The sequence below is a fragment of the Myotis yumanensis genome, unplaced genomic scaffold (assembly GCF_028538775.1).
Source record: "Myotis yumanensis isolate MYYU_CA2020_CCGP unplaced genomic scaffold, mMyoYum1.0.hap1 SCAF_10, whole genome shotgun sequence".
NCBI classification, from domain to species: Eukaryota; Metazoa; Chordata; class Mammalia; order Chiroptera; family Vespertilionidae; genus Myotis; species Myotis yumanensis.
Genome location: NW_027223761.1, coordinates 38,283,924 through 38,860,639, shown reverse-complemented (window position 1 = coordinate 38,860,639; position 576,716 = coordinate 38,283,924). Strand labels below are relative to the sequence as shown.

Genomic DNA, 576,716 nt, shown 5'->3' with positions numbered 1-576,716 from the left:
CATTCAGCATATGATGAAAACGAAATAGAGGCAAGTGGAAATCTTCACATAATCAGATACTGAGGATTGTGTATATTTGGAAAGACTATAAGTATATTCAAGTGTGTACAAGTATTCAAATTGGTAGAAAAAGATGGATAACTTAATAAGTAATGTTGATTCGATTGGCTAAGTACTTTGAGAAAAAAAATCTATATGTGGATATCTATAATAATAAAAGCATAATATGCTAATTAGACTGGACAGCCGAACTATCTTCTGGACGTCCTTCTGGACAACCTTCTGGACAAAGCCAGGGCTGCGAATATATATATATATATATATATCTGTATGTGTGTGTGTGTGTGTGTATGTGTATACATATATGTATATGTATATATATACACATACACATACACACACACACATACACACACTAGAGGCCTGATGCACATGCAAGAGTAGGCCTTTCTTCACCTGGCTGCCTGCCACCAGCTTCCCTCTGACACTCGGGATCCAGGCTTCCCTCTGGCCGCCAGCAGGCACCCGGGACCCGGGCTTCCCTCGCAGCCCCAGCTTCCTCTGGAAGATTGTCCAGAAGGACATCCAGTCTAATTAGCATATTACGTTTTATTATTATAGACTAGAGGCCCAGTGCATGACATTCGTGCACTGAGGGGTGGCTCCCTCAGCCCGGCCCGTGCCCTCTCACAGTCCAGGACACCATGGGGGATGTCCGCCTGCCATAGTGGCTGGAGAGGCTCCTGCCACCGCCATTGTGGTCGCTGTGCTCACCAGCTGTAAGCCCAGCTTCTGGCTGAGCTGCGCTCCCCCTGTGGGAGTGAACTGACCACTAGGGGTCAGCTGCTGCGTTAAGTGTCTGTCCCCTGGTGGTCAGTGCATGTCATAGTGACCAGTTGTTCTGCCATATTTCAGTTGATTTGCATATTAGGGTTTTATTATATAGGATATCTAGTATCTATACACACACACACACACACACACATATATAAAGTCTTATTACATTTCAAAATATATTCAATTTTTAGGTAAGGTTTTTAAAAACTTTTAAAAATTGTGGTAAATACAATTTTAAGACTTACCATGTTACCCATTTTTAAGTGTACAGTTCAGTGGCATTAAGTACATTCACACTGTTGTTCTACCATCCTCACCATTTATTCGCAGAACTCTTTTCATCTTGTTAAATGGTGGCTTAACTTTTTAAATGTAAAAATTAGAAACTGCAGATAGCTTAGAAGAAGACATAAGTGTGTTTATTTATATAATTTTGAGCTTGTTAAGATTTTTCTGCGCCCAGCAGCAAACGTATCAGAAGTTATATATTGATTCATTTGATCGCATAAAGACTAAAACTTTGTTTCTACTTAGGTAAATAAGTTTACTAATTTATCACATATATTTGTATACACATATATTTATTCTCTTGGAATAATTCGTCTTCATATGGTTAGAGAACTACTCCACTGAGGTCCCTGTTTCCTTGCTGGCTCTCAGCCAGGGACTACACCCCCCAATTCCTTGCCATATGACCTCTCAGAGGCCCTATCATATCATGGCAGCTTATTTATTTAAAGCCTGCAAGAGAGTCTCTCCAGTCTACTTGAGCAGACTCTTTTAAAACTAATGAACAGAATATTAGTCTTACATAGCATCTATGTAGCATGATCTCAGTCATGGAGGGGACAATGCGTCACCTTTGCCACATAATGAAACAAAATCAAGGTTACCCCCCAAGTATGTTTATCACGTGGAGGAAACATGAAATATGAATTTTAAGAAGATAGTAAAAATTGGATGGGAATAGGGGTTTGTGGGTTTTTTAAAGTAATATATTAGACTATAATTGCATTTTATTTATTTGGAACTTACAGCTATAAAGAAACAATATAGTTAAAATGGTTTTAATATACTTAGGGAAAATATAATATTAGTAGAAATTATGTAAACATTTAGTTTGTTTAGCCTAATAGTCTTCAAATTAAAAAATAAGTGGTTGGGAGAGGTTAAGATAATTTGATCTATATGTTCTCTAAGTTTTCTTCCTGGTTCTAATGATAGTAACAGAAATAATATTTTCAAGGGATTCCTATGAGCAGGCATTGAATTAATTTACCTCATTTAGTCTTCACAGTGACCCTATGAAGTAGTAGATTCCTTTTTCATACCCATAGTAGAGGCCCCGGTGGTCCCTGAACCCGGCCTGCACCCTCTCATACTCGGGAGCCCTGGGGGGCTGTTAGTCGGACATCCTTAGTGCTGCCTTAGCACTGCCACAGAGGCCAGCTTCTGGCTGGGTGGCCCTCCCCTGTGGGAGCACACTGACCACCAGGGGGCAGCTCTTGTGTTGAGCGTCTGCCCCCAGCGATCAGTACGCATCATAGCAACCGATCATTCCACTGTTCAGTCGATTTGCATATTACCCTTTTATTACATAGGATTACAGATGAAGAAAGTGAGGCCTGGCCTTCGAGTAGGTAAGTAATTTGCCAAAGGTTACAGAAATAGGAATCTGATGGAATAGTATTTTAATCCAATTAAGTTGCCTTTATTTACTAGGTTATACTGCCTGAAAAAAGTCCTGTGCCAAGCATGCCATACCATAAGAGCCCAAGTCTCTATGATGTCCATCTAAGGGGCTCAGTTCTCACCTTGAAGTTTTAGGAAAAATTACTAAATGGAGAATGTTACATAGTCTGTGATTCAGAATATATAGAATATATAAATAGGATAATAACCATTTAAAATCTGTGGAAAACAAGCTTTTGCTTCTGAATAAGCATTCATTTTCAGAATGATAAAAAGTATTTAATGAGAAGAAATATATTAAAAATTAGTATGTAGATTACTTAACAAAGATGGCCCCATTCAATCCCTAGTTTAACCCAGTGTATCAATATCATTTTGTAGCTCACACATCACACTTCCTTCATGGAAAACAAGGATAGAACAGGAAAACATCTTGGTTGGCTGCTGTGGCACTCTGCTCTCTACTTTCTATTCTTAATTACTTTTAATCATTAATGTCTTTACTAATTAGGAACATCCCTCAATCATGGCAGCTATTTTGAACTAAGAAATTTCACAATGAATATTGAATTAGAATTGATAATGTATGTTTTTTAAAAACCCTATAGTTACTTTTGTATCAAATCCAGAGTCAAGTGCAGCTTTGTCAGAATCTTGGGGCACACACTACCTTCGTATTTTTGGTGGCAAATATCTGGATGTAACTTGAGGTAAATCCTTCTCGGTATTCAATTCCTTACCTCAAGCATTCCCTCACCTAAATCCCCCCTGCTACCTCAGAGGCAGCAGCTCATTGTAAACTGCTAGATGGCCTAATTTCCCCCATTACATTATGATACTGTCTGCTTCTGTTTTTGCAATGACATCAAGATACATAATAGGATTCTTTCTCCAGTCTTGAATTTGTTCCATTACAACGTTTTTGTTTTCATATTTGTTTTATTTTTATTATTGTGGTATTGATGATATCAGTGTATGCTGTTAGCTTTCCTTTTTGTCCAGAAATTTGTCATAGGCCTTTTTCTCCAGACCTCATTCTGTGTTTGGGTGAGCCTATCTTCTATAGTTGGATTATGATGGGTGTTCCCACCAAAATTAGAGACTTGGGGAAAAGAACCATTTGTATGGGATTTAATTAGGGAGGGTGGTTATCTTGGAATAGTAATAATTCTGGGCATTGAGACAGCCTGAAAATGCAATTCCACTTTTCAGATACTCAGTGGTTTCCAAGGAAATGTCCAACCCACTGGAGAGGAATGAAGCACACAGGGCCTGTGAGAAGGAGCCCCTATGCCAGTGGTTCTCAACCTGTGGGTCGCAACCCCTTTGGCGATCCAACGACCCTTTCACAGGGGTCGCCTAAGACCATTGGAAAACACATATATAATTACATATTGTTTTTGTGATTAATTACTATGCTTTAATTATGTTCAATTTGTAACAATGAAATTGGGGGTCACCACAACATGAGGAACTGTATTAAAGGGTCACGGCATTAGGAAGGTTGAGAACCACTGCCCTATGCACTTGTGGTGTCTTCAGCCTTCCTGTCACTCATTTGGTACAGATTAACTCAACACTTACTCCTGACCAGGCTTGTTTCTGAAAGGTGAGAATGTTACTGTGTGTCACGGGTCATGGTCTCTGTCTTTCAGTACTTATCTCAGTCCAGTGGAGAAGAAAAACATAAAGCAGCAATTGCAATCTATCCATGTGTGGAGTACAAAATGAGAATACTTCACACTAGCAGTGGAAAACAAGCTTTTTGCTTCTGAAAGGAAGGGTAATTGAAGACCAGAAATGAACCTAAATAAAAGGCTGAAGTGAAGTAGGGTCTAGACTAGATAAAGGCATTATGTGTTTCCTCTTTTAGGTCCAGCGAAATATTTTTAACAGCGAAACTCCAAAAATACATCATAACAGTGAATTTAAAAATTGCTTTGAAGAAATGCCATTTCTCTGATATAAGGAAGTCATAAATATTATGAACATTTTGGTGATACAAAAATAGCAAAGTAAGAAGATTAGTTCTCAACAAATGGGTTTTATGGCCTCAGTAATAACACTGCTTTATTTTCACTATTTCCAGTAGAGAAAACACTCTACATATAACTAATATATTTGGACCAACTCCTCTGTGCTTCATTTGTTCTGGGAAGGATTAGTAACAAAGCTAAATTTTTGAACTTTCGGGGAGGAATATGCTTTTTTGAAACATCTGATTTTATACGTTTCTAAACAACCATGTTCATAGACCAAAAATGATACCCAGGAGGGGTGAACTAACCAGGACTCGGCTCCTTAAGTTGTGACTGGTAGTTAACCAGAGCAATAACTACAAAAGTAAGAAGAACAGTGCTTCTTAATCAGCCGAGGGCTAATCCACAGGCATTATTCCTGGCCTGGCGTGAGGGCGGGTACAGTTTTCCTTCCTCATCCTTTCAGATGGTGCTTCTCCAGCCTCAGATAGTTTCTTTACATGCAGACACTGATTAGTACTTGGCTGGATGCTTCAGGGGGACCCTTTGCAGGTGCTCAGAGTTCTTTCTCCGTGTCACACACTTTTGCTGCTCTGCCCTGCATATGGAGTGGCCTTGTTTCCCCTCTGGACTCTTGTCTCTGTACCCTCATCTATGGGCTTCTTAGTTAAGGCCAGGCTCTGCCTGGATTCTCCCTCCCTGCTCTCAGTAAAATAGGCATCTTAATAGAAAACTATAAAATACAGAAATAGATTCAGAATACATAGAATATATAAGATAATACCCATGGGAGCAATTTAAAATCTGAAAGAATGAGTTCTCAAAGCACTCTTGTTTTGTTCATATTTTAAAGAAATAATTCCCATGCTATATAAATCATTAAAAAGTATAGTCAAACGTCGTTTCTTAACCATTTGAGTCCCAAGCAGTGTAATCGCGCTGCTTGGTATTTCTCAACATAAAATAAAACAAGCGCTATCATGCTGTTTGGGTCTTTTCGTACTCATTTAGAGAAAGCGCGGTTGCGCTGTTTGGGATTCTTCGACAGTGTTTTTTCAATACCCCCCTGGGACTCAAACGAATCGTATGTTTTCTCGACATAAAATCTGAGCAGCGCGATTGCGCTGCTTGGGACTCAAACGGTTAAACATCTCCCATCTTAAACAGTTCAGTTCTTGATCAGGTTGTTCACAGAAAAAATGTCTTGGTTGTGGAACCAAATTTCGGTTTTCAAACTGACAACCCTTTCAAGCTAATACCTCAGCATGACAAAAAGCATCTCTCAGGCAACAAAAGGAGAGAATAGGTTTTGTTGCTGGCAGACTCAGCAATTAGCACAATTGTAAAACATAAAAAGGCCATCAAGAGTGCTAATGGTACTAAGGGTGTGAAAGAAACTGATCACAAATAATTGAAGAGGTAGAAAAATTGTTGTTGATTTGTTTTGTTGGTTTTTAAAATTTATTTAGTGTGTGTGTGCGTGTGTGTGTGTGTGTGTGTATGAGTGTGTGTGTGTATATATATATATATATATATATCTCCTATATAATAAAAGCCTAATATGCAAATTGTCTCCTTGGGCAGTCCTTCGACAGGGAGTTCAACTGCTCGCTATGACATGCGCTGACCACTAGGGGCCGCACCCGCATCTTCATGTGGGGACTCGGGCGCCGTGACTCAGGCCCAGGGGGGCGCGCTAGGAACTGGGGACCCAGGTGCTGTCTAGGGCCCCAGAGGTCACCTGGGACCTGCCCTTCCACGCCAGATCCTTGCACTTAGATCGCCAGCAGGCTTAGAAACTGCCCGTGCACAAATTTCATGCACTGGGCCTCTAGTATATATACATATTTTAACATCTTTATTGTTGAAAGTATTACATATGTCCCGTTTTCCCCCCATTGACCTCTTCTGTTTTGAAGTATCACATATGTTTCCCCCTGTTTTCCCCCCAGCACCTGCCCCCTATCCCAGGCCTTCCCCACCCTATTGTCTGTGCCCATGGGTTATGCATATATGCATACAAGTTATTTGGTTGATCTCTTCTCACCCACCCCACCTACCCCCTGCCTTCCCTCTGAGATTCTACAGTTTGTTCCATGCTTCTATGTCTCTGGATCTATTTTGTTCATCAGTTTATTTTACTTGTCTTTCTCTAACTGGCTTATTTTGCTGAGCATAATATTTTCCAACTGTTGTTGATTTGGATAAACGAAAAGCAATGAGCCAGTGACAGCCATTTCAGAGGCAGTGATATGAGAACAAGCAAGGATGCTGCATGCTGATCTGAAAGACACCCCTGGAACGAGTGCTAAAGGTGATTTTTTTAAGGCTGGTAGGGGGTGGTTCGATAAATTTAAGAAAAGACTTGTTTATTTCTAGATTAAACAGTACATTAGACATGTACTGAATATAAGAAAGCTTAAAACGAATCATTTGGGGGTCTGGAATGGATTCATTCAATTTTACATTACTTCTAATGGAAAAAGTGATTTGGTTTTTGAACAAATCATTTCTTGAACAGCCTTTTGAAACAAATTGAGTTCGAGAACCAAGGTTCGAGAACCTTTTTATAGGTGGAGAATGTCTAAGTTCATTTTATAAGCCAGTGTAACTTTTGCTACCAAAACCAGACAAAAATATGAAAATTGTCAGCACCTTTCACCCTTAAAGTGTATATAAAAACATATTCTCAATAATGGTAAATTGAGCCACACACAACATTTAAAGAATAAATACACCATGACAAATAGGAATGTGGTTTTATAAAATCTATTAATATAATTTTTCTACAATAGACTAAAAGAAAAAGAGGTCACAACTGCCTCCATAATTTTCCCAATGAAGCATTAATTAAAATTCAATATCCATTTTTTTCTTTTCTTTTTTTTTTTTTTCTTTTTAAATATATTTTATTGATTTTTACAGAGAGGAAGGGAGAGAGATAGAGAGTTAGAAACATTGATGAGAGAGGACATCAATCAGCTGCCTCCTGCACATCTCCCACTGGGGATGTGCCTGCAACCCAGGTACATGCCCTTGACCGGAATCGAACCTGGGACCTTTCAGTCCGAAGGCCGACGCTCTTATCCACTGAGCCAAACCGGTTTCGGCTCAATATCCATTTTTGATACAAACTCTTAGTAAACCAAAAATATAACAAGACAAATGTTTTTCAAGATACCAGCTAACAGCATTCTTAATGCTAAAACAGAGAAAGCTGAAGAAGCAAGAAATAAGACGGGCATATTACCACCACAATTATTCTGTATTGGTCTAAATAGGAAACCTTTGGAGTGAGCAGCGGTCGCCAACCAGTGGTCCATGGACCCTGGTGATCCATGAGGTCCAAAAAGTTGGTGACCGCTGGACTAGAATGTCAGCATGTGAAGAAAAAAAGCGAATTAAAAAAGGAGATGAAATATGTGCTGATAACATTGTTATTTACACTTAACTGTTTACAAATGAGGGAGGAGCGATATTTTCAGTGTCAAGACAAACTATTTTGAGCCTCTTCTCCCCCCCCCCCCCCCCCCCGAACAGTTTTCAAAAAGAGAAAAATTAGAATGTTTCTAGTCTCTGGTTTTCTGCCTATCACTTATTGCAGTTTGGAATGAAATTGGGATTTTAGATTTTTATAATTTACTGTTTTTGTAGCTTTTCTGTCAAAAATAATTAGTGATGATTTCATTTAATTCTCCTAGGATATTTAAAAATTATATAGTATATATTTTGTTTGTTTTTAATAATTACTGCCAGTTTTTATGCCATCTTCCCTTTTATTAAGTTTTTTAAAAAATTTAAATTCATGTGTGGTAAGCTAAAGTAGAATCTGGAATAGTTTTTAAGGATGGAAATTCGGTTGGTAGAATTTCTGAGTTCTTACATGGTTTGAATGTCTTTTAGTGGATTTTTGAATGAATGCTTGCAAGACAAGATCAAAAGGGTTGGCCGAGACTGGTTTGGCTCAGCGGATAGAGTGTCGGCCTGCGGACTGAAAGGTCCCAGGTTCGATTCTGGTCAAGGGCATGTACCTGGGTTGCGGGCACATCCCCAGTAGGCGATGTGCAGGAGGCAGCTGATCGATGTTTCTTTCTCATCGATGTTTCTAACTCTCTATCTCTCTCCCTTCCTCTCTGTGAAAAATCAATAAAATATATTAAAAAAAAAAAAAGATCAAAAGGGTTGGTGTGTGTGTCTTTTTCAAGATTCTGTAGCTAATGCTGAATTGGTGTTCTGGCATTTATTGTTATTGAGCAGAAATCTGATGCCAGTAGGACTCTATTTAGCCTTGGAATCATCTTTTCATTTAAATGCTGGTTTAATTTTACTTTTTAATTCACATGTTTTATGTGAATCTACCTTCTTTTTATTATATTTGCTTGTGAGTAAAATGAAACATTTCAATCTGAAAATTCAAGTGGTTCTTTAGTTCAAGGCATGGTTTTTTTTTTTTAGTTCATTGATTTTTGAACCACACAATACATTTAAAGAATAATACACTGTGAACAAACAGGAATGTAGTTTTATAAAATCTATTACTATAATATTTTATATCAGTAGATCAAAAGAAAAAGTCACAGTCATATCAACAGATTCCAAAGAAGCATTAATAAAAATTCAATATCCATTTGTGATACAGACTCTTTGGAGAATGCTTTTTTTTTCTAATCCTCACCCAAGGATATTTTTTCCGATGATTTCCAGAGAGTGGAAGGAGGGGAGGAGGGAGGGAGGGAAGTGAAGAGAGAGAGAGAGAGAAAGAGAGAGAGAAACATAAACGTGAGAGACACACATTGATTGGTCGCTTCCCCTATAAACCCCTTCCAGGGCTGGGGAACCTGCAACTGATGTATGTGCCCTTGACCAGGAATAGAACCCGTGACCCTTTGGTCTGCAGGCCAATGCTCTAACCACTGAGAAAAATTTAGGCCAGGGTTGACAGTGCATTTTATACGCATATTTCATGTGCTGGATTTGTCCTCCATGTTTCTAATATTCTATCTTGTCACTCCTGTCTATTTTTGAGCCATTTCTTTTGAGGTTTGAGAATTTTTCCTCAGCCTGTATGTGCTTTGTTATCTGTGGTGGTTGTTTTTTTTTTCTCATAGAAAATCCCTTGTTTGCTGACTCCATTTAAAAATTTCACCAATCATGCTTTTCAAACCTAGTTCATATTCTTTTTCTCTTACATTTTTTTAAAATATGGAAGAACGCTTCACGAATTTGCATGTCATCCTTGCACAAGGGCCATGCTAATCTTCTCTGTATCGTTCCAATTTTAGTATATGTGCTGCCGAAGCGAGCACTACAATTTTCTATTTTCATAAAACATAATGTACCCCCAAATCTTGTTGAGTATGTGAATTGGAGATTTTATAATGATTTCTCTTTTTTAAGATAAGAAGCTTACTTGGGGTGGCTAGTGGATGGGGCATTGTTTGGATTTGCCAGCTTGGTCCCTCTTTTTCACTGATGAGTATTTTCATGGTCCAGTCATCTTTGTTCTTACTCATTTTATCTGCTGAGAGGCAGGGAGGCAGGGTGTATTTTTTTGTCAGAGTCTGTGTTGGTTCCTTTCAAATACTTCAAACACCACCAAACAGGAGAATTCTAGATTTTCTCAAGCTTTACTTTGCCACTTCAGAGACCCAGAAATCTATAAGGGAACTTGAAGCTGTAGAACTAGAAATAGCCAAATCAAGGAGCATTGTCCTGGTGCTCAAAGATAGGTTTCTGTGTTTACAGTGACAATTCGAGCTAGAGAGCTCTATGCCTTCATTTTTCCTTCTTTGCTTCCTCCTCCTCTGCTCTCATCCTCCCTCTCCTCCTCTTAGTCTTATTTATTTTTTTCGCGGTTTCCTTTTTCAATATTTATTGCAAAATATATCCTATATACAGAAAAGAGTAGAGAATTATTTGTACAATTTAGGAAAAAATCGGAAAGTGAATACATACTTAATTACTAATTAGCTCGAACACAAGAGGTCAGATCCCATGGCCTCTCCCCAAATGTAACTCCTCTCTCTCTCTCTTGGAGGTAACCACTTCCCTGACTTTTAAGTAATCTTTTTCTTGCTTTTTTTTTTTTTACATTTTAATAACCTGACTATGCTAATATGATGTAGTTTTGCTAGATTTATTTTATATGAAAGGAATTAATACTGTATGTTTTCATTTGTTACTTTCTTCTTTTGCTCAATATCATATTTGTGAGATTCATCCATGCTCTTGAATGAGGTAGTAATTTGTTAATTTTCTTTATTTTTGTTTAAATATATTATTGATTTCACAGAGGAAGGGAGAGGGAGAGAGAGATAGAAACATCAATGATGAGAGAGAATCATTGATCAGCTGCCTCCTACATACCCCACACTGGGGATCGAGCATGTCACCCCTGCATGTGCCCTGACCAGGAATCAAACCATGACCTCCTGGTTCATAGGTCAACACTCAACCACTGAGCCACGCTGGCTGGGCTAGTGTGTTAATTTTCACTGCTGTTTTAATTTTCATTTCATTGTATGTGTAACCATAATTTATTCACCCATCTTGGAACAATGTTGAACAATGCTACTCTCAACATCCTTATGTCTCTGGATCTAGAGTGTTGATTAAATCACACCAAACTGCCTTTCCAATGCAGTGGCCTCAGTATATAGTTCTTCTAGTCATGTTTGGGAGTACCTGTTTCACTTCCTTCCAACTCTTGATATCATCACATACTTGTTTACCAATCATTTTGATGAGTACTTGGCTCATTACCAAAACTGCCCCCTGGGTATGTGGGATAGGGGAGGCAGCTTCCTGTCTGTCTTGCCCATGTACTGAGGTACAGCTCTTTGGAGGGAGGCCCTCCTTGTAGAATCCTCATCCAGAGGCACCCTGGGTTTGGTCTTGTCTCCCAAACCAAAGCAAGCCTGGCAAAGTGCTGTTAAAAGTTCAGAGGAGCTCTGACTAGTGTTTCTACGTGATTAGAGCGTCAGCCCGTGTATCAAAGGTCACAGGTTCTGTTCCAGTCAAGGGCATGTACCTGGGTTTCAGGTTCGTTTCCCTTGGAGTGTGTGCAGGAGGCAACCAATCGATGTGTGTCTCTCACTTGTCTCTCTCTCTCTCTTTCTACTTCTCTATCTCTCCCCCTCCCCCTCTTTTCTCCTTCCCTCCCTCCCTCCCTTCCACTCTCTCTAAGAAAAAAAAATCATGGAAAAAAATATCCTTGGGTGAGGATTTAAAAAAAAAAAGTTCAGAGGATTTGGTAAATGTCCTAGGAAAAATTTCTTCACTTACATTTTGGCCTGATAATTTCTTACTGTTTTGGTGAATCTTTGATACATTTAAGATTTATTTTTGTTATATATATTTTGTTAAAATTTGTAAGTTTTTAAAAAATCTCTGTAGAGGAGATCAAGTGGGTTCAAGCCTTAAGCCTACATTTTTTTTCTTCTAATAATTTGCATGATTGCCTTTTTTAAATATCACCATGTCAGGACCCTCACCTTAATTAGCTGGTAATCTGTGCTGTGGGCCTGGAATCTTTGTTTTGAAAATGTCATTTCCCCTTATGTTCCAGTAGGATTTAAATAGGCCTCCTTCCCTGCTAATGCTCCAGTTTACCCTCCTTTCAGCATCACATCAGCACCAGGAAGGAGACTAGGGAACAGCTTTGATTCATTAGGAATTACCTTGGCATTGCTTTGCACTTATTCCCAGACAGGCTTTTCTGTCTCTTGCTGGAAATTACAGTTTGGTAATTTTTTCCCCTATCTTTTAATATATTCTCAGTGTAACTGACAGGTAAAACACAAAGTTCCATAGTCTCCTCACTGATTCTTCCCCCCTTTATTATAACCTTTTGGTCCTTTCAATGAGAATTCAGAAGGGATTGAAGATAGGACTTAATACGTTCATGATGCCAACCTAAACAAGAATTCAGTGTGTAAATGTTCATCTTGTTATAACTTTAGCTACCAAACTCCTCAGCTGTTTAGAAAAGTTTGTACTATTTTTTCAATTTTAACTTTTCCCTCTCTATTGGCTTTTCCCCTTCAGCATTTAACCATGCTCAAGTCTCTAAAAAAACTATCTTGATCACCAAACCCCCAGCTACCATCCTATGACTCTCTTTCCCTTCACAGCCAGGTTTGTCTCTATTTCCTTATCTCCTGAGTTTTGTGGGTTTTGTCCCTGGATAATAAAATTGGGCATCAACTTATTGAGTTCCTAAAAAATTATTTTTTATCTTCATTGAGAATACACCCAAATTATAGATAAATTTGGTATGAATTGGCATTTTTAAGCTACTGTGCTTACAGGTAATATAAGTTTTCTCACCAAGAATATAATTTGCTTTTCTATTAAATCATATTCTTCATATAGATTTTGTTAAGTTTATTCTAATATATTTAATAATTTTACTTCTACAGTGAATGCTTTTTCTTCTCAGCCTTTTTAAATTACTATTTCTGGTTGATATAGGAGGCTATTGATTTTTGTACACTTTTCTCACATAAGGTCAACCCACTCAACACTTATAACTTCTAATAGTTTTTCTGTTGTATATATAATATACTAAGGATATAGTTATTATAGTTTGCAGGATAGTACTTACTGTCTTTTCCCCCTTAATATCTGTATCTATTTATATTTTTCTTATTGAAATGGGTACAACTAAATAAAATTTTTACTAGTAGCAGTAGTAACAAGAATCCTGACTCACTTTGCTGCAGTTATTTAGTGGTTTGCTTCTAACATGAGGCATGGTCTGTACTGTGGGGTTTACTTTATTCCTAGTTTGCTAAAAGTAATGGGGTTTTATTTGCTTATTTAACCAGGAATGGTTGTTGAACATTAACAGCTGTATATGGGTTATCTATCAACCAGGTCATATGTTTTCCTTTAAACTTCTAATGGACATGTGTCTTCAGTAAACCCAATGAAGTCAGTATGCATTGTTTTCTAATGTACCGCTGGATTCTGTTTTCTAATATTGATTTATAATTTTTTCATCTATGTTTAAAAGTGAGTCTAGTCTGTAGTTTGTGTTTATGTCTGTTTTTCTTTTCTAGTTTAGCTATCAGGAATAGGTAAGCCTGTAATGCTACTCTTCTCCTGTGAGTCTGGGTGTTACTTGAAGATAATATGATAATTTCCATACAATACTTGTTCCAGACCTTATACAAGACATTTGACTGCGTTCCCATGAAGGAAAATGGAATAGGAGGCTGGATAGGGCATTTAGAAACAAAACAATAGCATAAACTATAACAATAGAAGGGCTTTGCACAAAATCATAGTAACCTGTGGGGCATGACCAACTCAACTCCCTTCACCTAGGGATTAATTTTTTGTATTAAAACAAAGAAATAAAAACAAAAACAAATAGTCTGTCCAGACAGAGCAAGAGCAGCTGTGTGGTCTGACACTTCAGAATAAAAGCCTCTTTATTGGAGTATGCAAGGATTTCCCAGCAGAAGGTCCAGCCTCCTTGCCTGCTCACTCCCAAGTCATTATCTTTGTGAAGAATTTCCATTGTGAAGAGGAACCAGATGGCGCACACACACACACACACACACACACACACACACGTAAGATGGGCTGCAACTCTTGACCAACTGTTATTTGTCAACATGGGCCTATTGCTGCTAAATAGTCTCTATTTTTTCAAAAGAAGCTAGAGTATAATTTCTGCGTAATAACCCAATTTTAAACTAGGTACAATCAAATTAATAAAATTTAAGTTACTATGTGAGTCCTGATTTGGCTCATGGACCAGTGATTTAATATATTTGAAAAGATGTAAAGCCTTCCAGTTGTGAAATTCCACCCACATCTATAGAGCTTCTAGTTGGCCTCATTCCATTATCATTAAATATGAATGGACAACTATGAATCATCAGCTATTTATGGAATGCCTGCACCATGACCAAGGTAGACACACTGAAAACTGTCCCTTGGGAAGCAGAGATAATTCTGGAAACAGAAGACAAGTTTATCACACATAATAATCTCTTTTCCAAGTCTCATAACTATTTCTGAGTTCTATATGGTCAGAAACTGGTGTCCTTATTGGTCTCCTGCGCTTATGGGAAATTAGATCCTATTCTCGAATGGAATTCATATTGCAAAATTCTACTGTTTTGATGGATTGTTCACCCCTGATTCTCCAACTGTCTACAGCAGTGATTCTCAACCTTCTGGCCCTTTAAATACAGTTCCTCATGTTGTGACCCAACCAAAAAATTATTTGCATTTCTACTTCATAACTAATGTTGCTACTGTTATGAATCCTAATGTAAATATCTGATATGCAGGATGGTCTTAGGCAACCCCTGTGAAAGGGTCATTCGATCGCCAAAGGGGTCGCGACCCACAGGTTGAGAACCTCTGGTCTACAGGCTCAGAGAATGTTGCCCCACCAACACAGAATGCCCAGGTGGCTGACAGGATGATGACAAGTTTAATTCCTGTGAGAAGCATCAGCTTGTAGGTGCTGTGCATTGTTTTGAGGAGACCCATCAAGCTGCACAGGCCTGAGATAGGGTTTGATGACAGGACACTTTCTCTGTTGCTTTTGCATTAGGTTAACCTAGGACATTTTTAGAACTGTGTAAAAAGAAAGTGTCAATTCCTTCATATCTTCTTTCATTATTTTTAGAGTAATAAGACAGAATGAGGCCAAGAGCAAATATTTTATTATAATTGCCTATATGCATTTAAAGCATAATTAGAGTAAATCACAGACTTCCTTAGTTTGAACTTTAGTCTTATTAAGGATTTGTGCTTTAAGATTAGTGAATTCTGAGCTTTTAATGGAAGAGTTGAACACAATAATTCGCTTGAATATATGTTTTTGGCACATTTATTCCTTAATAAAGTTCTGTGCCTTTAATGATTATTTTAGAGACCAATGTCTACATTTCTCCATTCAAAACTATTTGCCACTTACAATTGAGTTTGTATTTTATTTATTTAACTAAAATATACTGAGCAGCTATCAAGTCACAAGGTTGGGTGGTGTCAGGGAGGGGTACAAGATAAATCTGGTGCGAGCTCTGCTTTCCAAATGCTCATGCTTACCTTGCTGAAAATCGCTGGTCATTTGCATTAGGTCCAAAAAGAATACTATACTGTATTATACTCTGCCATAAATAGAGTAATTTAGTGGTTAAAAATTGCCAGCTCTGGCCTGGTTGGTGTGGCTGAGTTGGTTGAGCATTGTCCCATGCACCTAGAGGTTGCTGGTTCGATTCCAGGTCAGGGCACATGCCAGGGTTGAGTTGTGGGCATGGTCCCCAGTAGAGAGCATGCAGGATGAAGCCATTGGTGTTTCTCTGTAAAAAAATCAATAAAAACATATAAAAATAAATAAAATTATAGGCTCTGCATTCAGATTGCCTTTCAAATCAACTCTAAAAGTCCAGGCTGTGTGACCTTGAATAAATTACTGGACTTTTCTGTTTTCTCGTCTGTAAAGTTGTAGTAATAAAAAGCACCACACAGATTGTTGTGAAGAGTTAACACAGTACTATTTATAAAGGGTTGGGGAGTTGATTCTAGATTTTTACATTATATGAAACTTTAAGGATTTAATTATTGTAATCACACTTTGAAACATTTGTATGGTGATAAGAAAACCAAGATTTAGGAAGACTGAATAACATTTTAATGAATCCGCTGGTAATACCAGAGCTATGTCTGAACCCCTATTCAATTTTCACATTGCAAACAGAGTTCTAGAATTTTCCGAGTCACATTTTCAAGTGTTCTGTGTCATTATGACACTGTCCCATTTTGGGGTCTGTAAACTATAATCTCTGTAATCCTCATTGCCTCTTTCTGAGTGACTGGGATTTTTAAGGCTCCAAGCTTAGAAAGTGATTAGAGAAGGGGGATTTGTGATAAAAAGCAATGCCTTCTATTTCAAGGAATGTGAGAGGGTTTTGGAAATCCATACTCTTGTATGTTCCCTTCAGCACACAAACCTGGTCTTGCACTGAGATGCCAGTTGGTGTGATTTAAGGAAAACTGCTCTGCACCAAACTTCTTTTTGGAGAGACTGAATGAATAAACACCACAACATAAATAGGCTCTCAGATACTAACACCCTAGTGTGGCTTGATTTACTCAGATTGCTTTTCTAATGTAAAGTTGACCCCGCTGAAGGAGCAAATAGAAATTTTGGCGACAGTAGCATTATTGAATACCAGCATAAAAGTAAGGATGCATAATGAAACAGAGGAAAGGAGGAGAGATCATAATGAGGTTAAAAGAGGCTGCAGATGGGAAATAAAAGGGACAGAAAGGCCCTTTTGCAAGACCTACTTCTGAGCATCCCTTGGATATTTATGTTTCCAGGCTCTGTCATTGACATCTCTTTTCACAGGAAAAACTTCTCTAGATTGTATCATCTATTATTTTGGTTCCACTATCACCAATACACTGGTGACTCTCAGATTTATCTTCAGTCTTTTTCAATCATCAGAGCCTCTACTGCTCAACATCTTACTGCATATCCAGCAAGCAACTCAGACTCAATAGATCAAACACTGAATTCATCATCAAAATAAATCGTGACTGTACAGATTATAACCCATTGATTATATAAGGATCAATGAGTCTATGAATGAATAAATCAATAAATATAGGAAAAGGAAAAGCTCTTTCTTACAGTACAATTCCAATGAATAAATGTAGAAGGAATGATAGCGTTAGAAAGTTATCATTAGCAAACACTATAATGTTTATTTACTCAAGAGTCATCATAGAGTATAAAACTAATGGGTAAAAATTTAATGAGAAATAAAATAGTAATTAAATCTCCAAGGAGCTCCCCACAAGATACTTATTGATTTACAAAGAGGAGACTAACTTTATAGTGAAGAAACTTGATAAGGGACTACCTTAAGGTAATGATGAAAGTTAACATCTCTAGGAATGGTGCATTGTGTTCTTGCTAGGATGCCCTGGCAAGACCATAGCATCACTTCGGTGATATTCATGCCAAAAATGGATAACCCAAACCTAATATTGAAGAAGCATGAGTAAAATGAAATGGAAGGGGATTCTGCAAAATAACTGTCTTGTACTTTTTACAAGCATCAAGATCACAAACCAAGAAAGACTGAGGAACTAACTGTTCCAGACTAAAAATAAAAAGAAATGACAGCAAAGTGTAACATTTGATCCCAAGATGGGTCTGGAGCCAGAAGACCTTTGTACTTTCCTTTCTTATAAAGTACACTAGAGGCCCGGTGCACAAAATTTGTTGAAGGGCAGGTCCCAGCTGACCTCTGGGCCCTGGGCAGACCAGGACCCCTGGGCCTCTGCACGCCCCCCTCCGCCTGAGTCAGGGCACCGAGTCCCCATGAAGAGATGCGGTGAGCAGGGCTGGGGCATAGCGTGGGCCTCTGGGCCGCCCAGTAGCGCCGCATGGAAGCCGGGTGGGCAGTATGCGCTCGCTTCACAAACCAGCTCCTGTGCAAACCCACGGGTAGCCTGACTGGCCACTGTGGTCCCAGAGGCTGGCTGTGGCCTGGCTCATGCAGCATGAACCCTGGAGTCCTGGGGGAAGGTAGTAGGGGAATTGAGCAAACTCAGTGGATACCCCACATTCTCACTGCACCTCCATCCCCGGGACCCCCCCCCCCCCCGCCCCAGGTAGCTGACCAGAGGTCACAGTGCATCGCAGGCACCTACTGTGTTCCGCGCTGCCTCCTGGTGGTCAGTGCACATCATAGCGACTGGTCGAACTCCTGGTTGAACTCCCACCCAAGGGGACAATCTACATATTAGGCTTTTATTATATAGGATTATTGAGGCAATTTGTAAAATTTGAATGGGGCTTGTATTATATAGTCTCAGTGTTAATTTTCTCAATTTTGTAGTTATGTGGTAGAGTGTCCTTTTCTTTAGAAAATAACAGTAATGGGTCATCCTGCCTGAAACTTATTCTCAACTAATTTGGGAAAAATGTTTCCCTACACACACACAATGTCAAATGTTAACAACTGGGAAACCTGGGTGAAGGCATACTGGAATTCTTTTTACTATTCTTGCTTTGAGATCATTTCAAAAATCATTTTTCTGATACTTTCTCTACTTCCATTTCCCCCCCTGATTTCAGCTTTCTTCTAATGATTCCTAAAGGCTCCTGGAAGCAAATTAGTAAAATATAGAAGCAAATTCATTAAAATGAAGGCGTAGCAAAATATGATGATTAAGCTTCTGTGCTCTTGATCAGACTGAGTTCAAAACCCCACCTTATGTGTGGTTTTGAGGCAAGCCACTTCACCTCCCCAGTCCTGTTTTCTCATCTGTTGAATAAGAATGATAAGAAGGCCCATGTCATGATTGTTTCGGGGTGATTAAATTATTTAACACTTTTAAAATACTTAGCACAGTGCCCAGAACACCGTAAACAACTAAATTAATGTACATGCAATTTCTTTGGAAGGACTATTGAGAGAGATTACTTCTAAAGAATAGGCTGGTGTGTGTGGCATTTTGCTAATTGGAATCTCTATAGAGCCCTGTATGGCTGACAATCCTAAAGAATCTCCCATATACACTTTGAATTAATTGAACTCAAATAGAATTAACTCAATATTTCCAAGCCATGCAAGATATTTGGTATCACGGGCTGAGGACTTATTCACCCCAATGTGAAGTTTTGATTATTATTATAATGAGTGGCTTTCTTGTTAACTTAAAAACCTCTGCTACCACTGCCCAGAATCATCAGAGAGTAGGGAGGTTGGAGGGAAGTTGAGGCAGCTACTTTTACTGAGAGATTCAGAAGAACAACTCCAGGTGCTGCAGGCAATGCCTGAAAATGATCCCATGAGCTATTTAGAAGCTTATTTGAAGAAATATTGGATTTTATCAGGTCGGTCAGTGAAGCAGAAAAAGCTCAGCTTGCCTGCAATGCTTTTGGAATACAAGAATGTATCTGCACTAGAGCAGAGAGGAGCAGTGTGGGAAAGGAGATAGCAGAAAAAAACAACTGGATGAGGGGAAAACACAATTAAAATCGCATGCTCCTAGTCCTCAGTCCAAAATAAAATCCTGTTCAAGTGATGCTCAACACAGATTGTCTCTGAAGGATGTAGGTGGTTAAGAGCCCTGGTTTTAGAGCCAGGCAAGTCTGCGGTGATTCTTGGCTTTATACCTTGATAACTGACAGTGTGACCTCACAATAAGTTATTTAACCTCTCTAAGCCTTAGATACTAAAATATAAAATGGGAATAACATTACTTACCTCTCAATGTTATGTGAGCATCAAACTGGGTAAAATTAGAATGGCTGTCACATAATGTGTTCAATAATGTTCTTATTCTGATAGGAAGCATAAAGCAGTTGGGAAGAAAAAGTTCTACTCATCTTTGAAGATGAAGGTAAGATTGTTTCAATTTTGTTTCGTTTTTTTACTTTTTATTTTTATGGTTACTAGACTGATCACATTGTAAGGTATATAAGTGTTGAGTCACTATATTGTACACCTGAAATGCTAACTAAACTTTAAAAATTATAGCTTTATACTTTACATTTAAGTCTGTGATCTGTTTTGAATTAGTTTTATATAAGGTGTGAGACTTAGATCAAGGTTTTTTGCCTCTGGGTGTCCAATTGTCTCAGCACCATTTGTTAAAAAGGCTTCTTCCTCCATTGAATTAACTGCGTTACCTTTGAACCTTTGTCAACAATCTATTAGGCATATTTGTTTGAGCCAATTTCTGGGCTCTCTCTTGTGTCCCATCATTCTATTTGTCCATCCCTCTACCAATACCACACAATCTTGGATACTGTAACTATATAAGTCTTGAAATTGGCCTCACTGCTTCCTCCTAATTCTTCTTTTTGAAAATTGCTCTAGTTCCTTTTGCTTTTAAACATAAATTTTAGAATAATCTCATCTCATCTATATCTACAAAAAATCTTGCTGGGAAATTAGTAGGAGCTGTATTAAGTTACATATTAATTTGGGGAGAATTGATATTTTTACCATGTTGAGTTCTCCAATCCATGGATCCAATATGTCTCTCCACTTATTTTGATCTTTGATTTCTTTTAGCAGCATTTTGTAGTTTTCAACATACAAATCCTATACACATTTTGTTAGATGGGGGAAAGCATGCAGTCTTTCTGCATTCAATATAATGCTATCATAGGTTTTTGTAGATGTTCTAACAAGTTGAGGAAGCTCTCGTCTCTTCCTATGTTTCTGAGAGTTTTCACCATGAATAAATGATGCATTTTGTCACATGACTTTTCTGTATTGATTGTTATGTTCATGTGCTTTTTCTTCTGTAGTGTGTTAATATAGTGGATTATGTTGATTTATTTTGGGTTATTGAATAAGCTTTGTGTCTCTGGAATAATCTCAACTTGGTCATGAAGTATGTAATTCTTTTTATAGATTGCTGAATTGTATTTACTAATACTTTGTTAAGGATTTTTAACTATCTTCGGAAGGGATATTGATCTTTTGCTTTATTTTTAATATACTGTTTTTGTTTTGTTTTGGGATCAGGGTAACATTAACTTCATAAAATAAATTGGGAAGTGATCTCTCAATTTTTGTTTTCTGGAAGAGATTATGTAGAATTGATGCTGATGACATTTTTAGGAAATAAGGAAGAAAGAGAACTTAGAAGGTGGGAGAGAGTGAGTTTGTTAAATGCCTGTGTCTCTAATTTTAGAGGCTTCGGGAAAAGGTGTTTGGAGGGAGAAGAAGTTTGGTTTGAGGTATACCCTCCCCTCCCCCATGCAGACATTCTCCCTCAGGTGCTGTGTTTGGAGAATTATGGATTGCCTTTAAGGGAGCAGAAAGATTTCCTTTAGTATGTACTGGGTGAATCGATTCCTCTGGTTGGATATTTATCATGTTTACTTATAACACAACAGATTGATTTCTGATCATTTATGTAATTATTTAGTTTAAATTTGTTTCTGCTTAGAGAGAGAATTTAAATTTTCTCATGTTCAGGGAGGAAATTCAAATCCTATTTGGTTGTTTAATAGCAACTTTGTGAGCTGATGATTAATCTGATAATCATGCATCACTTTCTGTCACACAAAAAAAATTTGAATAAAATTTTAAAATTACCACAAATATGATAATCAACTGTCCATAGGAAAATTGCTACTTTCAGGATCAAATTTAAATTCCTAGTCTAACCTACAAGTGTTTATGATAAGCCCTTGCTTAACTTCTAAGCCTCATCTCTCCCGATTCTCTCTGCTCCTCATAGACAGAGGTCCTGACCTTAGGGAACATGTGTGTAGTTTGGTCGACACTATTCAAACATTCACACAAATAGATGAAATATCACAACTGTAGCAAACGTGATGAGGGAGAAAAGCATATTACTATAAGAACATAAAGTAAGATATTTTATGACATCAAGGATGTAAGGGAGGGGAGAATCGAAGATGGCAGCATAGGTAAACACCGGAGACTGCCGCCGTGGACAACCACTTCAAAAATACAACTAAAAGTTGGAGCGGACATCAACCAGAACCACGGGAAGGCTGGCTGAGGAGAGTCTCTTCAACTAGAAGCAAAAACAACAGCATTCCGACGCTCAGCGGAGGCGCAGTGTGGAAAATTTAAAGGTACGGCGGTGCGGTGGTGAGGGTGCGCGCGCAAAGCGGGCTGGCGGCTGAGGGCGCGATTGTCGTTTTCACTCAGGAGCGAGTCTCAGACTCTGGGCTACAGATCCGGGCGAGTCTCTAGGGACCCAGACTCAAACGGGAGAAGCAGGACTGTCTGGCTACGGCCCCTCCGAGGTTTGCAGCGATTGCTGGGACAGAGAGGCAGAGCCCCTGGGGACGGACTGAGAGGGGCCATAGCTGCTCCCTCCCCCCCACCCTGTTGAGCCCGCCCCGCCCAAACCCTGCGCAGAGCCATTTGCCGATCGCCTCAGGCAAGGGCTGGACTAGCGCCTCCCCTGAGGACTGAAGTTTTCCCACAGCTGATTTCCACCGCCAGTCGGCCTGGTGGTCAAATCCCTCTAGTGTTAACTACAACAATTAAGGCTTGGCTAGAACAAGACTGCGCACAGAGACCACAAGGGGGTGCACCAAGAAAGCATAAAAGATGCGGAGACAAAAAAACATGACAGAAATGGAGGATATGGAGCTAAGAATCGCAATTTTGAGGGCTTGCCATAAATTTGTGCAGAGCCTCACGAAAACTAATGAGACCCTCGATGCTACGATAAAGAAATTAGAAAGTAAGCATACACGGACTGAAATAAAGAATATTATACCCAATAGCAGACCAGAGGAGCACAAGAATCAAACCAAAGATTCGACAAAAAACACCCAATTGGAAAAGCATAATGAAAAAAGAATCCGAAAGTGTGAAGATAGTGTAAGGAGCCTCTGGGACAGCTTTAAGCGGACTAATATCAGAGTCATTGGAGTCCCAGAAGATGAGAGACAGCAAGATATTGAAAACCTATTTCAAGAAATAATGGCAGAAAACTTCCCCCACCTGGAGAAAGAAATGGACTTACAGGTCCAAGAAGCGCAGAGAACCCCAAACAAAAGGAATCCAAAGAGGACCACACCAAGACACATCATCATTAAAATGCCAAGAGCAAAAGACAAAGAGAAAATCTTAAAAGCAGCAAGAGAAAGAGGCTCAATTACCTACAAGGGAATACCCATACGACTGTCAGCTGATTTCTCAACAGAAACTTTGCAGGCCAGAAGGGAATGGCAAGAAATATTCAAAGTGCTGAATACCAAGAACCTACAACCAAGATTACTTTATCCAGCAAAGCTATCATTCAGAATTGAAGGTCAGATAAAGAGCTTCACAGATAAGGAAAAGCTAAAGGAGTTCATCACCGCCAAACCAGTATTATATGAAATGCTGAAAGGTATCCTTTAAGAAGAGGAAGAAGAAGAAAAAGGTAAAGATACAAATTATGAACAACAAACATGCATCTATCAACAAATGAATCTAAGAATCAAGTGAATAAATAACCTGATGTACAGAATGAACTGGTGATTATAATAGAATCAGGGACATAGAAAGGGAATAGACTGACTATTCTTGGGGGAAAAAGGGGTGTGGGAGATGCGGGAAGTGACTGGACAAAAATCATGCACCTATGGATGAACACAGTGGGTGGGGAGTGAGGGTGGAGGGTGGGGTGGGAGCTGGAAGGAGGGGAGTTATGGGGGGAAAAAAGAGGAACAAATGTAATAATCTGAACAATAAAGATTTAAAAAAAAAAAAAAAAGGATGTAAGGGAGGTCAAGAAAGTCTCCTCTGAGGGGTGATGATTGAGTTGAGATGCAAAGGTAGAGGTGGAGTTACCAAGTTAAAGAGGGGAAGGGAAATCATTGACAAGAGGAAATGTTATGTTCAAAATCCTGTAGCAAGAATATAGACTAGCACACAGAAGACCAGTGTGGCTAAGCAAAGTGAACCACGTTTAGTTCAGACGTAAGTAGAAAGACAGGAATGGGATGAATCATGTAAAGGAATTTATCTTTATTATAAGAACAATGGGAAGCCACTGAAATATTTTAAACAGAAAAGTGACATGATAAAGTATATGTTTTCAAAACAATACCGGGGCAGCTACATAAAAATGGATCGAAAGGGACAACAGTGGAATAGGAAAGACCATTAATTTACCAGACTATTGGAATAGTGTAAGCAATTGCTGACAATAGCTTGGCCTCACTACACAGTATGGTAGAAATGAGGTTGGGACAGGTCCTAGAGATATTGAGGAAGCAAAATCAACTAGAGAGGGAGGTGGGAAACCCTTCCTGAGGACATACTCCCAAGGATTGGGTTTGGAGCTCCTATGTATATTCATAACCCCTTATATTTGCCGTCATCATGGGCTTTATTATAAGGAAGTGAATAATTGCCTGCTTTCGCTGTATATCATAAGCTCTCTGTTCTGCTCATTATTATATTTGCAGCACCTAGTGCCATGTTTAATACACATCAATTCGCAGAATCTGTAAAAGAAAGAGTAGGAATAGAGACTTTAAAGTGGAGTTCAAATGAAGTTAATAGATTTTCAGAAAAGGGACAGTAGCTTTAAATGTGAAAAACAGTATAACTCTTGATTGTATCACAAATATTTACAAGCTCAGAAATGGAGTTAGCATGCGTTTGTATTCCAATAATACACCCAATGAGAGCAATCAAACAGTGATTCTAATGGCAGTACTGCAGGACCTCCAGGAAGGGGCTTAGAACAAACACCGTCAGACAGACACGTTCTGAGACCTGAGAAACGCCGCATCTCTTTAGCACCCCTTCTAGCACTTATACTCAGAACCTGTGTCCATTTTCAGAGCTGGGTTGCCAGACCCCACCCTCTAGGCTGCCTTGGAAGAGAAAGATCACGTGTACAGTCATCTGATGCAGGGCTATTTCCAGAACCCTCCTCTTCTTCTGTACCACCCTATATCTTTTGGCCCACTGCCCCTTCTTGATGCCTAAAAATGTACCTAAGGACACCAACTGATGTTTGTAACAACTTGCTTTTCCTTTCTACAACAACAGAGTCATAATTTCAAAATGAGTCTGTGTCCTTAATTATCAGAATATTGACAAAAAGGTGTATTTCATGTGAGCAGCTAGTGACAAAGGAATCCAAGGGAGTGGTACACCTTAACATGCAACATCTATGGTGAAGAATAAGTGAAAATGCTATTTGGAGGTATCTGAGCGTGTTTTGACATTTGGAAGGTCTGAACAGAGAGGTGGGGCTCCATTTCGGGGATTCATTTAGGGAATTAACTCTAATAATGAACTCCCCGAGAGCATGAGAAAGCCTCAGTTCCAGGCGAAGAATGGAGGATGAGGTGGGTCACAGGTCAGGACCTTGAGAACTCAAGGACTTCAATTTTACCAGAAACCTTGGGGAAATGTCCCAATCGGTTCCTGTGAAACATGTATGTTATGCGTTACTTCCTGCTTGAGCTAAGTTTTAAAAAATTTAGCCTCATTAAATAAAGCAAACTCCAAACTTAGTATGGCTTATCTCTGGAGGAAGACTTGCTAAGAGCAGAGGAGCTGCTTAAAAATAGTGTTGACCCTGGGCCCTGGATTTCATCCACTCTTTGGAGGGCTGGCTCTCTCAGTCTAGCTTCAATGGAGCCCACCCTGTGGGCCTGGGGATCACCAGGTCTATGACAGACTAAAACTCCCAAAGACTTTGTTTGAAGAAAAAGTATTGGAAAATAATTAGTAAGTAGATGAATATCAAAATATTTCATTTAACAAAATCCAGAGAGCCAATCCCATCATACCTAGTTTGGTGAGATTTCTATATTTGGTTCTGATTCATTGAAATCTTATCTATGTCCCTTCCTTCCTACTTTCTGGCCATTCTCTATGTATCAGTTTTAGTTTTGATTACCTGGTTTCCACCTCTTCCTGATGAACTCCATGACATTCAGTGTAGACTAAAACAGAGACTTCACACATCTGTTGCATATGCATCTTTTGCATATCTGTTGTCCACTTTTTCAATTCTGGATTTTAGTTTGTAAAAGGGGACTTATTCCTCATGTGACTGACACCAGGAATAACAGTCAGGTGAGACTTTGACCTGGCTCCCTGTCTACAGACCCATGGCTTTATGTTGCAGGCTGAGGAGTTGAACCACTTCACTGAAATGGCAAACACACTATCCTTACAGCTGGGTTACACACGTGCAGTAACAGGTGAATTACTCCCTCATTTAGGGGCCAGTAATTATATAAAGCAGATGGTCATTCTATTTCATGGGGAGTTAAGGTATTTAAGAAGAGTTCCTCTACTCTTTTGCTTATGGGGAGGAAGAGTTCCCAGAGAGAATGAGGAAATGCCGAAAGTAGTAAGTCTGAAAGCTCAGGATTCTAATGACCTGGAGACGAATTGAAGCCTGATCAGGAGTTAGAAGTGTGGAGAAAGGTGCCTACAGGATGTAAAGATGCAGAAGAAACTCTGAACAACTGAAGATACACAATCAGGATGATCCCATGGAGGGGAGGGTGTTCTGGGGGAGAAAACTCAGAATAAGGAATGTGTCCTTGTCAGAAAAAAAGGGGGCATTTGGTACATTATAGGTATTACTATTTTCAGGGGACCTAGGAATAACTGAATTGCATGCCAGACCATAGTTACACATCCCCATGAAAAAAATCTGCCTGCGAGGAATAGGAAAAATAGGAAGCAAAATACGACTTGCTTCCTAGGCTTGGGCCTTCAGCCCTAATGTTCAGAATTCTTATAAATTATGCAGAGGACACAGTTTATGGGGCCTTTATTTCATGGTCCTTCTTAGAAGCCCAAAGCTTCAACCTCAGAATTGTTCACATACCAGAAGAGCATGGTCCTACTGTCACTCACCATTTTGCTGAAGAAGCAGAAAAGAGAGGAGTGAGAACCAGTCTATTGGCAGTCCTTAATTCTGCAGTAACCTTTTAGCCTATTAAATATGGCCCAATCAGTGGTCTGGATCCAACTAATCAAAACAATGTCCCTCCTAAGCAGGAAAACTTAAGAAAAGCCAGGAGTGGTATGAGAGATGTTTAAAAAATGTCACCAAAACCAGTTTGGCTCGGTGGATAGAGTGTCGGCCTGCGGACTGAAAGGTCCCAGGTTTGATTCCAGTCAAGGGCATGTACCTGGGTTGCGGGCACATCCCCAGTGGGAGATGTGCAGGAGGCAGCTGATCGATGTTTTTCTCTCGTCGATGTTTCTAACTCTCTATCTCTCTCCCTTCCTCTCTGTAAAAAATCAATAAAATATATTTTTTAAAAAATGTTATAATTCTTCCTTGAAGTTCTATTCCCTGTCTAGCAAGAGGCACAGATTAAGATGTTCTGGAGAATGCTTGTTTGTTTGTTTGTTTGTTTGTTTATAATCTCACTTTAAATCATGCCAGTTTTCTTGATAATACTTTGCTCACCAATTCCTCTGTGCTACCTATACAACTTTTTTCTTTGTTTCTGTCTTTTCTATTATTACTGATATTTTTCTCTGCTTGATTTATTGTCTTAATAGAGTTAGATTAAATCTCCCCTTGTGATAATGAACTTGTTGATTTTCCCCTGTAGTTTCAATAAACTTTGCTTTACATATTTTAAAGCTATTTCATTAAGTACCTACTATTTAAATTTTTTTATGTTTCCCAAATGAATTGAAACTCTTATTAACAGCACCAAAGCACAATGAAAATGACAGATCTGCAGGGTCCATACAGCAACATGGATAAATCTCAAAGATAGTACTGAGGAAAACATGCAAATTACAGAGGAGCACACATAAAATTCAAAACCCTGAAAAACTGAACAGTATGTTGTTTAGGGACACAGAGTATAGATGGTAAAAATCTGTCAGAAAATCTGGTATAGTGCTGACTTATGGGGGAAGGGAAAGGCTCATGATTAGGGAAGAGTACATGGGGGCTGCCAAGGGTCTTGTAAGGTTCTGTATCTTATGGTGGTTGGTGAATATTGGGTGTATGTTTTATCAATATTAGTCTATACATATGTTGTAAATTCTTTTGTATGTATTTTTATATATTTCATAATGAAAATGACCAATTAATTGTACAGAAAAAGAGGTTAAACACAATTTCAAGACTGCCCTGCACGAATCCCTAAAGCTGGGGCAGTTTCCTCCCCACCGAGACGCTGAGACCTCTGCTCACAAGGTTGGGCTTATCTCTAAGGCCATGCTCTCAGCTCAGCAAGGCCTTCCAGGCCTGTGCCCTGTGTTCCAGGTAAAGTTTTTCATTTCCACATTTATTACCATGGTACAGTCATTCAATTTCCTGTTTTGATAGAAACATTCTTCACCAAATTTTCAAACCTCAAAACACTCCCAATTTGCCCTGACCGGTTTTGATTCCAGTCATGAGTATGTGCCTTGGTTGTGGGCACATCCCCAGTGGGGGGTGTGCAGGAGGCAGCTGATCAATGTTTCTCTCTCATCGATGTTTCTGGCTCTATCCCTCTCCCTTCCTCTCTGTAAGAAATCAGTGAAATATATTTAAAAAAAAACAACAAAAAAAACCGCTCCCAATTCTCACCCCCATTTACTTCCTATAATTACTCTTTTGCATTAGTTCCCATTCAGACAACCTGTAAAATATAAACTAAAGTGAAATGCTTACTTTGTGCTGGGCTTTACATATTCTAATTTATATATATTTATTTAACTTCACAGCAATCCTGGGAGATAAGTACTATTAGTTTTCCCACTTTACAGAGGAAAAAGAAAACAATAAAAAACAGGGTAAAGAAATTAAATTTTACTCAAAATTTTTCAGCTTCAAAGTGGTCTAAAACCAGACACTGGCTTCAGAGTCTATGTTCTGAGCCACCAAGGTCAGGCCTTTTTCTTGCTAATTCTCTTGCCAGAAACTGGCATCTTATTCCTGAACTTCAGTCCAGCCAACTAAACGTGAGTATCTTGGGTGCCAGCAGTCTCTCTCCCAGCCCGTCAGAGTTCTGCCCACCTCAGATTCTCCATCCTGCACTCCACCTCCCGTTGGTTGGGCAGCTCTTTTGGTGCTGTCCCTTTGCCCCAAATTCAGTATTTCTCAACCAGTGTTAGCCAAGAGGGTCACTTAATGTCTCTCTGCAATGCTCAGGTAGGTGAATCTCTTGCCAAGTTGTGACTTCTTTTCCTATCTGCATTTAGCTTGCTGTGAGTAAACCACTAGCTTTGCCTATGAATTATAAGCCATAGCAGATGTGCAAAATAATACATACATATATACATACATACATACATACATACATACATAAATATTCAATCTAACAGAAAGTAAGAAAAATACTGCTTACATATGAAGAAGATATGTGCCTTCTAGAAGATGCAGGGACTGAGAGTGGACCCTCTCTTCAGAGCTTGTGGGCAAAACCAGCAGAAGAGAGGAACTGGAGTGAAATAATCATAGACACCTATAGGCCACTGGGTGAGAGGAAAGGAGTGGATGATTCCTGGCACAAAGCCTGCTGCATAATAGGTGAATGATGCAAAATGTTTGTTTGTGAAGTGATGTACACTTCATGCATAACATAAACTTGGCAGAAACAGTATATTGTCAGGGAATAAGAAATAAGTAGATATGTAAAGGAAACCTCTGGTTGAAAGCAAAGTCTGGAAGGACCTTGATTTCTCTGTGAAATTTTATTTTCCAAAAGTAGAGAAAGAACTAGGGGACCTGGTAACTAAGGGCCTGTGATGGTTAATTTTATGTGTTAACTTGACTGGACTAAGGGATGGCCAGATAAATGGTCTAACAATATTCTGGGTGTGTCTCTGAGGGTGTTTTTAGATGAGATTAGCATTTGAATCAATAGACTGAGTAAAGCAGATTGTCCTCCTGAGTGTGGGGGGGCCTCACCCAATCAGTAGACGACCTGAATAGCACAAAAGGCTGATTCTCCCTCCAGTATGAGGGAATGCTTCTGGCCTGATTGCTGAGCTGGGACATTGCTCTTTTCCTACCTTCTGTCTTGAACTGCAACATTGGTTTTTCTTGGGTCTCAAGCTGCTGGCTTTTAGATTGGAACCACACTATTGGCTCTTCTGGGTCTCCAGCTTGCTGATTGCAGATCTTGGGATTTCTCAGTCTCCACACTCACTTGAGCTAATTCCTTATGATAAGTCAGTCTCTCTCTCTTTCTCAATAATATATATATCCTGTTGGTTCTGTTTCTCTGGAGAGCCCTGACCAATACAGGGCCTCATTCTAACCAGCAACAATGAATTGTTGGTGATGTAAAGGTTGAGAAAAAAGCGAAAGGATAGTATTAGATTTGAAAATGGTAGATATCCTAAACATAAGTTAAAAAGACAATCATGGTTCTACAAAGTGAGACTTTAAATGGAAATTTGGCTTTAAAAGAATTGGAAAATTCTGATTTAAAAAGATAAAATAGACTAACAAAGCAAAGGAAGAGACACATGAAGATGTCAAGGAGACTGTAGAGGGAGCTGTCTGATCAGCTCAGATACTAAAGGACAATTCAAAGATGAAAGAAGAGCACACACCCAAGACTGCCTTGCTTACACTACTCATTGAGGATTAATTTAATAAGCATTCATATGGATAAAATTGAAATTAAGGCCGATGATAAGATATATAAGATTGTGTCCAGAAGAATTACATCCAGTTATACCAGAATTGAAAAAAAAAAAGCTGTGGGGCAAAGAAATGGAGGGGCTTTATTTTTAGCCACAGGCTATAAAAGGACAGATCCTGTTCTAAGAAAGAGCAGACCCTGCTTGAAGCCATATTCTAATGCTTAGGGGGACAGCAAGAAAGTAAATGTTTCAGTCCTAATTTTGTTTCTGCCTTTTCTTTCAAAGTCTGCTACTGGGCTGAGAAGGATCACAAGGATTCTGGAGAGAGGGTGAGAGTGCAGAGAGGGGGTGGAGCATCAGAGAACCTGTCCCATTTCCAGACCCAGGACTTACATCCCACCTCCCAGGAGTTTGCAAACGGGATTCCTGGCACACTCACAGTTTAATTGTTTCGCTAATCATTTATCAAGCATGTGTCTTGTGCTTGGCACCAGGCCAGGCACTCGAAACACAGAGATGGAGACAATACAAGGTAGTCTCCCTGGGAGCTTGAGGAATTCCAGAGACTGAAACAGGTGCTGGAGATCCGGAAATGTTCTGATATCCCCAAGGGTAATGAAGTGGATTCCTCAAACTACCAGCTTCCTAGTGCTCAGTCAGGCTTCACACCAAGTTGGCATGCCCCATGTCAAACACCAGTGGGCAGTAAAAGTGAGATTCAGCTTCTCGGCTCTTCTCTGCTTCTGCTCCAGCCCCTAGTCCTTGTATTCAGACACAAAAGACAGAATTAAAACCAAGAGACAAAGCTAAGGGTACTCTTCTGGCTTCTAGCTCTTAGCTTTGTCTCTTGGTTATAATTCTGTCCTTTGTGTCTGAACAAAATGCCAAATGTGACTTTCATTCATTCGTTAATTGGTTGAATGTTTATTATATAACAGATTCTGTTTTAGGTGTGGGGATATATCAGTGAGTAAAACAGAGTACCCGTCCTAATGGAACTTACCTTACGTGTCCAGCCCGTGCTGGTTCTGCTGCCTATCTATAGATATAGATAGATAGGTAGGTAGATATGTTTTGCAATAGTGCTATGAAGAAAAGTAAAATACATCAGCACAAGAGGGACAAGGAGTACTGGGGGCTACTGTTTTCATAGAGTAATCAAGGAAGTCTTCTCAAATAAGGGGACAATTGAACAGAGGCTGGAAGGAATTTAGAGTGAGAGTCATGCCTATGTATGGTGGGAAGAATATCCCAGTAGAGGGACATGCTACTGTAAAGGATAGAATAGAATGAATGGAACAAGACTGATAAGAAGTCCGGTCATAGCAATAGTGAGGGCACGGGGGTGGCGGGTGGGGGGCGCATAGGACTGAGAGCCTTTTAAGTAAGCCATGGTTAAGACTTTTGCTGTAAACTGAGACTATAACCCTTGAATATATTTGAGCATGGAAGTACAATCATCTAAAACTAGAAGCCCAGTGCTTAGATTTGTGCACCAGTGGGGTCCCTTGGCCTGGCCTGTGGGGATTGGGCTGAAACTGGCTCTCCAACATCCCCCAAAGGGCAGGCCAGGCCAAGGGATCCCACTGGTGCATGAATCCATGTACCGGGCCTCTAGTGTTTCCATATTAAGTAAAAAAATGAAATGATTCAGAAGAAGTCTTTTCTCCAAGTTGTGGTAATGAGTGTAGCCCCAAAACTTCTGATTCTAGCAGTAGTCTACTGACTACAGGAGAAGCTGTATTGATGCCTGTCCTATTTATCTACAGTTGAAGCGCATGTTGTCTGCCCGACCACTGCTTTCTGTCCTCTCACACTAATTGGAACTCAGGCCAGTGTCTTTGGAATAGGAGCTGTTGGTGGCATTTTTGCACCCCTGGGTCAGACCAAGGGAATCCAGCTTTGCTTTTCTGTTTCGGCTGTTACACAGATGGCTTGCCTTTCCCACATGGACAGGTGCTGATTAGCACTCCAGTGCCCTATTTAAGCTTTGTGGCTCCAGAGAAAAGCTATTTTGAAAAGTGACAAGATTACACTCCGGTAATAGACCATAGACCTTACACATGGGGATGGCTCCCAGAGCATTAAAAGAGCAGACCCAGAATAAATGCAGCCTGCACCTGGTGGGAGAGTGAGGGAGACTTGCTCTCACACTGACTGCAGAGCTGTTTGAAGGAAGTTCCCTGCTCAGATCATTGATGCCTCTCTGAGCCAGCACAATGGCCAGTGGTTTCCGGGGGCCAATGTCTGATCCAACGGCTGTCTTCTGGAGGAGCCAATTAGACTACTTCATACTCCTTTGATGTCTTAGGGATCTTAGGTCCTAATTGGTAGACTCCTCTCTCCAAAATTTGTTTGATCTTTTTCTGAGTGTTCCTGCACAGAAACATCTTTCAGGGTCCCTAATCATCTGAAGAAGTGGATGAATGTGGACATTCACACTTGCTCTAATTTATTTTAAACAAAAGATTATACACACTGCAATTTTGTTATTTTCAGGCCCAAATCCTTAGCAGTTGCTTTAATAGGGGCCTGTAACTGGATGAGGCCTTTAAGTCCTGTAGGTCAGATTTAAGGTGATCAAGGATTCAAGAAGACCAGCTCACTCAACTATGATAATACCCATGTGTTAATGTGTTCATTTACCAAGAAAAATTATGTGGCTTGAGAATACAAAGTTTATTACTATAACATTGATCGTAATGCATTTTCTGTCCAGGAGAGCCAACCTTGGAAACTAAGAAACTACATATTCAACAACAAGTATTAAACATAGTGTGTGTCAAGAACTGTGCCTGGCACTGAGGATTCAGTGATGAAAGAGGATTAAGGCCTTGGTTATGGTGTCTATAATCAATGAGGAGGAAACTGCTTAAAGTGCACCCCTGTGTCCCAATCCTATGGATGGTAGGGGACGGTCCATGATATAATCCATGATGTTTGCCACAGTAACTTTCAGGTTCTGTCAGGTCTATTTTTGACTTAAGCATATATATATCGTGAGTGGGTATGAATTGCAGGGCACCAGGACATATTTATAGTCATAGAACATCCTCACATTTCGTATGACCTGAGGTGGCTCACAGGATGATGTTACAGCAACCCCACTGTGTGTAAGTGGAAGATGTACCGCCACTTGGAACAGGAGGCCTTCCACCCTGCAGTGTTCAGGCACTGGCTTACTTTTCCTGCCTGATCATCTTAGTCACAGTGAGGCTGGGGAGCATTTTCTGGGCTGGAGAATCAGGCAGAGTGGCCTCTGCTGTCCATTTTCAGGCGTGTTGAGACCTGGCATCTATTTGGTGGAACTGAAAACCTGGAAGGTAGAGTTTGCATCTCTTTGGGGAAGCTTTCTGATATGCTTCAGTTGCACTAAGACTAGGTAGTCAGAAGTTGTGTCAAGAGTTGTACACTGCCCTGGCCAGGTCGCTCAGTTGGTTGGAATATCATCCTGTATATCAAAAGATTTTGGGTTCAATTCCTGGTCAGGGCACATACCTAGGTTGCAGGTTTGATCCCTGGTCAGGGCACATACAGAAAGCAACCAATCGATGTTTCTCACATTAATGTTTCTCTCTCCTCCTCTCTCTCTAAAATCAATAAAAACATATCCTCAGGTGAGGATTAAAACAAACAAACAAAGAAGAGTCATGTGCTACTTTGAAGAAGTATCTCCATGCCTCTAAAGGGGCATACTGTCTTTAGTTATCACCCACAGTGGTGTCTTGTCCTTGTCTTATGATAGGATTAGAAGGTGCAATGGTAGTTAGAAATCCAGGAAGATAGGAAGTATCAGAGGTACATGCTTCAGCCATGGTCAAGTAGGAAGTCAGGTAGATCTGATGGATTCAGTTACAGCCATTGTCGTAGGCTCCTTTTAGTGTGGTTCATTTGTCCATGTCTCTGAGAATGAACTTGAGCCCTCCCCAGGCAAGCATGGTATGATTACTTGTGAAGGAGCTTTTAAAATGTTTTAAATGAACTTTTTATTTTGTAATATCAGACTTATAGGAAAGTTGTAAAGATACTACAGGAAGGCTCTAGCCAGTTTGGCACAGTGGATAGAGTGTCAGCCTGTGGACTGAAGGGTCCCAGGTTTGATACCTGTCAGAGGCACATGTTCGGGTTGTGGGCTTGATCCCCAGTAGGGGGCATGCAGGAGGCAGCCAATCAATGATTCTTTCTCGTTATTGATCTTTCTCTCTCTCCCTCTCTCTGAAATCAATAAAAATATATTTATTTAAAAAAAGATACTATAGGAAGTTCCCATATACTCCTCGTCCAGTTTCCCCTGTGATTAATACCTTACCTTAATTTCCAGAATTATTCTTCAAATATTAGAGAAATCTTTGCTTAAATTTTTGATTCCATTTTATATTGTTTTCTTGTGGTTGGATGGTGTGTCAGTGTGGTCTGAAGCTGTCCACTGGATCAGCTGGCTCTGGGGCCTCTCAGAAGGTGCAGGCCAAGGTCAGCCACCTCCTGTGATCTATCTGCCCAGGACCATCTGGCATTATCTACAAACAATCTGCAGATAGCTGCTACTTGTGCTGGCTTGGAGGTGACCAGGAGAGACCAAGCTATGAACCAGGACTGGCTGTTGCTAGTGCTGAGCTTGGGGCCACTGAGTGAGAGGTACATGGCACACTGAGGCCCGATGTTACTTGTTTGAGAGATTTTAGGAAAGTCTGAAGCATGAGGCAAAAAGGGTGTTTGTATGGAAAAGACACTGGAAACAGTTTGGGTGGGCTAGCAATTTGGATGGGGCAGGGTCTCAGGGAATCACCACGGTAAGCAACAGTGTTAGCCAGGTTGATGGAGACTCAGATATGGGGCCTGCCTTCAGGCTTTGTCAGGGGGAGGCTCAGCAAAGGAGCAATGGCCTCAGCCAGCACTGCTGTCTGGGAGAAAAGTGACACCCTTCCAACTCGTCCTGATGTCAGACAATTCAGTTCCTCCCATATGTCCCTGGTGCCTCCCAGCTGCTACCAGTGCTGGAGCTCAGAGAGAGTGAGTCCAGATAAGTTCGTGTGTGTGGGCCTTTCAAGAGAACTGCCTGGGACTCCAGCAGAACTCTGTCTCACTCAGCCACAATCCCCGCTTTTGCAGGCGAAAGTCAAGGGGGTTTCTCTTCCTGTCACTCCAGGCCGGGGGGCGGGGGGGGGCCTGATATGGGGCTGGGACCCCATGCTCCTCGGGGGGACTTCAGCTGCTAATGTATTCCTTCCAATTTTTATGGGATTCACATGGGTGTGGAACCAGCCCCTTCCGAGTCTCCGCCCCTTCTAACGGTCTCAGTTTGGCTGCTTTATAGCCTAAGTTGTAGGACTTCTGTTCAGCTAGATTAAGATGGTTCTCAATGATGGTGTTCTGTACTTTAGTTGTAATTTTGATGTGGCTGTGGGAGGATGTGAGTTCCATGTTTACCTACAATGCCATCTTGACCGTAGGCTTTATATTTTCCTTTTATTTCCCAGTACTCTGAATAATTCAGTTCCGTAGCAGCCTCTGAAGGATACCAGTGATTTGTATTTTCATAACATTATCAACTCAAGTCTTGTTTTAAACATATTAAATGTGTTTTAGTTACTTTAGATAGTTCTTTGTTTTCTTTTTGGAGCTCAAGTTTTATCATGTTTGGCCTATGGGAACCTCTACAAGTTGGCTCCATGTGTCTTTTGACCTGACCCATTCCAATAGTCTTTAAAAGCTTTCTTGTTTGGAGGTATCAGCAAAATGCTGCAGGGTCACCTTATAAATGTATACCCCAAACTTGAAATTCAGCGATTTCTACAGTCTTGGTGCCTTTTAATGTGAATCTCTATTATTCTTTTGCTAATTTTTTTCTAATTATAAAAACATATCCTCATTGCAGAGAGTGTATAAACAGCATAATAGTGTCAAGAAGCAGAAAAATAATCCTACCATTTTAAAACAACTACTGATAACATTATAATATATTTCTTTTCAGACCTTTTGTAATGAAATTCTACATGGTTGAAATCACATTATGTATGTAAAATTATATTTTGCATTTTTTCATTTTAAAAAGGTCATTTGTAACTATTTTCCTATAACATTAAAAACTTTCATAAGCTTCATTTTAATAGTAGCATCATGACCCATTATATGGACTTATCATAATTTCCCAAATTATTCTTCAAATATTGGATATTTGTCTTGTTCTTATAAATTATGCTTCAGAGGACAATTGTATGCTTAAATCTTTGATTCCATTTCATATTGTTTTCCTAGATCTATTCCAAAGTAGAGTTCATGGATCAGAGAATGTGAACATATTTAAAGCTCTTGAAAGCTATTAGCAAATTGCTGTCCAGAAACCATTATACCCTTGCCAGCATTGAGCATTCTCATTTTAATATCTTTGCTAGTGTGATAGGTGGAAAATTACTCATTGTTGTCATTTGGATTTTTATTCTAAATATGTTAACATGATCTGTTATGATATTGCAAATATTTTCCCCAGTTTATCATTTGCCTTTCAGTTTTGGATTAGTTTTTGATACACAGAAAACTTCTATATTCATGTGCTAATACCTTCTTTTGAAATTTCTTCCATTGGATTTATAATGTCTACATTGATAACACAAAAGAGAGGTTTGAATCCAGTTTGCATAAATTAACTATCAAACTGATTTTACTTGAACCACATGTGTTCTGTAAAACAGGAAATAAGAACAAAAAGGTGACCTGCCAGTCTTCCATGTGGTCACGCGTGAGTGGAGACCCCCTTTATCCTGCGACCCGGGTGTGACAGGGCCCTTTCTTCCCAGCTCCGCTCATCTGTGAGCGGGCAGTTGAGTCTCCCATATTTGATGGCTGTGATTTTTGTTGAGCACGTCACTGCCGAAGACCAGCTGTGATTTTATAATCCACATGGGCTAAAAACCCTTCAAAAGTCTGTCAGCCAGAGCCCTGTGATGGAACCAGAGACAACAAAGCCTTCAGGCAGAAGGATAATAATAGAAGGGGAGGATGAGGTCATTTCTTTATAGGAGCATGATGTAGGAGGAACAAGCGCAGAACTCGGTCTAGTGTGTGCCATGAAAGCTGTACTTCAGTCTTTGTAGTGCCCCAGGGTGCTTTTCCTCCAGCTGACTCAACTTTCTCTCTCTGTTTCCTCCTTTCTCTCTCTCTCTCTCTCTCTCTCTCTCTCTCTCTCTCGTTAAGTCATTCAGGACCATTCCTGCGCCCACTCTCTTCACTCAGGAAACGCCCTTCACACTTCAGGATTAAGAGTGTCATCCTTTGCATTTTGCAAACTCCAGTAGTGTCTCGAGTTTCTCCTAGGTCTTCACTGCAGTATCCTTCTATTCAATTTACTATTAGGTGGGGAGCAGTCGGGTGGAGTGAGGCTTCACTTTAATGTCCTAAAAAGAAAGGTGAAAACTAGATTTAAAAATAATTTAACCTAACCTGTAAACACATGTCATCAAGGTGAATATTATTTTTGTTCAAGACAATACAGTTTAATATATGCCAACAGAGAAATGACTCTTGGCCTGGCCCATTTTGGAACAATAAGCTTCACCATTCTTGTATTGAGGAGCATTTGGCAATCTCTGAGCCTGGCCAGCTTTCCTGGAGGAACCACACCAGCTCTAAAAGGCCTTGTCCTTGCTGTGCAGGATGGATGCTCCCTGCTCCGATTAATTTGTGAGTCAGTTCATCACACCTCCAAATGGCATGCTCCCACCTGTCACCAAGATAAATTACTTCCTGGAGGATTGTCAGCCTCCATATTTGAGTTGGCTCATCTACTACTTATATATTTCAAAGTAAGTTTACCCCGGGCTGGTTGGCTCGGTTGGTTGGAGCATCATCCTGTGCACCAAAAAGGTTGCAGGTTTGATTCCTGGGCAAGGCATATGCCTAGGTTGTGGGTTCAATCTCCAGAAGGACGCGTACAGGAGGCTGATCAGTGTTTCTCTCTCACATCAGTGCTTCTCTTTCTCTCTCTAAAATCAATAAACATATCCTTGGGTGAGGATTTTTTAAAAGTTTATTTATACACATACACATTTTTAGGGAAGAACTATAGTGCAGTTTTCCTTATATAAAAGCATAACTTTTAAGGTAGAAAATTTGGCTTTATGGCAGTCTTGTATTTCTACTGAGGGAGATAGAATTGGAAAGATTTTTCCTCATTATGAGCAAAACATTTGAATGGTCACTTATTTCAGTGTTGACCAGTAGGCTTACTTTGCCCTGGGACTAGATTTAAAACAGCTTTTTCTCTCTTTATATATAGGTAAGCTAAAGCTATGGTCCTGCCCTCATGGTGTTCTGAGCTCAGGGGAAGGCATGAAACGATTTGTATAAGGAGATTTGGTGATCGAAAAACCTCCTGGAGTCCTTCTGCTTGGCAAACATGAGGCCCAGGGCTGGAAATAATACAAAGGTCCCCAAACAGGAGCCCTCTATGGGGGGGACTGAGTTGAGGCCCAGAAAGCATCATGAGAGGGATCTTGAGTGGAGTTGGAGGGCTTTACCTCAGTCTGTGCTTGAGGTTGGCAAATGCAGGAGGCTCAGCCACCCCAGTAGGGCTTGGAACTTGGGGGGGAAAGACTGAACATGTGTGTGTATGTGTTTTTTTTAAAAAATATTTTTTATTGATTTTTTACAGAGAGGAAGGGACAGAGATAGAGAGTTAGAAACATCGACCAGCTGCCTCCTGCACATCCCCCACTGGAGATGTGCCCGCAACCCAGGTACATGCCCTTGACCGGAATCGAACCTGGGACCTTTCAGTCCGCAGGCCGACGCTCTATCCACTGAGCCAAACCGGTTTCGGCTGAACATGTGTTTTTAAATGACCAAGTTATAGGCCTAGAATCCAAGGATGTGGCCCTACCATGGCAGAGAAGGACCTTTATGGAGGTTATTGCTGCTGCTGTGGACATTACCCCTTGGAGCTGATGAGACCAGTGCTTATGAAGCAGAGTGGGAACAGTGGAGGCTGGGGAGGAACATGCTTTCGAGTTTGTCTTCTTGATATATTTTGGGAAGCAGGATGGGTCTCTTTAAGCTGCCCAAGCCTCTGGTGGTTCTTGCACATTTGGGCATGGTGGGGGCTTCAAGAGGGAGAGACTGGATTTCTCAACGTCACTCAAGCCAGAAATCTTTGATTTCTGTCTTTCCTTTTCCTATTACCAATCTATCACCAATCCCTAATGACTCTACCGCTAAAATTGAAATGAACCCGTCTGCTTTTCCTTATTTCTGCTACTGATTTGAAATGAAGAAGGCTAGTTTGGGCCCTGGCAATGCCTTCCTGGTTTACCAGCCTCCTAACTCCTATTTCCATCTCCTTCCTGTAGAATTCACTCTGCACAGAGTTCAGTTTTAAAATTATAGATCAAACTTGCCACACCCCTGCTAAAACACCCCAATACTTAGCATCCTGCTCGTAATAAAATCCATTCTCCCTATGCTGGCCTACGAGGTCTGACCCCCTCTCAGGCCCTTCTCATTCTTCTTCTCCATGCCTACTGCACTCCTCTACATGCCTCTGTTCCTGGAACAGGATGGTTCATCCCCACCAGCCTGGGCACCAGCCTGCACTGCACTTCGTACTCCTTAGCCTCCACGCCACAACATCAGAGAGGCCTTTCTTGGACACCCACGTTAAAATAGCCCCCACTCCCACCACTCTGATCTTTTCAAGTTAGCATTTGTCACCACCTAATATTTTCTTAGTAATTTTTATCTGGCTGCCTATCTGTCATCTCTCTAATCTTCTACTTTTTATGGTTTAGGTTCAGGGTGGGGAGGGGAAAACAGGTGACAGATGGATATTTGAATGAGTGACTAGCTGTGAACCAATTCATTGAGTATTTCTTCGAGGATTATACTGCACGTTCCCTGGGAGCAGGGATTTTGACCGGATCCTCAGCTCCTGGAACAATGCTTAGAATATAGTAATAATTCAATAAATATTTGTTGAATGAATGAAATGGCTGAGTGAATCATTAAAAAAAGAAAGATGTACTCACCTTTATTCCCTGAAGGTATGAAGTGCATCTCACCTGTTACACATAATGAAAATGTCTTCGTGTTTTCCAGGAGACAAGTAATGCACAAAGTGCTTTTTTAGTGCTTCATTTAATACGCAATGTTCTGAAATTATTTCTATTTTATAGGCAGAGAAATTGAAGCCAGAGAGATTAAGTAACTGCTATTTAAGTCGAAGAGCAGAAACTGTGATCATTTGATGCTGTCTACTAATCTATTAATATGGTTTCATCCCAATAAAGTGTGATTATTGAAGTTGCACTTTTAAATAAGATTTTATACATCCTAGGACAATAGAAATAATAGTAACAAGTAATGGTAATAAGCATCGTTTCATCTTTCCTTTTCAAGGGGAAGTGTTACCTTTTGTTATCAGCAAATGACCAGAGTATAAGTGATTAAATATGGGTATGAGGCTCTGTTTGTTCCATTGTAGGTTGTCTTTTCAGATTGCAGGAAAGAAAAAAATAGAGCGAAGTCATCTTGTATTAAAGTGTGTGTGAGAGAGACCTAAACTAATTAGTAATCGTTTCCTCTCATGTAGGGAAAACATTTTGCTTTCCCTTTGGAAAGTCTAGGTGCCTTTGGAGGCAGAAATTCATTTTTCCTAGCTCTATGGGGTGCTGGGCACCCAGGAGCAGCCTGCTTTGGAAGGTGGCTCCCACCTCCAGCTCTTAGTAGGCTTGGCATTTGTCTCCTTGTGTTCATCCCATTGGGTTCCATGACAGATGGAGTTGATTCTAAACCGACCTGCTGAGCTTGGGTAGGATGCTTTCAGACATGAAATCTTGATTAACAGCAAATGTTAATTGAAGCAGTGAATTATTAAAGTATTTTTCCATAAATGATAAATGCTGCTGTTGGTTGTTTTGCCTCTTGTGGCATCATAAAACTTTCCAGGAAGTTGCTAGCTTTGACCAAAGAAAACAGGAAGAGGTGCCTGCCTTTGGCATTCGTGGTGACCTGATTATACTATTATTTGACCAGGCATGGCTGGGGATGACACCATTTCTCCTGGAATTCTTCATCACCTCAACCAAGCAAACAAATCATCTTTCCCTTAAGTGCAGAACTCTCTCCAAGTGATCTCATCCAGCCTTCTGGCTTCAGTTCCCACCAATAGCTGATGACTCGCAGTCTTTACCTCCAACTGAGATTTTCCCCCGAACTCCAGATGTATAAACAGTTATTATCGGACAGCTCCACCTGATGCCCACTGGACCTCAAAGTCATATTCATTCAGTTAACAATATTTATCAAGTACCTACCACCAGTGCCACTTTGTTCTAGGCAGCAGGGAAACAATAATGAACAAAATAGATATAGCTCCTCGTGGCACCCAGGTTCACTGGGGAGGGGAGGAGACAGGTAAAATAAGGCAGTCCCTTAGGGGAGCAGGGGGTGCCGAGTGTTGGAGGAGGTAGTGGCAGTGTTAAGGGGTCTCTCAAGGTGTCATCCCCTTAGATGACATTTGAGCAGAAACATAGAAGAAATTCTAGATGGATCTACACTTTAAACATTAAAAAATGAAACTATAAAATATTCCAAATTGTTTTTCAAATTTCCCCTTGTCCTGCCTTCACAGTCTCAGGGAATGTTGCACCCAACCACTACAGTCACTTTCATGGGGTTATCTTCCTCCTCCACCTCTGAGCTTACATGAGGTAGCATGCTCTCGCCCACCCGGAATTCCTGCCAGCCTCAGACGGGAACTTTCACCTTCACAGAGCCATCAGGTAGACTCTTCTTCCTCTGTCCAACTCTATTGGCTCTTCCACAGGGAGAGGGAGTGATGGATCCTATAGGCCAGATGTAGACTCTCTCGTCTAGAGGTCCCGTTTCTCTGGTGCTCTCTGGCAGTGCTTCTCAGACTTCAATGTTCAGGCGTCAGCTGGGGAATCTCGTTCAAATGCAGACTGTGGTCCAGTAGGTCTTTGCTGTGGCCTGAGAGTCTGCATTTCCATTAAACCCTCAGGTAATGCTGATGTGGATCATCTGTACAAGATCATACTCTGAGTAACAAGGGTTTACAGAGTGTGAGAGGCTTCAGTTCTTCAAGCTAAGTACCTTTTCAGTAGCTCCAACTGACCTCACGTATAGGGCCCATTATCTGGACTTGAAAGCAAGTATTAGGAAGCCCGTTTTCACTTCAAATCTGAGCCAAATACTTGGATCCAGATACATCCAATGAAAGCCTGTATATTGATTTCTCTTTGACACCTGTCTACTCCGCCATTGGTGCAGAAGTTGGAAGAGAGAGGCAGAAGGTTTTGTTATCATTTCCATTTTACAGATGAAGAAAGAAGGCCTTAATGAAGTTGAACAACTGGTTTAAAGCTAAAAAAGGAGGAAGTGCAGGCTGGAATTTGGAGCTTGCCAGTATGACCCTGGGATCAACCCTCCTACCTGCTGTTTTATACTGCCTTCAGTTAAACGGTCCTGCCCCACATGAGCTGGTCCCTCTCTTCCATGCGATTCCTGTCTACAGTGAATGAGACTGCATTCATCTTCCCTGCTTTGTACCCTACACAACACTCACAGCTTTCTTACTCCTTTTTGCTACTTGACCATCTTCTCACCTATCAGTATGCAGCCCAAGGTCTCTCTTCTTTCTGAAGCTTTCCTTCTATGCTTCAGCAAGAAGTAATCCCTTCCCCTTTGTCTCTTGGCTTACTGTATACAGAATGCAAGAGTTACTGCCTTTATTTGTTACATGCCAATTTCCTCTACTATTTTGAAAGATAGGAATAGTGTTTGATTCATCTTTTCTTCCCAGCGCCCTGCTCGGGGCTTACACTTATGAAGTGCTAAATATACATTGAACGAATGTTTAATGCTTCTGTTGGGACTTAGTGGCCGAATGCTTTTGTGCTCAGTCCCTTTTTCTGTCTCCTCCACTTCACTCCCTTTGTGTCTGAAGTGTCCCTTTCCTTTCTCCACTGTATGGGCAGAGATAGAGAGGTAGGGGCACTGGCTTATTATGTTAGAGACCTGCTCATCATTTACACAAACTTGTAGTAAAATAAAAAAAAAAAGTATTTATAATAAAATATTTTTGTGCCCTGAAAAGAGCAGAATACAACCTTCAACTCAGAGTTAAAAGAACCAGCTCTTCCATTAGCATGTATATGATCTTGGGCCAGTTACCTAAATTATCTGAACTTTACAGTCCTCATCTGTAAGATGGTGGAGTTGACAGCTACATTGCAGGGTTACTGAAGGATCAGATGAAATAATGCATAGTAAAGAACAGCAGAGGCTCAATAACCATTCGTCTCTTGGCTTCCTCTTGTCCATACTTGCTGCCAACATGAGGTTTATGCCCTCATCATACTTGCTTCTTTCTACTTCCTGTCTCTCCCTGTTTTGTTCACTTTACATATGTTCCCTAAACACAGTGTCTACTCTAATGTTCTTCTGTTCTAAGATGCCATCACCAATAAGATAAAATCCAAGCATCCTTATTCCAAGGTGCCCCGTCAACCTCCCACTGTGCCTGGCACCAGCTCCTGCTCCAGGCAAAGTGGGAGCCATTACTTCTTTGAATATATAGTTTTACTTTCTTATCCCTGGGCCATTTCTCCAGTGTCCATCTACTAATTATACTCAACTATTACTTGAGAATCTAAATCTTATCCCCCAAACATTGTGCAGGTCTTAGTTTACCAAACACCAGGCATAACGGTGCTTGCTTTTTCTGACCTGTGTGCCCAGTTTAGGAAATTATTCTTGTAGTTTCCTGTTGGAAGAGTACAATTTCTATTGTTTGAAAAGCTCTTTTAATCTTGCCTCATCATGTTTCCTGTTCCACCAGAAGGTAAAATCCTCAGGATCAGGGACTGTTTTGTGTCTCACATATCTTTGTACCCCAACCACTGCCTGACATGCAATCTAATGTTTACCAACCCTGTATTGAGCAGTTTACTCTGTGCCAGGCACTCAGCACATGAAAATAAACATTAGACAAGACATTTGAGGATTTCTCAATCCAGTTATAAAAACAGGCAATGAATAGGTGGAATACAGTAGATGCAGGAGATAAAAATGTCCATGGATTCTTTGTAACTTCACTCTTCACTCTATTCCCCTGCCCCTTGAATTTGGCTGATCTTATGATGTGCTTTCCAGTAGAATGTAGTGGAAGGGACATCATGGGAGTTTTTGCAGCATATGCTCTCATTCCTCTGAGGAACTTCATCCATGAGAACAAGTCAAGGTCAGCATCATTGAGGATGAGGGACCATGTGGAGAGAGGGAGGCTCAAGCTTCCTAGCCATCTTCATGAGTGAACCCAGACACCATGTAGAGGAAAAATGAGCTGTCTCAGCTAGACTCAACCCAAATTGCTTATCCACTGAATCATGAGAAATAATTGATTGTTATTTTAAGCCCCTGAGGTTTGGGAATGTTTTTTGAGCACCAGAAACTAACTGATACAGTGGAATAAGGGCTATGATAGGCCAATATAATAAAACCCAGACTTCAGGGAACAGGCTATACAGGGGAACTCTCCTACAGGTGATAATTGACCTTAATATTTTATGTATAGAAGTTTCCAGAATGTATGGTTAGAGGGGGGAATGATAGGTGTTTAACAAAACTATATTGCTGTAATTATGAAAAACACATTAAATAAAACCTAAGAACTATTATAATTAAATCTTTATCTCACATTTAACAAAGACATAAGTTATCAGACCTGAGTACAGGGACAAAAGGAAATATAAGACCAGTTACTGCTATGAAGCAGCTGATACTGATATATAGAGTACATAGACAAAAACAAGAGACACATTCAAAGCATCCTATATAATAGAGATGTAATATACAAATGGTCGTTATGTCATGAAGCATAACAACTGACCATGTAACAACCAGATCACGGATCAGCAGGAGGGTGGGCAGCGAGCTACAAGCGAGCAGCGGAAAGCTACAGGAGGGGGCAGGGCAGGAGGGGTCAGGGCAGCAAGCTATGAGGGGGAGGTGTGGGGAGCTACAGGAGGGTGGGACAGTGGGCGGAGAGCTACTGGAGGGTGGCAGCGAGCTACTGGTACACGGATTCGTGCGCAGGGCTACTAGTATATAGTAAGTGCAACGGGAAGTAAAATAGCAGGTGGGAGGAGGAAAGAATATTAAGGAACTGGGTCTCTCAGAAGCTTCATGGAAGAAGCAAGGTAGGACTAAATTGTAAGGATAAGGGAATACCTAAAACTCAGAAAAAATCAGGCTCTATTCAAAACAGAAAGGAAGAGAGGGCATTCTAGAAAGGAAAATGGCAAGAGCAAAACATAGAGGAGGCAAGCATGTGGCCCATCTGGAGAACGAGTGGGCACTTAGAGGTAGCAAATGTAAGGGGTGGGGGATGTTTTTGGAAAGGAAGTGTGAACCTTAGAGTAATGGGTCTTGAATGCTAGGGTAAGGATGTTGAGTCTTGTTTTGTGGAAATGGGAGCATTGAAGATTTTTAGTAAGACTACAGCATTAACAACAGGGTTCTGTGAAAAACCAACCTATATGAAAGTCATCTGCCTAGTGGCAACACGGAGATTATTTTGTCCTGAAGCCCAGAGGATAGTCTTCTAATATCCAGTTTGTTCCCCATGTCCCAAAGTTTTGTGATCAAACTAAGCATAGGAATATCTCCACATATATGGACCTGGAGTTTGGGCATATTCTAATATAAAAAGTGGTTAGTTATCACACTTACTCCTTATTTAAGAAGTAGCTGAATTAGGCTTAATAAATTAAGTTCCCATTGCTCTCTTGGTCTTTCAGGCTCACCTGCTTGCTTCTCAGTATACATGGAGTGTGTCAGTTCAATAATAGGCCCAATAGTGCCACATATTCTCCTTTGACAGAAAAACAAATAAGAGATGGTAAAGAATTACTCTTTATTCCACAAATATCTATTGATATCTTTTCTCAGCTAAGCATTTGGAATAAAAAAATAAGGAACGTTTTTGCTACCCCCTTATGAGCCACTAATGAAAGCTGATACATAAAAATCCAGCCTGCAGAGTGCTGTAGTGGGTGATATGAATTGTTGTACTCAGCTTCAGTTATCTTATTTCTGGTAAGACTTGCTGTTTGCAAAGGCTGAAAAGCTAAAAACTATTTACTAGACTCCCTTTCAGCTAGGGTTCTGGATAAATTAGGTTCCACCAATCTGATGTACGCACATATGATTTGGAAAGGCAAATTCCTGCTCCTTTGGTTATCTTCTGTTGGCAAGCCAGTTCCTAGGGACTGTGGATATTGTGCAGCATTCCAAGGCCATTTACCAACTTTGTAGCTGTCAAGAAGCAATTTCAGTTGAATTGTTGACAACTTTTTCTGACCCCTGGATCAAAGGTCACATTGTGCTCTTGTACTAAGGTCAGAGAGTTCTCTGAGAGTCATTTCAGAAGACTAGCCTAGAAGCCTTGCAAACTATTTTGGAAGCATCTAAATCTCCTTTTGCTTGATGTACTTAGTGTGGTTTCTGCTTCCAGCGCTGAACATTTACAGATGGTATAAAAGGTGTGTAAACAAAGCAGCTGAGAATCCAGCCAAGTGCGTGACTAATTCTGCTTGGGAGAGTTGGAGAAGTTTCCATGGAGGAAGTGATAATATTATGTATCTTGAAGGGTGCGTAGTAATTATTACTCAATAGGCAGCTAAGGGCGGAAAAGGCAGTCTAGGCATGAAAAGAACTTGTGCAGAAGCACAAAGGTGTCAAAGATAATAGTGTTCAGGGGACCAATACATAGACATTCCTACTGAATTTCTACTGCCATTTCCAGCCTGTTTTTAATACAGTTATACCTCAGTTACTATTTCCCCATAGAGTGCCGATTCTTTAAAATGCTTTTCATGTCACAAGTAACTTATATAAATGATTAGTATATCTTTTCCATGTCCAATCAACCAGTAGAGTGGAGAGATTTCAAAGAGCAGTATAATAAGTTAAGTAGCATGTGGTTTTGGGAGCCAGACTGTCTTGATGTTAACTACTCTCCCCATGTCAACCTCTGTAAAAATACGAATAATATTCTACCAAATAATTATTTTGAGGATTAGAATTAAAACATGTAAAATGCTTACCTAGTAGACATGCAGAAAGCCCTCAATCAATGATAGTTTGTTAGTTTGCCATTCTCATGGTTGTGTACTCTTAGCCTGTGAGCACTAGTGAGCTAACCTGTGCTCTTTGCAGTTGGAATGACTTCCGCCAATCTGTTTGTTTGCTGCTCTATGGTATTTCTTTCTACTATTATTAAATTGTTTCTGAGGACTAGTTTGACTCTTTCCGGCTATTAAAAGATATGCCAAGAGGGTGCATGTAGTGCCATAAAATTTCCAAGGATGATTTTCATGCTAGATGTTAAAATCAAGGTATTGGGAAAGGCAATAAAGATAAATATCAACAGAAATTGATGGGAATCCTTTGACATTTTAAAGTGTTGTAAACATTACTGCAGACCAGCAATGGTTTGACAAAACCTAGAGGGAACTATGGAAGTGGCATACAGACTCTGCTGAAACAACTCTGAAACTTAGTTAACACTAGCTTACTTCCAAGAAAATAAGCTAACTAACTTACTTAGCTTACTTCCAAGAAAATATTCCCTATACTAAAAAGAATATACATGTTCTGTCTTTTAAAATCTATACTATTTGTATTGTCCTCTCTTCCCATCCTTTTCACTCTCCCACATTTATTGAGATCTTTGGGACTTGACTTTTTGTTAACTATTCCACAGATTCTTCTGCTAACACTCAGAAAAGCTTCAGCCGACAAGTCTCAGCTCTATCCAGTGGTCATTCCGATAGACCCCTATTGTCCACCAAATGTGACCTTCTCTTTACATCAGGAACCTCCACATCAGGAAAGGCCTTTACTTCGCTTGTGCTCCTTTGGGACTATTCTGTGTAATGTTTGTTACCTGCCCTGCGTGGTTCAGGGTTCAGGATCTGGAAGAGGAGCCGCACACAAATGAAAGAGTAGAGACAAGAGATAATTTGGAAATACTGGGGGGCCAGGCGGGCAAGTCCAACTCAAGAGGAAGGACTTCCACTGGTGCTCAGGCCTCCACAACCTTTTATTGGTTTGGGATACACCCATAGCCCTTAGGAGGCAATTTCCAGTAATAGGCAGACTAGCCCTTCAGCAAGGATTTACATAATAATAAATGGGGAAGTTGCTTCAGCTACCATTGTCTGGACTAACAGTGGGTGCACAGCTCTGACCTTTGCCAGGGCTTCAAGGATCACCAGCCTTCTGGGTTCCTTGTCCACACCTCTCTGCTAGTGAAGACAATAGGCAGCTTCCCACACTATTCCACTCTGGAGAACTTGACCTTTTGTTTTCATACCCCCTCCCTGGATTTGCTCCATCACACTATACTTTTGTTTAAAGTTTTGCATTTTTTCCCCTATTCTGAAACAAAACTAAATCCTTCCTTTCTTTGTTATTAACTCAATTATTTCTTTACACTCTTTCAGCCAACATTTACTAAGCAGCTACTATGTGCGTTCTAAACTCTTGGGATTCAGAATAGAAAGACGCCATCCCTATTCCCAAGGAAGAGATAAAGCACTTCCCGGTAGACGATGACATTCAATATTTGTGTAATGGGAGAGATAAAGGAACAAAACTTACAAAAGCAGGTGATTCCAGCTACGATAGAAGCAACTGCAGGATCCTGCAGACACACTGAACAGGGACACAAAACCAAGACTTCCTTGAGGAGAAAAACTAGAGTTCAATCTTGGAAGACTTCTAGAGATGGCAGAATTTTTACTTTGTGTTTTTTGGTGATTTATATATTTTTAACAGCTTTTTTGAGATATATTTCATATACCATACAATTCACCTATTTAAAGTATATAATTCAGTGACTTTTATTGTATTCACAGATGTATGTATATATTACCAAATTTAATTTTAGACCATTTCCCTACCCCAAAAAGAAACCCACACCTTTTAGCCATCACCCCATAATTCTATGGCCATTTGAGTTGCTTCCACTTTTTGGCTACTATACCAGTAAATAATGCTCCTATGAAAATTTAAGTATAAGATTTTGTGTGGACCTATGTTTTCTGTTCTCTTGGCTCTATACCTAGGAGTAGGATTGCTAACTCATTTGAAAACTCTGCTTAACAGTTTATGGAACTGCCATTCTGTTTTTGAAAATGGATGCATCTTTTTATATTTGACCAGCAGTGTATGAGGCTCCAATTTTTTCCCATTTTTGCCACATTTTTTTTCTTTTGATTATAGCCATCCTAGTGGTGTGAAGTGACAAATCACTGTGGTAGAAACTTCATTTTATTAAACTTCATATTCATATAAATACAGTACGTGGCACAGAGTGGATACCTTACATTTTAGAACTGAAGAATGAGCAATAGACATATAGGTAGAAGGAACAGAAAATTCAAAGGCATAGTATCAAGAGAAAATAGATTGCATTCTGTGATTTGCTAGAAATTCAGTATGTTAGAGCATAGGCTTTCTGTGGAGAAGATTCAGGAAATAAAATTCAAGATATAGTCAGTCAACAAATATTGAATGTCATCGTGTGCTGGGAAGTGCTTTTTGTACTGGGGTACAGCAACGAACAGATAGACGAAGTCTCTTTTCTTAAGGGAGATTGAAAATGTAAGTGTTATAAAATAAGCAAATCAGGACATTTCGGAAACAAAATTCTTTGAAGAAAATTACGTAGCTTAACACGATAGAGAATAACTTAGGTAGAGTAAGGCTACAGTAGCTTGAATCGAAGGAAGTGGCATTTAAGCAGAGACCTGAATGATTAGAACTCAGTCATATGAGCCGTGGTGTAAGAGCACGCCAATCAGAAACAACAGTGAGGGCAAGACCCCGAGGCAGTGTCCACATTAGAATGCACCAGGCTGCCAGGGAAAAGCACTCCCAGTGCAAAGTGGCTTAAAAGTAGGTTTGGCCATTTCACACAAGAATCTGGTGAGAGATGAGCCTGCTTTGCTTAACTCAGCAGCACAACGACATCCAGAACCCAGGATGTCACTGTCCCACTCTGCCATCTTTAGAATATTGCCTTAATGTGTAATATGTGGACTGACAGTGGGCTTTGTCCAACTGCTAGACAATCAGATGTGACACAGATTGTACCCAGTAAAACGGTGATGGGGTTCATGAGCTCGTCTCACTTTTTTTTTTTTTTTTTTTTTTGCTTTAGGTTTTTCTAGCATTTATAGTTTATAAATCTAGTGAAATACATTATTTTCCTTAATACTAGTAGAGGAATCTTTACAATACTTATTTATGAAATGAGAAATGATTCTGAAAATCTTTTGAGCGACACATAAAATTTCTTAACAAGAAATATGGAAATAATTGTCAAACTTACTTGTCAAAGCCGAACTACACATTTTTCTCTTTTAAAAAAGGAAGCGTTTCACATTTGCTGACCTTTTTCTCACTGTGTGCCATTGGTATACCACCTAGCAGCGTGTTTGAAAAAATAAACTAATTTGATTTATTTTTCAAGGAAACTGTGATGTTTTGTTAATTAAATAAATTCAAGTATGGAGTGAACATTTTGAAAGGGATTTTTTGGAAACATTTTCATTATGTGATTTTGCTGCTGAAAATGTTATGTGTCACTCATAAAACTCTCCTGTTTGAATACCTAAAAAAATGTAGAATCAATTTTCTAACATTTAAAAATATTCTCAAGGGTTTCAGTTGGTTTTAAACTTAGCAGTTTAAAATATATAAATGTAGCACTTTCTCATTCGTTTCCAAGACCACCTAAGGGTATTTCCTCCTGAATTTACATGAGAGCCTCTGTTGGATAACGGAGATGGTTTAAAAATTAGATTCATTATTTAGTAAGTATAGCCAAAGAAACTTGCTCCCTTTGAAACATTTACACCATTTATATCTCTGTATTATTGTGAGCTACAATTTTCACTTAAGAACACCATTAAGAACTAAGGATTTAGCCCTAGCCATTTTGCTCAGAGAATAGAGCATTAGACCACAGACTGTAGGGTCCCAGGTTCGATTCTGGTCAAGGGCATGTACCTTGGTTGCAGGTTCCCCAGCCCTAGTCAGGGTGCATGCAGGAGGCAACCAATTGATGTGTCTTCCTCACATCAATATTTCTGTCTCTCTCTCTCTCTCTCTCCCTTCTACTCTAAAAAACAATGTCTCTCTCTCTCCCTTCCACTCTCTCTAAAAAACAATGGAAAAACATCCTCAGGTGAGGATTAACAAAAAAGAAAAGAAAAAGCACTAAGGATCTAAATACACTAATCTTTATCATTGTTTTCTAAGTTCATGTAGGCCTATTAGTTGTTCCTGAGTCTGCCCATATTTTTCTAGGATCGAGATTTGAGATTTATCTTTTGAGCTACTAACCCTCTTTGCCTTCTTCGTTGCTATTTCTAGGGATTTTTAGAATTCATTTTTCATTTTCTTCGAAATCCTTCAGCTCTTGTGTATTTTCACAGTTGATGTTGTCTACTTCATATCACTCTGGTCACACAAGTCCGGGAGCATATCAACAATCATAAACAGGATCTGGTAATAAACTAGATATTTCCGGCCCTGGTCCTCACTTACCATTACATATTTTCCGCTCTGTAAATTCTCCTTTTGTTGTTTTTCAAAGTCTGCAGTGAGCATTTCACACGTGTGCATCAACAAGTCTCTTAGGTCTGTGGATTGCATGTACCTCCTGTGGCCCACCTCACCAATGAAGGTGCTTTGTCATCATCAGTGGCACCAAAGCTCACTCTTGTGGACATGATGTCTGGCCAGTGATACTATGTTCTCTTACTCCATTGATGAGGGCAATAAATACTGTTAAGATTGAAATAATAGTTTATTATTTGTGAGATAAATAACTGTATAGTTAAAAAATTTCCAAGATTTGGTAAAAACTAAAAGCCTTAATTTTTTAATACAGAAGACATGTCAGTTGCAATACAAAAAAATTCTGTAATATTCCAGTTTGTTAATAATAAATGGAGAGTCTAAACAGGAAAGGTTCTCCCTCAGTAACACACACACACACACACACACACACACACACGCACACAACAATGCGTGGCTTAATAATGAAAATAACAAAACCTTCATAAATATAAATAAATGTTTTGAGCAAATATGGCAAGGTACATTAATAGATAGGAGAATAAACATCTGCAAACTCTGGCTGGCGTTCTAGGATCTAGAGCTGGAAGAGGAAAACAAGAGAGCCTAGCAAATAGTCTAGAGCAGTGGTGGGCAAACTCATTAGTCAACAGAGCCAAATATCAACAGTACAGCGATTGAAATTTCTTTCGAGAGCCAAATTTTTTAAACTTAAACTATATAGGTAGGTACATTGTTATTAACTTAATTAGGGTACTCCTAAGCTGGCCTTTGCTAAAAACGTCCTCAATCTGATTGAGGTACGTTCGCTGAGGTCGACCCCTTCAACTCTCCCATCCACACTCGTCTTGTATACTTGTTTTGTCTATCTCCTTTTGTTCATCCTCTCTATATGTCCAAACCATCTCAACATACCTTTCTCAATCCTCGACACTACATCTTCTTTCACTCCACAACGTTCCCTAAAATTAACTTAATAAAACTTTATTTTTGTCACCCATGTGCGATTTGCGGACGTGACTAGCACTAAGCACTGCACAATGAGACTGCTGACTGACTGGCTCACTCAACTCCATGAATCACGCACCTCCCCGAGCTGTGTATCCCACGGCCTGCCTGCGCCGCGTCTTCCGTAGCCCGACCGACCGACACCTCCTACTTCTTCTAAGGCCACTTCTTCAGAATAGACTCGCCCAGGCCGAAAACCGACTTCTGCACATGGGCCACGAAGTTTCAATCGCACTGTACATGCGTGCCCGCATGTGGTATTTTGTAGAAGAGCCACACTCAAGGGGCCAAAGAGCCGCATGTGGCTCGCAAGCCACGGTTTACTGACCACTGGTCTAGAATAATAGAATCAAAGCAATAGAGGAGAACATAGCAGGGGACAGAGGCTGGAGCCAAGGAAACTGTCCAAAGGATGTGACCAATAATAAAGAGCGAAGTAAAAAATAAGTTCAAGACCAAAGGTCTGTGTTAAAGCTTATTTAAATAAGTAAGAGAATAGACTCGGATAGGAGGGAGAACATGCATGGGGAGTAAGACAGAGCCTGAAGAGTTTCCTATAAATATTGATTCAAATCCTCTTTTATATGTGGTCAGAGGTCTACATCCACCAGTGTTACAAATGCCAAACTAATTCAATAATTATTTTCCAACACTTTATAAGTTACAAATAATTTAAATTGAGATTCCAATAAGATTTTATCTTAGAAAAAAAGCATGCTTCTAAACTTCACATGGAAAATGAACAGGTTACACAATCATGGAGTTTACAAAGAGCAGGGAAGTGGCCTCTTCTATCAAGTACTAGAACATGGTAGATGCTTAAATATTTGATTTCTGCTTCTAATTCTACCATCTATATATATAAAAGCCTAAGCAACCAGATGACTGGCTGGTCGCTATGACACACACTGACCACCAGGGAGCAGACACTCAATGCAGGAGCTGCCCCCTGGTGGTCAGTGCTCCCATAGCTGGAGTGCCACTCAGCGAGCTTACCGAGTGGCGGCGGTGGGATGAGCGGGAGCAGTGCGGCGCCCAGCCTGGGCTCGGGCTCCTCCCCAGCCACCAGCTGCTTCGCTCACTACTACATCCCACAGGGGATGTCAGACTGCTGGTTTCAGTACAATCCCTGCAGGCCAGATCAGGCCGAAACTGGCAGTCTGACATCCCCTGAGGGATCCTGGATTGCGAGAGGGCACAAGCCAGGCTGAGGGACCCCACTGGTGCACAAATCCGTGCACTGGGCCTCTAGTAGAATATAAGAGATCATTGGAACAGAATAGAACCTTCAAAACTGTATAATGAAGCAATCAGTATCACAGAAGAACTGAAAAGACTATTAAATGATACCCTGATAGCTGGATAATAATTAGAAAAACTGGTGATTTATATCCAACACATGTTAAATTTATCTCTCTCCCCAAAATGAATTACCTAAGACTAAATACCCTGAAGATCCATGTTGTCGCAAATGGCAAGATTTCATTCTTTTTTATTGCTTTGTAATATTCAATTTTATAGGTACCACATCTTTTTTATCCATTCATCTTTCAATGGACACCTAGGTTGCTTCCATATCTTGGCTCTTATAAAAAATGCTGCAATGAACATAGGGGTGCACATATCTTTTTGAATTAGTATTTTCATTTTCTTTTGATAAATCCCCAGGTGTGGAATTGCTGGGTCTTATGGTATTTCTATTTTTAGGTTTTTGAGAAATCTCTATACTGCTTGCCATAAGGCTGCACCAGCTTGCAGTCCCACCAACTTTTCTGTATCTTGTCTGTATCAATGTCAGTGCCCTGGTTGTGATATTTACTAAACTTTGCAACAAGTTATTAGAGAATACTGAGTAAAGAAAAGGTATATGGCATCTCTCTGTGTTATTTTTGACAACTGCAAGTGGATCTATAATTACCTCAAATTAAAAAATTAAAAGAGAATAAGTGAGTGAACATTTAATAAAGTCAAGTCATAGAATACCACATGAAAATTATTCAGATAATAGGACGTGTAATATTCTGTTAAGAATTTAAGTCATAAAACAAAACAAGCCGAAGATGTGTCCTTTTATGTGCCTGCTTCTCTCCCTGCTCTACCCCACTTCTCCTCTCTGATTCCTACATGTCTGCCTGTCATACAGAGTCTGAGCTTCTTGAAGAATTCATATGAAACACCAAACATACATAACAAGAAATGTAAAATAACCATTTAAAGTCAGCTGTATATTTCCATTTGTGAGGGAAAAGGTATGCTTTTACTTTTATACACCTAGTGAAAAAAGGGAGATACCTAAGCAATCAGAAATACGTTTATTGCTCGAGAGTAGGATTACTCTAGGGTAGTGGTTTTCAATTTGATTTTTGTCTCATGTCTCCTCTGTATTGTTAAAAATTATGCAGGGCCACAAGGAGCTTTGTTTTTGTGAGTCATATCTGTAGACATTTACCGCATCAGAAGTAAAAACAGAGACCTTAAAAAGTATTATTTTATTTTCAGCCGAAACCGGTTTGGCTCAGTGGATAGAGCGTCGGCCTGCGGACTGAAAGGTCCCAGGTTCGATTCCGGTCAAGGGCATATACCTGGGTTGCGGGCACATCTCCAGTAGATGTGCAGGAGGCAGCTGATCGATGTTTCTAACTCTCTATCTCTCTCCCTTCCTCTCTGTAAAAAATCAATAAAATATATATTTTTTAAAAGTATTATTTTATTTTCAATTATAACAATAAACCAGTTACATGTTAACATAAACAATATGTTGATATATACAAATAACCACATTTTACAAAATTTTAAATAATAGACGAGTAACATGGTTTTACCTTTTTGTAATTCTTTATAAGGTTTGGCTGAAAAAAGACAGCTGCATTCTTACTCAGCTTCTGAATTCGATCTGCTATACGCTACACTCTTGAGAGAATTAGAGGAAAAACAACAATAAAATCTTAGTGTCATTATGAAAATAGTTTTGACCCAGATCCCTACACAACTTTGAGAACTACTTCCCTGGAAGAGGAGAGGAAGATTTTTTTTTCACCATAGAATCTGTTTTATAGTTCCCTAAGCCCTACCTATTAAATAGGAAAAATAACACTGCTTTGTAAAATCTTTGTGAGGAATGTGTGTAATGTGCTTAGAAGAGAAATAAGCACATTTCAGGCAAGTAATAAATGACAGACATTATTATAATAATCACTTATTATGGTGATTGTTACGTTCAAAGCCAGGATGAAAACTTCTGAATTTAAACCCAGTGCTCTTTTCACGGAGGCCACCATATGGTTTGGAGGCTGTAGACACGGCTGCAAGGGCTTAATGTACCCTTTTTGGAAAACTGTGTTTTGAATCAGCCAGAGCCCCATTTGTCAAAGTGGGACTCTGGGGTTGTTGGGATAAGTGCTAAAACCATCTCTGGACACTGATAGGCATTAGAGTACTGACGATTTCAAACAACAAGGAGGAGAGAGGCCACCCAGAAAGGAGGCCATGGAAAGTGTGAGTAGCAAAATGGAGCCAGTGCAGCCAATTAATCCACTCGGGGCTCTGCTCTATGAAGGACCCACTGGGCTTACACCCAGGGCAGAATGGGCATAGCCCACACAACGCTTGGGGGCAGGGAGCCTAAAAAGACAAGGTTGACATGATAATGTTGAAAATGGGGGCAGAATGGTCAGGTACAGACATCCATTGGAGCCATGCATGGCAGGGGCATGGGTGCTCTACCCAAATTTTACCTGCTCCCCACATTCCCCACACTCTTGTAGCTACCTGGGGTCAACATGACTGGTTTGGGACAATGGACACAATGAAAAGGTATAACTATGATATGTACATTGTGAAATGGCAGTGAAGAGGCAGAAGGATATTTATTTGTTCAGAGTCCAAATGAATCTAATAGAGGAAAGATAAAAAATTGAAATTTTCGGAATCAAGTAAATATATGAATCTTTAGACTGAAAGTGCACTCCTAGAACCTAAAAGGATTCATAGTGAATCTGCATAGCAACAAGAGTGAAAATCTTTAATGCTGTTAGGGGGGAAATATAGATTGTATACAAAGCAATAACGATTATCTTAATAGCTGACTTCTCAGTAGAAATATCTGGCAGAAGATAAAAGAATAATATTGAATGATAAACCATTAATCAAGACTTAAAAATTTTTTTTCAAGTATTCCTTAGAAAGACAAGGTTAGAGGGAAAAAATTGGAAATAAATAATTTTGAGTGTGCTGAGTATTGCCTGAGGATATACTCCTAGGTTTACAGGCATAGAAAGCCAGGGAACATAGCTAAGCTACCCAGAATTCTATCACCAAATCTGCCACATCCCCAGTATCGCAGTGGAGCAGTAAACTAAATTATACTTAAAAGGACATATACTAAACCAGAGAATTGGGGGGCTGCAAAACCACTAAATAAGATAACACAGAAGAAAAGTGGGAAAATTAAAAAAAAAAAAAAAAGAACAAGGACAAAACAACAATACCTTAACATTCAACATTGAGCTTGCTAGCCAAAATTGTAATATATGAAGAGACTTAATGTTAAGAAAGCCTACAAAATCAAGTGAAAAAAATGAATTCATTACAAATGTTATCACATTTCTAGAATAGATGGTTATAAGATCAGTGTATTGAATGTATTTAAAGAAGTGAATGAAGGCAAACCTCCCATTATAAAAATAAAATCAGTTATGTAACAAATAGGCATGGAGAAAAACAGATTTTAAAAGAACAATTAAAATACTGTGGAAATGAAGGGTATAGTCATTAAAGGAAGAAGGTAAGATAAGAATATCAACTCCATAATATAAAACTCTTATAATGTAAACTATTGAGAAGGGAATTTGATATTTTGAAGAAATATATTTGAAACTCATTCATAACATTGCCCATAGAGACAAAGAGATTTAAAGTATACTTGTGTGATTAGGAGATGAGGATACAAGAAAAGCACATCTGCTTTTGACATTTCTATTCAACACTTTCCTGGAGGTTCTAGCCAGGGAAATCAGGAAAGAAAAAAACTAAAAGACATGCAGTTTGGAAATGAAGATGTAAAACTATCCTTACAGATGGCATGAGCTTGTATATTGAAAATTTTAAGAATCCCTTTTTCCCACAAAACAATAGAGGTTAATAAGTGAGTTCAGTAAAGTTGCACGATACAATACATAAAAATCAATTGTATTTCAATACACCAGCAGTGAAAAATCTGAAAATGAAATTAAGAAAACAACTCTATTCTCATTAGCATCAAAAAGTTATAATACTTAGAAATAAATATCTATATATATAAAAGGCTAATATGCTAAGTGTTTGTCCGACTGGTAGCTATGACATGCACTGACCACCAGGGGGCAGACACTCAATGCAGAAGCTGCCAAGCTGCAGTGACTTGGCAGTGGCAGTTCTCAGGTGACACACCCTGGAACCAGAGAGGAGGGAGCTGATTCCTCATGGGCAACATGATTCCACCTTCGGCCATGGGTTATGTTGTTGCTGGGGCACTGTTGCCCGAATCTGGTTACTACACACTTGCGTTTGTGTTCCACATCCTGTATGACAGCAACTTTGCAGAGTGCCCTCTTGCACTCTGGGACCTCTTGGGGGATGTCGGAGAGCTGGTTCTGGCCTTATCCCCGCAGGCCAGGCCAAAGGACCCCACCTGCCAGAGGGACCCCCCCCTTACTCCACAGATGCCCTTAGAGCCACAGTGCCATCCCAGGTGTGGCTGGCTGGGGAGGGACTGCAGGAGGTTGGCCCAGTCCCGACCTGCTGGCTACCTTCTAATTAATTTCCTTTCAATGTGCACCAATCCGTGCCCTGGGTCATTAGTAACAAAATAAGTATAAAACTTGTACACTGAAAACAACATATCATAAGACTGGTACTGTCCTAGGAAAAACATAGATCAATGGAATAGAATTGAAAGTCCAGAAATAAAGCCAATCATCTATAGTCAATTGATTTTCTATATATTTTTACTTTTTATAAAATTACAATTTACATTTAACATTCTTCTGTATTAGTTTCAGATGTACAGCATAGTGGTTAGACAATCATGTACTTTACAGAGTGGTCCCTAGTATTTCTAGTACCCACCTGGCCCCATACATAGTTATTACGTTATTATTGACTATATTCCCTATGCTGTAATTTACATCTTTGTGACTGTTCTGTAACTACCAATTTGTACTTTTTAATCCCTTCACCTTTACCCAGCCCCCCCAAAACCCTCTCCTCTGTCAATTGTCAGTCTCTTCTCTGTATCCATGAGTCTGTTCTATTTTGTTTGTCTATTATATAAGTAAAATCATATGGTATTTGTCTGTCTCTGGCTTATTTCACTTAACGTTATACCCTCTAGGTCCATGCATGCTGTTGCAAAACATAAGATTTTATTTTTTATGGCTGAGTAGTGTTCCATTGTGTATATTTATCAACTGATTTTCAACAAAGGCAGCAAGACCATTCTATAGGCAAAAAGTTTTTTTTCCATATGTATTTTTTAAATTTATTTTTATTGTTGAGGGTATTAGAGCTATCCCCTATCTCCCCCTCCCTAAACCCTCTACACTCTCTCCCTCCCCACCCCAGGTGTTCATTGCACTATTGTCTGTGTCCATGGGCTATGCATATAAATTCTTTGGTTAATCTCTCCCCCTCCCCGCTTCCCTCTGAGATCTATCAGTCTGTTGCATGCTTCCATGTCTCTGGACCTATTTGTTCATCAGTTTATTTTGTTGATTAGATTCCACATATAAGTGAAATTTAATGGGGCTTGGACAAATGGATTGTTACATACAAAAGAATGAATTTGGACCCCTACATTATACCATATACAAAAAATTAACTCAATATCCATCAAAGACCTACAGGTAAGAGCTAAATCTAGAAAACTCTTAGAAGGAAACAGCACTAAATCTTTATGCCCTTTGATTAGGTGATTTTTTCTTAGATATGATATCTAAAGCACTAGAGACCAAAGACAAAATAGATAAATTAGAATTCATCAAAATAAAAAACTTCTGTGTTTCAAACGTTACTATAAGAAAATGGAAAGATAAATCATGGGATAGGAGAAAATACTTATAAATCATATCTCTGATAAGGGTCTAGACTCTCAGTCATATGCAAATGAGTGAGAATGATAATGACATTGGGTTTTTTAGCAGCATCACAAGAAGACATCATCCTAAATGGAAATATGTTAGAAGCATTTTCTTTTAGAACAGGAACAGAGACATGCCATGTGTTCTCATAATGAGGAAAATTGATTCCAAATTAATCTATTGATTCAGTGCAATTTCAACTAAAATAACTACAGAGCACTTTTACAGAATTTACTAAGCTAATTCTGAAATTCTGAGGGAGGTATTATGGGCCAAAAATAGAAAAGCCATTTTGCAGAAAAAGACAGGGAAAAAAATGACAACACTGTGAGATTATTTTGTGTGTGTGTCCAGATAATTTCTATGTGGGAAGAAGAATAAATGCTATTATTTATAAGTAGTTTTATTTTCTAGTTTATTAATCATATGAATCTAGAATTCACTTAAATATTAATAACATCCACTGAATATTTACACAGCATGTACATAAACTGATAAGTTAAACTTAGGCACTACACAGATTAAATTTCCTTAAATATTTAAACATTGATTGCAAACTTAATCAACAATCTAAACCTTTAATTAGAATCCCTTTGAATATATGAATCTCCTAAATGCTCTAAATTTTCAAAAAGCTGTCAAAGTGCATATGTGGTATAATTATTATAAAACTGATCAGACACCAGAAAACCTGAGTATAAAATACTTAAACTAGGGGTTTTAAATTATTTTTTTATCTTCATTCTTTTTATTTTTTTAAAATACTTTATTGATTTTTTACCGAGAGGAAGGGAGAGGGACAGAGAGTTAGAAACATGGATGAGAGAGAAACATCCATCAGCTGCCTCCTGCACACCCCCTACTGGGTATGTGCCCGCAACCAAGGTGCATGCCCTTGACCGGAATCGAACCTGGGACCCTTCAGTCCACAGGCCGACGCTCTATCCACTGAGCCAAACCGGTCAGGGCATATCTTCATTCTTATATCTATTTTAGGAATTGCCTTTAAGGTGAAGTTTAGTGATATTTCTTTCATACCTTTCAACATTTTCAATAATTTTTCAGACCCCAAAGAAAAGAGGTACGTATGAAAACGACTGAGTGTACAGAATGTGGATATCAGAGTATGGGCTCCCTTGTGGTTGGTTAGAACACATGAAGTTGATTAATTTTTAATAGTAAAGCTTTCCTTGTTATATCATGAGAATTTTTCATTCACCATCTGCCATATTAATACTAACTTTTTACCCTCGATATCTTTTCCAGAAATGATTTATTCTTTACATTTCAGATAACTATTGTCCATTGTTCTTTGATTATGATATAACAATCTTTAGTCTAAGATTTTCTATTATATTTACAATTATAAACCTAAGATATGAAGTCACTGTTATATGGGCCAAAGGATTGAATCAAAAGCCCACAAATAGATCCAAGAAAGTATGGAAACTTAATTTATTGCGAAAGTGACATTACTAATCAGTGGGGAAAATGATGGGTGACTGAATATATGAAGGTGGGATCACTGGTTACCCATATAAAAAACTGAGTTCATTATCTTGCACATACATAAAATAAGTGAGCTCCTGGTACATCAAAATGTGAATGTTTAAAACAAAACTTTGAAATTTTGAGAAGAAAATATTGAATAAAATATTTATGACATTGGATAAGAAAGGATTTCTTAATACATGGCACAAACACATATAACATAAATATTATTGACATATTTTACTGTATTAAAATTTAAAAATTTCCAGAACATTAAATCCCATAGACAAACTTAAGTTTTATTGAATGAGCTGGACTTAGTAGAATGCAAATAGAAACAACCTTATACAACTACACTTTCAAACCTGGATTTCAACTTGATCTTCACGTTTCTGGGTGAAATTTCAGTGAATTCTCCTAGTTTTTGGTCTCTACAAAATAAATTTTTTCTTATTCTTGGCATTTAAATTTTCAGTCCTCTACACTATAAAACTCTGAACTTGATTAAATGTAGTTTTTAATTTAAACATAGTTGGTATACAACCTTATATTGGTTATATAGTTTCAGGTGCACAATAGAGTGATTTGACATTTTATACATTACAATGTGATCACCCCGCTAATTCTAGTAATCATCTATCACCGTGTAAACTTATCACAATATTGTTGACTAAATTCCTCTTCCCCTTTCCACCGCCCCCCTCCCCTAAACCCCTCCCATCTGGTAACCATTCTTTTGGTTTCTGTTTCTATGAGTTTGTTTTTGTTTCTTTGGTTTTGTTTTTAGATTCCACATGTAAGTGAAACCATACAGTATTTGTCTTCCTCTGCCTAACTTATTCCACTCAGCATAATACCCTCTAGATCCCTCCATGTTGTTGCAAATGGCAAGATTTCATTCTTTTTTATTGTGGTGTAGTATTCCATTGTGTATATATACCACAACTTCTTTATCCATTCACCTATCGACTATCAATGGATGCCTAGGTTGCTTCCATAAATGTAATTTTTTTTCTTTCCCAATTTGAGTTTTGTTTCAGACTAGAAAGCCTGCATTGGTGGAGGGCGCGTGATTGAGTTCTCTTTTTTCCTGTCTCCTCCTCCTCCTTTCTTGATTCTCAGATGATGTTTATGGCCTCTGCAGAGCAGAGTGAAGAGAAAGGTGGGGTGGATAAAGGCCCAGCGTCTTAATTTGACTGTTAAAGTTAGAGTGGATGTTAGTGCTTCTAAGTGTGGCAGCCACCTGAAGCTGACTCCTTCTTTCCTGGGACTTTCCAGAGGCCATCTCTCCCCCTACTCTTGGAAGCATCTGACAGCTGTTTCCTCGTTCTAACCCTTGCCCAGATTGGCTCTTTTGACTCCTCACAGCCCCTAGGCCTCTGGCAGTCACATTTTTTTTTATTAGAAGTGCATTCAATAATGATCTACTAGAGGTCCAGTGCACAAAATTCGTGCACAGGTAGGGTCCCTAGGCTGGCCGGCGATCAGGGCCAATCAGGGCCTTCTGGCTGCCAGCTGGGGCCTTCCTTACCCCGGCTGCTGGCCGGGGTCTTCATTCCATGCCGCACCCTGGTGGTTAGCACACGTCATAGTGAGCGGTCGAACTCCCAGTTGGTTGAATTCCCGGTTGGTCAAACTCCCGAGAGGACAATTTGCATATTAGCCTTTTATTATATAGGATTATATTTATAGGGCACAAAACTGAAGTAGAATCACAAGTAATGAGTACAACTATGTGAGAGGGTTTTTTGGGGGTTTTTTACTTCCCTATTTATCAAATCTCATTTTAGTGGAAATGACAGATCTTGTCATCTGGTAAATCCAAATGAAATGGCACACAGAGTTTCCACTGCCATGTGAAATGGCCTGAAGGAACAAGTGTTTCCATGATTAAACGCCTACATGTTTTTATCAATAAGTCGATGTGATCAGTATAAGAAAATAAACTAATTTCACAATTATGAAGCTCAACACAGCACAGCAGCAACTTAAATATAACTTAAATTGATCTCTGTGTCTTAATTTTGGAATGATTTTGTATGTTTTTTTTCCAGAATAATTGATCATACAAAATTCAGCTATAATTCTAGGAGAATCTCCCCAAAATGTAATTTGATCAAAAGAAAGCAGAAACTTAATGTCTAAATTATGAACTATAATGAATAAATAAATAACAAATGTTGGTAATCATGCTAACGGAAATACTGAACCATTTCCCTCAACCTGGGGTCCACTACTCTTTTACGCAAATTTCAAAGACACCGTCTGGGAGAAAATATTGTCACGTAGACAGTTGACAAGAGTACTATGCAGAGCATGTATATGTCCAGAAAATCTGTATTGTCAAAGCCATCATAGGGATACAGTAAAGTTGTTTTTATTTTTCTGCTTTTATTTTCTTGAAAAATAAAAGAAAAATATTTTCTTGAAACTGTTCCCAATGCCAAATTACTTGTACACACAGTTAAAAAGTCTAGTTAAATGTATGTTCAGATAATGTGGTCCATGCAAAAATAGTGACTTATTTCTGGCCTTTTAGTTGTATATGAGATGCCAGAAAAATACACTTATTTTATTATTAGGCATCAGAGTAAAAGGTAGAGATGAATGAGTGAGATTCAGTTAATATAATTGACCACATAAAAAGTATTGACATGTTAGGACACTAACTCTTCTTAAAAGGAAAACTGGTTGGGTGTCTCGGTTGGAACGTCGTCTGGTACACCAAAAGGTTGCGAGTTTGATTCCCCCTCAGGGTATCGATTCCTGGTCAGGACATGGATCCCATGTCAGGGCATGTACAGGAGACAACCAATCCATGTTTCTCTTTTTCTCTGTCTCTCTCTTCCTCTCTCTCTAAAAATAAATAAAACCATGTCCTCGGGTGAGGATTAAAAACGAAAAGAAAACTGGGTTAGAATCACCAAAAAAAGAATCATTGTAGTGTCTAAATCTTCAAACTTCCAAGCAAAAAATAGGGGTTGCCCCAAATGCACATAATTACCAGATTTTCCCCATCATCTCCTGACTCAAGGCAACTGTGCCCTCCAGCAAGCACTGACTGGGCCTATAGTTACATCCTGAGGGCTGATGCTAATGCATACAACCTGCTAGTAAAAGAGTCTGAAATAAGCACGGTCCCCTGAATACTGCTAAACCTCACCTGCTTTGTTGAAAATCTACAAGGTGCTTTCCAAAAAAATCCAGACAAGACCCCATAGCAGTGGTTCTCAACCTTCTGGCCCTTTAAATACAGTTCTTCATGTTGTGACCCAACCATAAAATTATTTTCGTTGCTACTTCATAACTGTAATGTTGCTACTGTTATGACTCGTAATGTAAATATCTGATATGCAGGATGGTCTTAGGCAAACCCTATGAAAGGGTCATTCTATCGCCAAAGGGGTCGCGACCCACAGGTTGAGAACCGCTGCCATATAGGGTTAACTATGTATAGTAGTACCCCCTTATCCTATCCCAGTTTTACTTTCTGTGGTTTCAGTTAACCACAGTCAACCATAGTCCAAAAGTATTAAATGGACAATTCCAGAAATAATAAGCTTTCAATTGCTCACCGTTCTGAGTAGCATGGTGAATCTCAAGCCGTTCTGATCCATCCTGCAGGGGACATGACTCTTCCCTTTGTCCAACATATTTGCTCCCCACCAGGTAGTCACTTACTAGCCATCTGGGTTATCAGATCCACGTTGCAGTATTGTGGTGCTTGATTTCAAGTTGCTCTTATTTATTTAAGAATGGCTCCAACACACAAAAGTAGTGATGCTAGCAATTCAGATAAGCCAAAGAGAAGGCGTGAAGTGCTTCCTTTAAGTGAAAGGTATGTATGTATGTATGGGGGAGGGGGAACAATACAGATTGGCGCAAAAGTAGGTTTACAGTTGCTTCTATGGAAAATAATAGAATAATACAATAATAAATAACAATACAAGAATAAACTGTGTTTCGAGTACTCACAACTATAAACCTACTTGCCCCACCCAGTATATATAGGATTCCATACTATCCCCAGTTTCAGGTGTCCACTGGGGGTCTTGGACTGTATCCCCTGCAGACAGGGAGGACTGCTATCACTCAGTTCTAGTCAATGAAATATAAGCAGACTTTGTTGAGTGTAGCTCCTGGGAAAACTCCTAAAGGGCGATATGCTCAGTTGGGACACACCTTCTATGTCTTTTGCCCTTGCCCTTTGTCCAGTCGGGAATACAGATGAGGTATCCAGTGGTGGAGCAATTGTCATGTGCCCATGAGTTAATGCATGGCTAAGGATGTCTGAGTAAACGGAAGGAGCAGGGGCTTGATGTGCTTGAAGCAGCCTGGGATTATCCATCGCAGCAGAAGAGTAAACTCTGATTTTGGTTAAGCCACATTTTCAAAGAGAGAGAGTTAGTATTAGGATTCTTCCTGAGTATAGAATTCTTCCTTTTCCCAATATGTTCATATCCGTAAAACATATATTGTTTTAGATAACATTTTATATTAGTGAGATCATTCCATACTTATTTGGCAACCTTTTAAAAATTAATTACTGTGATTTCAAAATTGATCCATATTAATACATGCAGATCTAGATCACTCATTTAAACCACTGTATCATAGTCCATTGTTTAAAAATGTTACAATTTGATGGCTGTTCATTTAATCCTTTCCCCCTATTGGTAGACATTTAGATCACATACTATTTTTCTTTTTACAGTCCTGGCATATGTCTCCTTGTGCACATGTGCTAGAATAGGAAAAGATATAATTTACTATAACAACTGAAAAATCACCAGTTGTTTATAGCACAAATAATGAAATTTACAAAATTATAAGATTTTACCAAAGACCATAAAGGAGGGGGCCCATATTGTTTTAGGATAGAAAGACTGTGTGTATATAGAAAGAGGTCATAGTCTATGTCTGTGCACATATTCAGTGCAATTCCAATAAAAGCCCAACAAAATTTCTTTTCAACTTTACAAGTACAAAAATATATAAGTAAAAGTACTCAACATTTTTGAGAAAGACTAATGAAAGCAGCTTGCTCGAGCAGAGATTAAAATGCGTTATAAAGTTAAAGCAATGAAAATGCATACATTACTGGTACAAAAGAACTATGGGAAGAATCCAGCTCCACACTGAGAACCAAGTGTTTATGGGGAGTTTATGTCTGTGAAGGTAGCTTTTAAATTAGATTAGTAAGTGAAGTTAAGACAATTAGCTAGCCATTTGAAAAAAGACCTGGATTCCTACCTCACTTACTATACCAAAATAAACTCTTGCTGAAATCACGAAATACTAAATCATTGATGATTATAATTGTGGCTTGGGGAAGAACTTTCTAACTTTTTCTCAGCATCAGAAAACATAATGGGAAAGATTGATAAATGACTATTTAAAAATAAAACTTCTGTATAAAAATAAACACCACAAAAAGTTGAAAGATAGAAGGCAAATTGGAAAATTATTTTTTAAAATATGAGACAAAACCAAAACCGGTTTGGCTCAGTAGATAGAGCATCGGCCTACAGACTGAAGGGTCCCAGGTTCGGTTCCGGTCAAGGGCATGTACCTGGGTTGCGGGCACATCCCCAGTGGGAGATGTGCAGGAGGCGGCTGATTGATGTTTCTCTCTCATCGATGTTTCTAACTCTCTATCTCTCTCCCTTCCTCTCTGTAAAAAATCAAAAAAATATATTTTAAAAAATAAAATAAATAAAATAAAATATGAGACAAAGAATATCCCAGGTAAATAGAGAGCTTTTGCAAATTAATAGGAAAAATATTTAATGTTTTAATGAAAAATTAGCAAAATACTTTAAGGCAAATTACCAAAGAGCACAAAGAAGAGGGTTGCCCCTCAGATTGAAGGGTCTCAGGTTCAATTCCAGTTAAGGGCACATACCTCAGTTGCAGGCTTTATCCCTGGTCGGGGCCTTCTGAGGGAGGCAGCCAATCAATGTGTCTCTCTCACATCCATGTTTCTCTTTCTCTGTCTCTCCCTCTCCCCTCCACTCTCTCTAAAAATCACTGGAAAAGTGTCCTCTTGTGAGGATGCTTTAGCATTTTATTGGAAAACTAGAGGCCCGGTGCACAAAAATCATGCACAGGTAGGCAATCAGGGCCTATCTGTGGGGCAACCAGTGGGGCAATTCGGGGGGGGGGGGGGGGCTCCTGCCTTGGCTGGCCTGGGGCCTGCAGGCTGGAGGCAGCTCCTGCATTGAGCATCTGCCCCCTGATGGTCAGTGCACATCATAGCGACCAGTCGTTCTGCTGGTCATTTCGCTGTTTGGTTGATTTGCATATTAGTCTTTTATTATATAGAAGAAACCAATGCTCCTTGGAGAAATGGATAATGCCCCCCCATCCCACTTGGTCTCTGACTGCCATGCCCGCCTGTCCCTCAAATAGTCAAGGAAGCACTAGTAAAATGTAAATAGTATTTTCCCCTCCATCAAACCAGCAAAGGTTAAAATTATTGCCAACCTCAAATTTGCAGTTGTGAGGGACAGCAAGTATTGTTGAGAGTGGAAAACAGTCACATCACCTTAGGAAAGGGGTGCAGAGTATATGTTGAAATGTAAAATACTTCATTCTGCAGCACACTTCTGGGAATGTACCCTAAGGAGATGAACGCGCATTACCGATCTCTTTGCAATGAAAATGTGAAACCATCTTAATGTCCATCAGTAATGGACTCGTAAAGTAAATTAGGTAGGAATTTCATGCAGCTCTTGCAAGTGGACTCTATTGATTGACTGGAAAGATCTTATTGAATGAAAAATGAAGGTTTCAGAATACAAGCTATGTAAAATTGTAATAATGGATTTGTGTGTCTGTTGATGAATAGAGAGAGATGCCTGAAAGGAAGCCCACCCTCCCCCCAGAAGAAAAGTAATAAAAAATAATTCACATTTCATGTTAAACAAATCAAATGCTACAAAAATGTAAAAAGTAAAAAGCGAAAGTGCTTCTCTCATTGACTCCCCACAACACATGGCCCCAGGGAAAAGCAGTGTTAACAAATTGAGTTCTAACCTTTAGATCTTAAAATTCATTTATAATCTGATGTAGAATCAACTAGTCAAATCAACCTCCTGTGGCATGACTGCCCTTCTCCACATTGGCTTATGCTTTTTGGTATCTGATCTTTTCATCTCTTTGTAGAGATGTTTTGATTCATAGAATATCCCTTTTAATTTCTCTGAGAAGGTAAAGTTTTGATTTCATTTTTCTTTTTTGTAGTTTCTATGCATGTGTCTCCTGTCATCTCCTTTATGCTAATTACTTACTGAGAATGGGGGAACAGGGCCACCATCTATACCTGGATGGTTCTGCACTCCACAATGCTCAGAGGCATCCTTTACATAGTTGTAGTACAAATTTTGTAAAACTTATACAGCAGCAGGCCTACAGGTCAGTTGTATGGGAACTGGTATTAACTCAAAGACAGCATGCATTTCTTCTCCTTGGTTCTCCTCTCTGATAACCTGGACACTGTTTTAATCGTGCTATTATAAATTGAACTAAAAAATCATTATGTCAGTTTATAATTCTGTGTAACATTTCAGTTACTGCCAGGGGAAAGCAAGCAAGGATTGGAGCCACCAATAAATATACAGTGGGGCCTTGACTTAAGAGTGTCCCGACTAACGAGTTTTTTGAGATACCAGCTGTCTCTCTGCTGATTTTTTGCTTTGAGTTGACCGAGTAATTTGAGTTAACGAGCTCCTTAACGAGCTCGGTCTCGGAACAAATTAAACTCGTAAGCCAAGGCCCCACTGTACTAAGGCAACAACCTTAATTCAGAAAGGTTGTGTCTGGCACTGTGGCAGAGACTCCTACCTGAGCACACACTGACTATACTGTTCAGCTCCCATTACTGTTAGGTGTGATCACATGACAGGTTCTCACCAGAGGAATGTGAGCTCAGGTCATGGGTGTCCCCACTGGGTGAAGTAATTAAGAGGCAGTAAAGCTTTCTCCACTGTGGTTTAATGAAAGTATGTATTTAGTCTTTGTCTTGGGTTCCTTGCACAGAACTCCTAAAACCTTTGCAATCTCTTGAGTGAAGAGTGTCTTTTCTATATGAGATGACTCCCAACAAGGGGGGGGGGGGGTGTTGGGGTCAGTGTAGATAATTTCAGGGTGAGGGCTGGTGACTTCAAAAACCAAGCCAGGATTAGAGGGTTTTGTTATTTAGCTCCACATCTTGATCTTCAGGGAGAGGAGGACTGGATATTGAGTTAATCACCAATGGATAATGGTGTAAGCAGTCATGTCTCTCTAATGAAACTTCCATTGGAAAGGGTTCAGAGAGTTTCTGGTTTGGTGGACACATCAAGGTGCTGAGAGGGTGATATACCTGGAGAAGGCATTGATATGCATGTGTTGACACGGAGAGGCAGGCTGGCAGGGGAGTCAGAGACCAAGAGGGGTAGGGAGGGCATCATCTGCACCGAGGGGCTTCCTGGCATAAGATCCTGGAATTGGAGTAAGTAGAGGTGAGCATCCATGCAGGGAAGAAGGTAGGCAGTGATGAAAGATTGGTTTCATGCCACAGAGGTTTATTTTTTCAAACAAATATAATAAGGGTAATTCCCACAATATTTCTCACTGTGACAGAGGAGAGATACAAATATGGATGAACCTATGGCATCAGATTGGAATTAGAGATATTGGTGTGAACTCCTGGACTTCTATAAATATGGATAGATAAAGAAATACATGTAGATGTAAATAATGGTGTGAATGTTCTGTGGACTGGGAGGGCCTAGAGGCTTCACCTCCAAGGCACATGTATGCCCAGATTTTGGCTTCTAAATAGCATTTTATTGGAAAATAAAAGAAACCAATGCTCCTTGGAGAAATGGCTGATACCAAGGCTGGGGTAGGGAAACTGCAAAATGAGCCCAGAACATCTTTTTATACCAGAAAGCAAGGAGGTGCTGAGAGAATGATGAGACATGTCAAAAGTATATCAGAGCCATCTTTAAAGTCATCACATTTGAGTATGAAAATAAATCAGGATTGCAGTTGACCCTTGAACAACATGGGTTTGAACTGCACTGGTCCACTTACATGTGGATGTTTTTCTGTTGAATCTGCTCAGTTCAAAATCTAGTTGTTTAAGGGTCAACTGGAGGTTGGGAATTTATGTGTTTGGAGGGCAGACTTACATTAAACACGGATTTTTTACTGTGTGGTTGGCAGGCACTGCTAACCCTAGGGCTGTTTAAGGGTCAACTGTCTAACTCATTGAATAAAAAAGGAAACAATAGTCCATTCTGATATAACTAAATTGACAAGAAAACTTGATGAACAATGAGATATTTACATATCCCATTGAAACTATTTACATAGTTTCAAAGAATGTCTTCAGAAAACATATTCATTTCAAAGGAAAAAATGTAACTTACAGTAAAGAAGTGCATAAACCACCTTAAACAAATGATGAAAGCGGGCATCATCAGTGATGGGGAAATTGCAATCTTCTGTCACCTGATAGATGCATGACAAGAACACAGCATGTTCTCTAATGCTCTGCCAAATCGCGTAATCTGATTCCAGTCACAAGGAGACATCAGACACCCCAGAATGGAGAGACGTGATGCAAAATAACTGGCCTGTGATCTTCAGAAGTCACAAACGCAACACATACTTCCTAATATTAAATGCAACATGTAATTCTAAACTGGATCCTTTTGCTATAAAGGACATTATTGTGATGACTGGAAAAACTTAAGTGGGGTCTGAGGCTTAGGTGATATTAACATGCCACATTAATTTCCGATTTTGATGATCATATTTTCATTATTAAGATAATATCCTTGCTTGTTGGAAACACACACTAAAGTATTCAGGGAGTAATGGGGCATCAGGTCAGCAATTCACACTCAGAGGTTTTTGGTGTTTTTTATTATGTACTATATATACTATTCTTCTCTAAGTTTGAGATTATTTCCAAATAAAATTTGTGCCAAAGAAGAAAATGGTTTGTGGGATTTCCTAATTTTTTGCAATATGTTTTTATTGATTTTAGAGTTAGAAGAAGGGAGAGAGAGAGAGAGAGAAACATTGATCAGCTGCCTCCTGCACATTCCCTAATGGGGATTGAGCCACAGCCCAGGCATGAACCCTGAGCAGGAATTGAACCTATTACCTCTCAGTGCATGAGACAACACTCAACCAATTGAGCCACACCAGCCAGGGCTGTGGGATTCCTATTAAAGTCAACTACAGAACTTCCATGCCAGTCCCAAATATGTTTTCCCTCAGTGCATGCTCCCCTCCACAGTTTTGAGCAGCTTCTTTTCTTGTGTGTCTCACATGGTACTGGCCACTCTCCTCACTCCTCTCTCCTCTTCAGCACTGTTCACCGCACCATTTCTGGAATTAGGATGTGCTTCTTTTCAGAACCTGCATTTTCACCATTAGAAAGGAGGTACCAATGACTTAGGCACATTTCAGCACATGTCTGTTCACGTTTACAGAAACATGAGGTCAGGTTGTCAGAGCCTTCAGTAGATATGACATTGTAATTTGTATTTTTGTCCTAGTACGTTATATTTGATACTCAGGAAATTTTCTATTTATAATATAAACCCAATGGCATTACATTATTTCCTCACAAATACCCAGCCTATGAAAGTTTACTTATATAAAAATATTTGTACCTTATTTTGATAATTAAAACTTTTAAAAATTATCAATAATTTCTTTAAAGTTTACAAATGTATGTATCCTTGAGATGTGAAAGCTAAATATTGCAATGGATTGGTATAAACATAGTACACTCTGTGTGTGTCAGAAACCAAATAATCTGTCAGAGAAAACGCAGTATGTTTATTGCCATCTGCCTAGATAAGTAGAAAATATATAAATTAAGTAACTGAAGAAAAATGAAAAAAACCATATGCACTGGAGAAAAGAATATGATTGCTCAACTATTTGGGGACTTCCTTTGGGATGGAGGGACTTATTAGGTATGCACCTTCTCACTCAACTTCAACTAAATGTAATATCTTTAGCACTGCTATAGTTGTTTAATGCAGGAGCTGGAGGGATGCATCACTGGGTCACTTGATATGTCCCTCAAAATGTCTCAGAGGCACCTTAATTCAACATGTGCACCTCCTAGAAACCAGGAAATTACCTGAACTCCTCCTCTCTCTTCCTCCTACACCTGTTCAGATGTCCAATTCTCCCTTTAATACAGGGTGGGGCAGAAATAGGTTTACAGTTATGAGTATGTGAAACAGTTTATTCTTGTATTATTTAACTAGAGGCCTGGTGCACAAAATTTGTGCACTAATGGGAGGGGGGCGTCTCTCAGCCTGACCTGCGCCCTCTTGCAATCCAGGGGCCTTTCGGGGATGTCTGACTGAGAGCTTAGGCCTGCTCCCCCTGGGAGCCAGCAGTCAGACATTCTTAGCACTGCTGCAGAGGTGGGAGAGGCTTCTGCCACCACTGCTGCACTCACCGGCCGTAAGTCCGGCCGGCTCAGGGCTTCTGGCTAAGTGGCGCTCCTCCTGCATTGAGCATCTGCCCCCTGGTGGTGAGTGCACATCATAGCAACTGGTCGTTCTACCATTTGGTCAATTTGCATATTGGCCTTTTATTATACAGGATTATTGTATTATTTTCCATATGAACAACTGTAAAAACCTATTTTTGCCCCTGTAATTTATCCAACTTTGATTGGATATTAAGTATTTGAAACCTGTATTCACTGTCCCTGTCAATTCCTTAGTTCAGTAATTACTTTTTCACCTGGGTTATTGCTAATATATCCTATTTTGTTTCCCTATTTCAAATTCTTTTCCCCTTCCATCAGAATTATCTTTATAAACCACTAATCTAATCAGATTACATCTTTTAAAATTCTACAACTCTATCTATCCTAAGGATCTAGTGTAATATTTAATAGAAATACAAGTGAATGTATGAAGATGTTAATCATAGTATAATATTAATGAAAAATGGAAATGACATAAATTTTCAACAATAAGGAAATGGGTAAATTGACTATAATGTATCCATTCAATAGAATATCCTGCGGCCAATAGTAATAATTTTCAAGAAACTAGAGCAGACTAAATCTGAGGGATGCATATTGGAGCTAGTGCAAATTTATGTTCCCATTTTTTTCTACAACCCACGCAGACTTATTCTGACTTAATACTACAAGGAAATTGCTTCATGTTCGTGGAGGTCACGTGCAACTTTAATGGATCTCAGAAACTCTGCAAACCTATCCCAATTAAACTACAAGCAGTCTCATAATGGCAGTCACCGACTTCTGTGCCTGCTCCTCTTATTTTCTTTCCTTCTTTCCTTTTTTTTTTTAAACCCTCACCTGAGGATATTTTTCCATTGGTTTTTTTTTAGAGAGAGTTGAAGAGAGAGGCAAAGACAGAAAGAAATATCCATGTGAGAGAAACACATGGATTGGTTGCCTCCTGCACGCGCCACAACCAGGGCCTAGGTTGGGGAGGAGCCTGCAACCAAGGTATGTGCCCTTGACCAGAATTGAACCAGGGACCCTTCGGTCCGCAGGCCGAAGCTCTATCCACTGAGCAAAACTGTCCAGGGTTCCTCTTGCTTTCTTTGTCCCTGGTTTTTATCTTCTGGACCCATACCTCCAATTTAATATTCAATTTTAGTCTCGTTGGATTTGAACAAATATAGGACAGATCCTCCAGGCTATCTTCAAAGTTCATGTTCCCATCTGGGCTTTATCATGCCTTTATTTTTATTGTCCTATGCCCCTCCTTTTTTGAATAAAGATTTCCTTGCTCCTGAAATCAGAATTATCTGTGTGGTCCATCTTCAGAATTTATTTGTGGAATTCTGAATTCCCAATCTTCCATCATTCACTCAAGACAACTGATGAAACGTGATCACTGTGCTACCTCAGCCAAAGGGAATGCAACGCAATTGTATGAAAATGTGAGGTTACACAGACAGGAAACTGCTATTACTACACAATTAACTATTACAAAGCTTGAATTTGTGGTGGAATATCCACAAGGACTGTGAGAAAAGGTATTCCCTGACCCTTCCCGAGTCTTCTTCCTAAGATTGACTTGGGGAAGATGGGGTGGGGGGAAGGGAAGGGATGTCTGAAAGAAACGCCCAGCCTTTCTCCTGCATAAGCGACCTATAGTTTGCAGGGACCCCTGAAAGAGAGGGGTTTTGTGTCTGCTTATCTAAGGAGAATGAACTGTAAGTGGGTGGTCTTCATCCCCACTTAAAGGGAGGGAGTTCCTTTTAATGGGATGCACAGGATTCTGGGGCTTAAAGTGTGATAGAGTTGACAGTCTATATCCTAAACATCCTATATTTAGGACATACTGAATGCTGATGAAAATGACTGTTTCTCTCTGGGAAAGCAAAGAGAGAAATTGAAGCCTCCTATATCACAGCATTTTATCTAGCTGATTTAACATCTTGAAGGAAATCTCTTCTTCTTGTGGTCTGAAGAAAGACTTTTTTTCATGGCTATAGACATTAATATTACAGGAGGGAAGAGAAGGTGTGTTCTATTCACTTCTGTATCTCCAGAGTCTTGCACAGCATCTGCCACATAGGTGTTAAAGAGATATTTTGTTTAATGAAGGAAGCAAGGACGATCTCTTTGCCTCAGGGCCTGTGTCCTAGTCCTAAAATATCATTTCATGTGTGAAGGTTTCTAACTCATTTCAAGTTTCCTACTGGTTTCTTTAATTTAAATACACATTTGAACCTTTGCTTTTATCTAGGAGTAAGAATAAAGTAGCAATTATGTTCCTGCCCTCTCAATGACATACTTTTACTAATAACGATGGTGATGATGATGATGATAGACGATGTTTATTAAGTACTTACTATATGCTAAATATGCTTCTAAGCGCTTTTATGTACTGATTTATTTATTCTTCACAACAACTCTATGAAGCAGATGCTATTATCAACCCCATTATACTAAGGAGGAGACCAAGGCACAAGAGGTTTTAAATAATTTGCTCTTGATCATAATAGCTAGAAAGCAATAGAAGTAGCAGTTAAGCTTGAAAATTCGCACTCTTGAATTCATTCTTATTTTTCTTACATTATGTCCTTTCTATTTCAAGAATTCTTTCTTAATAGCTCCCACATATTTTAGGACCATAATACCAACTGTTATTTAGATTGAATTACCACTAGTCTCATTGATTGCTGTTCTTTCTTGTATATTATATTTTCACCATCTTGAGATCTTTATGCTAATGCAGTTTTCGCTTGGCTAGAGTACTTTTATGAGTATCTCCTTTTTTCAGAAAGGAAATATGGATGTGATACTTTCTAAGTGCTTGCATGTCTAAAAAATTCTTGCCACCGTGAAAGAACAAAATTTGAGTGGATACAGTCATGCAGAATTACTTTCTTTCTTAAAAATCCACACATATTGCTCCATTGATATTCATATGAAGGTATGGTGCCAACCTGATTATGATTTTTTTTTTTTTAGGGAACTGATGTTTTCTGTATAGAAGGTTTTAAGACTTTATCTTTTGATTCTAAAGTGACACTAAATGTATATATAGATTTTTTCAATAATCTTGACCAATATTTGATTTTTCAACTCACAGGAATTTTCTTCAGTTCAACTTTTGTTTCTCCTCCATCAGGTCTTTTCTCTCCCTTCAATCCTCTCATTTTTTTGGATTGGAGCACCTGGATTTATCCTCTATGAGTTTTCTCATCTTTTCTATCTTTTTGTCTTCTTGCTCTACATTCTGGGAGCATTATTTGTTTCAATAATTAAACTCTTTAATTGTTTTGTAACATACATTCTTCTGTTCATTGCCTCTATTGAGTTTTTCATTATAGCAAATATGATTTTTATATTGAAAAATAGTTTCTTATTGTCAAATTGCTCTTTAGCATAGCAGCCTGATATGTTTTTTATCAATACATTATCCCACTAACACAGAATGGTACTTAAAATCTTTGAAGTCTTCACCTATTTTTTACATTAACTCTTTTTTTAATGTTGGCCTATTTGCCGTGGTTAATCTGTTGCATACTCTATTTTGATGTGTTAATTTGTTTCATGATTTTTCCCCCTTGAAGAGCTACACTGGGGTGGGTCCTTTCAAATCCTATGTAATTCTGGCATCTGTAGGTCCAGAGAAGCAGCAATTGGATATATTTCCTAAAGATCATAGATGAGAGGTAGGCAGGCCCACCCATACAAGGCAGATGGATATGTAGGTCTTCACCTTAAGTGGCTCTTCTCAGAGGTAAATGACTACAAGATCCTCAGATGATACAAGTGACTATGAGAATTCCATTCGTGTTAATTCCTTGGAAGGTTAGAAAGGATGAAAGTGCCAGCAATATGACTGCTAAGCAGGACCCTTTGATCTATGTAAGCAGCTATGGGCAATTCTGGCTCACAGCTTTTTACAGGAAGGCAGAATAACTACAGTTAGGCAGCATGGACCCGAGGAAGACAAGAGAGCTGCCACCTGGCCAGCTTCTACTTGCTTGTAGTCACTAATAGCAGATAGTGAGAATGTGGATGTTCTTTATTCCATCATTTTATGAACCTAAAGTTGCTGGTATGTTGTTCTGGTCTCTCTCTATTTTCCAATGATAATAATTTGGCTATATTTTATCTTTAATATTTGTTGGGTTATCTCAGTAGCAAATAGAACTTAGGTTTCTATCTTCTCATTATTGTAAATGTCCTTCATACTTTATTTTTCTGGCTTCATTTTTGCAGTGATGGAGGTACATTTCTTAATCTCTAGAAATTGACCATAGCCTCCATTTATCGCCACCTCTTCAATTGTAGGTGTCATAGAATGCTCAGGTAACATTTACCAACTGGCCCTCACCTCATAGTTCTTTAGACAATATGGTCAGATGAGAAATGCTATACAAACATAATTCACTTCTGGAAAATCTCCATATGTGGGCTAGGATATTGCAAATGGATCAGCAGTAGAAAGACATGATGGTATGAGAAACATGATCAATTCTGGAAATTGCAAAAGGTCTGCCATGTTTATAGTGGAGTGTGGAAAAGATGAGTTGGGTAAGAGCCAGATTGACTTTTTTTTTTTTTTAATGCCCTGACAAAGAGTTTGAACGTTATCCAGAAGGCAATAGGAAGTTGAAGGCTTTTAAGGAAGGGAGCAAAAAGATTAGATGTGTGTTTTAAGGAGATCATTCTGGTAGCAGTGTGAAAAATGAATTGGATGAGGAGAGAATGGAGCGAGGAAACCCATTAGGAAGCTATTAAAGAGGTTTAGGTGAGAATTTATGAGGCTTCTACCAGGGCCAGTAGGAATGTGGAGAATAGTGGAGAGATTCAAAAGCTATTTAGTAAGTAGAATAAACAGACTTGATGTTTGATTATGTGTGGAATGAGGAGAAGCCAGAGCCTAGAATGCCTTGGTGATGGGTGTGTCTGGTTATATGTTACTTGAGGCAGAGAATATTGGAGGAAAATTGCATTTAGGGAAAAAGAGGACATATTGTGTATAATTTGTTTAAGATATTTGAATGTAAATGTCCAAATATGTATGTATCACATAATAGTATCACACATACATAGCTAAATTGTTCGGTAAGGATATATGAACCAGTCAGATTTCAAGATATGGAAATTAACAGCATATGGTTGATGTGTAAAGAATAGTAATAGTAAATACAATTTTGGGGTTATTAATATGGTCTAGGTAGCATTCTGGTGTTTTAGGGATGGACAGAAGAGAAGAGTCTAGAATCTCAGAGATTAGAGTCAGAGAGGTAAACAGAATATGAAAAGAATGTGAGGCCAAAAAAATGTGGGGGAGGTAGAGAAGAGAGTTTCAAAGTATAGAACAAAGTCATATTCTAGAGATTTCAAACAAGTTGAGGAGTAAAAAAATGTCCTGCTCTGTGACTAAATGGGTGGAGCATCAGCCGGTGCACTGAATGGTCTCGGGTTCACTCCCAGCCCCCCAGTTGGGGCACATGCCCTGAGGCAACCAATCAATGTGTCTCTCTCATATCGATGTTTTTCTCTCTCTCTCTGTCTCTCTCCTTCCCCTCCCTCCATCTCTTCCACTCTCTCTTTGAAAAAGCAATGGAAAAAAAATATCCTTGGGTGAGGATATTTTGACAGGAAGTTATGGAAATTATAATTAAAGGGCATGGAAGAGTTCCAATATATTTCCTTAGAGTTGCATTTGACTTTGATGAGTTACCTTTTGAACAATTTGTAGAGGAAGTACCTGAGATTAGAAGAAAGTCTCAGAAGAAAAAGTGTGGTTGTGATTGCGTATTGTTGGAAGTGAATAGAGCCAAATCCCTGGAGAGGGAGAGATAAAGCAAACCCCACACCCACAGAGCAGGTTGAGGCAAATGAACAAAATCACCTCAGTGTTGGGAGCATCCCACCATACCTGTGCTTCAGAAGGTATGGGCAAGGCTGAGGAACCTGAATAGGCTTCAGTAAGGTGACTTAGAGGGAGGAAGGTGAATGTACTAGATACTGGGGCCTGTCATCTAGACCCCTCCTCCGGGAGTGAGGCACTCATTCTTTCAGTCGTCAGGAAGGTTGACTGCTTGTTGCTCATTCCCTCCGCAGAAATTGTCCTTGTCGAAGGTTATGCTCCCTCCCCAGGGGCAGCTGAATTCAGTGATGGTTGATGCAGGGATATCAGAGCCCAGTCCCCTTGCTTCAAATCCAGGGCATGTCTGAAGGGCCATCCCAGCTTCAGAGCTCCTGTGAGATTGGCTGAAACCTCAGCACAACCACATAGACTCCTTTAACCTCTTTCTTAGCAGAATCCAGTTTCCCTTACTTATAGGCATTGTTCTCAAGAACAGTTCTTAATAAACCTCCTGCATCAAATCTTGGTTGCAGTATTTTGTTTCTGGGGGAACCCAACCTAAGGGAGTCGGTATATATTTCATAATCAGCTTTATGTCTCCTAGATTTGGATCTGACAGGAACAGAGTTTTGATTTTATCATGTAGAGGACTGATCAAAATACTCCAAAATGAGAAAGTAATGTGATATAATTCTAAAGCGGTAGTTCTCAACTGGGAGCAGAGGATAAAGATAGGGAGGATATGTCCTATGGCTGTGCCCATATTTGTCCATTCTTAATACCCTTTTTCCCCAAATTCTGATACCCTACATTGACTTCACCACTTCTTTGAGAAACATTCTAATACAATGGAAGTGTCTGTACATTGGGGTGGACTGAACCAGGGGAGGAGGGTGGCACTGCAGAGGGAAAGCCTGGGGGGAGAGTGACACAAGGTGGTGAGGAGAGGGGAAGGGCAGAGGAGAGCTCTTTCAGTTTATTTTATTTAAGGGAGGTACTTTAGTGTGTTTGTATTCTGGGTGAAAAAGACCAATGAAGAAGTTGTGAATACAGGAGAGAGAAGAAATAATTAAGAAAAGAAGGACCACTTTTCCTGAAAAGACCGTATACCAACCAGTCACTGTACATTTTTCTCCAGTAGTCTCATTTCCATATTCATAATGCTGAACTCTTAGTCTGCATCTTTAGAGTTCCCATCTCCAAATTCCCAGGCCCCTGAGTGCAACACTTCCCTCAGGTTGGTGATATTTGATAGAGACTTTCAATGATGTTTTTCTTTTTTTATAACAAAGAGAGAGTAGCCTTAGGTATTGCCATATTTTATGGGGTTTTGTTTTGCTTTGTGTTTTTATTGATGTACTAGAGTCCCAGTGCATGAAATCCATACCAGGGGGTTTGGGGGTATGTGTCTCTCAGCCCAGCCTGCACCCTCTCCAATCTGGGACCCCTCGAGGGATGTCCGACTGCCCATTTAGGATCGGGCCTAAATAGGCAGTCAGTCATCCCTCTCACAATCCAGGACTGCTGGCTCCCAACTACTCGCCTGCCTGCCTGCTTGATTGCCCCTAACCACTTCTGCCTTCCAGCTTGATCACCCCCTAACCACTCCCTTGCCAGCCTGATTGACGCCTAACTGCTCCCCTGTCGGCCTGATTGCTCCTAACTGCCCTCCCCTGCTGGTCTGGTCACCCACAACTGCCATCCCCTGTGGCCATCTTTTGGTGGCTATCTTGTATGTTGGAGTGATGGTCAATTTGCATATTACCTCTTTATTAGATAGGATAATTGACCAATAACATTATAGTAGTTTCAGTCATACAAATATGATTTGATATTTGTATACACTGTGAAATGATTATCACAATACATGTAGTTAACATCCATCACCATACATAGTTACAATTTTTTTCTTGTGATGAAGACTTTTAAGATCTATTCTCTTAGCAACTTTCAAATATGCGAAGCAGGAGTGACTACAGTCACCATGCTGTACATTATATTTCCCATGCCTTATTTACTTTATAACTGGATGCTTGTGCCTTTTGACCTCTTTTTCCCCATTTTGATCAGGTAATGTTTTGCTGACTCATTTCTAAATGACTTTCAGCTGCTGGGGGTCCTCATGAGAACAGCAAGTTTCAACTGCTTTGAGATCTATTTATGAGACTATACTTTTTGCTTACAACTTTCCTGATGTGCTGGGTGGTTATGCAGTGGCTATCCTTCCCCTTGAATAAAAACCCAAAGGTTAATCAGTCCCTTCATATCTAACAGCTAGTATCAGCTATAATTATGATGAAACAAAACTGGGAGTCCAGGTAAATGTTACCGCTGAAGGGAGGTGTGTTTGGGAGTACTCGTGCAATAAGGCTTCACTGCAATTAGAAATCACTCCTGGATGTTGACACCTCCCTCTGAGTTTCAGTGAGAGAACAAATTGGATAGGGGGAAGAGACAGGGCATTCAAGAGGAGGGAAGAATTTTAAAAGATGTCTGACAAATTGCAGCTTGAAGGTTGAACTTTTTTTTTTTTCAACTGCTTTGGGGGATGAAAGCAAATTTCTCTGGTAAGAATGGACAGCTTTATGGGACCGACTTGGGGGCTATTAACAAGATATGATCTGAGTGTGACACTTCCCCCAGGCCATAAAGATGATTACATGCTGGAGCTGATCATTAGAAAAATGATTGAGGCTATTATTAACCCATTAGTCAATTACTTATTAATTGCTTTAAAATGTGGCTAAAAATGAGGCAATTAGGAGATCACAATTCTAACTGGTATTTGAAATCACAGAGGGTGAATTGATGGGCACCAGCTGCTCTAACACTTTGCCTGGTGATCGGCTACTGCAGAGGAGGCTGTAGAGCAGTGGTTCTCAAGCTTGGCTGCACATTAGAATCACCTGGGAATCTTTTAAAAATCCTGATTTCTGGGCCTCATCCTCCGGAAATTCTGTTTCTTTGTTATGGGGTGGGGCCACAACATTAGTAACAAAGAAACAGAATTTCCGGAGGATGAGGTCCAGAAATCAGGATTTTAAAAAGATTCCCAGGTGATTCTAATGTGCAGCCAAGGCTGAGAACCACCGATGTAGAGCAATATCCCATAACCTCTCTTTCACAGCACCCCACACTCAGGGAGGGCAGATGTTTTTCCCCTGGGAGAATAGAAACGCACTCACACTTCCATTTGACTGGAGAGCTGTGCTGTCAGGATCGGGCTGAAGCATGCAGCCCTGGTGGAAAGTAAGACCGGAGCTTCCCCATAGTGGAAGTGGGAACTAAAGCTGCACCCAGGAAATGCCTGTGGGTGTGCCTGAGTTCAGAATTAAACTTCCGGCCCAAGTGGGCTATTAGCCAGCCAGGCACAGTGTAAATGCCAATACTACAGCCGTCAGAGTCCTCTGCTTGTGAGAGTGGGTGGGCTAACCACTCAAGACACCCTCCATTCTTCATTCTCCACTGCCTTGATCCTGCTAATACCATGTTGGCCTCAAGAAAAGGATGATTCAGAGAAGGTCATTTTTCTTCAAAATTCCATCTTAATTCTTCAGAGAGACACTAACGGAAGGAAGTTGTATGTAACCAAAAGCTTAGGGATAAGCAGAAAGAATTTTCCTGGACTTGTGGTACCAATCAGTTTTGCTGCCCAGCGTCCTTTCCTTTTTGGCTGGGAACAGCCCTCTTCCTTTGGAAACTGCGCCAGTTTCATCCCATTTGGTTTCTGGGAGGGTGTCGTCACCGTGCCCACACCTCATGGCAGCAGTAATTGGTCCAACTGAGGAAACAGGAACCCTTCTTTGGGATTGATATATGGACACTGAGAAAAAATATCTTTTCATTGGGTTAGTAAGCACAGACTGTGGAAACCGAGAGCTGCCGTCAATCATCTTCCCTAACTTCGTGGGAAAAGTTCATCTATAGTAAGAGAGCAGCAGAATTGAAAAAAATGCGGAGGGAGCCCTAGTTGGTTTGGTTCAATGGATAGAGCATCGGCCTTCGGAGTGAAGGGTCGCAGGTTCAATTCCAGTCAAGGGCACATTCCCGGGTTGCAGGGTCGATCCCCGGGGAAGGGGGGGGGGGCGGTTTGCAGGAGGCAGCCAATCAATGATTCTCTCTCATCATTGATGTTTCTATCTCTGTCTCCCTTCCTCTCTGAAGTCAATAAAATATATTTTTAAAAAATGAGGAGCGGGGAGAGGAGGAGTGGAGAAAAAGGGGTAGGAGAGAAGGAAGAATCAAATTATTTAAACCCTTTACTCCAGGTATGCCTGAGAGGAGCCATTAACCCCTAGACTTTCCAGGGATGTGAGCCAGTATGCTTCATTTGGCTTGCGGTTCTGTTATTAGCGGCCTAAAGCCTCTTGATTAAAACCAAACTTGGTTCAGAGGTTGGAGGGATTCAGCTGGCAGACTTGTAATTATGGAACTAGCAAAGAACTTGGGTGTTGGGTAGTGAGGCCCCTTGCTGGGAAGTTGAGGATCTTGGTTGAGTAGTTGTCAAAAGCTGGTTCAACTACCATCTGCTTCGTCAGACTCTGTGCCTACACTAACGCTGGGATTTCAGGGACCTTGTGGGAGAATATAAGGCTGGCAAAGCATTTTTGCTACTTCTCATGCCCTTTGTAAACATCCTGTAAGAAAATAGATAAGCTTTGGTTCAAGATGGCCCATCTGAAAATAGTAAATAGAAAAATACAATAGCATATGACTTTGTAAAGAGATGCCCTTAAGCCCGAGAATCAACAGTTCAAGCCCATGGAGGGGGGAGGGGAGGTTTCAAATGATCAGAAATCTTTTGAAAATGCACATGCTTAATTATAAGCTTCTACACCAGTGGTTCTCAACCTTCCTAATGCCGTGACCCTTTAATACAGTTCCTCATGTTGTGGTGACCCCCAATTTCATTGTTACAAATTGAACATAATTAAAGCATAGTGATTAATCACAAAAACAATATGTAATTATATATGTGTTTTCCGATGGTCTTAGGCGACCCCTGTGAAAGGGTTGTTCGACCCCCAAAGGGGTCTCGACCCACAGGTTGAGAACCGCTGCTCTACACAGTCTTGGAAGTGGCAAAAAAAAAAAAAAAAGGAAATACTATTGGCATCTGAGAAACGTAGGGTGTCTTGTAGGATTTATGCTTTCTTTCTTAAGATAGGAAGAACTATTGTCCTTTCCTTTGCTTTTCTCTAAGAAAATTTAAAGATCTTGAAAAACACAAAGAATAATATGACAAATGCCTATTCTGCAACCCAGAATTAACAGACACAGATAAACTACATGTAGTTCAGAATTGTTATTCACTACAGAGTACTTCATAATATGACTATAAATATAACAAGTTCGTCTATTTCTTTTGTAATAGACATTTTGGTGGTTGTCAGCTTTATAGTATCCCAACAATTGATTAATCATTATATAGTTTTGTGGTACATACATATGATAATTTTTTCTAGCTTGTACATCTAGAAGTGGACTGCTGGATCATAAAGTCTGCATAGTTGTAATTTTACTAGTGCTACCAATTGCTCTCCAAAATTGCTATACCATTTTATATTCTTGCCAGTAATGTATGCGTATTCTCTTTTCACCAAATCCTTGCAAATAATTGATATTGTCAGGCTTTTTAATATTTGCCTATTTAATGAGAGAAACATGGCATTATGTTGGTACTTTGCATTCCATTTTGAAAAATCCAAATGAGGTTGACATCTTTTTGTGTGTTTATTGCCCATTCAGATTCCTTCTCCTACGGAATTTATAACCTGTGGCTGTTTTTCTGTTTTCTCTTCTTGATTTGTGGAACATCTTTTACATATTCTGCATATGTATCCTTTGTTTGGGTGGCGGTTATAGGCTTTGTTTGATCCAATTCATCTCTGAATTCTGGTTTCTTACTAACCACAAAGTTGCTTATCTACCCTGTTCTTCAGTTTTCTTGTCTTTAAATAAGAGATGCTAAGAGTTTCTCCCTCATATTGTTTTCAGGAGGACTTATTGAATTAGTAGCTATGTAAAAGAATTAGCACAGTTTTGATAAAGTGCCAGAATGGTGAAGGAGAGAAAACACAGTGAGAAAAACATAAGGAGCTCACATTCTTTTCAATTCTTTTACAGCAGCAGAAACAAAACAACCATTAGTAGGTCAGTAAATTACCCTGGTGCACACGGTGTAGTATTTTTGCCAGTTTCCTTAACCATCCACATGCCCTTTCTTTGCCTGCCCCCATTCGGTGTGCCATTCAGGCTCCTACACTTCTCTACAAATTTAGCATAAAGAGTGTATTTTAACATAATTTATTAGATGGTCTGTCCCTTGATTTTCAAAGCTTCCTGAACACACCTTGAACTTAGCCCTTAGCTGACAGTATTGTAATATACTCTACATCTCTGCTTAAGCCTGTGAGGGAGTTAAGGGAAAAGACTGCCCATTCATCCCAATATGCTCAGCAGTAGGGTCATTACTGCCACTTAGAAGGGAATGTTGAATGGGTGCCTGACAGAAGGTGTTTCCAACTGGAGGAAAGATAATGCTTTAAAATGTGTGTCCAGCTAATCAGTACTTAAAGGTACAAGAGCATTAGTGAAGGTTAACTTTGGAATCATTTATTAAATACAGCTTTCATAAATGGTAAGGTTTTGTTTGGGAAATTTAGTACACATGTATTATGTGTATACAGCACCTATTACTAGCATACCATGAGCATACACACACACACACACACACACACACACACACATACACACGCTATTTATTGTAGAAAAATCTTGGGGAAATATAGTGTGCTATTTAGCTCTTCCTAGAGCTCATCTTAGAGCTTATTTAAAATTTTTTTTTTTTCCATTTGGGGCCTCAGCACAGAACTCTGCTAAACTGCGTTCCTGGGCAGGTAACACATAAGAGAGAAAGGAAGGTGTCATTTGGCAATTTGGCTGCTGCTAATGACACAGTCATTGTTCAGGGAAAAAGTTAGCTCCAGGGGAGGGCTGCCAATTAAAGCAAAAGGATGGGAAGTTAAGAGAATTGGTTGCTAGGTTTTCTTTGTGGGAAAGCAAGCTAATTTTTTATTTTATTTTATTTTATTTTTTTTTTTGCTGAGTATGAGAAAAATGCAACCTATTTATTCTGATGGAGATAATACTAGAAATGGGGAAGCTGAAAATCAGGAATATAAATCTTGAGAGGCACAGGGACTGTGAGGTCACTGAGGGGAGGGAATTTTGCCTGTTTTATTCACCCTTGGAGGGTGAACAGTGTCTGGCACTAGTGGACACTTGGTTAGTATTTGTTGAATGAGTATATGAATGAATGTCTACTTAGATTTGAGAAGTATCCCCTTATCCTTTTTGCAGCAATTCTTTAATTATTATAAAAATACTATAGGCCTGGTGCACAAATTCGTGCATGGGTGGGGTCCAGCTGGCCTGCTCCAATGGTGGCTCATCAGGCCATGCCAGCCAGAGGGAGGGGCCGTGGGCAGTTGGCTGGCTGGTGCTGTCCATGATCAGGGTGCTGGGGGCCAACCAGAGGCAGGGCTGGCTCGGGGGGGAGGGGGGGGGGGCGGCGCGACAGAGGCTGATCGGGCCCTGGATCAGGCTGGTTGGCTGCTGCAGTGCACGTCATAGCCACCAGTCATTCCACCATTCAGGTCCCTGGGCTTTTATATATATAGACTAGAGGCCAGGTGCATGAAATTTGTGCACTGGGGGGTGGGGGGGCGGTTCCTCAGCCCGGCCTGCCCCTTCTCACAGTCCGGGAGCCCTTAGGGGATGTCCTACTGACAGCTTAGGTGGCTCCACACGGGGAGCGGGCCTAAGCCGCAGTCTGGCCTCCCTCTGCTGGAGGTGACCAGCTGATCAGGGAAAGGCACCACCCTTATCACCCCCTTGCTGCTGCTGCCTCTGGACTCCCACTGCAGGAGGTGACCCGGCGATCAGGGGAAGGCAACACCCCCATCACGCCTCTGCTGCTGCCACTGCCAGCTGTGAGGCTGCCTGAGCCTTGGCCTTTGCAGCCACTGCAGCTTGCCTGAGCCTCGCTCATCCCTCATTGCCTGAGCCCCAGGCCGGCCCTGGACAAGCGGCAGCCGCCATTGTGTCCCCAGTGCTGCAAGTCCCTGCCCCCATCCCCCGACGCTGCAAGTCCCCACCCACCCGCGCCTGCTGCGAACGTAGCCTGCTGATTGGTTGTTAACTGTGATGGCGTCCTGACTAATTTGTATATTGCTCTATTATTAGATAGATAATAGTCTCAATATAATCAAAACTACAAAAAATAAAGAGAATCAAAGAAAACAAATTTATAATCCACCCATAAAGATAGATTAGGATTTTGATATATTCCTGCTGTCATTTTTATGTAGGCATGTATTGGTATATGTGTGTGTGCATGATCGTGTTATGTAAACAGTTTTATTCTAATTTTTGTTTGTATTAATATTTTCCAATTTTTTAAAATAAATTATTTGAGGATATTTATAATTGCTGCAAATATATTATTAATCTATCTACATTAAATGATTATTTCCTAGTATTAGAAAATTAAACTGTTTTTTAAATAGCTGCTATTTTAAAAACACAAATTCCGATTAGTAAAGATCCTTTTTTTTTAGTCTAAGGATATTAATATCTAATTACTTTGGTATACTTTTCCAAAATTATTTTTCAGACAGGATTGTACCTAATGCTAGTATACATTGCCCTCACTAATACGGAATATTATAGCTTTTAAAGATTTTTTTTAACCTTTAGAATCAGAAAAATATTGTTTTGTTGTTATTTTAACACACATGTCTTTCATAACTAAAAAGATCAAACTTTAAAAAAAATGTTTTTTGCCTCTTTATCTTTCTTTGGTGAATTATCTGTCATGAGGCAATAGTGTTGTTTCTTCTTGATTTGACAGTAATTTTTAAAAATATTTTAAGAAGACTACATCTTTGTCTACAGATAATTTCCAGGGTTGTCAAATTTCTTTGAATGTTATTTTATGGTAACTTAGAAACAGGTTTTAGAATTTTAAGTAATTAATCTACTTTTTATTTTTTATTTTTTTGCTTATATGTTCTTTGCTTTGTGAGTTCTTCTATGTTTTTCATTCTTAGAAAAAAATTTCCTTCCTAGGGCCTACAAAATGCTCATTTATAATGTTTTCTTTGGTTCAGTTTTATTTTGTCTTAATTTTAAGCACATCACCAAGTCATTTCATCCTAGCTTCATTCTTTTCTAAATACCTAACCAATTGTTCCAACATCATTTATTGAATGCTCCTCCCTTTACACATTGATTTATGATGGACATTTGGCTATATATTAAATTCTTACATATAAGAGTGTTGGTTTCTAAAATGATTATATTGCTCCATTGATCAAACTCTCAATTCTTTCCTTAGATACACAGCATCTTAATAACTGAAAGTTTATTGTTGGCTTTATTATCTTGTAAGACAAATCTATCTTCGTTACTCTTTCCATCTTATTTTATTTTATCTCTGGAAATTTTTTACTATGCAAAACTACATACTTTCAAAATGAACTATATTACCACTTTGTCAAAAATTAGAACTATTTTAGAAAAATTTTATTGGAATCACATTAAACCTTTAAATTATTTAAGAAGAATTAATAAATTACCTTTATACTATTTAGTATTCTCCTCCAGGAACATGGTGTATCTCCTCATTTATTTTACAATTATATCTTTCCATATGTTTTCCAATTCTCTTCATAGAGATGACATAGTTATTGAAACTGTTTTTTTACAGATTTGTTATTAAAGTTATTTGTAAATTTGCTTAATTATTTATTTATTTTTTATTTTATTTATTTTTTATTTTTTATTTTTTATTTTTTAATTTTTATTTTATTGCTTAAAGTATTAAAAAGGGTATTACATATGTGTCCTTTTTTTTCCCCCGCCCTTGACAATCCCCTGGCCTCCCCTACCCCACAGTGTCTTATGTCCATTGGTTATGCTTATATGCATGCATACAAGTCCTTCGGTTGATCTCTTACCCCCCTCCCTCCTGTCCCCCAACTCTCCCCGGCCTTCCCACTGCAGTTTGACAATCTGTTCAAGGCAGCTCTGCCTCTGTATCTATTATTGTTCATAAGTTTATAATGGTCTTTATTATCCATGAATGAGTGAGGTCATGTGGTATTTTCCCTTCATTGACTGGCTTAATGCTCTCCAGTTTTTTTTACAGATTTGTTATTAAAGTTATTTGTAAATTTGCTTAATTATTTTTGATGATATAGAATAAAATAATTTCACCATCCTAATTTTGACTTATATTAGTGCTGGCAAAAAAAGCAACCATCAATATTTTATATTTATGTCTGCATCTGAACATTTTCCTAAATTTTCAAACTTGTTTGAATAATTTTTGTTAAACTTTCCTGGGTCTTCTAGATCAAAAGATCAATTATTTGTATAATGTTTTTCTCCTTGGCTTGATAGCTATAGCTTATTTCTCACATGGCAAGGAATTGAAAGAGGTCTCCAGCCCCTAGTTAGCAAAATCCTCAGGTCCGCAGTTCAACAGCCTGTGAAGAACTGAAGCAGCAACCTACCATATGAGGGAGATGGTAGGGGATTCTCTCCCAGTCAAGCCTTCAGATGAGACCACAGCCCTGACTTAACGCTTGACCACAACCTCTTGAGAAACCTTGAGCCAGAGTCCACCTAAGCCACACCTGGATTCCTAACCCCAGAGACTGTGAGAAAATACATTTTAAGTTTGTCACTTTCAGTTCCTAAGTTTTAAGGTAGTTTGTTATGCAACAACAGATAATTAATTCAGTGGGAAAATAATCAATTGTATGTTACTGATAGTTGATTAATTTGGGTGAGGACTTATTTGGGATTCTGAATGGAATGAATGGAATCAAGTGTGTACTAGAATCAGAGTGTAGGAAATACAATGATATCAGTTCAAGGATGCATCATTGTATAAAGCAACATGCCACAGGAGATTACACAAGACCATCCATTTTCATGATTCCACTTGATTCATATGTAAATCTGTTTTAGAAGAGACAACACAAAGGCTCAGGTGGAACCTAGCCAGGCAAACCTGACCTGTCTTTCCTCCCTTCCCAATGAAAACAGAAAGTTTCAAGGGAATATTGTTAAAAAATCTGGCAGAGCCCAAGGATAAAGCCACTCACCACAGTGTGTTGCGGGCCTTAAGTGAGGAGAATGCTAAGAGGTCCAGGGTTTTCAGCTACCAAACACTGCAGAAGAGCCACTCTCCTTGTGCCCCTCCTCCTCCAACTATACACACATTAGTAAGTCTCTTTCTGTATGCTTTTGGGGAATTCAGTTCCCAGGATCCAACATAGCTGAGGGCACATAGAGGCAAATGGTGGAGCAGTGTATCCAGAGACATCCAGTTGATAGTCTAAAGAACAGAGGCAAGAGAGAGCTTTGAAGCCTCCTTGCTCACATCAGTACATTTTTTATTACACCTGTGGGCTGGAACAAATTCTCAGTGTTTCCCATCCTTATATTTGCCTTGTTGTAATTCTAAAATCAATTAGTTCTAAACACATAATTGCCAACGTTCTGTTCTATTTTAAACTGTGATTTTATTTAGTATTCACATTACAAAGTCCATTTCTAAAACCTATCTGCAACAGGGGCCTGGCCAGCCAAATAATGGGGTCTTGCGGTGAATAAAGCAGTCTCCAGCAGGTTGCCTGGGTTCAAACCCCACTCTACAACCTTGTGGTGTGTCACCGTGGACGGGTGACTTAACCTCCCCAGGCTTCAACTTCCTTACTTGTAAAATGGATATAATAATAGCACCTACCTGATAGTATTGTTTTGAGGATTCAATCAATTAATGCTTGCAAAGTGCTTAGAACAGCAACAGCTCCACAAATGGGTCTTCTCTAGGCTAGCCATTAGTTTTGTAATAGAATAGCAGATGCTGGAGGAGGGGAGGGGAGGGATACTGGTGGACAAGAAAAGAAACCTGAAGCTTCTTCCCCAGTACAGAGAAGTTTCTTTTGCCTCAGGAGTCATCCTGACCCAGAAACAGTGTTAGTGATGTGACATAAGGCTGCTTGTGTTCCCTGAAAAACCCCAGGTTCATATTAATACTCGTGGGATAGTGTCGGGAGGCCCGGACTTGGACCTGCTTTCACCTTAGCCCTGTTAGGCCTTAACTCATACATATTTACTCAGATAGGTATGGCTTACGCTGAGGGGGGAAATCAGCTTATTGGGCCTTTGTTTTTTATTTTAAGGTTCTATCTTTTCTTTCAGAAAACAAATGATGTATTCTCTTGCCCCTCTGGGGGCAGAGCAGGTAATAAGCTGAAAACAACTATCTGTGGAAAGAAACGTTGCAGATAATAGTTCTTCTAACAGACTGAACTGAACATCTATTCAGTAGAGAAAGCCAAGCTTGCTTGCTATTTTTTAATACTCTAAACACACACACACACACACACACACACACACCAGAACTCTGAGACTGGTAGCTTTTCCACAGTCATCTTTATCTAAACTTCAGAGTGCATATGATCCTCCCCCCAGGATTAGGGAATGGAGTCTCACAGATCGATATAGCAAGAGGCATGAGGCTCCTTGGGCTTGTTCTCTAGGATAAACTCTAACTTGGAGGACAGCTTCTGGGTTAAGGTAGGGCTGGGAATGCCAAGGGGCATTAAAGAAGTCCCGTCCTGTCACTGGACTCATCAACACACACTCTGCACCCTCAGAGGTTCTCTCTCATGCGTCTCGCAGGCCCATGCCATTAAAGTTCACATTTACTCTTACATTTCGTGCACGTGTGTGTGCACTCACACACATCCATCCACGCACTACTCACCTATAAACATTCACACCTTCAAGACACAGTCACATATACAGGCACATGGTGATCATGGTCCGAGGTGTTAAGAGTTAGAGGGGATCGAGGATGGGAGAGGGGTTTACATTGGTTCAGACAAGGGAGCTTTTTTTTTTTAAATCCTCACCCAAGGATATTTTTCCACTGATTTTTAGAGAGAGTAGAAGAGAGAGAAAGACAGAGAGAAATATCGATGTAACAGAAACACACTGATTGGTTGCCTCCTGCACAGCCCCAGGCCAGGGAGGAGCCTGCAACTGAGGTACATGCTCTTGACCGGAATCAAATCTGGGGCCCTTTGGTCCACAGGCCGACACTCTATCCACTGAGCAAAACTGGCTAAGGCCAGACAAGGGAGCTTGTTGATCAATTACTAGCAAAGTGAACTGAGACCTAGAGCCTTTTTGAAGTCCTTTGGAGAGATTCACAAGGGTAAGGTGCTAGGTCAGGAATAGCTCCTTGTGATTATTTAATATTTATCTTTAAATTCAGTTGTTTGAAGCCTGTCAATTTCAGGCAAGGAATTCCACCTGATTCTGAGACATTAGAATAGGAGAGGAAGATGAATTTCAGTCATCAGCCAGTCAACATGCATGTACTTAACTGATACCTGTTATGGGCGAGGCAGTGTCCTGGGCACTGGGGCACAGGGATGATTGAGATATGATTCCTACCCCATCCTAGTCTAACAGGGGAGATGAGACTAACACATGAGACAGACTAATCCAAGGTAAACGTCAACACCCAAAACGACCTTGTCCTATTTAATATGGTCATTTGGCAATGGGATACTGATATCCAGAGAGTTACTTTCTATGATACTAGAAAGATACTAGACAGATGCTTCTTGATACTAAACAGAATTACTTTCTCCATCCCTGTGCATTGTTTTATAATTCTATAAAAATATTAACAAGGCCCTGTGTTTTAACTGGGTACCACCTGTCTATATTTACTCCAGGATTTTGCTCAATTTATCAGCCTAAACTGAACTGGAATAGTCCAGGTAACTTTACTCTGCCATTCAATACACAGGAAAGCAGCACAGGTGTAAAGAAACAAGTATAAATATAAATAACATATTTCATGCTTGGCATAAAAATTAAGACATGTTTTCAAACCCTTCTGTTATCCATTTTGACCTCAGCTCTTGTATAATTTCACTGACAAACATAATGCGTTTTCATTTCAGCAGCAGGAAAAGGTCAGGTTCCTCCAGTGCTTTTGACACTATATAGTCACAGAATCATTGAAATGTTTTGATATATTTCTCCTAAGGGTTTTATTGAAATCATACCAGCTCACCCAATCATCAAACATTTATTAAAATAAGAATTTTAAAAATAATCTGCTCTGTGCCAAATACTGGGCAAGTGGTAGGCTACAAATTTGCCTGGCTGAATATTTGCTCTATGCCCAGAAAAATATAATGGCATAGCTGTTATATTCATTTCCTAGGGCTGCTATAACAAATTACCATAACCCTGGTGGCTTAAACCAACAGAAATTTATTCTCTCACTATTCTGGAGGCTGGGAGTCTGAAATCCAGGAGTCGGCAGGACTCTGCTGTTTCTGGAGACTCCGGGAAAGAATCCTTCCATGCCTTTTCCTAGCTTCTGGTGGCTCCTAGCAATTCCTGGGATTCCCTGGCCTGTAGGTGCATCACTCCAATCTCCACTTCTGTCTGCTTCTCTGTATATCTCTCTGTATCGGCTCCTCTTAGAAGAAACCCACCCTAAATCCAGGATGATTTAATCTCTACATCCTTAGCTAATTACATCTGCAAAGACCTAATTTCCAAATAAGGCCACATTCTTGAGGTTCCAGGTAGACCTGAATGGTGTGTGTGTGTGTGTGTGTGTGTGTGTGTGTGTGTTTGGGGGGGCACTTTTCAACAGCTGTCACTGCACTTGCACTTGACTAGCTTGGATCTGTGTTGATGAGACTGGAAGTAAAAGAGGTGACATTGGAGGGAAGCTTACCTTTTGTTTCCTTGAATGAGTTCCTCCACTTTGCTTCTGGTCTTGCCCACGTCCCGCATACATCCCCATCCATACTGCTCACTTGGATTCTGAACTCCTGATGCACAAGACTCTTTGACAGAGGACACTGGTACTTACGTGTTTGCCAAGCTCCTGACCCCATGCTCTCACAAGTGCCCTGGCCCATCTGGATTTCATTATCTACCTTCCTTCAGTTAGCAAACATTCACTGGCCAGTTCCTAAGAGTCAGGACCTGTATTGGATGCTCGATTCTCAGAAATGAGAGACATAGTTCCTACCCTCATGGGGAATAAAGGATGAAAATAAGTAAAAAAAACAAGCAAAGATAGTTGGCACCCGGTTTTTGGCACATGGTAGGTGCTTACTAAATATTTGTGCTCTGATAGGACGAGCAAGATCATTTCTAATAGTGATAAATGATATGAAGGAAATGGATTAATGTGAAATAGAGCATTTAATAGGGTCAATGAGGAAGGCCAGAGGAGGTGATGTTTAGGTTAAATGTGAAGAAAAGGAAGGAGCCAGCAGAGGGTGTGTGTCTAAGGTAGAGCAAGTAAAACATCAGTGAATTGTATTTGGGGACAGAAAGAGAACTGTAATTGAGACAAATTGAACAAGGGCGAGAGTAGCACAAGTTGGTGTCAGAAAGGTAGAGGCAACAGACTGTGGAATCTCAGAGGGAAGGTGGGGGAGGATGGATGGGCTGGAAGAGATCAACCAAAGAACTTGTATGCACTTATGCATAACCGAAGGACACAGACAATAGGGTGGGGAAGGCCTGGGGCAGGGGGTGGAGGCGGGCTAGAAGAAGTCAATAGTTTCAACAATAGAGACTTTTTTTAAAAGGTAGAGGGATGCTCAGTTATGCTGGACACTATAGATCAAACAAAGGAGTTTGGGTTTAATTTCCAGTGCAATTGGAAGCCATTTGAGGTTTAAGCAGTGAATCGATGTGATTGAACTCACAAATTAAAAGAACAATATAGCAGCTCTGAGGAGCAAGGACTGTAGGAGGCAAGGCTGGGAGAAGGAAGACTGCTTAGGAAATGCATCAGTTAGGGTGTGTTAGTGCATAAACAAGTTGTAGGTGTAAGCAATATTGATTCCTTCAGCCCTTATGTAACCAGGAGAGGACTGGCTGGCAAAAGCCGTGGGGTTGGTTTCTCTTCAGACCCCTCCTTTAACGTGAGCCTGCTGAATGAATAGCATCATTTTCCATGTCTGCCACAATGTGAAGAAGACGGGAAAGCACTGTGTTAATGAATGCTTTTCATGCTTTCTGGCCACCCAGCTCTTTTCACACCTCTTTCTGTATTTGGAGAGTTTCCCAGCCTCCGGGGTGGCCTGCAGTGATCCCCACACCCTGGTGTTCACCCGGCGTAGTCCCCTCTCCCACTGTACTAGGGTTTTGTCCGTGTAACTAACAGAACCCAACCAAAACGATGGCATACCACTTCTAAGATTAGGTTATAAAAGACTGCGGCTTATGTCTGGGGCTCTTTTCTCTCTTTAGGATCACTCACTATGGTGGAACCAGCTGCCATGTCTTGAATCCCCAGGTATCCCTGTGGAAGGTCCACCTGGCAAGAGACCAAGGCTTCCAGCAACAGCCAACCATAAGCCTCTTGAAAGCAGCTCCAGTCAAGCCTTCAGAGGATACAGCCCTGGCTGACAACTTGAGTAGGAGAGCCCTGGACCAGAACCACCCAGCTCAGTGACTCTCGGATTCCTGATGGTGAAAAACTGTGAACTAACAAATGTTTATTGGTTTAAGTTTTGGGATAATTTGTCACATAGCAATAGATAACTAACTCATCCAGGTTATGAGTTCTGCCACTCCAAGGTGGAAGAGAGAAACTCTCTTGATTAGCCTCCCTTGCAGCTAGCAAGCATGTCAAACATGTGGCCTACTGACTGAGAGTTTGACATGCTTGAGCTAAGGTGAACGCAAGTGGCTTAAGCCCTGCCAGTCTGACCCATGTGGTTGAGACTTCAGTTCAGGAAATGATGCCATGAAGAAGGGGGTGCTCAGAGAACAATCCCAGGGAAGGAAGTGGAGGGAGATTCACAGGAGGCAGTGTAAGTAGCTAGGGGTGAACCTCACGCCCAGCCTGTCACTGTGAATGTCTGTGCCTGCACCCGGTGGTGGAGGAAGTGGTAAGGTCTTGGGTTCTGTCTGCTGATATATCATGATACCGTTCCTGGATTCAAAACCTGGTTCACTCCAGGACATTCTTTCATCACGTGCTTAAACTATCTCGTGGGCTCTGTTGTTGGCCATTACTAACTCAGACTGACACGGAAGCCTTTGAAAGCCAGGAAGAGAAACCACTGCCTCAAAGTGGCTGAAGTGATAAGGCAGTGAACCCCCTCCCATAACAGGCAGCAAGGAGGAAGGAGGCTGGGGCTGTGCCATTGAGACTCTGGCTCCCCTTCTCAGGGCCATGCCCTTCTCTCTGTGCCTGCTGCCTCCTCTCTGCCTGGGTTCAGTTTGGCTGTGGCAGTTCCAGGTGTCATATTGGATATGACGATGTCCAGAGGTGGAAGGAGGCTGTGTGTTCCTTGTATTCCTTTGCAAGAGTGAGGGGCCTTCCTCAGGAGTCCTCCACAGTTCAGTCAGGTGCTCCTTCCTAAAGCGGTCACTGGCAAGGAGAATGGAATTGCCACAATTGCCTTGGACTAATTATGTACTTACCTTTGGGTTCTGGGGACTCCCCTGAAGCACGTGGCCGGGTGGAAGAAGGTGGCTATAAGGAAAACCTTAGGGCTCTCCTAGAGATGAATAGATGCTGAGCAATCAACCAATACCATCTGCTGTAGCAGGTGATTACAGGGTCCAAGCAGAAGGGAATAGTTGTTTGTACGGAGATAATGTAGTGGGAGCAGAGAGACAGAGACAAACTGGGAATAAACTACACATCTTAAGAGCAACAAGATTTGTTGGTGTATTGAATTAGGAGGGAGAGGAAAGGGAACGGGACAAAGGCAATGATGCATTAGTGTTGACCTGAGCATTTAAATAAACAGTTCACTCAAATCAGGAGGGTTGGAAAGAAACAGGTTAGGGTGAAGGTGAAGTTACACATTTAAGTGGTTATCAAGTAGGCAGTTTAATATATGAGCTTGGAGCTAAGAAGGAAATTGTGGATGGAGATATAAACTTGAAAGTCACCAGTGTATACAGGATATTTTAAATCCTAGGGCTGAATGAAATGCCGTAAGGAAAGGTATAGCAAGACAGGAACAGAGGTCCAAGAATCAAGCTCAGGGCATCCAACAGCTAGAGGTCAGGTAGAAGAGGAGAAGTCAGCAACGGAGAAAGAGAGAGTAGCCTGTGATAAAAACAAACAAACAACAACAACAAAACCCCAAGATAGATCTCGGAGGACAAGGGAGAGTTGTTCTCCAACCTCTCCAGCCCTGATTCTTCTCCACCCTCCCCATTCCATCCCTGGGTGTCTGTGCTTGCTGGAAGGTAACAACCATCTTCTGCATTTTAAGTTGCATCTGTGTTTGAAGTTTCATAGAACAGATTTACTTCAAGTGATTTCACCCTCAGTTGAGCCTAAAAACCATAGGTTACTGAAGAAAAATCTCTCTATATAAAAGCCTAAGCAACTTTTCTAACAGTAGCTATGATACACACTGACCACCAGGGGGCAGATGCTCATGCACAAGCATGGAAACATGGAACAGACTAATGAATCTCAGAGGGAAGGAGGAGGAAGGGAGTGGGAAGAGATTAACCAAAGATCTTATATACATACTAGAGGCCTGGTTCTTGGATTTGTGCATCGGTGGGGTCCCTCAGCCTGGCCTGCAGGGATCAGGCCAAAACCGACAGTCTGACATCCCCCATATTGTGAGAGGGTGCAGGCCAGGCTGAGGGGCCTCTAGTAGGAACATAATTGAGGGGGAAAAACACTTTAGAAAATTTGTCTACATTTTCTTCCTTGAATAATATGTGCCATACATTTCCCATTAAATGTCATAGTAAATGGCTAAAAAAAATTCCCACAAGACAAGCTTTGAACATATCTTTTAATATCCCAAACATTTTAAAACAAAAAATAAAAAAGACTATGCCTTCCTCTTTTATTGAGACTGTATCTTTAAAGCAGTTCACAAATAACATTATGTTGCTTTAAATAGAATTATTTCAAATAGGATGACTGATACATAATGCTCTCTTTTGAAGATCAAAAAGAAAATTAAGGACTGTTCTTTTGTTTTAATCAATGGGAGTTAAAGTTATAGTTTAAATGGTACACCTCTTCTTCCAATTAAACCCTCAAAGTCAGACAGCTATCTACAGTTCATTAAAGTTCAGCTTTTGCATAAAACCTTCATTATCTCAACGTGATGAGTTTCCCTTCCTTTCAATACCCTGCACTCTCTCAGAAGAGGTCTGAACTCAAAAGACCCTTCAAAAATACTGCAATAAGCCCTCATCCTCGCTCACAGCTGTGTCCTGATGAACCTGAAGAACTCTAACCCTCTTTGGAAACAATTATTCTTCTGCAGGGAATAAAATTATTCAAAAGAAAAATATTGCTCATTTGCTACATCCACATGAGCCCAGGGAAGTTGTTTTGTATTGTAATAGAATCCATCATTACTTCCTGTACTGGCCAAAAGAGCAATTGTTTTCTCAACTCAAAGGCAGAGGTTACTCAAAACACACACACACACACACACACACACACACACACACGGAAAGAATAATTGTGTGATAAAGGACAGCAATTATTTTGCAGTTATTGACTAGGAGGAAAACTTATGTGTAGTTAGTGGAAACTCTGTATGCAAAGTCTGAACTCTGATGAGTTGCTATGGAGAAATTGAGATCTCTGCTGGAGGAAGCAATTCCAAGGCCTACACTGAAGGCAGAAGAGAGGAAGAGAGGGAGCAGAAGGAGGCTGCTAAGCTTTTAGGCAGGTGGGACTGGGTTAACAGAATAATGGGAGCACGGAGGGTTTTGCTTGTAGTTTATCATATAATTGCCTGGGCTTTAATCAAGTCTTTATTAAGCTGTATATAATTCATTTTAGAGTATAAAGTTGAGTTTCCTGTGATTGTCCAGGGGGATTGAAAGGTTCTCTAAGAAGGTAAATAAAACTTGAAAAATCCTGCCAGGCAACTCTGGTATGAAATTCATGGGGAGGCACATTGTGTAACAGTTAGATTTCAGTCTCTAGAGCAGTGGTTCTCAACCTTGGCTGCACATTACAATCACCTGGGAATCTTTTTAAAATCCTGATTTCTGGGCCTCATCCTCCGGAAATTCTGTTTCTTTGTTACTAATGTTGTGGCCCCACCCCATAACAAAGAAACAGAATTTCCAGAGGATGAGGCCCAGAAATCAGGATTTTAAAAAGATTCCCAGGTGATTCTAATGTGCAGCCAAGGTTGAGAACCACTGCTCTAGAGTCTCTCCAACATGGGTTTGGATCGGTTCCCTTGCTTGCTAGAGGGCCTTGGGCAGGTGATTTAGGACCCAGAGTTTTAGTGTTCCCATCTGTAAAGTCAGGATGATAGTAACATTCTCTATTTCAAATGGTTGTGGTGATGACTCAGTTAAGGCAAGCACGTAAGGCACAGCACACAGCACGTGGTACTGAGAAATTGCTCAGTAAATGTCTGCTATGAATGAACATTAGGCCCATCTGGAAGGACCACACAGGACTTCAATGCACATTGGGCAGGTCCTGCCCACCTTCCTGTGCAGAAAACAAAATTAAGGCTTAGATATGATTGCCTCCTCCAGAGTTGGTGAAGGCACAGGCCAGTGCTGCTCTTTTGGCCATTTGGGCTTGTCTGGCCTCAGGGTGTGGTCTCACCTGGACCCAGGGTACCCACCTGCAAAGGAGGGCAGGGCTCAGGAGTCACACAGCCCATTGCAACCACTGACTAGCCATGTGACCTGGGCAGCCCACTTAAACTTCGTGCTTATGTTTCCTTAGTTGGAAAGTAGGGATCATTAATAACAATACCCTTCTCATAGGGTTGATATGGAGATTATGAGCTAATATATTTAGAGCATTTTTAGAGTGTCTGGCATATCACATGAGCTCAAAAACTACAGTAAAAATAATAGTATCATGTAATATCATCATAATAGTAATTATGATAAAAACTTTGAAAAAGACCTGTAGGATTCCTAATTCTACTTTGCTTCCTGAAAAAAGCTTTGCAGAATGAATTTATGGAAAGAAAATGAGAAGGAAGGAAATTAGGACCAGGTAGTTAGAGGTGGGAAAGAAAAGTCAAGAAAATTTGCAATAGGGACAACTTAAAGTATAAGCAATAGTGAGAGGATAAAGTTTTGAATAGCGAATGCAATATATAAAAAGAAGTTTTAAGTATGGAAATTTAATATTCAGCCCAGAAGTTGTATCAAAATATCCTCACTTCGTGAGCACTCAATCGTGTTGGAGAGGGGGCAATTCCCCCACTACCCTTCTTGTGCTTAAGGCTGAACACATAATAAAATTGACATAAGACCAGATTAATATGTGCACATGGGAGGGAGATCAAGAATGATGCTCAGAAAAATGATGGAACCAGCCCAGCTTTTCATGATTTTTAGACAAAGAAACTATAAATTCATGAAGACTTGACATGAATTTATATTAATGAGGAATCTAAGCAAAGTTAGGGCTTGGGTAATAAATTAATAACAAGGTTTTTTTGTTCGTTTTTTCAAGATTTTGAGAGAGTGAGGAAGAATGAGAAAAAGAGAAACATTGATGTTAGAACTAAATGTCAATTAGCTGCCTCAATTAGAATCAAACCAGCAACCTTTCAATGCACAGGATGATGCCCAACCTACTGAGCCACACCGGCCAACGCAATGAGGTTTGTTTATACAGGCTGATTCTTCTGAATAAGGCTAGAGGGCAATAAAATGGATGCTTCGCTCTCTCTGTCTCTGTCTCTACACAGCGATTTTGGTCAAAGCCATTTATTGCTAAACAAAAAATTAAGAAAGGGATTGTTGAAACTCTTATTTAAGTGTTTAATAGCGTAACATTCTCACCCCAAAGTGAGCACATTGACCTCTTAACAGCCAGGCACCTGAGCGCAGGTCAAGCTGCTCTGCATCCATTTGCTTTTGTTTCTTAAATACAGTTTTCTTGATCTCAGAGAGGAAAGGAGAGGGAGAATCATTGACTGGCTGCCTCCTGTATGCCCCCAAGTGGGGACCGAGCCTACAATCCCGGGCATGTGCCCTGACCGGGAATGGAACTGTGACCTTCTGGTTTATAGATTAATGCTCAACCACTGAGCCACGCCGGCTGGGCTCCACATCCATTTTCAGCCCTGAGGATGGAGGACAGCTTGCTGTGGAAGGTGAGGAAAGGCTGGTTATTTTGCATCTTCTCTTCTGGCAGCTCTTTAGTTGGATATTCCACGATCCCACGACCACTGTGAACAGTCTAGCCAGTTTTGGACTTCATCATCCTCTCTCTTTCCAGCAGCCAGAGTGACTCCAGCAGTTTCCCTGACCTGCCTGGGTAAGGGACATTAGCTGCTCTGAAAGGCAGCTCAAGGAACACCAAAAGTATTCTTGATGGTGGAGGGTCCTGAGGTCCATGTTTCTCAGTCAGCAGATCTCTCACCTCTGCTCTCTCCTCTGGCCTCATTCTGAAAAGATGAATAAATGTGGGGCCATGAATGTCTTCTAAGAGGAGACAGTGGAGGAGTGCCAGGCCTTCTGACCCGGAACTTCGCCTTCTGTTCCCTTCATAATCCTTCTTTTAATTGGGGTATCTTTTAAATGTTAAAGCTGATCAATCTCTACTCTTTCAAGTCAAACAATTGGAGTTAAAACTTTGTAATTGGCAATTATAAATCTCAGAAGGAACTGACACACCCAGGAAGGAAGAATAAAAATTTTGAACATCCTAAACAACTTGCTACTTGGTACAATAACAGACACATGACAAAGTGGAGCTGCCCAATCCAAAATTTGCCTTTATTTTATCTCTCAGGAAAAATGAACTCCAAACAGGGAAGGGCCAAGCTCGGAGATTTAAAAGGAGATCGATGCCCAAGATGGGAGAGTTGTCACATAACAGGAGCTCAGTGCTGGCTTCTGGTCCAGGTGAATTATATGTAAGGCTCTAAATCAAGTGAGAGGATGAAAACCTGTTTGGAATAATGAAGCAGGAGGTTTGTGGGTATTTTATCGGCGGGCTAATCACTGGAGACGGCATGGGTTCACACAAAACAAGTCCTGCCAGTTGAATCTTATTTTCTCTTGTTAAAGGCAACTGTCTGGCAAGGAACCGAATCAAACAAAATGACAATAATACACAGTTCTGCCATTAGGAATCGCAAACCATTTCTGAAGTATAGAACCTGGGTCTTGGGACCAGAAATGAGGATATGGTCTAAGAGCAGCATGAAAGACTCGTGGGATTCTGGGATCCCTTTTATTAATTTTCTGTTTTCTGCCTTTATTAAGGAATAGTTGGCAAAATTGCATATATATGTATATATATTAGATTCTGTTCATAAGTGATACTGTACAGTATTTGTCTTTTTCTCTCTGGATTATTTCACTGTTTCACTTAGCATAATGCCCTCCATGTTCATCCATGTTGTTGCAAATGCCAGGATTTCCCCTTTTTTATGCCTGTGTACATATAATATATACATATACACACACACCACATTTTCTCTATCTGTTGTCTGTAAGTGGACACTTAGGCTGTTTCCACGTTTAGGCTATTGTGAATAATGCTGCAGTGAACATGGGGGTGCACATATTTCTTTGAGATAATAAAGAAATCTATATATATATATATTAGCTGGATCATATGTAGTTCTATTTTCAACTTTTTCCAGAATCTCCATACTGTTTTCCATAGTGTCTGTACCAATTTACATTCCCACCATCAGTGCACCAGGGTTCCCTTTTCTCCACATTCTAGCCAATCACCATTCTGACACCAGAATATCACTTTCACACACCCTGTTGGCTAAAGTAAGTTGTAGTGCCAGCTCAGATTTAAGGGGAAGGGAAATAGACTTGATGTCTTGGTTGGAGTAGTGGTAAAGTCACATTGTAGAAAGACAGGTGACTGTCTCTGGAAACAATCTACCCATGTGTTCTTGGGAAAATTATTTAAACACCCGATTTCACTTTCTTCACCTGTAAAATAGGAAATTATAGCATCTGCCACTTAGGGAGGTTGTGTTTAGCACATAGCACATTGTGGTAGACACACAACAGCAACCACAAAAACGTATTGATTGAGCCCATACTATGTGGCAACACTATGCTAAATACTTTATGTAATCTTATAACAACCCAGTGCTGCACATATTAGTATTATTTAATGAGAAACCTTAGGCAAAAAAACGCTAAGTAACTTCCACAAGGGAGGTTGCACAGTAACCATTTTCTCTAAATCTTGTGTCTTATTGTCTGCTCCATCTAAAGGACATTTTTTTCACCTCACATGTCTTGCCCTCCTTTCAGGACCAGCTTCTGCTCTACCTCCTCCACAGGCTCCCTCTCAGCAGGTTCTTCTCTCTAATTCCTTAGGGTAGAAAGTGTACTTGCCTTTTTACAACTCTGGAGTTACCTTTACAACTCTGCATTTTCTCTGCTATTCCAATAGAACAGCAATTTTTAACTGGTGTGCTGCAAGAATTTTAAAACATGCAATATCTGATTATTTAGTCACGGGCACTGACCTCTTTTCCCTAAGATGCAAATAAAAATATGACAATAGCTAACATAACAAAGCTATCCAGTGTGAATGAAACAAAATTATACCTTTTTTTGGGTTGGATCGGCAAAAAAAACCACTTTTTTTGGTGCGTGCTGCAGAATTTTAGTAATTAGTTTAAGTGTGCCATGAGATGAAAAGGCTGAAAACTGCTGCAATGGAAGGTCCTTCAGGCCCTAGCACCAGTCACAGCAGGATTTCAAAGTGTTCCTGTGGCGTGAACACTCTGTGGCACCCTGCATTACCTTTCGGCACATGCTTTGCTATGAGATGTCCCTAGCAACAACACAACCTTATGGCTAGGAATGCCAGTTATAGAGATTCTACCCCAATTGTTTTAGAGTGGCGCCTGGACACGAGTGTATAAAAGCCACAAGAACAACAAAAACCAAGGTTACCCTGCTTCCCCATATAATGAAAAATGGCAGGTACCATTTTTCTGAGTCTCAGGTTTCTCATTGGCAAAACGGGGATAACACTTATACAGACCTTGTTGGGCCACCCAGAGAATTAAATGAGATTATATATGTAAAAGGCTTGTGGTACAGTGCCCAGCACGCATGCACACACACAAAAGAGCTCAGTGTACCATGTAGTTATTTCTGGGCTTACTGCATGAAAGGCTGAAGTGGTGGATGTATGAGCGGTGCCCTGTATTCCCAAATTCTGTGATACCCTTCCTCGGTGTGTGCTGGAAACACACTGGCAATCCTCGGATGTCCAATCAATTGCTCGGAACACCAGCCAAGATCTACAAAGCTCCAGGTAAGTCCCAATGTGTTTCTCGGGCCCCATTTGACCTTAGTTCTGATCTGTGAGCCTCCACTTTCTCCCAATCACCAAGGTGGTGGAAAAGGTCCTGGGCTTGGGAAATCTTTCCTTTGATGGCGAACCTTGGCCCCAAACCCCACATTTGGGCATCTAGTGCTCTTAGGCCCGTGGTTTTGGACAGGCGGTGCTTTTCAAGTTTGAAACCGGCCCTACGTTCTCCAGATCTGGCGGGTGTGGTCCAGTCTGCACCTTTTCCTCCACGCACCGCAACCCAAAACGTGCTTTGGCCACACGCGGCGACGGGAGGTGGAAGAGGTTGGCTTGCATCAGGTCGGAGGGGTGCGGTGGCGAGAGCGCCCGGAGCGCGCACCCACTCATACACTCCAAACCTGGGTGCCACCGCTCTGAGCGCGAGGTGCGAGCGGAGTCCCACGCTCCTCTAGGAGCCGGCGAGCGCCCGGAGTTCCCCGCGGGCGCCACAGCAGGGACCACCGAGATCCCACTCCGCGGCGCGCACCCCTGACCCGGCCCCGCCCCTGGCGGCCGTGAGTGGCGGGCGGAGCGCTAGGAGCGAGGCGCGCTGGGCTGTGCGGCGCCACCTCTCCCGGTGCCGGGGGAGGGACGGAGGGGCCGGAAGGGAGAGAGAGAAAGCCCGACCGACCGGCTGGCAAAGAGCTGCATGCAACCGGTGGGAGGCCGGGCCGGCTGGGGCTGGGGCTCGGGCCGTTTCTCCGCGGGTCCCTGGCGGCGAGCGCGGACGGCCCGGAGGCGGCGGCTCTGAGCTGGCAGGCGGAGGGTTGTCTCCCGCGCCCGCCTGCCCGGCGCGGTCCGAGGATGCGGGGGGGCGATGCCCGGGGCCAGGGACGCGCTCTGTCACCAGGCGCTGCAGCTGCTGGCCGAGCTCTGTGCCCGCGGGGCCCTGGAGCACGACAGCTGCCAGGAATTCATCTACCACCTGCGGGACCGCGCCAGACCCCGGCTCCGCGACCCAGGTGAGTGCCGCCGCCACTGCCCGGCGCGGTCGGAGGGCCCTGGGCTGGGAGTTGGGGCCGCGCCGGGGCCTGAGGCAGAAGAGCGACGCGGACTGGAAGGAAGGGAGGGGGGGTTTGCCCACGAGCTAGCGCCCCCGGGCCTGATGCCGGAACCGGGCGGGGACCCCGGGGGAGGCTGCTGAGCGGAGGCCGAGTCCAGGTGGGCTGGGGTAAGGTTGGAAGGACCACGCCCGCCACCTGCGCTCCCAACGCTCGGGCTCCTGGGGGCGGCTCCAGAGCGCACAGCTCCGCGCCCCCTTCCCCTGGCTCTGCGCTCCGGGCCGGGGGAGGCCGTGACGGCCTCGGAGCCCTGGGAAGGGGGCCGAGGCCCGAGGAAAAGTCTGGGAAGTTGAGAGTTGGGGACGGCCCGTGTAGCGACTGAGTCCCACTGGGCGCTCGTCATCCTCGCGCTGAAGCGCCCATTTCCCTTCTTTGGTCTGGGTGAGAAGGGCGGGGAGGGATCCGTCGTTGGGTAGGGGACAGGGAGCCCCAGGTCCTGGGCAGCCGGGCCTGAACCCGTTCCCTGCGGGTCCCTCGGCGTGGAGGCGGCCTGGGCCTGGCGCCTGGCATGACCAGCTGCCACCTCTGGGCACACCTGGGTCAGTGGGCTCTCTGGCCAAGGCTTGTGCACCTGCAGTTATCCCCAGTGAAAGTTGTGAAGCTCCCAACTTTGGAAAGTTCATTTATTTTGGCATCTGACCAATTAAGGCTGGAGGAGGGAGTTTTGGTGGAGCCATTTGCTTTCCCCAAAGGCGCTGGGTCTCCCAGGTCTGACTTCTCATCCACTACTAGTTTCTGGCATACACAGTCCCTGTAAATATTTTCTTGAGATTCTACTCACCTTGAGAAAGTATTTTTTCAAATATTCTCTCAGCCTAAATACTAAAATAATAATAATAATAATAATTGTGATTGGATTGTTAAAGATGAGATGAAAAAAAAATATGGCCTTTCCCCTGATAGTCCTGTGTATAAATTTTGGAAATGAGCTATTGCTGTGCAAATTATCCAGCACAAATATACCTCATTTTAAGCCAATCTGTTATATAAAAACCCATTTCCCAAAGGATAAATTAGACAACAGTTTGATTCATAAAGAGGTACACACCGAGCCTGACTTAAATAGCATTTCCTTGGACAGTATATTCAAAACGAGTCTGTGGGGTGAAGAGGACTCATCGGTTAAAAGTTTACAATATATTTTTCCTACGCAAAGGCTTTTATTTCTATGGAAAAAGAAAAATTATTGTTCCCTATTGCCTGTGGTTACATTAATTAAGTTTATTGGATGATCAGTAATGTGTTATGTACGCCAAGTGGAGAATTAAGTCAAGAAATACTGTTGATCCCAAATGATTTCCCCAGAATTTTAATGCCCGGCCTTTGTGTGGTGTGTTGCTGAATGTGACATGCTGCACAGACCGCAGGCGTGAATGAGCGTGCCTCATGTCATGAACTAGGGGCGCAGGATGAAGTCCTAAGTGGGGCAAGTTCTGTCCTTCAGCAGCAGGAACAAGACAAGTATTTAGCATGCAGCATCCAAAGCAAGCCCTAGTGTTGCTGCGCCCCATGTCCTTGCCTGCGACTGTGCCACGAGTTCCCATTGTTTTCCCCCATAAGCAGTTGTCTTCGGCTTTTGTACAAGAGAAGATGGATGAGGCCTCTTGCTGAGTTGCATGTTTAACATCTTTTTGGCCGATTTTATGCCTCTGTTCTTTTTCACCCATGAGCTGGATTCCATGTTCTTAGGTCTCTCTCAGCCCCTACACTGGGCGGCCCTAGAGGAAGAGTCACAGAGAAGGTTCCTTACAAAAGACAAATCTGATTCTCTGGCTGAGAAATAGCCATAGACAGGAGTATGCCTTCCTGCTCTTTGAGTTCTTGAAAGCACTGCTCTGCTTTCTTAAACTACAGCCCAGGAGGTTTTGAGGCAGCCCCTGAGGATTATGGGTTTGTCAGGAAGTATCCTGCTTTTGAGGAAGGGGTTGGGGGCGGGGGGGTGAACTGTGAGTGCAAGGTGAGAGGAACTGAGGCTGAAGTTGACATCCAAAGTGTGCCCTCTCTCCCAGGGCACTTCAGCTCGGGCCAGAATTTTGTTTTCACTTTCCTCTTTCCTCTCCTTGCTTACATTAATTCTTACATCAGATGCATTTATCTCCCTCCCTCCGAAGCTGTTTGACTGTAAAAGCCAAGAGTGGCTTCAGTTTCTGAGCCCTGAAAGCTGAGTGGCTGGAGTAGCTGCACAACAAACGCTGTGCATGGTGCCTCTGCTGTTGTGTAGTGAACCAGAACCACCCTGCACAGCAGCCCTGACATGAGTCCCACGAGAGAGCTGTCTGTCTGCAGCCGTGACTTCCTCTTCTGGGAAGGAACCCACCTGGATGCCGCGCTCCAGCTTTCTCTAATTTCCATCCATGGCTACCTAGTGGTGGCCAGGTTTTCTCAAGCTCAGTTGAGGAACTTCGGTTTTAAAAGGAGAAAACATATGTAATTCCCTGTGGACAGCATAGTGACACTGGCTCTCGGATGTTTGTTCATGTTACAAGTGGGATAAGCCTGGGTTATAGACCAGTGGGCATCAGAAGGGTGATTCTTTCAGTGCTCTGATGTGGGAGTATTGCCCCTCGTCTTTCTTAACTTGGTGTTAAGAGGGGATTTGATCAAGTGTGATTTTAAAAAATGAAGCTAAGTCACAATTGGAACTGGGATGCCTCACCCATTTCTTCATCGGTACCAACTATGGAAAGTAAAGTACTGACCTTTAAGCTAAGTGGGAGTACTTTTTTTCCACAGAAAGCAATTAGAATGCTTCTGTTAGGGGTCTTTCGGTTGTTTCTTATACCGACAGGGTGGGGCAAAAGTAGGTTTACAAGTTGTGAGTATGCAAAACACAGTTTATTCTTGTATTATTATTAATTAATTATTGTATTATCTGCCATACAAGGAACTGTAAACCTACTTTTGCCCCACCCTGTATTGGCAATGTGGGACATAAACATGCAAATCTCAGAGAATAGCCTTCATGGCCAAGGGAAGAGCAAGTGCAAGGGTCCTGAGACAGAAGTGTCCTTAATGTGATTCAAGGAAACACTGAGTTCAAGGGCATCTGAAGCAGAGTGAAAACAGATGGAGAATAACAAGAAATGTGATCAAGGGTTTGAGGGGGAAGAGCATGTAGGACCTTGTAAACTATTATATAGTCTTTGGTTTTTACTCTGAAGGAGATGTGGAACCATCAGAAGGGGTTGAGCAGAGAAGTGGCAATACACTGGCTGCTGTGTTGAGAAAATACTGTAGAAGGTCATGGCTTGAAGACAGAGAAACATGTTAGGAGGCTATTGTAGTAATCTAGGCAGAGGAGACAGTGGCTTGGACCAGGGTCGTCTTAATGGAGATGGTGAGAGGAATTGGAGTATGGACACTGAAGGCACAACATTAGGGTTTGTTGATGGAATGGATGTGAGGAGAGAACAGAAGTTAAGGATGACGACTCCAAAGCTTTTTGACTTAAGTATCTCAATTTACTACAGAGAAGACTTCCCGTTGGAGTGGTGGAGGGAAATGAGGAGGTTCCTTATTTATTTATTTTTTAATTGTACTTATTGTGTGTTTAACAGTGACCTGAAGCATGTCTTCTTTAATATCACCAACTGGTCTATGCTTGGATTTTGTAAATGAGGACTTCATTCTCTCTCCTAAAGAAGGCCAGTTGATTGTAGGACAGCATTTATTGTTAAAGAGGTTTCTCCTTGTATGGAATGAAAAGCTGTCTAACTTTAACCCATTGATCTTGCTTATACTTTTCCCCAAGAAGTCAAAAAAAATGTCTCTTCTGGGGGGTGGGGGTGAGGAGAGAATGTTACTTCTCATTACACACCTTTGGCTGTTAGGAAGTAGCTATTTTAACTTTTCTCAACCTGTTGTTTCCACATCTGGAAAAGAGGATTGGATCATGGGACTTCTAGGTTTTCACCACATTTTATTATTTTCTTAAATCTTTTCTTCCGTAGGCTGCCAACCATGTCTGTGCCAAGCATTTAATGTAGGCCACTTAATTTAATCCTCATAACGTCTTCTAAGACCTTGCTGCTCAAAGTGTTCATCTGTGTACCAGCCCCATAGGCATCTTCAGGCAGCTTATTAGGACCCCGCCCAGACCTACTGCATATGATTCTGTGCATTAGCAGGAGCCTCAGCTGATTCATAGGGACATAGAAGTTTGAGGGGCATTGTATACAAGACTGATGTATACGAATAAACTAAAGCTCAGAGAGCTAAGCTAGCCCAAGACCACGGGCTCCATTTAAGAAAAGAGTTGAGTCTAAGTCAAAGTAGCATCTTAGGTAAACATATCACACATACTAAGAGTATAGGAGTTATTGTCAATGAAAATTCCTTAGGTATTTTTCATCAGAGCCATCTTTAGACTCACTTTCTCTGTTCTGCACTTCTATATTGGATTTCATTTCTAAGTGTAGGTTAAATTCTATGCAGTTTTAGGGATTCAGCTCAGTTTTGGGTTATGCATTTTTGAATTATATGAATTTGAATTATATGAAGTATTTGAGTTTTATGAATTATTCAGGATACTGGTTTTCCATTGACATTCTAGCTTTGTATTTCTAGAGACTTTTCTTCATTTTCTGGATCACCTGGTCAGGGTGTGAGCAGGGCCTTAGGACACATCACTCCTCTTTCTAGATGGACATTAACCTTATTCAGAAAAAGCTTTTTCTAAACCAGTGGTTTTCAACATTAGGCAGCTTTACCAAACAAACAAAAATAAAACAAACAAAAAAATTAAAACATTCAATCGGAATCTCTGGGGCTGGGGCCTAGTATCGGTATTTTTTTTACTTCCTCAGCTGATTCAAATGTGCAGCCAGGAGGCGGACAACTGTTAAGACCATCAAGTAGAGGATGAATCCACCTGACTCTGCTCAGCTTGCAAAATTAGGAAAGATGGTATCCAATGTCAGGGGTTTTGACTGTGACCCTTGCACCTTACTACCCAAATCAACTAATTCTTAACTTTCTTTTGACATTATTATCCCAAACTTTTATTTTGCAGGCTCCTTAAAATTATCATGAGAATCTATTATGTTATTCAGTTGGGGGGAAAAAGAAAGAACAAAATGAGAAAATCATGTCCAAATACTATTTCATTAAAAGGCCATAATGTGGAAATTTTATTAATGTCACATTATAGTGAATTAGAGTGAAGTAAACTCATTAGAAGATGTACATGTAAAATGATAATTAAATATAGTTTCTAAGGGAAATTTTCCAAAATAATTACCAAGATTAAATATTAGCCTTAATTCACATTTTCACAGATAGTCCAAAGAAAAGCAACCTGAAAACACTGGGTTTTTATGAATAGACATTGATGTGATTATGCACAATGGGGTTAATTTTAAAAATGAATGTTAATTGCAATCAGGAAATCGTCTTCTAAGGAATGAGTGGCATATTGGATGCATAATATGTGAAGAACTAATTTACATTTACTTCAGTGACATTTTGGAGCTTCTTCATAAATATTTTATTTAAACAAGTATGTTTTCATCTCTGTGGGATTCCTCTACATGGACCTTGGAGTGGTGTAGTCATGAGGCAATTGTCAAAAGGGAAAAACAAAAGCAAACCATGGTAAAGACTTCACAGGCAGTCCTGTGACCAGCTGCCTCTTCTAGAATAAACAATCAAAAGCACAAACTTTTTGATGTGGGCTAAACTCTCACAGAAAAATGAAGCTGACACCTCAGGAAAATTATCTTGAAATTCTCTATTTTGTAAAGAAGATAGGCAATTGCTTTCACTGGAAAAGCATATTGGCATTTTTGTATTTGTGTGTGCACATGTGCTTTCCCATATGTTTGGCTTCAAAACAAACAAACAAAAAAACAAACAAACACTTCATAGTTCTTTCTTAACTGATTTACTTGAAAGAACTAACAAGTTCACATGCTATCATGTTGGAGAAAGGGGAGGAACTTAGAGGCAGAAGTGGGAGAGCGGTCTCATTTTTTAAGGGATAATTTGGAGTATTTCTACTTTCTAAATGAAATTAGAGTTTCAGCCATAAAAGTGCTCCGTGGCTGCTGCTTTTAAGTGTTTCATCGGTTGGCTGTGGGAACCGCTTTAAACCAAAGCAATTCCCAGCAAGTAGGTTTTGCAGATCTCCTTGAAATAGTCATCCTGTGCATGTACTTTATCACACGAAAACTTTTATATCAACATTGATAGAGCTGCATCTGAAAGAAAAATAAATGAACTCACCCAGGAAATCAAGATGACAAAATGGAATAGGCAAGAGCTTTGGAGTCAGAATCTGATCCTGCACTTACTAGCTTTGTGACCTTGAGCAAAATATTTAACTCTTCACTTTATTTATCTGTAAAATGGGAGTGGGTGGCTGTCTAGCACAGTGCCTAGGGCAGGGGTGGGGAATGTAGAGTGGCAGGTTGTATAAAGCCCGGGAAATCATTTGGTCTGGCCCTGCCAAGGCATTAGGGGTGAGTTAATTAAATGTTTGACCAAATATAGCAGGCTCATTTTTTAGTTGATAATTTTGTATGGCCTGCTAATGATGTTATAAATATCCAAATGGCCCTTGGTGGTAAAAAGGTTCCCCACCCCCGGCCTAGGGTAAGTGCTCAATAAATTGAAATTGGTGGTAGTAGCATCACCTGTCCATGTTTCTTCTCAGCTGTGTCCATGACATGCATGTTTCACCTATTTGTAATCATTCAGAGACAAAATTTTCTATTCTACATTTTGTAAACTTAGCATTTTATTACAACTTATTATCTGTATGCTCCCGGGTAAGTCAATTTTGTGTCCTTGTTTTCTCATCAGTAAGATGGATTACTAGTTTCCAGATAAACTACAGAAAGCCCAATTTAATTTGAATTTCAGATAAGCAACAGATAATATTGCATGGGACATACTTAGATTAAATAATTATGCTTGTCTATCTGACATTCAAATTGAACTGGGCATCTTACATTTTTATTGGCTAAATCTGCCGATCCTCTAGTAGTACCTATCTCATAATGCGTGAAATACCATAGTAACCAGCACATAGCAAATGCTCAATAATTATTAACCATTATTCCTATTATAATTTTTCCATAATGAACAATTGTGATGACAATATATATTCTGAAGGGTAAACATACCTTTTTAATATAACTATTTGGGGGGGGGATTTCTAGATTTTAATTTTTCATTACTATTAATAATATTTTGTATTTATGGTATCCTACTCCCTTTTGGGAAAATTTCTTAATGATAAATGATCAACAGTGGGCTCAAATTGTTTTCCAGTAGATTGATGCCATTAAGCCCTGCTACATGCCAACAGTAAATCCACTAGCATTAGGTGGTATAAAGTGAACTTAAGGTTGCTATTTAACAGGAAATGTGTTTCTTTACAAGGGCATATGTATGGCCATTTACTTGTACTTTTTAAAGTAGTTACCTCATTGTTGTTTCAATTTGTACTTCTTGTAGGTAGAATTGAATATATTTAATATTTTAAACCTACTTGTATTTCCTCTTATGTAATTTTTCAGTGTTTATTCTCTACCATATGCCAGTTTATTTTTTTGAGAATCTAATGTTTTTCTTACCAATTTGCATTAGTTTAAAATATAAATATTCTCTTACATTAGCTCATAGGAGGAACATTGTATAGTGAATGAATTCAGATTATCTGACTATAATCAATCTATCATAGTAATTAAACTGCCTTTAAAAATTTTAGGGGTGCATCATTGTAGCATTCTTTTTTTTTTTTTTTTTTTGAGGGGAGGGTTAAGCTTTAATTGAACAATGTTGAAAATTAGAATTTTTCATTTTCTGTCCATAATGGCAAAGAGATGAAAACTAACACATTGTAACATTCTTTCCGATGCAAAGTGCTGCTTTTATTTATAGGAAATATGAAAACAATTTGTTGTTACATAACTCGGATATCTTTTTCCTTTATGTTTTCTCTCCCTCTTTTCAACCTCTTGTCCCTTCCAGCACTTATGTAACCTTTACTCTAGCCACTCTGATATGACCACTCTTTTTAAATTATAATTAAGTTAAATTAAAAAAAATGTGTTGAGTGCCTCTTAAGTGCCAGGTACTAGGTTAGGCATCAGTAATTCAGAGATACATTAGACATGGTTATTACCTCTGTGGAATTGAGATAAAATAATATTTACAACGAATAAAATGAAGAGAAAAAGGGAGATATGTGCTGGAAACAGTGCAGGAAAGAGGAGAGAAGTAATTAGCTGACTGAGCGGGTCTGCAGAGGTTTCCTAGAAAAGTTGATTCTTGGGTGGAGCACTTTGCCTGGAATGTGCGGGTGGGAAGGACAGTCTAGGAACTCAGAAAGGCCCTAAGACAGGAGAGAGCGGATCTTTGGTAAAAGTAAGCGGAGTGTGTGTTGGGGCTGTAGGGGGATGAGTCTGTTTCTGGTAGACACTGGTCAGATCGTGGAAGTTCTTGCATGCCGTTGTCAAAGTCCCACGGAGGACTTGGGCTAGAGCACTTCCATGTAGAAATCTTGAAAGAAATACAATTTACTGTGATGAGCCCAAAGGATCCATCCTCAGCAAAGTACTACAGGAGATTTCAGGATGGGGGAGTTCTGTGAGTGCACTCAAGTCTTTGTGGTTCTGAGGGAAGTGAGCTCCAGTGGGTGGTAAGGATGCTCTTCCTGTCCAAGGTAAGGTCCTGGCAGATTGGAATCACGGGATGGGGGATTACCTGTTTTAGATCCCCAATCATGTCACCCTGAAACGCAAGTATAATTACCTCATAGAGTTGTAAAAACTACCTTTAGCAAGTTTAGTCGCCTGGTTCAAGCATCTGGGCCCCAGATATAATTTCAGACTATGCCAACAATGACATCTTGATTCTCTGCCTGGTTATTTAACAATGAAAAAACAACATATTGAGTTACATTGAAACGACTCAGCTTGTGGATATGCGCAGTCTGTTTTTTCTGATGATGCAGGCTTGTTACCAGAAAGGGACCCGGCCTGGAGTGGGTCTGCTTTGGGCTGGCGGGTAGTGTGTGGGTTCTTGACTTTGTGAGGAAAGTGAGATGAAGGGTTTTTGTTTTCATTTTAAATTGTAAGAGATAACAGCACTAATGTGATGGGAATGATCTAGTAGAGAACAGAAATGCACGATGTAGGATAAGGAGGGGAGGATTGCTGGAGCAATGTCCTTGAATGAGCATTTGGATATCCTTCCTAGGAGTTCAGTGAAGAAGTCTATAGTCTGCATATATACATTTAGGGATTATCAGCAAAAAGATGATATTTAAAGCTGAGAAACTAGATTAGATCACCAACAGGCAAATGAAGATTAAAAAGAAAAGAAGTCAAACAACTAGTTAGAGGTTAGGGAGATGAGAAGGAACCAACAAAGGAGGCAAAGGACCAGCAAGCACATGGGAGGAAGGTCAGGGTTGTGGTGTCCTGGACATGGAGAAAGTATTCCTGAGAGGAGAGAGGGATCCCTTCTGTGAAATACAGCTGGTAGATCAGGTAAGATGAGGGCAGAGAGCCGACCATTGCCTTTAGCAACACACAGGTTCCTTGGTGACCTCGAATTGAGTGATTTTGGAAGAGAGGTGGGTGAGCTGAGTTGGCGAAAGTCTGACTAGAGTCTCTTCAAGAGAGAACAGGAGAAGTCAAAGAAAGAGAATGCTCATAACTTTTTTTGAGTTTTGTTGTGAAAGAAAATAATAATTCAAAAGATGGTTTTTAAAGAACAAAATAACTGCATTTTAAAAGTGATACAGAGAATTGAACTCCCTGAGTGGTGTGCTTGAGGAGGTGGGGTTTTCAACAGTTTGTTCATTGTCAAGGAGTCAGAGCAGAATACACAGGCCCAGGTGGGCAGATATGGTTTGGGGATATTACAGAAGTTTGTCCTCTGATTGCTATTCCAATACGGGTGAGAAAGGAAGCAGCAAGGTTATCAGCTGAGACTGAGGATGGGATAGGAGGTGATGGAAAAGAAAACAGAAAAGGGTCTGATAGTCCAGGAGATAGAAGAGTGAATGGATTAGGGAGGTGGAGTATGTTTGCCAGGCAGCCTTAAGGACCCTCTTGAAGTTGGTGATCATGAATTTAAAGTGATATCCCCCACCATAGGACAGCCCTGTGCAGGCACGGAGAGACAGGAGATTGTGTTTGAGCAGGGTCATGCTTATGTATGACAATGAAAGAGTGGCAAAGAGTTGAGGGTGTATAGAATGGCGTGATTGGGATGATTGGCTCTGAAATTTCATCTGAGTAAGGAGAGCAAAGTGGGCATGTGGGGGTTAGGGATAGTCCAAAGGGGACAGGATTGTAGGCCCTCTGGGCTGGGATGCTTCCTGAGAATGCAGTGAAGAAGAGGGGGCCAGAGATTACGGATGGGCTGCAGTTGTTGGATGGTCGGGTCTAGGGTATGATCATGGGAGTGAGGCACTAAGTTAGGCTGGAAGACAAATTACTGAAGGAGACAAGGAGAAGAATGGAAATACCAGGGTTTTGGAGGTATTGAATTAACCAAAAATTAAGAAAAAAGTAGTGTTGGAGAGAGTGACAACAAGCCAGAAATGGGGAGGTGGGAGTGACCTGAAGAAGAGTAGGTGTCCATGACGAGGCTGGGGATCTGGGGTGTAAGGGCTGCACTCAGCCAACATGACATTCAAAGCTGGGGGATCTTAGAAAAAACACCAGAAGTAGTAGACTATTAGTATTTATCTAGGCAGAGGTGTTGAAGGAATGCTTTAAGGAAATGGAGTTGAAGAAGAGGAAATAGATATAAAAAATATTCAACAGGTAAAATAGTCAGTACACTGAAACGAATGGAGGGATCCTAATTCCCAAATTTTTGGCACAAGCGCCTGGAGGATGGTCTTATCAGGTTTACCACAGGAAGTCTGGGAAAGTAATAAGATGAACTTTGAATACTTTAAGTTTGAGGATGTGTCTGAGATCCAATGCAGATGTCCAGGGAAGTTAACTGTTGGAACCATTGGAAAGAAGTTACTGGAAATCAGAGAGTGAGAAGTGGTTGAATTCTAAGGCCACTTCTAAATTGAAGGGTTTTGGAAAGTGATTCTCAGTGCCAGCTAGGCATCAGAATCAATTGGGGAACTTGTGAAAATGCAAGTGCCATTTCCCCTGATTGACTAAATCAGAATCTTCTGGGCTCACACCTAATATATCTCGACACGTGAGCCTGGTGTGCAGCCAAGGTTGCAAATGACATGCATTTATGGCCTTTATGGGTGGATATTACTTTTTACAGCCCCATTGTCAAAATAAATGCTCTAACCATTTGTATAAATTTGTTATAAAATATTAGGCAAGAAAATCCCAGCACAAAAATGCATTTACTATCTGTCATTGATCCTTATTTTCTTACCAGAGTGGGAGGTATCTCAAAGTATTAGTAAGTACGGCTGCTGTTGGTGCAACTAATAATAAATTCTGTATAAAATTTAGCTGTAGGATGTAACTCTAGCATCCTGGCACTAAAATCATGGTCTTCTTTATTGCTAGGCTTACAGTACTATGATTATGATTTATTTTTAATTTAGGGTAACCATGCTGTAAATGCACTCTGTAAAATTCCAAGTAGGCCGTGAACTTAGAGAAGAACATGCTTGCTTGATTCCTGTGGGCCGTCCCTCATTCTTGCCAACATGTCCACTTCCTGTCAGAAAAACCTGGGAAACAAAGAAAGAGGGGCCACATTAGAACCATTTTGAACACTTTTCAGACATATCTTAGGTCAAACATATTTTCCTTTCTGAATTTTTCAAATAACGTGGGTGTCAGTAATGTGGATGGCATAGCTGAGCCAGCTCTGAATGCTTCCCAAATTATTTCAGAGGGAATGAGAGAACTGTTGTTTGCTTTTCTTTAATCTGTTCCACTGCGGCCGCTACTTTAGATTTAATGTCACTGTAATATCCTGAATTTATAGGTCATCCTTCTTCCAGGGCTTTTAAAGTGCTTTGTGTGAATTACTTTAATTTTCAGGGAGTTAAAATTCATCATGTTATGGAATATATTTCAGAGAGAGTTTACAAAGAGAACTAGAAAACCCCCCTCATGTGCTTCTTTTTGCCTTCCAGCTGCTGTGGGTAGAATCACCCGTTGATCCTAACTCCACAACTGCTTTAGAGCCCATTTATGTATAGATTTCTGTAGGCTTCTCGTGGGGCATCTAATCCTCAGAGGTTCAATTTGAGAGGATCCACTCTGCAGGCCCATAAAGATTAAAATAGCAGCTCTTTTTCATTACATTGGTTTTATGATCTTTTAATTTCCATATTGTCTTACGCTTCAGTGACTCAATCACCACTCTCTTACCAGTGCCTTAGAATGTGGGAATTGGGAAGTTAACTTGGACAGGTTCACCAACAAGAGCTCTACAGTGTACGCCTGCATAGTAAAGGGAGTTGGTTCAGGGCTGTGGACACAGTGCTATGGACAGCCATTAGCTTTGATCAGAGAAGCTCCTAGGGAGCAGCAGGTGGTAAATAGTGGCCTTAATCATGCAGCTAAGAACAGGAGGAAATCTCAGGAGGACCAGAGTTAGCTTTACACTAGCTGGTTCTTTTTTTAAAATATATTTTTATTGATTTAAAAGAGGGAGGGAGAGAGAGATAGAAATATCAATGATGAGAGGGAATCATTGATTGGCTGCCTCCTGCACGCCCCCTACTGAAAACCAAGCCTACAACCCAGGCATATGCCCTTGACTGGAATCAAACCTGTAACCCTTGAGTCTGCAGGCTGGCGCTCTAGCCACTGAACCAAGTCAGCTAGGGAACACTAGCTGGTTCTTTAAATGTTCAAGAACTAGTTTCATTAAAGATATAAAATAACAAGTTTAAAATATCTGTGGATTGTATATTGTCTGTATTTACTCTTTTTGCAAAGCCTCATGCTAATTAAACTTAACATTCCTATAATATACTGAATGTGACATAGAAGTCATTAAGTAAAACTTACTTTATTTTACTTTTTCTTGTAAAAAGGCATCTATTTGGCTTTTAGTACAAAATGACTCAGAGAAACACAGAAAGAAAATTCACAAGCCAGTTATTGAATTAAAAAAAAATCCCCAATAGACAAATCTAGTCACATTCCCTGTCCTTGGTCTGGACTAGAAAACAGGAAGCTATAAACCCACCAATATCTGACCCTTTGAAGAGATAGTTTTTAAAAAGGAAAGAAAGTAAAGAAGAATAAACAAACAGTCCCTGAAATCCGGCAGGTGGTTTTTAGAAGCTACTGTACTCTTGCCTTAGTCACCCTGTGAAATGAGATAACTGTGGTTGGAATGTGGCCACCTCCTCCTAGTACCGGATCTTCATATGAAGGGAGGATGCTGGTAAATAAAACTTATTTTAAACTGATCAACAGAACAATAACTAAAGAAGACTTAGCAGCCTTACACTTTTAACTTTCAGAAATGAAGCAATATTTAAATATATAGAACCAAGATTGTTAAAATTTCAGAAGCTAGAAAAATCAGAATTATAGAGGGAAATCACCACACTTCACTAATAATCTGACACTTCGAATAGACACATAAACAGAGGATAGAAAATTGTCATTAAAAGTTTGATTTGTATGAAACACTTAAGGAATTTTCTACTCACCAAGAGAAAAATCATGTTCATAGAATATTTCAAAAAGGTGGTCACTATCATAAAAGGGGAACTGATCAGGCCATGTGTATGGGCCACATTTCATTGACCATAATGCAATGAAATGATCAGTGAATGAACAATAAGAAACACCACCACCAAAACCCTAAATGCCTAAAACTTGAACTCTTTCGGAGATAGATTCAGTAAAATAAATAAATAAATAAATAAAATCAGAAATGGAAACTGAAATTATAGATATTGAAAATATAATGGAAATAGGAGTACATATATCAAAACTGTGGAGTGCAGCCAAAACTATATTTAAATGAAAATTCATAACTTTAACTTGATATGGTACATAAATAGAATGATAGAAAATAAATAAATCAAGCATTAAATTGTGGAACCTAGAAATGGAAAAATAAAGTAATCCAAAAAAATGAAGGAGCAAAGAAAGCACTAGTGATACCAAAAGATGAAATTAATGAATTAGAAAGTGGGGAAAAAACAAAACCAAGGTATGTTTCTTTGAATTGTAAATAAATAAATATTTTGTTATTCTGACCAAGAAAAAAAATGTGAGAAAACAAATATAAAGCAAAAGGGATGAGAAAAGGAATATTATAACCGATGTAGAAGAGATTTCAAAACTTATATAAGAAAATGCTGTATATGCCAATGATATCTCCATACAAATTGAGTGGAAGGCATAAACATTCTCAGAACAGGTATAAAAATATCTAGAAGACATTATAAGCTACAGGCCAGATATTTGCACAGGTCAGCTTATCAAAATATCAGTAGTGCATCATCCTCTCTTTTGTTGGAGCTATAATAGTTATTGCACACTTGTTTTAAATTCTCATTGCAGAAAGAAGAAAAACATTTTAAATTAGCATGAGAAATAAGTAATGGTCACAAGCACGTCCACTACCCAAAAAGAATCACTTATTTTTTTAAAAAAACATACACTAGAATTGAAATTGCTAAATGTAGGCTTATACACATTACATATTTTAATATAAAATTATCAAGTTGTTCTCTGTAGAGGCTTAACAATTCATATATTTTTAAAACTATTCCACAACACAGAAAAATATAGAAAACTTCCCAATTCACTTTATTAGGCTAGGAGCATACCAATATTAAATCTAACAAAGACAATAGGGAAATATTTCTTAAAATATTTATGCACATAAAAAATATCAAGCATATAAGTACTCAAATTTTATGTTAAATAATAGTAAAATAAGTACAGTTTTGTATTAAAAGAATGATGTGCTGTGAGCTTGTAAGGTTTATTTCAAGAATACAAGAATGGTAAAGCACTAGGAAACCTGTTATCACGATGATAAGGCTTTTTTTAATCTTTATTTTTTTTATTGGTTAAGGTATTACAAATGTGTCCTCATCCCCCCATTAACCCCAACCTCCTCCCCCTCACCCCCACTCATGCTCTCATCCCCCTGTTGTCTGTGTCCATTGGTTTGGCTTATATGCATGCATACAAGTCCTTTGGTTGAGCTCTCCCCCTTACCCCCACCCTCAGCGATCAGACTGTCAATCCCCACAATGATAAGTTTTATTTTGTTGTTGTTGATGTATATAATTTGTTTTAATTTTTGACCATGTTTATACAAAATAAGTAACATAAACTTTGCAGATTTTTCTCAATCTCCAGCCATTCCCTTATTTTTTAAAAAAATAAACTTTTGAGACATATTTTATGTCAAATAATTCACCCACTTTAAGTTTACAATTGAGAGATTATTTAATAAATCTGTTAAGTTGTGCAAGCATCATTATAAATCACCTTTAGATTTCCTTCACCGCAGCAATATCCCTCATGTTCATTCTCGGTTAATCTGGTTGAGAAGGCCACTGATTCACTCTCTGTCTCCAAAGATTTGCTTTCTCTGGACATTTCATACAAATGGAATCATATTGTATGTGGTCTCTTTTGTGACTGTCTTCTTTCACTGAGACACTGTTTTTGAGGCCCAGCCATGTTGTAGCCTGTGTTATTAGTTCTTTCCTTTTTATTAGTGATGAGTGTTTCATGATATGGATACTTTATTTATCCATTCACCAGTTCATGGACATTTGGGTTGTTTACAGTTTGGGAGCCATTATTGCTGCAAAGTAAATTCAGTTGCAAATTTTTGCATGGACACATGTTTTACTTTCCCTTGGGTACATACCCATCAGTGGGATTTCAGGGCCATATGATAACCCAATGCTGAAAATTTTGAGGAACTGCCAAACTGTTTTCCAAAATGGCTGCACTGTTTTACCTTCCAGTCAGTAGTGTAGAAGGGCACCCATTTCTCTGTATCCTCACCAGTATTTGTCATTATCCATCTTTTTTATTATAGCCTTTCTAGTGAGTGTGAAATGGTGTCTCAGTCACAATAATAAATTTTTAGAGAAACATAATCATCTCAGGTGATGTCCAAAAGTCATCTGATAAAATTTCACATTATTCTTGTTAGTAACTTAGGAAACAAGCTGCTACCTTAATAAGAATGCTGGTGTGATGATGATGGTGATGATATGGTAAAAATCACATTATAACTATTAATAACAATGATGATGATACATAATAGAACTTAATCCCAGATACTGTTCAAAGCTTTTTGTATAATAATGCATTTAACACAGCAACCTTGAGGTAGGTTCTAGTGTTATCTCCATTTTACAGAGGAGGAATCCAGAGCTCATGCAGAAGAAAGTGATTCCTCTGACTCACAGCTAGTAAGTAAGTCGTGGAGCCAGAGTTTGAATGCAGGCATTGGGGATGCAGAGTCCAACCCGTTAATCCTTCCCTGCAATACGGAGACTCTCATCTCTGCTGGGCCCTCAGTGCTGCCTGATTGATCGTACTTCTATCATTTGGCCTCTGCCTTGCCCTTTTCCCACTCATCTTTAGCTCCACTTCTACTCTCAACTTGCTGCAGCTAACTGTACTTCCCACTTCTTAGATAAAATAAAGATTATAACCGCCCCCCCCCCCCCAAAAAAACCCTAATGGAACAAAGTAACATGGCAATATAGTATTTGGTAAAGGTGGCATTTCAAATGAGTGGGGAAGAAAGTGGATTATTCAGTAAATGGTGTTGGGATAATTGGCTATTTGGCTAATTATTGTATTTATCACATTTTGAATTTTACAAACAATAAAACCATTAAAATTCTAAAGGATGATAAAATAATGTATAATCAAGATTTTCTTTGTATGACAGAAAAGCATAAAAACGGTGGCTTAACACAGAAAGTACATTTTAAAAATTCTCTCACATAAGTAGACCTAGAGACGGGCTGCCCAGGTCTGGGAGGCTCCAGGCAGCAGTAAGACCCAGGTTCCGTGGACTTTCTATTTTGCCTTCTTGAGTGCATGGCTTCTCACTCACAGTCACCTCATGGGCTGAGGTGGCTGCTGGAATTCCAGAGCTCACATTTGCATTTCTCAGAGAGACTGAAGGCCCCACCTCCAACCCGATTTGCAAATCCTGCATCTGCTCTTAAGTAATCTTTCTGGAAGTCCTGCTCAACACTGTGCTCTCATCTCATCAATCAGAGTTTAGTCACATGGCCATACCTGAGTAGAAGGAAAGTTGGGAAATGTAGTCTTTTGGCTTATTATCTTGTCAGTCCAAATACAATTTAAATTTCAGGGTATTTTTAATTTGGAAAAAGGAAAAAGTAGATATTGGGTGGCAACTACCAGTATATTTTAGGTAGGTGATGCATTCTTGAGCATGACCCCAAAGCCAACAACTCTAATAGACAAGCTTGATGGAGTTTGACAAACACAACAGCGACAGTATTTTTTTCTTTTGCAAAATGCATTATAAGCAAAATGAAGGCAAGCAACAAAATGGGACAGAATAGTTGCCATGAATGACATATAATTAATTTTCTTAAAGTATAAAGAAATACACTAATCAGTAAGAAACTTGATTGTGTCTTTTGAAGGGAAGCTATTCTTTGGTTCTCCTTTAAATGTACAAAAATACATTATGGACAATGCTTAATCTTATGTGTACTTTTCTTTTTTAAAAAAATATACTTTATTGATTTTTTACAGAGAGGAAGGGAGAGGGATAGAGAGTTAGAAACATCGATGGGAGAGAAACATCAATCAGCTGCCTCCTGCACACTCCCTACTGGGGATGTGCCCGCAACCAAGGTACATGCCCTTGACCGGAATCAAACCTGGGACCCTTGAGTCCGCAGGCTGACGCTCTATCCACTGAGCCAAACTGGTTAGGGCTTATGTGTACTTTTCAAAGAAAAACCATGTTGATCTTTTAGCTAGCGGGGAGCATTTTTTGTTTTGGGTGTACACATTCTAGGCTCGTCAGTTTAATGCGTCTCTGTATTAATACATGTATGGTGATGGACTACACGATTTAGGAGAGACTCAGCTAGATTACCTGAATGCTCAATTAACTGCCTTGGTGAGAGTCATCTGCTTTCAGATTGCTAAGAAGATCAAATCAGCAGCCATTCTCAGTTCAGTGCTTTATCAGGAAGTGAATGAAAGTGAAACAAACCATTAGGCGTCATTTTTCTAAATATTAATAACTGAATTTCAAATCCTAGAAAAAAGCTTTGCTTGTTTTTAGTGGTTATTATAGCCTGGGATGTTTTTACCCGAGGTCAGGACTTGGGGACACTGGGAGGGGTTACTGCTTGTCGCCTGATTACTTAGACAACAATAATTCTTCATAGCTTTCTCTTAATATCTTTTGATTAACAAGCAAGTTGGAGCCAAGTGGATTTCAGTTATTTGGTATCCTTGGTAACCACCGTTAGATGATGAATTGGATCAGTTGAAATTAATTTCTTGTGAAAATCTGCTTTCATGAGAAAATATTAGCTTTGATGTTTAGATGTACAAGAAATATACGTGTGTGTGTGTGTGTGTGTGTGTGTGTGAGTGATCATACGTGGAGACTATTTATAGATGAAAAAACTACAAAGCCTAGTAAATTTATAAAATGGGGATGAGGGAAGGCTGTAAGGGCTCTGCCTTTAAGGACCCTGCTTTTACCTGGAGAGAGGGGACTTCTATAAATGAAGGAACATGAGGTATAATAGCCACTACGTGAGCTTTTGTTCAGCTACAGGAGTAGCCTTTCTTCCCTTGCATTTGTGAATGCTGTCATGACAAAGCTACTTTATTGTTATCAAAGTTTGGAAAAAGACAGAGAACATTTTTTTGTTCCAGTATAAAATAACCCAATATACTGTATATTTTAGCTCCAAGCACATTCTTATGTCAATTTAGGAAGCATTTTCCTTTGGTCACAATAGGTACCTTAGGTGAGGCCCATATCTATGACAAGTCATGCATTTCTGGAAATTTATACATTGTGGGTATTGCTAGAGCATGACAGAACCCTTTCTGGACTGTGTAGCATGGGCTGGGGCTGCTGGTTGGCGAGATAGCAGTACGTCCATCCTCACATTTGGAGCCTGCAGCAAAGGGTGAGCTAGAGCAGCCCATTGTACTGAGGTGCCTTGGGTCCCAGCAACCACACATTTCCCTAGAGGGGGCCGGTGAGGGGGGGGCTTTCAGTTGCAGGTAGGATTTTGGCTGCTGCTGACTTCAGGATATTCTCTTTGCTCTCAGAGGAGCAATAAGAGAGAGATTTAAAGTGAAAAAGCAGGAGCTGAGCTATAACAGGGTGAATCACAGTGTTATTTATAAGATTAGCTGCTTAGAACTTTTTACCATCAAATCTCCCTTGCTCTACAGTTAAATATTCCCTAAATGAATACTTCCAGGCAATGGCAAATATCCTTGGCAGTCCATGTAAACTGAGTGCAAAGACTGCTTCACCACCTCGTAGTTGTATAACTTGGGGAGAGTTACCTCATTTCTTGGTGTCTCAAATTTGTTTGTATCTGTGCAAAATGAGGATAATAGTGTTTGTAGGGGAACTGTAAGGTGTAAATGACATTATGGATTTGGGACAAGGCCTGGCACTTAGAGCTCAATAAATGTTAGTTCCCTTATTACTCCCCTCAGGAAAAGGTTTTTCTGAGGTTTTTTTTTTTGTTTTTTTTTTAAATTTGTGCAAGTGACTCTTACCCCATCCTTTATTTTTGCTTTCTTTTATTTCTTCCATTAATCTCCCTTGTTTTTCACTCACCTTCTGATGCCCTGCTGCGTTATTGTTTTATTGTTTTCTCTTCTCTAACTTCATCTTGTCATCCCCTCTTGCCTCATTTTATCCTCCAAACTTGTTATTAGCCCTTTGCTGCTGCTTTTCATAAGTGATAATACAGTGTAATTTAGCTATTCGTTCACTGCGTTTAACAGGAAACTCCCATGTTCTGGGCGCTGTCCTTGGTGCTAGACTTGTTGTGATGAGAAAGGAATGGCCCCTGTCCTCAAGATTACCGTCTAATAGAGGATATAGGTAAGTAAACAGGCAATTATAATGTAGCGCAGTAAGGGAAAGTGTGGTGTGTTATGGAAACTCATAGGAGGTTTGCCAAACTTGAACTTGGTAGGAGTGGTATGGAAGACAGCTTCCCCAGAGAAGGAATAAACAAGCTCTGACACGTTATAGAAGTGAGAGTTCAAGCAAAGCATTCAGACATAGAGTTTTGTTTTGTTTTTTGGGGGGGAGGAGCATGTGAAAAGGCTTGAGTATTTGAAGTGGTGCATGACCTTAGGGAGCCTGAAGGAGTTTAGGGTAGGTGGAGTTGAATTTGGGAGTTAGAGTAGGGGGTGGTTACATGATGAGAGAGAAAATCAGAAAGGTACATGGGGTCTTGTGGGCCATGTTAAGAATTTGAATCTTGTCCTAAAGGCAATAATGATATGTTTTATGGTAGAATCCATCTGGTAGAGAGTATAGTAGGAGGGAGGTATAAAGGAAGTCCGAGGCTTCTGATTTAGGCAGCTAATTCACACAGAATATTGAAGAAGGAGCAGGTTGAGGGAGTGAGAGAAACTGAGTTGGGTTTTAGAAATGTGTGTTTGAGGTGTATAGTAGTTGTAACTATGTGTCAAAATGAAAAGGGTTTTCAAATTTTATTTTGAAATTATGACAGTGATTCTACATGCCATTCCCAACTGTTTTCTTGGGGTGTGTGTGTGTGTGTGTGTGTGTGTGTGTGTGTTTCTTCCCCATGATTCTGGTCCTTCTACCTGTTGGTATATTTCGGTGTGCATGGTTGGGTAATGAAGGCTCAATTACATGTATCCAAGAGGGATCAAAGTGAGTCCCGTGGCCAGAAACATGGGCGGATGGTGATCCCAAGGGAAGTATATGAATGAGGGTTGGGGCAGGGGTAAGTGATAGATAAAGTCTTATCCTGCCTAAACTCAATCTCCAAGATGAGAGATGTCTCTAAATCAGCTAATTTCATTGAAGAAACAACCATGGCTTTGTTATTGCTGAATTTTTCCAAAATGTGTGGAGACTCTTTTTATTTCTGGCCTGTATGCCCTTTGAGATAAAGTTCCATGATAAGTGCATTACCTGTGGGGCTATGTAGACCTGCCTTTGGCCTGTCAGACCCTAACTTCTCTTTTGCTTCCAGTGGAGCCCTCGCATACTGGTCTTTCAGGATTTGTTGACCAAATCCAGCTTTCTGTAGTTTACAACAGTCATGAATGTATAATTGATCATACCTCTGTTAAATTCATATTTTCACTGTGTTAGTTGTTTGTTTCCTTTCTCCCCACACTGCTGTGCTCTTGTCTCCATCACTACTCAGGTTTTCCCTTTCTTCACCTCTTACAACCCACCTGGTGCAAGGAACTGTACCTGACCTTGAACTTCTGGGGCTGATGCCTTATAGTGTAAATGGAGGAATGAGGAGTCTTCCCTTACAGGATGCAGCAGCCACACCGAAGGCCACCTTCTCAGGAAACCTAGCAGTGGTTTCTCAGGTCCAGGCCCCTCCACTGACAAACATGATTTATTTTGTTTTGTTTTGTTTACAACATCTCCTGTTACACCTGATTCCTCCCATAGATTTGGGAGACCATCCTAAAGGGTCTTGCAATCCATTGGAGTGAAGAAGGCTGAGTGATCTAACAGCTTCATCCTGGCCCTGTAAAGCCCAGGGCATGGGCTGGAATTAGTTCTTAGGAGACAGGGCTGTACAAAGACACCTGGCAAAGTGTACATGGCTTCTGCTCCAGCCTGGGCATGCGCCTGGCCCGCCAGCACTGCTCCAGCTGACCTCTCCTGATTTGCCAGCCTCTGGACTTTGCCCATCACTTCTCCAATGGCCTCTCTCATCACAGCCACACTGCTCATAAAATAGCTTACACTTGCTGGGTTGTTTCCTCATCTTCTTCAATTTGCACACCCGCCAGCCCTCTGAGGCTGCTCTAACCGTAGTCACCAGTGACCTGCTAATTGCTAATCCCAGTGGCCACATTTCTGTTATTGGAATGCTGCTGCTCTTGAAATGGTGATCACTGCTTCCTACGCTCTTGAATTTTGCAATACCGAATCCAGTTCTTTTTCCTCTTTCATGGGTTTCTTTTCTTCTGCTTGCACCTTAAGTGTTGGTGTTTCCTAATTACTTGGCATGGCCCCTGCTTTTCTCACTTTTTGCACTTTCCCCCAAGTCTTCCCCTGCACTCTCAAGATCCACCAGCCACCAATACTCTGATAGTTCCCAATCCACGTCTCTGCCCAGACTATGTTGAGCTTTAGGCCTGAAGTTTAATAGCCTCGTGGATGTCTCCCTCTGGATAGACAAAAGTCACCTCAAATTCATCATGTCCAAAACTGGAGTCATCATGTTGGCCTTTACCCTTGATGTTCTTCTGCCTGAAATATTCTCCCCACGGTTCCCACAGGCTCACCACACTCTTCATTGAGTCTCCCTCAATCAGCACCTTCTCAGGCCCCATAGGAACCTATTTCTTCCCTGGCTTTCCTTTTCTTCAGAGCTCATATATCTGAATTTACATGATAGATTTTTTTTTTTACTTGTTTAGTGTTTGCCTCCCCCCATTAGAATTAAGCTCTTTTTATCTCTCTAGTTCACTATTATGTTTGTAGCACTAAACCAGTTTCTGGAATGTAGTAGGTGCCCAAATATGAAGTGAATGAATAAATCATCTCTCCAACCCCAGACTGAATTCTGGATTTTTTTTTTAATCTTGATGGTAACACCACCCCGTCCTCAGTCACTCAGAAGCTTCTGTGTCATTCCAGAAACTTCTGTAACCATCCCCATGTCCCTCCCTCCCTTCACCCAACAGGAACCAATTCCAGCCAGTTTTATCTCATACTTCGTTCTCATATCTATCTCCCAGCTCCGTTCCTATAACCACCACCTATTTCAGGCCCTCAAGTCTCTCTCCTGTATTATTGGAGCTCCTCATGGGCTTCCTGCCTCTGTTCTTAACCAGCCTCCATGGAAGCCAGAGTGGTCTTTCCATAAAAACAAATCTGACCCTGCTGCTTTCCTTTGTAAAACTCTTCACAGGTCCAATCAGCTACAGGATCAAGTCCAAGCTCCTTAGCGTGACATATGAGAGACTAATCTGGTCACACAATGTAGCAGGTGCTGTGCAGTTCGTCTCTGTACTAAAACTGTCTGCTCAGCCCTAGAATGACTCTCCTCCCACCCCTGCCCCTCACACTTAAAAAAAAACACACCACAAAACTTTATTGTTGACTCTATTACAGATGTCTCCATTTTGCCCTCTTTTGCCTAGCCCCCGCCCCCGCTTCCCTCCGGCCATCACCACACTGTTGTCTGGATCTTTGTGTCATGCACTCAGCTTTGAGTCTCTTTCACCTGGATCCTCTGTGCTCTTTTTCCTATCGCTGTATCTGCACTTAAAACATTATTTGCCCATCTGTCCATCTGTCTGCCTCCTTCATTAAACTGGGAACGCTAATGAAAGAAGCCATTTATTTGATGGAAAGGACTGTGTTTCATTCATCTTTCTATTCCCTTGTATAATCTAGTGACTGCAGCATAAGTCCCTGATAAATGTTTGAATAGGTGGGAGGATGAATGAATAACCCATCTAGATGGGTGTTTCTGGCTGAATTCTGGTCATTGTCAAGTTATGGCACAGAATTGCATTCCCCAAACTAGAAAGGTATTAGTGCAATCTGCAAAGCTCTGTTACAGAACTTTCTCCTTATACCTGTCAGAAAGTGCCCATTTCTCGCCTTCCCTGTTGACCTATTAAAGCCAAATGTCTGCTTAACAATAACTGAAAAGAAAAAAGAAAATGAAAAAGGACCATTGGTAGATTACACCCATTGGTTTCTGTTCCGGAATCTGAAGGGTTTTCTCCAACAAGAACTAAAGAACATTTTTTTGCCATAGTAATGCAATTGCAATGTTATTATAATGTATATTGTGTCAGGCACGGACAGTGTGGCTTAGTGGATAATTTCTCTAGGATTGAGAGTATGCTTAGTGGAAAGCTGCTACTCCTTCCCCTATAGTACATATGAGATTTGAGTTTTCAATGTGAAAACAAATGTTTCTGTTGCAGAACGTTATCGTCAACTTGTTGGAATTCATGCCCAGAATATTTTGAGTTAACAGTTCTGTCTCAGTGGCATGTAAAGATTCACTAAGAAAGGCACTGTGCCAGTGATGCTATAAACTTGTCAAAAGCTAGGCATGCTGCACAATACTTAAATGGCAGGGAAAAGCCAGTCCCTGACTGAGGTGCTTGAATCAGCACAGTGGTTTCAGAACTGTTTTCCTGAGCTCTGAGATTCTTCAACATCATCTTGGCTACAGCTGGACATAAGGGGCAGCACTAAAGCTGCACCTCACTCCCACTGCAGCTAGGCCACCAGCACCAGCATCTGGCTTATAGAGAGTGGCTGTTTATCATATTTCACTTGGCATTGCATTTGACTTGATTTGGCCAAAGGTAGCTGGACTTGTGTTCTGTAATATAGGGAGAATTTTAAATGAATAAAACTGGGTAATAATTTCATGCAGTCAGATTCCAAATAGCTCAAGAGGAATGAAAAACATAAAGGGTCTTTTAGATCCTCACATTCTAACTTTTAAAAGTGGGAGTGGGGGAGACCCCACCATTTCAGAAACTAGTGTTGATGAGCACAAACTTAAAGGGTTATGGGCATACAAATGAAACAGCTAAGCAAATATATATTTAGGAACTTTAAGGAGGAATATGCCATGAAGATATTTCCAGGAATGCTGATGGCAAGACTGAGTTGGTGTTTTGGAAACACCCATAGAATAATTAGAGGTGTATTATCTTAATTTATATTCAAGCCAAGAAGGAAAATATCTCCCTGCTTGGGGGAGGAAGTAATGACAGATGCCAGGAGACATCCAATAGAGGCAGGAGCAATGCCAGCAGATAGAGTTGGGCAGATGGCCCAGTCCTCACAGTGGAGGATATGTGGAATCGAGAAATTCAAGGCTCATGAGATTGGTGACTATCACTGGCAAAGTCCTAAGCCAATTTAGCAGATGGTTTGTGAGCACCTAGAAAAGAAAAGGTACCCTCGAGTTGTCTTATTAAAATCAAGTCACAGTAAACGTCTCATGTTTCCGTTATTAGTGGAGTCACTCATGACTTCAGAAAGATTTTTCATGAGGCTGCTTATGATAACCAATGCAAGTGTGTGTGTGGTTTTTTTTTCCGCTGGGAACAAAAAGACTGAGCTGGGTGGGTAGGGAAAGGCTCATGTCAGCTGAAGAGAAAAGCCAGAGAGGTGGGAAGGTACCTCCTTATGGCCAGCTCGAAGAAGCTGGTTAGAATCTGCTTAAGAAAGGAGCATAGGTGAGCTACTATGTTAATGTTCACTATGTTAATGTCCACTGCATTTCTCAACCTGTGAACCATGAGGCACCTGCCTTCAGAGATACTGGCTGGGGGGGGGGGGGGGGGGAGGACGGGGGGGGGGGTGTTTGTTTATAATGAAGATTCCTGGGCCTCCCCCGGGATCAGGATCTCTGGGTGCACAGCCCAGGAATCTCTATTTTTAACAGCTTCCCAGGCAATTATCAAGCACATGTACATTTCAAAGCTATTGCTTTAAAGTTAAAATCATCTGTTGTGAAGAAGGTTCCTAGTTATGGAAGCGTAGGATTCCTTTAGTTGTTTTATAAGCAGATCCACTTTTTTATATCATATAGGCCCAGACATTTCTCATCTTCCTAGGCATTTAATTGCCCAGGGTTAAGCCCAACTCTTTTGAGCACTAAAGTGGGAATTCTGAATCAGGTAAAGACCTTATGTAGAGCAATGGGGCATAGAAACTTAGGTCTTTACAGTTGCCGGAGAAAGTCAGTCTCCATGCTGCCTGAGTTGGGGGCAGTCGCGTGCTGCTGCCTGTGTAGCAGCTAGCTCTGCAGAATGAAAAATGTATGCATAAATACACACTCAGAAGTTTACTATAAATTTTACTGCTATAAAGGCTATGCAATATACAATTCACAATAAAATAGACTTTATTGATGGCATTACAATGGACTCTTATAGAATGCATTCCTTGATTTTTGTCAAAGTTCTGTACAAAGTTCTGTATCCATAGCAACCTTTGATGGCAATTGACAAATGAGTGTAGGTCCAACATGCATGGTGGTTGATAGTTTCATCATGTTGACAAGTGAGATGAAACTGAAACAACAAGGACCCATGTCGTGACTTCATTTCAGTCATTTGTCAATAATAATGTGGAGCAGCTTCTTTATTGAGTCAGATAATACTTTTTGAAAACTCAAATAATTTATCTCCAATCTTTTGTGATATTCACAATATAATCACTGTATACGTGACACACTTTTAATCAGCATTATTGAAATTTTTTCATTTTTAAAATGTTTTTTAAAATGAATCTTTATTGTTGAAAGTATTGCATATGTCCCTTTTTTCCCCTCACATTGTCCTCTCCCACCCCACACCTCCCCCAAGCCTTCACCACCCTATTGTCTGTGTCTATGGGTTATGTAAATATGCATATGAGTTTATTGGTTGATCTCTTCCCCCACTCTACCCCCATCTGCTTTCCCTCTGCGGTTTGACAGTCTGTTCGATGTCTCTATGTCTCTAGGTCTATTTTTGTTCATCAGTTTATCTTGTTCATTAGATTCCACATATGAGTAAGATCATATGATACTTATCTTTCTCGGACTAGCTTATTTTGCTTAGCATAATGCTCACTAGGTCCATCCATGCTATCTCAAAGGGTAAGAGTTCTTTCTTTTTTACAGCTGTGTAGTATTCCATTATATAGATGTACCACAGTCTTTTCATCCATTCATCTGCTGATGGGCACTTAGGCTGTTTCCAAATCTTAGCTATGGTAAATTGTGCCGCTATGAACATAGGGTGCATATATTCTTTCCCATGGGTGTTTCTGAGTTCTGTAAATGCTTATTTTAAATTGATTTTAGAGAGTGAGGAAGGGAGAGGGAGAGAGAGAAACATCAATTGGCTACCTCCTGCATACCCCCTCTTGGGGGTCGAACTTGCAGCCTGGGCATGTACCCTGACCTGGAATTGAACCGGTGACCTCTCAGTGCATGGCACAATGCTCAACCAGTGAGCCACACCGGCCAGGGCTTCAGCACTTTCTTAAGACTAGTCTATCAACAAAATAAAGTCAAGCCCTGATTTGTGGTGTGGAATTTCCCATGGTATAAATTCTCCCACCACGGCCCACTTCAGCCTACCAATATGACATCACTGAATGCCGAGTTGGGAAAAGATGTGCAGTAGCACCATCATTTTATAGTATATCCACTATACAGATGTGATACATGTCAATAACCTTGAGAACATAGTAGTAAAATGAGTAGGAAAGGATGACTTTTGAATACTTATTACCTTTGTTTTTAATATCATTTAGATAATTACAAGTTTACATAATTAAATTTTGAAATGATGGCCCTGTTTAATAACTAGCTCTCAAAAATTCATGAAAATTTAACAGTTGTCTCTTATGAGCTGCTGTGAGCTGGCCCCAGCCCAGTACTGAATAGGGGTGAGTTTTCTGAACTTGCAGATAGGTGATTGGGTTACGTCCCTGCTTGTATGCAGGAGCACCGATATGATATTCAGGTACATTTTCATATTTGCATAAACTGCAGCTCTTCTATGCCAGAACATAGCAGTAACATGCCTGACAAACGTGTCCTGCCCCTGGGCATCAGAGTGAAGAGGAATTCCCGAACAGATGAGGTCGGATCCAATAGAACAGGTTTCCCATCGTGTCTGGGAAAGTATGACTCGTGCTTTTTGCCAGCTCTGGGTTTTGCATCAGCAGACATCCTGACATGTAAAGCTGCCTCTCTTGTGTTGCATCCTACTGATTTCAACAAAACTGTCTTTGTGCTTTAACACTCTCCAGTCTACAGACCCTTCTAAATACAATTGTCGTACTATTGTTTCTTCCTTTTCTATTTTCTTCTACACCTGTACTATAAAAGGGCAGTCAGATTGTCATTAAAATCTGATGAAAGCCTGGATGTGGCCACTAGAGTATATTTTTGGACTCCTTTGCTCAAAGCCAGATATAGAATCGATTTACAATTTGTATGTTTTTGGAGCTGGAAGTTTGAAGCCACATGCAAAGATATTAGGATTTGAGCCACACCTTTACATAAATTCATATTAAAACTGACAGTGCTGTGGGTGTTGTCTCTGATAGATTTTTTGGATAGTCGGGGAGTTAGGACTGTGCCTCCATATTCTTTTTTTCCTGTTTTCTCACTGTATTGTTATGAGCAAATTGTTAGATAATTTCATTCCTCTCCCCAAGAGCATTTTCTAAAGTATGTTTGAATTTCCCACTATAGAGAACTGGGCTCTACCAATATTTTCTGTACTGACTCTTGTAATTATGGCCCAGGGACCTAATTAAACAGAACTTTGCTTGCCAAACAAATATAAACACAAAATTGTTATAAGTTGCTAATTATGTTTTTCTGCTGTGGATATTGGCTTTATAACCCAGAAATTTGACTACTATTTCAGTTATAAGAGACCTTCTACAGGCTTTCAAACACTTCTTCAAGTCAACATTCTTATGGTGTTCACTGATTCTTAACTGGGGTAAGGAAGCTTCTCCCTTAATAAGATATTACATTTATAAAATGAAAAGAGCAATATGTTTTCATATTTGAAAAACCAAAGTGAAACCAATCAATCTTTTGGCTGGAGGGAGACCCCAAACCCATTTCACAGCATCGATGCCATCTTCCCATTTCTCTCTTCAAGCCACGTCCGTGCACAGAGAGTGTATGCTCAGTGTATGCTCCCCTGATTCCATGGAATTTTTTCAGAGCAAAAACTGGAAGCATGTCCTAGGGCTTCTATAAAATACCCTTTGGCCAGGTCGGTACGTAGGTGTGAGTTCACAGAAGCAGGCAGGTAGACAGATGGCAGGCTAGGTACCCTGGGCTTCACAAGCCTGATGACAAGCAGCACATAATTGCAGTTCATCCCATGCCACCTCCCAGGGCACTATGCGCAGGCACCGACCTAGGGAGTGGCCACCATCTGGGTCCTTCAGCCCAAGTAGCCCATACGCAGCGTAATAGGAAGTTTCTGGGAGCAGAAACCTTCCCAGGTGTTTTCCTGTTGCTTTTTGGCATCTGTTTCAGTTGAGACAGAGTGTCTTGTGGGCCCTTCATGATCCTCTATAGTCAGAATTGGGACTATTTCAGCTTCCTAATTTAAAACATGTTGTTAAAATTTTATATTTACTTCTTCACCTTTTCTTTTAAAATTTTCATTATAATTGTTCAAGTAATATATACACAATTTTTTTTATTATTGATTTTTTTACAGAGAGGAAGGGAGAAGGATAGAGAGTTAGAAACATTGATGAGAGAGAAACATCCATCAGCTGCCTCCTGCACACCCCCTACTGGGGATGTGCCCGAAACCAAGGTACATGCCCTTGACTGGAATTGAACCTGGGACCCTTCAGTCTGCAGGCCGACGGTCTATCCGCTGAGCCAAACTGGTTAGGGCTATATACACAATGTTTTTTTTTAAAAAAAATCACACAATACTGAAAAAAAAAAAAGAGAAAGAAGAGCTTTAATTGTTATCCATGGGTCTACTCTCAGAGGCAACTATTTTTATAATTTTTTCTAGTTGTAGGTTTTTGATAATTACCTCCATACTGTAAATAATATTGTTGTACCCTTCATACTGTAAATAATATTCTTGTATGTCATTTTGTTCACCAACTTTAGACAATATATATATATATATATATATATATATATATGATGAGGAACTTTCCCATTCCCAATTTATATTTGCTATATTATTTTGGATTCTTTTATTGGTTACATTTTTAGGCTTAAATTCTTTTTTAAGTTTTCATTTCCTATTGTATGGACTTTAGACATTATCTCTGGATCCTTTACTTTGTAAAATGAAGCTATTGGTTGACTATTAAACTAATGGTATACTGTGATTTTAAAATTTTTACACATTCTAAATTATAAAGTCATTCATGTATTATCTATTATGTTAATTCTAAACATTATATATCAACAAACTCTTTCATGGTATATTTGAAGCTTTCTTAACCAACTTCCAGTAATCTCACTGGCCAGAATGATTAGGGCTCATTTCTTCTAGGAAGCATTTTGGTAAATACCATGACAGGCTGAGTTCTCACGATAGCAGACTATACACTACTATTTCTGTTTATTTCTGCTCCCATAAATTAAGCTGAATGCTAATGAAGAAGCAGTTATTTTTGTTCCAAAACTTGTTTATTCAGGTTGGACTTGTTATTCAATTGTGTAATTTAATTAAATATTACATATACTGATGAAAGATAAATACTAAAAGAATTGTTTCTATGAAAACTGAATTAAATGCTAAGACTCAATAAAGGTAAGTTATTTTTTAAATGGTGCTGAATTATAAAGTGGAGGAACAACTATGAAAGACTGAAAACAGTAGTAATAATCTAGAAGGATTCTTCTCTTAGACTGCTTCACAGATTTCTTAAACTTTTTATTCTACTTTAAACAAACTTGAGTTGAACACACCCTGACTTGTGGGTGTTTCTGATGTAAGAAAGATAACACAAAACTATAATGAGGGGACCCATATTCAAAGGAAAGAACTATATAGCAAAGGATTGGTAAAATCAATATTTTAAGTCAAAATAAAGGATTCATGTTAAAATAAAATATTTAAGCTTAAGGGAGGGGATTTTTTCCTTTGACTGACTTTTTCAATTAACTGGTGCCACCCACAATAGCTAACAGTGTTATCAGCTTTTAATAGTAGGGTACAGTGATTAAGAGTAGACTTCAGCAGGTTACTTCACCTTCTATCCTTAGGTTTCCTCATCTGTTAAATGGTATTAATCATAGGGTTTCATAATGATCAATGAATAAGCACATAGGTCAGTGGTTCTCAACCTTCTGGCCCTTTAAATACAGTTCCTCATGTTGTGACCCAACCATAAGATTATTTTTGTTGCTACTTCATAACTGTAATGTTGCTACTGTTATGAATCGTAATGTAAATATCTGATATGCAGGATGGTCTTAGGCAACCCCTGTGAAAGGGTCGTTCGACCGCCAAAGGGGTCACGACCCACAGGTTGAGAACCGCTGACATAGGTGATGCTTATCACAGCATTAGCACTTGTTTGGCATTCAAAGGTGGAGCTGTTATCATTGGTATTATGACATTGTAATTTTGTAAAATTTAGTATCTACTGAGCCATAAATTATGATTGGACCCTGGAAAAAGGAACCAGAGTTTTATGTTGTTAATCTTGGGCCACTTGCAGGGTTTAGTTTCTTGCATCCAAAGTCTTCAGTTATATGCCATAAGTTATTAAAATAACATGTCATATTTTAATTGGTTTTATACTTGACAATTACTTTCTTTTATGGAACTTTGTGTTCCTTAGACTATTTTATATTTTCTACCATAAAATATGTAGGACATTTGGTAAACAAAAAGAAGCATATTTCTTCACTATAGTATTAAATATGCCCAGTCTCTTGATCATTCATTTGATAGTGGGAACTCACTTTCTTCTTTATAGTATTTTCCCAGGAGTTCCTGATCACATCCATAAATATTCTTATACAGAGTGATGTCCTGGGACCCCATATCACTTGCACTTGGAAGTTAAGTACACTGTTTATTAGTTTTCTGACCAAATAAGTTAATTTTCTCTTTCTCTAATTCTTTTTCATTTAGCTGGAGTACATCTTCAAGTAAAATTTTCAAAAATGTACGTAGGGCCCTGGCCAGTGTGGCTCAGTTGATTGAGCTCATCCCATGCACCGAAAGGTTGCTAGTTTGATTCCTGATCAGGTTACATGCCCATGTTGCAGGCTCAATCCCCGATCCTCCATCAGGGTGTGTGCATGAGGCAGTCAATTGATGTTTTGCTCTCTCCCTCTCTCTCTAAAAAAAAGGAAAACAAATATACTTTAAAAATGAAATAGACATAGGATATAAATATTGAGTCATTTTTCTAAAAATGCTTTTATTTTGCCCTCATTATTATAGATGGTTTGGCTGAGCATACATTCTATAATAAAAATAATCTTCTCTTGGAATTTGAAAGGTATTGTTCCATGGTGTTTTTGCATTATAGAATTGCTTAAAAGAAGTCTGCAGGCAGCTTGCTTCTAGATCTTTTATGGTTTTCTCTCTACCCTTGGGTTTTGAAATTTCTTAGCAATGTGTTTGAGTACATGCCCTTTTTCATTCATCTTGCTCAGCATTTCCTGGGATATTCGATTAAAAACCTTATGACTTTCACTCTGGGAAATGTTATTTTTATGAGAATTTCTTTGCAGGGGGCCTCCTAGGTTAACCCTCTGTTTCTTAGCTTCTCCACAGCTTTTTATCTCTTTGCTATATATTCTTAGTATCTTAGGAAGCAAAAGTTCACCTCAGAATATTTAGTGAATCTTTTGTTCCCTCCTGTTATTTCTCATACTTTTTTCCTTTTACATGATCCTTTCACCATCATTCCATACCCTCCTCTTACCTAAGTATGGAGTTTGAGCATTGAGAAACAAAAAAAGATAGCTCATCAAGAGTTTACTCAGGCCATTCACTTATAATTCCACCTCCCCAAGCTGCCTAAGTCTGGGATGCTATAATAAACTACCATAGACTGGGTGGCCTATACACAATAGGAATTTATTTCTCACTGTTCTGGAGGCTGTGAATTTCAAGATCCAGGTACAGGCAGATTTGACCCACTTCCTCAAAGAAGTTGCCTTCTCTCCGTGTTCTCACATGATGGAAAGGATGATGGAACTCTCTTGGGCCTCTGTGTAAGGGGACGAATCTCATTCATGGGGCCTCTACTCTCATGACCTAATCATATCCCAAAGGCCCCACCTCCTAATGTCATCACTTTTGTAGGATATAACACTCAGATGAATTTTGGGGGGAAACAGAAACAATCAGTCTATAGCACAAGCTGTTCCTAGACCCTGTTTTAGGGGAATTTTGAGGCTAAAGATCAGGTGGGCTTCTCTCTTCTTGCAATGCCCATGTTAAATGAGTGGTTCTTTTCATAAGTTCATGAGTGTAATGTTCAGAAGTCAGTGACCAACACTAGTCAGAAGGGATTTTCAACAAAGTCCACTTACTTCTTTCAAGACATTAAGTAATAACTGGATGTAATTACCCACATTGACTTCTCAGTTCACTGATGGTTGTGGTCTCTATCCTTAATTTTTCAAAGATCTGAGGAGAAATTGAGCTATTCTCTATCTCAGAAGGGGGTCAAACTCCTTACTCATAACCTGGTCATTGCTTCTTCACCTTAAGTAATCCACATCCATATTTTAAACCTAACTTGGTCAATAGTAATGACATTTAATTGCAACATTTTCTTTCTCACTTTGGGGAATGAGATAGGGGCTCCCTTCTAGTCTTTAACAAATTATAAACCAGTGAACCATCCAGGATTTCCCAAGGCAGTACTCAAGTTATGAAGAGAATCAGACACTGTGTGCTTTCATCCCATTTCCTTGTATATTTTATGTTAGCTATGGAAGTGGAATGTTTTAAGCTTTGATGTACCTTGTTTTCCAGGTGACACATAGCAGTTCATATGGACACAATAGAAAAAAGCATTGTGACATCATGGCAAATGGCAAACGTGCTCCCTAGACTTAATTTGCAGGATTATCCAAGGGCCTTCTGACTCCCAGGGTCAACACAGTGGGGATAAGTATGTGACTGTTAGGGTCCTGGGAAACCCTAGGAGGAATCCCGGACTCTGGAGAGGGTGGTACTCCATTAGGAGTACTCCAGTAGAACAGTTTGAGAGGGACTATGCAATGCCTATTATTGATATTTAGTAGAGCTGTGTGTGGAGTTAAATGTATTTGTTAAAAATCTAACTCTTCGCCGAAACCGGTTTGGCTCAGTGGATAGAGCGTCGGCCTGTGGACTGAAGGGTCCCAGATTCGATTCCGGTCAAGGGCATGTACCTGGGTTGCGGATACATCCCCAGTGGGAGATGTGCAGAAGGCGGCTGATCGATGTTTCTCTCTCATCGATGTTTCTGGCTCTCTATCTCTCTCCCTTCCTCTCTGTAAAAAATCAATAAAATATATTTTTTAAAAATCTAACTCTTCATCAGTCTTCTCTTGCTTAGTAATTCTCTTGTGTTTTTGTGGTAATAATGTCTCATCCTTTCTCGTAGTTTCTATACCTTTTATTTCTGTTTCTTTTAGTATTGTGTAACCTAAATATCTCCCTCAATATCATGCTCTCATGGGCTGGGCGAGGCTACTTTAGCATCTGTATCTAGACTTGCTGGATCATTAGCCTTTACCTGCCAAGGGATAGGAAGGTCCCCTGTCATTTCACTTCTTGTGTTTTCCTCTGAGTCTCTCATGGGGGATATGGAGGGTAACAATATCCCACATAAAATGAGCCACTTCCTTAGCTTTGGCATCTTTCAGCTGAGCCTACCTATTGCTTTTGTCATCCCTTTGATCCTCACTTGCTGTTCTTGCTTTTTCTCTCCTCTGATGCTGCTCCTGTTCTCCTTGCCTTGGCTGCCTGTTCATCTCTGCTCTATAGGTCCCTGCTTGATCTACCATAGTGATCAGCTTCTGTTTCTTTTACCTCCGCAAGTGTGAGAACCCTGCCTCAGTATTGCTGCTGCTTGGAGTCTTCCTGACTCCGATGCTCACATTCTTGGTCATTAGGGAAACACTTCCTATCTCAAGCCCAGCTTGGACAGAGAGTGTCTCGGCGGTGCTGCTTGCTCCCCTATTGATGCAGGATGCTGATGGGTGCCCAGAAAAGTGAGAGAAGCTCTGTACATCTTCAGGAGAGTGTATATCCATCCAGGGTCAGGAAATCTGGAGAATGTTAGTAAAACACCAATTGTAGCCCCCATTTTCCACTTCAGTCTCCAAAGCATCCCCTGGGGTGTGTCCCAGACACTCCTCTTTACTCAGCATTCAGGTAGCAGCCTGCCTGTGCTCTTTGGCTGGGATCATCTCCAGTTCCTCCTGTGCACTTTTGGGAGGTGATGAGCCTATTTCATGACCAACTTTTATAAAATGAAGCCAACTATTTGGTTTATCAGAAAGGCAAAAAGTAGAGCCATGCTTTCCAGTGGCAGGGGTGGTGGAGGAGGGAGAAGGGAGTGGGGAGTTATTGTTTAGTGGGTATTGAAATACAGGATGGGGTGATGAACACTTCCTGGAGATGGGGTAGTGAAGATGGTTGCACAGCAATGCAAATGAACTTACTGTCACTGAACTGTACACTGAAAAAAGTGGTTAAAATGGTAAAGGTTATGTTATATAGATTTTTACCACAATTTTAAAGAAACACCTACCCAGTTTAAAGAGAAGTGAGGATTGCATCTCTGTGACGGGGGGGGGGGGGGGGGGGGGGGGGGAGGCCTCAGGAGAGCACTGTTAAGAAGAATATTCCTTGTTCTTTCTGTTAGAGTTGAGTACTTTGCATTAAAATCTAAAGTATTTTTTCTTTATGATGAATGCTTTTTAGAATGATTGCTGCATTCCTGGGTCATATACCAGTATTATTAATCATTCTGATGACAAATAAATGCCAATTTCTATCATGACTACTGATGAAAATTAGAGAATTAAAGAAACCATCCTCATTTCAGCAGCATTGAGTATTTACTGAAAGGGAGTTGACTTACAAATACATAATTTGTAGAAAATTGACAGGTAAATACAAAGATACAAGAATCCATGCTTTCAATTAGTTGCCAATAATCTAAGCCTGATTGTGCTTTTAGCACAGGAAGGTGTATGATTTGGGGGCACCTTAGGTTTTCAGGTATGGAAATCCAAGCTAGTAAGAGGTTACATGTTGGAAAAGAGTCCGTGATTTTAGTTTTGGACCAGGGTTTGCACGAGGCAGAGAAACAAAGAAATAGGGAAGAGTTTGAGCCAGGAGTGGACTTTAAGTAACCTTGTCACATGGAACTTTCTCAGGAGAGGTATTTGTAGGGTTAGTGTTGGCCATAAGACATGACTATCTGGAGACATCACCTGGCTGTAAGGTGTCTCCTGAAAATGTAGTTTATCTGGCACACTCCACCCCCAATTACATAATATCTTCATCAAGGCAGCTCAGTTCAATGCGTTGTGAAGTTAGGTCAACAGATAATGCCTCTCTCCGGAGCCCATGCTCCTTTCACTCCGCTGCACTGCCTCTGTGGAGTCATAAAGGTGCAGAGAAGCATGAAATATTGTGTCATTTTTTTAATCATGAGGAAAAGGTAATCCTAATGCTCTCTCTATACACACTTAAAAACATGACTTCCTCGGCAGTACCTTTCCCAGAAGCACATTTTTTTTAGTGGGTATAGATGTGGAAGTGATACCTAGGTTAGAATTTTATCATGCAGCAAACACTGAGTGCCTCCTGCATGCCAGGCATCACACTAAGTTGCAGAAGATATTTTAGATATACAATTTCTCCCAATTCCAGAATATGTGCTTAGAAGGGCCCTTTCATCTCATCCCATTTCGTTTAATATTAGGAAACTCAGGCCGAGATATGAGTTTCGGTTCCCTGAGCTTATGCAGGTGACTACAGGGAGGGCCCAGAATACAAAACAACTCATTCTTCAGCAAATCCATCTGGTTCCCAGTGGAAACAGGCAGCACGGACAAACTAGGTAATTTGAGGGGAGTTTAATACAGGAACTTTTTATAAAGGCATGGTCAGGACTCAGGGAAACCAGCCAGGGGCAGGACAGTACTCCAGGGCTAGTCACAGCAGGGAGCCATTGCCACCCATAGGCCTGAAAGAACCCAGGAAAAGAGCTGTGGCTTTTGGTAAATGTACATATGCAACATGGCGACCCAGCAGGAGGAAAGCTGGAGGAGTAGATACTGTAACTTCATTCTCTTCCCACCCTCTAATAGCCCACTAAGGCCTTCTATTGGCTGAACCCAACAGAAGTCAAAGGCAAGGGAGCCCCTTGATATAGTCCATGTGGGTCAGTCTCCAAGGTCCAGAGCAGAGTGGAGAGGAGAGGAGAGTGGATTTGCAGTGCTAAATGGAAATGTACAACACACAGCTTCCTACCAGAAGACTTTGTATGCATCCGGTCTCCAAATGTTAGGACATAGTTTCAGGGTTAATTAGATGTTGGAAGGTCTTTGACTCTCTTATAAAGGATACCACCTATGAATGCTGAGTTTTTTGAGTATAGGATTTTTAAATTTTCTCATTTGAAAGAGACAATATTGTTTTAGAGTCATAGAATTCTAATAACTGAAATGCCCAGAACCTAAGCTTTCATTGGCCCACTGCCCCAAACAGCTCACTGGGGTGCACCAGGACTTCAGGTACTTCTTGCAAGAATTATTGGGAAACTCTAGGGAGTGTCTCACGTGTGTTTGTATTTTAATCCTCACCTGAGGTTATGTTCATTGACTTGAGAGAAAGAGAGAAACATCCATGTGAGAGAGAAACATTGTTTGGTTGCCTCCTGAACCCACCCAACCAGGGATCGAACCTTCAACCTAGGTATTTACCCTGACTAGAATCAAACCTGCAACCTTTTGGTGTAAGGGATGACACTTCAACTACTGAACCACTCAGCCAGGGCTCACATGTGTTTAAAACAAGTTTGTACTCAGACTCTGGATCATTTCCTCATATATCCAGGCTCTCACCTAGTTGTTGTGCTATGAAAAACAATCTCATCATTTAACTCCCTTCATGCTAATAGAAGCCTGGGAGTCCTCTGTCCATACCTGTATAGGCACAGCTAATTGTGAGCACCTACATGGGACTGCTCTCAGTCAGGTCCTCTTTGTAAGGGTCAAGGTTGTGCCTGAGGAAGAACCAGGGAGAAAATCTGCCTACTTCTGGAGTCCAAAGCAATAACAGACTTCCAGATACTGCATTGGACCCCATGAGGGTGGACACATGTCAAGTGCAAGGCTACCTTGAGCTTTCTAATCAAGCAACCCACTTGCCCTCTGTACAGAGAAGTAAGAGATAGGAAAAGTAACCGGAAGCATTTGGAGAAAAGTCACTCTTCATGGGAGCCAGTAATGGGAAGAAGCAGCCCACCCTAACATCACACATTTATTTCTTTATGATATCATTGTAAAGCTCGTTCACTAACGTGGTTGTCAGCAACCTTTTGATCATGTTTCACAGGGTAGATGAGAAATGTAAACACTAATTGGATCAAAGCAAGACCAGATCAGCCTAGGAAATGGCTCGGGCTGACAGAGTTTGGAAAGGGGTCCTGTGGGAGGCGGGAGTTATTGAGTCAATGCAGCAGCCACAGCTTCAAAAGAAGTTCAAGCCTCGCAATGAAAGCTCAGTGGCAGGCTTTTATACACATGCAAGTGCATCTAATTTTCAAAAAGAGCCCAGCAAGGAGGAATCTCTCCCCTTATTTTTAGAGGTGAGGAATGGCCCAGGAGAAGTGTGGGCAGCCCAAAATCTCGTAGGAGGTATTATAGCTGGACACCAGGTCTCCGGTTGGCAACTCCTCTCCCCCTCCAGCTCCTGTTTCCCGCACACACACACTGAGGAGTGTTGCTGAACTCTGGCCTGTACCCAGTCCCCGCATGTTCTCGGGTTTTGTTCCATGGTGTTCTTTTCAGGCAGAGACTGCCCCTGGCCTGAAACTTTGCACATAAGATTTTCTATTATTTTGCAAGAATCCTGGTGCTTCTGAATGCTTCCATCCGCCTTGCACAGGCCAGGATGCCATGCCAGAAAACACTGCGGATTTCACAAGCACTTACAGGGAAACTGCAGTGGGTGGTAAAATATTTTTAAGTGGATACTTTCCAATTAAATAATTTCAGTAGAGAATGAGTACAAAGAGAGTAGAAATCCAATAGCAAAGCTGATGGTAATTCCTGAGCCTTCCTGTTATGCAGACAGCAGGAGCTCAGGTACAGGGGGATTGGGAAGTCAGGGCTTACGGACTCGAGAGCTAATACCCAGCTCTTACTGTCTGCAGCTCCAGCCACTGTGTAGCCTCCACAGACCCCGCCCCATCTGCTGGAGGCAGAGGGGGTGAAGCCAGTGTGAAGAGGAGCTGGTTACACTGATGAGGCTGCACTTTGCAAATAGAAGGTGCAACGGAAAGTGTTCTCTTATTGCTAATTTTAGGCCAGTTGCTTAGTTCACACAGGTAGAGTCATCTAGGCAGCCTTCTGAGGAAGGGATCTGAGCGCTGGTGACACAGTCCTGTTAAAGATGCTCCTCCCTGTATGTAATCACAGCAAAAGGCAGTCGATGCCCTTTGCCAGTTTCTGTGTTCTACATCATTTTACTGGTCTAAGGGCTTCTTAGAGTTAAGGCGGTAGAATGCTGTTTATCTGGCTCAGTACCTTAATAATGGCATGGCCCCTGCAGGCCCAAGTTAATGCTCCCTTAATCCTTACAGTTGGCACTGCGAGCGAATGCTAAGAGAGCCTCCTGCATGCTACCTGAATGAAAAGCAAGAATGGTCCTAAAACATAGTCTCCAGCTGGATAGTGCCCATTGACTTGTGGTTGTTAATAGGAATTATGATAATGGCTTTAGCCTTAGCTATAGACCTTGCTGTGAACTCAAAGTCATTTGTCAGTTCCATAAGAACCACAGAATGTAAGAGCCACGTCCAGGCCCTTATGAGAGCCGAGGAAGAGCATAGAGGGGTAGTGACTTACCCAAGGCCACAAAATATAAGTGGTGGCAAAGCTGGTCCTAGAGCCCTTAGGCCCTGTGAGCTCTTTCCTGGGGCTTCCAGATGCAGTTGAGCAAGTTGTGTCTTGTGCAACATGGGTGAACATGCACAGAAACCCTAGCTCCCTCTTCTCCTGGTGTAGCCTCTTGACCATACGGCTAAATGACCCAAGTTGGCTCTTTATATAAGAGAAGTGGTTTTAAGTCAAACGTGGCCCAATCCTCTTTTATGGGCTGTCTTCTCCGAACCCCCATCTGGGTTCCAGTGGTACTCGGCGAGTTGTGCATAGCCTTACAGGGCTATTTTTGAGGGCAAGGTCTAGTTTTATTTACTTTGCCTCCCTGGGTTAGTCTTTAGCAAATACCAGGTGCTCCATAGGATCTCCTGCTCCTGTCCTTAATATTCAGCTCAATAAGCACCCATAAGATGCCTGATTTTGCTCATTGCCAGCTTACTTCATAAAGCTTCAGGAGGCCTCAGTATTTATTGACCAAGGTGACCACTTTGTGGCAGTAGAAATAAGTCTGGATATGGAGTGGCTGAATGCTGAGACATCTCATGAAAAAAACAAAACAAACAAAAAACCCCCAAAACTTACATTGATTGAGTGCCAGTACCTTTCTAAGCACTCACTACAACCCCAAGAGGTAAATACTATTATTATCCCAATGTTGCTATGAGAAACCAAATATGGAGACCTTAGGTTGCACAGCAGATGTTGGCTGCAGACCTCCATTGTGTGATTCTAGACCGTGTGTTCTGAACTGCTGGGCTGTGGTGCCTACGGTGTTATTAAAGAGCAAAGTCTTCCCATGATTGCATTGCTCAGACAATTCAAGTTCAGTCTTTTAAACACCAAAGCATCTCATTTTAGCCTAAAAATATTACATGTTTCTTTACAAGATACCTCAGGGTCACCATTCAGAAGTCACCCTCTGGACTATTGAGGTGTGTACAGACCTGAGTTCCCCTTCACAGGGTAACTCCAGGATTCTGTGGTTTTTTATGCAACAAATGTATTATTATTATTATTATTATTTTATGTTTTTTAGATTGTAAAGTAATACATGTTTATTTTATTAAGCTTAAAAAATACAGAAAATAAAGTATTCAGATGGAGGCCTCGTGGCCACTGGAAGAGATGGCTGATGAGGGAATCAGCTCCCTAAGGTTTCTCCTAATAACAATGTTTCCTCATTGGTTCACCTAACATCTCCTGAGAGCTGTCTGCTCTTGCCTGTTTCCTCTATCGAATCACATCACCTCTTTCCCTACAAGGCACCCTGCGATATCCTCACGTTCTCCGTGGCTGATGGTCTTAACTGGATTTCCCAGGGTTACCTTTATTAGGCCCCTAAGACACAAGGGTTTTAGGATTAGGAAAGCGTCTTGTGTTGTGAACCACAGTATAAACATATTTACTGGATCCAGTTTACACAGTGTCATTTATAGACCATCTGCAGCAGATTGATCTGAAATCTGACGTGCTTGTTTAAAATGGAGGTTAAGGGTCCTCACCCCAGACCTATTAAATAATACTGTCTAAGACTAAACATGTTTTGCTTTTTATTTTTCATTAGGAAACTGTCCAACATAGAGAAAATAATGTAATAAACTCTACATACTCATTACTCAGTTTCAAAAATTATTAGCCCATCGTCAACCTTGTTTCACCTACATTTTGAAGCAAAAACTAGACATCATATCATTTGCATGTTTTCTATATGTATTTACACAACATAACCACTGGACTTGAGAACCAGTGTTATTCTCTTTGTGATTATGGATTTATACATTTTATTTTGAATCAATGAGTGGTATGCGCCTCTGTACAGGATATAAATATATATGCAGATGTTCCATTATGAATCACATTTCCCTTAAATATTTGATATACATATTTGCACCTATATTTACTTAGTAACATCAAGTTGAAGTATCTGTAATCTCCTCCTGCTAACAATATAGTTCATTTCATTTGCTTTTATATCCTTCCTTCTTTCTTCTCCCATGTATGTTGAAATTGTTGGAATGGAAGTGAATGTATGGTAGTCATTCCTTTGCTCTTTTAAGTCTTTTTTTTCCCTAAAGGTTACATTAAACTTCATAATCTCATAACTAAATTATTTAGATTTTATGTAATTTTTACTGTTTGCTTTGCTTATAACTAATTCTTGTGATCATAGAATGTAAATATATCTCATGTAGTATGCTCTTTCCTTCTTGGGCTCTCTATTCTGACATGCATTTTTACTTGTTTGTTTGGAGAATTTCCTTAGGTTTTATGCAGGAGAGAGGGCATGAATAGTGTGTATTCTGAGTCATTGACGGCTGAAAATGCCTTTCCTTTCCTCCTGTGATTGTGGCTGTGGAATTCTAGAGCAACAATCGCCTTGCCTTGGATCTGGCCGGGTCTCAGGGTATCTGCCTGTGGTTACTGCTGCAGCCATAGTTCTCACTCGTAGCCCCTGTTTTAAACATCTCACTGAGTCGATGGATCAAGTTGCCTCTTGCATTAATTTGTTATATGTCAAGAGCCATTTATTCTGATGGCTCAGCTTGGTTAGTCTCTTTTAAGTTGCTAATTTGTCCCTTGTATCCCCTGACTTTTCTTCAGTTGTCAGTTTATGTGTCTTCTCTGGCCCTTCGCAATTTAGCAGGGCAACTGCCCTTTCCTTGTCCATTCGCAGTGTATGGGTGCTCAAGCTTTTCACTCATTGGACAATAATATTTGCCATTTCAAAGTAAGTCCTTACTGTGCAGGGACCCCTTAGAATTGTAGGTGTCCAGCTGGGATGTCTGCTGGGTTAGAGGTGTCACGATATGTTGTATCTGGTGTCCAGGGATGCTACTGCCATACATTACGTCATATGGCTGGGGCTAACAATACGTTATGTCCTGTGGCTGGTGGAAGAGGGTTCTGATGATCAGGGTAATTGCGAGGCATCCATGCCACATCTTCCCTGGGAGTATGCACTCCGTGGCATCTCTGGGTAGTTTCATGCACAGTCACCTGCGAGCAGCAGCACCTCCCCGATCTGGATCAGACTTGGGTTACCATTTGTCTCCTTTTAGCCCTGAATCTCCATCTGCTTATTCTCTTGAGCTTTGGACAAAAGGACCAATTAGAAAAAAAAATTCCTGTTCTTTAGAAAAATTGTCTTTAGAATAATAATTTTGAATGTCACTAATTTTTATAATTTTTACTATGAAATATACCATGAAAGCCAAAGAGTATACATAGTAAATACATGTAGTTTAAAGATCAACAATAAAATGAATAGCCATGTACCTACCACCTTACTGAAGAAATAACTTCTGTTCTTCTAAATAAAGCTATGTTGTGATTCTAAGTGGATTCTTCCTCTTCCTTTCCTGAGGTCGTGAGGTCTGAAGTAGGTAGTATGTATGGCCTTAGTGACTCCATAACAATTTTCTCAGCACTTCTTTCTGAAAAATTGAGAGAAAAGTACAAACATACTGTGTAGAGAGCCCACTGAGCTGCTTGCAAACAGAAGTCCAGATGATCACGCTTAGTGGTTGGCGTAGCTATGTAGGTCACCATGGTTTCTCTTGGGAGGTGTTCCCGGGCCCACTGCTAACCCATGTGGCACCTTTCTGTGAATAAGAAAAAGCCACTCTAGCCCGAATGGTGCTGCTCAGTGGTTGAGCGTTGACTTATGAACAAGGAAGTCACAGTTCGATTCCCAGTCAGGCCACATGCCCACGTTGAGGGCTCGATCCCCAGTAGGGGGCATGCAGGAGGCAGCTGATCAATGATTCTCTCTCATCATTGATGTTTCTGTCTCCCTCTCTCCTTCTCTCTTCTCTCTGAAATCAATAAAAATAAAAATTTAAAAAATAATAGAAAAGAAAAGAAAAAGCCACTCTTGCCATTTGCCAAAAACTTTCTGTAACAACTCTATACACAAAAATTTATAACTCTGAATGTGATTAGCGCCTCCTGGAGTTTACCGGCCACACTGCAAGTCATGGTAAACACAGGAGGTAGCTACAGGTTTCCTAGTGGGCTTCATCAAACTTTCACCTACTGTGCCTACTATGTGCCAGGTGCTCTTTTAGATGCTGAGTAGACAGACGAGTTATCTGCTCTCATGGATCCCCCATGACAGGACTTGGGAGCAAGCTGTTTTTTTGGGTGCATGAGCTGAGAGTCAACTAACAAGCTGGAGTTTTTCTTGATCTGGATCAGGGATCCTGTGATGTCTAGCCAAGGTGAGCCTAGGCTTTCATTTATTTAGCATGGTTTCTATGCTATGTGAACCCTGAGGGGCCATGCTGTACCGAGCTGATGAGTTCAGAGTTCAGGTGGGATTCTTAAATCCAGAGTGACCAGATGACCTGCTTTTCCCTGGATGGTCCTGGGTGAAGTCTCTTGTCCCATAGGATTATTTATATCGCCTCTTTTCCCTCTTAAAAGTGTCCCAACCCTGGACAGTTAATTATAGGGTCATGTATACTAGTCAACTTCCTGCCATGGTAACAAACACCTTCAAAATCTTAGTGACAAAACATCAGCTGCTTAGTTGCTCATGAATCTGTGGATCAGCTGCAGCCTCTGCCCGCCTGCGGGTCAGGTTTCAGTTTCCTGCTCATTCTGGAATTTGCTCTCAGTCCGTCCCCAGGGGCTCTGCCTCTCTGTCCCAGCAACCTCTGCAAACCTCGAAGGGACCCTGTAGCCAGACAGTCCTGCTTCTCCCGTTTGAGTCTGGGTCCCTAGAGACTCGCCCGGATCTGGAGCTCAGAGTCTGAGGCTCCCTCCGGATTGAAACAGACAACCTTGCCCTCAGCCACCAGCCAGCGCCGCGCGCACTCCGCACCTTAGTATTTTACTTCAGCATTGCGCCTCCTCTGATTCTCGGTTCCTCCTAGTTGTAGAACTTCCACTCAGCCAGCCTTCCTGTGGTTCTGGATGATGTCCGTTCCGTCTTTTAGTTGTATTTTTGAAGTGGTTGTTTGAGGCAGCAAACTCCTGCGTTAACCTATGCCGCCATCTTGGTTTCCCTCAAATATATCTCATTCTGGAACTTGCGCCTCTGCCCCAGCCATCCCATGATGGCACCTAGGCTGGAAGACCAGCCCTTACATGAAGTCTGAGGTGGCATGGGCCATCTCTACTCATATTTCACTGACTAGAGCAAGTCAGGGGGCCAAGACCAACATCGGGGCCTGGGGGTTCATCCTCCTCCCTAGGAGGGAGGGGTGCTGTGGTAGGAAAGAGTGAATATTGGGTGGATGATAGTACAGCTGACCCTACTGCCTTCCCGAGTACCCCTCCTCGAGCCATCCTGGGGGTCTCCTGTCGGTGCCTGCATCAGGACAGTGCTGGAGTTATTAAGGAAGGGGTTTTACTTCCACCTGGATTACAGACTGTATTACGGGATTTCACTGGGGTGTGAAGCCTGTTTTGTGTTCGGATTTGATTAGAGGGAGTGGGGGTTGATTGCTGTGACAGCCTGATTAGCTGGGATGGGGCCTCCTTCCCTGTGCTTCCACCACTACCACCTATCATAGAAGTTACACCAACACATTTTCACTCCTGTGTGAGCTGGCAGGCCAGGGGGAGCCTGTGGCCAAACCATGCTCCCCTACCACCTGCCTGGGCTCTATGGTGGGTGATTTCTAGTGCCCTTTACATTGCCTCACTGACTACCTATTACTCATCCCTGCCCTTGTTGCTCTGCTTCTGAGTTTTTTTTGTTTGTCTGTTTGTTTACTTGTGTTTTTTAGAGAGAAAAGAGAGGGAGGGAAGGAGGGAGGGAGGAAGGAGGGCAGAGAGAGAGAGAGAGAGAGAGAGAGAGAGAGAGAGAGAGAGAGAGAAACATCAAGGATGAGAATCATTGATTGGCTGCCTCCTGTTCATCCCGTACTGAGGATGGAGCCCACAATCCTGGACATCTGTCCAACCAGGAATCGAACCATGACCTCCTAGTTCATAGGTTGATGCTCAACCACTGTGCAGTGCAATACTGGCTGGGCCTGCATCTGTGTTTTTTAATTTTTGCTTTTCCCTCTGTGTCCTGTGTTTTCATTTGCCTGTGTTCAGCATGCAGCACTAATTGGCTTTTCCTTTAAAAGCAATTACAGAAATTCCTCAGTGTTACTGGTTCACGGATGGATTGATGGTACCCATCCTTGTTTTCCATTGTTATGTAATTTGCTCATCTCATTCCCATGGGACTGAAAAACAGAAAAGTAGCAAAGATTTGAGCTCATTGCCCATGTTGAATTTGGAATCCCAGAGTTTTCAAACAGAGATGTGATATTGTTTTACTATTAGGGCAAAAATTGATTGGGAGTCATAGAGGAGATGCAGTAGATCCATCACCAGCCCTGGCAGCTGGCTCTCTGTCAAGAGCAATTTTTCATGAAGAAATGGTTTCATCATTTTATAACAATGATCAGGTACCTTCAGAGTCATATTGAAAAGCACATGGGTGCCAGGAGGTCAGCTTGATTCAGGAGGTCAGTGGTTTGCAGGAAGGGTTCATTTGCATGCCTAAGCAACTGTCATGGATCATGGATTGCTGATGTGCTGTGCGTAGTTAAATTCGTGAATATTGCCCGGCCACCATGGCTCAATGATTGAACATCAACCTATGAACTATGAGGTCATAGTTCCCAATCAGGGTACATGCCTGGGTTTCAGACTCCATTCCCAGTAGGGAATGTGCAGGAGGCAGGCAATCAATGAGAATCATCTCTGATGTTTCTATCTCTCTCCTTCTCTCCCTTCCTCTCTGAAATCAAATAAAAAATGTTGTGAATATTAAATAATCAATTCCTAATTTTCTTCTTTACTATTGTATCTCCAAAGCCTAGCACAGTGCCTGGCATGTATAATGATTGAGAAAACTTTGGCTAACACAGTATGAATATTACTGATGGGCAGTAAAGGTATAACCCAGGGACAGTCCTTGTAGCACAGTAAGGGCAGTATGGGTGTCCTTTAAATGAAGGGGTTACAGTGCCAGGACTGACTCAGGTTGACACCTCAGCCTCCTTGGCTCCACGAGAAGGTGGGGTGGAAGCATGGAGGGGACTGGGCTTTGTTCTGAGAGTTAAAAGCTCAGCCACTAGATACTACACTGTCATGGTCCCTAGCTGAGGCCATAGCGCCACAGTCTACGTGGCAGATGTTGTTGTTGCCCTGCCATATCCCCTCATACTCACCCTCACCACCTGAGCACATGCCCCCTGACCTCCAAAGGCCAGCCTTTGTGTTGTTTGAATGTGCGATGTTTCCGGCCGCTGCAGCTTACTTTGCCACTCATGCTGCAGGTTGGAAATGCCCCCTGAGAACTTCCCTCAAATCAGTGACTGAAGGGAGCCAATGTTATAAATGGCCCAAGTCCCCGGTCCCTGGCCCCTGGCACGGGGAGACTCCCAGTGTGTGGAGCCCCCTCAGCAGGCTCACCCTCCAGTCCCCCATGGCGGTAACTGGCTTGATAAAGCCCCTTTACTTCTGGCTTCCTTCCCTGGATCACTGCCCTTCTTCCCTCCCTGTGTTATCTTCATCTCAGCACACCACTTGCCCTTGAACACTTGTCTCAGGTCTGCTACCGGGAAAATCCAAGCGGGGAGCACCGTCTCTGGTCCTGGGCACCCTGACCGCCGGGATGTGGGTATTCCTGAGGCTTCAGAGGGCTTGAGCTTCATTTTGCTGAAACCCTTAAAAGTTGATACCAAGAATAGGGAAAGAGCACTCTAGTTTTTTGTTTTGTTTTGTTCTGTTTTGTTTTAGAAAGTCGTACTCACACAATTCACAAGTGATATTATACAGCTCTCCGAGATGACAGAGGCATTGCTTTTGTTTTTTTAATGTTGACACTATTAATGATGTCCTACATTTTTCCCCTCCCCCCGTTTGCCCACCTCCACCCAGCCCGCCACCCCTCCCCTGGCCTTCACCACTCTGTTTTGTGTGTTCACAGGCTATGTAATATGTTCTTTGGTTACTCTCTTTGCTATCTTTTATCCAGTCCACCCTCCCCTTCCCCTCTGAAATGACAGAGTAAATTTTAAGGACAATGAAACCTCCATGGTCATCTAGTATCAATGATTTGTGTTGCTGTGGGAAAGTGTAAGTAGTAATGCAGTTATGGTTGACTTGCAGGGCCTTTCTAGGCCCCCTGGATATACCCTGTCTCTTGCTACAGCAACCTGTGTCTTGTTTCTAAGCACGGCCTGCCTGTTACTTCCTCAGCTGGCTGCTGAGGGATGGATGGATGGCAGGGCCATTTAACCTGCCCAGTGCAATGGCAGGGGGGCGGGTAACAATCATACTGACCTTTAATCTCTGCTTCTTTGCAGATATCTCGGTGAGCCTGCTGACCCTTCTGGTCACTGCGTGTGGCCTCGCTCTCTTTGGTGTGTCTCTCTTCGTGTCTTGGAAACTCTGCTGGGTTCCGTGGCGAGAACGAGGCCTGTTCTCTGGTAGCAAAGACAACAACCAGGAGCCTCTTAACTATACGGACACAGACATCAATGAGCAGGAGAACAGTGAGGGCTTCCTAGACCCTCCCAGCCCCTCCTCCATGAAGATCAGCCACACCTCCCCGGACATCCCCCTCTCCACCCAGACGGGGGCTCAGGAGAACTGTGCCCACGGCGTCCGCGTGAAGCGCCAAGTCACAGAGCCAACCTCGTCGACTCGGTCAGTAACGCCTCCTTCCTTTCTGAATGCAAAGCAGGGACCATCCACCCCTTCCCCTCTCTTGGCAGCAGTGACATTGAGTCACCAAGGAGCCTGTGACCTTTCGCATGTCCATTCGCTGTCACAGACGTGAATACGGGAACTCGGTGCTGCTCAGTGTATTGCACTGAGGTTCCTGAGCTCCGCACCGTCTCTGCTTGGTCCACAATAACATTTAGTTAGCGTGGCTAAGACTTACCCTGTCAGGTACCATCTAAGAACTTCATCTGCACTATTGTATTATGGCTACAACTTTGTGTGAAATGGATTCCTATCATCATTTTCAATTTACAGAAGAAACTTAATTCAAGCAGATGAAGTAACAAAGTTTTATATTGGTAAGCACCTAGGTCAGGGTTTGAACCGGGTTCAGTCACCATCAGAGTCTGAGTGTTTACCACTCCCAGTGCCGGGGTGTTTCTTCCCTTGCCTGGGACCTAGCCTACCCTGCATGCACAGGCTCTCTGCACTCCAGACTGGCCAGAGGTCTCGGTCCGTCTCCAGCCTCTGCAAGACCTGCGGAGTGCCCAGGCCTAGGGCCCCTCTCTGTGTGGCTGGACACTCTGTGCCCTTTGGCAGTGGAGGAATAGTATACTGCAGTCATAAAAGCAAGGGTCTGGGGCCCAGGGAACTGGCTTTACTTAGACATGTGATACTGGACACCTTAATCTCCGCGTTTCCATTTCCTCTTCTGTAAGAGAGGAAGAGTGACAGCAGACGTATGGGTAGTTTTAAGAATGAAACAACAGCGTGGACATCCTGTGCTTTTCCAGGCCTATACCTGTAAATACTCTAAAACATGAGCCGCCCATCTGCTCTCAGGGCTGCTGTTCACAGCATCATTATCCTGGAGGCGGGCCTCTCCCAAAACTCAGATGTTGCATAAAGGTGGCTTTGAGGTCAAACAGCCAATTCTGAATCTTTGGATATAAAAATTCACTTTCAATAAGAGACTATAGGAAAAGAGACCTGGGAAGCAGCTTTTTTTAAAAATGAGAATATCTGCTTGAGCAATAGCCAGAGCTGAAAAGCGTGTGCTGTTATTTAGAAAGTCGGAGCACAGTTTGGGGGGATTTTAAAAAAATCTTTTTTATTTGTTCCCTAGAAACAGCAATAAGATTTTACCCTTTTAAATGTTAATCGAGTATATCCTGGAAGCTCTGCTCATTCACATTAAGTAGGATGGAATATGACAGTTTGTAATTTAATTTTTTCAGAAACCCACTTTAGCATAATTTCCAATTCTGAGTCAAAGAGCTAAACCTAAGCTGTTCCTCTGCGAGGAAAGGGGTGGTTGTTTGCCTTTTGGTTTAGAAGAAATCCTCGGATTCTATTGCTAGGATTTCTCTTCAGCTTGAACACTTAAGTATAACTGGAGCTCCTCGATGGTGCTGTGGGGCTCACGCAGCGGTGCAGACTCATAACAAAATCTCAGTATTCCAGTAACTGGGGCCTGTCAGAGGGGGTTCCCATTGAAACTGTCTCCTGTTTGGTTTTACTCTGCGTGTTAATTGTTCTGATCTGGGTCCCCTCGACACAGGGTGATGTGCTGGGTTTTTATTAGATTGTAGATCTGAGGACTCTGCCACCATTCTGATGAATTAATAGCAACCACATCACTCTGATTACCACAGTATTTATTCTAGAAAAGTGTGTAAGGGCTCTGCATATCAAAAAGAGATTGAATTTAAAAATAAAAACTATAGATATCTTCACCACTGATTTGTAGACATTAGCTAAAAGGAAAAAAAAATAACTAAAAAGAGAAGAGAGACAGAATTATTCCTGTGAAATATATTTTACTGCATTTAGATTGATTTTTGTTTTGGAGTCATGCAATTAAATTACCTTTTCTGATGGCCAAAACAAGCTGAGTTCTATCTGAACTACTATCAGAAAACTAAACTCTTGTCCATCTGCATATGACCTAATACTGATAATGTGCGTCATTATGCATTTAAAATACTTATCTAAATTACCACTGAACTCCTTTTATGAGTTTTGTCTGGCAACACACATCTTTGTTGATGGTATTACTGTAAGAATGGTGTATGGTCTTGTAATTCTCTAGGAATTGTGTTATATTATAAACACACACATTGACAAAATGGGGGAAATTAGTAAAATGTCCTTCATGCTCCAAAACATTTTTAACACCTTTTTTTAAGTCACATTTTTGGTAATCTATTTGGGGACGGGGAAGGAACTCTTTGCTGAGATGACGCTAAGTAGTCTGCTCTGCTAGTTACTGTTTCTTCTCCCTTCTTTCTCCTGTGTTCTTTACCTTCTCACTGCTGCACTTCCTGTCTTACTGCTTCCTTCCTGCGGCTGTTATCACTTGTCCCAAAATTCCCAGGACACCTCCTTGGCCTAGACTGGCGGTTAAGGGCATTGCAGTTGGCATGGCTTCTGTCACAGCATTTCCATCAGAAACTCCCCTCCCCCCGCTGCCCCTCCCCCACACACGCACACACACGCACACCACACACAACACACACACACCACACATGCACACGCACGCACGCATACACACACACCACACACCACACATACACACGCACGCACACACACCACACACGCGCGCGCGCACACACACCACACACACACACCACACACACCACACACGCGCGCACACACACAACACACACACACAACACACATGCACACACACCACACACACACATGCACGCGCACACACAAAACACACACACACACACCACACCTGGCCTCTTCAGCTTGCACATATGTGCTTCCACCAATGCCTTTTGGAATGTTCTGATGGTAAGCTTTGTTTCATCTTCAAAGAATATTTCTGGTCCAGGTGACTTTCTCTTGTTCTTCCAATATCAAACACCTTAGCATTCTCTTTCTAAGCACCATTACTATTAGAAACTAATTACTATTACTATTAGAAACCTCCAAAATTCTTCTTAATTCTTTTTAATTTAGGTGAAATCTCTCTTGTATAATGAAATCTCTCTAATGTCCTGGGAATGTGGGTGGGATTCCCCTCACCCCCCAGAATTCCCAGGACATTTTACAGGTCTGTATTCCAAATATATGAAAACCCTGGATCCTCCAAACAGAAGGAACCTTGGCAGGCCATCTACTCCTGTCTCTGACTTACGTCCCACGATGCAGGTCCAATCTGTTTTTCAAGCCTTCTCAAGTTTCCTCTGTCATCTATGATGCGTGTTTCCAGAGTAAACTAAGGATGCCATGGACATAATTATTTCTGATGATTAAATCCCAGCAGAGCAAATACACATTTACATCTACTTTCAGGTTCTCATGGTGGTTGAGAGAGGTCTGAGGTCCATTTTTGAAGCTGTCGATTTATGAAAATCTGAAGCAAGCACTAAATGAGTACTTCAAAAATGGTTCTTTTAAATGTTTCTATCTAACTGATGCTCCCAATGCAAAACAGTCTAGCTGAATAGAATTGTGCTGCTCATAGGATAATTACATTTCACCCTAGTGCACCACTTTCTAAAGTTTTATAAAAACTTCAGTTGCCACACCACAAACTCTTATCAAATCTGTGGGGGCTCTGTGTGCCGCTTCTCTCCGCTGTCAGCCTTACCTCTCGGCCAGGCCACCACGTGGCACAGCCCAGGGGGCACTGTCAACGTGGACTCAGTAGGAGGCTTGCGTGAAAAAGCTCAGCACACTCTAGCTTCTCTCTTAGCAACCTCAGTGTCTCCAGATCTTTCCTGCCTTCAGGCCTTCACACGGGCTGTTCCCTCAGCCTGAAATGCTTTTCCTTTTTCTTTGCCATGCCTGGCTCCTTTGCAGCCTTCATTCCCACCTAAAATGTCACCTTCTCAGAAAGGCCCCCCTGATCACCCTGTCTGAAGCATGTGTTCTTTCCTCTCCACTCCTTCCCACTCTTCATTCTCTCACACATTGCCTTGTTTTCACTTCTTCACAGGATTGAGCTCCATTTTAAACTAAATGATTGTTTATTGCCTACATTCCCTCTAGATTAAGAGTTCTGTGAGCTCAAAGACCACCCACCTACCTTGTTTATCTTTAAATATGTAACCCCAGGTGTGGCCTCTGGCACATAGCAGACTTTTTCGTGAATGACTGACAACACATTCATCAATATCAGGCCACTTCTCTGTGTTCTGCTGACAGGACTGGCAAAGAGCCAAAAGTATGAACTGAGTAGGGGCCAGAATGGTATGAGGCTGTTGTGCCAGGTCTCACATTCATTTAGAGCCTTACATTCAGACTCCCGGCCTTATCTCTGAACTGAGCAATTCCTACAGTCACCGAATACACTGACCAAACTGAAAGAAGATAGTCATCATACTTTAAATTTAAATCATCCTATTACTTGCTACGTACGTGGTGCCACTAGGATGAAATGTTGTAATTACTCGGTGAGTAGCACAATTCTATTAAGCTAGCCTGTTTTGTGTTGAGAGCATTGGTTAGATAGAAACATTTAAAACAATTTTTTGAATTAGTTACTTCTTCAGATTTTAATATACTGATATCTTCAAAAGTGGAAATTATGTAGACCTCTCTCAACTAGATGTAAATGTGTATTTTCTGTACTGGGATTTAATTATAGGAAACTGTTATGTCTGTGGCATTCCTATATTTATTTTAGAGGCATGCATTAAGCATCTGCTATGTGCAAAGTTCTACATTATATGCTAATAATAAAGATAAAAAAAAGATATAGCTCTGGCCTCAAAAGCCTGTAGACTAATTGGGGACATACTAAGGCTAACCTCAGGAATGGGGGACATAGGCTCATCTTAGTCTTGGGGGTCACAGTATTGGAAGGTGACACCAAGGTTTTAAACCTGTTTTACTTGGGAGGAAGTGGGAAGAAGCTGGTTATGCTTTAGTGTATCTAACTATACCTGACCACACACCTCCACTGGCCAAGGCCTGGTGCCTACATCTTCATTCTCTCACTCGCTCTAGAAGCCTGTGAATCCCATTACAAGAAAGCCTCAGATTCCCCATCCTGCCCTGTAATCAGGTCACTGTGTCTGTCCTGTCTGCCATCCCCTTCCTCAGTGTCTGCCTGTGGACCAGGACAACCCAACTCTCTCCTCCCCATCACCAGGGGGGTTTCAAGAAGGGAAACGGTCCTGTCTGCACTGTTTCCAAACCTCCCTGTCTTGACTTGAACTTAGTAAAGAAACCCATGATGGTTCCGAAATAACAATTTGCTTCTCTCTTCCCTCTCCTTGGACCCTGAAGCCTTGTTAGCATGGATGCCCCAGAACTAGGGAAGAGATCGACCAAGTTTCACCTCTGAGATGGGGGCCCTGAGAGGCGGGAGGATAGAAGAGTGTACCCTTGTCTGTGGCTGCACAGGGGAAATCCAGTGATGGGAGGGATGCTGGTGGTCCGAGTGCCAGATGTTAGGAGAAAGCTTCTGGGGCAGAGGAGCTGGAGACCTCATCTTGCTGGAGAGCTGGGGACCAAGAGGAAAACACAGTTAATTTCCCTGTTGAGGTCTAGAGTGTCCGCTTGAAGGCTGATAAGGATGAAGTCAAGTTAAATAGGCAGGCTCAGCTCAAGTTCCATCTCCTCCATGACAGTTTCCCAAGCCAGAGGCATTTCCCCCCCCTCTGTCTGCTTCTGTGGCTCTCTAACCTCCAGTCATGGGTTTTTTAATCCCCCTCTGCCCTGATTTATAGTTAGTGTATGACTATCTCATCACCCGCCTGGGTGTCATTTCCTTGAAGGCATTAAAGAGGTTTTGCCTCTCTCTCCCTCCTACCCTACCTGACACCTTGCTTTGCACATCCAAATTTGTTGAATCACAGTAATGTTCTCTTTCTTAAGATCCAGTGGAGGAAGTTGGCCTTTGAGTGATGGCTCTGGGACTGAGACTTTGGGGGTCTCAACGTGGGACGCTGGACGTGGTTCATTTGAATCTGAGGGAAGGAGGGGAGGAAAAGCCATTTGCTTCTGGGCACCTGGGGCTCCTGACCTTTAGCTGCAACTGAACCGCAGGCTCAGATCCCTTCAGGCATGGAAGCATGTTTTTGAGTTTGTTAGGGGAAATCTGCTTCATAGATGTTGTTAGTCATCTTTGAAATTAGGCTTTCTTCAGGCCCAACCACGAGTCTTCCAGCTCGGGTCTGGGACAGCCATGTCCAGGAAGTTCTCATCCTGGCCTCTTTCAGACAGGAAACTGGCCTCTAATGGGAGGTGGGCCACGCTGAGAGTTTCAACTCCAGGGCCAGCTTTCTAAGACAGCGTTAGGGTGAAATGTAGGTACAGCATTCCTTATCACACCCATCCTTGGGGCTCACCTCCTCTCCTTCCATTCATTGTATACATTAAGCCCTGAGAACACCAAAATACTGGACTCGCCAGCCCTGCTCAGTGGACGCCTGCCTGGAACACAGATCCCTCCTTATCACACTCTCAGTGTCACTCAGCAGCGTTCAAATCCTAGAGCCTTGGTGGGCGGGGCAAGGCCTCTAGTTTAGCTCACTCAAGTACCACCTCCACTGACCATTTCAGAATTCCTCATCTGGGTGCTGGGAGCCAGGCCACAACACTCGGTTCTGAATCTTTCCTCTGTCTTGCTGTTGACTTGCTTATCCTCCCAACTCCATTTGAATAGCCCAGGAGAGCCATGGAATATTGATTTTTCCATTTCCTCTACCTCCCTTCTCCTCCATGTCCCTGGGGCAGGCTCCCTGCTCTACTTTCTCATTTCTCAGTCCAGAGAGCTGCAGAGAGTATGCAGGAAGGTGATGAGTTACCTTGGTTCTCTGGCTGCCCTAAGCATCTCTAGCCCATGCCTCCAACTCCGGGAATCGCTGACTCTCTCCTGAAAGGAAATTGAAAGCGACTGAAAGAGAGCCCCAGGGAGTGAGAACTGTCCTGGCCTGTTACAGTCCCTGCTCTCTGCTCTAAGCCACTGCCTTACAGTGGGTTCCACTGTTTTCCCCAAAGTAAGTGTGATTCTGAATGGGGGCGGGGGGAGTTTGGAAATGAAACTCATGTATAACATTTGGGTGGATAATAGTATTCATACCTGCGCTCAATTTTTAAAAGAAATCTTCAGCTGTGTTGGAATTTGGAATGGAGGCATCCTAATTGCTTTCTGAGGGGATGTTTTGGTCTTTGAAATACAAATCTCTCCCTAACGCCCTCCCCAATGCACTCCGTCTACCCCCTGGCCGGGAACAGCGGAACACGTAGGACTTACTTCTCTTCAGATTTCATGTCTTAAGAAAATGTACGAGGAAAACAGAGTATGTTCCATTGCTAAGCAGCCAAATTCATGTAGGTTTAAATTAAAATGTAAATGTACGTGGCTAGCTTCGTCCTGCAGATAAGGGTTAAGACAAAATGTTCCTGTGATGAATTTAAAGCCAGTCTTTCCAAAACATCGAAGGTAAGTTGTGATGCACAGAGAGCCTGCTCAGAGCACCTCGGGGGAGACGTGACAGCAGAGTCTGGGGCTGGCGTGGACTCAGGACCAGCGTCCCATCACAGACACTGGTGCAGAGAAGGCGTATCCCATGGGTCTAGATCAGCCGTGGGCAAACTACGGCCTGCGGGCCGGATCTGGCCTGTTTGAAATGAATAAAACTAAAAAAAAAAAAAGACCGTACCCTTTTATGTAATGGTGTTTACTTTGAATTTATATTAGTTCACACAAACACTCCATCCATGCTTTTGTTCCGGCCCTCCGGTCCAGTTTAAGAACCCATTGTGGCCCTCGAGTCAAAAAGTTTGCCCACCTCTGGTCTAGATGGAGCATTTTTAGTATTTAAACAGCGTCACTAAGAGTTCCCAGAATGGCCATCATAGATGTGAACTGACTCCAGACCCCAACGTGGCTCTTGTGTGAAGCCAGCCTGGAGGGAAAAAGCAATAGCAGAGGAAGCCAGAGCTGGTACCAGCCCCTTAAGGCTTCCGCATAGGGCGGGGTACTCGCTGCTCCCTGCCAGTCATTTCTGCCCAGAGATCCCAGCAGAGCAAGACTAAAGCTCTGTTCTAGCACTCCAGAGGTTAGCATCTCCACAAGGGAGTGACTGGGCTATACTTGTACAGAGAGGCAATTTAGGTGCTTAAGAGCATCCGCCATCTCTCTCCCTACCCCTGAAAAATCAGAGATACAGAGGAAACTTAAGGTTGTGGATTTCTCTGCAAGAAATTAAAATCTCACAGCAAAAACTTTCAGACCACACAGTTTTTACTCACGTGGCAATGTCCGTGCCTGGGGTATGTGTCTGCTTGTGGGGGACTGTGTTGGCTGTGACAGGTGCAAATGGCAGCTCTGTGATTGTGCTCTTGTTATACCAGCTCAGTGACTAGGAGTGTATTTTAGGACAAAGAGGAATGTTCAGCATAGCAACATCTGAATGACAAGGGAGAATAGTTTTAACCATGTCTCGGTGGCTATTTATCCCACTTTTACATCTTTATTTTATAAAGTAGCCTTCAGAAAGGAAAACAAGATAAACTCAAATATTTATTCTGCCTCTCCAACTACATATTTACCAATCCATCCGAGACGGCCGGCTGTTGCTTTTGACCTGGTGGTGAGAGGTTATTTTAATTAAGATTATTGAGAGACTACAGAAAATACAGTATCATGACTCTGAAATCTGAAACAAACAAAAATGGCCTTAAGAAAAATCTTGTATGTAATGACTGCTTCTTTCCGTTTACCAAGACCCACACGATGATGCACGTTTCAAAGAGAATTTCTGGGAAGCTTCTAGCCCAAACCAATAAGCTTACTAGTACTGGGTGAAGAGTCGATTCTGTTAGCAAATATTTGATTTGCAAGTGTCGGTATCCAGCCTTCCCTGACTGAATCCTTGTATACATTTTTAGCAGCTTCCCTTCCCTTTGATGCCCGTAGTGTTTGTTACAGAAATAAACTCTTCCTGCTGCTCAGCAGTGACCCACGTGGCGTTGCGGACACTCACAGAGCTGTCACTCACCCCTGTCAGAGCCGACGCGGTCCACTGCGAGCAGACACGTCCTGTCCCATACGTCCACCCTCACACAAGCAAAACTTGTGTTCTTGGGAGGAAATGATCTGATTTGAAGCAGTAAGAATATACAGCCTTAGAAAGTGGTAAGCCGGTGATAGGAAAGTCTGTGCAATTTAGAGACGGAATCATTCTTCTTAAGAAGACACACAGACAGTTATTTCAGTTTCAGGATGACATTGTATATAAAAGTGAATAATTTTATTTTTCAGCCATTGTGAACAAATCTTTACATCCCACCGGCCAGATAAGCTCACCAGCCCTCAATTTTGGGTTTCAAGCCTTGGGGAGAAGCTTACTCACATTGATGAGCATATTGAATTTAGCCCCTCCCTCCCCCCCCCCAAAAAAAGGGCCCACAGATCTAAGTTTTTTAACCGTGCGTAACCGTCTACCTACATCCCAGGCATACTTTTCTGAAAGACCTGTAGCTAATGAGGTTATAACTTTGTCCTCTCTTGCTCCTCACTGAAGGCATAATTCAATCCGAGGACAACTCAACCTGTCAAACCCGGACTTCAATATCCAGCAACTGCAAAAACAAGAACAGCTGGCCGGGATCGGCCGCATTAAACCGGAGTTATACAAGCAGAGGTCACTGGACAGCGATGATGGGAGAAGGAGTAACAGCAAAGCCTGTGGGAAACTGAACTTTATTTTAAAATATGACTGTGACCTAGAGCAGCTAATAGTGAAGATTCACAAAGCCGTCAATTTGCCCGCCAAGGACTTTTCTGGGACCTCAGATCCTTATGTCAAGATCTATTTGCTTCCGGATCGGAAAACAAAACACCAGACCAAAGTTCACAGGAAGACCCTGAACCCTGTGTTTGACGAAGTGTTTCTGTTTCCGGTTCCCTACAACGACCTGGAGGCCCGGAAACTGCACTTCTCTGTGTATGACTTTGACAGGTTCTCCCGCCACGACTTAATCGGCCAGGTGGTGGTAGACCACTTCTTAGACTTGGCTGATTTCCCCAGGGAGTGCATCCTTTGGAAGGACATCGAATATGTCACCAACGTAAGTGTAGCATTTCTTCTTTTGGGGGGAGTTGTGGAGGTGTTTCTTGGTCAGCATGCGATTAAATGACTTATACCTTATTCTATTTGGGGGGACAAAGTATGAAATTCATGTCAATATACATAGAACTATGGCTTCAGAACCTCCTCATGTCTTTCTAGAAACAGGGCTTTAACAATATTCACTGCGAAATTTCCAAGAATTATTGATGAAAACAATATACAAGAATAACCTTCGCTCTTTTCTACTTTCTAATTCTCAGCAATTCTCTAATAGACAGTAGATATTATCTGCTCTCCTTACCACATTTTCTTTAGAGCTTTCTTAGGTTGTTTGTGCTAAGTGGATCCTGGCATCCTATTGACCATAATCTGCAGCAAAGAGCACAAATCCTTACCCATGTTCTCACGTCAGCTCAGTTCAGAGGCATTCCTCATGAGATCTTCACCTTTAACCCCAGACATGAGAATGGTTGAGAAGAGTTGGCATCACATTTTCAAATATTGAGTCATAGCTACAAGAAGAGCAGCCTGCAAAGGTCTGCAGACATTGGCAGTGCCGATCTATAGAAGGTCAAATCCAGCTTAGAGTTCAGGAGAGAGAGGGCAGAAGAGCCTGGAGGGAGGCCATAAATCCATGCATACATTTCAACATGAGGTTGCGTGGTGAAATTTTTAGTCAATTTACGTCCTTTTCATTATTCTGCAGAGGTGCACTGACACTCCTGAAATAGAAAGGAAAATTGGACTTTCCTAGGTAACTCTGATATTTTAATGCCACTTGTTTCTTTCACGTTTTCTCCTCAGGTAACTGTTAGTTTGTCTTCTGGAATGTGGCCCTTCTAAGGCCATTCTCTTTCTCTTTCTCTTTCTCTTTCTCTTTCTCTTTCTCTTTCTCTTTCTCTTTCTCTTTCTCTTTCTCTTTCTCTTTCTCTTTCTCTTTTCTCCTCTCTCCTCTTCCTCTTCCTCTTCCTCTTCCTCTTCCTCTTCCTCTTCCTCTTCCTCTTCCTCTTCCTCTTCCTCTTCCTCTTCCTCTTCCTCTTCCTCTTCCTCTTCCTCTCTCTCTCTCTCTCTCTCTCTCTCTCTCTCTCTCTCTCTCCTCTTTCCATCTTCCTTTCCCTTTCTCTGCCTTGCCATCCAAAGACACCAAACACTCAATCCTTACTCAGCTCAGACCATGATCCAGCTTGAGTTTGGAACCCATCTAGTGAGAGGCTGTCCCTCTGCTCAGGAAGAGAACACACATTCTCTGCCCGATGACCAAATAACCACACTAGTACTTTCTCATCCTCAGCCATGTTTGTGAACTGGGGACTCACCCACACTTGGGCACCTTCTCCATGCCACCAGGTAGGTACCCATGGCAACTTTGTCCCGCTGCTCAGATGAGTGAAGTGTAGCATGGGGGTTTGCTGGCCTTTATCATAATGACAGGAAAGAAAAGGAGGAGCTGGAGAAGGTGCAGAGAGCATCAGGGGATGAAACTAAGGTGATTTGGGAGATCTCTTCAACCTTGAAAAGTGTGATATTGGTAAACCAAAAACTCGGTGCAGGGGGAAGCAAGGATTATACTTATTCCCGCATTAGTAGGCAGCAAGAGAGGCTCTAAAGAAGCAAGATGGCCAGGCTGCTTATGCTGCTTTTGAATGACTCAAGAATGGACCCTCTCGTTGGAGTATTTGCCAAGTCCCCTTGGATATAAGCTGAGATACTGTCTGCCAACAGTGACGAGCCCTGGTAGAAGGGCTCATACCATCTAGTGTGACATCAATTTATATTTTTTGACCAATGAATTCCATAAAATAGCTGGAATGGTTATTAAAAGGCTCAACAGGGTCCTAGCCAGTTTGGCTCAGTGGATAGAGTGTTGGCCTGCAGACTGAAAGATCCCAGATTTGATTCCGGCATACTCAGTTGCAGGCTCAGTCCCTGGCCCTGGTTGGGGCTCGTGTGGAAGGCAACCAATCCATGTGTCTCTCTCACATTGATGTTTCTTTCTCTGTGTGTCTCTCCCCGTCCCTTCCACTCTCTCTAAAAATCAATGGGAAGGTGAGGATTAACAACAACAACAAAAAAGCTCAACAGGGATCTTCTGTAAGTTGCTTCCAGAGACTTTGTGGAAACAGCAACACTGAGTGCTAAAACTGTGGGTAAGGTTGATTCCTGGTGGGAACATCTTCAAGAGCAGTTTCCCATGGGATAGAAATATAGAATGGCAGCCCACAGGATGTTCTGCCCCAAGATCACTGTCATGTGCTTAGCACTCTCCTGGGACTAAGAGTTCCCTGTCCATTTCTGGAGAAGTCTTGATTTCCATAGAATTTGTGAAGAATGTTAACTTATTTATCCAGGAGGAAATCCAAAAGGGCTAAAGGCCTCAAAATTCTTGTTTCTTCAGCTTAAAAAAAAAATTCTAAGAATTGACCTAGGCCTTGACTGATACTTCACTTTTCTCATAAATTTTAGAATTTAATTGTCAAGTTAAAATTTTTTCTTGTATTTGTTTGGACTTGTATAAAGTCTATAGATACACTTAGGGAAGTTTTATATCTTTTTCGACATGAGTCTTCCTACTTGTGACCATTGTGCATTTCTTCATTTATTTAGTTCTTTAAAGTTTATCATTTGAGGCTTATAATTTTCTACAGGAGGATCTTGCATGTCTCTTGTGAGATTTATTGCTAGATATTTTTTTGTTATTTTAAATAGTATATGTTCTTTTTCTAAAAATAAATCTCTATTGCTCAGATTATTACAGATGTTCCTCTTTTTTTACCCCCATAGCTCCCCTCCAACTAGTTCCCACCCCATGCCCTTACCTCCCGCCACTGTCCTCATCCATAGGTGTAAGATTTTTGTCCAATCTCTTCCCGCACCCCTCATACCCCCTTCCCCCTGAGAATTGTCAGTCCATTCCCTTTCTATGCCCCTGCTTCTATTATATTCACCAGTTTATTCTGCTCATCAGATTTTTTTATTGACTTAATTTTTAGATTCACTTGTTGATAGATATGTATTTGTTGTCACTTTGTTCATAATTTTTATCTTTACCTTTTTCTTATTCTTCCTCTTCTTAAAGAATACCCTTAAGCATTTCATATAATCCTGGTTTGGTGGTGATGAACTCCTTTAGCTTTTTCTTTTCTGTGAAGCTCTTTATCTGACCATCAATTCTACATGATAGCTTTGCTGGGTAGAGTAATCTTGGTTGTAGGTTCTTGCTATTCATCACTTTGAATATTTCTTGCCACTCCCTTCTGGCCTGCATGGTTTCTGTTGAGAAATCAGCTGACAGTCATATGGGTACTTCCTTGTAGGTAACTAACTGTTTTTCTCTTGCTGCTTTTAAGATTCTCTCTTTGTCTTTTGTCCTTGGCATTTTAATTATGATGTGCCTTTGTGTGGTCCTCTTTGGATTCCTCTTATTTGGGGTTCTCTTCGCTTTCTGGACTTGTAAGTCTATTTCTTTCATCAGGTAGGGGAAGTTTTCTGTCATTATTTCTTCTAATAGGCTTTCAATATCTTGCTCTGTCTCTTCTTCTGGCACCCCCATAATTCAGATGTTGGTACGTTTGAAGTTGTCCCAGAGGCTCCTTACACTATCTTCATATTTTTGGATTCTTTTTGCTTTTTGCTTTTCAGGATGGGGTTGTTTTTTTTTTTGCCTCATATTTCAAATCTTTCATTTGATTCTTGGGATTCTCTAGTCTGCTGTTGGATCTCTGTAAATTATTCTTTATTTCACTCAGTGTATGCTTAATTTCTGACTGGTCCTTTTCCATTTTTTTGGCATTCTCATTAAGATCCTTTAAGGTCTCACTAAGTTCCTTGGAGGTTCGTAGAAGATTCTTGAGTAACCTTATAACTGTGGTTTTGAACTCTATATTCAGTAGTTTGCTTTCCTCCTTTCCTTTCATTTGTGACTTGTTTCTTTGTGTCCGCATTTTGGCTACTTCCCTGGGTTGATAAGAGTGGCTTTGTGTGGTAGGTGTCCTATGGGGCCCAGTGGCTCAGCCTCCCCAATCATCTGAGGTGGACACTCTTGGTGTACCCCTTTGTGGGCTGGGTGCACAGTCTTGTTGTAGTTAAGCTTTGATTGCTGTTGGTATCCCTGGGAGGAAATGACCTCTAGGCCAATTGACTGCGAGGACCCGCTGTGTCTATAATGGAAGAACTTTTGTGCAGGAGACACCCTTATGGGGCAGGACTTGCTTCAGTGGGGCTTTGGTGCTCACTGAGTCTGCCTCTTGAATGTGTCACTTATGGATGTGAGGAGTTGAAATCTGGTATCTGACCACTGGGTACACTGGCTCCTGGATCTCCAAGGAGGTGCAAAGTCAGTTGCTGTGTGAGTCCACCTAGCAGGAGCTACAGCGAGATCTATAGATTTCTCCTCTTTGTTTGGGGTTTGGAACTTTTGGAGCTCTCTGACCCAGCTGCAGTTTGTTAGGTTAGGCTGCAGGTGGACAGGCGATTCATTTGCGCTGCTGTGCACAGCTTGGGTGGAGTTGTAAATTGGGTGGGGCAGGGTCTCAGAGAATTACCAGGGTGGAGCAAACAGTGATGGCTATCAGTCAGTCATCTCCGTGTCTCTGCATCTTCTCGTCCCCGAATCCCATAGTCCTGCGCCCCCACAGTAACAATGATCCCTGCGAGCAGCTCTTCTAGAAAGCCACCCTCATTTTCCCACCCAATGCCAGACAGCCCAGTTTCTCCCCGTAGGAGTCTGGGTCCCTAGAGTCTCACCGGAAATGAGTTCAGTGCAGTCGAGAGCTTGTATCTCCCTTCAGATTGATAAAAACGGCGCACCCAGGTGCTGCTGTTTCGTGTGCCTCCACACCTCCTACCCAGCCTCAATGCACTTTTTTCTTTCCTTCTAGTTGTAGAACTTCCACTCAGTCAGCTTCCCCCTGGTTCTGGATGATGGCTGTTTTGTCTTTTAGTCGTAGTTTTAATGTGGTTGTGGGGGGCAGCACGTACAGGTATATACCTTATGCTGCCATCTTGGTTCTCTAATAGTATATTTTCTAAAATTGCATTTTCTAACTAGTGCTGCTGTAAAGTGATGCAGTTTTGTATATTTATTTTCTATTTGTCAATTTTGCAAAGCTATTAATTCTTATAATTGGATTGTGGATTCTTCTGAATTTTCCTTGTAGATAATCAGCCATGTGAATTATGATAGTTTGTTTCTTTCTATTTGTATTCCTTTTATTCTTTAAAAAAATATTTAGTGCACGGACTAGTTCCAATACAATGCTGAGTAATAATTATGGTAGTAGTCACCCTTGATTTTTCCTTATTTTAAATGGAATGTTTTTAATATTTGCATTGATATAATTTTTCTAAAGATAGTTTGTGGTTATCTTTGTAATATTAAAAATGTATCACTCTATTCCTAGTTGACTAAAACTTTATCACAAACAGTTGTTTTATCAAATGCTATGATCCTGTGAGGTCCCCCCCCCCCCCACTTTTGATATGCTACTTGGGTCAATTACATTAATTAATTTTCTCATTTTGAGCCACTCTTATATTCCTAGTATGATCCCAATTAACCTTGATATATTACCTGTCTTATACATTGCTGAGTTCAGTGTGCTAATATTTTGTTTAGCATTTTTGGCATCTGTGCTCCTGAGTGGTACATGTAACCTACTTTCTTGTTTGGTCCTTATCTGAGTTGGGATCAGTGTGATTCTTGGTCTATAAAATTGGCTGCGAGTGTTATTTTGGATACATTGCATTTGCCTGTGCTCAGTGCCCCTAGATGCTTTGGAGGTTTTGTTTATTTTTCTAAAAACTGAAAAGATCTCCCTTAGTGGCTTCTGACTAGATTCAGACAATGAGGAAGGGAGGAGAGTGAAGTTGGAATATTTATTTCTCTAGATGCCTTCTATTGGGTCTCCATAGGCTGGCAATACTCTTCAACAAAGAGCCACACCTCCTTTGTTTTGCTTTTGTTCTTAGAAGATTGTTTTTCTGAGTATAAATTTTGGGGGCATAGAGCTCTCAGTTACTCTGATTTGGGGCATTGTAAAGCCGTCATTCCGTAGTCTTCTGACCTCCAGTTGCTTTTGAGAAGTCAACAATTAGTCTAATATGTATTCCTTGTATGTAATTTTCCTTTTCTTTCTTACTGCTCTCCAGATTTTGCTTTCCTGTTTAGTGTTCTGTAGTTTAATGATAAAATTGCTAAGTGGGCCTTTCTTTTTATTTATCCTGGCTGAGATTTATTGGGTTTCCTGGATCTGAAATTATTTCCTTTTTTCAGTTCTGGAAAATTCTCAGCCATTTGTAGTATTTTTGATGTGTTTTCATATTTGCTTAGCATATTTACTAATTTCTTCAATTTACTTTCAGTTCCCTTTTCTATTTCTCTTACCCTTCCATGAATAGTTAGTTTTTATATATGTATATAAATGTACATATGTTTATGTATGTTCACATATCTATTCATACACACATACATATATGTATATATACCCATATATACATATATGTATATATACACACACATATATATTATATTCTGTTGCTCATAACTTCAATAGCTATAACCTTTGCAGCTCTGATTCTTTTGTTTGGCATTTCCATCCACTCCATAACTTATCATGTCTTGTTGTCTCTCATATTTAGTGATTTATTATTGTGAGCTCATCTATCTTGGAATATTGCCAGTACAGTCATCCTTGGTTATCTATGGGGAATCGGTTCCAGGATTCCCGTGGATATCAAAATCTGCAGATTCTCCAGTCCCTTAGTCAGCCCTCAGCATCCATGGGTTCCGCATCCTTGGATTCAGCCAACCACGGATTGATAGTGGAATCTGCAGATGCAGACCTCACGGACCAGGGGGGCCTCTGAAGTTTCCAAGCCCTAGGTTGAAAGTACATTTCTTCAGAGATGATTTGCAATTGTTTCTACCAGATGCCTAGGTGAACTACCAACATGCAGCCACTTTAAGCGTGGCTTTGAGCGTGAGTGTTTTTGGATAACTATAGGCTCCAAATCTGTAAGTTTAGGCTTGGGTTGGTTGTTAAAAACTGGCAAGCAGGATATCCTATATAATAAAAGGCTAATATGCACATAGATCAAACAGCAGAACAACTGGTCACTATGACATGCACTGACCACCAGGGGGCAGGTGCTCAATGCAGGAGCTGTGCACTCCCACAGGGGCAATGCCGCTCAGCCAGAAGCTGGGCTCACGGCTGGCAGTCAGACATCCCCCAAGGGCTCCCGGACTGCGAGAGGGCACAGGCCAGGCTGAGGGACCCCCCGAGTGCACAGATTTCATGCACCGGGCCTCTAATATATATATTGCTTTACCCAGAGCAAATCCAAGTCCAAGACAGAAAGGATCTTGAACATCTGTGTATGCAAGACAGATATTCTATTGTGTTTATCTTTTTAAAATGTGACCCTTGATCTTTAGGACCCCAGCTTTATGCAGGATTCTCCTACAGTCCTCTACAACCCAGGCACAGAACCCTGAGAGGTTTACATGTACCTCCGTTTATGCTCCAGCTCTAGAGCTCATTCACCGCTGTGGGTTCATGCTTTCTTACTGTTCTGGTCACTGAATAATTCCATTTCTGTCCTGTCAGCTTTGCTATGCATTTAAAAGGGTTTTATAATCCAGTATTTTTACCTAGAGGAGCTTCTGTAACCTATTACTGGAAGCATTGTGTACTGTGTTGCGCAAAGTCTGTTCAGAAAGCAGATTTTACTTGTACTAACTGAATAGTAATCTATGTATTACATATGTGCCTTGTGATTGAATAGCCACAAAGAGTCTTAGAGGTCCTGGAATCTGAAGTCCTTCTTTACCACATAAAACTGAGTGGAGGGCATTAGGAGATTCAGCCAAGGTCACACAGCTGGATAATGGGGAATTAGGACTAAGTTTTTCAACAGCCAACTCAGTCAGTTCAAATTATTATATATGGCCCTGGCAGGAGCATCGTCCTGAATACCAAAAATTGTGGGTTTGATTCCCAGTCAGGACACATACCCAGGTTGTTGTGGGTTCCATTCCCAGTCAGGGTACGTACGTGAGGCGACCAATTGATGTTTCTATCGTTCTCTCTCTCTAAAAATCAATGAAAATGTATCCTTGGGTCATGATTACAAATGTATTATATATGCTGGTTTACTCCTTTTTCTCCTCTCTCCCTGGCTTAAATGCCACTTCCTCACAGAACTCTTACCTGAGCCCTGTACTACAATAGGTTTTTCTGGCATTTGCTTCCATGAAAATGACACTCTCTACTTCTATCATTACTTATCATACCTTCTTTAATTGTTCAATTTTCTTTCTTCTCCATTAGACAGTTCTGTGAGTGCAAAGACCATATCTGGCTTGGATGCCACTGTGTGCCCAGCCTCTAGAATGGTGTCTAGAAGTGAAACAATTAGTAAGCACTAATTGAATAAAATGATGCTCCTTAAGGGGGTGGGGAGGGGCGCTAGTTTGGTGAGGCTCTAGTCTAGGCAGTGGTTCTCAACCTTGGCTGCACATTAGAATCGCCTGGGAATCTTTTTAAAATCCTGATTTCTGGGCCTCATCCTCCGGAAATTCTGTTTCTTTGTTATGGGGTGGGGCCACAACATTAGTAACAAAGAAACAGAATTTCTGGAGGATGAGGCCCAGAAATCAGGATTTTAAAAAGATTCCCAGGTGATTCTAATGTGCAGCCAAGGTTGAGAACCACTGCCTAGGGCCTGATTTGGTTAGGAGATGTTATACAGATCTGAGCCTATGAACTAATTTTTTTAAAAAAAATTGTTCTTTATTTCTCCAAGCAGATTATGAGTTTTATGTTAGCAGTCAAGTAAAAATTCTCACACCTTCCTGGGAAGAACAAAAAATAGCAATTTTTGAATGTAAAAATGATAGTTTAATTAAACCTCTCAACTTTGAAGCCAGATCAATCAATAATGGTACAGTGCATCATTGTGGGACACGAGTCAGCCCACAGAAGAGAAGGCAGCATCTGGGAAGGTCAGGGAAGGGAGAGCATGAGCTGAGTGGTCTGGGTGAATGTCAGCTGTCATGCCCATACTCCAGGAATTTTTACTTTTATTTATTTATACCTTTTTTCACTTAACCCTTAAACACTTTATTTATTAAGTAAAAGTTTACCTTATGATAATGTACAGAGTAACCTCTTAAAACTATGCTAACCTATTCTGACCCAACAGTTTTGTTATTATTTTTCAATTTTATTATTTTTTCTTTCAATTTATTTTGTATTGGTTTCAGGTATACAGCTTAATGGTTAGACAATTATATACTTTCCATAGTGTTCCCCTCAATATTTCCAGTACCTCAGTTGGCACCATATATAGTTATCGCAATATTATTGAGCGTATTTCCTACGCTTTACTTACATCCCTGTGACTATTTTGTAACTACCAATCTGTGCTTCTTAATCCCTTCTCTTTTTTCACCCAGTTCCCTAATGTCTCTCCCCTCTGGCAGTTACCAGTTCACTCTCTGTGTCTGTTTCTGTTTTGTTAGTTTGTTTATGTTGTTCTTTAGATTCCACATGTAACTGTCTGACGTATATCATTGAGCATAATACTCTCTAGGTCCATCCATGCTTTTGCAATGGTAAGATTTCATTCTTTTTTATGGGCTCCTGGCATTGTTAGTATACCATGCTCATCTCTGGCTTTCTGGCCAGTAGGCATTGAGCACTTCAGGAATCTCTCTCAGTTGACCCACTTAGAAACTGGCTCAGAGACTTTCAATGGGACTGTGGTCATCTCAGCTTGACTCTGATTTGGAGGAGGTGCCTGCCTCCTCACCTGGAAACACTAGCATTCATGAGGTTCCCTCTGTGCCAATGTGGACCCAAGTTCAGAAAAGGGAAGGGTATGCTTTACAACAGCATAGGCTTTATTTTAATGCTAAGAAATGAAGAACCTTACATGTCCATCAAAATTTTACTTTCTGAGTCATTGCCAAGTCCAGTATTTTATGGTGGCTGAGTTATAGTGGGAGGGTCTCCAAGACCCTGGGCTACTTCTAGACCTAATAGCAGAAGACACTTGGAACCACTCAGGGGACAATATGAATTTCCAGGAAATCCCAGGATGCATGCTCCTCACAGTTGAATATGTATGGCTATGCCACATATTCATGGTGTTCTGGTAGATGTGTACATGGCTGAGGTGGGAGGGGTAGAAAGGGGACCTGACATTTAGCATCTGTTTATTTCCACGGTGTAAATACTGCCAGCAGGGCTGATTTGAAGTATCCACGTGACATCACTGAGAGCAGTTTTGGCAAAGATGCTCACATTGACTCTTGCCAGCTGGAGCCAGTGGTAGGAAAAGCTCCCGTACACCATTTACATGTGGCACCGAAAACACGAAGGCTGGTTGGATAACTGATCCCAAGGGACCAACCATTTGAAAAGCCCCACAGAAAGCCCTGGTGTCCAGCTGACGACAGCGGAGCCAAGTTCCTTCTATACGGTGGAGGTGCGTGGACTGGGCCATCACCGGCCTCTAATGAGCTGTGTCTCTGTGAGAGTCCACCAGATCCCACCCCCTCACTCACTGTCTCTCAGACATGTTGTCCCCTCATGTCTAGATTATTCGGAGGGAGTGGAGAGTGGTAGAACTGCAGAACAGAACGTCTAAAAGAAGGAATCAATAACGCTACAGGTCTCTGACAGAGACTTTGACAGCTTTTATCCTAGTGTATGTGCCAGGACAAAGCATTTTCTTTCTTAAATGAAATATGTGACACATCCAAGAGTATATATGTGTGATTTAAAAATAACAGAGTATATCAGTCCATTGGAATTTAGCTGAAGAGAACATTATCAGCCTCTCCGAAGCTCCCTGTGTGTCCCTTCTCCATCCCCACAGTCCCCCCAAGGATAATCAATATACTGAGTTTTATACCTATAATTCTCTTGTTTTTAAAATAATTTTACCACATAAAAGTAGGTTGTTCAGTTTTGCCTATTTTTGAGATTTAAATGAAAGACATTATAACATGCCATCCTTCTGCAAACTGCTGTTTTCAGTATTTTTATCGATTCATTTATGTTCACGTATGTACTATGGTTCTTTTTTTTTGGCAGAGGTGTTTTAGTTTTCCATTGTAATGGCATATCATAATTTATTTATCTAGTCTCTTATCAATGGATATTTGAATAAGCTTATTTTCTATTTTAGAAAAATGCTGCAATATGTATACTTTTGATACATGTCTCTTGGCAAACATGTGCAAAGATTTCTCTATGGTATGTATAACTAGGAATGGAGTTGCTAGATCAAAAAAAAATTATATCTCAAAGTGGTTTAACCAGATTATAATCTCAGCAGCAGTAGGGGAGCCCATCTTATTGTGCTTATTCAGCTATTTGGTTTGTTAATATTTTGTTAAAGGTTTTTGCAACTAAATTCAAGTGTGAGATCACCTCTGATTCTATTTTCTTATTCTTTCTTGGGGTTCACAAAGAGGACAGGGCAGGAAGCTGCAGGCTGGCTCTGTTGGGGTTCCTGTGTACATACATGGAGGCAATACTGCAGCTCAGAGAAGATAGCAGGGGATACTGATATTTTTATCTATACAATCTACCCACATTTAGATTATTTTAAATGAAATTTGAAAAATAGTAAATTTATAAGAGAAATAAAAGCATATTTATTTTTAAAATTTCTATGAACATGTATGTGAATGTTTACAGCAGTCTTATTCATAATTACCAAAAAATGGAAGCAACTTCAATGTCCTTCAGTGCATAAATGGATAAACTGTTATATCCATACAATGGAATATTTACTATTCAGCAGTAAAGGAAACAATCAACATGTGCACAATATGCACACAATAGTATGAATGAATCTCAGGTGCATTGTGCTAAGTGAAAGAAGCCCAGACCCAAAAGGCTACATACTTTTTCACAATACCATTCCATTGACATGATATTGTGAAAAAGGCAGAATTATAGAGAAAGATAACAAATCAGTGGTTGCCAGGAGTTGGGATGGGGAGATGAGTTAACTACAAGGGGTCAGCAAGAGGGAATTTTGGAGGAGAGATGGAGTTGTTCTCCATTGCAGTCATGGTGGGTGCATGACTCTATGCATTTGTCAAATCTCATAGAACAGTCTAACGAAACTCTGAATTGTACGGTATATAAATTTTTTTAATTATTATTATTTTTACTACTACTCTATGTTTTATTTTATATTTTTAAATTCTTTATTGTTGAAAGTATTACATATGTCCCCTTTTCTCCCCATTGACACCTCCCAGCCCACCCCCATCCCCCAGCCCCAGCCTTCTCCCCTCTTTTGTCTGTGTCCATTGGTTATGCTTATATGCATACAAGTTCTTTGGTTGACCTCTTAACCCCCCCTCTCCCCCCCCGCCCCGACACACACTCTCCCCTGCCTTCCCTGTGAGGTTTGATAGTCTGTCTGATGCTTCTATGTCTCTGGACCTATTTTTGTTCATCAGTTTATGTTTTTCATTATATTCCACAAATGAGTGAGATCATGTGATACTTATTTTTCTCTGACTGGCTTATTTCACTTAGCATACTAATGTTCTCCAGGTCCATAAAAATCTAAAAATCACTTTGGGGGGCGGGGGGCAGGCGGGGCGGGCATCAATTGAATGAGAAATCTAATGAAAAGAGTCAGTACAGAGAGAGTTTAAAAACATCTATACTAATAAAAGGGTAATATGCTAATTAGACTGGATAGACCGGACGTCTTCCGGATGTCCTTCTGGACAAGCCACAACGGCTGTGAGGGCCAAGGGCCGGCGGCATGGGAGAGGTGGTGGCGCGGGAGAGGCTGAGGAGGGCCTGCAGCTGCAACGGCTACAAGGGCTGGCAGTGGCAGCAGCAGCGGGGTGATGGGGACAGCGCCTTCCCCTGATCCACCTGGTTGCCTCCTGCAGAGAGAGACCAGACTGCGGCTTAGGCCCGCTCCCTGCGGGCCTAAGCCATCAGTAGGTCATCCCCTGAGGGCTTCCAGATTGTGAGAGGGGGCAGGTCAGGCTGAGGGACCCCCCCCTTCAGTGCATAAATATTCATGCACTGGGCCTCTAGTCTATAATAATGAAAGTGTAAAATGCAAATTGACTGAACAGCTGAACAGCGGAATGACCATTTGGATGACCTTCTGAAAGAAGCCAAAGCTGTGAGGGCTGAGGCAGCAGCCGGGGCAGCTGCGAGGACCGAGGTAGCTGGGCCTGCAAGGGCCTATCCCTGCATGAATTTCATGCATTGGGCCTCTCTCTATATATATAATCCTAAGTAACCAAATGACCGGTCAACGGGTCACTATGATGTGCACTGACCACAAGAACAGATACTCAATGCACAGAATCGGGCTCCCTCCTGTCTGGATCGGGACTGCAGGGATCGGGCCAAAACATGCTATCTGACATCCCCTGAGGGGGTCTCAGATTGTGATAGGGTGAAGGCCAGCTTAGGGAGCCCACCGGTGCACAAATCCATGCACCGGGCCTCTAGTAGATATATAACATAGGATAATCAATAAAGCAATTTCTCTAAAAAAGTAGGAGACAGGAGCTGAAATTCAGGTAGAGTGCTGGCTTTAGATAAATGACATTTCCTTTATTGTAGAATTGGTGAGAAAAATGTGGGAGCAGATACAGGAAAGTTTATAGATTTAGAGATTTGCAGTTGAAGATGAACATAAAAACCTATGGGCAAAAAAATATGGCCAAATATTTTGATCTTGAGGACTAATTTTAGTCAATGGATGCTGGCTGACTGGTGAGCTGTGTTAAGGATTAAGGGCTCAGCAAATGAGAAGCCCGGGCTCCAATAGCAATGTCTGCCATAAGTTTTGGACAACCAACCCCCTCTGTTACTCCTTCTAATTCCCTCTAATTGTTCATTCGTGTATTTGTTCTGTGCACACACTATTCTCTGTCTGCAGTGACCTTTACTTCCACTCCTCTTCTCTGTTCAACTAAACATTTAACCGTCACCTTGCAAGCCCTTCCTATATCCACCAGGAACCAATTAGTGTCCCCGGGAGCTCTTCAAGTATCCTCTATGTATCTCTTCACAGCAGATATTACATTTGATTGTGAGTATCTATCCTGCCTACCCCTCTAACTAATTGCTCCTTGAAGACAAAGTCTCTGACTGTGTCTTCAGTACTTAACCTAAGAGTTAGATGACAAATGCTTTTTGAGTGAATGAATGAGTGAATGAGTGAACGGGTGAATGAAATGAAAATAGCGCCAATATAGTGTGTGTGTCTTCAGTAGGATTCCCTAGAAGCAGAGGCTAAGAGGGATTCTTGTGCAGGTGATTTACTGAGGAACTGATTTCAAGTAAAATCTGTAAGGAAGTAAGGGCAGCAGGATAGGCAAAGATGGGGCTTCAGCTAAAGCCCTGAGCCTGACCCCACAGGCAGCTGCAGAGCCTGAAAGGCACCACAGAGGCATCCCTCTCTGAGACAAGGGACTCCCTCTTTACCTTGCCTTTGTCCCTGGCTATGGGCCACCCCTGGAGAGAGGGTAGAACTTGCCAGTCATTTTTAAGGGGGCTCCCATCAACTGAGGGGAATTCTCCCAAGAAGGATGCAGCGATGAGCTGTGAGCAGCCGACACTCCCAGCAGCCCAGGGTTGGGTGCACTGACCTGGCCACAGTGGGGTCTACTGCAGTGTGATGGACAGAACAGAACAATGGGAAAGGGGTTATGGTGACACAAGCCAGACCCTGGATCAGGTGACCTCTGAGATGTAGGGAAATGATGAAGGAGAGAAGGGACCCTCTTCTTCCCATCCCCCCTGACCTCTACCCTACCCACTCCTTTCCTGGGCAAGCGTCTGCTGTGCTTTGGCATGGGTACCGAAGCCAGGTGTGGGGGGGGGGGGGAGGGGAAGGGGGGCGGCGCTGGATGCTCCTGAGAAGGGGGGCTGACTTTATAGGGAGCCAAAGTGGGCTCCACTTGGTCCCCCAGTATGCAATCAAATATCTCCATGGGGACAGCCTATCTCAATGAAAAATATCTCCTGCAAACCTAGAACAACAACTAAAGGGGACTTAATAGAGTTGTCAAGGATGGCATTTTCATCTCTGAAGAAAGGTGAGGCTGGTCAGGTAGAATGTCCCCCTGGGACTGCTTTTAATGATCTTCTACCCGTGGAAGCGTTACTGTCCAAAACAGCGAGCCAGCTTCCTGACAGAAAGCCTCGTCCCCTGGACTGGCGTTTGCTTGCTTGGAAATGAGTTTGGAGCCTTCGGAGAATCGAAGCAGGCTGTGGTATTTACAGTGCAGCCTGACTGTCCAGTAGCTAAGTGTAGTCTAATTCTGACAGATGGCTCTCAGGGGAAATTTTCTTTCAGATAGGATTATGCTTCCATGCTGAAATGCTCTAATTAAGGGGAGTCTATAAACATGGTGGGGGAGTGGAAGGGAGGGGCAAGCAGGCTGTTTCTTAGGAAGCGTCCTGGAACATGGCCATGGTTGCAATCTTGACCTTCCCAGCCCCACCCTCCGCGGCACTGAGAATCTAGGCCACTGCTGTGCTGGGAACATGGCAGTGCTGGTTCGCGGTCAGCTCTCAGCAGCCAGCGGTGACTTCTTGTCCGACAGGCCCTGCCTCTCTAGCCTCATCTCCAGCCAGTTTCCTTCTTTGTTAACTGTCTTGTTAATTAACTTTGTAACTCTCTTGCGGTATAACTTCCAGAATAATTGTATCATTAAAATGAGTATGACTGATTTTTTAAAAACCCGATTCAACTATGTTTAACATTGTTAACCTTTCTTTTCTGAGTCCAATACTTTGGTTTTAACGTGTTTAATACTTAAGATATGGCTCTAGTACATTCTTCTTTTTTTGTTTAAATTTTTATTATTTTTTAATATACTTTTTATTGTTGATAGTATTACAGATATCTCCCATCCCCCTTCTCCGCCCCCCCCCCCTGCCAGCCCCCCAGGTCTTCACTACTCTATTGCCCGTGTCCAGGGGCTATTCATATAAGTATATAAGTTCTTTGGTTTATCTCTTCTTGTCCTCCCTACCCCACATTGAGGTATGTCAGTCTGTTCCATGCCTCCATGCTTCATTTCTTATTTTGTTGGTCAATTCATTGTGTTCATTAGATTCCACAGATAAGTGAGATCATTTTTACCAATTTGAGACCTAAGTAACTAAAGGAAAAGTACATTTGGCTGTCAGATCCAGAAGGATGGATTTTGCAAGAGTGGATTGAGAAAAATCTAATTTGGAAGTCAGAGAGTGAGTCTGGGTCAGGAAGTGAGTCCCAGGTCTACCTCAGTCATTTATTCAACAATTGTTTTTAAATCCCTACTTTGTGCTAGGCAGTGCACTAGGTATCAAGTATACAATGATCCCTATACTCTTGAAGGTGGGGGAGGGAAAGATAGAAAACAAAAAACTGCATAGATAATCATTTACATATGTGGTTGGTGCTGTGGAGACATAGGCAAGACCTAACCTAGTCTGGTGCATCCAAAAAGGATGCCTGAAGGTGGTAACATTGAAGCTGAAGCTAAAGGATGGTTGGTTAGGAGTTCACTTGGAAGGGCCAAGTCCCTGCCAAAAGGAATTGGCATGTGCAAAGGCCCTGAGACAGGAAAAATGTTTGCAAGTTCCAAGAGAAAGCAGAAGAGTTAAAGGGGAAGGAGAGGGGGACAAGATAGAAAAGAAACTGGGATTCAGGCAGGAGCAGGAATAGGTAGGACCTTGTAGGTAAGAATAAGTCATTGGGTCTTTATTTTATGAGTAAATTTGAAGAATTGTGAGCAGTGAAACAACACAAATAGATTTATGTTCTAAAAAGATCACTTTGGCTGCAGTGCAGAGAATGGAAAAGAGGGAAGAGCAAGGAAAGGGTTAAGCTACTGTTGAAGCACGGGATAGAGGTGATTTCTCTCACCAGGATAGTGGTAATAGAAAAGGAGAACAGTAGCAAGTTCCAGAAAAAAATTTAACGGTTTTATTGAGGAATAATTAGTATATAGCAAACTGCATATGTTTAAGGTATATAATTTGATAGTTGTGACATATGTATACATTTGTGAATCCATCGCCATGATCAAAATATTAATAAACAAACTTGTTACCCCCAAAACTTGTCATGTGTCTCTTTGTAATCCTTTCCTACCTCCCCTTTCTACCACCCATCCTTTAGTCCTTAATAAGTATTGATCTGGATTCTGTCGCAATAGGTTAGTTGGGATTTTTCTAGAATTTTATATACATAAGAGCCATATTGTGTGTTCTCTGTTTTGTTGGACTTCTGCCTATCAGAATAATTGAGATTCATCCATGTTGTTGTGTGTATTAATAGTTCAATATTTTTATTGCTGAGTACTATTCCATTGCATGGATATACCACTATTTGTTTATCCATTGCATGTTTGTATTATTATGTTTTAATTTTATTTTATGGTAATTGTCTTTATTTTTATTTTTAAAAATATGTCTTTATTAATTTCAGAGAGAGGAAGGGGAGGAGAGAGAGATAGTAACGTCGATGATGAGAGAGAATCATCGATTGGCTGCCTCCTGCACACCCCCTACTGGGGATCGAACCTGCAACCCGGGCATGTGCCCTGATCATAATTGAATTGTGATTCCTGGTTCATAGGTCAGTGCTCAAACACTGAGCCACACTAGCCAGGCTTTATTTTTATTTTCAATTCAATGTATTGGGTGATATTGGTTAATGAAATTATTAGATTATTTGGATTATTTTCACTTTAGAACTATTACAAATAAAGCTGCTATCAGCATTCATGTGCTTTGTGTGGGCATACACTTTCATTTTTCTTACATAATTACCTGGGAGTAGAATGGCTGGATCATATGGTAGGTGTATGGTCACCTTTCGAAGGATCTGCCAAACGGTTTACCAAGATGGTTATGTGATTTTCCATCCACATCAGTAGGGTATGAAAGTTCTTGCTCTACATTCTCACCAGCACTTGGCAAGATCAGTCTTTGATTTTAGACATTCTTTTTTAAAAAATATATTTTTATTGATTTCAGAGAGGAAATGAGAGGGAGAGAGAGAGATAGAAACATCAATAATGAGAGAAAATCATTGATTGGTTGCCTCCTGCATGCCTCCAACTGAGGATCAAACCCACAACTCTTGGGCATGTGTCCTGACTGGCAATGCATGGGTCAACGCTCAACCACTGAGCCACACTGGCTGGGCTTTTTTGTCCATTTTTAATTGGGTTATTTGGTTTTTTACTATTGAGTTCTGAGCGTTCTTTACATATTTTGGATGCCCATTCTTTATCAAATATATTAAGGGCATGTATTTTCTCCCACACAGTGGAATTTTTATTTTATTAACATTATCATTTGAAAGGGAAAGAAGTTCTTAATTTTGTTCAAGTCCATTTTATCGTTTAATCTTTATTATAGAGTGTCTTTGATGCATTAAAACTTCCACAGTATGATTTTTTTCCTGTTTTCTTTTAGAAGTTTTATGCTCTCAGCTCTTACATTTGTGACTTTGATCCATTTTGAGTGGTTTTTATATATGTTGTATGAAGTATGGATTAGAGTCCTTTTTTAAAATGGTATTTAATTGTTCCAGTACCTCTGTTGAAAAGATTGTTCTTGATCTAACTGCCTTTTGTACTTTTGAAGAAAATCAACTGACCATGTATTTGGGTCTATTTCTGGGCTCTATTCTTTTCCATCGCCCTATTTGTCATCCTCACTCCAATACCAAGATTCTTGATTATTGAAGATTTAAAATATAAGTCCTGAAATCAGGTAATGTGAGTGCTCCAACTTTGTCCTACTTTTTCAAAGTGGTTTTGGTTATTCTATGTCAGTGATGGCGAATCTATGACATGCGTGTCTGAGGTGACACATGAAATCATTTTTTTGATTGATTTTTCTTTGTTAAATGGCATTTAAATATATAAAATAAATACCAAAAATATAAATCTTTGTTTTACTATGGTTGCAAATATCAAAAAATTTCTATATGTGACATGGCACCAGAGTTAAGTTAGGGTTTTTCAAAATGCTGACACACCAAGCTCAAAAGGTTCGCCATCACTGTTCTATGTCCTTCACATTTCTATATGAATTTTGTAATCAACTTATCTATTTACACACACACACACACACACACACACACACTGTTGGAATTTTGATTAGGCTTGCATTGACTATAAAACCAATTTGGAAAGATTAGACACCTTAAAAACATTGAACCTTCCCAACTACAAACAGTGCCTATCTTTCCATGTACTATACCTTTAATTTATTTCAGCAATGCTTTATACTACAGATCTCTAGCGCTCTCTCAATGTTCATCTCTCTCCTCTGATAATCTTTCCTGCAATTCTCTAGCTGGGTTGGCTTTTCCAAACTCCCAAGTTCATTTCCTCAACTCAGGGAACCCACTAGGCTCCGCATGGGTTCCCGCCTCTCTGTGCTGGGTCTTGAAAATTCTTTCTAGGTAGCGAGCAGAGGCGATTGTAGGACTTACCTTGATTGTTTATACGTCACTCAAATACCACGTATCTTCATCGTCTGATGTCCAGTGTATTGGAAACCATTGTTTCATATACTTTGTCCAGGTTTTTAGTTGTTTAAAATGAAAGGGTGAAATCACCTCCTGTCTCTATATCATTGTGACACTTGAAGAATGGGAGTGGTCAGAGACGATTTCCTGGTTTTCAGCATAAGCAACTTCAAGGAAGGTGTTGGTATTTACTGAGATAGGAAGAATTAAGTGAAGAATGAGGTGTTTGTTTGCTGTTGTGTGTGTGTTTTGGTGTATATAGGTCCCATATTCCAATTTTAACATATTCAGTTTCTATTTTCAGTGAAACATTCATGTGTGAAAAAATAAAAAGCAATTGGATATGAGAGGCTGGAGCTCAGAAGTAGGTTCTCAGTTGGAAATATAAATGTATGAGTTGTCATCATGTACTGTGTATGGTTTTCCAATCATAGAGGTTGCTGAAGTTATTTAATAGTAGAATCTAGAGTCAAGGAGGAAGAGGGTATGGGGCCAATTCCTGAGATCTTAAAGTAACCTGCAGTGGGACAGCCAAAGAGGTAAGAGGAAAATTGCTTGATTGTGTCGAAGTCACCAGAAGATTGTCTCCAGGAGCTGTGAGCGGGTCAGGTGGGCCAAGTAAGATAGGACTGGAAAGAAACCATTGGTGACTCTGGTTCGGGAAGTTAGCAATAAGGACTGAAGCCAGAGTGGAGAAGACTAAAAAGCAAATTAAAGGCAGAATGTTTAAATGTGATACATTTGGCTGCAAAGAAGAGGAGGGATTGGATAGGGAGGAGGAGGAGGAGGGACAGACATTTTAAAAGCTGACAGGTAAGAGCCAGTAAGTGGGGGAGCTTAAGGATGGAAGAAAGAGAGGGTGAGCAGCAGAGGGCGCCTCGTGGCGGGCAGCCCATTGGAAGGTGAGTGTGTTGGATCCAGAACAGAGCTGGTGGGAGGAGTGGGAAGTCACAAGTGGGAAGGAGAAGCCCCCCATAGGCAGGAAGTATAGCCCATGGGGTGGCTCTCTTTTCTCTGAAGCACGAGGCAGAGCTGTGTGCTGAGAGGGAATGTGAAACGGTCTCTGCCCTCAGGGAGCCGGGGGTCCTATGGGGTTACTAGTCTGCTTATTCCTTTTACAGTAACTACAAGTAACTTGTTAAACTCAGTCTCACTTTATCTTTGGCCTATTTTAAACTTTAGAACTCACAATTCGTTGGGGTTTTCTTTATTAGGTAATTTGTGCGATACAGAAAACTTGAGTAGAAACAGAGGGGTAGCACCGAGTCCCCCAGAATCCTTCTGCCCAGAGATATCCACTGTTAAAGTCTGGTTCTGTCTTTCCTGAATAATCTCTGTCCATGGCTCTTCGTTTGAAATTTTCATATGGTTGCCGCACGATTCGCTCCACTTCCTTGCGTTAATTTAAGGAAAGGAGCAGAATGGGCAGTGCGTATCTCAGAGAAACCGCTCCGCAGGCAGTGGGGCTCCTGACCTTGAAGAGCTGAACAGGGCTTTGTTCCCTCCATCCACATTTCCCAAGGTCAAGGCTTCCTGGAGGGCCAGGCAACCCTGGGCAGCACAGTCCAGGGTGCAGCCTTCAGCGGGGGACTCGTCTGGCTCCTTATCTCTTTGCAGGCACAGTCCGTGTGTCCGAGAGGGAAGCTACCACTGATCCGTTCACCAATACTCCTTTCAAACAGTTCTTAGGAAAGGTTGTCAATCAAAGTAGGGTCCTGCTGCAGGGCCCGGTCCTGGGAAGTCTCCGGGCAGCTTCAGGGATCTGGGCCAGCATCTCTGCACTGAAGGGTGCGGCGGGCCTGGGGGAGTAAGGACGTGTGCCGATGTGAAATGCTTCCACGTAGGCCTGGAGGAGAGGCCTCACTTCTTCCACAACAGGCTGTGGACAGCAGCTTGCTGAGGGGATGGGAAGCCAAACAGAGGACATGTTGGCCTTTTGCCATACTGAGAAAGAGATCAACAGCTCTGAGAGCAGAGCATGAGGGCACAGTCAAGGCCCAGCGAAGACTTTGTTCTTCCAACAGACCTTCCCAGTCAGGCTCTATGCTGAGCACTGGGTCGCTGTGGAAACTGAGGAAGCCACAAGCGGCTAAGTCTGTGGCACCAGGGCAGAAGCAATTCCAAGAATGAGCAACTTGTCTCCAGCTGCATTTATTCCCCTCTCAGTCTGGAGGAGTGAGGGGAGGGAAGAGAGACGGTTTCTAATCAGGGGCTTTGGCTAATACCCGGGTTTCATATGCATAGATGCTTCGGAATGAAAAGGAATACTTGCAGCATAGGAGGCGCCCATGGGGCCATGCGATGTTTAGTAGGCATAGTTTGATCACATTCTTCTAGAATAAAAATAGGGGATCCCCCTTCAAAGATGTACACGGGTTCCAGGAAGCCACTGAGAATGTTGTGTTGGCCACTGCACCTACCCTGTCACCCTCCCCAGTCTCTAGTCATCTGTTTCCAAAAAGAAATGTCACCAGATGGCCCTGCAAATGTCACCTGGCCATCAGCATGGCTTCACACCAAATGGGGGGATATCTGAGAATCTAATTTATAGTTGGTTTTCTTCATTTTGGGTCAGTTTAGGATTCTTCACTCAGCATTTAGTGCTTTCTTAACACGCTGGGCTGGAGAGGAAGGTCCATAATTGTGCCTTCATGAGAGAATATTACTTTTACACTTAATGGAGGAGGGTCCCGGTAACTCCAACGCCTCCCCGGTTAGCATTTAGTGCCAAGTTCTCCCGCCCTGTGCCTCACGCACTGCGCACTCCCTCAGCATCCGTAATACCCTGAGCTATTTTTAGCGTTTAATCCCCTCCAGGTAGCAAAGCCATCAGCCCTTGTTTTTGTTTGTTTTTAAAAGAGAATCCTTCCATGTTTTCAGATATGAGTGGTAGTTTTTAGGAATTGAACTGGTCCTTTTTTAAAAATGGGTTTTTCTTTTGTTCTCCCTTAGATGTCATGCCCAGGCACGGGCCTCGGGTCTGGCCCTAGCCCTGTGTGTTTCTCAGCTGTGGCAGGTACAGAAAGTAGCCAAGGTCAGTTTGTTCCTGGAGAAAGAAAGGGAAACTGAGCTCCACAAGCTGAGGAGCTTCCAGGGCCACAGGCAGTGGTGGGGTGGGAGGGGTTTGCTGGGCTCTCAGGCAGAGGGGCCGCACACCCTGAGGGGGGTTTGAGCTCCCCGCAGCTTTTGATGAGTGGCTTCTGAAGGAGTCACGAGATTCAGAGGTGGGTTTGCCCATGTCACCACCACTTACTCTCCCACTGGGGCTGGGAGAGGGGGAAATGGGAGTTACTGGTTAATGGAAAGTGTGTCTGGGATGATGCAGAAGTTCTAGAAATAGTGGTGATGCTTGCACAGCAGTGTGAATGTACTTACTGCTACCGAATTGTATAATAACAAATGGCTAAAATGGCAAATTTTATGTAATATATATTTTACCATAATTTGAAAAATATACAGAAAAACAAAAATCTCTGCCAGGGTGTGAAAGAGACTTGGAGCCAGCCCAGGAGAGCCAGACCCGCGTGCCCAGGGCTGCCCTGCCCCAGCGGGCACCAGGCAGGGAGGCCGGTCTTGCCTCAGCTCCCGAGGCCCCGGCAGTCACCCCGCCAACATCTGTCCTAACAAAATCCACCCTTTATCTTTCACTCTCTTCCCCTATTTCTCCCATCTCATACCATCCCTATGCAAGGGTCTCTCCTGGGTACTGAGTACACCCATTGGAAATACAAAACAGAAATCTTACTAGAAAAGGTTTGACTCGTCTAAGAAGCATTGGTGTAGTCAAACCCTGTGGCCGAACCCTTCATCCTGTGAGTGCCCTTGGGGCTGGGTCTCAGCCACTTTCCACCGGAGGACGAAGGGGGACTCGAGTAACTCACACTTCCTGTGTGCCAGACCCCAGGCTCAATTACATGTCCTGATTAATTTTCACAAAAGTGAAATAGGTATTGTACCCATATTATATAAGAGGACATTGAAATGGGTCGGGGGGAGAGTTCATTGCTTGCCTAAGGTCACACAAGTATTAAGGGGCAAAGCAAAGTTCGAATGTCAGCCCGTTTGAAGCCTGTGTGTAGAACCGTTACGGCACACTCCAGAACACCTGCCCAAGTGCAGAACACCTTTTGAACAATCCCTTAGCCACCTCTGGCATAAAAATGAGTTTGTAGCATCATGTGTGTCTGGCATGCTTACCAGAGTCACCTGTGTTCCAGGGGTTTTCACCATGGACCCGCTCCACCTTGTGAGTCATTCATGCCACTGGGACCGCCCACAACACCCTCTCCCCCCACCTCTGTGTCCTTTTTGATGAATAGATGTTACATCAGAGCCCGAATAAGGGGCAGGCTGGCCAGACAGATGTCCAAAGAACGAATCAATAAAGGATGCGAAAACACTGAGGTGGAGGAAACTATCCATCACTATTTGTCTCCAGGAGAATATTGCAGACGGTTGGAAATAACACTGTAATCAGCCACTGAGGGAGAGCAATGACATTCCCAAATAGCTCGGGCTGCAAGGACTGCTCACTAACCTGTCTTCTGAAGATCCGGGCCCAGGTGACCAAGTTACGGGCCGGACTGTTCAGGTGATAGAGGGGAGCCCAGTACCGCCTCCATCAACCTGCTTTCTCGATCCGTCAGAGCAGTCAACTTCTCTTCTAATACACCCTGACCGGGTAGTTAAAGAATACCAGTTTGCACCCAGCTGGCATGGCTCAGTGGTTCAGCATCGACCTATGAACCAAGAGATTTCAGTTAGATTCCAGACAGGGTACAGGCCCAGGTTGCAGGCTCGATCCCCAGTGTGGGGTGGGGTGTGCAGGAGGCAGCCGATCCATGATTCTCTCTCATCATTGATGTTTCTCTCTTCCCTCTCCCTTCCTCTCTGAAATCAATAAAAATGTATTTTAAAATAAATAAATAAAAAATAAAGAATACCAGTATGAAAGATGGACAAAGTCGGCTGCTGCCTGAGCTGCCCACATGTACTGGTCTGTTCGGCAGACCACAGTCTTCATCCCTGTCAGCTCCCTCCTGCATCATAGACGGGTACCTCCAAAATGCAGTGCTGTGGCCTGTGCTGACTCTCCTTCACCTCCCTTGTCTCAAGGTTACTGCTAAGGCCTCGTTATGTCTTTTTTCAGTCTGGGGCTCTCCCCTCTTGGTGCCCACTCCTTGGCTCCTCCTTTCATGGCCGGCATTGCTGTTGCTACCACCCCCAACTTTCAATCTGAGAGCATGATTGCTCCAGAAGATAGGAGGGCAGAGCAGCAGGGAGAAAATACATGCCACATGCATTTTCACACTGCCTGAAATCAGAGAAACTCGCAGCCGTTGCAAACACTGCCACGAATGTCTAAAACAACTGTTTTTAGTGAGTTTTTTTTACCCTGACACCATCACTAACCCTCTTCCTATTTGTGAGTGATGGCCATGTCTGGAGTGGGGTCAGGGATGGGGTAAGCATCCGCTTGGTAGTAAAACCAGTGATTTCTATGATAGGATGCTCTTGTCTTAAAAGCATCCAGATCAAAGTTACCACCTTTAAAAACCTTGCTTTTTACATGAATAGCTAGGGTTTAAAAAAAATTAATTTTTAATGATTATTTTTGTACCTTGAAAGAAATAAAGTGGTAAGTACTCTATTGCCTATTTCTTTACGGTTGAATATCATGAAGAAAGAAACTAAAAGCTCAACAGCTCCCAAGATCTTTAGCACAAGTAAAGCAGGACCTGTGCATTGTTTGGGGCAGTGGTTACATGTTCAAGAGTCTGTACTAATTGGCCAGGGATGTGGCTAGCCAAGGTCAAGCTCCCACAGTCAGCGCCAGAGGGCCCTGAGGCTTTGGGCAGCCGGTCCGATGGCAGTGACCTAATGCTCGATGCAGTGGGATGCTGGCCTACTTTTGAGAGCAGTTCCTGAGTGATGGAGTCCCCACGTGGGAGCTGTGTATCAGCCTGGAGCTGCAGACTGCTCCTCCCCTGCCCAGAGCCTTAGCCTGTCATCATTGATTTTTACGGGGAAAGAAAGCATTTCCTTTTGTAAACACCACACCAACGTCTTCCATAAGATGATGTAATGGGATTAATGATGCACTTTCCAGAATCCTCATCGATTCTGAAGGTGGAAGCAGAAACTTGAAATGAGGCTAAGCTCTGTTTTGTCAACATTTGGCTGCTCTTTTAAGCAAAGCATCCTCAAACAGTGGGCTGACTTGAAAGAGATGCTGGTGTTTGAAAAACTAGGGCTTCAAGGATTCTGTCTGTGTAGCAGACATCACTAGGGGTGTGACAGGCCTGAGAGGGAGGAGAAAGGAAGAAAAATAAAAGAGCAACCAACTAGTCTATGCAAGAGCGGGCTGTTTGGGTGAGCTGCGGCTGATTGGTTTGTGAATGTGTTTCCCAGGGAACAAGCCCCGCAGGAGTGATGGGGACAGGCTGGGGGGAGGAGAGCAGAAGGACCACCAGACCTTGCTTTTCTTTGCAGGCCTAGGTCTGCTGCTCTTCTGAGGAGGGCCTAGGTGGTGAGCAGTTGTGTGGCTATCGGGCCAAATCCCAACAGCCCAACCGGCCGTGCCGGAGAGGTTTGGGAAATGTGTGTATCTGTGAAGTGCTGAGTGATTTTATGGAGCAGAGCAATCTTTAGATTTCTGACATAAATGATTTTAAAGGAAGTGGGTGTTGCCTTCCTAAAGGAGTGTAGACACGTGTAATTTTAAAATCTCAGGAGTTTCGATATAAGTGTTGACCAAGCACATCAGAGATGGAGAAGAGATCAGTGACTCTCCGGAAAGGCAGCTGGGCCTGCATAGCCGAGCTGACCGTCTGTGCTGGGAATGAGAGTGGGTTTACATAGACTTGGCAGAAAGTTGTACAACTGATATTCAAACTGACATCAACAAATGCATTGTATTAGATGCTCCCTTGCCTTGTATTCTTGGATGAGGTGAGTCAAACAATGTGACCCAGACCTCTATAGATGGAAGTGTGGAAATACCCAGGGATAAAGAAAAAAGTACCTGGTAAATATTGAGATTATTTAAGTATAGTTGGTGATGATGGATATATTTGTGGCATAGATTGTGGTGATGGTTTCACACATGTATACTTATCTTCAGACTCATCAAGTTGTTTACATTCAATACTAACAGCTTTTTGTATGTCCATGATATCTTTTTAAAAAATATATACTTTTATTGATTTTAGAGAGGGAGAGGGAGAGAGAGATGGAAACATCAATGATGAGAGAGAGTCATTGATCAGCTGCCTCCTGCATGCCTCACACTGGGAATTGAGCTGCAACCCAGGCATGTGCCCTGACTGGGAATTGAACCATGACCTCCTGGTTCATGGGTCAACGTTTAACCACTGAACCACACTGGCCAGGTTGTCCACTATGTCTTAATGAGGTTTTTTGTTTGTTTGTTTTAAGAATAGTCTGGCCCTAGCTGGCTTGGCTCGGTAGATAGAGTGTCGGCCTGCAGACTGAAGGGTCTCAGGTTCAATTCTGGTCAAGGGCATATGCCCAGGTTGTGGGCTCAATCCCCAGTAGGGGGCATGCAGGAGGCAGCCAGTCAATAATTCTCTCTCTCTCTCTTTCTCTCTCTCTCTCTCTACCTTCCTCTCTGAAATCAATAAAAATATTTTTTTAAAAATAGTCTGAGTCAACCATTAGCAAGTCTGTGATGACTGTAATTTTTTGTCTGGTCTTGTGGAGAATAGCATAGAATCATGTGGCATGAGTCCCATGCAGTTGTTAGGGAAGATGAAATACACCAGTGAAACACTAAAGTAGCAGTACAGAGCAGGTTCTTACAAACACATGACATGCACAGAGATTACAGAGAGGCTCATGCAAACACGTGACATGCACAGAGATTACTGTGAGCTGGAATGATGAGAGAGGCACAGCGGAGTAAGTAGTGATGAGTTTGAGTGCAGTGATCGCCAAAGCAGGGGTGGGAGGCATTCATTGAGGCATAAGAATAAAATATTAGAACTCCTATTCATATTATGTCATTTTTATTTCTATTTTGTATACGTTTATTATATATAATTTACTAAAATGTTCTACATGCATATAAGTTATAAGTGAGTTCTGAATGTTCCAGTTATAAATAAATGTGTTTCCTCTTAGCTGCAAATTCGGATTCTCTTGCCCACTCTGGAAAACAAGAGCTGGGACCTTTACGTATGTTTGCTTTCCACCTGGCACAGTGCTAAACTCTGTCAGTAGAGAGTGTGGGGAAGGCAATGAAAGGAAGGGGATTTCTTCCTAGTTCTGGTGTCCTCCTGTCCTCCATCTTCTGCAGTAAGCATAGCTTCTTCAGCACCCAGCTCCTGCAGTGTAGGCCAAGCTTCTTCAGCACCCATTCCTGCAGTGTAGACCAGGCTTCTTCAGCACCCAGTCCCTGCAGTGTAGACCTAGCTTCAGCACCCAGTCCTGCAGTGTAGACCTAGCTTCAGCACCCAGCACCAGCAGTGTAGACCAGGCTTCTTCAGCACCCAGCACCTGCAGTGTAGGCCAGGCTTCTTCAGCACCCAGCTCCTGCAGTGTAGGCCAGGCTTCTTCAGCACCCAGCTCCTGCAGTGTAGGCCAGGCTTCTTCAGCACCCAGCACCTGCAATGTAGACCAGGCTTCTTCAGCACCCAGCACCTGCAGTGTAGGCCAGGCTTCTTCAGCACCCAGTCCCTGCAGTGTAGGCCAGGCTTCTTCAGCACCCAGCACCTGCAATGTAGACCAGGCGTCTTCAGCACCTGGCTCATGCAGCTGCTTCAGTGCCAGGCTCCACAACCCAGGAGGCCTCTTCAGCACTTGGCTCTGCTGAGCACGGCAGCCAGCAGCACTCGGTGGCCAGCAACTACTGGCATCCACTCAGGTGGGTTTGTAGCTCAGTGCCTCTAGTCAGGCACCATTACCTGCTGTTCCATAGTCTTTAGAGTTCTCTTTACTTCTTGCTAGCTCATCCTTCATTACTCCAATCCTCTGTCACATTAATAAGTCTTTATATTAAACTTTCCATGCCTGATTTACTGGATGGTTTCTCTCTCCAGTTAAGACCCAGACTGATACAGTGAACTCCTATTTTAAAAAAAGTAAAACGAGTATGCCCTGCCAATATATGCATTTTTCTTATGAGTTATATTTATGCACTATTTACAAATTTAATGAACATGTTAAAACATACACATCCTATATAATAAAACCCTAATATGCAAATTGACCAAACGGTGGAATGACTGGTCACTATGATGTGCACTGACCATCAGGGGGCAGATGCTCAATGCAGGAGCTCCTCCTGGTGGTCAGTGCACTCCCAAAGGAGGAGCGCCTCTCAGCCAGAAGCCGGGCTCACAGCTGGCGAGCGCAGTGGCAGTGGCGGTGGCAGAAGCCTCCACTGCAGGCAGGCGGTAAGGAGTGAGAGGTCCCAGTCTTCGAGAGCCCCAGACATTGAGAAGGGATCAGGCCTAAGCCAGCAGGCAGACATCCCTCAAGGGGTCCCAGACTGTGAGGGACTCCCCCCATCCCACCCAGTGCACGAATCTTGTACACCAGGCCTCTAGTAATTTAATAAGATTAAGATAAAATATTGTATATTAAATATATTTTAACTATCTTGTTGAGTATAATGGCTTTATACTGTCATTAGCAAACATCCCAAATAATAATATAGACTAAGTATCATTAATAATTGTAATTAAATCTCTGCATTTCAAATAATGTTTTTGATTGGGATTGATGGAAGTTATCTGTGCTTATCTTTATATTAAGTATGAGTAGACTTTCTTCTTAAGATAACAAATAAAGGCAAAGAGAAGTTCTTTTGTTTACTTACCCTACTCCACAGCGCCATACTGCACAGCTCTGGGGTATATGGACCCTCTTTAGACTCCTCTGATCTAAGCCACCTGCTTGTCTCCTTTCTAGTATGTTACCTACACCATAGCCATAGTAATTCTCATAAAAAAAATGTCACTCTCTTTCTTAAAAACACTCCACTGGCTCCCCGTTGCTCTTATGATAAATTACAAAACATATCAGTAGGCCACTTTTGAGCAGGCCACCTGTTTACAGACATGGAGGTCCCTAGGCCTTGGTGAAGCTGATAGTCCAGACTCTGGCAGGACCAGCCGTGTCTTCTTCCCAGTCTGATCACCTACTCCCACTCACCTGAGTTGGGGGACACACGCTGAGCGGTCCTGTACCAGGGCTTTCCTATTGGATTCCATGTCCTGAGGCTTGGACTTCCTCAAATCAGATACGTGACCCCTTCCTCAGTTCTGTGAAGCCTTTGAGTAAGTTGGTAATTCAAGGACCTGCTTCCACATGCTCTCAGCTGATTGGTGTTTTCACCTGTTCTCCTTTTTTCTTTTCTTTCTTTCTTCTTCTTCTTTTTTTTTTTTTTTTTTCTTTTTAGGATAATGCTTTGTGTTTTCCTCTTCTTGGCAAAAAACTGCTCATTTGCTGGGCCCGCTGTGATGCATTACAATTTGTTCTCAGAGGTGGTGGTGCCAGCCTTGGGTGTGCAGGGGCTATGGAATTATATCCATCAGCTTACTTGTCACTATCACGTCACCCCCACAGTGATAGCATGGGTGCGTGGGAATACTCTCCCAGCCTGCTCTTCCATTGCTCTCTTTGCCTCAGTTTTCTCACCTGGAAAACATATCTACCTATGCAGTTGTTGTGAAGAACAAATGAGTTAGTGTTTGGACTAGTACCTATAATAAAATAGGCATGTCAATAAACGCTAATTTTTTTCAAGGTCCCCACCAAGATAAAAAGTACATTTCCATAGGTTTTCTGCCTGCTACTCCTCTCAGACGTGTCCATATCTGACCCCACCTGAAACCCGAAAGAGGCGATTTTCTCTTTCCTGCCATCAGACCCCTCAATCTGAGCTTCCCAGCTGGCACAATACAGGACACAGATGTGCCGCAGATGGCTTACAGGTGTGCCGGGATATGATTTCCCCTCGGCTTTCTGGGAGGCCAGATGGGATTCCATTACCTCTGGTCTTACTTCATTACCTAGCCAATTTACCCCAGTGTATACTACAGATATGGCTTTCTGTGTTTGCCACAACAGAAAATATTAAGAAAGGGTTTCCTTTTACTCTTCCTCTCCTCTCTCTTCTGTTGATCTTTCTGGCCTCAACTCAAATCCCAACTTTTCCTTAAATCCTTTCCTACCTTCCTTCCCCAGGAGGAATAGAAGTATCCACCTGAAGCAAGTTACTCCGCTTTCTTCTGCTGCAGCTATTGTCTGATCCATTAATTACACAATTGGACAGATACTGGGACTCTACCTTGGGACATCTCTTCAATGCTGTCACTGAGTTAAAGAATGGAGAGGGGCAGTGAAATTGATGGGGCTGGCCTTGGAATGGTACACAGAGGAAAGGAGCTTTATCAGGGTTTGCTGGAATTTGTCCAGTGTCACCTGGAGCTGGAATTCCAGGGTTGTTATAAATGACTTACAGTTGTGCTGTTTGTGTTGCTCATGCTGTGTCTTCTCTCCCCAGTAGCTCCTTGGGGGCCCATTCTTTTCCTTGCTAACTTGGGTCTGCCACAGCGAGCCTGGCCCAGGGCCCTGTACAAATAGGAGCTCATAAAATGCTCCTTATTTGAACCTGATTGCCTTTTCCTTGGATTTTATTTGAGAATCAAACCTAAGTCATTTTAGTAGCATGATAGTTTCTCACATGCTCCTTAACAGTCTCAGGTCTAGGCTGAGATAGCTGACAATGGGTTTGGGCCTGTCCACGAGCTGAGGTTGGTCACTGTGATTAAAGTCAACAAATACTAATGAGCTTGACAAAGAAGGGAAGAAGCAGTTCCAAGAGGCTGCTTGTCTGGATCCCAAATGTAGTTGTAGTACAGAAAAAAAGCCTGAAATGTTTGGTGAGTCTACTGTTTGCATCTTCAAACTTGAGTCACCTTTCTCATTTGTGAAATTTAATTTTAACAACTTTTTTGCAACTTGGACATTCAGCATCTAGACCAGGGGTGGGCAAACTTTTTGACTCAAGGGCCACAATGGGTTCTTAAACTGGACTGGAGGGCCGGAACAAAAGCATGGATGGAGTGTTTGTGTGAACTAATATAAATTCAAAGTAAACATCATTACATAAAAGGGTACGGTCTTTTTTTTTTTTTTTTAGTTTTATTCATTTCAAACAGGCCGGATCCGGCCCGCGGGCCGTAGTTTGCCCACGGCTGATCTAGACCAAGCATGTCAAACTCAAAGGCTAACACGGGCCAAATAAATGAGGCATGCGGCCCGCGAGCTTGACATGCTTGATCTAGACCAGTGATGGCGAACCTATGACACTCGTGTCAGAGGTGACATGCGAACTCATTTTTTTGGTTGACTTTTCTTTGTTAAATGGCATTTAAATATATAAAATAAATATCAAAAATATAAATCTTTGTTTTACTCTGGTTGAAAATATCAAAAAATTTCTATATGTGACATGGCACCAGAGTTAAGTTAGGGTTTTTCAAAATGCTGACACGCCGAGCTCAAAAGGTTCGCCATCACTGATCTAGACCATCCCTTGGCAGAAGCGGCTGCCTCTGTATTTCAGTGTCGTAAACTGTGCACTGTTAGCATCAAGGCTGTAGCCTAAGAACCCTGGTCTCTTTTATTCTCTTCCCAATTTATGGAGGAAAGCATGTTTCATATTTTTTTTCTCAGCTAAAACGTGAAAAAAAAAGTTACATTTACTCATTTTCTGTTTTTGCAAGGCTAAAAATATTTTTAAGAACTTAATAGTCTATCATGTTCTGGTAATGTTTGCATTCTTTAACTGTAGGTTGTCTATCATTTGTACTTCTGAGCAAACTGTATTGAAACTCCACAAGGCAAGGGGACTCTTTCATTCACCTTTGCTTACCCGAACTCTAGCACCCCATGCCATGCCTGGCATCTCATGGATGACAACGGGTTTTTTTGTTTATCTCTATATATAAAACCCTAATATGCAATAGACTGAACGGTGGAACAACCCAACAACTGAACAACCGGTTGATATGACATGCTGACCACCAGGGGAACATGTCAGGCATCGGCAGCAGGTCGCAGAGCACAGAACATGGTGGGCATTGGTTGCAGCGGGATGGTGGAGCAGGTGAGCAGGGGCGCCACACCAAGGTGGGGTGCCGGTCACTGTCATCGGAGTGAGCCTCTGGTGGTTACTGAAAATTCTTTGCTCCTGCACACTATGGTCCAGCCCAGTGCTCGCACGTGCTGCCGGCACTGGCCTTACCTGCACCCACAGCTGACACCGGAGCTGCCACTCACCCCCAATTGCTCAGCACCGTGAGCGGGTGCAAGCGGCAGCTACAGGCCCCAATCACCCCTCAGGGCTTCTCCACCTCCCCCTGCTCCTGAGGGGTATCGGGCCCAGCAGCCACCTCTCGCACCTGACAGCGACGGCCCCACTTGCACCCACTGAAGGTGTGGAAGATGGGCCGAGACCCGCCCCTGTGCCCACTGCAGCCTCGCAGCCCACAGTTCCTTTCAAGGTGCATGAATTCGTGCCTTGGGCCCCTAGTTTTTTCATAAATGAATGAATGGCTAACTAAACTTTTTTTTGCAAAGTATTTTCACCAACAGTTTTTATTAGCTTCTGGTTCTCATTACTTTCTCTCTACTGTCATTTTTAGAGTATGGCGGGCGTGCTGGGGCTGGGGTCTCCTCTCCGGTCCTGCATGGAGGGGGAGACTTGAACCAGTTCGAGCAAGCTAGGAGGTGCTTTCAGGATTAAAGAATAATGAAAGACAGACATAAAATAGATTAAAAGCTTGGGCTGGGTGTGGTGCCTGTGCTCTGGAGGAACAGGCACAGAGAGCACCAGCTCCTAAAGCTGTTTACTATATACTCGAATTACAGGAAGTTACATCACATCTGGGTGGGCCTTTGACATCATGAGATCCATCCCCTTAACTCTGGGCAGGAGAGTCAGACTGAGTGGCGTCCAGTCTTTGACTGGTCCTGCCCTCAGGGCGTGGCTCTGCCCTTGCCCTGAGTCCCAGCTGATGTAAATTAAGCCAAGTGTATTCTAACGGCCCTTAACATCAGAGGACTGTTCTAATTTTTCTGCTGGTTTTAATTATTGTTTTAGTTAGTGTGGATGGACCTCCCAGGTTTTTCCTGTTACATAATTTTTTTTAATAATCTAATATGCAAACAGAATATAGCAGGATGATTGTGATATGATTTGTGTTTCTTATATTAATGAAGATAAACATCTTTTTGTGTGTTGGTTGACCATTTGTTTTTCTTTGGTGACTTGTCTGTTTCTTTCATTTGTTTTTGTATTGGGATTTACTTTTTTTCTTAGAAATTTTTAAGATCTCTTGGAAGCTAAAAGTGTCAGCCTTGGTTGCTTTTTGACATTGGCAGATGCTTATGCATTCACGTACGTGATGTTCCACCTTTGGAGATTCTACCTTTGGAGCTGGGCTTGGAAAGTCCCTCCCATACCACCCTCACTCCTGAGATTGCAGAAATCGCCTGTAGTAACACCACCAACATGAAGAACTAGCATTTACCGAGTACCTAACCATCTGCCAGGTCCTAACAATGTTTGTACATGTTATCTTCTTTATTCATCACAAAAGCCTTATGAGGCATATGATATCATTATATCTCATTTTACAAGTGAAGAAACTGAGACACAAAATGGTCAAGTGACTTGTTCAAGCTCACAGAGAGAGGGGCAGAGCCTGGAGTCAAACCCAGGCAGCCTGATTTCAGAGTCTGAATACAATTGGAATGAATTTGGTACACATACATGCTTGTGATCTTAACTAATTTCTTCAACTAATCAGTTATATCAACCCCAACTGAATAAAAAAGCCTTTCTAAATTACCGACATCTATACTAATAAAAGGGTAATATGCTAATTAGACTGGATAGACTGGACGTCTTCCGGATGTCATTTTGGACGTCCTTCCTGACAAAGCCAGGGAAGTGGCCGGCCTGCAAACCCTCGGCAGCTCCAAGCCCAGGCCAGCACTGCCACCCAGCAGCGACCCCTACCCCGATCAGGGGCATGGCCGGCCTGCAAACAGCTGACGGCCCCTTGCCCTGGCCAGCCCTAACCCCCTAGCGGGACCCCCTACCCCCATCCAGGGCCCTGTTCAGGGCAGGCCAGCCAGCCCTCACCCATGCACCAGGCCTCTATGCTATATAATAAAAGGGTAATATGCAAATTGACCCTAACAGAACGACCAGAATGACCGCTGGACCAGTCACTATGAAGCGCACTGACCACCTCTTGGTTCCTTTCCCCAGCCAGCAGGCTCCGATTGCCTAATGGCCACCCACAGTGGGGGTGGGCCCGGCAAGCGGGCTAGAATAGCCAACCTCTCAGTCCCTTCCCCCCGGCCGTCAGGCACTGATCATCCGATGGCGAATGGGTAAATGGGGGGGGGGGGGGGGGCACAGCAGGGGGTGGGGCCGGCCGCGGGCAGCTGGCCCTGATCATAGGCCAGGCCTAGGGATTGTACCCATGCATGAATCTCATGCACCAGGCCTCTAGTTGTCATATAAAAAATACTCACGTTAAACTTTTGTGCAGTTTTCATATTTGAGCCTTATACATCATCACTACACCACCTTTTAAAACCCACTTTTGACATTTGATGCATTAGCTGATAATGATTTTGAGACCTATTTCAAGTGGCATTGCTAAAACGGATCAGTTTCAGGAGAACCTTCATTTTCATTTGATTAGTGGCATTTATGTAATAGATATAATTGATTAAAATTGTGTGCCATTTTATCCTTATTTTGAAGCCAGACACAATAGAATACTTGTTGTATGAGCCCATTAATGTAGAATTCAGAAAAGGCAAATCTATTGAGATTCAAAGCAGATTAGTGGTTATCTAGGACTGGGGGTGGGAATGGGGAGTGACTGGAATTGGGCGTGAAATTTCTTTTTAAGGCGATGCAAATGTTCTGAAATTAGATTGTGGTGATGGTTGTAAATTTCTGTAAATGTAGTATTAAAATTCATTGAATTTTAGCCCTGGCCAGTGTGTTTATTGGTTAGAGCATTACCCCTCCCACTCCACACTGAACGGTTGTTAGTTCCATCCTCTGGGCATGTGAGGTAGTCAACCAATGGATGTGTTTCTCTCACATGGATGTTTCTCTCTCTCTCTCTCTCTCTCTCTCTCTCAAAATCAATGGAAAAAATATCCTTGGGTGAGGATTAACAAATCTATATATATAAAAGCCTAATATGCTAAGTGTCCGACTGAGTGGTTGACCAATCAGCCAGTCACTATGATGCACACTGACCACCAGGGAAAGACACTCCAACTAGTAGGTTAGCTTGCTACTGGGGTCGGCAGATCAGGACTGGGTGAAACAGGGCCAGACACACCCTGGAGCCCTCCCCACGGTCCCTCCCCAACAGCCAACCTCCTGCAGGAACTGGGCAATTGCCGGCCAGGTGGAGGGACCCCACCCATGCACAAATTCGTGCACCAGGCCTCTAGGACATAATAAATAAATAAATAAATAAATAAATAAATAAATAAATAAAAATTCATTGAATTTTACATTTAGAACTTTATGATGCAGATTATGTCTCAGCAAGGCAATTAAAAAACTGACCTATACCCCACTCAAACCCACACCGAAGATGGGAACTTGAGAAGTGCTGATATGAAGCATAAAGTATAAGCATCAAAACAGTAATGAAATTGGGATAAGTGTGGAAATAATTAGAATTTGAAAGCAGTTCACTGTTATCCTCAAACAGATGTGCTCTTACACGTAGACTGTTAATTCTGGGATCTATTGTGAATGAAAGAAAATGTTGGGAACATATTGTTAAAACTCGTGTGGTTAGGATTTTAATAGCATTTTTAGTTCTCAGAGAATAGAAATCCCTTTGTAACATCTAAGTATGTTTTCCAGTTTTATACATTTGTATTCCGTATGTTTTTATGAGATAATTATGTACCAAAGTAGGGGACTGTCTGTATGCTTTGGTCTATTTTTGTACTCAATGTTTTTTTCTTCTATTTTTCCTAACTTTCCTGCTAGCAATATGCTGATATTATAATTATAGCATTTTTTTGCTATCTAGTAAGACAGATTTCCCATCTTATTTTTATAAATGATAAAAAGATTGGTTGTTTCATCCATTTAATCCTGCAACTAAAGCCTTTATATCATTTAGGAAAGATGTTTAAAAATGAATGATGACATTACTTTGGATTTTACTTATATTTAATACAACTTTGGTGTGAATGAATATCTTTATAATATTAAATATTCCCATCAGCAAATATAGAATATCTACATTTACCACAGTCTTTTCATTTAATAGCATTTTGTATAATTTCTTTGTATGGACTCATTACATTTCCTTGTAAGGTTTTTTTATTGTGTACTTTATATTTTTGCTACCATTGAGAATGAGGTATCATCATTTTTAAAATCTGTTTTATTCACTGCTACATATAGAAAAGACTTTTAAATGGAGATAATTTTCAGTTGATGAAATGCATAGATCTTAAGTGCTCACCCTGTATGATGAGTTCTGACACTTGTGTTCACACATGTCACCATCACCCAAAGCAAGGTATCGAGTGTTTCCATCATCCAGCAAGTTCATCATGCCCTGTTCTAGTCAACCTCTCCACTCCTACCCCAGCAGCAGCCAATTTCTGACTTCTACTACCACGACTTCCTCTTCTTATATGTCAGACTTTTGTGAGAAGGGGAGTTCTTTTGCTCAACATAATTTTTGATATCCATCCATGATGTGAAGTATATTAGTAGTGTGTTCCCTTTTTTTACTGAGTAATATTACCCTGTATGAGTACAACAGAATTTGTTTATCCATTCTCCTGCTTTTGGACATATGGGTTGTTTCTAGTGTTGGTGGGTGTTTTTTTTCCTTGTTTGTTTTTGTTTGGGGCCGATATGAATACAGCTGTTGTAAACATCCTTACACAAGTTTATGCGTGGACATATGTTTTTAAATTTTTCTTGGATAAATACCTAGGAGTAAAATGCCTTGGTCACACGGTAGATATATGTTTATAGAAAACACACATAGTTTTTCAAAGTGATTGTACTATTCCAGATTCCGAGCAGCAGAGCATTTGAGGACAGTGGCCGCATGTCCCTGCCAGTATTTGGTGCTGCCATCTTTTAACTTGAGCCACTCTAGTGATGGCTGTCCTTCGTGACTGCTGATGTCAGGCCTCTCTTCTTGCTTGTCATATACCTTCTGTTGTAAAATTTACATTTTAGCATTTTGCCCATTTTTATTGGGTTACCTTTTGGGATTTATAGAACTTCTTTATTTTTACATACTTATTACTGAGCTACTTGTTTCATTAGTTCCAGTTATTATTTGCTTGGCTATAAACAATCATATCTTGTGTGCAGATCATATATTTGCTCCTTTTTTTTGCAATAATTTTACCTTTTCTACATTTTTCTTATGTATGACACTGACTACTACTTCACAAACTATTGAGTAATGGGAGTGATAGCAGGGCTACTTGTCCTGATCTTGGATTTGATAAATAATGAACTTTGTGTTACCTTATTGTTTTATTGGATATTGAATGTTATCTAATATCTTTTTCATTGAGATGTTTGCATGACTTTTCTTCTTGATCCACTAATGTGATTTACTAATTTTGAAACATCCATGTCTCTGGGAATAAATCCTACTTATTTAAGATGTATTACTAGTATGGATAGATTTTATTTGTTAATGTATTACATAGGCTTTTTCAACTATATCATGGAAGAATTGGCCTATAGTTTGTTTGTTGCTTTTTTTGTTATTGGTTTTGTGGAGGTGCTTGCTTCTTTGGTGCATCTTTCCCAGATATTTGTTTCGGGGTTATACTGAACACAATGAATGTTATTATATTTTTTCCTCTGAAATATATTCCCAACCCCCTGTCAGTTTTACCCTTGCGTGATTTCCTTCATCTCATACATCTTCCTGTATTGTTACTGTCCAGCGCTGAGCTCCGGAGGTTCCCAAGCCCCCCACTCACTTGCTCTGGGTCCCATTGCTGCAGGTATAGGCGTTGTCAGCACCCTTGGCTGCCCTGAGTTGTTGAGGTTTGCAATTTATTTTGGAGTGAGTTCTTGTGCACTAAGTCCGAAGGCATTTAATGAGAACATCTAGGGCAGCAGCAAGATGAGCTCACATTGACCCTGAGCCATGAAATTGGTTACATTCTATGAAATTGCTGATAGTCCCCCATTTTTTACTACAAAAGTGGCAGCTTCACAGAATTCAAGCTCATACTTGGACTCTCCTCGCCGACGTCTGGAAGCACCTGGAGGCTGGGGAAGTATTCACTTCTTCCCTGTTAGAGACCCTGGAGAGAGAGACCTGCAGTGGGTGTGATCGGGGCCCTGGGTGTGGGGGCAAGGCTTCCTGATGACCATTTTCAACATCCTTTTTACATTTCTCTAGATTGCCCTAGAGGGCTTTGCTCTGATACCCCGGAGTTCCTGGGAGAATCTTCAGTTAGGCCCCTATTGTCAATCTTCCTAGACACAAGGAGCACCCTACCATCCACTTCAAGATCTGACAAGATGAGTAGCAGAAATGTGTCTACAGTGGGAGCAATGGTTAATTCAATGACCAAGTAAAATACTTCTTAATGATTAAAGAGACATTGTAAAATCCAAGACAATCTAAAGCAATTAGCTAAAAATAGTCAAAGCGTAGATTGAAGGTTTATTGCAATGGCCTCTCACTGGTTATTTGCCTTCACCTCTCCCTCGCTCCTCCTTTAGTCTGTTCTCTACACAAAAGCTAGAGGGTCCCTTCACCTTTGTGGTTGATTCTTGTCACATTTTTGTCCCATATCCTGTGATGACTTCCATTTCATCAGAATAAAAGCCAGAGTCCTCCGGGATTTGGACCCCTCCCCCCATTATCTCTGACATCATCCCCTACTAATCTCCCAAACATTTTCTCCCCTTTGACTACACTGGAGCCTCCTTTCTGATGTTCAGACACACTCTGGCCTCAGCGCTGTGTTCTCTGCCTGAACCACTCCTCCTAGATACCCATGTGCCTTGCCTGCTCCATCCCTCCCTTCCTCTTCTTTCAAATGTCATCATCTGATGTCTTCCCTGACCTTCCTATGTAAGATGGAATTTCCTTACACCACCTCCTATCTCCCTGTAATTTTTTAGTAACACTTTTCACCATTTAACATACAATATAGTGTACTTATTTAATTTGTCTATTGTCTGAGTTCTAGATGTCAACTATAAGACAACTGCATCATAGCAACGATTCTTACCTTTTTCCCCCTCTTTGTAGTCTCAGCACTTAGTACAGAGCTGGGCACATGGTCGGTATTGAACACCTACTAGTACTCGTTGAATAAGTGAATGAATACATTTAAAATGAAGACTTTTTCTGAGACGTGCCCAAGTTCTCCCCTGCCCCCTGCAGAGCTGCCTTTGTTCCTGTCCTGGGTGAATGGGAACTATGCCTTTGTAGAGAGAGGAGAGAACCCCAACACCACATAGATTGAGTTGTGACTCTAGGGAGGGGGGTGGTCAGGGAAACCTCAGTGTCTGGGTTTGTCACCCAGATCATCCCAACAGGCAGAGTGACCAAGAAGGAGACTCTGTGGCAGTTGACTTACTCTTCCTAGAAATGCCTTGAGTCTCAAATGGAACATTGGATGTTGGAAACTGAAGACCCTCCTCTGAGCCCTGGGAGTTGGAGTGGGAGATTTGTTCTAAAATGCTAGCCTCTCTTACCCAGAATTCTGAAAGGTTTGATTGACATGTTCTACAAATCCCTACCTTGGGATGGAGAAAGCACATTGAGATGGAAAGAACCTTCAAATCTATTTTCTTTTTAAAATATTGTTTTGTATTAGTTTTAGGTGTACAGCACAGCAATTAGAAGATCACATACTTCACAGGTGTTCCCCCCAATATTTCCAGTATTGACCGGGCACCATACATAGTAATTACTACAGTATTATTGACTATATTTCGTATGCTGTCCATTACATCCTTGTGACTATTTCGTAACTACCAATTTGTACTTATGAATTCCTTCACCTTTTTTATTCAGTCGCCTGAAACTCTTCCCCTCTGATAACCACCAATCTGTTCTCTGTTTCTATGTTCACCACAACATGAGGAACTGTATCAAAGGGTCGTGGCATTAGGAAGGTTGAGAACCACTGCTTTAGAGACTACTGCTATTCATTCGCTGATGCATTGCACTTACTAATTATGGACCTACTCTGTGCCAGAGGTGTGGGAGGGACACTGATAATGAGTTAACTCATATATTTCAGATATGGTGCTTAATGCTTTACATATATTAGTTAATTTCTGAGAGGAAGAAAAAGAAAAAGAGAGAGGTAGACTATTCTCATTGTCTTTACTGGAAGTGCTTCTGAGCTGCCCCTGGTTCCACCGACACTACCCTTCATTGTAGCATAATCTCTTATTCCCCTGAGGAGCGTTAGGAGATGTTAGTGGACACAGAGGAAATGGTCTGATGTTTGTATGTGAGGGAAAGGCAGAGCTTCTTTTGCTAAAGCCCCATTTGCCCCAGTTCTTAAATAGGGTTCAGTCAAGGCAGCTTCCTTCTCTTTTCTTCTTTTCCCCACTAGCTGCAAAGGCAAAAGCTGTTTGGAGCAGATAGAAGGTGTGAGAAGGTCAGCCCTGAAGGTGGAAACATTGTGTGGTAAAGGGAAGAATCTGGAGACTTTTAGTTCCAAGTTCAGCTCCTCCAAGTTTCCTTAAGTCTCCACCGCACACAAAAAGGGAAAACTGGGCCACCTTCCCTTCAACTGTCCTCTTAGACCAGTGGTTAGCAACCTTCCTAATGCCGCGATCCTTTAGTACAGTTCCTCCTGTTGTGGTGACCCCCCAATTTCATTGTTACAAATTGAACGTAATTAAAGCATAGTGATTAATCACAAAAACAATATGTAATTATATATGTGTTTTCCGATGGTCTTAGGAGAGCCCTGTGAAAGGGTCGTTCGACCCCCAAAGGGGTCGCGACCCACAGGTTGAGAACCGCTGTCTTAGATCCTCTTGGGCTATGTTAGGGCTTTCCACTTGGGAGTGCTATAGGCTTTGCAGCCAGGCTGCCTGGTTGGCGTGTGACTCCAACAATAACTAACTAGCTGTGTGACCTGGGGCAGGTTGCTGAACCTCTCTGACCCAGGGTTCTCCTCTGTAAAATGGCCAGGGTCTCAGATAAAAGTTCCAAAAGGAAGAAGATACAGCTCCCACCTTCAGTAGCTCACAGTCTAACAAAGATATCTCTAATTTCATGTGGTGATAGAAATATGGACACAGGGTTGCCAGTGCAGAGAGCACAGGCTTGGGGAGACCTGGAGGTTGCACAGAGAGAATAACTTGCAAGCTGGGTCTTCAAAGATACAAAAGAACATTTTCCAGCAGAGAAGTGAGCAGACTCATTCAGGAAGAAGAAACAGCACTTAAAGGAATGGAAGTAATAAGGAATGCGTTGGGAGTTAAAAATAGTTCCCACTGATTGGGGAATTAGACGTGTTAGAGAAACAAAAGGACACGTTAGGAGAATAACAGTTGGAGAAGTCACCTTTTATAGGATATGCCAACAGGTTCACATTTTAACCTAAGAGCATCCAGGATCTGTTGAAGGATTTAAGTAAGGAGTGAAATGATCAGATCTGTGTTTATGTGGAGGATGGGTTAGAAGAGGTAGAATTGCCCCTGAACAGTCTTTCCGAGACTGATGCAAAGGACATGGAGAGGAAGAGTTGTAATCAAGATGCATTTTGGAGGCCGAATAAAATGACACAGTGACTCATGTACTGCTAAGCTCTGAGAGTTAAGTGGTAATAGGGATGGAGGGACAGTTGATGAGGACAGAATAGGGGTGGGATGCCTAGTGTGCATCCCTAACAAAAGGTTAAAAACACCTGTGATTGTCTGTGGAGTAGATCTCCATCCAGGGGCAAATAAAAATAATATGTTTTCCTTTCTGATTGCTCATACCACTGAGCATGTTGGTTTAGTTCACTTACTGCCAGGCTTCTCTTTAGAAGACATCGCTAGAGAATTTCACCCTCCCATCTCCCATAAACTATGTGAATTCTTAGTTTTGATGGAAATTTTCAGGATGACAGTGAGGCTTAGGATACAGGGTGAATTCATAATTATTGCCAACTCATCTTAATGTTTTCTTTTCTTCACGTCAGTGAGACACGAGGTAGCAGTCAGAGCCAGCAGACCATGCCCAAGGTTCTAAGGATGCTCTGATATTCCCAAATGAGAACAAATTTTCCTTTTCAATTACTTCTGGGGGTTTTTTCTATTGAGAATTGATGGATCTATAAAAAGTCTTTTCAGAATAGATTATTTACATTCAAATTAAATATTAAAGCCTTTTCTGTGGCCCTTTAACTTACGAAATCTGCTGTCTTTGTTTTCACCAAGGACACTCTTTCTCTAGACATAGGGGAAATGGGGGCATTAAAAGGTCATCTGTGAATCTCTATGTATCTATTAGGGAAGCGTGTTAAGAAAGAATAAGAAGGTTCAGGAGGACTTCAGTACTCAAACTCCCTAAGTGAAGTGCACCAAGGCTGGGAATTCACCTCCTTTTCCGCATCCCCTTAACGGAATGGAAGTAATAAGGAATGCGTAGGGAGTTAAAAATAGTTCCCACTGATTGGGGAATTAGATGTGTTAGAAAAATAAAAGGACACATGGTCCTGGGATGCTGAGTTAAGCATTGTGTCAGTAGCCCTCATCGTTTCTGACCTCCCCAGGCTCCAGATCTTCCCCTGAAATACAGTTGCAAAGTCCACCAAGTTCTGTCTCCTAAATCACACTTCCGATGACACGATTGCTTTGCTCCAAAGCTTTGTCTCCTCCTGCCCACAAGGTAATATCTGAGGTCAGGAAATTGCAGGATATTAGGGCTGGGACAGGCTTTACTTGATACTCAATTCTTCTCTAAAGCAGAGAAACCTACCAAACACACAGGGAACTAATCACCCTCAGAGACAGACGATGGTGTGGGATTGGGAAAGAGAAGACTATTCTAAATCTTCCTGTGGCTTCTATTTGTTGGTTCTAGTTCTTATCCTTGGAGCCACTGAGAACAAGGTTAGTCCCTCCTCGGTGTGACACCACTTCAGGTATGTGCTGACAAGAACCTTGTCTTTCTTGAATCTTTTCCATAAAGCTTTTAGCTCTTCTCTGCTCCTCGTTCATCCCGCCCCTCTCGCATGGTAGTTTCTGGTCTCTAAAATGAGGATGCTCAGGGCAAGATTCATGTTCTGGGTGTGTTGTGGCTGCTGTACACCCTCCCTCTCTAGACTATACCCCTATTGATGTAGCTTAAAGCAAAATTAGTTTCTGGTGGCTGTATCACATTTTGATTCGAAATAATTGAACCATAAAGCCTTTTATTTTCACACGTATTAGGTTACATCTTCTTAAAAGGTTGCAGCTACTTAAGAGGTTGCATCATTGACTTTTTAGGCCCTCAAATAATTTATCTCGATGAATTTATATTGTTAGGCTTTATCCATGTCACCTTCCTGTCATGCTTTTGGTGAATCTTGATTCTGGATTCCAGTATACTTATTCTACCTATTGTGTCATACCCAAATTTTATGTCTTCTAAGTTATTGCTAAAATTACAGAACTGGATAACACCCAACCACCCTTTAGTTACAATTGTCCAACTGAATATGGATTCACGGTATTTTACTGTCATTCAGCCTCAATTTACCCAGATCCTCTACAAGGTGGGCAGATGCTGTGCTGAGGTCCACATTTACTGTGTCTACAAAAGTACTCAGATGTGTGAGTCAGAGCGCCCAAATTAAAAAAAAAACAAAAACAAAGTGTGTTAGTCTAGTATCACCTATTTGTAACGAAGCCATAAAAAACTCAATGATATTTTTTAGAGCCTCCAAAACCATACTTTTAAAGTAATCGATCTTGGGGGATGGGAGTGGGTCAATGGGGGAAAAAGGAGACACATGTAATACTTTCAACAATAAAGAATTTAAATTTTTTAAAGCATAATTATAAAAAAATAAAAAACATAATCGATTTTGATAACATGTCTGAGAAAGCACTGAGCATAATTTCCCAGGAAGAGGCTCAGCTCATAACTCTGGGTCCATGGTCTCCCTCTCTTCCAGTTAGGGCCCCGACCACTATCTGTGGTGAAGCTCTGTCTAGATGGTCAGTTCCTTGGGGGGCAAGCCAGTCCCCAAGCTCTCCCTTTACCCTCCAGTGCTGAGAACAGCTGAGCACCTAGTAAGCCCTCGGTGATATTTATCATTCTTCTTATCATTGAATTCTTGTTTGTGTTATTGTTATTGTATTATCTTATCTGCTATTGCAGTTCTGGGACACAGCTGGTTTCCTGGGCGGTAGAGATGTGACAGCCACCAGGTTATGCTCTAGAAGCCTGTGAGGGAACGATCCAGTCATGTGGGCATTAGGGGACTGCCATGTCCTCTCCATGGGTGGAACCAGTCCTTTTCTGAAGCTCTCTCTGTGTACTTACCAGTGCACTGGCCCAGAATGGGAATCCCACACTCAGAGGCATGTGGCGGTGCAGGCATGAGGCTGCGCAAGCAATCGGCAGAGGCTTCCTTCTCTCTGGAGCAACTGTGAGCCATAGAGAATCATGTGCAATGAGCACATCATAGCAGCCATCTGCCTCACGGATTCACTTCTCCTTTGCCTTTAGCTGTTCTGCAGTAATTCCTATGAGAGAGGCGATGGTATCTTGGAATAGGGTAGCCCTATAGAGAAAAAGAAATCTGGACAGAATCTAGATGTTTCTGGAGAGAGAAATAACATGACTTGCAGCTGTGGGAGGGTGACAGACAAGGAGGGATGAAGATATGATGACTACCAGATTTTGAGCTTCAGTCTTTGGCAGGATGTTTATATCAAACTGAGATGATGAAGACTTGGGTAGGAAGGATGGGTGGTAGGGGATGAAATCAGCTTCATTTTTGAAATATTAAGATTGAGATGCCTGTTAGGCAATTTGGATGTATGAGTCTATAATGCAGGGAAGAGATTGGGATGGAGATGTAAGTGTTGGCGTCATCCATACATCAGTGGTATTTTAAACCAGGGAACTGGATAAGATCAGATAAGATATTGACGTGAATGTTTTTTTAGTCCACCATAAAGTGCTTTACACACTTGTGATGCTATTCTCCTGCCAGTTCCCAGCTGAACATATCATTAGTCAAAGCAAATAATTTCTGTTGTAGGGCCAGTCCTATGGAATCAGACCTAGAACAATTTGAGGGAGCAACTCAGAGAAGGAAAAGGCGTGGGCTGATCGTACCCCTCTCTCCACACCCTGTGAGGGCTGCTGGGTTCACGCATGCTCCAGCACCAGCTCAGAAAGTGTCATCCTCCAGGCACACTTCCAGTGCAATTAATCACGTTAATATCTATAAATAAAGTGCCATCAACAGTTACTTTAACAGTGCATGCCAATTACTGGTAAGCTCTGTCGCTGAAAATGGGTGTTTTTGCCAATTTTGTCATGTCTGGGGCAAGTATTAGGAATACAGTTGGAGTTTCTGAGAAAATAGAACGATCAAATCGTTAACAGCTTCCATGTTACAGGTAGGCCAAGTGTGGGCCAGCGGTGTGATTATTACAGGTGAGGATCAATGACACTTGAGAGAAAGATTGCAACTCATATTTCCTCTCCGCTTGCTAAATAACGATTTTTTTTCTGCTGTATCTCACAGGGTTTTATTTTTGAAAGAGACTTTGTAATAACAGGATTTCTCAGTGAGTCGACAGTACTGAAGATTGGGGGTGGTAGTGACCAGACGTCCCATTGTGTGGTGGTGGCTCACTGGAAATTTGATCCAAAAGCCCCAAGAAGCTGGGATATTGAGGCTGCAGCAAACATCCAAGGACCCTTGCACCCCCTGCATTTGCATATCAATTCGTTAAATTAAAAAATATTGATTGACATAGTCATGCGTCAGCCACCGGGAGAGGTGGATATGTGGGACTTGGACGTGAAGAGTACACAGACCAGTGAGGCTGAGAAACATGTAATCAAATGCATTAGTCATAATAGATACCGCATATTTGGTAGTTACTGCACACATATGTTTTCTCATTTAATTTTTAAAATAACTCTATGCTTTAGATATTATTTCCAGTTTCCAAATTAGGAAACAGAACAGAGAAACAGAAATTATGGAGTTTATCTAAGATTGCGTAATAGTAAGTGAGGAGCTAAGACTTGAACTCAGTTTTGATGAGTTTCACTTTATGTGTAGGCTTCAGGGCCTTAAAATACCAATTAAATCATCATCCTGCTTATACCCAACCTCAATTCCCACCCATCAGAAGCAAATACTTTCAACTACTTTGACTGTTGGTGGGAAAGCAGATGGGTGCAGCCACTGTGGAAAACAGCATGGTGGTTCCTCAAAAAATAAAAAAATGAAACTGCTTTATGACCCAGCAATTCCACTTCTGGGTATATAGCCAAAGAAACCTCCATATATTTTTTAAATGCTTTATTTTATTTTTAGTGTTAGGTTTCTATTGAATTTTATTATGGAAGATGAGGATTTAGCTCACAAGTTCACTACACATACTTCCCTCCCCCATCTTCTCAAAAGTTACGTCACAATTTGTGGAGACAATGATTCATGTCTATATCATTATTGCGTAAACTTCGTTTAGAGCTGAACCATGTAGTATGCCTTGATTGCACTGTCTCTTTCCCCCCAGGAGTTGGTGTTTGTATCTCTAGCCTGGCTCTTTCTGCTGATCTTTGTACTCCTATCTACTTGGCTACCTGACTTCCCCATTTTGATCTCACATTTAATGTACCCAAAACTGAGTTCCTGATCTCTCCCGTGGCCCCTTCCATTTAGAAATGAAGGTTAATGGCAATTCCACCTTTCCATTAACTCAGGCCAAAAATACTGGAATCTTTCTTGACTCCTCTCTTTCTGTCATTTAATCTATTAGGAAATCCTGTTTTATCTTCAAAATTGGATGACTTCTCACTATCTCTCCTGCTTTCTCTGGACCAAGTCACCTCACCTCTCACCAGGTTCATTGCACCAGTCTCCTAACTGATGGCTCTGCTTCTGGCCTGTCCCCTCAGACTGTTCTTAACAGAACAGCTCAGGTGATCCTATTAAATTAAAGTCACACTGTGCTACTTTCCTACTTCAGTCCTTTTAATGGCTTCCATTCCCGCTCAGAGCATAAACCAAAATCCTTCGATAACCTACATAATCTGGTCTCTCACCTTATTATTTTTACCCTCTCTCTTTTCCACTATCTCCTTTCCCTTCCTCAGACATAGCAGCTCCCTCCCACCTCAGGCGTCCGCACTTGCTCCTTGGTCTGTGTGGAGTCTTCCCCAGGAGCTGCATGACTAGCTTCCTCACCTCTTTTCTCCAGGCCCTCGCTCAAAAGGCACTCTCTTGTGAAGCCTTCCCTTTAACGTTTTATTAAACCCCTCAACACTGCTTAACCCCTTTCTCTACTCCCCCCCTCCATTTCATTATACGTATGTGTTATATATGTAATATATGTATAATTGATTTTATGAATTTATCTTGGTTTTATCTGCCATGTGTCGATGTGTGTGTTCATGCAGCTATCGCTAATTCATCCCAAACTCTCTCAGGTAGTAGTCTCTTGTAAGTATATCACGTTTCATTTCTTTCTGTAGAGGACAGCCTTTTAGAGCATAGAGCAGGGAGTGGTGTGGGGAAGCAAATGAAGAAAACCAGTGCATCAGACAAATGTTCATACACACATGAGCCCATTCCTGATATCTGTATGCAACTCCATTGGTTTATTTGACCTGCACAAATGCTGCACTAGTCCAGTCCATTCTGGACACTAGTCCACAGCATTCTCATAAGTCTTCCTATCCAGGAAAGTAAGGTCTCCCAATGTGTTCTTCTTCAAGAGAATCTTGACTGTTCTTGGCACTTTGCATGTCCAAATACAATTTAGGATCCATTTGTCAAGTTGTAATGTGATTGGAATTTAGCCTGTATATCTGTTTGGAGGATATCTTTATAATATTGAGCCTTCCATTCTATGAACAATGGTATATCTCTTCATTTATATAGAACTTCCTTAACTTTACTCAATAATCCTTTATTATTTTCTGTAAAGGAATATTGGCTATTTTGGGGTAAATTTATTCCAAGATACTTGATGTTTTTGATGCTATTTCAAGTGAGATTTTGGTTCTATTTTTATTTTTTACCTTTATTTCCTAGTGTGGAAAAGTGAAATTTATTTTTGTTCACTGACCCCATATTCATCTACCCATAAATCATCAACAACCATGCTTATTAATTCCAATAATTTGTAGAGGTTTTATTTTTATTATTTCTTTACACATGTCATCTAACAATGACAGTGATTTTTTTTACTCAACACTTTATACCTTTTATTTCTTTCTATGCCTTATTTCACTATCTAGGGCTTCACATACAATGTAGAAGTAGTAATATGTCTTAATTTTAACATTAATTGGGAAGCTTTCCACATTTCACCATTATGTACGCCATCACTTTAGCCTTCTTTTTAGATGCCCTCCATCAGATAAGTAATACCCCTTCCATGTCTGGTGTTTTAAAAGCTTTTAGCATAAATAAATGCTTGATTTTAATCATGATTTTCTATATTCATTTGATTATTCTCTTTATTTTGTTACCTTAGACAATTATATTTTTAAATTTTCATATGTTAATTCAACCTTATAAACTTGAGATAAAGCACATCTGTTAGTGACATATTATTATTTTGGGGGCTGCAGGACACCCGGATGCCCCAAGCCTGAGGCTGATGCTGCCAGGATCATGGGAGGAGGGAGACTTCGCTGTCCTCTTTTTTATCTACTTAATTTATCTTGTCTTTGTCTTAATTTTTTAATAAAACTGTTGGCCTATTAATATATATATATATATATATATATATATATAATTTTCATGTTTTTCTGCGTTCAGTTTTCTAACATTTTGTTTTATTTTTTAATCTCAGTTCAAATATAATTGGTCTATAATTTTGCCTTCCTTATAATGTGCATTTCAGATTTTAGTACCCAAAATATGATTGGGATGGCTTCAGAAAAATGAATTAAGGAATATTCTCTATTTTTCTCTTTTCTGAAAGTGTTTGTGTAATGTTAAGCATTTATTTCTCATCTAAATATTTAATAGAATTCAGCAGTGAATCCAACTGGGCCTGAAATTTTCTTTATGGTGAGGTATATAATTACAGATTCAATTTTTTAATGAGCCATAGAAATTCAGCCTTTAATTCCTCTTATATTGATTTTCTAAGTTTTGTGTTATGAAAAATTCATCCATTTTGTCTGATTTTTAAAATATGTGGGTATAAAGTTATTTATAAAATCCTTTCTTTATAATTTTTAATGCTTTTTTTAGTAAAGATCTGTAGTGATGTTGCATTTCAATCATGACATAGTTATTTGTGCCTTTTTCCCTGCTGCCTCCTCTTTTTTTTATCTGTCTTGAAAGAAGATTAGCAATTTGTATTAGCTTTTCAAAATCTAACTTTTGACTTTGTTGATTCTCTCTACATATATTTTTCTCTATTTCATTAGTTTTTCTTCTTATATGCATTATTTTCTTCCTTCTACTTTGGATTTAGTTTGTTCTTTTTCCAAGCTCTTAAGATGGATGCATGCTTTGATCACTGATAATCAGCCTTATTTTCTTGTTATGCATTTAAAGCTAAAAATTTTCCTTAATCAGATTTTTAATTAATCTTTTAATCTTACTCTGCGTGTTTCTCCTTCGCTGTCACACTGCTGCCATGCCCACCATATTTGTGACACCAGACATGTGGAGGTCATTTCTCTCACAGGCAGTTCTGTGACACCAGTTGGGTGCCCTACAAAGTAAGTCAGTTCTCACACTATTTACCTGGAGAGGGTGTCAGATCCCACAGGTTAAGGGCCCATCCCACAAGACTGACTGCCTTTGCCCCCCACTTCAGTTTCCAGTTGCAAGTAGTAGGGCCCCAAGAGACCCACAACTTCTGACTTGGCTACACATCGGAGATTCTTATGACCTCCTCCCCCTTGGATCTGATTATTTGCTAGAATAGCTCACAGAACTCAGGGAAACGCTTACTTACGTTTATCAGTTTATGAAAGGATACGGATGAACAACCAGATGAAGAGAGACATGGGGCAGCCTCTGAAAGGGTCCCAAGCCTGGGAGCTTTTGTCCCCATGGAGTTGGGGCCCATCACCCTCCTGGTCACATGGATGTGTTCACCAGCTGGGAAGCTCTCCAAACCCAATATTGTGAAGGTTTTATGGAGGTTCCTTCATGTGGGCATGATCTATTATGAACGCTGCTTCTAGCCCCGTCCCCTCTCTGGAGAATGGGGGCGAGGGGTGCTGAAAATTCCAAGCTTCTAATCATGGCTTGATCTTTCTAGTGACCCATCTAGGCTCCATCTGGGAGCCCAGTCAGAGTCACCTCAATAGAATAAAAAGATGCTCCTAGTGCTCTTATCACTTAGGAAATTACAAGGGTTTCAGGAACCCTGTGTCAGAAACAGGGACAAAGATCAAATGTGTATTTCTTATTATAAATCACGATATACAGCATTCTACATGTTCTGAAATGTATTATTTTTATTATCATCTAATTCAGGATGTTTGTAATTTTCATTGTGATTTTTAACTTAGAGCCATGGTTTAATTGAAAGTGTTTATTTCTTATAGTTTCTGAACATATAGAAGCCTTCCAGTTATCTTTTTGTTATAGATTTATAGTGTGATTGCACGATGCTCCTCCCTCCTCCCAGCTAACATCTCTGCCAGGCTGTGCGGCTAGTTAGCCTCCATCCAGAACGTCTCCCATCACGTCAACCGTTGCTCTCTGTGTGAGAATGTGTGATGGTTGGGTACACACGCATATGAACCACAACCACCTCTCTCCTCTTCAGTGCAGGAAACTATATGTGAAAAGGCAGGTGGAAATAAGGGTATTGTGTGTATGCAGTACAGGGTTAAGTCAGCAAGCGTGAGGTGCTCAAACCCTGCATATCCCAAAGAGAGGCCTGGCCCTGGACTGATTCCTGCCAGATTGCCTCTAAACCAGTGGTTCTCAACCTTCCTAATGCCGCGACTCTTTAATACGGTTACTCATGTTGTGGTGACCCCCAATTTCATTGTTACAAATTGAACATAATTAAAACATAGTGATTAATCACAAAAACAATATGTAATTATATGTGTGTTTTCCGATGGTCTTGGGCGACCCCTGTGAAAGGGACGTTCAACCCCCAAAGGGGTTGCGACCCACAGGTTGAGAACCGCTGCTCTAAACCCTAACACACCCTGCTTGATAAGAGTTCCTTGTATAACAGACCTTAGCTACACCAGGTATTTTATGCTGACAGTGTGATTTGTAGTGAACTGTTTTGCTCACCCAGGGCCCTGGGCCCTGTGGTTTAACCTCTGATGAAGAGAATGAAGACTGGCCAGTTAAGGGCAGTCATGTGGGCACTCCTTGCCACCTGCAGTCAGAACCTTGGATATCAAGGTTTATGTGAGCGTCCCTGGTTGGCAGTGCTCCCCTGGTAGTGTCACATGTCACTGCTAAAAGAAACAGTGCTGTCCGTGTGACTCCACTGGTGAGGACAGCCGGAAGCTCATGCCTCGCTTCCCTTGGACCTTGCCCTGTTTGTCTTTTCTTTGCTGACTTCCATCTGTGTCCCTTCGCTGTAATAAACTGTAACCATAACAGCTTTTCTGGGTCCTGAGGTCCTTCTAGTGACTCAAAATCTGAGGGTGGGCCTGGGGACCCAAATATAGTGGTAGAAAAATATTGAGGAGACTAGGGCATCAACAGTCTTTTGATAATGAGTCTCTTTACCTAATTTGTATAACCTTCTATAAAACCAAAGTTCAATAACTGTGGTGGTGTTAATATCATACAAATAGTATTAGAGAATAATTTATGAGAACTTCCAGTTAAATACACCAGATGAAATAGATAAGACTGCCTCCACTCCCTCCTGAGGCTCCTCGTAAAATGATAGTAAAGGAACTACAAACAGCATAAGCAGTGGGAGATGTGCTTTGACCATTACCATCCTCTTAGCTAGTTAATATCAATAAAGGAAAGAAAGCAGAGGGCAGGCCAGACATTATGAACATGGTCATCTGGGCAGCTTAACTGGGAAGCCACTGCTTCACGCTCCCCAGGGAACCACTGGTCCATTTCCTGCAGATCCCTGGGAGAAGGGTTCAAACAAAGGGGGAGATGGGCACATGCACGTTGAAGTTGGGGTGACATAGGGACGGTGCTAGCTGTCGGTCTAGCCTGGGAGAAGAATGGAGCCACTGCAAGTGTGCAAAATCTTGGAAAGTTAAGATCCCCAGACAAAGAGTTTCTTTTTTCTCTTGCGCTCTTGCTCTGCTCTTGTTCCGTCTTGCTTCGTGGCCCACACTCACCTGCGTGCTAGCCTCCGTTGCCAGGGGGCCTTAAGTGCCATGTGGACTCCCCAGGAAGGATGTGGAATGGACTGTGCTTCTATGTGGAGCAGAAATTCTGGGCAGTGGCCTTAATCCTGGCCCTGCTGAAAACCAGGTTGGACTTCTTCCATGGTGAGACAGAGATGGGACCGTGGAGGGGAGCCCTCTTAATGTCACACCATCAATAAAGGGCCTCAGGAAATCCTTTTCCGCGAGGCACCCCAAGAACTCCACTGCTACCGACAACACCTTCAGTTATAAATATAGACCATTAGGGATGTCCTAATAGGAAAACCAAACTTCATGAAAGAGAAAGTCCAAAATAAATAGATCACTGGAGAAAAGGAGATTAAAGCACGAGAAAGAATTCTACCTGACATCGATCACTGAGGACCAAGCGACATCAGTGAGAACAAGAAATCTAAATACCTTTTAGGGAAATTTCAGAAGCTACAACTACAAAGTACAAGTACAAAGAAACAATCTTAAAACCTCCCTGATAGAAAAAAAAAATCTACAAAAGAATGGCATTAAACACCCCAGCTGGAAGTACGAGGACACATTGTGACAATATAAAATGATTCTAAGATAAAATTATTTGAGCCTAAATTCCATGCCAACTTTCTTTTAAGTATTGGAGTGCAATGAAGATTGTTTTAGCTCCCTGTGAACCCTGGGAAAAAAGGTACTGAAGGACATACTCAAGCAAAATGAAGATTGTATCTAAAAAGCAGGGATGATGTGGGTTTTAAGAAACTGCAGTGAGCCAAGAAATGAGAATATTTTAACCATACTTTACATGTTTGTTAATAATTTGGCAGGGGGCCAAACCGGTTTGGCTCAGTGGATAGAGCGTCGGCCTGCGGACTCAGGGGTCCCAGGTTCGATTCCGGTCAAGGGCATGTACCTTGGTTGCGAGCACATCCCTACTGGGGGCTGTGCAGGAGGCAGCTGATCGATTTCTCTCATCGATGTTTCTAACTCTCTGTCCCTCTCCCTTCTTCTCTGTAAAGATTCAATAAAATATATTTAAAAAAAATAATAATAATAATTTGGCAGGGAAACATAATGGGATAGTGAGAAACGACATTTGAAAAGACAAAAGCGTGATAAATAATAAATTAAATTATAGGAAGAAAAAGATTTGGATACAAAATTAACAAGCTTGAGTTAATAGACATATAAAAATGTACCCCTGCCCAGCCAGTGTGTCTCAGTGGTTAAGCATTGACCCATGAACCAGGAGGTCATGGTTTGATTCCTGGTGAGGGCACATGCCTGGTTTATTTGCTCAATCCCAAGTAGGGGGCATGCAGGAGGCAGCCGATCAATGAGTCTCATCATTGATGTTTCTATCTCTCTCTCCCTCTCCCTGCCAATAAAAAATATATTTAAAAATAATTGGTTCCCTACAAATAGAGAATACCCATTATTTTTATTAGTAGATACATTGGGATAGAATAGGATAGAATAAGATAATTCTGAACTCAAAACTAGAAAACAAAAATATAGTCCTCTGCAAAATCTGTCTTCTCACAATTTCTAAACCCTTATTAATTTATATAAAATGAAATTAACCAATGTTAAGTGTGTAAGTTTTGTCACATGTGTAGTCATGTAACCAGAACTATAACCATGACATAGAATGTATCTATCACCGCCAAAGGTTTTCTAATGCTCTGTAACAGTCAATCTCCTCTGCCCAGTCCTGGTTCCTAGCACCCACTGATCACTTTCTGGCACTGAAAATTTGCTTTTCCTAGAATTTCATACAATATGTTGTCTTTTGTGTGTGACTTCTTTCACTGAGTCCAATACTTTTGATATTTTTCATGTTTTTTCTTATATTGGCAGTTTGTTTCATTTGGTTGCTGAGTAGTATTCTATTGTAGGGATATGCCACATTTTGTTTATCCTTTCACCATTGAATGCTACATTTGGGTTTCTTTTCACTTTGGGCTCAGAAAAGTTGCATACCAGTATTTGGATGGATGGATGATTTTATTTCACTTGGGTGAATAACTAGATATGGGATTTATGGGTCATTTAGCAAGTATATGTGTAACTTCAAGGGAAATTGCCAAACTATTTTTTCAAATAGTTGACATTTTGCCTTTTCAGGAGCAAGCATATCAGAGGATCAATCGCTTGGCATCTTGGGTAACAGTCTTTCATGTTAACTAGTCTAGTGGGTGTGTAGTGGTTTCTTACTGAGGTTTAGTGTAATTTGGATAAAGTGTCTGTTCCGATCTTTTGCCCATATTTTTGTCAGGTTGTTTCTCTGAGTTGTAGGAGTTCTTTATATAGTCCAGATAGAAGTCCTTTATTAGCTATATTGTTTGCAAGTATGATCCTTCAACCTAACATAAAGTTATATTATGCTACTTGTACTATATATAGTGCAAGAACCTTACAACAGTTCTGGTTTCCTATCTTCCCAGGGAATAACCCCAATAGAATGAGAATTTCTCAGTATTGACTTTCCAGTATCAGAGAGGACTCTACATGGCCTTGCTTGGGTTACATAACTCATACCTGAACAGATGAGAGTGGACAGTGACATGAACATTTTGGTACACCTGAATTCCTGCAGCAGCCCCCCTACAACTTCACCAAATTGAGAAAGAGCTCACCAGAAGAATCTAGCAAGAGGAATGCAAGAGTATCCTAGTTAGACAAGTACTAGAGCAGTCATAGGCCATTACAGGCAAACATATCACAGAAAGAGTTTACAGATTGGCAGGTAGAGAATTCATACACACTTGCTATAAATTCCCAGTATACTAGTATCTTGCCAACAACACTGACGTTGGCCACACAAAGCAAGAGCACACGAAGCATTTCTCAGTATGACATTTTCCTTCCCCTTGTACCCCCCAGGGCACTCAGCTACCAGCGACACTTCTGCTATTTGGTTCCTGTCAAGCTAAAAAGAAGTCAAATACCCCACCACCCTTTTATGTGTGACTTTTATCAGCATTCTGAAAAAGAATTTTACGAACAATATAAGCACTTCTGCATAATGCAGTTTCTCAGCCTTGAGACCAGAGCATTCCTTATAGAGAAGGGCTGCCCTGTACATTATAGAATGTTTAGCAGCATCCCTGAACTCTACCCACTAGATGTCAGTAAGACACCCACCTCCCCAGTTTTGGCAATTTAAATTTTGTCCAGGTAGTAGAAAATGTCTCCTGGTTGAGAAGCACTAGTTTAAGGGAATGTTTACAAATATCAGGATCCATAGGTTCTTTTTTTTCTTTTTATTGAATTTATTGGGGTGACACTGGTTAACAAAATTACAAAGGTTTCCGGTGCACACTTGTACAACACATCAAGAAAAAACTACAGGTTCTGAGCTCAAATTAACATCAGCTGATGGGGAGAAAGCAGAGTTAGCATTAGGTGCCATCAACTCCTGCTCCATATCCCAGCAAACCCATCTCTCATCAAGGGACCATGTCTGTTTTTCAATGCTGCAAATGTAGCTCGAAGCACCTGGCAAAAAGCAGTGCTGGACAACCACAACTGCAGCAAATGTTAAAAGAATAAGTGAGCGGCCCTGGCCGGTTAGAGTGTCAGCCCACAGACCAAAGGGTCAAGGGTTCGATTCCCAGCCAAGGGCACATACCTCGATTGCAGGTTTGATCCCCATCCCCAGTCGGGGTGTATGCAGGAGGTAGCCAATCAATGTGTGTCTCTCTCCCCTTCTCTTCCTCCCTTCTACTCTCTCTTGAAAAAGAAGGAAAGAAAAATACGGATGATTATTCACAGAGTTACTCTGGGGAAAGGAGTGACATAGGTGGTATATATATAAAAGGGGATGTTTTACTTTAAAACTTCTATATTTGAACTTTATCGTTTTCACTCTCATAACAGACATTTTTAATGATTTATTTTAAAGCGTTTGGAAATCAAAGCAAGCACTTTCTCTTTGATAACTATTTCTTTCGTTTGCAGGGTTGTTTTGTTTGTTTGCTTGTTAAGTACATATGTGGACACCAGCCCTAGTTCACATTCTGAAGTAACATCAAGTCCGAAGCTATGATTTTTTTTCTTTTAACTCATGAGCAGACAGTCATGTAATATAAATATTTGTGAATGTGGTTTATGTTGAAAAAAAATGTACGTGGCACAATAGTAGCCTGACACATCACATTCAATTTTGTGCACTGGCCTGGAGAGTGTCACGTCTCGAACCCTACAGAGCGAGTGCAGTGTGGCCCTTGGGAATCATATGCTGAAAAGACGGATGGTGATGAAGCTTCCTGGGGTGATTTTGGTCCCTCCTGTTTTACTCTGTCCAACCAAGATGTTCTGGGCAGATGAGAGGAGAGAAGGGGTGAGCTGGGTGCCGAGAAGCCCTCTGAGGGAGAACAGGTGTCTGGGTCTTTCTACTTGAGGCAGACAGAGGGCCAAGGAGCAAGCCAGGGAGTGAGGAAGGAAAAAGATAATTTGTGGCGACAGCCGTTGCTTCTCTTTCTCCTGTGCCACAGCAGGACGCTGGGTCAGATCCTCTATCTACGGTCAGACGCTCCTCCTGCAGATCACCCACACCTGCCCCTTGACACCCCCATCCTGTGTAATCCTTGTCTCTCCCCCTCACCTCCAGCCCAGAGGGCAAGGCCCAGCCACCTGGGTCTCTTGAGGTCAGGGTTCCAGGAACCAGGGGCGCCTGGCTTGCAAGATGAGGTCATTTGTTTACTCGAGGCAGGCGATGCAGGGAGATACAAGGCAATCCATCTGCCTTAGCCACCAAATAGATTCCCTCCGCCTTCCTCCAGCAGAAGCGGTCAGGCAGGGAGGCCGGGCTGGCCACGGTGACCTTTCAGAGCTGAATCTATGCTTCTAAAAATAGCAGCATCCTTGGAGAATGGAGAGGGGGAGGGGAGGCTGTGGACGTTGAGCAGGAACTGGACTCCCCAGAGCATTGTCAGAATGAAACTGTATTAATCAGACACACGCACCCAGCTCAGTAACCTCAGGTGTCACCAATTGAAACTAAATGAACTGGCTTCATTCTTCTCCTCTCTGGTTACCCTCTCCCTGGGCTAAGATGGAGAAAGAGAAGCATGTCTCCTGCCTTATTCGAATGGCTGTGTACTGCCGAGGAGGTGTCTTCCCCAGCAGAGGGGAAAGGGGGCTCCTGAGAGGCACAGGAGAGGGCCTGCACCGCCGAGAAGTGGGAGACCCCAGGCGGCGGTAGGGACCTGGGGGCCTGGGTCCCAGCCATCTCTCCCTGCACGGAGACCGCCCGGGGCTCTGTCTGAAGCTGGGTGTGTCCAGGGCTGTGATGTGTGGGGTTGCTGGGTGCCCCTCTCAGGCTTTTGCGGGATCCTTCTCCAGAGCCACGTGGGGACTAGATGTTTCCAAGGTCCAGTGGAGCCGTGTGCTGGTCTCACAGGTTGTGTGAGACCAGGTTGCGTGCAGTGCTCTGGTGGGTGGAGGTGTGTGTGTGTTTGTTTCAGGGTATGGGGTGTTTGCAGGAGTTTATGGGGGTATTGTGGCAAACTGTTTGGGGCAGGGGCTGTGAAGAGGCGTGTGTGGGTCAAGGTTACATACAGACAGTGGGCCTATGTGGGGCCCGTGGGAAGAATTTGGGCGAGGCCATGTGGAAAACGAGGTAGGGGAGCCTCTGAGGGGCCTGTGGGGACCAGTTTGAGGCCGCGTGGGGCTGTGTGCAGAGTGCATCTCTGTGAAGGCTGTGGTGGGGGCTGCGCAGTAAGGCGGCTCCTCTTTGTGTAGCGTCATTTGTTGGCTCTGTGTGGATTGTGATGGGGATCTGAATGAACCCACACAGGGGACTCCGTGGGGAATAGTTAAGGCTCTGGGGGCTACTTTCAGGGTCACCAGTATGAGGCCGTGCAGGGCTGCACGAGGGTGGCAGAGGCTCTGGGTGGCCTCCCAGCTTTGTCATCTAAAGGTGGGCTGGGCTTCCTTAGGGCAAGGGGCTCCCGAGTCCAGGCGTTTACTCTTCTCCATGTGACTGGTGTGGATCTGAGAGGCACCAGGGATCCCAAGATGAGGGGAGGGAGCAGGGCTGACCCTCCAGGTGCCACCTTGCAGCTGGCCCTCTGCACACCAGCCTGGAGGCGCTTCCTAACACTTCTGTGTGCGCTTTCTCAACAGGATAACGTGGATCTTGGCGAGCTGATGTTTTCCCTCTGCTACCTTCCCACGGCTGGCAGGCTGACCATCACTGTTATAAAAGCAAGGAATTTAAAGGCGATGGACATAACAGGAGCATCAGGTGGGACATTGTCTGACTCGAGCTTTCTCATGCGGTTCTTGTGTAGGAACTTATGAAGTTTCTGGTAGAGTAATAAACACATGGACTCTGGGACCAAACTACCTAGGTGTAAGCCTTGTTTTAGACCAAATAGCTGTGTGACCTTGGGCAAGTCCCTTAACCTCTCTGGGCTTCAGATTCCCCATCTGTAAAAGAATGGTAATATTAGTAACTGACTCATTGGGTTATTATAAGATTACATGAGTTACTTCATATAAAGCCACAAGAACATGCCTGGCACATACTAAATGCTACCTATCCTCATATTATTATTCTCTCTTAAGTCTTCTTCACCATAATTGTGAATAAGGCCCACAACTTACACATAATGATATAGCTTATCTAGTTGAGTCTTTCCTCAGTATAAGCAATTGCCATCTCAAGCTTACTGAAGATTAAAGAATTCTATCCTATATAATAAAAGGCTAACATGCAAATTAACCCAACAGTGGAATGACTGGTCCCTATGATGCGCACTGATCACCAGAGGGCAGACACTCAATGCAGGAGCTGCCTTTGGTGGTCAGTGCGCTCCCACAGGGGGAGCACCACTCAGCCAGAAGCCCTGAGCTGGGCTCATGACTGGCAAGTGCAGCGGCAGTGGCGGGAGCCTCTCCCACCTCTGCGGTAGTGCTAAGGATGTCCGACTGAGGGCTTAGGCCCACTCCCTGCAGGCCTAAGCCATCAGTCAGACATCCCCCAAGGGATCCCGGACTGTGAGAGGGTGCAGGCTGGGCTGAGGGACCCCCTCCCCTCCCTTCCCTCGGTGCACGAAAATCGTGCACTGGTTCTCTAGTATGCTTATAAAAGGCCCATTAGTGAACTATGCAGTTTTTGTTTTTCCAGGGAATCAAACATGTACCTTAAATTCTAAATCCTAAAAAACAAGCCCTGGCATGCAGTTCCTAACATACAAAATCACAAGCAACCTTTGCAGGAGCTCCTAAAATGTGGTCATAAAATACCCAGTCCACCAGCTGTTGGCCACTGAAATCAAAGGACATCAGATGCAATACATTTCACTTCCTGTACTCCAGGGTTTTTCCCAGCAGAAAAAAGATGGGGCCCCTCCTGGCTCTCACAGTCCCTCCTGGGCAGTGTATGGGAGTCAGGGCAGCACACTGTTATGCAGGTGAAGGGACACAAGCTCCCCACTGAGCAGGAGGGCAGTGAGGTGGAACCAGGCAGGTCCCCCCTGCAGCAGAGACCAGCCTTGTCACCTGTCACCCCCTCCCAGCGTGCACCCCAAGCCAACCTGTGTTCTTCCTCCCTGACGTGCTGAACTGCTTCGCCCTTTGCAACCCGACTGCAGGCAGCTCTGGGGGCTCAAGGCCCCTGCACTCAGGGAATCAAACCCCGAAACTCCTCCTGTCCCCTAGGAATTCAGCCCCTCCCTTTCCCGAAGACCTGATGTTTAGAAAAACATTGTCCGAGTGGCTGCGTCCAGCCCACAGCCCTTTCTCCACACCTTGAAGGTGCCTTTGCATTTCTCTTCCTGTCACAGCCAGGCAGGTCTGAGTTCTTCCTGGAACGGTTTCTCATTTGGGAACATGTTTTTTCACACTATTTTTAAATTCTATGTATTTTTGGGGAAACCGGGTCCTGTGCTTTTTTGTGAATGAGTGACTTACTTATGCTCACTCTAGTCACTGCCTAGGCATTGTATTAGTGAAACTCCTCAAGCTCCAGTCCGCAGGCAGGGAAAGCACACACGGTTTGTTAAACCCCACAGTGAGGAGGCTGCTGGCCTACGTCCGCATCTGTCCTCACAGACCCCTGCTTCTCGTGGTCTCCACAGATCCCTACGTGAAAGTCTCCATGATGTGTGACGGCAGGCGGCTGAAGAAGAGGAAAACCTCCACCAAGAGGAACACCCTGAATCCTGTTTACAACGAAGCCATAGTCTTTGACGTCCCCCCCGAGAGCATTGACCAAATCCACTTGTCCATAGCGGTCATGGACTACGACCGGTGAGATACCTGGGACTCTCTCAGGGCAGGTCCGCTGTGCCCAGGGCAAGGGGGGCAGGGGGGCGGGGGTAGCCCAGCTTCTTAGCTCGTCCCTGGGCAGCAGGAGATGAAGCAAGTGAGCAGCACGTGGAAAGGTGACTGACAAGGAGTCCGAACCACGCTGTCGAGTCAGGTTACGAAAGTGCCTCTTAGTAACCCCATTCTTTCCTTCCCCTGTTTGAAAACCTTTCTCCTTCTCCATCCTCCTCTACCCCCACCTCTTCCCCCCTGCATCCCCGAGAACCTCAGCTTGGAGAACTGTGGCCCCAGAGGTCCATCATCTCTCGGGGTCCTGCCTGGCCTTCAGGGAAAGCTCCCACTCAGAGCAGCAGAGTGATTGCTTTAGCCAGACCCTCAACATTTCCAACTACATAACTTCGTTACTTTTTCCCTTCTCCCGATGTGTTCAATAAAGATCATTTCCATCCACTTAAGTCTGAAAGCAAACACAGAAATGTTCCCTTGAAAATGCTAGCATCAGTATGGATGACAGGGCACATTAAAATGTATAAGATGCTCGACTTTCTAATTAATACAGCACAGAAAAGATATTTATAGCCTACATTGTAGCCAATTGTGTATTTAAAGGACAGATTTGAAAAAACAGTCACTTTAATATGCAAAGAAAGCACCCATCGGGAATTATATATGTTAAACCAGTCATTAGACTGAAATGAAAAGTCTCTTTTTAATTGGAAACCTCCCACGTGGTCCGGGTACAATTATGAAAAAAAAAGTCACTTTGACTTCTAATACAATGTTCCAAATACTGTTTGTAGCTAAAACGTTTCCCACAGACCCCTGAAACGTCAGCAGAGCAGCCCCAGTGCCCTGAACGCTCCCTCCAGCAGATGCCTGGGGGAAGCATAACCTCTTCCAACCCAGGGCACACGGGTGGCTGAGCTGCCATGGGTGTGCCAGCCCACGCTGGACAGGAGACCCCCTCCTGCCTCCTCTGGATGACACACAACCCCAGGAGTGTCAGGCCACAGGAGGGGACATTGCCCACGAGCCCTGGAAAGCTAGGCCAGCATTTTTCAAGCTATTGCCAAGTTTCCCGCATCGACAAATCTGATTATGTGAGCTCTGCTTCAGTTTAATTCTCAGTAAACTCATGAATCTGGCCTGGAAAAATCCATGGCAGAATTCACGGAGCTTCTGCATGCAACTGATTTTAATGAGCATAAACTCAAATACCCTTTCCCACCTCGTCTCCCCCCTTACGCCCTACACAAATAGAGAGAATAGTCATCTTTGCAGAAAGAAAAAAGGAGAGAAAATCTGATGTGTTTGGATACCAAAGAGTTAAAGGACGGGCCATGTCATTCTAGTTGTGCAAAGGATTTCTCACCAAAATCTGTGAAGGAAAAAAAACTGGACCAAGGCAGGGACCTATGCAGGGAATGTTTCAGAAATATTAGCCCTTCAGGTTAAAAGAGCTGAGGATGTTTTTACAGGAGGGAAATCAAATCGGGTCAAAGAAGCAATGCTGGGTTTGAACGGAAGGAGGAAAGAGCATAAGAAAAACGTGTTCTCTAAAGAGAGGGTAAGCAGAGACCCAGGAGCCTCCTCAGCTCTGCCCTCGCTGTGAGCTCAAGACTATGGCTGCCAGACACAGAGCTGCCCCCTTATCAATCACTTGGTTGCCTCTTGCAGGAATTTGAGCAGCTGTTATTGCAAGAAACTCCATCCAGGTGGCCCCTTTCATGACATGGATTTGGAGGCCTGGAGGCACGCTAAGGGGTGGCATCCTTAGCGTGCCTCAGAGAGCTCCTCAAACATGGGGTTCTTGGGAACAAGCTAAGCCAGGCCACGTAACACGTACACGCTACAAAAGCCTGGGTGTGGGAGGGCCAGACTCTGCTCTTCCTCTCTGTGCCACTGAGTCCGATAATGGATCCCAAGTCCTCTTCTCTGTTCAACTTGGCATTGAATTTTAAATTAGGGAATGAAAAGAACCACTCCTCCCCTGATTCCCTTATTGGTTTAATTGAGTAGCTATTATTCTCACATACCACATTTTTAAGAAAAATCTATTGTGGGCTGTTTTCACAGTATAGGTCACAATGAGATCATCGGCGTGTGTCAAGTAGGCAACACAGCTGAGAGGCTGGGCAGAGACCACTGGAGTGAAATGTTGTCCTACCCTCGGAAGCCCATCGCACACTGGCATTCCCTGGTGGAGGTAAGACCCGACCCCCGATGCTCCACTTTATGGAAGAATAAATACTTGACTGTTGAAATGGAGGAGCCACCAAAAATGTGAGTGTACATTTCCTGGGCTGTTAGAATTGCATTCAGTCCGAGGTTGGGTCTGTGATCCCCACCAACCTGGGGTTTTGAGCAAAGGTCAGGGATCATCCCTCACTTTGATTGTTTTTTTAAAAAGATCAAGATTCTCTGAGTCCGTGTTATGGCTTTGGGTTGACATTTGAAGGACATCTGCAGGATCGGTGAGGGTGGCGTTTTTAGGCCATCCTACAGTGACTTAGACCTGGTGCCAGAAAGAACTTGAGACTCGGAGAGAGGAGGCCCGGATACTGGGACTGACTCTAGCATGAACTTGTGATTATGGACAAGTTGGTCAGTATCAGATTCAACTACATATGATAAAAAACAACAAACCACTAAACAGCAAGTGAAATGAACATTTATTTATGTCTTACATAAGTAAGGTCCAGAGGAAGGCAGCCCTGGTTGTTATAGGGTTTCTGAGGTCCACTAGACTTCCATCTTTCTACCTCACTGACCTAGAGTGGCTTTCTTTTTTTTTGAGGTCACCTCATTGCCCAATATGGCTGCTAAGCTCTAGCCATCACATATCTTATAGGCCATAGAAAGGTGACCAAAAGCATACACATTCCTTTTCCAAGGATTTTCCGTGATGTGTCATGCAACACTGGTACTTACAATTAATTTAGTTACAGAACTTAGTCATGGACATGTGTGGGGAATGTATTCTTTTTGTTGGGTTGAAATGTGCCCAACTGAAAACAAGGGTTTTGTTTGCAAGAAAGAAGAGGGCAGTGAGTACCTAGAAGCAATGGGCCACCATCCTGCCTCTCAGACCCTCATTCATTCTCTCACTCCCCCATCATTTCCTTCTCATTTATTCTCTTCCCATTCATCTTTGCCCATTGTCTCACTCTCTTATTTATTTACTAACCCATTCTCTCAGAAATAAATTGCATTCACTAGGTAACATTTCTGAGAGTCAAATGCCATATTAGGTACAGATCGTAGATGTGAATAAGAAACCATCCGTTCCTTCCCTTGAAGAGCTGATACACATTAAGAGACAGAGTATGGTGTGTACACTCGTCATTAAAGACACATTCATGATCATTGGCACCCACACCCAGTGCCACCGAGCACGAAGCAGGGAAGTGTTTGTCCAGCTTAGATGTGATTGTCCAGAAAGCATTTCCTCCTCCAGCTCCTGGTAACTGAAAGGAACTGAGCCCTTTGGAACAAGGACACCAGGGAGCCTGGGTTTGGGGCAGAGAACTTCTCTCTTACTCTCCCAGCGCAGACAGCTCTGCCCCCTGCAGAGCCATCCTGAGAGGCCTCGCTGGGTGTGGGCTCTGCTGTTGTTGACAGCCGGGTTGGTCTGGTTGAAGTAAACATGCAGGCAGCTGCAGAGAGGCAGAGCAGCCCCAACCTGGCCTGGGGACAAAGGGACAGTCTCCCTTTTTTGGAGATGGTGCCGGAGGGAGGAGAGCAGGGCAGGATTTGTGAATTGATTCTAAGCTTCAGGGTACCAGGAGGAGCCTTGGGCCCCCAATTCGCAGGTCCCTGAGGACACCTCTGCCCCTGGGCCATCGAAGCCAGACTCTTTCTTTCCTGGACTCGAAATTAATCCCCAAGGGAGACCCTTAGGCCCCATGAAGCTGGGGAAGTAGCTGGAGGGCTGTGCTGACCGCCTGCACCTCACTCCTGTAGCTCCTGGTGAGAGTCTCAAAGGCTTCGTCTGGGGGCTCATTAAATCGCCTGCGCCTGGTGCTAGCGGTGGCCGGTGGCCGTTAGAGGAGTCACAATAGACATTTGCACCCTTGTGAGTCACTGCTGACTTCAGTGCTTATTTGTAATCTGGCGTGTCAAAGCGTGTCAGAGCTCTCTGCCTCTCGAGACACAGGACATGGGGAAGGATAAGGACGAGGGGTGTGGCGTGGGGCTGAGACGTGAGCCCTGATCCAGTGGACAAGCCAGGGACCTTGCCAGGAGAGAACCCTGAGTGGCGCGCGTACACAGGGGGCATGCAGACAGCGGACCTCGGAGGCTTCCTGCTCAGCCAAGGAAAAGACGCCGCACGACTCTGGCCACCTGGGAGGTGCTCCCGAAACCCTCAGCACCTGGCTCTTTGCAGATCTGTGTCTGATGGTTATGTAAGTGAGGAATAAATGTTTTAGGCTTAACCCACTGAATCTTGGAAATCGATCGTTCCAGCAGCTAGAATAACTTCGGCTCATACGATGGTCGTTCTCAACTGTTGCAGCAGAACCTAAGGCATGAAACGCCTGGGCCCCTCCAATGAAGGGCAAGCCAAGGGAGGCTGGCCCTGCCCCGTGGCTTCCTGACTCTTTGAAGTTCATGCCCAGAACTCCAGATCCATCCTCAGAGGGGAGGCAGTACTTTTCCCTTTAAAAATAAATGTGCAGAATTGGGGCACTGATACCAGAGGAGATGAAGAGCAGTATCAGGGCGGTCACTGCCCTTCGCCCACAGCCGTGAGGATGGAGGAGGCTGCGGGCAGGCGGTGGGAAGCCCTCACTTTGTGGTTGGATGGACCTAGATCCAAGCCCGGGGGCTGCCGCTCTCAAGGTGTTTTTCTCTTTCTGAATCTGAGTTTCCTCATCCGTAAAGTGGCCGTCATAGAGCCTGTCTCACAGGGTGGTGGTGAGGAGTAAAACACCTAATATGTGTGAAGCATCATGGCTGGCACATAATACATGCTCAGTAAAGTCCTCGCTTGTCATTGTGTCCCACACTCCGAGCGACTGCAGTGTGTCCTCATGTGACTGTCACACGAAGACACATCACCCCTAATGTGTGTCACGGAGGATCACAGGAAGGCTGGGCACCCCTGTCCCCTGCACCCCGGGAGCCATCGCCTCAGATTGGGAGAAGGTGTCATTTGCAGCTTTGCCGGGCATAGACACATGTATAAGTTCTCCTTTCTTCTTTTTTCTTCCTCGGCCTTCAAGAAAAGTTGCTATTACACCCTCTTCCTTTAAATGTCTGCTTTAAAACAAAAACAGTACTGAAGTCAAAGCTCTCTCGCGCATGCGTGCGTGTGTGTGTATGTGTGTGTGTGTGTGTGTGTGTGTGTACGTACGTATGTGTGTTTGAGAGAGAGAGCGAAAGGGGAAAGAGAATATGGGGTAGTTAGGATTTGGTGCGAAGGGAGGCTGGCCTGGCAGAAGCTCTTCACTGCTGGGGGCCAAGGGACCAGGTTAGGACTGAACCCCGAGCCTGCAGAGATCTGGCAGCTGCCCGGGGCTGCATCCAGCATGCCTGACCTTGCCAGGGCAGGTGGCAGATGGAGCCTTCAAAGCCAGTGAGTTGAGAAATCCGTTTCTCTCCCAGGGACTCTGGACAGCTTCACCGCACACTCAAAGGTCAGCCAGCCCGCTCCCTTTCTGCCCAGATGTCAGAGGCCTGGGACACGGCATGGCTCCCCCAGAGCAGGCTGCTGGCACCTGGGGACAGGAGTGTCCCTTCTGTGGGGCCTCGGGAGATGACAGAACTCTCGGGGCTCCCACCACAGAACCCCCTCTGCCGTGTACTCAAGATGCCGCCTGGCCACATCCCAGCACCTGGCCCACCTCCTGGGTGTGGAGCTGACCGACCTCACGATCCCCAGAGAGAATCGTAGAAATGGTTCCAGGCTTTCATCGCTTCCATGTGTAGTGCTATATGCACCTTCTCCATTAACAAGACACAAACCTGGTTTGATGGGAGATACCGTTTGGTTAAATCGAATTTTGCTTTTCTAAGACAAAGACAGAGGCTCTAACCGGAATTCACAGTGAAGATCAGCAGCGTTGTCCTGACTGGCAGAGGTGCGAGATTCTAAGCCAAAGCCCCACTCAGGCAGCCCAGGTGTGGCGAAGGCCCTCTCTCCAAGCCCAGCCTTTCCTATGGGAGTGCAGCTAGTCTGGCCTGCCGGGACCGCCCCAGGGAGCCCGGTGCCCCCTGGAACTCAGGGTTCTACAATTCCCAGCATAACGAGGGGGCAGGTGTGGCCCCGTGAACGCTGGCAGGCAGAGTCCTCATCGACCACCCTCTGCCTTGTTCAGGGTGTGACCTTAGAGCTATAGAACTAAAGCCAACGTCAGTTCCACAGACACAACAGGAAGTTTCACGACTAGGCCCTTTACACCAGGTTCCCAGCAGAGCCCACCTGGACTCTCCAAGGTCCACACCTTCCCAGGAGAAGTATAACATTGAGGGTATAAAAGAGAATGTGTTGGGAAATAACATCACTGCCCAAACAGAAAGACAACTGCATTTGACTCTCCTCCCCTTCACAAATAACCTTGCCCAGCAGTCACTGCGCTGGACCGTTCCTGTGACACACCTGAGTAGTAATTAAATAAGCAAGTGGCTAACCGTGGGCTGGAGCCTTCAGCAATCTCCGTCTCCAGGACCAGCGTTCTGAAGTGGCCACTGTATGATGAGCCGGCGGGCCAATTCATTCCCCTAAAATAAATGAACTAGACTGGTTTATGTAAGCAATATGAGGTGGGATTTCTCTGGCTGGAAACAGGTTGGGTTCTGTGCACCTGGTCCAGGTCGCCGCAGGTCATGGAAATGTGATGGGGTGCTCACCCCAGCAGGAATATGGGAAGGAGACTTTCTGAGATGGGCCCTGACGGACAGTGATTGACAGACGTGAACAGGACTGGTCCCCAAAGATGGTGAAGCGAGGGAGTCAGAGGCTTTAGCACTCTGGGGAAGAGGTCATTCACCACAGGTTAGGGAATAGGAGTGATTCTCCAGAAAGAGGGTGGGTGACCAGGACAAGCCAAGCAAATCAGGTTCCCATCAAAGGGGTTATGCAGTGGTTCTCAACCTTCTGGCCCTTTAAATACAGTTCCTCATGTTGTGACCCAACCATAAAATTATTTTCGTTGCTACTTCATAACTGTAATGTTGCTACTGTTATTAATTGTAATGTAAATATCTGATATGCAGGATGGTCTTAGGCGACCCCTGTGAAAGGGTCATTCGACTGCCAAAGGGGTTGCGACCCACAGGTTGAGAACCGCTGGGTTAAGGGGTGTTGCAGGGTTCGGGGGTGTTGTGGGACTTAGGTCCTGGTGAGAATTAGACCAGTAGAGAAGGAAACTGAGACAGAAAAATTGTTTTGAAACAGCATGGCCTGAGGCTCTGTTCCTTCTCTCTCCCTGTTTCAGGGGAAACTTTAGGAAGTGCTGCCCCTCAGCAAGCAGGGGGTACTTGAGGTGCCCCGTGGCACCCAGCTTGCCGGTCTTTGGAAACCCCATGAACCCCACTCCCTGTTAGTAGGCAGTGATAGGCTGGTGATCACAGGCCTGGCTCAAGACCTGAGCATAAGCCTGCGTGGGTGTCAGGGGATGGTAACAGAGGAGGTGAGTAGTAGGTACATGGAGGCCAGGTGTCATCACACCATCTCTCCCACGTTGTGACATGCATCCCAGGCGTGGTCCAGCAGAATGTCTCAGTGTCTCAGAGAACAAAACATTTGTTCTGGATGGAAACTGAGAGAACAAAATATGTTGTAAAGTCCATTAGAATAGTGCAAGAAAATGTAAGTTCCTTCATCTAAAACAGGTACCCTTCCTGGTAAGAAACAGGAAAGGAAAAAAATAAACTGGATCTTGCTCATTACTGTTTTTCAGTCATTTCCCGGTCTTATCAGTCTCTTTGGGGTAAATATTCAATCCAATGTAACATTCGGTTTCCCAACTACAACTGTTTTCCTTCTTCCTAGCGGTTTCCTCCCTCCTTCCTCCTTCCCCCACTGGTGTCTTGGTGCAGGAGGCGCAAAGCTGGCAGCAGTCGGTGGTCTGGGTGCTTGGGTGTGTTGTCCTGCTTGTCTCTGTCACCCCCTGAGCTGATGAAAATCCTTATAGGTGTAACATGCACTGTCCCGCCATCAGCCAAGCAAGGAGACTGCTTCCCGGGAGCCCAGCCCACTTCGAGGCTGACCAGGCCCCACCTGAGCTGTTCATGGCCCTGCAGGTTTCATCGGATGCCTGGCCCAGAGATCTTTGCAGCCCTTAGCACAGGGTCATTTCCTTGCTTGCTGGAACCCTCCCAAAACACTGTCACCAGTACTGTCACCTCCTTCCACACCATCCGGGCACGCAAGGACACATGGGAACTGCGGGAGACTCGGTGCCATTACAGGTGCCCTCGTCATGCCTGTGCCTGGCCATTTCTACATTGTTCCTTCTAGCCTCTTGTTGGCACAGGGCTATATCCGCTTTCTGCTTCCTCCTCAATCCACCTGAAACCTGGGGTTTCAAGCCTGAGAGGTGGAAGCCAGGACCTCCCATCAGAGCCTCTTTTCTTTCCCTCTCCCTGTTTCTCCCACCAAAGGCTCTCTACTTCCTCCTCCCGACTATGGAAACTTTCTTTATATCCATAGCATGATTCCTCTCTCCCTATGCCTTCTGCTCAGATACCCAAGGTCTCCTCTCAACATCTAAAGGGAACACTTGGAATTTAGATGCGTCTCTTTTTGACAAGGCCTGGCTCTTACTTCGTGAGGGACTAGCTGATCGTTGACCGTAGGCTATTTGCCTTTGATATGCTGGATCATATGGCAGTGATTAATTGCATGGAACAACATGATTTACAGGGAGTGGAAATACTGTCCCTATTACATAGATATTGAATTAGTATTTGATGAATGAATGAGTGAATGAATGAGACATACAATGAAAGCAATTGGGTTCCTTTGGTTCTGCAGTTCCACAACTCCCCACTTAGTGGATCCAAAGTAGAAGTCAGTTTGGGGCAATGTGAAAGATATTGAGACTTGAATTTGCAGTTGGCTCTTCAAATGGAGATGGCCCTTCTCAGGCTTGAGTTACCTTTTCTCCACATAGGAGGAGGACGTGCAAGGAGGTCCTTTGCTCCCTTGGGTCCCATGTGGGCCATCTGATGGTACTGGCTTTGCATTCTGATGGCAGTTGAAAAATATTCAGGACAGTAACTGAGTCACCTTGTAAATCATGAAGCTTTCTCTTGAGCTTAAGTGGATGCCCAGGTTCTAGAGTACTTCAGCACCGTCCTTCATAAGAGACAGGAGAAACAGAAATGCCACAGAGACCCCTGTGGCGAGTGGCAGACCATTGTACCTTGAATGAGAACTGATCAGGAGGTGACAAGGATATTAGTCCACAAGTTGGCATTTCTCACCAGGGAAACGTTTTAGTAATAGTTTACACAAAATAATGATTCATTCCACCTACGTGTGAAGACAAAATAAGAGAAAAATAATGGAAAAGTATTGTTTGGACAAAATAGAGGACTTATAATTGATATTCCCCCCCCCCCCCCCCCACACACACACCAAAAAATAAGCTATTTTTATGGATGAGATTGAGCATGGGGCAGTCTCCATAAATACCTGCAGGGTCACTGAAGCAAAACTGATTGCAAAGAACATAAAAATGTGCTACATGTTTGGGAATCTGAAAAGCATTAACAACCCCATTAGAATCTGTGCTAGTTAATTTAAGTGGCCAGAATGCAGTTTGGACAAGTAGGTTTCCAGCTGGTGGAAGGAATGGTCAGCAAACAAAGCCAAGAGCATTCAAATTTCCCAAGTAAGTCTTCTTTCTTATATTGAATGATCTGTACAAATAAGGAGGCTAAACATTTTCTTCTCTTCAGCTGGAATACAAAACCAGCGACTCTTCCTGAGGTCTGTGGAGATAGTAACCACACACAACATGCGGGTGAACATTGAGGGTATAAAAGAGAATGTGTTGGGAAATAACATCACTGCCCAAACAGAAAGACAACTGCATTTGACTCTCCTCCCCTTCACAAATGACCTTGCCCAGCAGTCACTGCGCTGGACCGTTCCCGTGACACACCTGAGTAGTAATTAAATAAGCAAGTGGCTAACCGTGGGCTGGAGCCTTCAGCAATCTCCGTCTCCAGGACCAGCGTTCTGAAGTGGCCACTGTATGATGGGCCAGTGGGCCAATTCATTCCCCTAAAATAAATGAACTAGACTGGTTTATGTAAGCAGTATGAGGTGGGATTTCTCTTGCTGGAAACAGAAAATACCTCTCAAACCATTCCCAAAGCTGCCATGAGATCAACTCTTCTGTTTTGCTCACCATGATATGTCTGTTCCTAACAAAGTACATGGCATATGAGGGACCCTCTATAAAGTTTTCCTAATGAAACAAATTATGATGTTTGGTTAATTAGCTTATGAGTTGGAATAGCTTATAGTCTAAAGAAAGACTCTCTCTTTTTTAAATATGTTTGTATTGATTTCAGGGAGAGGGAGAGATAGAAACATCAATGACGAGAAAGAATCATTGATCGGCTGCCTCCTGCATGCCCCACACAGGAGATAGAGCTAGCAATCCGGGCATGTGCCCTGACTGGGAATTGAACCATGACCTCCTGGTTCATAGATCCGTGCTCAGCCACTGAGCCACACTGTCCAGGCCAGACTCTCTATCTTAATGACACACAAGTAATGTAAAAAAATTAGAATAATGCTTTCCTTTTGTATTGCATTTACCAAAGGGGAATTCAAATCCTGCATGGACTTGAGGGAGCCCTGGGCAGCCCTCTGTCTTCTGTTGGCTCCCTGGGTTGAGAAAGACTCAGTTTCTAGGGGCGAAGATCAGCCACATGACTGTCCTTTCCCATGTATGTGCCCTACGATGTACTGCAATTCATTTGTTTAGAATCAAAATGAAAATCTATATTCATTTAATAATGAGTTTTTAGTATTTTAGCAACTTGAACCTTATCTTTCAATCCTGTATTTATTATTTTTATTTATAAGCTAAAGTTCAATTGTATGGTAAAGTCTGTGATTAGCAATGGTGAAATTGCATACTTCCCCCATTTTAAATAAAGTTCAGAATATGAACGTGATGACATTGATCATTGAAATTCTTGAAAATAAGGAAAGGACTTGGGGTGGTGCATACACAACACAATATATAGGTGATGTATTATAGAACTGAACCCCTGCAACCTGTAAACTTTTATTAACCAACTAGAGGCCCAGTGCATGAAATTCGTGCACAGGTAGTGTCCCTAGGCCTGGCCTGTGATCAGGGCTGATCTTCCCCAGCTGTCAGCAGCCGGCCCTGCCCCCCACCACTGGTCACCCTCTGTATGTGGGGTGACCGGCAGGGCGATCAGGGCCCCGCTCACACCTGCCTTGGCCTTGCACTGCCTGCATCCACCGCCACTGCCCCCAGTTTCCCATTCCCCATTGGGTAATCAGAGCCTGCGGGCTGGGGGCAGCTCCTACATTGAGCGTCTGCCCCCTGGTGGTGAGTGCATGTCATAGTGACTGATTGTTCTGTGGTCCAGTCAATTTGCATATTACCCTTTTATATATATATATAGATGTCACCCCACTACATTCAATAAAAAGTAAGGAAAGGGGTGTCTCCAAGGCCAGGGAGCTTTAGAGTCATTGAGCACTGACACAATGTGACCTGCACTCCTGGGATGTGCTGTGGGGAGTTGTGCTCAGACTATCAGGAAGAGACAGTTATAAACAGGAAACATGGTGCGATTTTTTTCCTATGGAGCTGAGGGATCTAAATGGAGTATGTTTAAACATTGTACATATTGATAGGAAGTGTCCAGATTGAAAAGCTTTGCTTAGAGGAAGGTTGTAAAACCAATCAAGGAAGCAGATGCCGTGCAGAGGAATTCAGATCCACTAGATGTAAACAATGTAAACATTCTGGATTTTTCCGTCGATGCTAACGTCTGTAACGTCTGTGCGTCCAGATGGTGCATTCAGCTGGGCCTTGTCTGTTTCTCCCTCCCTGTTGGCTGGAGTCAGGGTCACATGGAGGATAGAGCTGGATGGGAACAGTCAACTCCTGCTCCCGGGGGAAGATGGGCCTGGAGGCACTGGATGCAAAGGGGCTCACAGACCCATAACCAATATCTGGAGGCTGAGCATCTGGTGCTCATTCTAGAAGCTTCCATACAGGGATGGAGGGGTTGGAGGAGGGGGGGCTCCTGTGGCAACAACTGTGGCCCCAGATCCAGCCTCTAACAAGGGACCCAAGAGTCAGGCAGGAGTCAGTGGGATTCTGGTGGTAGGGTGATGACAGAGGTCTTCATGGCAGACCTTGAGGATTGAGGTCGATCCAAGCAGGACCCCATTGTGGCAGGCTGGCTCTGCCTGGAGGTGGAGTTAGACTCACTTTGGCACGCAAGACCAAGGAGTGAGTTGACAACCAAGGCCCTTGGCTGTGGAAAACTGTGTGACAGGACCCCGCAGTGTGGCTGGCAGCCACAGGACTGCCGACTGCTGTCGCCTGGAGCCTGTAGTAGGGAAAGGTCCACACTGTATTCCTAGGTGAGGGGCCAAGGTGAGTGAATCTGATCTTTCACTTGCCTTTAAAATGTTACGTTCCTGCGCTAGCTGGTTTGGCTCAGGGGATAGAGCGTCAGCCTGCGGACTGAAGGGCCCTAGGTTTGATTCTGGTCAAGGCCACGTGCCGATCTCCAGTGGGGGGCATGCAGGAGGCAGCCTATCAATGATTCTCTATAATCATTAATGTTTCTATCTCTATTTCCCTCTCTTTTCCTCTCTGAAATCAATAAAAAAAAATTTTAAAAATAAAGTAAAATGTTATGTTCCTGCCTGGCTGGTGTGGCTTAGTGGTTGAGTGTTGACCTATGAACCAGAAGGCCACAGTTCGATTTCCAGTCAGGGCACATGCCCGGGTTGTGGGCTCGATCCCCAGTAGGGGGCCTGCAGGAGGAAACAGATCAGTAATTCTCTGTCATCATCGATGTCTCTATTTCTCTCTCCCTTCCTCTCTGAACTCAATAAAAATATTTTTAAAATAAAATAAAATGTTCTGTTCCTTAAAGTTGCAGAATGTCCACTCCCAGGATTAGCACTAATGGTTCTTATCCTGCTGCTTAAAAATAATATGACACTTGCATTGCTCTGTAAGTGTGGAACCAAAGTAGCATGTGAATGTGAGCTTACCTGGAGCAAAACCTTACACCAGGAGTAAGGATCCAGGGGTCCTTGCAGAGAAGGAAATAGAGATGCAGAGAAACCCTCCACTCCCAGGATGAGGGGGAATCAGGAATACCACGGAGTCCTGCAGAATCGAAGCTGTCACACACCGTGGCCATCTGCTCGGCCCAGTCCTGCTCTCACACGCCCGTGGGCCCAAAAGAGTTAAGAGCAAAGGCCTTGAGAAGGCTGGGCTTTGTTACAGGGAAAAAGCTTTTAGCTCCAGCTGCTGCTGTCAGCGGAGATGCTTGAAAGCAAAAAAGGGAATAATTGGAAAGAAAAGGACTTTAGAATCCCATGGGCGTCTCCGAGGCCGCCTCAGCCCAGGTGTTGCTCTTCCTGCTTCAAGCCTATGGTTCTCTGAAGCCTGCAGCTCAGGTGGAGCTCCCTTTGCTGTCTTTGCAGACTGTGTCTGAGTTCACGGGGGCCCAGCAGACTGCCCCACAGGGCAGGAGCTTCCTCAGGACAGGGATGGGCACAGAATTAATAACAGTGACAGCCCGGGAAATGCAGTCGTATTATCATAGACCAGGTGGGTGGCTCTGAGCTTTATAAGAGTCCTTGAGCGGTTGCCGACAGACTGCTGTCACTTTTCACTTAGTGCATCAGCTGCAAAGACCAGAAGGGGCCTCCGTGGTCCAGGAAATGATGGAAAACCAGGGCGATGAAAGAAGGGACAGATCTGGATCAGACTCAGGGCTTCACCCACCCAGAGAGGAGGGCTGGGAAGTTAAAGGCCGGGCCCCCTCCACTGTCACCTCCCCTCCATGATTAGAGAACATGGGGTGGCCTCTGTTTATAGTGCTCTGTGTTGCTCAGTGGGACATGCCTGCTGAGTAGCTGTTGAGTGAGGTGGGGTGGGAGCTAGTATGAGGGGTTGTGGTTGAAGAAGCTGAAGGAAGAGTAGGTTTGGGAGAAGCAGAAGTGGTGGAGGGCAGCCAACCACAGGGGAAGGAATTGGGTGGCTTGGGGGAGGTGGGCTGTAGGATAGGGAGATAAAAGATATTTAAAGATTTGTAGTCAGTTTTGCTGGCATGAGACAAGGTCACCTTCATAGCTCCAGGAAGTCTTCCATGGCATTAACATGGATTTGAATTTGGATTATGTTATGAGAGCTTGCGGAGTCTGACTCCCAAACTGGAGGTCCCATGAAGGTTCTACATGATTCTATAGCCCATTTGTACCGCATTCATGTTTAATAGGGAGGGAACCTTCACTGCTCTGCCACTTAGAGCTGTGCGCTTGGCAAATCACCTAATCTCTCTAAGGATCAGTTTCCTCCTTCATGAAATGGGGATGTTAATACCTAGTTTTATTTTTATTTTATTTTATTTTATTTTATTTTATTTTATTTTATTTTATATCTTTACCTGTGGATATTTTTCCATTAATGTTTAGAGAGAGTGGAAAGGAAGGGGAGAGACAGAGAGAAACATCGATGTGAGAGAGACACATCGATTGGTTGCCTCCTGCATGTAACCTGACCAGGGCAGGGGATCGAGCCTACAACTGTGGTACCTGCCCTTGATAGGAATCGAACCCGGAACCCTTCAGTCCAAGGGACAACGCTCTAAACGCTGAGCAAACATGGCCATAGTTAGTACCTCATTTTAAGTACCTGTGTGATTAAATGATACAACCTATATCAGCGGTTCTCAACTTGTGGGTCGAGACCCCTTTGGGGGTTGAACGACCCTTTCACAAGGGTCGCCTAAAACCATCGGAAAACACATATATAAATACATATTGTTTTTGTGATTAATTATGTTCAATTTGTAACAATGAAATTGGGGGGCACCACAACATGAGGAGCTGTATTAAAGGGCCGCGGCATTAGGAAGGTTGAGAACCACTGACCTATGTGAAAGCACCTAGCACAGTGTCTGGCAGTGACAGGTGCTCCCCGAGTGTTGAACAAGGAGGAAAACAGAACTCCGCCCCGCATCTCCATCGCTGATTTTTGATGATGCTGTTACAGTGCTCAACTAAAGATAACTTTTCTGGGGAGAGTCCAAGTTTGTCGTTTCTCTGGCTTTTGGAATCTCCAATGATTCACAGAGACTTAGATGATAAGAATGTAAGGTGTGGCGACACTGTATTTCATTAAGTTCCTGATTATACAGGGAGTAGAGCAGTGTGCCTCAAGCAGTCTTGGCTATGACTTACAGTAAGGAATACATTATACATCATGATACACACAGATACAAAACTGAGACAAAAGTTTCTTGAAAAAATACACATACATATGATGCATTTGTTGAAAGAAATTTTATTTTATTAAAAAAAATACTGGTCACACATTAAATTGCTTTCCAAACCTAATGATGGGTCACAATCCAGACTATGAAAAACTGAAGTAAAGGTTGTGCACTTTTGGTGAGGCCGATGTCTTTCTGAGACCATATGGGAGGACTAAAAGGGAAATGTAGGACTCTACCCAAACTGCCATCCAGAATACTTTTCTGGACCAGAATTCTCTGCTTTTCATCATGTCTATTTGTCAGGAAGCAACAGCATCCCTTGGTTTGAGCTTCTCTGCACATGATGCTGCACACCTGAGTGTGTGTTGCCACATTTGCATGAGCACAAAGAAATGACTCTGATCACAAATATTTAACCAAGCAATTTGGAGCTGGGCTTAGCCTGAAAATGCTCGAGCAGCACAGAGACACCAACTGTGTGTTGATAATTGAAGAAAACTGTTGGGTAAACCACAGAAGGAGGGCAGAGGCATTCTAGCTGGACATGTGTGTCACCGCTATGAGAGGGTTCCCGGGATGACAGGACTCCTCTCCTGCCCGGGGTCGGGTACTGTCTTGGGTGCGGAGGTCCTGCTGCAAGGACTCCAGAGGGGGGTGGAGGGGAGGGCAGTCTAACAGTAAATTGTATAGTCTGTGTTTTCAGAAGTTGTTTGGGAGCACAGAGGAGAGCGTTCGCAGCCATCCATTGGGGAAGGGTGGTGACCCAAGAGACACGCTGAACCCCCTAAACAGGTTCTTGAAAATGAGTGGAAATCCTCCTGTTGAGCAAAGAGGAAAAGGAATTTCGAGGGGAAAGGTTAATGTATTCACATGCAGGCAGGGGTGAAAGAGGAGGGCTGCCCCTGGGACTCCAAGGACTTCAGGACTGAAACCCAGGGTCCATGGGAGGGAAATGAGTCCAGAAAGGGCGGGAAGGGCTCCTTCAGCCAGGATCAGGGCTTAGGGCTTTCTGCCGGCAGTAAGGGGGCTCTGGGATGATTTTAAGAACAGGCTCAAATCTGTGTTATAAAAGGGTCACGCTGGCCATCTGGAGAAGTGCGAGTGGAAGGGGACGAGGCTAGAGGCAGATGTGCCACCCTTGGGCCTGAAGCAGACAGATGTGGAGAGGACGGGTGGGGAGACGGGTTGAATGCCCCTGCGGAGGTCTGTGAGAGGTCCAGGAGAGGGAGGAGGCTTGTATGTGGATGTATGGTCCCAACATCTGAGCTACAGAATGGTAGAGAAGGGACAGGGTGTTTGGGACAAGGGTGGGGGAAGGGCGAGCTGACAAGGAGAGGGGAGATTAAGGCATTTCAAGGCCAAGAGCAGAAGAACTTGACAAAGTGTACCATTCACCTATTACCTTCGGAAAGATGCTCTTCCGGAAGATATATTGTGTTCACAACTAAGTTACCTAGATCTTAACCACCTACCCCTCACACACATGTGCACACACCGTGCTCCCACCTCTTACCCTTTTCTTAGCTGACTGCCAGTCAGATTCTATTCTGGGCCCAAGGCCACACGCAGAAGGCAGATCGGTCCACCCGGGTTTTAAATGGAAATGCCTGTGCCCCAAATCTGCTGACAAAAGGCTGATTTGCCTGAATTTGAAGCCCAGATCCCTCGGGGAAGAGATGTCAGGAAGCTCCAAGCGTGACAGACAGAAGCTCTGGGTGAATTGGGGGCAGGGGGTGGGGGGGAGAACAGGTTTCCCAGCAGCCCAGGTATCAGCATGAGGTCCCCACTCAGCACTGACCCTCCTGGAACGGGAAGGGACCTGGGCTCAGACAGGCAGGATCTGCCCATTGCACCCCCTCCCTGCTGAGGCCAAGTGTGAGGACTGGAAAAACAGTCTGGGACAGTAATCATCAGGGGATCTCGGACAGATGGTGGCCTCCCAGCGCGGAGGAGAGGAGGCAGCGAGGACTGGGAGACAGGGCCACACTCAGACAGTCACATGGGGCCCCAACAGGCCCAGCCACAAGGAAGGCTTAGCAAAATCTGTTCAAATCAACTTCAAATATTTTTTCAATTACAGTTGACATTCGATATATTATTTCCAGGTCCACGGCATAGTGGTTAGACAAGTATATGCCATGACCTATCTGACACCGTACACAGTTATTACAGAACTAGAGGCCTGGTGCACGAATTTGTGCATGGGTGGGGTCTGGCCGGCCCACCCCAATGGGGGCCAATCAGGGCTGGGCGGGAGGGGTCATGGGAGGTTGGCTGGCTCTGCCCCTGATGGGGGGCTGATCAGGGGCGGGGCCCGTGGGGGTAGGGGGGTCCAATCAGGGGCAGGGCTAGCCAGGGGGAAGGGCTGTGGGCGGTTAGGAGGGCTGATCGAGGCCCTGATTAGGCTGTTTGGCCGCCACAGTGCAGATCATAGTGACCATCGTTCCAGTCGTTCCGGTCATTCCGGCATTCCAGTCGCTTGGCATATATATACATATATATATATATATATATATATATATATATATATATATATATATTATTGACTATATACTCTATGCGGTACTTTATATCCCCGTGACTATTTTATTGCTGGCAATTTGTACTTCTTAACCCCTTCACCTTTTTCACCCATCCCTCCAAGCCCCCTCCCATCTGGCAACCATTAGTCTGTTTTCTGTGTCTGAGTCTGTTTCTGTTTTGTTTGTTCATCTATTTTGTTTTTTAGAGTCCACATATAAGTGGAGTCATACAGTATTTGTCTTTCTCTGACTGACTTATTTCGCTGAGCATAATATCCTCTAGGTCTATACATGCTGTCACAAATGGGGAAGATTTCATTCTGTTTTATGGACGAGTAAGATTCCGTTGTATATATGCACCACAATGTCTTTATCCACTCAGCTATTGATGGGCACTTGGGTTGCTTCCACATCTTGGCTATTGTAAATAACACTACGATGAATAATATTTTAAAATCTTTCCTCGACACTATGCCCCATCTCTTTGCTACCGTTCAAGTTTCTCAAATATCTTGAGAAAGAGAGAGCACGCTGGCATTTCTGTGTTCCCCGGGCTGGTTGGCAGGCTACCCTGAGCTTTCATGTCTGTGTGTCTCCCTCGCCCAAGGAGAGCAGTCTCAGTAGACAGTGGAGTCTGATGGCCTCCGAGTTTATGGTTATAGACAACTCCTCCAAGTTTCTGGGCTGAAAGGGGGAGGCAAGAGTCAGGCCTGTTGCTAGAAAAAGGATGAAGGATTTTGACAATGGGATTTTCTTTGTCAGAAGCAAGAAATTTGAGTGTTTTTATAGCCTGAGGAAAAGGCTAATAGGGAAGGAAAGGTTGAAGATACAGAGAGACAGAAAGAGGATAACTGGTGTGTGAGCTTTAACCTGGAGACACATGGCCAGGGCCTAGGCCTAGCTCTTACCCAGCACACAGGCTGTTGTTCTCCTCCTGCTTCTGGCCATTGAGGCTCCATCTCACCTGTGGGCCATGGAAGCCTGTGGGCCACCCCACAGGAAGGGTTAAGGAGTACCTGTGCTGCTTTCAGTCCCAGGGCAGAGCACCCAGCGGCTATACAGCGAGTCCCAGATGACCCCTTGCCTCCTGTCGCCCCATATCTGCAGGTCCCAGGTTTTCTCGGCATTCCCACTCCGTGCTCCCAGGTCCTGGAGGCAGCTCTGCCCTCTTCCAACCTGGCTCCACCTTGAAAGGGCCTTTTCCTTACCTGGATCCTGCTGGGCTGTTCGCCAGCATTCAGATCCTGCCCCTGTTCTTCCATCAGCTTGGATCGCACCGTCTGGGACAACCCAGCCTCTTCCCACTACGCTGCTCTGCACTTTGACATTGCACCCCTCAGGCCAGAGCCCCACTCCCTGCCAAACCGTGCAGGGTTTGGTACCACCCATGTCCCACCCCGACACCTGATGGACATGCCACACCTCTGCTTACTCTCCTCTCTGACTTCATCCTTGGCCCTGATGCAGGAGCATCTCCCTGCTGCACCTTCCCCGCCCCCCCCCCCCTCCCGCACTCCCCCCCCCCCCCCCCCCCCGCCACTGAGCTCTGACTCACAGCCCCACCCCCATTCAGTCCCAGCAAGTCCAGCTGTGGACAGTCTTTGAGCTTTTATTCTCAAGTCCCAAAGGGCCCGACGCTGCTGTGAGAGGCCCCCTCTCACCATTCAGGATGCACTCACTGTGCCTGCGTGGCTTCCATCAGACAAACTGCAAGGCGTTGAGGGGGATGCACAGGACAGGTAAGTACACATACACGTTGACCCTTGAATAACTGGGTTTGAACTGTGTGGGTCCACTTATATGTAGATTTTTTTCCTTCAGTAAATACTGTAGGTGTATTTTCTCTTCCTTGTGGTTACAATAACTTTTTTCCTCCAGCTTACTTTATGGTAAGAATGCGGTATATAATGCAGGCAGCATGCAGAGTATGTGTTAATCGACTATTTGTGTTATAGGTGAGGCTTCACACCCACATTGTTCAAGGGTCAACTGTAAATTAATCTAAGAAGGAGAAAGACAAAGAACATGTGTGGGAAAACAAGAACTCTTTGGCAAAATAGTAAGTAGGCCCTTAGGGAAGTCATCATAGAGATTATGGTAGCAAAAGAGAGAATGTTTGGATATAGTCAGATTCCACCACCAGGTTTAGAATAAAGAGTTTGAAAAACTCAGCAGGAAAAAAAAGTGGGTAGACATTTTCAATTGCTGGGAGCCTGGATGGAGAGATTCAAACTATTTGAAAAGCTCTTTAAAATGCTGTTGTGGCGATGCAATCGGAATGGTGGTAGGGGAGGCACTCTCAGACACACACGACTACTGATGTTTTACAAGGACGTGCACGAAAGCTGAAAACAGTGAGGAGCTGCAGGCCTGCCTTTGTCTTACTATCTGCTCTCAGCACCACCTGGCCCCTTGCTCACCCTTTTGCCTCTCAAGTACGTTTATTGTCTAGAAATATAGAGCTTTGCCTGTCTCTCCACTTCCGGAGGGGCCTGCTCCAGACCGGCACCAAGAAATCCGGGTCTCTGTCTATACTGGGAAGCTGAGCTTCTTCGAGGAGCCATACACTTGACACTTGTGTTTCACAATGGGGTCACTTTGAGGCATCAGCAAATGGGCTTCCATCAAAGCTTTGGTCACACGACCTGAGGGTCCACGCCTCTCCACACTCTCCTGGGCACAGGGCCTCCCAGCGCTGCTGACGCTCAGAGCATCCCGGAAGGACAGGTGTCCTACCACCCGGGTTAGCTGGCCAGGTCACATCCCCCAAGGCCCAAAGGCCCTGATCCGGGGGGAGCGCTTTCCAACCTCAGGTAGATGCCCTTTTTCAGACAGATGAAAACTACCATCTCCTCGTCCCCTAGTGATGTCTGTCTGACCTTCTAGCCATGACTCCCCCCTTTCCCCTGATGTCTGCCCACAGCATCTCTGGGCTCCATTATCTGCCCTCCTGGAAACAAACCGTTTTCTAGCTGATTCCAAAAGGCTCAAGCCAACAGAGGCTCCACAGGGAAGCAAATGAAGTCTGGGCCCCACAGTTTGCCAGACCAACAGCCCCCACTGAGACCCTCTCCAGGTGAGAGGTGGTCCTGCAGACAGCAGTCAGCCGCTCCCCGCCTGCCTCCTGTCTGATCTCTGCATCTGCCGTTAGCACTCGAAGCTCTGGGGAAAATTGACTGAGATGAGAAGCAATGCTTTTAATGGCCCAGAACACTCTGCTGGTCCCACCTGCAGAGGACCTGGAATGTGAGAGCATCCTCCATGCTCCAGTGGGGGTCCCTGCCCTCTCTCCCAATCAGGATGGGTGGTGCTGTCAGGCCTGACTTTCAGGACACTTGTCACTTTAAGAATGACCACGCCCCCAGGGTAAGTTCAGAGCTCCCAGAGGTGCTGGTCACAGGGCTTGTGCTGCCAGCACTGTGACTCACTTGGGGTCCCGGACTCCGCTCCTCTCTCCACACACCTCTGTCCCCGCACTGGCCACCAGCATCACCAGCTCTCCACTCTAATTGATCTCTCCCCTTAATGACGCTGGGCTTTGTTGGACTTCTGTCAGCAATTTTCTCCAGTCCTGGTGCTCTCAGTGTCCTCAAATACATGGTTAAGAGAACCCTTGCCTCAATGCCAACAGATCACCACAGAGGAAATGGCCCTTTCCTGGGGCCTGTGCCATCAGCTCTGCTACCCTTTCCTGCCCTCTGCTGTCCATCATCGTCACTCCAGGTAACCTTTCAGGGTTCTGAGGGCTTTCACTGATGTGCTTATTCAATAAACACTTCTTTAGGGCCACTCAGTGCTACACAATGTGTAGATAGTAAGTATTCAGTGATGACAATACATGTGCTTGGCTTCCAAGATCACAGTCCCGTGAAGAAAAGTGTGCATGGGGGGCGGGGGGGAGAGAGAGAAATATTATGAATGAATGGGAGTGAATGCTAGCGTACCCCTGTGTAAGCCTAGATTTTCTCATCATTGCACAGACTTTACCTCCAGCGCCTTCACCTGACTACATCCTTGGACTTGAGCACCCTTCCCCTGTTAGAGGTGGAGAGTATCAGTGACGTCAGTGACATTTGCCTTCTCCCTAGCATTTTATGGTTTTTCATTTATAAATCAAATATTTCTGAGCGGGTGCCAAGCTTGATTCTCCATGAAACTTACAGTCCAGATAAGGGGCTAGACATAAGTAAATAATCAGACAGATTGCTTGATGACAGGTGTTACCTAGGGCTGTGTTCTGACTTGTTTACTCCTAGTAAGAGCCCTGCACTGCCAGGATAGGGCATGGGATGCATGATTTGGAGGGAGAAGGAATAACCCACAGAGGAGCACAGCCTATGCACACAGTAGGCATCTCGGAAGTTCCGAATGCATGATAGAGGCTACAAAGCAGGCAAGGCTGAGGACCAAGCCAATGTCTCCAGCAAGCTTTGCTGAAGTCAGCAGGTCATGTGTCCTCCCCTCCCCTGCAGCATGCCCATCACATCCTGACACTCTCTTCCATCCAACTAACTCATCTCCAGATGCAGATCCAGATGTGTGAGATGGTGTTGGCTGGGACCTTTAGCAGGTTCCAGTCAAGGATAATTCAAGAGCCACAGTCCAAAATTGCAGGAGTCACATCTGCTCAGCACCTGGTGCGTAGGAGGCACTCTGTAGTTCTGTTGGGATTATTGAATGAATACACGAATTTTGCATAGTCATCCAGGCAGGAGCTTAGCTTCTGCGAAGATTTCAGTCATGATTGTACTCATCTGATCAGTGCAGATCGCCATTCTGGTCCATTGCAACAGAAGTGGATTTATAACTTAACTTGGTGTGTTGGCCACCAGCAGTGTGTAGACTCTGGGAGAGAGAGTGTGCAGTGAGGGTGCAGGCAGGGGGTGCAGAACAGCCATGAGAACATATCCCCAAGGTTTGGGAGGCAAATCTCTGGAAGGACTAAGCTCTCTTTGACGGGTCCTGGTGGCCCCTGTGCTGGGAGGGACCGACTTCCTCAGAGATCCAGCAGGGGTAGCAACACATGTTGCTTAAAACTATAGCCAGTTTGTAATTTTGGCCTCAGACAATAATTACAGCTGCCGAGGCTCCTTGGAGAGATAATGACAGGGAGGATTCAGCATATTCATTTTATCTACACACTTAACCATCAATTAAATCATTACTGTCTGATCCTATTCCAGAGTCTAGAAATGTTCTGTGAATGTATAATTTTGGAGGCACTGGAGTTGTTTTCAGATGGTTTTAAGTGAGAAATTGCCCAATTTCCAGAGCAGAGGCCCATGTGCATGCTTCCCGGTGGAGGCAGAGCCAGGGATATCCTGTAGAGGCTGCCTCCCGGGAGGCCCGAGTCACAGGAGGGGCCAGGCCGAAGGGATTGGCAGGCAGTGCAGCTTTGCCTTTGCTCTCCCACGCAGTTCATGATTTTCCAGAGCTGGATTGTTCCTGGGACCTAGAGGTCAGCGGCTGGGAACAGAAGGGAGGGCGGCTTGATTTGCCAAGAGGCTATTAGGAGGCTCCACCCCTGCCAGGATTTTGCCGAGGCCCTGGGCCACCTTCCACTAACTCATAGCCAAAGAGGTGGTCCTTTCACTGTGGTATTTAAAAGCGCAGGCTCTGGAGTCAGACCACAGGGCTCACATTTGGCTTTCCCACTTCTGAGCTGTGTGCGCTTGAGCCAGTGTCTGAACCTTTCTCAGCCTCAGATCATTCTCCTTTGTAACGGCACAATGCAGACCCTACCAAACAGAGCTGTGGTGAGACCTCAATGGGAAAATAATGCAGCATGCTTAGCACAGTGTGAGCACTTAATGGCTGCTAGGTAAATCTTAACAATTGATGTTATATAACACTAGAGGCCTGGTGCACGAATTCATGCATGGGTGGGGTCCCTCTGCCTGGCCGGCGATTGGGGTTGATCAGGTCCTGTCTTGCCCAGTCCTGATTGGGGCTGATCGGGCCAGCCGGCTGGGGGGAGGGACTACAGGAGGTTGACTGTGGAAGCGTACTGACCACCAGGGGGCAACTCCTGCATTGAGTGTCTGCCCCATGGTGGTTAGTGCACATCATAGCAACTGGTCATAATGGTTGCTTAGGCTTTTATATATATAGATTGTTTTTTTTCCTACAAGTACATAACTATGATAAAGTTTAATTTATAAATTAGGCACTGTAAGAGATGAGTTGTAATAACTGGTAATAAGATAGATTAATTATAACAAGGTGCTGTAATAAAAAATAATGTGAATGTGGTGGTCTCTCACTCAAAATATCTTGCTTACTGTACTCACCTTTTCACTTAGAGGAAGCACTTTAGGGCTTCCCATTGGCATGCCCAAATTGCCAGCATCACTACTCTTGCACTTTGTGACTAATAGTAAGTAATATGGGGGTGGTCATTTGAACACAAGCACTACCATACCAGACAGTCAATCTGACAACCAAATTGGCTACTAAGAGATTAAGAGTGGGGATTGTCTATAGAGTGGATTCAAAGGGATGATTCACATCCTGGGCTGGACAGAAGGGGACAGTGTGAGACTTTGTCACGCTACTCAGAACAGTGTGCAATTTAAAACTTGGGAGTTATTTGTTTCTGAAATTTTCCATTTAATATTTTGGACTCCAGTTGACTGCAGGTAACTGAAACCTCAGAAAGCAACACTGGTCATAAAGGTGGGGACTGCTGTACTTCTTTCAGATTCAACCCAAGCGTAGCCTCCTCTCTGGGTATACAATTTGTGGAGCTCCCATAATGCTGCTTTGTTGTCTGGGGTTTGCTTTCGTGAACAGACTATGAGATCCCTGAGAACAGGATTGTATCTCCTTTGTCTCTGATTCCCTGGACCCTTGTGTGGGCCCAGCAAAGAGTAGGTGCTCAGTATTGGCTGAATGAGAAATAGACGGAGGGAAGGAGAGAGGAGGATCTGGATCCCAGGTGCTCGGCTTGAGGTACGTACGCCCCTTTCCTGACTCACGGAGTTGGGGTCCTTCACCAGCAAGCACTACATGATTTCAGCAGGTTTTCATGTTCAAACTTCTACGCGCTGAAAAGCTGACTGCAAAAGCCCTCACTGACAGCATCTGTGCTTTGCCTGACAGCACAGGGGCTCTCCCTGGCTGGGGGGACTTGTAGGAAAAGTCTGTGTGGTCCACAAGGAGAGAAGTGCAGCTGGTCTTCAGGGTCCCGAAGACTTCGGGGTATTTCACATTTTGAGGTGATTTGGTGACTTTTTGTGAAACTGAGACTGTGAGAGATGGAGAGGAAGCAGGGAGCCAGGACAGAGGACGGAGGAGGCTGTGGCCTCCACAAATGCTTCTGAGCCACCACTTCTGTCTCAGGTCTATTCCAGAAACAGCCTTTTGCAGTGTGAGTGTTCCGCTCTCACCTGTGGGGACCTGGTACATGATTTTCAGGAAACATCATCGCCATTGATGTTCCCTGTGAGGTGAGCAGAGGACTCATTGGGTCTTAGCTTCTGCACTCAGGACTCCAGTCCATGCCATGCTCACCCCAGGGAGCACGCTCACCGCCTGCGCCAAAGAGGAACGCGTCCCATGCGTGCACTTGTGCTGGCTTCAACAAGCTGGCTGCGCTTCATTATTGCAATTTCATGCTGTGATTTCTGCACTTCATTCTGTGCTGAAAGTGGCAACTGTCCCCACTGTGTCTCCAGCATTGTGTGGCGCATGGTTTTGGTTTCCGGACCCACTGAATTCATTTGATAAAGTGGCATAAATCTCACTCAGGTGTGGCTTGGTTAAGCATTGTCCTGAGCACTGAAGGGTCGCCTATTCGAATCCCGGTCAGGGCACATACCTGGGTTGTAGGTTCCATCCTTGGCCGGGACATATACACATATACAGAAGGCAGTGTTTCTTTCTCACACCTATGTCCCCCCCCCCCCCCCCCCCCCCGCCTCTCTAGCTTCTCCCAACTTCCTCTCTTTAAGCATGTCGTCAGGTGAGGAATTTTAAAAAAACAAGTGGCAAAAATCTCCTCTGCTACACATACAGAGAATTCTCTCAAAATAACTCCCTTCTATAGGCCCCTCCAATAATTCTGCTGGGAACACTGAGTTAGAGTCCCATGTGTCCAGCTTCCACAGAGGCCTGAATCTGCCTCCTCACCCCCCTGTCACGGCAATCACCAGGATGCCTGGCGTGGTTTCATGGTGGGATGGGTTGGCACCAAGTGAGCCACTGCCCTGGCCTGGTCATTGGTGTGGGGCAATGCCAGGGCTTGGTGTGGAAGGGAAAACTGGGAACAGCAGGGCCTTCATCTTTGGAGATGAAGGGGTGGCCAGGGATGTTGCTGGTGGCTGCAGGGAAGAGGGGTGTAGGGTACACGGCGGTTTTATAAGAAGGTGGAGATGCAAAGGCATTGAGGAGCAAAAGAGACAGCGCACCACCCCACCAGAGATACATGGGATGCGAGGGATTCCCAGCCTTCTCGTGAGAGGGCACAGAGAGAGGTGTGCCTTCGAGGGAGAACCAGGCTTCTCTCAAGGCAAGGAAATGGTTTTACAAAGAAGGTTTTACAAGAGTCCTTTACAAAGAAGGTTTTACAAGAGTCAGGACATAGAGGATGGCAGGTGGAGAGCCCCATAAGTGGTTGGAGACAGTTCACACAGCGGGTTCTTTCAGGGAAGGGGAAGTACAGGCCGGGATGTGGGTGACAGTGGTGTGAGGACAGACGACTGGACAGTGGGACAGAAGGCAGGTTCAGTCTCAAGGGGCAAAGTTGGTCTTACCTGGAGGAAGTACTGTAGCCGCGTTGTCCTGGGGGCGAGAAGATAAAGCCTCTACCACCTTCAGACCAATGGCTCTCCCAGGGTTGTTTGAAAGGGGGCTGAGTTGTCTCTCTCACCCATGTATCTGTTCATTCATCATTACCTAGTGCTCATAAGCCTTGGGTCTACTGTGCCCCTGGCCTTCCCCCCACCTTAAACCCCCACCCATCTGCCTGACCACCACCTCCCCTCCTGCTGCCCTGGGTCCTGCCTTCGCCCAGTGCCACTTGTTGTCCTCCTGACAAGCAGGCTTACCTTCCCTACACATGACACCTCACAGTAATAATGTCACATCAGCTTTCCTACATCAGACACCTGCTTGATCCAAGGCGCTATACTAAGCATGGATGTGCATCATCTAATTTCACCCTCAACCTGTGAGGCAAACAGTAGTATCTCCCCAGATGAGAAAAAGCTGAGGCTTAACTGACTTAGCTACCATCATGAGGCAAATAAGTGGGAGAGCTAGCATATTGATGTAGATTGTCTTATGTCTCCACTGTTCTTTGTCCCCTCCAAAGTCTTGCAAGGGTCTTTCATGCCAGTGACTTTGGACTTTGCCCTGTGGCGTGCTCAGATCAATAGAAGATGAGAGGGGTGACAGTTCCAAGTGATGGCTTTAAAAGCACCGCGTATTTCTACTCACCCCCTTGAGCTTTTGGCATCTGTCATGGGAACTACCTACGTCCTAGAATGAGCACTCACAGAAGCTCACCTCTAGCCAGATCCAGCAGAGCCCAGCAGAGCTGCTGCCAACCCACAAACCCATGAACAGGAAATATGAGGTTATCGTTGTAAATGACCAAGATCAGTGGGGAATGTGTGTCATTATAACAAGAGCTTACTAATATAGAGTGAAACTAAGATCTTTCTGATTCCATACAGTGCTTTTATTTTATTTATTGTTTAATGTATTTACTGTTTTTTTTAGAGAAAGAGGCAGGGAGAGGGACAGAGAGAAAGAAACATCTATCAGCTGCCTCCTGCTCACCCCCTGTTGGGGGTCAGGCCCACAACCCAGACAGGTGCCCTGCCTGGGAATCAACTGGAGACCTCTTGGTGCATGGGACGATGCTCAGTCAACTGGGCCACACCAGCCTGGCCCTACAGTGCTTTTAAAGGCAGCGTTTTTCTATCTCGGTGCTTCTCAGGCGTGGACACCAGGGATGCCTGGCCTGGATCCAGATGTGGAGCTCTGTTCAGCCCCTTAGCAAAGGCTCTCTTTCTTCATCACCTCATCATTGAATTGAAGTGGCAGCCTCTACCTGTTCCAGTTGTACTCTTCCTCTTCCCTCCCCTGCCCTCTTCCTAGAAGGAAACCTGCACGTGCCTACACCCCTCGGCAAGTCTCCCAAACCCGCTTCCCTGCCAGCCAGGCAGCGTGGAAGAAAACACAGCTGGACCAGCCTCACACGGCCAGTTTCTCACTGGCCAGCCCAGGTGTGGGCCACACAGCTGGTTCTGAATGATGCTTTCCTTCTGGGCTGCTGGTATTCAGCTCAATTAACAATGTAAACCTGAAACAAGGCCTAGGAGTTTTCTGGAAAGCTGTTTTGTTTTCATCCTGCTGGCACCAATGCCTGGTCCCTTATGATCTCACATTCCCAAGTGGTGTGTCATGTAAGCTTTTGGCTAATGTACTTTCAGTTGTTTTGCTTTTGCTGTTGCTTCCCCCACCTAATCATCTGCTTCAATATAACCATAATTTTCAAACTCAGTAGGATGTGCAGTGAACAATAGGCAGTAAAGTTGATTAACTGAAAAAGCCCTTTAAAAAAAAAAAATCCTTCAAGCTAATGGAATACATTTTTTTGTTTTGTTTTGTTTTGGCAGTCATGTTATGTTCTGTGGGCTTTTTCCACAATTGTGTTTTTAAATGTTGTATTGCCCAGCTGATGTGGTTCAGTGGTTGAGCATCGACCCATGAACCAAGAGGTCACTGGCTCGATTCCCTAACAAGGCACATGCCTGGGTTGCAGGCTCGATCCCCAGTGGGAGGTGTGCAGGAGGCAGCCAATTGATGATTCTCTCTCCTTGATGTTTCTATCTCTGCCCCTCTTCCTTTCTCTCTAAAAAATTAATTAAAAAACAATTTAAATGTTGTAATCTGATAAGACTATACTTTGTAACTACAAAGATTTGATTCCTTCAAATTAGAACATGATTTTCCCTAGTTATCTTTTTTCTAATTGATTTTAGAAAGGAAGGGGGAGAGAGAGAGAAACATCGGGGCTCCAGTGGCGCAATCGGTTAGCGCGCGGTACTTATAAGAGAGAGAGAAACATTGATTGGTTGTTCCACTTATTGGTGCATCAATTGGTTGATTCTTGTATTTGTCCTGACTGGCAATCAAACCCCCAACCTTGGCATATCGGTACGAAGCTCTAACCAACTGAGCTACCTGGCCAGGGCTTTCCCTGCTTATCTTAATGAAAAATTTTGAAATGAAAACTTATTATTTCATTTATGCAGCAGGTACCTGAGAAGGAGGTAGCCCAGGGTCTGTCCTCTCTCCCTCAGGGGGGTCTGTGGGCATAACTTCAGCAGCCCCTCAGTCATTCCCGTCTCATCCTAAGCCATTCTCCCTGGAAGGAGAACCAGATTTTACCAGTTCTCCCCCTTCAAAAGCTTCCGCTGGCTGGCCATACCTATTAATATTTCCCAAATTAATTCTTCTATGTTGTGCCTTTTCTCCTAATGCTCTCTCACCCTAGAAGACCTTTCCTCTACATTCTCACCATGTGAATCCTACGTAACCCTCAGGATTCAATTTAAGTGCCACCTCCTCTGTGAAGTCTCCAGTGACTATACCCCACTTAACTCGAAGTGTTCCCATGATACTTTATGATTTACATTGACCACGTTCTGCCTCTAGTTGTGGCTTTATAGTTAGTTCATTCACCTGTCTTCTCTCTTGACTGTGAACCCCTTCAGGTCTGAGATTGTGTTTGCTCCTCAGGGTAAAAAATAGGGTCTTTCATATTCACTGTGTTGATGTTTCTAGCTGATTTGGGCTCATTGCTGACCTTTGCTACAGATGGTGATGGAGCCTCACTCTGGTTTGTAGAGAGGTTTCCAGTCTATGATGTCCGTTCACATTCACCAGGCAGGAGGGGACTGGTCAGTGTGAGGGCGCCGGAGGGAGGATTAACACAGACGCAGTCTATACCCGGCTCCTCACAGAGGGTGGAAGCTCCCAGAGGGGAGACACAGGTGCCCACACGTGCAGCTGGCTGGGTGTGCCTCCCTCCATTGTCTCCCTCATGTCAGGCAAACGAGAACTGGAAGTCATCGGGGTCTTTTTATCCAGAAAATGTCCATTATTCATAAGTGGTAATGGTGATATCCTGAAGTCAGGGTCACAGGTGAACAAATCTAGCATCCAGTTTATTGTGCACTAACATATAGTGTCCGCTGGTGGTTGGGAGGTAGACATATGTCTTCATTTACGATGTCTTCAGCATTTATGTTTATAGCTCTTGGTTATTTTTCAGAGCTCCCTTTCCAGGAAATACTGAATTTAAGCACTCAGGTCCTGTTTTGTGCCCAGCCAAACAGAGCTCTCAGAAGCCAAAGCCAGTTAGCTCCTCCCCCCCTTCACTGACAAACTTACCCGGGGCCAGGGTGGGAGGCCTAGCGGGGCAGTAGAGGTGCCTCAGCGGCTCCCACATGGTCACTCAGCTCTGCTCTCCTGCTTGCGTGTGTGTCCCCGAGTCCAAGCTACACTGGACCAGGGTCCAAGTCCTGAAACACTATCTGATCATGCCATCCCCTGCTTAAAACCCCTCAATCACTGCCCTTTGTTCAGAACAAGGCCAGGCTTCCTCGCTTGGCCTTCAGGGTGCCCTGTGACCCACCTCCATCTCCTCCCTGCACTTCATGCCCAATTGCTGGTGGTCCACACCGTGCTTTCTACTCACCCCCATGCCCTTGTCTCTGCTTTCACTTCCTGTGCTGCCTCCCTTCCCTCTTTGCTTGGCTAGGTCCCACTTATCTTTTAAGCATCTGGATCCATTTTCCCCTCCTGCAGGAAGCATTCTGAAGATCCTCCTACTCTCTTCCCCTAGTACCCTGTGCCCACCCCTAATATAACATCTGGTGCCACTTGACATCGCCTGGGTGTGTGTCGCCCACAGCACGTCCAGCGGCTTCGTGAGGTTGTTATTCACCATTGTATAACCAGGGCCTGGCAGCATGCCTGGCTCAAAGTCAGCCCTGAGTATATTCTTGTAGGATAGAATTCCAATTTATTCTATCTTACAGCGTGGGAAATGCTTGCTGATGTGTTAGATGGACTCCGCATGTCCTATTTGCAAATCTTCAGGCGTGGTGTTTCTGTTAATGTATAAAAGTAGCCCCGTGCTAGCTCTGAAAGCCAAAGAAACTTCATTTTTCGTGAGGATTAAATGAGCCCTACCTTCCTTCCAGCCCCCAGTTCTCCAAGTGCAAGGTGATACCCGTGAGGGTTGAGACAATGCAATTAAGTTCCCAGCCATTGTCTCAGGTGAGATTTGTAACAACACAAAAGCCCAGGCAGTTTACATAAATGTCTCTGCAGAGAAACATCTCAGTTTAAAAGCAGGTTGGGAGACCCATGACCATTTCCTCCAGAACGCTCAGAATTCCATCCTGTGTGGAGTCGCCATATTGGCCGCTTATCTCAGCAATCTTTCAAGGTGCCTCTTTGCATTTACGTGGTGCTCAGTAAATGCTTGTGGAATGAATTACTGAATAGATATCGTAAATGTAAACTTAGAGTAACAAAACTCCAAATATTCTCTATTTCACTTTGTCAGGTAGAGTAAGTTTTTCCTTGCAGTAACTCTAACATGCCCCTTCACCTGAAAACCTATGTCTGTACTCTGCTCACCTCTGGAATGGCATCCCCCGTAGAGCCCTTGCTTCTGGCTTGTTTCCGATGAACCCCTCTCAGTAACAGTCTACATGTCACACGTGCCACCATTCACCATCTTTACTCTCAAGGTTGACTTGACAGTAGATCCTGATACACTTTCCTACGAAGACGGGACTGTTCAGTTTCTGAACTGAGAATCCTTTTTAGAAAGGCATCTCAATGGAGTTGGTATTGAAGGTGCAGTAATTTGCCATCCCTGGCATAGTACTTAAAGAGCATGCATTTGGGTCCATAAACGAGTGATGGCAGATTCTGGCTCTGCCATTTACTGCCTTTGTTATTTTGTCTTTCTCAGACCCAGTTAGCTCTGTAAACATGCAATGGTAATATCTATCACACAGGGCCAAGGCTGACTGAGATAAGATATGCCGAGTTCTTAGGGTGGAGCAGGGTGCTTTAGTGCTCATTAAATAGTAGTTATTACCCAAATGGCCCCTTTCATTTTCCATGCTATTGCCCCAGTCTCCTGACTGGAAATATAGCCATACTGCTTTATTTCTTTAACAGACTGATTATTTTTTAAAAAGAATATATTTTTATTGATTTCAGAGAGGAAGGGAGAAGGAGAGAAAGATAGAAACATCAATGATGAGAGAAACATTGATCCTGCATGCTCCCTACTGGAGATCAAGCGCTCAAGTGGGGCATGTGCCCTGACCAGGAATCGAACCTCAACCTCCTGGTTCATAAGCCAACGCTCACCCACTCAGCCACACTGACCAGACAGCAGACTGATTCTTTGAGGGGTGAAGGGGAGTGAACAATAAAGAATGTCCTCTTTAGAGAAAGGGAGAAGGGAAGAATCAGATTCTGAGTGGATGTGGCATGATGTTCCATCATCTATTTGCAAAGCTGTGGTACATAATAAATAGGCAACAGAATCCTGGATTTTTATGCTTTTTTAAATAAAATTTTAAAATTCAAGTTTAACCATATTAAGTGCATATTAGATTGAATAATGTAATGAGTCACTTCAATTTTTGACGAGCTTCTTCATTCTCCCTTAGATACTTCCTGTAATCAAAACCCATTTTCAAATTCACAGGAAGATATTATCTAATGATCCACTCAGTCTTTTCATGTTCTTAATTTGAGGTCAGTTTCAGTGGCCTGTCTCACATCAGCTGTCATTTTTGTGATTGAAATGTCACTTCACATTACAGTTTTCACTGGGACAGTTCTCATCTTTGGTTTCAATTCAATTTAATTCAAATCAGATTCATATGTCTCAGAGCAATTGAATTCGCTTAAAATCCCCTCTGTTCAGAAAAGATTATAACCACTACTCCTGCTGATGCCACTAAACTCCCTGATACCCTCTAAACCCCAGGTGCTGCCTGGGAGGCCTGATTACAAAGTTGCTGCTGCTTCTGCCCACTGAAATGGGCCTGGTGCCAGCCCTGGACCAGCAAGGCCAGCCTTAGGGCCACTGGGGCTTGAACACCATTGTTATCTACAGTCTTGATGCCACAATCATCACCACCCCATCCCTCCACCAAGTTCCTACTGGGTCAGGTTGGTTGGTTGGTTGAGTTTTTCCAGTCTTCTTCCTACAAGACAAACCAAAGGGGTTGAGCCATAGCACAATTCACCGTGCCATGCTCGAAATTGCCCTTCTCTTAGAACAACTGAACTGGTTTTCTCACACTGACTTGTATCCCTGACTTTCCCCAGGAGAGCATCGTTTTCAAGAAGCTTCTCTTACAAGACCTCTGGTGGAGATGAGCCCTGCATCCCATTAGACACACTGAAACTCCTTTATCCCATCATCGTGTGGCTGGTGGACCAAAAACATTCTGGGGACTTAGTGGCACTGCCCCAAGTAGGAAAACATAGGATACTAGGACCAGGCAGCATCAGGGCCCAGAAAACTTACTCAGCTGGAGAAGGGGAGACCATAGTCTACTCCACAGTATTCCCAGGGGCTGAGCTTGACTCCAGCTAATTGTGCACGAGGAAACTCACTCACTGAGCAAAGGCCAGCTATGGAGGCCAGATTGGAGCTTTCCTGTGGTTTGGCCATCGGCAGCATGGCCTCAGATAGTGGTATTACCGAGCCTGGGAACTGGTAAAAGACTGGCTGAGGTCCTGGCCCAGCCCTCTAAGCGGGCTTCAGATTAGGCCAGAACAAATCAGAAAAGGGGGGTGGTCCCTGCGGCGTGGGCATTTTGGGAGAGCTCTACCCAGACAGTCTGAAGGGACTGCTTAAATGGAGGTGAAATAAGGTCAGAACAGGGGAGCCTGGGGTTGTACATGGAACTGAGGGGCAAATGAGACACACACGCAGGTCACTAGCCAGGGGGATCCAGAGGGATGGAATAAGAAGGTGGGAACCATAAGTGGGGTATGGCACCTGCTGCATTCTACTAATTAGACTGGAGTTTCTTATAATCACCTCATCTGCCTAGAAAACCAAGGCAGAAGCTTCAACGGATAGACTGAACTTACAGAATGAGTGTAGGGATCATGTAATTGTTAGAGCTTAGACTTTGAAGTTAGACATCTTGGGTTCACATCCCAGCTCTGACACTTAGTAACAGTGTGGCTTTGGGCAAATTAATCTTTTGGTATCTCTGCATCCTCCAGTAAAGAACCTCGTAGGATTCTCTTAAGGATTTGAACAGTTCCTTTCCTTGTGCCTGGCACACAACAGGTACTAAAAAGCTGGAAGAATGTGGCACATGGCCTAGTTGTCTAATAGCAGGACAACTAATTCCAGACCGAATTCATTGGTGGGGCTGAGCCTGTCCATAGATTGCCTTCCCTGATATGGAAGGCCGCAGGCTGCTCGCTGGACCTGCAGCTGTGGCCCTCACAGCTGAGAGAAGGGGCTCTGGGAAGCGGGGCCTGCTGTGGGTGGTGGTTGGGGAAGTAGAGCCATTGGGAGGGAACTCCGGAGCATCAGCTAGCCTGGGAGCGTTGCATCTGAATCACAATATAAGGCAAATATCCATTCACATTTCCCTCCTGGACTCAGAAAGGAACATAGCCTTCCCCAGGGGGATGGGTGCTCCCACACCCAGACACTAGCTTCAAAGCCCCGGGTTGCAGTCCGACATGCTTTTCCCTCCCCAGTGTACGCTCTCTGGCTTGTGTTTCTTTCTCTACTAGCCTCACATGTGAACATCTAGGCTTTGGAATTCAGTTCATGTATCCCAGTTGGAGAATGTCTGGGCTCTCCCATAGTGTATGTGCATCATTTTTGTTATCGCCATGTCCCTGGCAGTGACTCCAGTTTTCTTTCTCTCTGTGACTCAGCATGAATTCCCTCCATCAGCACTGGGAAATAGCCTGAGTTGATAAGTTAAGGTGAAGGCTGGACTGAGGGGGAAACAAAAGATCTTGCTGCTCTAAGTCTGGGCTCCACTGAAAGCCTGCCCTCACGGACTGGAAACAAGGAAGGGATGTTGCACCACGAAGACCCCCTCAATTCCCCAGCTCACTTCCCACGACTCCGCCCCTCACTCCACCCCATTCTGACAATACATCCAGTGCGCCAAGTGCCCTTTCCTGCTTGGTGCCTGTGCCCAGCTCTCTCCTCTCCTAATGGACACCCTCCCCTTCAGCCTAAATGCTCCAGCTCAAGACGTATCCTTCTTCTTGTTTGTCCCTTTGCTTTGGTTCTTTAGATTCCATGTGTAAATGAAACCATATGGTATTTGTCTTTCTGTCTGACTTATTTCACTGAGCAAAATAACCTGCAGGTCTATCCATGGTGTCGCAAACGGCAAGCTTTTATTCATTTTTATTGCTGAGTAATATTTCATTGTATATATGTACCACGTCTGCTTTATCCATCCATCCATATATTAATGGACACCTACATTGCTTCTATATGTTGGCTATTGGAAATAATTCCTCCATAAATATAGGGGTGCATATATCTTTTTTAATTCGTGTTTTTATTTTGTTCGGATAAATACCCAGAAGTGGAATTGCTGGGTCCTGTGGTAGTTCTATTTTTAATTTTTTGAGGAAACTCCATACTGATTTCTGTAGTGGCTGCACCAATCTGCGGCCCTACCAACAGTGCCCAAGGGTTGCCTGTCCGCTTCCTTGCCAACACGTGTTATTCGTTGACTTTTTGCTAATAGCTATTCTGACTTTTGTGAGGTGGTGGCTCATTGTGGTTTCAATTTGCTTTCTTTGCAGACTCATAGAAACAGAACAAACTGATGGCTGCCAAAGGGGAGGGGGTGGTGCATGGGTGAGAAGGTAAAGGGGAATATAGTCAATAATATTGTGATAAATTTTCATGGTGACAGACGATTACTAGACTTAGTGTGGTGGTCACAGTGTAAGGTATATAAATGTCTAATCACTTTATTGTACACCTGGAACTAATGTAATATTTATACCAACTATACTTAAAGATTTTTTTTAAAAATTGAAAGACTTATCTTTCAGCATCCTCTCTGCAGCCTCCTCAACTCCCTGGAAGCTCTTCCCTCCCTCCTACTTGCTCTGATGCATTTTAATGTGCACCTCTGTTATTCAGCTTCCCATGTTGTAATTTCTCCCTCTGTGAGCCCCCTGGAAAGCAAGGTGTGTGTGTCTTACCCATGGGACTGCATCCCCTGCATCCAGCACGGTGCCTGGCACTTGTTTGCTACACGTTAAAAATATCTGGGGGAAAACCAAAGCATTCTTTTTGTTTCTTCTTCCTGCAGAAACGATGACTGTGGGTAAGAGAACTGCTTTGCCAAGGACACAGTAGGACAACCATCTCACAAAGATCTTAAGTAACATTCCCTATCCAACAACGCCCGGATGACTCCAGTGACCAAATGCTCAGCTGTAACCAGTGGTAACTGGCCTTCTTTCCAGACTGGGTTTGGTGAACATGAATGGTCCAGTTGTCTTCAGATGGTCTAAGGTGGTGTGCTGTCGGGGCGGCACATCTCTCACAGTCAAGAACCAGGATTGGACCACGGAGGAAACCAGCTGATACAGTGAGAGGACTGAGAGGACCTTGAGTACCAGGACTCTCAGTGATAGCACAGCATCTGCCCTGGCAACGTCATACTGACATGATGCTATTTGTTTGAATGCCCTGGAAGGACAGAATACTTTAAAATATATCCAGGTGCTAACTAGGCAGCAGGTTTAATTCATCTTTGAGCTAATAGCTGTCTCCAGAAAATATTTTACCCAACAAGTGTTCCAGCTTTGCCAGGAATAGCTCCAGGAATGGAGTAGGATAAGCACGCTGTTCCCCTGGAGAAGATCTAGTGCAAGGAGGGCTAGCTCACAGCAAACCCACTGCCCTCTCCCACACACATGGCAGCGAGTACCAGTTGATTGTGACCCTCTCGTCTGCTAAACCCAGGTTCTGAGGAGTCAGAATCCACAGCACTGTCTTCTGGGTAGCCAGCAGCCACTTCCTTCCAACCAGTGTTGGCATTAGAATGAAAGTTATCATCCCTGTTAGCGAGGCATCCATCTCAGTGGTGTAAGCATTCCAGAGTACCCTTTCCCAGACTCATTTGTCCACGGGGGAGAACAGACACAGAAATAGATGTGCTCTTGTGAGAGCTGAGTTCATGGAGAGATAGTACAGCAATCCCACGAGTGGAGGCACAACTTTTGGGCCTTCTTGGCCTGCGTGCCTTCTGGGGTAATTCCACATGCAGCAGCCCAGAGGGTAGCCTGGGGTAGCTACAGACAGGTTTCCTTTTCACTTCCAGACACATAGATCACTCTCATAGCACTTGGGGAATGGAAATACCCACAAGAGTGAAGGTCAAGGGCTCTCCCCAGTATCTCATTCATTACTCAGCTTCCTTTGTGACCATATCAGCCAACTCACTGCCAACTGTGTTCCTCATCCTCATTGCTTCTGCCGTCATATAAATGAAACCAAAGGCCTCAGCATACCCCGGGCGGGGAAGTCCTCTCTCTCCCATGATGGGTGCAAGGTACCGTACCCACACATTTTCACCACTTCTGCAAGATAACATTTCCCTTTTCATGCGATCCGTTTGCAGCAGAATCCAGAGTTAGATTACAGTTTACCTTCCTGGGAAGCTCATTATCTTCATTTGAATTATCATTTCAGTAGGACTAACTGGGTGGAAACAGGATCATTGTGTGTCTTCAGAAAGTTTTGTGTTGCTACAGCTGCCTGGTATAGGAAATACCCTGATGTCAGATCTAAAAGGATGGAGGCCTTTGGTTGTGTGGGGCACTATTGCTGCGCCCCAGCTTCACGTGCTCCCAAGCCTGCCTGATTCATTTCCATCTCATTGGCTTTCATCCTTCAGGATGGAAAGGGGACCCAAGTTTCTGCCTATGTCTGACGACATGAGAAGAATGCGACTTTCTTTGCCCAACTCGTTCTGCCTAGTTCTCCCTGTTCAGACATCCTTCACCATTTCAGTGTTAGGAGCAAAGCATGAAACATTCGTACCAGCAGAAATATGATCACCAGAGTCAGGCAGATAAGCCCAGAAGAATGGTCCCAGATAAACCGGACTGTCCCGAATAAGTATCAGGCAGCCCTCCCAATAAATTTTGACATGTCCTTGGCACTGGGAGCCTGGGCAGGAGATCCTGGGCGGCTGTGTCTGTTATTCCCCCATCAAGATCTTCCTGCCCAAAAAGCTAGCAGCCCTGGGGTACTAATGAATATGCTACTGGTTTGTTGGTATGAAACAGAAGGTGGTTTTAAAGAGGCCAGAAGACAAGGAGGCCTGCCCACATGGCAGGCAGGTGGCTTTGTGTCTGGAAAGCTTTGCCTAGCCAGTCCAGCTGTGGCCAGAGGCCCGTTATACATTTGAACTCCCTCAGCCGATCTGCAATTCTACTTTTGTTCTCTTGCATTCTGTTTGGTTTCCCTTTAGTTTCCTAGTAAATGTTCCTTTTGAAAAATTCCAACCTTGTCTCCTTGAACTTGGGGGGAAGGGTATTGTCCAACATGCAATACTTAACATGCAGGAGGGTGGAGTGAGGGGTGAGGAGTAAGGGACAGAGGAGGGGGGTGGGGTAAGATCCGTGGACACTTAAATAGAGCAGAAGCTAAAGAAAGGCAGCTCGTTATGATGGTTATAGATCTTGCGATGTCACAAGAAACCCTGGAGGAAAACCACGATTATTGTCATTCTACTGACTGCTCAAATGCTTGGGTTGGATGCTTTCTCCCCCCTCATCTCTGCGCCAAAGTAAAGGTTCAAACAAGACATTCCCATCCTTGGAAACGTAGAGATGAAAATGCTACGTATGCTAAGTTAGAGGTGGTCTGTTCCTTTCCTGAAGACTTTAGAAAGAATTATTGCAGCTAATTAAGAGAGAAGGGTTTTATCAAGTCTAGATTGGATGAACATAATTCTGCCAGCTGTCCCCTCACATAAGGTCTCCACACCACGAGTGTTGCCATGGTGCTTTCTCCAGTTGCCCCTCCCCCCTCGCTGCAGCCCTGCGATATGGAATAGTCTGGGGCCAGTCCACTGGCCTTCCCCTCGCCTGGTCTCTGTCTAACTCTGCCAGCTTGCTAGAACTTTCGAAACAAAGATATAGAAAGTGATTTAATAAACTGAGAAAAGGACATAAAATATGGTTGTGCACATGGCCAAAAATGATGCCTGTGTCTTGTATGTGGATCCTGGGAATTCGCAGGCCGTTTAGCTGCCCATAGCCCCCCATTTCACTGATGGCCACTGGGGGATATTGGCAGTGTCCAGCCTGGAATTGCCACCCACACTCAAGCCAGAGAGGGTGGCCTCGCCTGTTGCTTTACTGTCCCGCTCTAGACCCTGCAAAGAGAATGTCTCTCACACTGCATTCCTGAGCTGGTTGCTGACACTGAGCACAGCCAGAGCTATGAGTGGCCAGTGAGGTTTCTCTGAGACAGGTTTTATCACGGATGGGGCCTTCTGACTCCTGCCCCTCCAATCTTCTCTCCAGACCAGAGAGAGGTGATAGCCCTCAACATCCTTTAACAACCACCCGCGATTGCTCCCCCAGCCACGGAGCCAGTGATGCCGCAGAGGCGCTGTTCGGGATTTTATCTTCGAAGCCAGAGATCAGTCGCAGGCAGTGCTCAGAGAATTATGGTGGGTCTCTGAGATGCCCTTTCTGGAAAAGAGGCCAAGATGAATGGGGCCCTTTGTTCCAGCACATGCTATTCCACCTTAACCTGACTGCATCTGAAATAGGCTGACCTTTGAGGAAGAGATGAAATAGTAGAGCTAAGAGAAAGAAAATGACCAGAGGGAGAAGTTGCCCCACCAACTGAGGAAATATCCAGGGAAGAGCTGTAGGAGAACTTCAAGGAAAGCAGGGCAAGAGGGTTGGCTGGTATTCCAGGAGCTGTAGAAGGCGAGGCCTGGTCCTTACCTCTAAGCCCAGATGTAAGGCAAACAGAAGCCCTGAGCAGCGCTGTGCACCTGCCTCTAGTGTCGAAGATGTCAGGTATCAAGCACCCTTTGCTCAGTCTCCTAAGAAATCCAATCCAGGCTCTCCAAGGGCCATGGCAGAACCCCCTCCTTCCTTCTTCCACTCGGAAGGCTTACTTGTCACTTGCTGCCTTGGCTCCCTGGGCATAGGGACTGCAAAATTAAACCAGCGGTATAATCACCCCTGTCCGCACACTCCCTGCTGTCTTTTCACCGTGTCCAGGAGCTCTGGGCCTGGAAAGGACCAAGGACCAAGATGGCCCCCAAGCCTCAGAGGGTTAAGCCTTAATGGCACCAGGCTCCCCCAGTTCACCCACAGGCCAGCTGAGGATTCACATGCATCTTTGCCTGGTTGGCAAGAGAAGAACAAGCTGAAGGGACCTGGGCCACAGAGGCTGTTCCCTGAAGTCATTGCACTGCCTCCCACACTCCACCGTGAGTGAGATTTCTCCGTGAAGGCTAGAGGAGCATTGCCTGACAGTATAGTTATCAATGTAAAAGTTATAATAATAAACAACACTACGTTCTATGGCTTACAATGTATGGTATCATTTTTGTCTATTTTCTTTATGTTTTTGAAAATTCAACTTGCAGTTCCAAAGAGTAAAGTTAGTTTTTAAAAAAAGGTAATATCTTCTTGGCTCCATACTAATTTCATTATAGTTATTATTCCGATATTATTCTTTACATTAAAGCTATTCCAAGCCAATGCTTGACTAGTAATATTCATGGCTTTTCCTATCAAGTGAACATTACCCCCAAGACACTGATTTTTTCACAATTTAGACAAAATTCGTTTTTGCATGGTGACAGTGTCAGATTTGAATTAATCAAAGAAAGATAATTTCTCTAATTCACCACACTCAGAGCTTTCAGATAATAATAAAATAATTTCTTCAAGTATCTGAAGATACTTGTATGCAAGGCTTCAGAGTTGAGCTTGTGGACTATATCAACTGGTAAATAAACTTTCCAGAAACAAGTTTTACCCTCATCTCCAAAAAGTAGTGATTTTTAAAAAATAATATTTTTTCCTCAAGAAATTTTGGAACTAACTTAAAATTTTAAGTCTAAAATAAAATGTTCAAAAGTGCACAAGCAAGTGCAAGCCAGATAAGAACCTGATGAAAAAGCATTGCCATAAACTTCATGTTTTGTTTTTTTTAAAAAATATATTTTATTGATTTTTCACAGAGAGGAAGGGAGAGAGATAGAGAGTTAGAAACATCGATGAGAGAGAAACATCGACCAGCTGCCTCCTGCACATCTCCTACTGGGGATGTGCCCGCAACCCAGGTACACGCCCTTGACCAGAATCGAACCTGGGACCCTTCAGTCCGCAGGCCGACACTCTATCCACTGAGCCAAACTGGTTTTGGCAAACTTCATGTTTTGTAAAGCAACCACAGTGCACCACCCTGCCTGTGTGTCCACAGCTCGGATTGGAACTCTGCCAACGATTCACTGCCCGGCTGGACCCACCAAGTCTTTTGGACTTTCTTAGACGAGCAACAAATCTGCACTTTGTCCCAACATTATGGTCAGTATTTTTAAATTGTGTTTTCTGGATGGAAAGAGTGAATACATAAAGGCTTTATTGAAAATAAGACCCAGACGGCCCTGCGCCAAGTGCCCTGGAGAGAAACAGGGTATCTGAGCTACCATATAAAATGGAAGAAGAGCAGCTCTATGCTGTGTTGCAAATTAGAACACCTGGTGGAAAGTACTTCAACCGAAGTAAATATGTGTCTAAGATATATATTGGTTTTCCTTTGTTCTCTCTGCAAAGTCAAGTGTCACACTATCTTGAACAGCACTGATAGGTTTGCAAAGAGTTGTGTGAGTTTGAGTAAAATCAACAAGAAGACATTCAAACTTTGCCTCCCAGTGTTTTCCATACTTGAGATCCACAGGAAGCTGCCTGCCTGACCTGCCCCAGTGGATGGGCCCTGACCAGGGCTGTTAACACCTGCTGGCCCTGCCACAGGCCTGAGGATGCTCAGCTCCTGCTGCAGCAGCTTCCAGAAACCCTTCAGGCGTGCATCCAGGTTAAGGCAATGCCATTTTGGCAGCAATTGTCACTTGGTTCTTTCCTTCTCCACCCCCAACCCCCAAAAATATCTAAGCAAAGAATGACTCTACATCACCAAAAGAATAAGAGCAAGGACAACCTCTGCCCATGCATGCAGGGGAGGAGGAAAATCGTCACCTAGAGCAGTGGTTCTCAACCTTCTGGCCCTTTAAATACAGTTCCTCATGTTGTGACCCAACCATAAAATTATTTTTGTTGCTACTTCATAACTGTAATGTTGCTACTGTTATGAATCGTAATGTAAATATCTGATATGCAGGATGGTCTTAGGCGACCCCTGTGAAAGGGTCGTTTGACCGCCAAAGGGGTCGTGACCCACAGGTTGAGAACCGCTGACCTAGAGCCAGCCCATGCGCAGTATTCTTCATTGTTTCCTACCTTTTAAAGCTTACGGATCTTGAATTTTTAGGAGACATAAAGGTGGGAATTTCAAAAAATGTAAACAATGGACTCAGAGAAAATTCAAGGGTTATGTCTATGACTAAAGAAACCAGAAAAGTTTAGTGAAGTATTCAAATGCTTGTTATATCTGGTAAACCAAATATTGACATTTAACTAAATGGCTCCGTTATGTCAATTTTGACAGCCCATGAAAAAATAAAAAACAGTTGTTGTGGTGCCTCCTTAAAGGACTGGTCCTGAGCAGGAAGCCTCAGTGGGACCCACAACCCCCCGGGGGCCCTTTCCGGCTTGGAGGAGAAGAGCAGACACAGGAAACCCCAGCGCCATCCACACGTCTTCTGATCTTCCCTGGGGAGGGCAGGTCCTGGTGGAGGAAGGTGTTTATATGAATGAGGGGCGAACTCATGACCTTTGACTCCAGGGGCCAAGGTAAAATCACTAGCTTGGGAAAGGCAGATTTCAGGCTTGAAGCTGTAATTACCCAAGGTTAAGGACTGGGAAGGAAGATTAAACTTTTGCCCACCACTTGAAACTATTTCAGTGCACTATCTCACTGCTTTGGGCTCTCACCATAAAACGTTTGCCTTATTCTGGTAGATGGAAGCTGTGGGAGAGACCAGCTGGCCCGAGAAGATGCAGAAGGAACTCGAACCAGTTCGCTCCAAGCAGAGTGTGGTGGGAAACAGCCGGCCCGTGGTGGGCTGAGGATCTGCTCTGCCACTGACCAGCCCTGTGACCTTCAGGCCTCATCTTCCTACTGTTCTCCCGGCCCTTAGGGGTCTCTGCCCAGGCCCTTGTCAGTCCCTGGTGCAACCAGATCACAAACATACCTTAGGGACAACAGCAGTTCTGTACTTGGCTTCCACTCTTCTGGGATTAAAGGGACTCTGGCAATCGCCATAGGGCTCAGCACACAAACCAAATGTGGAACAGGGTGCCCCTGCCTGAACCTCCTCCCTTGCCCTAGCCTCTCAGTGATCTTCACTTAATGTTGCTTGGTATTCCCAGTCACTGTGCACATGCACACACACACATACATGCAATCACTGTGCAGGGACAGCTGGGACGAAGCCAGAGGCCTTTCAGGGCTTCATGTCCCTTCCTTTTGAGGCAAAGGAAAATTATTGAGGAGAGCAAGGCCTCATTCTGAGCTGGGAGACTTGACCTTGTGCATCTCTTTGCAGCAAGGAGCTCTAAGGGTCTTAGGGAAATCGCTGCATGGGAATGCCAGGCATAGGGCAAGGCTTCCTGAGTGTACCTGCTCACCTGGCTAAGGAGCCTACTTCTCTCGGATGCTTCTTTCTGACTCCTTAGATACCGATGACCCTCAGTCATGGCAGCTTTCACCTCTCATTTTATGGAAGATTCTACATGACACTCACCTCGATAACCTGGTCTGCAGCCAGAAAAGGTGTCACTAGGTGTGTCCTCACCACTCTAGGGCCATAATCTGTGGGTTCAGGAAAGGATCGTGTCAGATCAGGTAAAGGGTTTGTCAGGGTTGCTGTTTCTGATGAAAGGTTGCCATTCATATACTAGTACAGCATTTGCAACTGGCTTGCTAGCCTGAGTAACACTGAGCAAAGACCCAGAAACAGCATAACCGGTGGAGAGAGCCATGGACTGGGGCTGGCCCAGAGCTCTGCTCCTGCCTATGCCGCTGAGACCACCTGTGGCTCCTGCTCCTGCTCACGTGAGGAGGATGGGCCCAGTGTGTTCTGTGCCCATCCACCTCTGGTGTCTGTGTGTCTCTGAGTCTAAGGAACTGCCATGCCTATCGTGGGGAAGCCGTGTGGCTGGGGTGGGCCTGTGTAGTCCTGGGCTCCTGTTGCTGAGAACCCAGTGCAGACTCTGGAGGAGGGTTTTTTCTTTCCATTCAAATCTCAAAAGGAAACAGACTATGACCAGACTATGACCGCAGCCATAGGCAGGTAACACCTGAAAAGTCTCTGCCCTCTAGTGGCTAAAGGCTCAAACAAATATTTTGCACAAAATTGACAATGTTTGGGCTGGAACACTGAACTGAGATCACCCAAGCAGGTACTCTCTGGAGACAGGGGTTAGCCCTTCAGCTTTAAGTCCTGGGGTCTGTTCCCAGTGGGCTAAATGGTCGTAGATCCCCAGAGGCCTCACTTACTTGGGAACCAGTGCAGCAGAGACCAAGGGTGGTCCTGTGCTGGGGAAGCCACAGAGCCTGCGTAAGACCAGGCTTCCCACTGGCTGGTGTGGCTCAGTGGTTGAGCATCGACCTATGAACCAGGAGGTCATGGTTCAATTCCAAGTCAGGGCACATGCCTGGGTTGCTGGCTCAATTCCCAGTGTAGGGTGTGCAGGAGGCAGCTGATCAATGATTCTCTCATCATTGATGTTTCTATCTCCCTCTTTCTCTCCAAAATCAATAAAAAAAATTTTTTTAGAAGACCCAGCTTCCAACTTACCCTGACCAGCCCTGGCCCTGGGGCCTCCTTGGGAAGGAGCTCTATGCAGGTGAGTATGGCAGTATGACATCATTTCCTGGCCAGCAGGTGTTCTCTAGCTGCAGCCACACCTTTCCCACCCCCAGAAGTCACAGGTCACATCCAGTCCCCATCGGTGCCTCTCGTCACGTCTGCCCCCTCCATTCTGAAGCCGTCCCCAGCTGAGTGAACGGCAGCGAGACTTCAGAAGCTCCTGACAGAGACGTGGCTCCCAGGTGCTGCAGGAACAGAGACTCCAAATAGGCCACCTGAGCTCAGCCAGCCCACCTGGCAAGTAACAAGTGCCCCTTAGGACCAGACACGCAGCCTCCAGAGACAATCATCTCATAGGAAACTATCCAGGTGGGTTTCAAATGTCAAACCAGAATGATCACAATGAGGTTTTGAGAGCTCTGGGGAACTGGTGTACATGGTTTTTATTTCAAAGAGCAGAGGGAAACTGTGACCGTTCCACCAAATGAATGCTGGGCAGGCACCTGTCCATGCTGGGAGCTGCGAAGAGATAGGCTCCTGTCTCTCCTCAGGCAAGAACAATGCCACTCAAGAGGATTCTGCCTTGTTCATGATTATACACCCTCCCAGCCCTCGGCAATGACTGCCTGATGCACGGGTGCCAAGGTGGGGTCCCCTGGCCTTAACTGGGGACCTATATGTGAGGGGCCCTCCTGGTTCCAGAGCTCCTGTGAGATTGGTTGAGGCCCATGTTGCAACTGCATTGCAGCTTCTCTCTGTGCCCATTCATGCTTCACTCACTCCCAACAGGTATTGTTCCAGAGAAAACCACCCCCTCAGATGTCTTACATGCAAGTTGGTCTCAATCTGATTCCAGGGAACCTGACCTACAATACCCTTCCAGCCCCATCACCCAGTCATTGAAAGTTCACAGGGAACTTTGATCAGTCCCTCATGTCCACTAAGCTCTCTCTGATTTATGTGTCTTTGTACCTGCTATTGCTTCTGCCTAGAGCCTTCCCCTTCTCTCCTCCCTGCTGTCCACTTTGTAGGCCTAACTCCTATTCATCCTTCAAGTCTCAGCTTAGATGTCACCTCCTTTGGAAAGTCTCCCCTGATTCACTGAGCTCAGAGGCTCCACCCCCACGCTGTCATTGCATTCAGTGCTGGCTCTGTCACTGCATAATTGACTTAAGCATCCATGTGATTGCCTCCCCTTCTGACTATATCCTCTGTGAGGGCAAGAAATGTGTCTATCCTGTCCATAATTGCATGCTAGTGCATGGTGCAAGACTTGGAGCGCATAGGTACGCCCAAATAGTTGTTAAATGAATTAAAAGTGGGACACAAAGAAGCCCTAAGTAAGGAAGCAGCAGCAGGGTAAAAGGGTAAGAGAGAAGAGAGCATATTTGATATATATTTAGGTGCTAAAATTAATAAGTTTTCATGACTGATTAAACATAACGCCCAGACAGAGTGGTTCAGTGGTTGAATGTCAACCTATGCACCAGGAGGTTCGATTCCCCCTGCTTCTCTACCCATAGCACCAATGTCCAGATGAGCCCATGTCCAGATCTCCAAGATTCAGACTCCTATGTGTTATGAAAACAGATGAAAGAAGGGTTATTCTACCTGGCATGGAGGTGAGGAAGTGGTAGGAAGATATGAAGAATGAATAACAATTCATTGGTTCCAAAAGAGAGGAACATTCTAGGCTGAGGGACCCACATAGGCAAAGACACCATGATGTCATATGTCCTAGGGAGTTTGGGGATGATTAGATGATGCTGTTCTGGAGGTGGAAGATGGGAGATGGTAAGAGCTGAAGCAAGAGGGGTTGGCTGAGATTATTGTCAAGGGCTTTCCTTTTGGCATAAACTCAGCCAGTGCTTTATCTAGAAACATAAACCGGGAATTAGAAGCTGCTCCCATCGCTCAGGCAGGAAAAAATGTAATTACTTGTAAAAGGTTGGAGCATTGGAGGATGACGTTAAGGCAAAGAGCTATTAGGATGGGGGTAGGGGCCTGAGTGGGGAATGAAAGATAAAGAGAAAAGCTGAGAAGAAAGAGAAGGGAAGACAAAAAGATGAGACATCTTGTTCAGATATGAGTGATGAATTCTTGAACCCAGATGGGATTCTGTGAGCAGGGCTCTGTCTTCTCAAGAAGACAGTCTTCTCTTCACACTTTCCAGAGTCAGTCAGCACCGCTCAGTAACACGGAGGATCCTGGGGTCACAGGAGGCTCTGGAAATCAGGGCCTCAGTTCCTATGGAGGCACAGCAGGAAACGACCACCAGTGGCGAAGGTGGCAAAGAACCCCAAGAGCACCTGGGAAGCTGGACGAGATCAGCCTCGGTGGGCTGGTTGGCTGGGTGTCAATTTGTCCAGTTCTGATTGATCATTTAGGGAAAACAGTCAACTCAGGACTGGCTTACAGATCAAGGCCTAGTGACCTAGATCCAGCCACATGGAAGACATAGTGGTGGCTGCCAAGATTCCTTTCCTCTCTCAGAACGCTGTGGCAGGAGGGCAGAAGGATCGGGCCCCGGCAGAGGAGAAAAGGGAGACACTATGCTCGGTCACTGTCCTCACTACTGAGCTATAGCAGTGGTCAAGGCCAGAGGTCAAAGGTAAGGAAGGCAAAAGAACGAAGTGAGTAATCTTATCCCCACCGCAGACTGCGCCAGCCATCTTTTCCTGCCCATTGATAAGGCTTGCTCTGAATGAAGATGGTCAGAGTTGGCTACTGTCTGTCAGTCAATGCTGTGACTATCTCCAAGGTGAGTTTATGTTTCCTTTATGAAACCTCTGGTCACGAGATCACGAGGGTTTCCACTCTGGGTCTGCCCCATGGCTCACCACTCCTAAGGCTCAGGGGAGCCAGCTGTGGGGTTTTGCTACCTCTGGGATCCAGAAGAGTGAAACCCTCTAGGACCATGTGGGTGCAGTTGGAGCAGAGAGACTAAGCTTGTCCCTATGAGGCTGGTGACCGAAGAGAGATCGGTGTGGGCCTGAGTCACTGGCAGGCACAGGGAGAAACTGCCAGACTGGACTCTGAGGTCAAGCTCTTTGGAGCGCATCCTATCCACGACGGGGCAATAGCAGCCCCAAGCCTCCCCCTGCGTTCTCACCAACTCTCCAGTAATTCTTTAGACTCATTAATACCGAAGGTATATGTCATTGTAAAAACAATGCAAGCATGCTATAGAAAACCAAGAACGAGTTTATCCACAACGCTGCCCCCCAAAGTTAATTGTGATGCAATTGTTGATTTCCTCCACTCGACTTTACCCACCTTAGTTCACAGTCTCAACGTTAGGACGCGAGGCGCTCGTGGAACAAAATCAACCAGAGCACCTTTAGCGGAAGACTTGATTCAAAAATGCCTGGCATGAGACGTTTCCTAAAGAGCCTTCTCGCTTGGGCAAGGAGGCTGAATCGAGCAGTATTTTTAATAAAGATTTACGAGGAAGGACCAGCTGAAGTTCAGCTAGTTTGGAGAATAGTTCAAAGATGGTTCTCATAAATAGGAGGAATTGTTCCTGAGGATGAGGAGTCATTGTTTGTGATTTTACCAAGGGCTGGGGAGGCACAGTTAGGGGCTAAGGTCACCTGGAAGAGAGGTAGAAAGGAACATCTAAGGGGGGCAGGGTCAGGCAAGGGCCACACTGGAAATTCTCGGTCTGTTAGTGTCTCTTGGGAACCCAGGTCTTCTGACTCCTGGCCAGGGTTCCTTCCACAACCCAGAGATGCCCCAACCTTCCCTATGTTGGTAGGTGATTGAGAAAGAACGATGGGTATCCTGGAGCCAGCCATGGAAGGAGAGGTTGAGGTAAGTAAAGGCCTACAACAGAGGCAAAAACTAGAAGATTTTGTCCTAAGGATGTAATTTATCTTCAACAGCACTGGGGCCTGTAGGAATTGAGTTCTACGTATTGCTGGCCTGCAGCTACAGGTGAAGGGACGTCTGCCACTAGGAACTCAGAAAAATCAAGGGCTTCCTTGTAGGAGTTCCATTTCCTGATGATTTAGCCTCAGGAGCATCACTAATTGTAGTTGTGCATCTTAATAAAACTCTTCTGCTCTCAATCCTTAGATTTTTTAGCTATCAGCCTGGGTGGCCAGGCCTGCAGCCCATTGTATCTCTCTCCAAGGGGCAATCAGCCCTGTGCATATCCGAGCTTTTCTTCCCCTTGCTGTGCCTTTAAGAGCTACAGGAATGCAAAGAGAATCTGGAGGAGGGGTGGGGTCTCCCAACAGGACTTCTGGGAAAAGGATCCTGGGAATTTTTGCCAGAAACAAAGCTGAGATTTCAGCTCTAAGAAGTTGGGAGTGGTGTGTGTTAGGTCAGGGCTGTGATTGGACTGCAGAGTCCACTGCCGGGAGGAAAGCAAAAGTAAAAGAGTTGGGGAGAGGGGAGAAGCCCTTCCTGCATCCACCCCAGTGCACGTTCACCCAGGCCCAGAAGCCGGGTGCAGCACTCGCCTGGGGAGGGTCCATGTGTGTGTCAAGGGTGATGCCAACAGATGCTGGACCCAGGAAGCTCTCTACCTCAAGTCAGCCCACTAGGCCTCCAGGGACCGGCTTGCCAACAGCTGGATTTGATCACCAGCTTGCAAAGTGAGGTCATGCATCTGGTGGAATAACAGGCAGACTTTGCTTTCCGGCTGTTTTTAGAGGATTTTCACAGCAGCGGCTGGAAACCAGGAGACCACCACCTGGACCCTTGAGTCTTCTTCGAGGGGCCCAGCATAGAAGATTCCACCCCTGGGTGTTTTGCAGGACGATGCTGGCCCTTCGGCGAGCTTCTGCTCTCCTGGTTCTGTTCCTCTCTGCCTTTGTGCCCCCGCCACAGTGTGCTCAGGACCCAGGCATGGTGCACTACATCTACCAGCGCTTTCAAGTCTTGGAGGTAGGTGGCATCGGTGCACCTGATACAGGAACATGCTTCTCTTACCCATGCTTCCCTATCTACTTGGATGCATTGCTATGGTTACACTTGAAATTTTTTATGATCTAGTGGTTTAGAGCACCAGAGTCCAGACTGTGCACCTCCTCGACCTTGAGCAGGGCTTCCCTCTGCAGTTTTTCTCATCTGTAAAATGGGGATGTTCATAGAATTTACCTCCTAAAGCTATTCTGAAGATTTAATATTACTCCATAGTTAGAATAGTGCCTGGCATACTGGTAAATGTCCAAAACTGTTATTATGTGATGGTTCAACTTCTAAAATCTGAAAATTAAAATTTAGGGTCACTTTTTCTTCATTTTCACTATAGCAGGATGAGAGCTAATTTTAGCTTTGCCTTTTGTCTTCTTAGGATAAACCGTTAGGTCACTGTAAAAAGTCATGATATTGTTGTGCCAAGAAGCCGACCTAGCTTCTTTTGCCAAACTGAACTTGGATTTAGAAGTGAGCAGATTACAGCGATGCTAAACGGAGAAAGAGCCTGGGCCTCTTCTCCATACACTGCAGCTACCATTTCATTGAACTTTGCAAAACGCAGCATTTTTGTAGCATGAACAGGCTCCCAGGGGCAAATGCGACCTTCTGCCCTACTTGGCCTTTGACACAACCCTGGTGTTGACATTGACTATCTCATGCTTAATCATCTTGCTTTTGTACAAGTTAAATTTTGATAAATTATCTTCTTTCAAAGACATTCTTATCTCCAATATTTATTTTCAGTATTTTCCTGAAAAGTCTTAAAAGTCCAAGTTATTTGGCCATCTAGTTATAGTCAGGGCAAAATCATTCCGCAGGGCAGGCCCAATGCTGTCCGGCCAACGGACTGAGGCTGGAGGTGGTGAATGAGATGTTCCCAGGACAGTGGCCTCTTGCTGCTTCTTCACTCGCTCCCTCCTCAGACCCCTCCTCCTCAGTCCCACCTCCTTAAAAGTGCCGGAGTTATACTCAACCACGACATTTAGCACCAACTTGCCCACATTGAAAAATATATAGGACTAAATGCATGGGAAAGCTTAAAAATTGATACATTGAAGTATCCATAGCACTTTAAGTTAAGAAATTAAGGGTGATTTTTATTTTCCCCCTTTTTGATTATTTGTATTTTTTTAAATCTTTTCAATGAATGATAGCTATTTATATTACTTGGGTAACTTCAATAACTAGCAGTAATTTGGGAATTTATTTTCTGACTAAAGCAAAGACTGCAAACATGTACCCAAGCAACAAGGGCATACATTCAAGACTTCCGCGAGTTCTCAAAAAACATATCCGTGATGCTCGGGCAATGCCACACCTACACAAGCGAGTACAAGAGCGCAGTGAACAACCTGGCACTGAGGGTGGAGCGCGCCCAGCGGGAGATTGACTACCTAGAGTACCTTCGGAAAGCAGACATGTGCGTGGAATCAGAGGACAAGACGCTGGCAGAAAAGCTACTCCAAGAAGCTGAAGAAGAGAAGAAGATCCAGACTCTGCTGAATGCAAGTAAGAGAGCTGGGTCTTGTATATCATGCTGGGGACTGTCACTCAGAGACACAGACAGTACAGGGGTGCTGACCTAGTATGACAGTAATAGCTGGGTGTACCCTCTTATGTGCCCGTGTGGAGGCAACCTTAGCAGGGAACTGGTGTCCACAGGAGAATCCATTCTTAGAAAGCAGCTTTTCATTTCACACGGCATTCCTAAGGGCCCATAGAAGGTCAGGCTACAGTGTCAGAGGTCAGCCAGGAAGGGCATCTCCTGATAGACCTTGGTTTGGCGGAGGTATGTGGTTGCAGATCTTTCCAGGTGAGTGACAGGTTGGTGGATTCTCCCAGGGCCCTGTGAGCCTGGAGAGGCTGCAAATGTGCCAGGCAATGCTCAGGGTGAGGGTCTGCAGTGAACTATTACTGTGCGCGCTGTCCCAATGGTGGGATCTCGGGGATTTGTCTCCTATCTTGTGACCCATCAGAATCACTTCCAGGCCATTAAGAATAATGTTTAGGATGCCAAAACCGGTTTGGCTCAGTGGATAGAGCATCGGCCTGCGGACTGGAAGGTCCCGGGTTCGATTCCGGTCAAGGGCATGTACCTGGGTTGCGGGCACATCCCCAGTGGGAGATGTGCAGGAGGCAGCTGGTCGATGTTTCTCTCTCATCGATGTTTCTAACTCTCTCTCTCTCTCTCTCTCCCTTCCTCTCTGTAAAAAATCAATAAAATATATTTTAAAAAAAAAGAATAATGTTTAGGAGCTCAAATTAAAACAAGTAGCAAGCAGCAAAACATAAATGAGAAGGAAAATGTCCTATGCATGAGTCCATTTTATGAAAATAATGACGAGACAATTCCCTCCCCTTCCCCCCATCCAAGCCTGTATTCTGAGATGGTTTATTGCAAATGGGAAAACTTTATTTATAGGCTAATTATGTGTGCTCCATGTGTGAGACACTCCATTAGGGAAATAAGACATAGCTGAATGCCATCATGGTGCCATCATCCCTTCTCAATGTAACCCTCATAAGAACTGCATGGTTCTTCCCAAATGAGATGACACTTGAGATGAGTTTTGAACAAAGAAATTAGAGAAGTATGTGCAGAGGGGACAGCATGTCAAAGATATGAGGGTGTGTATACTTGGGCATGCAGATCTGCAGATATGGCTGAGTGGACCTGTATGGGGCAGGTGAGTATAGGGAAGCAGGACTGAAGAGGTCAGCAGGATCCAGGTAATGAAAGACCTTGCATGCTAATGGGTTTGCACTTGACTTGAGAAACTATAGAGAACCACTGAGCAGTTTTAAGCAGGGGCATGACATGAAGGAAGAGGACAAGACTAGAGAGCAGAGACCAGTCAAGGGAATACTGCAGAAATTTGGGCAACAGTGATGGTGCCTACATTGTGTCATTGAGATGGAGAACAGATGGATTTGAGAGCCACTGAGACTTGGAATCCACATGGCTTGGTGACTGATAATTAAGAGTGAAAAGTGAGTGAGAAGGATGCATTCAAGATGCTTCCCAGGGATTTGGCTTAGGTCATTGGGTGGTTAATCTGAAATATGTTGAGATAGGAAACCCAAGAGGATTTTTGGAGCTCTTATTCCTCTACTTATTTTTTTTTTTTTTTTTTTTTTTTAGCACTTATTACTTTGAAGTCTTCTAGCTCATTTATTTGGTCACTGCTTAGATCTAAAATATCAGCTCTATAGAAGCCTAGATCCTGCATTTCATATTCAATGCTGTGTGTGTCCCAGTGCCTAAACTAGTGTTTATGTTCAACAAATCTTTGTCAGTGAATAACTAAGTGAGAAAATGAATGAATGTAGAAGGATTGTCAGCACAGAGAGAGGGGCTATACAGTTTTGAAAGAACAGGGAATATCTTATCTCTGAGTCAGAAGACAGAGAGGAGGGTGCCTTATCTATTATAGGAAGCAGTTGATCAAGTTGGTCAAGTGAGTAATCCTTTTTGGCCCTGACATGGTATTGAAATGAGCCATCCTCTGAAAAGGAACAACTGGGGATCAGCATGGGGTGAGGGGAGGGGTAAAGGTAAGGATGAGCTTGTAGGGGATGGAACAGAAGCTGCCCAAAAAAACCAGTGTGTAAGACTGGGTGCTAATGTGGCCTGAGCTAGAATGTGCCTGAACTTCTGTGCCAGGGGTCAGGCAGGACCCCAAGCCTAAACAGTTAGTGAACAGTTAGTGGATCCCTGAGCTGCTCTTTGTCCTTGAACACCCTGAGCCCCTCAGGCTTTGAAGTGCCCCTTTCCACTCCAACTTAAGCTCAGCATAGTCTGGTCTTCCTACTTATTTAACTCTCATCCTCTGCCTCATCCCTCTCGCACTGGAGGCCTGAAATGTTCCCTCTCCATGGTGAGTTCCCTGTCAGCTTTCTGGAGATTGCTCCTTCCATGCCTGGGGCATCTGGGGCCCTCATTTGGTGATTTGGTTTATGATTAACAACTACTTTTGCCCCAACTCTTGGATGGGTCCTATACTACATACACAGTAGGGACAGAGGAGTGAGTAGAAGGTGCTACATCCTGCACTAGTCCTTTTACTACTTCTTTCCCTCTGGTCTTGCCTCCTAGAGTCTATCTGCTATCGTGCAGGCCTTCCCACAACACCAAATGAATCACGTTACTCCTCTGGGTAGATTTTTTTTTTTTTTTTTTTGTCATTCACCATCAGTTATGAGCAACAACAAAAAATCCATTCAAATCTCTTAGCCTTTTGTATAGAGAAGGCCCCTCACAAAGTGGCACAAACTCATCTCCAGCTTCTTAGGTTTCTGTGACTTACCCAATGCAGTTGCAATTAAAAATACAAATATTGTTTTCTCTACCCACCCTTTATGATTCAAAAAGCTGTGGATTCTGTGGGAAGACTTCTGGGGGTGAGGGAGATTGGGAGGGGGGCTCCAGCCGTTTGCCTGTAGCACCTCATTCAGTCCTCCAAGGGAGCACTCACATTTTTAGCAATATATGTGTGTGTGTGTGTGTGTGTGTGTGTGAGTGTGTGTGTGTGTGTTTTACAGAAAATCTATAGGGAGAGGATAATATGACTTCCTTGGGAAAATTCAACCTTGTGTCTCAAGAGATTTCCAGAAAATTCTAACATTAGTCTCAGTGGTGCTTATTTATTCAGGGACTATTTCTTGGGTAACTATGAAGGACCAGGTTCTGGGGATAATTAATATGATGGAGTTTCTCTGTAATTAAACCATTCCCTAGAGAGCTGTTCCCAAGTCTTCAAGCTTTCTTTTGAGAAGATCCCCAAAGATGTTCCCATGAGAGCCACAGTCCCAGGGATGTTGGGGGGGGGGGGGGGGGCAGGTAAATTTTTAGAATCTTAACTCTAACAAACATAAACAGTCGCTTTCTCCCAACCCCTCTCTCTCTTCTTCCTTCTCTTCCAGTGATAGAGGGAGAGCAGGTACACACACACACTTAGGATGTAGTGAGTGAAAGTTACTGGAATACAATCTAACTTATGTTTTAAAATCTTTCCAAGCCTTTGATTCTTTAACTTTTATCAGTATAAAGAAATTTTGCATTGCACTTGACAATTTATGGCAAAACACCATTGCCCCAGATACCCAGATGGAGAACTTACCCAACAGAACTCTTCGGCCAATCCCACACGCTTGCATTCTTGTGTGGATGAGAGTATTAACCTCTTTTTAACTTGTAAATCACTTATGAAGAAAAATTCTCAAGGCAGTCAAAATGAGGCATTGTAAGAGATTTTATTTCCTGTTTCAGTCCAGCTCCTTTTATTACAAGGGTGCGCACAGGTTACCTCAAGTAACCCTCTTCCTGCTAAATTAAATAACTCGTGTCTTTTGTTAGATCATGTTTGAAAGAAGAAAGTCTGTTGCTGCAAATTTAAATGCCTGTGGGATCCATTCAGGTAGTGTAAATGTGTGTGCCTCATACTCAAAGCCATTAAAAACAAAATAAAATTAAAAACAAGACAAGTAAGCAAACAAAAACCCCACTGGAAGCCAACTAAAACATACCTATGAGCCAAGCCCCAGGGTCTGTTAGTTTGTGGTAAGTGCAGCCAAACATTAAGAAATGTGTAACTCTAATTTAAAGCAGATATGTTTACCACAAAGGAGGAGAGTGAGGGTATACACACAAGTGTGAGCTCAGGAGAGTGCTTGAGTGCGCATACGTGTGCACACATACGTGCACACACACTCTTACACACACAGGTTCTTCACTCAGAAGTTGCTGCATGCATGGGGCCAGCAATGCTGGAGGTGTATGTGCACAGCTTATCCTGTGCTACCTCCTAGAGCAGTGGTCGGCAAACTCATTAGTCAACAGCACAACAATTGAAATTTCTTTTGAGAGCCAAATTTTTTAAACTTAAACTATATAGGTAGGTACATTGTTATTAACTTAATTAGGGTACTCCTAAGGCTTAGGAAGAGCCACATTCAAGGGGCCAAAGAGCCGCATGTGGCTCGCGAGCCGCAGTTTGCCGACCACTGTCCTAGAGAATTCAGGGTCACTGTGCTGGGTCCAGAAAGGCCCCTGTGCACAGCACGTCTCTTGTCCATCCATCCGGAAGGCCTGTGTCCTAGGAGGATACCTCCAGTCCCATCACTACAGATACTGACAGAAGGTCCCAAAGTTGTTTCAGCTGCTGCCTTTGGGCTCAAGGTGGAGTGAACATCCATATTCTCTCTTTAGCTCCCTCATTTATTCATTCATTCAACAAATGTCTAACTGAATTCCAGATTAATGCTGGCATTGTGCCAGGCATTAGAGATGGAACATTGACCTGGTATAGCATCTTGTCCTCAAAAAGCTTATAGTCAAGTGGGGAAGCACATAAGCAAATGGGATAACAGCCAGAGTGTGACTGTTCTGGTGGAGGTGTCACAGAAGCAGAAGGGGCCGGCATTAGCAGTTAAGCAAGGTCAGGGCTGCCTTGGAGATGGAGGAGACTGAAGTCTAGAAAGTAACTCTCAAGCTGAGTTTTAATAATGAAAAGAACGGATCAAATGGAGAATAAAGGGCACTTTGAGCAAATGGAACAGTGTGTGGAGGCACAACGGCCTAATCGGGCTTAGCGTTCAGTAGATCTCAGGTGAGGGGGCAGTCTCGGAGAGGAGATTAAAGAACCAGACCAGAGCTAAGCTCCTTTGTGCTAAGCCAGGTCACACTTTCACACTGCGGGAGATGAAAGTAATGTGAACAAGAGTAGCTAGTATTTATTAAGTGCCTGTTATGTAGCAGGTCAACTTTAAGCATTTTATATATTGGATCATATCACCTAATTCTCACAACAACCCTATGAGATAGGGTTACAATCATCCCCCACTTATGGGTGAGGAAATCAAGGCACTGAGATGATAAGCAACTCTCCAAGGACTCAGAGTTAATTGGCGCCAGAACTGGGATTCAAACGAAGGCAGGCTGGCTCCCACCCTACACCTTTCCCACTGTGTGTGCTATGCTGCTGGATAGTGGTAAGCATGGGAGTGTCAGGGCTCAGACGGAGGTTTTAGGAACGTCATGCTGGTCACAGTGTACAGAAGGGACTGCAGTAGGGGAGGCTGAGTGTGCACAGGAGGGTGAGACTGGAGGCAGGGAGGTCATCTCCAGGTCATCTCCAGGCCTGTCACAGAGGCACTTAAGGTGGGAGCCCTCTGTTCTGAGACTAGATGCCTGTGCCCGTAAGGCTCAGCTGCTTCTGATCTTATTGTGGGACTCATATGAAGACCATGTCAATTCTCTTGGTTGCTATTTGATGGTGATTCCTACCATAAACAGTTTGGTTTAAATCCTTTTAAATCCTGGCCGAGAAGGGTCCATTTTCTTCCCCCACCTTCTAGATTTTTAATTCCTGACTTTTCTTCACTTACTCTTAAACTACAAGACTCCTCTGCTTCCCTCTGGTTCTCTCAGTTCACAGAAGAGCTGCACACACACTTTCCTGTGCTAGCAATCTCAGGGCATCTCTTGGGCCCTCATCTGACCGGCACCACATCCCGTAGATTCTTCCTTCTGAGTATCTCTCAAATGTATTCTTTCCATCTGCACCACTCTCTGATCATCCCTGGTCTTGGTTATAAGAGCCTCCTAACTGATCTTCAGGCTGCCACTCTCTTGCCGTACCAGGCTTTCTTGTATACTGCTGTCATCAGGGTCATCTTGCTAGAGTTACTTTATCATTGCTTTATCAACGTTGATGGCAACCACAACCTACAGGCTAAAGCAAACCCCATAAAATAGCATAAAGAAAGCCCTTACAACCTGACCCTAATCTAGCTTTCTTTAAATAATTTATTGTGTTATTCTCTATGAAAGTAATACCTGCTGAGTAAATAAAAACTGTGAATAATGTATGTACTATAGTTATTGGATTTACTTTTATTATGAAAGTAGATAACAAGTCAACAGTTGACCACAGCAACTTTGAACATTTCTCAGCTTCGTCCTGTGCCACTACTGCCTATCTCCATTTACCCGATGCTCTACGTTGTGTCTGATCTGCTATTCTGAAAACAAAAATATACTTCATGCATCCCTGCATTATTCATGCTGTGTTTCTCAAGTCTTCCACAGTGCCTGGAACAGAATAGAAATCAATATTTTCTGACCTTGAGAAGTAGTTTATTAGACAAAGATTGCATTAAGCACTTTTTATCTGTTATCTTGTCCATGATAACTCTGCTAGGTAGACACCATGATGACTTATTTTCAGATGAAGGAGCTGTGGCTCAGGGTGTTTCACGCAGCCTGACTTCCTCCCACATTCCTGCTACATACAGAGGACGTATCACCCCTGAGACACACGGGATTCATCTCAGCTTTCATCTCTGCTCCCCACCCCCTCACCTCTACCCCGTGTCCGTTATCTGTTGCTACAATAATGCCACATAACAAACCACTCCGAAAGTGAGCAGTTGAAACAATCACTGGTTATTTCTCAGGAGTCTACAGGAGAGCGGGGCAGTTCTCTTGGGCTGGGCCAGCCTTGGCCCCTCTTGTCTGGGTTCCCTAGTGGCACATTGCCCGGGGATGGCTGGCAATGACTTCAGCTGGGAAGACTTGACCTCTGATCTTTCAGAAGGTGAACCTGGTGGAGGCAGAGGTCTGAGAGAGAGGGCAAAAGCACACCAAGATCTGGTCACTTTTACCAAATTCTTTTGGCCAAAGCAAGTTCCAAGTCTGGCTCCAGAGCCCACCCTAACAAGGCATTTGGTCTTGACCCCCTGGAAACAGGCAGTATTCAGGATCAGTTTTTAAGTTTGCAATTTTCTATATGAGAACAGTGAATCGGGCATTAGTGTGCCTGATAGTTTTGAGATGAGATAGAAGAGCCATTGAGAAGAGTGCTGCAAAGTTCAAGTTCAGGATAACAGGCCCTAGAATTTGAGAAAGGGAGGACAAGAACAGAATGAAATGAGATTTATCTCACAGGGAAAATCCATGGCGAAATGTCAAAATGACTTTGTTTCTAACTACGCAAATGGGAGAATGGCAGTACCACATCTAGAAATGGAAAAGAACATTTCTATTTTTTTAGTTTGGTAAGAATATTACAGGGGGGCGGGGAACACTACACCCCAAGTAACCCCCAAAAAACCAAAAACCAGCTCTGTTTTTCAATGAAAAATAAATAAAAGCAGGAAGTTCATAATTACAACCTTGGAATGCTTAAGTGTTGCAACAGTCAGATAATGGATTCAGAGTAGAGCGGTTTGATCAGAAATTCCCAGAGGACAGCCCACTTCGTGCTTTGCTTCCCATCAGTGTTGACCAGCCTGGATCCTCTAGGACAGCATTCTCAAACTTTGGTCTCAGGAACCCTTTACACTTTTTATAATTATTCAGGACCCCAATGAGGTTTTGTTTTGTTTTTTGTATAAGTTACATCTATTGATATTCACCTTATTCATATTTAAAATATAGAAATTGTAATGTGTGCTAGTTGGTGTTCTAAGATAAGACATATAGCAGTGAATATACAGATTTGACAAAGCCCTGCCTCCTAAGGTTTACATTCAATTGAGAGGAGTCAAACAGTGAGTATGTTAAAAGATCAACTTATAACATGTCCAATAGAAAATAATAAATACTATGGAGGAAAATTGACTAAGGTAAGGGGTATGGAGAGCTGGCCGCCTCTGGCAGGAGGCACCTGAAGGAGGTTGGCTGTGTGGGACTCCAGCTGCATGGTGCAAGCAGACTGGACACACACAGCTTCCAGCTTCCGTGCACCCCCATGAAGCAACCAGCCACAGATCAAGTCTGTTTTCTTTCTCACAATCTATTGCTAATCACCAAAAAAAGGAAAGCTGTCAGGGCTCCGTACTGGGTGCCATGGAATACTTTGAATTTAGTGCTGGGAACCTAGAACAAGCTGTGACATGGATTTAGCAGAGTTCTGTCTAACTCACCAAAAACAACATCTAGAGCATTTATTGTGTTCCAGGCCCTGTTTAAGCCCTGGAGTCACAGCCCTGCAAAGCCACCTCTGAGGGCTCACTGGGTACCATTTCATAGAAGCCTCCCTGCCTTCCTGCCGTCCATCTGCCCAGGCACTCAGTCACTGAAATAGCATCTGCTCATGTCCACACATACCTCTTGCTATTCAAATCAATTTGATGTTTAAGTTGCATAGCATGAGTTGGGATAGCGGGTTTGGACACTGACTAATACTGCATTATCTGAATTGAACTGATTCCCGAGTTTGGACAGTAAGTAGAAGATTCAATAGGAGGGAAATAGGTACTGTGTCCCAGGCACTGTGGATAAAAAAACAAATAAGACATGGTCTCTGTCTGAAGTGCTGGCAAGGAAACTGAATAAGCAATTCCAGTTCAGCATGAGAAGTGCCCTAAGAGAGAGCTGCACAGAATGCTTCAGATGCAGGAGGAGCAACATCGCCCCCCGCCGCCCCCTCCCCCAACCCCCACCCTGCAGGACTCAGAGATTTTGTTTTGAAAGACAAGTAGATGTATCCCGAGTTAGTGAAAGGCCACGGCACGGTTGGTGACTGTAACCAGTCTAGTGTGGCGGGAAAGTGAAAAAAGAGGAAATCAGAGGAAGGACCTTGAGTGCCACACTAGATATCTGAAACTCATTCCGTGTGTGAAAAGAATGACATGACCCTAATTTCTAGAAAATTAAGTTCACATTGACAATGTTATTGTAATCGCTTGAAGGGTTGTAATTGACTACTCATCTGAGAGCTGTCATCTTCGTCATCCTGGTGTCTAACATCATACCTGTCACTTGATAGGTATTTGTAACTGTTTATTAACATGAATACAATTCAGGTGGTTGAAAAAGTCAAGTTCATAACAGAATTTTAAGAGGCAGTCAAAACATTCATGGTTTTCTGGGAATTCTCTTCTCTTTAATGAATTTGACATTCTTCTTCCCAAGCAAACCTGCCCTCTCTTTTCTGTCACTATCTGATGTGTCCGGTCACCCCATTCTTGAATCTGGTTTGTTACCCAGCTTCCTCTAATTGATTACTAAGACCTGGCCTCTCTTTTTGTTCCTTGAACCCCTACTGGATTATACTTACAGACACTCTACTTGTCTCTCTGTGGCCCCTCTCCCACTCTGCCCCCCTCCAGTTCATTCTCTACCAACATCCAGACTGATGTTCTAAAACATAGTCCTACTGAGTCCTTCCTACTGAAGGATAAGTCTCACCGGGTTGGAGAGTGTGGTTATTAAATAAGGAGGAAAGTATTTTTTAAATTCAAATAAGTGATTTTTGTGTACGAATTCACTGTGCTGCGGCCTTGGGCCAAATTCTGCCCTAATTGCTTGTCTGCAATTTTGCCTGAGGGGAAAGCACAGGTTTTCAGTTCTTTGGTTTGCAGGTGGAACCTTGCATGCTACTGTCTCTGTTAAGTAATTTGCATCTTTCTTTGAGAATATATGTAAGAGTTTATTTGAGCCAATAATTTGCATCTTGGCTGGCCTCAAAGGTTTTACATTTATTTCCTATCCTTCCTTTCCTCCTGCTAATTATCTCTTCTCAAGAGAAGCACAGCAGGGAGTCTCAACTAACCCTTATACTCAAACACTGGAAGTCTATCCTCCCCAAATTCCAAAAAAGGAATTTATAAAAATTATAAAATATATGCCCTGAAAAAACTATCCAGCCTAAACCCCTTGTTTTATGGCTGGGGAAGCTAAGCTAAGGCCAGATTGACAAAGGGACTTTTAGGGAGACACAGAGAGAACCAGAGATGGAATTCAGACCCCTCAGGGCTCTGACTCTCCAGCCCAGGTTCCATCGACCAGGGAGGGATAGGAGAAGCAGAAGGGAGCACATGGGGGAAATTGTTCCTTTTCCCCCAGAACTGTTTCCTGATATAGACCATCTATCAACACCTCTTCATTTTGCTGTTTCTCCAAGGACTCTGCATTAGAATGGAGGAATAGAAGGAGAAAGAATTTTTATGTGTTAGTTTCTACTGTAATTTACTTTATTTTTTTAATTTTTCAATTACAGCTGGAATTCAATATTATATTAGTTTCAGGTGTACAGCATAGTGGTTAGACATTTATATACTTACAGAGTGATCCCCCCACCCCCCACCTGATGAGTCTAGTACCCACCTGACATTATATACAGCTGTTATATTATTGGCTATATTTCCTATGCTATACTTTACATTCCCGTGACTATTTTGTAACTGCCAACATGTACTTCTCCATTTTAAATGAACATTTTCTTAGGGGTGACACATTGAATGTGCCTTGTTGTTAGACATAATCCCTCACATCTAGGCTGTAAGCCTGCTGACTTCCCTCCTAGAAGGTTGGGCAGGTGGGAGGCTTCCTTGTTAAGGCATATATCTTATCACCCTGTGATTAGGTCCCAAGGAGTTCATTGCCCACACCGTGCCTTTGTAGGCACACCCAGACTCACCCACTCTTCACCTCTTTTCACCACACCCATACACACCCCTCCAACATGTCCCTGGGGTTGGCTGGAGGTGTCCTGGCTGGCCCTGCCTCCAGGCTCAGACTGAGCTCCAAGGACACAGCTCTGCGACCTATCCAAGTAACTTATCCAAGCCTTTACTTTTTTTTTCACTTGGGAAATGGAGATTAAAATATATACCATGTAGGCTTATTCTAAGAATTAGATAAATTAATCTAAAGTACCTATCACAGTACCAAGCAGATTATATGTATTTATATATATATTTATTAACTCCTCAAGCCGTTGTGCTTGTTTTTTGATAGGAAACAGTTTCTAAGATTCTCTAATATCCTTCCTCCTCCCCATTAAAGGTATCTGTGATTACTTAGAAGCTTAAACCTGCTTGCATTCACCCTCTATGATCACCAGAGAATATGGAAGGGTTTATATGAGACAGCTTGAGCTTGTGAGACTGAAAAAAGGTATCCTGGGCCCTAGCAGAGACGGGCGTTGGTAAACAGGGAAGCCCACTGCTTCCATGCCACAGCCCAAGGCTCACTGTGGCTGGGGATCCTCTGTTAGCTCCTCCTGCAGTGCATAGGTTCCCAGCTGGCCCAGGCTCCTCTGCCTTCCCCCAGGGGTTGACTTTCTATAATGCAGGTCAATCAGAACAAAGGTGACCCAGAGGCCACAGGGAAGCAATCCCTCAGGCTGGCAAAGCATATAATCAGGGGACATGGTGGCAGCTGATGGCTGAGAGACTTCTACATCTCATCCCAGTGTCTGGCTCTGGCCACGCTGGGGGACAGGCAAGTTCTGTGGGCTTCTGGGAACAGACAGTGACAACATGACCACTGAAAGGACTGACCTTCTTGGGACTCAGCTTCTCCCAGCTAAGGTTGGTCCTTACCCCATTCCTGCCATGTGTTTCCTTGATGAGAACCTTGTGTCCGATTTTTAAATGAAGTAATGGATTTGAAAGTATCTTACAAGCTTTAAAGTACTTTACAGATAGCATTTACTTAAGACAGGACTGTGATCACAACTCCAGATATGCAGCACTATTTAGGCCAGTGTTTCTCAACCTGTGGGTCGCGACCCCTTTGGGGGTTGAACGACCCTTTCACAGGGGTCGCCGAAAACCACCGGAAAACACATATATCTACACTAATAAAAGACAAACATGCAAATTGACTGTACCTTCGCTACACCTTAAGCCACGCCCACCAGCTAATCAGAATGGCTATATGCAAATTAACCCAACCAAGATGGTGGCCAGCAGCCATGGAGCTGGAGCAAGCAGGAGGCTTGGTTGCCCCAATGATGGAGGAAGCCAAGCTACCTGCCGCGGCTGGCTCTGAGCTCCACTCAAAGCAACAAAGTTTCAATTATAGAAGATAAATAAACCCCAGATACCTGCTTTCAGCCGGCCGTGGCCACGAAGCTGGACTGAGCAGAAGGCGTGGGTTGCCCCTGGCAATGGAGGAAGCCAAGCTTCCCTCCCGCCCGCCCTGGCTGTCTCTGAGCTCCTCTCAAGGCTACAAAGTTTCAATTATAGAAGGTAAATAAATCCCAGAATTAAAAAAAAAAAAAAGAGCCCTAACCGGTTTGGCTCAGTGGATAGAGCATCAGCCTGCAGACTGAAGGGTCCCAAGTTCGATTCTGGTCAAGGACATGTACCTTGGTTGAGGGCACATCCCCAGTAGGGGGCGTGCAGGAGGCAGCTGATTGATGTTCCTCTCTCATCGATGTTTCTAACTCTCTATCCCTCTCCCTTCCTCTCTGTAAAAAATCAATAAAATATATTTAAAAAAAGAAAGAAAGAAAGAAAGGAGAAGCTGGGAGCTTCCGTCACCAGGGGGGCTTGGCCAGCCTGAAAACAGCCCTCAGCCCCTCACCCAGACTGGCCAGGCACCCCAGTGGGGACCCCCCACCCTGAAGGGGGTGTGACCAGCCTGCAAACAGAGGGTCCCCACTGTGGGGGAGAGGCTTAACAGCCATCAGCCCCTCACCCAGGCTGGCCAGACACCCCAGTGGGGACCCCCACCCTGAAGGGGGTGTGACCAGCCTGCAAAAAGCCATCAGTCCCTCACCCAGGCTGGCTAGGCACCCCAGTGAGGACCCCCACCCTGAAGGGGGTGTGACCAGCCTGCAAACACCCATCAGCCCCTCACTCAGGCTGGCCAGGCACCCCAGCGGGACCCCTACCCTGATCCAGGACACCCTTCAGGGCAAACCAGCCGGCCCCCACCTGCAGGAAACCATTTACTGTCTTCACTTGCTGAGTATAGACAGAGACCCCCAAAAACTAGTAACCTTTGAAGTCCTAGCAAAGGTCAGGGCTCTGCACCACCCAGTTAATTTAGACACCACCCAGTTAATCTAGATATTGGTAGCTGAAGCAACCTCCCTACCTTTAGTCATGTAAATAGCTGAAGCATCATCCCCACCTTAGTTCACTGAATTCCTTAGATTCTTGTGTAGATCCTTGTTGATTATTGTTGATCAAATATTTTGCCTATTTCTGGAAATTGTCTCCCGATGAGCTAATCCATGTGTCATTCAAACCACCTTACCCTAGGGCTACCCCAGACAAACATCCTTACCCTAGGGCTACCCCAGATCAAATAAAAGGTTGGAGCGGCCTGAGCATAGGTGGAAGTCCTTCTGGACTTGCCCACCTGGTCCTCCAATATGGCAAAATTATCTCGTGTCATTTCTCTCTCATTTGTGTGCGGCCCCTCTTTCAGATACCGAACCCTACTCCACGCAGAACGTGAAGGGAAACATACTCAACACCCACCCGTGCAGCAGGCATCTATCCTTTATAATAAAAGGGTGATATGCAAATTGACCCTAACAGCAGAACGACTGGGAATGACTGGTCACTATGACACACACTGACCACCAGGGGCCAGACACTCAATGCAGGAGCTGCCCCCTGGTGGTCAGTGCGCTCCCACAGGGGGAGCTCTGCTCAGCCACAAGCCAGGCTGCCGGCTGCCAGTACAGTGGTGGTGGTGGGAGCCTCTCCCGCCTCCTCAGCAGCACTAAGGATGTCCAACTGCAGCTTAGGCCTGCTCCCTGCTGGCAAGTGGATATCGCCCGAGGGCTGCCGGGCTGCCAGAGGGATGTCTGACTGCCAGCTTAGGCCCGATGCCCCAGGGATCGGGCCTAAGCCAGCAAGTGGTCATCCCCCAAGGGGTCCCAGACTGCGAGAGGGCACAGGTCAGACTGAGGGACCCCCCCCCCCCAAGTGCACAAATTTTTGTGCACCGGGCCTCTAGTAATTACATATTGTTTTTGTGATTAATCACTATGCTTTAATTATGTTCAATTTGTAACAATGAAAATACATCCTGCATATCAGATATTTACATTATGATTCATAACAGTAGCAAAATTACAGTTATGAAGTAGCAACGAAAATAATTTTATGGTTGGGGGTCACCACAACATGAGGCACTGTATTAAAGGGTCACAGCATTAGGAAGGTTGAGAATACTGGTTTAGGCCCTAGAAAGACATCTACTTGAATGAAGCTGTTTTCCTCATCAATTCAATAGATAGTTATTGAACCCATTGAGCACTGAGTTGGGCAGTAGGGTCCAATAGTAAACATGAAGACAAAGGCCCTGCTGTTGTGGAGCTTACAGTGTGGTGGGGGAGAAGGCCAATAAGCTAATAAGTAAAACAGGTAACATAATTACAGAATGTGGTAAGTGATCTCAAGGAAAAGGAAAAGATGCTATGGGCTATAGGACATCATTTTAAATTTAGGTGCAGTAGTCTCAAGATGATTTTTAAAGAGATGATATTGCAACTGAGATTTGAAAGATGAGTAGGAGCAGACTGTGGAAAGATCAAGAAAACGATCACCCCAGGCAGAAAGAATTGCAAGTGCAGAAGCCCTGAGGCAGAAACAAACTTGACTTGCTCCTAGAATAGCAGGAAAGCCAAGGTAGTCACAAGGCAGTGAGCAAGGGAGTGGAGGGGAGAGGATAAAGTCTCAGAAACAGGCAGCAGCCATATCATCTAGGTCCTTTAGGACAGGGTAGGGGGTTAGGATTTTATTCCAAGAGTGATAGTAGAAAGGATTTAGCAGGTTAGTCACATAATTTACTCTTACTGCTTTGTGGAGAAGATACTGTATATCATCAAGAGTAAAAAAGGGAGAGAAATTAGAGACTATTGTTATGGTCTAGGCCAGTGATGGCGAACCTATACATGCGTGTCAGAGGTGACATGCAAACTCATTTTTTTGGTTGATTTTTCTTTGTTAAATGGCATTTAAATATATAAAATAAATATCAAAAATATAAATCTTTGTTTTACTATGGTTGCAAATATCAAAAATATTTCTCTATGTGACACAGCACCAGAGTTAAGTTAGGGTTTTTCAAAATGCTGACATGCCGAGCTCAAAAGGTTCACTGGTCTAGGCAAGAGGAGAAGATTCAAGGAGTACAAAGGGAGAGGTGGTAGGAAGAGAGGGAGAGAGATGCATTTAAACATTTTAATTTAAGTATAATATCATAATTTAAAAGTAAGTTTTACTATCATAACTTGCTGGTGTGGGAGAAATGGAGGGAAAAGAATCAGGCAGGACTTCCAGAAAATAAATTTGTTGGATGGTTCTTACCAGAAATGGGAAGAGTAGGATTAAAGAGAGTTTGGGGGATAAAAGCAGGAGTTCTGCTTTAGATGGGGTAAGTTAGAAGATATCTAAGCAGGGACATTGAGTAGGCAATCAGATAAATTAGTTTGGAATTAAGTAGGTATATCAAGATAGGACATTATTCCAGATATAAATTTGGAATTCATCTTTATTTAAAATTTATATGGGATTCAGAGCCATGTGGTAGAATTAGGTGACTTGGAAAGTGATTGTAGAGAAAAGAAGAAGTATGAGGACAGAGCACTGAAAGGTAGATGATGAGAAGGAACCAGCAATGGATGCCAAGAAAGAAAGCCAGAAAGATGGGAGGGGTGCTCCAGAAAAAGAGAAGAAAAAGTTTCGAGGGGTTGAGTAGGTTGAAGATTGAGAACGGACCCTTGGATTTATAAATATTAAGCTTGTCAGAGACCTTGACAAGAACTGATTTAGTGGAGGGGCAGGGGAATTTAGACCAGTGGAGAACTGGGGCTGATTAGAGTAGCTTGGCGGGTAACTGGAGGTGAGGGAAGTCCTCTTTTAAGGGGTTTTATTGTTAAGTGAAACAGAGAAATGGAGCCACACTAGAAAGTTCTATTTACTGTGGGGAATGATCCAAAAGGGAGGGAGAGACTATTGAGGCAAGAGAGGAGAAATAATTTCATGTGCTATATCCTTGAGTAGTGAGAGGGGATTAGATCCACTGAAAAAGCAGAGCAGGAGAGAAGGCAGAGGGTATGGGTTTAGGTGCAATTGGTAGATTTGGTGGTTAGAAAACTCATTCATTCATTTATTTATTCATTCATTCATTCATTCATTCATCCATTCATTCAGCAAATACTGGCCTGTGTGCTAGCTGCAGTCGTAGGGGAAAGACATGCAGCAGTGAGTGAAACAGGTAAGACAGAGCTCATGCCCTCATGGAGTTTACATTCTAGTGAAGGAAGTCAAGCTCTATATGTTAACAGATGAGTTTATGATAGGTCAGATAGAAAATAGGAAGCACTTCAGAGGAAAAGGAATGAGAGTAAAGGGGTTATAGAGAGCTGGAGAAGAGCTTGCCATTTTTTATCAGGTTGCCAGAAAAGGTTTTAGTGATCAGGGAACATTTGAGAACAGACCTAAAGGAAGTGAGGGAGGAAGCTGTGGAGAAATCTTGGGGAAGATAGTTGGGTTGCAAGCAAAAGAAACAAAAAGTGTCCAATTTCTGGGGCAGGATAATGCTTGGCATAATTTGAGGAGCAGCAAGGAGACCAGTGAAGCTGACCAAAATGAACAAGATAGGAAAGTTGTAGGACAGTGGTTCTCAACCTGTGGGTCGCGACCCCTTTGGCGGTCAAACAACCCTTTCACAAGGTTCACCTAAGACCATCCTGGATATCAGATATTAACATTACGATTCATAACAGTAGCAACATTACAGTTATGAAGTAGCAACGAAAATAATTTTATGGTTGGGCCACAACATGAGGAACTGTATTTAAAGGGCCAGAAGGTTGAGAACCACTGTTGTAGGAGAAAAGGCCAGAGAGGCACTAGGGGGAGTTCACATGTGCTCTGGAAGGCAAAGACTTGAGTTTTACTCTCAGTGAGATGGGAAGTCACTCCTGTGTTTTGAGCAGACATGTGACATGATCTGACTCACATTTTAAAATGAACCCTTTGGCTGTGAATGGACTATGGGAGTCAAGGACAGAGGTATGGTCACCAAGTATGAGACTGTCACAGTAATCCAGGGAGGAGATGTAGTTCTCAGGTTGCTCCTATTTTCTCAGTGAAAAAAGAGGCAAGATCTTCATAGGAGAGTGAGGAGGGCATGATGGAGGCTTAAGGAAAGAGAAGGTATGATAATGGTGGGTGACAAATTGATTAAGGATCTATGGTAGGATTTCTACCCAAACATCTAGAGTAACAAGCAGTTTGATTAAAAAAAAAATGCTTACTTACCTCAGAAACTGTGAGACTTCTCTGACTGTGCACCTTTCTTTCTTGTGTCCAGTTTCTCTCCCATCACCCTATTTCTTGTCCTCTAACTCTAGATGACCTCCAATTGACCACAAGAAAATGACAACCCACTGGCACATCAGCTTCTTATACCAAAGTCTTTGGAAGGATTTAAGGAGGCCCTCAGAGTGCCCAGTTCTCCTCGAGAGACTGTTATACACATGTGTATCATTTCACCACCTCACCCTCCAGTCAGTGAGGGAGGACCATAGAGTTCCATGCCCTTATCAACACCATCCTCTCCTACCCATGACACAGACCTCATCAGTATTTGAGAGAGACCCATAGAGTTCTTCATACTTTCTGCCCCATGACACCACTCACCTCACAATAGACTAACAAAGCAGTCCCAACACGTCCTCAATTAGAACTGATGATCCCTGAAATGACCAGTAGAACAAATCTCATCTTGACCCAAAATTCTAAGACTCTAAGGTCTTCTGTAAAATAGCATATTTAAGGGCAAGCTGGAAATGGATTACACCAGTTCTGTCCAGTTCCCACTGGACAATTCACAGGCCACTGGGTGCAACCTAACTTCAAAGGAGGCTGCGAATGTGTAACTAGGGATGAGAAAAATGAAATGCATTTGATGAACACAGACAGACATTGTCTCTGCCATAAGCAATCAGAGATAAAAACAAGTAGGCATACAGAGACAGTGGTGACATAGAGATCAAGGAAAGAGAAATCTTCAAGAAGGAGGAATTGATCAATTATGTCATACTATAGAAAGGCCAAGGAAGATATGGACATAAAAGGTCTGATTTTTTTCCTGGTAACATTATGAAGAGTAGTTTCTGTGAAGTTATAATGATGTGAAAGAATGGGATATGAGGAAGTAGACTATTCTGTAGGAGAATCTAGTGAAGTAACTAGAAAAGGGTGTCTACTGAGAGAGAATTTTTTTTTAATGCAGGCAAGATGTTTACAAGTTAAAGAATTCATAGTGAAGGAGAAAGTCAAGATGACAGAAAGGTGATAACTCATCAAGGAGGTCTAGAAGAAGCCAGGAAAGGATGAGGCCAGAGCACAGTGACTGTGTTAGTCTTGGACAGGAGGAATGGCATGGCCTCTTCTAAAATGTGTGGGAGGGTAACAAGGGCAGGAACAACTGAAGAAAAAGTTTGTAAGTGAGGGAAAGGAAATGAAGGGAGTTCATGTCTAATGGTGTTCATTTTTCAAATGGTTGGTCTGTTGTTATGAAGGGAATGATGGGATAATTCTGGGGGGCATAAAATAGCTGCTATGTGGAAGATGTGAGGCTAACCATGAAAAGCAGTATTGTATTTAGGGCTCAGCTGAGGTTGGAGACCCCTAATGTGTAGTGGCACCAAGATGCACCATTGTGAGATTTTCTCCAGTGCACTCTCCAGGGCAGAGGCAGATGTTTGAACTGATTTTTGTAGAGTGGAATATTGTGGAGTAACGAGGGATTGGAGGGTGAAAGTGCTGGTGAGAGAGCTATTACTGTGGTCTAGGATGGATGGGAAAGGAAGTGAGGCCAAGAAAAGGCTGATGGCCTGGGAGAAAGTAGAGGTGGAAGGACTGGACAGCATGAGGAAATGGAAGAACAGAGGGGGTGAGAGCAAAGGAGTGAGAAATGAAAAATAAGATGTTGGTGGTGGTGAAGGTAGGATATTAGAGATTTAGATTTATGGTAGGGAACAGTTTTAAAGGGAGAGGGGATCCAGAGTATGGCCATGGGAGGGCGTTGCTAAAGTGACTTGAAAGTAAGGTGCTGTGGAGTGGAAGAGGTTGCAGAGCTCAGGCTCTTGATGCATTTGGGGTAGCATCCTGGACAATAGTCAGTTACTTAGACTAGGAGTTGGCAGTATAAGCTACAAAGAAGGAAGGGTTGGGATTGTTTTTTTGTTTTGTTTTGTTTTGCATAAAAGTGGAATTATAATAGTCTGAAGTGGCAATAAGGAACTAGAAAAATGTAAACCCCTCTTTTCGTTTTATTTTCCTCCACCTAGTTTATATCCTTATCATCCTGTTTGAATTATAGAAATATTCTAATTGGTTTCCCTGATTTTGGCCTCTCTCCCAAGTATCTATTATACACGTGACTGCCAGCTAATTAATCTTGTTGAACAGCTTGATCATTGCTCACCCTTACTTAAAATCCGCAGTAGCTCCCTATCTGCCTGTAGAATAAAATCCATCTTCCTTAGCCCCGCCCTCAAGGTTCCAAGCATAAATCTGGTTTCAATCTACTACTTTGTTTTATGCATCTAGTTTGAGGCATAAATTTGATGCCTCAAATTGCTTTAAATTTGATACTATGTTGTTAACACGAATCTTGGAGGATTTTCCCAAATAAGGTTTTGTTAACTGTCAGGAATGTTCTTCCCATCTATCTTAGAATGTCATTCTTCAAGGGCCAATTCAAATGCAGATTAGCCTCTACCTCCTCAAATGACATCTCTATTTCCTGTTCTTTTTTTTTTTTTTTTAAATATATTTCGTTATTGATTTCAGAGAGGAAGGGAGAAGGAGAGAGAGATAGAAGCATCAATGATGAGAGAGAATCACCAATCAGCCGCCTCCCGCATACCCCCTACTGGGGATCGAGCCCGCAACCCAGGCATGTGCCCTTGGTTGGAATCGAACCCGGGACCCCTCGGTCCGCAGACCGACGCTCTATCCACTGAGCCAAGCCGGCCAGGGCCCCTGTTCTTCTTTTGTAAAAAAAAAAATTCACATTAAGCTTTATATCCTAGTTAGTCAAATATGTATTAAGCAAGAACTACTCCTAATTTATCATTGCATCTCAGCCCATGGCACCCCCAGCTCATAACACCCAGGTCAGTATCTTGCCTTTGTAGGTGTCCAATGTCTGCTGACTAAATGCATGCATGAGTTCATGAATAAATAAATGATTGGGTGAATAGAGCTCTTATGATGTTCTAGTAGTTTAGGGCCAGAGTCCTTCACTAGATGATGATCTAGTGTTGATTTTATGTGTGTGTGTGTGTGTGTGTGTGTGTGTTGGGGCAAAAGTAGGTTTACAGTTGTTTGTATGGAAAATAATACAATAGTTAATAAATAATAATACAAGAAAAAACTATCACACACATATGTGTGCGTGTGTATATATATATATATATATATAGAGAGAGAGAGAGAGAGAGAGAGAGAGATTATACAGTAGAAAAGAGATCCGTTGCTTCAAAAATACTGTGAAACAAACAACACCAAAACTGAATAACTTAAAACAACAATCATTTGTTCTCATGGTCTGTGATTGAATTAGGGTTTGTTGATCTAGGCTGGGTTGAACTGGGGTGATTTGGTTCTGCTCCAAGTATCTCTTATCTTAGCTAAGGCATGTTTTGTTTTGTTTTCATGGCAATGTCAGAAATAGATTTCTTTACCCTTAATATTTAGCACTGTTCTGGGAGTATTATATGCTAAGAACACAGTAGATACCCAATAAAACCTTGGCAAATGGAATTGAATTAGGCAGCTTCACACCTAAGTCATTCTCCCTGTCTCTCAGCCCCCAAGTGCTCTAGAGAGTGAACAGGGCTTTTGACAGCAAGTGGCTGTTTGTATCCTGACTTGAATGAAATGCTGACTCTTCTGACTGGACAGCAACTCCCTTAGCAGAGGCCCATTTACTCATTTAATTATTTGATTCATTGAATCATACCATAAATTGTCATTGATCTATGTGATAACTTCATTCTAGACAATGAAGGGGGGGGAAAGCCATCTTTGAGAAAAGCAGATATTTCATGTTTATAAAGTAACCTTCCCTTTTTCTCCTGTTTGGCCAGGCTGTGACAACATGCTGATGGGCATAAAGTCTCTGAAAATAGTGAAGAAGACTCTGGACACAGATGGCTCTTGGATGAAAGATGCTTCCAGCAACTCTCCAAAGGTTTATTTCTTAATCGGATCCAGAAATAACACCGTTCGGGAATTTGCAAACATGGGGGCACTCCTGGAAGATAGCACCAAGCCACGCCCCCGGAAGCTGATCTTACCACATTCCTGGCAGGGAACGGGCCAAGTGGTCTACAAAGGTTTCCTATTTTTTCATAATCAAGGGACTCCCAATGAGATAGTCAAATACAATCTGCAGAAGAAGACTGTGGAGGATCGGATGCTGCTCCCAGGAGGGGCAGGCCGAGCCCTGGTCTACCAGCACTCCCCTTCAACTTACATTGACCTGGCCGTGGATGAGCATGGGCTCTGGGCCATCCACGCAGGGCCAGGCCTCCATGCCCACTTGGTTCTCACAAAAATTGAGCCTGGCACGCTCGGAGTGGAACACTCATGGGACACTCCATGCAGCAGCCAGGACGCTGAAGCTGGGTTCCTCTTGTGTGGGGTCCTCTACGTGGTCTATCGTTCTGGTGGCCACGGCCCGCATCGCATCACCTGTGTCTATGACCCACGGGGCACTATCAGTGAGGAGGATCTGCCCAACTTGTTCTTTCCCAGGCGGCCGAGAAGTCATTCCATGATCCATTACAACGCCAGAGATAAGCAGCTCTATGCCTGGAATGATGGAAACCAGATCATTTACAAACTCCAGACAAAGAGAAAGCAGCCTGTGAAGTAACGCATTACAGCCGGAGGGAGAGCGCTCGCCTTGGCCTTGGAAACTGCTCTCCAGGACACTGAGGCCACAGCCCCTTTGCAATACTGTCTCCCTCTAATCACACACAGTGAGAGGGTCTAGAAGTCGGAATGCATGTGCCTCCTCCCAGATGTTGCTGCCTTAGAGATCTTCCAAGAGCTTAAAGGAGAGTCTGGCATTCAGAAATTTTCAACAACTTCCATTACCCGTCCAAACGTCTTGCGATCAAGGCCCTCCACATTCTGATCCAGTTTGCTTCCAGCCTTTTCCTTTGCTAGCATTGACTCTAACTCTACCCACCCCATCCCGCCAAGCAGTCAGACATGCAGGCCATCCTCTGATACTGCTGGCTTTTCTCTCCTCTGGCCTTTGCCCAGATGCTTTCCTCTTTCACAAATGCCTTTTGATATTCTTCCATGTTTACTGCCTAAACTAAAGTACGCTTTTTTATTGATGTTTAATCTGGATTTCCCCTAGCTCCGCCTCTTTACCAAGCTAGGCAGATATAATAATAAGGTAAACACATTAGCATTTGAATACCACCTTCCAGGTGCAAAGTGTTTGCACCTTTGTTACACTTTTAATTCTTATCATGGTGTTGTATACAAAACAAATCTTTAAAGTTGCCATTTTAGAGATGAGAAGAGCTTAGGTGAGCCATTTAAAATAACATAGCTACAAAATGAAAGGCAGAGCAATAAAATACTGCAAATCCCATAGTTTTGTCATTGCCCAAGGAAGCACCAAATACAGGGTGTCTCCAAAAAACGTAGGCACCCTTTAACAGCCAACAGCTCAATTTTGAAAATGAAATGTATTTTAATAAACACTGCTTTTATAATTATTCAAAGTGTGTGTATACATTTTTGGGGGGACACTCGATATGTATGTTTGTTCACCCAATCTTTATAAGCAATACGTTCATCATTTCGTACCAAAAATAATGGTCTTCCCTTTAACTACTTTTCATGTTCACACAAGACCTTCTTATAGGCCTTTCAGAAGCTACTTCCTCCAGAAAACCAGTCTGCAGATGAGGACCGGACCTCTAGCCTCTTCTGGTCTTTATTCCCCAGCATCTCTCTTCTTGCTTGAAATACAATAAAGCTGACACTAAGCAAACAAACTTCATCAGGTTAATTTGCCTACATGCCCTCAAGCAAAGCAGTTTCAGGCCTGGGTTTACGGTGAACAAGCCTCAATACACTGAGGCCCTTGGTAAATATTCTGGACTCTGGATGGAAGCCAGATAGCCTGCAAGTGACTCCCTGCCACAGCAGACACACCATGTGGCACAGGGGACAGAGGGCAGCTGTGCCTGGCCAGAGGGGCTTCTTCAAAATCTTTCCCACGCCTTAGTCCAATTCAGCCAGGTTCGGGTCACAAGTGCAGGCTCTGGTGCCAGTCCGTGTCATGTGCGGAGGCCCCTGTGCTTCCAGGTTGGTCACGTGAGAGGGTTTGCTTTGTATACTTGCAGCTGTTTTCCAGACTCTGCCAAGCTCAGGCCCGGGCCATAGGCAGTGAAGAGAGGTTTTCTTCTCTGTAGCATTTGAATGGATCGTTGGCAGAATGGGATTACTCACCCCATGGATACATTGCAATTACCCTCCGTTCTAATAGAGTGATACGGAAAGCTCAAATCCATCGTGGAATGAGGCAGGTATGCATGAACATGATGATATTACCCGGTCCATGGGTTTGGGGACATTCCCTACCCTATGGGTAAAAGAAGATTACCCATTTCACACGGAGAAGGGATGTGAACTGACTCTCAGAGGAGGGGAGAGTAGAGTTATTAGCGAGTGGAGATACGTGCGAGTCCTGGGCACATGGTTCCTTTGGAAGCACAGAGGAGAGGGTGACTTTCATTTGTGACCTGCTTTGTTTTTTTGAATTGATAGTTTTGCAGGGTGCACTTTTGACTAACAACCCACATGGTGCCTGAAATTCCTGCAGCTAGAATCACTCTTTTAGGTCAAGACATTTTCCCCAGGAAGCCCCTAGTAATGTGCCACTTTTGTACACTTTTGGCTTCTTCCAGGTAAATCGCCTTTTAGCTCTGGGGTTTTTGTTGGATTTTAGTCCAGATTAAAGTCCCTATGACCTATACTAATGGTTCTTAAACTTTACTGCATGTAAGCGCTTGAGGAGCTTTTAAAAATCCTAATGCCAGGCCAAACCCTCTGGAGGTGGGGCTCAGATACATTTTTGAGTCCCCTCCTCCAAAGTGGTTCCACAGTGCAAATGCGCTTGAGAGCCAGTGACTAACACCATTCTTTAAAGTGATTTTTTTTTAAAGCAATGGCATAATTCTGAGAACAGACTAGCATCTTCTGGGGGCTGGGGGCTGGGGGCTGGGCAGTGGGCCCCCTGGGGCAATGACATGTGGGACTTGGGAACACCCATGAACTCTGAACTGCGGCAGCCTCCTCCACAGGAGCCTGCCTGCTGCTATTTTAAGGAAGTGAAAGAGAACTGGAGGGTGTCCTGTTGTAACACAACTCTTGTGGGCCCCAGCCTTCCTCTGCTGGCTTTGCCCTTCGTCTGCTTCTGGCCAGGTTCCTGCAGTGGCCGGAGTCTCATATTTGCCAGGCTGGCTTAAGTTCTGTTCATATGTACATCTTCTGGGCACACTGGTAATTTCAGACCACCGGGGTAATTTGTAAAAAGATGTGTCTTGTGGCGTTTGTCAACACTCCAGCCTGTAGAAATGTGGAGGAAAAAAAATAAAAACTGAGGCCAGGGCTGTGGTGACTCCTGCCAGAGCTGGGGACTATGCCAGAGTCCCTGGTGTCGCTGCCATCTGAGGCCCACACAGGGATTTTAATCAGCAGAACCGAGCAACTAGTGCTTGGAGGCCTAGGCAGGGCAACAACCTACCAGTACAACCAAAGGGGATTCAGGCCACGCACTAGGCAGTGATGGCGAACCTACGACACGCATGTCAGAGGTGACACGCGAACTCATTTTTTTGGTTGATTTTTCTGTTAAATGGCATTTAAATATGTAAAATAAATATCAAAAATATAAATCTTTGTTTTATTATGGTTGCAAATATCAAAAAATTTCTATATGTGACACGGCACCAGAGTTAAGTTAGGGTTTTTCAAAATGCTGACACGCCGAGCTCAAGAGGTGTGCCATCACTGCACTAGGGGAAGGCTTTGGACTGGGTCTTCAGGGCCCGGTCCTGCCCAGATTCTAGAATCCGTTCCTGTGGTCAGACCGTCAACGCTTATCTTGGGTCTGTGGACCCCAGCCTTGGTGCTGGGCACCGGGAGCTGCTTCTTGTCCTCAGCTGCTCACAAGACAGGGCACCAGTGCCTCTAGATGGCGCTGACCACTAGAAGGACCTCCACCCCAAGTCCAGGGGTTCAAGTGCATGGGGACCCTCGGGTGCCTCAGGGCCTTCCATACTGAGGGGCGGGCTGGGGTTGGACGGGGAGACAGGGAATGAGAGGCTTCCCTCTGGCCAACCTCAATTGGGACAGAATCTCACCGGCCCGGGAGTCCGGCCATCCAAAGGGTAGTAGCGCTGTGTGTGCCTCTAATCGGTTTTTCTATGGCTTCTTTCTCGGCAATTCGCGGCACGAATTCCCTCCCTGCTTCCCCGTTTTCCTCTCTTTCCGCCGGGGGATGGTGCTGAAGGCCGGAGAAGCCCAGGACTGAGAGCCGGGAACCGTCCAGCGGCCTCTCTGGGCGGCAAGGGTGCGGGGATGGGAAGGTGACAGGGCGGGGCGGGGCCCTGGGGGCGTGGTCTTCGGGGAGAGGCGGGGCTTGGGAACTAGGAGCGCGGCCGGGGGCGGGGCCGGGGCTGGGAGGACCTGGGCTGGGGCAGGTTCGAAGGGGCGGAGTGACCAGGCCGGTCCCTAGGGAACCCGAACCTGTGGAGGAAGGTCCTTCGGTTCGCAGAGGAGCGGGAGAGGGCGGGGGAGTGGCCGGAGGGCGGTCCCAGGGGAAGAAAGGCGGGGGAAGCGGGCGCCTCGGGATGAGCCTCCGTGGGTCCCCGCCCCCGTCACGTGGGCTCCAGACCCGGCCGCTGCCGGCCAGTCCGCTGGTGGGTCGGTCAGTTGGTCGGTGGGTCAGTGACCTGCAGCTCGGCTCTCAGCTCTCATGTTCGGAGGTGGGAAGGACACGGGAGCGGCCCGCACACCTGAGCCGCCCGGAGAGGAGTCCCGCACCCAGGTCAGTGGGCTCTCTCCACGCCCCCAGGCCCGCTGCAGACCCCGCAGGAGCATTGCCTGGGACCCTGAGTCCCCAGATCCTAGAACCCCCTGCGGAGTGGAGGCCAGGGGCAGGATGGCGTCAGAGCGTGTCCCGAGCGCGAGGACGGGGACCCTCTTCCCCTTCTCTGGCCGGAAGGCTGGGAGGACGGTATAACTCCGGTGGATTTGCTCCGAGCCTGCACCCTGCTCTGCCAGGGACTAGGGACAGTCTGCGCCCCTACAGGTGCTAGGATGTCCCTGGAGGTGCGCTGGGTAGTCGCCCCTTCAGCGCTGTGTAGTATGTCAGCTCTGCTCGGTCCGCTGGGGCAGCAGCGTAACCTTGAGAGCCCAAGGTGGTCGGCAAGTTTATGGTCTGTTTGCCCAAGTAAATCTGTGTGACAGAGCGTGTGTCCGGATGCTAAGCCTTGGCTGCGACCAGCTCTATACTGTAATTGCAAGAATGCAACAGGCTTTTGAACCGTTCGAGCCACTGCCTCCCACTAGACAGCAGGAAGGGGGTGGTCCTACAGGAAAGTGGGCTCCTCCTCTCCCTCCTGACATCCCCACTCCAGACCCCAGTTTTCCCTCAGATAAAAATAAAGTTATATAGCTACAGACCAGAACTTTTCAAAGTTTGGGTGGGATCGAAACAGGCATTCTGGTCGTTTTTTAATTATTAAAAAAAATGCAGACTATTATATTTTTACATTTACAGCAGCTGGGTATTTGGTATAGATCCGTCTCCCTCTCCAGTTTGGGTCTACTTCTGTCTTTCTCTTCATCTCTCTCCTTCCTCTCCCAGTTCCTGAATTGATTATAATACAAACCTGAAGTGTTTCCAAATGTTATTGCATTTTGTGAAGTAAAATGCCCAACGACAGAAAGGTAATTGGCTGTAAAAATAATGAATTCATCTTCAGCATGTTCAGTCTTTGGTTTTTACTTGTATATGGAAAACATAATGTTATTTGATTTAGAGCTTATGTTTCTCTTTGGGGCTTACGAGAGACAACCCATTTGTATTCTGCTTAAATTCATCTTTAAATGACTTTGAAGTGGGTGATAATTTAACACATTATTATTATTTCTTTGAGATTTGAGGATGTGCCAGTTGCTAGTTTATTGCTACTGGGGAGACAAACAGTACCATGGTCACTTCTTTCCTGGGGTCGCTGTAGCAAGTGTGCTAACCTCCCAGATTACTTACCCAGTGCGTGAGGTATGAGCAAAGAGTGGTGGGAATTCCTATCTTTTTCATCTGAGCAGGGAAAATCTGGGATAATGTCAAGAAAGGGGTGTCATGTAATGGACCTCGAAGAATGTTTCCTGAGTTTCTCCAGGCAGAGGTGGGCAGCGTGTGACCTGGGCTGTGGGAGCTGTGTAGCAGGCAAGCACCAGCTAGCCCTGAGAAGTGGCAAGTTGTCCAGCTGGGCCCCTATGGGGTGGTAGGCAATAAAGTTGACAAGGATGAAAAACATGGTCCCAGCAGGTGGTGAGGTCTGGACTTTGTCTGAAAGCATGGAAGCCAATAATGGGCCTGAAGCAGGGGAAGGATGGATGTTTCTGTGAGCTTACAGTCGGGGGCCTTTGCCCTACCCTTCCAGCTTCCCAAATCCTAATCTGATGTGGAGAAAACCCAGTAAATGTTGGTATTGTGGGATGAATGGCCAGGCCACACTTTAGAGCAGTGCTCTTCAACTGTAACAAGCTTAAGAATCGCCTGGGGATCTTGTTCAAATGCTGATTCTGATCTCTAGGTCAAGGGTGTGACCTGACATTCTGCATTTCTAACCTGTTCCTAGGTTGTGAGAGAGCTTTTCACTATCTATAACCAGGATTTAGAGCTGTAGTTTGCAAAGCCTGGTTATGCCTCAGAATCGCCTCGGGGAGCTTTTAAACTATTCCTATTAAGTATGTTTGGGATATTTTTAACCAAGTTTCCCCAGGTGAAGGCTGGGTGGGACCGGCTGTGGTGGACTCTTGGCGATGCTGTGGGAAGCAGTGACTAGGGGGCAAAGACACTGGGGGTGGAGGCCCCAGATAGGACCCTGGAAAGTCAATTAGGTAAGAAGTGATGAGGCCCTATATTTGGTGTGAGATGGTGGGACACTGAGGCAGGAGAGACTCTAGAGCAGTGGTTCTCAACCTTCCTAATGCCACGACCCTTTAATACAGTTCCTTATGTTGTGGTGACCCCCAATTTCATTGTTACAAATTGAACATAATTAAAGCATAGTGATTAATCACAAAAACAATATGTAATTATATATGTGTTTTCTGATGGCCTTAGGCAACCCCTGTGAAAGGGCCATTCGACCCCCAAAGGGGTTGCGACCCACAGGTTGATAACCGCTGCTCTATAAGACAGGGGGCTAGGGAGTAAGCCCTGTTAGTCTCTTGAACTGACTGCACAGGCCAAGGGAGGAGGGAAGAGTGATTCTGAAAGAATTCAGCTTTGGCTAGACCCGTGTAGCTCAGTGGTTGAGTGTTGACCTATGAACAAGGAGGTCACAGTTTGATTTCTGGTCAGGGCACATGCCCAGGTTGTGGGCTCCACCCGCTGTGGGGGGCGTGCAGAAGGCAGCTAATCATTGATTCTCTCTCATCGTTGATGCTTCTATCTCTCTCTTTCCCTTCCTCTCTGAAATCAATAAAAAAAATATCTTTTTTATAAAAGAGAGAGAATCCAGCTTTGGAGGAGGGTTGGTAATACTATAACATTTGGGGTAAGATTTGAAGTTATTTTTTACTGGGCCATTAGAAAACTGTTTTCCTGAAATACAAATCTGTTCATGACACTTCCCTGCTTAAAATCCTCTGGTGGAGTCCCTATTGCAAAATATGAGAAGGAAGGGCTAATGTGAACACACTAGGAGGCATTTATTAAGCTCCCAGATGGGGCACCCCCCATTCAAGAGGTGACACTCGGGGGGGAAAGTAAAGTGACACTGTCACCACTTGGTGTGGGCACCACCAGGCTGAAACATTTGGCAGCTTTGTGTTTTCCTGAGTCACTATTTTTTCCTGCTTCCTCCTTCTTCAGAACAGTTCCACTTTGTGTTTCCTGGCATCATTCTTTGGCTTCAATACTTGATGGTACCCTGAAAGCCAGGTCTGGTCTGACCTTGTGGATCTTCAGGAGATCCCTTCTTGTCTCTCAGGCACCAGGTAAGTAATCTTCTGGGAGGTGCTGTCCAAGAGCATCTGTTTAGCTTTAGACCCAAGTGGCCCCAAGAGTTCCAGGGGGCTGCTAACGCTCAGCTTTGTCTTCAGGAAATGTATGATACCTGTTTCTAGGTAATTCTTACTTTGGTGCTCCTTGATAATTCTTACTTTCATTTCCTCTCTCTGTTGCATACACTGTTCTGCACACTGATAACTGAGCATTCCTTGTGCACAATGCTTTGAATCGCCATGTTTCCTGTTGCATGGTAATGTTGACCTCTGTAACACACCTGTAGAAAGAAAGTCTAGACACAGATGGAATAAGATTGCCTCTTTGAAAGGAGAAAGTATAACATCTTTGTATGGCATTCAGGGCTCTGCAGAAGCTGGTGATAATTTAGCTCCCCAGCTGCATCTGCACTGTCCCCCATCTATCCTTTGTGCCTCTCTGCCTTTGCAAATATTACTTCCTCTTCCTGGACGGCCCTTTGGCCTCTGCTCTGCCAGATGAACTAACTCTTATTAATCCTTCATATTAATGTAGATCAAACTCTTGAAACACCTCTCCTTCCCCCACCCCCACGTCATGTTTACTCTGCTCTCTAATACTGCATATGTATAGCATCAAATACAGATCTCTGTTGCAGTACTTAGGCACCTCATTTGCATATCTCTAGCCACACACCCTGCAAACTCAGAGCTGCTCTAGGGCTGCATCAGCCCTGCTGTGCAGCCTACACATGGCAGATGTTCAGGAAGAGTTGGTGACAGACAGGAGCCTTGAGCTAGCTGGTTTTGCAATGTTTGCCTCAGTAAAGGGTTAAGGGCAGGTTATTTTGTGTAGGAGATGAGGGAGGGAATAAGACCAGAACATGAAAGACTGGGACAAGCCCAATGAGGCCCACATGGCTAGAGTCACAGGGTGAGGTGGAGAGGGGACATCAGGAGAGGTGGGGCGATAGCCTGAGGCTGTGGATAGATCATAGAAGGCCTTGAAGGTTGAAGCAAAAGAATTTAAATTTTATCCCAATGACATTGAAGGCCTTTGAATAAGGAAAAGGGGTGTGAAAGCTGTGTTTTGAGAAGGATTCAGGGTGGGGAAGGGCAGATTGGAGGGAGAGGGGAACTTCTTGTGAGAATGCACTGTTGGACTAACCCGCTGAAGTAGATTAAGACCTAAATCAAGGGAATGGCAGTAGCGATGGAGAAGAGGAAACAGAAGTGAGTGAGCTTGCCAAGAAATCCTGCAGGATTTGGTGACTGATTGGATTTGAGGGAGGGAGAAAAGAGTCAAATTGGACACTGACATTTTGTGCTAGTTTGCTGGGAAAAGAAGGAGGCAATTGTTAGCAGCATGAGACATTGGAGGGACATAAAAGAGGAAAGGCAAATGAGAGTGGCTGTGTCTCTGGAATCAGGAGGGAGCCATGGATAGTTTCTTGCATTGCCCCTTATATTTTTACTCTGGAGAATGGTGAAGCCCAGAAGAAGGCTCGGCTGCTGGTGACAGAACCCAGGCCTCCTGGTCCTCTGGCCTTGGGCTCTTGCCTTTGGAGCACAGTGGGTTTGGCTAGAGAGAAGTTGCCAGGAGGTCCAGATGGAGATTCCATTAAGCAATGAAAAATGGGAAAGACCAGGTTTGGGTGAATTCGGCCTTCAGGACAGCTAAGGCTGGAGTCTTATAGGCCAAGGACTCAGAGGGGAAGTGTCTGCTGGCAGCCAGTGCCAGGGTGGGTGTGAAGGCTCATGAGTCCCCCTTTCTGTCCTGTGGCCTGGCTGTACGTGGGCTGATGGGAAGTGGGGAGAGCTTTTATGGTATCAGCACTCATACTTGTTAGTGCTCAGTGTGGAAGCATGTATACTAAATCGTTTTTCTGGGACAGCACCCACCAATCTGTCAATTCTATGGAAAAATGTATTCCAAGATCCAAACACCTTTTTTTTTTTTCTAGAAAAACTTTAGGAACACATCCAGTCAGTCATGAGAAGTTGCCTGTGTAGTGTTGGAGTGGGGTCCATGGCAGGGGGGAGCCTATCTGGGGAAAGGCAACCAGCCCTGAGGACCTCCTCTACGCAGGGGCCTGGTGGAGGGCCAGGATCAGGGATCCAGATGACTGGTGGAGGGCCACGGCTGTCAGATGAGGAGAGGACCTTATCTAGAATCTGTCCTGCTGCCCAGAGACTCAGTGGCCTGAGGCTGGATTTCCTCCCCGCTTACCCCTCCCTTCCACACTTCTCTGCCCAGCCCGGCTCCTCAGCCTCCAGCATCCTCGGATAAAGCCCTGCCTTTGCCAGGGCACAGTGTTCACCTCGGTTTGATAAGGCAGAGGTGGATTAATGCATTTAGATGAAAACATTTAGATTATTGCCGGACATGTGGTGATTGCCAAATAAAAACAAAGACACGATAAATGCTGGGATTTGACTTTGAGCAAAAACTTGTTCTCTTTTCAACTATGTAACTAGGTCTGGCAAGTTTCCGCTTCATCTTGTTTTGAGTTTTTCTTTTTTCTTTCTTTCTTGTTTTTTTTTTTTTTTTTTTTTTTTACTAAGACCAGAATGTATCTCACGAGCCTGCTCACCCATACTAAAGTATCAGGGATAGCCATAGAGTACAGACTTGAGATCTGGGTTGCCCATGGCTCAGGAAGCACTTATGCAGAGGAGAGTGGATGGAGGGGCTACTAACAAGTCTCCAGGAAGACTTCGTTAACCCAGGTGAAGCTACGGGGAATTGTCCGGAATCTGGCCTCCCCCCTGGCCTCCAGCTGCTTCAATGTTCCCAGGTGGCTCTGATTTGGGTAACAGGCTCACCTGGTTTTGTTGAGCTTTGCTTTGTTGTGCTTCACAGATGTTGTGTTTTTGAAGGCAGACCCTTCGCCACCAAAAAGGTTACGACTAGCTTTAGTGCAATACTCCATTGTGATGGCTTGGAACCAAACCCACCTGTGTCTGTTTCCTGCTTGAGGACAGGCATAGGGGAGGAGGAGCTCCAAATCTCAGGGTGGCTGTGCCTGCTTGGAGAGTGCCAGTGCCTGCTGGCCGCCGGGAGTGTGTTTTAGTCGCGTAGTCGGAACTCCTGCTCTGACTCCTGAGTAAAGGCATAAATCTATAGTGACTTGTGAGCACGGATGGAATGTGCCAGTCAGATGTAGTGGGCCTCTCAGCTGGGCAGGTGCTACTGTGGCCTGGGGAGCCACTCCTGTGACTGTTCTGGGGTGTCCCAAGAGGTCTTAGCAAAATCCTCCTACCTGCTTCTGGCAGATAGGTCCAGGGAGCCCTGCCAGAAGGAGTCTTGGTTTGACAACGTGTGTGTGTGTGTGTGTGTGTGTGTGTGTTAGGTAGGAGCCAAGTGGTGTGTTGTAGGGATTAAGCCGCAGCTCATTCTAGGAGGGTTACCTTTATTCCCTGCATGCATATGTGGCAATGCCTTTCTCTTCAGGGGCAAATTTCCTTCCCCCAACACAAGACCTCCTTTCCCCTGAATCAGAGAGGTTTTCGCATGAATAGCTAGCTCCAGCTGGACTGCTATCCATGGAGACAACAGAGGTGCAGACAGGCCCCTCGGAAAGCTGCCTCCAGAGGGAAGGATGGGATGGGGCTTGGGCTTTGGTGGACTTTACAAAGGGTTTGCCTCATGAGATAGTAGTGTTATTCCCATTGTATGGAAGGGAAACAGGTGTCAGGGAAGTAAAGTCATTTTTTTAAGGTCCCAGAATGTTAGACTTAATTTATTGTCCAATCAGGGACGCTTTTGAGAGTGAAAGGAGGTGGACATATACTGAATTGGATAGAATCCTGGAAGGACAGGAGTGTCCCAGGCACACTGGATCATGTGGTATCAAACTCCACATTCAGTGAGGAAACAGGACAGGTAAGGGGAGGTCGGACTGGTGAGAATGGATTGCAGTAGGGGGAGAGGTGAAGTTAGAACTTGAATTCGGGTGGGTAAGGCAGATTCTTCTAATTTAACCGTTTGCTAAAGCAAAGGAATAGTTCTTGGCTCTGACACCTGACCTTGGGTAGATGTCATGAAAAAGTTTTATTACATAAGTTCTTTCTGCAACCAGCCAAGACATCTGGTTCTGTGATATGAGGCTGCTCACCCAGTAACAACAACCGCCACCCTGCATGTCCAGCTAGGTTTTCTCTGGGCCGGCTCATTGAAACTCACAATGCCTCAGCTGGGATTATTATCCTGCTCTGGAGAGAAGGAATCTGACTCCTCCTGTCCCCCCACGCCCTTACTTCCAGCGTGGCAGGCAGCAGCTTTTCTCCACCGTGAGGACTTGGCCTTCCTAGTCTCTGAGAACCCTGGTAGCTCTAAAGCAGGGGTGGGGAACCTTTTTTCTTTCTTTCTTTCTTTTTTTTTAAATATATCTATTGATTTCAGAGAGGAAGGGAGAGGGAGAGAGACAGAAACATCAATGATGAGAGAGAACCATTGATTGGCTGCCTCCTGAACGTCCCTCACTGGGGATCAAGCCCACAACCCGGGCATGTGCCCTTCACTGGAATTGAACTCAGGACCCTTCAGTCCACAGGCCAACGTTCTATCCACTGCGCAAAACCAGCTAGGGCAGGAACCGTTTTTCTGCCAAGGGCTATTTGAATATTTATAACATCATTCACTTAATATAAATTTATGCTGCTATGAAAAAGTTCCTAGATTTATTGAATTTCCAGTCCCGCCTGTGGTTGCCTTGGCAGGGCCAGACCAAATGATTTCGAGGGCCTTATATGACCCGTGGGCCTGACATTCCTACCCCTGCTCTAGAGCATGGACTTCGAATCAGAGAGGCCTCCATTTAAATCCCAACTCTACACATACTTGCTGTTGCTACTTTAAGCACGTCTCTACCTCTCTGAGCTTTGAGTTCCTCATCTGTCCAATGGGAACAGGCCTATTTTATTTGGTTTTGGTAATGATTAAATGAGATAATGCACAGAAAATGTTGGCTATAGTGCTTGGCATGTCTTACATAGTCAATAAGTGGTATTATTATTATTCATGCTGTTCTCAGGAAGCCTGGGAAAGATGCTTTGTCAAGAGGAATGATTTGTATCATCCAGACCTAAGCTTATAACTGAGATTTCAGGGGGGAGTAGCATTCTCTGGGCCCTTAGGTGTGACTCAAAGGACAGCCATGGTGTACATGAGCAGGAAATCCAGAAGGCAAAAGTGCATGGCAGGGTGGGGAACAGCTTGGTTTCACATGGCCGGTCACCAAAGTTCAGCACAAGGGCAGCAAACAGAGTTCAGAGCCCACGCCAGCTCAATGAGATGTGGCAGGGGTAAGTGCAAAGTCCTGCCTTTAGGCTCCAAAATCAATTGGTGTGAGTATCCTACCTGACCATGTGGAAAAGCCCATGTAAACTGGCTCAGTCTGGCTGCGTTACTGGAAGTCCTGGGTTTATATCTTGCTAGGGTCTCATTTCCCTTTCCCCGCACTGACCAAGACTGGACACACCTGGAGGTAGTACCCTGGACAGCACACTTTGGGAGCAGGTCGGGGAGGGACCTTAAATGCTGGAGTCCCTGCCCTGTAAGCTTGGGAAGGACCGGGGACAGACAGGTAGACACCAGGCTATGACTGCGATTTCATTCAGGTGGGTCAGGGAGCTACCATGTTCTGTGTTGCTCAGAGGGCAGAGTTGAGGGTCCGTGGTGGTGATGGTCAAGGGTATAAAAGAGGAAGTAGGTTTGAGATGATGTAAGAAATTCCGAATAACTCAAGCGTATCCCTAGGGCCAGGCATCTGTCTTAAGCAGTATTGACTAGAGCAGTGATGGCGAACCTTTTGAGCTCGGCGTGTCAGCATTTTGAAAAACCCTAACTTAACTCTGGTGCCATGTCACATATAGAAATTTTTTGATATTTGCAACCATAGTAAAACAAAGACTTATATTTTGATATTTATTTTATATATTTAAATGCCATTTAACAAAGAAAAATCAACCAAAAAAATGAGTTCGCGTGTCATAGGTTCGCCATCACTGGACTAGAGGGAAGTTTGTGAAATACCAGGGGAGGCAGAGTTTGCTGAAAAGTTAAAGTGCTGCAGGATTTGGGGGGTGGGGGTTGTAATTGATGGCTTCTGAGCAGAAATGACTTGCAGCAACTGTAGGGCGGAATGAGGGTGGGAGGCAGGGGAAGGGAAGCCATAAAGCTGTGCAGAAGCTGCTCTGTCTTGAATCGCAGGCTTAGTCCCGCTTGGGAGCAGGGGTTGGGAGAGAGGAAAGGCTCTTTGTGGGCTGAAACTGAGGCTGTGATCCCAAACAAGTGATTGTACTGCGTGTCTTCTCTGCTGATACCCGCCTTCGTCCAACCACCGGACTGGGGAATGAAGGTTCTTACAGACTCCCCCACCTTGAAGATTTTGAGAGCACCGCATCCTGGTACCCAGAGAAGTAGGGCCATGTGGTCTGGGCCACTGGGCTCACAGCATCCAAGACACTGGGAATTCTGACTGTCTGCAGCCCGGGCCACAGAGCAAGCTTCCCACACCAAGAGGAGGTGGGAAGGGCTGTGGGCAGCAGGGCCTTATTCACATGGGCTGAGGTTTTGGGTGGGGTGCATGGATGGAGGATGCAGAGTGCTGTGGTTAAGCAACGTGGATGTCTGAGGGGCAGGCTATCCTGGCCTGGGTGGCAGGGAAGGGAGCCAGGGAAGGCAGTGGGAAGGGAGGCTATGGAAGCCCCAAGGTCAGAATAGGCCCACTGCATCTAGGGAAATGCTCACCCTTTTAGGAGCAGAGGTACTCTAAAGTCAATAGATTTGTGACCTCATTTATTATTTGTCACCAAATGATTTTGATCATCCTCTGTGCTGAATACAGTGATGGTGGGAACATGAGAGGAATGAAACATGTCCCCCGCCTGGATGAAATTTAAGGACTGTACCCCTTACTCAAAACAGGCAGTAATAACTGCAGAGAAAACACAGCAAATATTGGGGCATCAGGTGGCTTTTGATATGTATCTTGAAGGAAAGACAGGACCAGAGACATCCCTTTCTATGGGGGTGAAGGGCATTTCTAGCAGAGGGAGCAGCGATGCCCAGGGAAAGGCGTGGGGGTGGTAAATTATGGGGCATGTGTGGAAAACAGCCAGTGGTTTGGTTTGGCTGGAACTGAGGAGTAAGTGAGGTTACATAGGGAGTCAGGGACTGAAGTGTTCGTCTATTAAGTGCTCCCCATGCATCAAGCACCGAGCACAGAGCCTCTCAGGGCTTTAAACTGAGGAGGAAACGGACTCTGAATGAGTGATTTTCCCATGATTTCTTATTTGGAGATAATTTTTGCACAGTCTACCCAGTCCCTAACCCTCATTCTTTCCACCCTTCATGTGAAGGCAGGAAGATGGTTGGTGTGCATGTGTCAGACAACATTAATCTTGGAGAAGCATTTGGTGGACATGGCCAGATTGTTATGATGCACACCCGGCCCCAATAAATATATGTGTGTACATATATGTGTGTTTAGGACGTAAATCTTCACTATAGTAGGAAGATGCATTGTTGCTCATGGCATCATGGAAACTGTTACTCTCCAAGTACTGTAAGCAATTGCTGATTTCCTGGCAGAATCCCTCTATTTTCTTTCCCATTCAAGAAAGTATATTAGAATGGGGCAAGAAAATCAGGAGTCTTCTCTAATTTATAAAAAAAAGATTCTTGGCTTTAGCTACTTTATCATTAGTAACAAGTTACAACCCACCTCACCTGTTTGGGACCCCAGGGTGTCAGCCATGGAGGGATGGTAAGCAAGATGGTGCCGTGGAGTGGGTGGGAAGGGTGAGGTGAGGGATGGGAGTCAGAGTAACCTGGGCAGTGACTCAAGTGGGGTTGTGGGGGTGGAGAGGAGCGGTCGGCACAGTTCCCCAAGCATTTGCCAATGCAATGGGAGCCTGCCAATGCAGGGATGTGGAGTGGGTGCTGGAATACCTATGTGAAAGTATTGTTTTTACAGTGACATGTTCAGGCTCTGAGCAAGTGGGTGCTGGTGATGGCCGCCTGCTGAAGTTGAGTTTCTTTCTGAGCTTGTGCCCTTAGAGCCAGCGCATTCTTATTGTTGAACAGGTCTGCCCAGGGCCCCATCCTCTGTCCAGCCTGTCCTCCCTCCTGGAACTCAACCCAGAGCCAGCCCTTGCTTCTGTCCTCAGGGTGGCCCTGGGTGCTCCAGGCTTCCTCCTGGGAAAGTTTCCCTCAGCCCAGAGAGCAAGCCTAAGACCATCCTGGGAAGCTGGGGGAGGGGCTCCCTAGTTAGTGTTTGGGCTGCAGTGACTCAAGGGACTTCGGGTGGGACAAAGCTCTACCTCCATGTCCTGCCTACTAATCATGAGCACTTTGGAAACTCAAGAGCTACTTCAGGGTCACAAATCCAGTCCTCAAATGTTGTGATTAAGTATAATTGAAAGAGAATTTTAAATGAACCTAGTGCCAGTTGAATAATGAATAGTGTTCATGGGAAAGACCCTGCCGGAGACGCACATCTCACGGCATCTCGGTTACACACCGAGTGTGGAAACCTTCCCTCAGTAACTCCGGGTGTTCTGTATGTGTGATGCCCACTAGGAGCAATTGGGCTTCTCTGAGTCACAAGTACAACGAGGCTGTGGTCTCTCTAGGCCACCTCTGAGTTCAGTGGGCCTCCTGAGGCCAGTGCCCAGGGCCAGACACCTCCTGCTCCAGGCTGCAGCCTTTCACACATGTCAGGATCTGGCCTGCCTCTCCCCAGCCCCTAGAGCCCAGCCTCAGCTACATCCTCCACCTTTGGAGTCTCTCCAGTCATCTCCCCAGCTCTGATTTCTCTGCCAGGGGCCTGCGCTCAGACGGGCCTTGATCATCATGAACTCTGCTCACTGTCCCTAAGCTGGGTGCCTGGGGAGACTGGCGGGATGACTGAGGAGCAGGCTGTAAGTGTCTGGTGGTGCCCAACCTTCCTGGCAGACACTAGAGAGAGACGGTGTCTCACTCTGCTAGAGAGAGATAGGAAGCTCAGAGCTTGTACACAGTGGTTGTCCCCCCAGATCTGCCTAATTGGGAAGTCAGCTGCAAGGGATTTGGCAACTTCTCAAAATCATATATTTTCCCCAGATTTCAATATTTAGGCCCTGATAAGGGGTCTTGGTCTTGGCTAAATCCACCTTCTGGAATAGTGCAGTTAGGGACCTGTTCTCCGAGAGAGGAGGGGCCCATGTTGCTTATTTACTGGCCAGGCCCTGAGTGGGTCCTTGACTGTCTTCTCTCTCCTAACCCTCTGACCAGCCCTGTGTGGGGCAGGTGCTCTTATCTCCATTACATAGTAACCTGAGAGGTTAATATGTATTATCCAAGGTCAAACACTAACCCAGCTCCAAGTAGTAGAGCCAGGATTTAGACCCAAGTCAGTCTGACTCCAAAGCTTGGACTCTTTCCACTGCATCCTGCTCCTCTCCTGCAGGGGATTGAATGAGAAAGGAGTTGCAGAAGGCTTGGAGTGGACTGGGCTGGGTGTGATGACTCTGGTATTAGTACTGCCTTCCCCTCCTGTGGCTCTTTTGAATCACACAGATGTCTCCACCTTTCACTTGGAGTGTGAGGAGCTATGGGAGTTCTCCTATGGGAAAATAATGGCCCAGCTTTATGGACAAAAAGAGGTGAGAAAAGGAAGAGAGGCCCCCAGGAGATTCGGCAGAGGTTTTTATCCTCTGGGGTCAGGCTGACAGACTTCCAGGAGCAAGAGCTCTGGGCCCCCCAGGGAGGGGAGACCTGGAGCAGTGTAATCACCCAGCCAGCCTCTCTTTGATCTGTAGGAGTTTGTGTACAAAAGGGGGATTCCTGGGTCACTTTTCCTGGGAAAGTCCCTCAACCTCTCTCTGGCCTAAGTGCTCTTAGGGGAGGGAAGTGATCCCAGGTGGCAAGTGTCTTATGACTGCTGAGCTGAGGGTAGGGGCCCAGCCCTGCTGCCCCTCCCTCCCCCAGCATACACTGGAGTTGTTGACTTGGCTTGAAGAGAAGAGGGCTGGGCCCAGGGCTCTTGGCTCCTTGAATGCAGTTTGACAGCTGGTCATGTCGAGGGGCCCTGGGGTTTTGCCCTTGCAGCTGCCAAGTCTGGCCTTGCTAAGTGATCTTGCTTCCCAGGTACAACTGCCTCAGAGCTGACTTACAAAGAAAATAAAGGACTCTCAGGAATTGGCCTTACCTGGGTGTTAGGGTTTGAAGATGTGAAGCAAGGTCTCCCTAAGCTACGAGGAACGGGCACCCGTGGATAAGAACAGAGGCCCACGGCTCTGGGGAGGATTGTACCTTCTTCCGATGGTCTTGCCGAGTGTTCAAGATCACGGGGCATGTGTTGGCTTGCTGGGAATGCCGTAACAAAGTACCACAGCCTGGCTGGATTAAAGAACAGAAAATTATTTTCTCACAAGTCTGAAGGCTAGAAATCCAAGATCAAGGTGTTGGCAGGTTTGGTTCTTTTCTGAGGCCCTTCTCCTTGGCTTCTTGATGGCCATCTACTCCCTGTGCCTTCTCAAAGTCTTTCCTCTGTACCCATCTGTGTCCTTATGAGGACAGAAGTCATATTGGATTAGGGCCCACCCTAATGACCTCATTTTCACTTAATTACCCCTTTAAAAATATTATTTCTAAACTAGAGGCCCAGTGCACGAATTCATGCACAGGTGGGGTCCAGCCGGCCCAGCCCCAATCAGGGTGGATCTGGGCCAGGCCTGTCGGGAGGAAGAGATGGTGGGAGGTTGGCTAGCAGGTCATCTGGGGGAAGGGGCCACAGGCGATTGGCGGGTGGGTCCCGCCCCAATTGGGGTGGGGGGTGATGGGGGTGTGGCCAACCGTGGGGAGGGGCTGTGGGCAGTGGGCCAGCCTGCTCCACCCCCAAATGGGGTGGGAGTCCAATTGGGGGTCAGCGGCTGTGGGAGGGGCCGTGGGAGGTTGGCCAGCCAGCCCCACCCCAGATTGGTTTGGGAGGGGTAATTGGGGGTGGAGCTGGCTGGGGGGAGGGGCTGCAGGCCGATCAGGGTAGTGGGGGCTGATCGGGAGTGGGGCCAGCCATGGGGAGGGGCTGTGGGCAGTGGGCCGGCTGGCCCCATCCCCAAATGGGGTGGGGAGGGCCGATCGGGGGCAGGGCCGGCTGGGGGGAGGGGCTGCAGGAGGTTGGTTGGACGGCCCCACCCCCAGATTGGGCTGGTTTGCTGGCTGCAGTGGGCGTCATAGCGGCCGGTCGTTCTGGTCGTTACAGCGTTCCAGTCACTGGCTTTTTATATATATAGACACGGTCATATCTGAGGTACTGGGGGTTAGGACTTCAACATATGACTTTGGGGAAGGGGGACATAATTTAGCCCATAACAGGATATTTCCAAAACCCTCATTGGCAAGGCTCAGTGTCATGGTGAGGATGGAGAGGCACTCACTGCTGGTCCTGCCGAGGGAGGACGGGGCCCCAGCCCTGCCAGTGGAGGAGGCTTGATTGGCCTTGTCCAAAGGCTCAGCCCAGGGAAGTCCAGGCAGAGCTGGTCCCCTATAGTCTGGGCTGTCAGCAGTGGCTTCTGTGTGGTGTCTTCATCTGGTTCCCATGTGCTCCTCAACCCTCCAGTGAAGAGAGAGGTGCTAATACCCTGCTAACAACATCCAGCCCAGGCCCACAGAGGAAGCCCCCTTCTCTAACCGAGGCAGGAGCCGGGCTGCTGTTGCCAGTGCACACAGCCTGCCTGTCTTTAAGGAAATTCTTTGGTCTCCTACTGGTTTAAACTTTTTTTTTTTTAATGCAAAAGAAAAACGATTGCATTGATTCAAAATTAAAATGTTTAGCAAATGTTGAAATGAACATTCAAAATACAGACTAAATTTTGATGAATTCAGTTAGCATTTGCCTAGAGCCATGGTTGGCAAACTGCGGCTCGCGAGCCACATGCGGCTCTTTGGCCCCTTGAGTGTGGCTCTTCCTAAGCCTTAGGAGTACCCTAATTAAGTTAATAACAATGTACCTACCTATATAGTTTAAGTTTAAAAAATCTGGCTCTCAAAAGAAATTTCAATCGTTGTACTGTTGATATTTGGCTCTGTTGACTAATGAGCTTGCCGACCACTGTCCTAGAGCCTGCTAAGCTGCAGAGCCTGTGCTCCTCCCCAGGTAGCTTGGGAGGCTTGTAGGAGGTAGCTAGCTGCAGGCTAAGGCTATGCAGGAGGCACCTGAACACTCTAGATCAGCGGTTGCCTACCTTTCGGACCTCACGGACCACCAGTGGTCCGCGGACCACCGATTGGCAACTGCTGCTCTAGATGATAGAGAAAATTTTCCAATTCAGATCTCTTTTTTTTCTTGTCACTTATCATTCTAAAATAATAGGAGGAGGAGAAATGCCTGGTTTTATCATCTATCAGGGGCAGTTACATCCTCTTCTGTTGGTCCTTCGGGAGCATAATTGCATTCATCTATTATGTCTCTTGCTCATGCCAGGCCCAAGCACAGCCAAGTTCTTCATATGGTAGAGCTGCCTCCACTCCGAGTATCAGGCTGGAGAGAGTGAGACTGGAGAGGCTGCTATGGACAACTCCGTGCCCTTATTTCAGGAAGCTGACCTCCCCCACCCCCTCCCTTCTCCCTTTTCTCATCACTCAGAGACACACACCTTGACCATTTTGTGACAGCCAACATTTACCAAGCATGCACCTGTGTCAGGTTTGCTGCTGGGCTCTGAGGGTAGAAGGGTGACTAGCACATACTCCCTGCTCTCAAGCTTCTTAATTTAGAAGGGGAGACAGACAGATCGAGGAATTGTATGAACGTAAGTGAGATGATAAAGGTGGGTGCCAGGTATGGCAGGAGCAGAGTGGAGGCATCCAGCATGTTCAAGCACTGGGGGTAGTGGTGTCAGAAAGGGGTTGGTGCATGTGTAGAAAGCCTTAGAATGGTTAGTACTTGACAGTATAGATGGGTGAAAGTATCCTAAACAAAGGAAATAGGGAAAACGGGAAAATCTTTCTGGATTTAGGGATGAGGCAGCGGCCCATGGTGACTGGACCTGAGAGCAAGGCGAGATGTGCACTGGAAGTGTGGGGCTGTTAGAGAAGTTTGGTGGCCACGCTCCAGAAGACAGCTTTGTTCCTAAAATGGTGGGAGCCATGGGAGGTTTGGGGGCAGAGTAATGATGTCACGAGCTTTACGGAACATATCCTGTCTGCACTGGGAAAGAGATGGTTGAGGAAGAGTCAGCTAGAAGTAAGAAGCGGAGAGGAGGCAGCTTTGGCGGTCCAGGTGAGAGGGTGAGGCTGGAGGATGGGAGATGAGAGTTTGGTTAGATATTAGGACCTTCAGGGAGTCTGAATGGCACTGTAGGAAGAGCACCACATGAGTTATCAGGAATTTAGGTTCAAATCTCAGTTCTGCTGGTCCCTAGCAAGGGAAGGTGGGGTCCTGTGACTCCCTCTGGAAAATCCAGGCTCCCTAAGTGGTATGTGTGCATGTTTGTTTAATCTTTTACTGAAAAAAAAAAAAATCAAGCCTATACAAAAGTAGAAGGAAGGTATAGTGAATCTCCTTACCCATTACTCAGCTCTAACGGACTCCTGGCTGGTTATATTTTTTAGGTGGTGGTTTTGAGCTGGAACTTCTTGGAAGTAGTCAGGTTGAGGCTATATTTAAAGCATTTCTTTGAATTTGTCTATCTTCAGGTTGAGGCAGTGAAATGACTCGATGTCCATTTGTTCCTCCCTGGAGGTAAATCTGTGTGTGTGTGTGTGTGTGTGTGTGTGTGTGTGTGCGCGCGCGCGCTTTGTTGTGAGAGGAGGATGGTGGGAGCTTTCTTTGAAGGGTGTGTTCTTTCTTTGAAGGGGTTGTGAGACACACTGCGGCAGGCTCCTGTCCGGGGGTAGGTTCTCTCTGCTGTGGGGCCTGCAGGTGTGGATAGCAGAGAATAAGAGGTAAAGACTGCTTGGGAGGGCGGTTTGCAGGATCAGAGACTTTCCTCCCTTATCTATTCATTGACATGTACTTGTGGCCTGAGAGCCTGATTCATGCTGACCAAACCGACGAGGCTAATCTATAAACCAGGCACCAGTGGACTAATTCACTTTGGCAGGCGTTGTCCAGTGGCTACAACACAAACGCCTGCCCTCCCAGACCTCCTTCCTGGCATTGCCCTACCTGGGAAAGTGAATTACAGGGTCATGTGCAGGTTGCTGGGGAGCCGGGCTCCCAGACAGAGGCGCCGCATGGCTGGGTAGGGCTGTCACTCAGGATGCTGGTGACAGGAATTGCTAGTGATCAGGAATTGACTCCCAGAGATTCCTTCTTGGTCACCAATGTGTCAAATAGAGCAACAGTAACCAGTTCTTCTTCTTCTTCTTCTCCTCCTCCTCCTCCTCCTCCTCTTCCTCCCTCCTCCTCCTCCTCCTCCTCCTCCTCCTCCTCCTCCTCCTCCTCCTCTTCTTCTTCTTCTTCTTCTTCTTCTTCTTCTTCTTCTTCTTCTCCTTCTTCTTCCTTTCCTCACCCGAGGATATTTTTCTGTTGATCTTTTTAGAGAGAGTGGAAGAGAGAGGGAAAGACAGAGAGAAACATCCATGTGAGAGAACCACATCAATTGGTTGCCTCCTGCATGCGCCCTGACCAGGACCTGGGCTGGGGAGGAGCCTGCAACCAAGGCACGTGCCATTGACAGGAATTGAACTCTGGACCCTTTAGTCTGCAGGTCGATGCTCTATCCATTGAGCCAAACTGGCTAGGGCAGCCACTTCTTCTTTTACTGATAGTGACACAGATTTGGTGGGGGATGTGGTAATTATTTATACCCCTTCAATGCCCTCTGAGTTTGGCACCAATTAAAAAATAATACCGGGGGCGGGGGGCGGGGAGAAGAACACATATGTAATATCTTAATCAATAAAGAAAAAAAAAAGACCGGGAGTCAGAGACCAAAATATCTGTTCTAGGGCTATAAAGGTGTTCGAGAACATGGCCAGTAGAGTTCCCAATGCATCTCTTCGCTGAGTTAGCATACCCACCTCTATCAGGGACCTGGGTGAATGCAGGCCTCCTCCTGGCAAGGCAGCTCCGGAGAAAGAGAGAGAAGGATGACTGGGCTGCACATGCTCAGTTCCTTCTCTCATTCCCACCAATCAGATACTTAGCTGCCCCTAGGTGAGGAGGTCCTGGACAGAGAGGATGTCAGTGTCCTCCCGTTGGGGATCCCCAGGGCACCGCGAAACAAATGAAATGGAGGTGTGAGCACGGGTCGTGGGTCTCAGCAGTTCTCTTGGACAGGTAGGGTGGGGATGCTGTCATAGAGGAAGGAGAATCATCTGGGCCTTGAAAAAATTAGTTCTGATGGATGGAGACCGGAGAAGAGACCTTTAGCTTGAGGAGGGAGCATGAAGAAAGCACAGCAAAATGAGAATGCACTTCTGTGGTTGGCATAGCAGAAACTCAGAAGAACATGGTTGGAGGTAGCCAGGCTTGGTGAGAAAGTACTGCGTAGTGATTAAGAACATGACCTTAGAGCCAGACAGTTTGGATTCAAATCCCATCTCTACTTCTTCCCGGATGTGTGATTTGAGTAAGTTACTTAATATCTCCAAGCTTCAGTTTCCTTGTCTGTACAATTTGTCTGTGAAATAGCAGTTAAGAATATTGGCCTGTGAGATACATATAAACACTTCGGTGCAGGGAGAGTGCTTAATATACGACAGCTGTTGTTGTTACCACCGTGAGTCCAGGACGGTTTGGGGACAGTCCATTTAGCTAAGAAATGCCTTGAATGCCCATCATGAGGCTGGACTGCAGTGGGAGGGTCCAGGTGTTGCTCAGGTGAGAGGAGGCCTCTATGCCTAGGCTCTGAATACTTGAACTCAGGCTGGGCAGCTGGAGTGGAGAGAGTGAGATGGAGAAGAGCGTCCTTGCAGGAGCCGTTCACAGGGACTTGTCAGCTGTCGGAAGGTGAAGGAGGGGTCACACGGGATGCAGGGCACAGTTCGAGGCCATAGGAGCTGCCAAGCCAGGGCAGGACCATGCCGAGAGTTTCTGAGAATGCTGCATCTCGGGGGCTGCTAGGAAGTAGTCAGTGAGCTGATGAGTATTTGGATATTTTGGTCTAGAGCTCACCAAAAGCAGTGTAGTTTTATGAATCGTGAACATGGAGATGAAATATGGATTGTCCAGGGCGAGATTATAGAAGGAAAGAAGAAGAGACCTAGCACGGAATCTGCCCTGGAACGGGGAGTGGAAGCTGGGGAGGAACCCAGAGAGCACCTTGTCCCAAATGCCAAGGAAGGAGATTGTCTCCGGGGTTTTGGCACTGGTGAGATGCCACAGAGAACAACTGCAGCCGGCACTGGCTGCCACTGCTCTCACTGCTTCACTTGCATTAACTCCTTTGACCTTCACCACCACCTCTGGGTGAGTACTTTGATTCTGCTCATCTTATAGGTGAGGCAGCTGAGGCACAGAGAGTAAGAGTCTTGCCCCAGGACACATTGCGAGTGATGTCAGAAACGGTCTCACCCAGGCAGCCTGCCTCCAGCTTTAAGCCCCCCCTAGACTGCCTCTCAAGGAATAAGCACTGAAGGAGCTCAGTAGACGAGAGAGCAGCGGCAGCGTACGTGGGTGGAAATATCACACAAGGTGTCAGAGAAGGGAGCTGAAACATGAAATGATAGCCGGGATGTAGGGCCAAAGGAAGGGTTTTAGGATAGCTGAGGCTTTGATATTTGTGGGTTGAGTGGAAGGAGCAGGAGAGGGGGAGATGCATATTCAGCTTAGAGAGGGAACAATTAAGAGGTCGGACCTCCACGATGAAAGATTAGGGGATCGGAGAGCGGAGAGGAAATTTGGGGTGAAGAGAAAGGGAATTACAGGATTCCATTTCTTGCCAAAGAAAGATACACGGTAGTTTGCTGCTGAGGAGGAGTCTGATAAGAAGGAAACAGGAGATTAAAGGTCTGGGTGCACAGTGTCTGACGGAGCTGTGTGCATTGTTAAGCATCTTGGAGCAGGAGGAAGAAGACACCCGAGCCGGCCTGCCAGGCAGGGGGAGTGTCAGGGCAAGTTGTGGCCAGAGAGGCAGAGGGAGCAGGGGAGCAGGTGCAGTGAGAGCTGGGAAAGTGGATGGAGAGAGGCAGGCAGAGTTTCAGGGGATGATCCTGCATGCTGACAGCGGACTGCTGGTGTGCACAGAGCTGATGGGGCCGAAGGAGAGAAGCCCCATCCTCGCTATCCAGAATGAGGGGGTGGTGAAAGAGAAGTGGGAGGGTGCCGCAGGGTTCCTGAGATAGGCAGGTAGAGGGGACAGGCCGCCATTAGCCGGTTACATTCAGAGAAGGGGGGTTCTGAGAGCCCTGCAAGCTCCTCTGAGAAGGACCCTTCCCTCGGGTCCTTGCATCCTTCTATGTTATTTTATTATATGTTATTGATTTCAGAGAGGAAGGAAGAAGGAGAGAGAGAGAGAAACATCAATGATGAGAGAGAATCATTGATTGGCTGCCTCCTGCACACCCGCCTCCCCCCCCCCACACACACACACTGGGGGTCGAGCCTGCAACCCCAGCATGTGCCCTGACTTGGAGTCGAACTATGATCCTAGTTCATAGGTTGATGCTCATCCACTGAGCCATGCCAGCTGGGCTCCTTCATTATTGCTGGAGAAGAAGGGCATCCTCCAGATAGCTCCTTCCAGTGGTTCTCTATTGCCCAATGGATAAAGGTCAAGTTCTAGGGGTGAGATGAGGTGAGGGACCCTTCACAAGCTGGTCCCAGACTCGTTTGGTGCTATTCTTTCCCAGTTCTCTGACCACACAGAGCTATACAGTATGTTTATCCGCTCCCAGCTCCTCCTGCAATGCATTTCTGCCTGCTGTCGAGCTGGAGAAGTCTCTCTCGCTATGTGAAGCCTTCTAGGTTGCTCACACTGCACTGTTGTTCCTTCCTCCTGCTGCCCTGCCCTGAGCATTTCCTCTCCCAGGCATACAGCCATGTATGTGTCCTTCTCCCTCAGGATCACAGGACCTCTATGGTGCCTGTCACCCATGCTCTTCCCCTAGAATATTCATTATCTTGAATGAGAGGATGATGAGGTGAGCCTTATTATCCATGAAATGATTGGCAAATGGTCGATTTTTGAAACTCAGCTTGTCTTTGAAACTAACTTTCTGTGATGTTTTACATGTTACTTGCTCAATGAGCTAGTGACAATGTAGAAATATTAGCAGCCAAGTGCCATCTGAACCTAATTTTAGAGATGATGGGAATTTCAGGGAAATGATGTTTTTCTTTTCACAAAGGGATACCATGACTGCTTTAGAATTAGATCATTAATTAATTTATGAATTTCTGAAGTCTAAATTGGAAAAAGCCAAAGTTTGTTGTCTTTGGCTCATGGATCCCAGACAGAGGTCCAATTCTACATGCAACCTTCATGTTCTACTTGACACGGATGAGAGATGAGAGATTTTTGGCCCTTGGTGGATAAATAACTTAGTCTTAACATTCTTTTTTTATTCCCTCATAGCATCTACTAGCAAAGGTTTTACTGATAATAGGGGGCAAATAGTATTTATTAAATGGCCAAACGTCTAACAATAATAATAGATTGATACTTGTGGATCATGCATTTTTATGACAATTCTTTTCTGTTCCATGCATCTTATTTCCAGTAAAATACTATCTTGTAAAAGAGTCGAAGGGGGTTGGCAGTGGGCAGGGTCCCCTTGAAGATAAGCTCCATGGACACTGTCTGGCTCCCTTCTCACTCTTTCCAAAGGCCGCAGATTCCTTCCTCTTAGCCTCATCTCCCATCCCTGTCCCTGCTGGAGCACCTGCATCTGTTGTCTTTTGAGATCTGCCCAAACCATCCCTCCACAGGCCTGAGTTAAGGCGCATGGCCTTGGTCACTGAGATTGTCATGGCCTCTTTACTACAATAATCCCCTGAGTTAGGGTAAAGGACCAGCTTGGGGCAGAATGTCAAGAGCATAAGTGGAAGGTGAGCATAGTCGGAGGAAGGTGAAGCAAGTGTTTGAAAGTACTAAGCAAAGACACCGAGGGAAACTCCACATCAGCTCTTCAGTGTTCCGTAAGCCCAGGTCAGAAGGGCTGGTTGGGTGTGAGCCATGGCACCCGTTTCCTGGCCAGAGCCCATGCTCCTCCTGTGGGCTGGGCTCGGGGTATCTCATGCTCGTGGCTTTGGGTGGTGTTTCTCTTAAGAAGCTTGTCATTTCAAGTAGGAGACAGGATGCTGCTCCTGCTCCTGAGTGCGGGGGACACTGAGCTGGGAGGAAGTCTGGCCTCCTGGGCTCTGGAGGTGAGGTGTCAGTGCCTGATGCTGCTATTCCTTGCATTCTTGAGCAGGGGTGGGGTGGGGGTTCAGCTGTGCGACCGAGTCTCCTGCTATTATTACATGTTGATGAAAGAGCTATTTGGGATCTGTTTAAAGGGCTGTGGTTTGGTGAGAAGGGCCTGAACTTTTGGGGTAAGTGCTTAAGTGGAAGCATCTGGGTGTGGATGTGCCAAAGGAAGTTGGTGGTGAAGCAGTGACATGTGACAGGAGCTGGGCTGGGCTGGGCTCTAAATGGAAGGGCCAGAAAGCAGCCAGTGGGTTCTGGAGAGCTGGGCTCTGGCACAAATGTTCTTAGGGATCTTTGGACCTCGCCCAGCAGGGAGTGGCTGGGAATGCCCAGTGCATACAGCCCACTAATCTGGCACAACGGGAAAAAGATGCTAAGCAAGAAATATCGCATCTGTCCCCCGCCGCCACCCGGCACTGCCAGCCTGCTCCTAGGCTGAGGCCTTTCATCAATTCGGAAAGATCTTGGGCCCCACTGGTCTGGTCTCAGCTTAACTGGCTGGCAGTTCAGAACAGCCTGGTCTGGGGTGCTTAGGTGGGAATGAGAGGTCTGGCGTGTGAAAATAATTTTCGAAGATGAAAGCTTTAAAAAATGTCTGTTATTAGGAGTCACTGATGCCATGGTTAGATGGGGATAAGCTAAGCGTGCTCGTTCACCTTCAGCAACATTCTTCCCTCTTCTCCTGTGTAGCTTTTGGGCTCCCCAAGCGTCTATTCACTGACAGAAGACATCGACTCCACCCGTTCTCTTTGTTAGGCTCAGATAGTCACTGAAGGCATCCACAGCTCTTTTTTTTTTGTTTGTTAATCCTTACCTGAGGATATTTTTCCATTGATTTTTTTAGAGAGAGTGGAAGGGAGGGGGAGAGACAGAGAGAAACATCGTTGTGAGAGAGACACATTGATTGTTTGCCTTCACACACATGGTGAGCCTGCAACTGAGGTGAGGTACGTGCCCTTGACTGGAATCGAACCAGGGACCCTTAGTCCTCAGGCCAACACTCCACTGAGCCAAACCGGCTGGGGCCACCCAACAGTTCTGATAGCAGCTTTCTCAGCATCCTGGTCCCTTGGCCCTGCTCCAACTCCCCTATGCCCTGCCTGGATATCTGTGTTTCCTCTCTCCTGATGGAAAGTTAGTACCTGTGGCTTGTCCTTTGGTCCTGATCCGGAGTGGGTGTCTCTGTGCCCTGCTCTGAGGCCAGGTGTGCTGTCAAGCCTGTGAAGCCAAAGACCTCGGGACTGGACAGGACTTCGGTCAGGCCTCCGGGCTCCAGGTGCGGCCTGTGGTCCGGACAGAGGTGGCCTGCCACCCCTGGGAGCCACTTAGCTCTTTCCCTCTCCCCCCTCCCCCTTTGGAATGGGAATGTCTATCCTCTATTACCTGTCCCGTTGTATTTTGGAAGCAGATAACTTATTTCACAGATCTACAGGTAGAGAGGAATTTTGGCCCTGGTCAGTCTCCACTGCCTCCCCAAGGCATATAAGGGCCCCAACAGAAGGTCTTCCCCAGTGGATGGTCTTCTCCAACAGATTGTCTTCCCCAACAGATGGAATCTGACCACCTGCTCTGTGCCAGGTCTCAGCTGAGCTCTGGGCTCAGAAACATGGCCCTGCCCACTAGAAGCTTACCATTCAGACAAAGGAGTTGCACACAGAAGTGGCCCTTGTTCTGGTGCATTCCAGATGCTGAGGGAAGCCTGTTGTGAGGTGGAGCGGGGGACTGAGTCAGGAGCCGTCACTTCTATGTGTAGAACGGAGAAGATCTCTGGAGTCATGATGCTGGAATTGGGCCTTGGAAGAGGAGTGAGAATTGAGCAGCTGGATTGGGGGTCTTGAGGTAAAACATGGCATAGTGAGGAAGCCTCAGTATGAAAGCAGGCAGGGTGCAGATAGCTTGGCTATTGTAATGGTTGGTGCTTAAGGTGGGGGCCAGATAGGACTGAGAGAATTTTCGCTGCTGTGGTTGCACATGCCCTGCCCTCCCAGTTATGTGAAAAGGACTTCTGCATGCATTATCTCACTGAATCCCCGCAATCCCACAATGTGTACGTTTTCACCCACATTTTATAATCAGGGAACATGAAGCCCAGTGACATGGAGGAATTTGTCCAAGGGCAAAGCCCCTGATGGGGAGAATGTGGGTCCAAATGAAGCCTGATCACAGAGCGCAGGGTCTTGACTATCTTTTGGGTCCTTAACTTCCTCTCGGGTGATAGGAAGCTGGGGAAGAACTGTGCAAGCGCTGGGGTGCCTTGACGGGATTTGTGAAATAGACCCATCCTCCTGGCAGCAATGTGGAAAACGAGGTGTGTGGGGGTGAGGCTGCAGGAGGAAAACCGGTCTGGAAGCCTTGCAGTCACTCTGATGGGAAATGATGTGGCCTGAAGCCGGGCAGGTGAAGATGAGAGGACAGTTCTGAGAAGGGGTGAGGAAGAGACTTTACCAGACATGGTGACCAACTGGGTGTGGGCGACAGAAGGGAAGGCCAGGGATGACTCCCAGGTTTCTGGCTTGGTGACTGTGGTGGCATCACTGAGGTGGGATGGGCAGCACCATCTGCTGGGGACGACCATCTTTTGGGGCCCACGGAGTGTGAGAACATGGGGAAGGATGTGGGGCCACCTCCCTCCTCCCAGCCTTCCTTTATTGTCGTCCAGGCCTCCTCAGTTGCCCACTGATAAGGAATAGTTTCGTCAGGGCTTACAGAATGGGGGATGCCCCCAGGGGCCTGAATGCATGCAAGGCTTGCAGAGGAGAAGGCTGTGCACAGCTGCTTTCATCCCTGGGCATGAAGCAGGAAAGCAGGTGCCTCAATGAACTAACCATTAGAATCTGCCATGGAAGGTAAGGCATTTGGAAGGACAGGGCAGAGGTTCATGAAGGGGTATGATGGAAGTTAAAGTTGCAGCCAAGGAGTTTGCGGCCATATGGTAAAAGGCATGAATTCTACCCGGATACTTTCTAAGCAGAAGAGTGAGTGGTTGGGAGCTGTGTCTGCATTCGATCAGCCATTCTTCTGATCATTTAGGTTGATTTTAGAATCACCTGAGGAGCTAGGTCAGAATACGAAGGTCAGGCCCTCTGCTACTTAAATGAATCTGGCCTCTGTGCTTGTGATTCTGATATAAACACCAAAGTCTGAGGACTACTAAGTTAGGGGAATCTTTACCTCAGGTGAATGGAGAGGCTGCTTGGAGGCTAGGATGAGGTCATGCAGGCACAGGTGAGGCTGTGGGCGCAGATGAGATCACCAGCAGCAGGAGTTTGGAGAGAGGCTGATCTCTAGTCTGACTCAGCAGCAGTTGGCTCCCCTCATCCTCCACCCTGAACCCTCCTTTGGGCTTCTAGGACACCACTTTCTCAGTTCTGGCTGATGCTCTCAGTCTCTGTATTGGTCCTTCTTCTCTCTTCCTCTTCCTTCATCTTTTTTTGTGTCTACACTACTTAAGTTACTTCGTGCAGTTTTACATACCATCTTTATGTAGATGACTCCCAAATAGTTATCTGCAGCCCAAACCTCTCTCTGAACATCAGACTTGGGTTTTTAAATGCCTTCTCAGCATGTCTTCCTAGGTGTCCTTAGATATCTTAAACATTTTCAAACCCAATTTCCTGATTCATTATCCCCCTTCCCCACCCCCCTCCCCACCTCCCCACACACATTGTTGCTCCTGAGGTCCTCCCTACTCCCAGAGGCTCAGGGTGAAAACCTAGTCTTATCGTCATGTTTGACTCCTCCCTCTCATGCCCATGTCCAATCTATCAGTAGGCTTTGTCCTCAACATTTGTCAAAGATTAGAATATTTATCACCGTTATTCTTGCCTGGTTTCCCTGTGCTCACTACTGCAGCACCCCCAACCTCTGCCCTCAGTCCATGTTTCTTTTATTTTCATTTACAGTGGGGCCTTGACTTACGAGTGTCCCGACTAACGAGTTTTTTGAGATACCAGCTGTCTCTCGGCTGATTTTTTGCATTGAGTTGATAAAGTAATTTGAGTTAAGGAACTCCTTAACGAGCTCCTTAATGAGCTCGGTCTCGGAACGAATTAAACTCGTAAGTCAAGGCCCCACTGTACTTAATATTTGTAATTGTGTAAAACTGGTGTACAATATTATATATACTCAAGGCGTACAACATTGTAATTCAATATTTGTATACACTACATGGTGATCACCACCATAAGTCTAGTTACCATCCATCACATGCAGTTGATCCCCTTCACTCATTCTACCCTCCCCTAACCCCCTTCCACTCTGGCAACCACCAATCTGTTCTCTGTATCTATGAGTTTGTTTTGTTTTGTTTGTTTATTTTTTTTAGATTCCACATATGAAATAATATGGTATTATTTGTCTTTCTCTGTCTGACTTATTTCACTTAGAATAACACCCTTACGGTCCATCCATGTTGTTGCAAATGGTAAGATTTCCTTTTTATGGCTGAGTATTATATATATAATTATATATATATCACATCATCTTTACCAATTCCTCCAGCAATTTAACACTTAGATTGTTTCCCTGCAAAGTTCCTTTTAGAACTTAAGCTAGGTCCTCCTGTGCTCAAAACCCTCCCCTGGGTTCCTGTCTGAGAGGCAAAGTGGAAGAACAGGAAGAGCGTGTGCATCCTCAGGCAAATTGCCTAATCTGTTTGCTCATCTGGAAAAGGGGGAGAATGATTCCTAACTGATGAGTGGGGATTAAGTGACATAATGTTGGTTAAACTCGAAGCAAGTAACTAGCAGACACCTGCCCAGGAGGAGAAAGGGGCACACTTTAAGTCTCCACTCTGTGCCAGGCACATCACACACATCTTTTAAAATCTTTTTTTATTTTTTTTAATTTTTATCACTACTATATATCTACACAATTTAGAAAGTCAAATAATTATAAATGACTTGTTAACACAGCCACCCCCCCCCCCATTGCTCTTCCTCAGATGTAGCCACTTAAAATTCTTTTTTTAAAATCCATATCACTAAAAAATACTGGTTCTGCTACTTTATTATATTTTCAGTTGTCCTTATCTGGTGACTTCTGAGTTTCCACTCTAGACGTGAGGGGTTAGCTCTTTTCCCAATCATACCCTCGTTCCTCACACGCTCTTTTCCACCCCCAACCTGCTAATGTGTTCCAGTGAGAGCAGTATGTGGTGTTTCATGGTAAGGACTACGATTACTTTTGCTTTTTGTTTCCATGAAGTTCTTTTGTCATTTGCTTGGTTTTCTTTTTTCTTTTTTAAACATTTTTTTAAAAAATTAATTTCAGAGAAGAAGGGAGAGAGAGATGCAATGAGAATCATTGATTGATTGCCTTCTGCACACCCGCTACTGGGGATCAAACCTGCAACCTGATATGTGCTCTGACTAGGAATAGAACTGTGACCTCCTGGTTCATGGGTTGACACTCAACCCTGAGCCACACAGGCTGGGCATGGTTTTCTATGTTCATATCATTGAATTAAACAAATTCTTCACCAATGATGTAAGTTTTTAAAGCTACCCAGATGCATTAGGTGTTCTGTTAATTTCATTTTACTGAGGAAATCTTTCCCAGAGCTTTTGGCAGCACCCCAACCTGGACCAGTTAACCCTTCACACTTGCTGCAGAGCTGTTGCCTGATCCCCCTGTCTCCTACACATTCACCATGTCCTTGTGGGTTTATGTCTTTCAGAATAAATTCTGCTACTATTGTTTTAGTGGGTAGCTAACTTAGATGTTTGGCGTCAATCTGTTGTATTTACTTGAGGTCTGTCTTGTTTACTCTTGGTTATAACAATGATATTGGCTTATATTGATTTTATAGATGAGATCATTGAGGCTCAGAGAGGTTAGACAACTTGTCTGAGGACCTACAGCCATTAGCAGCAGAGCCCAGGCTTCAACTCAAGACTGTCTGGCTATATGCCGGAAGCCGGTCCATCCTTGCTGCTTGACACAGTCGCTGCAGGAAAGAAACATCTGCACAGCATATGTTTCAAGGGACCTGGCATATATAGCATATTGTTCTTAATATGTTTGCTCTCCTTAGCGCCATGTGTTTTAACCAAGGTCACCTCTCCGAGAAAGGTTGTTTCCCCAGGTGGGGATTTTTCCCTGAGGTTAGGGAGGGGATACAACCCCTTAACTAAGTGCCAGGCGGGTAGTTAATCACTTTAACTACAAACAATCACGCTTAAGCTACATAATCTTTATTCCCTGGAATGGAGATAAGAAACACCCTAACCTTTGCAATAGAAATTGACAGGATTAAAATCGACTGGTATAAATACAGATGTAACAAGACAATAAACATCAGATCCTAATCAGATCCTAACCAGAACTTTGGCTGGAGATCCTGGCTAGAGGTCCTGACTAGGCTGTTGATCAACTGAAGGCTGTCTCCGTGTCATTCCTTCTTCGCCGACTCCGTCCACACCTTTGGGGACCCCTGGACCTGCTGGGGTTGGAGCCCGAACAGGGATCCTTAGGTAAGCCCCACTCTCGGGACGGATAGGACTCCACCATAGGAAGAGGGTGGATAGTCTTCGTCGACTCTGTCCACATTTTTGGGGACCCCTGGACCTGCTGGGGTTGGACCCCAGCATCTATAAAGTTGTTACTGATTGAAAAGAGGTGTGATTTAGAATTTACGCACTGCCATCAACTTGCTAGTGTATCTTCCTCCATCGTCTGCTTCTTCTTCCTTTTTAAAATGCTGTTAATGGTTCTTGCTCTACTATCCCCAAGAGATAGGTTTTCTGTATCATTTAAGAGGCTGTCTCCCAAGTGTAGGGATCTATAGCAAGAGGTATTTCTTATTTCTTAAAATGACCATTTAAGAGTAGCTGTGATTTATTGGTGACCTGCAAATTCTAAGGAAGACTTCGGTTTGTTGTGATATGGTGACACTTGGCCACCTATTGGCCACTCAGTGAGGGGAGAGGCATGAGATGTTTGGTGGTGGTGGGTTCTTGGCTGGAAGCTCCTTCCCCAGGCCTTGCCTTCTACTTGGGGACTTGGGCCCCCGTCTAGATGCAGCTGCCAGGGAGTCAGGATCCAGCCCAGGCACAGGAGACCCTGGAGGAGCAGGGGCACTGGGGACTCTAGATCTGTTCCTGCTTCCTTCCTCCATCCAGGATGGTGTGAGCCTGCTTCAAACACCTGCAACCCCAACACCTTTCACTGAGAGAAAAGTAGTTCATAAAATGAAGTGGAAGCTTGCAATTCAGTTCTGCTGGGATATGTTCAGGTTTGCTTGCACGAGACTTATCTTAATGACTTCTGCCTACTTCTGATTCTGAACTCAAACGTGGTTCATACAGTGTCTAAATCACTGCGTGCCTCAGGGCACACCAGATGATGGGCTCACTCTCTAAATTTCAGAACACATGCATCCTGCACCCGAATCAGCTCTCAGGGGCCACACCACCTTTGTGAGGTGCAGTTCAGTGGCCTTGGCATCTGCCCCCATTCACTGTCGTTCTAAAACGTGGTTGTCCCCTCCTGGTTGGCTGGTCTTACAGCTGTTTGCTCCCTGGCTGGTAGCCAAGAGGAAGGAGAGTTCTGTATTAGGGGAGCCCCAGCTTCAGACACTGCATAGGAAGATGACAGCATGGAGAGAGGCCTGTGGGTGAAGGGAAGGAACGATGAATGGGCTGCACCTTTTCTTAGACAACGTTTCTCTTGGTATCAGAGGCCTGTCTGCTCATCAAGGTCCAATGCAGGGCTTGGTTAATCGTCCAGGTGTCAGAGAGAAGGAAAACGCTTTCAGCCAATATGACAACCATCACTGTACTGAGTATTTGAGAGCAGTGTCTTCCTCTGCCTGCTCCTCTCCTTCCTGGGCTGGTGGGGCGCCTCGCCTTGGAGTCCCCGGGGCAGTGACTACCCCTCTGTCTTCTACTCCATGTCAGCCCCTGGGCGGCTGCCCTAGCTCCCCTCCCATTGGCAGAAAACATGACTGCAGTTCCGCTGGCCACCACCTGCCTGGGGGTTGCCCTGATCCCGCTGTCCCTTCGGAGTGCGCTCTTTCCCAGCCCCTTGGGGTTATTGCTCCTCAGCCGCGCTCTCCGCTCTCCGGCCCCTTCGCCGAGCTCCTCTCCAGGAGTCCCTGTGGCATGGAGCTTCCTGCACTTAGGCCCCAGGTCCTTGGGGAACCCAGGCTCCCAGCAGAGTTTATGTGTCCTGAGGGGATGAACAGACACTGCAGACACCAGACACATTGGGTGCTGCCGGATGACATGTTTGCCTCTGAGACCCCATGTTCTGGAGGGCAGGGATTGTCCTACTGCATGTTACTGATGGGAGCGCAAATCTGACAGTGGTGAGGGATGAAAATGGCTATGGTTGCCAGATAGGAATGGTTCGTGGCCTCATGGCTTCCCTGTTCCAATAAGAGTGCCCATGTTCATAGATGGGGGCTGGAGGCATCACTCCCATTGCATGGTTTTCCCGTCAGAGGTCTCTTCTGTACCCCACTGGCACTCCACAGCCACCCTGTGACAGAGGCTGGGAGGGCCCGGTCTTGCCCAGCTGTCTCTCCCTGCCTCGTACTGAGCTCGTTGGCTGCCCTCAACCAGTTGCCACTCCTGAGTGCTCCCAATCTGCCAGTCTCGGGCTCCCGGATTGTGAATATGATACACCCTTGACTCATGTTTCGCTTCATGCCAGCTCCCACAGGTCCACCCAGCTTGCTATTTGCCAGGTGCAAAGTCATCCCTGGGCAGAGGGCCCGAGGGTCTTTTTTTGTTTGTTTATTTTCTGTTTCCAAGGGTCATTTTTTTATGGCCCTTTTGTTGCTGGGCTATAGCCTGGCCCCTCTGGACTTGGTGGCTTCCAACTGCTCCCTAACTCACCCTGGTAATGAGGCCTCATGTGGGGCCAGACTACTGAACGATGAGACCTTTCTTTCTTTCTGAAATCTCTGTCGGATTTATATATGAGGTCACTTGATTCGTTGCTCACTGGTATCCAGGCCCTTGAAGTAGTGAGTGTGATTGCCAAGCTCCTCTCGTTAATTGCCCTTGTCAGGCTATGTGAATCCGTGGAAGGTTTGACTCATCTTAAGCAACTGGATGCGCCTGTATAATCTTGTCAATCATTTTGACGTTTGCCAACTACATCCTGCCTTTACTTGCTTCTCTACCTTTTGCTTACCACATCCCCGCCTGGAACTGCATTCTTCCCCTTATCTTCTGAGAAAGCTCCTACTCCTCTTCAAGACCTGGGGAAACTGCATACCCGCCTCTTCCAGCGTGCCTCCCCCGGTGTCATAATTATCTGTTCATAGTTTCATCTTCTGCTCTAGACCATGTGGCCCATTGGGACAAAGACTAGGCCTGATTTATTAGTATCCTTTAGTGCCCCTCACTGTGGGTTCAGGGCAGGCTGGCTGTATGGATCCGCCCATTCATTCACAAGTATTTACTCATGAACGTCCTTGTACCAGGCACTCCCCAGGCACTGGGCACATAGGGGTGAACAGGCAGAGAAGGTCCCCCTGCCTCCATGGAGCGGGTTAGCAAGGCCAGTGAGCAAGGAAACAAATGTATGGACGAGATGCTTTGTAACTGCTGTGCTTTCAAGGAGCTGCTTTAGATGGAGGTGTGCAAGGAAGGCCTCTCAAGGGACTTTGTAGCTGAGACCTGAAGGATGAGAATAAATCAGCCATTCAGATTGCTGAGCGCAGGCAGGTGTAAACTTGGACAGGAGACTGAAGCGTGAAGAGCAATCTGGCCACGCCCCTTTGGTAGATCACAGGAAGGAATTTGGATTTTTCCCTGGGAGCAGTGGGAAGTCCTCCAAGGGAAGGGTTTAAAACTTTTACTATCCCAGGTGGCTGAACAGGTGTGAATGTGCTGAATACTGCCTGCTTCTGGTGCGTCCCTTTCCCTGCTGCCTCTTATTTCATCCCCATCCAAGCTTGCTTTCATTCAGGCCCCCGAGATTTGCAAACTGTGTTTGCTCTGCAGCCGTCTGGGCTGCTATACTTACTGTGGACCAGCCCTGCTCCCTGTAGCTTTGGCTGCCTCCTGCCCAGGCACTGAGGCGCCAGTGAGGTTCTGACATTTTCATTTCCCTGAGCCCGGTGCCTCCAGAACTGCAGGACTCAGGGCCTGTCTCTGAACCTTTCTGGCTCTGCACCTGACCCACTGCCTCGTCCTCCACACATGTGGTTGCTTATCTTCCTTTGCCATGCCTGCCCCCTCCAAAGGAACCGACTCTTAGGTTATCTGGCTTCTCCCTCCTTGAGTTTACTTTAAAGTCTCTCATCCCCTGAGTAATGCCAGTACAAATACATCCTGAGGTTATCTTCTCACTAAAAAAAACAAAATACAAATCTCACATATATGGAGCCCTTACTATGGGCAAGGGATTGTACTAAGCGTTTTCTATGAAATATTAATTCCTCATTTAATTGTGACATCAACCCTATGAGTCAGGTGCTGTTATTATCCCATTTTACAGATAAGGATACTAGGGCTCAGAGATAACACAGTAAATGACAGAGCTGGGTTCCAAGTCTGGCTATTTCACTGCTAATGACTGGTATAGCCCAGTCTGGTTCTTTGTGGTTCTAACATTCTTATCCACACCATCTCCAAAGGCACTTTTCAGTGTCTGCTCACTGACCTCTCTTTACTCCAAAGGCCCAATGTCACTCACAGCAGAGACATTCCCCCCTCCTCCGCCCCCCCCCCCGCCCCCCCCGCCCACCCTCCCGGACCTTCTGTTTCCTGACCTGTACCATCCTTGGGTATGGGGGCTGTGTCTCTGTTCTCCACAGCGCTTGTGCCCATTGGGCACACACATAGGATTTGCTGAATGAGCAAATAAACAACAACTCCTACCTAAGTCTCTTCTTAGAATAGCAATGCTGCCAGTCAAGGAGTGGGGGAGGCAAGGAAAATGAAAGAGGCTACAGGAAGACAGTTTAAAGACTTTTCTTAGAGGCAGAGGGGTCTAGAAAAGGAACCAATAGATACTTCTCCCATTAGAAGGGATTAGGGAGTGGCTAGACAGTGTATCCTTGGAGGAGTGCTCCAACCCTGAGAAGATGGGATTCTTTTTTTTAAATTGAGTTGAGGGAAACTCAGTTTGTTCCAGGTATTTATGCATTTATTGGTTGATTTTTGTATGGGCCCTGACCTGGGATTGGGATGATGCTTTAACCAACTGAGCACCTGGCCAGGGTCTGGATTCTGCCCCTGGAATGGTGCCGGGTAGCGTAGACCTAAAAGTGTAGGAGACATGCTCCTGGTTCCTGGGACAGTACTCTCCCCATGATGATGCGCCCACAGCCTTCCTAGGTGCGAAAAGTGAAAGTGGCAGTTGAGGCCTCCCAGTCTGGATCACACCTGCCCAAGGGAAGTGTTGCAGGTGTGGGACCAATGCAGCTACAAGACGGCTAAATGCCTCCTGTGACCCACTGCTGCAGGGCTCTCGTCCTGACAGTCCTCACTTGCTCTCTGGGGAGCCTTCCCCAGTGTGGCAGGAGCCTCAGACTGTACTGATGGCGAGCAGTGGCAATCACTGCCTCCTGCTACCGGTGACTCCTAGTGGCTTTTCATTGCAGAAGCAAATGGGATCATGTGGTAAGGATTCATGGAAAAAGAGCACTTATACCAGCAGGGAGAGGCCATAGAGGTGGCAGAACCCACAAGCCAGCTACCAGGATGCTCATGAGAGCGCACTGTACTAGTACGATGAGGGAGTAAAGGGCTTTGAATCTTGTATGCATATTGTGGACCCTCTGTAATTTTTCCTTTGTTCTGTATTTGAATTTTCAGTAGGAGGAGGAGGAGAAGGCTGAGCAGGGACAAGGAGTCATGGCTTCTGAGGCCAGCCACGCGCTGGCAGCTGCCCTGGAGCAGATGGACGGGATCATTGCAGGTACGGCAAGTACGGCGGGGAAGGCTGATGACCTGCGGCTCATGCCCCACACCTGAGGAACCATTTTCTCTCATTTTACTTTCTTTTCGGTGCAGAGAGAAGTCCTTGGTTGGATTTTTTAAATTTAATTTTTTTTTTAATTATGCATGCCATCTCTTTTTGAAGAGTACAGACTTCTAGAACTCTGGTATTTGGTGTGTGGGTTAGGTCTCTGTTGAGACAGGGCGGATATAACGTATGTTAGCGTGCATATAACTGCCACAGTTTGGATCCTGGCTGCGAGGCAGCTTGGGAGCAGTGAGATTGATTTTATTGTAAATCCTTCAGGGCACCTCGTGGCTTCTCACAGCCGAGCTGAAACTCGAGTCTAGCTGACTTTGCCACTTAACGCAGGCCTTGCTCACCTCCCAGCCGGCCTCCAGTGTGTTTGGGAGTCAGGAGGCGGCTTCGTACTGTTTCACCTCATCCTCCAGAGAATGTTCTTTATGCCGTATTGTTGTTTTTTTTTTTATTCATTGCAACTCTAGAAAAGATGTAGCAAAACTGGTTTTGAAAGGCTGCCAGTGGGCTGTTCAGGCGATTAACTCCTTGATTGTGGCAACCCAGCCCGTGTTGGTTGGAACAAACCTGTTGTTGAAAACCTTTCCCAGCGGGCCCAGGTCTCCTCTCTGTCCTTACCTGAGGCAGGTCAGTGGCCTTGTCTGCTGACTGGGTGCTTCTTTGGGGCTTTGCTCCTGGTGTGAGCTATGGCTGGAGGAGGAAGGTTTGGGCTGAGTGTGGCTGGAGCCCAGCACGTGCACAGGTACCTGAACTGTCCCCTCTCAGGCGTGTGCTTTTCCTGCCATGCGGCAGAGACACATCTGACTTACTGAGGGTTCTGGGTGTTTGCCTGTGGGAATGGGGGCTGTCTGTGTGTCGAAGCTTCTTCCTGTTATTGGTGGTACTGTAACATGTTCTAGCTGTTACCTGTCAGGCACTTAACTTCTCAGGGAGCGCAGGGGCCCTTGAGTGTGACAATGTCCCACTTTCCGGAGGCTCTGCAGATTGGGAAGTCCTGTTCTAGGTTAGGGCCCCCGAAACCCTACTGAGAGGAAACAGTCAAGGGTGTGGATTTCCTAACAAACTTTTCAGAGTCTCATCTGGAAGCTCCCAGGGGCTCATGTGCTTTGAGCTCAGAGCCACAGGGTCAGACCCTCAGACGGGCTCAGGCTGTCAGCACTGCTGAGCCCTCAGCCCAGGAGCAGGGAGGTGCTGAGGGCTCAGAGCACTGAGCCTTGGATGGCTGTGAGGGATGAATGAGCCACCTCCTGAACAAGAGCCTGTGTGGTTCAGGCCCTGCCTCCTAACTGCTCCGCACAGGCATTCCTAGAATGACAAAGCCTCGGCACAGTCCCTCTGTCTCAGGGGATTCTGTGGCTGGATCCTCAGGGCCTCGTCTTGGTCCAGGATCTGCAGGTGAGGGTCTGGGATGGGTGTGGAGGGAGTGGCCTGGATGTGGGCTGTATGTAACCTGGAGACCCCTCCTTGTGCTTCCCCCCATCACGCTCTGTCCTCGTGTCCTGTTGCTATTTCTTTATAGCACTTATCACCCCCTGACCTTTGACATTCGTTTTTGTCTCTTCGTGTGTCATGTGCCTCCTGCACTGGAATGTAAGTTCCATGAGGACCGAGGCTGTGCTGCCATCTCTGGTGCCTCAGTTGGTCTGCAGCACATAAACATTTCTTTCATACACATGTGTTACATGTATGTGTTAATTATTTCTGTGACCAGGCTCTACTTCTCATTGGCTAGAAGGCAGTTAGTGGTTTCTGCATGTATCCTCTCTCTGGCTGCACCCTGAATTTCATTCTTTTTTTTCCTGATAGTACCTTTTTGGCTGATTCTTTTGGAGTAACAAATCACTAATTTTTTTTGAAGACTCAGTGGTTGGCACGTCCTGTGAACCATCTCTTGAGTAGTAATTGGCTCACACAGGGTTTGATAAGCACTATTTGACAGATAATTCAACTCTGAGGTTATTAGTGAGTGTCTGGAGGGCATATGTTCTATGCTGTTTGTGATCAAAAGAATGATAATTATTGAATGCCTTTGTGCTGGACACTTTGCCTCAAGATTGTTAGATCATCCTCATTTTCAAGATGGTTGGGCTGAACTGGACCACAGAGCTTGGGAATTTTATGGTTGTGAATGTAGACTATGGAGTAAGACTGGCAAGGATAGCATCCCAGTTCAGCCACTTACTCTGGCTGTGGGAACTGGCTGTGGGATCTTTCTCTGAGCCTCTGTTTCCTTATAAATAAAAGTGGTAATTATAATACCTAGCTCATTGTTGGGATGATTAAATTGATGCAAATACGGCATTTGGTAAGTGCTCAATTGGTGTGAGTTACTGCTTATTTTGTGGATGTTAGTATTGACATTACTGTTTTTACCACCCAAAGTCATAGTGCTAGTAAAGTGCAGAACTAAGGTTTGAGTCCAGGCCTTTCCAAGTCTCTTCTGGGCTCCTTTTATTCCTGGGTTAGTTTTATGATGTTGTGTGTTAGGACTCTGGGGGGCTCTGGGGGCCTGTCTAAAGGAGAAAAGAGTTCATTGGGAGCAAGGTCCACTTCTGTGTTGCTTCCAGTCCCTTAGCTAGAGAGGGACTTTGCTCTCATGTCTCTTACACATGAGACTTTCAAGTACGGGTCCCTTTGCTTCCAGGATGGCAGTTACAAGAAAGTTTCAAACGGTGACACCACATCCTGACACCACAGATCCCGCAGAAATGACATCTTTGTGTGAACCTTTAAACCTTCCTTTCTTATTTCATTTCTCTTATTAATTGCAGTCAGATGATATCAAATAGTGCCAACACCACCAAAACACCATTGCTTTTGCCTGTTAAAGTACTTAAGTGAGTACCAGGGGCTGTATTCTCTCACTTTATAAAAACATAATCATCACTTATTTCAATGGAAGAAAATGTTATGGACTTCCCAAATAGCACACTCCAAATAGCAACCATTTGTGCACAAACAGCATGGATTCCTCCTAAAACAGACACAGCGCCTTCAATAATGATCATTCATAATCATAACTCTACCTGAGGAAATTCCCTTTATAAATTACTCTATAGCCTGATAGGCGACTGTTCAGTTCCCAAACCTCTTCCAAAAAGAGTAACATTTAGGATGTGTTTATGTGATTAAGCATTTACTACAAATGAAAGTGTCCTGCTCCTCCAATCAGTGAAGACGATGCAGGAGATCATCGCTCCCATGAAGAACAAGGCCAGGAATATTCTGAGGATGTCTTGATGCTCAAGTCCAAGTACGCCCATCCTGAGCCGTCATGTGGCAACCCTCATCTCGAGGCACTCGGCGGGGGGGGGTGGGGGGGGGGGCTTCTGGGGCTGTATGAAAATGAAATGCCGTGCAAGCACAACTAGGACCATTAAATGAAACTTTCTGTACAGTCGAATCCTTAAAGCCTAAATCAGTATATCCTAGGTGTGGCTACTTGGTTGGAACCCTGGGATTTTATGCCAGAAAACTGGGGAAAGGTGACTGTGAAAGACTCCAGGGCCCCTGTAAAAATGATGTGTTTCTAGTACAAAAGACTATTGTAGCTTCTAGTACCTGTTAACTTTTGATCTGATCTTCCTCTGATGGGTCCCTTTGATGCACCTGCAAATAACACTATAATTGAATTACAGTGTTGACAATTAAAATTGAACTCTACATGGCTTAATTACATCCCTCTGGATGGCCCAGAGCAACTGCCCCGTATGCTAATGTTGCGTAGGGCTTAGTTTGTGGCTTACGGGTTCAGTGGCTGCTCAGTGAGGCCACTTCTGTAATAGGGACCAGAGAACCCTGCGGCGAGGACACAGAGGGCCACTTATTCCCCTCACTGTGGCAAGAGGTTATTCATGCGATTATTTGCAAGCTGTACCCATGAACGAGGAATAGTTAAAAGGAGCCTGTTTTATGACCGTAATAAAAGAGCTTGCTCTGTCTGGGCCTTTCTGCCAGTTCTGGTTAGTATCGGGGTTGGGTTTTTGTTTGTTGGGATTTTTTTTTTTTTTTTTTTTTTTTTTTTTAAGATTTAAAGATTGAGGGTAGAAAAAGTTCTGATCAAGACTGAGGTTATTTACCTTGGCCCATAATGATTTTACTGTGATGTTGGAGGTCACACGACAAGTCCATGCTCAGCACAGGTAATTGGTCTTGTCTACACCCTCTCAGAAGTAGGTCGGCACACAGCAGTCCTCAGTAACGGAGTCACCTGATTCCCGTTCAGGCTTCAGGTGGAGAGTGTTCTGCTGTGACTTTGAACTGAAGAGAGTCGGAGTGGAAGTTTGGGGTTACCAGCAGGCTCAGATGTCAGAGACTCCGCTTTGTGTGAGAGGTGGCAATGACCCACAGTGGCAAGCACTGTTCAACGCCATCATTCTCTTTTTCTCTCATTGATTTACTGAGGGTATTGCCCTTTTGAATCCTGGCATTATACAGACATCCCCCCATCCAGTCTCTTCCTTTGCTCAAGCCCTAAGCTGTCTCCTGTCCCCCTCAAGTGGCCCATGGAAGCCCAGGTACTAGGACATCAGGGAATTGGTGGTGGCCTACAGGGAGAACACAGCTCACATGCTCTTACCCTGAGGTTCTGAGCTTTGATGGTTTGGTTGTTTTTAAAAAGTGTGTGTGTCTTTGGAGGGTTTTCTCTGTACAACTCGTCTGCCACTGCCTGCCCTGTTGCTGCTATAATGCTGTCACCTTCCTTGGCTATGGCCTCCTTCCTCCATCTTCAGGTCCTCACCTTTCATTTCTGACTCAATGTTCTGCCTCCATGTCCTGATTTAAGAGCTCATGTGACTAATAATCCAGGATAATCTCCCAATCTCATGACTCACATCTGTAAAACCCCTTTTGGCATGTTAGGTAATACATTTATAGGCTCTAGGAATTAGGTTATGGACATCTTTGGTGGTGGGGGGGGTGTCATTATTTTGGATAGCACAATGATTGATAAACAACATGTATTTATTCCCCTCCTTGGTTTTAAACCAATTAAGGAATAGACAAAGAGAAAGGGAGACCAAAATATCAGCTTTATCATTAGTTTTATTTATTAGGAAGGTTAGCTTGACCTAAAGCCACCATTAGGACTTCAAATACCTCCCATCCTACCCGCCCAAACACACACCCAAATTGAATTTAATTCCAAACTCCAGACGTCCACCTTGATGCGGCAGAACTAGCCTCAGGAAGCCTTCCTGAGTAGAATGCTCGCACCCAGGGTCAGGTGGCTTCGAAGAGAATTCCTTCTTTCAGCTCTCTCATCAGAGGAGCCATTCGTCCTTTGAAGAAAATTGAGTGAGGGGACTCAGGGGAGGTGCCACAAACGTGGCCTTAGTGGAAACCACCCTCCCTTCCCAGGGACATGTGGAAAGAGTAATAGGTCCCCCTCACAGCAGTTCCTCATTGCTGTCTGTGGTCAGTTTGAAAAGCTGCTTTCTATGTGCTTGAACATCACGTGCCATCTCTAGTTGTTTGCACATAGTTCACTATTTGTCCTTTGTTGTTTAGCTATATCACTCCTTTTTTTTTTTTCTTTTTGGGTTTGCTGGATCTGTCACTTCCCGAGGGGGCGGGGCGGGGGGGGGCGGGGGGTGGTCACAGTGTGTTATCCTTCTTACCTGCTGTGGGATTGGGTTTTGAAATGCGTGTTTAGGGTCTGTTTACCCCAGGTCATCATGGGAAGGTCTGTGATTTCCCTTTGCGGTGCTGAGGGCCGCTCAGGTGCCCAGCTCCAGGGCACCGTTCACATGCCGATCCACAAGCTGCACGGGCAGGGGCTCCTGAGGGTGTGAGCTGGGAGCATTCCCTCCTTTTCTGTCCTGAACAAGACAGTTAGAATTATTCACTTCCTGATGGCTTGATAGAACTCACTTGTAAAAGCATGTGGCCTGATATTTCCTCTGTGGAAAATTTTTTAAATTATGGCTCTACCCCTAGCATGTTTGGCTTTGGATAGAGCATCGGCTTGCAGACTGGATAGAGCGTCAGCCCGCAGACTGAAGGGTCCCAGGTTAGATTCCGGTGAAGGGCCTGTACCTCGGTTGTGGGCTCGATCCTCAGCCCTGATCAGGGTGCCTGAGGTAACCAATCCATGTGTCCCTCTATCTCTCCCCTTCCCTTCCACTCTCTTTAAAAATCAATGGAAAAAATATCCTCAGGTGAGGATTAACCAAAAAATAAATTTAAAAAAATTATGGTTCCATTTTTATAGGACTATTTAGATGATTTTTAAATTTATTTTTATCATTTTATTCAGTGATTGTGTGTGTGTGTGTGTGTGTGTGCGCTGTTTTTAACAGTTTAATCAATATACCATTGATTAAATTATTCCATTGTGTGGAATAATTTAGCTCTATTTTTTGAACACTTTATAGTTCAGTCATTCAGTGTCATAATTAAATAATTGGATTTATTTTATTCCATTATTCAAATTTTTTAGTTTAAATGAGTGAGCTCAATGTACTTATAATTATTATAATTACTGATATAAAGGTATGTGTGTGTTTACTTTTGTTTTCTGTTGTCCAAGACCACAGAGTGATCAAAAGTTAATGAAAGTTTCAGTCTTCCCAACTACTTTTGGCCTGACTCATCCTACATTTATAAAGGGGTGTGTGTGTGTGTGTGTGTGTACTGGAGTGTGTCCAGGACAGAGAGGGGTTACTCAGTAATTGTATGCAGATTGGGGGTCTTGCTCTGCTTCTGTCTGTTTTCTGGCCTGAACTTAGGTTGGGCCCTCCTCATCAACTCTAAGTTGGATCTGTAGGAGCCAGAGAACGCTGAGTGCAAACGGGAGTGTGGGGGGCAGACAGTTCCCTAGCTCCCCAGAGCCACGGACTTGTTTGTGGGTTGTGACCCATGGTTCTGTCTATCCTGCACTTTCAGAAAGCAAACGGGTAATCAAGTGGTAATTGTTTCCTTCTGTGTGGATTTCTCATTCCAGAGGCTGCCCTGGTAAATAGGAAGATGGCTCTTAGAAGAGTAAAAGGCCCTGGAATTAGACATCAGGCCTGCAGTGTAGCTGTGGATGTGGTGGCCCTACAGCCCACATTTTCCATCCGGGGCCCGATTTTAAATAAGTTATCCTGTTGGCCTTGTAAACAGTTCAGATGCCCTAGAAATGCCATCATCTAAACCGTATTCCATAAAGTGTTTCTTAAAGCAGCACAGAAATCCTTTAGTAGACTGTGTCGCCCCAGTTTTGGTTTGAAAAATACATCAATGTATTTAAGCAAAAAAGACTTTAAAAAAAAAAGTTAAATGACGGGGTTTAGAAAGGCAAAAACAGTCCTATTCAGGACACATCAAATTAGAAAGAGCTGAGTCAATAGCCCAGATCTCTAAGGAAGTCTAAGCACAAGTCCCCTTAGCTATTCATCCAAGCACATGTGCAGGCATGTAGTCCGATTCCCCTTCCACATCCACTGGGCAGGAGCACTGTGCTAGGAACTCAGCCAAATTGACAGGGACTCTGCCCTCAGAGACTTCAGGACCACGAGGAGGAGATGAGATGTGGATACACAGAGTAAAGTAATACAGGTTAAAAGTGCAAGGGCGCCAGCAGATAGAGTTTTTCCAATTGGGGAGATCCAGGAAGAAGCTCATTTCACTAATCCCTCGCCAGCCCCAATGTGGCGTCCCTCCCACTGCATCTGTTGATGACAGCAGGTCACCGGCCAGTCAGACACCACCCTGGGATGAAGAGACCAGAATGCACATGCCATGGTAGGAGGAACTCTTGGTGGTCATATGTGCAGACTACCACGTTAATTTAAAGAAAAACAAGAGTATTAATCTAAAAGGGGAAGAATGGCATCTCATTGTTTTGGCAAGCACGTCTTGGGTCAGTGGTGAGGGCCAGTTGTGTTTTCCCATTGACTAATGGTGTGAGAGTCCATACGTTAGCCGCCCTGGACACAGCCATCGCCTCTGACAAGCCTCTTCCTGTCATGCCCAGCCCAGCCCAGCCCAGGGTTGAGGATGGGTTCTGCTGAGTTTACTTTTGAGTGACTCTGCTGAGGTGGTCTTCTGTGCTCTTATCCATTCCATCCCCCTCTCCTTTCACTCCCTTCCCTCTTTACCAGTTCCCTGCCCACGGCGTCCACCCTTCTTACCAGGGTTCCCGCCTCTCTTGTTCTAGGCACGAAAACGGGTGCAGATATTGGTGACGGTACCTGTGAGCCTGGACTGGCCTCCCCAGCCTCCTACTTGAACCCCTTGCCAGTGCTCCATCTCGTGGAGGACCTGAGGCTGGCCCTGCAGACGGTGGAGCGGCCTCAGGAGAGAGCAGCGCTCCTGAGCCAGATCCCGGGCCCCACAGCCGCCTACATAAAGGAGTGGTTCGAGGAGAGCTTGGTGAGTAGGCCCAGAGCCTGTTTGGGGAACCACTGGGGGACATCATCACAGAGTCCAAGGAATGCCACCACAGCCTGGGGATGTTACTTCATCTGTCCACCTTCCAGTCTTTTCTTGCTTCCAATCCAGCTTTAGCAACCCCCACAGGGTGGTCCTGCCCAGGAGGAGGGTAGAACGTAGCCAAATGACTCAAGCGCCACAGTCAGCCTGCCTGTGCACTCCAGCCCCTCTCCTGAGAAAGGGAATCCAGGCCAGAGAACAGCAAGCGTGGAAGGTTCCTCCCCAGGAACATGGACCACTTACTGAATAGGGGGTTTATTCCCAGCTGGATCCCCCACTCCTTGTTCCTTACAACAGACTAGAATCTTGTCACTTCCTTCATTCCTTTACTGCTGCCCCTACTCCTCAGACCTCCTTACCCTAGAAATGCTTCTTATCCCTGGAGTAAATGCAGGCGTCCTTACTCTCCTCCTCCTGCTCTTTCTGGATCAAGCCTGCACACCTGCTAGTCTACAAGGGCAGCAGATGAGTAACCGAAGCTGATGAGTATGTGGCTTTGGTTACTTGTCTACCTCCCTGTGGAGACCAGTTGGTCAGCATTGAGACACTAGTCACATCTGGAAATGGGTCAGGCGAGGAGCGAGCCCACTGAGGGATTGACCTGGAATGCAGTTATTCCAGGGCTGGAGGGAGGAACCTGGGGAGCCGAGGAAGCACGTGATTACCTAAGCTGAACTGGAGGATGAAAGCCTGGATGCAGTCTTCTTCTAAAGCCATAGTTCTGCAAACCTGAGTCAAAATTGGAAAGTACGCTTAGAGTGAGGAAGGCAGGAACGGGAACACTGAATTAGGAGGGGGGACTTGATGTTGGAAATCACAGACCCAGGAAGTTGAGACACCCTTGTCCAGAGGCCATACCGTTTGTTACAGGTTACATCCCAGGTGTCCTAGCCTGCTTTCTGTTCAGGAGGCCTCTGTCAGTGGTCTCATCCCCATGCCTTCCTCTGAACACTGAACAATTATATTCAGTATATGTGTTATTCAGTATTTTCAGTACGTAGGCTGTCTGCCTGGTGTTCTGGATATATCTATGCCAGTGTGGTGGGGAGAACGATGACCTCCCAAAGATGTCTACATACTCATTGCCAGGACCTGTGAATATGGGATATTACATGGCAAAGCAGAAGGTAGCAGGTGTAATTGAGGTTGCTAGTCAGCTGAGTTTTAAATAGGGCAGGTAGCCTGGATTATCCAAGTGGGCCCAACATAAACACCGGAGTCATAAGTGGAAGGAGGAGGCAGAGTCAGTGTCAGAGTGACGTGATTTGAGGACTCAGTACATCTGCTGTTGATTTTAATGATGGAAAGGGAGCCAGGAGCCAAGGAATGTAGGCAGCTGCTAGGAGCTGGGAAAGGGGACTCTCCCCTAAAGCCTCCGGAGGGAACACTGCCCTGCCAACACCTTGATTTTAGCCCAGTAAGACCCATTTCAGACTTCTGGCTCCCAGAACTGTAAGATAATACATGTGTGTTGCTATAAGCCCAGTAGTTTGTGGTAATTTATTAATATAGCAATAGGAAACTAATACGGCCAGACACTGCTTGGAGAGGACGGTGGAGAAGGTTGCTGGTTGGGTTTCATGTAGGCCTGTTATGGTTTAGGTTTGAAAATCTGCTCCTCATCTCCTCCCCACATGAAGACACTTCTTGGTGGTCCTCTCAGACTTGTGCTGGTAACAGATAGAAGCCCCGCTGATCATTTACTCGTTTAACTGTGGCTGGGAGTTGCAGGGTGCATGGCTTCAGTCGCTAGTTCTCTCTCTCCTCTCCCTAGAGTTCCATGAGGAACCCTCTGCTGTCACTGTACTCCCCCCCCCCCCCCCCCACAATGCTGATCAGCTCCACGATGCTGATTCTGGCTTCTTTCTCTCCAGTCATCGTGGGCCATCTTTTGCCCTCCTGTCTGGACAGTGGCAGCTCCTGTGCCCACGTTAGCCCAGGCAAGGACTCCGACCCTCTCTCTGTTCCTGCTCCCACTGCTGACCCAGGGTGCAGTGGTTACAGATAGTTTTATGACAGATCTATAGTCCTTTTATGACAGGTCCATATCCTTGAATCCAGGTGTGTTTTAGAACTCAGAACTATTAAACTTTAGGAAGGCGAGACAGTGCATATATGTCATATAATATATGCCATCTCTATGTGGCTTTGAGGACAGAAACACATGAACATTTCTTCAGAAAAACTTGTGAGCATCCGCATGCAGTGGGAGAAAGAAAGACCACACATATTCTCCTGCCAGTTCGGGTCAGGTTTTGCTGTCAGATACGTTTGGCTCCAACTCAAAAACAAACAAACAAAAAAGACTTGTTTTAGTGCTTTTTTGGGTTTCAGAAGTACAGGCAAGGGATGGTGAACTTACATGAAGAATATTCCAGTGCAGAAAATAGAACGTGAAACCAAGGGTTGGATAGTGGATGTCCCCATTCCCATTTCCATCAGCCATAATGCCTCTCTGAGAGTCACTTGTTAAGTCTACTCCCTCTGCCCTTGGGCTGGCCTGTCACTGTGTGCCTGGGTCCCTTTGTAACACACAGCCTTCTCCACGATTCTCTGAACCTTGCATTAGGCTGCAGAGCAGTTTTGCGCCTGTTTATTTTAAATGCCCCGTCTCAGCTCTCTCAGGACCTTACCACCCTTAACCAAGAGATTCATTGAAGTGTCTTCCCAACAGTCGTTACTGTGCAGTAACTAGGTACTTCCACCTGGTATGGATGTGCCTAAATTTGTGACCATTTCTCTAATATTGACATTTTAAAATTATTTTTTACTATTTCACTAATATAGGGCATTGCTGCAGAGAATGTATTTGTCCAGAAATATTTGTCTTTATCTCTAGGTATTTCCTAGACATAGTGTTCTAAAAGTGGTATTACAGAGTTAAGTAGGGTTAACAGACAATATGCAGGATGCTCAGTTAAATTTTAATTTTAGACCAGCAGTGAATAATCTGTAGTAAGTATGTCCCATGCAGTTTGCTAAATCTGGCCGCTCTAATCCAAAGGTATTAATATCTTTGACACATTTTTCCAAACCACTTTTTAGAACGATTGTACTCATTTATATTTTCATTAATGGGGCTTTGTGCATCCTGATCAATAATAATACCTAAAATTAAAAACACACACACAGCTTTACTAATTTCGTAGGGAAAATGCTTTCCTTTTATCATTGTTGCATTGCTTTGTTTAGTAGGAAAGTTAAGCATTTTTTTTTTCATTAGTTTAGTATTTGTTGTTCTGAGTGATCTCCCAAACTGTTGATCTCATACCCCATCTGAAAAAAGTTTCATTCTCCATATATACATATTCACCTAAGCAGTAATGTCCTTATGTATGTAAGTTATAAAACAGTTCCCAAAGTAGAGATTTTTAAATGACAGGCTAAAAAATAGTTCCAATATTTTCTTTGGACACATCCTAGAGGTCACTTTGAGTCCCTGAGTGTGTGTACCCTACCCTGGTCTTCTCATATTCTATGCTTTTTTTTCCTATTAGAATGTTGGTGCTTTCCTTATGTATTTAAATGACCTCTGTGATTGGCCCTTTGCTTTATTCGTAGCATTTATTTCCCTCATGTTGCTTTTAAATGTCCTTTATGGGGCTTTCTGAGACATGGAATTTAAAAGGATTGTCATAGTAAACTCTATCAGTCTTTCCTGTTTGGGTTTCCTAGTTTCCTTTTTATCTTTAGAAAGGCCTTTCCCACACTCGGGTCAAGTAATACCTTTATCTTCCTCCAGTATGTTTATGGTTTGATGATTAGCTTACGGTTCACTCTAATTCATCTGCAGTGCTTTTTAGTGTGTCGTGTGACATATGGATCTAACGTTTGTAATTTACCCAAAAAGCTTTAAAAAAATTTTTTTTAATTCAAAGGCAGTTGATAGAGTTATTGGTTTTTGCAGGCTTCATTGCAAAAACAGCTTGTGTTCAGATTTGTAGGTCTCTTTTGGGGTTATTTACAATGGTTGGGGAAATGCCTTCCTTTGGAGCAATTTTCCTAAAAATTGTTGCATTCATAAATCTTTTAGAGTAATTATGGCCATCAACAACCTATGAATAGTGTACTTTTCAGGGGTCAAAAGTACATATAAACAGTCCATAAGACCAGGGCTGGATGTTAATGTTTTGATTTTGCACAGAGACAGCCTGTCTGTATTTTAGGTCTTGCAGACCTAGAGCCCTTTTACAATCTGGGTGCACCCACATTCCATAGTCGGTCTTATCTGTATGGAAATAACATCTAAATTCATGAATCACTGGTACTTTTTTCTTTTTTTATTGTTGGTAGTATTACAGATCCACTGGTACTTTTTTCTTTTTTTCTTTTTATTGTTGATAGTATTACAGATCCACTGGAACTTTTTATTTTTTTAAAATAAATTTTATTGATTTTTTTACAGAGAGGAAGGGAGAGGGATAGAGAGTTAGAAACATCAATGAGAGAGAAACATCGATCGGCTGCCCCCTGCACACTCCCTACTGGGGATGTGCCCACAACCCGGGTACATGCCCTTGACCGGAATCAAACCTGGGACCTTTCAGTCTGCAGGCCAATGCTCTATCCACTGAGCCAAACCGGCTATGGCCCCTGGAACTTTTTAAATTGGCACTTTTAGTTAGAAGCCCTTGCTACTCAGGTGTGGTCTGTGGACCAGCAGCTTTGGCATCCCCTGGGTAGCTTGTAAGAAAAAAAGTGCAAAATATGGACCCCCTACCCTAGACCCACTGAGCCATTGCCAGGTGATTCTTACGGACATTAAAGTTTGAGAAGCACTGCCTCAAACCAGAGACTCACTTGAATTTTTTAAAAAATAAATTGCATGTGGCTTAGAACTGGAATTGGAACTAGTAAGGCAGTCTGAGGGATCAGGCAGGCAGCCTTGTCCCTTCTCATCCACGTTATCTGTGCATCCCTTGAATGTTTGCACTATTCTCGTTAGAATATTTCTAAGCCTATTTCTAAGCCTCAGTGACTGCTGTGTCCTACATTGGCCTGGCATGGTCCCGCTCTGCCATGTGATATCTCTGTCATTGGGATTCTTTCTCCAATAGAGTGGCATAGACAATAAGGAGGTTTACGTGTCACTAATAAGATGTCCAGAGGATGGGGGGAGGGTGGTTCCAGGGTTAAATCAGTGGCTCTGGGATGACCTCAAGGGCTCTGGCTCTTCCCATCTTTCTGCCTCATAGTCTTCAGGGTGTTGGTTTCCCTCAGACGTGTCCCCTGGCAGTTGCTGGATGGCTACTGCAGCGCCAGGCAACACAGCCTCACACAGACACAGCCATATTCAGAGGTAGGAGATGTCTTCTTTTATTTTTCTTTAATTAGGCAGGGAAGTCCTTCTCTGAAACCCTCCTGCAGACTTCTCTGTGGTCCCAGTGGTCAGCATTTTTCACATGTGTATACCCTAGCTGCAAGGAAACCTGGGAAACAAGTATTGGTACTTTCACCCACCAGAGTGGGGGTGGCCTCTGTCAGGAAGGAACCAGGATGAAGTGGGGGAAATGAATGGCCCTTAGGAAGACAGTGCAGAGCAGCTGCCGCACGTCCTTAAGGTTTGATTTTATTCTTGTTGACTGACAAGTTCTTTTTATGTTTTCTCCCCGTGAATGTGTGTGAACTCAAATTCCTGAAGGAGAGAATCAGATTGGCTTAGCTCATAATTTTTGAGCTAAGTCCTCCAGGCCTACAAAGAAATGTTAAGTGCAAAAACAACAACATACAAACAAAAACTGAAATTAAAGGCTTTTTGGATTAGCTCCCCTTGGGTCAGGTTTCCACCCAAGAGCCAATCAGCTGTGGCCAAAGGAGAAAGATTAAATGGTAGGAAATGTGGTTTCCTCTTGTTGCTATTCATCAGGGATCGTGGATCTTCAGGCACAGGTATTGGCATATGTAGTACCCAAGGAAAACGGGGGCTGCTGAAGAGGCAGTGGTTGGTGATTAGAATGAAATGAACAGCAGACAGACTAGTCCTGGACCACCATCTGTATGGGGGCGGGGGGGCCTTTTCTACTGCGTGTTGGGTTGGCAGGGCTGGACACAGAGTGGTTGGCAGCTGCAAGTACTCTCTGGGGAGAAAATTATAAGAAGGTTGGACTCATCCTAAAGACCAAGGGGAGCAGACCTGCCCAGGACTCAGTGTTCCTGGGCTCTGAGTGATTTTCCAGGGCTCTGGGGCCTGAAACAGGGCCCACCCTTCCTCGGCAGCCAATAGGAGGAGGAAAGGCAGGCTTCGGGCCTGGAAGGTACGTGTAGGGCTCTCTGAGCTGGGAACATCCTCTGGTGCTTCTGTGAGGAAAGCAACACAGGGCCCGGATTCCCTTGTTGTAGGAGCACTATCTCTTTCTGAATCCTGGGTCTGTCTGGGAAAGCTGGGAGAGCACCAGGAAGCTCCATGTTAGGCTGTAGTGTAGGGAGTTTCCTGCAGTCTGAGGGAGCTGGGCCCGGCCTGCAGAGAAGCATAGGAGGCCGCCCTGTGCTGTGGTGCAGCACCACAGTGACCCTCAGGGTCATAGAGGGTCACAGAGGAGGAAGCTGAGGCCCAGGCCAGAAGGCTGAGGCTTCTCTGCTGTGATGGGAACAGAGCTGAGTTCCAGAAAGGGGCACCTCCTTCCCCTCCCTGCAGCCACCTCCTAGGCCTGCAGTGAGGTGTGCGATGATGCCCCGAGGGGGAATATGGCTGTTTCTGGTCAGGAGCCCCTGAGCCCCACCAGGCGTCCTGAAGTTGAGAAAGGAGAGTGGTGTTTGTCAGTGACGTTGACGTGTGCCATAGGCAAGAAGGGGCAGTTCTTGACCACCCCCAAGAATCTGGCTGTACCTTGACTCTGGAAGGAGTGTCACTGTTCTTCCACATCTGCTTGGCACGGCTCGGGGGAGGCTGGGTAGGTGGATCCAGGGCCAGCATGGGCGGTAGAGCTCATACAGGGGCTACAGTCAGCCAGCTTCCAGTGGGCCCTGCAGGGCTGGGGACACCTCTCTGGTGAGGGGGGAGGAGTGGACCCAGCCCGTGCACAGTGGTGACTAGTGATAAAGGTCCTGGGAGATGCCCAAGAGATACCAGAGCCAGAAAAGTCTCCAGATGGAGCCACTCTGGGTGCTTCTCCAACAGCTGGAACATACACTTCCCATCTCCCGCAGGCACCAGTCTGTCCTGCTGTCTAATGGCATTGGATATGGGTCTGGGGCAGGGGTGGGCAAACTTTTTGACTCGAGGGCCACAATGGGTTCTTAAACTGGACCGGAGGGCTGGAACAAAAGCATGGATTGAGTGTTTGTGTGAACTAATATAAATTCAAAGTAAACATCATTACATAAAAGGGTACGGTCTTTTTTTTTTTTTTTTAGTTTTATTCATTTCAAAGGGGCCGGATCCGGCCCGTGGGCCGTAGTTTGCCCACGGCTGGTCTGGGGGGGGGGGGGGGGTGGGGGGGTCCTCAGTGAAGACTGGTGGCTTCAGGGGCTAGAGATGAAGTCTGGGGAAAGGCAGGCAAACCCAGCAGCAGCAGGAGTGAGGGCAAATCAGGGCAGAGCCCAGGCTCCAAGGGGAGGGAGAGAGGTTGGCAGAGAACCTCCAGAGGGACTGTACTCTGTCCCCCACCCCAGCCTCTGTCAGGTACATGGAGCAGGTGTGGCCCCAGAGGGAACCCAGCCTTTCCCCTGCGAGCTTGCAGGTGTCCTGGTCACTGTGCTTGGGCAGGTGGAAGCAAACTGAACCAGGTGAGGAAAGCATTAAAAGGCCAGTTCTCTGCCACTTCGCTTATGTGGCTTTGGGCCAGCCTCCTTGTCCCTCCTGTGGGACTCAGTTTCCTTGGTAGTAATGACAGCTGGTTTGGCAATCTGTCTGCAGGAACAGGCCAAGCATCCAGCCCTGCAGTGTGTTGAGGGGCTCTATTGAGCGGCTTCCCGTAGGCACCAGCTTTGCCTTCCTGCATTTAGACCTTCAGTTTCCTGGGTGAAAACAGGTTAGGGAGCCTCTCTAGGTGCAGCTGCGCAGTGTCAGGGCTCAGCAGAGCCGGCATCTCAGGAACAGTGGAAAGGGTGTCCCGAGTGGGCAGCCTCTGCTGGGCCTGGCCGGGCCAGGGAAGTGAGGCCCCGTCTAGGATGTTTGCTCACCTCTGACATCCTACTGGTTGGTTCAGGTATCCTCAGTTACCTTCATAACTAATCTTTCGAAAAACAAAGAAGGAGACCTAGGCCCAGTAGGACCCATGGCCCCCGCCCTCATCAGTTCCACCACCTTGTCACAGACGGCGGCTTCTGCAGCTCCCAGCTCGGCACACAAAGCCCAGGTGGTCCTGCCAGATTCATCTCGCAACCCTTCCTTCTGGCCAAAGGAGCAAATCTGTTTACCATATTGAAAAGCCAGAGAGAGTTGTAAAACAGGTGGGAAGGAAAAGCTGTTGTTTTAATCATGAGCTGTGAGCGTGGGTTTCTCATTTGTCTCTGTATCTCCCTCTCCACCCAGAGCCTGGGACAAAAGATGGGCCAGGATATATGCATATTGAACATTTTCATTTTAGTCAAATGAAAATTTAGTCAAAAGTTTCATAGGAAACCCTTTTTGTCCTAAAAGAGAGAAGGAGAAATGTGGTGCCTATTTTTAAAGAATAAAAAAAAGCAGAGCCTATGGTGAGCCCATTTCCAGTCTGTGTTTCTTGCCCTCCACCTATGACAGGTGTGGACTTGAGTGAGAGCTCAGAAAGTCTAAGTGTCAGCTCTTTCTTTCCTCTGTGCTTGGCTCCCAAGGAATGGGAGCTCTGGGCTGGGCTGGTATGCGTGTGGGTGGGGTTCTTCGTGCCTGTGCAGTACTGGAAGAAGCCACTAGGTGGGAGTCAGGGACAAATTCTGGAAAGTGTAAATCCCAAGGAAGAAGGTATGGATGGACTTGGTGCAAGAAAAACACCTTTTTTTTTTTTTTTTCCGATTGAAAAGATGGCATCTCATTCGTGAAGCTGGTGGACATTGCACCTGGGTCAGCTGGCAAAAATAGTTCTTTCCCATTTTCCTTGGACAAAGGACAGGCCTGGGAGATCCCTGCTGTTTGTGGTTGGGGAGAGGACACCGGAGAGCTGAGGGCTGAGGGCTGGTCCTGGGAGCTTAGACCTGACCTTCCATTGTCAAGGGCAACAAGGCCTGTTCACACCTCTTCATTTTAGTGCCTCTTGCTGGGGCACTACTAGGCTGTCTCTCTCCTTTCAGGAGGCACTTCCTGACCCCACAGCTGCCAGACCTTGCCCTGGAGCAGCCTCTAATATTGTGGGGGATTTTGAATACACTTTTCCTGGCACAGCACCCCAGGTTGGGGGCCTTTGGCCACTGCTAATTTAGCAGTTTTATTTTTCGTGCACTTTGGCTCCCCCTCCCCCCTCCCCAACTCCCCCCTCACCCCCTTCTCCCGCAAAGTAATTTCTACCCTACTAAATTCTAGAGATCTGGCTCCTTTCAGGCCTGACTCGAGGAGACTATTTCAGCCCCTAAGAACCAATGTTTATAAATGACCAAGAATGTGCAAACACTGGTGAAAGAGCAAATAAATCCTTCCCCACGCGATTTCCTGCTTCAGACCCCAGGGACCTGGTGGGGGATGTTGCCAGGTTAGCATAACTTGAGGTCTGAGCATGTAGACACTCAGCCCCGCAAGAAGAAGGCCAGCCAGAGTCACACACCTCAGGGTCTTCTGCCCTCTTAGGCGCCGCTAGTAGGCAGGCAGGCAGGCAGGCAGGCAGGCTCCAGGGAATTCCTGCTTCCAGGCAAACTCAGTACCCTGTAATTCCAGGAACTTTGAAAGGTTTTCCTACTCAGCTAAGATCCTGAGACCAGCAGTGTGCGCAGCACCTAAGAGCTTGTTAGTGATGCACCGTATCAACCTACTGGGTGAGAATCTGAACTCTTACAAGAACTCCCTCCGGCCCAGGCGGTTCATGGCAGGCGGGAAGCACTGTCCTGGCCCAGGGGTCTGCAGTCTGTGGCCTGCCTTTGGCCCGCTGCCTCGTCCTTACGCCCCATGAGCTAAGAATGATTTTTACATGTTTGGATGATTGAGAGAAACCCCAAGAAGAATATATTGTGATGTAAAAATGATATAAGATTCCATTTTCAGGGCCATGAATAAAATGTTACTGGGACACAGCCACGCTCATTGGCTTACTACGTGTTGTCTGTGGCTGCTTTTGCACTGCAATTGGCAGTTGAGTGTGACAGAGACCATATGGCCCACAAAGTCCAACACATTTGCCATCTGGCTCTTTACAGGGAAACTGTGCCGACCCTTGTCCTGACCCACGTGCTGTGCACTGTGGGGACCTTGGGCTGCAGCGGCCAGGATGCTATTTTACGAGCAGGGCTTGACTGTCAGCCCAAAGGAGCAGGGTCCTGAGCTCGTCCCTGTCAACCTCCTCTTCTCCCCTCTCTGCTTCAGCATGGCAGGCTCACTGTGCAGCACACCTGCTGAGAGACTTACCTGCGTCCTGGCCCCTGTCACCAGGGCCCAGAGGACAAGGCTCAGGGCTGAGCTGGAGCTCAGGATTCAGGTGATAGGTCGGCTGAATGGCCTGTGACCCACAAGACCCCTTTCAGTCCACGTTCTGCCTGATTAGATGCTGCTGACTCCTGACAGCCGGCAGGAGGAGCAAATCCTCACAAACCCCACCCCCACTCATTCCCACACATACCTGGGATTCCAGCCAGGTAGGAGGTTGTCCTGGGGTGCCCTCTAGGCCCTGAGGTGAGGAGGAGGGGAAGCTCCGTGAGTGGTACCCAGGCTCCTGCTGGTTTCTGTCAGCTGGCGCTCGCCTCATGTTTCAGGCAATAGTGAGTGGAGTCCGTGCCAGTGAGTGAATTGCCTTGGGGAAGGACCTGAGGGCTGTCAGGGTCACTGCAATGACCCTTGTGTGCCCTGTGTGGTTCCCAGAATTTCTCTCTTCACAGATGGGTTCAGGGACTGAGACTCGACCTCGAAGAGGCAGCATAATAGAAACAAACCCCACCCCTCCTTCACAGGGGCAGCCTAAACCTTTCGGAGTAACCATATCGGCTAAGTAAAGCCCAAGCTTCCAATCTTTTGGGAGTCATGGGTCATTTTCTGATGAAAACTTTATTTTCAGAGACATAATGATTTATACATACAAATACTAGTGGCCTATCTGATCCCCAAAGCCCCTCTATGAACCGCTGTGCGGTGCCTAAGGTCGGGGGTGGGGGTGGCCTTCTGAGTGAGGTGGGGAGACCAGGGCTTGACTCGTTGGCACAATGATGGGGTCACATCTGGGCCAGCTGCCACCTGGGGGATAGTGTGTGCAAAGGAGCCTGCTGCTCCTGCATCCACCACATCCCAGCCGCCAGCCACACACACACACATGCCCTGCTCCTAGCTCTTTTGGAATGTTATTTTGTGGATTTTTGAGTTGAATTACAAAGAAATAAAATGTACTTTGGTGTTTTTAAAAAATAGGGAGCTGAGGTAAGAATTTCTCCTTGAGGATACCATAAAAATACATCAGGAATTTAGCTGCAACTTGTCTGGATCCCTCCCTCTGCCCCACCCTCCCACTGCTCCTTTCCCAGTCTCCTCCCCACAGCCAGTTCATCACACAGGAGTTGAGCTAATAGATGAAACTGGCCATGTCCTTTCCTCTTTGAGTCGAGCATCTTTAGTCTGGAACAGCAGACCTTGAGACTTGTTTTCTTCCAGTAGAACTTTAGTCTTTTCTTGCCAGTCTTACCATTTGAGCCTCATTCTTTCATTCAAAAAAAAAACCAAAAAAAAAAACCATGTCCGTTCTTACCATGTAGCAAGAATTGTGCTAGGCTTGGAAGTTAGAGCAGTGAATCAGGGCTCAGACACATGTCCTCAGTCCGGTAAAGAGGGCAGATATATAAACTGTCAGCTGTGGGGCAGGTGGGAGTTGTTGCCACGATCACCTCTTTCCTCCGTCCCCTCTTTCCTCCTCTCATACCAAAACCTATGAGGAACACCAAGCCTCCCTCCAAGGGGGCAGGGTCAGGGCCTGGGACTGTGCCCCGCCTCTCTGTCTCGCCCCCAAATCAACTCCTAGACCTCTTCCTCCCTGGAGCCCCAGAAACACCTGTACCACATACCATGTGTCATTCCTTATTTTCCCAGGCAGGAAGTCAGTTTCATTTGCCTTGGATGCTGGGCAGATGTGTGACATCTTCATTTGACTTTCTTAGGCTTTTAGACAGAAAAAAAAATTAAGAAGGCCTGCCTAACACGGCCAGGGTTGCTCAGCGGTTGAGCATCAACCTATGAACCAGGAGATCTCGGTTCCATTCCTGGTCTGGGCACGTGCCCAGGTTGCAGACTTGATCCCCAGAGTGGAGCATACAGGAGGCAGCCGATCAGTGATTCTCTCTCATCATTGATGTTTCTCTCTCTCTCTCTCTACCCCTCTCCCTTCCTCTCTGAAATAAATTTAAAAAATATTTTTTTAAAGAGAAAGCCTTCCTACCCCTGCAGCCTTGGAGATGGTCTTCATTAGCACATCCTATCACAGTTTTGGGCAGGGAACCTCGCCTGGGTGGGGCGCCGGCTGAGCTCTGGAACTGGGCCAGAGGTGAGAAGGGAGGAGAGCCCAGTGCATGGGCAGCAGAGCCTGCTTTTCCTTTCTGGCCTCGGCTCAGGGTGTGTCTGCAGGAATGTACTCCTCCCTTCGTGCCAGCTGCCGGCCAGAGCTCTCCTGCCTCCCTGTGATGTGTGGGCTGAGCTAGCCTCAGGGATCAGGCTGCAGGATACGTTTCTGCTTCATCCCCAGGCCCTGCTTTTGGGCCCTGGTGAATGTTGATGCTGCTCTGGGCACCTCGACACCCAGAAAAGCCTTTTCCTCAGGCTGGGAGTCCTGGCGACTCGCAGGGCGCCAGAGGCCCCTGCAGTCACAAGATGCCCGTCTGCAAGTCATTTGCACAGCAGAGCTCAGAGCCCTTTCATGTAACCGCAGTTCCCGCTGCCCCCACATCAAAGATCGCTTTCATAACCAGTCATAGGCAGAGGTTGCATGTCAAGGGCTGGGCAGGGAGGAAAGCTGTTGGAGGGGAGCTCTCCAAGGAGACCATGTGCGGTGGGGGCAGCGTCTGGGGAGTGTGGAGAGGCCCCTGGAAAGCCAGCATGTGACCTGCCGATAGGAAAACAGACGAAGCTCCCTGTCTGCCAGGGCGGCCGGCCTTCCTTCCCAGACTCCTACCCAGAGCTCTCCTCTCCTCTCCTGGACTCACATGCCTGGGCCCTACCCTTCCTCCCACCCTGGCCTGTGAGGAGGCAAGTCACTGGCACCGACCAGTGAGGCAGGCCTGGGACTTGACGGAAGCTGCACCACCCCCACAACCTGGTTCAGAACTTGACCCCAGGGAGCCCAGCGGTGGCTGGCAGCAGCCGGGAGCCCAACTCCCCCAAGTGGCAGAGGGCTCTGAGGTTACAGCAGCTGGTCTCCAGGGGCCAGTGTCACCAGCGCCAAGGACAGCGGACACCCAGCAGGGCCGGGAACCCAGACGGGAGCTGTTTCCGAATCTGCTCTTTTTTGGAAACGATAGGCTTTCCTCGGGCACAGCCAGGACAAGGGGTAGGCGTGGGCTTCGGGGTGGGGGTCAGCTGTGTGTGGGAACCAGCAGCTCCTCCAAGAGCAGCGCTTATTTATAGTCTTCTCCCGGGTCCCAAATAAACCCAGAGCAGCTGGGAGCCTGTGGGTAAATGCAAAGAGCGGCCGAGACAGGAAATCAGGGTCTCTCCATAATGAGTTCCAGCCACTGCAGAGAGGGGAAGCCAGACGAGGAATTTTCTTCAGGACTGTTTCCCTCTGGCAGGCTCTGGTATTATCACCAAAAGAATGTTTCCCTGTGCATGTGTGTGTGTGTGTGTGTGTGTGTGTGTGTGTGTGTAACTCCTGTACGAGTCTGTCTCTCCCCCTACCTTTGTGTTAGGTTTGAGCGCTCCGCGGGCTCTGCATCTCAGCGCTGGTGCCCGCGTGCGTCTGTGGGGGCGGCGGGGGAGGATCTGGAGCAGCCCGGCCTGGGCTGAGCCCTTGTGTATCTGAAACTGTTTAGGCAAAGGCTGGCGGACGCAGGCCAGAGATGTGGGGAAACTTGAACACAGCTTGACGTTCCCGAGGGGGAGGGGCAGAGACAAGAAGGAGGAGAAAACTTGGTCTCTGGCCAGAAAAAGGGTTTTTCAACCAAGGAGTCCAACTGCTGACATGGGTGCCCAGCATGGATGGGGACATTGATGTGTACAAGCACTTTGCGTGGCTGAAGAGGGTAAGTGAATGGCTGCTTTGTGTGGGTCTCCGTGGAGATGAGTGAGGGGAGAGACCCTTTGGGGGGGGCGGGGGTTGTGTGTTGAGGAGGAAGGGATGTATCCTGCAAAGCTCTGTGTGGCCAAGTTCTTCATGAGAATCTAATTATAGACACCAGGGAGAAGCAGCCGGCTGTCTTTGTTTCTCCTCTGACATTCTGGTGAATGTGCCTCTGTCCCAAAGGCCAGAATGGAGTGAGGAAAGTTAGCTGCTTGAACTTTGGCACTCACACAGGGTTGGAAGCTCCAAACACCATGCCCAGAAGAGGTGTCCACCGCTTTTGCTTTTTGGTTTGAGGGCACCGACTGGAGGCTGCTGCCTTAGAATGCACTGAATTGGGAGGTTGTTAAGCTTCCTCTCAGCCCCGATGTTATCCAGCGTGGAGAGGAGTGAGCTGTCAGTGGAAAGCGGCTGTGTTTCCGGAGGCAGGCTCTCTGGGGAGTCCTCCGCTGAATGCTCTGGAGCCCCAGGGTTGGGCCAATTGTTCTTGCTCTTTGTTGAGGGGATGAACACGAGTGAGCGGTGAGAGCGAGCGAGGAATGAATGAACACTGGGTGCTGGAGAGCACCTGTACTCCCAGAACTCAGGCTCTTCCCTCATTTGTGACCCCCTTATAACTGGCTGAGAGGGGTATCCGTGTATTTTCACACTGAGGCAGAATGTTTTGCAGAGGCAGGAAGGGCAGAAGCAGCTGACAGATAAGAGATCTAATCTTATAACTGGGGAGGAGCAGGAGGGACGGGAAGTAACAGCTCAGAAGGCCCCGACCCAAACGCCCAAACCCTGTGCCTGTTGGCTTTGCGTGTCCCCTCTGCATCGCTCACTTAGCAAATATTTGAGGTGCGGGTACTGGGAGTCCAGGGGTGAGCAAAGTAGAACCAGTGTCTGCCCTGGGGGATCTTCCTCTAGTGCAGGAGAGGGAGGGTAAGCAGTCCCTGTCAACAGACCCCAATTGCTAATTGATCAGTGTGGTGAGGAGGAGCAGGAGGCCCAGGAGGGCTACTGGAGATGGAGCAGGAGCCTTCAGGGAGTCCTCTTTAAGGAAATAACACTCACTGAAACCTGAGAGAGAAGTAGGAGTGAGTCAGGTGAAAAACAGGACGAAGAACATTCCATGCAAAGGGCATAGCATGTGCAGATGTCAGAAAGCAAGAGAGAGTCAGGCGGGTTTCTCGGGTGCGAGAAAGCCAGTGTGGCTGAGCTCGGTGACCGTGGGGAGAGGCAGGCGGATACCAGATCACACAGGACAGCGCAGGCTGCCGTGAGGGCTGAGACCGGGCGGTTTGTGTAAAGGGACTTGTAGCAGAGATGTGACATAGGATACACTGGGGGATCCAGTTTGTATTTTAAGAAAATGACTCTAGCTGTGATGTGGTGTATGGTAAGCAGTGCTGCGAAAAGGGAGGCAGCTGAATGAAATTAGAGAGCCCCTGGGCCTGCTGTTATCAACCAGCACAAACCCCTCATTTAACCAAGCCCAAGAGAGGCCGAACCTCATGGCTATTAGCGTTACAGCTATTAGTGGTGGTGCAGCCTGCTCTTGAACCCTGTTCGTTGCCTCCCCGTCCGGTTCTCCTTCCTCATCTCTTCTGCCAAATATGTAGAAAATTATTGGTTTAGAACCCAGCAGAAATCCTGTTGTGCTCAGTCCCTGCTTGGCTTTGCGATGGGGGCGTTGCAGCCACCAGAGAGCGTGCTGAAGAGACATTCTGGCAAAGGTTTGCGTCCATCGTCTTAAGCATTTAAAAAGCCTCATTCGGGAGATCCTGGGTGGGGTGGGGAATAGGTAGATAATAAGTTCACTTCCCATCACATAGCCTTTATTTTCAAATATCCAAAATGAGGCTTCTTAACCAGGCGGTCTTCCAGCTATCATCGGCCTGGGATGGTTGGCGGCCTGTCCCACCCCCTGGGCAGATGTGACGCTGCACCTTGAGGAGACGGTCTGTCTGTGGAGGGACTGATTCTGGATGGGGTGTCCCCTAAGAATGCCCTGCTGTCCTGAGACCAGGCTGTGAGCTCTGCCTCCACGTGTTGGACATATCTAATAGGCAGTATCATCAGAGTCTCTATCGTTTTCTCCACCTTAGAACCTACTGCCAAGATTCTCCTTTTTAAAATCCCCCTTTTCTTCCTGGGGCCCAAGCACTTGCCCTCAGTCCGGAAGCCAGAGCCCAGGCCCTTCTGCTGGCCTGGCCTTTGAGACCTTTTACAGCCCAGCCTTCCCTTACCTTTTCAGTGTCACCGTTTTGCATCCACTCTGCTGGGCTCCCAAGTATCCTCCCTCCCTTTTCCAGCTTGTCCCCAATGCCCTCCTTCTCTTCATCCAACTCCCTCAAGACCCTCCCTTCCCCTCAGCCCCTTGCTGACCTCATCCCCGTAGTGGATGCCTCCACGAGGGCGGGTCTCCAGTCCTTCCTGTCTGCCCAGCTCACCCACCCCTCCTCAAGCCAAGGTGGCTTGGAGAGCAGGTTTCTCTTAGCCCAGAGTTTTGAAGGTGGAAACACTGGCTCCTTCATTTTCCCAAGCTGAGGGGGTGGCTCTAGAAGAAGAGGTGCCTCTATGAGGTGTGACCTGGTGAGCAGTCTAGCAGCCCTTGCCCTTTGACCAGACCAGGAGGGCAGTGCCTGGGAGCAAGACAGAGTCTTTGAATGTTGGGGCAATGAGGGAGATGCCTGTGGTCAGGGAGGCACAGAGCCTAGAGGGGAGGTATTTGCTCAGAAAAGAAACATTGTTCAGTGGCTTTGAAGTGGGGGGTGGATACGATGCACCATTAGAGTAAAGAATATGCAGTTTTGTCCTAGCTGGTTTGTCTCAATGGATAGAGTATTGGTCTGTGGACTGAAGGATCCCAGGTCCAATTCTGATCAAGGGCACATACCTCGGTTGCAGATTCAATCCCAGCTCTGGTTGGGCTGTGTGTGGGAGGCAACCAATCGATGTGTCTCTCTCACATCGATGTGTCTCTCTCTATGTCTCTCCCCCTCCCTTCCACACTCTGTAAAAATCAAAGTAAAAATATCCTTGGGTGAGGATTAACAAATAAACAAACAAAATATATGCGGTTTTAAGAAAGGCCTTGATGGAATTTTGGTTTTGCCACACTCGTCAGCGCTATCATCTTAGGTAGTTGGGATTTCTTCATCTATAGCATAAGGAAGATAAGTGCCTGCCACAGACAGGTTTTGTGAGACTCAAGTAAGATATTGTATGTAAAATGTTTAGCATAGTGCCATGAATATAGGAAACATGCAATGAAAGTTAACTGCTGCTGCCTGTTACCAGGCGGGGGAATTGAAAGAGGAACCGATGGGACCAGTTTGGTTCTCTCCTAGCCGTGCAGCTTAGGCCATTAATTTCTTCAGTTGTCAGCCCCTTTACACATTCCAGGTAAAGGTCTCAGACCAAAGCATGCTGAGAACCTACACAAGGCAGCTGCGACCTGGCCCTCTGAGTAACCACAGGGCTGTTGGCTCTGGCCAGCTGGGCTCTGGCTGCTGAGTGGAAGCTGACCAGAGCTGGTCCTCCAGCTCCTTCCCCAACAGACAGCCCAGGGGCAATGTAATCTCCTGCCACAAGTATAGGGAGGGTCCTCTGCCCCTCAGCTGTTCCATTCCTGACTGACTCACCAACAGCTCGCACCTGCCCTGCTTTGAGACGAGTGGCTCCAACCTCCATAGTCATGAAAGAGCCTCTAAAAGCAGCTCCAAGCAGGGCTCATTTTTCCAGGGATAGAAGGTCCAGGCAGTCCAAGAGGCACTGGACAGTTTACTTCTAATGCCTCAGGAGAGCTAAAACAGACACAGCACAACCTCCACCCCCAACCCCAGCACCTGATGCTGCTGCCCCTCTGTCTCCAGACGTGTTGTTAATAATAGTGAGTCAGTGTGTCTAATGGAGTTGGTGAGATGAGGAAAGAGCATCACTCAAAGAGCCTCCTGTTGTTTCTCTCCACCTGGCTTTACTACCATCCCTTCATCAAATAACCAGCTCCCTTACAAATGCCACTTCTCCTACAGCCTAATGCTGTGGTCCCTTATGCATCCACCCACGATCAAGAGCCTTTAGGAAGAACTAAGCTTATCCAAGGCAATGACTTGGAAAAAGATTTTTTTTTTTAATATATTTTATTGATTTTTTACAGAGAGGAAGGGAGAGAGATAGATAGTTAGAAACATTGATGAGAGAGAAACATCGATCAGCTGCCTCCTGCACACCTCCCACTGGGGATGTGCCCGCAACCCAGGTACATGCCCTTGACCGGAATCGAACCCGGGACCCTTCAGTCCGCAGGCCAACGCTCTATCCACTGAGCCAAACCGGTTTCGGCGGAAAAAGATTTTGATAAATTAAGTGTATTACTCTCCCTCCAGATCCGCCCCCCCCCCCCCCCCCCCCCCCCCCCCAGGATGACCAGTTAGGAGTCTCCATGTGCATCACACCAACTCCTTGGTTGGAGAGCTTATAGACACTGTCTTCAAGGTATCTTTTAGTTTCAGTGTTAGTTCTGGAAACCCGAATGTGTTAGTTGTAGCGTCATGGATAGCCTATCAGTATTGGGAAGACTCTAAAGATGCTGTTCTCCCATTCTCCTGGGAAAGTTACTTTGTGGTTTTTAAGACTTGATCATTCAAGTGGCAATTCCACTTAAAGCTTCTCCTGTCCTTGGAAGGTGTAATTGACTCATCCCTCCCTCTGCCACTGCTGCTGGCTTAGGTACATCTCTAGGGCAGTACTTGCCACATCGCCCCGAAAGACTACAGAGCTTTTTGATGGTAGGGATGAAAACATTTGTTTATCACTGAGTGTGGTGCCTTGTAGGTGTTCAGGAATATTGGAGCCATTCAATAAATAAATGAATAAAACACGATTATGTGAACATTGGTCTAACCAAGCTATTTAATTTGCTTTATGAACTGTGCTTTGCTTTTCCATGAATATGAGTAGGTAGATAGGAGACTCGGTAAATTCCTATTTTCTTTTCATTAGCCAGAAAATGGAGATTTAGAAAGTTTAGAAACTTGACCCAACTGAAAAGAAGTAAGAAATGGTGGACCTTGAAAATGACTTCAGGTTTTCTCACTGTGCAGAATATAGTCAAACACTGCTGCAGTTTAAATATCTTGCCCTTTGTTCTCCCTGCATGATCTACAATAATAATCTGCTTTGTGTTGATATTTACTGCTGTGTTGCTGACAATTACCTAAAAGAGAAGTTGGGGTGCTTCATTGGGCTGGAAAAAGTTTAGCTAAATCAGAAAACAGGTCTAATTAAGCGAGTTTATTCTATATCTATAAAAGGCTCAGTTGACTCACACATGCACAATACATGTAAGACCCTTGCTGGCGCCAATCACACATGTGTGTTTCTATCTGTCATTGTCAATCGTGAATTCAGTTGACTCTTCTGTTATAGAGAAAAGGCGAATAGTGATATTAAAATATTTCTTCAAATTAATTTCCTTTCAATGTGCATGAATCCATGCACTGGGCCACTAGTTTATATATAATTGAAACCAAGAGGCAAAGGGCATAAGAAGGTCAAGGTCAGAATAAGATGTCTCTTGTTGGACTCCTGGTGGCTAAAGATCTGATTGCATGTCATTCACACTATATTTGGAAGAAACTTTTAAAACTGTGTCAAAGATAGTACATTGGCTTGATTATTCTTCACCTAGAAAAAATGGAACTGGTCTGGGAACGGTTGGTTTTGTAACAACTGTTAGATAGCTCTTAAGTCCTTAACCAGAGTGTTCAGGGGAGGTTTTCCTATTTACAGGCACCTGTCTACACTCATAGTGCCTGGTTCCCTTGGTGATGGGTAACCTGAGCCATTTAATGGGAATTGACTATAGCTGCGATGACCCACTTATTCTCATTCTTTATTTTTTTGGTTCCCTTATTTTTAAGGTGTACATTTTTCAAGTTCCCAAATGTGAATAGTGCCTTGGACATGTCCCCTGTGCCCAGCAATGGTGGCTTACTTGAAATTGGTTTTCTGAATTTGATTAGATCCCTTTGAACAGACAGCCTGAAGTACTGCATATTTTTGTTGTTGTTTCCTCATTCAGCTAAAAACACATGCCATCTATGTATTTAGTGACTAAAGAAGGGAAAACCATCCCTAGACTTATCCAGGGCCAAGGCTTACCCAGTGTGTTGTGTCCAAAATCTCAATGTATTTTCAGGCAAGGAGCCATCATGTAATTTAAAATGATCTGACTGGTTGGGACAGCATACATACCAGATGACACCCTCATGTGAACCCTTGTCTGCCCCACTTGACCGCTCTTGAGCCAGCTCTTTCCCCTTTGGTGCTTGGGCTGCTGCTCCAATCACTGAGCAATACCGGCCAAGACAGGTGGGGCTATTTTTTAAGCCATGTCTAAGTGGAGGGAGAGGCTTCAGGTTGCTGTAGCAGCTGCACAGGGTGTTCTTTGGTTGGGGGTCAGGGAGTTGATGATGATAGCTAATCAGCCTCGGTGACTGGAGAGCAATGAGAGGATGGAGAGTAGACTGACCAATAAGGTTCCAGCATGGGCAGAGTCTCTACATAAAGGGCAATTAGGACTACATAAGGTCACTAGCCTAATCTCAACTGAGTCCTGCCCCCACCTCTCCTAAGGGTAAGTGTAAAAGGAGTTTATTCTTAGAAAGTTCCTCCTGTACCGAGAGCTGGGTGCTAGCAGACTCAAGAAATAAAGTATGTTTCCATATCTTGAGAAACACTGCATTTTAATTAGAGATGACGTTATTAGAGGATGTCTAAGGCCTCCCAAAAGAAACCTTATCATTAGTTGCAGAGAAGCTCAGACTAGTCAATGTCACCTGTGCTAAAGAAGAGGGATGGAGAGGACCAATGCAGACAGAATTCTTCTGAACACTTCTTTAGTGAAACCTATCTGCCCAGAATAGGCTGGGATCATTACCTTGACTGTGACCACCTGACAGAAGTGAGGGCTGTCATCTCTTTAGAGACAATCCTCACCTCCCAGCCACCTGATCCAAGCTTGGCTGGTTGGAATCTTCCCTCTGAATTTTTAAATATGGGAACAGAAAATGGTAGTGAGCGGTGCCAGAAGGTTCTGAGGTTATCAGTAACCATGTCCTCTCCATATGGAGGCAGCTGGTTTGCAGAAGGAGTCAGCTATGAAGCCATCATGCACAGAAACAAATGAAAGTCAAGAAAAGATAGAGGATGGTGGCATTCTCATCCCTGGGTCACACTGTCTAAAGGCAGAGATATGACCCTACCCTTCCTGTTAGTCCCTTCTTGGCCTGTACTGGTCCAAGCAGAGTTTCTGTTACTTGCAACCAAAAGTCCAGGCTAATGCAAAAGTCCAGACATACAAGAAAGGATTCCTACTATTGGGACATAAATTACAAAGGAATTCTGCCCACTGTTGCCTAATTTGCTTGAACTGGCAATTTTGAAGATGGCATTGAGCCAACTGTAGTTAAAACCAGGATTATCATCAAGGGCCAAAGGGGATCTACTTTGTGGCACAGGGTGTGTCTGTGTGGGATGTACTGGGATAAAAAAGGCACCCAGTCTCCTTTGTGTGTGGAATGGATGGTTTCCTACCCACCACCTGTTGGCCTCCATTCTTATTTCCCACATAGAACAAAACATGGAAATGAAGTAAAGACAGGGAATGATACAAGATGCAACAGGCCCCTCAGCATCAACTGGGGGTTTGGGGAATTGAAGAAGTGGGGGTTAAGCCTTCTCTGCAGAACAAGGGCAGCAAGAAATGGCTCTCACCATGTGTAACCTCAGGAAGGTCACCTCATCTCAGATGCCCCATCCTTCAAATAGAGAACATTATACCTCACAGAGCGACATAGAGGGTCCGTTAGATCATTACACACAAAAACTCGTGGGAATGAAAGTGCAGCGTGCTCTTTACAGCAGGATGCTCTAATATTTCCTCTGTGTAACATAAACAGTTTCGGAATGATTGTGGAAATACGGAAATCATTAAATTGCCTTTGTTTGAGCCAAAAAGACCAAAGTAGAGTTAGAAACAGTTCATCCCTTGTGCTGACAGTTTTAATTAGCTCTTTTTGTGCAAGAGGACAAAACAAGGCAACGTTTCTGATCAGGATGCCTAGGACGTAGCTGTAAAAGTCTGCACAAACAACCCAAGGGGACAACAACCAAAATGCTTTCGGGCTGGAGAAGACAAAAGGCGGCCTGAGTGACAGCACAGCACCACCGCTGGCTGAGAGCACTGGAACTGTGCCTGTGGCGCAAGCAGCTGAGGACTGAGGGCATGTCCACTGTCCCTGACCAGATGCCTGTGTTTTGAGTCATACCTACAATGGCCACATTTTTCCCTCTTTACAAGAATTTTACGACATACTCTAAGTACTGTGTGCTACATGCATGTTTAGAATGAGCACAGTGAGACTACCAATAGCTAGTAAGGAACCATCGTGAAACTGGAATTACTATTTGTTACAATCCAGAAGTCAGGTCAAATTTAGGTTAAACATGCTTTCCAGCCAAATTGCCCAGGGCAGCCTACTCCGAGGCATCACCCTTGGGCCCCCATGGCTGGTCAGATTCCACCACACTTGCTTGCTCCTGACCTGGCTCCTCCACGGCAGCTTGGCCAAAGGAGAGCCGTGTCAGGTCTCTGCAGAGTTCTGGGTGGGATGGGTGCCTGATGCCATGGCTGGGGGCCATCCGATCCCCAGCAGCAGGCCTCTGCCAGGAGAGCACGCCCTGCATGAATGCTCTGTACGCTCTTGCTCTCAGGGATGCTGGGTGAGGGCGATGTTGCAGCATTCCTTGACCGACAGGTCCCGGAGATCGGAGACGTGCTACTAGCACTGTACTTCGCTGACCCCTGAGGAGTCTCAGCAACATCACTTGTAAGGCCTGGGGAGGACTTTGATCTGATAACTCTTGGCTATGTTTTACATTTGCCTCCAACAGATCTGGATTTTAGAGGCTGAATTCCTTGCATTCATGATTTTTTCCAGCCTTGCCCTGGCTGGTGTGGCTTAGTTGATTGTCTGTTGCATCCACCAAAAAGTCACAGGTTTGATTCCCAGTCAGAGCACATACCCTGATTGTGGGCTTGGTCCCCAGTGGGGGATGTGCAGGAGGCAGCCAATCAGTGTTTCTCTCTCCCTCTCCACCTCCCTTCCTCTCTCTCTAAAATCAATAAAGTATATTTTAAAAAAGAAGATTTTGCCCAGCCTCTTGAGAACAAAGCTTTGATAGAGGCAAATGTATTTTAGCTTCAGTAATGTTGACTAAAGTTTCTGAGGTATTGACAATCTACATATAAAGAGAACTCCCCGTCCTGATTCAGTTCTGTGATACAAGAGAGGAAGCATGTTGCACTGTGGCATTTCTTCAGTTGAAATGCAAAAGGACATGGAAATGTGTCTCTCTATCTCTTTATAGATCTCTTAGTCCCTCACAATATCCATATGTAATTGGACTATATAATCAGAAGCTCTGACCGTGGGAAGTTTTGATGAGAAGATTCATTTTCCCTCTGTCATATTTGTAGAAATAACCATCAAAACAGAAGAGAAAATTTGATCGAATAGATGAGTAACACAGTTTAGTACATTAGTTGTCCAATGGACAGGTCTAGCCTAGGGGCTACCATCATTGGTTGAATGAAAATGACCTTTTAATTATTTATATTCATCAATGGAATGAGCATTCTCAATAGCACTGAACAGGGAAGAAATTCTCTTTTAAATACACTTGCCATCTCAGAGTGGGGAGGAATGGAAATTTAGCATGTAGCTTCCTTCCGAATTCAATTTGACTTTCTCTCATCTATGGATAGCTGCCTTGCTCCTCTTAACCTGACTTCATACATGGAGCTGGGCAACCACTCTATCACTGACTTACCCAACAGAGAATATGGACAAGAGTTTTCAGAGACTCCCAAACCTAGAATCACTTAGGGACCCAGATGTATGGTCTCAGTATTGATCCAAGAATTCTACTACTGCAGTTCCACTGATAGAATTAAGAAATCATGTATACCCTCTGACAAAGCAAGTTCTTCTTAAAGTAGGGCAAAACAGAGCTGTGTTCCAACCATGTCTTTTGAAACACATTTCTGAATCATTGGAATGGCATTTACATTACCACGTGGCCCTTTATGCCTTGATAACATATCTGTTTTGCAATCCAAAAATGACAACAGGAAATGATTGAACTTGTTGCCCAATTACTGGAACAAGGAGTTATACATTTATGTACCTCAACTCAAATCCTCACTTTGACTGATGGCTGCTAGCATTCAACAAGATGATTCTGAGACAATCTTCTTGGCGCTGTTCTCAGATGCTTTCCAGGTTTTTCTTCAAATGGAGGTGGCATTTTATTCTGGTCTGTGCTCTGCTGTTGATGGCAGTTTTGTTGAGATGAGTCAGTCTCATCTAGATTGTGAAGACATGGCTCTGTATTTCACCAAAAGCCACTTCTATCCGGAACATTATCTCTGTTTCACTGGTGTTTAATACCTTTCAAAAGCTTACTAGAAAACAGCAGTAATTTGGATAGACTGTATGAGAGGAAGATGCTAGAACAGTGATTTGGGGTGAGGGAGGGACCTTTCTGCCATGAGCATCACTGTGATCTGGGCCAATGTGGCTGGCTGAGAGGGGATGTGCCTTGTTCATACACTTGTGCCTCAGTTGCTTTACCTGTAAAATGGGAATAAAAACAATACCCATCTCATGGGGTTGTGGGAAGAAGTACATGAGTTCATGTATGTCAGGTGCTCTCAACAGTGCCTGGCACATGTGAACAGTACCTACATGCTTACTATGTGTTTACAGCACTGTGCTTGGACCACATTGTATCTGTCTCCATAGACTTGCTTTGGCCTTTGGCCCATATTAACCCCTAACCTATTTAGAGGACATCACAGGAAAGCGTGAGTTCTGGGCTTGGTTTACTGTGAAGATATTATCATGGATGTTGTTTTTCCCATTTCACAATCTCTGTGAAAATAAGAGGAGTTCCTCCCTTCCTCAGGAATAGTTGTGCTTCTCCCAGGCAGTTACTTTGACTTGACTGCACTGCTCTGTGCCTCTTTTTATTCATCACGCTTCCCTTTTTCCATTGACTGCTAGGGTGGATTTGGATTTTTTATATCTACTTCTAGTCTAGCATGTGCTATAGATTCTATAGGATGCATGTTGTATATTAACTGAACTTACGACTGAAATCATCTTTCTTACTCTTCCATTTTTTTTTTCACCTCGTAAAAATAGCTGCCTCTGGGTGAGTGTATGGGTTGACTTTTTGTTGTGATGAAGAACCTGCTGCACCCCTTTGGACTGAGGCACGGTTGGCGCCCTGACTTGCTGGAGTCTTGCAGGAATTTTCCCTTTGGTCTTCTCTCCCTCACCTTCTGCTGGAGAAGTGGCAGCTGTCCGTGCTGGGTGGCCCCGTGCACATGCCGACTTTGGCACTGGGTTGGACATGCAGAGCTTCACGTGGGTGCTGGGGTCCTTTTCTATTCTCCCCACCCCTGAACATCACCAACATGTCAGTTCTCTGACAGAGGAGCCTTTGACCTGCTGTTGAGAATTATTTTTCTCTCTCTTCTTGTAAGACTCCGAGAAAATGTAGGCTGTAATTATATCCTTAAATACTAGTCAGAGAGCTTGACCATGTGAGGACTGGAATATGAATTAATGTAACAACAATAAACTGCCACCAACACAAAGAAGCCCTTTGTGATTATGAAGGCCCTTTGTCTATGGTGTGAAAGAGCTTCCACAACAATGAACAAGATGCAGACTGCGGAGAGGCTGGTGCAAAAGGCAGTGTGTGGCAGGCCCTTGGGTCCTGTCTAGCCTGAGCCTGGCACGGCCACCCTGGGAACTGGCCCCTGGGCTGGCCCTCCCACTACCTCTTCCAGTCTGCCAGTGCTTCTCTCCTAGTGTGACTCCTGCTTCAATGCAGAATGCTTGGTCCCTGTTTCTGTCCTAGGGCCCAGCCTGGCTCTGCCACCTGCCCTCACCCACACCTCCCATTCCAGCACAAGAATGTTCACCTTTTTGTCCTACCCTTGTGGGGTAGGAATGGGGCAAGGGAAGGCAGGAGGTGCCCTTTCTTAATGGAGGGGTGTTGGAAAGCCCATTCTGAAGGTTGGAATGTGGGGAAATGGGCTTCGGAGAAGGGAACCAGCTCCAGTCCCCTGTGCCTGGGCTCCTCACTGACTCTCTTTTGCACAATCATGACCTTCCTTTGGGGCACAGGTAACGTGTCTCATGAACATTGGAGCTTCCATTCCTCTGGAGCAGCCCAGATTATGATTGTCACTTCCCCATTGAGCAATAACATCTACTTTTTCAGACTGTCAGGCCCCTGCATGGCCACTGATGGGCCTCTGGTTTCGGCCTTTCATTCAGCACAGAGGAAAGGGAGTGTTTGGTGGCATTGGGCCAGGTCTGTTCCATTAGCAGCTCCCTCACTCCTCCCCGCCACACCCAGGTCAGACACACCCTGAAAGTCACTCCAGCTCCAGCTCCTGCTCAGGGCATTTTATGAGATACTGCCTCTCCTCTGCCATTTCTAATCTTCTCCCTTTTCTCTGTGTTTCATGGTTTCTGGCTACTTTCCATTTACTGTTTTTTCTCTGCTTACTCCTCTGAAAGCCCTCAGGGTTATTTAGGTTCTCCTCAAGATGTTTCATCGTAGCTTGCTTCACTCAGCTCTAGCTTTGTAGAAACACAGTGTGGCCTGGTCGGTGTAGCTCAGTGGTTGAGTGTTGACCAAGGAACCAAGAGGTTGTTGGTTTGATTCCTGGTCAGGGCACATGCCTGGGTTGTGGCTCAATCCCCAGTAGGGGGTGTGCAGGAGACAGCCGATCTATGATGTTTCTCTCTCATCGATGTCTCTATCTCTCTATCCCAGTGATGGTGAACCTATGACACGCAAACTCATTTTTTTGCTTGACTTTTCTTTGTTAAATGGCATTTAAATATATAAAATAAATATCAAAAATATAAGTCTTTGTTTTACTATGGTTGCAAATATCAAAAAATTTCTATATGTGACACGGCACCAGAGTTAAGTTAGGGTTTTTCAAAATGCTGACACGCCGAGCTCAAAAGGTTCGCCATCACTGCTCTATCCCTTTCCCTCCCTCTGTTTCTAAAAATCAATAAAAACATAGGTTAAAAACACACACACAGGGTTCCAGCCTGGCTGCCAGAGTGCTAATCAAGTAGTGGGATTGGCCATCTCTAGAAGAGATGTGTGAGTAGATGAAGGGCCTTGCAGTTGGCATCTCCTGTCTTCCATGCTGGGGGGTGTGCCTTGGCTCTGGAGAACCTGGCGTGAGAGTTAAGAGATACCAAGATCTCTGCAAGAGTTGTTCCCACATAGTTCCTTTGTGAATAGTATCAGCTTCCTGGGCTTCTCACAGAGTAGAACCACATTGCTGTTGGTGCCTCTGGCAGGTTATGCCTCCAGCTATACCAGACCCAACTCATCCAGTCAAGTCGGGCACCACTGGGTCTGGAGCTCCACGAGGCCTTCCCGGCCAAGGGTGAGGTCACCTGAGGGGGTGGTTTTGCCAACTTTCAAAACATACCTATCACCAGCATCTGGTCAGGTTCTCTTTGTCGTAGTTGGGAATCCTGTGGTCTCCTGTTCGGGTGGGTGGTTTTGCACATACAATCAGTGCAACTGTCCACACAAATTGCATACTTCATTTGGAAGTTGCTAAGATGTTTTTCTAATCTTTTGAGTACATCCTTTTTCTTTTTCCCCTTCTCTCTAGTCCCAGGTAAACCACCACGGTGCTGCTAATAATGAAACATACCAGGAACGCTTGGCACGTCTAGAAGGAGACAAGGAATCCCTCATATTACAGGTGGGTCCTTTTTGGTGGGAATCGCATATCCTATTACCTCCAACTCTGCAGCTGCCCTAGTCAGGGAGAAGCACAGGGATTCTTTCTGTTGGGTTTATTTTGCTCCCAAAGTTTATGCTTTTAGAAAGACTTTTCCTGAAACACAGCAGAAAGTAACTGGGGGCACAATTTCACTCTGGATTGGCTTTGGGAGACTGTGAATGTATTCATTTATTCATCATGGACTACCAAGCACCCACCTCATTACGCTGGAAGCTCTGTGGCCAGGCTGGTTAATGGGGCCTTATCTTCTAGGAGCCCAGAAGTCTCGCAAGGATGATAAGCTGTATCCTCATGTCACTAATGAAACAGCCATGACTGATCCGGGCCTAAGGGTGCATGTTAATGGGATCAGGCCCAAATAATCTGGAGGTGGATCTAGACTTGAACTTTGAGGCCAAATCCCCTAGATGGTAACATGGGGGTAATAAGTCTTTGGTGACTCTCTTGCTTCAAAGAGAGGAACTCCAAAACTCTTCCTGGAGCAAGATAGTCAAAGGAACACTTTCAGTTCTGAAAGCATGCATTCCTTGGTAGGACACAAAAGTGAGCATTCTTGTGGGAGGCCTATTGCTGTGGTGGGGGCTCTCTGCTCTGCTAGCTCTCAGCTGTATGGATCAAGCATCAAAGTCTGGTATGCATTGATCGTTTGGAGAATAATAGGATTAAATATCCCAATCTTAGTTTTCTAAAAAGCTCAAAGGGTGCTGGACAAGACTGGTAGTGGAATGGATGAGGGGGCTGGTAGGGTTCTGAGCCCCCCTCCCTTCGCCCCCCCTACTGTGGGCTTAAGCCTAGAGCCCTGGAGTTAGCACTAGAATTAAGAGGCTGCAGTATGTTTGTTTGTTTTTTAATCTTATTTTACCTTATTTCTTTTATGCATTTCACTTCATTTTATGAATGTGAGAATAATACGTGACTACTTTAGAAACTTTGGAATAGCAAAAAGAGTTTAACGTTTTGGCCTTTTATCCCAGCCTTTTTTATCCTGCCCTACCCCTATGTTAAATAATTAAGCTCAAACCAATTATACAGTTCCACGGGTTTTTTCCCCTTCACTTCATTGATTTGGTTCATTAAAGAATAGTTGAGTGTTTACAGCTTGGCAGACACTGGTTGCAGGTGCTGGGGAAGCAGCAGCGAAGGAAACAGATTAAGTCAGGCCCTGTGCTCAAGCTTCCATTCATGTGTGTGTGCCTGGGTGTGTGCAGACAGTAAACCAATACACAAAATGCTTCAGGTGGTGATAAATACTATGGAGGGAAATAGAGCAGGATAAGGACTGTGTTGTCAGGGAAGATCTCCCCTGACAGGAGGACACCTGACTGGAGTTAGGGGAGAGCCACTTGGGTGCCTGGAGAAAAGCACATTCCAGGCCAAGGAAGTGGTGGGTCCAGCACAGGCCCTGGGGTAGAGGTGTGCTCAGTGTGTGGGACTGAACAGGAAGGAGCCATGGGACTTGAATTGGTGACCTGCAGGGAGGCCTGTTGGGAACCGCCTTCAGGAAGGTACAGAGGCCAGATTAGATAGCCCATTAGAGCAGACGTTTTGAGGAATGCGTAATTTGAAGCGCCATCCCAATGAGATGATTAAGGAAAGAATGTCCAGTGTAAAATTTTGTAGCAAACACTATGAAATCGCAAACTTTTGAACCAGAAACCTTCATGGCTGACATAGCACATTCCTAGTTAGAGGATTACATTTTAATAAAAGTCCTGTGTGATCATCTCTTTGATGTGCATGTTGTTGGAAGTTGTTTAAAAAAAAAAACTTCCAAATTCTTGAATAATATTTATTTAAATAATTGTAAACACAATTGGAAACCTGCTTATTAGAAAAGTCAGAAGTGGATCCCGGCGATTTCTGTTCTGCCTGGAGCTTGTGGACAGACTTTCAGAGCTGCTCTCCCATCATCACCGCTGTCTAGTGGCCCCATGGAGTCCATTAGACAAACCCCAGCCTAGGAAGGCCTCTTGCTTAGACTGAATTCTTTGAAGCCCTTGGCCCATGTTTTCCTGGGTTTACTTGTAGAAGAACAAGGGGAATCACACAGAATCAAACACTTTATTTCCAGGATTAGTTCAAAACAAATAAAACCAAAATCGTTTATCTCTTCATTAGAGTATACGTTCTGAAGACAAGGCTTTTCTTTTCTTTTTTTACCTTTGTCTCTCTCTCTCTCCCAGTATCTGAAATCATGCCTAGCATGTAGTAGGGGCTCAAATTTTTTTTTTTATTACATAAAGGTTACATTCTAAGATCTTTATACTTCCTGTCCTAATTTTCTACCTCTCCATCCATAATTCTGAGTAGGTATTGAGGTTCCTTAGGACCCTGCAGCCCTGTGTGTCTTGAGTCAGACATGCAGCTGAGCTATGAGCTATGGAATGCTACAGACCACATGTCATTCCTTAGGGTACCACCAGCTCATGGCCCCCAAGGCCCAGGGCGTGGTGCAGACTATAGGTGTTAATCCTCATAGTAAGATTAACCGGAACACATCCTTCCCAAACAGAAGCTCTGGGAGCCAGGCCCAAAGACCACCTCCTGGAATCCTACCCTTTTGAAAGGAAAGGTAGTAGTTGAAAAGGCCAGACTGCTGATGCTGTTGGGCAGTAAAGATTCAAAAACAAAAAAACCCACAAAGGTTTATGTTTAAAATGAGCCTGGTTAACAGAAGGTGCCCGTTTTTGGATTATAATTGAAATGTTAGCACACCATGCCTCAATATGTTTCAATAATTCATTAATCACTCTGGACCATCAAAATGGAAAGCTTAAAGTAGCCATATTAATTTAGATTCCTTCCTCTGTAAGGGGAGCTTTATCATTCATGAAGTTTATTTAAACACTCCTGAATGAATTCACATGAACTCTTTCTTGCTCCAGCTGTTATTCCTTTACAGGCTGAGAAGCCATTTAGGATGATCTATATGTAAGCAGCAATGACTCAGCCATTACTGAAGAACCAAATGGGTCTAAAGGGTCTCCATTTACCAGGCATTGATTGCTTTATTTTGGGGAGATCACCCATTCGATTTCTTCACCTTCCTGGTCTGAGGCACCTGCTAATTAAGAAAAAGAAACAAAAAGAAACGGATCCTGAGGCAGTTTGCTAAAAAGCAGGCTATAAAAATCCTTTCCATATACACTGAGTGGCCAGATTATTATGACCACCCCATCAGTACAATGAAGTGAATTAGTTATGCAAATAATAATAATAAAACCTTGAAAGTATTTGCTTAGGAAGTTTCCAATATTCAGTATTTTGGGGAGTGTCAATGAAGTACTGATGGGGTGGTCATAATAATCTGGCCGGTCATAATAATCTGCTCACTCAGTGTATATTTAGGGTATTAATTTATATAATTTATTAAAATTGTATTTTTCTAATTAATTCCAGTAAATATGTTCAGTGTTTTCCAGAAAGATGCCCTGTTTCTCTGCCACTGTATGTGCAGTGTGGCTTGTGTATATTTATGACTTCAGAGTCGTGTTTTGGCCTGTGAAGCACAAAAACCTTTCTGGAGCCAAGTTTTGTCAGTGCTAATACATGCCCTTTGCGTCCCACATTCCTTAATTGCTTCAGAACACTCCCCTGATAGGTGAGCAGCCCTCACACCCTATGAGAGAGGTGAGGTCATTGGTTAGTCTCCACACAGCTTGGACTGCTCTTCCACGTGAGGTGGCAGGAACCCAGGCAAGCCAGCCTGCTGTGCCTTGAGGTTGGGCTGCCAGAGGGATCTCTGGAAGAGGAATAAGAGCCAGAGTTCAGCCCAGAGGCAGCTCTCGTGACTGTGACCGCTGGGCGTTTTTCTCTTGAGCCTGTCAAGAGCAGGAAACACGAACAAGGCTATTGAGACGGCTGAGACTCCCTGGCCAGGTAAGAAAACAACGGGAGTTTCCTTCGTCCAGAACTCTTCCCTGACCTGCCACCTATCAGGCAGAAAAGCCAGTCTTCCTGTGTAAGGATCAGTGGCTTCAGGACTCACCTCCCTCCGTAGGGAGCCATTCCTGCCCCTCCCTCCACCACCATTGCTTTATTTCCCCCACCAGGTGAGTGTCCTCACAGACCAAGTGGAAGCCCAAGGAGAGAAGATTCGGGACCTGGAGGTGTGTCTGGAAGGACACCAGGTGAAACTCAATGCTGCTGAAGAGATGCTTCAACAGGTAAGGGCAACGGGGCTGAGGCCCTGGGGTTCTACGGGACCTCAGTGTTCAAGCCCCTTTCTGTGCAGGGTTAAGGCTCCTGCTTTCCCATCCTTCCTGGAGGTGGGATTGGCTGCTCAGTGTGTGGTGTTGATTCAGCAGGTGAAACCAGCCGGAACATTGAGCATTGCAGAGCAGGAGGGAGGTGGGGAGGGCGAGGGAGGGGCGGGGCGGGGCTGGCCGTCCATGAATAACCTGTCAGGCTGGTTAGACAGATTCCCAGGCAGCACTTTCTCCAGGTCTGGTTCAGGGAAGGAGCTCTCTGTTGGCAAAGTCACCCTCATACTATCATGTGAACCCCAGCTTGACTGCAGGTGGCTTTAGAAAGCCAATTGGTTAGCTTAATTTGTGCCCGTTTCCCACTCATTCTTCCCCTTCGAACTCTTGTGTAGTCTTCTTTGATGAAATGTATTACATAAATAATATTTTAATGTAATTTAATACACACCAAAATGAAAAATAAAATTAGCTGCTCTCCTCCCAGTCAAATAAATCTCTGAAATGTCTTCTTATTTTCTTTTGGTCCTTCTTGTTACGTGTACATATAATTTGCAAAGCTCTATTCAGCAACCATACAGTGTTGTCCTCAGATTTTGTATGCTTCACATCATAGTTTTTTCCCCCATTTTTAAATTTTTCTGTGGAGTTGTCTTTACTGTCATTTATAAATATTTTTAAAGTGAAAGTGTCATAATTAATTGACTTTTCTACTCTTGAACAGTTTTAACCTGTTGTAAATAATGAGCTACGATTTTTAGGAAGAATATTGAATTTTTATCAAAAGTCTTTTTAGAATCTATTGAGGGGCTATTTAGAAATTTTACTTTATGAAATGTAATAATATAACTACTTAATAGGTTTCCTTAGCTTACATCCTTCTTGCATTTTCAGTGACTTTGAGCACTGAACCATGACTAAAGTTTATGGGCACATGCTTTGCAGCTCCTGATAATGTACTGGCATAGAAAGGGTGCTCAGGTGCTTGCTAATTAAAGAAGGAAACTCAGTTCCTTCATGTGAGGGGGTTTGATTAGATGACTGCTGGCAATCTTTCCCCCAGAGCTCTAATGTTTTTTTATCAGCATAAAATTAAAATTGTTCAGAGGCTTTGACTCTGACCTTTGTTCTCAGGATAAACCTCTCGGCTCCCAGGTGTCTCCTAGCGTTGAGTGTGTTTTGAAACGTTTTTTAAAAAGTCAAATGGCTTTATAAAAAAATGAGTTCCAGCAGCTCACAGGCTGTTACTAATTTGTTATTTCTTCATTGCTGGTGAATAAGTTACCACATTCTTGGCTCCATTTGATTTTTTGTTTCAGTTGTGTGCCATTTCTCTTGCTCATCCTACTCCCGGAAAATCTGAGGAGCAACAGAAATTGAGTCTTCTTATTTTTTTCTATTTATTTTTAAAAGTTTTGACTTTTTCCTTTAAAAACCCAGGAAAGCCTGGTTGGTGTGGTTCAGTGGTTGAGCGTTGACCTATAAACCAGGAGTTCATGGTTCAATTCCCAGACGTAGCATATGCCCGGGTTGCAGGCTCAGCCCCCAGTGTGGGGCGTGAAGGAGGCAGCTGATCAATGAGTCTCTCTCCTCATTGATGTTTCTATCTCTCTAACCCTCTCCCTTCCTCTCTGAAATCAGTAAAAATATATTTTAAAAAATAAAAATAAAAACCCAGGAAAGAAAATAGACTGATAGAAAAATCTCAAATGGCAGAAAAGCATTTTCACAGAGTACCTAGAACAACCCACTAGACCAGGGGTGGGCAAACTTTTTGACTCGAGGGCCACAATGCATTCTTAAACTGGACCGGAGGGCCGGAACAAAAGTATGGATGGAGTGTTTGTGTGAACTAATATAAATTCAAAGTAAACATCATTACATAAAAGGGTACGGTCTTTTTTTTTTTTTTAGTTTTATTCATTTCAAACGGGCCGGATCCGGCCTGCGGGCCGTAGTTTGCCCACGGCTGCACTAGATTGCATTTTCAAGGCTGCACAAGGTGTAGTTGGGTGTGGGGCTGAGGCAGGAAGACTGGAATATTATTTAAAAAACAACAAACAAACAAACAAAAAAGACAGTTAAAAAAAAAAACAGAAAAAAGAAAATTTGGAGGTGGAAGGGAACCTGTCATAAAATTGTCGGGAGGTGGGTGTTTCAGGAAGGCAGGGCCTGGCAGGTAACCAGGAATCGGAGGTCATGGCTGCAATGGGAGGTCCCTGAGTTCTCTGCAGCCATCCCAGCTGCTCTTCCAGGACTGCCCTGCATCCCTATCTGTGGCAGTGCTTCTGCTTCCTACTCTGAGTCTCCATCCAAGCAGTCAGGCTGGTTCCCAGCACCACCTCAGGGAGTCTGTCTTGTCCGTCTATAGACTGGATTTTAGATTTTTGAAAAAGTCTTGAGCTCCATCCCCTGTATGTCCAGTGTATTCTGAATCTTTCTTGTGTGCTATAGGTTTGGTGACAGACATGTGCTTTGCATGTACCAATGAGGAGGATGCTTCGGCTTGGTATCTTTTGGAGTATAGTTCTTATTAGCCACCTCTAGGATTTAAAGATCTTCCTGAATTTAGCCCTAACTTCCCCTCATAGCTTTCATTGTATTCTTTCAGTCTTTCAGGAGTGAAATGAAAGGAGTGTGAAATACTCCTTCCTTGGCAAATTCTGGGTTCATGTCATAGGACGCATGTGCGCCTCAGCTCTCACTCCTGTGTTTGCTGGACATGGTGGTGCCTGAGCTTGAGATCTTTGAGTTCCCAGCTCCAAATCCCAAACTGAAAGTTCATGCTTTCCCGAAATCTGCTGGATGCTGACTGAAAAGACACTTCATCCTTGCAGCACAGCGCTGATGCGATGCCATTGGTGGCTTGGAGTACACTCATGTGTCTTCTGAGCTGGGGGCAGGAGAGACTTGCCTCATTTACTGTGTTATCCTGGACTGCAGGGCCCTTGGCTTCTGGTGATAGGAGCAAGAATGACTCATGGCCTTGAGGCAGAGAACGGAGGCAAACAATTGCCCATTTCTTCCAGTACTCAGAAACCATCCCTGCCCTGAGCCAGCCTGGCCTCCTGCTCCAAGGCCTGCGGAGCTCTGAACAGTCTTTCACAGTCATAGTCTGGGGCCTTCTGTCTGCCGTTGACGCTGCTCCCCTGGGGCATGCTGTTCGGGCACACTGAGTGTGTCCTGCTAAAGGAGGCAGCTGCTACTCAACTCTAGCTGACTGCCCATGTGGGCCCAGTGTTGCTAGATAGTCCCATTTCTCACAAGCAGCTGGACATCCAGATTTCAAGATAAGTTTCTGTTTTAAAAATGACTAATTTAAATGAAAAAAAAAAATACTTTTTGAACCACAAGATACATGTGGCTAAGCCTGGCCCACAGACCTCTAATCTGCAACCTCCGCTCTAGACTTTGTCCCCTCCACTGGCTGGAATAGCACTCGGGGGACTCAAGGAAACCCAAACCCAACCAGCATAGGCCAGGCCCTGTGCTTACAGGGGCTCCAAATCCCCACTGAGCTCTCTCTCCCCACAGCTGTTCTCCTGACCAAAACCAGCCTCCCTCCTGGAGCCCAAGGGGAAGGAAGAGTGTTCCCCACTCAACTCATGAGCCGTGCCCCCCTCAGCCTGGCCCGGCCCAGCCCCTGCTAAGCACTGATCTCTCCATTCCCATCTGTTTTCTTTTCTGCATTAATCCATCCAGTTTCCAGAAATCAGAAAGAGAGAACATGAAGACCTTGGGGTTAGATGGGCAAACCAGGACCAAACTGAATCAGCATAGGGGCCGGTCCACATGGGCAACACATAGATTATAGACACAAGTTAAAGCTAATTATTACTTGTCTGCAACCCGATGCAGGCTGGGAATGAGGCAGTTGCAGCATCTCTTGGGACTGACTAGGAAGCACCTACTCAGATATAGTCTCAGACTCACTTGAGCATATCTGGATTTTCTGGGGAACCTTCCCCGTTAGGAAGAGACATTTCCCAGGAAATGTACAACTGGGTCTTCAAGGGGCCACAGCCTGGATCAGTTTTCACAGGTCTGGGATGGTCTAGGTACAGAACTCACAGGGCTGACCCTTGCCCTCTGTTCCTTAAATAGGTCAAAGCATTGTCCAGCTGCACCTCTGAGTGCTGCACACGGGGCTATGCCAGCCCGGGGCCCAAAATAGCACCCTGGGAACACAGGCGTGGGCCAGTGTCCCCTCCTTGTGACCAGCTTCACTGGCGACAAAATCTCTGTGTCACAGGGAGCATTCCCCATGGTCTGTTGATGTAGTTGAGGTCCCTGGCGGCTTTCTCTGAAGCAGCCTCCATGGTTCTCTCGAGTCCATAAGGTTCCTGCACAGCAAGCTCCTCTGCCTCCCTCATGGACCTCTCTCCAGAGGGGATGATCTCAGGAAGGAAGCTGATGCTCTTCACTGGGTAAGAGGTTTTGACGAGCCGGCAGCCAAACGCAGCACTTGGCAGAGACTGGCCATCTATGATGTCATCGATGTCCAGAGCAGAAACGATATTCAGTGTCAAAAAGAAGAGAGAGTAGGGAAGCCAAGTGGAGAAGAAGAAAGGATGCAAACCTCCTTGTGAGGACATAATCCAGCTTTGGGGAAACTTTGAAGGCCACCAGGCTCAGTCTCAGTCCTCCTACCTGACCTACAGCCCCAGGCACTAGGCAGCCTTATTGTTTTGGCTGCCTTTTAGGAGAGGTGGAGAGAGTGACAGATTTAGGGGATTGAGAGTCAGTGGGCATGACTTTCTGTAGGTTCACCACTTGTTGTTAACCTGGAAAAGTCAATGAACCTGTGTTCTTATTTACAGAGAATGGGGTGACAATATGGACTCGGTGTTGCCTGCCTCTTACAGCCATAGTGCAGTTACTCCAGTTTTGTTAAAACTGAGCACAATGGTCTGTGCGTCCAGACACTGAGCAGGGGACACGGGCTTGAGACACAGGCCCGGCTCCTGCCCTTGAGGCGACTGAGGGAGCAGTGTGCCCAGACGTGTGAGCCCAGCAAAGTCTCCACAGGTCCTGCTGACCGATTTCCCAAAAGCATCTTTAAGGGGGTACTTCTGTCTCAAAACAAACATTAAACAGAGCCATGGACATGGTCCTGGGCGGCACAGGTCTGTCTGGGGAGGTGAGACACTGGAGTCATGAGTGAAGAAGACAGGGTTTTGACAGTTATTCCCGAAAATCCCCCAGGAGATTATGAGTCAGAAGTAACTGTGTTCCTCTAGTTTTTCATTTGCCGTTGGCTCTCCAGACCACAGTGTGAAGTAGGTGCTTTACCCCTGTGACAGATCGGGCAGCGCAGGTTGTGAGAGAGGATTTCACCGGCGGCGACTGATGAGGATCCAACTCTGGTCAATGACAAGCACCTCTCTGCACAGTGTTGATCATGCACGAGGCTCCCGGCAGGGCCTGGGCCTCTTATTCCAAAGGGCAAAGGACACATTTTCCCTTTCATGTCTTTCCAGGCCGTCCTGGCCTTCCGGTTTCAGATTGCCGGTCTGGCCCAGTCCGCCGCCGCTGGTCAGTAACTCCCGGGTCGTGTTCCACACTTAAAGGTGGAGGTAATTGTTTCAAGATGTAGCCCTTGAAGGAGAGAACCAGTTGAAAGGCAAATTCTTTTTATCAGCTCTAGTCAGAAACAGCTTTTGGAAACAGGAAGTGACAATTTGCTCTGAGATGTCAGCTTTTTTTCATCTCCAAGAAAGGAGATGGATTTGACCTTCTGGAAGAAATTACTGGTAGGGGTGAAATGAGAGGGGGGAGTGATCGTTTTGCTCACTGGTTTTTCTTAAAGTTTCATTACCCAGTTTTATGGCCCTTCAGAGTAAGAAAAACAAAACACCCGCCTCCCAATCCCTTTGCTTGCTCATTGACACAGGTTGAAACAATTGGGAGAGCAGAAGCCAGGGCTGCATATGAAGCCTGCCTGCTAGTCTCTAGCCTCCTGCCTCCTTCCCCTCTTCTCCACTCCCCACACATTACTGTGGCTACATGACCCCAAGAGATTCCCGCAGGGCCTTGCCCTGCAGGTCTGAGCAGAGGCCATGCCTTGGTTCTCCAGACAAGCTGGCTGGATCCAGAGATAGATAATCCCAGTCTTGGGCTTGAGAGCTAAGGCACCCAAGACTTTTTCTTAAGGGGGAGACAATAAAAGAAACCATCAAAGGAGACGGAGAAGAAAAAAGAAAGGTCAGAAAACCCGAAAGGAAGGAAGTGGCCAGGAGTAGCTTGCACTGATGAGTGGAGGAAGGGAGAGTCGATCAGGAGCTGAGATGTGTAAGTTACATCTGAAAGTTTGGACAACTGTCCCCAGAAGCAGAACTGTTTCTTGTCCTCCCTGGTGGAGGCAGGAGCGGCTGGCAGGCATGCAGGCATCCTATTGAGAAGTGATAGGCAGGTGAGGTAGAAGAGGCAGCAGGGCAGATCATTCTTTCTAGAGCTTGGGGAGGGAGGAGACAGACAGAGACGGCATTCACGCACCACACACACCACACAGAGCAGGCACTGGCCTGGTGAGCGCTCACAGGAGTCGGTGGTGGTTGCTCAAGGGGAAGGCCAGGTCAGGAGGGAAGGTTCTTTCAAATGTCAGAAATCTGATCATGTTTCTAGCCTGAGAACTAGAGGCTGATGGTGAAGGAGAGATTAAATGCCTGTCAGAGTGGATGATTAATGGTCCTACCCTAGAGTAGCACGGACTTGCTGGGAACTTCCTGGAAGGCAGCACAGAGGTGAAGGAGAGCCTAGGACCATGTGAGCAGGCGTCATTCCGAGTTACCAGCCGGAGGGAGGAACAGGACCAGAACTCAGAGAACAAAGGCAAATGCCACTGGTTGGCCAGGGACAGAATCTGAAGTCGCATCGAGCTGTGTGAGGATGGCGTGAAGGGTGTAGAGACTGAGAAGTGGTCAGCAACGGGAAGGTGGGTCCGACGGGGCACTTTAGGAGCCAACTCTGCAATCACTGTGTTTTTTAACATGTGTTTTTTATGTGCAACCTGGAAACTTCCTGGGCTAGGGGACAGTTCTTAAAGGTGGGAGAGCCTGACTGAGGAGTTGGCTCTGTGCGGTTCTCTCAGACTGACCTTGGTAAGGAGGTATGGGCTGGCTTTCTCTAAGACCTGGATGTAAGATGTATGAATGAGAGACGATTCTGGGAAACTTTGAAATAGAAAAGATGTAAGTTCAATGAGTGATCAGATAATTAAAAAAAGATATTTCCAGTAAATATGAGAAGAGGTTATTTGAGGAGAGGAGGGGGACAGGGTGGGGTTTAGGGATTGAGGAGAATGGAAAAGATTTGGAATGTTCTCTGAAAGGAACCAGCCAGAGATGAACAGAAGTTTTGCCAGGCGGTATTGGAAGATCAGCTGTGATTAAATAGCAGCAGCTGTAATTAACTTGCATAAATTGTATGGAAACCAATTGGCATCATTAAATGCCTTTTACCAGCGATCCTCAGGCCGTGGGGAGTGGAAACATGGACAAAGGGCTTAGCACAGGCTGGGCTCTGGTAATGCAAATGCCCCTCAGGTCGAGGGGCTCAGGGAGGAGCTGGATGAGGGGTGTTCTGCTGCTGATATTATACAATTACAATGACTAACCTCAAAGGTGTGGAGAGGATAAGAAGACAGATGTTGCCTAAAGGAAGTTGGTAATCTAGGAAAATAGAGGGTTATTAAGCAACTAGCAGCCACCGAGGAAGAAATTAAAGATTACTGGAGTAAATGAGACAGTTGAAAGGTTAGAGGATTGTGGCCAGAAGAGAGGATTTCTGAGTAGAAGATTTAAGAAGCAGAGCAAACACATTCTGGACAAAGATGAGGGCCAGGCTGTGGCCATACTGCTGAGAAACCGAAACAAAGTGGAAACAAAGCCTGTTGGTGCTGAAGCCAAGAAAGGTGGAGCCAGAGTGGGTCCTGAAAGGAAGACAAACAAGGATGTTGAAGCTCCTGAGGAGATGGAATGTGCCCAGAGTAGGTAGAGAAACTGTTGATCAAAAGACAGTGTGACAAGGTGACTATATTGGGTTCTAGGTACTTGGAGAAAATATGATATTACTGAATGCGCTGCCTTAGAAGAGGAGGGCAGACCTAGACCATCAATAGGGACAAACAGTGGTCTGGAAATAGTCTCAAACTTCCAGGGAGAAAGGGGTTCTGTACCTTGGGTTGTTGGAGCGGAATGGTCTTCACCTGACAGACGAGGGAGGATGTGTCATATGAGGTGAAAGTCAGGATCGGCTCATAAAGGAGCAGTTAAGACTGTAGGGTGATTAAATCCTATTAAGACACATAGGACAGAGGTTACAGTACCTAATAGTGGCTGAAGGCCATGTGTGGCCCGGAGATGGAGAAGTGGAGCTGGACAGGGGTAAGCCTGTTGAAGGCTGATTTTGAGTTCAGAGCAAGGGATAGTATGTATGTATATATGTTTGTATTTATTTATTTATTAAAAACATGTTTTTATTGATTTCAAAGAGGAAGGGAGAAGGAGAGAGAAAGATAGAAACATCAATGATGAGAGAGAATCATTGATTGGCTGCCTCCTGCATGTCCCACACTGGGGTTTGAGCCTGCAACCCAGGCATGTACCCTGACCAGGAATCCAACCATGACCTCCTCATTCATGGGTTGATGCTCAACCATTTAGCCATACTGGCCAGGCGGGACAGTATTTATTAATGACAAAGATGATGGATGATGATAATGAAAAGGTAGAGGTCACGCCAACAGACATAAGCTGGGAGAAAGTAAATGAAAGTTTTGTTATTAATGGAGCATATGAAATTAAGCAGCCCCAGGTTTCTAATGAAAACTTTCATGTGTCCAACTGGAATGTCCACTTGGAATGTTAGCGTGACCAATTGGGAGCACTGGCATGACCAATTGGAATGCTATTGGAACTTTAGTGAGACCAATTAGAATACTATCCTCGTCAGCTGGAACACTGGTGTGACCAATTACAGCCTGGCAGTAAACTAGCTAGAGGGATTTTGACAATGATGGAAATAGATTGGAATCTTAGCTTTCAAGAGAGATACATTCTGAGTGGTTTTTTTAAAAATCCCACCAAGGCAGTAGTTTGAATGCTGGTTAGTAGACAAACTGTATAAATGTCATCTTAGGATATTCAAGCACTCAGCAGGTTGTTTTTAACTCTCATATCCTAAGGCCTTGGTATCTGGTAGATATTTAAAAATGTATTTGTTGAATAAATGATTAAAGTCTAATGGAAGAATATTTTCTGCTCTCAGCACTCCAAAGCAACATTATTATCATCTCATGGAGCTTGATTTGTAGAATTGCTCCTTCTAACCTTGGCATTGGTGTCTGGGAAGCTCATGTACACATTCTAGTCCATTGCTAGCTGTGTACAGAACTTTAACGTATGACTCTAATACTAACGATAACTCTAGCTTCAATTTCTTTTCCTATCTTCTTTAGTTTTTACGATTTATTTTTTAACTTGAATTTTCTATTTGTGCAAACTGCCTGAAATAATTTTTTGAATAAGCAGGTTGATGAAAGAATAGAGAGCTAAACCTAGAATTATGAGGTGCTGGAGGCAGAGAGAATTATGAGGAGGTGGAAGAAGAGAGGGAGGTGGGGACGAAGGAGAAGGAGGTTGGGGTGAGTGGGAGGTGTGGGGGAGGATTACATCTAAGTTACTTGACCCAGAAAATGCCATCATCTTCACCCAGAGAAGAACTCTTTAGGGCCTTAACACTAGGCGCTAGTGAGTAGTACGTACTCAACAGCATCTTGTCATTTTGAGTGGTATTTCCTGGGCTCAGTAAATATTTGTTGGTTGCCTTTTTTTTCCAGCATGTATTTTTTATTTCCCTTAAAATTTTTGAACTTCTTCCTCTGTTTGGGAAACAATGTGGTACATTAGACAGAAAAAAACTTGGAGTCAGCAGACCTTGGTTTGAAAATTAACTCTGCTGTTGATTGGCATGTGTCCTTGGCCAAGATCGGTCAATCTCTGGACCCATTTCCTCCATCTGTAAACTTGGGATAATAATATTTACTGCCAAATCCCTGGGAGGGTTCATGGAGAGGATGTATGTAAACTGCCCAAAAGTGTTTGGCACAGAAGAGACACTCACTGAATCCAGGCCCCAGGTCCACCCCCCAGTTACATTGGACACACTTATCAGGCTGTCTCCTTATGACCAAGTGGCCTGTCATTCTGGCAGGGCTGTGCTGTTGCCTCTGCTCTGGGGGCCCGCTTCTAGTCTGGCTGACCCAGGAAGAGCAGCCTTCTTGGCCCTGGGCTTAGTGAGCTTATTTTGCTGACTTGACTTCTAAATACTCACCCCCTCAGATTAGCAGATGGACAGTTTGTAGCCTGGCTTTCTGTAGTCCTGAGGGCCTTTTAGCCTAGGGAATCATCTATTTAAGCTCAAATTTGTCCTCTGTGGTTTGCTTTACGATCTAAGGACAGTTCAGAATATGTGAAATCACAGCTGTTGGGTCGAAATGGTGTTGGGATCACCATTCTCTTCCTAGGATTGGGCTGTGCAAAGTGTTACAGAACGCTCAGACCATGGTGGGATAGTGTGTCTTCACCGTCTGCTCATTTTGCCTGCTGCTCTCCTACTTGCCATAGTATGTTCTCCTTCTAGGACCCGTGTATTCAATGTCTTCCACATGCTTGGATTTTGGACCACATAGAACATTGTTTTTTTCCAATAGAGAAAAATGCCCCTGGACTTTGGGAAATGCCCCTGTTTTTTGAGGTTCTTCATAATTCCTAGTAATGCTGAGCAGGTGTTTTGCCCGTGACCTTTGTTTTTTGCCTTATTTATGCTTTTAGGTGTATGTACTAATGTCAAGTTGTCTACTACTGTTCTACTGATGGCAGAACTCCCCTGGGGAGTCCTTACAATGAGGAAAGAAGTCTTCTTACTTACGTCCCATGGTGGCAAATTGTAATTTTGGTGCAGCCCAGGAAAGTTCCTCTCACGCAATCAGATTCTAATCAAATCATCCAGTAAATGTTCATTGAACATCTCCTTTATGGACTAGCTCCTTCTAGGGCAGTGGTTCTCAACCTTGGCTGCACATTAGAATCATCTGGGAATCTTTTTAAAATCCTGATTTCTGGGCCTCATCCTCCGGAAATTCTGTTTCTTTGCTATGGGGTGGGTCCATAACATTAGTAACAAAGAAACAGAATTTCCAGAGGATGAGGCCCAGAAATCAGGATTTTAAAAAGATTCCCAGGTGATTCTAATGTGCAGCCAAGGTTGAGAACCACTGTTCTAGGGTCTTTGCCGTGAGGTCTTACAATGAGATGTGTTGATGTGTTAAAGACTGTGCTGAAGAGTGATTGAGCTCAGGGGGTTACAGAGATATTTTAGTTTTGAAAAAAATATTTCCATAAGCGTGTTTTTTGTTTGTTTTAGTGGAAAAGGGCCTGCTGCTTTGCCTTAAAGTAGAGATGAGAAATTTAGTACTTCAAGAGTGTGCATTCATTTTTTTTTCTACTTGAAAATAATGAATAATGTTTTCTATGGGAAATTTTTTTTTTAAGTAGCTCACATGTCTATCATAGCAGAGTGGGTAGTGGCAGAGGCTGTGCCATCCCCAAATGACTGGTCATCATCTCAGCCCATTCCTATTAGGCTGTGGCTTATAGGCAGTGGTCTCGGCCCTGTGTTGTCCAGCACACAAGTGAGAGATTGCCTTTCTTATGTGCTTATGGAGTGGAGTTGTCCTTGTTGCCGTGGAGGATTTTGAGATCTGTCTTTTCTTGTAGGAGCTGCTAAGTCGCACATCTCTTGAGACTCAGAAGCTCGATCTGATGACTGAAGTGTCTGATCTGAAACTCAAGCTGGTTGGCATGGAGAAGGAGCAGAGGGAGCAGGAGGAGAAACAGAGAAAAGCAGAGGTGAGTGTAATACACCCAATTCCAGGGGGACCCGTACTGTCCTAAGCTCAGAGCAGGGGAAGCTGTCCCCATGTGGACTCAGACCATCTCATCATTCCCGAGCCTGGCAGCGCTGGGAGCCAGAAACATCTATGTACTAGAGACACAATGATCTATCTGTTAATACCAAGTTATCAGGTTTTGCTGTGGCTGCACATTTCAGCAATGCCCAAACCACCCAGTTTTGGCTCTAAGGCTTTGTCCTCCCTCCGGCTGCTGACAAGAATGGAAAAGGAGGCAGTAGTTGGGGGACGATCAGGCAAAATGTAGAGGGACACAGGATGTCTTCAGTGAACGCCAGGGTAATGGTATGTGGCTGGGATGGAGTCAGCTGCCTCACAGGTCACAGTCACTATATCCAAGGAGTCTGATGTCATTTCACTAACCCAGGTGGCACCCTTCTTTCCTCCTGCTGGGGCCTGTGGGTGAGCCCCTGCACAGGCCTCTCTTAGAGAATGTTAATAGCCTTAGGAACATCAACAAGTTAGCTACTTAATCTCTCTGAACTTCAGTTTCTTTATCTATAAAATAGATAACTATGTGAAGTCCACATAAAATCACAAAAGTTGAGTCCCTATTCTAGTATCTGCCATTTTGTAGGTAGTTGGTTTATCTTCATCCCCTCTATGGAGGCAACTCCAAAATCTAAAGATGGCAACGTTATTGTGCACTGACACCTGTCGCATTTCTGTGTTTACTGTGTGAACGCGGGTAACTGAGACACGCCTAACATGTGGGGCATATTCCTTGCATTGCTTTTGAGAACATGCTCATTAGTAAGATGTATAGTTGCCAGAAGAAGGTCTCTCCCTTAAGCTGAGGACATTATCTCCTAGTGATCAAGAGTACAGGCTCCTGAATCACATCTCCTGGCTGTAATCCAAGCTTAGCCACTCAGTAGCTTTGTGATCTTAGGCAAGTAATTTGACCACCCAAACCTCTGTTTCTTCTGTAAAAAGGAGATAGTATTACACACTTCCTATTTTTCTGGGCTGTTCTGAGTAAGAAATGAGATAATACATGTAGTCCTTAGCATAGTGCTGTACACATAGTAACAGCCAGATTTTTTTTTAATCTTTATTGTTGAAAGTATTACAGATGTTCCCTTTGTTTGTTTGTTTGTTTTCTTCCCATTGAACAAGCACTGCAAGAAATGCTAACCAGTCAGGTTTTATCCATCATTTACTGATCGTGTTGTTAAGCATGCTAGAAATGGAAATGTAGACTTACATACATTATTATATATGACAAAGGTCACACAGACTGAAAGTTCATCTGTGTAAAGTGTTAGTTGAATAGACTTTGCTTCTTAAACATTCACAGAGAAGCAATTAAATTTTCTCCGGGTTCAGAGTTAATTTTACCAATGTTCCAAGATGTGTGGTTACATGTGAACATACATTAGAGCTCTGGGGGAAGAATTCAATAGATTCTGTGAGAAGGCTTCAGGTGGCAGAGACTCAGCTCGAAATCACGCACATTTTATTTTTTTAAGGCGGAAGGATTATTAAGTCACAAAACTTGAAGAGTCCAGGGTTTAAAAAGCTAACAGCACTAGATCCAGGTGACCTCGCAAGGTCATCAGAACCCAGCCTTTGTGTATCACTTGGTTCTGTTTTAGCCTTATTCTCAGAAAGGCTGTCCCCATGTGGTGGCAGAGATGGCCATCCACAACTCGATCCTAGGAGCCTGCCAGACAGAGATTCTCTTTCTCCAAGCTTCCAGCAGAAGCCCCAGGATTGTGCCTTATTAGGTCAATTTGGGTCACATGCCTGGTCCTGAACCAGCCACTGCAGGGAGCATGCAGCCACATACGGGTGTGTGCACACCTGAGCACAAAGAGTTAGTACCAAGCCGGGCAGCTCAGCTCCCTCCTAGGGAGACCGGAAGGAAGGAGAACTCATACTTCTGGGCCAAGTACAGCTAACGCAGCCCTTTTACGATTTGCTTTATTTCTTTCTTTTTGGAAGGATTGTTTCTCAATCTGAGTTTTTGGTTTTTGTTTTCCATTCGGCTCTTCATTTCTGAAGCAACATAGACCCCGAGCAGCTGGCCGCAGTCCTATCAGATAGCAGCCCTTCCCAGTCGCTAGTGCAAACAATAGGTTTCCACCTGGAGGAATGTTCAGGCTGTTCAAACCTGTGCTGATCAGTGGACAGCCCCATGACCCAAAACACGTTTTTTTTATTCTTGTGATTCAACATCACCTTTGCTGCTATGCCCAGGACCTCCACAGTCTGTAACTGCCAGAGACTTACACAGGGCAGGAGAGCTGCTCCCGCTGCACTGCTGTCTTGGGCACGGGGCTGTTTATTTTGAACAAGGCATCTAGCTAGCTAAGGTTACCAGAGGTTGTAGTTTCATGAGTAAATGGAATGCTGCTTTCCATTCGGCACACTGCTGTTTTTTCCAGTGTTTAGCCTAGGGCCTGATTGCTTGTGGTTTGGAAAAGGCAGGAATTTTTTTTTTTTTTTTTGAGGTAACCAGATTGTAATAAACTCCCTCCATGTAGCTCAGGCTTTATCCACAAATTCCATTTTATGTTTCCACGAAAAAAGAAAAAAAAAAAGGTGGGGTGTTATTAACAAGAAAATTGCAGACTGTTCTTTCTGTCTGTTCTGATCTCACTCTGAGCCAGTATCCTGCTGCCTGTAGTTATGGAAGCGATTCTGGATGGTCGTCTGAGGACTGTGAGAGGCAGGTTTCTGGTCAAATGGAGAGAGTCCTGATGGGCAGCCTTGCTCAGGAGTGAGTCAGTGGCCTAACTGAGATAGGGGCGATTCCTCGCTTTCCTGTATATTTACTTACTTTTTTCTTACCAGCCTTTCCCTGATGGTTCGGGGTCATTTCAGGGAATCTAAGTTTGGAACAGTTAGATTTACTCCTGAAAGGCGGGCTGCAGGAAGGGTGACTGACATGGAAAGTACATATCAGAATTAAGAGGATGGAACGTGAAAGGAAGAGATCCGGAGGCAAAGGAAGCCCTGGTGGTTCACCAGGTCAGAGCCACGCCCTGCAGGGGGATCTTCCTTGAGAAGGAGGCTAGCTTCCCTGAGCATGGGGTGCGGGGGCGCCTGCTGCTGGGCCCCTGGGTGGGATCCAAAGGGCTTTGCGAGGAATACCAGGGCAGCCTGTAGAGAGGGAGCAGGGACCCAGCCAGCTGTGCTGGGGTGTGAAGTCAGCCCAGTTGATCAGCGATGTGCACAAGCATGAGGAGAACCAGAAAGAATTTTAGGATTAACTGGCAGAAGATGGAATGTCTTACGGCAAGCATGTCAAACTCAAAGGCTAACACAGGCCAAATAAACGAGGCATGTGGCCTGCAGGCTGGGAGTTTGACATACTTGTTTTACAGCCCAGGTGGTGGGATCATGCCCTCTCTCTCCCTATGGTTAGGCCCCTGGAAGGGAGGGCTTCTGTTTTCTGAAATGAGCAACTAGAATAATGGACTTGGAGTATAGAGTAAGGGCTGGGAAAATAGTGTTTTCTCAAAGAGCTGGCCTGGTGAGGGGAGTTTTATTCTTGTTTTTATCCTATTTTGTCTTATTTACTTATTTTCATTAACATAGAAAATATTCTCCAATAATTTAAAATTCAAAAGTTCAGAAAGGTGTATATAGCAAAAAGTCTCCTTCCAAGTGCTCCCCAGCCAGCCATGAGGAACCAAAGCTATCCGTTTGTTTTTTAACCTTCCAGAGTTATTTTATGCATGGACAAGCACATTTATTTGGAGATCCGTCTGCATCTATCTATAAACATATACACACATATACATTTTTCCCTCATTAAAAAAACTTCCTCATTTATATTTATGTCTGCATATTATTCTACTATCTGCTTATGCCCTCATTTATTTAAATATATTTTAGAAATTGATTCGAGAGAGAGAGAGAGGAAGGGAATGGGAGAGAGAGAGAGAAATGCCTCCTGTACAACCCCAACCAGAGTAAACCCACAACCTGGGCGTGTGTCCTCACCGGGAATCGAACCGGCGACCCCTTGGTGCACGGGACCCGATGCTCAACCAGCTGAGCCACACTGGCCAGGGACCTAATTTATTCACCCAGTTCTCTCTTGGTGGACATTTAAGTTGTTGCTAAGTATTCGCTATTACAAAAATGCTCATACTTGTGTGAGGATATATAGCAGGGGGACTGGGTCCAAGAGTACATGCACTTGAAATTTTGGCAGATATTTCCAAATCGCCCCATAGACCATAGTGTTATATTTTTACCTGTGATGTAGAAGAGTGCCAAGAAAGTAGTAAACTGAGCATGAAGGGAAAGGGAGAAAAAGTCAAGTTGTGAACAAGTTTAACAGGAAAGATGGTGTGGGAGAGACTCTGATTATGGGAGGTGCCCAGTAGTTTCACATACAAATGAACCATAAAAAAGAACTTTGATGGTTGGCAAAGCAGGAGTAAATGAGCAGAGATTACAACGCAGAACAGCAATTAGAACCTCATAAATGTCACCTGCACATCATGACGTGGGGCCCAAGAATGGAAGAAACAGACCTGCTAAGAGAGGTGATGGGCTGGCCCCGTAGACAGGAATTGTAAAAGTACGTTTTATGCAAGTGCCAAGCCCGAGGATAGACGTGCTGGAAAACCGCGCCGCGTGGATGGGGAGAATTAAAGGAGAGGGCCCCAGCAGTGCTGGGGCGTCCCTCATGGTCACCCCGAGCAGAGACGGGAGTGCACTGCTGGTACAGACCCCAGACTGACTCAGGCGGACGAGGGGCAGTGGAAGGGAGCTCCTAACAATCTCCTCCAGCTGAACACCTAGGTATTTGACTTGATTCTTGGTCTCTTCTCCCCTTTTCTATAGCTTCCACCTGGAGGGCAGAGAGAGAAGCTGGGAAAACTGCCACTCCCTTGTTGAAGCAAAAGGAGAAACTGGTTTATGAGGAAAAGTGATGGGTGCCCGGAGAGGGTGGTCATTGTCATTTGAGAGTTCATGACTGTGAGGGAGAGAAAACTGTGCCTAGACAGACATGCACGTTGCAAACCATGACTCTAAAAGTTCAGAGACAAAACAGGAGATGACTCAAGAACACTGAACTACTTTAAAATAATAAAGTTCTCATTGCACAATCTCACAAATAATGCCAATAAAAAGAAAGGGCTTAAAAGTACCTTGAGAAAAACTCATTTTCAAAGGGCTTGTACAAAAGATAGAAGGACAAAGAAAAATGCACCTGCATGAACAGTACCAGGAAGGGCGAGCCCCAAATAAAAGGACAACAGAAAGACTATTTGTTAAAAGTCATGTTCTCAATAAGGTCAAAGAAAGAATGAGTTTGATTCCAAGAATGAGCCGATAGGTGCCAAGAACTTGGGGCAGCATTCCCAAACTTCTTGCTATAAGCAAACTTTAAGGAATCAAGTGATTTGTTTAAAAACTAAAATCAAACCATCGCCTCCTCCTTCTTCTAAATGATAAAGGAAGTCAGATGGCTTTTATAAAATTTAGTCTATTGAGTTTGGGGTCAATCCTATGATGGCTTGTGAGAGGTTGGAAGACAAAGTAGGGATCCATGTCCATTAAGAGTGAGTTAGGTCTCACTTCTTGGCTTGGCTGAGAATGCTTCTAGTAGTGGTAGACCCGGTAAATCCTCACTTCAGCAAGGCATTGCAAAAACATTGCTTGGAACAGTCTTGTGGATAAGAGAGAAATGTAGGATGAATGTAAAAATAGGTATATTAGTACCCAAAAGAGGCTACGTATATATACAGGGTAGGGCAAAAGTAGGTTTACAGTTGTTCATATGGAAAATAATACAATAATAAATAATAATATAAGAATAAACTGTATTCCATGTACTCACAACTGTAAAACTACTTTTGCCCCACCCTGCGTACTACATTAGTACCTAAAGACTCTTGGAAGATTTTTCTGTAGAGGGTAACAGTAATCTGCCCTTAGTCCTTCTGCCTGTTGAGCATTTTCAGTCCATATTTCGGATGCTGATGTAGAAGGTCTTGAAGTTGTGATGACAGGAAGCCAAGAAAATCTAAATGGATCAGTTGACACGGGAATTCAAAATTGCTTGATTTTTGTGATTCCTTAAAATTCACTTCTAGCAATTTGGGGACTGCTGTTGTAAGTCCTTTGCACCTATCAGAGGCATCAGCGGAATCAGGCCCATTCTTTTCTTGACCTTATTGAGAACATGATTTCTAACCAAAAGTCTTTCTGTTGTCCTCAGCATTGTCCTTTAGTCTGTTCATGCAGGTGCACTTTTGTTTGTCCTTCTATCTTTTGTACAAGCCCCGTTGAAAATGAGTTTCTCTCACGGTACCTCTATAGTACCTGGAGCGATAGATATGTTGGCAGAAAAAGAGGTAGAAGAACCTACATAATGCAGAACCACTGAAGGCAAGGCATGACACACATCAGGAGGGGGCCAAGCAGTTTGCGGGCAGAGGACACGCCTGTGGATTTGACTCAGGAGGAAGGCACTGAGGAAGAGCCGGGCACCTGGGACGGTGGAGACAGGGACTGAGGGATGAAAATGAGGTTTATCGATGGAGGGAACAAAAGAAGCGAGAAGGCAGTGAAGTTCTTGAAACAAATAAGAGAGAAAAGCAGGCCTAAGGAATAGAAGAGTCTAGTAGTGAAGGGTGCCCAGTAAGGTGCGTGTGCCAGGGCATGTGTAGCCACTGGTCTTTTGTTATTAGCAATCAATGTCACATGGACCTTAACTGTGCCCCAGACCCTGTGCCTCAGATATTGACACGCAAGGATGGCCCCAGTTTGGCACAAGGAGCTGCTCAGTGTTTGTTCAAACTGCAAGGCAGACCCAGGGATGGGAGAGGCCTCCGGGAAAATGCCATGTCTCCTGGTTCCTGTGAAGAGAGCGGGTGGTCACGGACAGTGCCCACTGGGTGCCACCTGCTGCTCACCTCTATGCCCTTCCTTCCTTCTGTGCGGCTCCCTCCAGGAGTTGGGTGTCTGGGTGCTGACTGACTCTGAGTGCTTTTCTCCTTTCTCTTCCTTCCCACAGTCGGTTCTGAATGTGATCAGTGAGCTGCAGGAGCAGATGTGTAGGCTGCAGCTGGACATCCACAGGCAAATTCAAGAGCGCCACTTGCTCAGTAGGGACCACGCTGAGGAGGTGGCGGCCGGCGATGGTGTGGCCGGGCCCCAGGCCTGCAGCCAGGACTGTGCCTGTTGGGAGGGGTCACCTGTAGGAACCACACTTAAGTATATCAGAACATGCGTGTGTGGGGTGTTTCACTGGTGGAGGGGCGGGGGGTTTTCCTAACCGGAACAGAGTGCAGTGGCTTAACAGGGATCTGTTGTTACGTCTGGGCAGAGTTGGGGACTCACACACTCCCTCGGGATGGGAGCTGAGCTCTGTGACCCTCCCCGAGCAGGGTCTGAGCAGGTGAGGCCAACCCTTGCATGTGGCGACACTCACCTCCTGCAGAGCTCAGAATGAGTCCTGGGGTGTTTGTGCAAAAGGAAGTCTCACGATTGCCAGTCCCAGGAACAATTCAGACATTGATTCCTGCTCCGGGAAGTGCGATACATGACATTTCATCTCCCATGATTTTTTTTTAAAGAAAAGCATTATGAAAGAATTCTTTCAAGTTTATTTTTAAAGAGGTTTATCCCCAGTGAGGAAATAGAACACAAGTTTCTATTTGCTGTGATAATTAAGTCATCCTCTGACTTTCCAGAAAAAGTTTCCTTTTTAGAGGGATTTCATGACCTCTGGGCCCTGTGGGGTATATCTGACTGGGATTCTGGACGTGGCCCCTCACAGTGATGTGACGGGGCTGAGGCCTGGTGATGGCAGCTGTGTGAGATGAGCCTGCACCCCCAAGGTCCACTGACTTGGAAGCCCATAGGAAAGTCAAAGTCACAGTAGTCTGAGCAATGCAGAAGGTCTGCCTCAACTCTGTAGGAAGTTCCCATGGTCCATACTCAGCTATGGAATATGTTGAAAATCTCTACCCAGACTCAGGCATCAGGGGAGGTGTGCAGTGGGGAAGATTTCCTCCTACGTTAAAGGATTCAGGGGAAAATGAGAGTCAAGATGTAAGTGTGGATTTGGATGGAGAAGCCCTGAGAGGATGCTAGGGCATGCTCCATGTTGAGGGGTTACCCTAAAAAGACTTCTGAAGGAAGTTAAGATTTGCTTGGGCAACTGACAGCTTAGAAGGAGGAGAATGTGCTAAAGAGGTTACCGGAGCCAGGAGATCTGTGTCCCCATAGTGGCAGCCGCTCAGGCAGTAACCTGCACACTTCAGGTTCTGCAGGCCTGGTGCCCCCTTAGGCAGGGCTGGAGATGTTCTCAGAAAATGCTCCTGTATCAGCTGCAGGTCACAACAGGCCTAGAAATCTATTGCTGCAGGTCATGGATGCAATAACCTCAGCATGGAAGATTTTCTTTTTAAAGGGCATCAATAAATGCTCACTTCAGCTATAAAAAAATCTGAATAAATTACCCTACAAAACTCAAGTGTAAGCAATGTCACTTTCTGCTGGATTGTCTCCAAATGCAAAGAGCTCCAGGTCAGTTAGACAATGACTTGAATTTTGTATCTTCATTCACTAAGAAATAATGCATACCTACTATGTGCCAGAGATTAGCAAAACATCTCACGGAGTTCATTGTAGGAGAACTAGCCATTGGCATTCACACTGGTAAATGTTTAATTGCAAAGGATGAGGGTATAGGCAGGATACCACAAGAGTATAGCAGGGAGACCTGGTGAAGGGCAGAGGTTGGGATGGCTTTGCTCAGGGAGGCCAGAGAATGGGCAGGAATGAACCTGGCCAATAGTACCAGGCAGAGGGAAGACCATGTGTGAAGCCCCAAGGCAGAAGGAGGAACGAAAACGTTTTCAGTGTGGCTGGAGCATAACCAGGGCACAGGGTAACATGAGAGGCAGGCAGCGTGCTGGCTCGGGCCAGGCTGTGTGGGTCATGGGTTAAAGTTGATGAACTTTGAGGAGCAGGTTGTGCCAGGATCAGATTTGTGTCTAAATGGTATTGTGCCCCTGGGTGCTAGGGGGTAACAGTTTGGTAGAGGAGTTTGCATGTCAGAAAGTCTCTGGAAGGGGTCCCTTTTATGCTAATTTTTCTGATAGGAACCAGTCAGCAGGGCCAACTGTGCAGTGGTTGCCAACCGGTGGTCTGTGGACCCCTGGTAGTCCGTGAGGTCCAAAAGGTTGGCAACCACTGCCTTAAAGGAACCTGGGTTTGGGATAAAGGTACTTAGTGGTGTCATTTTGCTGAAGGGATGGTTTAGAGAGCAGGGGCCCTGGAGTCAGAAGATGTGGGCATGGACTGCAGCTCCACCACGAGCAAGTTGTTTAAATATCACTCCCCCAGCCCAGCAACCTTCAGTGGCTCCCTACTGTCTAAACAGTGGCACCAGAACTCCTGAGAGTCTCATCCAAAAGCTCTCCCATCCTTTCCCCGATGCCTTCTCCCTCCCTCCTTTCTTTAAACCAACCCCCTCCTGTGAATTGGAACAGGAAGACTGGCCTCTGCACTAGGCACTTAGCGTTTGATTCCTCAGGGTCTGATGTCTGTCCTGCTGGCTGTCCCTTCCTCTGTGCAGCCTCTCCGGATCACTGACCCCTCCTCTGGGTTCCTCAAACTTCACTCTGCACTAAAAGATGCTCCCAATTAGCCTGCTTCCTGCTTCTTTGTCTGTGAGAAGCTTCCTCATTTCTATATCTCTGTTCCTCTTGCTCCCAAGCCCCACCTGCCCTGCCTCCCACACACGTGCTTGATGCAGGCACATCCCGCATAAGACGTGGGTGTCAGAGGGGGGCAGGCAGAACAGGTTGTAAAAATAAGCAGAGTTTTATCTTTCTTATGTCAAGAACTCCCTGGCCTTTGTTTTTAAAGGGCCATACAGCTGTTCCTGAAACGGCGCACGTTGAAGGATTTGAGCCTCAGTGTGGAGCATGATGTGGTTGCCCTTTCCAGACATCCTCTGTGCACGAGCTTAACTGGGTTTAATCAGGGAACAGCATCCTGCTAGGTAACCATCAGAACTTTGTCTTTCTCCATCATCTCCCTAGGAGTTACTGCAAGAGCTCAGGCGCCTCAAAATCAAGGTGGAAGAGTTGGAAAATGAACGGAATCAGTATGAGTGGAAGCTGAAGGCCACTAAGGTAAAAGGCGGTTCTGATGCTTAGAGGAGGCACTGAGCCTGGTGGGGGGACTTCTGTGTTCAAACTCTGGGTTTACAGGACCCCATGCTCGAAAAATGCAAACTAACCCTACTGTGTGCACATGTAGCAGTGGCCAGATTGTGCAGCAGACAGGTTGGATCCAAGAGGGCCTTGTTATGGGGGAAATCCCGTGAGATTATGAGCTGCTGAAGCAACTGAGTCTCCTTCCTCTTGCTGTGTCTGGTAGCACTATCAGCTGACATTGGGCCAAGAAAGGGCTAATGAGTGAGTGAGTGAATAGTGAGTCCTAAGGCAGATGAACACCAATCTTATGTTAGCTGCATCATTTTAAGTTTTGCCAGTCCCTCTAATAATCAGTTTTTTAAAACAGCATGCTTTATTTTCAGCAATAAATGTATTTCTTTAAAAAATGATGTATACTTTGAATATTTTTTATTATTATTATTATTTTAAAATATGTTTTTATTGATTTCAGAGAGGAAGGGAGAGGGAGATAAAAACATCAACAATGAGAGAATCATTAATCAGCTGCCTCCTGCACACCCTGTACCGGGGATCAAGTCTGCAACCTGGGCATGTGCCTTGACTGGGAATCGAGCTACGACCTCCTGGTTCATAAGTAGACACTCAACTACTGAGCCACACCGGCCAGGCTTGACTATTTTTTTTTTTTTTCGCTAAAAGTATTACAAAGGGTATTACATAAGTGTCCTTTTTTCCCTCCCCGCCCTTGACAAGCCCCTGCCCTCCCTTACCCCCCAGTGTCTTATGTCCATTAGTTATGGTTATATGGATGCATACAAGTCCTTTGGTTGATCTCTTACACCCCTCCCTCCTGTCCCCCAACCCTCCCTGGCCTTCCCACTGCAGTCCGACAATCAGTTTGAGGCAGCTCTGCCTCTGTATCTATTATTGTTCAAAAGTTTGTAATGGTCTTAATTATCCATGAAAGAGTGAGATCATGTGGTATTTTTCCTTCATTGACTGGCTTGTTTCACTTAGCATAATGCTCTCCAGTTCCATCCATGCTGTTGCAAATGGTAAGAGTTCCTTCTTTTTTACAGCAGCATAGTATTCCATCGTGTAGATGTACCACAGTTTTCTAATCCATTCATCTACTGATGGGCACTTAGGCTGTTTCCAGATCTTAGCTATGGTGAATTGTGCTGCTATGAACATCGGGGTGCACATATCCTTTCTGATTGGTGTTTCTGGTTTCTTGGGATATATTCCTAGAAGTGGGATCACAGGGTCAAAAGGGAGTTCCATTTCCAATTTTTTGAGGAACCTCCATACTGCCTTCCATAGTGGCTGCACCAGTCTGCATTCCCACCAGCAGTGCACAAGTGTTCCTTTTTCTCCACATCCTCTCCAGCACTTGTCGTTTGTTGATTTGTTGATGATGGCCATTCTGACAGGTGTGAGATGGTACCTCATTGTTGTTTTGATTTGCATCTCTCGGATGATTAGTGACTTTGAGCATGTTTTCATATGTCTCTTGGCTTTCTGAATGTCCTCTTTTGAAAGGTGTCTATTTAGATCCTTTGCCCATTTTTTGATTGGATTGTTTATCTTCTTTTTGTTAAGTTGTGTGAGTTCCCTATAAATTTTGGAGATTAAGCCCTTATCAGATATGACGTTGGCAAATATGTTTTCCCACGAGGTGGGTTTTCTTGTTGTTTTGTTGATGGTTTCTTTTGCTGTGCAGAAGCTTTTTATTTTGATGTAGTCCCATTTGTTCAGTTTCTCTTTAGTTTCAACTGCCCTAGGAGCTGTATCAGTGAAGAAATTGTTTTGGCATATGTCTGAGATTTTGTTGCCTTTGTATTCTTCTAGAATTTTTATGGTTTCCTGTCGTACATTTAAGTCCTTTATCCATTTTGAGTTTATTCTTGTGTATGGTGTAAGTTGGTAGTCTAGTTTCATTTTCTTGCATATATCTGTCCAATTTTCCCAACACCATTTTTTGAAGAGACTATCTTGGCTCCATTGTATGTTCATGCCTCCTTTGTCAAAAATTAATTGAGCATATTGGTTCGGGCTAATTTCTGTACTCTCTATTCTATTCCACTGATCTATATGTCTGTTCTTGTGCCAGTACCAGGCAGTTTTGAGAACAGTGGCTTTGTAATACAGCTTGATATCTGGCATTGAGATCCCACCTACTTTGTTCTTTCTCAGGATCGCTGCAGCTATTCGGGGTCTTTTTTTATTCCAGATGAATTTTTGGAGAGTTCGTTCTAGATCTTTGAAGAAGGCCATTGGTATTTTAATGGGAAGTGTGTTGAATTTATAGATTGCTTTGGGTAGTATGGACATTTTAATGATGTTGATTCTACCAATCCAAGAACATGGTATGTTCTTCCATCTGTTTATGTCTTCCTCTATCTCTTTTTTCAACGTCCTGTAGTTTTCTGAGTAGAGGTCTTTAACCTCTTTAGTTAAGTTTATTCCTAGGTATCTTAATTTTTTTGGTGCGATGGTAAATGGGATTGTTTTTCTATTGACTATTTTTAAAAAACCAAATCAGGTTTCTATTGAACTGGGGAGCTTGCTATTTAGAGGACACCAAGGATAAGTTCTTTTGTGAAATAACTTTTTTCTCTCCCTCCTCATTTCTTCCTTCATTTCCTCAAATAATTGAAATGCAGAGATTAAAATGAGTGGGTTGGAGTCAGCCTACACATTTGTGGGGGTAGGGGTAGGATGAGCATTGTATTTAAAGATGTCAAATTCATTGTCACTTAAACATTAAGAAATTGCACACTGAAATAGTTAGGCTGCCCTGGGGAGGGGCTGGGGGGTGGCGTGTGGGGAAGGAAGCTCTCACAACCCTGGAACAGCTTTCCTGCTTGAAGAAGCCTGGGCAGGGCTGCCTCTAAGTGGGGAGCACACCTACCGTTTCCCTAAGGTCTCTGTAGCGCCACCTACAGGTGTTGGTGCATGATCCCTGCAGGCATTTTAATTTTTACTACTTACTTGCATTTTCTTAAAGTCTAGTTTGTTCTTTGTTTTATCTTTTTCTGTAAGTTAACTTAATGATTATTAAAAACAATAATATTCATTACAGAGAATTTTTAAACCAAAAAAATAAATAAATAAAGGAATACGAAAATCACTCCTATGCCACCCAGCAGTTACGACTATTAATATTTCCTCCAGGCATTTCTCTGATTGGGTGTCTCTCCCTTGCTCTCTCAATTTCTGGTGTTGATCATTTATATACAATTTTATATCAAGCTATTAAAAGAAAACTCTGGACACAATGCTGATGTCAGTAGTCTATATAATATTCTATTGTATGAGTATAGTATGAATGTAAAATAATCTGCTTAACCATTTTACAGATGAGAACACTGAGGCATGGAGTGGTTAATTAACTTCCCCAAGTTCTCACAGTTAGTCAGTACCAATCCCAGGCAATCCAGATCCATTCAGCTACTGCTCTGTTTTTATCTCATCGAACCCTTGTGTGCACCACGCTTCACACTCACTGGCGGCAGGAGCTCTGTTTTCTCAAGTAGCTCAGAATCTTCCATCACAGTGCCTCCCCCACGAGCCCTGTCCTGGTGAAACCTTTGAAGTTGTACATGCCACCTTCTCTTATGAAACCAAACAGCTCTTTTCTTTTTACATTTTCCAAGCCCTTTGCCTTGGCATGTAGACTTCGAGATACCAAGAGTTATCTAATAACTACCAGGTGTGGAGGCCCTCCTATGTGCCAGAATGTACCAAGCCCCTGTTCTCATTGGATCCATGAAATAGCCTGGTGAGGTCCATTGATTTGTTATCCTCATTTTACTGGTAAGGAACCTGAGGCTCAGGGTGCCAAGGTGAGGTTCGGATCTGGATCTGTGTCATTTCAAAACTCATGCTCCCTTTCCTATACCATCCTGATTCTTTGCAGTAAAAGCCTTCACTGGTTTTGAAAGTTCTGTTTTTCTGTGTAAAGCTTTGGTCCCAAAAGGTGATTTATCTTCCAGTTCAGCTGAGTGGGGTATGGTCAGGGTTTAATGGGGCCTCGCACTTGCTGGGATCAGTGCCTACGTCTGCCTGATTGGGTGGCTGAGGCAGTAGCATACTTGGTCCTCCTGGTCAAGTGGAGCCTCTGGGCTATTGTTGACTCCCCAGCTGTTGGGACAGGTACCACTCAAAGGATATCAAGCACCTGCCATTTCTGGCCTATTGTGTGGAAGTTGGCACATGGGAGTTTGGGACCAGCCACTTTGTTTGTGGGAGTTTAAACAGATGACCTCACCCAGAGGCAGGCCTCCGAGGGAAGAGACTTCATCGTGGCCGGGTTTGCCTCAGCAGGTCCACACCACCAATGTCTGCTGTGGGGCCCACAGACAAGCATCAGGCATCCAGATTCCTAGCCGGGACCAGCTCTCACCCTGTCTGCAAAGAAAGGGAGAAATGGGTGTGGAGAGGTACAAGAGAGGCTTAGAGGATATTTTCCAAGAATAGTCTGACTCTTGTAGAAATGAGAGGTATTTGGATTGAGAATCTCAAGGGTAAGCTTTTCAGAAGCTGCTGTCACCATCCATTATAAGCCCTTGAGCACCGAGGCCCTGAGTGAGCTATGGAAAGCGGCTGCCTGGCTGCGAGTCTCAGCAGGCGGTGTGGCACAGGGAGCTCGGCTCTCGGGCCTCTGGGTGAAAACCAGAGCACGGGATGGTGCTCCATAAAACTCTGCAGTAAATGAACCCCATCCCGTGCCACCTGGTTTCCTTATATGGTCACCTCTGTGCCACGGGAGATGGCAGGGAAGGTTTATTCTGAAACCCTCAAGGTGGTCTCAGGGAGCCCTAGCCGTCTAAGAGGGGCTCTCATTTGTCCTGTTATCTTAGAAGCAGACCAGCTGTGGTGCGTGGGGCCCTGGCTTTGGTGCAGGCGGGGATTACATCCCTTGCCTGGTCACTAACTGGCTCTGTGACTTGACCATTGGATCCTGCATGACTCCTATTGTCTCTCCAGTGACATGCAGGGACATTGCTTCCTCCCATTGTTTCCTGTGGAGCTAAGGAAGGTTTGATGTAAGAAAGTGGCTAGCACAGGGGTCCACTCTGCACATCCTGTGTCCTGAAGGGGTCCACTTTGAAGGCCTGTGTGGCAGAGGAGCCCTGGCAGGAGCCGTGCTCACTTGGCTACTTGGAGTTGTTCAGAGATTAATGTGGGCCTCCGTGAGAACAGACAGCACATTCCATAACCTTGAGGAATGAAGGCAGGGTGTGACTGGACTCCCACATGGGGAGGGGTGCAGCCAGAGTAGAAATCCTTGCTGTGTGGTTCGTTGCCTGGCTCAGGGGTCAGTTTGCAACCCCTTAGTTAATCTGCTCAAAGAACTAGCTAGTTATTCATAAGGAAGAAATAGGATGAGAGCAGCAACACTAGCATTTATTGAGCACCTACTATCTACTAGGCATGAGGCTAAATTGTTCTTACCCATTATCTTATTTAATCCTCTTTATAGCCTCAGGAGGTAAATGCCATTTCCCTCATTTTATAGATGAGCTAAGACTCAGAAAGGTTGACTCACTTGCCCAAGGTCACCCAATAGGAAGTGAGAGAATCTACGTTTGTTTGACTCCAATGCCGATATGCCTCTTGGGGTGGGACCTACACAATTATGATCTTCTAACGAGGATGGGAAAGCCTGGACCCAACCACACTACTGTTAGGTGTGAAGTGCAACATGCTATATGTAGTAGAGACATGGGAACCACGCAGTGCAGCTGCCCATGTGTACATATATGAATGTGCTTAGCATACCTGAATTCTTGTGCGTATGTATGTGTGGATGATCATGCACAGGTGCCTGGAGGTTGGGCAGTCAGTGGCTGTGCACAAAGGGTGAGAGAGTGTTTGAGAAAGGCAACTCTTGGCTCACTCTTTGTTTACCAGTAGTGATTTGATTTCCACTGTATTTCCTAGATGGGGCAAAAAAAATGAAAATGCGTGCACTTGTAACAGTGCTGTACCTACATACTGTTGCATGAGTATCTTGGGAGAAGGAAGACCACATCCAGAAAGAGAATATCCATTTCTGGACCAAGGGCAGCCCTCCCATTGCACAAGTCCCAGCTCAGTGGCGTTTGGACCACAGAGGGCAGGGCAGGGAAAGAGCCTGGTCAGGTAGGAGGATGCTGGAGAAGAGTAGGTGGACAGCCAGAGACAGGCAGGGCCAAAATGATCAGAAAGAATGCGTTTATTGGTCAGAGCTCTAACCTTGTGGAAAGGGCTGTGAGCACTTCTAATTGCTCACCTCTGCTCCTAATTTCCTAACCTGTCCTGGGACCCATTGGCTCTGGACTCTGACTTGAGGCACTTCTTTATGGTTTGGTAGTCCCTCTGAGCTGGTAGGGGTCCTCTGTTCTCTTCCAGGCTGAGGTGGCCCAGCTGCAGGAGCAGGTGGCCCTGAAAGATGCAGAAATTGAGCGTCTACACAGCCAGCTCTCCCGGACCGCAGCTCTCCACAGTGATCATGCAGAGAAAGGTAACTGGTTGACTGTGACAGTGCCGTTGCCCCTGGGCATGTATGTCTATGGGTGAGCATGTAAATGCCTGTGTGAGTAGGTGTGCTCATGTGCATGTATGTATACAAACATATCCAACTGAAGGGATGCATGTGTGTGTCTGCATGACTGGGCCTCTAAACCCAGTTCTATCATGGAATCATTGCCATGAACCCCTTTCCTGCCCAGAAGACTCGGCTCCGAAGGCTTTCCTCACATGCATTCTGACCATTAAAGCTCTGTGTGGCCACCTCTGGAGCTTTAGACATTCACTTGATTGAAAAGACTTGTGTTTGTGTCATCACCAAAGGGAAGGCTTTAGCAGTTCATTCAGTCATTTAATGGATTCCTGTCTGGTACTCGTTGAAGGCCCCGAGTTTTCAGAAACAAATTAGTTATTGCCCATCCTTTAGATCTCAACTTAAATGTGATCTCTCAGAAAGATCTTTCCTGCCCTGGCCAGTTTTTGCTCAGTGGTTATAGCGTCGTCCCATGGACCAAAGGGTCACAGGTTCAATTACCAGTCAAGGGCATGGTTGTAAGTTTCAGGTTCCCCAGCCCTGGTGGACGTGCATGCAGGAGGCAACCAATTGATGTGTCTCTCTCACATTGATGTTTCTCTCCTCCCTCCCTTCCAGCCTCTCTAGAAAGCAATAGAAACCTTTCCTGGCCACTCTACCTCATATAGATGCCCCCAATCCTACTTTTCTCTAAGTCGGTGTTCTTCCCCTCCCTCCCCCCCCGCTTAGCATTTATTATAACTTGTCAGCATTGTATTTTGGGGGTTCTCTTTGTATAACCTGTTGTCCTCTCTCTGGGGCAGAGACTGTGTCTAAGTTTTCTTTAAGACATTTCCACATACCACCGTATTTAACCAATGGTAGGCTCCTAAATAATATTTATTGAATAAATGAAAGGATGGTGAATGGTCCCTGAGGAGTTCAAGTCTTGGTGGTAAATCCTCTTAACACATACTTAGTATTTATGGCTATTTGCCTTGTATACAAAATGCTCAACCTCTTCCAACTTTTTCTCTTAGCTCAGGTCGCAGAGTAATGCTGGGGGAGATCATGTAGCCGGGTAGATTGATCCTGTTACCTAGTCTCATCTCGGCCTCAGCACTGCTTAGCTCAGATCCCTGCTGGGGTGGTGAAGCCACGTGGCCATGAAACAGTAGCTTAGGCTGGAGAAAATTAGCCACCAATATGCTAATCCCTTCCTCAGCTTTTCTTTTCCCAAGCCATTAAGTGTATGTGTCACCCACCCATCAAGCCTAATGTAGAGGCTGGATCTGCCTAAAATAACCCAGATTATCTGTGATGTTAAACCAGGACAGAAAGCTCCCTGGTCCATGACTTCTAGACCAGGCAGCCTTTCCCCAAAGCCCCACGTTACTCCACAGTCCATGCCTTCCAAGCCCTGCCCCATTCTATCATCAGCTGCCTCCTGGAGTTGGTCCTTTGGTCACTTGCTCCCCAAAGCATCAAGGTTTGCCAGTCTTCATGTGAACTCACTGCTCTCTCCACATGCCAGGCTGCAGAGCTGATCTTCAGCTGCCAAGAGCCTAAGATAATGGGCAAGCACTCTATACTTTGCTCTGAAAATGGATCCCTACAGCTATTTATACAAAGTCCATAAATCTGTTCTTCCTGTTCTTGTTGGATGTAGCAAGCATCCTAAAAGCAAATGGGGTGCCTGTACTGTGGTTCCCTGGTCTCCTGTACTTTTCTTATATAGACACCCCTATTCTCTTTGCAGTACCCTATATCAGGTGTATCCGTGTTTGGAAAAATCTAACTATGTGCCAATTCCTAGCCCTCCAAATATTTGGCAGAACTACCTCTAGCTCCTTCAGGCATTAGCATTTGACCTGGCTCTCCAGACCAGTCTGGGAAGAAGTCAAGAGAGTCCCTGTTGGTTCCGAAGTGAGAGAAGGCCATGAGTTATCCACCACAGACTGAAATAGATTCCTCAGCCCATAGGGAAGTTCTATAGATGTATGATGAAATAGGATTGTTTTACTTAACAGTAGAGTTTGTTTTAATATATGCAAAGATGTGTCTACACATGTTAGTCAATTCTGATTATGCCATTTTAAACTAAGCCAAGTAATCAACTCTTTTACATAGTCTTTCTTTTCCAGTCTCTATTCAACTATAGACATTTCCCCCCTTATTTTAAATTCTCTGCTACAATCCATGGGACTGTATGATTTTCTTTAAAACTAGCTGCAGTCCAGGCACATGCCTTATAAAAGATAAATGTCTATATTCTTGTGAGATGTTGGTTGTGAAAGATTTTTCTGTGTCATCTTTGAGTAAATGGCATTTTGTTCCCCCCCACAAATGTCTATAAAGAGAAGACAAAATGATAGGTTCATTCATTTATTAGTCTAACAAATACTTAATGAGACTGAAGTATATGCCAGACACCATTATGGGCTCTTTAAAAACTAAAGAAGCCCATGGGCAGTTTATTCACATGGAAACTCCTCAAGTTTTCACTTGAGAAGCATTTTAGCATGTGGAGATAGCTGCCTGCATTTACATAAATAATCCTTTCCACATCTGAATTCTTCTTTTAGACCAAGAAATTCAACGTCTGAAAATTGGGGTGGAAACTTTGCTTATTGCCAATGAAGATAAGGTAAGATGGTCATTGGGCAACCATCTTTTCCCTCCTTACATCCCTGGCTCTATTGATCTCTGCTGGTCTCTGATATTTTGGGCATGGCCATACCCATCAGGTCATTGACTCAGCGATGTGTTGGGGGAATGGCTGTGCTTCTCAGAGACTAGACCTCAGCCACCTGTTTTTGGCTTTGATGTATAGGAACTTTGCCTAAAAGGACTCTCCCAAAGGCAGATTAAAGCCAAGCCTATTCATGCTGGCGTGGAGAAAAAATACCTCTGTGGTTACTGCCAATGTCGTAGCTGTTGCTTAGACTCCTAGCTAAACTCCAGATCAATCCACCCACCTCCCACATTCATGATCCAGCGACTGACCCAACACGGAGACACTAGGCAGCATGCAGTGCTCTTTGTCCTGCTGTCTTATATTCTTCACGTGCAATTCCCACATAATCATAAATTAAACACCTCTGTAACCTGGCACAAACCTCAGCTTGGAGGATCACACCCCTGTATTTTACAGATGAGGAAACAGACTCAAAGTACTTTAGTTCTGCCCAAGGTCAGGTAACAGTAGGTGGCAGGGCTAGAGTTTATACCCAAGTTCATCCTTTTTTTTTTTTTTTTTTAATATATTTTATTGATTTTTTACAGAGAGGAAGGGAGAGAGATAGAGAGTTAGAAACATCGATGAGAAAGAAACATCGATCAGCTGCCTCCTGCACACCCCCTACTGGGGATGTGCCCACAACCCAGGTACATGCCCTTGGCCGGAATCGAACCTGGGACCTTTCAGTCCGCAGGCCGACGCTCTATCCACTGAGCCAAACCGGTTTCGGCCCAAGTTCATCTTAACTGCAGAACCTGTGTGGCCTCCCAAGTCCCTAGGCCTTTGCTGAAAGAAACGATCCCCTGGGGATGTCCTCTGTTGTGTAAGGCACCTCAGACTCCTAAGGAACAGGCAAGGACATTGGGATAAATAGACAGTTTTATTTTATCCATGTGTGGCAGGGAGGAGAGGCGGGGGTATCTACAGGGAACAACACTTGGGCCGGGAGGCAGATTTGAATGGTTACCTTAGGAGAGCGGGGGGACAGAGAATTTCCTGCTTCTGGAACTGTTTCAGTCCCTCAAAGGCTGTGTCAAGAAGGGTCTGTCTTATGGTTGGAGATTGAACTCAGCCTTCAGGGAGAGGCAAGAGTGGCTGCAGCCTCCTGGGAGACAGACCACAGAGAACCCGGCTCTGGGAAGGGGCCTGGACGCCGTGTTGAATGCTTCTCAGGTTCCCCACGGCACCTCCTCTCAGTGGGCACAGAACATAGCCTGGGCCCAGAAAGAGCTCCTGAGGTGCCAGTGCTGGTGCTTACATGTCTGCCCTCGCACTGCTGCAGGACCGCCGGATAGAGGAGCTTGGGGGGCTGCTAAACCAGTACCGAAGGGTGAAGGAGATTGTGCTGGCAGCGCAAGGTAAGAGCCCCATTTTCTCCCAGAGGTATTCCAGCTATGGGGTTACATCCAAGGGCAGTCCCGCCAGAAGATTCTTCATTTTCATTTGGGGACGACCCTCCGCTGGAGAATGGAACCGGTTACTGTCCTGAATTCCAGGAAATGGCAGCTGTTAAGATTTCCAGAAATTTTGTCAAATGGCACTCAGTTCAGAACTCTCAGGGATTGTCCAGATCACCAAGAAAATGCAGCCTTCAAATTGAGCCCCTGAGAATCCCACCCTGGGAGGATCTCCTGCATCTCCCCAGGTTTCCCCTGGGAGAGTCAATGAGGGGAGGGCAACCTGGATCAGAAATCATCTCTTTGGGGATGAGAGTTTGTCCACCTCCTGGAGAATGTGAAACTCTCCCAGAGGACGCCCAGGGCTTGGTTCCCACAGGAAGTCACAGGGCAGAGAGAGCTGTTTGCATTTCATATTTGCTGCCCAGACTGAATGCAACATGCAGGCAGCATTCGTGTTCTTATGGGCACAGTGGGGCATGTGCCAAGCTGTCCACTTTGTTCACACCATTGACCTGGGCTCCCATCACAGATCCTAAGGAAGCAGCTGTTTCATAGGAGAGGGCTGCTCGGAGGCTATCAGGAATCTCTGATTCCGGCTGAGCTGCTGCTTCATCTTAGGAACAAACTGGGTTGTGGCTGACTGGTTACCAGCTTGCCCACCCCCCTCACCCCATCCCCACATATATGTCACTCCTGTCTACATTTTCTGTAATCCTTGGAGACCTTGGGTCAAGTCACTCTCAGAATCTGATTGCCTGGGCCAAGGAGTGAGAAGGTTGGAGAGGGTTACTGCGGGGTGCCTTCTCTCTGTTCCACACAGGAACTTGACCTTGAGATGACCCTCTTGGCAGCCCATGCTCAGATGCCCTGAAGAATCTTCCAAATCATGCTCTTAATGCTCCTCTGTATATTTCTTAGTCTTTCTTGGTGAAGGAAAAAAGTGTTAGTGGTGCAGTTATAATTTCTGAACAAAGGACACTATGTGATCATCTTTTCTGCATTGATGCTCCCAGGGCCTTCAGAAAGAAATCTCTCAATCAATGAAGAAGAGCTGGATGGAAGTTTCAGAAAGTGGAGCACTGCAAATAAAGGCCCCGAAGAGGTGCTGTTTCCATCTGGAATGTGGGGTTTCAGCAGTTCCCAGGGGTGTACCCTGAGCACAGGGGGGATCTAGGCAGGCACCTGTCAGGTGTAAATCTTGACAGATGAAAATTGAAATCAGTGGAGCCCCAGAGGCCTTGGGGAGAGCCCCAAGGGCAGCCAGGGGCCCTGGCACAGGCCTGTGTTCTATTGGGAGGCACAGCATAGTGGATACTGGACATTCAAGGGTAGGAATTTTTTTTAAAATTCAGTTCCTTGTCTTAGTATATTTCCTTTCTGGAGTGTAAGCATAGTCCAAAAGTGTTGTTGCTTTTACTTACCCATCTGTTTCTCCAGAGTCTGCAACAATGCTTGGCACCCAGTAGAATTCAACAAGTATTTGTTGAATGAATGAATGTGTCTTGCTCATTTAGAGGAGCAGCTGCCAGTTTTGAAGTCCTACATCTCTACTTCACAGACGTCCCCTGGGGACCCAAAAACCAGCATAGAGATGTTCTTTCTCCTCTTTTCCTTGTTTAAAATCGGCCCCTATTATATGAATCTCTGTGGACTTAGGATCAACACAAATAAGCACACAGGTAGAGAAAGGGCTTCAACCTAGGATCTTAAAAAGTTCAAGAAACTCCAGAACAGCCATAGAGGATCTTAGCGGTCCAGCTCAATGCTTTTAATGAAGGAAAGTGTAAAGTGTCACCCAGTGACCCAGTTACCTAGTCAAAGCAAGCGTGCCGAACTGCTGGCAGTAAGAAAACAGCAGTAACTGATACGTGCTCAGTACCTCTGAGTGTCACTGTGATGAGCACTGTGTGTGGCTCACCTCATCTACTCCACTGCAAGGAGATGGTAGAACCTTGACCTAAAGCCAGGTTTATCTGACCAAAAAGCCCAGGCTTTACCAACTGTACTATAATATCAGGCCCTTTCTGTAGTAGACCAAAAAGACACTGAGCTCTAGGGAAAGGAGGTGGTCTTTGCAGTCAGTCTGTCCTTATACACCATTAGCTCATGTCCATGCCACCTGTGATGCTCTTTCCTCTCTTGGTGAGCCCACACTCAGTTCTTAAGATTCAGCTCAAGTTGTCTTCCCTCCAAAGCCTTCCTAACCTTCCCACTGGTGAGAGGGAGCCCCTCCCTCTCCTCTAACCCCATGTTATGTTGTAGGAATTGGTGCCACAAGGACATGTTGCATTGATCTGTCATCCTAATTAACTTGTCTGCCACCCTGATGTGAGGAGTGCTGGCCTTATGACGAGCACAGGGCCTGGCGGGTAGTAGATGTTGCTCACACTTGTTGAGTGACTCTATCACTAGCAGAGTTGCTCATTGCAAGCAACAGGAATCTACTCTGGCTCACCTTGGCCTAAAAGGAATGTTCTTGAAAGGGCTCACTGAATGAAAGGAAAAGCTGAAGGACCAAGCTCTGAAAGGGCAGGAGCAGCAAGAGCCTTTGGGATTTAAGTCTCAGGCCTCTCTTGTTGGGAATCTGCTTCCAGGATGTGAACTTTGGCCCAGGAAGGAGAGGCAGGTTGGCCTGGGTTGTTTCTTACACCCACCTCCTTGGTATCTTGAAAGAGCAAAGCACCAGAGTTGATGGAGTTACCATGGTTGTATGCAGGGGAAGAACTGTAACTCCCCAAGAGAAATCATCAAAGAAGGGGAAAGGGTGTTTCCAAATAGCAACTGTCCTCTATGATGACTCATCTCTTTCTGGTGCAGATGCCTCCAAGATGTAGCTCTCCTGTAGTGGGGCCACCTCCACTTCCACAGAAATCACTGGAAACCAGGTAGGAGGCTCAAGCTGTGACCCCAGGCCCCACTCAGGGCTCCTGACATGGCGGGGACTGGCCATGCATTGTGAGCATGACCACCATGTCCTGGGAAGACCTGCCCTTCCACCATCAGGACAGCAATCCAGGCCCTCGCAGTGGCCAGAGCGGGACCAACACCATGGAGAATCGCAAACCATGCCTATCAGCCCTGGCCATAGAGGGCTTCCCTTCCCCCAGGCCGAGGGTCTGGGTCACTGTCACTGAGAAAAGACCTGGCCAGAGGTTAGATCCTCAGAGGAGAGGTGGCTGCACCTTATCTGGGCCCTCCAGTGGCTCATCAGAGTGGAGAGCATTCCATGATGTGTGCCTGTCATTTTTGTCAGGCCCCCTGGAATGTCTTTCCTGCTCTCAGGATGACTCTAACCCTATGACAAGCCATGCTCTCTAGGGAAGGCCATTTCTCCTACAGGGAAGCTGGTCCACTTGCTTTGGCAAAGCGTTGCATAGCAATGCACTTATAATCGGCTGGCCTGTGGGTCACTTGGCTGTCATCTGTCTGGTTCCCTCTAAAATGAACCTATTTCTAGTTCTCTATGTCAGCTCTTTAGTACACGTTTCCAAGTAATGGAGATACAGAGCTTCACTGCCAAGAGCAGGCTGTCTGTCAGCCAAGGTGTCTGGAGACAATGGCCACAAGCATGATAGAAGCTTCCCCAGATGGGCGCTGAGTCTCCAGAGCTTGTACTCTCAGAAACCCACTTTCCATTCCCCCTGAGCCTCTTAGCCCCAGAACAAACAGTGGTGTCAAAGAGGGTGACCAGCCAGTCCTTAGTTTAGTAGAATAAGAAATTTAGTTTATGAGTTCACTCCGGAGAAAGTAACTCACACTGACCAGACTCACAAGAGACTAATGTACAAGAGATGCTGACTTCTTCATATGAACTGAGAAATACTACTGCCAGGGGGAGACTTGTCACAAGGTAACCCTTGTGACCACAGTGGTGTTGCTTCTTCTCTCTCCAGTTGGCGCCCTTCTCTGTAAAGTAGCCCCTGTAAAAGCAAATTCTTCTGAGCAGACTGGAAAACTCTAGCAGGTCATGCTTTGGAAGTGGGGATGGCTGATTTGCTTATCTGCTCTAAAGTAATTCTTCCCCTGAGTTACTCTTAGGCTCAGACAGGGCAGTATTGGCACCTTCCCTCTCTTTGAGTCTGTTGACTTTGGTCTTTTACGACCACAAAACAGTCAGCTTACATTGATACAACGGAATGGAATATTTTTGAGGAATGCCAGGAACTTTTGATTTGGATTTAAGCGATGCTTTCATGCCTTCACCAACACATTGTCCCACCAGACTATCCCTGAGATGGGCCAGTCTCATCTTATACGCAATCATTATGATGAGAGGGTGGCTTTTTCCTGACCTTAACCCTAAGCCCAAGACAGACTACTAGTTAAACATTTGGAATGTTCTCTGCATGAATGATACTATGTACCTCCTTCTCCAGTAACTCTTTCTTACGTGTTTTTCCAGGGCTCAGAAAAAACTCTCCTGTAGTCTAGAAGATTTGAGAAGTGAACCTGTGGATAAGGTCAGCCCATCAGTCTCTCCATAAGACTCCTGAGCTACTTCTCTGTGCCCAGCACAGTGCTGGGACACAGGCGAGGTCCCAGTCCCTGCCTTGTAGGGCTTTTTATAAAGTTAATGGGGTGGCAGAAATTATGGGAATATCTTGAAAAAAACCAGTCAGGTGTGGTCCAAGGCATCCTAGCAGCCAGGTAAGCCAGGAAAGGCTACCTGGAGTTGATGAGAAAAGATACTGAGGTGGGCAGAGGCAGGTTTTGGGAAATGGGGAGCAGGAGAAGGTAAGGTCAGGACCATGAGTCATATCAAGCCCCAGGAGACCTTGAATACTGGCCCGGTATCCTCAGGGTACCCTGTGTATTGCAGAGATTCTAAATGAAGTGCTGCGGATAAAGGAGACGATCCCAGGAGTGAGCTATGGGATCATTTAGAAGATTGTAGAGAAAGCATTTGTAAGAGTCTGGGAAGATGAGGAGGGCTCTGTGGCCCTTTATGAGGGTAGCCCTTGATCGTGTGGGTAAACCCTGAACTGGAGGAGAGTGTCACAGTGAGGACATTGGAGACCAAGGGGTCCTGCCCTGATAGAGCATCTTCCCTGAGCCCCGCCGCCCAGGATCCTGTGGTCTACAGCAGTGTACCAGCCTCCCTGGTGATGCCGTGGAAAACCATAGAGGGTAGAGGTGGCAGGAGGCACAGGCCCACTCAGTAGCTTTGCTCCCATGGTCCTCTGCCTCTTGCTTCTCCTGGTCAGATGCTGGCAGCTGCCCAGGACATCTGTCTATGTGGTTGGTCAGTGATTCCTGTTTCCTGCCATGGAGGATGGTTACCTGGCATAACAATAGGGAGGGAGGGGGTGAGCCTTGCAGATGCAAGCTGGTCCTGAGTTGTTGGTGACTAACATGGATCTCTTTTTCTCCATGTAATTGAAATCCTCCTTGTCATTCCATAGTGTGTCAACGGGAACAAACTGTCCCTGGTGGGAGAACCCAAGGTACGTTAAATGCATGTCCCTCTCACCTGTATGTGGTTGTATTGCTTTTCATTTAGCAAGTTACAGCTTTTGTAACTTTAAAATATGTCAACTCTAAAGGTAAGAGGGTGAGAGAAAAGACAACATTGCCCATTTTCTTTGTACTTGCACCCCGCTGTCTTGTGTGCTTTCATCTTCATTATCTGTGGGGTAGGGTTTCCTATATCTTCTCCATTTTATAGGCTCAGAGAAATTCATCTTCAACCAGGCAGCGTAGATGTGATTACTGGAAAGGGGATATGGTCTCAGCACACAACTAGAGGAGGGCGACAGCGTTCACTCTTTCTGTGCTGATATGCCGTGGTTAAAAACCCAGGCGTCCGTTCAGCCACAGCGGCATCTAACATTGGTGACTGAGCGCTCATTACACTGTAAGACACACTGTGTTCTTTTCTAGCTCTGTCTCTGACATACATCTGCTGGGCTTCCCTAGAATGCCATCGCTGATCCCGGCTCTCCCTCTGGAGCCCTGCTCCTGACAGCTCTAGGATATAAGCACCTTGGGCCCTCTCTGAGTTAAACATCCTCTTCTCATGTGCACAGATCACAAACCTTTGCCATCCCTGTTCAGTCTCCGGGGATCAGCACTATTTCCTCAGTGTCTCCTCCAGCTGTGCCCTGGACCACACTTTGTGATGTTCCTGATGAGGTCTGTCCTGTGCCCTCCCATCCAGGGACTGCTCTGGTAGTACTGCTGTCACTCCAGGCCCTGGCACACGACCTTTTCAGTGCCTGTTTATGGGCTCTGAGGCAGGAACTGTTATTCTGTATTTAGAAACGATCAAAGGTTCTGAGAGGCTAAGGAAAAGGGCTCTGCCTAGGTTGGTCTGACTCAACGCCCAGGCTCCTCCCACTCAATGTGCTGCCTCTGTGCTGGGCAGTCAGTTACATGCTGCTCCCTGGCTGGGAGTTCATTCCCCCATAACCAGGCTTACTCTTCTTGGAGACCAGGGAAGCCACCTGATTCAAGCATTTCTGTTTCCCCTGTGTCCCATCCTGACCTTGCACAACCTTCACTCGCAGTGAGTCCTTCCTTCCCAGCGTTTCTTCTTGGCTAAACAGAGCTAAGAGCCCTTTCTATCGCCTTCAGCTCTTTCTCACTCATCTGGGCCACCTTGGAAGCCCATCCCTTTGGTTAGATCCATGCGCTCCTCACATCTCAGCTCCTCAGCAAGCTCCCAGAGCAGCCCACGTCAATGGCCTCGGTTGCCTCTGCCCTTCTTAGGAGGGCACTGTTGATGCAACCAGAAGTCTGTTTTGAGCACTCCCCGCCCCCGCCCCTCCCCACTCCCTCCACTCCCATATTTCCTGTATATTATGGAACTTGGAGTCAGGCCTTTCAGTTTTATAAATTGGTTGAATTCTGCCTTTCCCACAGAAAAAAATACAGACTTCCAGGGTACAGTCCCAGGGGAGCTGATTCATGGAACCAGGTTGCAACGTGGGGATTTATATGGGTTTTACACGTGCCCCAGGTGATGGGGAGGCAGCCAGTCCATGGACCAGCGTTTGGACACTGTTGGGCTTGAGCACATGTCTGTCCTTTCGGGCCCAGGCTCTACCTATGGGTCATTGTGAACTTAAAAACCACATGGTCTCCATCTCTCAAGGTTCTGATGATTTTGACCTCACCAGCAGTTCTTTCAGAATTATTTGAGAATTTCACTTACTCTTCTCATAGTTCTCCTTTCTGAGCTTCTTTATAGGGCATTAGTATTCAGTGTCCAAAGAATGACTTGGATTTCAAACAATTTCTAGGACATGGATTTATAAGCAAAGGGAATTCAGACATGTATTGGGCACTTGGCTGTTAACTAAATGAAACTTCAAAAGATATCTCGGGGACCCTTTCCCCCTCGCCACGTGGGAGTCTATTCTGTTACTCTTTCTCTCTCCCCACATGGGAGTCTGTACTTGTTCTTCAATAAATCTCCACCTTTGCTATACTAAAAAAATATATATATATATATATATATATATATATATATCTCAGGCCAGAAGTCTCCTGTTGCTTGTCTGACTTGTCCGTTTTGAAATCGATTTTGTCTTTCATGTTACTTTTCTTCTGAGTCCAAGTGATTCACACTTGACTCCCTTGGTAATGTTGCTTCAACTTTTCTTTTTCTTTTATTCTCACTCAAATGCATTGCACTATGTTTCCCTCATGTTTGTGAATTTAGGGGTCATTATATCTTTCTTGACCAAATAAGTCCAATTTTTCTTTCCCTCCTAATCAGCTGTTTCTTTGGGACACTTTCTATGGCCAGGCCCATTGCACTGGGGCTAAACCTCATGCAGACCATGATCCCGAGTTCCTAGGGGACTCTGTGTTGGCATGTAGCTCTCTTGCTCATTTTCTGTGGTCATCTCCCCTGAGTGTACCATCTCTCTTTGCCTTAATCTGGTATTTTCCAGAATTAATATTTTCATAATATAGAATTATTAACATGTAATATAGGTGTAATATATTATCATATTATCACCTATCATATAGGTGTAATATATATTAGTTATTATATAATAAAGCAACAGTGTTTAATATAATTCTGATTTATTTATTCAAAGGGCTCAAAGGGTAATTTATAGCTGTTAATTCATTGAGCCTCTGAGCACTACACCAAATGAAAAGGCCTCCTTTGCATGTCTCCTCTGCTTCCTGCTTAGTCAGTTGCAGTCAGCCCTGCATTTGGGCTTTCCTCCTGCCCAGTCTCACTGTGTGGCCTCAGAACTCTGGTCCGCTCTCCTGGCCTGCACTGACTGACCTCTGAGGGGTCTCTGAGTCAGCTGGAGCGAAGTTGACTCCTGGAAAATAGGGTGTTGTCCCTGCAGCCCGAGGTTTCCTAGTGGGGTTTGAGTCTGAGACTGACGGCTAATTCAACATCTCTCTCCTTCCAATAGGACAGCACTTTCCTGGCGGAGCACAAATACCCCACGTTACCTGGGAAGCTTCCAGGAGCCATGCCCAATGGAGATGCTACCAAATCTACTCCCACCACCCCCAAGCTTGACCCCACAGGCAACAGCCTACGGAGGCTGAGTGAGTGTCCAGGCTTCGGCACCTCCAGTCAGTGCACGAGATCCTGTGCCACCACAGCAGTCCGCAGCTGGAGAATGAGGCGGGTGGGCAAATGGGACAAGTCAGACCACTTCCAGAGACTCTGGCTCCCTGTTTGGGCACAACGTTTCCTTCAGTAAACATCTTAGAGCCCAGAAAACCAGGGTGTGCACCCACCCTTTCTTTCCAGCTGTAATTACTCCAGCCCTATATCTCCCATTCCTGCTCTCTTGAACCCCTCCCTGCCCTTCCCATCATTCCTCCTCTCCCTCCTTCTGAGACTCCCCACTCCACCCTTCCTTTCCCTGCTCTGCCTCCTCTGTCTCCCTGATCTCCCCTTTCCTGTCTCCCCTTCCTCTCTGCAGCCTCTCTATTTCCAGTAGGATGGTATTATGGGCTCTCCCGAGGGAGAGCATTTCCATAAAGAAATTGAATCAGTGGCCAGTGGGCAAGGATGCCAGTGCACAGATATCCGTTGGATGCTTAGGACCCGAAACCATGGAGGTCTCTGCTGCTTTTCATGCAGAAGAGGCCATCTTTCCCCTACAGCATCGCATATCCATGGGGCCCGGGAGGGAATATTCGGGTCCTGGCAGAGCTCTCCTACCCCTGACTCCTCATCCCTGGCTATTCCCTGTGCCAGCCCTTGTGTTGGCATCTGTCCTTGGCCAGTTCTGCCTCTAGCTGCAGGAGCTCCAGATAAGCCCTTGAGTGAGTTTGTCCTGGTGACCCTCAGACTTGGACTTGCGGTGGCTTTGGACATTCTAGTCTGACGGAGTCCTGGCACCTGCACAAGCGTTGTGGGGCCCGGTGTATTCAGCCCTGCTGCCCTTCCTCCCTCTCCCTACCTGTGGATACCTCACCTGCCAGGAGGTGGCTCCCGGGGTGTCCGGTCCCCTCACCTGAAGCCTCCTCTCACTGCACCGGCCCTGTGTGCCGAGCTCAGTCACCATTCCTCCCCTTCCTTCCTCGTTGGGATTATTTTTCTTCCTGTTTGAGTTTTTTTTCTCTTGCTCGATGACTTTTGTTTCTTTCTTTGCTTCCCTATAACTCTGGTGGGCTGGACTTGGGCCTCTATTGCTTCTTCATGTGGCTTCTCTGCTTCTTGGTTGGCTGGAGATCGTGGCCGGAGTGTCAGTGCCCCCGTATTAGGTACTGTACCCTTCCAGGTGAGGTGGAGCGTGACATGCCCTGCTTCCCTACCCTAACTGTCCCTTCTGAGCATGCAGCCAGGTACCCCTCCTGCCTGCATTCCCCAATCTCCCTTGGGAAAAAGAAAGCACCCTCCTTGTTGGAGTTACCTGCAAGTATTTGGACCCCAAACCCTTAGAATTTGAAGGCATTAGCTCACCCAGATTTGAATCCTAAACCTAAGTCGTTTGAGAGTAACCTGGAGTGTGCTCGAGCCCCCTACTGAGGTCTTGGTGCAAAGTTCTGCCCTGAAGGCAGAGCTGGGCAGACTCTTCCCAATGCCCATGGCCCACGGGAGGATGTCCAGGCCTGGGGGAGAAGTTTCTGAAGGTCATGGCCCTTCCTCTCATTCACACATCATCACATTCTTTCAATCTCAGGAGACACAGAAAGCGGTTGGGATGATACTGTTATGGCCAACGACTTCTCATCCACGTCATCTGGTACTGAGTCGGGTCCCCAGTCTCCCCTGTCACCAGATGGTAAACGGAGTCCCAAAGGCATCAAGAAATTCTGGGGAAAGTAAGTTGGTGGTGATTGTAATTATATTGCTTGGGATTAATATTCTTCTTGACTGGGCAAAGAGTCTACGTAAACCCCTGTGCAATTAAATATTAGAAAAGCAGTGAAAATTGAGTGCTCCAAGAATTCGAGTGACTTCTTTTAGGGCCCAGAGAAAGAGAACTGTGAAAGACATCCATTAAATATAGCCAGGTACCTTACATGCCATTCATTCTAGGCGCCCACCCACCCATTCCACATACCCTGAGCACATTCTCTGCAGCTCAGCCACATGTGCTTTGGGAGAGACACATGTATGAGACCGCTTGCTTCCTTTTTAGGGGTCAGTCTGTGTCTTAAGACATCTTTGAAGATAGGAAGCTGACTACTTGCTGGCCCAACTGACCCAGTCTGTGAAATGAGGCAGAAACCAGCACCAACCTCCACTTTTACTCCCAAAGGGAGGGGCCCAAATCCCAGAGGCAGGGTTAGAATTGAGGCTTGGGTCTGGCCAAGGAGCTATCACAGGTCATGATCCTTGCCCTTTGGGGAGGCACCGGGAAGCAGTGCCATTGAGTCCTGGGTCTGGCTTGTGTGGGCCGGCATAGGAGGGAATGCGCCAACGCCACGCTTCCAGGCTGTCCCTGACAGTCTCTATGGATGCTCTCCACACAGAATCCGAAGAACTCAGTCAGGAAATTTCAACACCGATGTACCGGGGATGGCGGAGTTTCGGCGAGGTGGGCTCCGGGCGACTGCAGGGCCAAGGCTCTCTAGGACAAGAGACCCCAAGGGTCAGAAAAGGTAAGGCTCCCTCTAGTCCATCTACAAAGAACTGTGTGAAATCCTGGCCAGGGTGGAGCGGGGCCGGGGCGGGACGTCCCAGGGAATCCAGGGGTGGAAGGCAGAGCTTCCCAACCTTTCCCCATTGGACGCGAGTAGACCTCACTCATGCTCATAGGCATGTGGAGGAAGAAGCAAGAGTGTTTTTTGTTTGGTGTTGTGTTTTTGTTTTTGTTTTTGTCATTCTGACCCTTCAAGGAAATCACTCCTTTTTAACAACTCAACAAGGCATTAAAAAAAAATGTTTTTTTAACCAGCATGTTAGGGGTACTTTCTTGGAAGGAACCTTTTGAAATATCTAGCCTTCTATATATTCCATAAATCACCATTTATTTATTTTTTTTAATCTTTTTATTTTTATTTTTTATTGCTTAAAGTATTACAAAGGGTATTACATATGTGTCCCTTTTACCATTTATTTTTAAAAAATGAATATAAAGTTGCTTTGTCAATTTCTTTCCTCTCACCTCCTCCCAAAGAAGACTCTATGGAGATTTTAAGTGTGCCATTAATATTCACACTTTACATGAAAAATTGATGTCTCTAAGAATTGACGGCTTTGTAATACCCAGGCATCCTGTCTAGAAACACGATCTGGCTCTTCATTTATTCATGTCTTTTTATGCTGCTCAGTTGGATGTTACAATTACCACCTCCCCCCCATCCCCACAGGCGGTGACTCAGGACCCACACATTCTTTGAAAAGGCAGCTCCTAGACATTTTATCATTTTGGTTGCTATGAGTGAGATTTTTAAATTATTTTAACAAAACATGTTAGTGTCTGTGCACTGATGGTATATAGAAAATTGTGGATTGATGCATGTCATAAATATTACATGTGTGTGTATTTTATAACTAGCCACCTTACTGATTCTCTAGGGTTTTCAAGGTGGACAGTCTTCTGAAAAGAGTTGCTTTCTTTTATTTTTACCTTTCTAATGGCTATACTTCTTATCTTTATCTCATCTCTTCCTATACTGCCTACAGGTCTCAGTTATTAGTGCTGATATTAGCACTGATAAAAAGTATGACTTTTTAAAAATATATGTATATATATTTTTATTGATTTCAGAGATGAAGGGAGAGAGAGAGAGAGGGAGAGGGAGAGAGAGAAATATCAATGATGAGAGAGAATCATTTATTGGCTGCCTCCTGCACATCCCACACTGGGGATCGAGCCTGCAACTCTGGAGTTGAACTGTGACCTCCTGGTTCATAGGTCAACACTCAGCCACTAAACCAAGCTGGCTGGGCTTGCTTTTTTATTGGCTTCAATGTGAATGCCCCTAGTATTTCATTAGGTATTAGCTGTTGTTGATTGGAGTGTTTTTGTTTGTTTGTTTTTTAATGTGAGAGAACTGACCCTTTTTTCTAGTTTTCTGAGTGTTTTCCTAAAAGTGGTGTTGAACCCTGTGGAAAACATGCTTCAGTGTGGCTCTTCATCCTAATGGGGCAGGACTCTGGGCTTGAGGCACGTGTGCACATGTGCCTGAACTATGGCACACATAAACACGCCTCACAAGGATCGTGTAACAGCCCCATGCTCTCAGCAGCTACAGACTTTAATTCATACCAGCTGCCACCAGAAACTAGAGACCACCTCAGATGAGTGTGTGGAGTTTTTTTCAACTAGATCCCATGGTGGGAAGTGTTTGTTAAAACATAGTCCCCCTCTTTGTGAGGCTCAGTTACGTACAGATGGAGCCTCAGGCCCCCCACTCACAGGCAATGCTGTCTTCCTGCTTCCCAGTGACCCCAATGCCCCCTTCGCCCAGTGGACTACGGAGCGCGTGTGCTTGTGGCTGGAGGACTTTGGCCTGGCTCAGTACGTGATCTTTGCCAGACAGTGGGTGACTTCTGGCCACACTTTACTGACCGCTACCCCTCAGGACATGGAAAAGGTAAGAGCTGAGCCTCTGGGCAAGGAGATTCCCATCTTTCCCCAAACCGATGCCTGGGAGGTGAGGTTTCCCAATCGTCCTGCACCCCCACTCTTCCACTCCCCGCTCCACACACAGCAGAGTGGACAGAGCAGGCCCAGACTCCCTCTGTTGCTGCAAATGGATCCCTTATCACTGTGCAGGATTCTGCTGCCACCCAGGTGGAATATCTCCACCCAGACACGGCGTCCTCTGAAGGCTTAGCTGCCCGCCGAAAATTCACATCTGTCTTCATCTTTCAATTTCAGGAGCTAGGAATTAAGCACCCTCTTCACAGGAAGAAGCTGGTTTTAGCAGTAAAAGCCATCAACACCAAGCAGGAGGAGAAGTCTGCGCTCCTAGACCACATCTGGGTGACACGTAAGGACAGGCTTATGTGCACTATGTTTCTGGCTGCTCCTCCGGGAAGACGGTTTCCCTGGGAATGTGTGTCTCAAAGACGGCTGTCTTTTGGGGGAAGGCAGATGGATTACTAAACCTTATGGGGAGTCTAGCCAGAACTCCAAAATGAACATCTGCTGCCCCCTTTCCTGTGGCACCCACATTCTCCCATCCTCTCGAATTCTACCTCATCTGTTTCCTCCTGTGTCTGCAGGTTGGCTTGATGATATTGGCTTACCCCAGTACAAAGACCAGTTTCATGAATCCAGAGTTGATGGACGCATGCTGCAGTACCTGACTGTGGTGAGGGTTTTCCCTTTCAATATTTCACTCGTCCCTGGGAGCATTCTGCTCAGGTGTCCCTGGGGTGGCTATTTTAAACTTGATTCCACCACCTCCTTCACATTCTTAAGGTCTGAAAATCATGTTGTTTGTCACATAAGAGGTGCCGAGTCGCCAAGTCCGAACCATTGTGCTAAGAAAAGCTGTTGGTGTGTCCATGTGCACCTGCCAAGATGTGGTTGGCTTGTCTGTGTTTGGTCTGAGAAGGAACCTTGGGAGTCTTTTGTCATTTAGGAAACTCTGGTTCATCAACCAAAACTTTCCGCTTCCAGAATGATCTACTCTTCTTAAAAGTCACCAGCCAACTACATCATCTCAGCATCAAATGTGCCATTCACGTGCTGCACGTCAACAAGTTCAACCCCCACTGCCTGCACCGGCGGCCAGCTGATGAGGTGAGGGCGGGACGGTACCTGTCTGGGAAGCCCAGAGCCAGGACAGCTGTAAGATTGGGTGTAAGAAAGCAAGAGTAACATCATCGAGAACTGGCTGGGGGTTCTTTCCTTTGCTAGTGCTCTGTGGTGCCCCATGCACTCCAGGGTCTATGCTTTGTGCCCCACAGGAGCCACCAGACCTTCAAGTTCCCACCTTCCCTTGGGGAGACACACGCTGTGGGCCAGAGGGCGGGAGCAGCAAGTCTTTCACAGCCATCATAATAATGAAAGGCGATAAGGAAATGTGCAAAGGAGAGAGAGGGAGAGACAAAACAGAAAGATGGGTGTCAAAGGAGGCAGAGGAGAGGAGACGAGGAGCCTATAAGGAACCAGACATCTTGGACTAGATCCCCCTATTGGTAGATATGAAATTAACTGACCTCCAGTCCCAGGTGCACTGGGGATCCATCCATGAGCAGGTTTTTTCTTGAGAAGAAATTGTGTAGTTAAACACAGCAACCCAAATTCTGGAGAAGTCCCTGATAATGTTCCATGAACCTCAGAGTTCCTGGTGGGCCCTGAAGCTAACGGGGTGTGACTACACCCCGTCCTCCATGTTCCTGGGAACTAGGTCTAACTGCTCTAAGATTAACTCGGCTTCCTGAGGGACTAACGACACCTACCCCTACCCTCCATCACCTATTCTTTCCCTGTTCAGCAAATATGTTTTCTATATACCAGGCACATGCTGGGTATTTCAAAGACCCGTTGCCACTGGAGAGCACTTCGGCACAAGTATCTTTTTCTTTTTTTTGGGAGGGGGGGGAGGTGGGGTGGGGAGGGAGACGCTAGAGACAAGACACCTAGGCACAAGTATCTTAACGTGTGCTCTCCTAAAACATTTGGCCACACCAGGGAGATGTTTTTGTCTATAAAACACTCAGCTCATAATTGACAGTCCTCTTTAAAGTTATGTTGAATCACTGAATGAATGACTCTATGCCTTTGGAGACTATTGTTTCCAAAGTTAACCAGAGAATTAGGGAATAACAGGATTCTGGAATCAGATATCTCAGTGTAGAATATCCTGCAAGATACCATGAGAGCTCCATTTCTCAGAAACTGGAAACGCTCTCGGGCAGCTGGTCTTGCTGCCTGAGTCACTGGGTTGTGGGACTTACCTTCTGGCGAGGCAGCTGGGGCGGGCTCATTCCCAGGGGCTGCTCCACAGAGCGCCGTGGTGGGGTCTGTTAGACCTAATCTCGTCGTTCTTCTCCCTCACAGGGTAACCTTTCTCCTTCAGAAGTTGTGCAGTGGTCCAACCACAGGGTGATGGAGTGGCTGCGGTCCGTGGACCTGGCGGAGTATGCACCCAACCTTCGTGGGAGTGGCGTCCATGGAGGTCTCATTGTGAGTGGCTCTTTGGACTCGCCCACCTGCCTCAGTGAAAACTGGGCCACTCAGAAATTGCTTTCTTAATGGCTGGACATAAGTCCTAGTAAAAATATTTGCTATTTCACCTGAAATCCTTGTATTAGTTGAAGTCTCAAAGTGTTTTGATAATTTGTGGTTGAGAATTAATATACCTCATAGAAGCAAGACGGCCCCTGGAAGGACTTCCTTAGCCACAGGCCAGAGGGTTCCAGGGAAAGGGGCTGTGTGAGAATCAGCCCTCAGCTCTACCTCCTCCTATAGGAACATGGGGGCCAGGGAAGGGATTGAGAGGCCACCAAAATGTAGCTTCCTGCTTGCCGTGATACAGTCCTTCTCGTCACTCAGATCTGTCACGTGCAAAGCCAGCAGGGAAATGAGGAAGGGGTGGCTTGGATGTCAACCAGAGTGGAGCCTGGGAGGTGTCCTTATCTAAGAGGTCACAGTTCTCTGCTCGTGTGTGAAAAGGAGATGTTCAGTCAGTATTTGTGCTAGTGTCCGCTCAAAGCCAGGCTCTGGGCCAGGTAGAGAGGGGCGTGGGACACAGGTCAAGTGCGAGCTTCAGCTCTTCCCTGGAGGTGCACCCAGGCCCGCAGTGGGTGGGGAAAGCGCATTTCTTAGTCATCACCTGGAGCCCCTTCGTCACCACTGGGTGACTTGTCTGGTTTCTTTTTAGATCCTGGAGCCACGCTTCACTGGGGACACCCTGGCTATGCTTCTCAATATCCCCCCACAAAAGACACTCCTCAGACGCCACCTAACTACCAAATTCAATGCTCTGATTGGTCCTGAGGCTGAACAGGAGAAGCGGGAGAAAATGACCTCACCAGCTTACACACCACTGACCACCACAGCCAAAGTCCGGGTGAGTGGCGGACACTTTCTGCGGCGGTCCAGCGGCCCTCCTCCTGCCCTCATGCTGTACAGCAGTGACCCAGAACCCGGGGCCAACCCAGTGCATGCACCTGGACGAGGAGCTCTCTCAACTCTGCTGTGGTCTCACTGTTAGTGTGTTAGTTCCCGGCCACTGTTGAGTCCAAGGCACAAAGTGCAGGTTGCTTTACACAGACGTCGCGTGCACGAAGCAGTTATTCTTGGGAGGCTAGGAGCTTGTCCTCTACCTTGACTCACTTTCCCGGGCCTGGGATCCTTGCAGTCAAACCCAGTTTTCTGCCACAGGAGTGTTCCCCTTGGCAGCTGGCACATAGTTATCCAGAAGTTCCGAGATTGTCCCAGTCCCAGCACCACTCACTGGGGCTCTCAGAATAAAACCACTCCCATCTGATCCGCCTGAGCCACATGGTCCTCAGACCAGGTCCTTCCCAGACCTCCTTTCCCAAGGTAGCAAGACAGGAAGCGTGTCCGGGGGAGCATCAGAAACGCTGCTGGGCGCAGCTGGAGAGGGGAAGGAGGGCCACCCAGGCCTGTCCCCTGTGGCTCCACAAGGGCAAGTGGAAGGAGAGCTCCCCTGTGTGGCACCAGCAGCTGTGGTGAGGCAGGGCCTCTAGGCATCCCTGTCCCCGGGCAATGCCAGCATCCCTGCTGGGACGGCAGGCATGCGTCTCAGGAGCCGAGTCTTGGGGGAGCAGCACTCCATGTAAGATCATTTACCTGTTGGTCTTTCCCCAGCATGGATATTGCTTACAGGAGCTCTGTTTGATTAAGAGTTTTTCCAGAAGCAGTTTGCCTTGCATCTTCCTCAGAGGCCTACCGTGTCAGGTATTGTCAGTCACACCTGCACACCAGCTTGACGATCTTCTCATAATCTTGCATTTGCTGTGTTTTAGCCAAGGAAACTGGGATTCTCACATTTTGGAAACATAAGGAAAAAGAAGTTCGACGAATCGACGGACTACATTTGCCCGATGGAGCCCAGTGACGACAGTGTCGGTGACAGGGTCTACAGTGGCTACCGGGGCCTCGGCCCCCTCGATGCCCCCGAAGTGGATGGGCTGGACCAGGTGGGACAGACTAGCTGATGCCCCTGTCACCTGTCCTCTCTGTGCACCCTGAGAACTCACAGTAACACCGTGTGTGTCAGCACATAACTGCATCTCACCCCCGTGCGTGTGCATGGCTCGCAGAGAACACTCAGCCATCATGTTCCCCTGGGCCTGTCTCTCGAACCCCGAGGGTGGCCAGGGCATGGAGTCGCACCTTTGCTGAGGGGCCAGACTTTGGGAACGGTTGCCAAAGGTGCTCTCACTCAGGGGGAAAGACACTAAAAGATGCCTGTACATTTTTGGTACTTCTCAGTGTCCCATCTTCAGCACCCATGGAAATATACAACCTTGGACACAGGTCCTGAGACCTTGGACCATCGCCAGGGGCTCACTCTCAGGCCTGTCCACTGTGCTTCAGTTGAGGGGCAATCTCAAGTGCCTTAGGCCTGTGCCACAGTCTCAGCTGTGATCCAAGAAACAGCAGCAGGGGTTTCTGCGACCATGACAGTGTCACTGTGCTGTGCCTTACTACAGAGGTGGTCACTTCCTCCTGGTAATAAAACGATATTTATGTGGAAAGCAAACCATACAGCATGTCTTTAGTCTTGGTGGGGAAGAGAGCCGAGCACATCTGGAGATGAGTCCTGCCCCCTGCACAGCGTGAGAGCCAGCGGCACCCAGCCGGGAGATGGGTCCCCGCTGCGCACACTATGGATCTGCCAAGTGTCATGGATGAGGGGGAGGAGCAAGGAAGGACCCCCACCCCCACCCCACATCCTTCAGAGGAGGCCTGTGGCCCTATAGCCTCAGGCTCCACCCCCCTCATGTCTCACACACGTCCTGACTGTAGGTCACATCTCACGTGCAGACCCCACAGTTGGTTTCTGTTTCAGCGGTGTGGGCCACCCAGTGAAGGTGGTGGTGGGGAGACAAGAAGGCGGCCTTGCTGGAAGGACTTTCTGCTCTTTCATGTGCTTTGTCAGCTTCTCTGTTATGGGCCCGGCTGGGCCCCTAGCCACTGTGGGGGTTGGTCCGCCTGTGCTGGCAGGGCTGCAAAGACCTGCTTCCTGATTTAGAGGCTGACTAACTGATAATGGGTCTTCCAGACTGGCTTTGTCTGGCCAAGGACTGCCTGAGAGACACGCCTGGGCTCCCGCCCAGGAGAGTCTAGCTTGCCCTGGGCAGCTTTTGGCTCTGCTGGGTCCCCTGGGGCCTCATCTGCAGAAGCCTAACAGCCTCATTGTGACCGTCTGGTGTCCCGGGGCCTCATGACCCCATTGAGGACACTCTGATTCTGTCCCAGATGGAGCCAGTGCTCAGATTTGCTTCTTAAACTACTTGTAACCTCAGGCCATGGCCTCTGTCTGGTCTCCCCTCACTTCCGGCCAATGAGAGATGGACAAGCTCACCAGCTGGCATGGCTGGTGTTTGATGCCAGTGCCTGGGACTTTGTGTGGCAGGTGCTTCTCAAGGTTGGTCCCTGGGTATCACAGTTGTAGAACCATAGTCAGGGCAGGCTCTGACCCTTATGTCTTTCTTTTTCTTTTTTCTTTTAATTTCAGAGAGGGAGGGAGAGGGAGAGATAGAAACATCAGTGATGAGAGAGAATCATTGATCAGCTGTCTCCTGAACACCCGCTACTGGGGATCAAGCTGACAACCCGGGCATGTGCCCTGACCGGGAATCGAACCATGACCTCTTGGTTCATGGGTTGATGCTCAACCACCGAGCCACACCAGCTGGTCTATCCCTTATTTATTTTCACATCCCAGGAAGGGTATCCCTGCATGTGTCTGTTTTCAAACTGCATGGAATTATGTCACTAATTCTCTGTGTGGGCTCAAGCAAGGCCTGTATCCCCTTGTGGGCCCCCATTTTTCCACCTGTGAAATGAGGGGTCACACGTGATGCCCTCAGAGGGTGCTTCCAAATTTACAGGGTCAAATAGGTTTCAGGGAGGAGGAGTGGGCCAGCGTTACCTGAGGAGGAGGAAGAAGCTCCATGCGCAGCTCCCTGAGGATGCTCCCTTGTGCCTGTACCGGGCATCGGTGTCTGGGGTCCTATGGGGGCCAGTGTATTCAGCATCCTGAAGGCCTTCCTCTCTGCTCTGGAAATAGAGCCTTGAGCATAGAGGAAAGGGCTGTTGCTGACAGGCCCTGTCTGTGCCCTGCTTGGGTTGCCCTTGGAACCATTGCCGGATAGGGACCCAGGAGAGCATGTGCATGGCAGTGTGGGGCACTGGAGGCTCCGTGCTTCCCCGGGGACAGAGGGGGCATGTGCTCTCAGGGCCTGGCTCACTCCTGTGTGCACCCTGAGGGAGCATGCCCGAGCTGGAGAAGTGGTGCGTGCTATTTCTGTGAGTCACGAGGGGAGCCCACGTATGCTGACCGGGCCGCTGCCCATTTTACAGATGGCACCTTCGGAAGGCACAGTGACGCAGATAGGGCTCCTCTCCCAAGACATTCACCGCCTCACGGTAGGACCCTGACTCTCTCCAAGTAGCACAGGTGCTGGGAGGTTCTGTGAGATTGGTGAGGTGATGCACAAGACCTGGGACAGCCCTGCCCCCACTCCAGAGCCTGTGTCAGCAGCAGCTCTGAGGCGGGGTGGAGGTGGGGGTGCAGAGAGAACAAAGGAGGGTGCTGGCCCCTGGGGCCAGAGCCTGAGCCAGCCCTTAGGCAGCAAGCGGTGCACGTGCCTTCTCCATGGGCCTGCTGCTCGTGCAAAAACCAGCTAAAGCATGCCAGGCCTCTCTTCCCGGGCTCAGAGCTGGTGAGGAAACTGAGATGGTCACCTGCCCAGTCAGCCCAATGCCCAGCCTCACCTCTGGCCTGGTGGACACTATTCTACCCTCTTTGCCCATGAGACCCACATATTTCCCATCATGCCTCTGACATCCTGAATATCAAGTCATGTGAGCACGTACTGGCGTGCCCAGCAGGCAGCCTGGTCTCGGGGAGAGGAGTACCCCAGGAGTGAGGCTAGCCTGGTTCATGCCCCTGCTGGGATGTCGGGCAAGTCATTCTCTCTCGGAGCCCTGGTTCCGTTTCTGTGAAGCAGGGCTGAAGTTAGCTCCTTGCACAGGCAGATTAGAAGAGGCAGGAAAAGGCTAGCCCAGTTCACGTGTTGGGGGCCCCATACATTTTAGGTCCTGTTGGTTCCCATAGAGACAGGTTAAGAAGGCTGTATTCAAGGGCATGATTGGGGAGGAGGGCATCTCCCTGAATCCAAGTAGGATCATTTTTATTCAATTTGTTTTTTTCTTGGCTCACACACCTAAATGACTCCACCCAGCTCTGCCCTTCTCACCTCTAATAGGTTTCTGGTGGCCTTGAAAATAGCAACTTTACCTCTAAGGTATGAGCAATTTACCATCTTGATCATGCTGTCTGATCTGACCCAACCACAGGGTCCCTGGGACACCATGAACTTATAGTATCAGGTGGGAGCACCCCCAGTGCCCCCTGCTTCCCACATAGCTGCAGTAGGGTGGCCTTGACCCAAACCCCGTCCAACTGCGCCTTCGGCTGTGACCTTTCAGACCATGCTGAGCCAGGACCAGATGCTGAACGACTCTCACCCGGCTGCTCCCAACTCCGAGGACTGGAGATGACTTCGTGGCGGAGAGCCGGAGAGGCGCGTGTGGACCCCAGGCTCTGCTGCAGTGGGGAGCTGGCACACAGCCACAGCAGAGCTGAGGCAGGCAGGGCACCTCGGATGGACATGGGTGCTGGTGGCAGGGCACTGGGGCTGGGACAGATGTCCAGAGCTGGCCCCAGCGCCCCACATTTTCAACAGTGCTGTGCCCTTCCCCACAGCTTTTATACCTTTTGTACTTTTATACGTGGCTGCAACCACTTTTGTGTGGCGGCAGTGAGATGTGGGTGTAGTCACAGCTGTTCCTGGTGACAGCTGACAGCGGGAGGCTCTTCTACCAAAGGGGCGGGGCCGAGCATGCATAAAGGCTCTGCTGGTAAAGTGCTGAGACCACCCTCCGAGTGCACTGCAGTGACTGAGCCGGGCCAGGGGATAACAGGGCCCCTCCCTGGGGTGCTGTCAGGCTGAGGCACGTGTTGCCACTCACAGGAATCTGGTCCCATGAGGGATCCGGGTGAGAAGAGGAAAGGAGCAGCGAGACTCCCTCCCAGCCCTGGCTGCCCTCGCCTACCCTCAACTGCAAAGCAAGCCTCTCTCAGGTTCTGGGTGAAGCTGGGCAAACGGAGCACGCACACACCCTCTCCCCTTCCTCCCCCTGCTCAGCCTCCAGCCTCCAGCCTTTCCCTCACCAGCCTCCGATGCAATTGTCTGATCAAACAGCTCCCCCCAGTGGAAGAACCTTGGGAATCTCAAACCTTTGCCAAAGCAATTCCATCTGCCAGAGAAGCCCATGAACCTCAGGGGGCTCCCACCTCAGGAGAGAGCCTGTGCCCCTGCCCCACAGTCCCCTCCCAGCCAGGCTCCGCCCTTGGTGATGGGGCCCCCTCGCCCCCCTGTGATGGCTCCAGCTCAGGCCCCACCTCTCATCTGGTTTCCACAGCCGGTCTCCTACTTGGCCCCCTCTAGACTTCCTCTACCCCATCCCCAGTGACCTTCCCACAGCACTGCTTTAATCCTGTTGGCTTCTGGCTAAGGACTCCTCAGTTCCAGAATTACCACAGATGGGAGCTCAAAAGCCTCCGTCAGCGCCCCAGCCCTTTGGAATCTCCAGCCTTCAGGACCCCGTGCCCACGCCTGCGCTACTGTCTCACTCTCCCTCACTGTGGGATGTATTTTTCTCCCAGTCCCCGTCGTCACAAAGCCAAATCCTGCCTGCTGAGACCCGGAAGACACGCCTCCTGCAGGAAGCCTTCACAGGTGTTTCTCCCTTACCATACCCGCCCTCAACACAAACTCACCGCGCGCCTGCTGTGGGTGGGCTCCGCGGCCATTGTAAGGCCCCATCCTGGTCCTCACAGGGCACAGGAGATCCATGCTGCTAATCCCCCCTCCCCCCACCCCACCCACACACACACCTTCGTGTGTGCAGGCTAAGTGCCTTTCATCCTGCACCAAGGAAGGTTAGAGGCACAGGCATGAACGCCAAGGCCCTGCCTAAGGGTGCAGATGGTCCCAAGAGGGCACACAGGTCAGTCTCAAACAGGAGGGTGCTGACGCTGCAGGGGCTCCAGGAGCAGCCCCTACAGCCCCAACAGCAAGTTACCATTTTAAATGGAGGACCGGACTGGGGGCCGGGACCAAAAAGGCTCCAAGGAAGAGGTGATCACTGAGTTCTGAAAGATGAAGCCGGTTCCCCAACCGTGCCAAGGGGACAGGCACACCAGACAGACAGACGGACCTGAGCATCTCAGCACATCCTGGGCAGTCATGTGAAGACAGGTTTCTCAGCTCCGCACCGCTGCGTTTGGGCCTGGATACTTCACTGTCATGGGCCTGTCCCTGTGTGCTCTAGGATGTTTAGCCGCACCCTTGGCTTCCCTCTGAGTGCCAATAGCAACTCTTCTCCCGCTGTGACAGCCAAAACTGTCTCCCAAGCTGGCCAAATGGTCCCTGGGGGGGCCGGGGGGGGGGGGGAGGGCATAGATCCCCTCCAGCTGAGAACCGCTGAGCCAGAGAAGGGGGTCAGAGTGGGGGTGCCCAGGGAAAGAGAAATGTGGTGAGCCAGCTGGAGCCAGATCAGGAAAGGCCTTGTAAGCCAGGCCCTGGAATTTATCCTGGAGACCCAGGTGGCCAGGTGGGGACGAGTAAGAGGTTAAAGCAGGAGATAAATAAGGTAACATTTGTGCTTAAGAAAAATATCCCAGTGTAGGATCTACTCATCATGCATTGCTCAGCAGAGTATCTTTCTCTGAGGGGATTCACTGAGGACACGCTGACCACGCAGGGGAATGGGGCTGGCTGCCTCCCAGCAGCCCACCCCACCAGCCTGCCGGGAGGTACCCTGTGTGGGGCCACCCTGTGGGCGCTACAAAGCTGTTCCCTAGAGCGGTGTCCCTCTCTCTCCTGTAGCCCGCCCTCCCTCCCCCCCTTCACTTACCCACATATGTGTTGAATAAGAAGTCCAGCAACACCAAGGTTTGGCAATGCTGCTACTATTCCAGGGTTTGTGAGAAGGGAAGGAAGGAGTGACTTGGAATTAAACAGACCCAGGTTTGAAGCCCAGCTCTGCCACCTACTGGCTGAATGACCTGGGGATAGTAACGTTGTCTCTGAGGCTCAGTTTCCTTTTCATCTATAACTTGAAGAACAAAATCCCCACGGACTCTGTGCCTTGTTATGAGAATTATACAAAATAAAGTTCCACCTCCTCACAGGCAACAGAGCAGAAGCATGACCTCCTGACCACGAGCATCAGATGGTAAGAGCGGGCCCTCGTAGCCTTTGGGGTTAGTGATAGGAAGGATTTAAGGAATAGCTTCTGGAACCTCTTTTTGTTTGCAAGTTCGGAAGCTTCTGTCTGTGACCACCCCTACCCACTGCACCAAACAGGGCCTGGCATTCAGAGGACACCAGCGAAAATGCACCCCTTACCTCCATGTGTTGTGCAAAGTGCAGGGAGTCTAGGATTCCTCGAGGCCTCCTACCCTGTGGGCCCACCTACTGCCCTGGCATGTGTGTTCTTAACACCATTCCTCCTTCAAGGGTCTCCCGCAGGAGAAGGGTGAGTGCTCATGGAGGGTGCCTGAGCCCTCTCGTAGGTCTAACCTTAAAAACAAAACACTGTGGCCCTAGCCAGTTTGCCTCAGTGAATAGAGCATCGGTCTGTGGACCAAAGGGTCCCAGGTTCAATTTCAGTCAAGGGCATGTACCTCGGTTGCAGGCTCCTCCCCTGGTCAGGGTGCGTGCAGGAGGCAACCAATCTGTATTTCTCTCACATTGATATTTCTCTCTTTCCCTCTCTCTCCCACTCTCCCTAAAAATCAATGAAAAAATATCCTCGAGTGAGGATTATAAAAATCAAACACTGTGTGTGGGGGTGGGGGTGGTGGGGATCAAAAGAGATTGCTGGGAGTTGACATGACCCCACTTGGATTCTTCCGAAATTCTGCCCGCCCATGGACACCCAGCCAATGCACGTGGAGGGCAGGCCAGGGCCTTCTAAGTGCCCAGCGGGTCCCCCCCAGAGCCTCACTCCCTGGGCCATCTGCTTTGTACTGAAGTTTATTTCACTGAGCCAAGGGGAAAGGTCCCAGGATGCAGTCCCTCCGACCCTCCCCAGGCAAGGAGGCTCCAGAGGCCACTTTGTCTCCAGCCCCTTCCTCCCTTCATAGGCCCATCCCAAAGAGGGGGGCTCCAGTGAGCCCGAGGGTGGCCTGAATCACTTCTGAACATGGTGACGCTCAACTCACTGTGAGTCAGATGGAAGGGACCAGGGGCGTTTGCTAAGAGCAAGGGAGGTGTTAGTAGGTGAAGATCATGTCCTTGGTATAGCCCAGTTTCTCCAGATTCGGGTGAGCGGCTGTCTGGATCAGGGGTGGTGGGCCACACACCAGGATGAACGTGGACTTGCCGGGAGCCGGGAGGTGCTCCTGGATCATGTCGGCGGTGACGAAGCCCGAGCTGTATGTCCAGCCTGAGGGTAAGCAGAGGAGAGCTGGGGAGGCGCCAGGGAGAGGCCCTGGCCCCAGGCCTCTTGCTGTCCCTCCCTAGAGCCAGGGAGAGGAAGGCCAGGCTGCTCCCCAAGACTCAGAAGTTTGTACTACGGTTCTCTGCAGAAAGCAGAGAAGTAGAGGACATGGGGCCCCCAGGCAGGCCTCAGTTTACTCCAGATCCCAGGCTCTGAGGCCTCTGGCTGGAGTCTGCCTGCCGTGAGCACTGCCGAGGATGAAGAAGGGGACAGGGAGGGGGGATGTGTCAAGCTGTGGCAGGAATCGAAGCTAGAGCTTTGTAGTTGCATTGTGGGGTTTGTGGACTGGCTCAGTTGGGTGGCTCCCTCTGGTGGGCAGTGAGCTATATGATAAGGCAGACACAGACTGCAGTGTGGGAGAGGCAGCCTACAGGGAGTGGTGGCCTAGTGGGCTGGGGGGTGTACAGTGGTGGCTGGGTGCTGTCTGGGGCTCAGCAGGTGAGGACTTCTGTGAGGTGAGTAGTGAGGGATGAAGGGGTCAGTGGCCGTACTAGAGGCAGTGTATCTGATGCCTCCGTGGGATGTGTGTGAAATGCAAGGTGAGGGGAGGTGTTCAGGGTGGCCCAGTGCCTCAGTGTCCCTCCTGATATTCAGTGCAATGTGTGAAGTTCTGCTGAGATATCGGACACCTTCCCTTGACTGCCTTTGCAAGCAGGTCGTCCCAAATCCTCCCTCCCTTCTTCAAATTCCTAAATTTTCCGTGGGAGGTAGAGCCCAAGTCCTCAACCCCCAAGCCCAGTCCTAATAAACAAACACACATCCCCAGGGACTTGGCCCTGAGGTGGGTCAATGGCCCACAGTGGGGAGAATGGGGTTCGTACCAAAAGGAGGCCGGTCCAGGGTGTACCACAGGCTGAACTGCTCCGAGTGAGTTGTGGCAACTTCTTCGAGCTCACTTCTCATCACGATGTCGTCCTCTGTCTAGAAAGGAAGCAGCCTGAGCACGGCCCCTCCAGGGACTTCCTGCTTATCCCTCAGATGGAGCCCATGGGTTAGCATGTTCCTGTCCCGGCTGCCGCAACTCTAGCTGGAGTGCCCCCCACAGACCCTGCTCCTGCACAACAAACCCTCTCTTGTGAGGGCAGGAGTTGGGTCGTTGGGTGACTGCCTCCAGCGGCAAGGGCGTGGCTCCACAGCAGTGGGGTGGCTTCCCTCAGAGGCCCCAGCCCCACCTCCCACAACCACACTGAGCACCAGGCTCAGCAAACCCAGCTGAAACGAGCTTAGTGTGGGCCCAGGATCTTCTGCAGGGAATGGAAGGGGCTAAGGCAGCAATATGTAATCTAGTAATTAATATAATATAATATAATATAATATAATATAATATAATATAATAAATATAATATAATATATAATAATAATAGCATAATATGCTAATTAGACTGGACAGCCAAACGACCTTCTGGACAAAGCCAGGGGGCCGAGGGCAGCTGTCGTGGTTGGAAGGGCCGAGTCCCTTACACAAATTCCGTGCATCGGGCCTCTAGTATAATATAATTAATATAATAAATATAATATAAGAAAAACAAAGGCTAGAGCCTCATGTGGGAAAAAGCGAGCCAAAGCCTAAAGAAACTTGTCACAGGCTCAGAGATGCTGCACAGAGACCTGGAATCCTAAAACTTGTTATCATTCTGGTCCCCATAATTCCACCTCTGAGATTCTGTTTAAGAAAATAATCCAAAAGTGACCAAGTGGAGGTAAAATTATTCATCACCATCATTTATAACTGAAAACAATCTGAATGTAGAAGAATTAGTAAATGATGGTGCAACTTGATATAGACCATAATGAAAATATTTACAAAGAGCTTTCATGAGAAGAAGATGTCTGTGTGGTAATGTTGACTAAAAAAACAAAACTATATATATGGAACTGTAAATACATATATAGTATGTAGAGAAAAAAATTCAAAAATAAGTCAAATATTTATACATTTCTGTATATTCCAAAATTTGCATGGAGCACTGCTATGATTTTATACTCAGATAAACGTAGAACTAAGTACTAAGAAAGGAAGGAAAGCATAGTGCTTAGGTTGGTTGGGGAGACAAGAGTTTTAAAAAAGCAACAAATGGGAAAACAGGCCAGGATTCAGCTTCTCCACCGCCAGCAGCCTACTGGCCCGCCCACAGCCGCAGGCACCAAGAGGCCTGGGCTCAGTGCAGGGCAGGGAGAACGCAGAGCCCTGTCCAGCAAACATTCCATCCATCCTACCCCTGTGAGCCCAGGGCCGACTCAGCAAAACTGACCTGGTTGGCAAAGATGAGGGATATCTTGGTCTTGTCACGGGGGTTCTTGGTGATGTGGCGAATGAGCTGCAGCATGGGCGTGATCCCTGCAACACAGTTTGCGGGCAGGCCAGCTTGCCCTTGCGGCCGCCCACAGTCCCTGGTCTGTAGCAGCTGGACCCCAGGTCTACTTTTCTCACTTTGGTCCCCAAAACTCAGTGGGGAACTGCCCTTCATTTTTGTTTTCCCCTTCTCATTTCCATATGGAAGATGGAAGGAGCGTTGGCTTTGGTTGGGGAACTGGGTTCCATGCCCAGTTCTCTTGCTATCTGACCAGGGTGATTCAAGTACCTATCTGAGCCATTCAGGGTCCTCGTTTGTGAAACAGAATTCATGATGAGTAAATGTAATAGTTTTAAAAGTGCCTATTATGGTGCCTGGCGAGTTGTAAGTCTCCTTACATGTTTGTTCTCTTCTTTCAGGCATTCATTTCAAAAGATGGGGGTGAGGCTTGCACTGGAGCTAGGAGTCCTTGGGGGACCATGTGTGGGCCTGCCAGGCCTGGTCCTCAGCCTCTTCCCTGTTCCCAGCCTGACTTTAGAGGCTTCTCTGGGGCTCCTGGGCCTCCCCAGCTGTGTTGGTGACGGGGAGCAGGGTGCACAGGGTCAGGGCCAGGGCCTATCGCTGACCCGCATTCCCGTCTGAAACAGCCAGGGAAGGAATCACTCACATCTTCCCTTCTAGGATTCAAGGTCAGAAACGGCTCAGGGCTCACCTAGGGTGAAGCCCTCAGAAGCCTCTTACCTGTGCCCCCAGCGATCATTCCCAGGTGACTGGCTCGTTTTTCTTCAGGCTTACTCGTTTTGTATGCTTTCACGGAAAACCTCCCTGCAAACACAGAGGATACTGCTCACTTCTGGAGTCCTTACCTGAGAGCCTGCAAAACAGCACTGCCTTTCCTTGGGACTTCCCGGGGCACGTCCACCTGAGGAAGTGGTTGCACCCTTTTAAGCCAGAGGGGAAGCCAGGGCAACCTCCATGGCCAGCCCGGTGCACCCGTGCACAGAGTGGGAATAGAGTCCTGGCCTCTGCGGGGAATCCCTGGATCTTTTCTTTTGAGGAAGGAGGGAGGTTCCGCTGGATCGTGGGATAGGGAGCCTCACACAGTACTCCCACCCACAGCAGCAAGCGAGTGAGTGATGAATATGTGAGTAAATGAATGAGTGTGGACTCCATCCATCAGTTTTTCAATAGTAATAGGTTACTTTTTATGCATCAGGTGTTGTGCTGGAGATACAGTGATGAGGAAACACCCAACCACTCCCCTGGTTGGATGGCACCTACAGTCTTGTGAAATGGTATGTGAATGAATGTGCGACAAATCCATGTGACTCATACCTGAAGAGTTTTCTAGAACAATGCAACTACCACAGGAATCTTCTTCCCCCCCATGGGAGGCCCGGGGTGAACCCCCAGTACCTGGCCCATGATAGAACAGGCGCCCAGTTGGCCCTCGAAAAAGAATGGTGTCCCCAATTTTCATGTTGTCCAAGTATTGAGACATCTTCCCTCCCTCTGGATAATTCGGGTGCACATTTTTGAAGTAGATCTGAAAAAGAAGGCAGCATGGCTTTCACAGCCTCAGGCCTGAGGCCACCACCGCACACAACTTATGCATTTGCTGTTGGAAGCCATGCAAAAAATGCTCTGCACTCACAATCGCTCTAGGCAACTCAGGAGATTTCACCAGGTCAACGGCTTCACTGTTAAATGACACTGTCCACCCTAATAGGCGTGTGAGGGTGAGGCACCTGGACATGGGAGGGGGGCATCGTTTACCTTTATAATGAAGTCCACAAAGCCTTGGTCATCATCACTGGACACAGGTGTGTATGCCCTGATCACCAGGACACCATCAATGTTGGCCAAGAGATGGACATAGTTACCTACAAAAAGGCATCAAACGACACGTCGGCGTGGCCAGCCTAAATAGGACTCAGAGCTCCCCTAAAGGACTGAGCCTCAGGGAGGTGGGTGTATACTGGGGCAGGGTGCTCGGGAGGAGGGCCAAGCAGGGAAGGAGCCCCAATGCAGGTGTGTGAAGGCTAGGCCTGTCCTTGTCACTCCGTGTGCCACCCCGGACAAGTCACTTCATCTCTCTGAGCATCTCTGTGAATGGGGACCATATCCCTGCCGTCCTCCATCACAGTATAGTTGTCAGCTTCACTCACAGGAAACCTGTTGCTAGTGTGGGCTCACTGGGTCAAATGAGCAGGAGGAGCTCATTGTTGGAGGCTGAGTATTAAAAATTACAGAAAGGGGTGTGCCCTTTTTAAAGCAAGACATTGCCATCACAAAGTCATTTCTTCCTAAACTGGAGGCATCACTGGGTCAGTGAATGAATCGCAGCCCCCTCAGCTGTAACCTGTTGCCCGGCACAGAGAACGCGTGGGCTCACAGGCATACGAAGCCCCAGGATTTGGACACCCATGGACCAGAAGTTCTAGGAAGAGCACTGTGTCTTCCTGGGCAATGGTTCTGCTGAGGGGCAGCAGTGAAGGTTTGAACCATGTAATCCTGCCCCTCCAGGGTGGAACTGAAGGGACCAGCTGCAACCAGAGACCTACGGATCGTAACTACACCCCAGGCCACAGGATGGGCTGGGCCATTCAGCTTTCTGCTGGATCTAACAGGGAGGCTTCAGACTCGAGCGGTGAAGGCAGAAGTGGCAATAGAGATGCTCAGAGACAGAAGCCAGAGGCAGTTCTGTGCCAGGGTGTCTGAGGGAGTAGAAACTATACACAGGAAAGGGAGTGGATATGTAGACAGAGGTAGAGACCTGGAGAGAGACAGAGAGGGGGACAAGGAGGAGGAGGAAGAGGGAAAGGAGGGAAGGGGCGCTGGAGGGGCCAGTCCTTCCAGTACCTTCAGGAACATAAACCAAAATCTTTGAGGAGGCCTGAAACCAAACACCACTCACCTATAGGAAGCCCCAAAACATGTTCTGTTGAGGGCAGTGCAAAGCGGAACCTCCTGGTGTTGTGGGTGATTTGCTGATAAAACAGAAAACAAAGGCAGGCTCTGTCAGCTTCCTAGAAGCCGTGCTGGGAGCCCCAGTTGGTGCTTTTCCAGGTGCACACACACACACAATGGCAGTGGGGAGGCCTTGTATGTCTGCCCCATGACCCCGCCTTCCCAGTTCAGCACCTTCCCCACCCCTCTGCCCTCCTCTCTTTTACCTGCTGACCGTGGGCTGACCCATTACCTCTTTCTCAATTAGGGGCAGCGGATACTTGGTCTCAGGGTTCTGTAAGGTGACGTTAAGCTGTCTCCTCCTGGAGTTCATGTTCTTCAGGGCCAACAGGAGCACCGTGAGCCCAATGACGGCGACGGCAAGGAGCAGGGACGGGTCCTAGCCAGACACAATGCGAGCAGGGCACCTCAGGTCCTGCCTGCCCTTGGCAGGACCGTTCTCAGGCACACAGGAGCCTTCTCCACACCCGAGGCATAAACGCTGGGGTGTGCCTGAAAGAAACTGGGCAGGGGGAAAGGCCCTAAAAGAGAAAGCAGGCCGAGGCTAGGGGGCACCCCGTGGGGACGGGGTCAGCTGCAGGTCAGACAAGGTGGCATGTTTCAGGCTGCCTGAACCACGCCAAGCAGATGGCCTGCGAGTGGAGTGCTAACGTTGCCAGGCCCTCCCTGCCCATCTTCCTCCATCCTCGCTACAGCCAAGGGTGCCATCCCTGGGAGTCCCCTCCTGGAGGTGGCGTGGTTGCTGGCATTGCTTCTAACATACAATTTGGACTGAAGGCCACAGCCCCCAAAGACAGAACCGGAGAGGGAGACTGGGTGTGGCGTCCTCCAGAGGTGATCTTGGCTGAGAGGCAGGCAGCGGAGGGCTCGCCTCCCTCACTGCTCCCAACATCCAGTTTAGGCTGGGAGCTGGGGTGTTGGGAGATCTTAGCTTTTCGGGTCACCCTAACACCTCCAAGGCGGGAGGAGGAGACTGAGCACTCCCCGTCCAAGCCCGCCGGCCTCCGCCCTGCCTCCAACTCCACCCGCCCCGCCCCTCCCCGGCCCGCCCGGCCCGCCCGGCCCGCCCGGCCCGCCTGCTCCTGTGCAGACCCCTGCGATCCCGCCCGACTCCGGAGAGGTCCGCCGGCCCACTTCTCACGCCGGCGCCCCGATGCCCCGCCCCGCACGCACCGCGCCCTCGCCGGCTCCGCTGGGTCCAGCGCGGCGTGCCCCCTCCACCCGCGTCCCCTCCGTCCCGCCCGCGGCCGACGTCCGCCGCCCGACCTCTCCCCGTCCCCCCGTAAGACCCCGGCGACGCCGTCGGGCTTTCCCGGGCCCCCGCCCGCCTCCGGCCCGCGGCCTCTCCCGCCGGCCCGGCCGCCCTGCCCCGGGAGCCCACCCGGAATGAGTCGCCGAACATGATGAAGTGGGGCTGGTGCGCGGTCCCCACCCCGCGGGCCCGCTGACTGGGGGCCGCCGACCTGCAGCTCCGCCGGACCGACGGCCGAGCCTCGCGGGCAGGTAGGGACGCCGGCGGGAGGGGCGGGGCGGGCCGGGCAACGCGTGCCCTGACCGGCGGCGGCTCGCGGCGGGCGCCCTCCCAGGTGACCCCCCACCCCTGCCCCCGGCCCGAGGCGCGGCGTTGGAAGGTTCTTTCTCGCGTGACTCGGGCTCCGCACCTGCCCTGCGCCGCAGGCGGCATCCAGGGGCTTCCTGGTTCCTGGTGAAACATCCCTGACGTGTGACCTGGCGCCCTCTCCAGCCTGGTCCTCTCCCTGCACGCTCTGAGCTGCCCTGATGGGGAGCTCCCTGGCCTCTGCTGGTTTAATTGGGGCGAAGCTGGAGAGAGGGTGGGCGTCTGAGTGGGAGGGAAGGGATGCTGGTAACGGAGCTGGGAATTTGGGGCAATTCTAAGAGCATCTATCTAGCAGTCATCCTACTCTGAGCCTGGTCCAGGGCGAGGTGTTTGTAAGGGTGAGGTAGGGGTGTGATCCAGTTAAAAAAGACATTGTTCAAGGTGCTCGTTCATTCATTTATTATTGGGAGAGAGAGGTGACAGGTACCCAATAATAAATGGGAAGCAGAATGGCAGGCATGTCGGTTATGGGGGTTTCTTTACAGTATATTTGAGAATCTTGCTCACTCTCCTCCTGCATCAGTTCACCTATCCCAGTGGCAAAGATAAATTCCTGCCTCCTGGACATGAATGAGACAGAAGCCAAGCAATAGATTCCCATCCCATTAACCTACCCTTAGCCCCAAACACACACCACAGGCCCATTTGTAATGGACACCTACCCTAACACCTGCAGGTGCCAGGATATTATTGTCAGATATCTTAACTTTTTTTTTTTCAATATAATCAGTGTAAAGTGTTGGCCTGTGAACCTAACATCATTGCCTATGGAGGTTGAATATCTTTCATGTGCTTATTTCCCACAGAATTTCTTTTTCTGGGGGAAAAAAACTGTGTTCATGCTTTGTACCCATTTTTCTATTGAGTTGTAGCATATTTTCTTACTGGTTTTTAGGAGTCATATATTATAAAGACTACTTCTTTGTTAGTTATATGATTTACAAATGTTTTCTCCCAGTTTGCAACTTATTTTACCTTTCTTTTCTTCTCTCTCTTCTCTCTTCCCTCTCCTCTCACTTCCTGGATGTATTTTGATGAATAGAAGTTGGTAATTGCAATGTAGTTAAATGTTTTGATTTTCAATCTTTATGGTCAGTGCTTTTTGTGACTTGCCTAATTATATCCAAGATTCTAAAGAGATTTTATATTTTCTCTGATAAAATTTAAAGGTTTTTCTTGTACATTTAAGTCTCTCAACCACCTGAAATTGATTTCTGTGTATGGTTTGAAGCAGGGATCCAATTTAATTTTTGCCATGTGGATAACGTGTTGTCTTGGTAACATTTATTGAATTGCTTTTACCTGGCCACTAACCTGCAATGCCATCACTGTCATATATCATTTTTTAGATATGTACAAGTCTAGTTCTAGCTTCTCTGTTTTCTTACATTGAGCTAGTTGCCCCACCCCTGTTCTAATTATAATAGTTTATAACAAGTATTTATATCATCCACTCATATATTCATTGGTTCTCGGCTCAATTATCACTTCCTCAGATATGCCTGCTCCTGTCCCCCAATTTAATTAGATGTATACATTACATTCTAGTCATAGCTTTTACTTCAGTTTATAATTATACATCTTGAATATTCAATCGATAAAGAATTGATTCTCACATTTGCCTGGAAATTCTATTATAGGGCAGAAACCTGGCTTCCCCAGGGTTAAGCACTGTGACTGTCATGAATGAATAAATTCATCTCTGCCCTGCAGCATTTAGCACACTGCCCCGCACGTGGTAGATGCTCCACAAATACTAAAGGAAGGAACAGTCCTTTCCATTACAACTCTATGCTGCTTCCTTAATTAATTTGGCCCCGTAAGACTTACCACCATATCTTACACATATCTTACCTACTTGTTTACTGCCTTTCTCCACTGTAATGGAAGCTCCATGAGGCCAAGACTTGCTTTGTCTGTTTCAGCTCCTGCTGTATCCCAGGTAGAGTAGTGTCTGGCAATTGGTAGATGCTCAATCAATATTTATTACATGAATGAAAGAACGAATGTCATTTTTTTATCAATCAAAAGCATTTTTGCATTTGGAATTAAAACTCGCCTCTCCTTTTCCTGTGGCTTTCGTAGTAGTTTGCCTCTTCCCTCCATTCTCCCTTCTCATTTTCCCTGCACAGTCCTTCATGTTACCAGAGAGGCAGATGGCACATCCTCCTTTATCAGTCTTACAGCAGGATAAAAGGCAGGCCCTTATCTGGACTCCCAGTAATTTTGACAGGGCAGAGAGTCCCTCCTCTCCTCAGCACTCCTACACACACTTTTCATATGGGTCCCTCACTTACTCTCCTGCTGCCTAGATTTCGGCTTCTCTTCTACTAATCCCCTGAAATTTACCATGAGTACCTCTCACTCTCTAAATGCCCAGCTTGGTAATAGGGCCTGGCAAAGAACAGGCCTCCCGCAAGTGCTTGCTGGAAAAAAGAAAGAAGGAACATCTGTTGTCCCTGTTGAAGTATATAGAGACTCTGCCCCACAAGACAGCGTCTCCTGTGCAGTACCAGGTCTCCCTCACTGCTGAACTCCCCTGGGGGAACCAACACCCTGACCAAGTTGATGCTTAATGAGCATTTGCTCTCTAAACAATTTTCAGGCTGTTGTGGACTTTTAATTAGCTTTTTGACCTTGAAAAGTATTTATTTCCATTTTACCCCCTCAACACATGACCACCTCCTAGGTGTTAGCTGTTTCGCCTCAATTGTGGTACAGTGAATGGCTCCCAAAGTATACCCACATTCTAATCCCAGAAACCTGTGAATGCTACCTTGCGTGGCAAAAGGGACTTTGTAGCTGGGATTAAGTTAAAGTGCTTGAGATGGGGAGACTATCTTAGATTGTCTGGTGGGCCCAACATCATAATATCCTTTATGAGAGGGATGCAGGAGGAGACAGAGAAGCAGGCAATGTGATGACAGAAGCAGAAATTGGAGCAATGAACTTTGAAGTTGGAGGAAGGGGCTGCAAGCCAAGGAATGCCAGCGGCCACCAGAAGCTGAAAAAGGCAAAGAAAAAGATTTCCCCTCAGAGCCTTTGGAAGGAACCAGCCCCTTGTTAGCCCAGTGAAACTGATTTTATACTTCTGGCTTCCAGCACTGGAAAAGAATAAATTTGTGCTTTTCAAAGGCAGTACATGTGCGCTAATTTGTTACAGCAGCAATGGGTAACTAATACACTAAGTGAATGACTGTTTTTGTCTCTTAGGCCTATTTGTTTTTACTTAGATTTATTAAAAAAAACATTTCCTGTGATTGGGACCAGAGGAGCCAGGAGGAGCCCCTGCCCTCTAGTTCTTCTGCTCTTATTGCTATTATTATGGGTTTCTTTTCTCATGTGCACAGCCTCCCTCAGCAGCCTCCTGCTGCCTGGCCACGTCTTCAGCTTGTCGTCTCTGCCAGGCCACACAAGTGGCCACCCACTCCATCCCTTCCTCTTCATCCTGGCTCTGGCCTGTCCTTTGTGCATTGTGCAAAAATGTCATCCTGAGAAAAGGATGTCAGCAGATAAATCTAGTTGACTGGGGTGAGCTTTATGAGACAACACTGATGGAGCACCTTACCCATTCCGAGCACCCAACACCATGATCAGTGCGGACTATTTCTTGAATCGGAGTTCCCTTGGTTTTCCTCTTCAAGGATTTTAAAGTATGTCGATGCCACCTGGTCAGGATCTCCCCCCGCTCCCCCACCCCCCAGCACTGTAGATGGTCATAAAGCAAAGGTAACACTTTTCTTTCTGGAATGTCTTCAGCCTCAACTTGGATAGCAGAAACATGGCATGGAAAACCTTGCACGCTCCTGGCAATGGGAGGCTCACTGGGGCCTGATGGAGTAAGACTGTATAAAGGCAAGAGGCTTGAGACACTGGGAATGACCAGAATTTGCCAGAAACTGTGTTTGAGAAAAGTCAGAAGAACAGTTTGTAGAGTCCTATTCCCGCCATCACTCCCGCACCCATAGCCCGAGGATCCTTCCTGAGCAGCTATGTCTGCAGAGCTACGCCCACTGGTGTAGCTCCCGACCAATATTTATAGCAGTTGCTTCAACTCTTCCCAGACAGCATCTGTTATGGCAGGGGCTGGGGTAGAGCCTCCAGAAGGTAGTAAATGTGAGTTCACAGCTTGGGCTGTGGAGACAACAGGAAGTAAGTGGGGCAGCACATGCAGTTTCCAGGGAAATGGCTGCCAGCCTGGGGCCGGGAGCCTCAGACCTGCAGCAGGAGGAAGGCCAGCCTTCAGGAAGGGGAGAAGGGGAAAGCGTCCAACAGAAAGACAAGAAGGAAGTTGGCCCCTCCTCCTACTTGAACACAACCAGGAATTTGGTCGTTCACTAACTTGCCCAGCCTCTGCTTCCTTGTCTCTTAGAGGAACAAAAGCAGAAGGTTTTCAAACAGAGTTTTGTTTGTGGGGACAATTAGTGTCTGTTTTTAAAATTATGAACAAGTTAAGATAGAGCAAACTGGGCTAACGCCTCCATTCTAAGAATAATTGTAAAAGCTTCATTTTCATAGAACTGCAGAGTTTACAGAATATTTCCCATAATGGAGCATATCCTTCTGAAATTGTTGTGATCTCTTTACAACCACTTTATTTTGGAGAAAGAACCTTAGAGAGAGTCCGTGCCTTGTCCCTGATCACATGGCTTGAAAATAGCAAAGCTGGAGCACAAGCCCATGTTTCTGAATCCAGCCTCGTGTTCTTCCCCTGAACCCCGGCACCCTGTGCTACACTCAGTGCATTAAACAAACAAGCAAACAAACAAAGGAATTTGTCATGTCATGCAAGCTTAAAAGTTCCTGATTTCAGATTTAAAGAAGCACTCCATTTTTCAGCTGACAAAGCTGAAGCTAAGAGATGCTTTTGGAGGAAGGTCTGTGATTGGGTCATTTGTGTTGCTTTGAGCAAAAGGGACAATGACCACAGCCCAAAGAGCTCTGTGTGATGGGTTTTTTGATGTATCAGCTTGGTTCGGCTACAGCCCCCAGTTATTCAGTCACACGTAAGTGAGATGTTGTGGGAAGGGATTTTGCAGAGGTGATGAAAGTCCCTAATCAGGTGACTGTGGAAGGAAGGGCATCCTGGCCTAGCTGGGTGGGCCTGACTTCATTAGCTGGAAAGGCCTTAAAAGCAGAGCTGGGGCTTGCCCAGAGGAGAGGAGAAATTCCGCCTGTGGAGAACGGCTTCAGCCATGCCTGTGCATGCCAGTGTCCTGTGTGTGAGCTTCCCTTGTGACTGCCCCCTGGACTGACTTGCTTAGTCCGCCCCACAGTCATGTAAGCCAGTTCCTGGTGTATTAGCTTGCCAGACCTGCCGCAACAAAACATCACAGACTGGTGTCTTAGGAAAACAGAAATTTATTGTGTCACAGTTCTGGAGACTAGAAGTCCGAGATAAAGGTGTTGGAAAGGTTGGTTCCTTCCGAGGGCCGTGAGAGAGACGCTCTTCCATGCCTCTCCCCTAGCTTCTGGTGGTTTGCTGGAAAACTTCGTTGTTCCTTGGCTTAAAGACACTACATCACCCCAGTGTCTGCCTTCATGTTCATGTGACGTCCTCCCTGTGTGCGTGTGTCTCTCTCTGCATCCAGATTTCCCCTTTTATGAGGACACCAGTCATATTGGATTGGGGTCCCCACACGTGACCTCACTTTAACTTGATTACCTCTCTAAAGATTCTCCCAATAAGGTCACCTTCTGGGGTACTGGAGGTAAGGACTCTGACATGTCTTTTGGGGTTCTCTGATTGAACGCTGGCTGAAACTCTCTATGTGTATCTCTTGGTCACATTCCTCAAAACAGCTCACTGGCCCTGGCTGGTTTCTCAGTGGTTAGAGCATCAGCTCATGGACCAAAGTGTCTTGGGTTCAATTCTCAGTCAAGGGCACATATCTCGGTTTCAGGTTTAATTCCTGGCTCTGGTCGGGGCACAAGCAGGAGGCAGCCAATCAATGTGTCTCTTTCACGTCAATGTTTCTCTCGCTCTTTCTCCTCCCTCCCTTCTACCTCTTCCTTTCCACTCTCTCTAAAAATCAATGGAAAAAATATCCTCACTCCTCCAGTGAGGATTAAAGAAACACACACAAAATACCAGCTTACCGGACGCATTGTATTCTTCAGGAAGGACATTCCATGTCTCCAGAAGCATTGACTCAGCCTCTGATCTGGAGATGTTTAAATCTGGGTGTAAGCATAATATAATGCTCAGGTCACACAAACCAGGCCAGTGCTCGGGACGCAGCAGGACATTATTATTGTTACAATTCTGGGGCATCTCAGTTAGCTGAACTCTGGGTATTTTAACTAAAAAGTGTAGTATCTTAACTGTAACCTGGCTTTGCCATAAGTAGCTGCTTACCCCCTAACAAGAATGAACAACTTGAGAAGCTTTGTGGAGTTTGGACAAAGTGTTCATGGGTGTGAGGGCTTGGAAGGAAACTGTAATTCAGGTGTCTAGGGACTGGGGGTTGGTGAAGACATTTCATATTTTGGAGCCCCTGTTACGTGTCAGGCATACCTGCTCTTGGCCAAGCATACCTTATCTGATTTAATCCTCACTACATTCTTACTAGGCATGTGTTAGTCACCCGTTGTAAGGTTGAAGTAAATGAACCTTAGATGACTCTGAGGTCACAGATCTAGTAAGCATAGGCCAAGATTCAGATATGCAGTTGATCCTCATCCTTTGAGGATTCTGTATTTGCAAACTTACCTCCTCACTAACATTTATTTGCAGCTCAAAGCCAGCATTCCTGGTATTTCCAAGGTCATTCATGGACATTTGTGAAGAATTTGAGTCACCACATGCAGGTGTCCCTCACTGAGGCCTAAGGAGGTTGACACTCTGCCTTCTTGTTTCAGCTCTCATACTGTCAGTTAAGTGTTCTTGCCATGGTCTCTTTAGTGCCATGTTTTGTTGTGGGGTGTGTTTTTTGTTGTTGTTGCATTTTTGTGTGATTTGTTGGTGATTTTGCTATTTAAAATGGCCCTGAGCTTTGTGCTGAAGTGCCATCTGGTGTTCCTAAGTGCAAGGAGGCTGTACTGCCTTTGAAGATGCCTGTGATAGATAAGCTTTGTTCAGGTTTGAGTTACAGGGTATTGGCTGTGAGTTCAGTGTTAATGAATCAACAATATATATTAAATAAGGTGACGTTCAACAGAAATAGATATAAAACCAGAGGCTCAGAGGAGCCTAACCCTGCATCTTCCCTAGGAACACTGGTTCAGTAGTCACTAATTTCAGTGTTTATGGCGACTTTCTAGAACAGAACTGCTGCAGATGATGAGACTTGATTAACACGTTATGAGGATGAGAATTTGGACCTGGTGCCTCTTCCTTCTTACCTGTTTCAGGGATGAAGGAGACTGTAGCCTGAAAGCCTCTGAAGGTCACATTTTCATCTGACTGGAAACTGATGAGCATCACACCAGAGGAGCTCAGCACAGGGGCTGGGGCAGCAAAGCCACACAACCGAGCTGGGTCAAGCCAAGCCCAGGCGAGATACGGTCAAGGGCCAGCAAATAGACGTGACATTGCATTAAAGAAAAAAAATAATTGTCCTTTAGGTAACTGTTAGGAAATAAACTTTCCTGGTGGCTGTCACTAGGTGGCTTCTTTTTAATATGTTTTTAATCTCATCAACATTTTTATTCTGTTTAACTCTCAAACACTCCTATTTCCATAGCACTTTCCCTTTCTGACCCTTTGCTTATGTGGGCTGTCCGTATTTTCTGTTCAAACAGTCCTGTGATTCTCCCTCTTGCTTCTCCTGCCCCTGATGTAGGAGGAGAGGAAGTGGTGGTGGTGAGAGCGTAGGGAGGGATGGGGGAGAATGAGGGACCATTGAGCCAGATCCTTTTTATTCCCCAAAAGGACTGGGTCCAAACACAAACCAGGGCAGCTGAACTCCAGGAACACACACCTATTTCCTTCTTCCTTTCTACATCCCTGTGCACTGTCACGTAGTCGGAAGTGCAGTCTCCACTCTCCTCTATTTCCAGATTCTGAAAGGAAAGCTGAGAAGACTCCACATTACATCCAGAGGAAATAATAGGGACGGATTACCTGATTTTGATTAGGTAGAGAAGTGTGGATTGCGCAACTTGCTCTGGAGTTCGACCTTAGACGAGAAAGTTAGTGGAATGTTCATGAGTGGGCTAAGTTACTTAGTTTCGTATGCTATACCCTAGGCTCCCAAAACCTGCTGAAACATGTAAGTGACCAAATATAATCCAAATGTAAGGGTGGGAAAATATGCAGATATTTAAGCTCCCTTGCTCTTTCCTAGGAGGAGCAAAGAACAATATTTGAGCAGTTGGATAGCACTGGCCAGTGGAGTGCGAAGAGAAGAGCAGTGGGATGAAGGGCTGATGAAGCAGGAGTTCACATTGTAAGCATACAGATGATAGGGTTCAATGGAGCCTGCACACTCAGCTGGAGACATAGGACTGCATGGATAGGACAAAAGCGGAGGCAAATGGTTGTTCATGGTGAATGTAGGCATGGGGAGAAGGAGCCGAGTCAGACACAGGATTCATTCAAACATTTCTTAAACCCTTACTGGGATGCTTTCTTGAAGTAAACCCTTTTCTCTCTGAGTCATGGTAAGCACACAGTTATGACTTGGAATGCTAATTTCCAAATTACTGTCTTGGCTGAGGCCTGGGATGATCCTGTCACTGGGGGTGTGAGAGCCTCATTTCACGGATGCTCGGCACTCCGTGGGCATTTATTGAATAGATGTTTTTAAATCACTTCTAGCTCTGGCACGTTCAGATTTTCAACTAAATGTGTCTTCATCCTCCTTCCAGAAAATGCTCATTCTTAAACTTTTATCCTCCATCACTAATAACATATCTCCCCTTAATACTTCTTCCTCCTGAAACACCTGCCCTGCCTGTGTTTGGGTTTCAGGAACTTTTAGGAAAAGATCTATGCTCACCTCCTCTGTGTCTTCTTCTTCCACTCATTGGTAAGACCTGTGTGATCTTGTTTCTGCTCCTGAGACTGGACTTAATTTGATATTTCAGACACTTCTGCCTCCTCTCTGTTGGTCAGTTGTCCAGTCCAGTTATTCTACCTTTTTATTGGGGGCTGAGGTGGGGACTGGACAATGAGTGCTCAGTCCTCCTTCTCTTTAAATTCTGACTTTGTGTAGTAAATTCAAAGTGTTGCCCACATCATTTTGTTTGTTTATTTTGTTTTATGTTCTAAGTTAAAGGCTCCATTCTCTAGACAGTTATAACATCACACTAATTTGGTTCTCCTGGGTTTCAGATCACTTTTTGCCTCTTGAACATCTGAGAACTTCGTGGTATTGTTCACCCTATTCTTCCCCCTTTATTTTCTACTCTACTTTCTCAACTTCATGTTCTCTTGCTTTCAATTATCATTTTAAGAGAAAGACTTCTAAATAAATGCCTAGTTCCACCTCATTGTGAATGCAGTCTCACTTTCAACTACCGGAGGCATCTCTGTACAGATGGCTCACTAGTGTTTAATGAACAAACAGATGGGCACAAATACCACTAATTGAGTGCTGACTAAACTCTGTATCCAGGCATTCAAGGTTCTCCATACATAGGCCTGCGCTTCACCTTCCAGTACATGTCATGACGCTCACACCAGTGCATCTGTACCTGCTCGATGCTGGTTCCTCTGTGCTTGCCTTGTCCCCTCTGCACAAGAGCGGATGATTTGGGCCTCACTGTCATCGCCTTTTGTTAACCATCACTTAGAGTGTTTCTAGAAGAGTCTAGGGCCGTGGTCGGCAAACTGCGGCTCGAGAGCCACATGCGGCTCTTTGGCCCCTTGGGTGTGGCTCTTCCTAAGCCTTAGGAGTACCCTAATTAAGTTAATAACAGTGTACCTACCTATATAGTTTAAGTTTAAAGCATTTGGCTCTCAAAAGAAATTTCAATCATTGTACTGTTGATATTTGGCTCTGTTGACTAATGAGTTTGCCAACCACTGGACTAGGGAATGATTAAAACAATTTTACCAGGTACAAAGATTAAGGCAGCACTTCAACGAAAAGTAAAGTGTGCAATTGCCATCTGGTGGTGAGTGTGGGTAGTTACAGGGAGAAATAGGCTAGTCTGTTATTCTACAAGTATTTGTTGAAAGCGTTATATGCCAGATACTAGGGAATAGGGACTAGGGTTACAGCAGTGAATAGATCAGATAAAAAAGCTGCCCTGTGGTGCTTCTGTTAGCTATTCTGTGGAGATACCATGGCAAAGGAAGGGAAGCCAGAGTCAGTACCTTAATTAGGTAGTGTTTGGGGGCTTGAAATACCCAGTTACAGTTGGCCATGTCATTGTAATATTCAGGATAATGAAGACTCTGTATGAGGCCTTCTTCAAAAAGGACAGCCAAGGAACTGCAGCCAGAATCTGAAACACAAGGGAAAACATGTAAACTGTGGCATCAGCCAAGCAAAGAGGAACCCCTTTGTTTTTCCTCTTGTCTCCCACAAATGATGCGTGACCTGAATCTGCAGGCTGAGCCAGCAAGAAGGAAGAGGTTCATGCACTGATTTTCCAGAACTCACTGGGCATGCTCAGCTCACTTAGGTGTGCAATCGCAGCACCATAGGAGTGCTGTGCTTGGCGTCTCACACCAGCACACCTGTACCTGCTCTATGCTGATTCACAGGCCTGTGCTCCTCTCCACCTTGGAGCCAAGGGGGCCTTGAGAGGGGGCTCCCTGCCCCTCACCCAATTCCTATGGGGCCTCAACTTTTATAAAAGCCCTGGATAGTGTGTGATAAAAGAAAAATGGTTTTACCAGGAAGGTAGTTTGGTTTAAGAGCTTTGTAGGTGAGATTAAAACCAACGGCATAATCTGTGGCATCAGAGATGAACTTCAGCCTCAAAGAGTTGGAGGCAACAAGAACTGATGAAGCGAGGCTTTCTCCACAGAATTTCCCTGCAACATCAGAAGATTCTTTGTTCACAGTCTAGAAAACAGCACCCATTCAAAGACTGAAGGAGACCTGAACTTGTCATGATAGTGCAGGATCGTCTAACCCGGGGTTTCTCAACCTTGGCACTACTGACATTTTGAACTGGAACGTTCTTTGTGTTCAGGCTCCTGTGCATTGTAGGGTGTTTTGCACATTCCTGGCCTCTGACCTCTAGATGCCCGCACTTCTCCCTGCAGCTGTGACACCAAAAAAGCTTCTAAGGCAAAATCACCTCCAGTTAAGAACCACAGAAACGCCTTTTCATTTCTGTGTTTTATATAAGCAACTTTTCTCTCCTACTCATGAGTATCTGTTTTTACTTTTAGCTGAACGAGACAGGGGAAGACGGTTTTCATGCCTAGAAAAGCCCCATGCTGCCTGGGAGGCAGGGGCCCTGCAGGGTGCCTACATTTTACTCCTGATGGGCTCCAGGTCTGAAATGAGCTCGGAAGCCTGGTTCCATGGGAAGCCGATGCAGCGAGTAAAATTCACTGTGGCCTCCCAGCCATCACACAGCCCCAGATTTAGTTCCTTTCCACCATCCATGCTGAGTTTCAAAAGTTGGAGACAGGAAATGTGGTGGGTACAGATGGCTCAGTGCCAGACATACTGTATCCAGGCCCCACGAAGCCCTCTCAGCACTGGTGTCCATTTGACAATGTGGAAATCCACTCACCAAGAAGTCTGTCTTCTAAAGAATGCATTGACAGGTAATTGTGGTCACAAGACTCTGCATCCAAGTGGGAAAAGCTGAGTAACACATGCATGTCCTCAGGTACCAACAGCGTCCAGACACAAAGTCTGCAGGCAGATACGTCAGGAGGGTGTTATTTCTAGACAGAAAGTGGCTGTCCCCGTTACTGGGCACAGTCAGACCGGAGGTAGGAGTCGGGGGAGGAGTGGCAGAGGGGGCTACTCACTGCTTGCTGTCATAATAGAGGTAGGGGCTCTCTGGGAAGTGCAGCTCCCCCTCCGACTCCCTGACCACATGATCCTTCTCCCTGCATGCGGCTGGGAGGGAAGCCACAGAATCAGGCAAACAACGATGGCTAGTCACAGCAGCCCTCCCTTTCCAGGACCCAGACAGACGCTGGGACCTCCTGGATCTTCGTTATGCACGCTTCCTTTTTTCACGAAACCTTTTCCTGCCTTGGTTCCAGATGCCTTTTGTTTATTTATTTTTGTTCCTTTTAGGTCCTGCTTAACCTTGAGATTCTATGATTATTTTTCCCTTCCCTCTTCTTTCTCTGACCCCATACTCCATTCTATAAATACAGGTAGTTCCCAGGTTCTGTCATTAATTTTCATCTCTCTTGGCCTGGGCCCTCTGACCAGTGTCATTCATACCCTCAGTTTCAATATCATCTCTACATTTCTAAACTTTAGACCTGATTTTTCAATCGTCTCCTAGGTATCGCCCCTGAAACTTAACATGCTACAAATGAAATTTGTCTGGGTATGCAAGAGTGCTTCCACTTCAGCTTTGATTATTTTTATAGGCCCCTTTCTTAGTCTGTCCTGCCTAAAACTTCGGTAGCATCCTTGATTCCCCCGTCTCTACCCTTCATCTAAGTGACCAACAAGTCCTAATTCTTCTTGTTTCTGTTCCCTCCTCATCCTCTGGCCCTTGCCCTAGGTCAAGCTTATATTTCTTGTCTCTTGAACTAATGTATAATCTCATAAATCCACCTCAAATTGTTTTCCCCTCTGACCTATATATATTTTCCCTATGTGCGACTCTTATGCCACTGAACTATAGCTCTAATCCATTTAATCAACTTCCTGTTTTGACTGGCATTCAAATTTCCATAATGTGGTCTCACATTATCTTTCTAATCTCCCTCATTAACCTATCACCTATCCTGCACTTCAGCTGCTTTGAGATGACTGGTCTCCATTACAACCTACGTTTTCCTATCTCCATCCTTTAGTACCCATCCAGGATGGCAGCTGGAATATTTTTCTTTACCTGAATCCCATTGCCACCTGACAAAATTCTTCTCAACCTTTGTCCTTTGAGATTCAACTTAGAAGAGAAGATGTCTGTGCTTCAAAGCCTCCCTGCCTTTTTTTTTTTCCTGCCAGAAGAGCCACTTACTCCTCTGCGCTCTCAGGGTACTCTTCCTCACATTGCTCTTTGTAGGTAGTTCCACAGACTCACAGAACCACCAGAGATTTGAGCTCAAGATGCCTTGGAAACCATCTGGTCCAAACTCTTTTCTTTATGAATGAAGAAACTTAGGTCCAGAAGTAGAAAGGAGCTTCCCCAAGTCACAGAGTGAATTCACTGCCGTGTTGCAACATAACACCAGGGTGAGTTCCCTGAATAAGTAAGGGCACTTTCAGGGCAAGGTGTGTAGCTTCTTGACCACATCTGCACCACCTTATCCTCCTCCTTCAAGTCTCTGATGCAAAGCAAGGATCTAGCAAATGTTTGCTGAATTGTGAGGGAGCTCTGGATGTACAGGATGGGAAGTGGGAGGGAATCTGGGGCTCCAGCTGGGTGAGGGTCCTGACCGACAGGGATTTCGAAGTGGTGGCTCTATACCTAGCGAGGACAGCTCTTGCTGAGGAAGACGTTTGATTATAAAGCGAACTGACATATAAGTCATGCTTCTGGGGGAGAGGACTGGAGGAATACCCACCTCTGGAGCTCTTTCTCCGTTTCCCTAGGGAAGAAAAGGAAAGATGCAATTCAAGGTTTGTGGTATCCTAAACAATATTTCAAGAAGTTAGCAACTCCCTGGCTTAAAAGTGCAGAGATTTTCAAGTCAATATGCAACTAATGAGAATGTAATCTATGGAAAGAACAGAAGGGACAAGTTGACAAAGCAGAAAGTGGCCTTTTTGTTTTAAGGAGATGATGTCACTCTGTTTATTAAGCAGGGGAACTAAGAGACAGGCCCAGATTAGCTTGGAGGTTACACAGAGCAAGAAGAGGTCATCTGGCCCACCCCTCTTGTTTTACATGAGAAGGGAAGCTCGAGATGGAATAACTCACCACAACCACAAAAGAATTGTTGGGATAGCTATAGCTTGAACTGAGGGTGCAGGTACCTGCCACCAGACCATAGACATGAAAACAAAACCAAGTTCTTACTGAATCAATTTGAATGAATCCCTTTGGGGAAAAACAGAAGCCCTATTGGGGCTGGAAGCCACCAGTTAAGAAAACAATTAAGGGTGATTTGGAGGCAGAAATGAAGTTTCAGTTAACTCACTGGTCAGGCTAGTAGAAGGCATATGTAGACCCAGGCCTTTTCAGACTTACAGTACTTAGATCTGTATAAGGCCTTCTCAACCAGGGCATTGCTAACATTTGGGTCTGCATTATTCTTTTTTGCGGGGCCTGTCCTGTGCATTGTAGGAGGTTTAGCAGCATCCATGGCCTCTATCCACTGGATGCTAATGTCACTCCCTCCCCTTCCCCTAGTTGTGACAACCAAAAATGTCTCCAGACATTGTCCCCTGTGCTCGATGACCACTGATCTATACTATCGCATGCTGAATCTTGCTAGCATAGTTGAGAAGTGATGAGTACATATCACCAGCTGACATAGTTTAAATTAAAGGCAAATTTAAAAAGGCTAGGATGGATGCATTCATGTTTCATTGACTGTATGCTGTACCACACACCATGTTTTCCTCTTGTTTTAGCCTTAGGAAATACCACAGTCCTGATGTGTTGCCCTAAGAACAGAAGCAGAGCCTGTCTGCGCAGTGGCCCTGACTTGCCTGGACTCTGCTGAGGCCCTCTCTGGCCCTAGCTTCTTGACCTTAGGTGCTAGCTTTATTACCAATGCGGATGTGTTTGCGGATCCAGGGAAGCACTTTACTAAGATCTGTGAAGATCCCAGGGGATCCTTGGTCGTCTTTCTGCACATTGTTCCTCCAGCCTCGACCACAGCCCGAACCCCAGGAAGTCACACCAGCGAGAGTCCAAGTCCCTTTCTTATTCCGGCACATGAGGGAACCTCCTGAATCTCCCTGGAGGGGGAAAAGCGTCTGTTACCATCATGATCAGTGTCTGTGCTCCAAAGTGCTCACGCTTCCCCCCCATAAAGATGCTAGATGAGGATGAATGACATTTCTTCGCTTCTAATAATTTGGACTCGGGCCTGGGAGAACAGGCAAACACAGCTCACATTAGACCCTTGGGTATCATTGGAGCCTATCAGCTCCACCTCCTTCTCCGCATCCTAGGCTTTCATCACACAATCAGGTTGTCTTCCTGTTCCCGTCTCATCTTGCAGGCTCAAAGAAGTCTTGCCCAGTAGTAAAAATGACCTCAGGTCTTGCTCAGCAGGAGGGATGGAAGAAAAGGAAGGATCCTGTTATACATGAACCTGAAACTTCTAGATAGGAAAGAGCCACCCATTCTTCAGAGGTGGAGAACCCTGAGCTCATTATTGGCATTATCTGTTACTTAGTCTTTTGGAAAAAGTGGAAGACCTCTTCTGAATTCACACTCCCTGCTATAAACAGATTATTCAAACTGTCTCTTTATTTTGACTCAAACCTCTCCTGTCACTCTTGACTCTTCTTTTCAGAGTACATTCTTATAGCTGAGGGAAGCCCTGCCTGGGACCCATCAGCCTAGCTGCTCCCACCTACCTGACATGCATCTCTCCCTCCATCAAGGAAGCCTGTGCAGAGAAAGGTCTGCCCACTGATGGGCTTATTTAGGGTTAGCAGAGCTGCCACACACTCCTCCTGGGTCAAGATGGGCAGGTTCACTTCTTGCAAGACTTGTGGGAGGATGCCGTCTAGAACACACAGAGACGAGAGCCACTCTTCTACCCTTTCTGAGTCGAAGATGCCTGCTCCAGTCAGGTTTGTGTCTTTTGAAAAGACCTGAACTTCTAAGTACATTTTTATATTTCCTCTTTTAAAACATGTTTGCACAATTGTTTTCTTAAAAAATAACAGCTTAAAAATTCTGTTTTTGGATTACCCAACAGAAAGTTCTGACATCTGGTTAAGGGTAGAGGCATAGAAGTTCTTACTTTCAGTCAGGCGGCCCCAGCCTGCAGTCGTGCAAATCAATCCAGCCTTAAATTGTTCTCCTGGCTCTGGAAGACACATGGGCCCCACAGACGGGCCTGAAAAAAGAGCAAGGCAGGGCATGGAGGAGAGGTCACCAGATGCACTCACCCACTGGCATCTAGGTGGTCCCCCCAAGATCTTGTAAGAGTTGTGATATTTCTCCCTGACACTTTCAGGTGTCACTTGTCAGACAAAGAAAGACACTCTACATAATCCTATATCTGAAGCTATAAGCAAAAGTGTTTCAGGTAGGGGACCCTCCACCCCTAACCCCTGTCTCTAAGTCCATGACCCAGAATTGCTGGGCATATCATGTACTGTAAGGAATGTGCTATAGAACAGAATTTGTGGAGAACATGGGATAGATAATTCAGAGTGAGCCTGAAATGTTTACCAAAATAGAAGGTGCCAGCCATCTTCAAAAGAGCAATGTCATAATCCATTGGTTTTTTGGTGGAGAATTGGGGGTGTATGATGATGCTTTCAATGGTGAGGGTTTGCTCTCCTGGCTCTTTATGGCTCAAGTCATGTTTTCCAGCAGTAACGTTCAAAGTCGATGCAGTATTTCTATTAAAGAGGAAGTAGTAGAATGAATTGATTTCATTGAGCCTCTGAGTACAGTTGTAATGGTTGACAAAGTGGCCTCTTCAAAATGGCATGGATGGATAATGGGGGGGCGGGTAGGAGGCTGCTGGACAGAGAAAGTGAGAATGATTCCCACACTCTTGCTAAAAATGCAGAGGTTTTCAATTTGATTGGGGAGTAGTAATGAATGGCCTCAGGAGTCAATGATGTAATAAATCGAGTGCTCTGCAATTTCATTTATAAGATGTCTAAAGCTGTACATACTTTGTAATTCAGGGGTCTAAAGCTGTAGTGGACTTCATTTAGCTACCCTAGGTGGTTGGCCTGGCCTCAGTATCAGCGAGTGACTTGTGATCCCAACTAAGCATGTTGCTTTACTGTCAGAGAGCTAATGCAGAATGTACATTGTGAACGGCACAACAGCACCATAACTCTGCTGTCCCAGAGAGCATGCCCTCTCAGGACTTTGGACTGATTACAACAATGGGAAGTAGGGATCTTCCTACTTCCTTTATGTTTATAATTTAGAGAAAGACCACTCTGTTTCCCTTCCTGAAGCAAACTTATCTGAAAGGAACGGGATGGGATGAACTGAGATGGATTAAGAGCTTTGAGCTTTCCATCTTTTGGGACCCTTTGCTCCCAGATTTTATAAAAAAAAAAACTAGAAAGGCCATACTTTTCTCTTGATATACTTTCCTGGCTCTTGGCTATATTAAGTATCTAACCTAACACATAGCAACTCCCTAACCTAGGCACCTGCCACATTAGGGGAATTATTAGGTGATTCTTCTTTAGACTGTCAACTCTCTGGGGGCAGGAATTATGTCTTACTCATCTTTGCAGATTTGAAATAGGATAAATATGGGGACATGATCTTGATTGCAGCCTAATGAACATCAAGAGTACTGGCAACAACAGAACATTTGAAATACACAGGAAAGTGGATTAAGGATGGAAGTTGTTAGATTGAAGCTCATAGAGGCGGGATCAATATGAAAGAAGACGTGGGAGCCTTCTTTATGTTTTACTGGCCTCTACTTGTTATCTTTTATTCACTTCTTAAGGCGCATAATGAACTGCATGATTCTTTTTCACTGAAATTTAGGAAAACCAGGAGAGAACTTTCACAAATATATCTTTGAGATGCTTTTTCTCACTTGGATATTATTCTTTATTAATGTCCATTCATATTTAACTACTTCTGCAAGAGATTATGTTTTCTACCAGATTGAGTACCCTCTGACAACATCACTGAGCCCCATTTGTGTTTTGCAGTGAAGATGTTCTCTCACTAAAGCATACATCACACAGTTCCTGTTTTAAAGAGTTATTTTTGCTGATTCTAAGGGAAGAGAGAAGTCATCTGCCCTTTATACATGTGCTGGGCCCTCCCCTACCTGTTTGCAACGCAGTGAGCAGCCGTAATCACCCACTGTGGAGAGATGATGGTTCCACCACAGATATGTTTCTGCCTTCGTTTCAGAGACACCTGAATTGCAAAGACCTTAAATAAGAGCAAGTTAATGCCCTGGTATCCCCCAAACCTGGAGACTGAGCATATTCTGAAAAATAGACCCAGATATACTCTTCATAACTATTAGCAATCATGGACTGTGAAGGTATAAAACCCATTTCACTGCAGCACAGAAAAAAGAGAAGTGCTGGAACCAGAACCTTCCCAGCCTGGTTCCCAGGTGGTTAATCTCAGATCATTGGCTATAGTATTTATTTTTTATGCATTGATGGCATTTATTAATTTTTATAATAATATTAATACTGTTACTCTAACGATGTAAACAATATCTGTAAATGAAGAGAAAGAAAAAGAATAGTAAGATACAGCAGAATCCAGATGAGCAGGTCTGAGAGAAAGGCCACGGGGGAGGGCTAAAGAGTCTTACAACATGTGCTCCAAGTCCTCCAAGCCTCTTGGAGAGATAGTCCGGCCCTATAATTTTCTGGCACTCTTAACTGTTTGACCTCTACAACTTCTTCAAGCCTATTTTTTACTCTGCCTCCATCTTTGGTTTATCTTGTTCATGATATTTGATTTGACTCTAAAATGACTTACAGGGTACAAGTAATACTTTTAATTCCATTGTTGGAATAAGAAAGTAAGCAATTTATTAGAATTGTTCCCTTTTTGACCAAATATTATTCAATGAACGATTGAAAAAAAAATTTTAATACAGAGAAAAGGCTAGGAATATAATAAAGAGCAAGTAAGTAAAAGTCAGTGATTCATCCCTGACTATGATTTGAATATGGAGTTCTGAATTGACTAGCTAACCAAATGCCAAGTAAGCAACTGATCAATCAGCTCTTCAACCAAGTTAATTCATCAACCTAGTGAATACAAACTCAATCGACCAACCATTCTAAATATCCACTGGACTAAAAGTTCATATGACTGACTTAAGAGAGGTAAAAATAAAGAGCTATTACTCTACTTGCAAAAGTAAATGATAAGAATATAGTGTGGCTCCCAGGGTAAAAAATAAAGGTGGGGGACTTGTAAGGAGAATAAATGTGAACACCATTGGCCAAGGGCAGAAGCTAAAAGACATTTCTATGACAGGGGAGGACCAGGAAATTAGATTGAGACAGAATTCTTCAGACATTAGCTACTAAGAAGGTAGTTGGCTTGATTATTCCCTGAGAGGTCATATGGAATAGGTACAAATCTTAAACCTCAGACATAAAGTAGACTTGTGGATATGACACCTTTGATTTCCCTGGTCATCTTTAACTATAATGAGATAAGTATATTGTAAATCTATGCATTGAATCAGAAAATTATTTTTTAAATTGTAAATTTCAAAGTTTTTCATCTTAAAGTGGGATTTTTGTTTTAGGAGTTGAAAGTTTGGGATGTCTTTTTCAATTTTTGGAACAAGCCAATAGTGCATGTAGCTATTCTGGACACACCTTTTCTGCAGTATAACTGGTCTACAGCATGAGGGACTTGAACCCCTGTACAGACTCATGAGATCTCTGATGACGAGCTAGGCCGAATGGAGTGCACTAGTGAGTAGCAGATGATGTTGAAGTATCAAATCCCAAAACAGCTCATAGTCCACCCACCAGATAATGTTCTCTGAGACTCACCTGCCATGGGTAAGAGCCCTTTACCACTTGGCTTCCCCCAACAATGCGACTAAAACCATTCAGGTAATTCCAGGGCTGTGCCTTCACTTGACTCTGCCCACAAGTGGAAGCTGGAGAAATGAAAAGACAAAAAAAATTATTAGGTAGCTTCTGAGATTGAGGGACACAGCAAAGTCTTATGAGCAAGAAAAACTGTAGGGCCCGGATCATGTAGAAAGACTACAGAATGGCTTTAAGTTAGTTGTGGGGTTTGCTGTGGTTTGCAGTATGAAGGGTCATTAAGCTTTTGTCACATAGAACATAGGTAGCATGAAAAAATCTTTTCTAATATGGAGATTAGGACCTTCGAAGTAGATCCTCACTGGGTTAGCAGGAATGCAGCCCCTTTTTGCTTATGGCTGGGAAGGTTCTGGTTCCAGCACTTCTCTTTTTTCTGTGCTGCAGTGAAATGGGTTTTATACCTTCATAGTCCATGATTGCTAATAGTTATGAAGAGTATATCTGGGTCTATTTTTCAGAATATGCTCAGTCTCCAGGTTTGGGGGATACCAGGGCATTAACTTGCTCTTATTTAAGGTCTTTGCAATTCAGGTGTCTAGAGCAGGGGTGGGGAACCTTTGTTTTGCCAGGGGCCATTTGGGTATTTATAACATTGTTTGTGGGCCATGCAAAACTATCAACTTAAAAATTAGCCTGCTGTATTTGGTCAAACATTTATTAACTCACCCCTAATGCCTTGGCAGGGCCAGACCAAATGACTTTGCGGGCCTTATTAGGCCCACGGGCCTGACGTTCCCCACCCCTGCCTTAGAGGCTCCTCACAGCACTCGGTACTTCTGTGACATTAACTACATACATTATGGTTATTTCTGATTTTAAAATTTTATATATATATATATATATTCCAGAAGAAAGGGAGGAGAGAGAGATAGAAACATCAATTATGAGAGAGAATCACTGATCGGCTGCCTCCTGCAGGCCCCCCCCCCTCCCCCCCACTCCCTGCTGGGGATCGAGCCCGCAACCCGGGCATGTGCCCTGGCCAGGGATCAAACCCTGACCTCCTGGTTCATAGGGCAGTGCTCAACCACTGAGCCACGCTGGCTGGCTGGGCTGGTTATGTCTGACTTTCAAGCTAACTAGACAGTGAGCTCCTCAAAGATATGAACTTAATCTTAGAGATACCTATATCCAACAATATCTAACACAGTTCCTGATACATAGAAGTTGCTCAGTTAATTCCTTCAGTAGGTGGATGATGCCATAGTCTGTCTTAGATTGTAATTGTGTGTGCATCTTTTCCCCCTCACAGGGGACTGAGTGTGAGACCATGGTCTGTGGTACCCGGTACACTGTTCGATATTAGATTTAATTCTCTCTGAGGGTAGAAGGTAGCAGACTATTCAAGGAGAGTGGAGAGAAGACTGTGTCGTGATTCACACACCAGACTGGTGTTAGGATAGAAGGGTTGCCAGATAATGGGAGAAATAGCTTTGTTGTCTTTATGGAAAAGATTTTGTCCCTGAAAACATTGCATTTACTTATTATCCTCAATTTTTTTTGACTTGTCAGTTAAGAGAGACATTAGATTAAAGATGTTTGCAAGTGCCAGGGATGGCAGATCATTCTTTTCTATGTTTTCTAGAAAGGCCTGGAAACCCCCGCCTCACAATCACCACACTTCTTTGGCTAGCTGAGTCCTCTCATACTTATCTTCAGACTGGAGGTCACCTCAACTGAGAAGTCTTCCTTGATTTCCTCGAGATGTGTTTTAAGTGTCTCTCTTCTTTACTCTGTAGTACTCTTTTCTTTCCCCTTTTGTAGTTTTGCCATGCAACATTGTGATAGTGAATTGTTTGTCTCCCTCATTGAAGTCTGAACTACTTGAGGAAAAAAAAGCACACTCTATGTCTTTATTCACCTCTGCATTTCTAAGGTTTGGCACAATTCCTAGCACAGAGTAGACAGAAAAGTTGGCTGGATGAACGTACGGTTTTCCTAGAGAACGTATCCTTCAGAGCACAGCTATTTAGGTTAATATATTAAAATATACAAAGCTCATTCAAATAACTTCTCATTTAACCCTCCATTCTATGCCTATGAATCGAGTACTGTTATCCCTTTTACAGATGGGAAAACAAAGAATCAAAAAGATGCACAGCTAATTAATGACAAAGCATGGATATAACACTAAGCCTTTTGATTCCGAACCCACTGCAGCCGTGACATTGGATCGGAAGCTCATTTTCTAACTGTTTCACTGAATGAAGCATCAGTACCTTAGAAATAAAATGTGCTATAGTCTGAACTCATTGGAGCAAAGAGAGAAAACATGATGATTCTCAGGATTGGCACAAATCTGATTGTGGAGAAGCCGGCCAAGAACTATTCTCAGTGAGCATGCTTCATATTTCCCAGCAAGACAGTTTTCCAAAAAATTACAGATGCTTCAGAATTTATGCTGATTTCCAGAATTTGTTCCATGAATGCGGATGAGGTTGTGTAACATGACCAAATAAGTGAACAATCCAGATCAACGCAACTTGTCAAAGTTGTATTCCATAAACGTTTTTCCCAGTTTTATATGCTGATTTCAGGAGAAAAGTTCAAAATAATTACATGAAAGACAGTTAGGTCTCCAAAATATATTTGCTTCTCTGGTTTTCCCAAAGGAATCTGGAGTGGAGTTATGATGCTCATTGACAGTAAAGGTTATTCCTTCAGACAAGGATAACTATAGAGTTTCTTTGAAACTTACCTTTGGAAAGAGAGAGAGTTGCAGATTTACCTTGTTCCAAACAGATCATTCCCAGTAGTAAAAACAGTTTATTCTTACTCATAGGCATTTTGAGATGCAGAGTTTTTCCTGAAATTTTAAAGAGACCAGAGAAAATCAAAATAGAAAACCTTGTGAGACCAGCAGTACGCCCATTTAAAAGGAGGTTATTCATTAACCAAGACTTGAGGCAGTCAACCATGTCCATATGATGTTTCTGAATGTGGTTTCTTGCAAAGATCTCTGTAAGATGTGGGAGTCAACCACAGAGCATAGTCTTGTTCAAGCAGTATTACATGTCCCATTACATTCGCATCAATTTGTTGCTTCCCAGAGCGTATCTGGCTAGCCAAGTGGTTGGTATCTAAGTAATGGTTTGCAAACATTACTTATTTCTTAGTACAACATGGACATCAACGTTGTCCTTGTTTGCAAAGATAGACTAGACTACATGCCTGCAAAAAACCCATGAGAATATGCTAAGCCATTTTTCTTTTATTCTCCAAGTGTAAATGAATAGTGATAAGCATGTGTTAGAAAAGGAGAGGAAAGATAATTTGGTGGCACAGTCAGGAAGTCAGGTGACTAGACAGTCATTTCGGGTACTGTCTACTGGGGCATTTGTGAATCTGCATTCTCTCACTATTGTTTGTATTTACAGGAGACAAACACTAAGTCTCCTTCACTTCTACACTTGGCAGCTGATGCAGTTGATGTGGCACGGGAGGTGGCTCTGATTATGTGCAAGTCTTCTTCCCTGGCTGAGTTTGTGACACATGGTCAGTGTGTGAGAAACAGCAATGGATTGGCCAGTACTATCTATGACCACGTAGGAATAGGTATGAAAAGCAGGAAATGCCAAGGCTGAGTGAGTTAAATTGTGGGTCACTTTGACAGACAACAGCATCGTGGGTTTTCCTGCAGCTCCCTAAGGAATGACTAAATATGAACCATAGGACGGTTGTTCTAGGTCATAACTGCTTCTCAGAAATATCACAGATGATCAAAGCATAGCCCCACTAATTATGTTGATGCAAATAAAGTCTCAAAACTAATTAGATCTATGCATTGCAGTGCTTATATGCAAATAATGAAGAGAATAAATGAAGCCCCTGAGACCTTAATGAGTATGTCAGGCAGCATACTGGTATAGGTACATGTATATACACCTAATTTTCTCAGTCTCATGGGATTTCCTCTCATTGGATTTTCAGTGGAATGTTAGCAAACCTGTGCATATCTGATGCTGAGGTACATAAGGTCTTGTATTCCAAATGGTCCTAAGTCCAGCACAAATAAGCCCTGTTTTATAGAGATGATTTCTGGAGTCTGTCCCCTTATAATATTTGACCAGCAGGTAGGATTTGTTATTGATTTTTTAAAAATATATTTTATTGATTTTTTACAGAGAAGAAGGGAGAGGGATAGAGAGAGTTAGAAACATCGATGGGAGAGAAACATCGGTCAGCTGCCTCCTGCACACCCCCTACTGGGGATGTGCCCACAACCAAGGTACATGCCCTTGACTGGAATCGAACCTGCGACCCTTCAGTCCACAGGCCGACACTCTATCCACTGAGCCAAACCAGCTAAGGCTGTTATTGATTTTTAAATGTCCTTTGCATATGTAGATGCTTATTTGAAGTATATTCTCAGTTATGGATTATTCATTTATTGACATCCATTGTAGGTGTTCTAACATAACATCTCATTTAACGGTGACCTTGAGAGGTAAATGTTATTATTACATCATTTTTTAAAATAAGGAAACTGAGTCTCAGAGTGTTATCTAACTTTTCTAGATCACCCAGCTATCTATCAAGTGGCAGACGTGGAATTTATTCCCCAGAGCTTTGGGGCCTGAAATCTTATTTTACTTTAATTACAGCACTGTATGTGTGCTTTTCAAATCATACTGGCATTCATATCATATTTTGAATTTGAGTCTTTCATATAGATATTTTCTTATAAAAATACAAGATCTATTCTAGATTTCTGTCTTTTAACCTCTGATGCAATCCTAGGGACTAATTAATGAAGCCAGAAACTGATTAAATGCATTGGTTTAATGACCACTAAATATTTTTCATAATGAAAGTGATGAATGATATGGTTCTGATAGTAATTTACCTGTACATATTGTAAAAACATTTTTAGTGTTGACATTCTTTAAAAAGTAGCAAACATTCCATTGGGCAGTACAGGAGTCAACAGGTAGTTGAGGCCATTCCTTTAAAAAACAATGGCATTTCTTCTCTCTCAAGTAGCAGGTTTATGATATTTGATAGCAGTATTTCCAAAGTATTATTTGATTTGATCGTGTTTTTTATTTAATGGTACTGATTCTTTTCATTGTTTGGTACTTGCTTTTTCAGTGGCCTGGCTTCTGTCTTACTGAGATGCTGGGTTGACCACAAGAGTATGTGTTGTTGCAGTTTAGTTGAGCTTCTCTTTTTTAAAATCTTATGTTGATATTGTCATCACATTTCTCTTAACCCAGCTACAAATTCCCCTCTAACACATTAAATGCTTTCTTAATCTGTCCACTATTCTCAACCTTTATTACAAGCCAGCACCATATTGCAGGATTAAACTCTACAACATTCTAACAGATCTTTCTGTTAATTCTCTTACTTCTCTACAATTTTGTCCCCTTAGAGTAAAAAGCCAGATTTATTTTATATAATTTAGTTTGTGTCATTGTTTACAACTTTGCATTGTCTTCCTATTGCACTTAGAATAATCCTATCATGGCTTCTACCTAGCTCTTGAGTTAATCTCCTTTTGCTCTATCCATCCACATTGGTTTGCTTTTCTTCAAATGCACAAATGCACTTCTCAGGGCCCTTGCACTGGTTGCTTGCAGAATGTCCTTCCCTCTACCTTAGCATGGTTGGTTGGTTGTTGTCGCTTATGCTTTATTGGAAATGCCCCTCCACAGAGAGGTTTCTCCTGACCAATTTAATATTAGCCATGCAGCGTGCATGGTCCCAAACCCTTATCTGCAATGCTGCACAGCTCTTAAAGCACAAGGCCCTTCATTGTGGAGACTGGAACTGTCTCCAGACACTTCCAGTTCTGCTTCGGCTTATTTTGCTGATTATCATCAACTTTCATGTAGTTTTAAAAAAAATATATGATTTCATTGATTTTTGGAGAGAGAAAGGAAGGGAGAGGAATAGAGAGATAGAAACATCAATGAGAGAGAAACATCATTGAGCAGCTGCCTCCTTCACACCGCCTACTGGGGATTGAGCCCGCAACCCGGGCATGTGCTCTGACTGTGAGTCACCCTTACCTTATACTTTTTCACAAAAATCAACTCAAAATGGATTAAAGACTTAAATGTAAGACCCAAAACTGTAAGAAGAAAATCCAAGATTAAAGCATATAGGGAAAGCTTCATGCCATTGGTCTTGGCAATAATTTCTTTGATATGACATCAAAAGCGTAGGCAACAAAAACAAAAATAGACAAGTGAGAATACATCAAACTAAAAAGCCTCAGTGCAGCAATGGAAACAATCAACAGAGTGAACAGGCAACTACAAAATGGGAGAAAATATATCTGATAAGGGGTTAATTTCCAAAATATACAACTCAGTTAAAAAATGGACTAAAGAAATTAGTAGACACTTCTCCAAAGAAGACATAAAAATGGCCAACAGGTACTGAAAATATGCTCAACATAACTAATCATCAAATAAATGCAAATCAAAACTACAGTGAGATAGCATCTCATACTTGTCAGGATGGCTATTTTCAAAGAAACAGAAGGTAAGTGTAGGTGAAGATATGGAGAAAAGGGAAACTCTTATACATTGTTGCTGGGAATGCACAATCCTACAGCTGCTTTGGAAAACAGTATGGAGGTTCCTTGAGTAATTAAGAACAGCTACCGTATGCTTCAGTAAGTTCACCTCTGTATTTTTCTCTAAAAGAATTAAATCAGTATTTCAAAGAGATATTAGCACTCCCACGTTCATTACAGCACTATTCACAAGGTAAGAAAGTAATCTAAATGTCCATTGACAGATAAATGGATAAAGAAAATTTGGTATATACATACATTGGAATATTATTCAGTCTTAAGAAAGATGGAAATTTTGCAATATGTAACAACACGGATAAACCTAGAGGACATTATGCTAAGTGAAATAAGCCAGTACCAGGACTAATATGCATGATTCTACTTTATGAGGCATCTACAATAGTCAAATTCATAGACTTAAGAATGGAATAGCCAGAGGCTGGGGTTAGAGTGACATGGGGAGTTGCTAATCAATAGACATAAAGTTTAATTAAGCAGGATGAGGAAGTTCTAGAGATCTGCTGCAGAACACTGTACCTATAGTTAACAGCACTGTATTGTATACACTTAAAAACTTGTTAAGAGGATAAGTCTCATGCTATTGCTGAGTGTTCTTACCACAATAAAACAAACTTAAAAAAGTAGGTCATTTATTCACTCAGTCATTCATTTGTTTAGTACTGCTATGAACTAGGCACTCTGCGGTGCTCTAAGAATTAAGTGTTGAACAAGGGAGACATGATTCCTCCCTCATGGAAGTTGAAGGACAGTAGGCAACAAAGTTAGCAAAAGGAAGCTAGACTTTGGGTGGTAAGCACGCAATAGAGTATACAGATATGGAATTATAATGCTGTGCACCTACCTCAATAAATTTAATTTTAAAAATTGCCCAATAGAAAATTTTAAATCATTAAAACAAAGTCAGAGCCAACTCAATGCCATGTAACACATACACAGGCAAAACAAACAAACAAGACGTTAAGCAATTATTTACAGCAGTAACTATATAATTGAGAACATGATAAGTGCAAAACATATTTAAGGGTTCTCTGAAACTGTTCACCAGGATAATATAACTTAGTCCAATTTACATTCCCACTAGCAGAGTATGAGGACTCCTTTTCCCCACATACTTTTCAACACTTGTTAATTCTTGTATTACTGATAATGGCCATTCTAACAGGTGTGAGGTAGTATCCCATTATTGTTAAGTTGTTTGAGTTCTTTATATATTTTGGATATTAGCCCTTTATCAGAAGTGCCAATTGCAAATATCTTCTCCCATTAGGTTAGTTGCCATTTTGTTTTATTGATGATTTCTTTTGCTATATAGTGTCAGATAGCAGTCTAGTTTCATTCTTTTGCATGTGGCTTTCCAATATTCCCAGCACTATTTATTGAAGAGGCTTTCCTTTCTCCATTGTATGTTTTTGGCTCCTTTGTTGAAAATTAGTTTCCTGTATATGTGTGGGTTTACTTCTGGGCTCTCAATTCTGTTTTATCGGTCTGTGTGACTGTTTTTCTGCCAGTCATACTGTTTTGATTATTGTAGCTTTGTAGAATAATTTGAAGTCAAGGAGTGTGATACCTCCACCTTTTTTCCCCCATCAGTTTTCCTTTGACTATTTGATGACTTTTATGGTTCCTTCCAATTTTAAGATTTTTGTTCTAAGTCTGAAAAATAACATTAATGGGGATTGCATCAAATGTGTATATCAGTTATGTAATATGGCCACTTTAGCAATGTTAATTCTTCCAATCATTGAACATGGCATATCTTCCAATTTCTTTGTGTGTTATTTGATCTTATTTCTAGGATATAGTGATTACTCCATAGCTGTAGTCCCACATGACTCTCAAATAAAAGCCTAGGGTATTATGGGTCCCCTTTACCTCAAATGGCCTATCTAACAAACTCTATCAAACCAGAACTGGAAAACACCCCAAGTCTCTGCTAAGATCTTCAGCCTCCCACAGGCTGATTTCCACCGGCGTTTTGATATCTCACCAGCCCATGTGTAACTTAATGAGAAATTACACATGGAATTTTAGGCTCATATCGCTACAGTTTTTTTCTTTTCCAGGATCTTGGCCTCACAAGTCTTAGCTGCCTTGGCTTCTTTGACCCCAGACTTCTATGTACTCACCTACCACACTGCCAAAAGCCTTACGCTGTATCTTTTTGCTCAATCTCTATTCCTCATGAAATCATTTGGCAAATGCATTTATTTTTGAGGCATAAGGAAGGTTTACTGGGGAAATGACATTTAAATGGAGACATAGAGGAAAATAGGAATGAAGTGGTCACTGAGACCTGGAAATGCAGTTGCAGAAACTTCGGTGGGTGGGTGAAATTAGTGATGTGGGAGGTTGAACTAATGATCCTTAACCAAAGTACTGTGTCTGGTACAGAACAAGCATTTAACAAATATCTTTGTGTTAAATATTAACTCTAATTCAATGAATATTTATTTAGTGTCTCCTTTATTCTTAGCACTAGGTTATTAACTGAGGAAACAAAATTGAATATATCATGTGCTTTTCTTTCAAGAAGTTAAAAATTATCAAAGGAATGTTTCTTTAAAAATGGTTCCCATTCAGCTGGCATGAATAAAGTGCTAGCTGCCATATTTAAAAAAATTTTTTTTAAATTAATGTTTTATTTTTAACAAAAACTGTATATATTTAAGGCATACAAGTTGATGTTTTGACATACATGTATATAGTAAAGTGATTAATATAGTCACCCTAATTAACATATCCATCTCTTTTCTTTTTTTCTTTTTATTGATTTCAGAGAGGAAGGAAGAGGGAGAGAGAGATAGAAACATCAATGATGAGAGAGAATCATCAATTGGCTGCCTCTTTCAAGTCCCCCACTGGGGATCGAGCCCACAACCTGGGCATGTGCCCTTGACTGGAATCGAACCTGGGACCTTTCAGTTCACAGGCCGACGCTCTATCCATTGAGCCAAACGGGCTAGGGCCCATCTCTTTTCATAGTTACCTTTTTTTGAGGGAGGTGGTATTGTGAGAACACCTGAAATTTATTTGCTTAGCAAATATCCAGTATAAAATACAACATTATTAACTACAGTTATCATGCTGTACATTAGCTCTCTAGAACTTAATCATCCTACAAAACAGCAACTTTGTACCCTTTGACCAACATCTCCCTGTTCCCCTTACCTCCCCAACCCTATTCTGCTCTCTGCTTCTATGAATTTGACTGTCTTAGATTCCACATATAAGTGAGATCCTACAGTATATTTCTGTGTCTGGCTTATTTCCCTTAGTATAATGTCTCCAGAAATATCCATGTTGTCACAAATGACAAGATTTCGATCTTTCTTAATGGCTGGACAATATTCCATTGTGTACATATACCATGATCATGTGGTTTTTATCTTTCATTCTGTTAATGTGGTATATCACATAGAGTGATTTGCATATGTTAAACTAACCATGTATCCCAGGGATAAATCCCATTTGATCACAATTTTGATTTAATTAATGAAATGAAACAGCTTATGATAATTATATGAGGAGGTAGAGAATTTCACACTATGCAGGGGATATTTGTGAAAATGGAATGGTGAAGATTGTGGAATGGATGGTCATAGAACCTCTAGTCAAATTTTAATTCAATGTTGAACAAAAAAATGGGACCTGGAGAGTCAGTAGGTTCTGACCACTGTAATCAATGAAGCTATGATAAGAATCTTAGTTGCAAGCCCTGCGGCAGATGTCCTCACCTAGATTCATTCACCCCAGCACAATGCTGTACTTCTTGTCTTTGGAATCTTCTTTCTTTGCTGGGGTTTCTCCTAATATGTCTTACTTTCACTTTGGAATCTTCTCTCTTCCACTCATCAACTTTCCACAGTGTATATTCTCTCTCTCTTTATCTTAACTGAACCTGATTGCCTGGGAAGGGTACATATGCTTCTCAGCTCTGTTGAAGAGAAGTTGCCTACTCCCCTCTCCTAAGACACTATTGTGTTGACATTCTCCTAGCTCCTTACCATATTTCTAAATCGTTGGTTTGCAGTGTTCATGGCAAAATAGTTTACTCACTGGCATCAGTGTTATCCAGCTATGAAACAACATGCTATTGTTTCAGAGGCCTTTATTGACCACCCAGATTCTTTTCCTCATTTGTTAAAGACTGTGCCACTGGCTTCTTGATCCTTTAACCATTTCAACACCTCGGTCATGGTAACTTCACACAGTGTGGATGTTACCATTAGACAATGTGATCTCACAATGCCTAGACCTCCTGATAGCCTCTACTATCTTCCACAATCCATATGTGAACTTGACTACAATCACTCAAATAGATTCAATTGTATACGGCACCTTCCACCTCTGTGGTTTTCATAAATTAGAAGCTGTTTGTCTTTACCTATGCTCTAACTTAAATAGCATTTCAATTATTGCCTTTTGAGGACTTGAAGAAGCTAATTATGAAACCATGTAGCCTACTCCTTTGGCAGCTCTTTGGCAGACTGGTCTATATTTTTCTTGGAATTTGCTATGTTAGAAATGCCTATTTCTTTTGCAGTAACTTTCACCAGTTTATATTTCCAGATATTCATCCATTCCCATCTAGTTTCTAATTTTCTTTGAATAGAGTTGAAAAGAATAATTTCTTCAAATTCTTTGAAATTTCTCTGTATTGTGGTCTTTCACTCATTGCAACTCAAAATTTGTGTTTCTGCTTTCTCCTCCTTCAAGTGAATCAGTGATCTTTCCTTCTTTCTCTCTCAGTCTGTATCTACCTCTTTCATTCTTCTTTTTCTTCTTTTTCTTTATAGAATAATTTTCCTCCTCCTCCAAAGGCAACCAAAATTATGAAAATACAGTGTTCCAAAGCATGTTAGTTATTTTTGCTATATACATATGTGCATGTGTATATGCATATGTATGTACATATATACATATATGTATAATAACATTTTACAATATTTAAAAACTACATCCTGTTTGTAGTAGGAAAGGAATGAGATTGGGGTATATCAGGCAATTAGAACACACTTTAATTGCTTTGTACATAAAGTGCTGATATATATTAAAGGTACTCTACGTTCTCCATTTTTATTTATCAGTGCTCTGTAAATGTTTTAAGAAGTGTTCAGCATTCTTTTACTTACCATCTGTGAGAAAAACCTGCAGACATTGTCTAGTACTTTCCTTAGAGCTATTTGCATTTCTTTATTTCTTAGACTGTAAACTATGGGATTAAGCAGAGGAGTCAGCACTGTATATGTCACTGCCATCAGCATATCTTCACTAAACGAATCACTGTCCTTGGGTCTCAAATAGACAAAGCCAGCAAATCCATAATGTATGCACACTACAGTGAGGTGAGAGGAGCAAGTATAAAAGGCCTTATACCTCCCCTTTGCAGAGGGCATCTTCACAACGGTGGACACAATGAAGACATAGGAAATCATAATTAAAATGAAGCTGCCCACCAACACAAAGGCAGTGAATGCAAGGAGGATCGTTTTCTGAAAAAACGTGTAATCACAGGCAAGGGAGACTACAGGTGCAATGTCACAAAAAAAGTGCTGGATGGTGCTGGCGTCACAAAAAGACAAGTTGAATACTATGAGGACAATGCACAACGACACCACAATCCCAGTGACAGAGGAGGCCATCATGAGCTGCAAGCAGATCCTGTGGGTCATGAGGATGGGGTAGTGCAGTGGGCTGTGAATGGCAGTGTAACGGTCATAGGACATGGCGGCCATGATGAAGCAGTTATTGCCCGCTAAGCCAAAGAAGAAGAACATCTGTGTAGCGCACTCAGGAAGAGAGATGGTCTTGCTGTCTGAGAGCAGGTCCACCAGCATTCGGGGGAGGGTGACCATGGTGGTACAGGTTTCTGAAAAGGACAGGCCAGAGAGGAAAAAGTACATGGGGGTGTGAAGGTTGTGACTGAGCTTGATGGCCACCATTACGGACACATTTGCAGCGAGGATAGTCACATGGGAGAAGAAGATCAGCACAAAGAGGAGATCCTGCAGGTCTGGGAGACTGGAAAATCCCCGCAGGACGAATGTGCTCACTGTGGTTCGATTGCCCATCATCTAGGAGGCTCAGTAACTTTCTCCCACAGAGGCAGATATTCTTGAGTCACGACTCTGCTGAGATTATAAAGAGCACTGATATCATCTGGACTTTAATCAAGGATCCCTGGGCAAAGGCAAGACATCTGTCAATGAGAGATCCTGAGAATAGTCCTTGCTGAATTCAAGGTCAGGACTCAGACTGATGAGAAAGATTCTCGTAGGAGATTCTGTATAAATGTCATAAAGTATACCTGGATTTTTTCCTGGGAACCCCCTCATTTATCTCTCCTTTATCTCTTCTGCAGTCAAAATTTGCACAAAAGGGAGAAAGATGAAAAATACTTGTTTTTCTACCTATAAGAGGGGTAGCAGGTGTAAAATGTTTGCATGTGATCTTATAGTCTGGCACACGGAAGTGCCTGACAATGTTGACTCAATTCAAGTTTAAGAAGTAAGGAAATGTTTTTGAGTGGCTTCCAAACATTCTTGGAAAGTAGTGCTATCCTCAGAGGTGCTCCCCAGGAGGCAGTAGCAGCTTGGCTAACAAGTAGGCCATCATGAACAGACCTAATAAATGAATTTACTGTTGAAATTTGTACTGGTTTTCTCTCCATGACAATAAGTTAAGGCTGGAGGTGTTCAATAACTGTCTCCCATTCATGCAGATCTTGAAGGCAAAATGGTATGGAGAGACCATCCCCATCCTAGATGGCTCATTTGTGTTCATGATGTCAGGATTAATTCTTGAACTCTCAGGAGAATTGCCAGGATATTTTCTAGCTGATATATTAGTGGAAAGGGCTGCTTTGCAGTGCAGCTCTTATTAGAGCTTAAGTTCCTCTGGTCATTTTCATGAGTTCATCCATTCTGCTGCGAGTGAGATGACGGCACGAAGGACAGGGATTTTCCAAACAATATGTGGTTTGGTTTCAGTCACTATTGTCAAGGAAGAAAAGGAAAACAGTGAGAGGACACGGGCATGGAGTTAACAGTTGAGGAAAGAATGGTAGAGACACACTGGGAAGTATTTTGTAAGATCTACAAAGCTTAAAGAAAATATACCTTTAGCTGAAAAGTTAGCGTGTTCTTTATGAATTACTGGGCAAAATTTACACGAAGAGGCATGTCAGGTAACCAGTGTTTACTCAATATCTGACATGTGCTTGTCAATACACTGTGTGTTTGATAGAATGTTCTTGCTAAATTTCTCCCAGAAACTCTGCATAATAAGCATTTCAATCCTGATGTTACAGAAATTGACACTTGGGTACAGGTTACTTAATTGACTACCCTAAGCCAGTGCATTAATTCCACAAATATTTATTTAATGTCTATGACATGTTAGTCAATCACATGTGTGGGAAATGTAACATGGGATAAGACATATAACCTCTCTTATCTCAGATAGAGAAAAATGCCATCAAGAGAATTAAATGAAAGTTATATGACAGTGAGGGACTAAATGGCTGTTCTGAACTGTAGAATCAGGAAAGCCCTTTCTAAGGAACCTACCCTTACTTTGTGATTGAAATGCAGTAAGCAGCCCACCTTTGAAAGATCTAGGGGCGGGGAAACAACACATAAGAAATAGCTAGTGCAAAGATCTCACAGTGAGAATAAGCTTGACCTGTTCAAGGGATATGAAGACAATCAGTGTATCCAGACCACCTGTCTCATGTGTCATCTTAAACACCCTGTGTGAGAGAAATAGTACTATTGTGCCCATGCTTGAGATAAGGAAACCATGGCTTAGGAACTTATTTTGTGAAGGCGATAAAGTTTGTTGATAAATTCTGTGTTCACATTTGATTGCATTATGATGACATTTTTAGCGTCTGACTTCTTTACTAGTCAAAGTAGAAGGCTATTTTACCGGTTTGTCCACGTACTTGCAGCATAACCTGGTAAATACAAGCATTTGTGTCACAAGAGTTCAACAAATAAATGGGGTGCCATCTTCCCCAGGAAGCCTCACTGGGTTTTTTCTTAGGCGCACTGACTAATTCTTCCCAACTCTGTTGTTTTCTCTCTTTAGCCTTTACCTAATTTGGACAGGTGCTAGAGGTTATTAGCTGTCTCCTTCAATACATTTCAATACCCATTAAGATATAGTCACATCACCTAGCAATATGATAACTACATATTGACATTTAATACATACTAATTTAATGAATAATGTGTAAACTCTCAGAGTGGTATACTTGGAACAAAACAAACAAAACTAGGATTTTCTGATCTAAACAATAAGCTACATTTTCTGTAGCATAAAATGTTACCTGGTTGCCATAACTACTCCTACACTAAGGAGCATATTGGGATCACCAGGGCAGTCTTCTTGAGAGTTATATATTCTCATTACAAGGCCAATCTTTCAAAGAGAAAAGAAAAACTTCAGGAGAAATCGGCATGTTTAGAAATTCTCACTGTGATTCTGTTACTTCCTTTTTTCATTTGTACTGATAATAAATACGACTTCCCTCATTATGCTCAAGGGAACAGGTGATTGAGAGTATATTAATATGGCATCATTCCCATTGCTTCTGAGGGACAGAGTTTGAGGGAGATGTTTTCTGGCCCAGCATTTTGTGATAAATTCACCCTCATTGGGATATACACTTCTGTAGACTGAAAGGGCCAATAATTGATTTCTTTCCCTGACAACCCTGTTATTCAGTTCAGTCATGCCCACCCTTGCTGAGAGATCTAGGGACTTAGTATGCCTGATTTCTTTGAGATATCAGTGGAGACCTACAGGAATTTGAGGCTGCTTCTTGATACTACGCCACCTTGCAGACTCTTTTGTCCAGTCACCACATCAGAACCCTGAACAGTGGACACTGTAAACCAATCTACCTTCCAGGAGATACATCAAAACCATGGCCAGCCTGGGGACCCCTGGGACCATCATGCCATTCATCATTCCCCACCAGACTGAACTGGAGGGTTTTTCTGGCGGCTACACTTAACTTCAGGGCATGGAGCAATGTTCGAAGGTGGAGCAATGGGGAATATTTATCACCAAGTCTTTGGAAAAGTGCATCCAGCTTTCTTTCAACCCAATCAGAATAACCGTCAGCTTTGAGTCAGCTTTTCTACAATTTTCAGAAAAGATACGGTAGTCTTCCCTTATCCGTGGGGTTATGTGCCAAGACCCCTAGTGGATGCCTGAAACTGCGGATAATACTCAAGCCTGTATATGTTGTGTGTTTTCCCTCTACATACATACTTTTTCATATAAAGGAAGTGCTTTATGACTTCACGTTAGCATATTCGAATTGCTAACATCACTATTTTGTACTTTGGGGCCACTATTAAATAATATGTGGGTTACTTGAACACAAGCACTATGGTACTGTGCCAGTCAAATTGATAACCAAAACAGCTACAAAGTGACTAACTGGGGTGAGGAGTAGCACATATACAGTGTGGGTATGCTTCACATCCTGGACTGGACAGAGTAGGACAGTACAAGACTTCATCATGCAACTCAGAATGGCCCACAATTTATTAAGAATTTTATATATATTGAATTTTCCACTTAATATTTTCAGATCACAGTTGATACAGGGTGGAAAAATAAAGGACTATGTTTTATTGAGTTATAGGTATGAATTCTGATAGAAAAATTAACAATTTATGTATATTAGAGGTTTATGAGGCTCATATTTTTTCTGACTCTACATGGCTTTCTAAGATCATATATATGTATAAACTTATTTCCTTAGTTCTTACAGTGAGGGTATATTAGATCCATCGCCAAAGGAATACTTGTTATTTTATAAACCACAGATGCATGATTTTGAAATCATAGTGAGTAGTCAAAGGAAAAACACAGGTGGAAGGGACACAAATAATCAAACTGTCCATATTTTACAGCGACCTTTACAATTAAATAATGAGTGAAATATGGAAATTGCAGCAGGATTTTATACATGTTTTTCTTTACTCCTCCCTGCTTAATTCTTGTGGTACAATGCAGTCACTTAATTAACCTTGAGATTAGACCAAGAATGATTTTGTAGTGGAATAGGGAATTGAGCAGCATTAGAGGGGCCTGTGTTCAAATCCAAGCTCTGCTTCTATTACATACAAATTACATACAGTCATTTAATCTCCATGATAACCACTTTTCTCCTGTGTAACATGGCTCTACATATACTTTCTTGCAAGGTTACAGTGCTGTGCATACAGACCTGTCAGATATTAAGTGCTCAGAACCTGCTAGTTCTATTCCCATTTGCTAAAACCTCACATGGTTTATAGACTTTTCCTATGGGTGCCCAACAGTACTTACCTGCTCACAGTTGCCTGGAACACTGTATGAGCTCTTCAGCTTAGTCAGCTGTGTGAAGTCAACCCCTCTTGGCACACTTTGCTTTGGTCGAGAGTTTGCAGTCCTCTCCTCAGTTTGTAAATAGCTAACCTCCTCACGTTGCTATTGTCTGTGTGCTAATTATGCCAGGAAAGGGAAACAATAGCGTTTCTCTCCAGTCCAACTGTACTCTTGGTATTTTCAATACATTTTAACTGTCGATTAACACCCACGGCAATTTGGTTATTAGTGGATGGAGCACAATGTTCATGGTAAATAGAAATATAAAATAAAATTCCATTTTATGTCAAGGAGAAGTCACTTCCAATCTCTTAAAAAGACAAAACATTAATCTACATAAGGAACTCATTGCTCATGCACCGTTTTCTACAGTTCTTTCTGCAGTATTATTTAGGGATAAGTTTTTAAGCCATTTTCCCCTTTGAATCCCTGTGATATGCTCAGTCTGTGTCTGAGATTACAAAGTTCCTTATAATGATAGCGTAGAATCTTTTCTATTCCTTATGTCTGGAGCCGAGTTTCCTGTGAATTCCAATGAGAATTTTGTCACCTGAGACCATTACCCTTGGCACCACTTGGAGCTTCTTCCTCTCCATTAATCACCAAGATGATTGTCCTCTGTGGACTTAGAACTCATTGTGGTCTCCACAAAACATTGTTTTATTCTGATGTAGTATCATAATTATTCAGTGAAGTTTGTTCTTATTTGTCTGAAAAGACAAACCAAGTAATTGAAACTCAACTTGTTCAAGTACATTTTGAAATGTGGATGATTCCTTCTGGTATATTTTATTTCCTATTCAATACATTTTTTTTATAGTTCTGAAAATTTGCCATGCCCCACAGGTCTTCTGTCCTACATACAGGGCTAGGGAGAGGGCCTGTCCTACTGGGTGTTGCCCAGGGAATCTGCCAGAAGAAAAGTAGAAAAGAATATGTACACATAGTCATGATTGTTGTGGCTGCTTTCTCATGAAGAAACTCTTCTTTTTGCTAAACAAGAAAATCTGCTGTAATCGACATCTCCATTTACTGTAGTTACACTCACAATTTTTTCTAGTATTTCAAGAAAAGTTTAAAGCATAAAGGCAGTCTCTTCAATAAATGATGTAGGGGAAATTATACCAAAAAATGAAATTATTCCACCAGCTTACACCATACACAAAAATAAACTAAAAATGGATAAAATACTTAAATGTAAGTTGTGAAACCATAAAAATCTTAGAAGAAAACATAAGTAGAAAAATCTCAGACATCTCACATAGCAGAATTTTCACCTATGGCAAGAGAAATAAAAGAAAAAAAAATAAACAAATGGGACTATATCAAACTAAAAAGCTTCTGCACAGAAAAAGAAACCAGCATCAAAATGAAAAGAGAACCCACTATATGGGAGAACATTTGCCAATGATACATCTGATAAGGGGTTAATTTCCAAAATGTATAAAGTACTCATACAGCTCAACAAAAGGAAGACAAATAATCCAATTAAAAAATGGGCAGAGGACCTGAATAGACACTTCTCCAAAGAAAGAGGACATGTAAATGGCCAAGAGACATATGAAAAAATGCTCAAAGTCACTAATCATCAGAGATATTAAAACGACAATGAGGTACCACCTCATACTTGCCAGAATGGCTACCATCAATAAATTAACAAACAGCAAGTGGTGACGAGCATGTGGAGAAAAAGGAACTGTAGTACACTGTTGGTGGGACTGCAGACTGGTACAACCACTATGGAAAATAGTGTGGAGTTTCCCCAAAAAATTAAATACAGAATTTCCATTTGACCAGTGACTCCACTTGTAGGAATATATCCTGAGAAGCTTCAAACACCAATCAGAATGAATATATGCGCCTCTATGTTCATAGCAGCACAATTTAGAATAGCTAAAGTCTGGAAACAGCCCAACTGCCCATCAGTAGATGAGTGGATAAAAAAAGCTGTGGTACATTTACATCATGGAATACTATGCAGCTATAAAAAAGGAGGATCTCTTACCCTTTGAGACAGCATGGAGGGAGCTGGATAGTATTATGCTAAGCAAAATAAGGCAGTCAACAAAAGATAACTATCACATTATCTCATTCATATGTGGAATCTAATGGGCAAAATGAACTGATGAACAAAAGAGATCCAGAGACATAGAAGCATTGAACAGACTGAGGAATCTCAGAGGGAGGCAGGGGTGGGAGGTAGGAAGAAATTAACCAAATACGTAGATGCATAACCCATGGACACAGATAATAGTGCAGTGAAGGCCTGGGGAGGGGGAAGGAGGAGGATAAAGAGGGTGAGGAAGGAGACATCTATAATACTTTCAACAATAAATAATCCTGTATAATAAAGACGTAATATGCAAATTAACCCTCAGCCCTCACAAGATGGCTGCCTACGACCAGGCCAGCAAGGGGGGTTAGTGAGGGATGACCAAATGACTGAAAAGGCAGTTTGTGTGGGACAACCAGGCCGGCAGGGTGGAGGCAGTTGGGGACAACCTGGCCAGCATCCTTGCTAAGGTGCCAGGCTTCTGAGTGAAGCCATCTTGGATTCTCTACACATGCCCAGATGCCACCTGAATATTACTAAGTGATTCCTGTTAATGCCATGTAGAACAAAAGAAATGCTGAGTCAAACCCAACCTGAATTTCTGATTACAAAACAATGTAATATAAAACAATGATTTTGAAGTGCTGGTAAGGATACGGAGGAAAAGAAACTCTCGTGCACTGCTGGTGGGAATGCAGATTGGTGCAGCCACTGTGGAGAACAGTATGGGGATTCCTCAAAAAACTAAAAATGGAACTCCCATTTGACTCAGTGATTCCACTTCTAGGAATATATTCCAAGAAGCTAGAAACACTAATCAGAAAGGATATATGCACCCCTATGTTCATAGCAGCACAATTTACCATAGCTAAGATTTGGAAACAGCCTAAGTGCCCATCAGCAGATGAGTGGATTAAAAAACTGTGGTACATCTACACAATGGAATACTATGCTACTGTAAAAAGGAAAGAACTCCTACCATTTGCAACAGCATGGATGGAGCTGGAGAGCATTATGCTAAGCGAAATAAGTCAGTCAGAGAAAGATAAATATCACATGATCTCACTCATTTGTGAATTATAATGAACAACATAAACTGATGAACAAAAACAGAACCAGAGACAGAGAAACATCGATCAGATGCTCAAACCTCAGAGGGAAGGTAGGGGAGGGAGGGGGTAAGGGGGAGAGATCAACCAAAGGACTTGTCTGCAGGCATATAAGCCTAGCCAATGGACACAGACATCAGGGGGGTGAGGGCATAAACGGGAGTGGGTGGGGGGGAGGGCAATGAGGGGATAAGGACACATATATAATACCTTAATAAAGAAAAAAATAAAATAATGATTTTGTTTTAAGCCACTGAGTTTTGAGTGACTTGTTATGCAGTAATGGATAATGTGAACATCACTTTTCCTCAACTAATAAATGACATTCCATTCACATTTACTGAATAATCGAAGCCAAAAATTTCTGAGGTTTTCCTCAATTTCTTTTTTAAAACATATCTCTTAAGTTTTTTATTTTTATTTTCCAGTTACAATTGATACACAATATTATATTAGTTTCAGGTGTACAAAAGATTAGATATTTTTATTAGAAGTGATTACCCCAATGTACCCATCTGACACTGTGTACATAGTTATTACAATATTAGTGACTGTTTTCCCTATGCCAGTGGTTTGGCAAACTGTGGCCCCTTGAGTGTGGCTCTTCCACAAAATACCATGTGCAGGTGCGCACGTACAGTGCGATTGAAACTTCGTGGCCACACTGAAGGGGCCAAAGAGCCGCATGTGGCTCGCCAGCCGCCATTTGCTGACCACGGCCCTATGCTGTACTTTACATGCCCATGAAGGTTTGTATAACTAACAATTTGTACTTCTTAATACCTTCACCTTTTTCACCCATCCCCCCAACCCCACTCACATCTGTCAACCATCAACTTGTTCTTTGTATTTATGAGTTTGTATCTGTTTTGTTTATTTTATATTTTTGATTCCATATATAGGAGAAATAAGTCATGGTATTTGTCTTTCTATGGCTGACTTATTTGACTTAGCATAATACCCTCTAGGACCATTCATGTTGTCACAAATGGCAAGATTTCATTTTTTATGGCTAAGTCATATTCAATGGATATAACACATTTTCTTCATCCATTTGTCTGTTAATGGACACTTAGGTTGCCGCTATATCTTGGCTATTGTAAATAATGCTGCAGTAAACATAGGTGTGCAGATATATTTTCAAATTAGTGTTTTGCATTTTTTTCAGATAAATACCCAGAAGTAGAAATGCTAAATCATGAGGGAGTTCTATTTTCATTACTTGAGGAACCTCCATACCATTTTTCATAGTGACTGTATCAATGTGGAATCCCAACAACAGTGCACAAGGGGCCCTTTTCTCCATGTCATCATATACACTTGTTATTTGTTGATTTTTTATGATAGCCATTATTGACCCAGTGATCCCACTTCTAGGAATATATCCCAAGTGTGAGGTGATATCTCATTATGATTGGTAACTTGAGCATCTTTTCTTATATCTATTGGCCATCTGTATGTCTTCTTTGAAGAAATGTCCATTCAGGCCCGCTGCCCATTTTTTAACCAGAATGTGTGTGTGTGTGTGTGTGTGTGTGTGTGTGTATTAAAAAAAAGAATAGATATTAATTCTTCTTTGAATGTTTTATAAAATATACCTGTGAAGCCATCTGGTTTAGGAATTTTGCTTGTTGGGAGTTTCTAAATCACTGATTTGATTTTATTAGTAGTTATTTGTCTGTTCAGATTTTATATTCAACATGATTCAGCCTTGGAGGATTATATGTTTCTATGATTTCCTTCGTTTCCTCCAGGTTATCTAATTTGTTGGGATATAATGGTTCACTCAATTTTCTTTTATTATTATATTTATGATATATTATTATATCAAATCCCACAAAATGACAGGCTTCACTAAGCAATTATTTTTTTGAGAAGCACTCTCTTCAGAGCCCCTTTAATGTCATTGTTCCGGAGGCTGTAGATGATGGGGTTCAGCATGGGGATCACCACCATGTAGAACACAGATACCACCTTGTTCTGTTCAGTTGAGTAGTTGGACTTGGGCATCACATAAATGAATGTGAGGGTCCCAAAGTACAGACTTACTGCTGTGAGGTGGGCAGTACAAGTGGAGAAGGCCTTGCGGCGCCCCTCTTTGGAGCGCATCTTCAGGATGGTGATGAGGATGTACATGTAGGAGAAAATTATGACAAACACTGTGAACACAATGATGGAGCCACATGTGAATGAGGGGACAACTACAGGGATACTGTTCTCAGAACAGGAGAGCTCAACTAGAGGAGCAAAATCACAGAAAAAATGATTGACTCGATTTAGTCCACAGAAGAATAAAAAATAGATGGAAATAGTGAAAGAGCAAGCATTGACAAAACCAGCTATGTAAGCCACTATGAGGAACTGGACACAGACTTGTGTGGTCATTTTGGTTGAATAAAGCAGTGGGCTGCAGATTGCCACAAAGCGATCATATGCCATGATAGCTAGAAGGAAGCACTCCACTGTCCCAAAGACAGCAGCTGAACCAAGCTGGGTGCAACATCCATGATAGGAGATGGGAATTCCCTCCACCAGGAAGTTTTCAAGCATATTGGGTGTGACAGTAGTTGAAAGGCATATGTCAGCAAAAGCCAACTGGCTCAGAAAAAAATACATAGGATGATGGAGCTGAGGAGAGATACTGATAAGAATAATTATGCTGAGGTTGCCAGATACAGTCACCAGGTAGATACACAGGATGATCATGAAGAGGATGACTTTAAGGACGGGGTCATCAGTTAAGCCCAGTAGAATGAAGCCTGTCACTGCCGTATGGTTTCCATCCCACAGGGAATCCATGAGATAATGTTGCTGCTACCAAACGAACCAGTGATGAAAGATTATGTTAAAGAAGTTTGAATTCAGTGGTTTATATTTTCATTAATGTACATGGGAGTTATTAGAAGCAAAATAATTATTCATGCTAAGTTTGGAGTTTATTTTAGAGTCCAGAGCTACGTGCAGTGAATCTTGTATATCTTAAAAATTGTTTTAAGTTAATCAGAAAGAGTACAATTTCTATCAGTAAAATAAGATCATTTTTTAAAAGGAGAATTATTTTTAATAGGACAAAGAAGAAATAGATAGAAATTTCACATTAAAATTACAAATAAAGACACCTATTGTAAATTTGTTGTGTATAGTTAACATTTCCAATTACACTATTATTATATTGAGTAGTTTGAAATCAACCTAAATATTGTATAAATTTATTTAAGCAAATAAAATAATTTCCTAGAATAACTGTTTTATAAATAGAATATTACAGAATGAAACAAATTTAGTTTCAACTTAATAAGCAGATGAATAAAATTACAGCCTAAAAAGTTCAGAAGCTTACCCAGGTTCACCCAGCTCATGGCCAGGTTGAACCTCACCTCCCAGTTTTCTGGCTGTATGTTCTTGACTTGATCAAAAGTATCTGATTGTGAGAGTGAACTTTCTCTTTCCACGGAAGAATGAAGCCCATGTGTCCCTGGCTGGCAAAGAAGCAGAGAAGCAGAGCTGTCTAGCCCAAAGCGCCTGGCTCATTGGCATTGAATTGGCCCCAAGGGTTATTTATTGACGCATTCAATCAGGGTTAGCTATCATGAAAATCCTTCAGTGACTGCCCACAGCTTACAGCAATGGGTTTCACACTTCGCTTGCATAAAGCTGGAGTATGTTTTCAATGTAAGCTTTTCAGTACTGGGGGTGCGTGAGGGAGGAGAGAGCATTGACACATAAAAGATTATTCGGGGTCTACTTTTGTTTCAAAATTTATATTAACATTCTGGGTAGGAAACTCTCTTGTTTTCCCTGGAGCTTTTAAGTTGAACCTGCTAGTTTCATAATTCTCTTTGTCAATCCAGCGAATATTTAGAATCATATTGAAGGGGGACCATTATAATTTCCTCTAAAATATTGCCCTTAAAGTTCAATATATTGCACTTTTATTTTTAAGTGCTCCAAATGTGTGATTAATCAATATTATCTTCTGATTTATATAATACTTGAAAAAATTTTCAAAAATATGTTAAACATAAAAATATGCTAACTCCAGTATTTTATATAAACTTAAGAAAGCATCTAAGTATTTTCAACTTAAAATCATAAGCCTAAAAGTAACACACTTTATATTAGATTCACAAGTCTAATTTGTTGGATACTTTAATATGCAAATTCTCTTAAACATTTATGGACTTGAATATTAATTTACACAAAAAGGTTCCTAAATGTAACCTTAAATCTTTAGTATATATTTGATTTAATTAATAATAATTCCTGTACCTTTTTTATCTCCTAGGGTTACAAAGGCACTTACCAGATAAGGAAACAATCGTATCATTTTATCTTGAGTGGCTTGAGGCTTCTGATACCAAGTTCCAAGTTTATTTTTGAGCAGAGAAAAACAGGGCCTCATGCTTGCCCAAGAAATTGGAGCAGGGCTTGGGTCCCTGGCCTCTAAATGGGCACTTTAAAGCCATTCTTCTACAAAAAAAAACACACAAAAAAGTATGTGGTTGCCTGTAAGCTAAAGCATTCAGAACAATGAATAAATGGAAATTTTGGATATTTACAAACAGTAAGTCTCCAAAGCATCTCAAAGCCAGTGAATTAATTAGCATTATGGTTGAGTGTCAAGTTTAGAGAGAGGAAAAGATCATGTGAATTTCTGGTCTTATCGGTGGATAAACGAGGAGTCCTGATACCCTGAATTATATTAGTTTATATCCACTAAAAAGACTGTAGAAACTTGGGTTAATTCAGCTAAGGTTACTTGCTAGCTGACTGCTGGATTACATCTGCCTTGTTTCTCCACCAGGCCTTGTGGGTGCAACTTTAGAGAATAAATGGAAATCATAGATTCCTCACAAAAGCCAAAATCTTACCTGTTGAGATAGGAATTCATTCATCTTACAGAAATAAATTAAACTCACTGATGTTATATAGTAGGCATGTTTTTATTATTGTTTGCCTTTGGGAATAAACCTCTGAAGATTCTAGAGATTCAAATGTGAATTCAAAAGCACCAGGCATCATTATCACATTCTCAAGTGAGTATTGAGCAGTTCACTTCACACAAACACAAGTAATCTTTAATGGGTCTGTCAATTTCCCACAGTGGCTGCACCAACCTTCATTCCCACCACCAACAGTGCTTGAGGGTTCCCTTTTTTCCACATCCTCACCAACACTCCTTTGTTCATTTATGGATGGTAGTCATTCTGACAAGTGTGAGGTGATATCTCATTGTGGTTTTAATTTGCATTTCTCTGATGATTAGTGACATTGAGCATCTTTTCATATGTCTGTTGGCCACCTGCATATCCTCCTTGGAGAAGTGTCTATCCAGCTCCTTCCCGCCCCCCCTTTTTTTTTACTTCCACTAGTTTTTATTGGTTAACATCTTGGTGTTTGCAAACTGTTTAATTTTTTTAAAAAATCTTTATTGTTGAGAGTATTACAGATGTCCCCAGTACTCCCCTGTTACCCACCTCCACTCAGTTCTTATGCCACCCCAGGCCTTCACCACCCTATTGTTTGTGTCCATATATGCATATATGCATGTGGTCTTTGGTTAATCTCTTCCCGCCCCCTCCTTCTCCACCACTTCCCTCTGAAATTCATCAGTCTATTACATGTTTTCATGCCTGTGGTTCTATTTTATTCATCAGTTTGTTTTGTTCATTAAATTCCTTGTTCATTTATTTGGACTTTTTATTCAGTTGTTGATAGATATGTATTTATTGCCATTTTATTATCTTACTAGAGGCCTGGTACACGAAGTTCATGCAGGGTAGAGTCCCTAGGCCTGGCCTCCCCACCTCTTCCTTCCCTAGCTCCCTCAGTGCCCTGCCGCCACCGCTGGTAGCCCACCATGTTCCATGCCGCCCCCTGGTGGTCAGTGCACGTCATAGTGAGCGGTCAAACTCCTGAGCAGACAATTTACATATTAGCCTTTTATATATATATTTTTTTCCCCTCTTTTTCTTCTTCTTAAGAGTACCCTTCAACATTTCATGTAACACTGGTTTGGTGGTGATGAACTCCTTTAGCTTTTTCTTGTCTGTGAAGCTCTTTATTTGACCTTCAATTCTAAATGATTTGCTGGGTAAAGTAATCTTGGTTGTAGGTCCTTGCTAGTCATCACTTTGAATATTTCTTGCTACTCCCTTCTACCTGCAAAGTTTCTGTTGAGAAATCAGCTGACAGTTGTATGGGTACTCCCTTGTAGGTAACTAACTGATTTTCTCTTGCTGCTTTTAAGATTCTCTCTTTGTCTTTAACCTTTGGCATTTTAATTATGATGTGTCTTGGTGTAGGCCTCTTTGGGTTCATCTTGTTTGGGACTCTCTTTGCTTCCTGGACTTGTAAGTCTATTTGTTTCACCAGGTGGGGAAAATTTTCTGTCATTATTTCTTCAAATAGATTTTCAATATCTTAGCCAAATTTTTAATTGGATTGTTTGGTGTTGAGTTGTATAAGTTCTTTATAAATTTTGGACATTAACCCCCTATTAGATGTATCATTGGTGAATATGTTCTCCCATTCAGTGGGTTGTCTTTTTATTTTGTTGATGGATTCCTTTGCAGTGCAAAAGCTTTCTAGTGTGATGTAGTCCCATTTTTTTTATTTTTTTATTTTTTTTCCTTGCTCAAGGAGATATATCAGAAAAATATTGTTGCCAAAACCGGTTTGGCTCAGTGGATAGAGCGTCGGCCTGCGGACTGAGAGGTCCCGGGTTCGATTCCGGTCGAGGGCATGTACCTGGGTTGCGGGCACATCCCCGGTGGGGGATGTGCAGGAGGCAGCTGATCGATGTTTCTAACTCTCTCTATCTCTCTCCCTTCCTCTCTGTGAAAAATCAATAAAATATATTTTTAAAAAAATATTGCTACAAGAAATCTCTGAGATCTTACTGCCTACATTTTCTTCTAGTATATTTATGATTTAGAGACTTAAATTTAAGTTTTTAACCCATTTTGAGATTATGTTTGTTTATGCTGTAAGGAGGTGGTCTAGTTTCAACTTTTTGCATGTATCTATCCAATTTTCCCAACACCATTTATTGAATAGATTGTCTTTACCCCATCATATCTTCTTGTCTTTTTTAAAAAATATTAATTGACCATAAAGGCATGGGTTTATTTCTGGACTCTATATTCTGTTCCATTGATGTATATGCCTGTTTTTTTAAATGTATTTTAATTGATTTCAGAGAAGAAGGGAGAGGGAGAGAGAGATAGAAGCATTAATGATGAGAGAGAATCATTGATTGGCTGCCTCCTTTCCCCCCCACCCCTACTAGGGATTGAGCCCACAACCCAGGCATGTGCCCTTGACTGGAATCAAACCTGAGACCCTTCAGTTCGCAGGCCAATGCTCTATCCACTGAGCCAAACCAGTTAGGGCTATATATGCCTGTTTTTATGCCAGTATCATGCTGTTTTCACTTCTGTGGCCTTGTAGTGTAGTTTGACATGCAGATATTTTGTTGAGGATTTTTGTCTCTATATTCATCAGAGATATTGGCCTATTATTTTCATGTTTCTAATATATTTGTCTGATTTTTGTATCAAGGTAATGCTGGCTTCATAAAATGAGCTTGGGAGCCATCCATCCTCTTCAATTTTTGGAACACTCTGAAAAGCATAGGTATTAATGCTTCTTTGGATGTTTGGTAAAGTGTACCTGTGAAGCCATCTGGTTTAGGACTTTTCTTTGTCTTTTGTTGGTTGGGAATTTTAAAATTACTGATTTGATATTATTAGTTGATATTTGTCCTTTCAGATTTTATTTTTCTACCTGATTCAGCCTTGGAGAATTATATATTTCTAGGATTTCCTTCATTTTCTCTAGGTTGTGTAATTTGTTGGGATATCATTGTTCAATGTATTTTTTTAATAATCTGTACTAGAAGCCTGGTGCACAAAATTTGTGCATTGGAGGGGGGTGTACCTAGGCCCAGCCTGCACCCTCTCCAATCTGAGACCCCTAGGGGGATGTCCGACTGCCGGTTTAGGCCCGATCCTGCCTAAACCGGCAGTCGGACATCCCTCTCACAATCTGGGACTGCTGGCTCCCAACCACTTGCCTGCCTGCCTGATCACCCCCTAACCACTCCCCTGCCAGCCTGATATACACCTAACTGCTCCCCTGCAGGCCCAATTGCCCCCAACTGCCCTCTCCTGCTGGCCCGATCACCCCCAACTGCCCTTCCCTGCTGGGCTGGTCCCCCCCAACTGCCCTCCCCTGCTGGCCTGACCATCCACAACTGTCCTCCCCTGCTGGCCATCTTGTGGTGGCTATCTTGTGACCACATGGGGGTGGCCATCTTTGATCACATGGGGGTGGCCATCTTGTGCGAGTGATGATGGTCAATTTGCATATTACCTCTTTATTATATAGGATGTTTCTGTGGTGTTGGTCATCACTTTTCTGACATTTCTGAATTTATTTATTTGGGCCCTGTCTCTCTTGTTATTGAAGAAAGAGTCTGGCTAAAGCAGTGGTTCTCAACCTGTGGGTTGCGACCTCTTTGGCGGTCGAACGACCCTTTCACAGGAGTCGCCTAAGACCATCCTGCATATCAGATATTTACATTACTATTCATAACAGTAGCAACATTACAGTTATGAAGTAGCAACGAAAATAATTTTATGGTTGGGTCACAACATGAGGAACTATATTTAAAGGGCCAGAAGGTTGAGAACCACTGGGCTAAAGGTTTATCAATTTTATCCAGAAAAGTAGCTCTTGATTACAGTAACTTTTTTTCTGTTGTTATTTCAGACTCAAATTTTTTATTTTTACTCTTTTATTATTTCTTTCCCTCTACTCAATCTGGGTCTTGTTTGTTGTTGTTTTTCTAGTTCCTTTAAATGTAAGTTTAGGTTGTTTATTTAATATTTTTTCTTTCTTGAGCTAGACCTGTATTGCTATGAATTTCTCTCTTAGAATTATTTTGCCTATGTCTCATAGATGTTTGGGTCATTGTGGTTTCATTTTCACTTGTCTCAAGGTATTTCTTTATTTCTTCCTTGATCTCACTGCTAACCCGTCATTGGGTAGTGGCTTGTTGCTTATCCTCCACCTGTGTGAATACTTTTCAGGTTTCTTCTTGTAAGTGATTTCTAGTTTCATACCAATGTGATTGGAGAAGGTGCATGAAATGATTTTAATCTTAAATTTATTGAAACTTATTTTGTAGCCTAACATATGTTCTATCCTGGAAAATAAACCATGTGCACTGGAAAAGAATGTATATTCTGCTGCTTTGGTGTGAAATGTTCTAAAAATGTCAATTAAATTCATCTGGCCTAATGTGTCATTTAAGACTGCTGTTTCCTTGTTGATTTTCCTGTCTGGATGATATGCCCACTGATGCCAATGGTATTAAAATCTCCAGTGATGTTATTACTGTTGATCTCTCCCTTTATGTCTGAAAAAAATTTGCTTTATATATTTAAGTGCTCCTGTATTAGGTGCATAAATGTTTATAAGGGTTATATCATCTTGTTGGATTGCTTCAGCTATCATTATGTAATGTCCTTCTTCATATCTTATTATAGCATTTTTTTAGTCTATTTTGTATGATATAAGTATTGGTACACCAATTTCTTTGTTGGTTACATTTGCTTGAAATATTTTTTTCATCTCTTTACTTTAAGTCTATGTGTGCCCTTTGATCTGAAGTGGTTCTCTTGTAGGCAACATATGTATGGGTCTTGTTTTATTCTCAGAGAATTCCTCATTCTATCCCTTGACAGACTATGTATCTAAAAGAAGACAAAGTATTAAGAAGATATTTGTGACTTTGAGATTTTGCTTAACCTTTATGTGCCTGTTACATCCTCTGTAAAATACAGATAAGAACAAACTTCATAGTGGTATTTTGATAATTTAATGGCTTAATACTTGTAGATAGCAGTACCTGTAATGTAGTAAACAATCTCATATTGTTAGCTTCTCTTGCTAATACTCTCAGTGCTGCCACTGCTATCCTTACTAATATTTGACCCCCAGATTTTCAAACTCTCTAACCATGCAAATATATGAAAAATACATTATTTAACATAACATGTTTACAAATCTTTTAATAACTATGCTGGGATTCTAGTTGCCAATCTGAGTTAATCAGTGTGGAGGCAAGGTCTTAATTATGGTGAGCATGAGTTTGTGTAATGGCCTGTCACATTTGTAGCAAGATCTGACACAAACATTCGGTCACTTGAATCACAGTGAAACATTCAACATATCAGTGGCCAGGATTCAAAGCCAGCAGAACTAGTGGTTCATGACACAGCAAAGCTTCATTCAGCCATCCATTCATGCATTAATTGTTTCATTCATTTCAACTAGGCATTTATGCTGCTATGAAAATAGATGCATAGGAAGAGAAAAAAACATTTTTGCTGTCTCTATGAAGCTTCCAACATTGTGGAGAAAACGAATATTGAATTATAAGTGCACAGAATATTCTGAAGAAAATACACAGGGTTCTACAGAGGGATAACAGGTTTACTTAATTTACAGGTGGACTGAAACCTCAAGAAGACTTTCCAAAGGATAGAAAGCAGTGTTTAGGTTGGTACTTATGGTATAGTTTCATTAGGCATTACCGAGGTGAAGAGAAAAATGTATTTCAGGCAGAGCTATCGCATATGAGATGGTCCTGATGTGATAAAGAACACAGACATGATTAAGTATTGACAGAAAACCAATAATTGATTACTAGATTTTACTAATATGTGTTTGGAGATCAAGGGAAGAGTGGTAAGAGGGGAAAAAGAAACATGGGTCATGCTCAAGACTTTGTAGGCCAATGTTCAGAATTGTTGTCTTTATTCTAACATCTTTAGGGGATATAAACAAAGAAATTAATTTATTTAGATTTATGGTTATTATTGATGTATGGCAAATGATGGGAAGAGAATAAGAGCTGGAAGAAAAAAAGCAGTTAGGTTTGTATTAGTATTCTCTAGAGAAATAAAACCAATAGGAGATAGATAGAGAGATAGAGCCATTGAGAGAGAGAAATTTTAAGGAATTGGTATAGACAATTGTGGAACTGGCAGTTCCAAAATCCAAAGGCAGTCCTGCAGATAAAATCTTAGTAAGAATTGATGTCACAGTGTTGAGTTTTAAGACAACCAAGAAACAGAACCCATCCTTTTCAGGGACCTTGTTTGTGTTGTTGTTATTTTGTTTGTTTTTGTCATATCAACTTATTGGATGAAGGCCACCCACATTATGGAGATTAGCCTCCTTTAATCAAAGTCTACTGATTTAAATGTCAATCACATCTACAAAATACCTACTTAGCAAAATCTACACTGGTGTTTGACCAAACTGGTCACCAGAGCCCAGCCAACTTCACACATAAAATCAGCTATCCCATGGGTACTATCTATATATCTATATATCTATATCTATATCTGTACATACATACATATAAGGCTAATTTGCAAATTGTTCGCTTGGGAGTTCCACTGGGAGAGCGGGAGTTTGATCGCTTGTTATGATGGGCGCTGACCACCAGGGGGTGACGCGGAACATGGCAGGTGACCAGCAGCAGCCGCGGGTGCTGAGGGAGCAAGGGAAGGAGGAGGCTTGAAGGCCAGACCTAGGGACCCAACCCTGCATGAATTTTGTGCACCAGGCCTCTAGTTGTGAAATAAATGTATAAGCTGGTAGCTTGGAGTAGAAGTGCTGACAATGAAAATGAAGAGAAATAGTAAATAAATATTAGGCTCAGAATGTATAAGACTTTGTCATCTAATGTAGACAGACATGAGAAGGGAATGAAGGAAATTACTGTCAGGTTTCAGAATCAGTAAATTGATTGGATAATATGAAACATTGGAGGAAAATAAGTTGGGATGGAAAGAGATAATTACATAATTTTAGACAGTTAATGCTAAGGATTCAATAGACAAAAATATGTTTATCTAAAATACTGAGTAGAAGCCAGGGAAAGAGAAATACATGTGGTAGTCATTTTGTATATAGAGGTAAATTAAGCTTCACAGAAAATACAATGGAGTTCCCTCCAGCTTCCTTAACACGATGCAAATCTGATCATGAACAAGTCACTCCAAGATTTTGTTCACTCAGTCTATGAAAATATCAGGATCCCTGCTCCTTCCCACAGAGAACCACTGTTTTGACCTGACAGAAGAATTCACAGGGTAATCAGGGGCATCTCATCCTGTTCTATAATGAGGTCCCCTGTAACTAGACTGGAGCAGAGATCAGGAACACAGGTCACAATGTATGACTCCACAGAGCACTTCCCCAGCTGATAACCTTCCTCCAAGAAGAATGTCATCAGTAATTTTGCTGTCTGGTTGCACTTGGTCTTTTCTACTCATAATGTACTCAGTTATAACTATAATTATCATGTTTATTTCAGGATAAGCTTCTGTAGAAACTAGACACAGTCTTAAAGGTTAGGAGGTACAATAATCATGACAGAAAACAACTTTTGAAAAAATGAATAATATTTAAGGGGATTTTAAGTATATGAAGTATTTTCATGTTAGAAATTTGTGTTGATAATTATAAATTTAGGCTAATTTTGTTAGAAGTAACTAATAATGGGCCTCTAATACTATTTGATATCAGAAAATCTACCCCCTATCTTCACACAATAGCTCTATACTGGCTAATGACATATGGATGAATATATCTTGACCACAGACACTCAATTTCCTTTTATTATATTTATGGTATGTAATCATATCAAATGCCACAAAATAGCAGGTTTCACTAAGAAAATATTATCTTGTGAAGCACTCTCTTCAGAGCCCCCTTAATGTCATTGTTCCGGAGGCTGTAGATGATGGGGTTCAGCATGGGGATCACCACCGTGTAGAACACAGACACCACCTTGTTCTGTTCAGTTGAGTAAATGGACTTGGGCATCATATATATGAATGTGATGGTCCCATAGAACAAGGTAACTGCTGTGAGGTGGGATGAGCAGGTGGAGAAGGCCTTGTGGCGCCCCTCATTGGAGCGCATCTTCAGGATGGTTACGAGAATGTACGTGTAGGAGACAATTATGACAAACACTGTGAACACAATGATGGAACCAGATGTAAATGAGGGGACAACTGCAGTGATACTGCTCTCAGAACAGGAGAGTTCAACTAGAGGAGCAAAATCACAGAAAAAATGATTGACTCGATTTGGTCCACAGAAGATTAAAAAATAGTAGCAAATAGCAAAGGAGGAAGCATTGAGAAAACCACCCACATAAGCCACTATGAGGAACTGGACACAGACTTGTGTGGTCATTTTGGTTGAATAAAGCAGTGGGCTGCAGATTGCCACAAAGCGATCATATGCCATGATAGCTAGAAGGAAGCACTCCACTGTCCCAAAGAATGCAGTTGAACCAAGCTGGGTGCAACATCCATGATAGGAGATGGGATTTCTCTCCACCAGGAAATTTACAAGCATATTGGGTGTGACAGAAGTTGAAAATCCTATGTCTGCAGAAGCCAAATGGCTCAGAAAAAAATACATAGGATGATGGAGCTGAGAAGAGATTCTGATAAGAATGATTGTGCTGAGGTTGCCAGATACAGTCACAAGGTAGATACACAGGATGATCATGAAGAGGATGACTTTAAGGATGGGGTCATCAGTTAAGCCCAGTAGAATGAAGCCTGTCACTGCCGTGTGGTTTGCATCCCCCAGGGAATCCATGAGATAATGTTGCTGCTACCAAACGAACCAGTGATGAAAGATTATGTTAAAGAAGTTTGAATTCAATGATTTATATTTTCATTAATACACATGGGAGTTATTAGAAACAAAATAATTATTCATGCTAAGTTAGGAGGTTTTTTAAGAGTCCAGAGCTACGTGCAGTGAATCTTGCATATTTTTAAGATTGTTTTTAGCAGAAGCATTAAAGAACCCACTTCAAATAATGTAGGTCTTTTTCTCTTTATATTATCAATTTATAAAATGTACTTAAAGTGGCTTTAAATTTAAACATTAAAAACATAACACTTATGTGAATAGCAAATGGGAATTGTCAGTATGAAAGAGAAGTAGATAAATGTAGGATTATATAATGGAAAAGTAATAGCTGTTTTTGAAGGTTTACTGAATGGTAAGCAGTGTGAAAATTTTAGATATAAAGTTCTATATTAATTTTCCTGAAATAATATTGAGGACTTACATTTATAGATGAAGAAACTGATTTGATATTGTAAAGTGACTCAGCAAGTTTATATAGCAAGTAATGGAATCAAGTTGTGAATCTCAGGCAGTTTGAAGTCAGTCCACTTCTTTTATAACTACACTGTAAATGAAATTAATACTCATAATGAAATTGAGTCTCTCAGAAATGGGTGGGTAACAAATTACCCCTTTTACAGCTACTGTGTAAAAGAGGTGCAGAGTTCATCAGAAAGATTACAGTTTCTGTCAATAAAACAAGATCATTTTTTAAAAGGAGAATTATAATTTTTAATAGGGCAATGAAGAAATAGAAAGAAATTTCACATTGAGATTACAAAGGAAGATACCCATTATAAATTTATTATATCTATCATTTACAATTAAACTATTATTATATCAAGTAGTTTAAAATATTAACCTAGCCCTAGCTGGTTTGGCTCAGTGAATAAAGCGTCAGCCTGTGGACTGAAGGGTCCTGGGTTCAATTCTGGTCAGGGGCATATGCCTGGTTGTGAGCTCGATCCCCAGTAGGGGACATGTAGGAGGCAGCCAATCAATGATTCTCTCTTACCATTGATGTTTCTATCTTTCTCCCTCCCTCTTCCTTACTCTCTGAATCAATAAAAAAATATATAAAATATATATCAATCTAAATATTGTATAAATTTACTTAAGTAAATCAAATAATTTCCTAATATCACAATGTTTTATAATTAGAGTATTACAAAATGAAATAAATTTAGTTTCAAAATAGTAAGCCGCTGAATAAAGTTACAGCCTAAAATTTTCAGAAGTTTACCCAGTTTCACCCAGCTCGTGACCAGATTGAACCCTGTCTCCAAGTTTTTGAGTGTTAAATCTCAACTTGGTCAAAAGTATCTGGTTGCCTGTAAGCTAAAGCATTCAGAACAATGATCAAAGGGAGATTTTGGATATTTATAAACATTAAGACTCCAAAGCATCTCAAGCCAATGAATTAATTAGCATATGGTTGAGTGCCAAGTTTAGATAGTGGGAAAGATCATGTGAATTTCTGTTCTTATGGGTGGATAAATGAGGAGTCATAGTATCCTAAATTATATTTCTTTATGCCCACTAAGTCAGCGGTTCTCAACCTGTGGTCGCCAACCTGTGGGTTGTGACCCCTTTGGGGGTCTAAAGACCCTTTCACAGGGGTCGCCTAAGAACATCAGAAAACTCATATATAATTACATATTGTTTTTGTAATTAATCACTATGCTTTAATTATGTTCAATTTGTAACAATGAAAATACATCCTGCATATCAGATATTTACATTACGATTTATAACAGTAGCGAAATTACAGTTATGAAGTAGCAATGAAAATAATTTTATGGTTGGGGGTCACCACAACATGAGGAGCTGTATTAAAGGGTCGCAGCATTAGGAAGGTTGAGAAGGACTGCACTAAGTAGACTGTAGAAACTTGGGTTAATTCAGCTAAGGTTACTTGCTAGCTGACTGCTGGATTACATCTGCCTTGTTTCTCCACCAGGCCTTGTGGGTGCAACTTTAGAGAATAAATGGCAATCATAGATTCCTCACAAAAGCCAAATCTTACCTGTTGACATAGGGATTCATTCATCTTACAGAAATAAATTAAACTCACTGATGTTATATAGTAGGCATGTTTTTATTATTGTTTGCCTTTGGGAATAAACCTCTGAAGATTCTGGAGATTCAAATATGAATTCAAAAGCACCAGGCATCATTATCACATTCTCAAGTGAGTATTAAGCAGTTCACTTCACACAAACACAACTATTCTTTAATGGGTCTGTCAATTTTCCACAGTGGCAGCACTAACCTTCATTCCCACCAACAGTGCTTGAGGGTTCCCTTTTGTCCACATCCTCACCAACATTTGTTGTTTGTTCATTTATGGACGATAGTCATTCTGACAAGTGTAAGGTGATATATTGTTGTAGTTTTAATTTGCATTTCTCTGATGATTAGTGACATTGAGCATCTTTTCATATGTCTGAAGCCACCTTCACATGTCCTCTTTGGAGAAGAGTCTATACAGGTCCTTTCCCCATTTTTTGTTTACTTCCTCTATTTTTTATTGGTTAACCCCTTGGTATTTGCAAACTAGTCTTTTAAAATATATCTTTATTATCGAGAGTATTACAGATGTCCTGATTTTTCCCCCCATTACCTCTCCCCTCCCACCCAGTTCCCAACCCACCCTAGGCCTTCACCACCCTATTGTTTGTGTCCATAGGTAATGCATGTATGCATGTTCTTTGGCTAATCTCTTCCCACCCCCAACCCTCTCTGAGATTCGTCAGTCTATTCCATGTTTCCATGCTTCTGGTCCTATTTTGTTCATCAGTTTATTTTGTTCATTTGATTCCTTGTTCATTTATTTGGATTTTTAGATTCAATTGTTTTTTTTTGTTTGTTTGTTTGTTTGGTTTTTAAAAAAATATATTTTATTGATTTTTCACAGAGAGGAAGGGAGAGAGATAGTTAGAAACATCGATGGGAGAGAAACATCGATCAGCTGCCTCCTGCACATCTCCCACTGGGGATGTGCTCGCAACCCAGGTACATGCCCTTGACCGGAATCGAACCCGGGACCCTTGAGTCCGCAGGCCGACGCTCTATCCACTGAGCCAAACCGGTTTCGGCTTTAGATTCAATTGTTGATAGGTATGTATATAGTGCCATTTTATTGTTCATATTTTTTTATCTTATTTTTTTTCTCCTTTTTTTCTTCTTAAAGAGTACCCTTCAACATTTCATGTAGTACTGGTTTGGTGGTGATGAACTCCTTTAGCTTTTTCTTGTCTGTGAAGCTCTTTATCTGACCAATTCTAAATGATAACTTTGCTGGGTAGAGTAATCTTAGTTATAGTTCCTTGCTAGTCATGACTTTGAATATTTCTTGCTACTCCCTTCTGCCCTGCAAAGTTTCTGTTGAGAAATCAGCTGACAGTTGTATGGGTACTCCCTTGTAGGTAACTAACTGCTTTTCTCTTGCTGCTTTTAAGATTCTCTCTCTGTCTTTAACCTTTTGTATTTTAATTATGATGTGTCTTGGTGTAGGCCTCTTTGGGTTCATCTTGTTTGGGACTTTCTGTGCTTCCTAGATTTATAAGTCTATTTCTTTCACCAGGTAGGGGAAATTTTCTCATTATTTCTTCAAATAAGTTTTCAATATCTTTGCCCATTTTTTCATTGGATTGTTTGGTGTGGGATTGTTTGTTTGTTTTTTGGTTTGTTTTTTGTGTGTATGTGTGTGTTGAGTTGTATAAGTTCTTTATAAATTTTGTATATTAACCCCCTATCAGATGTATCATTGGCAAATATGTTTTCCATTCAGTGGGTTGTCTTTTCATTTTGTTGATGGATTCCTTTGCTGTGCAAAAGCTTTTTAGTGTGATGTACTCCCATTTGTTTATTTTTTTTTGTTTGTTTTCCTTGCTCAAGGAGATATATCAGAAAAAAATGTTGCTATAAGAAATCTTCAAAATCTTACTGTCTACATTCTTTTCTAGGATATTTATGGTTTTGAGACTTACATTTAAGGTTTTAATCTTGAGATTATGCTTGTTTATGATGTAATGTATTCATCTGATTTTGGTATCAGGGTAATGCTGGCCTCATAAAATGTGTTTGGGAGTCATCCATCTTCTTCAGTTTTTTGGAACACTTTGAAAAGCATAGGTATTAATGCTTCTTTGGATGTTTGGTAAAATGTACCTGTGAAGCCATCTGGTTTAGGACTTTTCTTTGTATTTCCTTTGTTGAGAATTTTTAAATTACTGATTTGATATTATTAGTAGATATTTGTCTTTTCAGATTTTATTGTTCTATGTCAGTGGTTCTCAACCTGTGGGTCGCGACCCCTTCGGGGGTCGAACGACCCTTTCACATGGATCGCCTAAGACCATCGGAAAACACATATATAATTACATATTGTTTAATTATGATTAATCACTATGCTTTAATTATGTTCAATTTGTAACAATGAAAATACATCCTCCATATCAGATATTTACATTATGATTCTTAACAGTAGCAAAATTACAGTTATGAAGTAGCAACGAAAATAATTTTATGGTTGGGGGTCATCACAACATGAGGAACTGTATTAAGGGGTCACGGCATTAGGAAGGTTGAGAACCACTGTTCTATGTGATTCAGACTTGGAGGATTATATGTTTCTAGGATTTCCTCCATTTCCTCCAGGTTATCCAATTGGTGGGGATATAATTGTTCGAAGTATTTCTTTGTAATCTTTGTGTTTCTATGGTATCTGTTGGTCATCACTTCTCTGTCATATCTGATTTTATTTATTTGGACCCTGCCTCTCTTTTTATTGAAGAATCTGTCTAAAAGTAAATCAATTTTAATTCTCCAGAAAAGTAGTTCCTGGTTCCAATAATTTTTTTCTATTGTTATTTTAAACCCAATTTTTAAAATTTTTTCTCTGATCTTTATTATTTCCTTCCTCCCACTCAATCTGGGCTTTGTTTGTTGTTGTTTTTGTAGTTTCTTTAGATGTTAGTTTAGATTGTTTATTTAATATTTTTCTTTCTTGAGGCAGACCTGTATTGCTATGAATTTCCCTCTCAGAATTGCTTTGCAGATGTCTCATAGATATTTGGGTCATTGTGGTTTCATTTTCATTTGTCTCAGGTATTTCTTTATTTCTTCCTTGATCTCACTGTTAACCCATTCATTGTTTAGTGGCATGTTACTTATCCTCCATCTGTGTGAATATTTTTCAGGTTTCTTCTTATAAGTTGATTTCTAGTTTTATGCCATTGTTATTCAAGAAGGTGCATGCTATGAGTTCAATCTTAAATTTATTGAAACTCGTTTTGTAGCCTAACATATGGTTATCCTGGAATATACTATATGCACTGGAAAAGAATGTATATTCTGCTTCTTTGGGGTGAAATGTTCTAAAATTGTCAATTAAATTCATCTGGACTAATATGTCATTTAAAACTGCTGTTTCCTTGTTGATTTTCCAGTATGGATGATATACCCAATGATGCCAATGGTGTTAAAGTCTCCTACTGTTGATCTCTCTCTTTAGGACTGTCAAAAATTGCTTTATGTATATATGGGTGCTCCTGTATTGGGTGCATAAATGTTTATAAGGGTTATATCATCTTGTTGGATTGCTCCATATATCATTATTGTAATGTCCTTCTTTGTATCTTATTATAGCCTTTGTTTTAAAGTCTATTTTGTCTGATAAAAAGTATTGGTACCCCAGTTTCTTTCTGCTTCCATTTGCATGAAATAGCTTTTTTCATACCTTTACTTTGTCTGTGTGTGTCCTTCAATCTAAAGTGGGTCTCTTGTAGGCAGCATATGTATGGGTCTTATTTTATTCTCAAAGGGGTTCTCATATTGTCCCTTGACAGACTATATACCTAAAAGAAGACAAATTATTAAGAGGATATTTGTGACTTGGAGTTTTGTTTAACCTTTATGTGTTATAGTTACATACTCTGTAAAATACAGTAAAAACAAGCTTCATAGTTGTATTCTGATAATTAATTCCTTTAACCGGTAGATCTCTGAGAGCAGTACCTGGAATGTAGTAAACAATCTCATATTGTTAGCTTCTCTTGCTAATACTCTCAGTGCTGCCACTACTACCCTTACTATTTGACTTCTAGATTTTCAAACTCTCTAACCATGCAAATATATGAAAAAGACATTTTTAATATAACATGTTTACAAATCTTTTAATAACTGTGCTGGGATTCTAGTTGCCAATCTGAGTTAATCAGTGTGGAGGCAAGGTCTTAATTATGGTGAGCATGAGTTTGTGTAATGGCCTATCAAATTTGTAGCAAGATCTGACACAAACATTCGGTCACTTGAATCACAGTGAAACATTCAACATATCAGTGGCCAGGATTCAAAGCCAGCAGAACTAGTGGTTCATGACACAGCAAAGCTTCATTCAGCCATCCATTCATGCATTAATTGTTTCATTCATTTCAACTAGGCATTTATGCTGCTATGAAAATAGATGCATAGGGAGAGAAAAAGACATTTTTGCTGTCTCTATGAAGCTTCCAACATTGTGGAGAAAACGAATACTGAATATTCAATTACAAGTGCACAGAATATTCTGAAGAAAATACACAGGGTTCTACAGAGGGATAACAGGTGTACTCAGTTATAACTATAATTACCACATTTATTTTAGGATATTTGTAAAAATGAATTATAATTGAGGGGATTTTAAGTATATAAAGTATTTTTATGTTAAGAAAGCTGTGTTCATAGATATAAATTTAGGTTAATTTTATTACAAGTGACTGACTGTGGGCCTCTGATACTATTTGATATCAGAAAATACACCCCCCCCCATTTTCATAAAAAGAACTCCACATGGCTAATTACATACAAATTAATATATTTTTACCACGGACACTCAATTTCCTTTTATTATATTTATGGTATGTTATCATATCTAAGCTCATAAAATAGCAGGCCTCACTAAGAAAATATTATCTTGTGAAGCACTTTCTTCAGAGCCCCCTTAATGTCATTGTTCCGGAGGCTGTAGATGATGGGGTTCAGCATGGGGATCACCACCGTGTAGAACACAGATACCACCTTGTTCTGTTCGGTTGAGTAAATGGACTTGGGCATCACATATGTGAATGTGAGGGTCCCATAGAACAGGGTGACCGCAGTGAGGTGGGATGAGCAGGTGGAGAAGGCCTTGCGGCGCCCCTCTTTGGAGCGCATCTTCAGGATGGTGATGAGGATGTACATGTAGGAGACAATTATGACAAACACTGTGAACACAATGACGAAGCCACATGTAAATGAGGGGACAACTGCAGGGATACTGCTATCAGAGCAGGAGAGTTCAACTAGAGGAACAAAATCACAGAAAAAATGATTGACTCGATTTGGTCCACAGAAAAATAAAAAATAGACGGAAATAGTGAAAGAGCAAGCATTGACAAAACCAGCTATGTAAGCCACTATGAGGAACTGGACACAGACTTGTGTGGTCATTTTGGTTGAATAAAGCAGTGGGCTGCAGATTGCCACAAAGCGATCATATGCCATGATAGCCAGAAGGAAGCACTCCACTGTCCCAAAGAATGCAGCTGAACCAAGCTGGGTGCAACATCCATGATAGGAGATGGGAATTCCCTCCACCAGGAAGTTTTCAAGCATATTGGGTGTGACAGAAGTTGAAATAGCTATGTCCGCAGAAGCCAGGTGGCTCAGAAAAAAATACATAGGATGATGGAGCTGAAAAGAGATTCTGATAAGAATGATTGTGCCGAGGTTGCCAGATACAGTCACCAGGTAGATAACCAGGATGATCATGAAGAGGATGACTTTAAGGATGGGGTCATCAGTTAAGCCCAGTAGAATGAAGCCTGTCACTGCCGTGTGGTTTGCATTCCCCAGGGAATCCATGAGATAATGTTGCTGCTACCAAACGAACCAGTGATGAAAGATTATGTTAAAGAAGTTTGAATTTAATGGTTTATGTTCTTCAATACAAATAGGAGTTATTGTAAACAAAATAATTATTCAAGCTAAGTTAAGACTTTTTTTGAGAGTCCACAGCTATGTGCAGTGAATCTTGTGTATTTTAAAAATTGTTTTTAGCAGAAACACTAGATGTGGGAAACCGCTTATTGTCTTCACTAGTTGAGAAGCATAGACAAGGATCCCGGAAAGCTGGTGACCATTGAAGCCCTAGCAAAGGTCAGAGCTGTGCACCCAGTTAGTCCAGACAATGGTAGCTGAAGCAACTTCCCCACCAGATAGTCATGTAAATCCTTATTGATAAGATGGTCTGCCTATTACTGGAAATTGCCTGCTGATGGGCTAGTCTGTGTGTTACTGGAAATTGCCTGCCTAAGGGCTATGCTATGGGTGTATCCCAGATCAATAAAAGCTTGGTGAGGCCTGAGCACCAGTGGAAGTCCTTCCCCTTGAGTTGGACTTGCCCGCCTGGCCCCCCAATATTTCCAATTATCTCTTGTCTCTTCTCTTTCATTTGTGTGCGGCTCCTCTTCCAGATCCTGAACCCTGAACCATGCGGGATGTGGAGGGAAACATTTACCACAACTAGAGAACCCACTTCAAATAATGTAGGTCTTTTTCTCTTTATATTATCAATTTATAAAATATACTTAAAGTGGCTTTGAATTTAAACATTATAAACAAGACTAAGTAATAATAGCAAATAGGAATGATCAGCATAACAGAAAAGATAAATGTATAATGAAGACATGAGTAATAGCTAACAGTTATTGAAAGTTTACTAAATGGTAGGCACAGTGTGAACATTTTAGATATATAGTTCTATCTTAATTTTCATGAAATAATGAGGACTTACATTTATGGATGAAGAAACTGACTTGACATTATAAAATGACTCACCAAGTTTACATAGCAAGTGGTGGAATCAAGTTGTGAATTTCAGGCAGTTTGAAGCCAGTCCATTTTTTTGTAATTACACTATAAATGAAATTAATAGTCATGATGAAGAAGTGTGTGGGTAACAAGTTATCCTTTTGAGTCTCTCAGAAATGTGTGGGTAACAAATTACCCTTTTTACAGCTAATGTATAAAAGAGGTGCATAGTTAATCAGAAAGTTTATAGTTCCTAAAACTAAAACAAGACTTTTTAAAAGGAGAATTACAGACCCAGCTGGTGTGGCTTGGTGGTTGAGCATCAACCTATGAACCAGGAGGTCATGGTTTGATTCCCAGTCGGCACATGCCTGGGTTGTGGGCTCCATCCCCAGTGTGGGGCGTACAGGAGGCAGCCAATCTATGATTCTTTTTTGTCATTTATATTTCTATCTCTCTTTCCCTCTCCCTTCCTCTCTGAAATCAATAAAAATATTTTTTAAAATGAAGAATTACAGTTTTCTTAACAGGATAAATAAGAAAGAAATTTCAAATTGAGATTACAAATAAAGACACCTAGTATAAATTTAACATTTACAATTAAAATATTGTTATATCAAGTAGTTTGAAATATGAGCCTAAATACATCAAATCACTTCCTGATATAACAATGTTTTATAATTGGAGTATTATAGAATGAAATAAACCTAGTTTTAACATAATAAGCAGCTGAATAAAGTTACAGCCTAAAATTTTCAGAAGTTTACCCAGTTTCACCCAGCTCATGGCCAGACTGAACCCCGTCTCCAAGTTTTTGTCTGTTTATTCTCAACTTGATCAAAAGTATCTGGTTGCCTGTAAGCTAAAGAATTCAGAAAAAATGAACAAAGGGATATTTTCCACAGAATATTTACAAACAGTAAGTCTCCAAAGCATCTCAAGCCAATGAATTAATTAGCATTATGGTTGAGTGCCAAGTTTAGACAGTGGGAAAGATCATGTGAATTTCTGGTCTTATGGGTGGATAAAGGAGGAGTCCTGGTACCCTGAATTATATTTGTTTATACCCACTAAATAGACTGTAGAAACTTGGGTTAATTCAGCTAAGGTTACTTGCTAGCTGACTGCTGGATTCCATCTGCCTTGTTTCTCCACCAGGCCTTGTGGGTGCAACTTTAGAGAATAAATGGAAATCATAGATCTTCACAAAAGCCAAAATCTTACCTGTTGATACAGGAATTCATTCTCTTACAGCAATAAATTCAAAATCATTATAGTTATATAGTAGGCATGTTTTTATTATTGTTTGCCTTTGGGGATAAACCTCTGAAGAATCTAGAAGTTCAAATGTGAATTCAAAAGCACCAGGGATCATTATCACATTCTCAAGTGAGTATTGAGCAGTTCACTTAACACAAATACAAATACAAATAATTTTCAAGAGGTCTGTCAATTTTGAACTAATCGGTATTTTTCTTAATGTCTAGATTTTGGTGTACTTTATTTATTGGGAGTATAAATAATAAATTGTTTCATAGCTAAATATTGTTTCTAAGTGTGCTTTGATATTTCAGGTTAAGTAATATTAAACTTCAGCTATAAAATGGTAACCTTAGTTTCATTCATTCAACATGTGTTGAATGTGTATTTTATAAGTGTTTTATCATGATATATGTATGATACTCCTTTAGATGCCTTGGGGTGGAATGCCACCTAAAGTTGAATTTTAAATAACATAATTATTTAGAAAGTGTTTGTTTTTTTTCTAGCAAAATGTGTACAATGTATATCTTTAAAGTTATAGAGAACTGTGAAGTAAAGAGAGTTCTTAATGACTTCCACATCAGAATTAATTCACATGCTTCAAACGGATGACTACTGGTTAATGGCTTATTTGACTAGATGAGTGATGGTAGAACAGCTATCTTCAACCTGAAGATTCAAGCTAATTCTCTTGCTAATCCTTATTTTAGAAAGTCCTATCTCACCCTGCTAATGCAGCACTCAATGGAAATTCCACTGATATTTGCCAAACACTGTGCTTAACACTATATTTACTTATTCTCATTTAATCCTCACAATAATTTGGTGAGCTAAGTATTCCCAATATCCTAATTTTACAGAAAGTGAACTGAGGCATAAAGATACTTGTCCAGTAGACCCAACTGGTATAATTCAAGCTAGGTTTAAAATTCAACTCAGACTGATGCTAGCATGTATACTCGTGCCCTGGGTCCCACGGGAAGCCCTGGGAAAGGTGTCCCAAGCCAGAAGGGTCCCATCTTCTCATTACCTGGGTAAGGGAAGCGAAACCAAGGGGCTTGGCTCAGAAAGGCGCCTTTAGTGACTGTGCGGGCCAGGTACTTGTAGGCTGTGGGGGCTGAGGGGAGGGTATTGGTCTTGGTGAACGCCAAGCACAGGAGCTAGGAGATGCAGAGTGCCACCGCTACTGTCATCTTGTCAACTTTAAAACTTAAGTGCATCAGTTATGACCACTGGTTCCCAACTATTCCTGACCTCTACACTACACAGTTTTTGCTTCCCACCCTCAACACTCTGCCTGACTCCCTATAACTGGCTAGGCCTACACTGTAGCTTTGAGTGCCAGGTCAGTACTCAGAATCCCAACATATTCTGATGTTGCTTACCCACGACCAACTCCTGTTCATCTTACCTCCCAATTCCTTCTTGTGTCCACTTTATCTCAACTCTGCAAAGCGGTATACTTGATTTTCCTACATGTACATTTGGTCTTCCACTGAACAGCCCAAGTGAGTCATTTATTAAAATAATTTAACATTACTTTTTTTTAATGCTATCAATTACATGCACTTGGTTTAAATGGCTCAGAAGAGATAACAATTGTCCATCTTCTCTTCCTTTAAAAATCCCCATAGGTGCCCTAGCCGGTTTGCCTCGGTGGATAGAGTGTTGGCCTGTGGACTGAAGGGTCCCAGGTTTGATTCTGGTTAAGGGCACATGCCTGGGTTGTGGGCTCGATTCCCCAGTAGGAGGTGTTATGCCCAGATTTCAAGATTCCCAAGAAACCACATCAGGGAGCCAGCCAATCCGATGCAAAAGCATAAGAATCTGTATTTCAAGCTAGCTTGACCTCCCCGTCCACCAGACTCACCGACACAATGGCAAACCAAGTGGCTGAGAGAGAGAACCCCGCCTAGAGACTGGTTATATAGGGGGGGTTGGAGTAAGGGGAGGAGAAAGGACTGTGCTCTGCCGATTGGCCAGGCGCAAGCCGGGTCTTGTTACACAGGATGTGGTCATATCTATGGCGCGCACTTCCCTTGATTGTCATTGGTTAGTTTAAAATCCCGGGTGTGGCCAACAGAGGCCTGGGCTTCCGGGAAGAAGGCTGCACGTGGCCCCAACATGGAGGATACAGGCAAGATGGAGGGCATAGCCCTCGCCCTTTCAATTTTATATATTTAAATGCCATTTAACAAAGAAAAATCAACCAAAAAAATGAGTTCGCGTGTCACCTCTGACACGCGTGTCATAGGTTCGCCATCACTGGCCTAGATTCTTGCTCAAATATTGTGATATTGTTCTAACTTGCCTTGTAATTTCCCCAACCCCATGAGAAATATTTATTTCTAGATATTTGTTATGCCCAGAATGTTATGCCCAGATTTCAAGATTCCCAAGAAACCACATCAGGGAGCCAGCCAATCCGATGCAAAAGCATAAGAATCTGTATTTCAAGCTAGCTTGAGCTCTCCATCCACCAGACTCACCGACACATCGGCTAGCCAAGTGGCCAAGAGAAAGGGAACCCCGCCTAGAGACCGGTTATATAGGGGGGGTTGGAGTAAGGGGAGGAGAAAGGACTGTGCTCTGCCGATTGGCCAGGCGCAAGTCGATGTCTTGTTCCTGGGTGTGGCTAGCAGAGTCTTAGACTTCCGGGAAGAAGCTCCTTGCCAAACACGTAGCCAAGGTAAGATGGAGGACGTAGCCCTTACCCTGGGGCAAGATGGAGGGTGTAGCCTTTACCCTGGGGCAAGGTGGAGGGCCTAGCCTTTACCCTGGGGCAAGGTGGAGGGCCTAGCCCTCGCCCTTTCAGGAGGCAGCCAATCAGTGATTCTCATCATTGATTTCTCTCTCTCCCTCTTCCTTTCTCTCTGAAATCAATAAAAAAATATATATATATTTTAAATCCCCACAGGTAGCCACTCTTGACTCTTTGAACTTTTTTATGATTGAGATTACTCAGTATCCTATATAATAAAACCCTAATATGCAAATCGACTGAATGGGGAACGGCTGGTCTATAAATAATATGCTTTACTAAAGAAAACTTAGAATTTCTATCTGTGCTCCTACTAGTTTTCCTTTTTATTTATTGGGAACATAATTGCTACAAGGAAAAACCCTTAGTTTTTCCAAGTCTAGAGAATCATTACCGATATTATTTGTTCAATTTATTATAACAAGGTCATAATAATCCATGTTAAATATCAAAAAAGAAAATAAATTTTAATTCAATATTCTATTGCAAAGATTAAGTAAAAATGAATAATTTCTCACAGCTAAAAAGAACTAGAATGTGATGGTATCATGTTTTGAAAGATATACAGCATTCAATACATAGAACTAAAGTAGAATCTTATCGGCCAGCAGTGGTTCTCAACCTTCCTAATGCCGCGACCCTTTAATACAGTTCCTCATGTTGTGGTGACCTCCAACCATAAAATTATTTTCGTTGCTACTCCATAACTGTAATTTTGCTACTGCTATGAATCGTAATGTAAATATCTGATATGCAGGATGTATTTAGGCAACCCCTGTGAAAGGGTCATTCGACCCCCAAAGGGGTCGCGACCCACAGGTTGAGAACCACTGGGCTAGGGTATTATAAACTCAAATTTATTAAAGTTAAGTAGAGAATAAAATAAATCTTACTCCCCAAAATAGCATGTTTTCAATTTCTTTAATGATCATATATATTATTTTCAATATTTTATTCATATCTATATAACAAGGTGTAATGACTAGCTTAGTTCATTGGCATCTCAAATTCTACATTGCCTAAAAAAATCAGTTTCTTTCTATTTTGAGTTTCTAGCTATTATAATAATCATCTGGTTGTAACTTAAATTTTAATCAAAGCTGAATTAAATAACCTGGAGCATAAAATGTGTGTTTCTAAAGATTATACCATTTTTAATTCATCTAGAATTTTTATATGTTCATTTATTGACATTGTGCACAGCTCCATCCCTCACATCAGTCAGTATACTCAAACACTCATATAACTTTCACTCCTTTCAATAATTGGTTTTTTATTTTCTATTCTTTTAAACCTTAGAACTCTATGTAATATACATTTCACATTTATTTTACTTTAACTATAGAAGATATCTAATGACCCCTATTTTATGATTATAAAGATATCTTCCCATCTATTCTTCTCTTCAACTATCTTTCCAGCACTGAGTTCTTATTTCAGTCACATTTCCTTGATACTGTGTTCTGTAATTAGAATAAATTTTTATAAATTTCATATGCTGACTACAAAATATTGAAGGATGGTGCTATTATGCCTATATACATTATATTCCCTGGAGAACCAGGGCTTGAGATTGCACCCTTCTTTGCTTTTCTTCTTTTTTGCTGCCCTGCTTCCCTGACTCCCTTCCTAGTTTCTCCTGGGAGCAGCTTCTACATAAATCACTTTAAAACAAACCCTCTTCTCAGGATATGCTTCCAGGGAAACTAACCTAAGATAACATTGATAACCCAAGATGACCAAAAATCAGAATTTTGCTAAGTATGACTTTACCCATAACCACCCTCCAAAAAAGACAAAATCAAAAATTGGTCCAAGAACATTTAAGTAATTATGCAATTCAAGGGCATATTAGGGCATTTGTTTAGGGCAGTGCCAAAAACAACTTCTAGAATGGAATTATTTATACAGTGAAGTGTTGGAGTGGTATTTTCCCTTCTCTCGCCAAGAGGTTAAGTGGTGTGGGCAAAGGATTGTAGCGCACACTTTTGATACCTACATCACTTATTCTTGCCCCAGTTATGATTTTTTTTTTCGCTTAAAGTATTACAAAGGGTATTACATAAGTGTCCTTTTTTTTCCCCCCGCCCTTGACAAACCCCTACCCTCCCTTACCCCCCAGTGTCTTATGTCCATTAGTTATGCTTATATGCATGCATACAAGTCCTTCGGTTGATCTCTTACTCCCCTCCCTCTTGCCCCCCAACTCTCTCTGGCCTTCCCACTGTAGTTTGACAATCAGTTTGAGGCAGCTCTGCCTCTGTATCTATTATTGTTCAAAAGTTTGTAATGGTCTTTATTATCCATGAATGAGTGAGATCATGTGGTATTTTTCCTTCATTGACTGGCTTGTTTCACTTAGCATAATGCTCTCCAGTTCCATCCATGATGTTGCAAATGGTAGGAGTTCCTTCTTTTTAACAGCAGCATAGTATTCCATCGTGTAGATGTACCACAGTTTTCTAATCCATTCATCTACTGATGGGCACTTAGGCTGTTTCCAGATCTTAGCTATGGTGAATTGTGCTGCTATGAACATCTGGTTACATATATCCTTTCTGATTGGTGTTTCTGGCTTCTTGGGATATATTCCTAGTAGTGGGATCACAGGGTCAAAAGGGAGTTCCATTTCCAGTTTTTTGAGGAACCTCCATACTGCCTTCCATAGTGGCTGCACCAGTCTGCATTCCCACCAGCAGTGCACAAGTGTTCCTTTTTCTCCACATCCTCTCCAGCACTTGTCGTTTGTTGATTTGTTGATGATGGCCATTCTGACAGGTGTGAGATGGTACCTCATTGTTGTTTTGATTTGCATCTCTCGGATGATTAGTGACTTTGAGCATGTTTTCATATGTCTCTTGGCTTTCTGAATGTCCTCTTTTGAAAGGTGTCTATTTAGATCCTTTGCCCATTTTTTGATTGGATTGTTTATCTTCTTTTTGTTAAGTTGTATGAGTTCCCTATAAATTTTGGAGATTAAGCCCTTATCAGATATGACGTTGGCAAATATGTTTTCCCACGAGGTGGGTTTTCTTGTTGTTTTGTTGATGGTTTCTTTTGCTGTGCAGAAGCTTTTTATTTTGATGTAGTCCCATTTGTTCAGTTTCTCTTTAGTTTCAACTGCCCTAGGAGCTGTATCAGTGAAGAAATTGTTTTGGCATAAGTCTGAGATTTTGTTGCCTTTGTATTCTTCTAGAATTTTTATGGTTTCCTGTCGTACATTTAAGTCCTTTATCCATTTTGAGTTTATTCTTGTGTATGGTGTAAGTTGGTGGTCTAGTTTCATTTTCTTGCATATATCTGTCCAATTTTCCCAACACCATTTATTGAAGAGACTATCTTGGTTCCATTGTATGTTCATGCCTCCTTTGTCAAAAATTAATTGAGCATATTGGTTCGGGCTAATTTCTGGACTCTCTATTCTATTCCACTGATCTATATGTCTGTTCTTGTGCCAGTACCAGGCAGTTTTGAGAACAGTGGCTTTGTAATACAGTTTGATATCTGGCATTGAGATCCCACCTACTTTGTTCTTTCTCAGGATCGCTGCAGGTATTTGGGGTCTTTTTTTATTCCAGATGAATTTTTGGAGAGTTCGTTCTAGATCTTTGAAGAAGGCCATTGGTATTTTAATGGGAAGTGCGTTGAATTTATAGATTGCTTTGGGTAGTATGGACATTTTAATGATGTTGATTCTACCAATCCAAGAACATGGTATGTTCTTCCATCTGTTTATGTCTTCCTCTATCTCTTTTTTCAACGTCCTGTAGTTTTCTGAGTAGAGGTCTTTAACCTCTTTAGTTAAGTTTATTCCTAGGTATCTTAATTTTTTTGGTGCGATGGTAAATGGGGTTGTTTTTCTAATCACTCTTTCTGAAAGTTCACTATTGGTGTATAGAAATGCCTCAGATTTCTTGGGGTTAATTTTGTATCCTGCTACATTGCCAAATTCATGTATTAAGTCTAGTAGCTTTTTGATGGAGTCTCTAGGGTTTTGTATGTATAATATCATGTCATCTGCAAATAAGGACAGTTTTACTTCCTCTTTTCCAATTTGGATGCCTTTTATTTCTTCTTCTTGCCTAATTGCAATGGCTAATACTTCCAGTACTATGTTGAACAGGAGTGGTGAGAGTGGGCATCCCTGTCTTGTTCCTGTTCTTAGGGGAAATGGTGTTAGTTTTTGTCCATTGAGTATGATGTTGGCTGTGGGCCTGTCATATATGGCTTTTATTATGTTGAGGTATGATCCTTCTATTCCCACCTTTCTGAGAGTTTTTATCAAAAATGGGTGTTGGATTTTGTCGAATGCTTTTTCTGCATCAATTGATATGACCATGTGGTTTTTTTCTTTCAATTTGTTTATGTGATGTATCACATTTATTGATTTACGGATGTTGTACCATCCTTGCATCTCTGGGATAAATCCTACTTGGTCATGGTGTATGATCCTTCTGATGTACTGCTGGATCCGATTTGCTAAGATTTTGTTGAGGATTTTGGCATCTATGTTCATGAGGGATATTGGCCTGTAATTCTCTTTCATTGTGATGTCTTTACCTGGTTTTGGTATTAGGGTGATGCTGGCTTCATAGAATGAGCTTGGAAGTGTTCCTTCCTCTTGAATTTTTTGTAGTAGTCTGAGGAGGGTAGGTTTTAGTTCTTCCTTGAATGTTTGGTAGAATTCCCCTGTGAAGCCGTCTGGCCCTGGGCTTTTGTTTGCTGGAAGCTTTCTGATGACTGCTTCAATTTCTTCCATAGTTATTGGCCTATTGAGGTTTTTAGATTCTTCCTGATTGAGTTTTGGAATGTTGTATTTTTCTAGGAATTTGTCCGTTTCCTCCAGGTTGTCTAGTTTGTTGGAGTAGAGTTGCCCGTAGTATGTTTAACAATCATTTGTATTTCTGTGGGGTCTGTTGTTATTTCGCCTCTATCATTTCTGATTTGGTTTATTTGGGACCTTTCTCTTTGCTTCTTGGTGAGCCTGGCGAGGGGTTTGTCAATCTTGTTTATCCTTTCAAAGAACCAGCTCTTGGTTTCATTGATTTTCTGTATTGTTTTTTTGGTCTCTATGTCATTGATTTCTGCTCTAATCTTTATTATCTCCTTCCTTCTGCTCACTCTGGGGTTTTCTTGTTGCTCTCTTTCTAATTCTTTGAGTTGTAGAGTTAGATGATTAACTACCATTTTTTCTTGTTTTTTGAGATAGGCCTGTAGAGCTATAAACTTCCCTCTCAGGACTGCTTTCATTGTGTCCCAGAGGTTTTGGATTGTTGTGTTTTCATTGTCATTAGTGTCCAGGATGTTTTTAATTTCTTCTTTGATGTCATCGGTAACCCAATCAATATTTAATAACATGCTATTCAGCTTCCAAGTGTTTGAGTATTTTGGGTTGTTTTTATTGTAGTTTATTTCTAACATTATGCCATCGTGGTCTGAGAAGATGCTTTTTATGATCTCAATCTTCTTGAATTTGTGGAGACTTTGCTTGTGACCCAATATGTGGTCTATTTTTGAATATGTCCCATGAACACCTGAGAGGAATGTATATTCCGCAGCTGTGGGGTGTAGTGTTCTGAAGATGTCAATTAAGTCCATCTGATCTAGTGAGTCATTTAGGATTGCTGTTTCTTTGCTGATTGTTTTTCTAGCGGATTTATCCAGTGATGTCAGTGGTGTATTAAAGTCCCCTACTATGATTGTATTATTGTCGATTTCTCCCCTGATATCTTCCAGAAGTTTTCTTATGTATGTGGGTGCTCCTGCATTGGGTGCATATATGTTTACCAGGGTTATATCTTCTTGTTGTATTGATCCCTTTAGTATTATGAAGTGGCCTTCCTTATCTCTGGTTATGGCCTTCACTTTGAGATGTATTTTGTCAGATATAAGTATTGCTACCCCAGCTTTCTTTTCCTTTCCATTTGCGTGAAAGATATTTTTCCATCCCTTCACTTTCAGTCTGTGGGAGTCTCTTCCAATGAGGTGGGTCTCTTGTAGACAGCAGATGTATGGGTCATGTTTTTTTATCCATTCAGCCACTCGATGTCTTTTAGTTGGAGCATTTAGTCCATTTACATTTAAAGTTATTATTGAAAGGTACTTGTTTGTAGCCATTTCTTTTTGTGTGTGTGTGTGTGGCTGTTTTCTTTCTGAGCTTGATATTTCTTCTTTTACACCAGTCCCTTTAGCATTTCTTGCATGGCTGGCTTGGAGGTGATAAACTCCCTTAGCCCTTTTTTGTCTGTGAAGCTTCTTATTTCCGCTTCAATTTTGAATGATAGCCTTGCTGGATAGAGTATTCTTGGATTCAGTCCTTTGCTTTGCATCACTTTGTAGATTTCCGTCCATTCTTTTCTGGCCTGATGTGTTTCTGTTGAGAAATCATTTGATAATCTAATGGGAGATCCCTTGTATGTTACTTTCCGCCTCGCTCTTGCAGCCTGTAAGATTCTCTCTTTATCCTGAACATTTGCCATGGTAATTATGATGTGTCTTGGTGTGGGTCTTTTCGGGTTCACCTTGTTTGGGACTCTCTGGGCTTGTGTGACTTTTTTCTTCCCCACCTCAGGGAAGTTTTCTGATATTATTTCTTCGTATAGGTTTTCTAATCCATGTTCATCTTTCTGTTGTTCTGGCACCCCTATTATTCGTATGTTGCTTCGTTTCATGTTGTCCCAAAGTTCCCTTAGGCTCTCCTCCTGTCTTTTAATTTTTTTCTCCATTTGCAGTACAGTTTGAGTGTGTTTTGCTTCCTTGTCTTCTAATTCACTGATTCGGTCCTCCGCTTCTCCCAGTCTACTGTTGATACTTTCAGTGGTGTTTTTTATTGCAGCTATGTCGCTCTTCATTTCTTCTTGGGACTTACTTAAGTTGTTGATTTTTTCATCTGTTTCTTCTAGCTTCTTGCATACGTAGTTGAGTTTTTCATCTGTTTCTTCTTGCTTCTTGAACATCCGGTGCATGTACTCTAGGAACCTTATTCTGAATTCTTTTTCCGTCATGTTGCATATCTCTGTCTCACTTAGCTGCTTTTCTGGCGAGTCCTCCTTTTCTTTCCTTTGGGGGTTTCTTTGTCTACCCATGTTTGATCTCACTGACATTACTAGTTGTTGAATTGTTTGGACCCTGGGTGGCAGTGGCTGCTCCCTGGGTGGCAGTGGCTTCTCGGTCTGTGGTTGCTCCTTGGGCGGTTGTGGTAGCAGCGGCTCCTCTGTTGATAGCAGAGCCTCTGGTGGGTGCTGTTCACAGTTGTGGTGGCTCTTCTGGCTGGTGGAGGGAGGCTTCAGACGCAGCAACTGTTCCCCAGGCAGAGCGTGTGGTGATCAGGAGGCCGCTGTTGCTTGAATCTGTTGCGTTGATTTAAAGGCACAAAATACAACACAACAAGGCACGACGTACCAGGCACTGAACACTATTGTATTTACGATATTACTAACCCCAAATAAAGGTGGCCACCCGAGCTAAGAGAGTTGGGAGATAAGGGGGAAAGAAGAGAAAAAGGTAGAAGAGAAAAAAGAAAGAAAGAAAAAAAGGAGTGCAAAAATGAGATTGGAAAAGGGAGGGGAAAAAGAGGAGGAAAAAAAAAAAAGTAAGAGAGAAAAGAGAGTGAAGTGTAAAAGGGGGAGAGACTATTTATATGAGGAGAAAACTCCTATAGGTCCGCCACTAATACCAACAAATTGCAGCAACAGATTCCTGGAGATGAATACAAACTACAAACAACCAATAATATCAAGCGACGCAAGGGGACAGAGAAGCGCAGAAATAACCGGGGGTGGGGGGGAGAGGGAGGGGCAGGAAAATAAAAAGAATAAGCAGTCTAACCTCACAAACAATCAAAAAAAAACAAAACCAATATACTCGTCAATCAAGCAAACAACAATAAAACAATAGAGAGAGAAAAGAAGAAGAAGAGAGAGAAAAAAAATGGATAGTGAAGGAAGATAAGGGAAAGGTGTATAAGGATTTAGAACAGGGGATTGGACATAGGATATTTAAGCAGGGTTAAATTATGACAGAGGGTAAAAAGAATAGGGAAGATCAAAAGCTGGAGTAGGGTAAGAGAAACAGGACAGCAAAAGGGAAAAAGTGGGGAAGATTGTTTAGCACAGAGGCAAATTGAGGTAGAGAAAAATGTTGCTAAAGGAACGATGAAAATAGAATGGAGAACATTAGTCCCAAAATAAAATAAAGACAAGATAAAATGACACTTTAAAAAATGGTAAAATGGTAGCGGTAATAATACTAGTTAAAAATAAAAATGTAGTAGCTGAAAGGGCAAAATCAGGTGATGGAGAAAAAGAAAAATGAAAAAAAAATGTTTTCTTAGTTAAAAGGAGAAAAAGTAATTTAAAAAAATAAAAATAAAAATGTGCAGTAATGCAGGTGCTTCAGATCTTCTACTCTTCTTATTGGCACACCCGGAATTCAGGAGAATGTTGACTTTCCCTCTGATACACTGTTCCTCCTTGTTGTAAGCCACAGTCCTTATTGCCTTATCTGTATTTACAGAGGAGTCAGTTCGTGGCTCTGCCTCTGGGTGGCAGTGTGTCTGGATTGACCTCCGAGGCTAAAAGTTCTCTCAGTCCAGAAGCTCTCTATTGTACCTGAACCAGCTCCGCCCAGAGGTGGTTCCCCCGGCGCCACTCCCAGCTCTGTTTCCCAGGCTCCCCAAAAACAATCTTCCCCTACAAGCTCTGCTAGTGACCCCAACTGGGCACTCACATGCACTGGGCTCAACAATCAAACTCACAGAAGTAAGAGGAAGTGTGCAAACAAGAGCCTGGGAAGCTGTTCGAACTCGCAGGGTTCCACCCTCCAGAACCGCGCGGAGTGTCTGCGCGCGTTCAAGCCCCTGGCAACAAGTAGCCGGCTATCAGGGAAACTCTGAGGCAGCCCTTTTGCATCCAGTCCAACTATGGGCTCATTTATAGTGTTACCTTCTGGCAGCAGCCCTGCAGGAGCCCTCCCCACTTGCGAGACACCCTGGCCTCTATGGGCACGGATTTTGGAGAGCGCGGACCTTGGCAGACGCAGATTTCCCCCTGCGCCCGCGCGCGCGTTCCTCGCTCCAACCTGAACTGCGAACCGCACCTTTGAGGCAAGTCTAACCTTTCCGTGGAGGGGTGCAGGTCTCCCCTGGGCTCCCGCAGTCGCGCTGTTTGCGAATCGTTGCCTCCGGGTTAGTAGCCGCCGGGCCAGTAGCCGACCTCTGGATGCTGGTAACCGCTGCCTGAGATGGCGCGGTCTCGCCGCTGCGCTGGCGCCCAGAGGGAGGTTTCAGCCTCAATCTCTAACCATCCGCATTTCCCTTAGGAGTTTTCTGTCCCTCCTGGCCGCAGACTGTCTCTCAGCTGAACCTCCCCAGCTTGATCGGGCTGATTGTTACCCGTTTCAGCTGCTCGCCCCTATCTGGTCCGGGACAAAGCACCAAAACGTCCGTGTAAGCCTCCGCCATTTTCTCCTCCGCCCCAGTTATGATTTTAAGGTTATATGTGGTGGGTGGTTGTAACTTACATTGCCAGTTTCCTGCTTCCAGAGATAACCACTAATGTCTCCATTTAATGCCCCAGTCTTTCTCTGAAGCCTAAGATCTTCTGGGCAGTCTCTGGCAACCTGCTTTGTCCAGATGTGAGGAGTAGTTAAAACCCCAGGGGAAACCCCAGTCAACACAGGATAGAATCCAGTGCATAAACATCCTTCCTCTTCCTCAGTTGAACAATTCTGGCATGCGATCTCTGGACTTTTCACAGGTCCCATTGGAGTCAAGCCACTGTTGTTACAGCAGTGACCTTGTATTGGCTTTTCCGACATGCCTTCTAACCCTCCCTATCTCCTTACTTCTGCTTCCTTGGATCGCCTCCTGAATAAAATCCCTGAAGCAAAAGCCTGTCTCAGCCTCAGCCTCCAGTAAACTCAAACTAAGACATAAATGCCTCATCCCCAATTGCAAGAGAGTTAAGAAGGTATCGAAGAATCACTCAGAGTTTGGCATATAAGCCCTGGAATGTGAGGGAATGGTGTCTGGCTCATGCCTGAAAAAAATTAACATTGAAAAGGTGCATCTCTGGTCAAGTGCAGCCTTTGCTGTCAGTTACCTCCAATTCCTTCCCCAGCTCTACCAGCAGAGGAGCCAGTGACAGCCTAGTGCAGTGATGGCGAACCTATGACACGCGTGTCAGAGGTGACACGCGAACTCATTTTTTGGTTGATTTTTCTTTGTTAAATGGCATTTAAATATATAAAATAAATATCAAAAATATAAATCTTTGTTTTACTAAGGTTGCAAATATCAAAAAATTTTTACATGTGACCCGGAACCAGAGTTAAGTTAGGGTTTTTCAAAATGCTGACACGCCGAGCTCAAAAGGTTCGCCATCACTGGCCTAGTGGGTACAGGAAGGGAAGTAGAAATGTGAGGAATTGCTGGCCATGCTGACAGTACACTTCGGCACTCTTCCTAGTCCGAGCTCGTGAGTTTGAGGTAGACACTGATTATCGTTGGGAAAGGTTGGTGCTATGAAGGCAAAACTTTAAATGGAAACAGTCACAGAAAACAAAATAATGCCTAATAGTATGCAAAACACCCATATAGAACTTCATAACTGAAAATTTCACCATACCAGCAGTTACACCAGCCACCTCTCTTCGGGGAGCATAATCCGCTCGGGCTTTTACACTCGACCCCAAGAGACAGCATAAGCACAGGTACCACCCTATCTTAGAAGTTTTATGACCATAATTAAGACCAGTGGACCAATATATCTTATAACCTTCAGATATAGTTTCAGGGTTCCTGCAAGCGTTTTTGTTTTTTTACAGTCATAAGAAGCACTGCATTAAGGGAAGACTATATTCCATATATTGTCCTCCAAATCCAGATGCATTTTACAATTAAAGAATCGTTTTTTTGTTGCTATAAGCAAGGTTGTATGTTTGTCTCTGGTGGCCTTTGGTTGGTTAGGCTTTAACACCTTATTTTCAGTTTTACATATTTATTAAGTGGCACAGAACTGAAAATTGTGATATTTAGGATATGAATCTGATAGAGGGTTTCATAATTAGAGAATGGATGAATAAAAGCTATTAGAGTCAAGAATGTGGAGGAATTTTAAGTTAGGTTGTCAGTTGTGATATGCAAGTAGTTAGAAGTTGTCCTTAGTAATGACAAAGATAGAGGTGGAGAGGAAAATTTTAGTGCAAGTGCTAAAGTCCTCAAGGAATGAGGAATGGCAGGGAGATCAATGTGGCCTGGCAGACAGAAGGTGCCGTAGTTGCAGTGTCATGGATCTCATAGGAGGAAGTGTGTAGCATTGAGAAAGAAATAGAATAATTTGCAAAGGATAATAGGCTTCATCCAATTCTGATGAGTGTGACCTATCTAACTCAAAACATTTGAGCATTTTCTTCTATTTATCATATTTGACACATATTGATAACTTCAGTTCACTTTTCTATATATTTATGCTATCCCATTTAAATCTTCTGACCAACCTATTAGATAGAAATGATTAACCCCACTTTAGAAATCATAAAATTGAGTCTCAAAGAGGTTAAACAGTTTTCCTGAGCTCATACACCTCAAACCGAACCCTTGTCTCCTGGTTTAAAAGGTCACACCTAAGTTTTTCAAACTATTTAAATGAAGAACAATTTTCCTCCAAGCATCCATGGATAAATAATTTTTTAATGTTTTTATTGATTTTAGAGAGAGAGAAAGGGAGGAGAAAAAGAGAAACATCAATGAGAGAGAATGAAAGAGAACCATCAATTGATTGCCTCCTGCATACCCCATACTGGGATCGAACCCACAACCTGGGCATGTGCTAACCGGGAATCAAACCGGCATCCTTTCAGTGCATGAGAGGACAATGAACCAACTGAGCCACGCCGGCCAGGGCAAAGGGACTGTTTTGTCTACAGAGATGGAATTAGAGCCCTGGTGGGAATGACTCATCTCCATCTCTCCAGCCAAATTTCTATTCCAGCAATTCTTTGTCCGAATCTCTGGACAAAGCTTCCATCAGGATCCCTGAAAATTCATCTTCATTAGCACCTAACCTAGTTATGCCACTTTCCCTGACCAGCCCCTTAGATGCAAAGTAAATTATTCTTTCTCCTATATTTCTGAAGCAGCTTCTCTACATGATTTCATTGTACCACTGCTGACACTGTGTGATAAATTCCATCTGGGTTGAAATTTGTTTGATTGTCTTGTGTTTTGGATAGCAGGGCCTCAATTTGATTTGAATGATTGGTTGATTACTAATACATTAGTGATTAAGTGAATGATGGTTTGCTCTCAACTTCTTGGGGCTTATGGAGTACTGGCCATTGCCACTGTCCAAAAAGATGAATAATTTAATTTAATGCATAAGAAGGATTGAGTAAGATGCTGATCTACTGGCAACCACCATTTTGAAGATTTGGGACCTGCTCCTTCTTCTTATGGTTTTGCAATCCACTCTGGTGTGAAAAGAGCTGTAGAAATAATGGATCTTAATGGTAACCTTTAGAGACATATAAAGGAAGGTGGGGTACCTAACGTACCTGCTGTTGCCAGCTGGCTCAGGGGAATGTGGTTGCTTAGATAACTCAGAACAGTTCCTGGGATTATTCTGTTGAGGGGTGAGAAGAAAAGAGTTCCAAGACATTTAAATAGGGGACCATCCTGGGTATCCTGATATTCAGGAAGAACCGTCTTAATATTTTTTCTACAGCTAAGTAGTCACTAAGTCAAAGTAATAGTTTTCTTCCTTACTATTCCCTACCTCAATTATAATGTTCCTTTTCATAGTGACCCAAAGGTTATTTTATTGGAAAGTACGCTGCCGTCATCCTACTAACCCTAACAAAGTAGTAAGCTAATTGTTCTGCATGTTTCACATGCTCTGGGAGACCAAGAACTCTCTCCTACACTTTCATTAATTAAGGAAAAAGGAATTCCAAGGACACCATGACATACTGATGCTCCTTTGGGAAGGGCAGCCTGGCCTTAATGAGTCAACAGGCTCTACAAGGTTTTCTGTACGAGAACCTTTTTTCTCAATGGGGCAAGCAAAAACAGCCCTAGGAGATTTGTTATGTTCTATTAGAGTCTTCCTTTTCCTCCCACCACCCACACATAGATAACCACCCTCATCCTCACAGCATGTGTGTAACCATGGTCCTTGATCAAGGGGAGCATTCAGTGGTCTACATGGTCCAGTATTCAACCTATAAAACTAAGTGGAAAACTTCTGCCTTATAAAAAATTCTCTTTGGAGCTCAGCCTCAAGCATTCTGGCTCTGAAGGTGAGTGCAATTGTTTTAATTTTTACTTGCTCAATGAGAAATTTAAAATAAAAGAAACTATCTAATCAAGTTAGCTCTTGACCTCTGTGGAGACTGTGGCCTCAGCAAGGGATGCACAGCAGATTGGTTATTCTGGACAACAAAAACCAGGCTGCCCAGGTGTCGCAGGGCAGTGTGGATGGTCTGCAGCAGCCAGAGCCACTACTATGCTTATGTGAATGAAACTCTGAAAGGAAATCGTGAAGAAACCACCAGATACTCAGGGTGGAGGCTCACAGTCCTATGCCTTCTAGTGCCCATGCATTGAGTGAAGGGATAGTTGAGAGTTAGAGTCCCTGCCCGAGGTGGGCGAGCATAAATGGATGGCAAAGTGAAGAGCTCAAGAAAGAACCCTGGGTGGCCAGTGGAGAAGAAGGAATAGCAAGAATCATGTCATATTGTGCATCTCAATGGCATAGTCCAGAAGTATGAAGGCATCGGATATTGTACTTCCTGTCTTAATTTTGATTTGTGGTGAAAATCTCCTGCCATGTGTTGAAAGAAAAACTATGTAGTTTTTCTCATCAAAAAAATTAACAAAGAAAATCCACCAATACTTCATTTTTACCTAATAAAAATAGCCCTGCAGTATGACCAAACACCTTTGGGAACTTTATAAATATCATGTCATTTAATCTCACAACAAAGCTGCATTACAGAAACAATTATTCCCATTTTACCCAAGAAAAAACAGAGTCACAGAGATTAGCATGTGCAAGTTAAAACAGCTGGCCAGTGGGTGGCCTAGGGACACTTTTGCCTTCATCTCCACGACTCTGCCAGCACAGACTGAGGCTCACACCATGTGCTCTGTGATGCAGGGGTGGCCCACAAATGCTGCTCAGTGCTTGGCCCCTTGCTCAGACCAGTGTATGTTCAGAGCCTGACAAGAAGCATTCTGTGGGACCTTAAATGTGTGGAAATGGCAAAGGAACGATAGATGCTTAAATTTAAGAAAGAAAAGGCAGTGGGGGCGAGCTAGCTGTATTCAAACATGTCAGAGTTTTTCTATAGAAAGAGATGGTTTATAGTTAAGCTCCAGGAGATGACTGGTAGATGAAAAACAGATTTTAATGCTAGAGCTAACAGTAATGGCAGCAAACGGTCACTAGAGTAATTTAACTGCACTTAATGAAGTCAAAGAAGAGATAGAACACATTTTAAATGAACTGTAGTTTCTCAAATATTAGTTCATTAAACCTTACCATTCATTCATTCAAAGAACTAAGTCCCAATATTGGAAATACTAAATGCTTTCTTATTCAGAAATAAGACATTTTTATGATATCTGGTAGTTATATTTACCATTTATGAATTTAGAATTTTAAGATTGGAAATAATGTTGTTAGGAGAAATTTGTGTTTCTTTGAAAATTGGAACCAACAAATTGAGTAGAAAACCTCAGTTTCATGTTAACATGACCCTCAAAAGCACAAAAATTGCAAGGAAGCATATATAGGAAGATACATTTAGAAATGTAATCAGAGATAGATTAAGCTTCATGAATACCAGGCTAAGGCATTTGACATATTTTCCATCCAGCACTTCAGATATGGAAATTCCTTAGGAAAGTGGGATATATTTTATTGATAATATTGACTAAAATTGTAAATCATGAAAATGGAATCTATTATATGAGTACAAATATATAAATACTGGTTACTTATGCCCCCAAAGTATAATAAATCAAATGGATTGTGAGGCATTGTTAAAGATTTGTAGGTGAGTCTTTTTCTTTAGTTGTTAATTAGAGGAGGAAAAGAAAAAGAAAGAAAATGCATGCAAAAAGGATTTGTAAATCTGTAGAATGTATCTGCAAGGATTTTTATTTAGCTGAAGTTAATGGAAAGGTAAGATGTGCATAAATAGTGAAATTTTCAGGTAAATAAAGTAAGTCCCAATTAAATTATTTTATAATATTTTAAATTATTTTTATTAGTTGATTTTTTTTTTTAGAGAGAGAGAGGAAGGGAGGGAGAGAAGGAGAGAGGAAGGAGGGGATAAAAAGAGATAGGGAAACATTGATGTGAGAGAAAAACATCCATCAGTTACCTACAGTATGTGCCCCAACCAAGGTTAGAGCCCTCGCTGGGTATGTGCCCTGACCAGGACTCAAACCTGCCACCTTTTGGTGTATGGGATAACACCACACCAGCCAGGGCCCTTAAAATTATTTTCACACTTCCATTTTCTCATTCTGATAAGCATATCTTTCTTTTCCAATTTTCACTGGATGTTTAGTATGCCCTGAAATGATTGCCTTACACTACTGTCTTCTCTTATTATTCATCATTAACCCTGCTTTTGCAGGACTGTCTCCAAACAGGGGAACTTTGCCTTTGTCACAACACAATGACAAAACATGGAGAAGCATAAAAAATGAATATTCACATTTCCCTCAACAGGAATAATTCACAGAGGACATGGAGGTTGGAAACCACACCAGTGTGACAGAGTTCATCCTTTTGGGGTTAACGGAGGAATCTACACTTAGTGTCATCCTTTTTGTGATATTCCTAGGAATCTATGCTGTCACCTTAATGGGCAATGTCAGCATAATCATGTTAATCAGTAGCAGTCCTCAGCTTCATACCCCAATGTACCTTTTCCTCTGCCATTTGGCCTTTGTTGACATATGGTTATCCTCCTCAGTCACACCTGTCATGCTCATGGGCTTTCTGAGGAAAAGAATCTCTCTCTCTGTAGCTGGCTGTGTGGCTCAACTCTGTGCTATGGTCAAGTTTGGGACGACTGATTGCTTTCTGCTGGCTGTCATGGCCTATGACCGCTATGTGGCCATCTGCTCCCCACTGCTCTACTCTACCCACATGTCCCCCAGAATCTGCATTCTCTTAGTGGGAATGTGCTACTTGGGTGGATGTGTGAATGCTTGGACATTTACTGGCTGTTTATTGAGTGTGTCTTTCTGTGGACCAAACCAGGTAGATCACTTTTTCTGTGATTTCTCCCCTTTGTTAAAAATTTCCTGCTCTGATATCTCCATTATTGAAATTATCCCTTCCATCTCTTCTGGGTCCATTATTGTGGTCACAGTGTTTGTGATATCTCTCTCTTACATCTACATCCTCATCACCATCCTGAAGATGCGTTCTGCTGAAGGGAGACACAAGGCCTTCTCCACCTGCACCTCCCACCTCACTGCAGTTACTCTCTACTATGGAACTATTACCTTCATTTATGTCCTGCCCAAATCCAGCTACTCAACCGACCAGAACAAAGTGGTGTCTCTGTTCTACACAGTGGTGATCCCCATGTTAAACCCTCTTATCTACAGTCTGAGGAACAGAGATGTGAAGGAGGCCCTGAGAAAGACAACTGTCAGATTGTGTTCTTAGGACCCATTCTTAACCATGTCAGATGAACTGTAATGTTTGTGTTTACCTGTATCACACTTAGGATCTACCAAATGCTGCCTATCCGATTGCTTAAATTCATACTTCTTCTAACTCTCATTTTATACACTTATAAATCAGTTATTATGGCTGTAATTATCACTGTTATTAACACCTGTAGGTGTCAAGTGCTTTTTCTTATTTAATTTATTTAGCAAACAATAATTTGCATTTACTGTATGTCACGCCCTATTCTAAGCACATTACATATATTAATTGGTTTGTTTTTCACAAAAAAACACATGAAATAGTACTATTATTTCTGTTTTACATTTAAATCATTTGGGGCACAGAGACATTACTTAATTGCCCAAAATCATGCAGCTAGGAGGTTGTGCATCCAGTGTTTGAATCCAGAAAGTCTGGGCCCAAAACCACTATACTTTTCCATTTAGTTTTCACAGCAATCCCATGATGCTGGTATTATAAATTTTCTTCAATTTACAGGTTAGAATGCTGAGTTTTAGGGAGATCCAGTAGGTTGTCTGAGAGATTCTACAGAAATCAGGTCCTCTTGTTCCATGCACTTAACCTATACTGTGATGCCATGAGCACTCTAATGATTTCAGCTATTACTGTTCTAGAGGATTTGAGCTTTCCTAATTGGAAAATAATTTGAGTCAAAGACCAGTGACAAACATTAATTTCCATATATGTTTAGCTAAATAGATAGATAGATAGGTAGATAGATAGATATAGATATATCCTCATATATATATACCTATATATATAGAGAGGCAGCCAATCATTGATTCCCTCTCATCATTGATGTTTCTATTTCTCCCTCTCCCTTCCTCTTTCTGAAATCAATAAAAATATTTTTTAAAAAAGAAGATCTGAGATGATGGTACATCGGGCTAGTCAGTTGTAGTGTAGTTAGAAATTATCCTATTCAAGATATAGTTTAGGTAAAAGACCAAAAGGATTTGCTGATGGATTAGTATGGGAGGTTAAATTTTTTTTTAATAACTTGAGGAAACCTCAGAAATGTTTAGCTTTGATTATTCTAAGTGGATGTGAATGCGATGTCATTAATTAGTTAAGGAAAAGTGATTTTCCAGTTAGCTATTGCTGCATAACAAGTCACTCAAAATTATGGCTTAAAACAAAATTATTCTTTTGTATTCCATTATTTTGTGAGTCAGAAATTCAGGTTGGGCTTGTCTCAGCATTTCTCCTCCACAAGAAATTAACAGGAGTCAGTTAGTGATATTCAGGTGTACTCAGAAGCCTGGCACCTTGGCAAGGATGGCTTGAAATCCTCTCCTTCTCCACGTAGTCTTAGAGTCTTTCCATAGGTCTTACCAGCAGAGTAGTTGAATTTCTCACCTGGTGGCTCACACTCCAATAGCAAGTGTCCGAAGAGGCTAAAAAAGATTGTTTCCTATGACCTAACCTGAGGAGACCCAGAGCATCATTTCCACTGTCTTCTATTGGCAATAATAATAATAATTAATAATAATAATAATAAAATAAATTACTAAAGCCAGTCCAGATTTAAGGGGAGGGAAATTAGATCACATCTTTTAGTGACATATGAATAGCAAAGACTTTGGAACCATCTCCAATTTACCATAGTCCCTCTGACCACAATTACTTATCTGCTTCCCACATATCAAAATACATTTATCCCCTCCTACATTTCCTCAAAACTTTATGCCATTGCAGCATTGGCATTGTGTTTATCATCATGAGATCTAGATCAGGCATGGGTGGGGTTCCTTGTGCACAACTCCTTTTGATTTGAAGACCTAGGAACTAACTTGACAAAACATATGAATATGACTCCTACACATCTATCAGGTACTATTGATACAGGTGTTGAAAAACTGCAGTAAATATTTCTTTTCATAAAGGAGGAATATGGGAGTCACCTAGCAGCACTGGCCCATGGAAATCACAAAATCCAACTGGACACATGCTGCCATGTGTGTGTTTTTTTAAATCAGGATCTAGTTTGGCTTCCTGCTAATAAGTTTCTGTGGCTCATGGCTCTGCCTTCAATCTTTTTAATCACTCTTCCTTTTACGGGGGAAAAATCCCATTTTATAGCTGAACTAGGGGCTCAGTGCACGAATTCATGCACCTTGAAAGGAACTGTGGGCCACGAAGCTGCGGTGGGCACAGGGGTGGGTCTCGCCCATCCTCCACACACGCACTGGGCTCCTTCCACCATGGCCTCCGTCCCCTGTCTGCCAGTAGCCCTGCTCCTGCCGCCGCCGCTCCCACACACTGATGGCACCGGCCCCGCTCACACCCGCTGACTGCGCAGAGTGATTGGGGCTGGTACCATCAGTTGATGCAAGCAGCGGCTGCTGCCCCAGATCGCCCCTCAGGAAGCAGGGAGAGGTGGAGAAGCTCTCAGGGGCAATCAGGGCCAGCAGCTGCCACTTGCACCCACTGATGGTGCCGAGTGATCGGGGCTGGTGGTGGGACCGCAGTGCACGAGAGCAAAGAATTTTCAGTAACCACCAGAGGCTTGCCCCGATGACAGCAACTGACGCCCCACCTTGGTCTGGCGCCCCCGCTCATCTGCTCCACCATCCTGTTACGGCCGATGCCCACCATATTCGGCGCTCTGCTGCCTGCTGCTGATGCCTGCCATGTTCCACTCATGCCCCCTGGTGGTCAGCGCACGTCATGGCAACCAGTTGTTCCACTGTTTGGTCTATTTGCATATTAGGGTTGTATATATATAGACTAGAGGCCCAGTGCACAAAAATTTGTGCACTCAGGGGGGGGGGTCCCTCAGCCCAGCCTGTGCCCATTCACAGTCCAGGACCCCTTGGGGGATGTCCACCTGTCAACTTAGGCCCACTCCCCAGGGTACCAGGCCTAACCTTGCAGTCAGACATCCTTCTGGCAGCCAGAGAGCCCTCAGGGGATGTCAGACTAAAGGCTTAGGCCCCCAAGAGATCGGGTCTAAACCGTTAGTTGGACATTCTTAGTGCTGCAACGGAGGTGGGAGAGGCTCCTGCCACCACCACTGCGCTGGCCAGCCATGAGCCAGCTTCTGGCTGAGTGGCACTCCCCCTATGGAAGTGCACTGACCACCAGGGGGCAGCTCCTACATTGAGCGTCTGCCCCCTGGTGGCCAGTGCACATCATAGCAACTGGTCATTCGCCCGTTCAGTCAATGTGCATATTAGCCTTTTATTATTATTATATAGGATGTCCCTATTTCCCCCCTTTTGCCCCCTCTACCCAGCTCTTGTCCCCCACTTCTCTCTAGCCATCATCATCCTGTTGTCTGTGTCCATGAGTTGTGCATATATTTTCTTTGGCTAATCCCTACTTCAAATTTACTTCTTTAAATTTTTATTTTCAGATAAGTGCTTATAACTGCACTATTATATATTTTGAATTACATCATTTAGAATTAAGATAATTTTTAATTGAACCCTTGTAAATTTTAGCACAATTTAATAAATTATGCTAGAAGCAATTAGGAGATTTTTCATGTAATGCATACACATTTCAATTAATATTTTATTAATTTTTAATTTTTTAATATTTTAATTTGAAATAATCTCATACATGTAAAAAAAACTATAAAATACTACAGCATATTATATGTACCCTTCACCCAATTTCTTAGATGTTAATAATTTAAACATAACCATTATACAACTAACAAAATTTGGAATATATTTTTCTTATAATCTCTTTAATGTTACTTAATCCATTTACTTTGTTTTTGTTAATCTTCACCCAAGGATATTTTTCCATCAAATTTTAGAGAGAGTGAAGGGAAAGGGAGAGACACATTGATTGGTTGCCTCCTGCACATGCTTTGATAGGGACTGGGGATCAAGCCAGCAACTGAGGTACATGCCCTTGACTGGAATTGAACCTGGGACCCTTCAGTCCACAGGCTAATGCTTTATCCACTGAGCAAAACAGGCTGCAGCTTAATTCATTTACTTTTAATCTACATGTGTCTTTATATTTAAAGTGGGTTTTGTTTTTGATTCACCCTCATAATCTGTCTTTTAATTAGTGCATTTATGCCACTGACTTTCAGAGTGCTTACTGATAGAGTTACTACCATATCAGGCGGCTTCTGTGGCTTCTGGGGCAGGCGTACCTTGCCGCCCTGGGACCTGCCCATCTCCAATCTCGGGTCCCGGGGCGGCAAGGCACGGCCGGCTGCTGGGGGCTTCCTGGGGCGGGCGTGCCTTGTCGCCCCGGGACCCACCCATTTCCGATCTCAGGTCCCGAGGCAGCAAGGCACAGCCGGCTGGTGGGTGCTTTCTGGGGTGGGCCTGCCTTGCCGCCGGGGTCCCGTCAATGGGGTCCCAGGGCAGCCGGCCTGCCCTGGATGGCGACACGCTGGTAGTTGGCACTGTCCCTCCGTGCCTGCAGTATGCAAATTAGCCGCTATCTTTGTTGGTGGTTAATTTGCATATCATGCTGATTAGCCGATGGGAGGCATAGCGAAGGTATGGTCAATTACCATGTTTGTCTATTATTAGATAGGACTAGAAGCCCGGTGCACAAAAATTTGTGCACTGGCGGGGCAGGGGTGTCCCTCAGCCCAACCTGTGCCTCTCACAGCCTGGGACCCCTCAGGAGATAACCACCTGCTGGCTTAGGCCCGAGCCCCTGGTGGCAGATGGCACCCCCAATCCCACAGTGTCTGCCCCGTCTCCCCAGTCGCAGATGGCAGGCCCGATTCCCGTGCTGGGTAGGGTGGCTGCTCGGATTGTGCTGCCGCCTGCCCCGCCCAACCCGCCCCGCCCCGCACACAACAGGCCTGGATCCTGCGCTGGGGCGGGTGGCAGCTGGGGATTGTGCTGCCGCCAGCCCCAGGTGGGACGGCGCAGCGGGATGTGCCTGCAGTATGCAAATTAGCCGCTATCTTTGTTGGTGGCTAATTTGCATATTGCACTGATTAGCCAATGGGAGGCGTAGCGAAGGTACAGTCAATTGCCATGTTTGTCTATTATTAGATAGGATAGTTTTCTTGGCCTATTTATTACCCATTCTAAGGTGAGAGTTCAAACCTCTTCACTTTGCACTGTCCAAGCTGGTATTTACCAATAACTTTGTGAGATATTATATCCTCATGCCTTATTTATTTTATATCTGGAAGTCTGTACTTCTGGAGCCCCATCACTATTTTGTTGACTCCTCCAACCCTCCTCATCTCTGGAAACCACCAATGAATATTCTATGTATCTACGAGTGTATTGTGGGTGGTTTTTGGGGGGGGGGGGGGTCGTTTTTTCTGTTGTCTTGCTTTTCAGATTCCACAAATAAGTGAAACCATATATCATTCTCTGACTTATTTGACTTAATACCCTCAAGTTGCATGTTGTTGCATAATGGCAATATTTCATTTTTTATGGCTGAGTAATATCCCACTGTATATAGGTACCACATCTTCCTTATCCATCATTAGTCTATCAATGAACACTTAAGTTGCTTCCATGTCTTGTCTATTGTAAATAATGCTGCATTGAGCATAGGGGTTCATATATCATTTTAAAATAGTGTTTTTGTTTTCTTGAGATAAACACCAGAAGTGGAATTGCTGAATTACATGATAGTTCCTCCTTTTTTTTGGAATCTCGATAATGTTTTCCATAGTAGCTGCATTAATTTACAATATCACCAACAGTGCATGAGGGTTCCCTTTTCTCCACATTCTTGCCAACACTTTTTAATTCTTGACTTTTTAATGATAGCCACTCTAACAGGTGTGAGGTGATATCTGATTGAGTTTTGATTTACATTTCCCTCATGATCAGTGATATTGAGCATCTTTTCATGTGCATATTAGTCATCTATATGTCTTCTTTGTGGAAATGTCTATTTAGAACCTCTGCCCATTTCTTAATTGTTATTGAGTTGTTTTTATTATTGAATTGTATGAGTTCTTTATACCTTTTGAGTATTAACCCCTATCGAATATATTATTTGCAAATATATTCTCCCATTCAGTAGGTTGTCTTTTCCTTTTGTTGATAATCTCCTTTGCTGTGCAGAAACTTTTTAGTTTGATATAGTCTGACTTGTTTATTTCTTCTTCTGTCACCTTTGCTTTTAGACTCATATCTCTCAAAAATCGTTGCCAAGATCAATGTCAAGTAGCTAAATGCCTATGTTTCTTATAGGATTTTTGTGTTTTCGGGTTTTACATTTCCAGTTTTTAATTAATTTTGAGTTAATTTTGTTAATGATGTAAAATAGTGGTCTATTTTCATTCTTTCTGTGGCTGCCCAATTTTCCCAACACCATTTATTAAAGAGACTGTTCTTTCCACATTGGATATTCTTGCCTCCTTTTTCATAAATTAATTGACCAATATATACATGGGTTTATTTTTTACTCTCTTTTCTGTTCCATCTATCTATGTGTCTGTTTTATGTCAATACCATACTGTTTACTAACTTTGTATTATAGTTAAAAGTCAGTAAGTGTGATACTTCCAATTTTGTTCTTCTTTCTCAAGACTGCTTTGGCTATTTGGGGTCTTTTGTGGTTTCATACAGTTTTAGGATAGTTTGTACTATTTCTGTGAAAAATGCCTGAATTTTGCCTGAATGTGAAAAATTGGAATTTTGATAGGGATTTCATTAAATTTGTAGATTGCTTTGCATGTACAGACAGCTTAACAATATTCTTCCAGTGCATGTGCATGGAATATCTTTCCATTTATTTGTGTCTTCTTCAACTTTTTTCATCAGTGTCATAGTTTTTAGTGTATAGATCATTCCCCTCATTAGTTAAATTTATTCCCAGGTATTGTACTCTTTTTGATGCAATTGTAAATGAATTGTTTTTTAAATTTCTTTTTCTGCTAGTTCATTGTTAGCATATACAAATGCAACTCACTTTTATTTATTGATTTTGTATCTTGCAACTTTGTTGAGTTTGTTTATCAGTATCAATGGTATTTTTTGGTGGAGTCTCTCAGTTTTCTATATATAATATGTCATCTGCAAATAGAGAGAGCTCAACTTGTTTCTTTCTGATTTGGGTGCCTTTTATTTCCTTTTCTTGCCTACTTGCTTTGGGATTTATAATTACTCTTACAGTTGTATCAATATCCACAAATCTGTATTACATCTTCCTTTACCTTTCTTATGTTGGTTATTTGTACTTTCCTTTAAAAAATTTTTCATTATACATTCAGTAAAAATCAGTAAAAAGACAAATCTTTGGCATTGTTGGTCCTCTTCATCATATGTTCGATTTCTGTTATATTAATTTCTTCTATTAATTTTATAATTTTTTCTTCAACCCTGCATTTTATATTACTATTTTTCTACCTATTAAAAATTGATGTAAATATTATTAATTTTAGGAATTTTTATTTTTGGTATTTCTAGAATAATTTTCTTTCGAAGAACTTATATATCTAGAGCACAAGTTTTTATATGTATCATTCAGTTGTCTTTTAATTTCTATATATTTATTTTTCTTTGACCTATGGGTTACTTAGTCTATTTCCAAAAATATGGGTATTTTCTAGTTAACCTTTTGTAACTGATAGACAGAATATGTTTTACATAATTGAAAACTACTAAAATGGATTGATCTTGTTTTATTCCCCAATATCTGCTCAATTTTTAAAAATATGCTGTATTGTAAACTAATGTATTTTCTGCAGTTGGTTGCTGTGTTCATATATGCTCTATGTATGTTCAGTGATGTTAGCCTTGTGTCTCAGATTTTGTACATCATATTACTTAAGAAAGTGTTAAAATACGCTATGAAAAATTAAATTACCTTTTTCATTTGGATTAGCTAAAAGCTGAGTTTTATATGTTTCCCCGGCTATTATATTTTTTCTTAACTAAGGATTTACATGTGTCAATAACATTATGTAGAATTGCCAAATAATTGTTATAACAGCCATGAACACCAACCAAGAAAATATATTTTTGTTAAACTCACAAAATCAGCATAGGCTCACTTAACAACTTTACCAAATAAAAACTAGAAGATCGCCAAGGACTTCATATAGTAGTGCCTCTTTTATAAAATCCAAATGTGTCCCATAATTTCTCTAAGAGCCCTGTATGTGCACTTAGAGTGGATGGCTTATTTCTCAAATACCACCACAGTGGGCCCTTCTGTTCTGTTTATGATCCAGTACGGAATCCTAAACAGTGCATTTTTTTCAGGATCCATGCAGAGACTGCAGGACATTTAAGATCCCAGATGGCCAGTGTACCCATGTATGGTAAAGACTTAACAAAGTCCTTTGACTTTTCTAAGGAAAAATTTTACTTTGTGAACTTTCTATTTATCCTAAGTCCTGACAAAAATGCAATGTGAACTGTGTTACATGCAACATTGGTTATAACAAAAATGATTCTTTAGTTGTAAAGTATATCTAGACTAAAAGGACCCTATAGGAAGTATATTCTGGTTTTTTATGCTTTCTAGTTGCAGTGATTCTTATAACTGGAAATAGTGCTTCTAGGGACCCTGGAGTTATACCTGACAGTATTATTAGATGCTAGAGGCCTGGTGCACAAATTTGTGCACAGGTGGGGTCTCTCCACCTAGCCGGTGATCAGGGCCAATCGGACCGTCTTGCCCAGTCCCCGCGGGAGGTTAGCCGGCTGGGGAGGGACCACAGGAGGGCTCCAGGCATGTCTGGCCCCGTTTCACCTAGTCCGAATCAGCCAGATCCCGCCAGCAAGTTAACCTACCAGTCAGAGCATCTGCCCCCTGGTGGTCAGTGCTCATCATAGCGATCAGTTGACCGCTCAGTCGGACACTTAGCATATTACACTTTTATATATATATAGGTGTTGTTCCCAATTATAATCATGTACCTTCTAAGCTAGGATGGCTCCTCTGTCTGTGCTTTCTCTTAGGATCCAGTGTGAAAACCCATAGGGATTATTTATGCTCGGCCAAGAGAAATGACTGGTATAACTGCTGGCATGGTGAATATGTTATGAAGTTCTATATGTGTGTTTTGCATACTATTTAGTCATTGTCTTTCACTGGATGCTGGTTATTGTATTTGAACAATTATTGGTAGGAATAATTGAGGATTGAGTTGTTTGTTTGCATATTCAGCTCACCTTATTGAAGCACCACCATTCTTGACCATCAAATACCCAAGTTCAAGGCTTGAGAAGACTCTCTTGCTCTGCAGGACTGCAAATCTGTGCAACACTTGATCATATCAGATTTCTCTTATTCTAAGGATATATGTGAGGTGAATTAATCAGATTTCTCACCTAGATATGTCCTAGGCTTTGACTTAGGCCCTTCCTGTCCCAAAAGAACACTAAATCGATGGCCTGGGAGGTCTGACTTGTATAATTCTTTCATGGAAAAAAGCATTTTGTAGTATTAAATATATTTCTCTAGGTTCTCAGAGTTCCCTATTATCCTCTCACATGATATTTAAGATCTGTTTATCATTTTGTCATTTGTGTTAGTTGTGCTCACCATGGAATTGGTTAAAATAGGCAAGCCTGGCATTGCCTCAAATGTACATTTTATGCATATAAGTAGAAGATTAGACTTTCACAGATGACCACATGTAAGCACATAGTTGATAGGAAGTGTTCTCAACTCCTACATCTTGGCTCAAATGCTATATTCCTACTTCCTGCCCCTCACAGGTAAGTTTTCCTTGTTATGCTTTGCTTTCTCATTCTCCATATCACTGTCCCCTTTGAATAGTCTAAATCAATAACTTGTTGGTTTTATTGTCATATTACCAAAAGCCTGGGACAATTCCTGGAATATATGAATCATTTAATATAATTTTTGAATATAAGAAAGAACAAATGAATGAATGAAATGAATAATACTCAATAAGTCTGTCAACAAAAAGGTAGATTTTTGTGGCTCAGGCACTAAAGATGGGACAGGGAAGATACATAAATGTGGTTGTTCCTTAAGCCTCTCCAACAGGCAGTCACAAATTCAGTTCCCTCAAGTTTCCTGAGCAGTCCTTCCTGTGGGCCTTCCCATGAACAAATCACTTGAAGAGTTTGTTCCACTCAGTCCCTAAGGAGTTAAGGAAACTTTCTCATTCCCATATACAAGTTACAGGATTCAACATGACAGAATTCACAGGTCAATCGGGAATATGAGCCAGAATCTTAGAGATCCACAAAGCCTGCCAATCCTCAGCAGATAACTTTCCTGCAAAAAATAAAAAACATTTCTACCAGTTTTCTCTTAGAATGCACTTAGTTGTAAGTATAATTACCACATTCATTTTAGGATAAGATGCTATTGAAAATGGATATAGTCTTAAATGTTTTGAGGTAGAAAAACCTCAACTTATGGCAGAGAACAACTTTTTAAATATATATATGAACATTGTTAAAAGATTACACAGTGTGCCGTGCCGGCACGGCCAAGGGTGAGCCTGAGGAGGGGCAGTGAAGGATTAAAGAAGACAGACAAGAGAATACAGCTGGGGCTCAGTAGATCTCCCATGCCTGGATGAGGACACAGAAAGACCCAGCCTGCAAGCTGAGGCTTTAATTTATAGTCAAAACACACAAAGCAAAACACGGGAAGTGGTCAACATGTTTACAATGTTCTTGTGCATTTCACCTTGTTTTGGCAGCACTTGTTGCACCTCCCACAGCCCATTAGCTACATAGGAAGGACCTAGGGAGGGCTATAAGGTCAAGCTTAATTATGCTAAGAGGGCTCTGCCCTCCAAGCTGAGGCTTGTTTGTGGCCCTGCCACAGGTCAATCAGAGGCTTGACCCTATAGCTACTCCCTACATACAGATTAAGAGTTTTTTATATGAGCCAATATGTGTTTCTAATAATAAATTGAATGTTATTAAAGGTAACTCAGTATAGACCTCGACTTTATAGTGTGATATCAGATCAATCCTCTACCTTAACTAAAATACTCTATACTGGCTAATAACAAATGGACAAATATATTTAGACCACAGACACTCAATTTCCTTTCCTTTATTTTTTTTATTACATCAAATCCTATGAAATATTTTTCTACCAAGCATTCTCTTTAGAGCTCCCTTAATCTCACTGTTTCTGAGGCTATAGATGATGGGGTTCAGCATGGGGATCACCACCATATAGAACACGGACACCACTTTGTTCTGATCAGTTGAGTAGCTGGACTTGGGCAACACATAAATGAATATGATGGTCCCAAAGTACAGACTTACTGCTGTGAGGTGGGCGGTGCAAGTGGAGAAGGCCTTGTGGCGCCCCTCATTGGAGCGCATCTTCAGGATGGTGATGAAGATGTACGTGTAGGAAACAATTATGACAAACACTGTGGACAAAATGATGGAGCCAGCTGTAAATGAGGGGACAACTACAGGGATACTGTTCTCAGAACAGGAGAGTTCAACTAGAGGAGCAAAATCACAGAAAAAATGATTGACTCTATTTGGTCCACAGAAGAATAAAAAATAGTAGCAAACAGTAAAGGAGGAAGCATTGAGAAAACTACCCACATAAGCCACTATGAGGAACTGGACACAGACTTGTGTGGACATTTTGGTTGAATAAAGCAGTGGTTTGTAAATTGCCACAAAGCGATCATATGCCATGATAGCCAGAAGGAAGCACTCGAATGCACCAAAGAATGCAGCTGAACTAAGCTGGGTGACACATCCATGATAGGAGATGGGATTTCTCTCCACCAGGAAATTTACAAGCATATTGGGTGTGACAGAAGTTGAAAAGCATATGTCAGCAAAAGCCAACTGGCTCAGAAAAAAATACATAGGATGATGGAGCTGAGAAGAGATTTTAATAAGAATGATTGTGCCGAGGTTGCCAGATATGGTCACCAGATAGATACACAGGATGATCATGAAGAGGATGACTTTAAGGATGGGGTCGTCAGTTAAGCCCACTAGAATGAAGCCTGTCACTGCTGTGTAGTTGTCATCCCTCAGGGAATCCATATGATAATGTAGCTGCTACCAATGAACCTGAAATATTACATTAAAGAAGATATACATTTAATGATTTCATTTTCATTAATACATATGGAAAGTAATAAATATATTTAAGTATCTGTGCATATTTACATGCAATTATGAATCTTTCTGGTTTTTAAAAATTATTTTAGCAGAAACCCCAGAAATGTTTCTTCAGTCATATGTACATATACATATTTACATATCTATATACTCTAATATTTACTATATGCTTACTAAATGATAAGTATAGGGCTAAAATCATGTAAATATATACATATATACAGTTTGTTTGCCCATAAAATATTAATACTAATTTTTTTATAGAAGAGTAACCTAGGTCTGAAAGAGGTTATATAGCAAGTCATGAATTTAGAACATGAAACTCAGGAAGTCTTAACTGCCCCATGCCTTTAGTGTTATTTAACAAATGAATTTAAATAACAAATGCAGTTACATAATACTTAACATGAAATCAGTGCATCTGGCAATGAGTGGACAATAGGTTGTCCTTTAAGCCTTCTAGCCGTTAGGAATAAAACAGGCACATACTTATTTATCTATTTCACAATATCTGTCAGTTAAATAAAATCAGTGTTTTCAAAGGAGAAATACAATTATTCCTGATACTAATTCAGATAAGAATTTCAAATTAGGGTTATGAGTGAGATCATCTATTGTAAATGTACTGGATATTTTTTAATATTTACAATTCAGAATATTACTGTTTTATCAAATAAGTTGAAATATTAATGTAATCACTATGCAAAAGCATGATTCATATTCAGAAGATAATTAAAATATATAATATTAGTTCCTAATTTAACAATTTTTTCTAATTAAAGTTTTGTAAAATGAAATGATATTATTATCAACACTAGAGGCCTGGTGCACGAAAATTTGTGCACTCAGAGGGTTCCCTCAGCCTGGCCTGCACCCTCTCGCAGTCCAGGACCCCTCAGGGGATGTCCAACTGCCGAGAAGGTGGGAGAGGCTCCCACCACCACTGCTGTGCTTGCAGCTGTCAGCCAGGCTTGTGGCTTAGAGCACTCCCCTTGTGGGAGTGTACTGATCACCAAGGGGTAGATCCTGCTTTGAGTGCTTGCCCCCTGGTGGTCAGTGCACATCATAGTGACCAGTCGTTCAGCCTTTAGGGTCAATTTGCATATTACCCTTTTATTATGTAGGATAATATGGAGCTGAATAAAGTGCAGCCTAAGAGCTGAAAAGGGATCACCCAGCTTGTGGCCAGACTGACCCTCATCTCCAGATTTTCTGAATTTATATCCTGAGCTTTGTCTACAGTGTTATTGCCTTGAAGCTAAAGCATTTAGAGCCATAAACAAAGTCAATCTTTCTGCAAAGACACCTACAATATCTTTACATTTTTAAATCTTAAATGTGTTTCATTTCAATAAATGCTGAGAATAGCTCAATGAGAGTGAATTAACATTACTGGAGAGTGCTGAGCTTGGATAGTGTTGAAAGACCGTATGAGTTTCTCTCTTAGGGGTAGATAAACAGGAATCCTCATAGCTTAGATTATGCTGTTTACATATGAACTAAATAGCAGTTCATCCAATTGCTTACTGGCTAATTGCTTAATTACATCTGCCCTGTTTCCCAACAATGACTTGTGAGTACACATATAATGTTAAGGAGTAAGTGGTCTCAAATAGTAAATGAAAATCATTACAACAGCTTCATTAACAAAAGTCGAAATCTTACCTCGGAATAAGAAGTCATTCATCTTTCAATAACAGATTAGAGTTATTGTGGTTATATAGTGATCTTTTATTTTTGTTTCCTTTGGGGACAAATCTCTGATGATTCTAGAGCTTCAAATGAGAATTCAAAAGCATTATGGTAGCATCATTATGTTCTGTAGTGGCTAATTGAGCAATACAATTCACACACCAATATACAACTAATCTTTCAAGATTCTGTAAATTCTCAGGTGGTCAATTTATTGTTATTCTTCTATGCAGGTATTCACCTTTATTTAGTAATTATTAGAATATAATATAATAAATTGTCTAGATAAATATTGGTTCCAAATTAACTTTGATATTTTAGATTAAGGACTACTTAGTATTAAATTTCATATATAAAAATATAACTTAGCTTTATCCATTCATATGTATTTATTGCTGAGTATTTTGTAGTGATATCTGTAAGATATGTCAGTACTTTAGGGAAATATGAGATGGAACTTTCTATAAAATTGAATTTTAAGTAACAAAAATTTTTAAGACATATACATTAATTATAATATCAGATGTAAGAAAATGGAAGCTTTGAAAGTTGTATAGAACATTAAAGAAAAAAGATTTGGATGACTTCCTGATAAAAAATAGTCTCTCTCTGGATAAAAATCACGCACCTATGAAAGAGGACAGTGGATGGGAAGTGAGAGCAGAGGGTGGGGTGGGAACTGGGTGGAGGGGAGTTATGGGGGAAAAAAGAGGAACAAATGTAATAATCTGAACAATAAAAATTTAATTAAAAAAAAATAGTCTCTCACTGTCAATAACCTCAAATGCTGCCTCCTGAGATAGTGCCTTGTGGTGTAGGTGAATGGTGGTGGAAAGCAGGTATCTTCAACCCTAAGATTCAGTTTTACCTAGTTCTCTTGTTAATCCTAATTTTATTTCTTTAACTTTATAAACTTTTTATTAAAGTACTAGAGGCCCAGTGCACAAAATTCATGCACAGGTATGGTCCCAAGACCTGGCTAGCTATCAGGGCCGATTGGGGCCTTCCTTCCCCTGGTTGCCGGTCACCGGCCAGGGCCTTCCTTTGGTCTGTGCCGCCCCCTGGTGGTCAGCATAAGTCATAGTGAGCAGTCAAACTCCTGAGGGGACAATTTGCATATTAGCCTTTTATTATATAGGATATATTGTTATATTCAATTTGTTAATATTATACTTAGAACTTTCACAGGTAGGTTCAGGAGTGACATTAGCTTAGAGTTTTATTTTCTTAAGCTATATCCTTGTCTGGTTTTAATATGAGAGTTATAATAGTCTCAAAGAATGAGTTGAGAAGCTTTGTATCTTTTCTTATCTTCTGAGAAAGTTTATACAACATAACAGTTCCTTGTTAGGATTCTTCTGTGAAAGAACTTTCCATGGTGCTTTCTTTTATTTGTTCCTTTCTTTTTAAAAATATATATATTTTTATTGATTTCAGAGAGGAAAGGAGAGAGAAACATCAATGATGAGAGAGAATCACTGATTGGCCCTGACTGGGAATCAAATCTGCAACATCTCTTTGGTGCACGGGGCCACACTCCAATCAACTGAGTCACCTGGCTGGGCTCACTCCTCATTCTTAATGGCCAAACATGAGTGTGGGAACAAACTGTTTCATGTCTTCGACCCTCCTATCAGTCTCCATGTGGCTTATTCTTTACTTCCTTAGTTATAGGAGTTCTGTTTAGCTAGTCTTCAGGTGGTTCTCTGGGATTGTCCTATAATTAGTTGTAATTTTGGTGTGGTTGTGAAAGGAGGCAAGCAGGGCACTTACATACTCTGCCATGTCAACTGTAAGACACCCTGAACTTAAAAAACCCCATTATCTCTCTCAGTTTCTGTCAGTCAGGAACTCAGGACAGACTTGGCTGTGTACACTTTGGCTCAGTGTCTGTGTTGTAGTCAGATAGATGCTGGAGCTGAATCAGGAGGGTTCTGGTACAATTGAGGACCAACTGGGCATTTCTCTTTTTTCTTATAGTCCCAGGGCCTTGTCACCCAACTTGAGCTAGTTTAGACTACTCACAACATGTCAAGCTTAAGATAGCCAGATACCTACATAGTGGCTGAAGGCTTCCAGAGCAAATATTTTCCTGAGCAAGGAAAGCTACATTGTCTTTTATGACCTAGCCTTGGAAGTCACACACCATCACTTCCATCATCCTCTCCCTCATGGGAGTGATTATTAGCCTCCTAGAATGTATTATTTATTTATTGCTGTGTAATAACATTACTGCTGAACTTTTAACTTTGCTTTCTTCTTTGGGACACTTCTTGGTTTCTGCTTAGTTATGTTCCTAGTCTGTAAACTCTGAGGCCCTTGAGTAAATATTTATTTATTATTTTTAGCATAGCCTCCAGACATTTTTTAGTTCATTTGATATACATGATTTGATTTTTTTAAAATAGAGTTTTTTCTGTAAATTGATAGAGGAATTTAATTCATTCATACAATCAGGTCAGATCATTTTCCTTTATGTTTCCTATCCACTATACTTTCTTGCTGATTTTTTCTCTTCTAAGATCAAAAGAAAATCCTAAAAGTTCCCAGAGTAAAAAGAAAGATTACTTACAAAAGAATAAGAAGCAGAGCCGAAACCGGTTTGGCTCAGTGGATAGAGCGTCGGCCTGCGGACTGAAGGGTCCCAGGTTCGATTCCGGTCAAGGGCATGTACCTGGGTTGCGGGCACATCCCCAGTGGGAGATGTGCAGGAGGCAGCTGGTCGATGTTTCTCTCTCATCGATGTTTCTAACTCTCTATCTCTCTCCCTTCCTCTCTGTAAAAAATCAATAAAATATATTAAAAAAACAAAAAACAAAAAAAGAAGCAGAATGTCAATGAATTTTTACATCATCAATACAGGGTACAGAACAGTCTCTGATTCTGAGAGGAAATTATTTTACACTAGAGGCCCAGTGCACAAATTGGTGCACAGGGTGTGGGAGGAGAAGGGACGGCAGGAGGTTGTCCAGCTGGGGGATAGGACCACGGGAGGTTGGCCAGCCAGAGGGAGGGACCAGGGGTGGTTGGCTGGCCATGGGAAGTTGGCTGTGGGAGTACACTGACCACCAGGGGGCAGCTCCTGCATTGAGTGTCTGCCCCCTGGTAGTCAGTGCACATCATAGTGACTGGTCAACTGGTTGTTCTAGTCATTCAGTCGTAACGGTCACTTAGGCTTTTATATATATAGATAGTTGGTCTACAATATTATATTAGTTTCAGGTGTACAACATAGTTATTCAACATTTATTTACCTTATGATGTGATCAGAATGATAAATCTAGTAATCATTTGTCACCATACAAAGTATATTATTGACTATATTCCCTGTGCTTTACATTACATTCCCGTGTCTTATTTTTATAACTGGAAGTTTGTACTTCTTAGTCCCCTTCACCTTTTACATCCATCCTTCTCCTACCCCAGCAGCCACCAATCTGTTCTAGGTTTCTATGAGTCTGTTTCTGTTTGGGGTTTGTTTGTTTTTTTTATTCCACATATAAGTGGAATCATATGGCATTTGTCTTTCTCTGGCTCATTTCACTTAACATAATACCCTTTAGATCCATCCATGTTGTCTCAAATGGCAAGAATTTATTCTTTTATATGGCTGAGAAATATTCCATTGTATATATTAACCACATCTTTATCCACTCATCTATCGATAGCACCTAGCTTACTTCCATATCCTGGCTATTGCAAATAATTCTGCAGTGAACATAGGGGTGCATATATCTTTTCAATTATTGTTTTCATTTTCTTCAGATAAATACCCAGAAGTGGAATTGCCAGGTCATATGGTAGCTTTATTTTTAATTTATTTATAAACCTCCATACTGTTTTTCATAGTGGCTGAACCAATTTCCAATCCCACCAACAATACACAGGGGTTCCTTTTCTCTACGTCCTTGCCAACACTTGTTATTAGTTGATTATTGATAGTAGCCATTCTGATAGGTGATATCTCATTGTGGTTTGCATTTCCTTGATGATTAGTGATGTTGAGCATCTTTTTATATGTCTGTAGACAATCTTTATGTCTTCTTTGTAGAAATCTATTCAGGTTCTCTGCCCATTCTTTATTGTACTGAGTTTTTTTTATAGTGAGTTGTATTAGTTGTTATATTTTTGGATGTTAACCCCTTATTGGATATGTCATTTGCAAGTATCTTCTCCTTTTCAGTATGTTATCTATTTTCATTTTGTTGATTTTAGATTCTCCTATCTCAATCCACTTTTGAGGGGCTGGGATTAACCACCAACAAAATAATCAAAACCAACATTCATTTGGAGCTAATTTTTTTGCCAAAAACCATAGTCAACATTTTGTACATATTTAATCCTCAATACAATTTTATGTTGTTGGTACTTGTATTATTTTCATTTTTCAGATGGAAGACCTGATACTGAAGAGTTCTTACTTGTGCTGGTTGATTCTGACTCATATTGTCAGGATCCCACATTCACTACTAACCCTAAAATCTCCATTTTGACACACCTTTCCTTCTCTGAAAACTAAGGCCTTTTGGGAAGCTACCAGCAGCCTGCTTAGTTCACAAGCAATTTTGTAATAGAAGAAAACACGATAATTTCAAGTGAAACATGAAATAAAACACAAAGTGCTTTATTCAAAGTAATGTCCATCGCTAGTTACACATTTCCCCCATCTTTCAGGTAATTTGTGGATACCGTCCCAATAGAACTTTTCAGATGGGAAAAAAACAAGAACCATATGATTTTACTCATATATGTGATATAAAACAAAAAGCAACAAATGAACAAACAAAAAACTCATTGACACAGATAACAGTATGGTGGTTACCAAGGGGGAAGGGAGATGAGGGGAAGTAGAAGAGAGTAAAAGGGGCCAGAATATATGGTGACAGAAGGAGACTTGACTTTGGGTGATGAACACACAATGCAATGTATAGATGATGTGTTATAGTACACTTATATCATCTTATTAACCAATGTCACCCCAATAAATTAAATACAATTTTTAAAAGAAGCATACATTTGACAAGATTGAAACAACCTTTAAAAAAGTAACCTTCCTATTCTTGCTCATCAAATTATGTTGATTATTATATCCCACATGAGTGAGATCATGTGATATTTATCTTTCTCCAACTGGCTTATTTTGCTTAGTATACTGCTCTCCAGTTCCATCCATGTTGTTGCAAATGGTAATGATCGATCTTGAGACAAATGGTAGGGGAGGGGTGGTTAGAGAGCAACCAAAGGACTTGTATGCATGTATATTAGCATAACCAATGGACACAGACACTGGGGCAGTGGGGTGGGAATGGCTGGGGGGTGGGAGGGGAGGTCACTTGGGGAAAAAGGAGACATATGTAAAACGTTAGACAATAAAATAAATAAATAAATAAATAATGTTTTTTAAAAAAGTAACCTTCCTTCTTCATCTAGAAAGGAGCCACGTCATACGAATTAGCCCCCAGTAGAGTTTCTTTTGGGGACTCCTTAATGTATTTTGTCGAATAGATTCCTGAAAAGAAAGAACTAGTAGCTAAATAGAGCTTTCAGGTATCTTCTGAGTTGGCTTGAAGAGGCTCACTGATGGAGGTACTGTGGGAGGAATCCTGCTGGTCACACTCAGGTCACAGGGCACCAGAAGTTTTATAACTACCAGAATCACTGATTTCAGTCCTTACACTATCTGTACAGCATGGACACCATCTCTTTCAGGTGATGAGATCTTGGGTGGCAACACGATTTTTTCAAGGAGTTCCAGATGCTTCCAGCTGTTAATTCCAAAGACTGCATTCAAAGAGCATAAAACTTATTTGAAAATATTTATAATTGTAGATGCCACAAATGGTGGGTGAAGTAAAGATAAAGCAATTATTTTTTTTCTGGATGCTCTGGTCTTAGTGAATGCACATTTATTCTTTACTTTGAAAATTTTCTTGAGAATAACACAATGAAATTTATGAGTCTAGAATACTATGAAACTTAGTACATTATCCATTCATTTGCAAAAGAGGTTTTCATTATACAGTGTGTATTATTTAAATCAGACTACTTTAGTACCACCAATATGTTCTACCAATTTTCTCATGGCCTCTTTAACCTCCTTGTTCCTCAGACTGTAGATAAGGGGGTTCAACATCGGGATCACCACCGTGTAGAACACAGACACCACTTTGTTTTGTTCAGTTGAGTAGCTGGACTTGGGCATCACATAAATGAATGCAATGGTCCCATAGAAGAGAGTGACTGCTGTGAGGTGGGAGGTGCAGGTGGAGAAGGCTTGGTGGCTCCGCTTGGTGGAGTGAATCTTCAGGATTGAGAAAAGGATATAGACATAAGACAGAACAATGATAAACACAATGACCACAATGATGGAGCTGGAAGAAATGGCTGGAATTATTTCAGAAGTAAAATCATGAGAAGAGGAAAGCTTCAGAAGTGGTGAATAGTCACAGAAAAAGTGATTGATTTTATTTGGTCCACAGAAGGATAGACTTAATAAACAGCCAGTAAATGTCCAAGCATTCACATATCCACCTAGGTCGGAAATCCCTACTAAGAAAATACCGATTCTGAGGGACATGTGGGTGGAGTAGAGCAGTGGGGAGCAGATGGACACATAGTGGTCATAGACCATGACAGCCAGCAGAAAGCACTCAGCTATCCCAAATGTGACTGTAGAACAGAGTTGGGCTATACAACCAGCAACACAGATAGCGGTTTCTTCCCTAAGGAAGTCCATGAGCATAACAGGTGTGACTGATGAGGAGTAACCAATGTCTACGAAGGCCAAATGACAGAGGAAAAGATACATCGGGGCATAAAGTTGTGGGCTGCTTCTGATTATCATGATTATGCTGACATTGCCCATTAAGGTGACAATGTAGATTCCTAGAAACACAATAAATAAAATGACACAAATTGTAGTATCCTCTGTTAACCCCAAAATAATGAACTCTGTCACAGTTGTATAGTTTTCAGTCCCCATCTACACTGGAAATGGTGCCCACTGAAAGCAAGTCCTCGAGTTACGTCAGAGATCTGTTCCTACAGAGCAACGTAAAGATTTTCGCCGTAAGTCGGAACTCACCTACATAAGCACCTACGTCACTCACATGGAGCACATACACAGCAGTAATGAAGTGAAACAGTAAAAAAAATTTAAAAGAAAGATAACAATTCCTGACCTTTACTTGTGGTAAGTAAATAATAAAAAACATAAAGCACATATGTACATATGTTGAAATGACGGAACTTTTTTTTATATATAAATAAACTATAAGCCCGTTGCACGAAGATTCACGCAATAGGTCTTCCTTCCCCTGGCTGCTGGCACCAATTTTCCTTCAGCACCCAGGACCCAGGCCTTTGGTCCGGCCGCAGCAGAGAAGCCAAGCCTCATTAGTCTTCAGTCTTCAGTCTTCAGTCTTCACTCCGGCTGGAGCCTTCAGTCTTCGCTCCAAGCCTGCATATGCAAATTAACCGCCATCTTTGTTTGGTTAATTTGCATAGTCGCTCTGATTGGCTGGTGGGTGTAGTGGAGTGACACTGATTTGCATATTTCTCTTTTATTAGTGTAGATGGGAGATGGTGATGTAACCATGAAATGACATATGTTGAGTCTGGTGTAACCCAAGGACTGTCTGTAAGTGGATATTAGAAGAAAATATTATAATTGCACAATTATTTTATAGTTACTATATAATAAAAATTACAGAAACATAGACACACTAGTGTAAATTTGGTACAAAGTGCTTTCATATTCAATACCTCATATTAAACTTGATATTGTATTTATTTATTGATATGTATTTATTTATGGAATAAAATGAATTGTTTTAACTTAGCAAACTTAGACATGGAACTTTATTAACTAACTATGGACCCAAAACAAAATGAAAGCTTACAATTTTAAAGAAAATAGATGTGAATTACACAAATTCAGTCATTCACGAATGCCGTTATGGCATGGAAGCAAAGGACTGTGCAAATGCCATGAGCTTTGGAGCCATACAGGCCTAGAGTCAAATTCTAGCTTTTCCAGTGACTCTCTGTGGAATCTTAGACAATCTGCATCCCTTCATTACTTTATTTGTTATATATATACTAGAGGCCCGGTGCACAAAAATTTGTGCACTGGGGGGGGGGGGGTCCCCCAGCCCGGCCTGTGCCCTCTCACAGTCTGGGACCCCACGGGAGATAATGACCTGCTGGCTTAGGCCTGCTCCTGGGTGGCAGAGGGCAGGCCCAATCCCTAGGTGCAGCCCTTGGTCAGGCTCAGAGCAGGGCCGATTGGGGAGTTGGGGCGCCGCCCCATCATGCACAGAGCAGGGCGGATCAGGAGGTTGTGATGCCACCCTCAGTCACACTAAGGGTAGGGCCGATTGGGGGGTTGGGGCACCGCCCCCTGTCACACTCAAGGCAGGGTCGATGGGGAGGTTGCGGCGCCACCCCCTGTCATGCACAGAGCAAGGCCGATCAGGGGGTTGGGGCGCTGCTCCCTGTCACGCACAGAGCAGGGCCGATCAGGGGTGTTGGGGCTCCGTACCCTGTCACGCACAGAGCAGGGCTGATCAGGGGGTTGAGGAGCTCCTCGCTGTCACTCACAGAGTAGGGCCAATAAGGGAGTAGGGGCACCGCCCCCTGTCACACACAGAGCAGGGCCAATGGGGAGGTTATGGCTCTACCCTGTCACACACAGAGCAAGGCCCGTGGAGGGGGGTTGGGGCGCCACCCTCTATCACCCACAGAGCAGGGCCAATCAGGGGGTTGGTGCGCTGCACCCTGTCAAACACAGAGCCGCAGGGCAATCAGGGGATTGGGGAGCTCCCCCCTATCAGGCACAGAGCAGGGCAGATAGGGAGGTTGTGGCCCCGCCCCCTGTCACACACAGAGCCGCAGGGCGATCAGGGGATTTGGGCGCTGCCCCCTGTCACACTGATCCCGGTGCCGGGAGCCTCGCTGCTCCGCTGATCCCAGTGCTGGGAGGCATATTACCCTTTTACTATATAGAATAGAGGCCTGGTGCATGAGTAGGGGCTGGCTGGTTTGCCCTAATGTGTGTCCTGGATCAGGGTGGGGGTCCCCACTGGGGTGCCTGGCCAGTCTGGGTGAGGGGCTGAGGGCTGTTTTCCGAAAGCGAGTGACTGAAGTTTCCAACCGCTCCTTGTTTTCTTTTTTTTTTTTTTATTCTGGGCCAGCTTTAGCTCTGAGGCCTCACCGCTGAAAACATCGATACAATGTTGCTAAAGCCCGGCTGAATGAAAGCCGGTTTTTGGTGTTTTGTTTAGTTTCTTATTTGCAACATAGTACATAGTTGCTTAGAGTTGCAGCTCAGAGGCCAGCAAGTGAGGCGGGGAACGTTGGAGTCCGCAGTCACTGAAGCAAGCAAGCCTCATGTTCGCTTCCAGCTGCCTGGCTGCCGGCCGCCATCTTGGCTGACAGTTAATTTGCATATACTCACTGATTAGCCAATGAAAAGGGTAGCGGTCGTATGCTAATTACCATGTTTCTCTTTTATTAGTGTAGATATATATATATATATCTGGTAGGATTCTTGTGTCAAATAAGATAATGTAGTTGATAACAGCAAGCCCAGCTCACAGAGATAAGTGAATGCTCAACAAATGATTTAGAATAACCAAACCTTAACTTCTAATTCAAAAATTTTAAAAAGCATTTCTCTTATCAATATTAAAAGAAATTATTACCTGCAGATGTTGGTACCTCAACAATAAAGACAATTGCCAAAGAATTGTCATTATAGAGCAAGGCTATATTTATGAGATTTGAGGTCTTTTGGGACATAGCCCCTTGAGTACATTACTTGTTTGTGAACATTCGACTGAAAACCCATCAAAATAGAAAAGAAAGAACAGCTAAACATTCTTTTGAGTGTGCAAGAAAACTTTTGATGGATTGCTAAATCTTTCTAACTATTTTGGGACTCACAAGAATAAACATAATGTACCAGATAGAAATTCTTCAGGGAAAAAAATAAATGCCTATGTTTTTTATACATTTCTAGATGATGCCGCCTCTATTTTTAACTAGATGTTTTATTTTGAGATAAGTATAGATTCATGTACAGTTGTAAGAAAATTACAAAAATCCCATATACCCTTTACTAAATTTCTCCAAATGCTAGCATCTTGCAAAACTATAGTACAATAGCATTTCATGAATTTTTTGTGTTATATCTCTGTCTCCAGTAATTTTCTTTGCACTGAAGACTACATTATTTGACATTAATATAGCTACTCTTGCTATCTTTTAATTAATGTTTATATGCTATATCTTATTTCATCTTTTAACTTTAAACAGATTTATATCATTATATTAAGTTCTGTAATAAGTAAGATGTGTATTTCTATTTTGTTTTCAAGTTACATACAAAATATGTCTTAAGCTTGTACATTTACAAATTAAGTACTTGGTGGAGGAATATGCAAACAAACAATAATAGTACAATGACAAATACAAAAACAATATAAAGCATGGGCAAAAAAGGAATTTAAAATTTCAAAGTGGGCATGAGTAAATATGAAACAAAAAGATCCTCATAGTCAACTACATTTGCTTGTGAATAAGTTAAAATGTCCAGAACAATTATAATAAAGGGTGGCATGTCACAATAGCTTTGAAACATGAATTAGTTAATGAATTCTATAGTTATAGGTATGCAGTTGGTCATTAAAGTACATTTTTCACATAAACTTAAATTAAAAAGAGCAGGAAAGAAAAGGTCATGAGTATTCAGTCTAGCGATGAATGTCCTACGAGCTCTTTAGATGTCTGTGTGGGAGGAGGACATACCTGCACTCAACATCTTACTATCTGGTTGCTCATTCATCTTTTTTTATCTTATGATGCTTTAACTTTAGTATGAAGAAGTCAGCAGTGCCCCATATTTTAATATCAAACTTACATTTCCCTCTATACCAAATAGACCCTAGAAATTCTCCTCTCTAACCAGAATGAAAAGTCACAGATTTACATGCTACAAGTTGCTTAAAAGGCAAACTTGACTAGGAAGTTGCCATAAGAACTGCCTACAGATCTGAACCACACTTCTGTTCCAGTGTCTTCCTCTTTGGTGTGAATTACAGAACTTGGGAAATGCTGAGAGAGAGAGAGAAAATGTGCTTCCTAATTGGAGAATGCTCTCACCTTAGCTCTGCCTTGCTTTCAATGCTGAGGTTGAGAGTAGTGTTCTTTGCAGCAATGCTTTATGGGTGGTGCTACATCACTGTAATTAATGACCTAGAGAACCAGGCTCTAGTCTCTTTCCCTAGTGGCCATGAGGAAAGACCCGATGCATAGAAAAACTGACCTGGATATATCAGGTGGTACTGATGGCCCCAGTTTCAATCTTGAGGGAATGTGGAAGGGAGAGTGAAAGTAAGGAGGCGTATGGGACCATTAGAACATTTAGTCGCTGACCTGGTTTTGAATATGATTTTATTCTTTTTTTAATATATTTTATTGATTTTTCACAGAGAGGAAGGGAGAGGGATAGAGAGTTAGAAACATCAATGAGAGAGAAACATCGATCAGCTGCCTCCTGCACACCCCCTAGTGGGGGTGTGCCCACAACCAAGGTACATGTCCTTGACCGGAATCGAACCCGGGACCCTTCAGTCTGGAGGCCGATGCTTTATTCACTGAGCCAAACCAGTTACGGCTGATTTTATTCTTTAATTCAATTGGAAATATGTAACAGTAGGGGAAATGCTAATAGAAGATAGGAAGACTGCTTTCCTCTTATACTATCTGTTGTGATAAATATGCTAGTCATGGTCATCTTTTCTTTGCAAGCAAAAATATCCCATAGGTGTGTTACAGGTTAGTGAAAAGCTAGGAAAATTATTAAGCAAGAGGAGTAGGGAAACTGAGACAAGAAAGTTAAACACAGCCAAACAGTTTGGGGAGCTTGCAGCTAGCTTGTAAATAACAAAGCCATCATTTTCCCCAACCAAGGACACTTGTCTCTGACCAGAGAATACGTAGCATAAATCAACCTGGGACTGCTGGGGCTGTGGGGAGAAGAGGGAATGCTGAAAGCCTATCTCACTGAACAAAAAAGTCAACCATTTTTGAGAAAGGAAAAAGGGGGGGGGGCAATTTTATTTCACTGCTTAAACAGTGAAGCTAGTAGTCTCAGGGCATGTCAAGGTAAAATCCCCATATGCTTCTCTTTAATTCTGGGAAAGCTATAACAAAGTAAAAGGAGGGACGCTGAGAGTTAATCTGTACCAAGCTATTCAGCCGAGGAATGTTTTAAAAACCAATAGACAAAAGGGTGTATAACCCCTTGAACTCCCACTGCACTGGCTCTTCAGATCAGCTAAGAGCCAATCCATGCTTCATGCCTGATAATAGATTTGCTTACCTTGCTTCTTTAATAAATATGCATGCTTTACTTTCTTAATAAATTCACTTTAACACAACACAATTATCTAGAGTCACTCATTTGAACCCATTCATAGGAGAACATAACTGAGAAGCGGGCAGCCCTATCCCTCTGACTCGGGAGGCTTTCCTATAACACCTCTCTGGTGTCTGTAGCAGGTGTGCCCTAATCATACAATCTTTGCATAACCTCACCTAATTCCCCACAAAATATTAACTGGGCCCCCACCCCAGCCACCACTTCAGGGCAACTCACTGCAGATGCCCTGCCGAGGGCAGGACGAATGTCTCCAAGCATCGAAGGACTTGGGAATCATCTTGAGAACATGCACCCAAGCATCACAATCTGAGTCATCATTAGTTACCCCAGGATAACTCAGGGATTTTAATCCCCAAGGGTGCTTTAAATCAAATGTAAAATCTCTCACAGAAATTCAATATAAACTATTCCCTTGGCACCCAGGAAGCTCTGGAATAACAAGAGATAACAGACTCATTACACTTGAGCTTTATAAATACTTACAGGTTTGTTGGTGTGGAACACAGAAACCAAGCCTTCCAGCAAGACATGAAGAAGCCGACTGGAAATACTCTAAGTGGATGCTTCCTGGGCATTGGGAACCCTGGCTGTCCGATAGGTACTCGGTAAGTTGTATTCACTTCTAAGGCTGTCATAGTAAAAACTACAGGGCAGCCAAGAGAAGAGTTTCAGTTCTGGAAGGGGACAGGGCTTAAAGACATTGCTTTTCAGAGAAGCAAATGGGGAAGGATTGGCTGAGACTCACTTGGAAGAGCTGGGATGTTTTGTCATTGTATTAGTCTGAGGAAAGGATAGCAGGGACCTAAACTCACGAAGCCTCTGAAATTGCGTGCAAAATACTGTATGAATGAAACTTTCCTTGGAACAGATACTTAGCTTCCATCTGATTCTCAAAGTTGTTCATTGCCCCTCCCTTCCCAGGGGCTAAGAATATTTCCTAGGTTATTTAGCAAAGTTGTCTGAATTGTTCAAGCAATGAATAGTAAAACACAAAACAACATTCTGAATGTCAAAGGTTGACTATATTAGTTAAACAAAAATTAAGGTTAAAAGTGCTTAAAAGAACTAAGAAAAAGCATTATTGAACTCACCCGAATATGCCTAAACTTTTCTCATAAAAGTTCAAATTAGAGAGAAAAAAAAAGAGGAAAAACAAAATAAGTAAATTAGCACTGAGGAGTCATAAATGGGAGGGGTATAGTTTCAGCTGAGGGCTCTGGAATCAGCCTACCCGTTTTCAGATCCTGGTTCATTTGCTTTACCTGCTTTGTGAATTTGGGAAAACTGAATATTTCTATGTCTCCATTTCCTCGTTAAGAAAATGATAGCTATATATTAAATAAAATAATAAATGTAAAATAGAATCTTGGCAAAGTGTTCAAATCACTAATTATCATTAAGTTTGAGAATAATTAAATCACAAGACTCGTTTTTTTAAAGGGCCATTTTTTTTTCTCTTAGGTAGAAAATTGCAAGTCAAACATTTATTATTAGAGATTTATTTTTTTTTTTCCCTGGAATTTGTCATCAGGTCTAGTTATATTCTAAGATCTAACACTGATGTTATCAAAAAAAAGCTTCCATCTTAATTGCCCTTGAAGGAAGGGCAGAAAAACATCTCTTTGGGATAAATGGTACATAAATATTTAGCTAATACAAAGTTTTTAAAATCTAGAAACTCAAAAGCATTAACTGCGTCTTAGAAACTTCAGAGGCAAATGTGCCACCATATCATTATAGCTATCATAGTAAAAATGTTACCGTGCAAAAGCTGTTGAGTAAGGCTAGGTTGCCCACTGGCTTCTTGGGTTCTTCCAGTTACTAAACCATTTCAGTTACTAAATCAGACCAGTCATAGTTTGAGGTGAGACCAGTTATACAGACAACCCCGACTTACGATGATTCGACTTACAATCTTTTGATTTTACAGAGGTGGGAAAGCAATACGCATTCAGTAGAAGTCATACTTTGACTTTGCTCTGGTGGTATGTGGCACGATGTTCTCTTGTGATGCTGGGCAGTGACAGCGAGCCGCAGCTCCCAGTCAGGCATGTGATCACGGGGAACAACCGGCGCTCTACAGTGTGCTGTGTTGCCAACCTTTTTATTGAGTACTGTGTTTTGTGTTTTTGCATCCCATCATGTCTACAAAATGCCCATCTGTGTCTCCTGCTTCTGGTAAGAAGAGGAAGGCAATTACTAAGTGTTTGAGCACATTTAAGGTAGGCTAGGCTTAGCTGTGATGTTTGGTAAGTTAGGTGTATTAAACGACATTTTAAATTAACAATGGGTTTATCAGGCCATAACATCATTGTAAATCAAGAAATATTTGGAGTAGGAAGACTTGACCAATTCTGGAAATGAATTCAGAGTCCAGAACAAGAAATATTTTACTGAGTAAGATTGTTTCCATGCGTGAAGATCTCAAAGTTTGTCCTTGTTCTGAGCTACTATTGAGAGAGAAAAGACTACAGCAAAACAGGTCTCATCTGTCATAAGCCAGGAGTGTCATAAATGTCCATATTTAAGGTTGCTTACCATTTCCTGATATGAGCTAATCTGAACATCTTAGGGCACCTAAGACTGCTGCTCCTATCTCCAGCCCTTAAAGATACACTTTTCCCAAATATATGTCCTTTAACTAAACCTTGCTGTTACTTATTTTTCTCTCCCTGAATGATCTCATTAATTTCCACAGTTTTTACGGTCTTCTCCCTATTGATGACTCCCAATCAGTATGACTAGCTCTGGCCGTATGATAGACATCTGTTAGGTCTGATCAGATATTTGAATCGATACCCCCTCCCCTGGGAACTGAACTTTAGGCCATTTCACAATGGACATTCCACTTGCTTAGACCACATTCCACTTGCTAAGACCATTATCTCTTCCCTCTGTACTTTCCCAGAATCCAGAATTCTCCACCCAGAAAGAGCTCGCCTAGAGTCCTTTAAAAACCTCTGACTCCCATCTTTGGGTGCTGGCATCATTTTGGAGCTCAGCCCATCTGGGTTTCCCGATGACCTAATGAATTAATAATTCTTTACCCCTTTTGGCTTTGTGCGTTCCTCCTTTGGCAACCCTAACAACATCCACTATCCTTCAAACCAAATTCAAGACCACTCCCCCCTGTTCCACTCCTAACTCAGACTTTCTCTTTCTACTGCACCACACCCCATGGGACAAGTGCACGCGCAGAGTCCATTCTGTTCCCTCCTTTTGGATCATCACCCAGATAACAGGACCCTAAAAATCCTTGCCCAAGTTGGCCCCTTGCTTACTCCCAGAGTCTATAAGAGTCTCTTTTTCAGGTCACCTTTGTAAGGGAGAACCACACTGCTGGTGTTCACACACCGAGGCTGAGGCTGAGGTAACCAAGGGATAGCTGTTTGCAGGGGCTGAACAGAGTGTGCACATGCAGGCTGCCATCGCCACCATCTGCAGCCACATGTGGGCTGGAGACAGGTTCTCTTCACCTCCTCATCCCAGCATGAACTCCCAGGAATCCCGAGTACTCTTTCTTCCAAGTTATTATAAAGGTAAATTTGTTAAGGAGGGAGGATAGAACATATTTTATTGACTTGTTTTCTTTATTTTTAACTTTTGCATATTAAGCATATGATCTGCAGGCCCCATTTGTTATTCTTGCCCAATATCAAAGGCAGGCTTGCTCCTAGGGAGCCTGTTCTTAACCACACCAAATACTTGCAGTTCTTCAATGCCTTGTCTTCCTCAAACATCAGTTACATTGCAAAACAATTTTCAGTGCATAGGTCAAACGAATGGCTGATTTTCTTAGCAACGAGCCCGGTAAATAAAGTGCTTAAAAGACCAACTACATAAAAAATTAGCAAAGGAACTGAACTGACCAAACATAGAAAAGGAAATATATATGTAAATAATTGTTTGACAAAATGCTAACCCCCTACTCATAAATTTTTTAAAACATACAAATCAAGAGGACATGAGTTACCAATATTCACCGTCACAGTTGGCAAAGGTTTAAAATATGATAAAACTGGGTCACAATATTATTGTGACAAAATCAGTATTCTTGTACAATAATATTGGGAGTATAATTTTGTGCAACTTGCTTAAAGGTCAATTTATCAATCTGCATCAAAAGAGAATGAATGAGCTCGGACTTTCCTGAGTCTGTCTTAGCAGAATGAAGCCCATTGGCTTATGACAGCCTTTAACCATTGGGAGTGTGAAGCACAATTTTTGTCATCTGGTACTAGAACAAAGAGGTAAGAAGCTTTTGTTAAGTATTTAATCATTTTGAAGCCATATTTGTTTCTTTTTCCAACAAGAGAGAGACCAAAATGGCCAGAGGCAATTGTACCACAGTGACAGAATTTGTCCTCATGGGATTCACAGACCGTCCTGAGCTTCAACTTCCGCTCTTTGTGGCGTTTCTCTTAATTTATCTCATCACCCTGGTGGGAAACCTTGGCATGATCCTGCTCATCAAGATGGATTCCAGGCTCCACACCCCCATGTACTATTTCCTCAGCCATCTGGCATTCATTGATCTTTGTTACTCATCTTCCATTGGACCCAAGATGCTGCAAAATTTATTGGTGAAGAAAAAAACCATCTCCTTTTTGGGCTGTTTTGCCCAGCTGTACTTCTCCAGTGCTTTTGCCACTACCGAATGCTTCCTCTTGGCCACAATGGCCTATGACCGCTACATGGCTATCTGCAATCCCCTGATTTACACAGCCATTATGACTCAGCGGGTCTGCCAGGAGTTGGTGATAGGCGTCTATACCTATGGCTTCCTAAACTCCATGATACAGACAGTTCTGACTTTCCAATTGTCTTTCTGTGACTCCAATGTCATCCATTATTTCTACTGTGCTGACCCCCCTCTCCTTGCCCTCGCCTGCTCAGATACCCACAACAAAAAGAAGCAGCTCTTGATCTTCTCAGCAGTGAACCTCACTGGGTCTTTCCTGACTGTCCTCATCTCCTACATTTGCATCCTCTCTTCCATCATAAAAATCCAGTCTTCCAAAGGCAAATGCAAAGCATTTTCTACCTGTGCCTCACACCTCACTGTGGTCATCATCTTCTATGGAACGTTGTTTTTCATGTACCTGCAGCAGCCTAAAGCAAGGAATTCGTGGGAGTACAACAAAGTGGTCTCTGTGTTTTATAGTCTTGTAATTCCCATGCTCAACCCCCTGATCTATAGCCTGAGGAACACGGAAGTAAAGGACACCCTGAGAAAGATGATAGAGGGCAGAGAGTCACAGTGAGTGAGTTAGCAGAATGTAGCATTGGGAAAGTATGATAAACTGATGTGGTATGACCAGTCTGACTGAAATTTAGCAGGCCAGTTGCTATCCAATTAGGAAGCAAACAGTCAATCCAATTTGTATTTTTTAATGACTAAAAGTACCAGGTCACTTGCTTGACATAGCAATATTTAATTCAATCAGTTATCATGGACTAATCAGGATTTATAAGCTAGACTCTTAATAACTGTGTCCTTCATATGTTGAAAATGAAGTGACTCACTACAAGTTAGTTAATAATATGAGCTCTAAATTTAAAAATATTTGGAAAAGCAACTTTCTAGGTAAAAGTATAAATTAATGAAGCTGGGTACAAAACCCAGACATGAATACCTATGTTGTTGAAAACATTTTCCAGCTTAAAACAGACAATATAGTAGCAAATCATCTCTTAGTCTTAGAAATGTATTTCTGTATAATATATTGCTATAGATGCTGGTTAAGCCTCATAAAAAGTTTACTATTAAATGTAGTTGAAATGCTGCCTGCTTAAAATGGACAGTAGAAAAAATAGTATTACAGCAATAAAAAGGGAGGAAAGAATTTTAAAACGATGAATCGGTTACATTTGGGGGTTCTTTTATTGTTTATTTAGAAAAGAAAGTTTAATTAGAAGAGGTAAAGAGGATTTAGGGTACTTGCAGAAATGTTGAAAGTAGTCCAACAGCCAGGGTTTAGTGTTTCTAGTCTCTGAAGGTGCAGCTGCGGTGATTTTTAGGGGGGGGGGGGGGGGTGAGAGAGAGGAAGAGTATCATACAGGAACTTAGAAAGGGAAAGAGCTGAGAGCCTCCTGGGAAACCAGGTAGAGTGTGCATGCCTCTGAGAAATGAAATTATTGCCTTAATTTGGGTGACTTAGAGAAATACTTTCATTTTGTAACATTTTCCATGTACTTTATTTCTGTTTTCTCAGCTCTGATATGACAACTTTCTTGGAGATATGTCTATATATATGTTCTTGCTGTTAGTGGGGATAGGTGAAAGAAAAATCTCTTAATTTTTTATTCAGGTAAGAATATAAGCACTCTATGGTTTTTCTAAGTCTCAATTCTAATACTTCTTTTAAAAATAGTTCTTAAGATACACACATTGCCATAAACCATTAGATTTTTCCCTTAAACTGTTTTCAAGTGTGATTACTATTTTCACTTGTTTTTTTTTAATGGCTAACAACATATATCCCTAGTCAACTACAAATAAGTTCAATATTAATCAAGAAACTAAAGGGTTCCTTTTCCCCCCAGATTAAATCTTCAAATAATTGATGGGAACTTTGTTTTACTGCTGCTTGTGATCTAAATTTAGAAAAATTTAACAGTTAAATATTTATAACTTCTCTTATTTAGCTCAGAAACCTTTCTGGAGAATTCAGTTACAAAAATTATATTCCTAAACTCTTGGGGATGGGGTGTGGGCTTGGTTAAAGCGAAAAATAATACAAAGTGAGGAAAGGTCTGAAGCAAGCCCAGGAGGTAGGAGAGCTTGCATAGGTAAGAGCAACAACAGAGCAAGCAAAGTGGGGAGGATAATGCTGATGGATAATGTGAGACAGATTCTTAGATCCCGAGCTCCCTGAGACTTAGCAGGTTACTACCCTGCACCCCAGGACCTACCACAGCTCCTGACACAGAACAGACACGTAATAACTGTTGGCCGAACCGAATTGAACTCTTCTATTTTCATTCCTAATTCCAATGGATAGGTGGGCATGGTGCCCAGTAATGGCCCTGTGGTTGGGAAATATCAGGGAGAAGAAAGTAACTAGGGTTATGACAGGAAGACTTTCCAGTAGTCTTCCCCCGCCCCCCGCCCCCAATGAGATTAACATATTTAAGGCAGGAAGACATATGAGGGCAACAACACAACCTGGCCAGTGAATGAGATGCATCTGGGAAGTTGGTATGTGATTGGGGAGATGGTAGTAGCTAGAGCTGTCGATGGACCATGACAGGCAAGGAACTGTTCGTTACTCTATTGAGATAAAGGAAGTGAGCAGGTACCGGCCCTTAGATGAGAACTTGTTTTTAATAAAAAGACACAGCGTTACTTAAATTTTTTTTCAAACTATTTTCATGTCAGTGTAGCTTAGAAAGAGAAAAACACACATATTTTAATAGATACCTCTCACAAATGAATTATGGTGTAAGAAGAGTACATTTCATCATTTCTTAAGTTCTTTTTAGAGAAAACTGAATAAAAGAATGTCAAGAATAGAATAACTCTCCCATAATGCCCACCCAGTGGTTGAATGTATGTACTTTGTTCTGTGTGCTTCCTTGATTTCCTGTAAAGCAAAGTAGAAAATTAAGAATATTATATTTATAGATTATGATGAATGTAAGTCCACGTTATCCTAAATTTCCCAAAGACCTAAAAAGCAAAGAAAGGTATGTGGAAGGGTCTGAATCGGCTAAATTTGGGGCTAATATTTCCTATTTCTTTTCCCATTGGGACTCCTTAGTCTTATAAATATATCTCCTAGGTTTGCGTCTTTAATTAGTAAGAAAATTCCTCAATCAATTGCTTACATTGTTAAAAATGTATGGCACATTATATATGAGTGTAGTATTAAAATGACAATATTTAAGCCGGAAGAGAAACCAACATGATTATGCATCTTTCTTCATGTGTAAAGTAAGACTGTTTCTGTCAATACTCATAACAATTATACTAGTTTTTCAGCCCAAAATAAACAAATATATTGGGAATAAGTAAATGTCACCAAAATAATAAAAATGTTACCTTTATCAGATTTTAAAAGCCTAACATTTCATTGAAAGTGAAAATAAAACTACTCCACATTTAAATAAAATGTAAAAGATAATCCTAAAAATGAATGCTATCTGCCAACATTCACCATATAGACAATTCCATTAAAATAATCTAATAAACATGAAATGTGCATATGTATATATAAATGTATACTCATTTGCACATAAAATGCGGAATTTTTCAATCTGCCTAAATTTACATTTGTTATTTCTCCTTAATACTCTTGATTTGCCATGCTTGGGAACATGCCAGAAGGATTTTTGATGGTGTTGACCATAGAAAAGGAAACACGAGAGGACAAATATCTATTCATTATCTTTCATATTATTTGATGTATGTAAGTATTAAAGAATCTTGAGAATTTTTAAATCTCAAATGTGTGCCCCCGAATTTTCATCTCTGCCCTGGATGAATAATTCTAGCATTCTTTGGAGAGCAAGGTGGAATAGGAAAATATGAATTAAGTGCTTAAGTGTGTCTCCCAATTAAGTGGTGCTTCCACCAGAGAGGTAGGGAGCCCCTGATGTCAGAAGTTGGGGAGTTAAGGCTCCTGGGAAGGTAACGGATTTAGCCTGTTCTTCCAAGCTCTTCTCTTTTTTTTTTGCCTTAAAAATACAAACATGTTGTAAATAACTAGAACTTCCATCTCTGATAAGATAGGGAAAGTTGAAACAGGAAAACATAATCTTCATTTTTTTAAAGTAAGTAATTCTGTCTTACTCCATTGCAAAAGTGTAACCGTCCTAACAGTTTCTAGGTTTTATTCAGTGATCTGAAAGAAAATGTTCTCCAACCTGCAGCTTCTGGCCCCCTTACAGACAATCCTGTTTGCTGACCACATGGACTTGGTCCAAGGAGCAGAGCTAGAACAATGAGCCAGCCAGGCTCAAGCACTGTCCAGGCCACCTCAGGTTCACCCTCAGCCAGGGACCCTACAGGACAGCGGGTTTCTGAGACCTGGGCAAGCATAGGGAGAGCTCTCTGGGTTTCCCACAGAAGGTTTTTATTCCATCTTTATTGTATTTCCTCTTTAAAAGGACCATTTTTAAATATATATGTAATTGATTTCAGAGAGGAGGTGTGAGGGAGAGAGAGATAAGAAACATCAATGATGAAATAGAATCATTGATTGGCTGCCACCTGCATGCCCCCTATTGAGGATCAAGCCCACAACTTGGGCATGTGCTCCAACTGGGAATCAAACCGTGACCTCCTGATTCATAGGTCAACACTCAACCACTGAGCCACCACGGCCAAGCTAAAAGAATCATGTTTAACTCCCCTCATCCCTATCATCTCCTGTTTCATCTGAAAGCTGATCTCATGAATGGTTTATTACTTATCATCTGCCTTAAGCAAAAGCAGCAACTAGTTTTCCTTAGAATTCTTTCAGATGCAGAATATATATTAACTAGAGGCCCAGTGCACGAAATTTGGGTACTCCCTCCCTTCCCAGCCACCTGCTGCCACTGGCCAGGGCCTCCCTCCCTTCCCCGGGCTGCCCACCCCCTGGTCGAACTCCTGGAAGAACTCCAGCCGAGGGGACAATTTTCATACTATGCTTTTATTATATAGGGTGTTTAAATTAATGTAATAATATAGCAATAATTAAAAGAAAACTCTACTGTTATTAATAGTGGGTGAGACATTTTTATAAAGAAATATTAAAAACATCTGTCATATTTATTGGACTGTTTCCTTCTTACATGAGGATCTAAGGCTGGGCAGCAGGGGAGGAAAGAGTGCAGAGGAGAGGTCGTAGGGAGAAGCTAATGTGTCACTTCTCAGACTCTGTGGAGGTTCTGGCTATGGCTTTATTTCTTTGAGGAAAGAGTAAAATCTTTCAAGTACTGAAGGACGCTACAGGAAAATGTAGCATTGCCTATTAAATACAGTAAATGCTCAATAAAAGTTAACTGAATCTTGGTTTCATCTCTCTCAGTCTTGCTTTCCATGTCTGTCTCATACCCACATCATTATTGTTGTCATCATCATCATCATCATCATCACAATCACATAGATGTTCTCTTGGGACCACCAGCTCAAAATCTTAATGATCAAATTGATCATCATCGTCTACTTTATAGCCAACTTCTGCTTTTCACAGTTTTGTAAATGCCACTTTCCCCTGGTTCAAAAAAAAATTATAGTTACTTTTGACCTCTCCTTTTTTATCTTCACATCTCAAAAAGGGGATAAGATTTGTTCATTATTTATCTGTGCATTAACACAGGACTTGTTGCATCAGTCCCCTTTCTTTCCAGTCTTATTACCAGCCTCATCAGTATATTCAGGCTCCTGAACCTCCCTGTGACTTTGCTTCTAATCCCCCCACCTCAGAGGTCCTCAGTAGATTCACAGATGTGTGAGTATAGTGTATGTTAATATCAGCGTTTCAGACCAGTGGAGAAACAATGCACTTATTAGTAAATTAGGGCAATTAAAAGCCATAAACACATATGTCTTACACTTTTATCAAAATAAATTCAAGATTAATCTGATCTTAATGTGTTAAGTAGAACCTTAAAAATACTTGAATGAAGTGTAGATGAAAAATTGCTAGTCTGGAAATAGGAAAAGCCTTCCTAAGAAGATAAATAAGCTTAGAAATTATAAATAAAAAGTTTGAAAATTTAGGTGATATGGAAATTTTAAATTTCTATGACAATAATCAGTAAATACAGGCAAACATCAAGTGGCAAAATAGTCACAATACATATGACAGAATAATATGGACAGAAGAAAGTTAAATCAATAAAAGGGTGGGGACAAGATATGAATAGACAACTCACAAAATAAGAAATATAAATGGTTTAACATATGCAAAAGATGTTCAATCTCATTAGTAACAAGAAAATGCAAATTAATACAATAATGAGGTCATTTTTCACCTATCAGATTGGCAAAGACAGTAAAGAATATTAATAATCAGATGATAGTATAGGAAAAGAGGCATGCTTACAGGCTGCTTTTGAGAGTGTAAATTGGTATTAAATTTCCAAAGGGAATTTTTATAATATTCACCAAAAGCTTTACAGTGAAACACCTTTTTATTCCAGCAATTTCCTTTACAAGAATTTATTTGATGAAAATACTCTAAGAAATGTACATATATGCATTTTGCAACTTACTATAATAATCTTTAAAACATCAGTAGCCATATGAAGATATATCAATAAAGGATTGATTAAATAAGTTAAGGAATAGTGATACAAAATATATAGTATGTAATAATGCAGCAATTAAAATTATGTAGATTATTTTATTTTCATTAAAGTGCTCATGAAATATGTATAAAAGGAGTCAAATTATGCATTTGAGGTCATTTTATTTTTTGTAATTATACTATGTGAAGTATATGTAAAATATATAGAGATATACAGATTGCTGGTAGTGAATGGTATTGGTCATTTCTAGGTGATAGAATACCAGGTGCCTTTTACTGGTTTCTTGTTTTAGAAATAAACAAAAAATAAGAAATCAATCCTATTCAAGATATAGTCTTAAACCCTCAGCCAAGATTCTATTCTAAATTTTTAACTCCAAATTACCTTCCTAGTGCCCAGTGCCGGCCTACGGGAAGGGAGCCAAGTTAAAAGGATGCACCACAATCTACACGAATGGTGTGTGAGTAAGGATAGTGGGAGGAGAGAGGAAGAATGAGACAATGGAGGAGTAAAAGATGATGCAGGGTTTCATACCTGACTGGGAGGCCACTGGCCAAAGGGGAAGATGGTGTAGCAGAAAGATGCTGGTGTTCAGACAGCAACACAGAGCCTTGAACATAGCAGTGGTCTGATGTTTTTTAAAAATAGATGAATGTGGGTCCGTATGATTCTTACTATAGTCAGTTGTATCAGTGCTGTATCCAAATTACTTCTGGAGGTTTCAGAAGACACGAGTAGAGGCATTTCGATGCATTAAAGGAAACATTGAAATGGGAACCAGGAAATCTGTTTTACCCAACTGGCTGTATGTCACCTCACCCTTTCCTCTGCCTAGGAGTCTGCACAGGGACTTAGTACCACTTTTTGAGAGAGGTCTTCCCTGACTCCCAGGTCTGAAGAAAAAGGAAGAATTCGAATCCCATTCTCGCTCATCTGGTTGTCAGAATTCAGCCTAGGAACTCACAGATCTCTGCCCTTCTTGTCTAGACTTGCCACTGACATATTCAGTTTGTTGGACTTAACTGGCATAAAGAATGTACCAAGGAGTCTGCTCAGAATCACCAGGATATCAATCCACTGTCACGGGTCCTCATCCCCACACCTAACGTGCACTGGGCTCTCGCTTCCCTTCAGACACGACGCTACGCACTTTGCACGCGTGGGGATGTCTCATTTCTCATCACAATGGCACATCCTGTTATGGTGGACCACAGAAGAGATCAGTAAAGCGGAACCCAGAGGAGCTAAGTGACATCCCGGATCACACACACAGTGTGCAGACGGTGGAGGTCAGATTCAGATGTGGGGAGATCGGTCACCTGCCGTTACTTATAGAGGTGCAGGCCCTCCTGGGAGTTTTTAGAGCTTTTTTTCACTAAATTTTTCACTTTCCTTTTAAGAAAAAATGAGAAGTATGGTGGCTTGGCTGGCATGTTATTGGGCGGGGGACTGTAGATAGCACCAAAGCCCTCTGGTCCATGCTGCCTGTCTAAATGATGGGGCTGGATTCAGGGGCCAAACTGCTTCTGGGGAGCCCTGTAGTGGGCTGTGACCTATTGTTCCAACGCTCACCAGGACCGAACTGCTTCCCCAGTGTTCTCATCACGAAAGCCCAGAGCTGGGATTAGCAGGAGAGCCGGGGACTGGCTGTCCTGGACGTCAGATTGTTCTCAGCGGTTACCTCAGCGCAGGAAAAAGCTTTTTGCACTTGGTCTGCCATCCGCACCAGGAGCCTAGCTTGCTTTTGTCCAACGTGTTCTCAGGTACAAAATATAGTAAGGGCTTCCTGAAGGCTTTGCACATTCTCTCCCAAAGAACACACACTTGAGGCTCCTATGACAAGAGGTGGCTCTCCTCCGTGGGCCAGTCTGTAAATCACTCGCATCAGAGTAGATGTCTGAGCCCTGAAATTCCCTTTACTTCCAAATTCTCCAGGATCAAATTACTGACACGATTCAGAAAGCATTAGAGCAGACCCAATTTTTTTGACAACTTAAATCCTACCTGAACCTCTCAGTTTTGTAGTGAAAACCGTATTTGAGAAGTGATATATGAGGACCTAATAATTTCTAAAATTCTGGAATAATGATAAAAGAAAAGAAAGGAACAGCCTCTAAAACCTTCTTGACCTTTGCTTGGTTAGTAAAGGAGCAACAGATAATTCATAAGCCCCTGCGTATAACATAACTAAGAGGAAATACTTTAATTACGAGACTTTAAAGCATGTTTTACAATAATATTCCAAGTTATGGTACCTTTAAAAACTTTGCTAAATTCAGGCATATTTTAATAAAAATATTGATTTACAATTTGAGTGAGTTGAACTGAACTGTCAGTTATGTTACATCTTCTGATGAGTTAAAGCCTAACTTTTTAAACTTACTTAAGTTAACTATAATGCTTTTGAGTTATACTTTTTAAATGACTTTTTAAAAAAAATACCTGAGACAAAGCAGCTAGAAGCCACTTACTTGCTATCATGGATGTCTCGTCACCAGGTTCATACTCTGGAGTAAGTGGGGGGAGTGTGTCGAGTCTGAGTTTTAAATAACTTGAGAAAATGGGTTCTTGCCATTTCCCCCGGGATTTAATACTAATCCTGCTGTTGAGAAAATCATGTGGATATTATTAGGAAAGTTATAGCACTTGTACCTTCTTGGAAAATATGAGCATTGTAGTCACAGTGCAGTCTGCTTTTCTAGCCTTTCTCAACTCTATGCAAGGTGCATGTTATGTCTGCTTTCGTCTGATTTTATTTGTGTTCCTTTCTTCGTTATAAAGGCAGTGACAGCCTGAAACTGCAAGCCCAGTAGAAATAATGCAAAAACAAAACATTTGGCCAGGCCAACAGGAAACTGCCCACTTTCTCCTCCACGGGCTTCCTCTGCTACCCCCACCTCCTCTGTTGAAAATGGTTGTTGATAAGCCTGTTTCTCCCACTTGAACTGTAAGCTCCTTAGGACAGAAAGTGCCCTTAATCGTTTCTGGACGCTCAGCTTCTCTCCGTTTTGTTGGTGTTCACTCCACCCTCCATTCGTAGACAGTGGTGCTGGTCCTTGTAGAAGAGGGCAGGAGATGCCTCACACTTCAGAACAGAATGTGTCAGCAAAGGCAGCAAGAAGGTTGGCAGAGCAACAGAGAGTAGTGCCATCTGGAAAACCATCCACGGCACGGGTCCTGTGGGTCCGACCCAAATACCTGGTCCTCCTGATTTGGAGAGTGGACATATCAAGACAGCAGAACCTCCTGCCATTTAATGCCACGTCACAGCCGAACTCCCCGCTCTGATTCCAAGGCTCACTAGTTAAGCAGGAGAAGGAGGGCTTCCAGGGCACTTGAACTTAGATTTCTTTTCCTTTATTTCCCCCCGTTATCCTTTTTCCCCCCCTTTTCTTTATTTTTATTGTTGCCGCTATTACAGATGTCCCCATTTCCCCCACCTTTGCTCGCCTCCACCCACTCCCCCACCCCCCTTCCTTCTGGCCATCACCACATTGTTGTCTGTGTCTATGGATTATGCAGATAGAACTTAGAGTTCTAATGTTTCCTATTGTAATTGATTAAAGTGGCATCTGACTATCTTCACAAGTCTCTTGTGAGCTTTGTTAGGGTGACCCAGAATCCCTGAAGCAGCTCTGGGACGTGGATGGTGGTGAATTTACATTTTGGTCCCTTTTTGATGACCCACCAACCCCCAAAAGCATTCTCTTTTGCATTTTCTCAGCCGCAGGCTGGGTGCTGAGTGGTTAAGGCTGAATGAGACATGATCACTGCAAGTCGCACAGTCTAGTGAAAAGAGGGGAAATAGGTTCTGTGTGCTGTGATAGAAGATTGTACGGGCCCAGAGGGAGCAAAAGAAGGGACTGCCAGTCCTACCTGGGTACATTATGGGAGAAAGATATGTTCCCCATACACATCCTCTGGTAATGGGACAGGGCTCATGGGAAAGCAGGTAGGAGGAGGAGGCACTAAATAATGAAAATGGAGCCACTGAAAACATCAGGGAACCTTGAAGTTAACTGACTGACTTTATTGGTTAAGTAATGTTTTCTCAAGGCTGACTGATCAAAGGAGAATGCTTTAAATAACTTCAGAAAGCATTTATAGGGTTCATGTGTAGTAAATACATTTTTTGAGTCTCCAAATGCCTTGATATTTTGAGGCCCCTCCTTTATGAAGTGAATTTAGGGCCCTGCAGAATAAGAATGTAGAATTATTTCCCTTAAAATAACAAACCTCCCCTTTGACTGGGAAGAAGGCCACAGCATCCCTTCAGGCCTGGGGCCAGCAGTCAGCACCAGCCCACTGCCCAGAATAAGGGACAGGACATAGTGTTCGAGGCTCAGGAGTCAAGCAGCCTGGGTTTGAATCTTGGGTCCATCACTTAGGTAATCTCTCTTTTTTAACTTCCTAAAATGGGGTCAATAGTAGTACCAAAAGCGTAGGTAAACTGAGGATTAGATGAGATAGAATGTGTAAAGCCCAGCAGCGCCTGGCACCTGGCAAGCACTCAATAAATGCTCACTCTTCACACGAGGGTGGTTGCTGACCTCTGCAATTTAGCAGTTTATGTGTAAGCTTCTTTCTTACTCACACACTGGGGCTCTTTATGTTCAGAAAATAAGATGAAGAGGGAAAAATGACATAAAAAGAGAAAAAACCAAGGTGAAAGTGAAAAGAGAACAAATGAAAGAATGAAATAAAGAAAAGGGGGATAGGAAAAGAAACAGGGAAAAACCAAAGTGGAGAGTGAAGGGGAGAAATGAACCCAAACTTATTCTGAGTGGGGCTAAAAGTGCCAGAGAAGCGGTTTTGTGGTCAGCTAGGCTAAAGAAATGCCCAGAGCTTCGCCACACACAGGGCCTCAGTTACTCTCCATTCCTTTCTTGTCTCTGTTCCTCAGTGTTATTTCATATTGTTATAGTTAATCACGCTCATTAGAAAATACTTGAAAATATCAGGAAGTACTTTAAGATATAAATGACCTATAATTTATCAACCCGGAAGCATCCCTTATAAATGATATTGAATCATTTCTTAATTTTTTTCTAAAATGTGCATGCAATGTCAGTGAAATTAATGTTTCTGGTACAGCATCAGAAAAATAAGCTGAAAGGATTCTCAACAAATTGGAAGGGCATGTTTAAAATGGTCTCATTTAAAACATAAGCTTTGTAGCTCACATGAAATTCACTTTTGAGTCAATTACTCAAAGAAGTAAGAAAAGCATCTCAAAACCATAGCCAACCATTCTCAGGCATCTGCAGATACTGACTGACATGCTATGGAGCAGTTTTGTTCAAGCCCTAACCTTTGTGATATGGTCCAAGGTTAGTACAGCACAAGTTTATTTATTTTTTTAATATTTAACATGTTTCTGTATATTGAAGAGGTGGTAAAAAAAGGGACCCTCATTCATTACTGATGGGAATGTAAACTGGCACAGCCACTATGGAAAACAATATGGAGGTTCCTCAAAAATGTAAGAATAGAGCTACCACATGACCCAGGAACCCCTCTTCTGGGCATCTACCTGAAAAAAATTGAGAACATTTATCCATAAAAATATATGCACCCCTATGTTCAGTGCAACATTATTCACAGTGGCCAAGACATGGAAACAAGTGATTCGATGGATGACTGGATAAAGAAGATGTGGTACACATATACAATGGATACTACTCAGCTATGAGAAAAGATAAAATACTGCCATTTATGACAACATGGATGGATTTTGAGAATATCATGCTAAGCAAAAAAGTCACATCGAAAATGTCAAGAACCGTATGAATTTCACTCATGTGGGATATAAAACTGAAAGCAACAGATGAACAAACAATACAAACAAACAAGAACTCATAGGCACAGACAAAAGTATGGCACCAGAGGACAGGGGGTGAGGGGAGGTAGTAAAGGGTAAAGGGGTCAAATATATGGTGTCAGAAGAAGATTTGAGTTTGGGTGGTGAGCACAATGCAATCTACAGATGATGGATTAGAGAATTGTACACTTGCAACCTATATAATTTCATTTTCCAATATCACCCAATAAATTTAACCAAAAAGAGTTCACTGAGAAATTTGGGAAGAGATAGTAGTGGGAGTGTCCTGGGGAGGGGCCCGGTTTAACCATCGAAGGAGTGGCTTCAGCGCTAGAGGCATCGAGGATGCAGAGACATTTTGCTCTCTACCATCACGCCATGTTACTTTACATTATCTTGTGAGCATTCTACCAGATCATGTAAAAGTCTCTACGACTGCGCAGTCTACTCATTGTGTAGACTTTTACATTTAATATAGTCAATTATCATAGTTCACTTGATTCATTTTCATCTTTTCCACTGTTATTAAGAACATGTTCGGATGTAGATCCTCATCTAGATTCCTGATTATTATCCTCAGCTTGGGTTTCTAGGAATAAAATTCCTAGGTCACAAAGTGCAGCTGTTTCATAGGATCTGTCATACATACTGACATAATTTTCCGAAAAGGATACAACAGTTTATACTTTGGACAGAACAGTCTGGGAGTAGCTCGCAAGCCTCAGGAACTACCATTTGTCTTAATACTAGACAGTTTGATGGATAAAAATGTAATGTCATTGCTGTGTGACATGACATTGCAGGTGACAGCATTTTCAAAATTTTGGGTAGCAATTTGTATACTTTAGCTATGTGTGTCCTGTTTTGCGATTTTAGTTTCTTGTGTAATAGTCAGGGTCTGGAAGGACACGGAACAGAGTGACTGAGGCAGCTTACTTGAAGGAACCATTTACTACGGTGGTTTGGGCAGTGTTAAGGGAAAGCAACAGAGATGGGGAAACACACGTAGTTTCACTGGAGAGCCACAGCCACCCTTATGCCCGAGGGACACTGGGAGGGGGTCCAGAATCCCACAAAATCAGTAGCTTTGGAGGAAGGGATACCATGGCTCTTGGAAGAACACAACCACTGCAAAAACGTGTAATCCTGAAGGGAGGGAACCAGAGGAATCAATCTCCTGTTCCCTTTTCCTCCCACCCCCCCAATCTGCTGCCATGCCTCCCATTGGCTGAGCCCAATGGGAAAACAGAGGGCAAGGGAACCTGGTTGACACAGTCCACAGTGTTTAGCCACCCAGGGCACAGAACATGCTGAATACATGGAACTGGTGGGACAAACGGAATATCCAGCAAAGAGAGTAAGAGGTCTTTGATTATGAGAGATATTAGCCCACTTTATGTCACATTTAATTAAACTACGTCCTAGTTTGTGGTTTGCCTTTTAATTTTGGTCAATGCCTTGCCACAAAGGGATTTTTACATTTTTAAGTAATAAAAGTGATCTATCATGTTGGTTATAATTGTTTTTATTACTTCGTGGAAATTCCTTTCAGTGGAAAGAGATTTACTTTATTTTTTTTTTACTACTAGGACTTAGGCAGCTTAGTTTTCTACATTTACCTTTGTGAATCAGCTAGTATTTATTTTAGAGCATGCTATAAAAATAACATTCTAATTTTTTCTATACTGCAAACATATAGACCAACCACCAGTTATTGAATTATCTTTTTTCCATGTTACTTTATATTATCATTATATATTTATTCTCTATATGACATATGATCAATCTCTAAGCTGTTCATTCTCTATGTGTATAAATGTGTATAAAAATGAAGATATTAACATCTATGTGTGATAAATACACACACAAATTTCTGAGTAATTCATGCACATGATTTTAATAAGCCAGAGTCCATTGACCTGCTTTTCTATTTCTCAGAGCAACCATCTCCTTTAGCTATTTTTTCTGGTTATTAACTTCATATTTCTAAATAATATACTTCTACTAACATTTCTTAATCTATTTTAAGCATTGTATACATTCTACTATGACAATATGTGTTGCTCACTTATTTCACATGCGTTGTCTTTCTCCATCATCCACTGATATTTTTGTAACATTGAGTAATCTACTAAAAACTTTATTTCTCGCTTCACCTACTCTGATGCTTTATTTTTTAATGAAAATATTAACACCCCTGTGCTATCCTTCAGTTCTTCCTCCCATTACTTCCCCAAAACTATCACCTCCAAATTTATTCTTCCATTGATTGTCAAAGTTAATAATATTCACCTTCTGTTCTGAAATCATAATTATTTATGTTTCTGTGATTCTAAAGTTGAAAGTCAGTAGTGTTCATACTAGACAACCATTTATTTCCATTTGAAGCATAGGCATCACTGTAATATTTCCATTGTTATATTGCATTTTGAAGTTTGTAATTGCCTTTATTTTTATTTTGCAATCTTTGCCTTTTTTCTTTTTCCTTTAATAGTCTAATTTTTGTTTATAATATCATGTTTTCTACTGAGTCTCTCTATCCTGGATGTCTCCTTCAAGGTCCTCCTGATATCTGGAATGGTAGTCATCTAGGTCATAGTGACACCCAAGGGTGATTTTGGAACTTCACCGGATTTGTGGTTTGGAGGCACTATTTTATGGATCTCATTTCTCTTTCTTTCTTAGTGTTCTCCATCATTTTGCTATAGGGACTTCCTCAAGCAGTTCCCTTGAATGTAAAAAGAAATGAGTTTTCTTAGTTCTTGCATGTCTTAAAATAACTTTATTTTTGCTTTACTCTTGATAGATAGTTTGATGAGAAATACAATCCTAAACTGAAAAACTTTTTCCCTCAGAAATGCAGAATCTAAGATCTTCTAGCAAATAGTGTTATTCTGATTCTTGTTCTTTAAAATATATATATATATATATATATATATACACATATATATATACATACATATATATATATATATATATATATATATATATATATAATTTCAGAGAGGAAGGGAGGGGGAGAGAGAGAAACATCAGTGATGAGAATCACTGATCAGCTGCCTCCTGCACGCCCCCTACTGGGGATTGAGCCCACAACCAGGGCATATGCTCTGACCAGTTCAGAATTGAACCATGACCTCCTGGTTCATAGGTCGATGCTCAAACACTGAGCCACGCCGGCTGGGCCTGATATTTGTTCTTTTTCAGAGGTATGTGGAATGGTTAATTTTATGGATCCTCTTGACTGAGCCATGGGCTGCCCAGATATTTGGCTAAACTGCATTCTGGGTGTGTCTGTGCGGGTGTTACTGAATATGATTAATATTTGAACAAGTAGACTGAGAAAGCAGATTATCCTTTCTAGTGTGGTGGGCCTCATCCAATCCACTGAAGGCTTGAATAGAACAGAAAGTGGAGTAAGAGAGAATTTGCTTTCTCTGCCTGACAGTCCTTCTCTGCCTTTGGACTTGGACTGAAACTTACAACATCACTCTCCCAGCTCGCAGGCCTTCAGACTCAGACTGGCACTCTGCCATCTGCTCTCCTGAGTCTGCAGCCTGCCAACACTAGGTTCTCACCTGGCCAGGCTTTCCAGCTTCCGGCAGCAATCAAGGCCTCTCTGCAATAGTAGGTGACCTAGGTGATGCACTGGAGTTGGCCAAGATGATAAGAGGCTTCCTAGGTCAATAGCAGGACAAAGGCGACTGTGCTCCTACTGGGCCAGCAGGTGGCAGCAGAGAGAAGACCAAGTGAACTGATCAGAGAGATTATGATGAAGCAGGAAACACAAGATGTGTGGGTGAATGCACGTGTGTGTGCTGAACTTTAGATCCCAATAGGGACACATATGCTTTTCAAATGCCTGTGGCACACTTACATAAATATTAGACTACAAAGCTCTCAATGAATTTCAAAAGATAGAAATCAAACAGTGTTTCACCAAAGTAAATTAAAACTAAAAATTGATAAGAGAAAAACAGAAAGAAAATGGAAGGTTCTAAGCACTTGGAAATAAATATCTCTCTTGTAAATTACTTGAGTTTTTTTAAAAAAATAACCTTCATTTTATCACATAATTAGAAATGAGTCATTGTCGTTGAAAACAGTATTACATATCACTATTTGTCCAAAGTGGTAAACTGAAGAAAATTTGTAGTCTTAACACTGTATGTAAAAATGAGAACGATTTATAAAGTGAAGTGTTCAATCAAAAGGGCTAGAAATACTACTAATAATATAGCAAAGGGGTTAGAATAAACAAATACATGTAAAGCTATGGATTAGATGAGTTACAGAAAATCAATATACGTAAAGGGAGAAAAAAATCTACTTCTTTGAAATGACCAATAATTGGTACCTTGTGGCCAAGTCTGCCAAAGTAGATTTTGAAATAAAGAAAAGAAAAAAGAGACATGTAGAAGGAAAGACGGGAAAGCACAAAATTAGAATGAGGACAAAGATACATAAGCAGAGATAAAAATAATTTGGTAGGTTCAGTATGATACTATGTACCATTTTGTAATAAATAATTTTTAAAATATAAATGAAGGGTTAAGCCGGTGTTGCTCAGTGGTTGAGTGTCAACCTGTGAACCAGGAGGTCATAGTTTGATTCTCAGTCAGAGTACATGCCAGGTTGCGGGCTCGATCCCCAGTAGGAGGCATGCAGGAAGCCGTTGATCAATGATTCTCTCTCATCATTGATGTTTCTATCTCTCTCTCCCTTTTCCTTCCTCTCTGAAATCAATAAAAATATATTTTAAAAACATAAAATATAAATGAAAGGGATTGTTTTTTACACTAGTCTAAAGCAGTAATTTCCAATATTTTTTTACAACATAGCATAACTTAACATTTAGTAAGTTTTCTTCGGCCAGGAGGTAATAGACATCAAAACTCTGGCCACCCAGCACATCTGTAACTCACTTGGTCGGAAGCTGTATTCCATAAGTCCTAGTCAATGCAATATGCCAAGGTGAGGTTAAGAGGAGGTAATAAGGAATAAAATGCTAAAATGAAGAATAAAATGCTAAAGAGAGGAAACAAAATTATCAAAATTACCATTTTTTTTTTGCAGATATTGTTCTCTTACTAAGTTGATGGAGAGAAAAATGAGGAATGTCCCAAGATAAAGCCATAAGCTGAAGAGTTAGGCGAGGCTTAGGGGAACTCTAAGTCAGTACAAGCAGAAGAAAAAGGCATCAGAGGTAATTATCAGAATGAATAGATATGGAATTACCGGTGGTTGGCAGTCCCTTTTCCTCGGGCTGTGCTGAGCAGTGTCCACAGTCTCATTTCTGTGAGACTAAAGCAGTGAGTGTGGACACTGGGAACAGAGACTCGGCATAGTTTTCCAGGTGGGGTAGGAAAACCAAGATAAATAAAAACCATTGACACAGTCCATGTGACAGTGTGTTCTGCTCCTTCAAACAATGAAAGGAAAATCAGGAGAAACCACTTCCACAGATAAGCATAGATTTTAATCCAAAATTGAAATGACTACCAAGAATCATCAAGCGCCCTAGCTGGTTTGGCTCCATGGATAGAGCGTCAGCCTGCAAACTGAAAGATCCCAGGTTTGATTCCAGTCAAGGACACATGCCTGGGTTGTAGGCTCGATCCCCAGTGGGGGACTTGCAGGAGGCAGCCGATCCATGATTCTCTCTCATCCTGGATGTTTCTATCTCTTTCTTCCTCTCTGAAATCAATAAAAAAAATATTTAAAAAAAAACTAAAAAAAACCCACAAAGAATCACCAAGCACTTGAGAAAAACCTATGCTTTGAAAAAGAAAAATTGATGAGCTAGGTTTTTAAACAAGATAAATTCTTAAAAATTTTAACTTATACTTTAGATTCGTGTATATAATTCTGATTTCCTAGATGGAAGAGATAATACCTAATAAAACATCATAAAAAGTCTCATTGAGTGTTAGGCATGATAAATGTAACAGAGGCCCAAATCCAGATCTTATGGTTACATTTAGCATCAAAAATAAAGGGTGATGCTATCAATGTTTCTTGAGAGAAAATACAGTTTGACTCTAAAGACATAAAAAAAAAATTAATCCCAAATTTCTTTTCTGGAGACATTTTTTCCCTAGAATGAAATAGAGCAGAAATATAAAGAAATTTGGGATTAATTTTTTTATGTCTCTCTCTCCCTCTCCGAAATCAATAAAAATATATTTAAAAAATAAAATATAAATGAAAGGGATTATTTTTTACACTATTCTGAAGCAGTAGTTCCCAATATTTTTTACAACATAGCATATCTGAAAAATGATAACATTTAATAAGTTTTCTTGCGCCGGTAAATGGAATAAATGGAAGTACAAAACAAAGTATTTTCAAACATAAAAGATTTCAGAAAGTTTATTGTTCTCAGAATCTCTCTGAAGGAACTACTCAAGTATATTCTTCAGCTAAACAAAAAGAGGAATTCAAGTTACAAGAAGATTGCACACACACAAAGTAATGACAAAACAAGTAAATCACATAATTAAACCCAAATAATTATTCTGCAAAATTTGAGCTTGGAAAGAAATCTCAGACAATGTCAACATGAGAGATTATAATGCAGGGCGAGGGACTGTGTTTGGGGAGGAAGGAAATTAGAGGGTATTACAGTTTTAATTTTATTGAGAGAGATGACATGGTAGATAGAGATACTGATGAATTATATATGTCAGTCTAAAGTATAAGTTAAATTTTTAAAGAATTTAGCTTATTTAAAAACCTAATTCATCAATTTATATTGGAATGTAAATTGGTACAACCATTTTGGAGTTCAGTTTAGCATTATCTAGAAAAATTGAAAATATGCATAATCTAACTACTGTTTTCAACAATCACCTTATT

At 43.6% G+C, this 576,716-nt stretch overlaps 12 protein-coding genes, 1 non-coding gene and 1 pseudogene across 21 annotated transcripts; 5 read left to right on the top strand and 9 right to left on the bottom strand.

Moving 5' to 3' along the window:
- Positions 1-9,707: 9,707 nt before the first annotated feature.
- On the bottom strand, positions 9,708-9,814 carry LOC139019191 (U6 spliceosomal RNA). The gene has a single exon (XR_011473070.1). It is a non-coding gene; the product is annotated as a U6 spliceosomal RNA (small nuclear RNA).
- A 95,590-nt stretch (positions 9,815-105,404) lies between these two features.
- Positions 105,405-264,171, top strand: SYT9 (synaptotagmin 9). 2 transcript variants are annotated; one of them, XM_070426689.1, is made up of 7 exons: positions 105,405-105,581; positions 153,804-154,146; positions 163,659-164,205; positions 223,454-223,574; positions 225,412-225,583; positions 227,678-227,807; positions 261,975-264,171. In XM_070426689.1, exons 1-7 carry the CDS (start codon positions 105,437-105,439, stop codon positions 261,981-261,983), a joined length of 1,467 nt encoding a protein of 488 aa, XP_070282790.1. In that variant the 5' UTR covers positions 105,405-105,436; the 3' UTR covers positions 261,984-264,171. The 2 variants fall into 2 exon arrangements, with proteins under 2 accessions (XP_070282790.1, XP_070282791.1); XM_070426690.1 differs by lacking the exon at positions 261,975-264,171 and having other exon boundaries at positions 227,683-227,774.
- A 6,801-nt stretch (positions 264,172-270,972) lies between these two features.
- Positions 270,973-300,085, top strand: OLFML1 (olfactomedin like 1). The gene is made up of 4 exons (XM_070426688.1): positions 270,973-271,010; positions 275,405-275,534; positions 276,788-277,076; positions 298,433-300,085. Exons 2-4 carry the CDS (start codon positions 275,409-275,411, stop codon positions 299,221-299,223), a joined length of 1,206 nt encoding a protein of 401 aa, XP_070282789.1. The 5' UTR covers positions 270,973-271,010; positions 275,405-275,408; the 3' UTR covers positions 299,224-300,085.
- Positions 300,086-303,291: 3,206 nt separating this feature from the next.
- Positions 303,292-432,957, top strand: PPFIBP2 (PPFIA binding protein 2). Of its 5 annotated transcripts, XM_070425387.1 has the most exons (29): positions 303,292-303,426; positions 304,249-304,331; positions 306,490-306,614; positions 337,718-337,820; positions 346,024-346,238; positions 374,388-374,480; positions 378,575-378,688; positions 390,502-390,633; positions 397,681-397,863; positions 400,721-400,813; positions 407,219-407,330; positions 409,934-409,995; positions 411,371-411,446; positions 412,502-412,590; positions 414,306-414,373; positions 415,891-415,948; positions 416,891-416,932; positions 419,870-420,008; positions 421,598-421,739; positions 422,394-422,522; positions 424,313-424,463; positions 424,751-424,862; positions 425,098-425,186; positions 425,498-425,620; positions 426,884-427,009; positions 427,707-427,895; positions 428,818-428,991; positions 431,384-431,449; positions 432,515-432,957. In XM_070425387.1, the coding sequence occupies exons 4-29, from the start codon at positions 337,757-337,759 to the stop codon at positions 432,584-432,586; spliced, it is 2,913 nt and encodes a 970-aa protein (XP_070281488.1). In that variant the 5' UTR covers positions 303,292-303,426; positions 304,249-304,331; positions 306,490-306,614; positions 337,718-337,756; the 3' UTR covers positions 432,587-432,957. The 5 variants fall into 5 exon arrangements, with proteins under 5 accessions (XP_070281488.1, XP_070281489.1, XP_070281490.1 ...); XM_070425388.1 differs by lacking the exons at positions 304,249-304,331; positions 306,490-306,614; XM_070425389.1 differs by lacking the exons at positions 304,249-304,331; positions 397,681-397,863 and having other exon boundaries at positions 303,294-303,426.
- Positions 432,958-436,115: 3,158 nt separating this feature from the next.
- Positions 436,116-443,604, bottom strand: CYB5R2 (cytochrome b5 reductase 2). 4 transcript variants are annotated; one of them, XM_070425385.1, is made up of 9 exons: positions 443,523-443,604; positions 442,094-442,240; positions 441,809-441,881; positions 440,668-440,774; positions 440,308-440,437; positions 439,633-439,716; positions 438,850-438,935; positions 437,419-437,518; positions 436,116-436,543 (listed from the first exon to the last, which is right to left on the bottom strand). In XM_070425385.1, the coding sequence occupies exons 2-9, from the start codon at positions 442,172-442,174 to the stop codon at positions 436,371-436,373; spliced, it is 834 nt and encodes a 277-aa protein (XP_070281486.1). In that variant the 5' UTR covers positions 442,175-442,240; positions 443,523-443,604; the 3' UTR covers positions 436,116-436,370. The 4 variants fall into 4 exon arrangements, with proteins under 4 accessions (XP_070281486.1, XP_070281485.1, XP_070281483.1 ...); XM_070425384.1 differs by lacking the exon at positions 443,523-443,604 and adding an exon at positions 443,325-443,453; XM_070425382.1 differs by lacking the exon at positions 443,523-443,604 and adding an exon at positions 443,243-443,332.
- A 3,997-nt stretch (positions 443,605-447,601) lies between these two features.
- On the bottom strand, positions 447,602-466,034 carry OVCH2 (ovochymase 2). The gene is made up of 16 exons (XM_070426997.1): positions 465,947-466,034; positions 463,189-463,298; positions 461,478-461,569; positions 459,887-460,059; positions 459,453-459,548; positions 459,061-459,212; positions 458,244-458,433; positions 457,092-457,115; positions 455,367-455,457; positions 455,123-455,247; positions 454,269-454,409; positions 453,744-453,874; positions 451,402-451,495; positions 450,824-450,955; positions 449,571-449,668; positions 447,602-447,613 (listed from the first exon to the last, which is right to left on the bottom strand). Exons 1-16 carry the CDS (start codon positions 466,032-466,034, stop codon positions 447,602-447,604), a joined length of 1,749 nt encoding a protein of 582 aa, XP_070283098.1.
- Positions 466,035-474,897: 8,863 nt separating this feature from the next.
- LOC139018376 (olfactory receptor 10T2-like) lies at positions 474,898-475,866 on the bottom strand. The gene has a single exon (XM_070426996.1). It carries the CDS (start codon positions 475,864-475,866, stop codon positions 474,898-474,900), a length of 969 nt encoding a protein of 322 aa, XP_070283097.1.
- A 9,334-nt stretch (positions 475,867-485,200) lies between these two features.
- LOC139018050 (olfactory receptor 5P76-like) lies at positions 485,201-486,146 on the bottom strand. Its single transcript, XM_070426687.1, has one exon. It carries the CDS (start codon positions 486,143-486,145, stop codon positions 485,201-485,203), a length of 945 nt encoding a protein of 314 aa, XP_070282788.1. The 5' UTR covers position 486,146.
- Positions 486,147-496,099: 9,953 nt separating this feature from the next.
- Positions 496,100-497,045, bottom strand: LOC139018049 (olfactory receptor 5P76-like). Its single transcript, XM_070426686.1, has one exon. The coding sequence runs from the start codon at positions 497,042-497,044 to the stop codon at positions 496,100-496,102; it is 945 nt and encodes a 314-aa protein (XP_070282787.1). The 5' UTR covers position 497,045.
- Positions 497,046-504,025: 6,980 nt separating this feature from the next.
- LOC139018048 (olfactory receptor 5P76-like) lies at positions 504,026-504,971 on the bottom strand. The gene has a single exon (XM_070426685.1). It carries the CDS (start codon positions 504,968-504,970, stop codon positions 504,026-504,028), a length of 945 nt encoding a protein of 314 aa, XP_070282786.1. The 5' UTR covers position 504,971.
- A 20,703-nt stretch (positions 504,972-525,674) lies between these two features.
- Positions 525,675-526,633, top strand: LOC139018047 (olfactory receptor 5P1-like). The gene has a single exon (XM_070426684.1). It carries the CDS (start codon positions 525,701-525,703, stop codon positions 526,631-526,633), a length of 933 nt encoding a protein of 310 aa, XP_070282785.1. The 5' UTR covers positions 525,675-525,700.
- Positions 526,634-537,630: 10,997 nt separating this feature from the next.
- On the bottom strand, positions 537,631-538,622 carry LOC139018375 (olfactory receptor 5P76-like; annotated as a pseudogene).
- Positions 538,623-546,388: 7,766 nt separating this feature from the next.
- Positions 546,389-547,333, bottom strand: OR5P3 (olfactory receptor family 5 subfamily P member 3). The gene has a single exon (XM_070426994.1). It carries the CDS (start codon positions 547,331-547,333, stop codon positions 546,389-546,391), a length of 945 nt encoding a protein of 314 aa, XP_070283095.1.
- A 9,788-nt stretch (positions 547,334-557,121) lies between these two features.
- On the top strand, positions 557,122-558,060 carry LOC139018046 (olfactory receptor 8U9-like). Its single transcript, XM_070426682.1, has one exon. It carries the CDS (start codon positions 557,122-557,124, stop codon positions 558,058-558,060), a length of 939 nt encoding a protein of 312 aa, XP_070282783.1.
- Positions 558,061-576,716: the final 18,656 nt, after the last annotated feature.

Bases quoted from the DNA above. Each gene is read 5' to 3' on its own strand.
- LOC139018046 (XM_070426682.1), top strand. From the start codon at position 557,122: ATGGCCAGAGGCAATTGTACCACAGTGACAGAATTTGTCCTCATGGGA.
- PPFIBP2 (XM_070425388.1), top strand. From the start codon at position 337,757: ATGGCTTCTGAGGCCAGCCACGCGCTGGCAGCTGCCCTGGAGCAGATG. The intron at 400,814-407,218 runs GTAAAAGGCGGT...GTTCTCTTCCAG, and splicing joins GGAAGCTGAAGGCCACTAAG to GCTGAGGTGGCCCAGCTGCA. The intron at 428,992-431,383 runs GTGGGACAGACT...CCCATTTTACAG, and splicing joins AAGTGGATGGGCTGGACCAG to ATGGCACCTTCGGAAGGCAC.
- LOC139018376 (XM_070426996.1), bottom strand. From the start codon at position 475,866: ATGGGCAATCGAACCACAGTGAGCACATTCGTCCTGCGGGGATTTTCC.
- OVCH2 (XM_070426997.1), bottom strand. From the start codon at position 466,034: ATGCCTATGAGTAAGAATAAACTGTTTTTACTACTGGGAATGATCTGT. The intron at 457,116-458,243 runs GTAATAAAGCTA...TTTCTTCCCTAG, and splicing joins CCGCAAACACATCCGCATTG to GGAAACGGAGAAAGAGCTCC. The intron at 450,956-451,401 runs GTGTGTGTTCCT...GGCTTGACCCAG, and splicing joins AGAAAGGAAGAAGGAAATAG to CTCGGTTGTGTGGCTTTGCT.
- OR5P3 (XM_070426994.1), bottom strand. From the start codon at position 547,333: ATGGGGACTGAAAACTATACAACTGTGACAGAGTTCATTATTTTGGGG.
- CYB5R2 (XM_070425382.1), bottom strand. From the start codon at position 443,263: ATGTTCGGCGACTCATTCCGG. The intron at 442,241-443,242 runs GTGGGCTCCCGG...GTGTCTGGCTAG, and splicing joins TGTTCGGCGACTCATTCCGG to GACCCGTCCCTGCTCCTTGC. The intron at 440,438-440,667 runs GTAAACGATGCC...CTTCTTTTTCAG, and splicing joins TTGTGGACTTCATTATAAAG to ATCTACTTCAAAAATGTGCA.
- LOC139018049 (XM_070426686.1), bottom strand. From the start codon at position 497,044: ATGGATTCCCTGGGGGATGCAAACCACACGGCAGTGACAGGCTTCATT.
- LOC139018047 (XM_070426684.1), top strand. From the start codon at position 525,701: ATGGAGGTTGGAAACCACACCAGTGTGACAGAGTTCATCCTTTTGGGG.
- SYT9 (XM_070426689.1), top strand. From the start codon at position 105,437: ATGCCCGGGGCCAGGGACGCGCTCTGTCACCAGGCGCTGCAGCTGCTG. The intron at 105,582-153,803 runs GTGAGTGCCGCC...GCTTCTTTGCAG, and splicing joins ACCCCGGCTCCGCGACCCAG to ATATCTCGGTGAGCCTGCTG. The intron at 154,147-163,658 runs GTCAGTAACGCC...TCCTCACTGAAG, and splicing joins GAGCCAACCTCGTCGACTCG to GCATAATTCAATCCGAGGAC.
- OLFML1 (XM_070426688.1), top strand. From the start codon at position 275,409: ATGCTGGCCCTTCGGCGAGCTTCTGCTCTCCTGGTTCTGTTCCTCTCT. The intron at 275,535-276,787 runs GTAGGTGGCATC...TTCTGACTAAAG, and splicing joins AGCGCTTTCAAGTCTTGGAG to CAAAGACTGCAAACATGTAC. The intron at 277,077-298,432 runs GTAAGAGAGCTG...CTGTTTGGCCAG, and splicing joins CCAGACTCTGCTGAATGCAA to GCTGTGACAACATGCTGATG.
- LOC139018050 (XM_070426687.1), bottom strand. From the start codon at position 486,145: ATGGATTCCCTGTGGGATGGAAACCATACGGCAGTGACAGGCTTCATT.
- LOC139018048 (XM_070426685.1), bottom strand. From the start codon at position 504,970: ATGGATTCCCTGGGGAATGCAAACCACACGGCAGTGACAGGCTTCATT.